Source organism: Pongo pygmaeus, chromosome 11 (genome assembly GCF_028885625.2).
Source record: "Pongo pygmaeus isolate AG05252 chromosome 11, NHGRI_mPonPyg2-v2.0_pri, whole genome shotgun sequence".
Lineage (NCBI taxonomy): Eukaryota > Metazoa > Chordata > Mammalia > Primates > Hominidae > Pongo > Pongo pygmaeus.
The window spans coordinates 59,596,802-60,173,517 of record NC_072384.2 but is presented as its reverse complement, the minus strand read 5'-3'; the positions used below and the strand labels follow the sequence as shown (position 1 = coordinate 60,173,517).

The window sequence follows — 576,716 nt, the reverse complement described above, 5'->3', positions numbered from 1 at the left end:
TATTCTCGATGAGGTAGGCTTTCCAGGGTCAATTGAAAAATGAGAAAAGGAAAGAGAAGTGGAATGAGGGGGAAATAAGTCAGGGAGGCTCTGTGGGGTGGCAGTCTCCTCTCAGACCCCATTTATATCCTGTTCATTAAAAGAAAGTAAGAGTTCTGAGAAACAGAAGTCCGAGTTCACAGAAGCCTGGAAAAGCTGATCTCAGAGATCTAAGAAAACATGGCACTGCCTCCGAAATAGTTAAGGACTAGATTCCCTCATTTAACAATGTATTAATATTTTTATGGATATTGATACATTATAGGGTTCTATTGGTGAGTTCATTGCAGTCATGTTTAACTTAGGGAGCGTGAGGATACAGTAACAGGTTTAACTGCAATTCTACATTTGTATAAAATTCTGGTCCTTCTTACTAGAGATCTCTAGGCTCCCCACCCAAAGAGGGATTGACCAATCTCCATTTCCCACCCCATACTTATCAGCATTCCTCTGACCTCCTGGCCACATGCAACCAGATACTGTCTCCTAAGGCAGACCCTGGAAGACCTCCTGGAGAGGAGGTTCATGTCAAACCAGACTAAATGCTTGCATGCTGATCCTTCACTGCATTGGTAGCAGAAGCCTGTTAACCCCATTTTCTGACCTCTGTGGCTTGCCTTGTAAGCCCTCTGTGACTACACAACAATGGGCATTATCTCTCATTTGTGTTTTCTTGATCCTAACTTCTTTATGAATCCACTTTTTTCCATTAGTGGCTCAAGCCCCTAAAATCTTATTAGTAGGAATGAAAATAATATCACCTCCTGAGGCTCATCAGTCACTAATGAATTGACTAAAGCCCTGAGGTTTTCAATACTTCAAAATAGGGGGTTGATGCAATAGACAGATAAATGCGTGTTTAATCAAAAGGGTGAAGAATGGGAAAAATCAATGGTAGAATAGAAATATACAAGAAAACTTGTAAATTGACAAAGGCAATTAAAGAATGAAGGGTTGATCAAACTTACAAAAATAAGAAGAAATAAGAGCACAATTACTTCCAATGGATGGAATAAGATCAAGTATACCAATTGTAACATGGAATGTGATCAGGTTTTCCTATTTAAAGACAGATATTTTTACTTTGGTATTTAAAAATAGAAGTCTGAGCTATATGTTGTTTATCAGAAACACATTTTCAATAATAATAATTTTTTAACGAACTGAAAACAAAATGGAGGGCAAAATAATATTAGGCAATCACAAACAAAAATAAACAGCATAGGCCAGGTGCCGTGGCTCATGCCTGTAATCCCAGCACTTTGGGAGGCTGGGGCAGGTGGATCACTTGAGATCAGGAGTTCAAGACCAACCTGGCCAACATGGTGAAACCCCGTCTCTACCCAAAACACAAAAATTAGCTAGTTGTGGTGGTGCATGCCTTTAATCCCAGCTACTCGGGAGGCTGAGGCAGGAGAATTGCTTGATCCCTGGCAGCAGAAGTTGCAGTGAGCCAAGATAGCGCCACTGTACTCCAGCCTGGGTGACAAAGTCAGATTCTGTCTCAATAAAATAAAATAAATAAAATAAACAGCAGAAGAAATATTAATTTCATAAAAGTTAAATTTATGATTCAAAGCACTAAACAGGATAAAGACAGAATATGATGACAAAAGTCATATAAGTCGTATGTGGGAGCCTGCCTGGGAATACTGGGTGCTATAGGCTTAATAAATAATTAATTCTTTAAAAAGTCACATCTTCCAAAGACGATAACATATAGATCTACATGCACAAAACAGCATATGAACAAGAAAAATCTTTAGAAATGCAAACAGAAAAATATTTAAAAGTGCAATTACAGCAGGAGACTTTAAAATCGCTCTTTCCGAGTGGTTTGATTAGTAAGAATAAAGAATAAGAATAGGCTGGACATGGTGGCTCACACCTGTAATGCCAGCACTTTGGGAGGCCAAGGTGGGCGGATCACCTGAATTCGGGAGTTCAAGACCAGCCTGACCAACATGGATAAACCCTGTCTCTACTAAAAATATAAAATTTGCTGGGCGTGGTGGTGCATGCCTATAATCCCAGCTACTCAGGAGGCTGAGGCAGGAGAATTGCACAAACTCAGGAGGCGGAGGTTGTGGTGAGCCAAGATCATGCCATTGCACTCCAGCCTGGGTAACAAGAGTGAAACTCCATCTCAAAAAAAAAAAAAAAAGAATAAGAAAAAGGAATTAAACAGTACACCAAATGAGCTCATAATAATATAAGTAGAGATTCTTTAACTAGACAATATCCTTTTTCTTCCTATATGCACATAGCACATTTACAAAATCAATTTTCTACTGGCCAGAAAACAATTGCCCTTAGCAAAAGTTTTAAAACAGATTTTACAGGCCACATTCTGTAATCATAATCCAATAATATTAGAATAAATCATAAAAATACCCAAACGGTTGCACCTACTTGGAAATTAAGACCCATACTCCTAAATAATCCTTGAAAATGAGAGTGGTTGCTAAAAATGGTACGCAGTAGAAGAGACCCACACCTTGCATGTACACAGCCCTCCCTGAGAGATAAGAAGTCATCCTTCATTCTCATCGGTCATTTTTATCTTTAGCAAAGCAGCTACACCTATTCATCTTATCTCCTGGTGTCTGTCTGGGATTGATATTTACTTGTTTATTTATTTATATCACTGATTTGTTCTGTTAAAAATAAACCAGTAATTCAAGAACAAATTAAATTGTCAATTTTTTAAAATCAAATAAAGCATGTGGTTAGTTTTGGTATTTTCAAATATGTAGTTTAATATAGTTTTATGCATTGAAGTTAATAATGTGAAACACTTAGGGCAGGGCACAGCAGTGTGTCCCACATGTAACATTAGTTATTGTGTTCATACCTCAGTCCCTATCTCCTCAGCTGAGTAGAAAGTCCTCCCTCCCCAACCCCAACCAACCTGTAGGTTCCTCCCCTAATGTGCTCCAAAGTCTCCCATGGTGCCTTTTTCTCCCCATAGGGCCAGTTCCCATTACTCCCAATTCCTGGAGCTGGAATTTGGACATATCTCCCTGAAGCTGGAAATACACCAGAGAACTTCTTAGAGCAGCTAGAGCTTCCCACGTAGCACTTGGCCCAGCTCCTCCTTTCTAACTGTGCTTGTTGCCTTCCTGAGAGAAACACAGGAGGGCCTTCTTTCCAGCTCTCTGAGAAATGGTCAAGAAGTAGAAATGCACAGCCCTCTAATTTCAGGTTCCAATGTCTGCCCAGAGTTCCCAAGCATGTAGGCCTCATGGAAATTACATTCTAATGCAGGAGACAGAAAATAAACAAGTAAACCAATAATAATATAATAACAGGTAGTGACAAGTGCTATGAAAAACATACAGCAGGATAGACCAATCAGGATCCAGCCAGGAAAACAGTCCAATAAAGAGTATTCCAGGATTTAATATGGGAAATTAGAACAGTGTTAGAAATCCTTAAAGAGCAAACATGACAATAAGGCAACCTGGGAATTTGCAGTTGCCTATTGGGCTGGAGAATAAAGGAAAGAAATGGTATTATTGAAGCCCAGAGGCCAAGGCCACTTCGCAGATGCTAGAATCATGGGGGAGATGCAGCCGTATCTGGAGATGCCACCCAAAGGAGAGAAAAGGTGAGAAATCTCCTGGGCCTTTCCACTTCCTTCTTTCTCTTTTCCCCCAAAAGAGTAATGACCAAAGTTAACTTGAAGCCAACTGGCAAAGCAGGCTAGGAGATGTGATTTGCAGAGATCAGCCTCTGCAGTAGAGAGAAAGTGGAGGAAGGTGGGGCATGGGTCTGAGATGAGACAGACAAAATCCCAGTTTGCCGGTAGAGGGATTGCCAGTGGTGACAGATGATGGGAGGGGACTATTTTAGAGAGGATGGTTAGGAAAGATCTGTGAGGAGCTGACATTTGAGCAGACACCTGAATGAAGTAAGAGAGTAAGTCATCTAAAGATGTGAGGAAACCACACTGGGCGGAGGGAGGAGCCAATGCAGACTCTGAGAAAGGAACTAGCTTGGCACGTTCAAGGAGCAGACAGGAGGCGGATGTGGGTGGCGCAGAATGAGCAAAGGATAAAACAGCAGGAAAGGAGATCAGAGAGATGGAAGAGGCCAGAGCACGCAGAGCCTTCTAGGCCACCATGGCCAGGAACTTGGAGTTAGTGACAAATGTGATGAGAAACCACGAGAATATTTTGCATAATATAGTGATGTGAACTGATCAACATTTTTAAAAGATTATGTTCATATTGAAAATACAAGTAACCTCAGTTGCTGAGCACACACTTGTTCCTGTGAATCTCTGTGTCGTTCTGCCTCCCATCCTGCCCCTCTGGTGCTATCACAGCAGCCCTGCAGAGCCAGGGTTCAAGGCCTCTTCTCAGAGCACAAGGAAAATGCTCCTGAGTGTGCCCTTATCTTTGGAAATGACTGGTTGTAGTGAGAGAAAGATAACCTCTGACAGTTTCTCTGTGTAGCAAGACCACATCTCTGAGAGATGATTCCTGACACTAGTCGGGAAGGTGGAACTAAGTTCACTACATCAGCCAGGGGTCCAGACTGCCCTATCAAGAAAAAGAAAAAAGCCTTTTATAAAGATTCTGTGTAGGTTGTAAGAAACTTGTAATTCAATGTCCAAAGCCCTCCTTCCTTAGCCACTTCCCTGGAAACTCTTACAATTATGGCCCTAAACTCCTCATACAGGATCATTTGTGTGGTTCTGCTGAAATATCCAGCCCCAAAGAGCACATCCTCTATTAGTCACATACTAAAGTGTTAAGCAGAACATCCCACGACTCCCATCTGGGACTTGCAAGCTTGATACGGCACAATTACAGTGTGGGCATAGTGTTACTTTTTCCAGAGCAGCTCTATCACCACCATTGTCTGTCAAGCAGTCAGATGGAAGCAGGCTTGAGGAGGATGATGACTGAATTTTCCAGGTTCTATCAATAGCAAAGCTGTCTACTAGTTGGGATCAGAACTATGAAAAGGTCAGGAACATTTTAATGAGGAATACAGGTTCTTGGGGGTGAGGAATGCCAGATAGTTCTCTTCCCACCGGAATTCCAGCTACTAGGATTCATTCATCCTGTTCTTTACAGAAAATTAACTGGAATAAAAATATAAAGAAGTTTCATGTATCAGAAAATATTATTCTCATTATTTTCTTCAACATTTAACAATATAAAAACCGCACTTAGAGCCATATAAAAATGAGCAGTGGGTCATTTTTGACCCACTGGTTCAGCGTATGGGCCTCAGTTTACCAACTCCAGCCCCAGGATGGAGTCTAGCAGTTGACAAAACCCTTCCTCCATATAGAAAGCTTCTCATAGCTTGTTTAAATGTGAATGGAAAGCCAGAGATCACTAGACAGGTGAGGAAGGTCTCTAACAGAGGAGTAGGAAACCAAAATTTAAAAACAGCAAAAAAAAAAAAAGGAACTCACAGGGAACAAAACCAATGCAGAGAATAGGAAGAAATCCACCCCAAGTCACATGGGTCCTCAAAGGGACTCATGAAATGAAAAAGGAGAAGTGTCACAGACAAAAGATCCAGAATCAGAATGCCATTGGATTATTCAACTCCAGCAGTGGAAGCTAGAAAACAATGGGGCAATTACTTCAAAATGTTGAGTAAAAATGATTTCCAACCTGGAATAGGTAGCAGGCCTTGAGAATAATCAGACTGCATTGGAACATGAACATGGAGAGTTAGGAATGAATTAGTGACAAGCTAACAAAAGAACAAACAATTATTAACAGGAAAAACAAGAAGGTCAACAGGAAAGGAAATATAATAATACTATACTACATGACTCAGCTGTGACTAAAAATCATATTCAGAACAATACAAACACTGAATTGTGATCTACCTTGAAATTATATAGTTCTATAGAAAGTTAGGGTGGAACTGAGAAGAGGAGGGCAGGTATTTAAGAAAGCTAAATTCTCATCTTCCATGGTATATATGAAGTCCAAAGATAATATCTAAAACAGGAAAATCAAGTAAAAGCAGTTTAAATATGGGATTTTGAAATAAAGAGGAAATACCTAAAGAATAACTCTCAAGAGTTGAAAGTGGTCATTCCTAGAGACTGAGAATGGAGGTTGGAGAAGAGGTAACTCTTTGTTATTTATGTGAAATATCCAATTTGGAGTATAAAGTTGAGAGTCAAATGAAACATTCAGCTCTAATGCAAAAAAATAACTTCCCAGAACTATAGTTTAATGGTGACCAGATTCTCTGATTTTCATAGAATATTTTTCCCCATCTTTGAATCTAATTTTGTAAAACCATTCCTGTAAGATTAAATTTCTTGAGTAGCAATGTTACAGGACCCTTGCAGTGTTGCTTCACCAGCCAGAAACCTCTGTGGCCAGAGGCGCCTCTGCCCGAGTTTTGCTGTGGCCCACTGAGCTCATTTCGCCCACTTGGCCTGTCAGGCTGCACTTGGCTCCCTCTGCCAGCTTGGATCCCATGCCTGCCAAGGGCGAGCCAGGTGTGGAGAGGTGAGGGGTGTGTGAGCGAGCGTGGGATCCGGCCACTGTGCACAGCCAGGCATACCAGCTGCAGCAGGACAGGCACCTCTAGGCACCAGCATGGGCGCTAGCTCCCTGCGAGGCTGTGGCTTGACGAGGCGTACCATAAGCAGCTTCCACGGCTAACACTGGGGAACGTACTGTGGCACCCAGAACCTTGGAGATGCCCAGAACCACAGAGCCCTAAAGAGGGTATCACAGCCCTGGCTCAGGGATCTCCTAGGTCTGGGGTCCCCAAAGGGCTGCAGCTCTTTTCTCCTCCTCTCCTTCTTGTTGCCCGCAACGTGGTGGGCAAAGGTCGTGTTTCAGCCCTGTTTGTGCTACTGCTCTTTCAGCCCTGCCATTCAGTGGGTCCTGAGTTCTTATCCTGCCTCCAGGAAGAATTAGGTACGCAGACAAGTGGAGGGTAAGCAGGATGAAGAGAAGCTTTTTTGAGCAATAGAATAGCTCAGAGGAGACCCGCAATGGGCAGCTCCTCTCCGTAGCCAGAGTGTCCTGACGAGTGTTCAGCTCTCAGCACAGGATAGCTCTTCTCTACAGCTGGTCGTCCTATCATTTCTTTAGCTCTCAGCCGAGAGGGTCGTCCCATTGTCTCCCCAGCTCTCAGCAGGGAGGAGACTCTGGCGTGGGCAGCTTCTCTCTGCAGCTAGTCTTCCCGTTGCCTCCTCTAGTCTGGCTGAGTATGGGCTTTCACGGGCCTCAGAGGGAAGGAAGTGTACGCTGATTGGTCCATGGTCATGGGAAGGCCTGGAAAAAGGCACCACAAGTTCCCACTCTTGTCCACAGGACTGGCAGCCTGGCCCCCAGGCTTCAGGCCCTCCCTGGCTTCACGGGGGACCTGCCCCCTTCCACACAGGAGTCTGTCTGCCTCCTGCCACTGTTCTTGGCGCCCGGCTGTTTGTGCCAAGGGGCACCTGCAGACCAGTGCCAAGCTGCCCTCAGTGCCCCCTCAGCCTCCCTCCCAAGCTTGTTGGCATCCAAAGTCCAGAGGGGGCCTAGGTGGCAGGGGGCTGGCTTGTTAGTATTGCCCTGAGCGTGAGCACACCCAGCCAGGTTGTGACAGCAACTGGGCTTGGCTTCAACTTTTCTCTGTGATCAGAGCAGGCGCTAACAGAGGGGAGAAGCCAGGCAGTGGGAGCAGACACCTCCGAGCCTGTAGGGGGAAGGGAGAGCTCTCCCGGGCCCGGGAGAGAGCAGATGTGCCTGGGTCCCCAGCCGCAACTTGGGCAGCTGCAGCCACGCCTGGGAGGGCAGGGAACCTGCCTGCTCCTGCCAGCTCTGTGGAATGTGGCACTGCCCCAGACCCAGCTCCACCTTGGGGCCTCTCTCTGCCCGTCCCTCTGTGCCTGACCGCGCTGCTCCCCCACCGGTGGGAGACTGGCTCAGCTCCCAGGGCAGTGGGTGAGATGCAGGTGGCGCAGCACTCGGGCCAACCTGGCAGAAATGAACCTGATTCTCCTAGGGCCGGCCCTGCGAGTTCCAGTTGCGCTGTCAGTTGCGCTGTCGGCCAGGTACTCACGGCCCCCAACATGCAGTGGGAAGTGAGGTTGAGGCCGCGGTGGAGGCCGGGCCCGGGAGCAGGTGCTGCCCGGCCATGCGAGGGTGGGGGTGGTGCAGTCAGCTGCCTCGGGGACGCGGGGTACAGGGGACCCACCGCCACCACTGCTGCTCCTGCTGCCTCCTCTTGCGCCTCCTCACTGCAGCCCGCATGATAGCAGCGGCCCCTCCGGATGGCCTGCCGCTGCCATCAGCAAGGTGAGTCATTTTGCCGGTACTCAAAGAAGCCTATTTAAATGGTGTACCCCAGGATGTTCAGTGCACAACCTATGAAATGCTGTCAACCTGCCTCATACTTTTTACCTCCTCCATGTTTACAAACTATAAGATAAAATCCAGAATGAGTGGCACTGATTTGCTGAAATTTTTAGATCATCTCTTTATGGAACAAGTTGTTACTGTTTTCATTTCATTTAGCCAATTATTTTAGAATAAGCTTACTACCAAAAACCTAATAAACTGTATGGAGACATTTATGGATACGCCAAACCAAGCTAGAATGGAGCAAAGCAGTATCTGTGGCAAAGAGCAAGCTTCTCAGAAGTGCTTTCTAGAGGCATTTTCCAGTAGAGGCACTTTCTCTCCAACCGTCTGTGTTTGCACCTGAATCACATCAGAGTAGCCAGATGCCAAGTCTCTGAGAACCACTGAAGAACACTGGACACAGATTGATGTCAAAATGGGGAAGCAAACCAAAGCAAAAATGCTACTTAACCAGAAAACTTAGGTAGAAAACAGCTGTATGAAAAATGACATAGCCATTCAAAGCACTCTGCCAACGTCTTCCCAAAGTTAGCATACGCCCCCAAACACAGTTGCAACACCCCGAGCAGAAACTGAGAGAAAAGAGGGTGATGCTGGGGCCAAAGTTGGTTTTTTTTTTTCTCAAACTTTACTTTGCTCCCTGCCTCCCTGACTCTAGCCCCAGGGCCAGGACAAGGGCCAGGTAGCTACTCCAGCCTCCACATGGAGGAGCGCAGAGCTGACTTTCAGGTTGCATGAACAACCACCTATGTTGGCATCTTAACAGGTACCAGCCTGCCAGGTTTTATTACCTCTTACACAAACAGGTCTAAAGACCGCAACTTCTGGGGAAGTGATAAGCTTCAGCTGGTTAGCTTGGTTAACATTCCTCTCCTTTCTTTCCTGAAATCCTTTTCCACCAGCTCTTGGGCTTTCTGGGCTGGGCTCTGCATTAAGTCCCTTAACAAAGACTCTCTTTTGTTATACAATTAACTAGACAGTGTCTTTTTGTTAGGTGCTTCTTAATATGTATATTATTGTCTTAACTGAAATATCCAGTGAATTTTAGCCCCTGGAAAGACTGTTCTATGTCTCCTGAATCTACCAGATCAATTGTCTGTTCTAAATGTACCAGACACATGCAGTTAAGCAATTCACCTGGTCTTGTCTGAGTTTTGTTATTGTATTGATGCATTATTGTGCCTGATTTGCATGGTATCTTGGCCAAGAATGCAAAAAGGCAGTGATAGGTATAGCTTACTACAGCACACACACACTCATAGGCACACCCACAATACTTGCGAAGCAGATAAGATTCTTGCACTGAAGCAGGTATTTTAAAAACAGCCCTTCATGGAAAATGAGTCCTTCCTATTAGCAAACAGCGTAATTTAGAATGCTTTGGTGATTAATTTCAGAAATGCTAATTGTGTTAAATTAAGAGGACTAGATAATGCCAATTGACAACTAAATAGACACTCAAAGACCTGAGGTAATATGGAAGGGTACATCTAAGTTTATTCTTTTAAAAAATATCTAGGAATGTCCTCATAATTGACTAACTTTTGGTGTTTCTTAGAAATAGGGTCAGTTTTTCCTTTTATCGAATGGCAAGAAATCTTCCTACCAGACTGACGGGACAGTAGTAAAGGTTTATATACAAGAGGCTAATAAATTTCTTTTGAATACAATTATGTATTTTAAAATCAAAGGTACAGAAGTATAACCTATTGAACAAATTCTGCTAGGGCAGCGGTTATGCAGATGATAGTACACAGTATCCAAACAGCACTAAATATTCATATTCACCTGAACCATACATATATAGCAATCATGGCTCAGATTATTAAATAAATTTCATCTTTTAGATTGGTGCTTCTCCAGATTGGCCAAAGTCACCCAGGAACTTTTAAAAACCACAGATTGCCTGGCCTTCCTCCAGATGGCAATGTCCAGGAGTGAGTCTGGGTTTTTATTTTTTAAAAGAGCCTTAATGATTCTGAGCTAGGTTTGGATCACTGAGTTAGAAGGCCAAGATAATTGGCTCTTCATTTGTTGGGTCTGGTTACATTGCTTGTCTTAGAAATCAACAGATGCATCATCTGGTCATCAGTCATATATATGGTTGAGTCAGTCAATATTCATGCAAAAATTTTTCCTAAAATAGAATCTTGGAGAGATCCATCAAGGTTTCCCCATCCCTGAAACTTTGCATTAAAGGCCACTCTCTTGATCATCCCCAATCTGATAAATTTAATTTATTGTCAGGATATAAGAAAGCTGGGTCAATAGTTTAAAAAGCCATTGGAAAATTTAATGTAGTCTTGTTAATAATTTTGTGGCTGAGGCCGGGTGTGGGGGCTCACACCTGCAATCCCAGCACTTCAGGCGGCTGAGGTGGGCGATTGCTTGAGCTCAGGAGTTCAAGACCAGCCTGGGCAACATGGTGATACCCTGTCTCTAAAAAATAATAATAACAATAATTTTGTGGCTGGATATTAGTTTGATAATTGCTCCAAGGCTTTGCCTCCTTCTGTTTCCACTTCCTCCTTCTCCAGTCTGTCTGTATCAGGCTTTCCTCCCTTGTTTGTAGCTTCATTATCTCAGGGATGGAAAACAGAGAAAGGCTTCCTCCTGCTGTTTTTCAAAAGCCTAATCCCTCAGGAGAATGTGTAAGACTAGAGAGCCAAAGTTAAGTAGGAACATAAATTTTTAAAGGAAAAAAAAAAAATGGGTAATCTACAAAAGCAGGTAGGAGAAAGGGGCTACCCCCATCCCCCAAATATTAAAAATCCTCCCTGGGCTAGGAAAGGAAGTAAGGAAGGCATAAGCCAGTACCCCAGGATGTGTCAGAGCCTGAAGCTGGCCACTTGATATTCCAGGCAAAAAGATCAGAGGTTCTGGACATTCTTGCTTCTAAAAACTACCTGAGTCCCAAGCATGTGAACAGGGACAATGGCCTGTTTAGCATTATCTATGTGGCCAGAAGATGACAGCCCAGACACACTGTCAACCCCACCCCTGGTTTCTTACATGGTATAAGGCTCTGAATTAGTTTGCTATGGCTGCCATTACAAAGTACCACAAACTGGCTGGCTTAGGACAGACAATTATTGTATCACAGTTCTGGAAGCCAGCAGTCTGAGATCAGCAGGTTGGCAGGGCCATGTTCCCTCTGAAACCTACGAGGAGAATCCTTCCTTGCCTCTTCCTAGCTTCTGGTGATGCTGGCAATTCTTGGTATTCCTTGGTTTGTAGATGCATCACTGCAATCTCTGTCCCCATTGTCATAAGGCTGTCTTCTCTATGCCCCATTCCTCCTCTTATAAGGACACCAGTCATATGGATTAAAGGCTGACACTACTCCATTATAATCTTATCTTAAATAATTATGTCTGTAATGACCCTATTTCCAAGTAAGGTCACATTGTAAGGTACTGCAGGTGAGGACTTCAACATATCTTCATAGGGGAGATAATTCAACCCATAACAAGCCCTTAAATCTCAACCTGACCCCAGAATGAGAAGGATCCCCAAGAATTCCTGAGGTGAAATTTCCCACAAATTGGTAAGATCAAGACTTGGATATCATATTAAGTTAAATGAAAGTAAAAGGGGGAGTAAAAAAATATATCTTGCATACTTGAGTTTGTAGACTGAGTTTGTAAAATGAACACGATAATGTTCATTTGAATGTTTAATAGTCTATGAGGTGCTTAATTTTTTTTTTTTTTTTTTTTGAGATGGAGTCTTGTTCTGTCACCCAGGCTGGAGTGCAGTGGCATGATCTAGGCTCACTGCAACCTTCACCTCCCAGGTTCAAGCAATTCTCCTGCCTCAGCCTCCCGAGTAGCTGGGACTACAGGAGCATGCTACCACACCCAGCTAATTTTTGTATTTTTAGTAGAGATGGGGTTTCACCATGTTAGCCAGGCTGGTCTCGAACACCTGACCTCAAGTGATCAACCCGCCTTGGCCTCCCAAATTGCTGGGATTACAGGCATGAGCTAGCGCACCCAGCCAGAGGTACTTAATATTTTAACAATCTGTTGTGTGCAATAGATCTGATACTTCCTGCAACAGCTCCCTATCCCCACCCTCCATGTTTATGTTTAGCACAGTGGAAGTACCTGTCAAATAGCAAGTAAATCAAGAAGTAAGTGTTTCATGAGATATTCCAATGGAAAACATACAATTGACAAGATATTAATACAACCTGCTATTTTTCTTTGAAGGTATCAAACTATTTAAAATAAAGTCAGTTTCTTTTATTTCTGAATCTGGTGTTACTATAAAACCATTTCAGTTAAAGCAACCTAGTCTCATTTATGATGCTCTTTACAACTTTCATAGTTATTTTTACCATAAATTTGTTTATTTCTTCTTCTTCTTCAAAAAGTAGATAGATCACTGGGGAGTTGTAATCTCTCCAAAAATTCTAAATGCAGGTACAACATTTAAAACTCATTTGATTAAAATCATTCCTTAGAACAGTGGCTTTTTGAAAGGTTAATTTTCTTCTAATGTAGTCAGATTTCTGAATCAGACTGCTAGTGCTCCAGCAGCTGTATTTCAGAAATGTCAACCAAAAATTCAGACCCTTATCACCAACTAGGGAAATAAGTCACAGAACTCATGTCACTCTTAAGTTCTAGCAAAAGCACATTATAGATTACACAGAAACATTTTTAAAGATGGGGCTTTGATTTGACTGACATATTTAGTGACCTTGTTTCATGGATAAAAATAGGTAAACTTTCCCCTGTGTTCTCATCTTTTTGAGGAAGAAACATAAGGATAAAGTCAGATGTTTGCATTGTTGGGTTTGAGCTTCCCTACAGGGGGCATTTACAGCTTTTTCATAGCTCTTGAATTCAGAAAAAAAGATTTAGCTTTAAAAAAAATACTGTGTGCACCAGTTAGAATGGCGACCATTAAAAAGTCAGGAAACAACAGATGCCGGAGAGGATGTGGAGAAATAGGAACACTTTTACACTGTTGGTGGGAGTGCAAACTAGTTCAACCATCATGGAAGACAGAGTGGCGATTCCTCAAGGATCTAGAACTAGAAATACCATTTGACCCAGCAATCCCATTACTGGGTATATACCCAAACGATTATAAATCATGCTGCTATAAAGACACATGCACACGTATGTTTACTGCGGCACTATTCACAATAGCAAAGACTTGGAACCAACCCAAATGTTGATCAATGATAGACTGGATTAAGAAAATGTGACACATATACACCATGGAATACTACACAGCCATAAAAAAGGATGAATTCATGTTCTTTGCAGGGACATGGATGCAGCTGGGAACCATCATTCTGAGCAAACTCTCACAAGGACAGAAAACCAAACACCGCATGTTCTCACTCATAGGTGGGAAATGAACAATGACAACACTTGGACATAGGGTGGGGTACATCACATCCCCAGGCCTGTCGTGGAGTGGGGGGCAGGGGGAGGGATAGCATTAGGAGAAATACCTAATGTAAATGATGATTTGATGGGTGCAGCAAACCAACATGGCACATACATACGTATGTAACAAACCTGCATGTTGTGCACATGTACCCTAGAACTTAAAGTATAATAAAAAATAAAAATAAAAATACTATGTGCATGCATGCATGTGTGTGCATGTATGTGTGTATGTGTTCAGAAAAAAATGTTTGAGTTAACATCAATCTGAGAGACACAAACCCCCAATCTCTGTCTGTGAAGGAGAAACATCATCTTTAGTGCTACTACAAAAGATGTCCAGCTGTTCAAAAACAATTCGAGCTCATGAAACTAGTTTTAAAAATTAAATTCTTGTTTCTGAAATCACAAATATATAAGTCAAAGATGGAAGCTATAACCCATAAATAGACATGAGTTTAATTTTTAGTATCTGCTCAATTCATATCCATCCTACCACTTCTTTCCACATGTTTTAGTATTATATGTTAGGACTTGTAAGACTAGAATCACAGGGCCGGGCACAGTGGCTCATGCCTGTAATCCCAGCACTTTGGGAGGCCGAGGTGGGTGGATCACTTGAGTTTGAGACCAGCCTAACCAACATGGAGAAACCCCGTCTCTACTAAAAATACAAAAATTAAACCTGCACATTGTGCACATGTACTCTAAAACTTAAAGTACAAAAAAAAAAAAAAAATACAAAAGTTAGCTGGGCGTGGTGGCACATGCCTGTAATCCCAGCTACTCAGGAAGCTGAGGAAGGAGAATTGCTTGAACCCAGGAGGCAGAGGGTGTGGTGAGCCGAGATCGCGCCACTGCACTCCAGCCTGGGCAACAAGAGTGAAACTCTGCCTCAAAAAAAAAAAAAAAAAAAAGACCAGAATCACAGAAAGATAAGTTTGAGGTATTCTATCCCTCCTTCTTCAACCTGAACTCTTAAATCATTCTTAGATATTGAAGTTGGAGGGTTTCCCAAACCATTGTGTGTGGGTATTTTCTTTTGTGTGTGCAAGGCTTGGGGGGAACCAGAAAAGCACAGTTTACGAGTCTCAGCACAATTCTCTGCCTTTCAAATGTTGACTGGACAATGAGATAGAATTAGAGGAGCCCACAAACATTTGACCTTATTTTTGGCAGAACACTGGAAAAAATGCCTATGTCCCAGCCCTGACCAAATTCTGTTTGGTTTCAGAGTAACCAAAGGATTGAAAGGAGAAATACTTAGTGCTCTCAGGGAAAAACATGACGGGGCTGAATCGGAGTAGAGTTCCACAAGAACTAAATTATCGTATTAGTTTAGGTGACCAAGGGCATCTCCTTTATTCTAGAACCAGGCTAAAAAAAAAAAAACAGTTCTTTGCTCCAATCTTATCCTGGTCAGTGACTGTGAACTTCATTAAATGACTGATTTAGAGACCGGAAATCACTGATGAAGGTATAAGGTATAAAGAAGGTAGTTGTGGCTAGTATGTTATTCCACTGTGAATTAAGGATTATCTGTATTTAGAATACTTTCCTTTTCTGTCCAAATCTTAATTAAACTTTTTTGAAATATGAAACTTTAAGAAAATATGTGGTCACGGTCAAATAAAAGTTTTGGAAGTAGGACCATGAGGGCAGATTTGAAAATAGAATTAGCCATCTATCTATTTAATAAACAAACATGTAAGACAATATAGCTCCTAGTTATTATGCTAGGTGTTAGACATTCAAACATGAAAACAGAGACCTATCTTTAGAGAGCTTAAAATGTAGTCCAATTTAGCAATAAAAAAGAATGAAGTACTGGTAACTACTACAACACAGATAGACCTTGAAAACCACTATATTAAGTAAAAGAAACCAGTCACATAAGACCACAGATCATATGCTTTTTTTTATGTGAAATTTCCAGAATAGGCAAATCTACAGTGACTGAAAGCAGATTAATGGATGTAGGAGCAAGAGGGAAGGGAAAATGGGAGCTGTCTGCTAACACATACGTGGTTTAGTTTGAGGATAATAAAACAGATTGTGGTGATGGTTGCCCACTTCTGTGGACATATTTTTTAAAATGTAACTGTACATTTAGATAAATATGGTATTTAAATTATATCTCAATAAAGATGCTTAAAAATATTAGTAGATAGATACATTCTTAAAATGTCATAAATGGCATGATTAGCTTTATGCTGAAAGTGATGAAAAAGGAGACTGGGCTTGGTGGCTCACACCTGTAATCCCAGCACTTTGGGAGACCAAGGCCAGCAGATTACTTGGGTCCAGGAATTCAAGACCAGCCTGGGTAACAAAGCAAGACTCCATTGCCACAAAAAATACAAAAATTAGCCAGGTGTGGTGGTGTGTGCCTGTAGTCTCAGCTACTTAGGAGGCTGAGGTGTGAGGATCTTTTGAGCTTGGGAAGCAGAGGTTGCAGTGATGAGCCATGATCATGCCACCACACTCCAACCTGAATGACAAAGTGAGATCCTGTATCAAAAAAAAAAAACAAAAAACAAAAAACAAAAAACAAACAAAAAAAACAGGTAATGAAAAAGGCATAGAATGCACTGAGAAAGGGACAATTAATTTCAAATACAAGGCAGGAAGAGGAAGCATGTGACATTAATAGTCTCTAAATAATCAGTACATGGTCTTCTCAGAGCATTTCTCTGTGATTTACTCAAAAATGAACTCTACACAATGATATAGTTCAGTGTTTCTAAATTAATATGACACTGAAGACACCTGGGTAAAAATGCAATCTTGAATGTATGCAATTGTTTCCAACCATCCCCAAAACTAAAGTTAAATGTGTTTTTCAAAGTTAACAAAAAGTCACAAAGTTAAAGAAAAAGCAAGAAGTAATAATAATGGAGAAATGCTGTCAACACATTTTTGGAATTATTATCAGCAACATTGAAAGATGAAGGACAATGGAGCAATGCTTTCATAATTTTATAAAAACAATAATTTCTAATTAAAGTTTTATACCCAGCCAAGCTACCACTGAAGTTTGAAGCTACAAAAAAAAAGATATCTCAAAAATGTATTATCATGAAGCCCTTCCCAGGAAGGTAATAAGGAATGTCCTCAAAGAAACAAACAAAAATAAACAAACCAAAACAATTGAGTAAATCAAGAAAGATATAAACATGGGACCTAACTCAAGAGAAAGATAAAGGGATTTTCAAAGATGGCAGCTCTTCAGGAAACTTAGAGAGCTGCCAGTCCAGACTGGAACACAAGAATCAAGAAGTACAACAGAGAGTTCCCAAGGGTAGAGGTGTGATCAGGGACAAGACTATATAGATTATTTAATATGTTCAACAGCATTAAGATTTTATAGTTTTTAAAATTAGAAGTGTAGACAATTTTCTAAATGACAAAATGAGGTAATTATTAACTATTTAAAAACGAAAGTCATATAAGGAATTGTAATCTTAATATACTATTTAGTGAAAGGCAAACAATGTTTATATAAGTACAGTAATATAAACTCTGACAATTGTACCAAAAATTACAATATAATTATCTTATAAAAAGGAAGGTGGGAAGTAGCAGAGGTTGGGGGTAATAAGAGAGGGCTAAATTTTCATTTTTCAAGAATCAAAAAGTCAAGAAATGTTATTTAAAAATATTGACTTAAGTAGCTCGACAAAAACCTACAATACCTGAATGTGGTTGCCCTTGGGTAAGGAAACTCAGGAAGGTATGAAGAAAGAAAATGCCATTTTTATTTTATCTTATAACAGTATTCGACATTTTTAACTTTGTAGATGTATTTCTTTCATAAAAATTAATTTTTTGAAGAAATTTATACAGCACTGAAAATACTGCCAAGTCAAGAACACGTAGAGTTCAGTGACATGTTTTATTCTTTTTTGGGGTTTCCCACAGAACTAAAACAGTGCTTTTAATATATTAGGAGATCAATAAGCATATGCTGTTTAATAATTACCACCCAAATGTTAGCTCAGTGGGTTTGGCAATGAATCTTATGGTATATAATCTGGGAACTAATTTTTTCCTACTAAAGAGGACCTAGAAGTCATAGTGTGCTGTGCAGTCCTTTGTCTTGATATTGAAACGAGTGGTTGGATGGCACCTGGAGGAAAACAGGCTAGTTGTATTCACTGTATAATATCTGGCACACTGTAGGTGGTCAGTTAATTAAACAATATCTTCCATTAGCAAATGAGTGAATGATAATATGAACAGGGTACTTCTTGTTTTTATACATTTTATGCCCTCTTGAGCTTTGTTTTCTCTTTCCAAGACTTTCAAAAGGTTCCTTTTCTTTCTTCAAAATCAATGAATTTAAGATATACTTGTAAGAAGTATCAAGGATGGCAAATACACAGAGCTTATGTCACCTCTCCCCTACCTCCCTTACCTAGGCAGGTATTGCCATTTAAATGTCATTCTCAGGTAGTGGAAATGGCATGGCATTTCCAAGGACAGGAAAGTTGATTGACTTGATGGAGCAGAAGTTTACATACTAAGTAGCTGGAGTATATATTAAGTAGCAAGAGTTCAAGGTAAGCCCCAAAGCAAGAACAATTGATGCTTAGCCTTGGATATCTAGTTGAAGAATTCTAATGTGATTCATTGATAGTGGGTAAACTTTTTGAACTGTGAAGCAGCCTAATAAGTGATACAACACATAGCAAAGAGGTTCTGGTATTGTAGCGCTAAGGCCCTGTAAAGATTGATTCAAAAGGTAATAGAAATGAAGCAGAGATGGAAACTAGAGCAATTACTAAGAAGAAAGAGAAATGACTTGGTGAATTACTAGATGTAAGAATTAAAAAGAAAGCAGAATTGTAGATGATAATATTTTTTAATATTTAATATGGCACCCAGGTGTTGTGCGAAACCAACTTTCCATATATTATTTATTAAATCCACTTAGGTAGACTCTATTATCACCACCACCATCCTATTCTCAAGTTGAGGAAACTGAGGCAATATAAAGTCACTTTCCCCAGAGTCTCACAACCAATAAGTGATTGATTAAATCCCAGATTTAAACCCAGTCACTTTGTTTCCTGCAATAGAGAACCTGGGAGGGAGACTGGATATCCAAGTAGAAATGACTAGTAGGTAGCTCGTTATAAGGAATAAGGTTTTATGTGAGAGGTCAGAGTTTAAAGCATTTATAGGGAGTTACCACCATTTTGATACGACTTTAATTTTGAGAATGGATGGGCACAGGATCAAGAACAAAGCCTTGGAAACAGGCATATGAGAAGGTGCTCAACATCATTGATCATCAGAGAAATGTAAATCAATACTACCTCTCACCCCAATTAAAATGGCTTTCATCCAAAAGACAGGCAATAACAGATGCTGGCAAGGACCAGAGAAAAGGGAACCCTCATACACTATTGGTAGAAATATAAATTAGCACAACCACTATGAAGAACAGTTTGGAGGTTCTTCCAAAAACTAAAAATAGAACTACCATATGATCCAGCGATCCCAGTGTTGAATATATACCCAAAAGAAAGGAAATCAGTATACTAAAGAGATATCTGCCCTCCCATGTTTGTTGCAGCACTGTTCACAGTAGCCAAGATTTGGAAGCAACCTAAGTGTCCATTAACATATGAATGAATAAAGAAAATGTGGTACATATATACATGGAGTACTATTCAGCTATAAAAAAAGAATGAGATCCTGTCATTTGCAACAACATGGATGAACCTGGAGGTCATGATGTTAAGTAAGTCAGGCACAGAGAGACAAACTTCACATGTTCTCACTTATTTGTGAAAGCTCAAAAATCAAAATAATTGAACTCATGGAGATAGAGAGTATAAGGATGGTTAGCAGGGGCTGGGAAGGGTAGTGGGAGGTTGTGACAAGTAGGGTTAATGGGTACAAAAAATAGTTAGAAAGAATGAATAAGACCTAGTATTTGATAGCACAACAAGGTGACTATAGTCAAAAATAACTTAATTGTACATTTAAAAATAACTAAAAGAGTGTAATTGGATTGCTTGTAACACAAAGAATACATGCTTAAGGGGATGGATACTCCATTCTCCATGGCATGATTATTATGCATTGCATTCCTGTATCAAAACATATCATGTAACCTATAAATATATACACCTATTATGTACCCAAAAAATGAAAAATAAATGAAAAATAAAGGAGAAAGCCGTGGGTTGATGGTCAACAGGAGAAAAGCAGTGTCACCACAGAGTGAAGGAAGAGTTAAAGAGGTGAAGCAAAAATTCAGTATTATAGAGACAGAGCCTTGGACAAATTTTTAAGGAGAAAAAGAAAATCAACAGTATCAAGTACTTCCGAGAGATTTGATGGGGTAATAACTGAGAAAATGACACAGGACTGGCATAAAAGCCAGGAAAAAAGGTCATTTCAGTTGTCTGGTGGGAGTGAAAACCAGATTGCAAAGGCTTAATATGAGAATTGGTGATGAAGAAATTAACCAGTACATTTCACCTGTTCAGGAATTTGGCAGTGAAAGGTGACTGCGTTAATGCAGTGGCTTGAAAAGGCAATGAGGTGAAGCAAAGATTTATATTCCAAGGTAGGGAAAAACCTAGGCATCATTAAAGGCAGAGAATGGGTAGGGTTTTTCTCATGAAAGTCAATTTTAACCATAAAGAATATATCTCAAAACACTGAGAAACACTAAACTTATCTCTATAAATGCGGTAACTAGCCAACATATCATTCCTTCCAGATAACCCTGGGTCTAATGCCAGGTAAAGTGCATTCTTAGGAAGATCACTAAGAGGTGATACACCTCCAACGCCTTGCTGCCACTCTAGGAGTGAGAGGCTGGCCAAGTGGAGCATTTTGGACATTCAGAGGAGGTGGCTGATTCTACCGGCCCAGGATCAAGGCCAGGAAGCCTGCTCCTGGGATTGGAGCAAGGTCAGTCAGGAAATGAGTGTCAGGGGATGGGGTGGAAGATGAATCAAAGGGAACACTCAGAGGCAGACATTTCACAGACGTTTGAGTGGGTGTTTATGTCAACACTTGGCAAATCTCATGGCAGAGTCAAGACCCAGAGATTCTGAGATGGCAGTCTGTCTCAACCGAATAAGCAAGAGACTGCCTTGCATGAGAAACAGCCCCACTATCAATGCTTCTTATACCCATTAAACCAGCTAAAAGGACAGAGGCTTCTAGGTACACAAGCTAGTGCTTTCCCACTATACAAACCTCCTACACACCTGTGGGGGTAAAAGAGGAAGCAAATTTGCATATCACCTTGATCAATGCTAGAAGTGAAGGAATCTGGGAAAATCAAAGTTTCACACTCCAAAGTTCCCAGTATGACTCTAGCAGAAGTGAAACTAGAATCCAGCGTTTTTTCTTGCCGTGCTAGAAGAGATTTTCCCATTAACTGTGCTAATTCTCTGCTCTCTCTAATGAGTGACCCCTAATGCAACCAATTTGGTTATTTGACATTTATTATATTTTCAATTTGAATCAGAAGCTACTAATCTAGTGTTAAATCCTTAGGCAATAAGTTTGTCTTTTCTAAGCAGGGTGGGCAAAAATCCTCATCTTCTTTGAATGCCCAGAGCTAACAATTAACTTTCTATCTTTATTTCTACCTCAGATCTGCCAAAAAGAAAAAATCAAAAACATCCTCCCTGGAACGCAAAATTCAAAAGCTAAAAAACATCTTAAGAATTAATCTGTCTCCTATTCTTTGGCTGGCAGGTTAAAAACGGAATTTGCATAAATCCATAGCAGTCAGCCCCTCTTGTTTGTGAGGATAAAAGAAGGCTTTCTGTGCTAAAGGGAAGAGGGCTGGCCATGCTCTTACAAAGTGATAAAAAGTGGTACAAGGATGAGTTTAACAGAGTGCTTTAACTAGGAGTCTAGAGGTAATCTTAAGATAAACTATCTACAGGTTAATGAGGGAGTGAAAAAAGGTTAAGACTACCACCCACCGGCATATATAGACACAGTCTGACCATTGGAGGCAGGGGCAAGGAAAAAGATGATTGACGTTCAGATGGGAAGTTTATCTGGCATTCATTGACTCTGGCCCAGGCTAAAGAGCACTGTGACCTTCCAGTACCTTGTTCTGCCAGCTCCCTCCAGCCCACATCATATATCCTGAACTGACAAGTACCTATATAAGCTAACACTGGCATCTGTGTTGATTGGTTGATGCCATCTTATACCTCATTCAATATTTTAATAACACCCCCGGGTATATCCCAAACTACTCATCATCAACACTTAAAAGCTGAATTTATTTTCTTCCTTCCTAAAAATATTTCCTCTTAGTGCTTTCTTTCCTCTATGCCATCTCCATGTTCTTGATCACCCAGTTAGCCTCAGTTAGCTTTTGACTCCAGTCCCACAGTTGCCTGTCTTCCTTTAAAATCCAAGCTGTTCCCAAATCCATTGGAATCCATCAAGCCTATATTGACATGCTGCAGGGCACCATCAGTTATATACTAGAGAGGCAGGGTTGGAGAGAGAAACAAAGGCAAGAAGAGGTCTAGCTGCTGGTGGCAGAAGTTCACAAGTATGAGATCAAGGGGTGCAGGGTACTCCAGCTATAAACCAGGTAGTGAGTGGGTTGACAGGGAGGGACTAGGAGTTGAGCCATCAGTTATCTAGAGCAGGCAAAACTTGAGAGTTGTCACATGGTTGGTCACATGGTTCATGGTTGGTCAGTGGACAAGTGGCAGGGCTGACACCAGCACAGAGTTCAGCCAGGGTCCCGACAATTATAAAGGAATGCTGCAGTAAGACAGTGCAGACCAACAGCCTTTGGATATGATTGTGTTACTCAGCAATTAGCACAAGTGAAACTCAGGAATAGGGGTGAAGGCAGGTCAGTTTTAAGAACCATGTTATAAGGCAGAGAAGTTAGGGTCCAAGAATAAGAATGAATCTGGCCAGGCGCGGTGGCTCACGCCTGTAATCCCAGCACTTTGGGAGGCCGAGGCGGGTAGATCACAAGGTCAGCAGATCGAGACCATCCTGGCTAACACGGTGAAACCCCGTCTCTACTAAAAACATAAAAAATTAGCTGGGTGTGGTTGTGGGCGCCTGTAGTCCCAGCTACTCGGGAGGCTGAGGCAGGAGAATGGTGTGAACCCGGGAGGTGGAGCTTGCAGTGAGCCGAGAGGGGCGCCACTGCACTCCAACCTGGGCTAAAGAGCCAGACTCCTTCTCAAAAAAAAAAAAAAAAAAAAAAAAAAAATGAATGAATCTTTAGTGATCCGAATTTAACCGTTTAAGGAATATTTACCAACTACCCACTAAGGTTCCTCACAGTGGAAAGAGTTTAAAGGTAAGTGCAATTCCATGTGATAAGTGCCAAATCCAGATAAGATTCACATGCACCCAAATGAGGAGATAGTCAAGCTCTATGACATGGAGGTGTTATGTGAGGCTGCAAAGAGGAGACAATGCTCAACCATGTTTTGGAATTATGAGTAAGCCCCATCAATGAGGGTAAAGAACTTCAGACGGAGCGCATAGCAAAATGCTGCAGATGGGCTGTCTAGAGAACTCCAAGTGTTCACACACATAGCACTAGCAGTGAGAATGGCTGAGGGTACAGCCATCAGATGGTATCATTAGTGGGTAAGCATCTCCAGTCTCTGGCTGGAAGTTGCCCTGGATATTCAAGCGGGGCTGGGCTTGCAGATCAAATCTGAGTGAGGTGGAGAGGAATGCAAGATATATTTAACATACATCAGGCTTAATGTTTTTGTACCCGTCTCCTCTCCCTTCTCCTGAACACTACTCTAATCCATACCAGCAAAACCTCTTAAGCTTATCTAAACTACTGCCATGATTCTTTAACCAGTTTCCCCAATTAGACTTCTCCACTTCCTTCCTTCCTACACATAGTTTCTTGATAAATCTCCCTAAAGCACAATTTCGAACATGCTACTCCCCTGGGGAAAGAAAAAAAAAAAAAAAAATCCTTTCAATGGCTTGAAAAGATCCCTATCTTGGGAGAATTGACCTTCTTATTTGCATTTTGTTTGCACATTTGAAGGACTACATTAAATATTTACTTGTCTCACATTAGGAAAACAATACAAAAATTCACAGGACACAGGGCGGCATTGACAACAGAGGTAACAGGTGAAAGGTGGAGAGAATGGTTAGGCAGAGCTGAAACCACAGACTGATGAGGCCTGATCATCCTCTGATCTTCCATCTCTTAGAATCTTTTTTCTCACTCTATCTTTGGAAGAGTGAACACAGAACCAAGCAGCCAGAGCAGACGTGAATGACATCTTTGTAGCTTTTGTCATACAGTGTCCTCTGTGACACTGCCTTCTTTTTTCAGTGGTTTTGTTTATATTTGTTGCTTGTTTAATGGCTTAGATCTTATATTTTCTAAATTTAATGAGTATCTCCAAGTACAGTTTTTCTGTGCCAAATTTATTATTTTCTTCATATGCACGTGGAAGAAAATGCATTTTGCTTGTTAAATCTCACAGGCACATAAAAATAGGTTTAGAAAAATATGATGATGAAATAAAAGATAACAAGGAGGTGAGCTATAATTTTTATCTCAACATTTAAAACTTTGAGCCAATGAGGCTTTAATTCAAAAATGGTAAGAAATTTCTAATTCTAAAATTTTCCATTTTTTAATGTTCAGTGTCCATATACACAAACAGTAACTACAATAATATATGATTATAGAAAGTCAGAAGTTATCTCTGTGAAGGAGGATCAGTCTAAATTGAAAAGCAACTTTTGGTGTTATAAAACCAAAAGGAAAGTAGACAGGTAACATCAATATACCTTCTAATTTATTTTTTACAAGTGGCTCCTACAAGTTTCCAAAAATAGTATTGTATAAGTTCATAGTTACCACTTTTTTTCTAAATACATATCCCTCCCATCACAGTGTAGTCTGAAGGTCTGGGCTCAATTTCTGATAATGATTGTAGCAGTGAAAACAGTTTTCCTTTTTAAGTAAAAGACCTTTTTATATATGGCACCATTTTCAAAATACATAAATAGCTCTGTCTGTTAAAAATCTGCCTTTAAATTCTATGCCACTCACATGACTGAAGAGACTATAATTTATAGGCCATATTCAGAGAAATAAACTTGGCCAAACATCTGTCTATCTGCAAAGCTAAAAGCTTAAAAACCATCATTGACCCCAAACCTGAGATTTTGTTACAAATGACACAGGAATTTGGCACAGGGAGGAAGCAGGGTCAGGCTGCTGATCGGGGCTGGCAGAGCAAATTCATCCAGCTTCCATCAGATAGAGCCTATTTCCAAGTGCAGCTGACCACAGCTGTGCTCTCTGCCACATCAGGGAAAGTTCAGAGAGCAGAGCTTACTCTGTCATGAAAGCACTCAGTCACAATCCCAGGGGCCCCCTTCTCAAGGTTTGGAACACAAGGTAGGATGCTTTGAGTTGCAAGGAACAGAAGGGCCAACAGATAGTGACTGGGGCAAAAAGGGCATTTATCATTTCACAGAGCAACCAGTCTGGAAGCAAGGGCAGTTCTACAACAGAAGCAAGAGCTTCACAGTGCCACTAAGGACCAGGGCTCCTTTCCTTTTTCCAGTCTCCTCTACTCAGAATTTTGTTTTTGTCCTCAGCATTTTGCTCTAGTGATTACAGAATGGCTGCCTCAGTTCCAGGGTATTGTACCTTCACACAATCACCCTGAAATGCAGAAGAAACCATTGTAAACATGCTTTACAAGTAGATGTTTGAAGAAAGATTTCTATATTATAAAATTTCTAAAATTTTTATTTTAAATATTGTTGTGTTGTAAAGGTAGTATAAGCCCATTATAGAAATGTTTAAATATAGACTAAGAAATTCCTTTTCTTTTCACAACCTTAAAAAAGCAATAGCATTTGGTTTTATTTTCTTCTAAACTCTAGATGAATTTTATATAATTACAGTTAAGAACACGGTGTCTATACACAGGCTGTCTTGGGTTTAAATTCAGACTCTATTACTTACTAGCTGTGCAGTTTAGGGAAAGTCACTTACTCTCTCTGTGCTTCTGCCGCCATCATCTAGAAAATGAAGATGTCAATAGTACCTACCAAATAGGATTGTTGTAAGAATTAAAAGTTCATGTAAAGTATTAAAGTGAGCTACAATATATGTGTTAGCTATCATTTTATTTTACATAATCATTATCATCCTATCCATCCGTTTTATGTCATTTTCATTTAATGTTTTATCATAATTCTTTTCCACATTTGACACAGTTTCTTCTAGTGGTGATTTTTCATGGTTGCAAAACATTATATCAGATTATAATTTAAAAAAAAAAAAAAAGAAAGACACATTCTCCATGCGTCTCTTTATCTGGGAGGAAGAGCTTTCCCAGCAGCCCCAGCCAGCTGCGTTTCAGGTCCCTTAAGACCAGATTGGGTACAAACTCAAGCTCTGGCTGTACAGGAGGAAAGCAATATTGGGCATTTTCTTATCTTGCATTCTTGCCTGTCAAAGTCTGACAGCAGGATCGAGGTGGTAGCTGGGCACAGAACAGGCGCAGCTGCAGGGTGTAATTGGGTAGGCGATCAACAGTGTCTCTTACAGAAAGTTAACAGCTTTAATGGCAGCTGTTTTTAAGCATAAACATTTAAAGTGTGCTCCTTATAACTCCATATAACATTCCTTACCAGCATGCATTGCTAGCTTTGCACACTTAATAAATGAAAGGGCATATCTCTCTTCTAGATGATAATGAGGACAGATGCATAAAATATTGGCATTTGCAAAATATTTTTTCCAAGTAATGATCAATAAAACTGGAAATTTCCGCATGATTGATTTTTTCTTAGATAACAATTCTTCAAGACCTTATCTAGACACTTAAACCCTATGGCACAATATCCTCGTATGTAAAAATGGGTATAGCATGAATAACATTGTAGAGAGGGCTATATATATATACTTGCTGTTAACAAAATGAATTTTTCTGACATTTTTTAAAAACTTGTATAAATAAGGATGTCAATTATTGCATCTCTCCCCAAGGGCAGAGTTTGCCTGAGGGTTACCAATGGAGGGCCCCAGTTGGTCTGTGGCAGAAAGGGTACAATAATCATCACACCATTTCACTAGGTTCTGTCAATATTTGTTTGATTTCCCAAAGCTACAGTACTGCCTATTAACAGCTCAATTGCACAAAAAAGTTAATCAACATTTGCTACAGAAATACTGTGCTAGCTTTCATAACCTACTTTTAAGATGAAACATAGGTTCATAAGAGGAGAGAATTCATTAGGCTTTTTTAGAAATTTTGAATCTACTGTGAATTGTTTTATCTACTTGATAAATAGGCCCACACAAATAAACGGCCATTGAGACATGTCACTTGATAATATCAAAAAATTTCCTCCCCACCCTCAACCTCACCCCCATCTGTCCTTACTCACAAATAGTACCCTCTTCACAGCTGTTTCAAATGATCAGTGAACTTTTTCCTATGTGCATGGAGGCAGTAGAGGAAAGGGAACTAGAAGCTGCAGAAAACAATGGTTAAAGGCCAGGCATGGTGGCTTCTGCCTGTACTCCCAGCACTTTGGGAGGCCAAGGTGGGAGGATCCTTTGAGCTCAGGCATTTGAGACCAGCCTGGGCAATATAAAAAGGCCTCGTGTCTACTAAAATTACTAAAATTAGCTGGGTGTGGTGATACATGCCTGTAGTCCCAGCTACTCAGGAGGCTGAGGCGGAAGGATCGCCTGAGCCCAGGAGGTAGAGGCTGCAGTGAGCCGAGATGGCACCACTGTTCTCCAGCCTGGGTGACAGAGCAAGACTCTGTCTCAAAAAAAAAAAAAAAAAAAAAGAAAGAAAGAAAAAAAGAAAGAAAGAAAGAAAAAGAAAAAACAACAAGAAAACAATGGTTAAAAAGCAAATTTGTTGCCTGGGAAAATCACTAATATCCAGTGTTCTGTTATCACATAGCAGAAAACAAACCCTTCAGTTAATGAGACTGGGTTGAGGGAGAGCAACACAAGCAGCAAGAGAAGGTGCTAGGGAAAGAGAGCCCGAGAACGGTGCAGGCACTGCCTGGGAGCTTGTCAGAAACACAGAGTCTTGGGCTTCTCCCCAGACCCACTGAATCAGGGTATGTATTTTAACAAGACCCTCAGGTGATTCCTGCACAGGTTAAAACTTGAGAAGCACTGCACAAAGGCAGGAGGCAGTACTGCCAAGGAATAAACCCTGCCAGAGTGTCATGCTTGGAGCCCTGACAGCTACCTGGGAGCAGTCTCAGCTGAGGTGAGAGGGACATTAGGCATGTGGAACAGGCAAGCATAGGTGCCAAAAGGGTAACAGTGGTAATCATGGTTACAGTCAGCTTTATGAAACACTGACAGTGTGACAGGCACTACCATACTACTTTCCATCCATTGTTTCTGATTTCACAATAACCCTGCAACACAGGTATCATAAAGAAATGGAAACTCAGGGAGGTTACGTAATTTGCCCTAGGCTCAGGCCAGCAAGTAACTAAATCTGGATTCACTCATGACTTTTGGAATCAGAGAAATCCAAGCTCAAATCCTCTGTCTACTTCTTGTTAGAAATATAATTTTGTTGAGGTCACTTCCAAGATGGCCAAATAAGAACAGCTCCAGTCTACAGCTCCCAGCGAGACTGACACAGAAGATGGGTGATTTCTGCATTTCCAACTGAGGTACTTGGTTCATCTCACTGGGACTTGTTGGTCAGTGGGCGCAGCCCACAGAGGGTGAAATGAAGCAGGGTGGGGTGTCACCTCACCCGGGAAGTACAAGGAGATGGGGGATTTCCCTTTCCTAGCCAAGGGAAGCTGTGAGTGACTGTACCTGGAGGAGCAGTACACTCCATCCAAATACCACGCTTTTCCCATGGTCTTCACAACTGGCAGACCAGGAGATTCCCTCCTGTGCCTGGCTCGGTGGGTCCCATGCCCATGGAGCCTTGCTCGCTGCTAGCGCAGCAGTCTGAGAACAACCTGGGATGCTGAATTTTGGTGGGGGAAGGGGTGTCCACCATTGCCAAGGCTTGAGTAGGTGGTTCTATGCTCACAGTGTAAACAAAGCAGCAGGGAAGCTTAAACTGGGCAGAGTCCAACAGAGCTCAGCAAGGCCTACTGCCTCTCTAGATTCCACCTCTGGGATCAGGGCATATCTGAACAAAAGGCAGCAGACAGCTTCTCCAAACTTAAACATCCTTGCCTGACAGCTCTGAAGACAGCAGTGGTTCTGCCAGCATGGTGTTCGAGCTCCAATAATGGACAGACTGCCTCCTCAAGTGGGTCCCTGACCCCACTGTAGCCTGACTGGGAGACACCTCCCAGCAGGGGCCAACAGACACCTCATACAGGTGGGTGCCCCTCTGGGAAGAAGCTTCCAGAAGAAGAATCAGGCAGCAATATTTGCTGTTCTGCAGCCTCTGCTGGTGATAGCCAGGCAAACAGGGTCTAGAGTGGACCTCCAATAGACCTGCAGCTGAGGGGTCCATTAGAAGGAAAACTAACAAACAGAAAGGAATAGCATCAACATCAACAAAAAGGACATCCACACCAAAAACCCATCCGGAGGCCACCAATGTCAAAGACCAAACGTAGATAAAACCACAAAGATGGGGAGAAACCAGAGCAGAAAGGCTGAAAATTCTAAAAACCAGAACACCTCTTCTACTACAAAGGAATACAACTCCTCGCCAGCAAGGGAACAAAACTGGATGGAGTATGAGTTTGACGAGTTGACAGAAGTAGGCTTCAGAAGGTGGGTAATAACAAACTTCTCCAAGCTAAAGGAGCATGTTCTAACCCATTGCAAGGAAGCTAAAAACCTTGAAAAAAGGTTAGACGAATGGCTAACTAGAATAACCAGTGTAGAGAAGAGCTTAAATGACCTGATGAAGCTGAAAACCACAGTACGAGAACTTGGTGAAGCATACACAAGCTTCAGTAGACGATTCGATCAAGCGGAAGAAAGGATATCAGTGATTGAAGATCAAATTAATGAAATAAAGTGAGAAGACAAGATTAGAGATAAAAGAATGAAGAGAAACAAACAAAGCCTCCAAGAAATATGGGACTATGTGAAAAGACCAAATCTACATTTGTTTGGTGTACCTGAAAGTGATGGGGAGAATGGAAGCAAGTTAGAAAACACTCTTCAGGGTATTATCCAGGAGAACTTCCCCAACCTAGCAAGGCAGGCCAACATTCAAATTCAGGAAATACAGAAAACACCACAAAGATATTCCTCAAGAAGAGCAACTCCAAGACACATAATTGTCAGATTCATCAAGGTTGAAATGAAGGAAAAAATGTTAAGGGCACCCAGAGAGAAAGGTCAGGTTACCCACAAGGGGAAGCCCATCAAACTAACAGTGGATTTCTTGGCAGAAAACCTACAAGCCAGAAGAGAGTGGGGACTAATATTCAAAAGTCTTAAAGAAAAGGATTTTCAACCCAGAATATCATATCCATCCAAACTAAGCTTCATAAGTGAAGGAGAAATAAAATCCTTTACAGACAAGCAAATGCTGAGAGATTTTGTCACCATCAAGCCTGCCTTACAAGAGCTCCTGAAGGAAGCACTAAACATGGAAAGGAACAACTGGTACCAGCCACTGCAAAAACATGCCAAATTGTAAAGACCATCAATGCTATGAAGAAACTGCATCAATTACCAGGGGAAATAACCAGCTAGTATCATAATGATAGGATCAAATTCACACATAACAATATTAACCTTAAATGTAAATGGGCTAAATGCCCCAATTAAAAGACACAGGCTGGCAAATTGGATAAAGAGTCAAGACCCATCGGTGTGCTATATTCAAGAGACCCATCTCACGGGCAAAGACACACATAGGCTCAAAATAAAGGGATGGAGGAAGATCTACCAAGCAAAGTGGAAAACAAAAAAAAAGGCAGGGTTGCAATTCTGGTCTCTCATAAAACAGATTTTAAACGAACAAAGATCAAAAGAGACAAAGAAGGCCATTACATAACGGAAAAGGGATGAATTAAACGAGAAGAGCTAACTATCCTAAATATATATACACCCAATACAGGAGAACCCAGATTCATAAACTTCTTAGAGACCTACAAAGATACTTATACTCCCACACAATAATGAAAGACTTTAACACCCCACTGTCAATATTAGACAGATCAACGAAACAGAAAATTAACAAGGATATCCAGAACTTGAACTCAGCTCTGGACCAAGTGGACCTAACATGCATCTACAGAACTCTCCACCCCAAATCAACAGAATATACATTCTTCTCAGCACCATATCACACTTATTCTAAAATTGACCACATAATTGGCAGTAAAACACTCAGCAAATGTAAAAGGATAGAAATCACAACAAACTGTCCCTCAGACCACAGTTCAATCAAATTAGAACTCAGGATTAAGAAACTCACTCGAAACTGCACAACTACATGGAAACTGAACAACCTGCTCCTGAATGACTACTGGGTACATAACGAAAGGAAGGCAGAGATAAAGAATTCTTTGAAACCAATGAGAACACAAGACACAACGTACCAGAATCTCTGGGACACACTTAAAGCAGTGTGTAGAGGGAAATTTACAGCACTAAATGCCCAGAAGAGAAAGTAGGAGAGATCTAAAATCGACACCCTAACATCACAATTAAAAGAACTAGAGAATCAAGAGCAAACAAATTCAAAAGCTAGCAGAAGGCAAGAAATAACTAAGCTCAGAACAGAACTGAAGGAGATAGAGACATTAAAAATCCTTCAAAAAATCAATGAATCCAGGAGATGGTTTTTTGAAAAGATCAACAAAATTGATAGACTGCCAGGAAGACTAATAAAGAAGAAAAGAGAGAAGAATCAAATAGATGCAATAAAAATGACAAAGGGGATATCACCACTGATCCCACAGAAATACAAACCACCATCAGAGAATACTATAAACACCTCTATGCAAATAAACTAGGAAATCTAGAAGAAATGGATAAATTCCTGGACACATACACCCTCCCAAGACTAAACCAGGAAGAAGTTGAATCTCTGAATAGACCAATAACAGGTTCTGAAATTGAGGCAATAATAGCCTACCAGCCAAAAAAAGTACAGGACCAGATGGATTCACAGCCGAATTCTACCAGAGGTACATGGAGGAGCTGGTACCATTCCTTCTGAAACTATTCTGATCAATAGAAAAAGAAGGAATCCTCCCTAACTCATTTTATGAGGCCAGCATCATCCTGATACCAAAGCCTAGCAAACACAACAACAAAAAAAGAGAATTTTAGGCCAATATTCCTGATGAACGTCAATGTGAAAATCCTCAGTAAAATACTGGCAAACCAAATTCAGCAGCACATCAAAAAGCTTATCCACCATGATCAAGTGGGCTTCATCCCTGGGATGCAAGGCTGATTCAACATACACAAATCAATAAACGTAATCTATCACATAAAGAGAACCAACGACAAAAACCACATGTTTATCTCAATAGATGCAGAAAAGGCCTTCGTCAAAATTTAACAGCCTTTCATGCTAGAAATTCTCAATAAACTAGGTATTAATGGAATGTATCTCAAAATAATAAGAACTATTTATGACAAACCCACAGCCAATATCATACTGAATGGGCAAAAACTGGAAGCATTCCCTTTGAAAACTGGCACAAGACAAGGATGCCCTCTCTCACCACTCCTATTCAACACAGTATTCGCCAGGGCAATCAGGCAAGAGAAAAACATAAAAGGTATTCAAATAGGAAGAGAGGAAGTCAAATTGTCTGTTTGCAGATGACATGATTGTGTATTTAGAAAACCCCGTCATCTCAGCCCAAAATCTTAAGCTGATGAGCAACTTCAGCAAAGTCTCAGGATACAAAACCAATGTGCAAAAATCACAAGCATTCCTATACACCAATAACAGACAAACAGAGAGCCAAATCATGAGTGAACTCCCATTCACAATTGCTACTAAGAGAATAAAATACCTAGGAACCCAACTTACAAGGGATGTGGAGGACCTCTTCAAGGAGAACTACAAACCACTGCTCAAGGAAATAAGGGAGGACACAAACAAATGGGAAAATATTCCACACTCACGGATAGAAGAATCAATATCGTGAAAAAGGCCTTACTGCCTAAAGTAATTTATAGGTTCAATTCTATCTCCATCAAGCTACCACTGACTTTCTTCATGGAATTGGAAAAAACTACTTTAAACTTCATATGGAACCAAAAAAGAGCCTGCATTGCCAAGACAATCCTGGACGAGAAGAACAAAGCTGGAGGCATCACGCTACCTGACTTCAAACTATATACAAGGCTACAGTAACAAAAACAGCATGGTATTGGCACCAAAACAGATATATAGGCCAATGGAACAGAGCAGAGGCCTCAGAAATAACACCACTCATCTACCACCATCTGATCTTTGACAAACCTGACACACACAAGCAATGGAGAAAAGATTCCCTATTTAATAAATGGTGTTGGGAAAACTGGCTAGCCATATGCAGAAACCTGAAATTGGACCCCTTCCTTACACCTTATACAAAAATCAACTCAAGATGGATTAAAGACTTAAATGTAAGACCTAAAACCATAAAAAGCCTAGAAGAAAACCTGGGCAATAGCATTCAGGACATAGGCATGGGCAAAGACTTCATGTCTAAAACACCAAAAGCAATGGCAACAAAAGCCAAAGTTGGCAAATGGGATCTAATTAAACTAAAGAGCTTCTGCACGGCAAAAGAAACTATCATCAGAGTGAACAGGCAACCTACAGAATGGGAGAAAAGTTTTGCAATCTATCCATCTGACAAAGGGCTAGTATCCAGAATCTATAAAGAACGTAAATTTACAAGAAAAAAAACAACCCCATCAGAAAGTGGGCAAAGGATATGAACAGACACTTCTCAAAGAAGACATTTATGCAGCCAACAAACATATGAAAAAAAAAACTCACCATCACTGGTCATTAGAGAAATGCAAACCAAAACCACAATGAGATACCATCTCATGCCAGTTAGAATGGCGATCATTAAAAAGTCAGGAAACAACAGATGCTGGAGAGGACGTGGAAAAATAGAAACACTTTTATACTGTTGTGGGAGTGTAAATTAGTTCAACCCTTGTGGAAGACAGTGTGAGGTTGTACCTCACAATACTCTAGAAGCTGAATAAGTCTTATCCTCATTTTCCAGTGGCACAAACTGAAGCTGAAAGAGGGAACATTTCTGACAAAAGTATATATATTTTTTATAAATATATTAAAAACAATATATAATGAAATGTTTACATACTTTTTTTATTAGACTTTAAGTTCTGGGTTACATGTGCAGAATGTGCAGTTTTGTTACATAAGTATACACGTGCCATGTTTGTTTGCGGCACCCATCAACCTGTCACCCACATTAGGTATTTCTCCTAATGTTATCCCTCCCCTAGCCCCCCATCCCCCACAGGCCCCGGTGTGTGATGTTCCCCTCCCTGTGTCCATGTGTTCTCATTGTATACGTACATATATGTATGTATACGTGCATATATACACGTATATATAGTGTGTATACATACGCATATATACACGTATATATAGTGTGTATACATACGCGTATATACACATATATGTATATATACATACACACATATATACATGTATATATACACGTATACATACATATACGTATGTATACGTGTATATAAGTGTATACATACATATACGTGTATATACATGTATATATACATATACGTATACACACATATATGTATACATACGGATACACACATATCCATACATATACATACATGTACATGCGTGTATATATATACACGTATGTATACATATACGTATATATACACGTGTGTGTGTATATATATATATATATATTTATATATAGAGAGAGGTGCTTGTGTTTCCATAATAGTAAGATCATGTATGCATTAAATAGTAGTATATATTATTACTCCTTCCAGTATAATTATTCCAGTATATTACTAAAGTATAATTTTTAAAAGTTTAGACAATAATACTCATTCAACTATCTAATAACTACATATCAAAGACTGTATTCAACTCACTAATTAATGAAGAAACCAGTGAGATGTTAAACCTGGTTCAAATGAGAATTTGAGGAACAAGTGTTTGTAGACAACTTAATAAAGTAAGGTTAGGATAAGAGTGCTAGGTTATATACAAAACTGGTTAATGTCCTACAGGTTAATAAACTGTAACCTTTGGAATTATCTGTTTTCACAAAATAGAAATTACAGGCATGCATCACTTAACCACAGAGATACATTCTGAGAAATGTTGTCATTAGGCAATTTCATCACTGTGCAAACATCATAGAGTGTACTAACACAAACTTACGGTACAGCCTACTACACTGCTAGGCTACACAGTGTAGGCCTATTGCTCCTAGGGTACAAACATTTACATCATATTACTGTACTGAAAATGTAGGCAACTGTCACACAGTGCTAAGTATCTGTGTATCTAAACATAGAAAATGTATAGTAAAAAAAATATGGTAGTATAATGTTATGGGACCACTATGGTATAAGCAGCCTGTCATTGACCAAAATGTTATTCAGCATATGACTGTATTTGCATCTCAACCACACTTCCATGAGTGGTGAAAGGAGTATTTCCTGGTCTCTTAGCCTTACCGCTTTCTAAACAGCTGGAAGGTGTTAGTTTTAATTCCTCCATATTCTTTGGACTTTCCTTTAAGTGTATTTTTGAAAGTCAAATAAAATGTGGGTTTAGAGAAATTCACAATTATCTGAAGTCATATTGGTGACTATATAGCATTGGTTCTTAGGATGCTCATACCGTTCAATGAACTTCAGAAGCAACTATTTGCGGTAGAAAGGATCTTGGGCTGGGGGGTAGTAGGAAGATCTGTGTCTATACCAGCATTGCCATTAAATGGCTCGGTGACTCTAAGTCTCAACTTCCTCATCTAAAAATGAGGGGTTTGACTAGATGGCCTCTAAGGGTACAGGTCTCAAACTTCAGTGAGCATCAGTGTTACTGGGAGAAACTTGGTTAAAAGAAAAAAAAAAAAAAGAACAAACAAATGTAGATTTCCAGACTCCACATCCAGATTCTGAGTCAAATCCAATTCTATTGCTGTTAGCGTGTGTTTATTTTAACAACAGCCCAGGTGATGCCAGTGCAGTAGTAGACTGCACTTTGAGAGACTTTGCTTGGAGGTCTCATCCAGCTCTAACCATCCACCACTCGGTATTCCAAGGAGGGGCCCCAGAAGCCTGGATTGAGTTGCTGCTGATTCTGGTCACAAAGAGTTCATGAGTATCCATGAGGATTTCATTAGTCACTTATTTCCTTTTAAGAGGCTACATGCATTAACAAACCGTTACTGGTACAGCACTTAATGCTCCTGAAAATAATGTACTGTTATTGCAGAGGACCTTTCTGAAAGGATTTTAGGTTGAATATTGTTGAGCTCCAATTTATTGTTTTACTTACACAAGACCTCTGAGTGGTAAATTGCTGTATACATTGTTACAATGCATTATTTTTTCAGCTAACATTACAAAAGAGATTTTTCTAATCTAATGCAGCCAAGCACTTACAATTTTCTGAGAGCTAAACCATAAACTGTCTTGAGTGGTTTGCCTTTCATCTTTGGTTATATTTTTTAATTGATTTTTCTAATACAGTGATGCAGGTCATTTAAGTGTGTATTAGCAACATATAACCATCAGTATTAGACCTAGATAAGCTTATATTTGTTTGCTACAGGAAAACATGCTTATTCATTTCATTCTTTGTTTCTATAGGAGGCTAACAATGACTTTCATTAGACTTACATAAGTAGAAACAAGATTTAAATTGACAAAAACGGCTGGGCACGGTGGCTCACACTTGTAATTCCAGCATTTTGGAAGGCCGAGGCGGGAAGATCACGAGGTCAGTAGATGGAGACAGTCTTGGCCAACATGGTGAAACCCTATCTCTACTAAAAATACAAAAATTAGCTGGGTGTGGTGGTCCATGCCTGTAATCCCAGCTACTCAGGAGGCTGAGGCAGGAGAATTATTTGAACCCGGGAGGCAGAGGTTGCAGTGAGCTGAGATGGCGCCACTGCACTCCAGCCTGGTGACAGAGCGAGACTCCATCTCACTAAATAAATAAATAAATTGATTTAAAAATCAAGAAAACTCAGACTTTGTACCTTATATACATTAAGAACTTTTTATGATCAAAGGACTAGAAAATTAATATCTTGTTAGCAAAGGATATATGAACACACACACACACGCACTCCAAAATCACACACATCCAAAAGACATCAGAATTCTAATTAGAGAAAAACATAAGTAAACAGTAAAAATTCACCTGATGCTTAAATGTTACAAAAGCTTATTATTCTTCAAGGTGGAATTTAGGCTTTCCTTTAGAATCCGATGAGCACTTCCTGCCAGGACTAAAAAACAAGAGTACTTGGAAAGCCAAAAAAGCAGAACAACTAAATTAGCTCTCCATTTCCTAGGGAAGACACAATCTCCCTAGTGGAAAGTGGATGGGAGATGCACAAATAACCCATGTTTAGATCTGAGTGAAGATTATCTGCCCATCTCCCATCCACCATGTGGTGGGTGATTTCAACCAACTCCCATGACAGCGTTGAAGAAATGTTCCCATCCCCCACACCTCAGGGGCATCTCTATCTGTGACAAGCTCTAACAGCAAACAGGATAAATTCTTACTACCTCTTTGAGCAGAGCCCTAACCTCATCCAGAAGGCCTCTATTTTAAACCTTTTCTTCCCAGTAACACCAATCTTCCATTTATATGGAATTTTCTTTCTCACCTGCTTCACACTCCCTCCTTTTCATATGCCTGTGGATGCACAGGAGATCTGTGTAAAGTAAAAAGAGTTTGCCGCCCATCTTCCCTCGTTGTCCTTATTGGCAAAGAGTCTCCTAAGTCAGATGAAGGAATTGCTCTTCAGTTCCTTGGCTGAAGCATATTCAACAATTTACCTAAGAGGTTCCTTATAGTCTTTTAAAGTAAACTTTGTTATAAAGTATAACAAATATAATAACAAAACAGCACACAAATCTCAAGCATGAAGGGTGAAGACACCCATATATTCAGCACTACATCAAGAAACAGAAAATTACCACCACCCTAGAAACATCTCATGCCCACTTTTAGTCACTAACTCTAAAGGAAAACCACTCTCATTACTTCTAATACCATATATTAGTTTTGCTTGTTTTTGAAATTCATGTAAATGAATTCATGTACTATGTACTCTTCTTTGACTCTCTTCTTCAGTTCAACATTTTGTTTATGAGATTCATTCATGTTGTTGTGGCAGGAGTTTATTCATTTTCATTGCTATATGCCATTCCATTTTACAAATACACCATAATTTATCTGGTCTACTTTTGATGGATATTTGGTTTATTTCTCATTTGGTGCTATGATAAACTGTGTGCTATGAACAATCTTATATATATTTTTTGGTGAACATGTAATTACACTTCTGTTATATACAGAGCCAGAACTAGAACTGCTGGATAATATTTAGTAGATACTGCCAAATAATTTTCCAAAATAATTATACCAATTTACACTCACACAACAATTACTTCAAATCTGGGTGCATACTATATATCATTATGGTTTTAATTCATTTGCATTTCCCTGAAGTTCAATGGAGTTAAGCACCTTTCTATATCTTTAGGACAATTCAGGTATCTGCCTTTATGAAGTGTCTATGTAAATCTCCATTTTCTATTGGGCTGCCTGCATTTTTCTCAAATAAACTCCTAAATTCTTGGAATAAACCCTACTTGCTTCTATTGACTATTCATTTTATATATTACTGGATTTGATTTACAGTTTTGTTTAGGATTCTTGCTTCTAAATTCATTAAAGAGATTGGCTTGTAATTTATTGTCTTGTAAACTCCTTTTTAGGCTTTAGTAGCAGGTTTATACTGACCCCATCAAACAAGTTGAAAAGTATCTCTTTTTCTGCACTCTAGAAGGGTTTATGTAAGGTTGGTATTATTTCTTCCTAAAATGTTTAGAATAATTCATCAGTGAAGTAAAATGAGCCTAGGGTTTTCTTTGTGAAAAGGTTTTCAATAATGGATCTAATTTCTTTGATAAAATAAAAAGATCCTTAATAACAAAGTGAATTAAAGGTTTTTTAGAAATTTGTCAATTTCCTCTAAGTTGCCAAATTCATTGGCATAAAGTTGTCTATAGTAATCCAGTTTTCTTTAATATCTATATGACCTGCAGCAGTGTCCACTTTTCATTCTTGATATTAATTTGTATCTTTCCTTTTTCATGAATGGTCTTGCTAGAGTTTTATCAATTTTATTAATCTTTTCAAATTTTAGCTTTGTTGAAATTTTTTTCTATTGTAACTGTTTTCTATTTTGTTGACTACTTGTTTTATCTTTGTAATTTTTCTTCTGTTTTATTTGTGATTGCTGTTCTTTTTCTAGTTTCTTGAAATGAAAGCTTAGCTTATTCCTTTTCTGTCTTCTTTCCTACTACATGCCTTTAAGCACTTTAGTTGCATCACATCAGTTTTAACAAATTGTATCTACTTCATCATCCAGTATACAGTATTTTCTCATTTCTGCATGTGACTTAGAAGTACGTTGTTTAATTTTCAAAAAGTTGGGAATTTTCTAGTTAATTGGTTTCTAGCGCAATTCCACCATGGTCAGGGAACATATTCTGAATGACTGAATTTTTAAAATCCATTGAGGCCTGCTTTATGACCTAGCACATGGACAATTTTGGCAAATGTTCCATTAGTACTTGAAAAAATTAGCATTCTGGCATTGCTGGGTGCATTGTTTTATGCATAAAAATTAACTAGAGTAGGTTGATTTTATTTTTCAGATCTTCTGTAAACTTACTGATTCTTTTGTCTAACCTATCACCTATTAAGAAAGGTGAGTAAAGCCCCCAAGTATGATTGTGGATTTGATTCCTCTTCTACTTCTATTATCTTTTGCTTTATACACTTTGAAACTATATTATTGGGTGGCTATAGATTTAGAATTATAATATTTTCCTGGTGTATCAACTCCTTTATCGTTACAAAATATCTTTCCATCGATTTTAACACTTCTTACCTTCAGGTAAGTGTCTGAAACGTGTACCTTTTCTCTGGTTAGTATTTACATGGTATACCTTTTATCATTCTTTTTAAACTTTCCGTGTCCTTACATTTTAGGCATACCATTTTTAATTAGAACATTGAGGTTTTTTTAATCAAGTCACAAATTCTTAAATGTTCAATGGTAATTCTTAATCCATTTTTATCTAATATAATTGTGATAAATTGGGCTTTATAGTTACCATTTTTCTGTTTTCTATGTGACCTACCTATTTTATACTTTTTCCTTCATTCTTGTTTTCTTTTTTATTAATTAAATCTTTTTGTTGTTATTTCATTCTCCTCCATATTACCTTGTATTTATACTTTTCCTAATATTTTTTCAGGATTATCCTAGAGATTACAGCATGCGTCCTTGGCTTACTATAATAAGATCAAATTATTTCTTTCACCACTTCCCAGAGAACACTAGACTTTAGGTCACTCTAACTCCACTTAGCCCCTGCCCCTCCCACCTTTTGCATGATTTTTTTTTTAATTTCTCTCTATATTATAAATCCAATAGATATTAATGTTAATGGTTTTTAACAATCAAGACTTGTTTAGATTTACTTGCATATTTACCTCTTCTGATGTTCTTCATTCCCTCTTGAGTTTCTGTTTTTCTATCTGCAGTGATTTTTCTTTGGATTAAAGTACTTCCTTTAGATTATTTTTAGTGAAGGTCTTCTAGCAAAAAATTCTCTTAGTTTATGTTCATCTAAATATATCTTTATTTCAATTTGTTTTTGAAGAATGTTTTTGCTGGGCATAGAATTCTACGTTGGCAATATAAACCAAAAAGTGAGACATATCTCAATCGATTTAGAGGTTTATTTTGCCAAGGTGGAGGATGTACCTGGGAAAAAGAAATGCCAGTTACTTTAGAAACGCAAGATCTATATCTGTGACTTTTTTCCAAGATGGTTTTGAGGACTTCAGTATTTAAAGGTGAAAGAGTGGGCAAGAGGAGAGAGAGGAAAGAAAAAAAGAGGGGAGGGTAGGCAAAGACCCAAGTGGTTACATTTTTGTGAGGCTTTGGTACTAACTCAATCTATATTTCACAAGTGAAAAGACGGGAGTGGGGGGAAATTCAATTACGCATTGTCTCATGCTTAGTAACTCTACACTTTACATAAGGTCAAGTAAGCATGTGAAATTACAGCTGTCTGTTTGGGAACAAAAGCAGGTAGTTTTTTGTTGGGTTTTTTTGTTTTTGTTTTGTTTGCATGACTCAGTTCCCAAGCTTAACTTTTTCCCGTTTACATAGCGCATTTGGGGTCCCAAGATTGTATTTTCCTTTCACAGCAGATACTTTTTTCCATCACTTTAAGATGCCATTCTATTGTCTCCTGGCTTTCATCATTTCTGTGATAAGTCAAATTCTTTTTGTTGTTCCTTTGAAGACAATTAGCTTATTTTTGGTGCTTTAAAATTAATCTCATTGTCTTTGGTTTTCAACAGTTTTTAATGTGATATGACTTGGTTATTTTCCTTTTATTTATCCTGTTTGTGTTTGAGGCACTTCCTAAACCTTTTGGTTCATCAGTTTAGGAAAAATTTTTACTAATTATCTTCTAATGTTGCTTGTGCACTCACCTTTTTTATGTACTCAATTGACATATGTGATATAAAATGTTAACTGTTTTCCATGTATCTCTAATGTTCTTTTCTATACTTTTTTTTTTTTTTTTTTTTTGAGACAAGGTCTCACTCTATCACCCAAGCTGGGATGCAGTAGCATCATCACAGATCACTGCAGCCTCAACCTCCACAGGATCAGATGATCCTCCCACCTCAGCCTTCTTAGTAGCTGGGACTACAGGCACACACTACCATGCCAGGCTAATTCTTGTATTTTGTTTTGTAGAGACACGGTCTCCTTATATTGCCCAGGCTTGTCTCAAACTTCTGGGCTCAAGCAATTCACTCAGCCTCCCAAAGTGCTGAGATTACAGGTGTAAGCCACCACACCTGGCCAATTCTTTTTTTCCTCTGTGCTGCAATTTATTTTTCTATTCACCTGTCTTCCAGTGCACTAATCATGTCTTCTGCTCAATCTATTCTGCTGTGAAACTCATCTATTGCATCTTATTTTTTATTTCTAAAATTTCCATTTAATTCTTTGTTAGTAAATTCTAATTCTTTGGTACAATTTTCCATCTTGATTCCTATTTTCCTTAGCCTTTCTCTACTTTCTTTAGCATGCTAATCATAGTTAAGATCCTTGTGTGTTAATGCCAATATCTGAATCAACCATAGGTGTATTTACATTCTCTATTTTTTTCTCTTATTGTTGGTCATATGATCCTATCTCTTGGCATACCTAGTAATTTTTTTAGTGAGCACTAGACAATATATGTGTGTATACAGGTGTACACACACACACACACACACACAGTAGAAGCACCATATAATGTTAACTTCATCTAGAAAAAGTTTGTCTTTCCTATGCTAGAAAGGTTAGAAAATGATCAACCTAATTTGATCAAGGAGTGAAATGACTCAAGGCTGACTGCAATTTTGGTATAACTAAGTCTGCCTCTGGTTTACTTCACTCTTGGATAGGTCCTGAACTCGTATCCTTGTGTTTCAGCATGGCAGGACTGCTGAAATCTTTTCTGTTTTTTTGTAGGCTTTCTGCTTAGCTTCTTACCCTTCTGAACCACAGCTTTAAATTTTTAGCAAATGCATTGAGCTCTATGTATTGACTATGTGTCCATCTCAGTGTTCTGCCCCACGCTTTCTTAGCCACCCCACTTTCCCTCTCACCACTGCAAAATTCTCTGCTGGTTTTTCTGTCCCCCCAGCAGTGGCCTTCCCTCTTGGAGGCAAATTTCAGATTTTCAGCCTCTGCCCCATTCTCCAGGGTAAAATAAACAGATGCAGACTATTGGCTGCAATCTCTGAAGTTGCTCCTTTTTGGAATACTCTTCCTCCCCTTAGCCTTGGCTGCTTCAGTAGCTCTCCAATGCTATGAAATTAATTGTTTAGTTTCACCTAGCTTTTCTAGTTGTTTTGGGCTAGAGAGTGGTTTGTTGCTACTACTTCAACCTAACCGGAAGCAAAAATCCATCATTTTTTTTTAATGAGTTCTGGGGAGCCCTTGTTAAGGAACAAAAAAAGGACTGTTGGAAAATACATCCTTTGGGGGGTTTCCTGGGTCATGTTTTGCCTCAGTGTGTCCAAGAGGCAGAATAGTTGGTTGTAACCATGACTCTTCATTTAAGTGCTGAAAAACATAGGCCAGCCATTGAACTTTTTCTGCTTAAAAAGTGAGGACATTGTCTTCCCTTCTTGACAGAACTGTCATGAAAAATAAACATTTATTTAAGAGTTTTGGAAAGGTAAACATGACATGTGTTATGTATACAGTCAATCCTACAATATCAAATGTTTTTTTCTCTAGCTGTTCATTGGATGAATGTCTTTCTCCCCCAGTTAGATTGTAAGCACTTTAAGAGAGGGCCTGTGTCCTCTACTTCCATCTTATTTCCTGTGGTTTCAAGCTTTGTGTGACTCACACTCACAAAATAATCATCATTTAAGTGTTTTACTTTTAAAAAGCCACCTTACCCCATGTCTGTCCATATTAAAGTATTCTGGAAGGCAAGCTATCAGCCTTTCTATGGTGTGAATGTTTCTGTCCCTTTAAAATTTATGCATGGAAATCTCAAGCCCCAAAGTGATGGTAGTGAGAGGTGAGGCCTTTGGGAAGTGATTAGGACTTGAGGACAGAGACCTTATGATTGGGATTAGCACCCTTATAAAAATGAGACCCAGAAAGCGAGCTCACCACTTCCACCTTGTGAAGACACAACAAGACGACATCATCTATGAACCAGAAAGCAGGCACTCAACAGACTTCCCAGCCTCTAGAAGGGCAAAAAACAAATTTCTGTTGTTTATAAGCTACTAAGCTTATGATATTGTGTTACAGCAGCCCAAATGGACTAAGAAAAGCCTCATTTGGATTTCTGTCAATCTATGTTGGTAAACAACAGCTTTGGGGTTTGTAATGTTACGTGCTGACTAATTTAGAGGACAAATTTTGATAATTAGCTTTTATTTTCTCTTTCATCCTTTAAACTAATAAAGTCTTAGGGTAAAGAAAATTCAACGGCATGAAAGAACAGATGACTTCACATGCTGATGATCATTAGACCCAACTTCTTTTTTCGGTAATTACTAATATGTGGTAGAAGTGGATCACCTCTCTTAAAGACAGGGTACTTAAAGTGAAATGCTTCTATGTACCCATTCAATCTCCACCTCTCTCCACCAGACCCTTGCTTTCATCTAAAACCAAAAGGAATCAATTTCTTATTCCAAGGTAGTCTTGAAAATCATTTAGACATAATTAAAGCTTGCAATATCCTGTAAGCAAGTATTATATTCTAATATTTTCTGCCAAGAACTGAATTTGCTAGGCATGACACATTTATTTCTGGCAGTAGATGTACCAAAACCTACCAACACCAGGGAATTAATAAATACCACAGCCCTCCTATGGAGCAAGTTGCATGAATATTTAATAGGAAATGCGTGATGAATTTCTTGCATGATTATGCAGAAAAACATTTGGGAATGATTGCAGCTGTTACATGAACTAGCTCAGTCTCCCCCATCTCTATCTTTATCAATCTCAATATTGTACATTAACTTCAGCAGTAAGCTATCTCCAATGATGAGTGTTGCAGACACCTGTCAACATTTTAGAACATGTGTGACTCTTTATATTGCTATCTGTGTGTGTGTGTGTGCCTTACAACTTTCAGTGGTGCATTTTGAGGGAACAACTGAGAGAGAAGGTGAAAGAAGCTAAAAGGCAATAGCTGTCACTCTTATGGGTGTGTCACATTTTCTCTGACAACACCTTTACATCTCCACCTAAGCCCTATGAAAATCTAATCTAATCTAAATTTGATAACAGTGGGATTTTTGCAGATTCTTAGTTGTTTTTAGTATTACAAAGATGTTTTTCTTCCTTCATGTGTATTGTATATCCTTTAACCATCCTCCCCTTCAAAATACGTAACTTTTCAGCCGGTAAAATAGTCCTTTAACATTTTTTTAACTTTCTGGCACATTCATAAGGTTGAAAGACCATTGAACAACAAAAATTTTTTAAATCAAGAATTAGAAACAGAAGATCATTTATCAAATTTGAACAGGGAGGCCAAGTCAACGTGTTTGGAAAGCCAGTCGGTTTGGGCCCTCCAGAGCTTCAAAGAGCATCTCTTTAAAATAAAAGCTGCTTTTTGATTCCATTCAAATTTCCCAATTCATAGTCGATCTTCAGCATCCTGTTCCCAGGAAGTGGGGATTCCAGAAAACCCTCAAACCCTGGAACCTCCACAGACAAAACACAATGTTATCAAATCACTGCAGGGAGCTCAGACAGGCCCAGATTTTGACAATAGCCTGTGACCTTCTAATGAATTGCAGGTGACACAATGTCTATGCCCTCTAAAGCAATTGAGTGCTTACTAAATGCCATTAAAGAGTTGGCACTCCTTAAATTATCAAGTGGTAATTATATTCTTGGCTTCATAACAAGAAGAAAATCCTTCTAAATTACATAGTTGTTCCCCAAGTGTGGTAGTGAGATGAGTGGTACCTACGAAAATGGTGACTTACTTTACTGCTCTCACATTTTGGAATCTATTTTTGGTAAGAGCTCTGGTCAACCTGGACAGAGGCTCTGCAATCACAAAGATAAATGCATCCTCACTGAATCATATGTTTCTGTCTGAAGAAAGTGTAGACACAAGAGAGGATATGGTAAAAATCCAAAAGTTTCAAGATGTGCACCCAAGTTAAACAAACAAACAAAAAATCATGAACAACACTAGAAAGCAACTTCTTTTTCCAAAAGTTAAAATGTCACAGTGAGGCAAGACAGTTTCTATCCTGGCTTCCCTGACAATTTCCCACTGGAATCTGAATGTCTAATATGTGTGCATCCTTTGACAAGCTCACCAGAAAAGGCCATACGAGGGTTTCCCACTATTGAGGACATCCAGTGCTGCACTGCAAAACCCTTACAAACATGTTACACACAGAACATCCCCTTGTCAGCAAAAGTGAATACTCATCCTTACCCGTCACAGAACCTTAATCAGCAGCATAGTGCCTCAGTGATATAACTTAAGGTGAAATAGACTCACATCACCCCCACCTTCCATCTTGCCAAAGTCTAAAATTAACAACCAGTTCTTGTGCAAAAAATCAAAAAGGAAAACTCATCGTATGCTAGAATTAACCTAAATGCTTTATTTATGGGGGTCTATCTTTGGTACTTTTAGAATATTTATATGCAAGCAGAAATATGTAGATTCAAAGAGAAGAAAGCCAAAGGGCCTTTGCTGTGCTGCACAGACACAGTTGAAATGAATTCCAATCTGACCATTAGATTATTTCTATTATTAAAACATAAACTTTAGTTTGTGATGACGACTTAGTATATACCTCAATTAGAGCATGATTATAGAATGGTAGAGAATTCTAGTTCTAATGATCCCTAATGACCTTTTTCATAACCCAGCACTATCAGGTATAGTCAATTAAAATGGCCAAAATATTTACACTAACTCACCTAAGAAAACGTATTTTAAGGAAATTGTCCTTGCTTCTTTTTGTATCTTGCAGGAGAGTTCAGTGTTCTCTCTCTCACGTGAATGAAAATGAGAAAATGTTCTTTGTAAATGAATAATACTGTTTAGAGCTAACCTGCAATATGTTAAATTTTATATTTGGAAACTGACTTGACCCAACTCAGACTTGCTCTAAAGGAGGCTGATTCAAGCCACCCATTGGGAAGGGGCCTAACAAAGCATAGCCACCAGTTTCCTGTTGCCTGGATCTTTTATTACATTGGCTCATTAAAACTCCTTGTTTGTATTTGCATTTTACTCTTGGGCAATTTTACAACATAGAATAGTGATAAGCTTGCAGGCTGATCCTACTCATTATGTTTAATCATGACTGCAATAAGGGAGATCATCGTATCATGCCTCTATCTCAAATACACTGCAGTGATTTTAAAATAGAATCGGTACCTTACAATAGCCTTGGCATATGCTCTCTCTTTTTTCAGGACGAGTGCTTGAAACATAAAATAAAAGGCATACGATAAAGTTGGAGAGGTCCCCATTTTTAATCAGAATGTATGATTAAAATGAGGGAAAAACCTTACTGGAAAGCAAATGTGTGGAGAGAAAGAGAGAGAGAATAGATGAATATCATTAAAGAGTTTAGTTGATCTTCTGTGGCTGCCCCACACATCCCTACTTCAAGACATCCATCTGAGTGTGGCCCAAGAGGACCCTCATGTTGTCTTGGGTTGGTCTCCTGCACATTCAGGTTTATATTGTAGTTTAACAGAGCCAGTGCTTCAGTTTCTGGCATCAGTTACTAATTTTCTTATGTTAATGAAAAACACACATCAGCTCCTTGAAATTCCCAAAAGCAGCATCAGTTTTGCCACTAATTGCGGTACTTTTGGGGTGATGGAGGGAGAGGGGGAGTGATTCCAATAGCATTAGCTGGGACAGGGTTCTTTGCCTCCCTGAGTGGTCCTCTAACTGAAAACATTTGTGACTTGCCCCTCCTGGCCTTGAGTTCTCATGAATTTTGAGAAATTGGAAGCTCCCAGGAGCACCAGAGCATGATGAAATAATGGAACTCTGGAGGAACTCTAGAGGAACTCTGGCCTACGAGATATGAGGAAGAAAGTCTGGCTCAAACTTCAAACCCCAGCAGAAGGGAATTTGAGACATATCCATTTGATCTTCTGTCTCAACCTAAGAAGATATTCCTCTTCAGGGCTAAATGCACTCCTACAAGCTCTTCCAGCAACAGATATCTTATGCATGAGAATATTCTAATGAATGTGACAAGCACAAATATAATAAATTGATTTTCTATGAAATGTAATTTTTGAAATAACCAGAAGACTTTGGGATACTGAGAATTCCCCCCAAAACTTAGGGAGAATCACTAAAGTGGGAATTTGAGGGATTTTTCCTCCCCTGAAACCCACTTAGAGCCTTTCTAATTCTAGTTACCAATGCATAAAAATTAGCTTTGTTCAATAGAATGTGTTCTATGGATAAAAACAGAAATGTCACAAAAGGGTTGAAGACCCCATTATACATAATATCTCAACTTTTGCATACTCGAAACACACATGCTCGGCAGATATTTTGCTAAAATTATTTGCTGCAAAACATGAAGCAGGCAGGAAGCCTATGCACAATGAATTGATTTCCAAGTCTTATTTGTGGCTGATTTGAGGTTAGAGAGCATTTCTGTGCTGGGTAGAGTGGTAAAATGAATGTTTATTGTTTAGGATTTAAAAGGTCCATTATCATTCAGGCTCAGTAAGGTTCTGCCACACAAAACCGAGTGCCAGGCCAGCAGGCAACTGATTCAAGTGACAAGAGGTGAGCTGCAACAGCCTTTCCATGTTAATAAAACATGTCCCAGCACTCAGAAGGAACTCTAGCACAGTATGAGAGCAGATAGAATTTATTAATCAGAACTACTATTAACTCTAATTATAGACTGCCCCCAAGTTACAAAATAAATGGATGCCTTGGAAATAAAACAATGTTTTGTATATTGAATCCCATATTTCCACTGAATCCTCTTATTATAATTGAAAGTGAGTTTTGATAGAAAAAAGTCTAATCCCATTAATAGGGAATACCAGATAGCTCCCTATCCAATTTCCCACTTTTAACCTTGTAATCTTTAGTTCTGGCTGAAGTGCTTGTCCAGGAGTCAGGAACAATGGCATCTGGTTCTGATTCTGCCAGTCATTAAATGTGGCACCTTAAGTCAGTCAGCTTTCTCATCGGTACAAGAGGAGGTGTTAAACTTGATCAGTTCATCACAAGTGTTGGGAATCTTCTGAAAACTATGGACCCCCTCCTCAGAAAGATACACATACACACACACAAGACCTGTGGGAATCAATTTCAGGAGTAAATCAACAGAAGCCTATTGAAGAATCCTAGGTTTAAAATCCCTGAACCAGATCATCTAAAGTAATTTGAGCTTTAAAACTTTCGTGATTTTGGTTTCTCAACCAGCTTCTGCTTGGAGATAATAAATTACAGACATTAGTTGCATGACAGGTCTAATGTGTGTGTGTGTGTGTGTGTGAGTGAGTGTGTGTGTGATGGGGTCTGGCTCTATCGCCAGGTTGGAGTGCAGTGGCTCAATCTCAGCTCACTGCAACCTCTACCTCCCAGGCTCAAGTGATCCTCCCTCCTCAGCCTCCCAGGTCTATTCTTGACTGACCGAGATAACTATGTACCCCTTTCTTCGTGTCAGCTGCCTCTACACAGCATGGGCAGGAAGAGACTTTGCTTTAAGTAACACATATTCTGGTATATCAAATACCAATCTGTACCACCATAAAATAAGGGACATCTGTATGAATAGACCAAAATTTCAAACGCTGCAAGTGCAAGCAGATTGCCTTCAATAAGCCCTATGGCATGATGTCACTCTGGAGTGACGCCACAGAGCCTCTGGGTCTAGCAGCAGTGTTACAGCGCACAGCTTTCCATCTCTGCATCTTGTCTATGCTGTGGAGTTCTTGCTACCATTTTGAAACATAAAAGCAAATCATTTGACATTACACCTAAACAATCTGCTCTTTTACTCTTTAAAAGTACCATGCAATATATTTAAAATCCTCCATCTTTAAAGCACTCACGTCATCCTTGATACTGTAATCCCTACCTTCAATTTATCCTTAAACACAATGTAAGGATACAATTTAAATACAATTTAAGGATCTGAGGAGGTAGAGACAGAGAGAGGATCAGAATGAGGATGAAGATCAGAGGTAAAATGTGGGTCAGCAACAGCATTGGTATTAGTAGCTAAGGACTTTCTATTTCAAAGGCACTGAATTCACTTGCTTTTCTTTCACTACATTTAGCAAAACTTGAATCCCAAGGAGTGCTTTTTTAGTCCCTGTAAAGCCCATATGCGTATTAAGAAAGCTTTACACCTCCCCCCACCCCCCCAAAAAAAGAACCTTGAGGAAATCAACTCAGAATTACTTCAAGAAGTTTGATATACCTAGTAATTATATACTAGAAAAATACAAAATACAAAATAGTAAATATTAAGTCGGCTTATGTCTGCCCAACATTGGGGCACTAAAATTAGTTTCAGTATTGACATCACTAGCCAAGTGACAAGGTAACAGTACTGCAGCGGTAAAAGATATTTATAATACATACAACCAACTCTATCCAGGATTTACAAAGATGTCTACAAGTCAGTAGGAAAAATACAGCCAATTCAGTAGAAAAATGGTGAAGGAACTTGAAGATACACTTTGGAAAAGAGAATCTCTAATGGCTAATGAATATTAAAAAAAGTGCTCTATCTCATCAGTCATCAGGAAAACGCAAATTCAAATCTAACTAAATACCACTATCCAATAGAAGACACAAAAGGGAAAATGGTTGACAATACCAACTGGAATAAACATGTGAAACAACTGGGACTTTCATACACGGCTGGTAGGAGACTAAAGTTGAAGATACTGTTGGACCCAGCAATTTCATTCCTAGGTATATACCCAAGTGAACATGCACGTGTGCACCAAAATTATGTACAAAAGAATGCTCACAGTAGCATTAGTCATAATAGACCCAAACTAGAAACATCTCAGACATTCAACAATAGAAGAACGTATAAAGATATTGTAATATAGTCATACAATGGGAAATCAAATGACAAACTACATTTACAGGCAACAAAACTAGTGAATTTCACAAACAAACCAAAAAAAAGCAAAAGAACCAGATACAAAAGAATGTAACTGTAGGAATACATTTTATGAATTTCAAAAGTGGGCAAAACTAAACTGATTTCAGAATTTAAGCTAGTGTAACCTTTGGGGAAGATGGAAGGGATAGTGATTGAGACAGCATTCAAGAGACAGTGCTTCTGTGATTTTTAAATTTCTTGATAAAAGTGGTGTTTTCACACATGGAATCATTTTGTGATAGTTTACTGCAGCATGCATTTATAATCTGTGCACTTTTCTGATTATATTATTCTTTAAAAAATAGTTAAGAGAGAAAGAGAACATAGCTTTGGGGATACATACAAGATTTCAAGTGTTGAAATCTTAATTTCTCACTTGCAAACTACGACTTTGGCAATTTATGTAATTTATCTGAGCCTCAGTTTCTTCATTTTTAAAATGAAGATAATAGTGATTATCGGCTTTGTATTACTGAATGGCAATATTCATGAAAATTATTTAGCACAGTAAATGTTTGCTGATCTAGTCTATCCCCTCAATTTACAAATGAACAAACCAAGAGATAGAAGTGACATCTCTTGTTCACAATTCCTACCTAGCCTGTTGTCAGAGCCAGAATTTGGGCTTATAACAGATAAGCAGTCACAGGCAAGGGTGACTACTGTACTGTGAACTGAAATTAAACAGAAGACACCCTTCAGACCATTCTGTTTGCTTCTTCCATGTGTGTCAATAACACGAGTTACACATTTTTTTGCTCTGGTTCTGGCTTCACAGTGACATTACTCAGCCAGTCTCTACAGAGTGGTTTTGGAAAAGAGATAGCAAAGTAAATCAAGTAAGTAATTAATTCAATTCAACACATATTTACTGAGCACATACTATGTGCCAGACACCATTCTAGGCCCTTAGAATTTTCCAGTAAACAAAAAAGAAAAAATGCCTGCCCTCCAAGCACTTATTCTAGCAGACGTAGGGCAGAGAGGGAGGAAGTTGGACAGTGAAAATTAACATGATAAATCACTTATATATTGTTTTTAAAGGTAATAAATGCTTATTTTAAAATGTAGGCTTTATTATTACTCAAATATGGTGAGGCAAATAGATCAGGAGACAACTGCCATTGTAAAGACAGCTGTTATATTCATAGGTCCCAATTTAGGCTTATAATGCATAAGCAGTCACAGGCAAGGGCAACTACTGTACTTGAACTGAAATTGAATAGAAGGCACCCCTCAGACCATTTTGTTTGCTTCTTCCGTGGTTTTCAACAACACAAGACACACAGGGGCCACAGGCGCCACAAGGGGAAGCATCAGAGTGGATCAGGAGGCAGGAGCAAAACAAAAGTACAGACAAGAGCCTTTATTGTGGCATCTACAGGAAGCAATGGATAAGGCAAAGTAAGCAGGTTTAGGATTGGTGAGTTTGAATAATTTCAGCAGGCCCTGGGGTGTAGGTACCTGGCCTTGGGATGAATGTAGGAAGGGGAAAAGTGGCCTGGAATTTGAGAGCTCAATATAGGAAGTGGTTGGACATTTGGGCTCTGGATTTGTTGGTTTGCATATAAAAGACATGCTCACAAGCCAGTCATTTACTAGTTCTAGGAATTGGCTAGCTCTGAAAGGATCACTCTTCAGGGTCAGGAAGGCTTCAGATGTCAAAGGACCAGAAACTCATGGTTAAGACAGTGGTCTGAAAAAGAGGGCAAGGAACAGGGACTAAGGAGCTACTGATCATCATCCAATTTAGAAGATTTATCAAATAGATCACCAAATGGGCATCTGACTTTTGTTGAACTAGATTTATATGTTTACTTTTACATTTTAATTTTAGTCCTTAGCTGTCAGTGCAGAATTGACTATCCCATGTAGGGGGAAACATGTCATATATAAAAACTAATTCACATTTTGTAACTATGTTCAATACTAAAAAATAAGAAATGGTGGTTTGCATTTGTGTCTATGTACTTGTGTAGCTTGGAAGCCACCTAGCCAGAAATAAGCCTAAGTCATCATTCTTCCAGAACAGCTGCTTATGTGTTGCTTACATTCTGCACACTCAAATGATAATCTCATGGTCAGGTCAGTACCCCCACTCCAGGACCCGGACGTAACTATAGCTGTATGGAGATATAGAATGGAGATGACAGCACAATTCATTGTTATATAGAGTTTACCATACATGGTTCTAAATAATGAACCATAAAGGCTATACAATGAATCTGGGGCCAATCCTTAGACTTTCCTCACTGTAAAACAATTGCTATCTTTAATTTGTGTGGTTAAGAGAATGAATAGTTCTGATCTAGGTCTATGCTTAATCCTCTCTTCTGTCAGTCACCAACAAATAGAAACCACTGGGTGGTGGTAGTAGGGCAGACCTTGGGAAGTACAGGAAATCAGAGTGGAAGACAATCAAAAGTTGGCAAAGTGTTAAAGAGTTACAAATGATTAATCCAAAAAGGAAATGACAAAAAAAATGCTTCTGCAAACATTTGAAACACACTGCTACTTTATGCATAATCAAGGCAATCACAACCTGTTCGAAGCATGTAACACTTGTGAATAGATGTCTGTCAGGCAGAGACTGGGGAGTCTTAAGAGGCCCCAGAGTGGTTAATGGGGGAATTAGCACAATTCAGAAAAGACATTAATTAGGTCAATCTGCAGTTTTGAAAAACTTTAGCACCTCTCCAATGCTATTAGTGAATTAATGACCCCAGTTATTGAACAACAGACAAAGAGTAACACAAAAATTTGGGCTGTTAAAGCCGACTTTAAAAGGGAAGTCCGAAGAGAACTAACAAAGTTGGAAAACTACAATAAGAATTAATGGAAGTGTGTTTGTGAATTATAAAAACAGACAATGAAATAATGAATCTTTTATAAAGAACTCTTCAGCACAAACTTAAAACTAAAAGGAAGAGAATGCCCAGTGATATTTAGCCTAACAAGAGGTTATATAGCTTCTCTAAAAAAGAAATTTTAATTTGTATAGTGAGTATGAATTTGCTCAGTAATACTTGGGAATAAGAAGTATCCCAATAATTTGCTGATCTTTAAATTAATTCTGGCACCAGCTCCCCCTCTCATGGTGCGGTGTGTCATATTTTAGGAGCCTCTCCTTTAGGCATTACAGAATCCAGACACTTATGTAATGTCTCAACACAGGGAAAGAGCCTGTGCCTTCGTGTCCCTTAAGGTGATTCCCATGCCTGCTGCTCCTTCTACTACTTGGTGATCTTACACACCTGGCCCTCCACTCTCTGTCAAACAATGATGCGCCAGAAAGGGCAGAGCTGTCGTTCTCTGCAGTCCCCACAAATGACCACTGAAACCCTTGTAGGAATGATACAATGTCACCCGATAGGGCTGATGGGGTAAGTACAGACCCTTTCCAGATAGCATGTTTTGCAATCTGTGTGTGGCAAATAATACTCAATTGTTATGGAGAGGCCTGGGATTATATAATTTAAACATGCTGCTTATTTCCAAACACAGGATACCATAATCAAGAAATTCTGCCATTGGAAAAACTATGCAACAACCAATAATCAATAGAATATTAAGACTTTATTCTCACTTTTTTTATGGAAAAGCCAATGTCTTTGGCATATTTTGCCAACCAATTCAGGATGTATTACATAAAATCTTCTTTACCATGCTGTAAGAATCAAAATTCATTGTTAAGACCTAACAGTTCTGTCTCCACACAAATAATTCCTGAATATACTGGGAGCAGTGTGGCTTGTAAAAAAAAAAGTATATATATATATATATATATACACACACACACACACACACACACACGAAATGATTGTTTTCCAGAATAACTATTGTTACCAGAAAAGGGATTCTTTATGAATGGCAAATCATGTTGACTGACTTAAATTCCTCAGGATAGTACCTCCTCCACATCTATCTTAAAATTTGTGAGGCGGGAGGTTTGCTTGAGCGCGAGGATTTGAGACAACTCTGGGCAACATAGTGAGACCTTGTCTCTACTAAAAATTAAAAAAAAAAAAAGATTAGTCAAGCATGATGGTGCACACCAATAGTCCCAGTACTTGGAAGGCTGAGCGGGAGGATCACTTCAGCCCAGGAGGTCAAGTTTGCACTGAGCCATGATGATGCCACTGCACTCCAACCTGGGTGAGGCCTTGTCTTAAAAAAAAAAAAAGTTTACTATGTGGGACTTCACACAGTTAATCAATCACAGAGTTTAATCAGCTTTAGCAGGTGGAATAAGGAAGCATTTTAATACTAACATTTCCAGTGGAAGTGGAACAACATAATCTGGAATCTGTAGGGAAAAAGAGCTAAAGGCAAAAACAGTGGTCATTTGATGATGTTCTTCCAGATTTACAGACAAGACTATAGTAGTAGAGATTGGACAAAAGATTCCAAACTTTTTTAGAAGGCCACAATTAAAAAGTTTAGTTTCTTTCTAGAAGAGAAGCTAAAGGAGACAGCACAAATTTTAGGGGCACCTTTAGTGGTCATTGTGGAACTCCTCAAGAGCAAGGGCTCTGTAATCCATTTCAGCATAGTTCTGCATTACAGATTACACTGTTCTTGAATATTAGGAATTAGTGCTTCCATGTTCCTTGCATTTGCACTTGACAATACCCAACCCCAACACTAAGGTGAAGAATCAGAAACAAGAAATGGTGGGTTTTGGTTATCTTGATGTACTAATCATAAACTCATGTCAAAATATACCCTGCAAATCAATCAGCCTATCAACCAGTCTTGCCTAGTTTTCTCACTCTTGACACCAAAACATTGAATTACTTAGGTAGGTAAACGACTCAGGAATCACAAATAACAATCCTTGAATGGTTTCTCAACTTGAGATAGTATGAAGAAGACACAGGACTTACTAAGAATGACTAACTACATTCAGTAATGAGAATTTGATTCCATTTACTTCACACATGTGTACACAATAAACTACAATGTAAAAAAGAAAATGATTCTCCAGTTCCCTCACCATGGAACTGATAACCTTTAACTGGAGTGATAAAGGAACAGTCTGGTCCAGTCTAGATCCTCTTTAGAGCTTTGTATGTCCCTTGTCTTACATTTTCTCATATGTGCTGGGACAATCGAGTCAATTCTTGAGAATAACAAAGTCATGCTACAGACCTTGGGACCCTGAGAGCTCTGTGCTTGGGATAAGGAGTAGAAAAAAATTCTTACTTAGAATAAATATAGATGAAACAAAGAGGAAAAAAGGGAAGATGCTGTGTCTGCCTGGGACACCAGGAGTCCTCAGGTCTGCATCTCTCTGAACTTGAACTTTGTTCTCTCACTCAATTCATCTCTGCCCTAAGAGCAGTTGGAAGAGTCACAGGTGACAAGAAAGGCAGCTTATATTTTTGCAGTATCTTTCCAATTTCTTATCTTGCTCATGCCACACACAAGGGCAGTGTATTAATCAGGGTTCTGTAGAGGGACAGAACTAACAGGATATATGGATATATGAGATGGAGTTTATTAAGGAGAATTGACTCACACAATCACAAGGTAAAATCCCATGATGGGATGTCTGCAAGTTGAGGAGCAGGGAAGCCAGTGGTGGATCAGTCTGAGTCCCAAAACCTTAAAAGTAGGGAAGCTGACAGTGCAGCCTTCAGTCTGTGGCCAAAGGCCTGAGAGCCCCTGGCAAACCACTGGTATAAGTCCAAGAGTCCAAAAGCTGAAGAACTTGGAGTCTGATGCTCAAGGGCAGGAAGCAACCAGCACAGCAGGATTTTGTCCTGCCTGCTTTCTTTTAGCCACTCTGGCAGCTGATTAGATGGTGCCCACCCAGACTGAGGGTGGGTCTGCCTCTCCCAGTCCACCGACTCAAATGTTAATCTCCTTTGGCAACACCCTCACAGACACACCCAGGAACAATACTTTGCATACTTTAATCAAGTTGACATTCAATATTAACCATCACAGGCAGCATTCTTTAAGCTGTAGCAATGGGAATATCCAAACCCCTTTGGGTTAAAAAAAAAATGGACACCACAATATTTTCTAAGTAATACTATTAATAATAAACATCCCTCCATAAAAACTGGCTTCAGGTGTTCCCAGTAGGTCATTTCTCACCCAAAACTGTCACGGTTATGATACCATGGATTCAAAAGCCAATGGATTTAATATTCTAGAAAGATCCTCATGCTTGGAAATCCAAAGTTACTGGATTCCTTTCAACCTGTAAAGTTGAGTAGCTCTAGAAGGACCACATTTTTGTTTTATTTGCAGCCTGGGCCTATCACAGATTATTACATTTTCTCTTTCTTGGCTGGAATTAATACTAAGTACTTTACAAAGGAGACACTGGATGTTCCTGATCTTTCTTTGACAGCTAATTATCGTAATGATGTGAGCCTATATAAAACCCAACCATGAGTTTGCCCTCTGTCAACTGCAAAACTAAGGAATCTAAATGCGGAACATGTCCAAGTTTTAGAAGGCAGTATCTGGTTCAGGCATCAGAGGATGCAGGAGTGATGACTGGGCATCTACAGCATTAACATGCACCATTTTGAGCAAGAGCCATTACTGAAAAGACTTACCTCCCTAAAAGAACAGTGAGGAGCTTCCTTCCCTGTCTGCTGAAAAGGCGGGCTGCTTAGGTGCCTTAGAAAGTCATTGTATGACAGTTCAAGGGCTCCTTGACTCAAATGCTCTTCATATTAGAGATTTGAAATTTTCAAGGAAAAATAGATAAGAAAAAACAAAATGTGTGGAATGACTATTTGCCATGTGCTAGGCACTTGCTAAGCATTTTATGAACATTATGCCAATTAAACTTAATACAAACCTAAAAAGTGGAATGACATGCAAAATATTATACTCTACAACAAATACAACACTGGCCCTGACCAATTAATTTAATGGACACTTTTTTTTTTTTTTCAGATGGAGTTTTGCTCTGTCACCCAGGCTGGAGTGCAGTGGTGCGATCTTGGCTCACTGCAACCTTCGCCTCCCAGGTTCAAGTGATTCTCCTGCCTCAGCTTCCTGAGTAGCTGGGATCACAGGCATGTGCTACTGCACCCAGCTAATTTTTGTATGTCTAGTAGAGACAGGGTTTCACCATGTTGGTCAGGCTGGTCTTGAACTCCCGACCTCAGGTGATCCACCCATCTTGGCCTCCCAAAGTGCTAGGATTACAGGCGTGAGCCACCATGCCCAGCCAATTTAATGGACACTTAACTTATCCATAACCCCTCCAGTTATTATGCCATACCAGTATATAACTGGTTGAAGATTAATCACATTTTGCAGGTGAGAAAACTGAGGCTTAGAGAGGCTGAGTAACCTGTCCAAGATGTACTGCTAGAAAGTGGAAGAGGAGATTTGCACATCTGCCTGATTCCAAAGCTTGAGATCCCCTTCTTGTTACCATACATGTTTCCTCTTGTTAAGTGACCGGTTCCTTAATAAGAGGATTTTTGTCACCATTAAGATGCTGGATGAAAGACTATCCATGAAGAAACCATGCTGAACACTCCCAACTTCTCCTGTGTGTGTACTGAGGTTTTTATCTTTTGTATATCTCCCTGGTAAGCATCTTCAAGCTCTTCCCATTGTCTACAGACTCTAAACTCCCTAGCTCTGGCCTCATAACTTAATAATCCACTCTAAATTCCACCAGTCCTGTGGATCTTATACTCCAGTCACTCTAGGTGCCTAGTCATTCCCCAAATACACTTGAACTTTCCTTATTTCTTGTCTTTGCTCATGCTCTATCTAAGTCAGAACTGTTCTCTAGCCTTTAACCCCAGTTGAAATCCAGGACCTCTTTTAACAGCCAATTAAAAGTTGCCCCCCTATATTAGACAGTTAACTTACCTGCCCCTATCAAAATCCCTGCAAGAGGCAGCCTGATAGGCCATGTGGCGCCTTCATTTTCACATTGACGCCCCTCAGCAACAGCTGACCCAAGGCCAGCCTGTCCATCAGCTAGTTAGCAACCAATTTAGATTGCTAACTTTATCTCTAAAGGAGAAAGAGAGGCCAAGTGGGGCTGAATACAAGACTCAAAGGATCCTGTCAAACTAGGATGGGCAACATGTAGGGCTGAGTGAGAGTAGAGGAAACAGAGAGGGGGCAAAGAGAGACCAGAGATTGCTTCTGCAGCAGTTTATCTGCCTCAGGCCCCCTTTCTCATGAGGCCTGGATGCATTTTGATTTTCTGTGATCTTCATATTCTTTCAACAATCCCTCCTTTACTTGAGTTAGCATGAGTAGGTCTCTTCTGGAAAACAAAGAACCTTGCCTAGAGATCAGGTTTCTCTGCTCACTGTACAAGATTTAATACCCTCCTGCTTGGCAGTCCACTAATCTTTTTTATTCATACTTCAATTTTGGCACTTTTATCTCACCTTCAATTAATGTTAATTATGCATATATGTCTGTCTCACCACTTTTCCTTTAGACCATGTCCATCCATCTTTTCCTTAGCAGTGAGTAGAACCTGGCACACACTAGAGTGTTAACAAATGTTTATTAAATTGGGTACTTCTTGGTGGTGTCAATAACCATGCCACCAATGGGGCCTTGTGAAGTTATATTATTGATATGTCACAAAAGATTTTACCATCACTACCACCCACATACTTGGAGTGTCTACTCCAAAAAGGTGACAAAAGAAGGAAAGGGATGCAGTGATGTTTAGCCAATCACCCAACATTTGTGCTCTCCTTCTCCAGCGTAGAGATGTAGCTGGTAAATGCCTTCCCAGACAGGAACCATATTTTCCAGCTGCTTACATATAGGTAGGGTTAATGTATACTTCTTCCCCACAGAACGTGAGCCACGGTGATGGAAGCCTCTTCCAAACCAAAGTGCTTAATAAGTGCTTGTGAGGACCATACAATGTGGAAGGAACCTGGGTCCTTGAAAATTCCCACAGAAGGCTACTGACCAGGAAATCTTTCAACAGACTGTGACAGGAGCAAAAAGTACATTTTTATTGGGTTAAACTACAGAGATTTCTGGGTGTATCTGTTACAGCAACTGGTGTTAATTAAACAAATAGAGAAGAACACTGTTCCATTTTCTCTTTAAGGTTGGAGTATTAAATTCTCTCTATTGTCTCTCTTATGGTATTGATATTTTTTGATTGATTGATCGACCAGGTTTCTTTACTATCAATTGTTCACCTTTAATGGGCCCTCTTTACGTTTTTTTCCACATATCCCTGCATTATATTTTCTTGATGCTTCCCTGGACATCTTAGGGGAAGGAGGGTGGGTAAATGGTGGGACGCGGAGCCAGTGATTCTTCTAAACTTGATTCAAGTCTTGCGGGCTTCCACTGACATGTGGATAATTAAGATTACTTAATTCAAGGTGATCTGGAATACTAACAGTTTCTGGATATCAATCTGGTGGAAAGAAACATTCATCTTATGGAATCTGCACCCTGCATCTTTGATTCATCAAGCAGAATGTGGATGTTAGCATTTTCTTTTCTTTTTTAGGGGTAGGTGGGAGTCATTAACATGTTGATTTTGATTCAACCAAAGAGGCCTCACTGGAGGGTTTCATCATGAACTTCATATACAGGGCAATCCTACAATATATCATCAAAAACAATTTATAAAATTGTGGTTTTGAGACAGATGGTGCAGCTCTGTAGTGTGAGTAGTAAATAGTAGTGCCCTTGTTGTGGTAAGATTCCTTTTGTGAAATTTAAACCTCTGAATGATGATTAAGAGTACTAGAGGAAAGCATGCTTTGGATAAAGCCGCAAGTTCATCAGATGCCTTGCATGCATTGGCATGTGTTTGGATCCCACAGATCATTAGGAACAGTGAGCTTTGGTTCAAGGCCTTTACTTGGTTTACATTTAAACCATAATGAATGGCCCTTAGCTTATGAATCAAAGGAATCTTATTCATGAACTTCCCACTATATAATATGCTTCCATTTGACCCAAAGCCATGATTTTAAGCAAAGCATTGGCTCAGTTTTTCAGATGGAAGCTATGTTCAAATGTTTGCTGGTAACACTGAAGCACAGTAATAATAATTAACATTTATAAAGCTATGACTACACAACAGACTTTTGCTAAGCACTAAGCAGTTTGTATTATCTCTCTAATCTTCACATAACTGTATAGAGATGTGCTGTTACCAGTGCTGTTTCAGAGTTGAATTTTTTGCAAGGTTTACAGAAGTCAATAACTTGCCCAAGTTCACAGTATTAAGCCAGGACCAGAGCTGTGGACTGAAAACAAGATATTCTAAATCTAATGTTTAAAAAACAAACACAAAACCCACAATATTTTATTAAAACATAAGTAGTACATGCATGAGATTAAAAAGAAAAAAAATACAGACACACATACATAAGAAAAATTACGGTGGCCGGGCGCGGTGGCTCACGCCTATAATCCCAGAACTTTGGGAGGCCGAGGCAGGCGGATCACAAGGTCAGGAGATAGAGACCATCCTGGCAAACATGGTGAAACCCCGTCTCTACTAAAAATACACAAAAATTAGCCGGGGGTGGTGGAGGCGCCTGTAGTCCCCAGCTACTCAGGAAGCTGAGGCAGGAGAATGGCGTGAACCTGGGAGGCGGAGCTTGCAGTGAGCCGAGATCGCGCCACTGCACTCCAGCCTGGGTGACAGAGCGAGACTCCATCTCAAAAAAAAAAAAAAAAGAGTATCACATTCCTACTACTTAAGAGATCACCACTATAACAACTTAGGCCAAATTCTTCCAGATCCCATTCTATATATACAAACACAAAAATATATGTGGCAAGAACTGACAGAATTGGAGGGAGAAATAGACAAATCAACAATAACTGAAGACTTCAATACTCCGTTTTCAATAATGTATAGAACCATCAGACAGAAGATCAACAAAACAATAGAAGACTTAAATAATATTATAAGCCAACTTAACCCAATAGATACTATAGAATACTCTACCCAACAAGAGCAGTATACACATTCCTCTCAAACGTATATGAAACTTTCTCCAAGATAGACCATATATTAAGCCATAAATAAGCATCAACATATTTAAAAGGGCTGAAATCATGCAAACCACTATGTTCTCCAACCACTATGGAAAGAAATTAGAGGAATTAATAATGAAAAATTGGGAACATTCACAAATATGTGGAAATTAAACAACATAGTTCTAAATAACCAATAGGTTAAAGAAGAAATCACCAAGGAAATTTCATAAGAAATCATAGAAAATACCTTGAGATGAATAAAAAATTGGGACACTATGTACTAGAACAGATGGGCTGTAGATAAATCAGTGCTGAGAGGGAAATTTAAGTTTCCCTCTCAGCACTGATTTATCTGCATCCCATAAATTTGTACATTATATGTATCCCATTGTTTACATTATAAAAGAAGATCTCAAATCAATAATTTAACCTTATAACTTTAAAATACTGGGGTGTGGGGATAGTAAAAGCAAGCAGAAGGAAAGAATAACAATTAGAGCAGACGTTAGTGACATAAATAATAGGAAATAGAGACAAGCAACAAAAACAAAAGTTGGTTCTTCAAAAAGATCAAGAAAATTGTCAGATCTTTATCTAGACTGATGAAGCAAAAAGACAATTCAAATTACTATAATCAAGAACAAAAATAAGACATTACTACAAATCTTACAGAAATTAAAAGGACCACAGGAGCTCCTGTGAACAACTATATGCCAATAAATTAGATAACTTAGATGAAACAAGCAAATTACTAAAGAGACATAAACTACAGAAATTGACTCAAGAAAAAATAGATAATCTAAATAGACCTATAACAAGTAAGGAGATTGAATCAGTAATCAAAAAACACAAAGGAAAATGCAGGCCCAGATGTCTTCATTGGTAACTCTACCAAATGTTTAAAGAATTAGTATCAAGCCTTCACAAACTTTTCTAAGAAATTGTAGGACAACTATTCCTAACTCATTATATGAGGCCTGTATTACTGTGATACCAAAACCAGACAAAGGCATCACAAGAAAACTGCAGACCAATATCTCTTATGAATATAAGAAAACATACTAGCAAACTAATAACATATTAAAAGTATTGTGCACCATAACTAAGCGGGGTTTATTCCAGAAATCTAAGTTTAGTTTAACATCTGAAAAATCAATTAATATATACATTACACCATACCAATAGAATGAAAAACAAAAGCCATGTGATCATCTAAATAGATTCAGAAAAGGCATTTGACAACATGTGACACTACTTCATGATAAAAACACACAACAAACTAGGAACAGAAGAAAAATTCCTCAACCTGATAAAGGGCATTTACAAAAACCCACAGCTAACATTACAATTAATAACTTACACTTGAAAGACTGAAAACTTTTCCCCTAAGATTAGGAACAAAACAAGGACGTATAGTCTTACCACTTCTATTCAACACTATACTAGAGATTCTAGCCAGGGAAGTCGGGTAATTTTAAGGTAAAATTGAGTAAAAGTCATTCTGATTGGAAAGGGAGAAGTAAAATTATCTATATTTGCACATAACATAATCTTGCATATAGACCTTAAGGATCTTGTATGTAGAAAATTATACAAATTTACTAAAAAGCTATTAGAACTAATAAGTCTAGAAGGTTGCAGGATACAACATCAATATACAAAAATCAATTGTATTTCTATACACTAGCATTGAATAATCCAAAAGTGAAATTCAAAAAAGAATTTCACCTACAATATCACCAAAAAATTTAGAAATAAATTTAACAAAGGAAGTATAAAACTTATACTTTGAAAACTACAAAACAATGTTGAAAGATATTAGAAAAGACATAAATAAATGGAGAGATATCTCATGTTCGTGGACTAGAAGACTTAATATTAATGACAGCAATACTCTCCAAATTGATCCACAGATTCAACATATTTTCTATTATAATCTCAGCTGACATCTTTTGAGAAATTGGTAACCTGATACCAAAATTCATATGACAATTCAAGGGACCTATCAATCTTGAAAAAATAACAAAGTTGCAGGAATTTCACATCTCAATTTCAAAACTTATAAGACAGTGTGGTATTTGCATGAGGACAAATAGGTAAATGGAATAGAATTGAGACTCCAAAAATAATTCATACATCAATGACCATTGAGTTTTGACTAGAGTTCCAGACAAATCTTCTCAACAAATGGTGGTGGGAGAACTGGAAATCTACATGCAAAAAATAAATAAATAAATAAATAAATAATGAAGTTGGAGCCATACCTCACTCCATAAAAATTAACAAAAAATGGATCAAAACCATAAAACCTTTAGAAGAAAAACAGGAGGTATACTGGATTAGATTAAGCAATGGTTCCTTTAAGATGACACCAAAAGCATAAACAACAAAAGAAAAAATAGGTAATCTGGACTTCATCAAAATTAAAAACTTTTGTGCTTCAAAGAACACCATAAAATAAGTGAAAAAGCAACCCACAGTATGGGAGCAAATAATTGCAAGTCGTATATATAACAGATTTGTATCTAGAATGTATATTTAAAAACTTTTACAACTCAAACATAAAAAGAAAATAACCAAGTTGAAAACTGGGCACACTATATGAATAGATGTTTTTGCAAAGAAGATATACAAACGACCAATACACATATAAAAAGATGTTCAACATCATTAGCCATCAAGGAAATGTAAGTCTAACCCATAATGAGATACCATTTAATACCCACTAGGATGAATACAATAAAAAGACAAAAACAATGTTGACTAAGATGTGAAGAAATTGAAACTCTCAAAGATTGCTGATGGGAATGTAAAATGTTGCAAACTTTGAAAACAGTATGGCAGTTCTTCAAAATGTTAAACAGAGATTTGCTGTGTGATTCAGCATTTCCACTACTAGATACACAAATCATTTATTCACACAAAAAACTTAAGAAATGAAAAATAAAAATTTATGCCTGCATGAAATCTTGTACATAAATGTTCATTGCAGCAATAATCATAGTAGCCAAAAAGCAGAAAAAAATCACCATGATCATCAGCTGATGATGGATAAATATGGTATATCCATGTAATGGAATATTATTCAGCAATAAAAAGAAACGACATACTGATACATGATTCAAAATGGGTGAATCCTGAAAGTATCATGCTAAATGAAAAACAGCCAGTTACAAAAGACCACATATTGTATCATTCTATTTATATGACATGTCCAGAATAGGCAAATCTATAGAGACAGAAAGTAGATTAGTGGTTGCCTAGGGCTAAGGGTGATGGCTGGGGACAAATAAGAGTAACTGCTAGTGCGAATGGGTGTAAGATTTTTTTTTTTTTTGAGGTGATAAAAATGGTCTAAGATTGTGGTAATGGTTGTGCAAGTCCATGAATATACTAAAAAATATTGAATTATATGATTTAAGTGGGTTAATTATAATGTCATGTGAATTATATTTCAATAAAGCTATAACTAAAAAGAGAGAATGAGAGAATTAGGACATTGAGAAGAATAGTTCTTTCAACGAGTTTGCTCTAATTGGGACAGAGAAATGGGACAGCAGCCTGAGAGAAATGTGGGGTCAAGGAATGATTAGTTTCTAAATGAAAGATATTACATACATTCGTATTTTAGTTAATGTTCTAAAGGATGATGATGAAAGAGAGAGAGAAAGCACACTTGCAATTAGGCACAAAGTGATGAGAGCTATTGCAAAGTAGAGGAGGTAGCCTTAAGTCAAACCCCATAACTTGCAGTTCAACTCATCCATTGCATTAGGGCTGGCAGAAAGTACAGTTACAGATGCAGAAATGTTGGCAGATTGGTGCTGTAGGCATGAGAAATTCTTTGTGAAAAGGGAAAGTGGGGAGTTGATGTTTTGAAGAGAAGAAAGTATAGAATAGTCATTTAGAAGAATAAGAGAGTCGTAAAGTGAATAAAGTGCAGAAATATACTATTACTGTCAGGCAGCATTCAGAGCCTAACAACAGTTTGTGCTTACATGTTTAAAGTGAGACCACTCAGCACAGCTGAATATATTTATCTTTCAGAGGCTTAGGGGCGTGCCAAGAGTAGGAAGGAAGGTTGAATTTTACAAAGGTGTGATTGGTGAATACTTGGTGGGCTGGGTAACAAACAGTAAAAAGTTAAACCAGTGGATTAGAGGTCCTGGAATGGTGAGAGATTTGTCCAAGGGAAGATATTGGAGGGAAGGAGAGGAAGGAAAATAGGAAGGACCCAGTGAGGAAGGAGGAAAAGAAGGAAAGAAGACAGTGTTAAAAGAAAAACTTCAGCCGAATTAAATTTAACGAAGTTTAATTGAGCAATGAACGATTTGCAAATCAGGCAGCACCCAGAATCACAGATTCAGAGAAACTCCAGTGCAGTCATGGGGTGGAAGAAGATTTATAAACAAAAAAAGGAAAGTGACATACAGAAATCAGAAGTGAGGTACAGAAACAACTGGATTGGTTACAGTTCGGCATTTGCCTTACTTGAACACAGTTTGAACACTTGACAGTATATGAGTAGTTGACATGTGGCTGCTGGGATTGGTCAGGACCCAGCCACTATTGTAGGCACACACTTCCAAGTTAGGTTCTCAATCTTGTCTACCTATTAAATTATGTTGTAATTCATCCACAAAGGACTCAAATAGAGAAGTACAGAGTCCTTCTCAGGCCATATTTAGTTTGCTTTAACAGAAAGGAGGGGAAGGGGAAGGGGAGAGGAGAAGGGGAAGGGGGGAGGAGAAGGGGAAGGGGGGAGGAGAAGGGGGGGGAGGAGAAGGGGAAGGGGGGAGGAGAAGGGGAAGGGGGGAGGAGAAGGGGAAGGGGGGAGGGGGAGGAGAAGGGGAAGGGGGGAGGGGGAGGAGAAGGGGAAGGGGGGAGGGGGAGGAGAAGGGGAAGGGGGAGGGGGAGGAGAAGGGGAAGAGGGGAGGAGAAAGGGGAGGGGAGGAGAAGGGGGAGGAGAAGGGGGAAGGGGGGAAGGGGAAGGAGGGGAGGGGAAGGAGGGAAAAGGAAGGAGGGAAAAGGAAGGAGGGAAGGGGGAGGGAAGGAAAGAAGGGGGAGGGAAGGAAAGAAGGGGGAGGGGAAGGAAGGGAGAGGGGAAGGAAGGGGGAGGGGAAGGAAGGGGGAGGGGAAGGAAGGGGGAGGGAAGGAAGGCAGGGGGGAGGGGAAGGAAGGGGGAGGGGAAGGAAGGGGGAGGGGAAGGAAGGGGGAGGGGAAGGAAGGGGGAGGGGAGGGAGAAGAGGACGGGGGAGGCGGGAAGGGGAGGGGGGAAGGGCAAGAGGAGGGGGGACGGAATGGGGAGGGAAGGAGGGGGACGGGGGAAGAGGGAAGAGGAGGGGAAAGGGGGAAGAGGAGGAGGGGGACGGGAGGGGGGAGAAGGGGGGGAAGTGGAGGGGGAGAAGGGGGAAGTGGAGGGGGAAGGGAGAAGGGGGGAAGTGGAGGGGGAAGGGGGAAGTGGAGGGGAAGTGGAGGGGGAAGGGGGAAGGGGAGAGGAGGGGAAGGAGAGAAGAGGGGGAGGGGAGAGTCAGGAGGGGAGGGGTAAGAGGAGGGGAGGGGGAGGGGAGGGGGAGGGGAGGGGAAGGGGGAGAAAAAGGGATGGAGGGGGAGGGGGAGGGGGAGGGGGAGGGGAGGTGAGTGGAGAGGAAGTGGAGGTGGGAGGAGAGGAAGTGGAGGTGGGAGGAGAGGGAGGGGAGGTGGGAGGAGAGGGAGGGGAGGGGGGGAGGTGGGAGGGGAGGGGGAGGTGGGAGGGGAGGGGGAGGGGAGGTGGGAGGAGAGGGAGGGGAGGTGGGAGGGGATGTGGGAGGGGAGGGGGAGGGGAGGTGGGAGGGGAGGGGGAGGGGATGTGGGAGGGGAGGGGAGGGGAGGTGGGAGGGGAAGGGGAAGGGGAGGTGGGAGGGGAAGGGGAAGAGGAGGGGGAGGGGAGGGGGAGGGGAGGTGGGAGGGGAGGGGGAGGGGAGGTGGGAGGGGAGGGGGAGGGGAAGGGGAAGAGGAGGGGGAGGGGAGGGGGAGGGGAAGGGGAGGGGGAGGGGAGGGGAAAGGGAGGGGGAGGGGAAGGGGAGGGGGAGGGGAGGGGAAGGGGAGGGGGAGGGGAGGGGAGGGGGAGGGGAAGGGGAGGGGGAGGGGAGGGGAGGGGGAGGGGAAAGGGAGGGGGAGGGGAAGGGGAGGGGGAGGGGGAGGGGAGGGGAGGGGAGTGGAAGGGGAAGAGGAGGGGGAGGGGGAGGGGAGGGGAGTGGAAGGGGAAGAGGAGGGGGAGGGGGAGGGGAGGGGAGTGGAAGGGGAAGAGGAGGGGGAGGGGGAGGGGAGGGGAGGGGGAGGGGAAGGGGAAGAGGAGGGGGAGGGGAGGGGAGGGGAAGGGGAGGGGGAGGGTAGGGAAGGGGAGGGGGAGGTTAGGGGGAGGGGAGGGGGAGGGGAAGGGGAAGAGGATGGGGGAGGCAAGGGAAGGGAGAGGGTACTGTGGTCAGAGAGAGGGTTGCTTAAAAATGAGGTCAGGAAAGGGGAGCAGTTTTTGACAATGACCATATCTCAGTTATGAGCATGAATGTGGGTAGCTGAGGAGCAGTAGAGGAACCAAGAGTCCAGATTGTTAGATTTATCACTTATGTCAATACGGAATCACCATGTAGTGATGGAGAGACAGTGAGTCAGGTGCTAAATTCTTCAGAGAATGAAGGACAGTGACCTAAAATCAATAGTTATCTGAACCAGGAAGATTAGTGTGTGCTTCAAAGACACTTGAAGGGAGGTGAGACACTTTGCAAAGAATTATTTTAGGAATTTTAGAAAGAAATTTTATTAAAAAAAGATTGGTTTGCAAGTGACAAAGAGGAACTAAGAGGGTGACTTGCCCACCTCCAGGTCCTAAAGGAGAAAACAGGTGCAAGAAACAGAAAGACCTCAAGGACCGCCAGGTTTCAGTCACAGGAGTATTTCCTAACTTGTTCTTTATTACCCCCCTTAAGGAGCCTTTTTAGGTATTACCTGATTGTCCCCTGTGAAATTGTGAAAGATCTATGTTTTGTATGTAAAGAGTATGATTTTTTCACTGCCCCTGCCCAACAAGAACTAATTTTTGCCCACATTGAGAATTCATATATTAAAGCAAGAACATAAAGGTAATAGTCAGAGAAGAGGTTGAAAATAAATGAAGCCCATTACTGGAAATACACGGATACAGGCCCATTCACACATATCACTAAATTTCTTACTTAATCTATGTTCAATTAGTTAACCAAAGAAACTTTAGGGCCGGGAGTGGTGGCTCGCGCCTGTAATCCCAGCACTTTGGGAGGCTGAGATGGGCAGATTACAATGTCAGGAGATCGAGACCATCCTGGCTAACATGGTGAAACCCTGTCTCTACTAAAAATACATAATAAAAAAATGAGCCAGGTGTGGTGGCAGGCGCCTGTAGTCCCAGCTACTGGGAAGGCTGAGGCAACAGAATGGTGTGAACCCAGGAGGCAGAGCTTGCAGTGAGCCGAGATCATGCCACTGCACTCCAGCCTGGGCAACAGAGCGAGACTCTGTCTCAACAATAAAAAAAAAAAAAAAAGGAAAAGAAAAGAAAGAAACTTTAAAAAGAAAGAGAGGGGAAAAAAATGAACAGGTGGAAGTAAACATTGAAATTATGAGCCTCCATTTGCAGCCAATGTCTGGTTCTCCATGATGGGGAGGTTACGATACAATAGATGCTATCTTCATACATCTCAGTATTTTTACATCCCAGGTACAGCTGTTGGATATCCTTAAAAATGTTTTTATTCATGAGAAGAAAACACTAGTCATTTAATACCACCTATATTTGAAAAGCGTACCAAAGACAGTTCTGTGCTTTAACCAAAATAACATGACATACATTTTGGGGGGTAAGACCTCAAAAGCACAGATGACAAAAGCAAAAATATACAAATAGGATTATATCAAGCTAAAAAAACTGCTGCACAACAAAGGATACAATCAACACAGTGAAGAGACAGCCTACAGAATACAAGAAAATATTTGCAAACTATCCATATGACAAGGGATTAATAATTAGGATACATAAGGAACTCAGACAACTCAATAGCAAGAAAACAAATGACCTGATTTTTAAATGGTCAAAAGACCTGAATATACATTTTTCAAAGACCCACAAATGGCCAACATTTGAAAAACTGCTCAATATCACTAATCACCAGGGGAATGCAAATCAAATTAATGAGATATCATCTCACTCCAGCTAAAGTGGCTAATATCAAAGACAAAAAATAAGAATGTGGAGAACGGGAAATGCTAGTAAACTTCGGTGGTAATGTAAATTTGTGCAGCCACTATGGAAACCAGTATGGAGTTTCCTCAACCAACTAAAAATAGACCTACATATGACCCAGCAATCTGCTAGGTATATATCCAAAAGAAAGAAAATTGGTTTATTGAAGAGATATCTGCATGCCCATGTTTTTTGTATCATAGTTCACAATGACCAAGATACGAAATCAACCCAAGTGTCAATCAATGGATGAATGGTTAAAGAAAATGTGGTGTGCATACACATTGAAATATTATTTAACCATAAAAGAGAATGTAATCCTGTCACTTGCAGCAACATGGACAGAACTGGAGGTCATTATGTTAAGTGAAATAAGCCAGGTACAGGAAAACAAATATCATATATTCTGACTCATATGTGGAAGCTAAAATAGTGGATCTCATGGAGGTAGAGAGTAGAATGATAAATACCACAGGTTGGGAAGGATTGGGGGGAAAAAGGGGATAAGGAGGGGTTGATTAATGCATATAAACATTCAATTAGATATTAATAGAAGGAATAAGTTCTAATGTTTGATGGCACCATAGAGTGACTATAGTTAAAAATAATTTACTGAATATTTTAAAATAGCTGGAAGAGTAGATTTGAAATGTTCCCAACACAAAGACATGACAGATGTTTGAAGTGATATATATCCTAATTACTGATTTGATCATTACACAGTGTATGCATGTATCAAAATATCACACATACCCCATAAATGTGTATGATAATTAGGTACCAACTTAGAAAACATTAAAAGAAATTTCAGAAGACTTTCAACTAGAAACTAGGCTTTCAACTAGAGAACCATAGCTGCAAATGTCAATATAGTCCATCTTTCACTCCTCATGCTTCTGATCTTACTTTACTGTATTATAGGACTCATTTTCTCTCTTCCTTTCTACTTCCCAGTATGTTCTCTTCTGCATTTCTTCTTATATATTCTTAAAACTTCAGTCAAAAATCTCCTATCAGCCAGAACTAGAAGAGGGGGTTATGAGCTAGAGGTTGAAGCCTGACCTCCAAGTGCCAGCTGATCAAACAGCAAGCAGAAATCCAACACTTCTGTCCTCTTGCACTCTGCTTAAACAAGACATTTGGTTCACAATGTGAGCCTTGTTAACCAACCAGTATCTTTGCTAATGATGGACCAACAAGGACCAATGCCTACTTAGGCATACTGTACCATTTGGAAGACTTTGAGGCCGGGTTCAGTGGCTCACACCTGTAATACTAGCACTTTGGGAGGCCGAGGCTGGCAGATTGCCTGAGCTCAGGAGTTCGAGACCAGCCTGGGCTACATTGTGAAATCCTGTCTCTACTAAAATACCAAAAAAAAAAATTAGCCAGGCATGGTGGCATGTGCCTGTAGTCCCAACTACTCAGGAGGCTGAGGCAGAAGAATTGCTTGAACCCAAGAGGGAGAGGTTGCAGTGAGCCGAGATAGTGCCACTGCACTCCAGCCTGGGTGACAGAGTGAGACTCTATCTCCAAAAAAATAAAAAATTTTAAAAAATTAAAAAAACAAAGACTTTGAAACAGGGTCTTAGACAGGTCAGCTCCAGATCAAGCATTCAAAGCACTGGTGAATATGCAAAGAGGATCACAGCACAAATGGCCATGTCAGGAATCCCATGCAACAGGGGCTTCAGGGTAGTCATCAGGTGAAAAGATGACTTTCAGGTGAAGCTGTATTTGGTTAGAAAACCCATGTGTGCGTGTGTGGTTTTCTGTTTTTGTTTTTGTTTTTTTTTTTACCTACATTGTATGAAATAGATCAATTAAAGTGGCAAGTTTCTATGAATGCTTAGTAGTACTTTTTATTTGAGCATTTCTATAGTATGATATATTTGTATTTGACTTTTGTTATTCTTGTTATTTGGAGTAGCTTTGAGGAACCTGATAGAGATTGTTGAGGGCCAAAGACTCACCCCATCTCTCTGTCACCACTTGAATGCATTTCTCAACTATGAAACGCTTAACTCAGTAATGGTTACACCAGATTCTCTGATTGAGGTCTACAAGCTCCATGCACCAGAAGCAGCCTGGAAAGAACAGCAGGGGACCCAAGCTCTGAAAACAGCAAGTGCAGGTGAAAATTAACTCCTCCTCAGCAAGCCACTGCCAATCTCTTTTTAAAATTGAGACGCAATTCACATACCATAAAAGTCACCATCTTAAAGTGTAAAATTCAGCGGGTTTTAGTACGTTCACAAGATTGTAATCATCACCACTAATTCTAGAACATGACTCCAGAAAGAAATCCTATGCCCATCAGAAGACATTCCCCATTCCTCACTTCCCCCAAACCCTGGCAACTACTAATCTATTTTCTGTGTCTATGAATTTGACCATTCTGGTCATTTCATATAAGCAAAATCATAGAATATATATTCGTTTGTGCCTGGCTTCTTTCTTTACCATAGTGTTTTCAAGGTTCATTCATGTTGTAGCATGTATCAGTACTTCATTTTTTACGACTAATATTCCATTATATGATTATATGACATTTTGCTTACCCATTTATCCATTCATCACTTGATAGACATTGGATTGTTCTCACTTTTTCACTCTTATGAATAATGCTTCTATGACCAACCCTTTTTGAAAGGAAGCTTCTGGAACCCTAGAATTCTTAAGAAGAACTCCAATTCTCTTGCAAATACCTTTTCAGCATCACCATTCTCACTAGCCCCTCTCCAGTTTTACCTCGTCTCTCCTTCTCTCCTTCTTCACTCTATCTCCTTCAAGTTTATGGCCACATGAGGCAGGATATGAAGGTCATGACCCAGGACTTCCTTCCATGGAGCTTGCAAAGAAAGGTGGTGAGAGAGGAAGAGCAGCCAGAAACGGAAGAGAAGTAGCAACCAGGCATCTGTGCAGTGGGCCTGAGGGATCTGGGTGGTAACAATGCCTCTGCGAGGAATGGGACTAACAACCCAAGACTGGCTCCTAGCAAGGCTGCGGTGTCCCCATGACCCTGGGTACTGTGCTTGCCTTAGTGGGAGAACAGATATAAACACTAGTGGCCAAGTTCCTCAGCTCTAGGCAGTCAGGCCCAAAAGGGGAGTGATAATAAAGGCACTGCCCCAGTAGGTCTTCTGCCCTTTGACAGTTCCATATTTTACCCACCCTGGATCCATTGTCTGCTTATCATGTCATTTACTCTCTCCTTTCCCATTCCCTCTCCCAGCAGGTTTGATTCTAGATTCATCCATATACCTACACATTCACATCTGTGCTTGACTTGGACCCCTCCCTGCTATGAACTCCCTAAATAACCCCTAACCGCCCCGATCCTGCTATTCCCTTCACAAATGCCTCCCTATGCCTTGCTTCTGACCCTAGCCTGCCCTGGCCTTGGTTTTGCTGTTCCCAGCTTGGCTCTGACAATTCCTAGTGATCTCATCCCATTGCTGATCCCAGATGGGACAGCTGTGTTCAGAAAGGTCATCAGTCAATGGGGTGTTTGGAACTCAAAGAATTTCCTCATAGAAAAAAATCATGATAAATAGCGGTATGGTTCCCAGGCCAAACCACAAAGGCCTATTTAACCAACCATGGTGCTGGCATGGCTGTTCTAAGCCACAGGGTCCCCTAAGTGAGAGTGACATGGAGGGAAATGGGCGAGAGAGTAGAGGCCCCTGGCAACTTAACAATTCCCATGGAAACATGGAATGAGGGAAATTCCAGTGGGAGAAGAGGCAAGGAAGAAATTGAGCAGTATCCCATAGGTCATCCAAGAAGAGATGAAGTGCTCAAGATGTAGAGCAGAGGGCACCCTGCCTGGAGAGGGTTTGCAAAGTAAAGAGTATCGCAGACTGGACTGGGAGGAGTCCAGGGGCAAAGAAGCAGAGGCCAGCCCTCTGATCATTCATAAGCAAAACAGCATTATTGCAGGCCTGCCCTTGCTGAGTACCTGCCTTCCTATTAACTCTGTCCCTGTCTCTCTTCCTATGAAATTCCTGATTCTTCTCTGGCCCTTTGACCATCTCATTCTGCTTATTGGACATCCCTGATAGCTGATAGATGGCTTTTTCCATAGTGAGATTGGCTTTCACTGGTTTGCTTGTTTTTTAGTCGAGGGACCAATTGTTTTGACCGTTCCACATCCACTCCATTCCATATCCTTACTTTGAGAAAATGCACCATGAGTTCCTTTGAAGGAATCCCTCTCTCTCATTGGATACAGACTAGGGGGTTGTTGATCAAGGTACCATGCCCTCCTCTAACAACAGATCTACTATCCTGTCTTTCTAGCTCACCTTTCAGCCTTCTTTAATCTTCAAAGGCCTCCCTAGCCTTTTAGTGAAATGCTTTGTGCTTGAGCCCACTAGATTTGCAACCAATGATCTCTAACATACGTAGGATATCAAAGCGTTCTACTCACGGCTTGATACTTTCTAATACACTCCCTGAATGCTTGCTGATCACTTGGCCCCAGTTCACTCCTGCACAGACCCTGCAGTACCACATGTGCCCTGCTTGCCTGGCACCTCCAAATGGCTGCTGCTAGGGGCACACTGTAACCTGTGCTATTGCTCTTCCCTGTGAGGTTTGGGCTGAAAGCAAATATCCATTACAGTTGCCTTCTTAGCCCCCATCATGTCTTCCCCTTCAAAGTACACGTTCCATTCCTCTAGGCCCATGTATCTCAGTCACATGGGTGACATAATTAAATGCAGATTCACAGGCCCCAAGCCCAGGAATGCTGTTTCCGTAGGTCTGGTGTGGAGCCTAGGAATCTGCATCTCTACAAACACCCCAGGTGATCACACAGCCCATGGTCTGAGAAATGCTGCTGTGCAGTGACTCCAGTCATGCCACACACCTGTCAGCTGAGCTATTCAATGAGGCTGCCTGAGCTGTTGCCCTGACCGAATCTTCTTTTGTGAGATCACAAGGCTTTGGGTAAATATTCTTTTTACTTTCATGGATAGTGAGAGAGAGAGACACAAATGGAGAAATAGTAACAGGCACAACAGATAATAGTTCCAGCCCCAGGAATCAACTGGCAAATTTCAAAGTTAACAGTTTTTGCCAAGCTGATTACTGGTCAAATTTTTTTTGACTGGCAAGGTGAGAGAAAATCTGCATATTGATAAAACTGTAGATATGTTGGTGGAAAGATATACACATCTACACCCATTCCCTTTTTGTCATCATTTTACAATCCGAAGAATAAAAACGCATGTGCACAGTGAGTTAGCCAACCTACCTGATCAAGGGGAAGCAGAAATAACTCAGAACCTCAGATTTGTAAACATCTAGTATATTAACACTGTCCCAGAAAAGGCTTTGTGTATCAGACTGTGAGGAAGACCTGCATCAAAGGCAGGAGGAGGGGACGACTGCAGAGCACAAAAGGATTTTCAAGCCCTCATTTCTGTCCTGTGCAATGGAAAATAGCAGAAATGTTGGCAGCAAGACAAAACAAATGGTATTTCAGACTCTTGAAAAGTATTATATTACATGCATTTCCTAATGATATCTAGTATTAATCTAAAACTAACACCCAAGGTCAACTCTGCAGTATGTTTTATGATTACTAAATGATACAACATTCTGAATGTCTGGGAACAGACATTTTTGCATGGGAGATGGCTGAATGTCTGGGAACAGACATTTTTGCATGGGAGATGGCCTGGAGAGCTAGTAAGAAGCTTGTTTTTCTTTGTTTCAACATTTTCCTCTCCAACTTCCTATCACTCCCTTCTTTAAAGAAGAAGAAGAAGGAGGGGGAAAAAAAAACTATTTGTAGTAACTGCTCTAGTTTCTGCCCTTAGAAATCTGCTCTATTTATTAACTACTCCTCCGGTGAAGAAATTCCACTGAAATTCCTTCAGGGCCTGGCTGCCTTTCAGCTTCTCTCTGCACATTCCTGCCTCTATGTATGTCACCATCTTAAATAGCTGAGCCTTCTGTGCTTTAATAAGGTCTCTCTATAATCCTTTTTTTTTTTTAAGAACACAGACCTAGTTTTGCTAAATTTCTGAATACCTTGGATTATAAAGCCCCCATAATACTAATTAATTTCTGTTCTACCTTGTCTCTGTCCTCACTGGTCGGCTAATAACATAAGGACCAGAACTGACCTCATTATAATAATTTCTTACATTTCTTGCAGCATAATGGAAATGATTCCTCCAGGTTGGTATTTGAATTACATCCCCCTCCCTCCTGCTACCCCCCCATCCCCAACCCCGAGGCACTATGTTAAAGATTTAGATGTGCATTCTTCACAGATTTCAATTTTCTGGGTCCCAAAATTTGGGTGCTAAATTTTTTACAAGGCATATTCTTTTTCTTTGCAAAGTTCATGACATGTCCAAGCATTGCACTGTCTGCATAGAAAACTAAACATTGTTAAGCATGGTTCTGAATTACCATCAGCCAGAATTTATCAAAAAAAAAAAAAAAAGAAAGAAAGAAAACTGTAAACAACCTATTGTCTTTCTTATGACAGGGGCTTGCTTGAAAAGAAGCTTTCAGAAGCTCTTAGTAAGAGCATCTCACCCCTTAGGGTATAAGGAGTCAGCAAACATTTTATCTTGATTTTACCCAGATGGAGGCTTTTGAGTTCTGGTCCGATGAGAAAATCTCAGAACTCTCTCCACAAATATAGATTAGTGAAGTATTTCATAAATGCATCTTTTCCCTTCCCCACTCCACTCCCCTTCTTAAATTATCTCCAGACCCTTGTAGCAAAAAGTAGTCTTGGGGCTGGATGAGGAATAATTTCTAGAGTTCTATACCACTGTAGGATGACTATAGTTAACATTAATATATTATATACTCTCAAATAGCTAGAAGCAGGATATTAGATGTTCCCAACACAAATAAATGGCAAACATTTGGGATGATGGATGTGGTAATTATTCTGATCTGATCACTATACATTCTGTGTATTGAAACATCACTATGTATCCCATGAATATCTCCAATTATTATTTTTCCATTTTTTAAACTTTAAAAAAAAATCAGTATCTGTATTGGAGCAAAGAATTGACTGGCTCTTTCTGCTGATTCCTCAGCAGGATGAAAAGTGCCCCTGTCCACATATTGGGACCCCTTCGGTTTTCTATTCAAGTGGCTTTCTGAGGTTTTCCGTTGAGCCCTGGTGCACACTCAAGGCAATCGTTCTCTATATGAGCTACCTGTGTCATCCTGAATAGTAATCTTACTTGGGGCTCACCAGGGCCCTCCTCTGGCTCATTCTTGCCCTAGCTCCCACTACCAGTGATTTTTAACTTGCAGGTTTACATGGTCATGATGTCCCACATGGCTTGGGCTATGATTTTCTTACTGACTTGTATTCCACAGCTCACATTCAACCTCAATGATACCCTTAAATCATATCACATAAATGGAAACTGAATAGTCGGAGGGAATTATTTAGACACTCCGTTGGAGGCTGTTATATTGGAGGATCTCCCTACTACATCAGGCTGCGGCAGCTAGGGATTTTGTCTCACAGCATGATTTTCCATCCCCTTTGAAACACAGCCCTCTTTCCTTTGAGGAGCTCCTATGCTTGCCCCTGTGAAGCTAGAGACAGAGCTTTACCACTAAAGCACAGGGGGAGGCTCACATGGGCTGGGTCAGGCCAGTCACAAGGCGTCATCTCCCCCCAAGCCATGTCAGTCAGAATCTTTCCCTGAGAATGATACTCAGATGCTAGATGTAGGGTTGGATACAATGGGTTGGTGCAGCTCTGGAGCTACTGATGGCCATTTTCTCTGCCACATGGAGAGGGTAGAGAGGGCCACGCTGCAAAATGAGGCTCAGCAGAGGCAAGAGACAAGAAATAAGTCCACAGTTCTTATCCCTAAGGCTCTAGCACTTAAAGCTCTTCTGCGAGCCACTATATCTTCTTGAGCATTTTCTGTGAGCTCACTTCTGTGAGTCTTCAGTGTCTTAAAATCAGAGCTAATTCATTATTTTATGCTTAAGATCATTCATCTTGGGTTTCAGTCATTTCAACCAAAAAAACTTTGTCTAAAACCTCTTCCCTTGGGAATGATGGAAATGCACTAGAGACTGCATTGTTCCAAGGAAATTCCAAGAAACATAAGACAATGCCAGTCCTTGTCTAATTAGGGTGAGCACAGAACAGGGTGAGTACTAGTAGACATCGTGGGAAGGTCTATGGCAAAAGTATTAGAAAGCTTCCAGGTAAGGAAGTGAGCCACAAGATCAGTGATAGCATAAAATGGCTGATGCAAAAAAGGAATAACAGGCAGGAGCTATAGTATTGAAAAACAAAAACAGAGAGAGCAGCCAAGTAGAAAAGATGAAGATAAAAAACAGCTATAGGTTTAACCACAGAAGAAAAGAAACATCACCTCATTGCAAATACGTCTGACAAAATTACATCCAGAAATGTGTTTTCAAATGTAGGTTTTAAAGGGAAAATAGGGGGATGACATGCTTACATTCAAAGGCAATACCACCATGGCCAGAGCCAGGCCAACCACAGCGTGGCTCCAGGACCTCGGTCCTGTAGGCTGTTCCAGGGGGACCATGAGGTGCAGACTGTCTAACAGCCCACCAATCAGATCACCTCAGCCACTCTCCTCCCAGGTACTCTCACAATTAAACCAGACATTTGGAGGCCCCCAGTCTTTGGCTTTATGTTGGCCGTTTCATTTTGGAAATGTTTCTTAATTAAAAAAAAAAAATTTATTTGTGGAGCAAGGAAACATTCTTGGCTTGCAGCAAACCGAAAGATAATCAAAATATAGTTAATTCTATTTGAAGGAGCTTAGATGCTAATGGGAGGGCTATGTAGATATCGAACTCACTTAGAGGGAGAGGGAATGGTAGGGTTGTCCCTGATGGTGTTCACTGACCTCAGGATAATGCCTTTAAACACCTCCCTGCAAGGCAGACAGCTAACTGGAGAAGGACACAGCCTCTGAGAGCAGGCAGCCCAAATCCAAACCTGGGCTCTGCCTCCCACTGATACAATCTTGAGCAGGTTATATGGCCTCTTTGTGTCTCAGCATCCTCGCCTGTAAAATGGGGAGACCAATAGTGTGCATACCTTACAGAGCTATTGTAAGGACTAAATGAGTTACTATGCATAAAGAGATTTGAACAATACCTGATATATGGTAAGTGCTAGGTAAGTGCCATAAAAGTGCTGGCAAGTATCGTTACAATCCCAGCTGAGTTGGAAATAATTGACTGCTACGTGGCTATGAGGTAGGACAGCAGGACAGATTTTAAAATTCTTTCCCAGAAGAGCAGCTTCTTGTGGCGTGATGTGTTCAGAGAGCTTAACCCTGGACAGATCCAGGGACTATCAGGCATCCTTTCATTGCCTCACTCCTCCTGTCTCAATACATATCGTACTCTCCCATCCCTCTTCAATGGTTATTTCTGCAAACAATTTTATACTTTTCAACAGTGCAACGTTTTTGTTTTAAAGAAAATCTGAAATGTCAGTAAAAAACAATAAGCATTCTTTTATTCTCCTCAGCACCCCATTTATTTCCAAACTGTGTTTGGTTGGTTGGTTTTGATTATTTCATTCATTCATTGGTTTTATAGTACCAAGAAAATCCAGATTCTCAGAGGTAACAATTGCAAACAGTACTTTTTTTAATTTAACATCTTACCTTGCATTCTTGGGAAACTTCAAGCAAACAAAGATGGCAACAAACTCTGGCAAAACTGGCATATAATATAGTTAAAAATGTGTATTTTTAAATATAAATTTTAATCTAATTAAAGTATACTTTAGGTAAATTCTAACCCAATATTTCAACACCCTTAATTTATAGCCTGTAACCTTGTGGTTGGCAAAATTCTAAGATAGTCCCCAAGGTTTGCAACCCCTGATACACACACTCTATTTGTAATCGCCTCCCCTTGAGTGTGGGCAGGACCACAATATATGTGAATATGATGGGATATCACTCTCATCAGTAGGCTGTTATGTGGCAAAGATGAAGTGATTTTGCAGATGCAAATCATGACCCTATTCAGTCAACCATCCTCAAAAAGAGGTTTCCTTGAGTGGGCCTGACCTAATTAGGTGAGCACCAAAAAAGAGACTCAAAGCAACAGTGGATAGTCTCCACTATCCTTGAAGAAGAAAGCTACCAGGCTGTGAGAGGACGACATGGCTAGGACCCAAGGGAAGCCCCTAGGGAAGCAAGGAGCACTTCCAGCCAAAAGACAACAAGAAAATGGGGACCTCAGTCCTATAACCACAAAGGACTGAATTCTGGCAAAAATCCTTGAGCTGGGAAAGAATCCTGAGCCTCAGATGAGATCAAAGCTCTGGCCAACACTTGAATTTCAGCCTTGAGGGACTCCTGAGCAAAGGACCTAGTTACTAGGACTCCTGACCCACAGAAATTGTGAGCTAATAAATGGATGTCATTTTATGCGACCAAGTTGTGATAATTTATTGTTTACTAATAGAAAATGAATATGATCTCTACAGAAGACAGTATGTGCTCAATATTAGAGAATGCCCAGCTAGTAGTCAGGGTATCCTAGGAGACTTTCCTGAAGTTGATATGGGTATCTTCAGAAAAAAAGCCACTACTCAGAAAAGCAAAATTAAAACCCTCGTAAAGTCATCCGTGAGAGAAGGAAGCCCAAGGAACTAACAGCAGTGTTTATAGCCCAGGAAAAAAATGAGTGGCCACGGACCTAATGGAGGTGTTGAAAATACTTTCTGTGCACACATGGAGAAAAAATGAATATAAGACATGAAAGAGGGCTACAACATTATAAATAACATTTGTGTTTTATTCCAATTCCTAAAATACATACTTATTGAAGTTTAAAAATTAGGATATAAAAAGAAAATATTTTGATGTTGTTGTAATCACATGTATTTTGTATATTTTGTATTCTGCTTTTTTTTAAGTTCAGCGGTACATGTGCAGGTTTGTTATATAGGTAAATTTGGGTCATGGGGATTTGTTGTACAGATTATTTCATCACCCAGGTATTAAGCCTAGTACCCATTAGTTGTTTTTCCTGACCTTCTGCCCCCTCTTGCTCTGACCCTCCCCACTGTGTGTTGTTCCTCGACATGCGTCCATGTCTCATCATCATTTAGCTCCTACTTATAAGTGAGAACATGTGGTATTTGGTTTTCTGTTCCTGCATTAGTGTGCTAAGATTAATGGCCTCCAGCTCCATCCATGTCCCTGTAAAGGACAGGATCTCATTCTTTTTTATGACTGCATAGTACTCCATGGTGTATACATACCACATTTTCTTTATCCAATCTGCCACTGATGGGCATGTAGATTGATTCCATAACTTTGCTACTGTGAATAGTGCTGCACTAAACATATGTGTATCTGTGTCTTTGTGACAGAATGATTTATATGCCTTTGGATATGTACTCAGTAATGAGATTGCTGGGTTGAATGGTATTTCTGTTTTTAGGTCTTTGAGGAATCACCACACTGTTTTTCCACAATGGTTCCACAATGGTTCCACAATGGTTGAACTAATTCACACTCCCACCAACAGTGTAAAAACATTCCTTTTTCTCCATAACCTCATCAGCATCTGTTATTTTGTGACTTTTTAATAATAGCCATTCTGACTGGTGTGAGATGTTATCTCATTGTGGTTTCAATTTGCATTTCTCTAATGATCAGTGATGTTGAGCTTTTTTTGGTATGCTTATTGGCCACACGGCTTCTTTTGAAAAGTATGTCTTTTGCCCACTTTTTAATGAGTTTGTTTTCTTGTAAATTTAAGTTCCTTAGAGATGCTGGATATTAGGCCTTTGTCAGATGCATAGTCTGCAATGTTTTCCCCCATTCTATAGGTTGTCTGTTTACTCTGTTGATAGTTTCTTTTACTGTGCAGAAGCTCTTCAGTTTAAAGAGATCCCATTTGACAATTTTTGCTATTGTTGAAATTGCTTTTGGCATCTCTGTCATGAAATCTTTCCCTTTTCCTGTGTCCAAGGTTTTTATAGTTTGGGGTTTTACATTTAATTCTTTAATTCATCTTGAATTAATTTTTGTATATAGTGTAAGGAAGGGGGCCAGGAAGACAGCCAGACTTTTAACGTAACAAAAGTTATCCTGAGTCATTGCATTTTGTCATCTGCATCATTTTAAGGGGTGCACATTATTCCATCTCATGGCACGGGCGGTGATTTACTTAAACATTTTCCGATTGTTAGATGTTAAAGCCGTTCTAAATTTTAAAATATGTATTCTGAACTTGGGGGAAACTTTCAAGCATCAAAACATATAGGAAATGGTGTTAGTTCAGAGCTTCTTCCCTTGCATTTGACTACTCACCATTTTAAAACCAGTCTAAAATAAAGCTAGTAGGGGTTCCTGCTGAATAAAATCCTATCTTATCCTTAGAGTTTCCTCTGTCCTTGGGTATTCTTTTTGTTCAAACATGCTCTGACTTGATCCAGATTACTTATTCTCATTGCAATTTCCTCCCCTGGGAAATCTGTTCTTTCCTGGCCTGTCTCCCTCTGTCTCCTCTGTAAACACCAAAGTATGATATGAGATTTGTCCTAAGTAATGTTTACTTTCTCCTTTAGTAAAACAGCTCTTCCATCTCTGAGAAAGCCCTATTGTTGCTATCACTAGTCACTCATTCCTTGTACACATGCAAAATAAGCCCTACAAGCCTCTCAGTGATCCTCCCATCCTCCCACTGCATGACTTTCATTTATCATGTTTTCCTTATACTGTCATGAATTTACTTTGTCATCTCTCCAGCTTGCCTCTGCCTGTGCTGTCATATGTTTATACCTAGCACAGAGAAGCCACAGGAGCTAGTGGATGGTGGCTTGGTCTAGAGGGCAGGCCTTGAGTTCTGGTCTACCTTTAATGGGTGACTGGTATATCAGATGGGAAAGGGGCTCCATAAGGGAGATGCCCTGCACCATGTCTTTGGGGAGTGGTACAATGCAGCGCATGTAACATGGGTTTTAGAACCAGACAGACCTGAGGTCATTATCAGTTTTGTGGCCAAAGACAAGTTACTTTCATTCTTTCAGTTTCCTCATTTGTAAAATGTAATTGACAATAGTACTAACATCATTATGTGGTTGTATGGATTAAATGAAATCACGCATGTGCCCTTAGCATAGTCCTTAGCACATGGTAATAGGTAAATTTAAAACCATGACGACTATAAGTTGCTCCCTAGTAGGGACATGTTAGAGAAGGCTTCCTGAAGGAAGTGAGGCCCAATCTGACATCTGAAAGTAAAGGGGTGAGGAAGTAGGCCCAACAAAGAGAATTTCAAACATAGAGGACAGAACATGCCAAAGGCCTGTGGTTAGAGGGAACTTTGCTCATTAAGAATATCAGAAAGAAGAACAGAGTAGCTGGTACAGAAAGTGGAGTGATTGAAAAATAAGAGATGAGCAGGTGTCAGGCCCAGTAAGCCTGTATGGGATGTCTGTGATTTGGCTCTTGGACCCAAGTGCCATGGAAAAGCTCTCAAATATTTTCAACTGGAGATAGTGGGAAGGTGGGGGTGATGGAATCATATTTTTATTTCAAAAGTCAGTTATTTCAGGAGCAATGTAAAAAATTAACTGAAGATGAGTATTAAAATTAACATGGAAGGCCTTTTAGCAGGCTATTGCAGTAGAAGAGACAAGGGATAATGGTAGCTTAGGCTGTTGGTTTTGATGATGGAAAGAAGTAAAATCAAGAGACATTGACAAATAATAAGGAAGACGGAAATTTCAAGAATAACTTCAAGAATATAGACTTGCACAGGCAAGTAGATTAAGGAGCCACTACTTGAAAGAGGGAACTTTGGAAAGAAACTGTTTAGGAAGATAATGGCATGAGTTTGAGGTGCCTTTGAGTCATTCTCATGCACATGTTGGGTAGGAGGCTGAGGATGTCAGTCTCAATCTCAGAAGATGGTGAGTCATCCAGAGGGAGGTGGTATTTGAGGCAGTTGGCATGAATGGAATTGGGAGTACTGGATGTGATCAATTAAATCCTAGTGTCTAGGAGTGCAGTCTGGGTAGCAGTACTTTTAAAAACTTCAGGTGATGCTAACATGCAGCCAGGATTGAGAACCATTGCACCTGCTATTCTGCTGTGCCGAGGCAGGAAGAAGGAATTGACAAGGGATAGGGGCATCTTGCATAACCAGTTGCTCTTGTGGTCTGCTCTCTGCTGGCTTTCATTCCTTTTTTGACCAATGCTGAACTGACCTCAAAATCCTCTGGCTTCTTTGTAGGGTACCCTGTGAACTCTTCAGAAGGCTCTTAATTCTGCTATGAGGAGCCACTCCCAGCTGACCCTCCTCAGCTCTCATGGCCAGTATTTCATACCTCTTACTATTAAGATTCCTACAACCAGGGGTCCTCTCTTGTGGGTAGAGCAATAGCCTGAAGACTCTAGCCAGATGACACAGTGATATTCCTGGGCACAGAGGAAATTCAAGACAAACAGTGGACACATGGGTTTCTCCATTTCACCTTCTCTCTTTTCCCTGCTATCCCTTTCTCATCCTCTTTTGTCCAGCTCATGCAAAGGATAGATAAAACAACAAGTCCTCTGCCTAAGCCCAATATCCAGCTGGGCTCTCCCTAAAACATTCTAATTTCTATACTCATATTAAAGTCCTGACTACCCACTTAGCTTGGCAAAATTTGGGTAGAAAATACCAACAATGTCCACCTTTTGATTGGGCAGTGGGGATAAGCTATGACGATGAACACTGCAGTCCCACTCTCATTCTCCCCTCTTCTCTACGGTATTATGCACATGTCACAATACTTTGCATACTTCAATTCGATTAAGTTGACACTCAATATTAACCATCACAAGTAGTTTCTAGGTTGTATGGTATTCATAGTTGCATGTTCAGTTTTATAAAAGACTGTATTGCCTCATGGTCCAAGACAGTTCTTTGAGTGAACCATAATTACCTGAATTTCAGATGACAGAAAGAAATAAAAGGGTAAAATAGTACATCTCCAATTAAGTAATTTCTCTTTATGCAGACTTCCCAGGAGTTTTAGACAACACTTTAACTTATGTCTTACAGCTAGCACTTAGTTAGCTGACAATATCTAGCTGCAAGGGAGTCTGAAAAATATCTCATCTGGGTACATGGCCACCCTGAATAAAACCAGAGTCCCATCTATCTGAATAAACTAGATTATGCTGCAGTAACAAAAAACCCTCAAGTCTCTCAGGCTTACCACAACAAAGTCTTATTTTCCTCTTTTGTTACATGACCATCCTGAATTAGTTAGGGCTTGGATCTGTGTGTCTTCTCTCTGAAACCCAGAACTATGATCAGGAACATGGCCAAAGAACATGGTAATTCCTACTCTATTCTTTAAAGTTCACAGTGTATTGGCCAAAGCAAGTCACCTGGCTACATCTAACTGCAAGGGGTCAGGAAGTATAATTCTACCATTTATCAAAAGGGGGAGAAACAGAAATGTTTAGAGAATATGAGTGATGACTTATCACAGTAAAGGAGGAAGGGGAGAATAGATGTTTAGATAAGAAGGAATCCCTGCCACAATCTCAATTGTCTATGTGTCATTTGTAACCTGCTTTTGCTCTACCTTTTGTGTATCAATGATACTAAGGGTTTAATTGTCATTACCTAAATACACTATGCTACTTCATTACTTAGTATATTTATTAATGGGGTTTGCATTCCCTGAAGTGTCTTTCCCCATTTATCTTCCATTTTCTCAAGACTTGGCTCAGATGTCCTTAAGCCCCATGCCTTGTGCCTGTCTCACAGCACCTTATCTGTGCTTGCCCTTTAGGATTATGTACAGCTGTAGTGGTTCCATATCTTGACCTAGTGTGGCAGCTCTGCTTCCCAAAATAATCAGGGATCCAGTGTCCTTCTACTTTGCACAATGTAACTCTTTGATTGCCATATCATATCCAATTTGGCTGCTTAAATTCCAACCATCATACCTTTAACCCAGCACATAGGAAGGATGAATAGTCAAAGACCAGCACACAACTCCTCCCCTTGAAATACCTTTTTGATTAGTTGCAAATATTTCTACTTACATCCCAAAGAGATAATGCTGAGGGAGACTGAGGTATAAACAGTCTCTGCTGCAAAGACGAACACAGCAGTCCATTGCTTCATCCTCCCTTTTAGTCTTCACTCAATCAAAACTTGTCTATTGAGTTCCTACTGTCTAGAAGAAAACAAGACAGGCATGTTCCCTGCATTTATGAAACCTCCAATCCTTAAACAAATAACCACCTAGATGAATACATGATTGCAAATTCTGATTAGCACAATAAAGAAAAATTTCACAGCCAGGCATGGTGAGTCACGCCTATAATCCCAGCACTTTGGGAGGCCGAGGTGGGCGGATCACCTGAGGTCAGGAGTTTGAGACCAGCCTCAACGTGGAGAAACCTCGTCTCTACTAAAAATACAAAATTAGCCACACGTGGTGGTGCATGCCTGTAATCCCAGCTACTCGGTAGACTGAGGCAAGAGAATTGCTTGAACCTGGGAGGCGGAGGTTGCGGTGAGCCGAGATTGCGCCATTGCACTCCAGCCTAGGCAACAAGAGTGAAACTCCGTCTCAAAAAAAAAAAAAAAAAAAAAAAAAAAAAAAAAAAAAATGACGGAGCTAATTCAGATGGAAGGAGGGATCAAGGAGAACCTGTTAAGGGTTGTGGGGGAAGCATGGCTGGGGAGGCTGGCACAAGGACCAACAGTGCAGCAGGGGTGTGGGGGGACTGTTCCAGGAAGAGGGGGAACTATCTGCAAAGGCCCTGGGGCAAGAAGGAGCTTGGTGTATTTGAAAAACAGAAGGACAGTCATGTAGTTGGACCTAGTGCACAGAAGAAGGGAGGTAGGAGATGCAGCTGGAAATCTAGGCAGAGGCCAGATCCCAGGCTTTGCAGGCCACGCTAAGGGACTGGGAGGATTCTAGGAAGAGTGACATGATTACCAAACCCTAAGCAAATGAGGAAGTTAGAAACTGGTTTCTTATTTTTCATGTGTTACATTTTTCCATACATCAACCTCCTATTTTTATCATTCTTTGTATAATCATTTTTCTTTGAACATATTTCCTCCTTCTATTCAGATTCATGCAGTAGTATTTGCATTCTTTTGAATTGGCCTTGTTAAAATTCATCATTGGTTTATTTTTATTCCTTCTTAGGTCCCTGTTTATCATTTGCTATTCTCCAAAAGAGGCAGAAAAACATAGGGGGATTCACTGAGGGAAAAGAAATGGTTATTTAATATACTGCAATTTAGGACCAATCCCTGGTCTTTCTTCTGAAACTATTATCAGCACTGTTTTGTGATTTCACAGGGCTGGTGCAAACCATGAACTTCTAGATTCATCATTGGTCTGCACAACCACAGTGATGAGATGGAAAGAAGGGGCACCACGGAATTCTTCTGGCTGTGACTTTCACGCTTTGGCCCTGCTGTGATTCCCATATTCTGATTTGGAGTGGGCCTTTTACTCCTGGCAATAACATAATCCAGCCTGATGTTAGCCGTACCTCACTAGACTTCTTGTCCCCAGGCTTTCTCTACAGACCTACACAGTGGCCCTGCTGCTGCTCTGGGAAACTCTGCCTCAAGCCTTGACTCTTTCCTTTTTTCCTACATTTTTTTATTTTTGATATCTTATTTATATCTAGCCATAAGTCTAGGCAATAGAGGAAATTTTTGCTAAGAGAGACTAACGGGGCTGGGGTTTGATTCAGATGGAAGGAAGAACCAGGGAAAGCCTTTTCAGGGTTGCAGAGAAGTATGGCTGGATACCCCCTTCAGTGGGGTGGGTAGACATGTATTGGTCACCTACTTGTGTCAGTACTGTGCTAGGTGCTTGGATGCAAGGATACACTGAGAGAATCAGGGAAGGATTCACATAGAGATGCCTGTTCAGCTAAGACCTGAGGCATGAGTAGAGGATAACCAGGGGAATATGACGTGGAGTGCCACAGCAAGGAGCAGCAGCAGGGGCACAAGTGTGTAGATGTGAGAGTACAGTCTGTTGTGACTGTAAGACATGGGGGCTCGTGTAGTGGGTGCAGAAGGCACAGCATCAAGATGCGAGACTGGAGAGCAAGCAGCCCTTGATAGAGGGAGCCTTGAATCCTGCTAACAATGGAGGGTGATTGACAAGAGTTTAAGTAGGAGATTGAGATGAAGAAATCTGCACATCAGTATGAACCAGGGAGGAGAGATTTGAGGGAGGTCGCCTGGAAGCGAGAAAGTGAGTCTTTGAAGCAGTCTACCTGAAAATTAGTGAAAAACTGACCTTGAGTAATGGTAATAAGATTTGAGTGATTTGACATACAGGGAGGCAGAATGGACATAGCTTGGGAAATAACTGAATGAGTGGTGTGATTGACAGTCAGGGATCAGAGATGAACCTCCAGTCTAGTGGGTGGCTGGTGCTACTGAGTGACGCACTGAGTTAAACAATGCAGGGAGAAGAGCAAGTTTGGTAGGAAGGTTGATGAGTTTTCAGACATGTTGAGTCAGCTGATTTGAATGGACAGAAAGCAAGCTGATTTTAGTGCCAATCCATTTATATTTCATTCATTTTTTAGTGGATATAAAAACTAAGAGTAAAGGAGATGAACAAAAAATAAAAAGAGATGAGTGAAAACGAAACTAGGATATATGAGCAAGCAATCATGCTGCTGTAAAATTCATGGCAGGTCATTCATTTCCTAAATATTCACAGAACATGTACAATCCCCAAGGTAGTATTCTATAGAAACTGTAAAGATAACTAAACTATATGTAACAAATACTAAAATTCAATTAGCTAATCATACAGGGCTACAAGAATGCCAAAAACAAAATGCAAAAGTAAAAAATATATTTATATTCAGGAAGATCTAGTAGCCATGGCCTTATCTAAATGATCAAATGTATTATCACTGGAAGCTGGACATCCTGATGTGGTGTATTTCCTAGTGTGATGCAATATGAAATCAACAGCAGCATCTATTAAGTATTCTTGCCAAAAATATTTATCTTGACTTTAATCAAGCCTGTATAACCTAACTTCTGGGCTACAGAAACTAGAGTTAGGAACAAGTTCCATAGCATCAAGAAGAAAAGTCAGAAAAATTCAGGGATGTTCTAGAAGACCACTGATCTAATCTCTTTAAGAAGTCAATATCACGGTGGGGCATGGGTCAGGGGGCAGGCGAAGGAATTAGTGAAATTGTTCTAGATTAAGAGACTGAAAGACTTAACAATCAAATGCAATGAATAAACTTTGGATTTAGTTTGAAACAATCACTATAAACTGCATTTGGGGAGCAAGTTGAGAAATGTTAATATGGGCTGGAGTGTTATGTGGTATTAGGGAGGTATTCTTAATTTTCTTAAGTGATAATGGTATCGAGGTTAATAAAAGAATGTTCTTATTTTTAGGAGAAATGTGAAGAATTTAAAGGCTGTGTTAATCAGAATCAGGAAAACAGAACTCACACACACACACGCACACACAAAAGGGTGTTCAAAAGATGAGATTCGATACAGGGAAATGCTAAAAAGTGTCAGAAGAAGTGAAAGGGCTAACAGGACAAAAAGGCAACCCAGAGATTAGCTAAAGCAGGAAACCACTACCACCCTGGGATTGAAGGGACAATAGAAGGAGGTTGTATTACCAGAGTCCAGGAGCCAAGGCTGTCCAGTGGGAACTAGCCAGGACTCCCCAGTGGAAGCCTGGATTGTGGAAAAAGGGGCTGACAGAAGTAAACAAAGTCATTTCCCAAAACACAGAGAGTGGTAGAAACACCCTGTCTTCTCTTCTCATCCAATCTCCAGCCCATGCTTTACATTGGCCAAAACCTACAGAACCTAGTTGCAAGGGAGTCTGGGAAATGCAGTTTGCAGTAAATGGCTCCCAGAGGTACCTTCACAGCATAGAGTGAAGAGCAGGGAATGGATCAAAGGTAAATTACTGGCCCCAGAAAAATTGTCATGATACTTGCAACTTATTTTCGAATGGTCCAGGGAACAAAATATGTACATGCATATACATACAGATAAAAGAAGTTTGGGAAAATGTGGAAGCTAGGTGGGCATGTAGATGTTTGTTATATTTCAGTTTCTCTATATGTTTGAAGTTTTTCACAATAAAAATTAGGTGAAAAATCCATTCTGATACTCTGTGAAAGAGACATTAGGAAACTGATACAAGGTCATGGCCATGAAAATAGAAGAAATACTAAAATTGAATTTGACAAAGTTTCTTATTAAATTCTTATAACCAAGATGAAAAAAATATGTGAACCAGGGCAGCGTTTATCATTTTTTTCTACCACTACACTTTTGATAGTTGATTTTTTTTATTTCACTCTCCCAGGGACATACGCACTATTATTCTCATGCCAGCCATAACACCTAACCCTGTATACCACATGCAAAAAAGTTTGATAAAATGGAAGTGAATGAGAATGGCTTTAACTTGGTAGTAATCTTTAGTCTGTTCTATTTTTTAAAGAAACTAGTTATGAAATACCTCACAGTCAATTGCAAAACACCAGTGTGTGGTGACATTAAAGTTGAGAAACCCTCAGCTAGAAAAATAGTATAATTATAAAGCCACACACATGGTTTTATACTACCCAAAGTAGTTGACTAATGCAAAGATGTCAGCCTGGAGGGAGGCTTCTCATAATGCACCAGAGGGTGTTTTTTAGTTTGGCCCTGTCAGTTTTACACATTTATCAATGTCTTGGATGAGATTAGGAAACAAGATCATAATTGCTAATAGCATGAAACCTAGGGTGAGAGTGAATGCCAGCTCAGGATCCATAAAGATATGGATCAGAGTGATGAACAAATATAAATTGGTTTCTAATAGAAATATGTGACCAGCCTTTCACCTGGATCCAGAAAAGCCAGCTAAGCATGACATGTCTGGTACATAGAACTAGACAGCTTTAGTTCATGCTCTAGTTCTTCCACTAATGACCTGTATAAACTTCAGCAAGTTAACTTTATCTCTCATTAAGTGCCTCCATTTTCACATTGGTAAATAGAAACAATAGTAATATCTACTCCACAGTAGCTTAAGAGAGTTAATATACATTAAAGCAGTTGAATAGTCCCTGGTCCAGATAACAAGAAATGTTGCTTCTTATTAGTGATGTGTGGAGAAGAGGGCTGATGGCTATAGTATCTACTAGATAGGATAAAAAAGATTGATAATACATTCAATAGATTTCAGTTGTGGGACAGAGTTAGTAGTCTATGACACAAGACTATTTTGCTCAATTTTTTATTGTGGTAAAATGCACATAACAAAATTTACCATCTTAACCACTTTTAAGCATACACTTCAGTAGCACTAAGTACATTCACATTGTGTTACATTACCATGCTCCACCTCTGGAATTCTTTTCATTTTGAAAAAGTTAAACTCTATATCCATTAAAGAACTCCCATTTCTACTCCTCCTAGCCTCTGATAACCATCATTTTACTTTCTGTACCTCTGATTTTGACTACTCTAAGTATCTCATAGAAATGAAATCATAAAGTATATTTTTTGTGACTGACTTATTTCACTAAGCATAATGTCCTCAAGATTCATCTGTGTTATAGCAAATATCGAATTTTTTTCCTTTTTAAAGCTGAATGATATTTCAGATATAAATACACATTTTGCTTATCCACTCATCTATCGAGCACCTGGGCTGGTTCCATGTTTTAGCTATTATGAATATAGATGTACAAATATCTTTGAAATCCTACTTTTAATTCTTTTGAGTATATACCCCAAAATGGAAATGTTGAATCATATGGTAATTCTATTTGATTTTTTGAGGAACTACTGTATTGTTTCCACAGTGACTATTCCATTTTGCATTCCCATCAGCAGTGCAAAAGGGTTCCAATTATTCCACATCTTCAACACTTGGTATTTTTCTGGGGGGTTTTCTGATAGTAGCCATCCTAATGGGTATCAGATGGTTTCTCGTTATAGTTTTGATTTGCATTTCCCTAATGATTTTGAGCATTTTTTCATGGCTTTTTAGCCATTTGTATATCTTCTTTGGATAAATGTCTTGGCACTTTTTGAATCAGGTTGTTTTGTTGTTGTTGAGACTTTAATAGAATCTCACTGCTGTGAATAAGACTGATGAAAGTCATGATTTACCTGCCCTGCTCGGGCTACAACTGGAACAAGGGCTTGAGATCAGGTGTCATAGTAGCAAACTCTCATAAACAAATCAGAGTCTGTGCAGTACAGAGCTGAAATGCAGGTATTGTTGATAGAATTGGAGGTGTCAGACTGTCTAAAATTTTAATGAGCTGTGGAATAGAACGTTGATGTTGTTTTGTGTGCCCCCCATTGATTTCTCCAGAGCCAATGAGTGAAAATTACCAGGACATAGATGCTGAGTCCACATAATGAAAACCTTCCTCGTGATCAGAAGAGTTGTTTTGGGGTGTGCTAAGTTCCCTGTCCCTGTCATGATAAGGCATTATATATTAGGGTGACTGCTTGGCAAGGGTGTGATGGGACTTAAACTCCAGATGTGTGATTGGATTAGGTGCCTTTTAAGATTGACTCCCAGAAATTCTGAGTTTTTATCCAATGAAAATCTAAGGATTCTAGATTTGTTTCTAATTACATACTTAACTGCTTCCTACACTGCTGCCTTTAAAGCTCTTATTGGGTGTTTTTAGGCTCTGGGCCAACAAGACTGCACTTTTTTTTTCCTACCACCAAATAGGTTAAATACTCAGTATGTTCATTTTTTAGGAAATGAAGTTGAAATGATTAAACAGGAAATATGCACTTATCTCCTAATGTTAGCTACATCAAGACAAAATCAATTTCATTGCAAATGGAATGCTATTGGAGAGCTGTTTAGAAATTTGTTGATAGGAAAGAAATATTGAAGGTGAATACACCAGACACGGGAAATGAGAAAATTAAAGATATCTTTCAATGCTAAAAAGTACTCTGTCTTTCCTGTTCTCAAAACCTTGAAGAAATCTTTAAAATGCTCTACCTATCTGAGACATAAATATCTTGGACTAAAAGTCAACAACACCTGGATCGAGAACCAAAATTTTCTCTACTAGGTTGTCTATGGAAACTCAGAAACCTGAATTCTAAAGATGCCCAAATCACTGACCACACATACCTCCATGAATATATAGAGAGGGGGAAAAGCCAGAAAAATCTTGCTAGTTCTGACACCTTTATGTGAACAAGGCCATTAGTCATACCCCACGTGACCTCTGTTTTCAATTGGTAAGCATTATTTTTAAGCCTAAGAAGTAGAATTTACACATTATATGCAGCAGTGCTTCATTTCCTTCTCAATGACTAGCTCTGCTGCTTTGGGAAAGGGAACATTTCCAACTCTCCCAAGGCAGTTGAGTGGCTTATGCCAAACAGTGTAAGTTTTTCATCAACTGCAACTAGGTTTGTGAGTCTTACGAAATAACCAAAAAGTATGTTCAGAATCTCTGGCCTCCAGTCAAAGACGAAGATGGAAGCATGAAATTGAGGTTGAATATATTATACCTTTCTCCATCTTAGGTTTTTGTGTTTTACCTATAGGGGGAAAAAATCAAATATCTATTTTAAAGATTTATATTTTACATCAAATACATATTTTAATATATCATTGGGGAGGATTTTGTAATCTTGAAATTTAATCAGACTATTCTTTTCAAATTTTAGAACACAAACTAATTTAACATAGCTTCCAGAAACCAGTAATAAAGTAAAAATTTGTCTTGCAGTAGTTGAAAATCTGATGTTCTATCATGAGAACTTAAAGAGTCTTTCTTTTCTGGAGTTCCCATTTTTCACTTCTATCTAGATCCCAAACTCTTTAGTTCACCAGATCTTGGGCCAGGTGATGCAGATTCCTCATTAGAAAGCATCCTCACTTTTAGGTCTGGAGGCCTTTCTAAAGAATTATGAAATGCTCCCTCTACTATTATATTAAGAACATAAGGCTTTTGCTTTTGTTTTACTAGGAATTCCATCAGAAGTGAGATGGAAACAGTTAAAACCAGGAATACAACAGTATTGATAAAAATAAGACAGTTTATCAAGTAGATCTACATTTTTGGATATTTGTTTTTCTGAATGTAGTATACAATCCTAAGAAATAAATATTGGCAATAGTATTGAGAAAAAAAAGCTTTTGTAATTCTGAAATGGCTAACAGCGTCAGCCTTTTCATTATTTATTAGTACATCAGTAAGTTTGACAGGAAATTATAGCTAAAGCATGTGGGCAAACTGTGGGAAGAACAAAGCAAAAGCTCCAAAAAAGTACATTTTCTTCTCCCCAGAAAACTTTGCCAGTATATCGCTAGTGAAAATTTTGGCTCCTTCTTAACTTACCCCAAATTTCCCTGTCAATAGCACCCAAAAATGGAATTTTTTTAAAAATATTTAATAGAGGATGACTTTCAATTCCCAAAGGTGACCACCCCTAGATTGAAAACACGCTCTTCTGGAGAAACTATGAGTCTTTTATTTACCTGAGTCTTATGTGATTTGCAACAGAGTAGACACTTAAATATTTATTGAATAAGTCAGCAAATAAACAAATGAATATGAAGATAGACAGAAGCAAAATAGAAATACATTATGAGACGATAAAAAGTAACTGAATTTTCAAACTGAAGAATCTTTTAGGATGACTGTAATGATTCATAAAGTCAAAGAGCTATCATAACCCCACATCATTATTTACTACATTTTCTGATTTTCCTTTAAGTATATGCCTAACAAGCAAATGTCTGTGCATTTCAAAAACTCCAGATGTATAAATTGCACGACTTTAGACATGAGACTTAAGCTAAGACTTGATTTCTTCATCTGCAACATGGGAATGATAAGTAAAGTTAAATGATTTAGTGTTAATAAAGCACTTAGAACAGGACTTGACATACAGTAAGCGCACAATAATTATCAGTTAAAATTGTGATCTTTATCCTTTACATCATCTTCAGTGGATTCATTAGATGCAGAGAAAGTAATAAATTACTATTAAAAGATTTTCAAAATCAGATCATTTTATAACAGTTTTAATTCATCTTGAAGTCAAGGCATAAAAATGGAAAACATTCAAAATTTTCCTCTCCTTAAGGGCAGACGCAATGCATCATTTAGCTTTCTATCTCCCAATGAATCTTACAAACTGTCTTATCGACACAGATGTAAAGCAGTCAAGATCTGTTTGTGAGATATATGAAAGAACTAAATATACAATAGAACAAATTCTCCCATCTTGAGTTGACCTCACCAAAATTTTGTTCATGAGGATTTCTTTTACATTGCTTTTTTAGCAACTTCAAGAATTTCAGTTCCATATAAGAGAATGCTGAGTCACATCATCCTGATACCAAAGCCTGGCAGAGACACAACAAAAAAAGAGAATTTTAGACCAATATCCTTGATGAACATTGATGCAAAAATCCTCAATAAAATACTGGCAAACAGAATCCAGCAGCACATCAAAAAGCTTATCCACCATGATCAAGTGGGCTTCATCCCTGGGATGCAAGGCTGGTTCAATATACGCAAATCAATAAATGTAATCCAGCATATAAACAGAACCAAAGTCAAAAACCACATGATTATCTCAATAGATGCAGAAAAGGCCTTTGACAAAATTCAACAACCCTTCATGCTAAAAACTCTCAATAAATTAGGTATTGATGGGACGTATCTCAAAATAATAAGAGCTATTTATGACAAACCCACAGCCAATATCATACTGAATGGGCAAAAACTGGAAGCATTCCCGTTGAAAACTGGCACAAGACAGGGATGCCCTCTCTCACCACTTCTATTCAACATAGTGTTGGAAGTTCTGGCCAGGGCAATTAGGCAAGAGAAGGAAATCAAGGGTATTCAATTAGGAAAAGAGGAAGTCAAATTGTCCCTGTTTGCAGATGACATGATAGTATATCTAGAAAACCCCATTGTCTCAGCCCAAAATCTCCTTAAGCTGATAAGCAACTTCAGCAAAGTCTCAGGATACAAAATCAATGTACAAAAATCACAAGCATTCTTATACATCAATAACAGACAAACAGAGAGCCAAATCATGAGTGAACTCCCATTCACAATTGCTTCAAAGAGAATAAAATACCTAGGAATCCAACTTACAAGGGATGTGAAGGACCTCTTCAAGGAGAACTACAAACCACTGCTCAAGGAAATAAAAGAGGATACAAACAAATGGAAGAACATTCCATGCTCATGGGTAGGAAGAATCAATATCATGAAAATGGCCATCCTTCCCAAGGTAATTTACAGATTCAATGCCATCCCCATCAAGTTACCAATGACTTTCTTCACAGAATTGGAAAAAACTACTTTAAAGTTCATATGGAACCAAAAAAGAGCCCGCATCGCCAAGTCAATCCTAAGCCAAAAGAACAAAGCTGGAGGCATCACGCTACCTGACTTCAAACTATACTACAAGGCTACAGTAACCAAAATAGCATGGTACTGGTACCAAAACAGAGATATAGATCAATGGAACAGAACAGAGCCCTCAGAAATAACGCCACATATCTACAACTATCTGATCTTTGACAAACCTGAGAAAAACAAGAAATGGGGAAAGGATTCCCTATTTAATAAATGGTGCTGGGAAAACTGGCTAGCCATATGTAGAAAGCTGAAACTGGATCCCTTCCTTACACCTTATACAAAAATTAATTCAAGATGGATTAAAGACTTAAATGTTAGACCTAAAACTATAAAAACCCTAGAAGAAAACCTAGGCAATACCATTCAGGACATAGGCATGGGCAAGGACTTCATGTCTAAAACTCCAAAAGCAATGGCAACAAAAGCCAAAATTGACAAATGGGATCTAATTAAACTAAAGAGCTTCTGCACAGCAAAGGAAACTACCATCAGAGTGAACAGGCAACCTACAAAATGGGAGAAAATTTTCGCAACCTACTCATCTGACAAAGGGCTAATATCCAGAATCTACAATGAACTCCAACAAATTTACAAGAAAAAAACAAACAACCCCATCAAAAAGTGGGCGAAGGACATGAACAGACACTTCTCAAAAGAAGACATTTATGCAGCCAAAAAACACATGAAAAAATGCTCACCATCACTGGCCATTAGAGAAATGCAAATCAAAACCACAACGAGATACCATCTCACACCAGTTAGAATGGCAATCATTAAAAAGTCAGGAAACAACAGGTGCTGGAGAGGATGTGGAGAAATAGGAACACTTTTACACTGTTGGTGGGACTGTAAACTAGTTCAACCCTTGTGGAAGTCAGTGTGGCGATTCCTCAGGGATCTAGAACTAGAAATTCCATTCGACCCATCCATCCCATTACTGGGTATATACCCAAAGGACCATAAATCATGCTGCTATAAAGACACATGCACACGTATGTTTATTGCGGCATTATTCACAATAGCAAAGACTTGGAACCAACCCAAATGTCCAACAATGATAGACTGGATTAAGAAAATGTGGCACATATACACCATGGAATACTATGCAGCCATAAAAAATGATGAGTTCACATCCTTTGTAGGGACATGGATGAAATTGGAAATCATCATTCTCAGTAAACTATCGCAAGAACAAAAAACCAAACACCGCATATTCTCACTCATAGGTGAGAATTGAACAATGAGAACACATGGACACAGGAAGGGGAACATCACTTTTCGGGGACTGTTGTGGGGTGGGGGAGGGGGGAGGGATAGCATTGGGAGATATACCTAATGCTAGATGACGAGTTGGTGGATGCAGCGCACCAGCATGGCACATGTATACATATGTAACTTACCTGCACGTTGCGCACATGTACCATAGAGCCTAAAGTATAATAATAATAATAATAATAATAATAATAATAAAAGAGAATGCTGAGTCAGTCCTCTTGGAAGTAATGAGAAGAGGGGAACATAAGAACTGGAAATAGGAGAGGAAGGTAAAGTATGTGGTGGAACTGGAGTAGAGAGTTTTGTAATGAAGATTTTTGCAAAGAAGAAAAGAATGTCGAGAGATAGTAAATCCCAAGCTTAAAGCTACACACTTATGTCTGTAAGGAAGACAGGCATGAGATACTAGTAAAAAGGTAACCAGCAGACTTCTCAAGCTTTGGCATAAAGACTCTTGCCAATGCTCATTGAGCCTTTACAATGTACTGCATAGATCCGATCATTTAATCCATCCTCACAGCAACGTGTTGGGAGGGCACTATTGGACTGACTCTGTAGACAAAGATACTGAGTCATAGAAAGGTTTAAAATGTGCCCCAGGTCACAGCTAGCAAATGATAAAATCAGGATTTGAACTCAGGCAAGTCTGACTCCAGACTTAAACCTGATGACACATCCCTCATGACTAAATCTGTATAATCCTCTGTACTGTGGCCAGGTATGAGATATGCTTAGTTGGCTATGCCAACAAGGTTTCAAAAAAAGCTAAACAAAGGTTTTACATCCCAAGAGTTCTAGTTATTCATTATCGGGCCCAGAAAGAAGAAAATCAAAACTGAGTTAAAAATTAGAAAGATAGGCCAGGCGTGGTGGCTCACGCCTGTAATCCCAGCACTTTGGGAGGCTGAGGTGGGCAGATCACTTGAGATCAGGAGTTCGAGACCAGCCTGGCCAACATGGTGAAACCCCATCTCTACTAAAAATACAAAAATTAGCCAGGCGTGGTGACGCATGTCTGTAACCCCAGCTACTCGGGATGCTGAGGCAAAAGAATCGCTTGAACCTGGGAGGTGGAAGTTGCAGTGAGCCGAGATTGCACCATTGCACTCCAGCCTGGGCAACAAGAGTGAAACTCCGTCACATAAAAAAAAAAAAATTAAAAAGGAATGAGGTCGGTGCAGGGGGTATAGGGGCTACAGAAGCCTCTTTTGTGAAGGTTATCTGCAGCAATCCAAAAACATCTTATTGAAACTCTGAAGAAGGAAGATTCTAAAGATTTACTTAAAAGATCTTAAAGAGGGCTGGGCGCGGTGGCTCACGCCTGTAATCCCAGCACTTTGGAAGGCTGAGGTGGGCGGATCACGAGGTCAGGAGATCGAGACCATCCTAGCTAATGCAGTGAAACCCCGTCTCTACTAAAACTACAAAAAATTAGCCGGGTGTGATGGCGGGCGCCAGTAGTCCCAGTTACTTGGGAGGCTGAAAGAAGAGAATTGCTTGAACCCGGGAGGCAGATGTTGCAGTGAACTGAGATAGCACCACTGCACTCCAGCCTGGGCAACATAGCAAGACTCCATCTCAAAAAAAAAAAAAAAAAAAAATCTTAAAGAGAATAAATGAAAACCAACTGCATGCCTCTCCGTTCACTCACTGTAGCTGTGGTATTCACCTTGCATGGTCCACACTTCTCTTCTAAAAAGAGCCTCCTGGTTTTCCCTTAAGAATTCATCCTCCCCCACTGTCAGAGCAAATTCTAGTGAGGCTGACTTCACTTTCAGCCTGAACATTGAAAGTTCTGCATCACTCTGATCAATGTGCATAGAACTCTGATGATCAGCCATGGGATTTTCAATGGAATTAACAAAGAGAAGGATTTTTCCCAGGAACTGTCAAAACGGCATGCTCTAGTCCTGGACTTAGTGATGGTCATCTTTTTGCACTACTGGGTGAAACTTGTCTCAAATGAGGACAATATAGGGCATATGGGAGAGACACAAATTCCTGGGAGTCTCCAAGTGCACCTGTATCCTGCCAAGACTACCAACTTGCCTTTCCGGTTATATGGGCCAAGGGGAAAAGATGTTTTTAAGTTAGTTTGATTGGGCTTTCTGCCACTTACAACAGACAATCTGGAATAATACACTAATATAAGGCATGCAAAAGGCCCAGTGATAGTCCGTTTAGACAGATATCTTTAATATTTTAATTTTGTGTTCACACAAAGAAATATATGAAAGAATAGCTTTACTTAGGATTTTAATCCATCAACCTCTCTATTCCCATAAATTCTAAAATTTCTTGCCTGTGAATTCTCCTTCCATGGTGGGTTTTTTATTTTTTTTTTATTTTTTTGGGAGACGGAGTCTAGCTGTGTCACCCAGACTGGAGTGCCATGGCGCGATCTCAGCTTACTGCAACTTCTGCCTCCTGGGTTCAAGCGATTCTGTCTCAGCCTCCCGAGTAAGCAGGGACTACAGGCATACACCACCACGCCCGGCTAATTTTTGTATTTTTAGTAGAGACGGGATTTCACCATGTTGGTCAGGCTGGTCTCGAACTCCTGACCTCAAATGATCCACCTGCCTCGGCCTCCCAAAATGTCCATGGTGTTTTTAGGAACCTAAGCCTCACATATCAGGACTATCACATAGTATCTTAAATATTTACTCATATAGATGTTTTATTAAGATGCTATTAATAAGTGCAACAGGCCAAAGACTTTATTATGAACTTAATATCATAGACTGCCTTAGGCACCACATTAGATTATTTAGTGAATTTCTTCTTAAAAAATTAACATATCTGGTTGGGTGCAGTGGCTCATACCTGTAATCCCAAATCTTTGGGAAGCCAAGGCAGGAGAATCACCCAAGACCTGGTGTTTGAGACCACCCTGGTCAACATAATGAGATCCTGTCTCTACAAAAAATATTTTAAAAATTAGCCCGGCGTGGTATTTGCCTGTAGTCTCAGCTATTTGGGAGCCTGAGGTGGGAGGATCCCTTGAACCCAGGGCTTCCAGGATGCAGGGAGCTATGATCATGCCACTGCACTCCAGCCTGGGGGACAGAGTGAGAACCTGTCTCTTAATAAAAGTTAATGTATCTAATAGAAATCTGAAATTAATGAATATAGGTAGAACAGTGGCCCTCCAATTTCAAGGTGCATAAGAATCACCTTGAAAGTTGGGAAGATTAATGAGTTGAAGATTCCTGGACCCTATCCTCAGAAATACCAATTTGGAAGTTTTGGCATGAAACCCAGGAGTTGAAGTTTTCCCTAAGCTCTTGAGGCAATTCTGATATAAGTAGTCTCAGGCCAGCCTTGAGGAAATCTTGATGTTCTCATTGACCATCAGCTTGATTTTATAAATTGTGGATCTGTGTCTCCAGAGGCAGTCAAGGATTCTTAAAGATAAACCTGAAAATTCTGCTCAGTTAACTTCAATAAAATGTGGTCAGGATTAAATGAGATAATGCATTCAAAGGGCTTTGTACAGTTTTAATGTGCTGAAAACAATTTTTTAAATTTTTTAGGTTTGGGGGTACATGTGAAGGTTTGTTACATAAACACATGTCATAGGGGTTTGTGGTACATGTTATTAAATCACCCAGGATGAAAATCATTACCCAATAGTTAGATTTTCTGCTGCTCTCCCTCCTCTTGCCCTCCCACCTTAAATAGACCCCAGTGTCTGTTGTTTCCATCCTTTTGTTCATAAGTTCTCATCATCAAGCTCTCACAAGCGAAAACATACTGTATTTGGTTTTCTGTTCATTACTTTGCTAAGGTTGACAGCCTTCAGCTCCATCCATGTTCCCACAAAAGACCTGATCTTGTTCTCTTTTTGGCTACATAGTATTCCATGGTGTACATGTACCACATTTCCTTTATCTAGTCTGTAATTGACGGGCATTTAGGGTGATTCCATGTCTTTGTGAACAGTGCTGCAATGAACATTCACGTACATATGTCTTTATGGTAGAATGCTTTATATTCCTCTGGGTGTATACCCAGTAATGGAATTGCTGGGTCTAATGGTAGTTCTGCCTTTAGCTCTTTGAGGAATTGCCATACTGCTTTCCACAATGGTTGAACTAATCTGTACCCCCACCAACAGTGTATAAGAGTTCCGTTTTCTCTGCAACCTCACCAGCATCTGTTATCTTTTGACAATTTAATCATAGCCATTCTGACTGGTGTGAGATGGTATATCACTGTGGTTTTGATTTGCATTTCTCTAAAGATCAGTGATATTGAGTTTTTCTTATACTTCTTGGCCACATGTGTGTCTTCTTTTGAGATGTGTCTGTTCATGTCCTTTGCCCACATTTTAATGGGGCTGTTTTTCTCTTGTAAATTTAAGTTCCTTATAGATGCTGGATATTTGACCTTTGTCAGATGCATAGTTTGCAAATATTTTCTCCCAATCTGTAAGTTGTCTGTTTACTCTGATGAGAGTTTATTTTGCTGTGCAAAAGCTCTTAAATGTCATTACATCCCATTTGTCAATTTTTGCTTTTGTTGTGATTTGTCAAGAGATCTTTGACTGTTCCTATGTCTAGGATGGTGTTGCATAGGTTGTCTTCCAGGGTTTTTATAGTTTTGGGTTTTACATTTATGTCATTAATTTTGATTTTTGTATATGGCTTAAGGAGGGGGTCCAGCTTCAATCTTCTGCATGTGGTAACAGAGTTATCCCAGCACCATTTATTGAATAGGGAGTCTTTTCCCCATTGCTTGTTTTTGTCAGCTTTGTCAAAGATCAGATGGTCATAGATGTGCAGCGTTATTTCTGGGCTCTCTTTTCTGTTCCATTGGTCTATGTGTCTGTTTTTGTACCAGCACCATGCTGTTTTGTTCGGTGTAGCCTTGTTGTATAGTTTCAAGTTGGGTAATGTGATTCCTCCAGGTTTGTTCTTTTTGCTTAGGAATGCCTTGGCTACTCAGGCTCTTTTTTGGTTCCATATAAATTTTAAAATAACTTTTTCTAGTTCTGTGAAAAATGTCCTTGGTAGTTTGATAGAAATAGCATTGAATCTGTAAATTGCTTTGGGCAGTATAGCCATTTTAATGATATTGATTCTTCTTATCAATGAGCATGAGATGTTTTTCCATTTGTTTAGCATGCTATTATAATAGAACTGAAAGATAACAGAATTAAGCATCCTAGTATATCTTTGGAGTCCAGCTCTTATCTCTCTCTGAAAGTATTAAGATTCAAGAAAACTAAAACTATGCTGGTTTTTTAAACTTTTCTTTCTCAACGCCAAACCTCTGGGCCTCTCTGGATTTGGGGAAAATATATATCACATTTGTGTGTGCTTCTCTGATCAAATAACTTATAAGGCTGTAAATTTCAGTGGACTCAGTAAGAGAAGGCTCTGCAGCAAGTCCAGTCTACAGTGCAAGCTGCTCTGCCTCTTCAACTTTATGGCTCAATAGATCCAATGGTTCTTGAAGTAGACTGACTTCACCCAAGACTGTTACAACAAGAACCCCAGATGCCAAAAACCTTTGTTTACTCTCACTTCTTTGTATATATTGGGGGTTTTACTTCTTGGTTATTTCCTTCCCTCTTTGCTGGTTTAAGGTTCTTAATTGTTCATAAGCACTCCTAGCCTTCAATCACAGTACTCTTAAGATCCTTATCCCTTTCAGTAACTAGATATGGGACTAATTATTCAGATACTGTCAGAGTAATCCATATCCAAATTAATGGGAAAAGCCACTTGATTAAGGAAGATCCAAATAGATTATGAGACATGTCTTCATGGCCCAGATTTGGAAGTTTACCTAGTATTTTGTTTTGAAGTACCTTGCAAACTTTAATAATCCTTATCTTAGTATTTGTCTGGGTTGCCGAAGCCAACTGTGTGATTTCCAGAGTCTTGTTACTACACAGCTGCTGCCATGCCACATAATCCAACAAAGAGAACAAGAAGGCCTGATGATTAAAGAGATAAAAACAACTACCATTGAAAACAATACCCAGTTATGACCCCTCAAAGAGTGGTATAGATCTGAATTGATCACATCCTGAATGGTCCATCAGAAAGGGATTCTGATTAAGTAGAAAAATATGCCCTGTTGGTAGCTGTGAAGGGGTATCTGAGAATTGAGGCAAAGACCACATTTTGTAAAACTGTACTAGGACTCACAAAACAGATTAACTGTCCTAAACTGTGACATGCAAGACAAGCAATATAAATTCATACTCTTAACACAGCTCATTTAGACTCATGTGTTCCAAGGACAGACCACTGACCAACTGATCAAACGGCAACTCTGCCTGAACTCATATGTTAGAGACAAGGCCAGTGACTGTGCCAGCAACTTGTCTGGTCTATAGATTCTGACTAATCCCTGACAAGACCATTTGATATGCTTTGGCTGTGTCCCCACCCACATCTCATCTTGAATTTTAGCTCCCATAATTCCCACATGTTGTGAGAGGGACTGGGTGGGAAGTAATTGATCATGGAGGCTGGTCTTTCCCTTGCTGTTCTAGTGAAAGTGAATAAGTCTCATGAGATCTGATGATTATATAAAGGGGAGTTTCCCTACACAAGCTCTCTTGCCTGCCATCATGTAAGACATGACTTTGCTCATTTACCTTCAGCCATGATCACGAGGCCTCCCCAGCCATGTGGAACTGTGAGTCAATTAAGCCTCCTTCCTTTATAAATTACCCAGTCTCAGGTGTGTCTTTATTAGCAGCATAAGAACAGACTGATACATCATCCTGTGACTAACTCCAGCTCCCTAAACTCCATAAATGCCTTCTCTAATTCACCCATTGTGAGACACCCCTTGGTTCCCCAATATGTGCATTCTCTCTTGCTGCAACAACCTAATAAACCTAATTTTGTGTTTCTGATGCAATGTAATGCTCAGAAATGACTAGTCTGATAGAACAATGAATGACTTACTGAAGATTCTGTTACAATACCAGTTATGAGACAACATCGTGAAATGTTTGGTTTCTCCCTTACAGGCTACCATAAGCCATGAATCAGTGACCAGTATGGTGTCATTTCTCACAAGCCAGAATAGATGGGTCCAGAAATCATCAAAGGGTAAGAAGTAGAATTAACTTCTTTCAGTATCATACCCACTCAGATTTTTTGATGCCTGTTCCCCCCAATTTTGAACTTTGCAGATTTGGAGGTCTTAGAGGAATACTTCCACCCAAAAGACACAGCAATGATGCCACTGAATTGGAAGCTGGAAACGTTACCTGGACATTTTGAGCCCCTTGTGCCACCATATCAGAAGCCAAAGAAAGGGGCCACACTATTGACTGGAGCAATTGATCCTGAGTACCAACACAAAGTTGTGGCTATAAAATGAAAGCAGAAAGGAAAATGTACATGGAACCCAGAGTATTCTTTCAGGTGCCTCTTAGTACTTCCATTATAATAGCAAAAGTTATTGGAAAAGTATAACAAGTGAAGGAAGGCATGACCACAAAAAATACACTTTAATAATGAAAATTTGCGTCACCCCACCAGGTAAAGGGTTTAGACCAGTTGAAATGCTGGCTGGGGGCAATGAAAACACAAGATGTTTAGTAGAAGAAAGAAGTTATAAATATCACTACAGACTTATAAAACTAGGACTACAACAACAATGCATATTTTCCTCCTTATTACATAAATACAATATGATATACTGCCTGATGTTATGTTATTGTATAGGTTATATATTTTATCTTCTATGATATGTATTATAGGCAATATAGTGTTTTATATTATAAATTATATAATTATGTTATGTTAATATAAATATTTTATATTTATTTATATATGTATATAAAATATATTTATATACTTTATATTTATATATTAATATAAATATATATTTGCATATATTAACAAAATTTATATATAATATATATAAACAACTTTTTTTCTTTCCTTCTCTTTTTCCCTAATTATTGTGAAAAAATATTGGTAGTGATTAAATTTATAATTTAGTCATTAAATTATAAAATATTTGTAAAGGAATGGAAATGAATTTAAGGAGTAACTAATATCACCAAGAGGTACATACCATGATTGTCACCCATATTAAATATTAAATATGTTAAGATATAATTTGACTATAGTGAATTTATATGTCCCCTTTTGTAGAGAGAATGAAAACACCTTTTATATGAGGGATACTTGGATATATTTGTTATTGCTGCTGTCAGAAAATTCACATGTTTAGACAGATGTATATGGATACTGATTAGCCAAAAATTTGGACTGTGCCCTTTTTTTTCTTTTGAGACCAAGTCTCACTCTATCACCCAGGCTGGAATACAGTGTCATGATCTCAGCTTACCGCAACCCCTGCCTCCCAGGTTCAAGTGATTTTCGTGCCTCAGCCTCCCAAGTAGCTGGAATTACAGGTGCCTGCCACCACACCCAGCTAATTTTTGTATTTTTTAGTAGAGACAGGTTTTACTGTGTTGGCCAGGCTGGTCTCGAACTCCTGACCATAAGTGATCTGCCAGCCTCAGCCTCCCAAAGTGCTAGGATTACAGGCATGAGCAACTGTACCCAGCCTGGTCTGTGCCCATTTTTTAGCTATTGCCTCTCAGCACTACACCCATCCTTCTATACTCTGCCTTGGAATCCTGGTACTAAAAATCTGTCAACTATTCCTCCTTTGGCAGCCAGCTCTTTGATAGCCTGTGTTAATGGAGGGCACTAGAGCAAGACTGGCAGGCTAGAGGAGGAAGAAGGACTGTTTTCTTCCTGTCGGCAGTGCCCCAACACTTGCTCTTTACCTGTCAGTGGCAGTTGGTTGGACTCTTGTCATTTTCTGACATTCTGAGACCCAACCTCATTGTACCACCTCAGACATACCAGCTCCAGACAGGCAGAGCCACCTCCTCGGAAGCTCAATCCCAGCCCTTCAGAGTCTCCATTTTGCTGGGTTGTAATAATTCCAAACTCTTCCCTTTGTTCTTCCAGCCCCGGAGTGGTAGCTCTTCTTGCCATTACTACTTCTATAAAAGTGCAATGTCCTTTGCCTTTTTATTCTCAAGAAAACATTTAGCCAAGGTCTTAAATTATCTTTTTAAATAACTAGAATTATTTATGACTGGACAGTAGTGGACACAAATACAAACAGCACTGTTGGCTTAAGATAGTATTTAGAGAACAGTGTTCGCCTATCTAATTACAGTACTAGTAACATTCTACTCTCATGATACAGATCAACAATCCCTTAATTTGAAGTTTTCAGGGCCAGAAATGTTTCAGAACTCTTCAGATTTTAGAAAGGCAATAGAGCATGTATGTATATTAAATCATGTAATAGTTCCAATGGGATGTGGGTCAGTAGCTCATAATTAGACACTTACGGGGATAAATATTCCCTCAAATCAGTTCAGGCCAGGTTTTGTCACCAAATGAGTTACCAAAAAACAAAAACAAAATTGTGGTTTTCATAGCCCTTTAATTTTGAAATTGTGGGTAAAACATCTTGAACCTGTATTAGGAAAAGCTACCAAATGACTAATTAAAGGACTCGGTTAAAAAAAAATCTAAGATTGAATTAAAGTGTTTTCAAGAAAACACTGAGCAAATCTGAGCAGGGAAGAAATGTCTAACTTAAACATAAGGAGAATGACAACAGAAACAAAGCTTTTGCAGACTACTCTGGCAGTCTTCAGGAAAAACTGCCCCCATTTACCTGAGATTCAGTGAATTGGTTCTGTGATGGTAAATAGAAAAATCTACTAACAGCAAACCATAAAGAGTCCTTACTGAGACTAGGTTAATGAAGTTGCATGCAAAATTCAGATAGTGCAACTCTAACAAGGGAATCATGACAGTACACATGGAGCATGTCCCAACACGCCAATTTTTTGTTTTTTGATGTGTTACAAAATTAAACAACAAAAAAAAGATGTTTATATATTTTTTGGTGATTTAAATATATCAAGCTAGCTGCCAGAACTAGAAAGAGAAATAGGTGAAAAATAATTGCTCTTGAGAAGCGGGACTGAAGAAATGGAAAATAGGGGAAGGGCAGAGAGCTATTTAGGCTTTTCTGTATTAGTCACCCCTTAGTATTCATGGAGAACTGGTTCCAGGACCCTCCTTGGCTACCAAAATCCATAGACACTTAAGTCCATGATATCAAATGGCATAGTATTTGCCCATAACCTATGCACATCCTCGTGTATACTCTAAATCATCTCTAAATAAATCTCTAGATAACTTACAATACTTAGTAAAATGTAAATGCTATGTAAATAGTGGTACACTGTATGTTGAGAGAATAATGCCAAGAAAAAACTCTGTACATGTTTAGTACAGATGCAACCCTCTGTTTTTTTCCTAATATTTTTCACCCATGGTTGGTTGAATCCACAGATGCAGAATCCACCAATACAGAGGACTGACTGTATTTGATTTGTAACTAGATGAATGCATTTCTTTAAGAAAAGAGTTTCAGTTACTGTTTTAAAATGTAGAGACTTAGAATGAAACATGTCTCTGAGTTGTAAAGAACAAGTCATTAATTTATAGAAAATAAATGCTGGTTTTATACTTTCTGAATAGCAATTTAAAATCTGATTTAATAAAATTGATTTGAGTCAAATTGACTCAACTTCTAGTTCCACTTGACTTAGTAAAGATCTACTCCCCTCCCTGAAACCAACCTAAACAATAAGCAGAATGATAAAAACAGACAAAAACTTCATCTGCAATGAAACTGGAAAATAATCCCAATCCCAAACCCAAACCAAAAACTATGAAAAACAGCTGCCAAAAACAGAAGATTCTGAATCAAATTGAAAGAGGTTGGGAGGAGAGACACCACATGACAGATTGTATGCAGTACAACAAGTTCCCCAAAATCAGCATATGGTCCTGAAGAGCTCAATCAGTGATCCCTCAGTTGGAACAGCAAATTCATAGAGTTTGCTCAGAAATATTCAGGGAGCCTGCTTCAACCTGCTAGCCACAGGGGATGTGGTGCTGGATGAGAAACGACACGGCATGATGTTTGTACAAGAAGTCTACCGCTGTGATTTCATGGAAAAGAGGTAAAAAGAAGCAATCAGATTTTATAGCAGGTGATCACAGATGGCTTTATTTTTAGAAACATCTAGTGTTTGCTCTTTGCCAGGACTATTCAAAATTCCTTACACATTTTAACTCACTTGATCCTAATATCCTTAGGAGGTAGGCACTATTATTATCACCATCCTCATGTTGCTGGTGAGGAAACTGAGGCACTGAGGGGTTAAGTGACTTGCCCAAGGCCACAGCTTGTGAATAACAGAACCTAAATTCATACCTAGACAAAGTGCCTCCAAAGTTTGTGTTCATAACCACTAAGTTATAGTGCCTCTTCAAAGAGAAATATGAATGATTTTTTAAAAAACAAAGGAAGAAATAAAGAAAGGAAACATCACATGCAAAAACCATTATTAAAATGCAAGCCACTTTCTCACCCAAGGAGGGTACAAGAGAACACTGAAAACATGGGGAAGAGACATTCTGAGACTTTCAGAGTTTCCATAAACTCTAAGATTTCTCAAACTACTGTTATTTAAACTTAATCCTCTGAGTTGAAACTGTCTGATACCTCAGCTCACCCTCTAGGTTCCTTTCCTCCAAATTCTTGAGGTCATAGCTAGTTATGAGCAGACTACTTTTATTCAAAGATGAATCATAATAAGAAATGGAATTGTGCAGCCAATGAAAAGGAGAAAAGCAAAGAAAAGCAATTAGACTACGGAAAGACATGCAAAGTGAGCAGGTGAAAAAGAAAACAGTAAATAAACAGGAAAAAGGAGACTTAACAGTGCTTAGAGAGTCAAGGATATGGAGGAAATGGAAATCTAAATCACACATGCGCGCACGCGCACGCACACACACACACACACACACACACTCTACATGTCCTATATGGTACAAGACTTCACTGTAAGTTGGGGAGAAATCACACCATCCCAGAGACAGTCCAAGTTCATAAGCCAGTGTGCTAAGGAGAGAGGGTCAGAAGACTAAGATTTCTGAAACTACTGCTACCTTAGCTCAGTCCTCTGGCTCTTCTCCCACATTTAGCTTAAAATAGCCAGTCCAGGAAGAATTTCCCTCATTTAGAAATCAGTAGTTTTCAAAAACAGGATCAGCTTAGAATCTACACGATACTTCAAGAAAAAGAGCTGACAGAAAACAAATGAGGAACACATGCATACACATGCACAATGTTTTTTCTTTACCATGAAACAAGAAGTTCTTTATTAAATAAGAGAACTTAAAACAAGACTCTTTATACAACAAAAAGTCAAAGTGTTTCTTCTATCTATGTTTTGTACCTATTAACCATCTTTCCTTATACCCCCACCACTCACTTCCCTTTCTCAGCCTCCAGTAGGGTGACTATAGTGAAAAATAATTTATTGTATGCTTCAAAATAACTAAGAAAATTGAATTAGGATGTTACTAACAGAAATAATAAATGCTTGAGGCGATGAATAGCCCAGTTATCCTGATATCATTACACATTGTGTGCTTCTATCAAAATATCACATGCACCCCATAAATATGTACAAATATTATGCACTTATAATTTAAAATTTTTAAAAGAAAATAAAGTCAAGGTGCATAGCTAATATTTACTGAGTGATAATTAAATCCTAGGCATTATTCTAAGTTAACTATTTAAACTTAAATGATCAAAAAGATAATCTTGTGAGAATCCAGGCCTAAGAATAAGAATGTCAACTAAAGGATTAAAAAATAAGCTAGCTTGGCTTTGGATTTCTCCACAGCAGTACTCAACTCTAGAAAATAATGGAGAAATGGATACAAGATTATAGGGAAAAATCCAGCTAAACATTCAAATACAAGAATCGCTATTTTCAAACATGCAAAAATTTAGGAACATAGTTTACCCAAATCCTCTGAAATAAATTTCAAGAAGAACTTCACTGGCCAACAGATGAGTGGAGAAAATGTGGCTAAAGTACTGGCAATGATCTTTAAATTGACTCAAATGTAGAATTAAGATTAAACAAGAATGAAGTTACAAAATAAAATGTAAACTTTATAAACCAAAGCAATATAAAAATGTTACTTAAAAAAAATCTAGAAGTTGATGGGTAGAGATGGAATCATGTTTCGTAAAAAAGGATATGGTCAGTTAATATTATTTTAAAATCAATTAAGTCAATAGCTAGAAGAATTTGGATAATTCTACCATTATAAAAAGAGAGTACGTGGTGATGGATATCCCAAGTGCACTGATTCGATCTTTACAAATTATAAAATGTATTAAGTTATCACATGTACCCAGAAACTTGTTTAATTAAAATACATATATATATATATATATATATATATATATATCTCAGTGAAGTCTACAAGTTCATACTTAGTGATGAAAGTCTGAATGTTTTTCCCAAAGATCAGGAATGAAGCAACGAAGTCCATTTTCATCACTACTGCAGAATACGTTGTTGAGGATTCTAGCCAGAGCAATAAAGCAGGGGGAAGAAATATAAAGCATACAGATTGGAAAGGAAGAAACAAATGTTTTTACTTCAAGTCTATATAATCTTCCATAATCAGCAAAAAGCTAACTATAGAATCTTGATGAAATAAACAGCAGAAAAATGGTAAGATATACCATGTTCATGAATCAGAACATGTCAATTCTCCCAAAATTCCTCTGTAGATTCAATGTAATTCCCAATCAAAATTCCGGAAGTTATTTTTATAAAAATTGACAAGTTGAGTCTAAAATTTATATGAAAAATCAAGTCCCAGAATTGCCAAAATGATTTTGAAAAAGAAAAACAAAGTTGAGGGACTTATACTATCTGATTTCAAGATTTATAAAGCTATCATAATGCAGAAAGTGTGGTCTTGGCAAAAAGATACAAAAAGATGCAAAACAGAAGCCCAGAAATAGACTCATGTATTGGTCTATTTGGTATTAATAAAGTACGTAAGTAATTCAATAAAGAACGGATGGTCTTTTCCATAAATGAGACTGGAACAATTAAGCATTTATATGTAAAAAAAAATTGATCCTTGACTCAAACCTCCAATTATGTATTTTTAAAAAATCAAAATGAGACTGAGTACAGTGGCTGATGCCTGTAATTCTAGCACTTTGGGAGGCTGAGGTGGGAGGTTCATTTGAGCACAGGAGTTTGAGACCAACCTGGGCAGTATAGTGAGACACTCATCTCCAAAAAGAATTTTTAAAAAGCCAGGCATGGTGGCTTGCTCCTGTAGCCCCAGCTACTCAGGAAGCTAAGGCAGGAAAATTGCTTGAACCCAGGAGTTTGAGGCTACAGTGAACTAATGATCACACTACTGCCCTCCAGCCTGAGCAAGAGTGAGACCCTGTCTCTAAAAAGAAAAATTTTTAATTAAAAAACAAAAAGTAAAAAAATATATATTCAAAATGAATCATAGACCCAAATGTAAAACTTGAAACTGTAAAACTTCTAGAAGAAAGATAAAGTCTTTGGAACATTAGGCTAACAAGTATTTATTAGCACTCAAAGGCACAAACCATAAAAGAAAAAAGATTGATGTGGCCGGGCATGGTGGCTCACGCCTGTAATCCCAGCACTTTGGGAGGCCGAGGCAGGCAGATTATGAGGTCAGCAGATCGAGACCATCCTGGCTAACATGGTGAAACCCCACCTCTACTAAAAATACAAAAAATTAGCTGGGCATGGTGGCGGGTGCCTGTAGTCCCAGCTACTCGGGAGACTGAGGCAGGAGAATGGCGTGAACCCAGGAGGCAGAGCTTGTGGTGAGCGGAGATCATGCCACTGCACTCCAGCCTGGGTGACAGAGTGAGACTCCATATCAAAAAAAAAAAAGATTGATGTTAGACCATATATAAAATATCATATACAAAAATTAGCTTGAAATGAATCTTTGATCTAAATAAAATTTTTGTAACACTGAGCTAGCAAAATTTCTTAAGACACAAAAGTACAAACAATGAAATTTAAAAATGATAAACTGCTACTCAGAAAATATATAGCACTCTCAAAATGCAGTAAGAAAACAGCCCAATTAAAAAAAATAAGCAGGAAATTTGAACAGATACTTTGCCAAATAAAAGGTTCAAATGGCAAACAAACATAAAACTATGTTCATTATTATTATTAGGGAAATTGAAATTAGAGCCTCAATAATAGACTATAATGTACCAATTAGAGTGGCTAAAATGTTAAAAGTTGATAATACCGAGTGTTGACCATAAAGCAAAGCAACTGCATCTTTTATATTATTTCTGTTGAAAATGTATATGTATTATAGCTGCTTTGAAAAAGAGTTTGACAGTTTCCTATGAGGTTAAACATACAATAAGCAATCCACTACTAGGTATTTATAAAAAAAATGAAAACATACCCACCCAAACATCTGTACTAAAGTGTTCAAAGGAGCTTTATTCATAATCCCTACAAACTAGAAATAATTCAGATGTCTATTGACCTGGGAATAAACAAATTGTGATATATTCATAAAACAAAATCTACATTCAGAACAGAAAAAAACTACTGAAACTTGGAACAGTGTTGATAAATCGTAAAACCATTATGCTAAATGAAAGAAAGCACACAATAAAGACTATAGCATGTAGTCTTTACTCCATTTATAATGACTTTTTTTTAAAAGAATGGCAATTAGGATCAGTGGTTGTCAGAGACTGAGGGTGGAGTAGGAGGTTATTACAAAGGCCTACAGAAAGCAGTTTTGCAGTCATGGAACTATTCTACTATGTGTTGATTGTGGTAGTGTTGATACTACTGTATACCCTTGTCAAAACTCATAGAACGGTATACCCAAAAAGGATAAATTTTGCTGTATGTAAATTAAACCTCAGTACATCTGACTCTTAAAAAGAAATCAGATTCAAGAGAAGGAAAAGACAAGCCACACGCTAGGAGAAAATATTTGCAAAAGATGTATCTGGCAAAGACTGTTATCTAAAACATACAAAGATCTGTTAAAACTCAATTATAAGAAAACAAACACCTCATTTAAAAATAGGCCGAAGACCTTAACACACACCTCATCAATGGAGGTTTACAGATGGCAAATAAGCATATGAAAAGATCCTCCACATCATGTGTCATCAGGGAAATGCAAATTTAAACAACAATGAAGGCCTGGCACAGTGGCTCAGGCCTATAATCCCATCACTCTGGGAGGCTGAGGCGGACAGAATATCTGAGGTCAGGAGTTCAAGACCAGCCTGGCCAACATGGAAAAATCCTATCTCTACTAAAAATACAAAAAAAAAAAAAAAATTTAGCTGGGCTTGGTGTTGCACACTTATAATCCCAGCTACTGGGGAGGCTGAGGCAGGAGAATCACTTGAACCCGGGAGGCAGAGGTTGCGGTGAACTGAGATCAGACCACTCCACTCCAGCCTGGGCGACAGAGCAAGACTGTCTCAAACAAACAAACAAACGAGGTACCTCTATACATCTATTAGAACTGCCAAAATCCGGAACACTGACAACCCCAAACACTGGTGAAGATGTGAAGCAACAAGTTGCGGGATCTGGAACTCTCATTGCTGGTAAAAATACAAAATGGTACAGCCACTTTGGAAGTCAGTTTAGTGGTTCCTTACAAAACTAAACATACCTTTGCCATATGATCTAGTAGTTGCACTCCTTGGTATTTAGCCAAAAGATCTGAAAACTTCCTTCCATACAAAAAACTGCATATGAATGTTTATTAGCAGCTGTATTGATAATTGCAAAAACTTGGAAGCAATCAAGATGTCCTTCAGTAGGTGAATTAATGAACTATAGTACATTCAGACAATGAAATATTATTCAGTGCTTAAAAGAAATAAGCTATTAAGCCATGAAAAGAAATGGAGAAAACATTAAACTACATAATACTAAGTGAAAGAAGCCAATCTGAAAAGGCTACATGCTGTTATGATTCCAATTATATGACATTCTGGAAAAGGCAAAACTATGGAAAGAGTAAAAAGATCAGTGGTTGCCAGGGGTTAAGAGATAAAGAAGGACTAAATAGCAAGAGCACAGAGGATGTTTAGGGCAGAAAAAATACTTTGTATGATACTATAATGGTGATATATGTCATTATAATTTTGTCCAAACCTATAGAATATGTAATACCAAAAGTGAACCCTAATGTAAACTACGGACTTTGGCTGTAATGAAGTGTCAATGTGGGCCCATCGATTGTAACAAATGTACCACCACTCTGGGGGAGAAATTGATAATGTGGGAGATGATGCATGTGTGGGGACACGGGATACATGGAATGTCTCTGTACCTTCCTCTCAATTTTGCTGTGAATCTAAAACTGTTAAAAAAAAAAAAGAAAGAGAAAAGAAAAAAACCACTAAGCCTTTAAAAATAATCAGCCACAACTATGAATTAAGTTTTAAGGTTGCAATTCTCATAAAAAAAGAAATTTATATAATCATGTAAATTATAAAAAAGAAGAATTAAAATAATTAAAATTAGAAGTTGAATGAGAAGTGTGTGGAAGTGAACATAAATTTTCTTATTCATAGTAGAGTCAATAGGTACTGTCAATAGTTGATAAATCAAAATATGTAAGCTTAAATATACCATTAAAAGTTATAAAATAAGCAATAAGAGGCCAAAAAGCATATTATAAATCTTCTGAACTATAAGAAAACACACAAACAATAAAATAACAATAAAATATAAATTATTTAACAAAATAGAAAATAAAGCAGTAATGGCAGAAATCACAAAAGAGAACTGAGAACAAACATAGCTTTATATTAACATATATAAATGAGATACAGCCATTGTCTTAGTCCATTTGTGCTCCTATAACAAAAATACCTTAAACTGGGTAACTTAGAATATAAATTGATTTCTTATAGTTCTGGAGGCTGGAAAGCCCAAGATCAAGGTGCTGACATTGGGTCTGGTGAAGGCTGCTCTCCGTTTCCAAGATGGCACCTCCTTGTTGCTGCATCCTCACACGGTAGGAGACAGAAGAGCAAGAAAACCAAACTCACTTACTCAAGGCCTTTTACAAGGGCACCTGATCCACTTCATGAGGGTAGAGCCATCATGACTTAATTGTCTCTTAATGCCACATTTTAACAGCATTAAGGCCACACCTCTTAATGCTGGTACATTGGGGATTAAGTTTCAACATGAATTTTGGAGTGATATCATTGTTCAAATCATAGCAGCCACTCATTAAAAGAAAAAATTCTTAGGTAGGTTTCAAAAACCAAACTCAACTATTTGTCGCATGCAAGAGACACATTTTGAGCAAAATTAATACTGGGCACGTATATGAGACGATTACCCAAAAAAACCACCTAACAGAATAATCACATTTTTAGTATCAAGCAAAGTTGAATTCATGGCGAAAAACACTAAAGATGAATAAGTTCACTTCATAAAGATAAAGAGTCAATCTACAATAAAGATCTGTCAGAGATCATTAATACCAAAGACCCTGGAGTGAAAACTCTTAAAGCAAAAACAGCGTAAAATACAAGGAGAAATAAAACTACAGAAGTATCAAGGAAGGTTTACTCATTCTCTTGGCCAATGACAGTACAATAAAATATTTTTTAAAAATTTTTTTAAAAGTACAGATATAAGATCAGATTCTATAATTCATAAAGTCTCTCTAAAAAGCTCTGTATCACACCCTTCATCCTGAAAACAAAGACTATTTCATCTTTGGTTGCCAAAGAACATCCCCAAACCTTCAGCATACGTTGAACCACAAAATACTCCCAGTACATTCAAGTAGAAATAGGGCAGATCATATTCTCAAGATATAATACAAAAAAGTAGAATTGATTTTTTAAATAGAAAAAAATCCCCAACTGCCTAAAAATTAAGAGTATTTAAAAAGTTGACTTAAAGGCAATAGTAAGTGAAATTGAAGGATGTTTAGAAAATAACAGCAATAAAAACACTACACATCAGAATCCATGTGTTATGGCTAAAATCAGTGCTTTGAAGAAAAATCCAGAGCCTTAACCAAATTATTAAATAAGAAAAAAGAAAATAAATGAGTTTATATTTAAAGCAAGAGGTAAGAAAAACGAATAAGAAAAAAATCCAAGGAAAACCAAAACAGTGAATTAAAGACAAAAGCAGATATTAATGATTTGGAAATAAAAAATATAGAAGCAATAAACATACAAACTGATCTCCTGAAAAATATCTACAAAAATGGATAAAATGATAGGTTGTCTCACTTTTTAAAGGAAATGTAAGGAAAACAAGCACATAAACCCGGCAATTATAATGTGTTAAAAGGAAACCAAAATAATTATAAGAAAATGCTTTGCACAAAATTCTGCAAATATACCTGAAAATCTAGATAAGTCAGTTTCTAGGGAAATACAAATTATCAGAATTGTCCTTAGAAAAGATTTGTAAAAACGGGCTAATTGCCAGTAAAGAAACTGAGGTGGTTATCAAAGATTAACCCCTCACAAGAACACAAGGCCCCTTCAGTCTCACTAATGATTTCATGCAAAACTTCTAGGAACACATTATTTCAATCCTAAGTGTTCCCTAAGCATGGAGAGAGAAGGAAAGAATGACACTGATATTGAGCCTAACATAGCACAAAAAGGGAAACTAAAGGCCAGTATGTAATTTATAAATAGTGCCAGAATGTCATAGAATATAAGCAAGTTAATACACAATGATAAAATGAGATTTATTCTTGGAATGCAAAAGATAGTTCAAAATTAGAACATCTATTCATCTTTTATCATATTAATAGATTAAAGGAGACATCCCACTTAATCATCTCACTAAATGACGAAAAGGCATTTTGCAAAGTTGAACATACTTCCCTGATTTAAAAGTCATATGTGGCCAAGTATAGTAGCTCAGGCCTGTCATCCCAGCACTTTGGGAGGCCAAGGCGGGTGAATTGCTTGAGCTCAGGAAGTTGAGACTACCCTGTATGACATAGCAAAACCCCTTCTCTACTAAAAATACAACAAAATATCCAGGTGTGGTGGCACATGCCTATAACCCCAGCTACTCAAGAGATGGAGGTGGGAGGATTGCTTGAGCCTGGTGGGCAGAAGCTGCAGTAGGCCAAGATCATGTCACTGCACTCCAGCTTGGCTGACAGAGCAAGACCCTGTCTCAAAAAAATAAATAACTAAATGTTATATAGATAGAATATTGATATAGGTTCACATATGTATGTATTCACACACATATATATATATACACAGATATATTGCACCCATATGTATATATGTATATATACACATAACAAAAATCTATCATCATTAGAAGAATCACTAGAATTCAGCTTAATGAAGAATCACTAGGATTATCTCTATTACCATAAGAAACAAGATGGATAAAGACAGCCTGTGTGAGAGCAGCACTGGAGTGAGACATCAGGGGAAGCCCAGTGGTAGCTGGTAATAATGAGAACAGCATTAGAACGTGGAAGAGGGACGTTTCAATGCAAGCCAATACCTGTGTCCCACTCAAGGACAATGTCAAAATCAGACAGCAGGGACAGCCTGGCAGGATGGGGAAATCAGCTTGTCCATAAAGGTGACTGGACAAATAAGTAAATTTTCTAAGAATAATGAGTGATAGGTTTCTCACAAACGAAGAGAAGAAATACAAACAGGGAAAAGATGAAAGTGGAATAAATCCTGTACTACTGAATTGGAACTGGAGCTGTGCAACTCAGGAAGAGATAGAAATGAATATGATTTGTCTGTACACCTAGTGCTGCTCCCACTGAGAGGGTCTGGGAGCAGCCATACCCCAGTAATCATGAGCACACTTGCCCCAAATCTCCCAAATGCCACTCTCTGCTAAAGGAATCAGGACTTCTTGGAGAAATGGCCAATTCCAGGGCTAGGCAGGAAAGGTAGAAAATGAGCCTAAAGCATCCTGTTATGCCAGAAAATGTTCAAATAATTAGGGGATGTGTCAAAGGGACACAGAGGAAGCTTGAAGAGGTTTCTAATATGAAAATCTGGGCCAATGGGAGCATCAAAATAAATAAAGATGGTGGTAATTATAATCCATGAATGAAAGTTCTTGAGTACACACTGATATAAATAAGTGAATAAATAAATAGGAAGAGAGATTTTTCTTACTATAGAAAGTCAGAAAATTATAGAAGAAATTATAGAAATAGAAAATCATTTGGCAATCTTCAGAGTAATAACACAGATAAATATCAATGGATGCTAAAAACTAGTGGGTGAAAATAGGATAAGAAATGTAATGCTTACATACCTGGAAAGTTTCTCCTCACAAAGTACTTATTAATTACAAAAAGAAAGAAAAGTAAACTTGATAGTAGAGCTATATAGTAGCAGACACCTCTTAAGTACTCAAAGTTAAGGCCATGAGTAACAGTACAAATTGATTTCATGTGACAAAGATAGCGTACAGCGAGGAAAACACAGCCTGACTTCTGTGATACTCCTACTAATGATGCATAACCTGGATTCAATCATGAAGAAATGCTGGACAAACCCAAATTGAGGCCTATTCTAAAAAAGAAATGCCCTGTAATCTTCAAAAATATCAATGGCATGGAACTCGAGGAAAGGCAGTTGAAAGCAATCTAGATTAGGGAGACTGAGAAAACATGAACACTGGGTTCAACACCTAATCCTGGGTTAGATCCTCTTGCTAAAAAAGACATCATGTGAAGGTAATTCATTTAAGTGTTGATGATCAAATTCCTTTATTATAGTTTTCTGTTTCCCTTAGCAATTAGTGAGAAGGTGTTTTGGTGCCATGAGATAGTCCTTTCTCTACAACTATCTCTCTCCTAATGATTTTAGCCTTTAGCATCCACAGATCATTCTTCCATAAATCAATTATTTCACTGGGAATTGCAAAAGGATGGTTTTCTAATTCTCTCATTTCTTCTACATTAGCTGTTATTCTTCTATAAAGAAGACTTTTTCTTGTTATCTTCTAAAAAGATATAGTAAATAATTATTTCCCTTTAATTACAGATTTTCAGAGTGAGGATTTGATGTAAAAGTCACCTTCAATGTGGCACTGAAACATTCTCTCTCTCCCTTACTCTCCCACACTGTGGATTTAAGGGTTATGATCAGTTACAGTTGATGATCTTTTTAATGTTAAAATTGTCCCAAATTTGGCCAGTGGGAGCATCTTCAATCTGTCTGTCATGTACTTTTGTCACGTATGCATTGGTCTTTTTTTTACTTCCTTGCTTTTGGGTATAAGACATCCCAGGTTCATGTTGTACTTCCTGTGTCACATACCTGAGAATCAGCCATGATTTCTTTCAGCTCAAAGGTACTTAGAAACCAAGATGGGGATGTTAAGTATAAATGTTGTTACTGGGTATCATTGCATAAGAAGAGACATATAAATAACTGAAGCAGAATAGTGTGTCCAGAAATAGACCCACACATACATAGAGAATTGATTTTTGACAAAGGTGCCAAGGTAACTCAATGTGAAAAGGATAGTCTTTTCAACAAATGGTGCTGGAACAACTGGATAGCCATATAAAGAAAAATCGATCTTGATATTTCTTCACACAATACACCCCCAAACAAAAATCTCTAAATGGATCATAGACCAAAACATAAAAGCTAAAATTATTAAACTTCTAGGTGAAAACATAAAATCTTCACAACCTTGGACTAAGCAGAGATTTCTTAGATAGGACACAAAAATCATAAAAGAAAAACTTGATAAACTGAAATTCATCAAAATTAAAACTTTTGATCTTCAAGAGATACTATTAAAAAATGAAAAAGCAAGTCACAGACTGGGGAAAATATTTGCAATACATTCACCTGAAAAAGGTCTTATATCTAAAATATATAAAAATACCTCATAACTCAATTTTTAAAATGTAATCCAATTGTTTAATGGGCAAAAGACTTGAACAGCTACTTCAAAAAGCAGATATATAAATGGACATTAAGCACATGAATTAGTCAACATCATTAGTTTCCAGGGAAATGCAAATTAGAATCATAATGAGATGCTAGGACACATCCAAATTAAAATGACTAAAATTAAAAAGACTAAAAAAAAAATAAGCGTTGGCATATAATTCTCATACTTTGCTGGTGAGAATGCAAAATGCTACAGCCATTCTGGAAACACTTTGGCAGTTTCTTAAACATACACTTACCATCTGACCCAGAAATTCCACTTTTAGATATTTACTCAAGGGAAATGACAACATAGAATGTAAACATACACAAATGCTCATGGTACCTGGTTATATCCACTTTGAGTAGAAAGAGAACTGTCCCACGGTTTGAAGGTATATGATTCAGAGGCAGTGGCAAATGGCCTAGCTCTTTTGGCCAATAGAAAAAAAAGTCAAGTGGTCAGAGACCTGTAAAAGGGAAATTGGAAGATTAAGTGCAATAAATTCTAAGATAGAAGCATGTGAATAGATATGGGCATGGGCACAAAGTATGAAGATCTATATATCACATGAGAGCACCCACCAGAGACCATCCACCATAGAACAGACACTAACCAACCATGTAGAATGACCTGGACATCTGACATCAGCAACCTCACTTCTTGGACCCCTGCCATCCTGGAAGGGCCAGAGATTTGTTCTCCCAAAATAGACGCATGCTCCAGATATGTATTTGCCTTTCTTGCCTGCAAGACCTCAGCCAGCACCACTATCCAGGGGGTTAACAGAGTGTCGGATCCACTAGCAGAGGATCCCACACAGACCAGAGGACCCACTTCTCAGCAAAGAAGATGCAAGTCTTCTGTGGCTATGAGTTCATAGCCACAGAATTATATCCTGCATCACCCACAAGCAGCTGGCTTACTGGGAGGATTTGCTATACACAATAGTCTTTCCAAGTCACACTTGAGTTATGGTTTGTACCACAAATTGGTCAGATTCACCCATAAATCGTGTTTAGGTTATTTCCTCTTCCATCGGCTAGTTGTAATGACTATCCTTATGAACACGGACGTCAGCTAAGATGCTTCTCTGACATGGGGTCTGAGAGCTATACTCACACAGCTTGCTTGTGCTGCTTCTGGTCCTGCTTGTGTTCAGCCCCAAATGTATCACTGCCATCTATACTGGATGGTGACTGGGCCTGCCTGGCCTTATGACCTTGTAGAACTGACAGAACTCAGGTCCTGATGGGAGGTTCAAACAGAGTCACTTGGCCAGGCACAACTCCATCTCTACTAGGGCTCAACTTTACTAAGATGACATTTTCAATTATTTCAATGTTTACATAAAGTAGTTTTGCTATGCAGTCTCCAGTTTCTGTACATAAAGCATTCCAGATACATGCACAAAAGTTGAAAATGTAAAATTCAATCAGCAGACTTATATGTCTTAAAGGACGCCAATTCTCAGAAATTAAAAAAAATATAAAAGCCAGGCGTAGTGGTGGGTGCCTGTAGTCCCAGCTACTCCAGAGGTTGAGGCGGGAGAATGACTTGAGCCCAGGAGTTCCAGGTTACAGTGAACTATGATTGTACCACTGCACTTACCACTGCACTCCAGCCTAGATGACAAGAGCAAGACCCTGTCTCTAAAAACAATAAAACAAAAAACTCTAAAAGTCCTAGTCTTACTTCATGTTCAAATCATAATCTTGTTTTGTTCTTATTAATTTTGTTCTTGAAATTGAAAACAAAGCTTGAGTTCAAATAGACTAAAGAATTTACTCAGGAGGCTGAGGCATGAGAATCGCTTGAACCAGGGAGGTGGAGGTTGCCATGAGCGGAGAGCACACCATTGCACTCCAGCCTGAGTGACGGAGCAAAACTCAAAGACTCAAAAAAAAAAAAAAAAAAAAAAATTCAGGTTTTTGGCAAGCTTTATGGTTTTCATCTTTGTCATTATTAAGCATATAAAAAGTTCAATGATTAATATTAGCACTTCTATTTTTCATTAAGATTGGGACAAAAAATAAAATATGCAACTAATTGCCTAATTCAAATAACTGACAAAGATGTTGATACCACTGTAAAAAGTTGTCAGAATAAAAATGGAGTCACTGGTGTTAAAAACAAACTGAAAAACAGACCTGGGGAAGGACATGAAGGGAGGGTTGGTTCCCACACACATATGCTAGATAACAAAAACTATCACAAAAGACTACAAAAACCACAACCTTGCAAAAGGCCATCAAAGCCTTACACAAAAACACACTTCTGTGAGGATGTCTGCCCAGCAACTGCCTATTTAAACTTGGACAGATGCCATTCTTGTTATTGATCCTTGTAGCCAAGGATAGTTATCTCAAAACAGTTATGTAATCCTCCTCGTTTTCTTTAAAAACCTTTGCCTTCCTTTACCTCCCTGAATACATAGTTTACTACGGCACATCTATTCCCATCGCAATGCTTATTCCCAAATAAACACTATTTTCTTTCAGTTTTTGTTATTTAGGTTGACACTGACAAAACTGAAAAATTAACACCCAGTTTCACCACAGAAAAGATTAATATTCGTTTATCAGCTTATGTACAAAAATTTAAATTCAATACAAAAAAGAGTTTTAGGCATTTATAAGGTTGTCCCAAAGTCAAAACAAAACTATATTGTTTCTTTTAAAGTAAGTTGATTTTAAAATTTAAGTTGAATTACTGTTCTAATAAAAATGGTATTGGCTGTTCCACAAAGCCTATATATGAGAAGCCTGTTGGTAAATTGGCTGTGAGCGATTTTACCTGGAGTTACCATGTGTAGTTAATGCAGTGGCACCCTGCCCCCATCCTTCAGGCCTGACCATTTCTATGAGCTCCAGCACTTTCAACTGCTAGTTGAACTGCATCCCTTTACCTGAAGGTGTGAACAATGCAGTCTGCAATGAACACTCCTCTTCTACCTCCCTCTCAGCTCTTCTTAACCAATGATTAAGAGGAGTTGGTGTATCAATATTCCAGCTCTCTTGCCTTTCATTAGGATAACCCTGGGAAATGTTTTATGCCATTTCCCAAGATTTCCCCATGGATTAAACTCCAGCCACCCTCAGTGCTTGATTATAGGTGCTTGATAATGCATCCTTTACTGGTTACCTTTCCTATCCCACTTCCCCACTCTTCCACCAATGTTTCCTGTACTTCCTATATAAAATGGGCATGCATGGAAATCCTCCTCTTGGGATGCGCTTTGCATCATATGACCCCAACACCACAGCCACAACTAATTGGAACAGCAGTTGCCTGGCCAGTAACCTCTGAAGTGACCTATTTTGAGACCTTACAGAGTACTGAATACTGAATAGATTGGTGAACCCAACCAATCCTCTCCTGGGAAGGTTAAATGTGAAATACTTGAAAACAGAGCTGGTCTCAGTGACAGAAACTCAGACACGCTGGGGGAGGCCAGGAGAGCAGCAAGATGATCAGAAGCAGTGGCACAAAACACCTTTAACAGTTTTGAGAATCAAGTTTTTTTACATGTGTCAAGGTTTCATTTTATAATGAATGAACCTAGAATGAAAACCAGTATCTTCTACCTTTAATGTATCTACTCAGATCTCTATACTTTTTTATAAGTGAGCAATGGCATATATATGTATATGTGTGTGTATATATATATTTTTTTTGTTGTTGTTTTTTTTTTTTTTGATGTGGAGTCTCGCTCTGTCGCCCAGGCTGGAGTGCAGTGGTGCGATCTCGGCTCACTGCAAGCTCCGCCTCCCAAGTTCATGCCATTCTCCTGCCTCAGCCTCCTGAGTAGCTGGGACTACAGGCGCTGGCCACCGTGCCCTGCTCGCTTTTTGTATTTTTAGTAGAGGCGGAGTTTCACCGTGTTAGCCAGGATAGTCTCGATCTCCTGACCTCGTGATCCTCCCGCCTCCGCCTCCCAAAGTGCTGGGATTACAGGCGTGAGCCACCGTGCCCGGCCTGGTTTATATATTTCAAATATTTTTTTCAAGCATCATTGTATCCCTAAAGAATTTTGCTCCACACTGGACAGCCCAAAGGTTCAACAAAGTAGGTTAACCCTGGAACTTTACCATTATTTTTAAAAAGCCCTAAACTGAAATTTTTTAGATTTCAGGACTTAAGTATAATGTTCCTCTTTCTTTTGCAATTTGCTTATTTCCACACTTCTGCGTCAGAAAAAAAAAAAAAATCTTCAAAATATCTGCATTTTGCTTCTGGTTAGAGGAGGCGTAACCTATATCTTCCACTTAAGTCACAGCCCAAATTGTAGCTAAATACACAGTTCTGTAACTTGGGGTGCAAAAAGATTCTCAGTGTTATATAAATGTTAATGATGCTTCTTAAAGCTATTTAAAAGGAAACACAAATCCTTTTGCAGTTTTGAGTCTAGTATAGATAACAATAATGTGTTAGGATTTTTTGGAATGTTTATAGTCATTATCTTATGTTCTTAGGTCAGGGACCCATGAGATAAGAAGGGCAGATATTACCCTACATTTGAAGTATGAGGAAATGGAAATACTAAACATTTAGTTAATTTCAACAAGGTTCTAAAGAACTGTTGGTAAAGTCAGGACCTGAGCTTCCTGACCAGGGACTCTTTGTCCTCCATAACTCAGAGATTGGGTCATCTGTAATCTACGATTTTAATATTGTGAGTCCCTTGGGGCCAGGGCTCATGTCTTCCAATTTAATGGCTTAGAACACTGTGATACACATGGATTGCATTAAATAGACATATTCTGTGATAGTTTATAATATTTCTAACAGTTTGTGACCAGCCTGGGCAATATAACGAGATCTCATTTCCACAAAATTATTTAAAAATTAGCCAGGCACAGTGGAGCACATGTTGGTAGTCCCAGCTACTCTGCAGGCTAAGACAGAAGGATAGCTTGAGCCCAGGAGTTCAAGGCTGCACTGAGAAATTCAAGGCTGTAGTGAACTGATTGCACCATTGTACTCCAGCCTGGGTGACAGAGCCAGACTGACTCAAAAAAAAAAAAAAAAAAAAATCTAATAGGCCCAAAATATGTTAAAAGAGTCTTTGAACAAAAAAAACCATCCTTGAAACTCATATCAATTTTGAGAGAACATGCATTTTGATTTCTTAAGTTAGAAATACTCCCAAGATCAATCTGTCTTCATATGTTTTATCTAATACTTTCTTTTAAAAAACTAGGAAAGCAAGAATCCATATCATCTTTCATTTTGAAAATGAAACAAAGCTTTTTATATGTATCTAAACTCAATTTCTAACTAATTCCAGCAGCATTGTGTCCCATTTTGTCCCTTAATACTGCTTGGTTAATGAGGTCGTAATTATTAGCAAGTATTTTTAACGTTAAAGAAATAAGCATCAGTTTACTATGACTTTATAGTTTAGAACCTATGTGTTCTATTTTGAACAAAACTTGAGATTTTCTTTTGCTACTTTTAAATACCTAGCATTTTATTTCTATACACACTAAACAATGAAGAGGTGGCATGAATTCTACCAGCACTTCCTTTTAAGGAAAAAGTTTGTGAATTAAAGTATAAGGCCTCTACTTTTGTATTTTCAGACTTAACTCAGGACAGGGATTTCTAGCTGAACTATAAGTCAGATGACCTTTATTTCTAGTTAACAGTGGCATGGGAGCTCAGGAATCTCATAATTATACCCTGTGGACCAGCTCCAGAGGCAGCTTCCGAGAAGCCCTTTGGAGTGTTGTTTCAATGACAGTCCTTAGCTTTAGGGCAGCAGGGGCCAGTGCTCTTTTACCATAGCTGAATCTTCTCATTGCTCTTGGAGGTTTATGGGCAGATGCCACCGTCTGATAGCTAGTCTCCAGGTTCTCCATTATTTATGTGGAGATGCCAGCCTTTTAAACTATATTTCCAAAATCCCACAGCTCTCAACTGGTAAAATCCAGAATTCTTTTCACCTTAATTTGCATGTGTGTATCTTTCTAGGCAGCGTTTCTTACTCTGCCTTCACTAGGTAAAGATTGCTTTCCCTTCTTCATCGAGGTCACCTTTAAAGCCCCTGTGGAAATTTTTGAATGTGTTGGGGTTTGGGCTGTCAAAGCATATTCCTCGGATCACAAATCATCCCTTTCTCCCTCTCCTGCACAATTCCTAGAGCTCAGAACAAGCTGCATTTGAGCTGAGAATTCTTGAATTAACATTGATTTTCAATATGAACTTACTATCCTGATAACCAAGAACAAATTCATTTGTGAGGGTTATCAGCAACCTCTGACAATATTGTTTCTTGGAAAAGGCTGATGATAGCATATTTATATGTGAATCTGATTCACAGATTCTGAACTTCTTGCCATGGGTATATTTGCTTTACTTGAACATATATACTGGGTTGACAGAAATAAAATCTATGGAACACATCCTGGATAACTTAACCAGCAGTTCTTGTTCAACTGCAGACACAGAAAAGGAGAGATCAATAAACAAATGAGCAAATAATTGCATAATTAAGAGAAGTCAATTAACCTGACCACGCTTTAAGTCCCTAAGGTATTAGAATAGGCATGAATATAATAGTATGTGTTAAATGTTAAGATGCCTTTAAAGATAGTATCTACAGCGGGCATTAGTCGTTTCCGTCTGTTTGGAATCCACCTCTCCATCCTCTCTGTCCAATTTTTCTGTGGACACCTTGTATTTCAGAAGCCAAATAACCCAGATCCCCTTTCCATCCTCCCCACAACAACCAGGAGAAGGATACATCACTGGCCTCTGCTTGGACTTTAAATGCTAAGTCAGGGATAAAATTATTCTGGGTGGGTTCAGGATGATCTGAGGTGGAAGCGTGTGACCCAAACATATCCATAGCTCATGTCCATAGCCTTTACGGTGGCTTCTGCCATGCTCTTGGACCCCACTTTGCCTCCTGACCACTCTCAAAAGCCTTGTCGTCAAGCTTCATTAATTCTCAGCACCATGATATCCTTCTAACCCTTTAAAAGGCTGAGTTGTTTTCTCTTGCTCATAAAAAAGAACTCAGGCTTATATTGCACTGGAGGATACCAGGAGAAAATAGAATTCCATTTAGATGATTCCTCTAAAGAGACTTTAATAATTCACAATTTACAGAGGTGTGGGGAAGGTTAAAGGGACCAGTGAGGAGTGTGGAAGCCACCAGAGATCAGCACCATTTCCACCTCTAGGCCTGAAGAGGAAGGAGGGGAAATGGTGTCACTCAATGAGAGCTGAAGCCAAGAAGGAAAAGGCTCCGCAATATAGGGGAAGAAATACTCCAACATTTTTCTTCTCTTGCCCCCTGCCCCACCCTACAGGCTCCTGTCTGTGCTCTCATTGACTGAGTTCTACCGGAAGCTGTCAGTAAGGAAGAGTAGATGAGGCAGCACTCAGGGGACCAGCCTCTCAGGGAACAGAGCAGGTCAAAGAAGGGCAGGAAGGGATCTGAGTGAGGGGCATCAGAAGACAAAGCAGAGAACAACCCACACAATAATAATGGAGAGGCTTGATCTCATCAACATTTTCTATATCACCTGATAATTAACTACAGACAAAACATTGTCATCTAGAGTTCTTATGCTATTGTTTGATTGCTTGTCATTTTTATTTACCAAAAGTTGACACAGAAGGGTCTTTCTGAAATTAATTTGAAAAATAAGTTGAAGGCAACATCTATAATTATCCTCTATTAAAATAGTGTTTTGTGGCACCCAATTTTAAAAAATTATCCTACATTTTCATTCCATTTCAAATGTATTTTGAGATTATAGCATATAAATTTACACACATGTTATAACAATCTGAAAATGTAAAATAGGTAGGTTATGTGCATAATGCAACATAGCATATGATTTTTAAAGAAAAAAATCAAATTATCAATATTAACTTATCTCAATTGATTTTGTTGTTCATTGTTTATCAAGATAAACTATTTCTTGGCCCACATTTTCATGTTTCATAATAGTTCAGGAACACATGTGGGTGACAAACTTCTAGGTAATACAGTCCAAAGAAATTCGTTATATTCCGAAATCACTTTGTACTCTGAAAGATACAAACCTTCCTCATCTCAAAATCTTTCATGGACTCACAATTTCTGTAGAAATCTGTGTATGTCTTTTTTTTGTTTGTTTAGCCACAGCAAACTTAGAGACCTGCAACCCGCCAGGGATACAACAAATGCTCCAACAACATGAAACCATGAAACCTTCCAGCCACGCGTTCGAGGTTTTGTCAAAGCACTGGAAGCCATGGCAGTTACTGTTCTTAACAGGAGTATCAACCTCAGCACCAACGTCTTCCTTGGCTGACAGACCACCTCAATTGATTTTTAATGAAGCTAAAGTTTCATTGTTCAGCCAAATGATGGAGTCTTATACATACGTAAACTATGTCAGAAAAAAAAAAAAAAGAAAGCAGTGATTACAATATTAATATCAGTCCAAATAGAATCCAAGGCAAAAACCATATTAAAAGGGAAAATTATGTAACAAAGGGATATTTTATGTTAATGAAGCTATCAAAGTTATTAAAAGTCATGAAAATGTTTCAAATAAAATACATAAAGTAAAAAAGGTAAGTAAACAACACAACAAATATGGATGGCTTACATATATCTGTCTTACTTTTTTTTTTTTTTTTAATTGGAGACAGGGTCTTGCTATGTTGCCCAGGCTGATCTCAAACTCCTGGGTGCAAGCAATCCTGCCATCTCAGCCTCATGAAGCGCTGGGATTACAGAGGTGAGCCATCACACCTGACCTTACTACTTTCTGTCTCTGTTTTGTTGTTGTTGTTGTTTGTGGTTTTTTTTTTTAAAGGAAGAGAAAATAGATATATTAAGTGGATTATCATAAAAATCTTCATCCTTGTTGCTTCACATTGAGGGTGGCCTTATTTCTTGACATATAAATCAAGGAAAAAAGTATAATACTGAAATGCTGAATACTATTATAAAGTTGATCTAATAACTACAAACTGAACATGGTACTCAACAAAGAATACACTTTCTATTTTAAAGATCCATGGAAAATGTGCAAAACTGATCATGCATTTAGCCACAAAGAAAAGCTCGATGAATTTCAACAAAACAGAAATCATGTAAGACATAGATTCTGACCACAAATTATAACTAGAAATTAATTCCAAAAATACAAACTGAAAACAAACATTTTGAAATGAAGAGAAACCACTAATAAATAGCTTTTGGGAAAAATCTGAAATTACAGAGTTCTAAGAAAAGAGCAATAATGAGAACATGACATGTCAACATTAATGAGATATGGCCAAAGCATTTGTCCGAGGCAAACTCAGTTCATTTTTTGTTATCGTGTTTTATGTATTTAATTCAAGAAATCAGGAGACAGCAACAAAACAAGCAAGGAAAGCAGGAAAAAGAAAAAAAAATTAAGAAATAAAAATGACCCGAAAAACAGTAAAACAGTAAACAAAGTTAGGTAAGAGCTGCTATTCTGTGGGGAAAAGGATACAACAGACATCCCACTACTTAGTCTAATACATTGAAAGACAAAACACAACTACATAAAGCTAATAAGAGAACTTAGCCACAAACATAAAGAGACATTGAAAATTATAATATTATAAACCTCAAAGCAATACATTTTATAAATATCAAAGAAATGGACTTTCTAGAAAAATGCAAATGACCAGCATTGACTCAGGAAGAGATAAAAGATCTGAACAGACTACTTATATGGAAGATATATAAAAAGCTATAAAAGCCAAAGTCGCTCTGCTGCCCTGGGTGGGGTGCAGTGGCACCATCACGGCTCACTGCAACCTCTACCTCCCTAATTCAGGAGATCCACTTCAGCCTCCAGAGTAGCTGAGACAACAGGTGCAGGTCACCACGTCTGGCTGATTTTTTTTTTTGTTTGGTAGAGATGAGGTCTCGCCATGTTGCATAGGCTGGTCTCAAACTCTGGAGCTCAAGGCATCCTCCTGCCTCAGCCTCCCATAGTGCTGGGATTACAGGCATGAGCCATTGCACGTGGCCTATCAAAGCCTTATCTCTATGAAAAGCACAGGGCACAGAGGGTCACTTGAACAAGGTTTTTCAGACTTCAAGGAACATGCAATTTCCATGCTATCTCAACAATTTTGGGGCATTAAAATAATAGACATTTTCTAAATTCAGATGCTGAAATCTAAACATTACAATGAGAATAGATGGATAGATGGATGGATGGACAGATGGGTGACAGGCCAGTGGACAGATGGGTGAGCGGGTGGGTGTATAAATAGATAACTCTCACTCTTAAATATAGATGCAAAAATATAGACAGAATTTGACTACTTCTCACCACTTTTACAGCAACCACCCTGGTCCCAGCTGCCATCATCTGTCCTTTTAATTATTCAATAATCCTCCTAACTCCTTGTCCCTGATGCCACCATAGTCTGCTATGGCTTATTTTTCACACAGCTGCCAAAGAGATCTTCTTAAAACGCAAGTTACAGAGACACACATAGGCTCAAAATAAAGGGATGGAGGAAGATCTACCAAGCAAATGGAAAACAAAAAAAGGCAGGGGTTGCAATCCTGGTCTCTGATAAAACAGACTTTAAACAAACGAAGTTCAAAAGAGACAAAGAAGGCCATTACATAATGGTAAAGGGATCAATTCAACAAGAACAGCTAACTATCCTAAATAGATATGCACCCAATACAGGAGCACCCAGATTCATAAAGCAAGTCCTTAGAGACCTACAAAGAGACTTAGACTCCCACACAATAATAATGGGAGACTAACACCCGACTATCAACATTAGACAGATCAATGAGACAGAAAGTTAACAAGGATATCTAGGAATTGAACTCAGCTCTGCACCAAGTGGACCTAATAGACATCTACAGAACTCTCCACCCCAAGTCAACAGAATATACATTCTTCTCAGCACCACATCACACTTATTCCAAAATCGACCACATAGTTGGAAGTAAAGCACTCCTCAGCAAATGTAAAAGAACAGAAATTATAACAAACTGTCTCTCAGACCACAGTGCAATCAAACTAGAATTCAGGATTAAGAAACTCACTCAAACCTGCTCAACTACATGGAAACTGAACAACCTGCTCCTGAATGACTACTGAGTACATAACAAAATGAAGGCAGACATAAAGATGTTCTTTGAAACCAATGAGAACCAAGACACAACATACCATAATCTCTGGGACACATTCAAAGCAGTGTGTAGAGGGAAATTTATAGCACTAAATGCCCATGAGAGAAAGGAAGAAAGATCTAAAATCGACACCCTAACAACACAATTAAAAGAACTAGAGAAGCAAGAGCAAACACATTCAAAAGCTAGCAGAAGGCAAGAAATAACTAAGATCAGAGCAGAACTGAAGGAAATAGAGACACACAAAACCCTTCAAAAAAAAAAATGAATCCAGGAGCTAATTTTTTTGAAAAGATCAACAAAATTGATAGACTGCTAGCAAGACTAATAAAGAAGAAAAGAGAAGAATCAAATAGATGCAATAAAAAATGATAAAGGGGATATCATCACCGATCCCTCAGAAATACAAACTACCATCAGAGAATACTATAAACACCTCTATGCAAATAAACTACAAAATCTAGAAGAAATGGATAAATTCCTCGACACATACATCCTCACAACACTAAACCAGGAAGAAGTTTAATCTCTGAATAGACCAATAACAGGCTCTGAAATTGAGGCAATAATAGCTTGCCAACCAAAAAAAGTCTAGGACCAGATGGATTCACAGCCGAATTCTACCAGAAGTACAAGGAGGAGCTGGTACCTTTCCTTCTGAAATTATTCCAATCAATAGAAAAAGAGGGAATCCTCCCTAACTCATTTTATGAGGCCAGCATCATCCTAATACCAAAGCCTGGCAGAGACACAACAAAAAAAGAGAATTTTAGACCAATATCCCTGATGAACATCGATGCAAAAATCCTCAATAAAATACTGGCAAACTGAATCCAGCTGCACATCAAAAAGCTTATCCACCATGATCAAGTGGGCTTCATCCCTGGGATGCAAGGCTGGTTCAACATATACAAATCAATAAACGCATTCCAGCATATAAACAGAACCAACGACAAAAACCACATGATTATCTCAATAGATGCAGAAAAGGCCTTTGACAAAATTCAACAGCTCTTCATGCTAAAAACTCTCAATAAATTAGGTACTGATGGGACATATCTCAAAATAATAAGAGCTATTTATGACAAACCCACAGCCAATATCATACTGAATGGGCAAAAACTGGAAGCATGACCTTTGAAAACTGGCAGAAGACAGGGATGCCCTCTCTCACCACTCCTATTCAACATAGTGTTGGAAGTTCTGGCCAGGGCCATTAATCAGGCAGGAGAAAGAAATAAAGGTTATTCAGTTAGGAAAAGAGGAAGTCAAACTGTCCCTGTTTCCAGATGACATGACTGTATAGTTAGAAAACCCCATCATCTCGGCCCAAAATCTCCTTAAGCTGAGAAGCAACTTCAGCAAAGTCTCAGGATACAAAATCAATGTGCAAAAATCACAAGCATTCTTATACACCAGTAACAGACAAACAGCCAAATCGTGAGCGAACTCCCATTCACAATTGCTTCAAAGAGAATAAAATACCTAGGAATCCAACTTACAAGGGATGTGAAAGACCTCTTCAAGGAGAACTACAAGTCACTGCTCAACCAAATAAAAGAGGACACAAACAAATGGAAGAACATTCCATGCTCATGGATAGAAGAATCAATATTGTGAAAATGGCCGTACTGCCCAAGGTAGTTTATAGATTCAATGCCATCCCCATCAAGCTACCAATGACTTTCTTCACAGAATTGGAAAAAAACTACTTTAAAGTTCATGTGGAACCAAAAAAGAGCCCGCATTGCCAAGTCAATCCTAAGCCAAAAGAACAAAGCTGGAGGCATCACACTACCTGACTTCAAACTATACTATAAGGCTACAGTAACCAAAACAGCATAGTACTTGTACCAAGACAGATATATAGACCAATGGAACAGAACAGAGCCCTCAGAAATAGTACCCCACATCTACACCATCTGATCTTTGACAAACCTGACAAAAAGAAATGGGGAAAGGATTCCCTATTTAATAAATGGTGCTGGGAAAACTGGCTAGCCATATGTAGAAAGCTGAAACTGGATCCCTTCCTTATACCTTATACAAAAATTCAAGATGGATTAAAGACTTAAATGTTAGACCTAAAACCATAAAAACCCTAGAAGAAAACCTAGGCAATACCATTCAGGACATAGGCATGGGCAAGGGCTTCATGTCTAAAACACCAAAAGCAATGGCAACAAAAGCCAAAATTGACAAATGGGATCTAATTAAACTAAAGAGCTTCTGCACAGCAAAAGAAACTACCATCAGAGTGAACTGGCAACCTACGGAATGGGAGAAAATTTTTGCAATCTACCCACCTGACAAAGGGCTAATCAGAATCTACAAAGAACTCAAACAAACTTACAAGAAAAAAACAACCCCATCAAAAAGTGGGTGAAGGATATGAACAGACACTTCTCAAAAGAAGACATTCATGCAGCCAACAGACACATGAAAAAATGCTCATCATCACTGGCCATCAGAGAAATGCAAATCAAAACCACAATGAGATACCATCTCACACCAGTTAGAATGGTGATTATTAAAAAGTCAGGAAACAACAGGGGCTGGAGAGGATGTGGAGAAATAGGAACATTTTTACACTGTTGGCGGGATCGTAAACTAGTTCATCCATTTTGGAAGACAGTGTGGCGATTCCTTAAGGATCTAGAACTAGAAAATACCATTTGACCCAGCCATCCCATGACTGGGTATATACCCAAAGGATTATAAATCATGATGCTATAAAGACACATGCACATGTATGTTTATTGCGGCACTATTCAGAATAGCAAAGACTTGGAACCAACCCAAATGTTCATCAATGATAGACTGGATTAAGAAAATGTGGCATATATACACCATGGAATACTATGCAGCCATAAAAAAGGATGAGTTCATGTCCTTTGTAGGGACATGGATGAAGCTGGAAACCGTCACTCTCAGCAAACTATCACAAGGACAAAAAACCAAACACCGCATGTTCTCACTCATAGATGGGAATTGAACAATGAGAACACTTGGACACAGAAAGGGGAACATCACACACCAGGGCCTGTTGTGGGGTGGGGGGAGGGGGGAGGGATAGCATTAGGAGATATACCTAATGTTAAACGATGAGTTAATGGGTGCAGCATATCAACATGGCACATGTATACATATGTAACAAACCAGCACGTTGTACACATGTACCCTAGAACTTAAAGTATAATAAATATATATATAAATTTACAATTTTAATTTTTTAATTTAAATTTATAATTTAAATTTAAGATTTAACAATTCCTTCTAATCCCTAGACTGTGTATAATATTCCTAGTTGTCTCAAAAATATCCTTGTACAGTTGATTTGTTTGAACAGGACTAAAAACAAAACAAGGTCGAGATACTGCATTTGGTTGATTAAAAAAAATAAATAAGTTACAGCATGTCATTCTTCCACTCATATCCTTCCAATAATTTGCCATTTCTTCAGAGTAAAAGCTAGAGATTTTACAAGGGTCTATCTCTGAGTATTTACATGATTTGCCCCCCACATATGTACTCCCACCTCTCAGACCTCTCCTTCTAATACTCTCCTTACTTGCTCAGTTCCAGCCACTCTGATCTCCTTGAAGTTCCTTAAACATAGCAACCACACTTCCATCCCAGAGTCTCTGCACTTGGTAGTCCCTCTGCCTGAAGCTCTGACCCCAGTTAAAGACATGGCTCATTCTCGTACCTCCTTCAGATATCTGCTCAAATGTTGCCCTCTTGATAGGTCCTCAGAAGGCCCCACTCCTGACATATTCTTGCCTGCTTTATTTTTCTTTTTCTCAGTGCTTACCACCATCTGACCTACTACATTTTATGTATTATGTCTTTCTTCTCATTAAAATATAAGCTCTATGAGGGTAGGGATTATGTTTTATTTACTCCTGTATTTCCAAAATGTGGAACAGTGCCTAGCATATTAGATTCTCAAAAAAAAAAAAAAAAAATTAGTGGAAAGGTTGAAAACAATCAGTAAAAACAAAGAATGAACACTCCCAACAAAAAATGAGCTATTTGCTAAGAACAAGCCAGATAAAAAAATAAATTTATTTTTTAAATTAACTTTACTACCAGTTGAAAAAATGCAAATTGAAACAGTAAGGTGGTATTTATCCATTAAATTACCAGGAAACTTAATAATCACCAGTGCTGAAAATGGGGAGAATGCATATTATCAAACCTTGCTGCTTGTGCTTAAATTGGTAAAACTGGCCCCGAGAGCTGTTTCGTATGTTTATGGAAAGCCTTTGGAAAGTGCTTTTATCCTTTGTCTCAACTTCTGGAAAATTTAAGGAAATGAATGAATATTCACAGATTTGGCTGCAAAGATAATTATCACTGTCTGGTTTATAATAATATAAAGTGTGAAGAGATAAATATTATCAACACAAGTGTCCCTAGCCTTTCCCCACATCCTGTGGAGAAATTCTGACTTTGTCAAATTGTATGCTGGGCTTTAGTGCTGCTGAATCTGTTAAATGGGTAGAAACAATACTGGAGAAGGGCATTTGGTGATTTTAAAGAGAAAAAAAAAGACTAAAATCTAACAATAATTATCTTGGTGTGATGGGATTACAGCCGATTTTTACTTTGTGCTTTTTCTTATTGATGAAGAGAAAAAAAGCCCCAGCTCAGAACGTATATGGAAGAAGCTACAGCCCATGAACGAGGCAACCACAACCACATAGTTGAACCCAGAAAAGGCTAATGACTCAATCACAGCCAAGTAGGACCAAAAGTTGGGAAAGAGTGTGGCTAAAAATTGGGGAATCATTTCTAGGTGAATATACTCAGCAATCAATGCGTCCCAGTTTCCTACCATATAGAAGAGCTTGCAGTCAAGCTCTTAATGCAAAGCAAACTTATTTGAGGGTTCTCCTCGAAAGAAATGGAGCTGATTATCTAGGAAGAACTAGAGTATAAGTGTTGGTGCTCCATAGTGAAGTTCTCTTTTTTAAGCTTATTTCAGTGTCCACTTCTGACTCATACTAACAGTAAGTTTTCCAGTCGGTAAGTCTCACCCACAAAAACAGCATGAAGTCAACTTTGCAGTCTGATTTTTTTAAAATACGAGTAGACAATCAAGATTCATTAGTCATATGAATAAGGCTTGCAATGTGAAATAGACCAGTAAGAATAGCTCACATGTATTGAGTGCTTACCATGTGCTGGGAGTTATCTGAGTATGCTTATAAACAAACTCTCTAGAGCTTCACAAAATTAATGTAAGCTTAGTTATTATGCCCCAGGAAACTGAGGCAGAGATGGCTTAAGTTACTTGCCCAAGTTTGGACAGTTAGCTCTTATTAGAGGTGGGGTTTGATTTGCTTCCAGTTTGCAGTGATAAACTACTATGCAATTTTGCCTCTAATGATAAATAAGCAGAAAACTAACAGAAGAGATAGCTTAGAGCAAATAAAATTTAACTAGAAATTCCAGAAAATATAACACTTATAAAATAAAAAAAAAATACTGAATAGTGAACTTTTGAACATTTCAAATATAATTTCAGAAAAATATTATCAACCCAAGGTAGGACAGTAATTCATAGAACCTGTTTTAAAAAATAAAACAAAAACAACAACAACAACAACAAAAACAGAGTAAGGGGACAAAGAAAATTAACCAAAAGGTCAAATATCTACCTAATAGGCATGCCAGACAGAGAATAAAGAAAACAGCGAAGAGAAAACAAAGGAATTTCGTAAGTCACATTCCAGACCTGAAGGGAGAAACACATCTTCATATTTGAAAACTCTTTTCCTTCCAATGAAAGACACTCAGGATACCATTGTCTAACTCTGGAACCAAAAATAGGAAGATTCCAAGGGCCTCCAAGAGAAAGCAATAAATCATCTGCAAAAGTATGGTATTAAAATTCTCATCAACAACTAAAAGATTAGGAAGAATAGCTTCAATATTTTAAGAGAATCTTTTTTAAGGCACTGTATCAATTAGGGTTCTCCAGAAAAAAAAAAAAAAAGGAGATACACACACACATATATATATATATTAAGGAAGTGGCACACAAAATTGTGGGCAATTGCAAGTCTGAAATTTGTAGGACAGGCATGGAAAATCAGGCAGGGGTTGATGCTGCTGTCTTGAGGCAGGATTTTTTTTTTCTTTTTTTTTTTTTTTTTGCTCTTAAGGCCTTCCCATCCACATTAGCACATTAGGATAATCTTTACTTAAAGCAAAGCTTTAAATTGACATTACTTAAAATCAGTTGTAGATGTAAACAACATCTACAAAATATCTTCATAGCAATATCTAGAGTAGTTTTTGATTAAGTAGCTACATACTATAGCCTAGCCCAGTTGACAAAACTGTCACAGGTACTTTAGCCTGCCATCCCTCCCCTTATTTTTTAAAAATTGTGGTAAAATACACTTAACGTAAACTTCATCATAGCAAACTGACTAATAGACACTAGGAAACAAGTAGTCTATTAGCCTATGTTTCAGGGTTTCAATTTCTCTACATCCTGGACAACACTTGCTTGGTTTGGTTTTTAGCTATGACCATCCTAGCAGATATGAAAGGGTATCTTATGGTGGTTTTGATTTGAATTTTCCTACTGGCTGATGATGTTGACCATCTTTTTATGTATTTGTTAGCCACTAGTATATCTTCTTTAAATAAATGTCTATTCAAGGTTTTTGCCTATTTTTAAACTGGGTATTTATTTTGCTGTTGTTGATTTGTAATAACTCTTCATATATTCTAGATATCAATTATCAGATATATGATTTGCAAATATGTTTTCCCCTTCCATGGTTTCACTTTTTTAAAAAAATATTTTTATTTTTTTTATATTTTTTTTGCAAGTATAGAGTAGGAATATATATTTATGGGGAACATGAGATGTTTTGATACAGGCATGCAATGTGAAATAAGCACATTATGGAGAATGAAGTATCTATGCCCTCAAGCGTTTATTCTTTGAGTTACAAACAATCCAGGCCAGGCGCGGTGGCTCAGGCCTGTAATCTCAGCACTTTGGGGAGGCCGAGGCAGGTGGATCACGAGGTCAGGAGATGGAGACCAGCCTGACCAAGATGGCAAAACCCTGTCTCTACTAAAAATACAAAAATTAGCTGGGCGCAGTGGCAGGCACCTATAATCGCAGTTACTCAGGAGGCTGAGGCAGGAGAATTGCTTGAACCCGGGAGGCAGAGGTTGCTGTGAGCAGAGATCACTCTAGCCTGGGTGACAGAGCAAGACTCTGTCTTAAAAAAAAAAAAAAAAAAAAAATCTAATTATGTAATTAAATCATTTTAAAATATGCAACTAAGTTATTATTGACTGTAGTCACCCTATCATGCTATCTCTTTTCACTCCCTTGATAGTGTTTTTTGATGCATAGAAGTTTTTAATTTCAATGAAATTTCACTTCTCTATTTTCTTTTGCTACTTGTGTTTTTGGGGTCATATCTAAGAAACCATTGCCAAATCTAAAGATCATCAAGATTTACTCCTATACTTTCTTCTGAAAGTTTTATAGTTTTAACTCTTATATTTAGGTCTTTGATCCATTCTGACGTTTTTTGTTTTATTTGTCTTTTTGAGACAGGGTCTCATTCTCTCAGCCAGGCTGGAATGCAGTGGTGTGAACATGGCTCACTGCAGCTTTAATCTCCCATGCTCAAGCGATCCTCCCGTTTCAGCCTCCTGAGTAGCTGGGACTACAGGCATGTGCCACCATGCCCACCTGATTTTTATATTTTTTGTAGACATAAGGTTTCACCATGTTGCCCAGGCTGGTCTTTAATTTTTGTATATGGAGTAAAGATCCAAATTAATTCCTTTACATGGGGAATCCAATTGTCCCAGCATCATTTGGTGAAGAGGCTATTCTTCCTCATTGAATGGTCTTGGCACCCTTGTTGAAATCAATTTGCCACAGATCTGTCATTTCTGGACTCATGATTTTATTCATCTATATTTTTATCCTTGTGCCAGTATCATGGTGTTTTAATTACTATAGCTTTGCTGTAGCTTTTGAAATCAGGAAATGTGAGCTCTCCAATTTTGTTTTTCTTTTTTCAATATTGTTTTGGCTTTTTAGGGCCCCCTGCAATTCCATATGAATTTGAGGGTTGGCTTTTCCATTTCTGCCAAAAAAAATAAATAAAGAGGCTGTTGGAATTTTGATAGACACTGTATTGAATGTCTAGATTGCTTTAATATTGCCATCTTACCAGTATTAAATCTTCTAATTCATGAACATGTTACATCTTTTCATTTATTTAGGTCTTCCTCAATTTCTTTCAGCAATGTTTTATAGATTTCAGTGCAAAAATCTTTCACCACCTTGGTTAAATTTATAAGGTATTTTATTATTTTGGATAGTATTATAAATGGTACTGTTTTCCTGATTTCTTTTTTGGACTCTTCATTGTAGAATTACCACTGAATTTGTGATCTTGTATCCTGCAACTTTGCTATATTCATTTATTAGCTCTAATAATTTGGGGAAATTTTTAAAAATTTTTCTAAATATGAGATCATATCATCTGTGACTAGTTTTACTTCAACTTCTTGAATAATTGCTCTAAAACTTCTAGTACAAAGTTGAATAAAAATGGCAAAAGCAGACCTCCTTGTCTTGTCCCTTTGTCTTAGGGAGAAAGTGTTCATCTTTCCATTGAGCGTGATGTTTGCCATGGGTTTTTCATAAATTCCTTTTATCATGTTAGGGAGTTCTAATGGATTTTTTTTTTTTTTTTGCAACCTAGAATTCTATACTCAGTCAAGCTTTCAGAGGTGAGAGCAGAAGAAATGACATTTTTAAACTTGTAAAGTCTCAGAACATTTCATTCCATGTATCTCTTCAGAAGTAGTTTCTTGAAAATGTACTACAGCAAAACAAAGGAGCAAAGTAATCAAAGGAAAAAATGTAGGATCCAAGAAAGTACATCCATCCAATCCAGGAGCACAGTAAAAGGGAGCCATAGAATGACATAAAACCTAGAAAGTAATCAGTCCAAATTATAACACTAGTAAGGTACAAGGATTCCAAGGAGGAGATCTGTGGGAAAAGTTGGGAGAGGGGTAACTATGAAAGTACTAGTCCACAAATGACCAAAGTTCTCAAATTCAAACAAAGTCAGGAGCTTTAGGGAACAATAAAATAGATTCCAAATTATAAAAAGAGTATGAAAGGAACTAGTTAGATACATAGTGGGGAAAGCACCATAACAAACAATCTAAACTAGAAATTATGAAACAAACTAAACTGTGGAATGATTTTAAGCAATTGGTGGCATAAGAAAGGTACCTTAATTTGAATTTAACACAATAGTCCTTAGAATGGCACCAAATTGTACTATCAGGAAGCCTCTGAGTGACCAATATTTACATACAAGAATGTTTAAAGCAGTGTATTAGTTTTCAGCATTCACAAAGCTGTAGACAATCATAGGAAGGTTTAATTATGGTTATAGAATACAACAAAATGTAACCAACAGTTCAATAGGAAGATAAAACAAATGGTTTGGATATCTCTTGGGCAAAAATTTAACAATCTTTTGGTCAGATTGGTTTCTTCATGGTAATGGACTCTACTAACAAGCCCTTCAAGATGTGTAGGGAGAAACGGCAGGTTTATAAGGTAATGTGAAGATTGGTGTCATGAAGTCCTGAGAAGGAGTTTGAAAGGAACCTGTTCAAAAGCGTTGGTTAAAAAATAAAAGTACGTTGTGTGTGGTGACTCATGCCTGTAATCCCAGTGTTTCGGGAGGGCAAGGCAGGAGGATTGCTTGAGGCCAGGAGTTCAAGACTAGCCTGGGCAATGTAGCCAGACCCCGTCTCTAAAAATAAAAAATTAGAGAGACATAGTGGTGTGCTCCTATAGTCCTAGCTATGCAGGTGGCTGAAGTAGAATTCCTTGAGCCTATAAGTTCAAGGTTACACTGAGCTATGATTGCATGTCACTGTACTCTAGCCTTGGTGACAGAGTAAGACACTGTCTCTACCAAAATTAAAAGTAGGGTGTTCTTTCATCCTCTGGGGAAGAGTGAAAAAGAACTGGTGATAATACTTGAGGTTGAGGGAAAGTAATTTCCAGGAAAATTTGCCAGACTACTCTAAAAGTTCCATCACTATTTAGCTAGTTTCTAAAGTTTGTCTGAAAACTAAGAATGGTGTATCACATTCAATTCATTTTAAGCATAAATTTGAATCCATGAATAAAATTTTTCATTTTTGCAGACACCACGCCCTTTTCCTGTTCTCCAGTTCTTTTCAATTTTGTTCCATAAGACAATTGTGCCATTATGCTCCACGGAAACCATTCCATGCATTCTTGGCATCAGTTTTTGGTCCTCTTGGTGTCTTTAACTCCTACTAATATGAATGGGCATGACCTCAGTATCAAAGGGTCATTTAATTTGGTGTACATGATAATGAATTATCTTCTGTGCACATAATATATACAAATTCAAAGCTTTCCCAGAATATAAATAGTTCTTGAACATATTCTGTCCTTTTTGAAAAGCAATGCTGTATGCATGTGCACAAGTTCCATGATTTCTCCTAGACATTTGACATGTTACATGTGGCTTCACCAGAAAAGGAAAGTGGAAAATCAGGCGATTATCTAATGAACGTACTTAATGGAGGCAGTCAGTCTGGAACACATAGCAGTAAAACATTTTCTCAGAATCCCTTTTTGAAACTTGAATTATCAATAACGTCACCTTAGCCCCTCAATGATTTGTGTATGTGTTGCAAATTACTTGAAATGAAGACATTTAGGTGGCAATATTTTGCCTATTTTCACAGAGAAAGAAGAAACTGACCTTGTTTAAATAAATGTCAAAAACTTTTAATGTAGACACTAGCAAATTTAATTTTTTTTTCCAGTGAGGTACATGATGTACCATAAGCTCCAGCTGAATTCTGAAGCTGTTGCTTAGCTCTTCCTGTGGGCCTCCTCCAAATACAACTTCACCTAACACGCTAGAAGTGGAAGAGGCAGGAGGGAGAACAAACGCCCCTCAAGATTTCAGTGACTCATCTTAAATGGCCTTTTACACACCTGTGTACTTGTGGTTAAGAACCGTGGGGCTCAGAGTGCAAATATGTAAACTACATAAATTAGTGCCTTGAATCAAAAGCCAAGGTATGTTTTTTAACCAGCACCGAAATATAGATAAGCTCTCCCTCCCACTCTCCCACCCGCTTAAAATGGCCCCACAGGAAGCAGGTAGGAAGATTACTTTGTTTTCCACCCTCTCCAGCCCTACGTTTCTGTCCCAGGCAAAGGCAGCTCATTGGAGTTGTCCCAGCAGGCTTGTTATGTCTGAGAGTGAGGAGGAAGATGCTGAGAGCTGGGCTTTGTTAGTTTCATGTTTTCTGGAGCACAGTGTGGGTGTGCTATGAATACTGAGATGACATCAATTACAGAAGGTAATACAAAAACTCACTTAGCATTAGGTGTAAGACAAGGCCAAGCAAATCTTCAGCTGGACCCGGACCTACCACCTGTTTTCTGGATTAGTTGGCAAGACAATATACTTGAGAAATCTCTGCAACAATCTACTGATCTCTAAAACCTGCCTCTTAGTCCCATGGGGACTTCTGTCTTCCACAGTGTGTGTGAGCATCTTCACTTTCCACCCCCAGCATTACACTCCCTGACACTGACCTGACAGTCCTTTAATCAACCAGTTTGCTATTTCTTCCATCTCTAACTCTAATACTTATGAGTTCATGTGCCTCAACCTCCAAAGTTCTCTCCCTTGAAACTCTCCACTCTAAAATTCCCCATTATCAGAGAGCCTCCCATTGGATATCTCCCCATGCATCAATTCAACTTCATCCACATTGAGTTATCAACAAACTTGAAGTATGTGAGCCACTACATTTTCAGCTTTACTTTCCATCTTACTTTCTGGTTCATTTGAGCTGCCACTTAAAACTTGCCATTTAAAAAAATGGTCCTTTCTTGTTTTTTTTTGTTTTGTTTTGTTTTTTAAGACAGATTTTCACTCTTGTTGCCCAGGCTGGGGTGCAATGGCACGATCTTGGCTAACCACAACCTCTGCCTCCCGGGTTCAAGCGATTCTCCTGCCTCAGCCTCCTGAGTAGTTGGGATTACAGCCATGCGCTGCCACCACACCCGGCTAATTTTGTATTTTTAGTAGAGACAGGTTTTCTCCATGTTGGTCAGGCTGGCCTCGAACTCCCAGGCTCAGGTGATCCGCCCGCCTCGGCCTCCCAAAGTGCTGGGATTACAGGCATGAGCCACCGTACCTACCCGATCCTTTCTTTTTTCTACTTACAGAAATAGAACATGATCATGAACACTTTCTTCCTTAGTGTCTTGCTATTCCATCATCTTGATATATGTTAAACAGTTGACCATTTTGACAATGTGCTCATCTAGAATCCTTTATAAATTTGTTTTGCCATCCACTATCTCTTCCCTCTGTAGGTTGTGTTCTGTTTTCTCCCTCTCCTGCTTCCTGGTTGATAAATGTCATTTGGAGTGAGTCACAAAAATCTGTTGATGGAAGCCATTTTTTATTCATGCCCTCCAAGCTCACCTGATTCCTTCTTGACTATTAGTGATCTTTTAATGCCTTTCTTGCCAAGTCACTAAGTCTCAACAACTGCTGCTATCCCTCATTTTCTTCACTTCCCCTAAGCTTCAAGCTGCCCTTGATTTTCCTCTTTCTAGGCGGATGCTTTAACATCACACTTAATTGAAAAGAGAAATCATCATCTGAGTTGACATATCCTGCAGAATTTGTGTGGTCCCTGTACTTGATATTCTTTAGCAAATGCAAATCTAAGCTCTCCCCAACCCCCAAGCTGCTCTCTTCCCTGCATTTTCACACACAGGTTAAATGACTGCCCACACTCAACATGGCTCGCAGGCAGCAGAGCTGGGCTTCAAAGCAAGAAACCTGGCTGCAAACTCCTGTGCTTAACCACTACACTGTGCTGCTTCACACTTATGCTACTGCCTTCTTTCTTCTTCCCTCATCTCCCAAATATCTGAATCATCTGTGCTTCTTGATTCAATCCTTACCATTCCTCTCTAATCCTTTGCAATTTCCCTTACAACCTCACCTGTGTCCTGAAATTATTCTCTCCAAGATGTCCTCACCCAAAAACTTTTTCTTGCTTGCAGCATCCTCAACTTTTCTAGAGGACTTGAATCTATTGGTGAAGGGAAAAGATGTGGGAAGAGAATTTGCATTTCCTAAGTGGCTGCTAGGTATCAGAACTTTCGCATATAGCTAACCTAATTTCTTACAACAGCTGTATGGTATAATATTTTTCATAAGAAAAAAATTTGCAAAACACATTTGCTTATGGATTTGTCTAAATGAGACTATTTTAAAACAAAGAGAACTTCTTAGGATTTAATAAGACACAAAGCCCAATTTTTAAAATGAACAAAAGATTTAAACACACACTTTACCAAAGAGGGGTAAACAAATACTAAAAAAAATGCTTAACATCATCATAGTATCAGTCCATTTTCATACTGCTATAAGACTGGGTAATTTAGAAAGAAGACAGGTTTAATTGACTTACAGTTCCGCATGGCCGTGGAGGCCTCAGGAAACTTACAATAATGGTGGGAGGGGAAGCAAGACTCCTCATTCACAAGGCAGCAGGAACGAGAATGAACACAGGAGGAACTATCAAACACTTATAAAACAATCACATCTCGTGAGAACTCACTCACTATCACGAGAACAGCATAGGGAAAACCTGGCCCCATGATTTCATTACCTCCACCTGGTCGCTCCCTTTATACGTGGGGATTATGGGCATTATAGGGATTGCAATTCAAGATGAGATTTTGGGTGACACAGCCAAACCATATCGATCATTAATCATTAGGAAACTGCAAACTTAAAAAATACCACCTACGCACACGCACTTGAATGGGCCAGATGAAGAAGACTCACAATACTAACTGTTGACAAATATGCAAAACAATAGTATACATTGCTGGTGGGAATGTAAAATTGTACAGCTAATTTTAAAACAATTTGGCAGTTTCTTATACAGTTAAATATACATCTACCATATAACTAATCCCACTTAGGCATTTACCCAAGGAAAATGAAAATGTATGCTCACACAAAGACTTGTACTCAGATATTCATAACCGTTTTATTCATAATTGCCAAAAACTGGAAACAACTCAATTGTCCGTTAATTGGTGAATGCATAAATAACCTGTGATATTTTCAAAACGTGGTTAACTAGTCAACAATAAAAGAGAATGAATTATGATATCTGGCAACAACATGGATGAATCTCAAAAGCATTATGCTAAGTAAAAGAAGTCAGGCATAAAATATTATATATGTGAAATTCTAGAAAAGCCAAAACTATATTGATAAGAAGCAGATCAGCTGTTGCTAGCAGCCCGCAGCGAAGGGAAGGATTTAAGTGTAAAGGGTATGAGGGCATCTTGGCTGGTGATGAAATGTTCTGTATCGTGATTGCGAGGCCAGTTTCACAGCTGTAAACATTTGTCAAAAATAATCAACAATTCACTTTAAATGTGTGAATTTCATTGTACATAAATTATCCCTCAATAACACAAAAATATAAAAGGAGGGGTGAGAAAATGTCTAAATAATGAATGATTAGAAGAGCTTCATTGACTGTAACTATGTTCCCTCTTCATTCCCTCATTATATCTTTTCTTTCTAGTCCTTCCATATTCCTCTACAGTCTTTTTTCTCCAACTCACAAGTTTTTATTTTCACAAGTGATTAGCTCTGCAAATTATCTGGTAATTTTTAATAATAGAAAGTGACTATTACATGAACCGGAGAGGAGACAGTCTTTGTGGAACTGTGTGTTGCAGAGTTTCTCGTGACTAGATAAGGGAAGCTCTGTTCAAGTGAAACGTGGACATAACTACGTTATCATAACGATGGCTGCCAGGAAGGCAGAACTGAATTTGATGCTCCATCACAGCAAATCTAACAGCCCTTCAGTTTGACATTTTTTCTCTCTCCTCCTTTCCATGGTCTTGATTTTCTATTTCAGTTTCATCATCCTTATAATAATATAACCTCTTCTTCATGAGCCACCTAAATTCCTTTTGGTAGAGAGAAGGAATATAAATAAGGGGAGTAAAATAATAGTAATGATGCTTATGATAATGGAATTATTCTTGTGTATGGAAAGGACTAAGGTGGTTTATACTCTGCTTATAGTGCTTTTCCCAAAACACAGAGGTAATTAGTACTTCCTAGTACCAGTGTGTAATGGTCTGAAATTACAGGAAAAAAAGTTCTCATTTGTTTTTTGCATATAGGAAGAACTAAATCTATTGCTGCACTTGTGAAGGCAACCTCATTTGAACTTCTTTTTTTTTTTTTTTCTTTTATCTTGACTTGACTCATGGGAGGCACAAATAGGAGGGTAGGAGGAGGATGAAACTGGATCTTTATTCTCCTTGCTTTCTTTATGGCAGCCCACACATTAATTGAACTTCTCTTTCTAAAGCCACACTGCTGTCAGGTACCTCCCTCCCCACCCTACAGTGATAGTGATTGGCTCCAGGTTCCATTGTGTGCTTCCTCCCCTTTCCCTGCAGGCCTAGGTGTGGTAAAGACAGACCTCACAGGGCCTTGCCATTCCTTGTTGGCTTCCCCCAACCCTGCTCTGGTGGATTGAATGGTGGCCCCCAAAAAAGACATGTCCCCATTCACAGAACCTGTGAATGAATATGACCTTATTTGGAAAAAGGATCTTTGTAGATGTAATGAAGCTGAAGCTCTTGAGATGAGGAGATCATCTTTCACTATCGAGGTGGGCCGAAAGGCCAATTGCAAGTGTCCTTATAAGAGAAAGGCAAAGGGAGATTTGACACAGACAAAAGAGAAGAAGACAAACCGAGGAGAAAGTGATACAAAAGTGAGAAAGGGCAGGAGTAAGTGATACAAAGACAAGGGCAGAGCTTGGAGTGATGTGGTCACAAACCAAGGAGGCCAAGGATTGCCAACAGCTACCAGAAGCCGGAAGAAGGAAGAAAGGTAATTATCTAGAGCCTCTGGATGGAGTGCAGCCCTGCTGACACCGTAATTTTAGATTTCTGGACTCCAGAACAGTGAGAGAATACTTTTCTCTTGCTTTAAGCCACCAAGTTTATGGTAATTTGCTGTTGCAGCCCTAGGAAACAAATACACCCGCCCACACCTTGGTAAACTGACCCTCTTAAAGTTCTCGCCAGTTATACAGTTTGCATGTGCTTCTTATCTCCTGCCAAGGTCTACCAGATAGATCGCATCTTCCAATGAGTAAGTGCCTCATTATTATAATTCTGAACTCTAGGAGAGTTCTGGTGATATAAAATGCAAAATTAGCATTTATACTACTTATTAAGTGTTATTTAAATTTGTATATACTTTCTATTCAGCATGAGGTAGGTCTAGATGCATAAGGTAAGCTACAAATTCCCCAAATGACACTACTGCAGTTTTTTCCAGTGAAGATGGTTCCATAGTAAGGATTATAGTTTTTTCTTAAATGTTCTATGAAGGTTCCTGTGCGGTGGGAATTGATATTTGGAAAAGGAGACTTTTGGTTAGTTTCAAGAGTAATTATTTTCATGTCTAATTTCCAAAACTATATCAAACCAAGACTAGAGGCTGGGTGTGGTGGTTCATGCCTGTAATCCCAACATTTTGTGAGGCCGAAGCAGCCAGATCACTTGAGTACAGGAGTTCAAGACCAGCTTGGGAAAAATGGTGAAACCCCATCTCTACAAAAAATAAAAATAAAATAATTTGCTGAGGAGAAAGGATCATTTGAGCCCTGGGGGTAGAGGCTGCAGTGAGCTACGACAGCACCACTGCACTCCAGTATGGGCGACAGAGTGCGACCCTGTCTTAAGAAAAAATAAAGAAAAGAAAGACTCGAGTCACCAGGTAACCTACTAAATCAATCTTTGTGGGAAACATCAAGCCAACAGCAGTGTGAATGTTGTTTATAGACAGGCAGAGCCATGACAAAGTCCAGGGAAAATTAGTCAGAGAGAAGTCTCAGAACAGCTCTCAGGGGAGCACCTATATTTAAGGTTCAAGAGATGGAAGAAGAGGTAGAGGAATAGTTGGAAGCACAGGAGGAGAATCAGGAGAGTGAGGAGTTTCAAGAAACATGGAGTGTTTCTAAATCTGAACCTCAGAGGTTCAGAGGAATGAGTACAAAAAAGGCCATTAATTTGGGGACTTGCAGGAGAGTGCATGGGACAAAAGCCAGATTGCAAGAAAAGGGTCTGCTGATTACTGATAAGGGTTTACTGTGCAAGTCGACCTTCAAATACACAAACAGCAGCTCTTCAGAGCAGTGGCTCTCAGTGCTGGTTGTACTTTCTAATCCCTGGAGAGCTCTTAGACAATATCAACCCTGGAGGCACATCCCAGACCAATCCAATCAGAATTTTAAGAAGTGGAGTTCAGGAAATACCACTGCTTAAAAGCTGCTGGGTTCTTCTAACAAGCATCCAAAGACTGAGAATCACTGCTATGAAGGGATTCAAAAACTCAGGCCCAGATCCAACATGCTGATTAGTTTTATAAAGTTCATTGGAAAATAGGTGCACCTATTCATCAGCTGGGATATTGTCAGTGGCTGCTTTCATGCTACAGTGGCAGAGTTGAGTAGCTGTGAGGGAGACCACATGGCCCACAAAGGTGGAAATATTAACTATCTGGCCCTTAATAGAAATAATTTGCAGACCTTGGTATAAAGCAGCGTTTCTCAGCCTTGGCACTTTTGACTTTTTTTTGGAGAGATGAGGTTTCACCAAGTTGCCCATACTGGTCTTGAATTCCTGAGCTTGAGCAACCCACCCACCTTAGCCTTCCAAAGTTCTGGGACTACTGGTGTGAGCCACCGCGCCTGGCCACTTTTGACAGTTCCTTTTTTTTTTTTTTTTTAGATGGAGTTCTGCTCTTGTCGCCCAGGCTGGAGTGCAATGGCAAGATCTTGGCTCACTGCAACCTCTGCCTCCTGGGTTCAAGTGATTCTCTCACCTCAGCCTCCCAAGTAGCTGGGACTACAGGTGCCAGCCACCATGCCCAGCTAATTTTTGTATTTTTAGTAGAGACAGGGTTTCACCATGTTGGCCCAGGTAGTCTTGAACTCCTAACCTTGGGTGATCTGCCCACCCACCTTGGCCTCCCAAAGTGCTGGGATTACAGGTGTAAGCCACTGTACCCAGTCACTTTTGACAGTTTTGACAGGTTAATTCTTTATTATGGGGAGCTGTCCTGTGCATTATAGGAAGTTTAACAGCATCCTTGGCTTTTACCCACTAGATGCCAATAGCACCATCTTCTGATCCCCCACCCTCCACCTAGTCCTGACAATGAAAATGCCTGTAAACATTGCCAAATGTCCCTTGGTGTACAAAATCACCCTGATTGAGAATCACAGCTATAGAGTATCAAAGAACGTACAGTCAGTTTTTGTGATTCATAGTAGTTATATTCTATAAAGTCACTAGAAACACTGGATTAACAAATACTGTGCCATTGCTCCTAGAGGAAATACAGGGATAGGTTCCTACAAGCTTCTGGCCACAAGGTTTTTTGTCAACTGATCAATATATAACCTTATTTTATGTGTGTTTAAAGACAGCATATTTAATATATATTTCTAACAAATAATTATATGCAGTATTTCTTTATAATAAAACACTAACTTAGAGGGGTTTAACACTTTCCTGACCTTGGGTAACACAACCATATATATCTTTGGTTTTCAGCCTCATAATTCATCTCATGAATCCACAAATTCAGCAATTTTTCCATTTTTCCCATAGCTTCATCATGCACTATTGTTATGTGAGCACTTTCCAGAGCGGTCCCATGTATAGATTGGTGAATTTCCTCTTCCTTTTTCTGAATGTGCAGTATTACTGATTTCCTAACATTGAACTTACAGCCAACAGCACTATAACTCATGCTTGAATGAAGTTTGCCCAACACGTATTTTCTCCATACCGCACAATACAGTAACCTTGTCTTTAGAAACTGCAGGCAGCACTTCAGCATTATAGTTGGGGTTTTTAAAAACAGGGAAGTCACCAACAAAAACACTAACATGCAAAAATAAATAAATTAATTAATTAAAAAGTGGCAATAAATAGACTGCAAAAGGACCGCATGAGGGCTGAAACAAGAAGGCAGAGTATTGCCTTGTTCAACCTCAACTGGAAATGTGCATAGCAAGGGACTCAAATTTTTCACCAACTCTGCACATATCTAAAAATGATTGCAAAAGTGCCACAAGTATTGACTTTGGAATTACAAAAAAATTTTAGCAAGTAGACTAAATAATAATGAGGATCAACTATGGAATGGATCAACACTAAACTACTAGAACATAAATATGGACATATGGACTGGAAGCAGAGTTGATTTATCTTTATGTATCAAGTGCTTAACACATAGGAATGTTCAGTAAATAGTTGTCTAATAAATTAATGAATACTCAAAATGGGAAAATATTTTAATCTGCTTGTGATGCTTTTGAAATTAAACAATTCCTACATATAGCAGGAAGAAGAAGGAGAATTTACAAAAGACCTAGTGATTTTTATGGATGGCTCTATATCATTCAAAGAAGTTTGAAACTTGGCAAGTGCTTATCCAAATGTGGAGGACACAGATGAAGCTTAGAGATAGCACAGTAGGACAAGCAGAGAAGATGACAAGTATGAAGTTTAGGGAAATTGCAGGTTTCCTTTAACTAAAGGAAGTTTGGAAGATCGGTGCCCACCCGTCCTGACCTCTGAAGGCTTGGTAAGATCAGGCCAGCTCTGTATATCTCAAGAAAAGTCATAACTGCCTCTGTGAATCTTCATGATATTTAAACTGAACTTTAAGATTCAGTTAATCATCCAGGCCTGGTGGCTCATGCCTATAGCCCCAGCACTTCGGGAGGCTGAGGAGGGAGGATCAGTTGAACCCAGGAGTTTGAGACCAGCCTGGGCAATATAGGAAGACCCTGTCTCTTTAAAAAAAAAAAAGTATTCAGTTAATCACAAAATAGTGGTAACTTTGATCAGTAAAGGGTAAATCCATTTCTTCATGTTTACACACCACCCAGGAGTTCCTTTACTGTCTGGAATTTCTATGAAGAATTCCTGTTCTCTTGGCAATCATTTTCAAACACCATAATTTTTGCTAATGCCCAAGATCACTATAATAATAGTGGCAATGAGATCTTACATTTTAAAATGAGCAATAATAGCTAACATATGCTATCATACATAGTGCTCATTACTTACCAGGCACATTTCTCAATGCATATATATATATATATCATTCTATATTTCATATGTATAAAATACAACAACCTTTGAGAAGAAACAATTGTCCTCTCCATTTTTTAATGAGGAAATTGAGGCACTGCGAGGTTAGGTAACTTGTCCAGGGTCACACAGCAATTAAAGGCAAGGGCTCAACAATAACAACAACAAAGGCAAGTATGCAAGGCAATGGATATGTTAGCATGATTGTGGTAATCACTGCACAATATATGCGTATTTCAAAAATCACGTTGCATACCTTAAATATGTGAAATTTTTGTTAATTATACCTCAATAAAGCTGGAAAAATTAAATCAGTAAGTACATAAAAACAGCAAGAGTTCAAACCTAAGTCTGTCTCCAGACTCTTTCTCTCAAAAATCTATCTGTATAAACAATAAAAAGAGACTGCACTATAGTTTCATATTATTAGGAAATACATTTTTGACGAAATTTTCTGAGTCCGCAGACCTGTTAGCCACTCAGTAATATTTGTTGATCGTACAGCCACTGAAAACTGGTAAAATACAAAATTTTATTGCCCTTGAGGAGTTTCTATCTTTTTACCAGAGCCTGACAGGAAAGACATCTTTCTGCTTTGTGGTTGTTTTATTTTGTTATCTGTTTCACACGATCTTCTTTTTCTCTTTTTCACTAGTTTAACTTGCCTCAAAATTAGTTATAACATGAAAAATAAAGTCATGTCTTTGTCATAGGGGTTTTATAAGTCACAGAAAAAGATCAAGATAATCTGTCAAAGTGATATTAACCATTTTCTTTTCTTTTTTTTTTTTTTTCCAAGACGGAGTCTTGCTCTGTCATCCAGGCTGGAGTGCAGTGGCACCATGTGGGCTCACTGCAACCTCTGCCTCCTGGGTTCAAGCGATTCTCCTGCCTCAGCCTCACGAGTAGCTGGGACTAGAGGTGTGCGCCACCATGCCTGGCTAATTTTTGTATTCTTAGTAGAGACGGGGTTTCACCATGTTGGCCAGGCTGGACTCTCGACCTTGTGATCTGCCCGCCTCGGCCTTCCAAAGTGCTGGGATTACATGCGTGAGCCACCGGGCCCAGCCACCATTTTCATAAGAATGAAAATATGATCCTAGAAAGCCCAAGAGGTACCGTAGCATGAATGGAAGAAAACAATTGTTTCAACCTGACATGCTTTACTCCACATAAACTAAGATGATTTAAGGGCAAGTATCACCTGATACAGTGACTGCCAGAGAAACCTAGAAAACATACTATGTTTTGCCCATAACAAAATTAATCATGTGCAGAACGGCTAAATCTGATACACAATTCTTATCTAGTGCTTGCGGCTGCATATCAGTCTCAGTGCCAAACGGAGAAAAAGAAAAAAACAAAACAGACAAGAGGAGACTGAAACAAGGGGAGTGTTTACACTATTGTTTACATTCTTCACAACAGAAATTTTCCTTAAAAAAACAAAAACAAAAACAGAAAATGAAGCAAGCAGGCCTGTCAGAATGTTATCAGAGTCAAATAATCAATGTGTTTTTGTAGGATAGATTTATAAAATAAAGTAGCCCAAACGAAAGCAATTAACTCATGCTTTAGGAAAGCACATCTCGCCTACTAAGAAAGATTCCTGTGCAATACAGAACAAGCTTTTGATTTGAGGCAAGGGCTGTGTGGAAAACATGAAAGTAAGGATGCTCATCAGGTCTGAATCAAAGTCACCAGTTCTATCCTTGACTAATCTTTCTCCTTTTAAAAAGCCTTCTTAAAATTTTCAGCTTCCTAGTGTTTAAAAGAACTAAAATAAAAGTTGATGGGAGGCAATTAGCAGAATATCAGCAGTATGGTAAATAGTGATTTTCTCTTTAAAGCGATCGAACCTCATTGAATAAAAATAAAACTATAGTTTTTTCATTCTTGCGTTTCTTAAATAAAATCTCACTTAAATATTATCTAATCTCACTAAGCAAGAATAAAATCATTGGCGAGTGGGGGGCGTATAAGTGAGGGCATATTGTTATCTTCTTTCTTAAATATAATCATATTCCCAGTCAAATGTCTCCAGATATTTAAGATATGTATTTACAGTTTATAAAATTTGGGATTTTTAGTAAATAATATTGGCTACTGTATATCCTGTTATAATATGACATTATACTGAAACATCTAAAGTCACAGACAATCTAAAATACATATTGTTTTCTATGTGAGCCCTATTTATTATTTCCTTAATTTTAAATCCATGAAAAATGTATCCTATATTAGATCTAAAGTTTTAAGAAGTGCATGGAGAGTCTCTGTTAATGGCATGAAAATTAAACAGGAAGTGTGAATACAGGTTTTGAAATGGGGTTATTGAGGAAATGAGGAATGCTCCCATCCCTGGATCTTGTTAAAAATAGGACAGAGTCTCATCTGTCTGGGCTGGTTTTGGGTGTGGCTCCGACTGGAGGCAAGAGGACAGACTAGAATAGATGACCGCACACTGTCCCTGACATCCTGAGGACGCTACAATTCTAGAAATGCCTGGATTCAGGCACCATGGGGATGAGTGAGAGAAAAACTCTTCTGAGTTTTTATTGAACCACCGAGGCCTAAGAAGTAAACACATCCTTCATTTCTGTAGGTTTCTGTAACTGAATAACACCTAGAATATATCGGTATCCTCGTTTTACACAACCAATGCATTAATCATGGTGGTGCTAGAAAGGATCTCAGAAATTATCCAGCCTTAGGGGGACCTTCACATATTTTGAAAACCTGAATTTCCCCAGGGATCCAGAGGAGCACACTATTTAAAGGAATTCTATATTGAATCCTTTTGTTAAGAAAATATTCAGCCTGTTTTGCATTTTTTGCTTGTCCATAATTCTGGTTTTCCTAAAGTGAGGTATATTTGTACTGCCTTAATTTTCACTGCTACATTTCTTTTATGATTGAATATTTACCGAGTGCATTATTGTATAGTTACTAAAATTATAACTATAAAAGCTATACAAGATAGAAAAATGTGAATAAAATGTTACATGAGAGTGATTGAACCTGAAATTGTGCATTTGTTATAACTACATAAAAATCATAATTATATGTGAATTAAGATCAGAAGAAGCTTTTACAAGATGAGAGTAGATAAATATACAATGTTACAGAAAATTTACATAAATGTTTCTACTAATTACAAAATTAATTAGAAAATTAACTGAATTGTTTATATCATCCATTGGCTCTTTGCTTAAAGTGAAATAATGAGGCATAATGCAATGAGTATAAACCCCATTCAAATCATGATTCCTCTACTCTGAAGGCTTGGGCAAGATGTAACCTCAGGCAGTTTTGTCTTCTTATCTGCAAATGCAAAGACAGTAACCTACATAGCAGGGGGATTGTGAGGATTAAGTGAGATGACATTAAGTAATTGTCTGACATTGTATAAGACTTATCAAGTGTAAGAAATTCATGGAAGTCAAATGTGAGCATGACCTCCAGGAAGCCAACTAGAAAATAGCTGTTTTTCATGCAGGATCCTGGTGGGTGCCCTGACCTATACAGACTCTGCCCATTCTCCACCAACACCAATTACCCAGGAGTTTAATAGATAACTAACTAAGTAGGTAACCCAGGAAATTATTAGGTGATCTCATCTCCCTGCATAACAATAAGGTATGTTAGCTCCTCCCTCTGAGCACATAAAAGACCAATCTTTTAAAAAGTCTGGTTATCCTAATGATTGCACAGCAATTAACATCACTGGCCTGTAATCCCATTATTCAGGAGTCACTTTCTTCCAGACATCAGGGTGTAATTACTGTTCTTCTGAATGCTAGGTTAGATTTCCTTCAACTCGCTAGGCCAGGCATCTTCCAAACAGAAAAAATTTCCAACAAAAGCATTTTGGCAGCACAGAGTTACTTGCATTTCATTATCCTTGCTGTGTCCATCACAATGTATATGCCAAACACAAAAAGTCCTGGCAAAGATTGGGTGGTTTACCATCACTGCATTCTACATTGAGCATACAAGAAATGGAAACAATTGAGGTTCGTATGAGCTGGAATTTGGTCCTGTAGACAGATTTACAGTCTTGCTTACGCTCCAGTATCCATTAAAGTGTGAAGGTTGCAACATAAAAAGGCTCATGCAATCCTAGGAGCATAATTTGATGGAGAGTAATATCCCCAAAAGTGCAGGCGAACAGCTTAGTGTCAATCTGCTTGAAAGCTATCACATTGGGATGAATTTTAGGTCCCCAATGTTGTTCAGTATCCCCTATCAGTGACAAAGAGGAATTGGGAAAATTTTCAACCCTGGTATAACAAATAGGACAAAAGTATTAACACTTAAAAATATAAGAAGAATATTGTTTTTTTAAGCAAATTAGAGATATATGTAAAACAAAAGATTTTAATTGAAAATTTTGAAGGAAATATTAACATGTACCCTGAAATTAAAATACTGTCTACTGATAGAATAAGAGAAATAAAGATCTAGACATAAATGCCAATAAATGGGCTTGAGATCATAATGGAACACAGGTTAAAGATACTAGTAAATCAATAGTGGGTTTGTCTTGTTCTTTTTATAATAACAGAACATGATACTATCTTAAAAGAAGGATTCACGACAAGAACTCAGTAAAACACATACTTTATTGAGCATGATAGCACCCTACTAGATTATCCAACTGAATCATGATGCAGCAAATTACAGGAGACCTAGAACATGCATCTAAATATGAGAAAATATTTAAAGGAAAGATGAAAGGCCTGGGATTATTTAGTCAATAGAAAAGATGCCTGAGAAGCTATTTATATCATAGAGCACTGACAAAACATTATCTATCTTCCACAGAATGGAATGGGATTTCTTAATGTCATAAATTGCAATTTGAGCACCTAGAAATAAAAGGGGATTTCTTAATAATAAAAATGACTAAACTCTTGAGTAAGTAATTGAAGGAAGTTATATAGTCTTATAAAGTTCATAGGTTAAGAATAAATGAGAAGCTCTGCCTATGTGAGCCGGTTTGATGCTAAGGATGCCCAAGGTAGTAGATCAGAGAATGTCTAAAGATTTTAACCGAGTCTTTTATGCCATAAATATTTTGACTTAATTCCTACCCTTAGTCCATTGTTCTTTTTTCTGTGCATGCTCTCCTTAGGTGATCTCATCCTTCTTTTATTTATTTATTTATTTATTTTTGAGGCAGGGTCTCACTATGTTGCCCAGGCTGGAGTGCAATGGTGTGATCTCTGCTCACTGCAACCTCCATCTTCCAGGTCCAAGCAATTCTCCTGACTCAGCCTCCCAAGTAGCTGAGATTACAGTCCCATTGCCACCATGCCCAGTTAATTTTTCATATTTTTAGTAGAGATGGGGTTACGCTACGTTGACCAGGCTGGTCTCAAACTTCTGACCTCAGGTGATCCACCTGCCTTGGCTTCCCAAAGTGCTGGGATTACAGGCATGAGCCACCACGCCTGGCCATCTTTCTTTTAATTTTAACCACAACCCATATATCATTGCTGACTCTCAGGTCTGTCTCAATCTCTGACCTCTTCTCTTAGCTTTAGACTCACAGGCATGAGCACCTACTGAACACACTCAAATGTTCACTGGCATGTCAAAATCAGTAACACCCAACCCCTACAAAATACTTTTATATAAACATTCATTACAGCACTATTCACAATAGCCAAAAGGCGAAAACAACCCAAATATCCATCAACGGGTGAATGGATAAATGAATTGTGATATATACATGTATATTATATATTTAATATATATGTGTGTAACAGAATATTATTCAGCCATGAAAAGGAATGAAGCACTGAAACATGCTACAAGCAGATACACCTGAAAAAAAATATTATGCTAAGTGAAAGAAGCCAGGCAAGAAAAGGTCATAGGTTGTATAATTCCATTTATATGAAATATCCAGAATTGGTAAATCCATAGAAACAGAAAGCAGATTGTTGGTTACCAGGGGCTAGGAGGAGCGGGAAATGGGGAGTAACGCTTAAAGAGTAATTTTCTAAATTAACTTCCAAGTAGCATATGATGTTTATTGTATGAGTAAGTAAGTAGACTAAGTAATAAGAATGTTTTCACCATATACATTATGGTGGTAGCCAGCCTCCAAGAGTATTCACCTTTTTATGTAGGCAGTGTCCCTTGCCACATGGTGACTAATAGAATATGGCAGATTGATGGTAAGTCATTTCTGAGATCAGGCTATAAAAGACACTGCAGCTTATGTCTCAGTTGATCACACCATCTCACACTCTCTCTCTCTGATCATTCACTCTGGAGACAGCCACTGCCATGTCAGGAGCAGTCTTGCAGAGAGAGGGTCATATAGAGAGAAGCTGAGGATGCCAGTCAACAGCCATATGAGTGAGCTTGGAAGCAGATCCTCCGGCCCCAGTCAAACCTTCAGGTGACTACTGCACTGGTTAACAGCTTAATCTCATGAGAGACCCTGAGCCGGAACCCAGCTAAGCCACTCTTAAATTCCTGACCCTCAGAAACCATATGAGATAATAAATGTTTGTTGTTTAAGCTGATAAATTTGGGGAATAACTATTCATCAGTAATAGATAATGAATACAATTATTAAACCTCCACAGTAACCATGGCAATTGTTTGGAACTCAGACCAACAAAATATTTTTTGAGAGTGTATACTTATTACTAATATTGTTTAGTGATGAAAAGTGTGCTCAGTAATAATGGAAAGCAGACAGATTTTTAGTTATTCTTATTGTTGCTACATTCTCCACAGGCAATGCACTCCTTACTGCCTGTACCTAGAATGGATCAGTGACACTGCTTTTATACATCTTGGCTCTAGTTTAAGCCATTGTCACTTCTTCTCCAGAACAATTGCTGTTTCTGATTCTAGTCTCACCTATTCCTCTTGAATCTATCTACCATCTTGATGACAATGTATTCTTTCTAATCATAAATCTGACCTTGTAACTTAGATTGCAATTCAGATTTCATAAAACCCCTCAATAATGCCCTTGGGTCAACAGATAAAGCCCAGATGATTTACAAGGCTCTTTCTTTCTTTCTTTCTTTCTTTTGAAATGGAGTTTCACTCTGTCACCCAGGCTGGAGTGCAGTGGTGCCATCTCGGCTCACTGCAACCTCTGCCTCCCAGGTTCAAGCAATTCTCCTACCTCAGCCTCCCACGTAGCTGGTATTACAGGCACCCACCACTACGCCTGGCTAATTTTTGTATTTTTAGTAGAGATGGGGTTTCACCTTTTTGGCCAGGCTAGTCTCAAACTCCCGACCTCAAGTGATACGCCTGCCTCGGCTTCCCAAAATGTTGGGATTACAGGTGTGAGCCACCATGCCCTGCCACAAGGCTCTTTCTATTGACTATGCTTAATATATTTTTAAAATTTCACTCATTGCACAGTGGTATTCTAATAAAGTTCTTATGATGTGGGCCCCTACTTAAGTATTTCCAGCTCCAGTCTCACTCACCTCTGCATATACCTTAACAGAATGCATGTGCTATAACAAAATACCACAGAAACAAACTGTAGGAATTAATTTCTTACAGTTCTGGAGGTTGCAAGGTCCAAGATCAAAGTGCTGGCATTCAGTGTTTGGTGAGAGTCTTCTTGCTGCATCCTCACATGGCCAAGAGCAGAACAGCAAAGTGGGCCCAAACTAGCTCCCTCCAGCCCTTTTATAAGTCACTAATCCATTAATAAGGGCAAAGCCCTCATGACTTAATCACTTCTCAAAAGGTCCCACCTCTTAATACCAACACAATGGGGATTAAGTTTCAACATGTGAATTTTGGGGACATTCAGACCATAGCAGCATGTACTTGGCATTGTAAGTCACAATGAATGATTTGTAGATCTCCAGGCATACATTTTTGCACATACTCATCTTCTTGACTATAATCCTCCAACTCTCCTCCAACTCTGCTCCTCCTCCATTCCAGTTGTGTTCTTATTTACTGAATGAATTCATGTGATTGATGTTTGGAGAGAGGTTCAGACTGGGAACCATGGGAGGGGTACTCGACCCAACCTAGCGGCTGAAGAAAGTCTGGATAGAATTGAGTCTCATAGAAAGAGTAAGAATGAACCAGGTGAAGAAAGGTGAAAGGTGCCTAGGCAAATGGATTAGAAAAGGCCAAAGTTGGTCTTCCAACCCTCCAACACTTCCAACCCTCACCATACAACATATTGTTGTATGGTGAGGGTTGGAAGAAGCAGGCAATGGAAGGGAGGAAAGAACTCTATGCCAAGAGGTAACATAGTGGAAACGAATCTGGAAAAATGGGAAGGGCCTGGTCAGGAAGGAAGTTATGAGTTGTGGTAAGAAGTATGAAGTCAATAGTGCTTCTCAAGCTCTGGTGGGGTTGGGGAACACATTCTGCGAATTTTAAAATGGTATGTTTCATTTGATGAATTGTTTTTAAAAGCATATTACCATTTATAAAGAAAATATTTTTCTTTAGCAATGACATAAAAGATTTTAGTTTCTTAATTTAGGGCTTCACAAAGTAGGGTCTGATGATTAATATCTGAGGAACATCAGGCTAGAAGATTTATACATAAACATTCCTGAAGATTATAAAACAATTCCCTATTCATGATGAAACCTCATCGTAGATTATAAGTATTGGTTCCCTTTTACCTATGTTCTTGCTTGTTTAACCCTCTAAGAATGCTAACATATATGCCAGCAACACTTTCATCAAACTATTGCCTTTCTGTTTAAGTGTTCAGTAAATGTATTGCAGATATAACCTAGTTACCTACTATAGAAACAAGAAAAGTAACCACTCAGTAATGTTCCAAGTTCTGCATAAGACCTTTCTCATGAACCTAAATCTCATTTACAATTCACTAATGCTGTAGCGCAGGGGCTTTTTGTAGCAAAATGTCTCATTTTATCCAATTATTCCAACAGTCTCAGGCAGATGGCATTAGAACAAAGGCATTAATCAAAACTGATTTGTTTGGTCCACTTCTGATTAACTATAAAAAATGTTTACCTTTGGTTATAAGAGAAAACAGATTGTAGATCTTGGATGGACTAGTTCATGCCTCAAGGTTTTTAACTTGCTGCTTCTTCTGTAGGAATACAACCCTCCATTTTTTACTCCATAAAAGGTTCTTATGGCTGACCCATTTTTATTCATTATACTTCCTGGAAGAGGTTGTCCCCAACTACTTTACTTAGGATTCGTAACCCAACTCCCACAAAGTTACTCTCCCTCTATTATCCTGTTGCTTTCTTCATAGAGTTTATCACAACTTATCATTGTTTTACTGTCTCTCTCACGAGACTGTAAGCTCCGTGAGGCAGGCATCAAGTCTGCTATATCCCCAATGTCCTGCACATAGAGGATGCTTCTTCAATGCTGGCACAGATGTCAATGTATAACTTCTCTTGGGAAAAAGCACTTAATGGGTCATGTTTTCCTAGGTCATCTTGGCACAGTTTTATTAAGATTCCTTCATGAGCTCCTTCCCACAAAAGTGCTAAACATTAATATACATTTTTTAAAAATTTGTCATTATTTAAAATTTTTAAGGCAAGCTGACTTTTTTTTTTTTTTTTTTTTTTTTTTTTTTTAAAGAGAAATGGCTGATAGCTGACTCAGATCTGGGTATGAACTGTGTAAGAACCTGGGACAATCTTATCATGCTAAAAAGCCAAAAAAAAAAAAAAAAAAAACTGTCAAGACTATTAGGGTTTTTTTTTTTTGACATGAGGCAATTTGAAGGGGCTCCTATTGCCCAAAAATGGGACAATTTGAGCACCAACAAGAAGAATGACTGCAATGGGTTGAAGCAATTCAAATACTGTACATTAAAATCCACAAATCCAGAATCTTACTTAAAACTGGTTAGCTTTGAAGTTTCCTAGGGCACCAACTCATTCTCCTAAAAATTGATAAATAGGAGAAATTTATCCTACCTTTCCTTTGCTATGTGTATTTTAAGTTAACCAAAGAGTTGAAGACAGAAAGTTCTTCTCTGTAGACAGTTTCTAACTAGTAAGTGCAGAAGAAATTATAAAAGGAGAAAAACCACAATTTGTAACTCCTAATTAAAAAAAAATAGATTGAGGTAAAACTCATGAATGTAGAAAAACATCCTGTGAATGGTTGATGGGGAACTTTATGATGAACAAGTCAGACTGATAATGCCTGAACTTCTGATCAACTTAACATCCCTAAAAATGAGACAACCAGACATTATGGTTTTCTGATGGGATACACATCACATCACATTCCCTGTGTGTGTTCAGTACCATCTAGGAACTATTCTTTGTCAAAAAAAAGTGAATCTGCATCTAATCAAACCTCTAGAACTAACCATCATTGCAAATGACACCATGAAGTTGCAATCAGCCATGCAGGAAATTCTGCAGGACCCAAAACCTTTAACAAGTAAATATCAAATTTAAAAATGAATGGGGACAAACTTTTTTATTAAGAGAGTCTTAAGAGACATATCAACCAAATTTAATATGTGGACATTGTTTTAACCTGATTTAAATAGACAAACTACAAAAAATGATTTTTAGACAACAGTGGAAAATGAACAAGAATTGGGTATTAGCTCATATTAACAAATTATTGTTAAATTTGTTGGGTGTGACAATGGTATTATGTTTTAAAAAGGTTGTTAGAGGAAGGTACTAGAATAGTTACTGGTGAAATATGATGCTTGGAATTTGCTTTGAAATACCCTAGAAAAATAAAAGTGTGTGGGAGAGAGAGAAAGAGAGAAGAGGGAAGAAACAAGAATGACAAAATGTTGATGAATGTTGAAGCTGGGTGTTAGCAACAGAGGGTTCCTCTGCTTTTGTATTTGTTTGAAAATGATCATGCTTAAAATTAAAAGCTGATTTTGTTTTAAAATGTTTTCACATGAAATGCAGCAAAAATACAAAAGAACTTATGAACATTAAAAGTATTGAAATGTAGTCTCATGTATCAATAACCCAGAGCAAAACATCCAACATTACCATTTCTAGAGGTCTCCTTCGGCCCCTCCTTAAATACTTCATCCTTCTTCTTCCTAAGAGATACTGTTTTGAATTTTATGTTATCTTACTCTTGATTTTCCATATAAAAGTTTTTAAAAACTATTCTTGCACCTATTTTTACATAACATACTGTTTAGTTATTTTTTCTGTTTTTGAACTTCATACAAATGGAATCATGCTTTATGCATTCTGTTGACTTGCCTTTTTCGTTCAACATCAATTTTGAAATGATCCATGTTGATGCTTTTAACTGCAGTTTATTCATTTCTGTTTCTGCAACGACTTCCAATGTGTGCATATACTAAAACCTTTTTAATCCACTCTACAGTTGGTAGACATTTGAGTTATTTTCTGCATATTATGAACATTCCTGTATATTTCTCCTGGTGCACATATAAAATAATTTATTTAAGGTACGTACCTGTTACTGTGTTGTAGGAAACATGCAAATGAAATTGAGGAATGCCAAATTGTTTTCTAAAGTGGTGGTTACACCAATTTATACTTCCTCCAGGAAGCAGTGTTTTCAGATATCCCCCCTTCCACATTTTTACTTACTCTTAATATTTTTAGAGTTCTTAATTTTTGCAAATCTGGTGAATATGAAATGGTATAGTATTATTATTTTAATTTGCATTTCTCTTATTACTAATGAACGTGAGCATCTTTTTATATGTTTTCTGAATATTTGTGCTTCTGTGAAATACACATTCATTGTTTTGTTCATATTCTAACAAGTTCTCTTTTTCTTATTGATTATTTATACATTCTGTATACTAACCTTTTGTGTTATATGTATTACAAGTATTTTGTGGCTTTTATCGCTTTTTATAAAATCCTTCAATGAACCAGTGTTCTTAATGTTAACAGTCAAATCTCTCAATCTTACACTGTTGTTCCCCTTATTTAACCAATCTTTCCTATTTCAGGGTCAAAAAGATATTCTTCTATATTGTCTTCTAACAGCTTTATACTTTTGTTTTTCACATCCAGGTCATGATTCACCTCAATTTTCCCCCCTCCTCCCTTGGCATGTGTGAGGCAGGGCTCCTATTTCATTTTTTCCATATGATTGCCAGTTGACCCAGAATCATTTATTGAAAAGTTAATTCTTTCTCCACTGCGCTATAATACCAACTCAGTCATAAATCAAGTGTCTATATAAGTGTGGGTCTGCTTTTGGGCTCTCTAAAACAGGCTGAATTTCCATCATCCAGAAAAAACAGTAAGTAGAACAGTCTAAGTTTGGTAGTTTCCCTTATTACCTCAAACCTAGAACTTCTGCGATTGTTCTCGATTTACTTCTCTTCCTTCTGTCACTCTTCCAAACCATCATTCCTAGTCTTCCTAAAGCACAATTTAGTTCATGTCAGTTCTCTGTTTAAAAACATTAAAGGGGCCCACATTGAAACAATATGGGAAATATTTTAGGCTCCCCTAGTCTGACAGTGACCCATTCCACCTTTCAGGTCTGCATGCACCTCAACAGTGCCTACAATATAGCAGACACAGTAAATATTAGCTTTCTTATAGGATTTTACATAGGTAAATGAGAGGGACATGATTTGCCTCCTGGCAGAGCCAAAATGTTCTCACCTATACTTATATTTATTTTGTTTTTGTCAAATATGTAAGATCTAGAAATTTGTCTAAACCATATAACGATTATAAGGGTTTCAGGTCCCTATTTTGTCATGTTTTAAAGTATCTTACTAAACCTATTTTAAAATGTTATCATATAAAAATAACTGTTTAACAAAATAATGCATTCCAGTTGAGTTTAATTTACCTTGTGCTATTAACAAAAGACTCTTCAAAAACCAAAATGACAAAGTAATCAAGGTCTATTTAATAACAAACACAGTTTTTTATTACATTTTATTAGATGTGCCGGAACCCTAATTTGGGGATGCTTGCTTACCTCTGCTATCCGTATGTACATTTTGGTATTAGCTCTCTTTTTGAGCTGGAATATAAAAGTCTTCTGCAGGCAGCTTCGGGGACCAATTAACTCCATTAAATTATATCCAGTTATGTAGTGAACTGAACCACTGCTGGTCTGGGGCTGTCTAGAGCTGTGACAATTAGGAGATGGAGAGAGGCAGAAAGAGAGATTGATTTTATATGTCACTGAAGCACACTGCAACAATATGCCAGCGTGACTTTCAAAATGGCCTTAAAATATTCCAAACTCAGGGAGTTTCCTTGCTCCTGAGTGGGAGTTGACAGACTGTCTGGCAGCATTAGAAAGAGGCAGAGAAAAGCTGATGTCTATATTGTGTCCTCTAATAACATTCTGCCTCTTTGCGGCATCCCTCTCTTAGAAGGATCCGTCTATTTGTTGTGAGGGGTGTGTGTGTGTGTGTGTGTGTGTGTGTGTATGTGCTTTGCCTCCGCTTGTGCAAAGGGCATGATTTCACCTCTCACATCTGGGAAAACCAAACCGAAGGACGCTAACCCTCCCAAGGTCACCTAGATTAGTCTTGTGGCCCCGGTTGGGGGGTGGGTGGGATGAACAGAACCCAGGTGTCCGGACTCCAGCTTTGTTGGGCATTAAATCATTTTCCTTCCCTTGTGAAAAAAAATTACTGGGCGGTGGGAAGTGAAAGATTAATCAGATTTCCTCTTTTCCCTTATTTCCCCTCCCCCTTACGAAGATAAAAACTCGGGAAAGCAAAAGAGGTGCCCGCCCTGCAGTTCTTAAGCTGGGTCCCCCCCATTCCCCCTCCACCTCCGCTCCCACTCCCATTTCCCCACCCCCGACACAAAGCGATCTGGACTCCCAGGGCTTCCGCCCGTCCAACCGCGAGCCTGGGAGGTGAGGAGTGGTTAAAACTCAGCCCTCACCTCCAGCGGGTCCCGGGCTCAGCGGCGCCCAGGCCCCGCCCCCGCCCGCCCTTCCCCCACGGCCTCGGAACGCCAGCCCCTCTCCTCTCTCCACATCGGGTGCACCCACCCCAGATGCCGCCTGGCACCGAGCGCAGCCGCCGCTGCCGCACTTTCCACTTGTATTGATCACCTCTCAGCCCCGCGCAGCCGGCTCGCCCGAGCGGACCGCGGCCAGCGCGCCAGCCCTTGGCAGCCCCGGAGCAGTCGGGCTGGGGGAGGAAACTCCTTGGGAGCGCCCTGTCCGGGGTGCCCTCTGCGCTCTGCAGTGTCTTTCTTTCTGCCTGGGAGGAGGAGGAGGAGGAGGAAGAGGAGGAGGAGGAGGAGGAAGAGGAGGAGGAGGAGGAGGAAGAGGAGGAGGAGGAGGAGGAGGAGGACGTCTGGTCCGGGCTGGGAGGTGGAGCAGCGGCAGCAGCAGCAGCCGCCGCCGCCGCCGCCGCTGCCGCCGCCGCCGGAAAGGGAGAGGCAGGAGAGCCCGAGACTTGGAAACCCCAAAGTGTCCGCGACCCTGCACGGCAGGCTCCCTTCCAGCTTCATGGGCAAAGTGTGGAAACAGCAGATGTACCCTCAGTACGCCACCTACTATTACCCCCAGTATCTGCAAGCCAAGGTAAAGGGGCGCCGGGGGGAGGTGACGGCCGGAGGAGGGGGCCCGGGGACGCGCGCGGGGTCGGGCCGGGGGAGGGGCGCGCGGCGATCCCCCGCCACCCCCCGGCGGAGTTGTTGGAAGGTTGCTAACTATAGCGCTGGCCTGGGCAGAGCCGGGCGGCGCGCGGGGCGGCGGCTTCCCTGGGAGCGGAGTGCGGGGATCGGGTTACAGAAAGCCGCGGGGGGAGAGACTAGACAGGAAAGAGCCACCAGCCCCTTCCTGGCCCGGCCAGCGGGGAGGGTCGCGGGGCCGAGCGGCGCCCCTCGCCTAGCCCAGGCTGGCCGGCGGCCGTCGCCTGGCGTGCGCGTCTGGATCCGCTGGTGGCCCGGCTTTTCGACCCCTTCTCCAAGGGCCTCGCCCTGTAAGCTGTAACTCTTCGCTCCCCTCGCCGTGGCGCGGAGCCTCCCGCCCCCCAGGGACGCCCCTCCACCTCCCGCGCGCGCGTTGACTGGGGCTGGAGGGGCGGCGGGGCTGAGACATTTTCCTCCCCGCCTCCGGCCCTGCGCGCCCGCCCCTCGCCTCTGATCTTTGTGCGGTGTGGCACTTCACCTGGTTACTGATTTCTACTTTTACGCTGGTGTTTTGGGTAGAAAAGTGGCCAAAGTTCACTCGCGTTCATTGATGTCCCTTCTAATCTCTAGAGGTTTTGCAAAGGAGGGACAATGGGCAGATTTCAGTGCAGAGAAAGAAGTGACTTCGTATTTGGTTAAAAAAGAAACAAAAACAAAACTAGCTTATATTTTGCCACAGATCGATTTCCAATATTGCTTTTTAAAAAGTGACCTCGGCACACTCTTGGGTAACAACAGCTGATGACATGTAGCCATACAAATTGCGCCTGGCTTTCTAGGGACCCTGGGTACTTTGTTAGTGGGCCTGTCTTATTTTTACAATAAGAATTTGATGCCTCCCGAACTCATTTAAAAAAATTGTTTGGGCCATGAAGACTGGACATTTCACTGCTTTGGAAGCAGCCGCCAGAATTTGGGAGGGTGGAAGTTGGACGCAGCAGCCTTCTTCAGCCATTAACATCTATCACAACTCCGGGTGCCCTTCTAGATCACAAAAGAATCAGGTATGGATGCAGTGTCCGAACTTTCTTTGGGAGGTTGTAATCATGCTCTGCTTGCTGGTAGTTGGGCATTTCCGGCCTGGTACAAAGAATCTCTGATTCAGCCTTTTCTTTCTTAGAATGTGTGTGGTCCACGTTTTCATGTACTTACGACATAGCCCTGTATTTGTCTACGTAAAAAGGACACTTGTCAGTTTCGAGACCAGAAATGTCCTAGCAATCCAGCGCCTCATTTTCACTTCCCCCAATTCCCACTTTACTTTGAGTCGCCAGAAAGCAGCAAAATGGTAGCAGGGATACCCCTTATTCATCTCTGTGTAGTTCTCACAGTATTTGTTTTCAGGAACTTGCAGGAGATTCTAGTTTTCTGTGAGCTACATGGTAGCTGTTCAAAGAAATTTTGTGGCATAATCAATGCACTACCTTTTAGATGTCTTATATATTTAATGCACTTGTTTAAATTATGCAGCATTGGGTGCCTAAAGGACAGCTTATTCAACACTTGACAATATGAATAATAAATACACCCACTCAGGTGAGGAAGAAGAAAACCATGTTTCTACAGGCACATTTACCTTAGTAATTTTTATATACCATTAGTAAGTTAGAAACCAAGTCCATACCATTTAATGTAGCTAATGCAATGCCATTTGGCTTTTTTGCCCTGTAAATAATTGAAGAGAGAGACAAACGGCAAGAGCCTGCTCTAGTAATTAGGGTCGGATCCCAGAAAGCTTTACGGCCCATTTTCTGAAAGTGTGCTTCCTGCATAAAGCATTTAATATTGATTTGTGTTGCGGTAAATGACATTCTCAAAACATTTTGCTAATTCTGCAATTAAATCTGAAATCCCATTATTCGGAATTCCTTTGTTTCTGGAGAAAGGTATACATACATACTCACTTGACCTATATAACATGGTATTAAGGTTTGGTAATTAAGTCTAAATTCCCTGTTGTACAAGTATCTTGATTATCTCAGAAGGGGACATCTTCTAAAAATGGCACGTGACTAGATGCAAATTTTAGGTAAGCAGAGTTCGGAACAGGTAGCCCTTTTTTTTCTCTCCCTTATGTATCTGTTGGTAGCATGCTAGTAATGTTGAGTCATTTAAAAAAAATAGACTTTGATTTGTAGTTAGTTTAAAAACAAGTGTTGCCTAATCTATCTAAAGAATTAATAAACTCTCTTAGGATCTGCTGTCTGTCATGATTCTTGCCTCTGTGTGTGCTTTAACCTTCCGAAAATATGGGCTAGAAAACATCACTCTGTTTAAAGTACAGTGATGTGTTTGCTAGGCAGAGTCATTTTGAAACTTCTGTTTGGAAGCTATATCAAAAACTGAAGAATGGCATGGTCATCTAAAAAGTGATAGCTAATTTGTACTCAAGAGATAGATGTGATTTTCTCAAATCTGATTCTTTTAATCAGAAGGAATAGATAATACCAGGTAAAATGGAACTTAACAGTTTGTTTTGTTACTGTACTTTTAAAAGTTATATATGCCAAACCATTCTTCTTGTTTTAGTGATCCAGTCTACTTTTGTAAATTTATTTTGTAATTTTCCCGATAAAAACATACTAGTTACTTCCACATTTTATTAATAAAAAAATACCATCCATTGGGCTATATTGGAGCAAATGACCATATTGGTATGCTTTGTACTTTGACAGAAAGAAAAAAAATCATTAGAAAAAGTAATATGTCTCCATGAAACATAAAATAAACTTGAGTGTACTATGGAAGAGCAGGACATGAGTGGAAATGAATGAGATTGTGTAATATTCATAGTGCCTTGGTGTAGAGTTACATAAATTTCAAGTAACCTGATTTCACATGCTGTTGGTTTTTTTTTTTTTTTTGTATTTCTCAGTGAGGATGGTCTTATCATAGCAGGTTCTTTTTATCAGCTGACACATTCATTCTGAAATGTAGCTTGATGTAGCTTTATAAACATAACCACATATTGTCCTAAATAATTTTCTCAATTTTAAAATGACCTATGCTGTATTATATTAAATTTAATATCCATCTTTTAGCTACACAGAAAAAAGATGTCGATAATCTAACATATTTTAACTTAAAGATTTGTATGTACACATTTTCAACCAGTGGCTGCATTAATTTCACTTATTGTAAAAGCAACCCCTGAATTATGGTCTGTTTATTTCAAAGATACTACAATATACATTATTGCCAGTGCATGTATGTAAATAGTTATGGGGATTGAAATACTCTGTTTCTTTTGAAGAAAGGGAAGTACAAAATTTTCTTTCCATGATTAGTTAGCTACTTGTTTTGTACCAACTAAAAGCAATTTGGGACAGTTGTAATCTTTATTCACATAGTTCTAAGAATATATTTCTATAAAATAAATGGAAAGCTTGATTTTTTTAAGTTTTTGTGTATGAAGAAGTATTGTTTTCCGTACTAAAGAAATGTCTATACAAAAGATATGTTTCTTTCTAAAACAAAACAATTGTTTTTACGCCATTTTTACATAAGTTTATGGCACAGAATAGATCTGAACCTAGCTTCAGAATCTGAAAATAATAAATGATATAATTTATTCTATTAATAAAGGCTACTACAACAAAGCGGTTTTTCTGCATTGAACTTTTGCATGCATTTTTTGTTGAATTCCTTAACTCTTACTTACTTGTAGCCAAATGAATATTGTATCAGTCTGTTTCTCTAGAAACTAGTAGTCCTGATTTGATACATAAAACTGTTGCATCTAATTAAGTGGAAGTACACAGGCATAATATTCAGACATGGGGCGCTTTGTGTCATAAGAAGTAACCACATTTATGAGGTAAATAAAGTCTGCTTAAAATATGTCAGTTTGGTAATGCAGTATTTTACACTGATGAATCAACTTTATTTCCTTAAGTGAGTGGGGTATTATGTATGACTCTCTGGAAGTGGTATTGGAAGGCTGAAGGACATGTAACTATTAAAATGAAGATGCATTACAATGCAACAGTGTGGCACCCTTCTCTTCCAATAGCTATTTCTTTTGAATTTCCCATACAACTTTTTTTTTTTTCCCCCTATGTTGGGAGCCAAATCTTAAGTTCCTTGAAGGGAAAAGGAAAAGATAGGTGAGCTAGGAAAGTATTCAGTCATTTAGTATCAATATAACTACATATACCTTACATCTTAGGCAATCTTGGCTTTGAGTTTAAATTCAAATGTGGGGAATTTCCATGTAATATACTTTCAAGAAAAGAATTTTTACTAATATATTGCTCTGACTTTGTATTTTGCTTAATAGTTTATTGAAACCATTTCGGCGTCTAGCTTTTACATTGAGACAGTAAAGTTTTATCCTATTTATTGGAATATTATAGAAATAATAGAATATTATAGAAATAGGAGTATGTCAAGCTACTCTCGAGTGGAAGTGTTTTATGCAATCTAAAATCGCTTATTTTAAAGAAATGTAGTAATGACATGTCAGTTATTCAAATGCAGCACCATAACATTTGGTATAAAACCAAACCAAATATTCAAAAGTTGAACATTGGCTCGGGGATTTTATGGAGGATGAATTTAAATGTTCTGTTTCCTCTGCTGTTTTATTTATTTATTTTTGAGATGGAGTCTTGCTCTGTTGCCCAGGCTGGAGTGTGGTGGCACGATCTTGGCTCACTATAACCTCTGCCTCCCGGGTTCAAGCAATTCTCCTGCCACAGCCTCCCAAGTAGCTAGGACTACAGGCGCGTGCCACAATTCCTCCGTAATTTTTGTATTTTCAGTAGAGACGGGGGTTTCACTACATTGGCCAGGCTGGTCTTGAACTCCTGACCTCGTGATCCGCCTGCCTCAGCCTCCTTTCAAAGTGCTGGGATTACAGGCATGAGCCACTGCGCCCAGCCTCTGCTGTTTTATTTTAATGAATAAATAGTGAAACCTGATGGAACTCAGCTGTGCCTCATGAGAGGCAGCAATTGGACGATGGAGGTCTACCATAGGTAGTTTGGTTAGGTGATACAGAGCAAAATGTCATTTTAGAACAAACGGTGTGTGTTGAACACACATACAAATTTGAGTACATATGCAAATTTGATAATAGAAACAAAGCATTTCTTAGTCTGGTAGATATGAGGTCAATAGAAGAGTGTAGAGAGGATGGTAACAGCTAAGCCAACCACAAACTGAACATGTATCTCCCATAATCTAATTCCTCAATGCATCTAGTCTCCTTAACAAAATTATGTGAATATTTTAATTTTTCAAACAAGCCCTGGAAAATAAGCATGTCAAAATGATGAGAGAAAAACAAAAAGGAGAGAGAAAAAATCAACATCTGAACCTCCTAGGGGAGAAAAATGTATAAAATTAAGCAATGTCATTCTCTCCCTATGTTGTCTCTTAACTAATTCTTAAATGGATGCATTTTAGAAGATGGAGAATATGTTGGATGTTGAATATGAAAACCTAGATTCTAAAAGTGAGGTTGGATGCTGATATGAACAGTTAGCTTGCATGAAGATCTGGCACTGTAAACATGCTAAATCAATGTTGGTGGGTGATTTCCTACATTCACTATAATATCTGTGTTTTGGATTAGGTAAAGATTTAAGCTGGTAGTTGTTGTAAAATTGCTGAGGCTCATCATGAAGGACTAAAACACTAGCCAATCAATTGTATTTACTGAGTGACCCCAGTACATCATTCTTTGCACTTGACATTGGGAAAGTTTAGAGAGTTGAACATCTGGTACCTGCTCTCCAGCACCTCAGAAGCTACCAGGGAGGACAGAATAGACACAATGCAAGAAATAAGCACAGAATATTTACAAAGTAGTACACCCACGAAAGCAGCACACCAGCTGATGTCCTGGGTTTGAGTGACTGAGAAGGCACTAAGATATATGTAGGATTAAACACTTTGCCATGTCTTTTGCAAGAAAGTGAAAAGTGCTAATAAAAGCTACAATAAACCTTGGAATTTTAGAAAGAAATAAGGCTTTAAATGAACAAATGAATTTTTTTACTTATCAGCATTGTTTTGCATTTTTTCTGCTGTATAAATTCTTTTAAGAGTACTTAGAATTTTAAATGAATAATATTTTTTGTACTCTATGTTAACTCCTTCTCCTTAAAGTTTCATATTCAATTAATTTATTTTACCCTATTATTTTTCTAGTTTTATGCTTACAAATGTGCTGTTAAGCCAGCCTATTAGAGGTGTGGCAGGTTGGAAGTGTAGTCCTTAAATGATGACATAGTGGTTATACAGAAATATAACTTTGATTGTTTTGAGCCATTTGAAATGATGTTTATTTCTCCTAACTGATTAGCTTTGCTTCCGGCAAAGGGGAAGAAATAAGTTTGGGGTTTGTAATGCTGCTAATTAGATCATTGCTTGCCTGCAATCTACACATTGATAATGTGTCTAATGTGGGCTGGCATTTCTTCAGAAAATAAGATGTTAAAAAATTATTCCTGATCTTTAGTGGATATCTCTTTATCTGGTCATCAGCCAGCTTTAATTCTTTCAAAATAAGATATTATTCACCTCTGCAACTGGATCCAAGTGCTTCAGGAGTCCTGCTGTCCTCTACTTGGCCTCAATGTGGGCCCTGGAATCCATTCCTCAGGCTGCTCATTGAACAACATGTGCTATGCAGTTGGGCTGCTGGGTCCCAGATAAACAGTGATTTCAGGGAAAGGTTTTGTGCAACAAAATGAGATCATCTCATAGATATCATAAATATTTTCACTGGTCCTGAGGAAAAATGCATCATCTTCCCAGACCCATTTCACACAATACTAGAGGTGTTTCTTCTACAAGTTGAAAAACTGAATACTTAGAATGGCAGAATTGGATGGATACATCATAGAATGACATGCTCTGAACTTGAGTTTCTTGGACTGGGGGTGGGGGTGGAAGACAGGCAATCAAATTGCGAAAACAGAATTTTATATTATGAGCTTACATTTATATTATCCTCAAATAATACTATACTATTTCCCCTGTTAAATACTTTTTAAACATGATGATTTTGAGTTGCAATTGGGAGTATATTTGAACTGGAGAACCCCTAAACCCTCCCTTACCAGTAGAATTACAATGAAAGATTTTCACAGTTTATATAATAAGGTCTCAGATAAAATATTTAGTCATTAGGAAAAGTAAATTATATTGATATTTGTAATATTGTCAACTTTACCTTTGTCTTCTCAACAACAATTTCATTTCATCATCCAACAGGTTTTTGACAAATGCAGACATTTATAAAAAGAAAAATTTGTCAGAAAAATGTATTTTCAAGTCACTAGCTGAAATACTCCCATGACACTCTTTGCCTCCTACAAAGTAGAGCTCTGATTAATTTCATTGTTTCTAAAATGACATTCTTTTTAAAAGGTGGCTAATCTCAACCTCTTTTTAGTTTTCATTCCACATGATCATTTGTATACTTCTATTTAAAAAACAACACAGAAAGAATTACCTATCAGAGAATTGGCTACTAGATGATGTTTTTCTCATGCTCTATGTGATTTGTTCAAAAATTGGGTATACCTTAACTTATAAGTGAGTTGCATTTCCAACAATTTTATTCCAAACAGTTCGCTTGTCATTTGGTTATTTAAAACTTGAAATTCATTTCATAAATAAATAGTTATCCTTAATGATATGGCCCCCAGTGAACCTATAAGAGTCTGTAAAAGTAACCCACTTTATAATTCACGTATAGTTCTCTACTAACACTGCCATTGAACCAAATCACCACATCAGATGTTTCTTGGAGAGAGGGGTGAGTTTTCAGAGTTAGATTTCCAGGAACCCGTCTTTGCTTTCTTTGGGTGAGTGGGAAGACAGGGTTCTTCTACAATCTTTCAACAAGGCTTTGCGCTTTTATGACAGGGGAGGGGTTTCAAGAAGATGGGAGGTGCAGCTTGTGAAGTCACAGGGATCAGGGAGTTTGTGCTGGAGCTTCCTCTGGGGGTCCCCTGAGAGCCCTCTTCACTTCTAGACCCACGCTCCTGTTTTCTTGTGCTGGCCTCAGAGATAAACTCGTTCCCTTTTCCCCCTAACTGAAATAAAATCTTTTCCTTTTTAAGAGCCGAGGGTTCCTAGTAGTGCTTCTCATGCTGAGCTTACCACTACTAGATTACTACAGCCTCACAGCTTTTCTTTACTCTCCTTCAGCCCTGAATCAAGCAAACATCTCTTGAGGCTGGCAACCAGAAGGAAACAAAAAGACAAAGTAAAAATTCTGTCTATCTCTTCCAATTCTCTTTTTACCTTTTCCTGGTTCGCTGATGCTTCGTAACTTTTTTTTTTTTTTTGAGACAGAGTCTTGCTCTGTCGCCCAGGCTGGAGTGCAGTGGCACAATCTCAGCTCACTGCAAGCTCCGCCTCCTGGGTTCACGCCATTCTCCTGCCTCAGCCTCCTGAGTTGCTGGGACTGCAGGCGCCCGCCACCATGTCCGGCTAATTTTTTGTATTTTTAGTAGAGGTGGGATTTCACCGTGTTAGCCAGGATGGTCTCGATCTGCTGACCTCGTAATCTGCCCGCCTCGGCCTCCCAAAGTGCTGGGATTACAGGCATGAGCCACCGTGCCCGGCCGATGGCGTACATTTTTATTAACCTCAAATGTTTACCTAGAATCAGCCTGTGGAGCACAGGTTAAGAATCTTACCCAGGGTGGGGAGCAGTGGCTATGCCTATAATTCCAACACTTTGGGAGGCCGATGGGGGAGGATTGCTTGAAGCCAAGAGTTCCAGACCAGCCTGGGCAACATAGTGAGACACCGTCTGTTTAAAAAAAAAAGAATCTTATCCTGGAAGGAAGACAAATACTGAAAAAATCCATGCTTAAGAGGATGAATCAGACAGACCAGAGATCCCTTCATGTTTTTTACTGGGTTGTGTAGCTCAGCAGACTGTGATGAAGAGCTGCACAAAAGCCAGTGTCCTTCAGAGTGGGCTTGGGTGGCATGAGGTCCATGAGGTCCATACCCCTATCCAGCAAGGGTCTGAACAGTTTCAAAGTGTGTTTACTTTCTCTCTTCTTCTCCACTCCTGCTCTCCAATTTGCTCCTTGTACTCTTAGAGTTAAGCCACTCTGGACTGACTTCTGTCCACTAACAGGTGTGTGTGATAGTGGTAGATGCACCAGTGTGACCATCGTATAAGCTACTCCGACTCCATCTGCCGGAATCAGGGACCAAGAGGGTCTGACATAATTTGGCTAAAAAATCTTTACTACCTCTTAATGCTGTAGATTATGATTAAGTATTTGCTAACAACAATTGCCCCTGATTTGGGTTTTCTCTTCTTATCCAATTTTATGTGGAAATTTTAAAGAAAATTTTATTTGGTAATGTATAAGTGTGCTATGGAACCATAGACATGATGTAATACTTTGAACAAAAGTACATAATTAGCATAATAGAAAGTATTTTTATGATAAATGTATACTCCTAAGGAGATTGAAAGTTAAATGTGATAAAGTCAAATAGCAAGCGGTTTACATTTTTTTGTTAACCCATACTAAAATTGAAAATTATGTATAACCATTTTTTCTACTTTTTGAATACTAATTATTCTTTACCTAAAAAATAATCACAAAAAAGTTATGTTTTTTCAATTGGCAAAAACCTAAAAAAAGATGTGTTTCTTATTTGGTGATAGTTTCTCAGACTTTAAGTTTAGCAGAAGAAATCTTTAACCTTGATTTTGTTTGCTTTTTTTTTTTTTTAAGAGAGATTATTTTTTAACCTACAAATAGGATTTAAAATGACAGTGGGTGATATCTGGTGTTCTTTTCTACCTCTCTGTCTCTGTCACAAAATTCAAATTCATGTTTCAGCAGTACAGGATGTTCTTCAGTACATATCCTTTGAGCCTTCAAAATTTGATTTGACTGTGTGGTCTGACGATAGCATGTTGAGATAAGTACATTGTGATAGTAATCTGTGCCTGAGCCCTAATGAGCATCTGCTTTCTAGGGCGCCACAACAGCACCTTTCTTTGTTTCCTCTTCCTTTGCTTCTTTGATTTGAATCTTGTTAAATCCTGCAAATGAGTTATTTTTGTTTGTTTTTCAGTATGCAAATCCTCCTATCTCCCTTTTTTGGGGAAAAAGAAGCCAGATATTTTAAATATAAATGAATGCACTGGGAATTTTAAAGGAGTCTTCAGGAAGTGCACAGCCATAGTTCTTCTATTAGCAAATCAGACATATTATGCTAAAAATCATCTAGTTAAGTTGATACAAATGGAACTACCTGGTCAGTTTAATTAAATTCAGTTTAATTAAATACTTACTGTGAAGGCATGGTATTAGGCCCTGGAAGGTGTGATATGTAATTAAAACATAGTGTGCATCATCACAAAGCACAGTGGAATAATTTTATTTATTTAAAATTTATATAGTGCACAAATTTTAAATCTATAGGTTGATATACTCATGTAATAACCACTCAGGGGATGACATAACATTTCCAGAACCAGACAGCATCCTCACTTGTACCCACTAAAGGTTACTACTAGTGCGACTTCTATCTTTGTTGGTTGGTTGTATCCATTCTTGTACATCATAAAGATGAAACCATATTGTATGTATCCTTTTCTGTCTGGCCTCCTTAGCTCGTTATTATTTTGGTTTGAGTCATTGATGTTGTTATGTGTGCCATTGGTTCTTTTTTTAATGCTATGTGTATTGGATTACAGGATATATTGTATCAAAATTTATTTATCCATTCTATTATTAATGAGCATTTGGATTATTTCAATTTAAGACTATTTTGAATAAAATTACTGTAATTGTTCATATCATGTGTTCAACATATGCACTTACTCCTAAGAGAGGAGTTCGTAGGTCATAGGATATGTGTATGTTCAGCTTGGGTAGACACTACCAGTTTTCTCCTGCCAGCAAGGCGTGAGAAATCTAATTGCTCTGTGTCGTCACTAAAACTTGATGTTGTCAGTCTTTTAATTTTAGCCCTTTTGGTGAGTGGATATCTCACTGTGGTTTTAATTTGCATTTTCCTGATGATTAGTGTTGTTGAGCACTTTTAAAAATATATTCATTGGCCAATTAGATATCCTCTTTTGAGAAGTCTTTTGCAAATTTTTTGATCATTTTTTAAAAATAACAACTTTATTGGGATAGAATTTACATACCATGCAATTCAACTTTTTGTTCACTTTTTAAATTGGGTTGTCTTTTTTATTGGTTTGTAGGTTTTAAAATATATTTTGGATACAACCTTCATCAGACATATGTATGAAAATATCTTCCCCTAATTTTCAGTTTTCCTTTTTACTCTCTGATTGATAGTTTTAATAAATAGAAGTTCTTAATTTTAATGAAGTAAAATTTACCAATCTTTTATGATAATTGCTTTTCGTGTCTGTTTAAGAAATCTGCTTACTTTAAGATTGTGAAGTTTTTTTTTACATTTCCTACTAGAAGCTGTGTTTTATCTTTCACATTTAGGCCTGCAATCAATTTCCAATTAATATTTGTGTTTGGTGTGGATAGCCTCAAGATTTGTTATTGTTGTTTGTTCCACCTTGCGCACCCCCACTGCCCCAGTATGGCTGTTATTGATCCAGCCCAATTTATTGAAAAGACATTTCCTCCTTTGAATTTCATTGTTGCCTTTGTTGTAAACTAGGTGACCATGTTTGTGTGGTTCTTTTTCTGGACTCTTGCTTTTTTTTTTTTTTTTTGCTTTTTTTTTTTAAGGCAGTCTCACTCTGTTGCCTACGCTGGAGTGCAGTGGCGTGATCTAGGCTCACTGTAACCTCTGCCTCCCAGGTTCAGGCAATTCTCATGCCTCAGCCTCTCAAGTAGCTGAGATTACGGGTGTTCGCTACCATGCCTGGTTAATTTTTTTGTATTTTTAGTGGAGATGGGGTTTCGCTATGTTGGCCAGGCTGGTCTCGAACTCCTGGCCCCAGGTGATCCGTCACCTCGGCCTCCCGATGGATTCTTGCTCTGTTTCATATGTATCCTTGTGTCAATACTAATTACTGTAGCAATATAGTAAATGCATATTCTCCAAAGTGGTCTTAACTATTCTAGGTTCTTTGCATTTCCTTATAAATTTTAGCATCGACTTGTCAATTTCCGTAAAAATAAATCTGCTAGGATTTTTATTGGAATCATACTAAATCTATACATCAATTTGGGGAGGATTGATATATTAACACTAATGAATCTTCCAAACTTTAAGGATGGTATATCTCTTATTTATTTATTAATTTACCCCTTTAAGTAATTAATAATAAAACACAATGAAAAGTTATTGTTTTAAGTACTTGTTTCTTAAATACACCCAATGATTTCTTCAAGATCTGTATTATGGTAGTTGGCATAGGTTCTATGAAGAAAATAATTCTTTTGAAGAGAGAGAGTATGTTTATTATCACAGATCAAAATTAATTTTGAAAAGGAGCTTGCCACTGAAACTTACTCTTTAAGAACAGATGACATTCTTTTTGATTTTTCTTGCATGCAAGTCAAAATATAACTGTGTTTCCCCTTTATACTCTTTATTCTCTTTGTTTATTTGATGGCTTTGTTTATTTGGTGGTGTTGTGACACCCCATCACCCTGCCTTATATATTTATAAACATAATAATAAATTGAAAATTAGTTTTTTTTGGAGGATTTTCTGACATCCCTTATGATTTTTTAATATGCCCCTGATATTGTGAAAGGAAAGATTGGGAATTGCTGCTTAGATACTAACTTCTAAGCAATAAAACATGCTGCTCAATGGGCGTCAGTTCCTTCAAACCTTTTCTTAAATGTTCCAAAAATCTTATATATATATATATTTTTTTCATGCTTTATATTGAAAGTTTTAAGCTTTGATTATTGCCATATTCAGCCCGCCAAAAACAACTACATAGAACCTTCAAAGCTTATTAGTTCTGGCTAGGTTAGCCTAGGTTGAGTAGGAGGTTGAATAGATGACTTCTGAAGTTCCTTCAACTCTAAATTTTATGATTCTGGGAATTTATAACATCCAAGAATCACAGAATGTTAGAATGGGAAGGAACTTTAAGATCATCTAGTCTAAGCCACTCATTTTACAGATGAGAAAGGCTACCCAGAGTGTAGAGACAGAAGTAGAGCTCTAGGGAGGCAGAGAGAGGGGAAGTGGCAGAAGGGCCAGAGCTGGGGAGGGTCTGGGCATAACCTCACAGGACTGGTCAATCCATGGCCTGCAGAGGAAAGAGGGAGAAGGGAGACCACACAGGAGCTTCAGCATCACTCCAGGAAACTGATCACAGGTTGGATGGGATGCGAATGGGGCCAGTGGCACCAGCTGGTGTCTGAGCAGGAATCAGTAATGGTCACTCTGTCTGAGGTCACCTGGCAGTCAGGGCCGGCCAGACTTTTGTGCTTTCTACAACTAGCATAGTTGCTTCTCATGGTTTGGCACAACAGCAGCATCCAGAGCTGATTCTGCCTTGCTCTCATGTGTCTAACCTGTTGTAGATGAGCTGGGTAGCCCAGAGCTGCGCCCTGCTCACACTCCATGGCCCCTGGCCTATTCATGGCCTTGTTGTGTTTCTGAAGTCTTTCTTTGCCACATTCCTAAAGATTTTTGTTGTTATGGCTGTGGGGCCTAAACCCTCTTCACTTTTTCAGCATGCCTGGAATTTTCCCAGATCGGCCAGATGGACTCAAACTACTTCATTCTTGGTAAAGTTTCTCTATCCTGCCATCACTACCTGTTGTAATTAGTTTGGTCAACAACAACAACAACCCAGTGAGGCTCTGATTAAACACCACCTCTCTCTGTTGAAGCCAACCCTTTCGTTCACCACTCTGATGGGAACCACCTTCCTAATGCCAAGCACTCCACACTGGTCTCTGTTTTTTTCCCTGAGCTATCTGAATACACTTGGCAGGTGGGCAGCCTTCAGGAATCATCATACCATTAGGCTTCAGGAGCTCTGTTTTAGTCAATTATGTGGATAACCTTGGAAAAACAAAATGTGCAGTAGGTGGCATCAACAAGCTCATTGTGCCTTTGGGCACAGCTTTTCCCTCGTGCTGTTTGGATCATATACTCATTAAGTCCACCAGCTGAAAATGTCACAACTGGCTGTGTGCCATGCATTAGGGAAATCAAATACAGGAGAAATTGGGATATATTGAGCAAATAAGAGAGAATGATTTTTCCACAATTTACAAAAGATTTACCAGTAAAAATGCCACCTTAGTTCATTTACATATTTCAAAGATGATTACAGGTCACTAACTCTTTGATAGAAAGTATAATTTAAACTTAAGCTATCAGGAACCATGGCATACTAAAGATTAATTACATATTAGGAGAAATGGTTTGTGCAATTTCCTAAGTCTTTTGAAAAGGATGAGTTTGTTTTATTATATTTGATTTACACCCAACTTCTTACGATTGTATGATGGAGTAAAAGCAAGGTACAATTGTAGCTAGCTTTGTTTGTTTGTTTTTGTTTATTTCTCACTGTTTTAAGCATCCTTTGCCCTGGTTGGTTCAAAACTTTTCTTCCCGTAAGTGTGTGTGACCATAACTGGTGAATTCTCGAAGTGTTGGGATACACAGAAGGAAAGGACCGTGGACAATTTAAAATCGTGCTATCTGTAAGAAAACCTAAGTTGCATGTGTACCATTATTATTTGACAAGTGTCATAGTCAAGGAGGTCTCCAGTGAGGAAGTGTGTTTTAAGAATGGGGAGAGACATGCCTTTGTAGACAGCATGCAGTGCTTTGTTGGTAGAGCAGTTGGCCCGCTAGGACTAGAAGATTGGTTGGAACTGAGAGAATCATCTTAAACAACATGCTGAGCCAAAACATTTTTTGATGTTAATAATATTCATGTGTAAATAGATTGTTTCAAATCTCTCTGAAAACATAGTGGTAGCTTTGTACTTGGACTTCCTTTACTTGTTTAATTTTCAACGGTGAAAGATGGGCATGGTGAACACCTTAAAAGTCATGTGGATTATTTGTCTGAGTTAAAAATCTATGTATTCAATCAGAAAGATATAAAGTCTAAAAGGAAAGTGAGGGTCAGATAAGCAGATGAGGAATTATTATCCCTGGAAATACAGGGAATTTTCTTTTTGATACAAGTTTACTTCCTAAAATAAAAGTTTCTGGTTTTAGTACCTTTCATCAAACTTTCTTAATGTATTAGGAAGCTTTTAGCACAGTTTACCCACGTTATCTAAGAATCTGCAGGCAAATTTTAAAAAAAGCCAGGCATAGTGGCATACACCTGTAGTCACAGCTACTTGGAGGCTAAGGCAGGAGGATCCATTGAACCCAGGAGTTTAAGGCTAGAGCGCTAGGATTGTGCCACTGCACTGCAGCCTGGGTGACAGAGTGAGACTCTGTCTCTTAGGGAAAAAAAAATGCAGGCAAACTGAAGCAAGTATATAAAATTCTTTCAATTAATTTTTTTTGTTGTTGTTGTTGAGACAGAGTCTTGCTCTGTAGCCCAGGCTGGAATGCAGTGGTGCAAACACGGCTCATTGCAACCTCAACCTCCTGGGCTCAAGTGATTCTCCTGTATCGGTCTCTGAAGTAGCTGTGACCACAGGCATGCACCGCCACGCCCTGCTAGATATATGCAATTCTGTGTTGGTTGTTTGTCACTCTTAGGCCACCTGTAAAGTTTCATTCTTTCGTTACTTAAAAAATGGAGACTGCTTACTAATTTGATTTTTGCTTCTTCTTATATTTTAACTTTCATTAAGTGACATTTCATTTAGACTATGCTGTATAACATTTAATGCTAGGGAAAAAGGCTGAGAAAGTCACAAAATATCAGGAAAGAAAAGGCATAGCATGAGGTTGCATGTGTATTTAGAAATAGTTTTATATCATACTTTATAAACAGTAATTTGTGTATGTGCAGGCTTCCTTTACAAGAACATAAGATCCTTAAAGACAAGAAGTGTGTTTTGTTCAGTTTTGTGCCTATTACAATGTTTTGCACATAGTAGGTACTTGGTAAGTGTTTATTGAATTGAATCCATATTTTTTGTTTACCAACATGATAAAGAGGAATATGAGGCACAGACAGAATTCTTTAGTGATGAAATGCTCCTGCTTCAGATACATACGTGATTAGGATAAAAACGAGCTTTTAGCCTAAATTACCTGAGTAATGTTCTCAGTCTCAAGCTTTACTATGAGACTTGCTCATAGTGTCCCCAAAGGCAATCACTACTAAGTTAGTTTGTCGTTGTCACATAAACACTTCATAAAATGCAAAAACCAAGTATTCAATGACTATCTTAAGTTAAATATAATGAATATAATGTGTATAGAAAAGGGGAGTGGTGGACAGGTGCGGTGGCTCATGCCTGTAATCCCGGCACTTTGGGAGGCCGAGGTGGGTGGATCACATGAGTCCAGGAGTTTGAGACCAGCCTGTGCAGCATGGCAAAACCCTATCTCTACAAAAAAATACAAAAATTAACTGGATGTGGTGGCTTGTTCCTGTAGTCCCAGCTACATGACAGGCTGAGGCGCGAGGATTGACAGCTTGGGAGGCGAAGGTTGCAGTCAATCAAGATCACACAACTGCATTCCAGCCTGGGTGATGGAGTGAGACCCCTTCTCAAAAAAAAAAAAAAAAACAAAAAACAAATTGGGGGGCCCATTCTACTCTATTAGTATAATTTTAAAAATAACATATGGATCTGGCATTATTAATTGAAAAGCAATTAAATTTTAAAAAGCAAAATAAATGGCTACATATCTAAAAACAATATTTCTTAGGATTTGCTAAAGGTTTCTAAGGACCTAAAACTGTCTGACAAGAATATGTGATTATATTAGTTAGGATTCTGATAGGCAATGCATGACATACATACCCAAACTTGGTATTTAAGGAATGTTTACAAATGTGTTGGAAGGTCTTAGGGAAACCAAAAAGAGACAATGACATGTTCTGAGGCCAGCAAAATACGAGTGCTTTTACTACTCAAAGTCTGAAAGAGCAAAGGGTGGGAGCAGTTACCAGACCCTAGAGGGGAAGCCCGGTGCAGGGGGCTCCCTGAGAGAGGTGATGACCTTCAGCCGAGGACCAAGCCCGTGTTGACCAGTTATCTCTCACTTTCCTCCTACCCCTAGATTTGCCAGTGCTTCCACTTGGAAGCAATAAGAAGCCCTAGAGAGGAGGATACCAGTGATGCAGGGCATGTGGTTGGCCCCCAGGGCACAGGATAGAGGGGAGAAGGTGGAGAGGCGAATGAAGTGTGGGAGTCAGTAAATTTTGTTGAATAAAGGAATGGCTGCTTACTACTTTTCTTAATGGATAGTTTCATTTCTTTCAGTTAACATGGCTACCCATTGCCTTTTTAAAAATCTGCTGTGATTACTCAAATGAATTAAATAAGCAGTATTTAATGAGTACCTACCATAGCATTTTTACGGGTCTATTGCAAATCAATAGTGGAAACTTTCTAAGAAAATTAGTTATTAGTGGAATTTTTTAGGCTGTCTTCAGAAATCTGCATTATCTTAAGTCCATAACCTGAAAAAAAATCACTTGAATCTCATAATTATTCAACAAGGATGTGAAAGATTATCACATCATAAATACGATATATTACTTGCAATGCAACTGAAAATACTTTGCGGGACATTGAGTTAATGGATATTTGTTTTCTGGTTATTCTTAAACTACTCAAGCCTACTTTTTGCCTACCTTTTCTACGTTATGGTTTGTTTAATCTGTCTTTAATAGGTCATAAGAATTATATCTGAGATTTTGCATTTTAAAAGGAACAAGCTCTAAGTTTGATTATGACAAATGTTTGAAATGACTCTTCCTGTACATACATACTCAAGAAGTTTTGTTTTGTTTATTGTGGTAAATAATGTTAAATTTGTCATTTTAACCATTTTTTGTGTACAATTCAGTGGCATTGAGTACATTCACATTATTAGGCAACCATCACGACTGAAGAATTTTTTTAATCCTTCCTATTGAGAGGTGGTGTTTCTAGTTTCACGGAGATGTTTTTCTCTTTCAAAAAGAACAACAGCAAAATCCCATGATCTTGCAGTCATATCAGTAAAGAAACATCTGCCCAAATCCTATCAAGTGATGTTTTAAAGTGGTATTAAATTAGCAAAGCTACTGTAAGCTTGTTCATCAACACACACAAAAAAGAACTTGTTGGAAATAACTTTTAGAATGAACATGTCCCTTTAAACAGGAAGATGCTGTTATTTTGTTTCTTTTTATTTCACCTCTGAAGGAATTTTGTCAGAAGTCCAGCTAACACTCTAGACTGGTGGTTGTAATGTATGGAATATGCCACACTTTGTGACTCACCTTTTTTTAATGTATTTTTCAAATTTGAATAATAATATCCAGACTCAAACTTATGTTCCTTTGTTCATTTAATTGAGTTCTTGAGATGGTAATAACACAGCAGAGAAGTTTTTAACCTTTATGTATGATAAAACACATAATTAACTCATAATGTTTTATGAAAATATAAAGATAAAACTAGCTTTCCTCTACAACATGGGTTCTTCTTACCTGTTGTCATAGTAACCAGGTAAACACTAATAAAACCAAATGGGCATCAAAAAAGTTTTTCATATAAAAGGTATTGAAAATATTTATAGGACCTTTAAAAAATAGATTATCTGAGTAGAGGAAGAAAAGACTCAAGTAATAGAGGAGAAGTAGTCAAACTTTATTTGCATATGGAAAGAGAGTTGAGGGGGTGGAAATCTGCGTTGCTGAGAAAAAGAGTTTTCAGAGCAGACTGTTCTGGTATTTTATACCAATTATGTGCAGCTATTGCTTTGAATAAATTTTGCTGCCCTGCTGAGATTTCCTTTTTACAAATCCTAGAGCAATTATAAGATGGAAGTCTGGAATGTATAAACAATCCTTTGAACAGTAAATGAGCCTCATTCTTATAAAACTCAAGGGTAGGAATGTACTACCTTTTATCCTATGTTTCTCTGCCTTTCCTTCCTCCTTAATCATAGCACAGAAATTAGGGTCTACTTCAAGAGTATATAAAAACATGAATTTTGCCTAAAAAATACTTTTAAATGACAAATTCCATGAAATTAACAAAATCTCTGTTGCTGTGTAATACCAATGTACTTAATACATGTTCAATACAGCAATTGATTGAATATTCCTATTCTATTCTATTTCTAGCCTTAACACAAGAATCTGTAATAGATTACTTTTTTCTATAGACCTGGAAACAAAACACTGCACCAAGTCAGTGTGCATGGGGAAAAAGTGACACCCTTAGAGCGTAACATTAGGCTGAGTTTCCAAATGCCAGCTTGTTTTATGTGACAGAGCAATCTGCACTAATCAAGGCAAACAATATATACAATCCTAAAGAGAAGTCAACTGTCACTTAGCGTTAATTGTAAAAGCCTGAGCTCCATTATTTTGCCGAACTTACAGACCTTATACAATGTTTACAATAAAGTTTGGAGAGTTGCCTAGCATTGGAATATATACAATTAAACAACATAGTTGAGCGGCCCTTTTATGTCAGCACTGCTAAAAGAGCACCATTATATGTACTCACGATAGTCATTCTTGGAACTCTTAACATAAACAGGAATAGAGAACATTCATTTGTAATTCTATCTGAGTACATGTGGGATTTTATTTTATTTTATTCACATAAACCCCCATGGAAACTAAAGATAGCAATAATAAAAGGATCACTGAATGAGAATTATTTCTTTGACGGTCAAAGAATGCAATACTTTTATTGTTTGCAACTGAGCTTGAGCGCTCACCTTATTTGGACTTTTATTTGAGCTTGTATAAAAAAGGGAGATTGTATTTAAATTAATTACAAAGTGAATTTTATTGTTTGAAAATAACACTAGAAATTAATACAAAATGCACTTCCCTGATTTCCTCTTTCAGACATTTTCAAAAAATAGCACATGCAAAGAGGCAACAATATTATCGATTAAACTGAAACAAAACACAAGCTAACTTTTAAGTTCACATCATATTTTGTTAAAGTTAGTTAGGCTAACTTTATAGTTATAGCTCGGCCAGAATGTCTTATCCTTCGGTGTTGTTAGCAACAGTACAAGGGAATGACACACAACTGAAGCAATTTTTTTTGAGGAAAATAGAAATATTTAAAAGATTGATTTATAGTTCTATCACTCAGAAATACAAATATATATATTTTTAATCTAGGTATTGGGTTTTTATTGAAGTTTTCTTTCTCTGCCTGTTTCCCAGAAATGTTTGGCTTTGTAATTCTGAGAAATAGTTTACATCAACACCAAAATAAAATATAGTTATGTCAACTGACACAAAAATGCCTGACTCAAAATGAGGAGGAAGATTTGGGCTCAGTTTAGGTCACTGAAGCCAGTGACGCCAGCTGTTTGTGCTTCTGTTTTCTAGTCTGTTGTCTGAAATTTGGGAATTTGTTAAGCATGTTTCTAGAGAGAGGATTTAACTGCTTCATACAAGTTTACCTGTTATTTAGCAAAAACATAAATAACTGTCAGCCTGATAAATAGAAGATTTACAGCAGGATACTTGAATGATTGAGTGCTAACGTACCTCAAAATATCAAAACAGTTCCTAAAATGTAATTTTTCAGTGAGAAATGAAATATTTGCCTCCCTCTAACCCTGGCCTGAAACTTGTAGTTTAGAGCCCTTAATACAAACAACTTTTCGTCCTTTACTTTCTCTTATAGTATAAATCCTCTTCACTTCTTGTAATACCTAGTGGGCTTCTACTTATAATCAGAATGTATGAAAGGTTATATATATTTTATATATATATAATATATAATATATATAATATATATTATATATTATATATTATTACATATATATGTAATATATATGAATATATATTATATAATATATGTATATGTATATATGTGTATATATACACACACATATATACATATACATATATACATATGTATATTTGTGTATATATGTGTGTATATATATACATATAATATATATACACATATATATTTTTTATATATATATGTATACCAAAGGATTTCCCAAACATGATTTTGTCTCTACTTTTGGAAATGAGGGAGGGAGTTTCTTGAAGTACAAGTTGTGAGTTGCGAGAGATCAGCCAGTTGCTCCAGATATCTTTAAACAACCCAGCAATGTGATTCACACGTATTTGTGAAGTATTACTGGCTTCTCTCTCCCCAAAAATATGTATTTCAAACATTTTCCTCTATTCCTAATTTTTCCATAAGTTGATGAATAAATTTAGTTATGACTTTATAAACTTAAAATATCTCCTTTAAATTAATATTTTTCTGGATTAGAGACTCCTAGTTTTAATATGTATACTTACATAGAAATGTCTGTATTCCTTGAATCATTTTAGTAGTTCTGCATTTCATTGTTTTCAAAGGGCAATCATTACAACCTCCTAGAGTGACCAATTTACACGCACTCGAATTTTGTACATAGAAGCATTATGTTTTCAGTTTTATTTCCAATAAATAATTTTTATTTCCCTGCCCAGCATTTATTGCCCTTTTGAGTTTTGGTTCATATTGGGCTCTTACCTTTCAGGAACTGTCCAAAATGACTCCCAAATGGTTCCAGTTAGAACTGATGGTTTAGTGGGCTAAGTCTTGCTTATGGATATTGAAGATCATCTGTCACTTTTCTGACCCACTTTGCCCACGGCTTATCCCCATCAACTCAGTATGTCAGTGCAATGAAAGGGTAGGATGTTATATGCAGATCTGGAGATTTTATTGTGGACGGATGCTTTCTAATACTGTATAAAAATGTTGAAATAAAAAGACATGGGTCCGAGAGAGACCATTCTTGGAACTGAAGGCAAGAATTACACCATGTTGGTTTCCTGTTACATTTTCTTACATAATAACATTCATTGCACAGATATTCTTAACCAGGCATATGGGGGATTCATAGGTTGGACATACCCCCCCACTCTGAGAGCGAGTACAGTACAGTCTGATACAGGAAATAGAATATAGTAAACAGACATTAACAATCTAAGATGAGGGCCACAGATGGTATCAGGAGAGAGATCTGCAGAAAAACTAGAGAAATAGGCCTAATTTCTGTCCAGGAAAGATAAAAAATGTTCTATGGATGAGGCAACATCCATCTCGCATAGCTGTAGGAATTTCCTGGCAGGTATAGACTACGATAGAATTTACTGTAATAAGGAACATTGTTATTAACAACAATAACGATAGTAATGATAGTGATTACAGGTAACATTTTTAAATATTTACCATGTGATGGGCACTGTTCTAGAAAATTTATATGTATGCAAATCACTGTTGTTAAAATATAAAACATAGATAAGTATGAACATATTTTATGTTAGAGTAAGTAATAGGAAAAAGGAAGAGGACAACAAATTGATGTGGTTGATAAATAGAATAAATTTAATTTATAAATGTTATACTTTTTCATATAATCAGGAAAATACTTGTGCACTGTGAGAAGTAAATAATGTTGTTGTTTTATACTGACAATCGAAAAACTCTATAATACAGATAATTAACATATGCTAGGAAGTAAAAATAAATTGGGTTTATAGAATAATATTGGGGAGGGTGATGTGGAGCTATTCCAAGCAGAACACCAGCTTGCATTTGTTTTTCTTTTACATCTACACCCGCACAACAGCCTCATGGGTTTAAAAATATATCTGTGCAGTTTTACTGTCTTGGCTCTGGAGTACCATACTCAATGAAATCCTAGTTATCAGCATAAGGCTTCAGATGTTGCCAGTACAGGCCAGACATTTTTTATTAAGAATCTTCTTTATCATTCCTCCTTTCAGAAATTTCTAGCCCCTCCCTGATTTTCACTGTTGTGTCTATTCACTACGAGGTCAACTTTTCGTCTCCTTTATTTTATTTCAGTTTTTTGAAATCTGTTAACCTCTTTCAGAGTCACATTCCAGAATGAGTCTGCCCTGTAATTCTATGTTATCTCATGACAGCTCTTTGGGTACTTCCCCAGAATCATTTCTGCATTGATACGCTTGTGTGAGAGTTAGTTACAGGATACCAATAAAGTCCTGAGAGGAAACAGAAGGTCTGGATAGAAATGCTGAGGGTAGTGACTCCCTGAAGAAAAGAGTCTGTGGAGAGGTGGGTACCAAGATGGGAAACTAGAAACCGTTGGATAGTGATTCTTGCAGAGTGTTAGCCAACTGAGAAGAAACTAGAACCCACTAAAGAAACAACACATTTAGAGAATGGTTAGAAGCTCTCAAGGCCCTGCAGCCCCGAGTTGCAGACACCTTGTGTGGGCGGACTCCAGGGAAGCCTGGAGTCAGGGCAGGGTGGTAACAAGAACCAAAGAGATGAGAAACAGCCCCAGGCGAGAAGCTCTGGGTCCTGTCCTGCATCTCTGGCAAAGAGGACAGGACTCTGGTTTGAGTTAAGATCGAAAACGAGGGTAAACTCAGAAAAGAGATTGCAAGTGCCATGAAAGAATGATTTAATGTGTAAAGATGAGCCAGACCATGTGGAATTTGAAAGGGCATCTATGATATGTCTAATTTGTATGTAGTTTATTTCCTAAGATTCTCTTTTTGTGTTTTCTTGTAAACAGTTACCAGGACCCAAATCAGGGATGAATGTATTCCAAGAAAAGTACAAAGGCATGAATCCAAGTGGCTCTGTCTTTGGAGGGGAAACCTGTATTCTTTTAGATGACGGTAACAGAACATTTCCCAAGAAATGGCATTAGAGACTGTGTTGAAGGGTCCTCTGGGGCTGGGTTTTGGCACATGTATATATAATAATTCTAACACAGGTAGCTCTATCCATGGGTAAGGGCAAAACTAATGCTAACAAATAATATTTTCTGTGAGCCATGATTTAGCTAACCCCTGATACTTCCTTTCATGCAAGAGTTTGAATCTCTCTTGACCAAAATATATGTTCACTTTTCAAAGTTGAATTAATGGATACAAATTACTTTAATGATGTCTTACATTGTAGATTTTTTAAAAGCCTTGAAGATGAAGTTACCTCAAACTTTCCTGCCCCAAATAGAAGTTAATAATATCTACTTAATCTATACATTTTAACCAAATGATCAAATTTACATGTCCCACATGCTGTACATAATACTATTAGTTTGAGTGAAAGCTAATCAAAGTAATCAGAAAATAGATTGTATGTTTTTTGTTGAAATTGAAGGAATGAAAATAAGTTTACTTATATTAAGGCTGACTTTTCATAGATAAACTTCCAATGCTAGGCAGTAAAAACGCCTACTCAAGATTGGAGCAGGGTGCATTTACCTGTCTAACCATTTTGTAACTGTGCCATAACCATGTTGGCAAACAGTCCAAAACTAAATCAGATAGAAACATGAATCCATGTTCTCAGAGATATTGTTAATGAGCCACTTGTGAGCAGGGGTCGTGCCTTCAATTTCTTTGAAACCTTTGTTACTCATGTAGTGGATACCCACTAATAAATATTTGTTGAGTGACCCAGACCCATATATAATATCACCTTATTCTTTTAGGAAAATGGCTACTACATTTCTTTAATTCTAATGCACACCTTTCCTCCCCATTCTTTAACATCCCTGAAGTTGGGGTGTGTCTTACATTTGATGGCATGTTTCTGTGGGTCATCAGCCTGGATTAGAGTCAAGCTCTTCAGAGGAGATTTGTGTTTGCTTGTGATAGCCATTCAGGGACACTACCAATCTGAGACTGCTTGATATTCAATTATCTGCTTGAGGTTTTCTTGTACCACACTGGTTGTGTGGATGCAGTACCAGTTGGTAGTTTGCATTCTCAGAGATTTTTTTTTCTTCAGCTGGTCCCAAGCTTGAGATATACATGTCTACTTGCTGTTTCTTTCAGTGTGGCAAGTTTATTTCTTGTTAGCCCTTCCCTAGAAAATGTGACCCTTTGGTGTCTCAGTTTTCTGTAGCAGTCTTCTGTCAGACTCTTCATTTTGGAGCATTTAAAAAATTTATTAGTGGTACATAGACTAATGGTGTATCCTACTGTTGATGGCATTTTAGACCTGGTGAAAACTTGTTTATGTTGCTATATATCCAGCTGATCCATGACATTTGAAAGCCCAGACAGGTTTCGCCTTGTTGACTGCCAGTGGGACCAGAAAGCTTATTTTGTATAGAAGATGGTTGTGGTGCTCTCATACATTGAAAATTATGAGTAAGTCTGGATGACCATGTCTTCACAGTGTTATTTCTGCTAAACCTCTCTGACGTCTGGGAAACAAACTTGGCTGTAGTTTCTTTCGTCACTGTTCCTTGCTGTGCGTAAGGTTCACTTAGAGGTGGCACTCAGGTGATAAGACTAGGAATCCAAGTGGTGTTTAATCAGAAATCCTGGTTCTTCTCATTGGCTCTCACTAAATGACCTTTCTTCTCCTTTGTGGCTAGGCTTTCACTTTGTACACTTACTGGTCAGCTGCGTTTGTTTTGCATTCCTCACAGCAGTTGGTCCTTGCCCACCTTTTTTTTTTTTTTTTTCTTTTTTCCCCCATATGATCTGCAGGAACGCCCATCTTTTTGTTATCATGTGCAGACTAGAATGTCCTCCTGACTGATAGTCTTCACTGGGTAACATTCTATGCATTTCTCTCCTTCCATAGTGTTGCTCACTTTCCTAATGCTCTCTCCCTGGATAATTCGCATCTTGTTTGGGAAAAGAGACAAGAAGAAGAGAATTAGTTAACATTTATTTATTTATTGCCTACTATTGTCAGGCACTTTAAGAAATTATTTTATCAACAACTGTAGCAAATAATTATTATTATCCCATTTTACATAAGACGAGGCTGGGGTTCACAGAGGTGAAGCAACTGCCCAAGGTCATATGGCAGGTAAGGAGTTGAGCCAGGATTTGAAACCTCTGTCACACTTTAAAGTCACTGTTTTCACTCCACCTCACTGCTTCCCTTGAAGCAGAGCTTCACTTAGCTTTTTGTTTTTGTTTTTCTTTATCTCCTTTTAGGTTCACTTAAGTTACTTATCCACAATAAAGATCGAAACTATAAAGAAGTCAACTAAAAGCAGACAGGCAAATGATGGCATCATAGGTATGGGTTCTGGAACTTGAGATTTGGGCTTTAATTTTGTTCTGTTTTTGTTTTTGTGTGTGTTGTATACATGTTGGCTTTCTGTTACTGTGTTAACATTTGAGAAATGAGTACTTCAGATAAAAACAAAAGCTGAGGACTTCACTGTTCCAATTCTCAAATTTAAAAATCTTAAAATTAGCCTGACATCTGCTTGGTGTCTCATTTTCACATGGTTGTCTAATTTAGAGGGTTTTTTCCTCTTTAACTAGAGTTTGGCAAAGCATCAATTGAAAGCAAACAATATTTTATATTTATATTTTGTTATATTCTGAGGAATCTCTAGAATATATCAGTACCGTATAATTTATTGAATACATTTAATGTCATAAAAGAATGATTTTAGGAGCTTTGGTTTTTATAGGCATGATTGGCAGAATATAGAATCTCTAGAATATATCAGTACCATATAATTTATTGAATACATTTAATGTCATAAAAGAATGATTTTAGGAGTTTTGGTTTTTATAGGTATGATTGGCAGACATAATGTAACTCACTTGAGATGGTAATAAATTGCAATAAAAGTACAATAAAACACTTAAAACACTTTGTGTGTGTATATTCCATATGATAGTCATACATAAATACATTTTAAAATAATAAACACTTTTCTGATAAGTGTTAGAATTATCATGACAGGGAGGCATTGTGGAAGTTAGATGACATTCTTAACTACTATGTAAAGATTGAAATTTTAGAAATGTAAGAGTGAGTGTGTGTGTGTGTGTGTGTGTGTGTGTGCGTGTGTGTGGTATGGGGAGGGTGTAGCTCTGCCAAAGCCCCTTTGTACCTGGAGTTTTGTTGCCTGTTTCTTGATCAGACCCAAGCATAGGCTTAGATGATCTGAATCAGTTTCGTAATCTGATGAGCTCTGCTCTGAGCTTTGGTAACTGATGAGAACACTCAGGAGAAGGCCCTAGAGAGAAGAGAAGATTCTGCCCCGCAGTCCTCTCCAGCTTGGTTCCTGTGCCAAGCCTGCTTTAATGATTCGATGCTGGGATTCCTTACTCCTGAGATTGGTTGTAATCTGGTTAGTGTCTGACCTTTTCTTACCTGAGTAAGATCTAGAGTACTTCTCTGAGAGTAAGAGATACTTAGGTAGCCTGAAAGCCTGAGGGCTGACATGTGATGACCAAAAAAGCGGTGCTTCTTTTATCAAATAAAAAATCTGAATAAAAAATGTAGGATTGAGTTGGGCAGGAGCAATGTTACAGTTAGCCAGCAATATCGAGTACTGTTTGATTTTTTTGTTCAATATAGTTGTTGATATTTGTTATGCAAAGACTATTGGTGGCTACCTTATAGATAGGGTGGACCAAACACTTAATCTTGAATTTCTAGAGAATTGCGTCATAAGATGTTGGAAGTACTATCATAACGACTATGCCAAATACAAGTTATACCATATTACATGCTTTTGTCATTAATAGTGACAGGTTGGCCAATTAATCTGTCCCTTTGGAAAACCTTCAAAGAAAGATTAGCTTATTTGACTTTTTGTCATGGTGATTATCTGATGATAACTCACTTTGGAACATCCTCAAGATTCATTTGCTTAGATGCCCTTTAATAAAAACTCTTGACAAAAAGATAAAGATAAATATTGACCATTTTATTTATGGAACTACAGTAGCATGCTATTCTATAAATAAGCACATTGCAATTATTCTTGGACAATATCAAACCTAGTGGAAATCCTTCCTTACGGTGTACAGAAACCTACTTACGGAATATGACAGGATTCTTAAATAAGAATTAGTCCATTTCATGTGGTTCTTGCAAGGGCAAGAATATTTTCTTAACTCTTCACATCCTAGGATTAATGACATGTTCAACAGATATTTGTCAAATGCATAAGTAAATGGGCAATTGAATGAACTCAAGAAAATGTGTGGCTTTTAAATGGAAAATAGTGAAAGCTACACAATATTTAAAAAGTAACTTAATATTCGAAAAGCTGCTGAGGACAATATAAAAGATACCAATATATCCACCTGATAGTGTTAACAGATTACAATATTGACCATATGCTTTACCTCCTTTTTTCTTTTTCATAAAAGAAATAAAATATTGCCCGCCTTTCTTCCTCAGAGGCACCTCTCACCATGAATTTCAAGTCTACTCTTAATATGCACACTTTTCCTACATTTTTGTATGTTAATAAAAAATACGTACAACTGTATTTTGTGTTTTTAAATCTACATTTATGATGTCATAATCTGTATCCTTCTGCAGTTTTCTTCATGCAGCATTGTTTTTGAGAAATGTGTTATTTTATTCATTTTGTTGCGTAGTAGTTTTCTGTTTTTTAATTATATCATAATTTGCTGAACTGTTTACCTTTTGATGATGTAAGCTGTTGCTGGTTTTTCTAGTTACAGATATGTCATGGTGCCCATCCCTGTGTGGATCTCTGTGTGCATGTGTGGTAGGTTCTCTGAGACACGTGTCTGCAAGTGGAGTGGGGAGTCGTGGTGTGGCATGGTGTGTGTTTCCTGAAGGGGATGTCTTGATTTATCCTTCCACTGGCATATAGGAGAGCACTTTGCTCCATACTTCTTTTAAAAGGCTTTGACATTTAGTTAGTAAAATAGACAGTGTTTTGTGTATGTGTGTTTTTTTAAGTTCATCGTAGGTGGCTTAACTGCATTTAATTTCACAAAATTCAAATTCCTTTTCATAACTGTAGAGAAAGACAGACCACATAATAAACAAAACACTTGTGAATGAAAAAAGGGAACAGCCATGGAATGAAATAGGAGACATGAAGTTAAATTGCCTTTGTTGCTCTCCATCAAAGCTGCTGTTTTGTTTTTTTGAGACGGAGTTTCACTCTTGTCACCCAGGCTGGTGTGCAATGGTGCAATCTCAGCTCACTGCAACCTCTGCCTCATGGGTTCAAGCGATTCTCCTGCCTCAGCCTCCTGAGTAGTTGGGATTACAGGCACCCGCCACCATGCCCGGCTAATTTTTGTATTTTTAGTAGAGATGGGGTTTCACCATGTTAGCCAGGCTGGTCTCGAACTCCTGACCTCAGATGATCCACCTGCCTCGCAACTCCCAAAGTGCTGGGATTACAGGCCTGAGCCACTGTGCCTGGCCCCGAAGTTGCTGTTGAACTCACTGAAGTGCGTCTCATTCTGAAAGGGCCGGTGGCTCACCCTCCTGATTACAATCCTGGTTGAAAAGACTACATCATTATCATTTTCAGCCCTAAATACTTAGTCTTGTATCAGCCTGAATTGATGTTTTTTGAGAGGCATGTTATAAAATGAAAGTAGATATCTACTGAAAGGTCCTGGATTTAATAGCTTAAGTGAGTAAGAATCAGCTTTTACAGTTATTGGATTAACCATCTTGACCACTCTGAACATCGTTTTGAACCTCTTTTTTCTAGAACAGGTTATCATTTCTTTTATGTGAAAACTACTTTTGGCAGAAATGAAACCTGGTTTTGTCAGAAGGGGAAAAAAAAGCATCTGGCTAATTTTATGGATAACATTTTTTTTTTCTTTCTTCTCTTGACAGCGGGTTCCATTTTCTTCTCAGTTCTGCAGGAAGAGCCCATTTCCTTGCTATGCTTTTCCTTTCATGTATACTGTAAATAACAAATGTTAGACTGCCTTCTAACTTCCCATCTCTTCCATTCTTTTTGGGGTTTCATTCTTTAACCGAAATGTCTATCTAAATTTAGAAATGATTTTGGCTGTCCAGGTGCTGTGGCTCACACCTGTAATCCCAGCACTTTGGGAGGCCGAGGCGGGTGGATCACCTGAGGTCAGGGGTTCGAGACCAGCTGGCCAACATGATGAAACCGCGTCTCTGCTAAAAATACAAAAATTAGCTGGGCATGGGGGTGCACGCTTCTAATCCCAGCTACTCAGGAGGCTGAGGCAGGAGAATCGCTTGAACCCGAGAGGCAGAGGTTACAGTGAGCCGAGATTGCGCCATTGCACTCCAGCCTGGGTGACAAGAGTGAAACTCCATCTCAAAAAAAAAGAAAGAAATGACCTTGGCTAATATGATGTTCCATATCTTTTGCCTAAAGTTTCTATTCCTCTTGCCAAATATTCTTCTTGTTCAGAGTGTTATTTCTACTTACCCAGTACTAGAATCTCAAAAACCGCGTAGGTTTAAAGTCTTCCACCCAGATACCACTCACTGTGCTTTTTCAACAAAATAGCACCTTTTCTTCTTTCTTCACCTCCTTCCTTTTCTGCCCTAATTTGACTGGTGTCATATGTTAACATTAAAGGTCTGCTCAGGGCTGCTACCTAGAAATCTTGGGCAAAAGGCATAAGACAGATCAGAGGGCAGGCATTGTGTCCTTGTTAGTTCGTTATAGTACTTAGCACATTTGTGAACGCAGTAAATACTAAGCATGGTCAAATGCTTGAGTGTCCACTTGCCAGTTATCTGTAATAAATAGCACAAAACAGATTGGTTTTTCTCACAAGGCAACAGGTTGTCAGGTCACTTGAATACCCTCCCCCTGGTGAATCTGATGCACATCCAAGTTTGGGGCCCGTTGAGCTAAGCAAAGGAGAACTTGGAAAGGAAATTGGTGGGGAAGAGCCTGTGAGGCATCCACTAGCTGAAAACAATAGTAATAACTCTTGTGCTGTCTGTTGTTCAGGGCCATCTGCTCTGCCACTTGCCTTCCATTGTCATAGAAAACTGAATATTGATTGAAATTATTAAATCAAGAAGATGGCAATAATGATTCTACTCGACAGTCTACAAGCCTGAGGGATTGTTTTACAACGAAACAAATGGCCACTTCAATGGCTAATGCCTAAAAGAAAATAACCAGCAAGTCCAAGGGAAACGAAACTCTCTCTCCTTTCTGTGATCTCCTATTATTTTCTACTGGAAATGTGTATTTGTGAAGAATTTCTGAGTTGCTAGCTGTAGGCAAATACTTGTGTGAGCCTAATGGAGTATAGAGCAGTGAAAGTGGAGGTTATAACGCAAAGAGGAAGGCAGCGGTGAGCGGCAGTGATGGGTGTGAGCCCAGCTGGGTTATCTTCTGCAGCCTTTGCAGGCCTGCGCACATGCTGTGGCCTATAGCGCTCCCGAAGCAGGACCAGCCAACCGTGGCTTTCCTTCCAGAGGTGATGAAGGTGCAGGCTCTTGCCCTCAGTGACTGTTGCGCTGACTTTACAAAAATGAAATGAAAGGGACAGGAAGTCATTCCTGTCCCTCCACTTACTGGAATTAAAGTGAAGAACTTCAGGCAAGGCCACAGCCACCCTGCCTCTCACTCAGATGCTAGAAATGCCACCATTTTCTCCTTATTCTTTTCATCAGAGAATTATTATTGATTTTTTTAAAAGAGCACATTTTCTTTTCTTTCTTTCTTTTTTTTTTTCTAAGATGGAGTCTTGCTCTGTTGCCCAGGCTGAAGTGCATTGGCTCAATCATAGCTCACTGCAGCCTTGAACTCCTGAGCTCAAGTGATCCTTCCACCTCAGCCCCTTTGTTGCAGGGACCACAGGCATGCAACACCATACCTGGATAATTTTTTTAAGAGATGGGGTCTTGCTGTGTTGCCCAGACTGGTCTCAAACTACCGGCTTTAAGTGATCCTCCAGCCTTGGCCTCCCAAAGTATTGGGATTACAGGCGTGAGCCACCTTACCCAGCAAGAACACCTTTTCTAGGAGGGATAATGTTAAGTTTTATTGCTCATTTAACTCTTATTATTGTAGACTAGATGAAGGACAGAGAGGGCAAGAGGATGCTGTATGACTTACAAGGTCATAGGAAAAGGGAGGTTGAGGGCACGGATGTTTCTCACAGAGCTTAGAGACTGGGGAGAAAACACACATCCTTTCTTCTACCTCACAACTCAATATGGTTATATTAGTGAAACCAGGATAAGATATATCAGTGAAATCAGAATAAGATATATTAGTGGAATCAGAATAAGTTGACTCAAGGGCATCATTAAAAAGAAGCAAAACAGCCAGAGAGGAAATTACGAAAAAGCAACAGGTTGTCCAATGGCCTGTGTTAGAAAAGGAAGCAGGCACTGTTGTGTAGTGGCAGAGCCAGGACTCCCTTCCCCTGGTAACTAGCTAGCTGATAACCTGTGGTCACACCCCACTGACCTGTGGTCATATCACAGTTGTCCTACGTGACCTTACGTGAGACTGCTATTCTTTCTGAACCACAGTGTCCTTATCTGCAAAACTGGGGAAACAATGCTGACTTTGCAGAGCTGTTGCCAGGATTAAATATATTGTCATCTGCAAAGCCCCTGGATTGAGGTGTGTGTGTGATCTGTGTTGATTCCCTTACCTCATGGTGACATGCTGAGTGGTGAAGGCACCCAGGCTGGTCACCACCTCCTTCTCCTCCTGCTCCTCTGACTTGGTGCCTTTCAGAGTCATTGAATGCCCTCAACTTCCTATTCCCCACGAAAAGCAAAAAGCAGATGCCTCTTCAAAGTTATGACCAGAATCAGGGCATTCACCTTGATTGCCTTGCTTTGGGTAAGGACAACCACTGGAGGAGGAGTGGAGCCATCACCTGCTTCAGGGAGCATCTGCCTTCTGTGGGCCCAGAGGTTAGTTTTAACTTATCTACAAGGTTAATGGATTGAATTGTGTGTTAGATTGTAATTAAGAATTTTCCCCAATTAATGATACTGGTGTAGGAAAAGCAATACATCCTCCCCTGGCTCAGCAGGCTTAGGCTTGAAGTAAAGTGGTGTTTAGAGGAAGTTCCTGTGTTCCTAATATATACTTTTGTGCACGTTGGTTTCAATCAATATTGATGAACTGATCTCTTAGAAAGAAGATATGTGCATTAGACCTTAGATCATCTATTTAGTAAATCAGTGGCTATGCTTGGAGTATTAGTGTCAGGCCCTGTTGTGAAACATTACTTTCTAAGTAATGGAAAAGTGGAGTAAATTATTTATTGAGAACTTTGGTCATAAAATACCTCCTGGTCACTGGAGGCAATAAGATTAACCATGTAACATGTGAAATAATACATGATTTTGGTCAACAGTTAATAATGATAAATGTGGAGGAGAAAGAGGAAAATGTTTTTTAAATAGGTCAGAAACATAATGCTTATGTTGGTTTATACTTCTGCTTGAAATTTTAAAAGATTAACATGTGTATCACTTTCAGTTATTTGAAATATGCTATTAAGAATTAAGGATTTAAAAGTTTCCCCAAAATATATTTAATCTTTTAAGAATTTGTGCTATTAAAAAGATCATGGAGGATCAAGTAAAAGCATTTTAAATGTAAATCTTAGAAGCAGAAAGAATGATACTACTTTGTGTGGTGTCCTGTTTATTTTTCTAACATGAAATTAAATGTCACGTACTCGGGAAGCCACCCAGTGTTTTCTCTAAATAGTAGATACTTATGGGAAGTAGGAATAAATATGCCAGTGCTAGAAATGAGACAAATAAAGCATGAATTTACATGAATGAAAACCATCTATTAACGGGATTATTTGGAACATAAATACAGACTGGCCCTAACCCAAACAATCTCAAAACATAATTGCATCACAAAAAAATGATTAGACTGTATGATGGGTATTAGGTCTTTTCTGCAAAACAGTATCCTCAAGGTGCTGCCTGAACTAAGGAACTATTTGAGCTCATGCAATTTTTGCTTGGGCACTTCTGATTTGTGGCTACAGAAAAGTCAAAGCAGCACATAAGGGCTGTGTGCATCTAAAGTGAATGCAGTGTAAGGGCCTGCCCCATCCGGTAAGCCATTTCTCCATAACTCTGTGCATGTAGTATACATTATTGGCCTTCGTGTTTAAAAAGTTACTTTGGAGATTTTTTTTTTTTTTTTTTTGAGACGGAGTTTTGCTCTTGTTACCCAAGCTGGAGTGCAATGGCACGATCTTGGCTCACTGCAACTTCTGCCTCCTGAGTTCAAGTGATTCTCCTGCCTCAGCCTCCGGAGTAACTGCGATTATTGGCATGCGCCACCATGCCCAGTTAATTTTTGTATTATTAGTAGACATGGGATTTTACCATGTTGCCCAGGCTGGTTTCAAGCTCCTGACCTCAGGTGATCCACCCACCTTGGCCTCCCAAAGTGCTGGGATTACAGATGTGAGCCACCACGCCCAGCCTGGCGATTTCTTTTAGTCAGTGTTTTCTGACATCCAGGAACCCAAGATGTGACCAACAATTTTTACTACAGATCTGAGGAAGTTTTGTGGAGTGTGGTTGCCATGTGAAGACCTCTCTATCCTGTGTAAAGATTTAAGTAACTTTAAATATGAGTAAATTGGGAAGAAAATGCTTTCAAATGTAATTTGACATTGAAAATACTTTCCGTGGCAAGTTTCTGGATCTGTTTTTTTAGATATTGACAGTTTTAGGCCAGATGCCATGGCTGGCGCCTGTAATCCCAGCACTTTGGGAAGCCCAGACTGGAGGATCACTTGAGACCAGGAGTTCAAGACCAGCCTGGGCAACAAAGTGAGATTCTATCTCTATGAAAAATAAAAATATTAGCTGGGTGTGCTGGCAAGGACCTGTGGACCCAGCTACTCAGGAGGCTGGGGTGGGAGGATCACTTGTGCCGAGGAGGTTGAGGCTGCAGTGAGCAATGATCACACCACTTGGCCAGGGTGACACAGTGAGACACTGTCTCAAAACAACAATAACAACAACAACAACAACAAACAAACCAATAGCCCCAAAAATAATTTTAAAAAATGAGTCAGAGAAACCTTTATTTTTTGCATATTTGTTTTACACTCACGCAATAATCTGCCTCAAAAGTAGTGAGCTGCACCCGAGAATGCCAGGAAATCACCGAGAAGGTCACACGATGTGTGAAAGTGCGACATTCAAGCTGGCACCTGTTAGTGCATAGGCAGCCCTGCCCAGCTGATCATGTATTGTATGTTGCCTATTTAGCAATCTCTGGTCTGTGCTCTGAATCCTTATAAAATTGTAAGATCATCTTTCATGGTGGTATCATTTCAATATGAATCTGTAATATTATCCAATGCTTGCCATACAGCAAATACATAAAGCAAATTGTAGCTATTTCTTGAAGCCATTAGTTCTGCAAGAAATGGTTGTGTTTCCCTTCTCCCACCTCATTTATGGCAGTGGAACATGAATCAGAAAGACCATGTTCAAATCTCAGCTCTGCTACTTACCAGCTGTGAGAGCCTCAGTTTACTCCTTTCAAAATGAGGATACTGCGCGGTGGCTCACGCCTGTAATCCCAGCACTTTGGGAGGCTGAGGCGGGCAGATCACCTGAGGTCGGGAGTTAGAGACCAGCCTGACCAACATGGAGAAACCCTGTCTCTACTAAAAATACAAAATTAGCTGGGCGTGGTGGCGCATTCCCGTAATTCCAGCTACTCGGGAGGCTGAGGCAGGATAATCACTTGAACCCAGGAGGCGGAGGTTGCAGTGAGCCGAGATCACACCACTGCACTCCAGCCTGGGCGACAGAGCAAGACTCTGTCTCAAAAATAAATAAATAAATAAATAAAAATAAAAATAAAAATAATAAATAAATAATAATAATACATAAAATAAAATGAGGATACTACTGCTAATTCACAGGCCTGTCAATCTTTTCAGCCTCTAATGAGATATACAAAGTCCCTCATATCTGGCTGGCTGAAGTTTATTAGAAAAGAAGTGCCAAGTTTTTTGTTGTTTGTTTGATTTGGCACACTATCTCTACTATCACTGTTGATAAAATAGCCCACAGAGAACAAGTACAGGTCAAAGTAGACTTTGTGAAAAATGTATTGAATTGAACTGATTGGAATTCAGCCGGCCCTGGGTGGCTCAAGGGGAGGTTGGAGAAGAAGCCAAATTGGAAGAAGGGGAGGTCACATTGCTGCTGGAGAGTGGATCACTTGGCGGTGAGGGAACAGACAGTCAAAATATAAGAAACAGGAACAGCTCGGGAGAGCGTTCAGCTTCCACGTGGTGAAGGAACAAATCATCCTTACATATCTTAGCAGCTCGGAGGCAGTTTAACAGTAGAGCATGATAGCTGATATTTAAATTATGCTCAGTCTACTGTGAATTATTAAGGGAACTTTAAATTATGCTCAAGGTATTGTGTTTAGAAGAGAAGGAAAATTTACAATATGGCTAAGAAAACTTTCCATTAAAAGGAGTAAGGTAACAATCTATACTGTATTTTATTTAAGCCTTAATTATCTAGATTAAAAATAATAACAAAAAACTTACCTGGAATTCCTTTGCAAAAGTGCCAGATGACCTCATGTACGCCTTTTAGCTTCCTGACATTGGATTGAACAGCAATTTCCTCATCTTTCCAGTGGAAAGAAAAAGACGACTCACCCTATAGCTGGTAAGAGGTTTAAATCAGACAAACCATAGAAAGCACTTAGCACAGTACCTAACATGTAGTGTGTGCTAAATACATTAGGTTTTATTATTGGTGGTGGTATTATCAATGTTACAACTACTATTTTACCTTTTTAAGTTTGTTTGTTTTTTCCTGAAATTATTAGGTCCACTCTTTTCACATTGCCTGTAGGTCCTTGCTCTCTGCTCCCCTGTTTGATCTGTAGTTCTTTTTCTTTCACTGATTTTCCAGATATTGCTTTTATAATGGATAAATCACTGCCCATAAAAAGCTTGGGAATGGAGTTTATATTACATTGTATGTGATGGTTATAATTTTCTCTCCCTTCTCTTTCTTTCCTTGGCTTGGATGTTCCTTTGGTGTCCTCTCCAGGCAGGTTCACAATTTTCCTCCCAAGCAGTGAATAGTATCCATGCAGCATGACTGCTTGTCAGCCACAGTTAATAAACTGAAGTGTGCAAGTGTGTTCCTGTTCATTTTTGTTCAGTCTGCAATTATATTATCTTCTTCTTTCTTCTCACCCTTTCTAGTTGTAACATTTCTCTTGGTTTAACAAAATGTCACAAGCACATTCTAAAAAATGATACTGCATGTTATCTACTTTTTCTGACATAATTGTAACTTGAGCAAATTTGTTCGCAACAGAGAGGAGTGTGACATTTCTAAACAAACAAAAATAACAGCCTGTACCGTGTCTTATATTGCCATTTATAAAGCATCAGCTCAGGTAGAAAAGGCCAGGTTTTCAACTGAAGTAAAAATGAAAAAATTGAGTTTCGATTGACATCAGATACCGGTCTTTTTCTTGGCAAGAGGCTTTAAACTTTTTGGAATGATAGTTCTGATTAAACGTTTAATGGCATGTATAATGTGGCATTCTATGAACCAGGATCTGCACTGTAACTTTGTATATATACTATTCAGAGAAACAGAGAGACAGCTACAGAGGTGGTTTGAGTTTAACTTTTAAGAATGATCAGAGACAAATATTTGACTGATGAATATAATATTTACTGAAGGATGTTCAAATAATTATTATTCTAAATATACTGAAAAATCAAATAAATGGAGAACTTTTCCATCTCACTAGTAATTCTACCTAAAAGAAATTTCAATTGTTCATTTCATGATGATATTTTAAAAACGTTAATCTGATCCTGTCACTGTCCCAGCCCCACCCCCACTACCTAAAACCCTTAGTGACTCACTGGTGCCTTTACAAGAAAGTGCAGTCTCTTTCACAGGACCAGCTCCTTAGAGGAGTTCTAGGTTGGCTCACCACTCTTCTTCTTCACTGGGTTCCAGGCATGCTGGCCTTCACTTCCTTACACACGCCCAGATCCTTCCTGCCTCAGGACCTCCCAGTATATTCCCCTTCTTTTGGGACACTCTCACATTCTTTACATGGTTAATTCCTCCTCCACTTTCACTTTGCATTGTTCCAGTTGCTTCCTTAGAGAGGCACTTCCTGGTACCCCAGGACCTCAAAGTTGCCATCCTTCATGGTCTCCTGTTCTTTCTTTATATGGCACCTACTGCATTTTATAACTATGCATTTATTTGTGTGTTTCTTTAGTATTTTTAGCATCTTATTCACAACTGTGTACCTAGTACAAATAGTAAGCAGTCAGTAACTGTGTGCTAACTTGGTAAATACTCATGTAACATTGCATGAAAAGAGTAAATAATTGAAATGGTGTGTTGTCCTTGCATCTTTTCTATGTCTAGTTTAAACAGTCTACCTCTCATTAGGTTTCCTCAAAGAAACCATTATATTATTATCTTAATTTGAACAGTAACAACACAGACATTTATTGAGTTATGATCTGCATGTAGCAACAAAGGTAAAGTAGATATGGCTTCTACTTTGATAGAACTCAGTATAAGCAGGAGATAAACATAGAGGTCATTGCAAGGGCTTGTGTTTGGGGGCGAGGTGGAGAGAATGGAAGAAACGTTCATAGAGGAGATGACATTGAAGCTTAGTGGGTTTGGAAGGAGGAGTGAATTTTGTTAGCTGAAGAAGGCTGGAAAGCCACTCTTGGCATAAAAACTATCATGAGCTAAGGTAGAGGGGCACCAAAGTATATACTGGATTCAGGAAATTGGTGAGAAGTTCTATGTGGCTGAGGGTGCTTGTGAAGAAGGGTGGGTAAGGAGAAGAGTGGTAGGAGATGACATGAGAAAGATAGATTGGATGTAGGTTCTGGGTCATTTGGGTGATTTTCCTGAGGAGCTTGGGTGTTATTTTGTAGGCCATGAAATGTTTGAAGCATGGGAATGAGAGAGCAGAACTGTGTTTGAGAAATATGACGCTGGAGTGGTGGCAATGCATTGTTAAGTGAGTGGGAAGTGACATAAGATGGCAATGAATACAAGTCAAATTTGGCAGAAGTTAGGTTGTTATGGGGAGACAAAGAATGAAAGGATCACTTTTAAAATTCTTTTTTTAAATTATGAAAGTAATGCATGGTTACAAGGATAATTTGGAAAATGCAGAAAATTATAAAAAAGAAAAGAACAATCATAATATGGTATGTGGAATGAAAAGCAGAGTCAAGGGGAAATGCTTTTACGGTGGTAAGGGTGAGAGGGGAAACTTCTGGAAAGGATCCAGAAGGATCCTCCCTTTTAGAGATTTCTAGTTTATTTCTTTTTTGCAGGCATTAATTTTGTCCATCTGGAAGCACCACAACCTTTTGGATCTCCAGGGTTTTGCACATATTTTTTTTTTCTCTCCGGACTAGTTCCTCCTGCTATTCCCTTCTCCCCTCTTTGCCTGGCAAACTTTTATTCCTTATTCAGGCCAATAGTAATAGTAACAATAATAATAATAATAATAATAATCATCATCATCATCATCATCATCATCATCATAACAGTAGTTGCAGAAACACACAACAATCACCTATCCAGTGCTTGTCCCTGTGGTTAGTGCTCTGTTAATCCTTACGTGAGTCCTGTAAGGTAAGCACTACTATTACCCCATCCTACAGATGAAGATACTAAGGCATTACAAGGTTAAGTGACTTGAGCAAATGTAAATATCACAACTTATCACTTTCCTCACCAAGTTTGGAGTCCCTGTAGTGTGATCTCATAAGCTCCTAATTTCTCCTGGGAGACTTCTATCATACTCATGCTTGTTTGATGAATGCCAGTTTTCTCTGCTGGACTGTAAGCCCTGTGAGAGCAGGTAGTACGTCTGTCTTGTTCTCTGCTATACCCTCCAGTGCTTAGCTTTGTGATTACATGGTAAATAGTAGGGTGCTCAGTTAACCAAGCACTTGACACTGTTGATCACGATTCTTGTAATAAGGTCATTCTAAGCCTGTTGCACTGACCTGTAAAAGTGCACACCTTGGAAGGGAATACAGTTGGCCTTCCATATCTGCAGGTTCTGCATCCATGGATTGAACAACCACAGATTGAAAATATTTTTAAAAATAAACAACGAATAACAATACAACAACAAAAATATAGTATAACCATTATTTACATAGCATTTATGTTGTATTACGTGTTATTAATATAAGTAATTAAGAGATGATTTAAATATACAGGGGGATGTCCCTAGGTTATGTGCAAATACTTTGTCATTTTATATAAAGAACTTAAGCATCTGGGGATTTTGGTGTCTTCCGGGGGTCCTGGAACCCATCTCCCATGGATGAGGAACGACTGAACTTATTAGCTCACCATGATAGCCCTGGGACCTTTAGATGAGGACTTTGGGGTTTCCTGGGAGCTCAGAAGCCTCCATATCAATCTGTATCTTTTTTTTTTTCCATCTCCTCTAAGTTCCAGTAATTCCATAGAGCCTTCTCATAACTGATCTGATTTTCTAGGCCTCAAACTAGATCACATCCCCATGGAGGTCCAGATGACAAAGACTCTAGTCCTGCCAAGATTGATACTTAAATTCTTTGTACAGCCTCTTTAAGGGGTTCAAGTTTGCTTTTATTCGGGTTTTATTTGGTTTTCACTAGATAGATAAAACCTAAATATAAGATTTTATAATTTGAAAAAAAACTTAGATGGAAATAATATATAATAATAATAAAAGGATGATTTTTTAAGATAATGCTGCATTGGCCAGGCGCGGTGCCTCATGCCTGTAATCCCAACACTTTAGGAGGCCGAGGAGGGTAGATTACCTGAGGTCAGGAGTTCAAGACCAGCCTGGCCAACATGGTGAAAACGCCATCTCTACTAAAGATACAAAATGTAGCCGGGAGTGGTGGCACACACCTGTAATCCCAGCTACTCGGGTGGCTGAGGCAGGAGAATTGCTTGAGCCTGGGAGATGGAGGTTGCAGTGAGCCAAGATTGCACCACTGCACTCCAGCCTGACTGACAGAGCAAGACTCTGTCAAAAAAATAATAATAATAATAAATAAAATAAAATAGTGCTGCATTAAACGTTTTATTTCTATATTTTGTCTGGTGCATTGGGTTTAAGTAGATTTGAAAATTACTAATAACACACTAAGGTTATTTTACTACCAAAATTATAAATCATTGATGTTTACATTTTAATCCAAATATAGATTATACTTGTACATTGTAAAGGAAATAGTTTTTTTGGATTAGTTTTGTATCTGTTGCTTCTTTATTTCATTTATCAAAGGAGATAAAAACTGTGAAGGTACTGGAAGGTGAACACTCATCAGGGTTAATCATGGATATTTTGAACAAAACAACCAACACCCAAAGAGCAAACATTGGTTTAACACAAGCAGATAAATTTAGAGATCCTGAGTGTTTCTTTGACAATTAATACAAAACATCAAGAAAATAAACATGTTATGAAATTTTCTCTAGTTTTTATTTATTTATTTATTTTTTCTGAGGCAGGGTCTTGCTCTGTCACCCAGGAATACAGTGGTGCTCATCACAGCTCACTGCAGCCTCAAACTCCTGGGCTCAAGGGATCCTCCCACTTCAGCCTCCCAACTAGCTGGGACAACAGGCGTGCAGCACCATATCTGACTGATTTTTATAGTTTTTTGTAGAGATGGGGTCTCACTATGTTGCCCTCGCCTCAAGTGATCCCCCTGCCTTGGCCTCCCAAAGTGCTGGGATTACAGACGTGAGCCACTGCACCTGTCCTTTTTCTAGTTTTAGATACTTGAGTTTGTTGTTGTTGTTGTTGTTGTTGTTGTTTTTCTTAATAAAAATCAGTCACAGTATTAAGTAAGGTATTTAAGTCAGGTCAACACAAGTTTCAAAATATTGGCTTGGGAGCTACTTCAGTCTTTATCTTTATCTTCCTGTTTAATTATAGACTGGAAAAGGAAGACAGCATTTCCTGCTTTTGCAGTTTCCTAATGATGATATCTCAGCTTGTAGTGATTTAATCCAAAGGAAGAAGGCATTCTATGTACATCTGCAAAACAAACCACCACTATTACAAACTGGGTTAATGGTTTTCAAATCCCCAAGTAGTCAAGTGATTTCTACCATTTCACTTTATTTAAAAATGAATACAACTTTCTAAAAAAATTATTAGACTAAAATATATTAGAGCTGATATTATGGAAAGAATATAAGAATAGACAATATTATAAAAGGATATAAAGATAATTGTTATAAGCCAGTAAAAACTGTTTGACAGCATTTTATGGCTGGTCCTGTTACCAGATTTTTGTACTTTTGGCATGAAAATGAAAGTTAACATAGCCTATGATCTGATTAGCCTATTTATAACAATATTTTTCAGTGTTTTACATTTATTTGTTCAACCCTTTCTAAGAGTGCTGAGTGCTAAGGATTCAGTGATGAGTAAGACTCAGATCAGTCTTGGGGAAAGGAGATGGCTGCATCTTCCCCATGGTTATCAAGGGCATCATCCAATTCTCTGTAAGAGCTACTGTAGCATCTCTTGACCCCCAGCACTCAGAAGAGCATGCTGCGGTATCTCTTGATCTTTGGATTTTCAAGTACCATTTTAGCAATCCAGTTAGGAATTGCAGAAAGAATAGACAAAGACTCATTCTTTCTGTCTTGACTATAAATGGACATTTGTAGCAGGAATGTCCTGCACTACATTCTAGCAGTATAAAAATGAAGGCCACATTGCTGGCCTTCAGGAACTTCTAGTTCAGCTGGGGAAAGAAACAAGTAAATATGCAGAATTTCACCACCCAGTGGAGCAGTGCTTTTATCCTTGTATAAGTATCCTTTTCTAATACTGAATATTCTTGTATCATTTACAAAATACCAGTTCTAGTAATATCAGTAAGCATAGACTTTCATGAAGAACAAAATAGAGTTATGAATTTAGCAACCCTGTTTTATTTTCTTCCTGCAGCTCCATTTCTTAGCTTCTTTGCAGTAAGTTTGGAGGCCTGTGATTGAGTTGTGGTAAGTGGAATGTGGGCAGAAGGAACATATACCACATCTTGGCCTGGGCATAAAATCTCCTGTACAGCCTTCATGATCTTTCTTCACTTTCTGAGATGACCTTGGAGGTCAGGTGTAGAAGGTGGCCACATTCTCGGACCTTGAAGGATGGCCATGTGCAGCTCACTCGCCCACCTAGAAATACTATCCCTGCCCCTGGACTATTGAACTGGAGTATAAATGAGAAGTAAACTTTCACTGTGTCTTTAAGATTTGAAGGTTGTTTCGTAAGTACTTCATCTATACTGATTAACACACTCTATGTTGCATTCTCAGGCTGCCTGCCTGGAGTAAGCATTAGTTACATGGAGAAGGGGCGCAAGGTGTTCTTGGTGGAGAACAGCATGAGGTGGCAAGAAAACTTGGAACTTTCAGGTGCCAATCAGTAGTCTGGTGTGGCCAGGGTGCAGTGGCAGTAGAGGGCAGTATTCATGATGAGAATGGAGAGGAAAGTCAAGGCAAGCACGTGGAACATTTTGTGGGATGGGAGAGGAAAACCCTGTCAACCGGAGGGGACAGCAGTCCGAGGAATGGGGAGTAAAATGGGGTGGACAAACAACAAAGAAAAGGTGCTAGCTGGTATCTGGTAATTAGTTTAAAACAGAAACAATTTCTTATAATGGAGATAAGTTTTGATAGTGGACATGTCCACTGGGTTCTCTCACATACACGGTTTCCAAAGGTATATAACTTAGACCCTTCCATTGATGTTGATGTGTCCGTGGATGTGGACAGAGCATGAGAAAAGTGAAGATACTGAGAACGCTTTGGCCTAAGAGGAAACAAAGATCATAATCTCTACCTTCAAGTGTCAGAAAGGATCGCAAGTAAAAAAGGTGTCCTGCTTGACTAAGTGACCCCTAAGGGTGAGTTAGAACAAACAGGTAGAAGCGTAGGGAGACAGATATGGGCTCAGCATAAGGAAGAACTTTGTCATAATTGCCTGAAGAGCATTCGGCCAATCCTGGAGAAGATGGCAATGAGTTTATGAACAGGAAGAGTTCAAATAGACTGGTTCTTAACATGGAGGGACTGTCATAGACAGGGTTCAAGTATTGGATGAGGCTGGGACTAGGTAACTTTTGGAGCCTTTGCTTATAGTCTCATATTCTTTGATACTTGTCTGAAATGTAAAACTTTTCGAAGGCGGATGTTATTTAAACTCTGATTTTAATGTGAGGGAAACATTATGATAATGATATAAGGTTGAAAAACTTTCAAAGAAAGAAAACTATTCTTGCCCAAATGTCTTTACCTAGAGTTAACCACTTGACACTTAATACTTTTTTTTTTTTTTTTTTTTTTTTTGGAGCTGATGGATATGCATTTAATCCAGTTAACAGAGCCAGATGGGCCTTGCAATGATATCACTGAACGGTATCTCCAAGAGAATGTCAGACCTCAGCAACAAGGCAGTGGGGTGAATGAAAAGGCAGATACTATCTTCCTCTGAGATACTGGGAGAAGAAACTTTCCCTTAACTCCCTTGTTTATAAAAACCAGATAGCTTAGTTGTTCCTCTGAAACTGTCAGAATTTCTCTCATCACTGCCACTGAACTGATGGATGGGGATTGGTCTTGCTTACTACATGTGCATTGTAGCAAGACACAACTTTATTTAAAATACCATTAAGATGCAAGCACATTATAGCTACTCTGAAGGCCTTCACTTACAACATGAATTATTCAAATAGCTTCTTAATAACTGTATTGATTTCCACAGTTAAAAGCAGATCAGATTATGGAATCTGCTCAATACCACTTAAATGTTTATAGATGTTAGAGTTGACAAAGACCTTTTAGACACCGATAATTCCTTTCACTGATCAGAATGCTAGAGATTTGGCATTGCTAGTAATGCTTTGTGATTATTTTTAATAAATCAGGAACACTGTAACAGCAACCATTTAAGGTCTTCATTCTTACTCCATTTTAGTCCCAGAGTCATTGCCTGAAAATCTAGTTATGCTAAAAATCTGACCAGAAACTTTTACATTTATATTGATTGGAAGCTTTTATATGTTTCTTTTGTGAAGATCAATGTAGTAAACATGTCTTAACCTGCATGTATTGATGTGAATATTTAAAAATATCTATGAATATTTATAATGATAAAATCCAATAAGGTTTCAGTTTCTCAGTTGCTTTTAGTACCCTGTGAAAAGGTAAAAGGGGGCAAGTTTACTAGTATGAGAAGAAATTATAGGTGGAGTAAAAATTAGATCTTATATTCTTTCTGATTCTCCCCTTATTTGGAAGTCTCTGGGAAGGGAAATTTCCAGAGTGGATTGATTAGTCTGCTTGGGCTGCCATAACAAGATACCATAGACTGGGTGGTTTAAACAGCAGAAATTTATTTTTTCACAGTTCTGGAGGATGGAAGTCCAAGATCGGGGTGCCAGCATGGTCAGATTCTAGTGAGGGCTCTTCCTGGCTTGCAGAGGGTGTCTCCCTGCTGTGTGCACATGTGTCCTTCCTTAGTGCATGTGTGTTTGGTGCTGGGGTTGGGGGATCTCTTCCTCTCTCTTCCTCTTCTTGTAAGGCCACCAGACCTGTAGGATTAGGACCCCAGCCTTTTGACCTCATTTAACTTTAATTACCTCCTACAGCCCCTATCTCCAAATACAATCATAGTAGGAGTAAGGGCTTCAACATAGCCATTTTGGGGAGACACAGTTCAGTGCACAGCACAAAGGCAGTGGGTTCTGGAGTCAGACTGCCTGAATTTGAATGTAATCCGGGGCAAGTTGCCCTTTTTGTTTCTCGGTTTTCTGTAAACTGAGAATAGCGATAGTAATTTCACAGCTTTATCATGTTGAATAAATGAGTTAAGTAAGACATGCAAAGTACACAGAACAGTATATGGCATTTATAAAGTGCTCAATAAAAGTTAGTTATTATTAATAAATATGTAACTAGATATTTGTGCTTTTAGCTGAGACTTTTATGATTTTTTATATGTGGTCTCCACGTACTTTATGTTTACATATCAAATGATTTTTGGCATCAGGATTCAGAGTATGCCTTGAAAAATTTTTCCATGAATCTTGATAGATGCTTAAATATAAGGGAATAGAGTGTGTTTTATTTTATAAAATGTATTTTATAATATTTGTAAAGAAGTTGTTCCATTTTCCCACTTAACTCTTATACGCACACACACACTTGTTTTCTACCTGTACAATAAAAAACACAATGTTGTTGTAGACCTTATTACTGTGGAAATCAAAGTACTTCATTCATAACAAGAAATCCAGTAATCTTTGGACTCTTCCTAAAGAGAGTTTGGGGTCAAAGATATCCCCATTGAGTTAGTATCTGGGAAGCTAAGTAGAGAGCAGTTGACATCTTACCAGAAACTCTACAAGTAGAGCTTCTGCAAGTTCAGAAGTAGAGAAGTACAAGTACTACAAGTACAGAAACTCTACAAGTAAAGTAGAGTGGCCTAATTCATTGGCCAGTATTCTATTTCTTGTGTTAATGGAATTTGAATTAAAATGTGACAGAAAGCACACTGTGCTAGGCCATTCTTGCATTGCTATAAAGAAATATCTGAGGCTGGGTAATTTATGCAGAAAAGAGGTTTGATTGGCTCACAGTTCTGCAGGCTGTACAGGAAGCATGGCATCGGCATCTGCTTAGCTTCTGGGGAGGCCTTAGGGAGCTTTGACTCGTGGCAGAAGGCAAAGCAGGAGCAGACACTTCACATGGCGAAAGCAGGAACCAGAGAGAGAGTGGGGGTAGGGGAAGGTGCCACACACTTTTAAATGACCAGATCTCGGTGTGAACTCAGATCAAGAGCTCACTCATCACCAGGAGATGGCCCAGGCTATTCATGAGGGATCCACCCCCACAATCCAAACACCTCCCATCAGGCTGCATCGCCAACATTGGAGATCACATTTCAACATGAGATTTGGGTGGGGACAAATATTCAAACTATAGCACATGCTTAACTTATTGTCAAATCTTTCATGATTGTCATTATACTGTGAGGCTGTCTTCAGTTCTTCTGGGCTCCTTCTAAGTCCAGAGGAGGGGCTGTGCTCTCTTTCTGCGTAAGTCAAGGTTTTGTTTGTTTGTTTGTTTGTTTGTTTAAGACAAGGTCTCACTGTCACCCAGGCTGGAGTGCAGTGGCGCAATCTCGGCTCACTGCAACCTCCGCCTCCTGGGTTCAAGTGATTCTTCTGCCTCAGCCTCCCAAGTAGTTGGGATTACAGGTGCCCGCCACCACACCTGGCTAATTTTTGTATTTTTAGTCAAGATGGGATTTAACCATGTTGGCCAGACTAGTCTCGAACTCCTGACCTCAAGTGATCCACCCGCCTCTGCCTCCCAAAGTGCTGAGATTACAGGCGTGAGCCACTGTGCCCAGCCTCAAGGTCATTTTTATTTGGCAGGCAGGGCTTAAAAAGAAACAAGAAGGAAAAAAAAAAGAAAGAAACTGCCCATGAGTTCCCTTAGTGCCCTTTCTAGCAGGCGGTTGTTCCTTCCTGCCTTCTGCTGCCTGAGTTGGGCCTCCTGTTGCCTCTCTATTCCATTTCAAGTACAGGAACAAGTCATGGATATTTTACACTTAGAAACATTTCATTCTAAATAGTTGTACTTATGAGTCAAATTATAAGACTTTCACTAAAATTAGAACCTAAGAGTCTTTTTATATCTGAGCTCCTGCTTTAAAAAAATCAAAGTGAAATATTTATATAACGCAAAGTCTCTAGCTGCTGTAGGATGTGCAGTTTAAATGATCTATCCTTGTAATACTTCTCAGTATTGGGATGGCTAGTTCTGCTAGAATATTGAATGCAGCAGAAAATAAAATCAGCATGGCGTGGGCATGTACAACTTACATGTAAACTAAGGTGTTTAAATTATATTTCAAATACACTGGATACTACTATTTCCCAAACTATGGGCAAACGTAGTACTAAGAAGCAGTCTCTCTGGGAAAAAAAATGAAATTTTATACCTATTTCTATACTAAAAATTTAATTTGAATTGAGTTATAAACCCGAATATAAACTCGGAACTGTAAATCTTCTAGAAGAAGACATGGAAAAGTGTCATTGTGATCTCAGAGTAGGCAAAGCTTTTTTGCACATGACACAAAAAGCACAAATCATAAACAAAAAATTGATAAATTGGACATTATCAAAATTAAACATTTCTGCTTACCAAAATATACTATCTTTAAGAAACTGAATAGACAGGTTCCAACTTGGAAAATGTTCGTAGCATATACATCTGACAAAGTATTTGGATCTGGAATACATAAAGAATTTCTACAAATCTACCATAAAAAGACAAACAATCCAATTAAATACTTGAAAAGGCACTGCACAAAAGAAGATATATGAATGGCTAGTAACTTTGAAAAAGTGCTTCACATCATTAGATATCAGGGAAAATGCAAATTATAGCCATAATTCGAGGCCATTTCACATTCACTAGAATAGATAACATAAAAAAGACGGCCAGCACCTACTGTTAGGAAGGATGTATAGCACTTGGTATTCTTAATCGTAGTGAAAATGTAAAGTGGTCTAACTATATTAGAGAACTGTTCAGCAGTTTCTTATAAAGTTTTTGTCTCATTCTGTTGCCTAGGCTGGAGTGCAGTGGTATGAGCATAGCTCACTGCAGCCTCAAACTCTTGGGCTCAAGAGATCTTCCTGCCATAGCCTCCTTAGTAGCTGCAACTACAAGCACATGCCACTATACCCAGATAATTTTTTAAATTTTTTATAGAGGTGCAGTCTTGCCATGTTCCCCAGGTTGGTCTTGAACTCCTGGCCTCAAGCAGTGCTCCTGCCTTGGCCTCCCAAAGTGCTGAGATTACAGGTGTGAGTCACTGTGCCCGGCCTCTTAAAAGTTAAACATACGTTTAATACATTTACCTTGTATGACCCAGAAATACCACCCTTAGGTATTTACCAACAAGAAATAAAAACATAGGTTCACAAAAAAGACTTACATAAAGATGTTTTAGCAGCCTTATTTTTAAAGCCCCAAACTGGAAACAATCCAAATGTCCATTAACAGGAGAATGGGTAAACAAATTATCTTAAAATGTCATACTACTTAGCAATAAAAAAAGAACAAGCAACTGATTCAAGCAACAGTATTGATGACTCTCAAAAACACTCCAAGTGAAAGAAGCCAATTGCAAAAAAAGTCTTTATCCTATGATTTCATCTACATGAAATCCAGATACTGGCAAAACTCCTCTATGATGACAGACATCAGACAGTGGTTGGAGAGGGAGTTGACAGGAAAGGGACATGAGGGAACACTCGTGGAAGGGAATGTCTCATGTCTTGTTTTCAGTGGTGGTTACACAACTGTATACAATTGTCAAAACTCATGAACTGAACACTTAAGATCTATGTATTTTATTCTATGTTAATTATGTCTCATTTTTTTTAAAAAGCAGAACAATCTACCTTCCCCCACTAAAATGATTACACACTGATGAATAATCCAAGATGGAAACCTAGAGGATGTGAGAAGATATTGTAAGTGAGATTTCTTGGGAGAAGGTGATAGCTGCCTACAATGTGCACAAATACGTCTGTGCTATAAGAATCCCTAGAAAGAATGTTACAGAGAGTGACCTCGAGTCAACAACCTACTAAGGAAATGGAAATGGAAAGTACTGTACATTTCCATTTCTGTACCAGCAGATCTAGGGACATCACTGGAGTGGCCATTTTAGAGTGACTAGATTTTGGTGAGGGTGGGGGAGAGATGGGGACAGGCTTTGCTAGCAGTAAGTATGGCGACCCTCATGCCTCATCCAGTGGAGAAGGTGGTACATGGAGATCCTTCCTGGGGTATTTCAGGTGTTCTTCAGCTTGGGAGTCAAATGACGGATGAAAGATCAGTTGGTGAGTGTATGCTGCAGGTGGAGCTGAGGTGGAAGCATCATCAAGTCAGGGATGCTGGATTCGTTTTAGATGTCAGAATTGTTCTTGTACATTGTTTCTTGAGGCCAGGGATGTTGGGTCCTGCCTCAGATAGGAGATGAAGTTCATGTGGTCAGGCTTCCTAATGGAGAAGGATAAATCCTTTATGTTCACAGTTACAAGAAAGTATTGAGCCTCCGAAGATTGCCTTTCGTCTGCATAAACAATGGACTTTTTATATAACTTGATTCCCCTATGGAGTCTCGTATAATGATCTCGAAGAATATTCTTGACTTCTGAATGCTTTCAATGCTACTGAAAAGAAAAAGGACTTGAGAAGTTAGAGAGGGTATCAACATCAAAGTGACTTCTTCCCTTCCAGCAATGGTAGGAACAGGAGGACCCTAAGGCATTTCTTAGTTTTTGTCCAGGTTCTGTCAAAAATCTTAGCTAATCTCCCTGATCACAGGAGTAAAAGTGGTATAAACAAGGTGATTCTCCTGCCTTTTAAGAGTCAGGCTCTTAGAAACTGTTTTAGAGAATTTCACTTGTATATCATTAATCCCTTAAATGAGGTAGTATCAATATGGCGATAATTGGAACTTGATTTTAGAAAAACTGTGACATGTAACTCAGGTCCCTTGATAATCAGTGCCTGTGATTTTTCCTGAATGACAGCTATGTGTGTAGCACAGGCAATATGGACCATTCCTTTGTATCTGTAGCCCTCAGAATTTGAACATCTATGTTATACATTCTTAAGATGCAAAAATGTTCTGAGACATTGTCCATCAAACCCTTGGGAAGTTGATCCAGACCAAGTGTCGTATTCACATACTGCCTTTGTTCATATTGCTACGGATATTTCAAGATTCATTTGTCAGGCACAAAGTTGGTCATATTCCAACATCTGTTACTCCTTCGCTGTTACTGATGGAAAGATGAAGATTCTGTGTAGTGAATACTTGATTGGAGTGTTGACATTTCTGACAGAACTGGCAGTTTTTGAAATTGAGTGAGGCATTAGGTAGACTGCTTTGTGGATTCTATATTACTTTCCTATGGTTTATATACTATTCTTGCTAATTGTGTGAAACTGGGAGGGACTTCAAGAAAAATGAGAACAATCTAGGCTTTGCACTTCTCCCTTCCCAAGAGTTCCTTTAGAAGGGCTCAGGTGGGAGCAACAAACTAGACCAAAAATGAAGCAGGTGGCAGTGGTGGAGATAAGTTAGGTGTCCCTAAGGGCAACCATGAAGTTCTGGGATGGCGGCCTTTGGGATAGTAGTTGTCAATTTGCTATTCTATTTCTGTGTAAGTTTTCTTTTTTCCTTTAACATCACTCTTCCAGGGTCCAAGCTAAATGAATGGGGCACTATACAGTAGGTTTTACCTTGGAGAGTATTCCCTTTGAGCATTGTAGACTTCTCTAGCTATGCTCCCCAGGTTTATCTGGTTATTTTTCTTCATTGCCCTTCAAATTTCTGTATAAAGACCTTAGCTACAGATTCTTTTGCTAAATACATTGTCTTCAAACAATGTGAAAATGGAGGCTATGCTTTTCCAGGAGCCCATTATTCTGTTAGCTCCTTTAAAATTTTATGTTTATTAGATGGTGGCAATAAGAATGAGACGAATGTAGCAGGAAACCTCAGGGATGAGCTTTCTGTCTGGGTAGGCCTTTTCCATGACAACAGCACCCTCGGAAATATTTGTGTTCAGACATATTTAAACTTGAGTGAAAACGGACAGCTGAAAGTTAATTCTTATATTAAGAATGAGAGAAAGAGAGATTACTACTTTTCAAGTTACTTTTAAAATTCAGAATAAAAAGGAGAAGTAGCAAGCTTGGTAATCAAGTAAGGTAATAGATAACATATCAACCCAAAACTTTGTGGCTTAAAAAAGTAATGATTTATTATTTCTCATGATTCTGTGGCTCAGGAATTTGGAGGGGCAGTTGGCTTTTCCACATGTCATCATCTGGGCGAGTCAGTGGGCTGCATTCAGCAGGCAGCTTGGATGGGCTAGAATATTAGGAAGGTTTCCCTTTCAATAGCTGGTGCCTCTTGCTTTGTTGTTAGCATTTCTCTCTCTACATGGGGAGCTTGGCCTTTCTCACAGGTCAGTGGTCTCAAGATAGTTGGACTTTTTACCTGGCGGTCAGCTTCCAAGAGGAGAGGAATAAGCTGCCAGGAGCAGCATCACCTCCACTACACATTATTGGTCAAAGCCACTCACCATGCCAGCCCAAATTCGAGCAGAGACGAGGTAGATTCTACCTTTTCAGGTGAGGACCAAAAAGGAAGGAGTTGACAGTAGCTCTTTGGAGATTATCTATCACAGTTACTTACATATGTTAATTAAGTTGGAAGGGACCATTGTAGCAGTTAAACTGGGTGACTTTAACTTTTTTCAAGTCAAGTAGCAATCATGAAACCTTTATTGATAATCTCATGGACTCATGGAGGTGACTTGATGAATCCTGTAATGTTCATCAAAACGCCTCCTGCTCCTCTATACCCCAGTCAAATTATCCATTCTCATTAAATAATAACTTGGCTATTGATGGAACATTTAGTTACACACTCTAAGTCGTTAGGATACTATAATGAATGCATTCTTGAGTGCTAGGAAATTTAGGCAAAGAAGATTAATATAGTCTGGACCTAAAATAATTCAAGATTTTCCATCATTCTATTTCAATTGCTCATATAACTTCTTGCTTTTACTTGCTTTTTATGTGAGGAGTATAGGTTTCTTTTCTCATAGCCAGAGATGATCTTGAAAATAAGTGCCTTTTTTGAGAGAAAAAAATAAGGCTGGAATTCTAATGTAAAAGGTCCTCCAAAATACAAAAAAAAGCCTAAGGCTTGGACAGTATAAAAATCTGCCATTCCTATTGCATTCCAACTGTTAAACAATAAAATATACTATATAATCGTTGCTTTATTAAATACTCGGAAGAAAGAGACGTGGAATAGCAATCAGAGGACTGATGTTCGGGTCACCTTTGGCAAATCACTTAACTTCAAGCCTTTCTTTTAATCTACAAAATGAGGAGAATAATTTCTTCTCCACCTACCTCAGTGTTTGTGAAACTTAAATGAATAAAAGTATTCAGGACCACACATAAGGCATAATAACTGTATGATTAAAAAATTGTCGGTATACCAATAAAAAAGAGATAAAAAACCTCAATTAAATATTTATATGTCCCCCATAAGGGGCTCATGGTCTCAATAGAGTGTATATCCAGTAGGTTATTTAGTTAAGGTGTACTGATAGTTTAAAATAACCCCACTCTTTCCATAGAAAGTTACCAAGATCTTTCTTTTCATTTCTGCTTGGTTCTACTTATTCTGTAGAAAGTTGGGGTCATGTTGAACTGCCCTGGCTAAAATACCAGTCCCCTTTAAATGTCTAATTCCTGAGAAAGCTGGGTAACATGGCAGGACAGTAACAATAGGACTCAGGGTTGGGCTTGTCTTTTCTGCCCTGGGATTCTTACCATTTCTGGCCATCTTTGACCAGGAAGTCAAAGCTCCTTTTATTTATTTGTAGTCCAAGCTCTTTTTCACGGCTGATTTAGTAATGATTTTTAAAGATCATCAGATAACCATTAGATAAAAATAATTCTAGACTCCTGCTGGCCACAAGATAATTGCCATATTTAACTGATCATAAACAATAGTTTCATTTTTCAGGGATTTAGTTAATTATAAGCCTGTGCTGTCTAATAGGGTAGCCACAAACTCTATTTAAATTTAAATTACTTAAAATTAAAAATTAAGTTTCTTAGTTATGCTAGCCATATTTCAAGTGCCCATTAGCTGCATGTGGCTAGAGGCCACTGTATTAGCACAGATGTAGAACATTTTCATCATCACAGAAAATTCTAATGGATAGCACTGTTAGAGACTTCTTTCTAACCTGTGCGTTGCTGTTTTTCTTCCTTCCTATCTCCCTCAAAGGCTTTTTCTTTCATGTTTGTTTGTTTTGGGTGAGCAATGTTGGGGGAAAAGGAGCTCACACTCATGCCCTATGTTTTAGTAGTGTTGATGAAATAGTTGGTAATTGGATGGACTGAAACTATTGGCTAGAGTAAGATTTTGAAAATATTTTTGAATTTAATATATATGTATTGCCCAAAGCAGTAGTTGTAGAGGTTTTTGTTTGGTTTTTAAATGGACTAGAATCCTGTATCAGCTAAACTTTTCTCATGAACTAGTGACTACAGTTTTTCTATTGAATGTTATTTCATTACTTTTAAAAGTTTTATCTTATAACGAGCTCCTTTACTACAGTGAAAATTTGGCTCCTGTGCTCATATCGAAGTTATTTGAACTAGTATATGCCCTTTTCTCAATTTAAACACAATTTCTAATCCAAGATCCATTCAGATCTTGATATATGCCAATTAAAATATTGACTTTAAACAAAAGGGTCATAAAAAATGTGAGATTAAAATGATTAGGAGCTGAATCCTTATCACATAATCCAAAGTAAACGAGGATTGCACAATGTCATACTTAAGAGGAAGCGCAGTTCAGTTGCACAGACATGTTCCTAGATATTCCAAACTGCTTTGAAATTATAGTGCTTTGTGTTGAAAGATTGATATTAAAATATACTTGGGAATTAAAATTCACTTTATGAAGAATTGTTGCCAAAAGCCTTTAAGATAGCACTGTGAAGACATGATATGAAAAAGAACAGTCTCCAAAGCCAAGCCACATTTTTGCGGATCAGAATCAGAAAATTTTGTGTAGGCAGTGTGGCTTACCAAACGTGTCTTTCATAAAGGAAGCCTATTTTTCACTTTAACATTGACATACTTTATGTAAATCCAGGAATCAGAATTATACCTCAGTGTCACTTAATGTTTGTTATTTGGACCAAATTTCAGTTGTTTTAATTGTGAAGCTAAAAATGGAATTTTGTTGCTGAAAACTTGAATTCAGTGAACTCAAGTTCTCATAACTGTGAACAAACTTGTTTTAAAGTTTTTTTATGTTTTGTTTTGTTTTTTCTGGAGACAAGGTCTCACACTGTGGGCCAGGCTAAAGTGCAGTGGCACAATCTCGGCTCATTGCAGCCTCAACTTCCAGGCTCAAGCGATCCTCCTACCTCAGCCTCCTGAGTAGCTGAGACTATAGGTGTGCACCACCACACCTGACTAGTTTTTGTATTTTTTGTAGAGACAGTATTTCACCATGTTGCTCAGGCTGGTCTTGAACTCTTGAGTCCAAGCGATCCACCTGTCTTGGCCTCCCAAAGTGCTGGGACCACAGATGTGAGCTACCTCACTCAGTCTAAAGATTTTTTTTTTAATATTCGTATCAAAACCAGTGAGAATAGGTGCTCACCCCGGAGATGTGACCAGTTAGCTAGGAGCCAGGAACTTCAGAAAAGAAGAGTAGCTCATAACTCAGCTTGCTGGATCCAACAGGATGAGAATTCCCTGAGGATTGGGCAACTAGGGTGATTTCCCAGGTCTAACTCTGCTTTGTTCTGGGTAGTTGGGCAGGCTATGTAGTATATCCAGAATTCCAAACCATTAAGTGAAATGCTTGTCATTAGTGATACCCAATCATTGTTTCCTGACACACCAGTGTGTCACAAAGATTTCCTGCAGTGTTGCAGTGAGCCTCGCTTTTCCCAAAGCTCTGGCTCCTTCTCTGACACATTGCCACCAGGTGGCCTGCGTGACCTTTACTCCCTTTTCCCTGCCCAAACATCTTACATTCCTTATACCTTATATCTGGATTTAGGAAAAGACTTCTTTTGGACAGTTGATTTGGAGTTCCTAATCTGAGTTCTTACACAGTTGCCAAGCTGTTATTGCTGCAAGGCATTAAAGCGGTTTTCACACAGTTCTAATAGTTTATTGTCAAAATGTCATTTATTTGAGTTAAGCATTGCCAATGCCCCCATTAAACCACTGTTTCTTTTATTTCCTGGAGTTTGGAAGGCATTCGGGAATACCAAGTAAAAAGGAAGAGTGAAGAACAGAAAAATGTTAGTGGGATGGCAAACACTGTGAACATTGCTGTTTCTAGTGGGCCAGAAAAATGTAGGTATAGATCTTGCCTGTTCTTAGAGGCACTTTCGGATTCTCCTCCACAAAGCTTCCTATGGTCACCATTTAGAGTCAATCCCCTTTTCCCTGTTCTCCATGGTACGTTATTTAGTTCTCTTCATATTACTGATCAGAGTCTGCTTTACCACTTGGTCATTTGTGCATGTCTTTTTCTTACTGAAACTGTCAGATTCTTCTTTGTATCTTCAGAATTACATATAATATAATGTAACATATGCAAGTTTATATGTAGACATACATTTTTAAATTCTTTAAATATAATAGATTCATGTTCAATAAATAGTATTGAATACATATTCTGTACTATACAAAACACTGGTGATAAAACAATGAGCAAAACAGGCACAACCCCATTTCTCAAAGAGCTTTTATAATGAGGCAGAAAGGATGGACATTAAATAATAATTTAGATTGCAGCTTGGTGAGTCCAGAAAAGGAGATATACAGTATGCCATATGACGGTTATATAACAGGAAGACCCAGCCTATTCTGGGGATTAAGAGGGAAGATTTTCTGGTATAAGTAATTTAAGCTGAGCCTTGAAGAATAAGTTGGAGTTAACTAGGCAAAGAGGTAGAGAAGGAGCATTCCATGCGTAGAGAATAGCATGTGTGAAACATATTGCTGGATTGGTTGCCTTGCAAGTATAAGGAACTGAAAGTCCAGATTACCTGGTTCTTAGTGGTGAGGAAGAGAATAGTGCAAGATGGTACTGGAGAAATACATATGAGTCAAGTCTTGCAGAGGTATGTCGGCCATGTGAAAGATTTGGTTCTTTAGCCTAAGATTACGAAACAGACTTTGGAAGGTATCAAGTAGAAGATGCTTAATCTACATTTATCTTAACAGCCTCCCAGTAGATTCCTGGCTTCCAGCCTCTATAACTTAACATTTATACTTATCGTTCTCATTTGCATTGTGACTGCTGTGGGAAACGAGGAAGTAGCATGTCTTCTGCAGGTAATGAGAACCTCTCTACCAAAAGATAGTGGGATGCTTGCTTCCTCAGAAAAGAATCTGGCTAGTAGGTTGATTCGGTCTGGATCCAAAGCTTTCAAAACTTGAATTTTATTCTGTCTTGAATGTGGACCACTTAGTTTATTCTGAAAATCTGATTTCTAGCAGATTTTCAGAATAAACTAATAAATCCAAGAACGGCCTGGGTTACCTAGGCAATAGTCTAATTTTATTAGACTATTTTATTAGACTATTGCCTAGGTAACCCAGGCCGTTCTTGGATTCTGAGACCATTCCTCCTGCCACACACAACTCCCCACAAGAACACTTAGCTATCAGTGGGAAAAATCCAGTGTCTTTCTCTTGCTGGGACTGTCTTGTCCATATCAGTCATATACAGTCTCACAGGTAACCCTGGAGGAGGGAAAGGAGGATGGGGAACCAAAATGCAAAGGACCTGGTGCTAAGTGCCCCATCATTATTTTGTTCAACTGAAAGTCAAACAGATAGGAGAGTTGTAGAACTTGTCTACAATGAGAATAAGCAAGGAAAGAATCAAGGGTCATTTCACATTTAAAAATTCAGCTTACCACTTGAAGCTGTCAGTGCTTTGTGTGTAGAACTTTCAAATAATTAACATTTCTCAAACATCAAAACACAGCTAGAGGTGTGCATAAATAAAGAGGCACAGGTCCAAAAATACTGTGTTTACTTTTTGAACTGGTAGGACTAATAGAAAAATAAATGAATATAATTGTTTAGATTAACTAGTTCTTATGGAAAAGAAGCATGGGAGAGAGTAGTTGTTAACCAATACTTGATTATTTGATAATCACTACTACATAAGATAAAAAGTAGAAAAATAGGGATATATAGCATTTACTTAAGAGAAACATCTCTCTCTTAAACTTTGTATTTGTTTTTAAGCACTCCAAGATCTTGGCCAGGATATTTAACCTTTGATCTAGTTTCCCACTGCATGGTATGGCTATAGGAAATAGTGGATGTAAAAGGGCCTTTAAAAAATATAGACCATGATACAAACATATTTACTAGTATTATTGTTTCAATTATCTATTATGGAGTAACAAATTACCTCCAACTTAAAACTTAAAATGACTTAAAAATGACTTAAACTTAGAAATGACTTAAAACTTACAAATGACTTAAACTTAAAAATGACTTAAAATTTTGCATTTTCCTGGGCTGGCTGGGATCAGCTGGGTGGCTCTTCTGCTCCATTTGACTTTTGGCTGGAGCTGCTCCATTTGACTCAGGCAGCTGCATGCAGTTGGGAGCTCAGCTGGGGATAGAATGTCCAAGATGGCCTCATTCACATGCCTCACAGTTGTCTGGCTGTTGGCTGGAGTGCCTCCATTCTCCTCTGTGTAGCTTCTCATTCTGTACAGCCTCTCTTTCCATGCGGATTCTAACTGGAAGGCAGACTAGCCCAGATTTCTTTACAGGGTGATTGGCTGAAAGCCTCTTCAGGCCCAGATCTGAAAGTTACTCAGCCATACTTCTGCATTCTACTGGTCCAGTCACACAGGGCCATCCCATAGGCAAGGGGAGGTGAAACAGGTTCCAGTCCTGGACTTTGGAGGAGAGAATCACATTGGGAAAGCACATGCAGAGCAGGAGGGATTGTGGGCAGGTATTTTTGGAACTGTCTACCACAGTTATTATTAAATACAGCTTGAAAGAGTAAAAGATTACAATCCCAATGAATAACTGCTTCCAGATATTAAAATTATTAAGTTACCCTTAATATATGTGTGCTGTACATAATAACCATGGCATATATTCACCATAGCTATTCTAACTGAAGGAAAAGATATATCCCCTAAAAACCTAATTCTTGATTTAGTCTTATTGTTTATTTTTTTAAAAAGTGTACTACAATCATAGTTTTTATTGTTTCAGAAGTTAAATGCACTTTACATGTTTACTGATACAGAGGGAATTTTGAACTCCCTCTAGTGGCAAAAGATTTTCTTTTATTTTTTCCAAGAGCTTACTTAATAAGATGGCTGACGTGTATAACAACATAGTTTCAAAAATGACCTGTTCTTACCATCAGAAGATGCCCACTTTCTCCTGTGTGAGTTATGGTAGGTCCTTTAATCTCTTATGAGAAATGTTAACCTTTCTAAGAAACACTGATCATATTATATGAAAAAAAGGAAGAAAGGAGACTTCCTGTTAACTTTAAAGTGCAAAAACTGCTAACTGCTCCCTTTAGTCAAGGTCTTAAATAAAAACTATTATATTTTGACAATTAAAATATCATTTTCCCTGACTAAAAAGTAAATTAAATTTTAAATTTTTGCCTGAAGAATTATTTTTTGAACAGACAAATGTATTTAATTGAAACAATCTTTACATAGAGAGCAATAGGTAACTGTTGAAATGTGCAGCTTGGAAAGCACTAATAGCCAAACTAGGGGGATCATAGGGATCCCAAAGTGTTATGCTTGTCTTGAGTTCAAATTTGGATTTTCATAGCCAATAGGGAAGGAACATAGTTATCACCATTACGCCATACAAAAGGAAGCACAATGTCAAAGGGCGGGAATAGAAAAACAGCTATTACAGACTTTGTAAATTAAGTTTTCTTATCCCCACCCATTGCCAAAGAGAATTAATAATACTAATTAACTTAGTCTGTTACGGGTCCATCTATAGACAAATTTATTCTGGTTCTTCATATAGTAAAAGGACATTTCTGTGATGCTAAAAGACATTCTTTAAAAATGCTCTTTTCCCAGCTATTTGTGGAAGCTGAACCAACCTATCATGTGCTGTCTGGTAGGTTGACACCCAAAACCTCTGTTCTCCTACCCACAGTGGTAGGAAAATGGCCAGGGATGGTAAGAATCCATAGGGTTTTTTTTCTTCTTCTTCTTTTAAAGCTCTAGAAAGTGGAACCTAGGATTATAAAAATAATTCCCAGATATGTTGTTTTGTTTGGGACTAAACTATGAAATAGTAAGATTTCACTACAATAATTAATCCAGCCAATAAAAAGTTAGACTTTGCTTCTTTCCAATACCTCTTTTTAGTTCGACATTTATAACTAAGTCTGTGTCTCTTGTGGTCTCGATTACATCCGGTGTTTTCAGCTGGCAGCATTTCCTCCGCTGAGGCCACCCCATGTTTTTTGCCAGGCTACATTTCTGTGAATATAGAGAGAGAAAACCAAGTTGTATTAGAGAGTGAAATTTAAGGAGAAATTGAGTATAACTTTGATTTTTGAAACAAAAACCAAGCCACTGTATTTGTTATAAACAAACTGGTGATTAAAATATGTAGGCTCCAGAAGTACATGGAAAGTCTTATAGCCATCTCGTAGCCATCCTGCATGTTTTCTCTTGAATATTTATAAGAACCTAATTTAACTAACAGAGACCAGAGATTCCCTTCCAGCTTTGCTTGCACAGATTTGAAATAATGAAAGTGAATTTGCATTTCTTAAAATGGTGTTTTCTTCCAGCTCTCATAGAAATGTTTTTGGAACAGTGATCTGTGCTAACAGCTGTATTCAATCTTGAGTAAAAGTCACTTCCTGAAGAGAATGAAATTCAACTTAACATTCGAACTTGCCTAGAACATAATCCTGTAGGGTGAGTGTACTATGTGATTATGAAACTGGACACAGGCACCCTGCTGAGATGATTTCTTGTAAATAATACCCAACAGAAACCATTAATCAGTGTCAGTGTTTTTAACTGAAGAATTAATATTCTAAAAGTGTTCCTTACTCATACACATAACAGTCTTAGTTTTCAAGAATTTTAGTCTTTGATGTTTTAAAAATGTAATTCCCTTGTGGCATTAGATCTATATGAAATCTCTATCTTTATGCATTAATATATACCATCAGATAGACATAAATATAGATACAGATAAACATATATGTTTATATATTTAGGCTTTAACAATTTTTTTTAATTGTGTCATTCTTGATTTTCAGGTAAAATTTATTTTTGACTCAGTTCTCTTTACCTATTCACTCATTTATTTATTGCAATGAACTCAATTTAAATAGACTTTTGTTCCTGGCCTCATAAAATTAGTTGTAGGTATATATATGGGAGGTACAGTTTTAGCTATTATGGATTTAAAAAAAATCTCTTAGATAGTTATTATTGACCTCTACTTTCCTAAATATTATACTTCTTTATTTTAAAGAAGGAAAATGTTGTATTAACGTAACTTGGATATTGCTAAAACCTTAATGGAATCATCCCTTAGATGGAAAAGTGTTCACTGAATCTTCTGTTTTCTTTATGGACCATTCTTTTGTCATCTAAACAATGCATGTGGAGTTTTCAGTCATAGGCTATCAAATTGATGTAGAGATAAAGTCTAACACATTAAGGCAGAATTAACAAACATACAGAAAAATTCCAACCATCTCAATTTGTAGGAATCAAAACCGTTTCCGGCCTTACTTTGGTAACAAAAAAGGAGCTAGGCTTTCTTCCATTCCTTGACCAAACCACTAAGTTGCCTTGAAGACCTTTGTTTATAATGTCTTCTTACATTCTTTTCCCCGACATGCTCCCCTCCCTCCAGCAGTGAGATACTAATTAAAGAGAGGCCACTGTGACCCTAGGTTGTTTAGAAGTCACCCGGAATGAGGTGGCGGCACAGATCTGGAGAGGAAGCGTTCATTCCTAAATATAACACAGTCCTTAAGACCATCTTGTCAAAAATCTGTTGGCTTCTAATAGAAACAAAGTACCTCCTTTGACTTAAAAGGTATACACTTGAAACTAAAATGGAATTTCTAAAACCTACTTTAACAACATCTATATCCACTTTTTATAAGAATTGGCAACAAATAAAATTAACTCGTGCATGTCACATGATAGTTTCTTTCAGAGACACTGAAATATAAACATTAAAAACATTTTAAACTTGATAAAGGATAATCTAATTTTTATGTGTTTGTTGAGGGAGAGGGAGCATGTATCTTGCCATTCCTTTTAAAAAATTAGAGACAGCTTAGATTGTGTATGAGAAGACTCTTTTCTTTTCTTTTTTCCTTCCTTCCTTCCTTCCTTCCTTCCTTCCTTTCTTTCTTTCTTTCTTCTCTCTCTCTTTCTTCCTTTCCTTCGTTTAGATACCAGGCAACACTTTAATTGGGATGATAAAATGAACGTGGTGCCTGCTAATCGTGGAAGTGCAAGAACTGCAGATTTTTCTTAATATAAGTGTTTTGAAAGACATGGAAATAATTTAATAACTTACCTTAAATGAGCAGGTGGTGCTGCCTGACATTAAATTATTTCCTTCTTAAGTGGACTTGCTATTGCTAAGTACTAACTTACAAGAAGCAGTTTCTTGCACAATTTTATTAGTGTTTGTTTAGCAGGATACTTCTGATTGCAAGCACAGTAATAGAGACCCACTACTGTTTGTGTTAAGTAATGAGGTGGAATTGTTCTGAGAATATATAAGGGAATAAGAATCTCAGTTATGAAACCCGATCTCAACAGAACCTGAGAAAGCAGCCTCCTATGTGGGCCTATGGAGACCAGTTGGATGACAGTTTTCCATTCAAGGCACAAAATCAAGAGCAGGAGTTTTGAATTTTTCCTCTTGAACTTCTGCCATTTCTGCCACTTAGTTGCTCTTTGTTTAGCTGGGTTAGAGTCCGGCTGCTTTGCTTCTTACTGTCTACTACCATTCTTCTACTCTCTGAGTCTCACTGTCCTGTGATTCACTTTTCAAGTGATGATTCCTCTACCGCATTGCTTCTCCTTCCTCCCAGCATTGCTTGCTCATGGCCCCTCAGCTACCTTATATATGGCCTCCTTCTCTATGCACAGTACCCAGTGGTTTTAGGCTCCCTGTAAACACTGACTGAATGAATAGATGAGGAACATTGTTAGGGAATTATAAAAAGTAAGCATTTTGTGTTTTCTTTTAGTTAGCCTTTAAAGGAGCTAAGAAGATATAAATTAATTAAAAACCAGCTGGAAGACAAATGTTATTTTGAAAAATTTAAGAGACCTAATCATCTCCCTTTAGGTTAAAAAGGATTCACTGTAATAGTAGTAAGAAATTATTTATTTACAGAGGCACTGAACAAGTGTATACAGTTAAACTTGAGAGTCTGGACTACCTTATAAAAAATAGTAGTGCTTTTAAATGCTCTCACTTCACACTGCCCCATTTAAGCAGCCACACTGGCAGGAATGGAGATGATAATTTAACTTCAGACTCCAAGAAGGGAAGCAGTCATTTTTTATTGACCATATTCCATTTAGGAGCCAAAATTAAGGTCTAATAAGGATCTGAAGACTTTTTTTTTTTTAATCCTTCAGATCTTCATCTTAATAATTTATCTGCGAATAGATGATCAATTCCTGATTATTTTTAAGGCAGTCTTTTTTTAAAGATTTTTAAATCCCCCACCTTCCTATTGCTGCTCATTTTTCCCCCTTTTTAGTTGCCCAGGGGACAAAAATAAATACCAAGAAAGAGTTCTCAATTCTTCATCCCTTTGCTGCCTTTTATTTTTTTAATATGAAAGTTTATAAACATTCTGTAAAATCTTTCTTAATTTCTGCTATTCATATAGTCATTTGTGAGTGAATAGACACTAGACATAAGCAGACCCAAATATGTATTTTTTTAATCATATAAAGTTTTTAACTGAATGTTGGGTTGAAGAAGAACCCAAACAGCAGTTTAAAATTCAGTTGCTCATATTCTCACTCATAGGTGGGAATTGAACAATGAGAACACATGGTCACAGGAAGGGGAACATCACACTTCGGGGACTGTTGTGGGGTGGGGGGAGGGGGGAGGGATAGCATTGGGAGATATACCTAATGCTAGATGACGAGTTGGTGGGTGCAGCGCACCAGCATGGCACATGTATACATATGTAACTTACCTGCACATTGCGCACATGTACCATAGAGCCTAAAGTATAATAATAATAAAAAGAAAAAAAATTCAGTTGCTCAGCTTCCTGGTTATAGCATGAATATCCAGAAGTGGCCAGTTAATGGGGCTTCATTCCCCTGCACTTTGGAAATGACCAGCAGTCCCAAATGCATTTGAGAGTATTTTCACTCATGAGAGAAAACGTGCTTCTCAGATTCTGAAGGCTTTCTGAGTGAAAACCAGACAAAACAGACAATAAGAGTGCTTATAAGTATGAGACGTCTTTCTTTTTGTTTTTTCCCCCCCAGTCTCTCACTTCTGGCTTAAATTCTTAATTTTATGAAATGATACTTGGCTGGGTGCAGTGGCTCATGCCTGTAATCCCAGCACTTTGGGAGGCTGAGGCAGGTGGATCATTTGAGGTCAGGAGTTCGAGACCAGCCTGGCCAACATGGTGAAACCTGTCTCTGCTAAAAATACAAAAATTAGCCAGCACGTGGTGGCGGGCGCCTGTAATCCCAGCTACTCGGGAGGCTGAGGCAGGAGAATCACTTGAACCCAAGTGGCGGAGGTTACAGTGAGCTGAGATCGTACCACTGCACTCCAGCCTGGGCAACAGAGTGAGACTCTGTCTTGAAAAAAAAAAAAAAAAAAAAAGAAATGGCACTTTTTTACTTGAACTTCCAAGTCAATAAATTTTAAATAACTTTTCTTTCTAGAGTTGCAACAGTGTACAAGGCATTGAGGTAGACCGGATGCTGTGGACGAGTTTACCCTCCAGTGAAATGGACAGATAGATAGAACCAAAGTACAATACAAATCGCCTTGGGGGGGCACACCAGTTTCAGTGGTGATATCAGAGAGAGAGAGGAGTGAAGGCCAATCAGGGGACACAGGACCTCAAGGAAGTTTGAACCAGGGGTCTAGATCCCAAGAGAAGAGCCAAGATTGGAGCTCTGGCTGTGGTATTCTTTTGTTCACTGGTAATTACTGAAGTGTTAGTTTTGGGTGAGATCATATGTGGAAAAGAACCTAGAGCAGAGAAAAAAAGATGGTAAAGGAGGACCCCAAAAGAGTAGACAACTTGGAATTCCATGAAGATGAGTGGCTGGTGCTGTCATAAAACTACATCGTGTTGTGTGGGGACAAGTGGGAGTCAGAAGCCAAGTTATAGTGGTCTGTATCTGGAATGGGCAGTGAAGTGCAAAAGTCCACTGACCGACAGTCTTTCAAGAACTCCAGCAGTGAAAGAGAGAAGGAACAAAGTAGCATAAGAAGCAAGGGAATCATTTCCCTCCCCCACTCCCCCCCGCTTTTTTTTAGAATAGAGAAGACTTGAGCAAGTTAGTTTACTGGAAAAATGCCATTGCATCTGCTGTTCACATTTTTAAAAGGAAAATATATTAATGTATTACTTTTATAGTAAAAAATGTATTAAGTTGCCAAGAAAAATTGAAAGAAAAAAAGAAAAGAAAAGAAAAAGAAAAGCAAGCAATCAAACTGGTATAGAAGTTGGGCTGGGGAAAGTCAAGTGAGGGTATGTTATAGAGAAGTTCATTCGAAATCAAGGATGCAAATGGAAACCTAAATCTTGAACACAGAGAAGCTATCTAGCTGGGATAGAGAAGAGTGCCAAGAAGAGATGCAAAAGTATAGATATGTATTTGAGAGATAACTGAGAGAATTTCATGTAAATAATGAATGATCTCTACCTTATCATTGTAGGGGTAGGATTAGGAATTTGAGAAAAAAACTAAAAGGTTTGGAATTAATTCTGCTTGAGATGGGGTAGGGAGCCACTTGCAAATGAGTAAAATGAATGCTATACAGCAGTAAAGGTATAACTAAAATTGAGTTTTTAGCATAGTATGATTTGCCTGGGAGGTTGTGAGTAACTCAGGAGAGGAATAGAAAAATCTGGTGAAAAAAATGCTTATTTTAAAGACAGGATGAAAGGGCTATGAATACCAGGCACTAGAAATAACAAACTTGAGTTGGCTGACTGGGGAATTTAGATTTGTTAAGTAAATTAAATGTGTTGGGGCTGGGGGAGCTGTGAGGGGTGGGTGCTGGTGGTGCTAGTGGTGGTGATGGTGATCTCATAGACTACAGGATGGAAGAATAAAGAGAATGAGGGAGAAACTTACATTTCCACATCTGAAAATGAGAATAATAGTGTGGTATGGGGATTGATGAAATAATGCCTGTAAAATACTTAAAACAATGTCTGGCACAATTAAAATGTCTAATGCTATAATTTTTGTGAGAGAGAATACAGAATAGATGGAAGAATTGGAATTACAGAACTTGATGATACACAATGATGTCAGTCAATGAAAGAAAGTGGATGTATAGGTTTTCTTGAAGTGGAACTGTCAGGCTTACTCACGACCCCCTAAACTCAAGGCTTAGGTTTAGATGAAATGATATCACCCAGGAAGAGTGCTTAGCTATATGCTACATTTATCTGAAAAATGTGGGCATTAGAAGAAGGTAAATAAATGATGATAAATATCTTTGTCATTTAACAAACTGAAGTGTCTGCTTTGTTTCCTGCAAAAACTCTGTGTGGAAGATATTGTTGTCTTTTTGCTTTTTACAGCTGAACAGTAGATTTAGGTGAAAGTGGCTAACAGCCGGTAGGACTGTCTTTTTGACACAGTGGTTCTTCTTGAAAGCCCATTCCTTGCCCGCTACTCAATACTATAAATGGCAGTGATAGAATGAGTTAGAGTGAAGACATTTATGCAGCCAACAGACACATGAAAAAATGCTCATCATCACTGGCCATCAGAGAAATGCATATCAAAACCACAATGATACCATCTCACACCAGTTAGAATGGTGATCATTAAAAAGTCAGGAAACCACAGGTGCTGGAGAGGATGTGGAGAAATAGGAACATTTTTACACTGTTGGTGGGACCGTAAACTAGTTCAACCATTGTGGAAGACAGTGTGGCAATTCCTCAAGGATCCAGAACCAGAAATACCATTTGACCCACCATCCCATGACTGGGTATATACCCAAAGGATTAGAAATCATGCTGCTATAAAGACACATGCACACGTATGTTTATTGCGACACTATTCACAATAGCAAAGACTTGAAACCAACCCAAATGTCCATCAATGATAGACTGGATTAAGAAAATGTGGCACTTATATACCATGGAATACTATGTAGCCATAAAAAAGGATGAGTTCATGTCCTTTGTAGGGACTTGGATGAAGCTGGAAACCATCATTCTCAGCAAACTATCTCAAGGACAAAAAACCAAACACCACATGTTCTTACTCATAGGTGGGAATTGAACAATGAAAACACTCGGACACAGGAAGGGGAACATCACACACCGGGGCCTGTCGTGGGGTAGGGGAAGGGGGGAGGGAATAGCATTAGGAGATATACCTAATGTTAAATGAGGAGTTAATGGGTGCAGCACACCAACAGGGCACATGTATACATATATAACAAACCTGCACGTTGTGCACATGTACCCTAGAACTTAAAGTATAATAATAAAAAAAAAAGAAAAAAAAAAGAATGAGTTAGAGTGGATCTCAAGGGCTGTCCTGCTGTACCTTGAAGAGGAAAAGGAAGAGACAGGTGCCTCTTGGTGTGGGGAAGACAGAACGGTCAACCATTGGAGTTTCAACAGAAGTTGTGCCATCCGGGGAAAGTAATTCTTGGTTGCTCTAATCATTCTAAAATACATTGTGGTACCATCTTGGGTTTTAATAAATAAATGCTCACCCAAGATAACAGTGAATCATTTCCAAACCTTCTTAGCTCAAGAGGCTATAATTTTTATGTATCTGACAGCAAAACTTGTTTTATAGCAGAGAAAGTTGTAGGGGGTACTGAGGTTAATGCTTATCTTTTCTGGGTTCCTGTAACCATGTTCTGGTTCATTCTTTGTAACAATAATTTTCAGTAAAGTTGGGAGCATGTGTCCTCATAATTTCTGGCTCAGGATCATGTAGAAGTGAGCCACAGTGACTGAGGGGAATATATCATAATCCTCAGGTGAGCTGGACTGGAAAGGAGGCCGAGAACTACTGACTGACAGTGAAGCTAGGTCAATGGGTACTTGCTGACTCTCGCAGGCTGCATTTCAATAGAGTACGTATGGGGAGTACGTGCTAAATCTTGGCCATCATTGTATCTTCAATAGAGGAGTTTATAATGTAAAGACACTGAGTTGGCCTAATTTAGGCATTAATACCATCCTTAGAAAATGTAGCAAGAGGTCTTGGAAAATAGATGAGAGTAGGAAAAACTCAGAGGGGGTAGACCATGAGCCATGATTTCAACAGAGTAAACAGAGGGATGAGTGTGGTTTGGCTGATGGAAAAACAGAGGCTGTTTCCTGGCAAAGCTCAGAGCCAGAAAAAAGTGAGTTCATGGGCAGCCAAGACACAAATAGTAGCTGGAAATAGAGGTAAAGGGACAAGGGAGTTAGAAAGTGGAGAGCTTTACAAGTGCTGTTCAGAAATTTGCATTTGATGTGGGAGTTTTAGGAAGTAGAGTGATACAGCCAAAGAGGCCAGAAAAAAATTATTTTGGAAGCAGGGTACACAACAATTTGGAGTAAATAAGGACCAGTCAGAGGGAAAAACAGAAGAGTTCCAGCAGTTCAAGCTCGAAAAACTCCATAAAAGATATGAAGAAAGAGAAGAGAGTCAGTATGAATCACAGATAAGCTGCTAATTTAAAAATCGTGTATTTTCACTGTCAATTGTAGAAATTAGCAGCCTCCTATCTGTTTCATCACTCAGATTTGCAGCATTTCTCAATGGGTTTACTGTAACCTTTGTACTATCCAGACTGTAGTCTCATATTTCAACTTTTTAAATGTTTGTTTTTTTCCCATTTTCTTTTTTAGGAGAGATTCATGAGGAAAAGGTAAATGGGCAGATAAAGTAGTTATTTAAAAGAAAACTCATAACCGGCTATGTAGTCACTTCCTAGGTGCTGTGGCACCAAGAACCAGTTTACTTTGATTGTCTGGGATCCTCTGAATCAACCTCACAAGTCTTTTAATACACTGACATCCACTAAAAATACTTGAATTGCGGACACTTTCAAACATACAATAAGGCGGAAAGAAAAACTTCAGCAATTATCAGCACTTTGTCCATTCTTATTTACTGATATAACCTTTTAAATGTTAAATGATAGAATGAAACAAATGATATGATTTTGGACTACAAGAGTTTATACACCTAGGAGTAGACATGGGACTAAAACAAATTATTTTTTTTAAAGAGTTTATACACCTACTTTAAAAAATCTGTCAGTCACTAAAAACTTAAATTATGATTCATTTTTAAAATAAAGGGCCAGACGGGCATAGAAAGAGAGGAAAACAGTTCCTACAGTGATTTGCAATATTTTTTAGCCTGATATATTTAATAATGTTCATAGCAAATAGCTTAAGTGAATTCTAAGACTTCTTAAAAGAGCCCCCCTAAAATAGAATATATTTTCAAATCAATCAAGAAATTACAAATTACAGAACTTAGCATGATATTCTTTAATATTGAGGAAGTTTGGCTAGTAAATTAGAATGTAAAATTTATCACTGAATTAACCGTGATTAATTATCTCACCCAAGATAACAGTGAATCATTTACAAACCTTCTTAAGTATTTCTTAAATATTTCAGTCATAAGCTTGTTTTAACTTTATAGAATAATAACATCTGTTTGAATAGGACTTGCATACATTTTTAATATATTGCTTATTCATTCATTCCAACATTCATGAACCAATATTCAAACACTTAATATGTGCCAAGCCCTGTGTTAGAGGCTTGGCTATATCAGTAGTTTGGTATGTTAATAATTCTTATTAGATGACTTTCAAGGTGAGATCAATTATAATTTTCTTTTATAACAAGGGGAACATTACAGATAAATGAAATTAATAGATAATCCCCGAGCCTCAGGTTAATCAACCTGCAGTCAATAAATAAATTGGCCAGTTTGTTTCAGTTTTTCATGTTGGTTTTATCAGCACACCAGCAGTTAAATGACTAAAAGGAATGCTGCATATGGAAGAAGAGGAAATGCAAGGAACTAGTCAGTTCTTGAACAAATATGAAGTATCAGATACTAATAGTCGTTGTTCCAAATGTGAATCATTTACATCTTTTCCTATAACTGGGTCATCTTAACTGTTGTTATTGCTTTTGATTCACTTTGTTATTTCATATCAATTTTAAGGACTGTGATAATCATTTCAGATATATGTCTTTTTATCTGATTTACCTGATCTATGTAAAAATTACTTTTCCAATCTGAAGCCCCAGAAAGACTAAGAACTGGCACTCCAGGTACCGTAAAAGGGTGGAAATTTGTGAGGCTCGTCGGTTGGAATTGATGCAGTGTGCCGGAACAGTACTGATGACTGATCTTTGGAGTGTATGTGTGTCTGTGTATAGGCACGCATTTGACTAAAACTTGCCAAAGAAGTAACAGTCCAGTATCATGTTCTCAAGTTACGTTTGCAACTGACAGTTTAAAGCAGTAACAGCAAGAAGTGTACAGTGGCAAAGTCTGATAAATAGCTATAGATTTAGGTTCATCTCCCTTTCATCTTTCTTATTATATAAATGCACTGAAAAACACTTGAAGTAGAATGACGTGATTGTGGAGAGAGAGCTGAGGAGGGAAGCAGACAGCTCAGCTTGTTCCTTTGTGATGGATGTCTTTGTGAGATTAGGGTAAAGTTTCTCATTCTGATGCGTGCAGACTGTGCCCACTACTTGTAAGACACACTGTCAGATCTCCTTGGAAAAACTGAGCATATGAGTCATTTACTTGTAAAAACTTAGTAGCTCTGTGTTCTTAGGAAGGTTAAAAATGAGTGTTTGACAAATATATTTCTAAAGCCAAGGTTATGAATAGAAAGGACATGGATATGCATTTGCATGCTGTGTATTCATGTACTTGTATGCCATGCTTTATAGATTCTAAGACTCACCTTTTTTACATTTCAACATCTCTGCAGTTGAAATGCAGGTTGTAAGTTATGGTGTCTTTTAATTACTGTAGTCCACTTTTTCAGATGTAAATTAACATCTCTGTAATTTTCAGGCAGCTCACAATCAGTGGTATCTTAGATTGCATGACATATAGTTTATATCTGAATATTTGTAGGACACTGATACAGAGAGTTGAGTATGATACTTCTCTTTTACCCAAAAAATAAAGTGAGAAGATTTATTCTGACAATTAATGGTTGAAGTCAAGAGAAACTATTTGGTCATAGAATCTCATTTACTGAATAAGTAAGTCACATGCAGTTGCAAAATGCAACATTTATTTACAGTCTCTCTTTATGATCTTAAGTAATCTAAAGATTAGGATGCAAATTCACTATGTAGTTTATAAAGCATGTTCTTTCTTATTTGATTACTGCATCACTACATTTTTTACATCAACTCTTTTTAACCCAGATATTCATGGTTTTGAAAAGAAGGTGAAAATTATTTCTGTCCTCTGTGTGTGTGTGTGTGTGTGTGTGTGCGTGCGTGCGTGTGCACGCGCAAGAAAACTTTTACCTCATCCATTCATGCCTGCAACAAAACATAACTATGTGCAGGACATTAGGTTAAGTTAAATTGTTAGAGATTTACAGACTGTTTAAGCAATCTTACAAGATTCTTAAAGCTCAAGAAAAGATGACTTAGCTCTCACTTTTATAAGTTGACCAGTACAGAATACAGAGAAAAAGCACTATACAATCTATAGAAGACACCGATTCTAGTCCTGTGGTAGAAATATGATGGATGGTTTCAGATTTCAAGGCTATTTAACAAAGTTTTCTTGTAGATATGGCTAAATATGAATAGATGGAATGAATTTATTATTGGTCTAGGTGTCCAAGGAGAGACAGTAGCATTCATTCAATTACTGAAAGATTTACTGATAATGATTATTGTATAGCAATTACAAGGAGTGGCCTTTAATAATTCTTTCCACCTCTGAAATTCTATATTTCTAGGGCTTCATGTCAGAGGACAAGTTGCCTGATCGACCTGAGGGTAACTACCTGTTCAAAAAAACGTGGGCACTGGTGGCGGGGCAGGGGCAGGTGGCAAGAATACCTGTCCTGCCTCCTTCCCCTAGACTTTAATGAGATAATGCATAATAAAGCATTTTATAAATTGTAACATTTTTATAAATTATTATGTCTTACATATGAAAAATGTAAATAGCCCCCAAAAATGTAAATGTCTTCAGAAGTTATCTACTTCTTCCTTCTGGCACTTTCTCCAGTTTAAAAGAGTCTAACTGGATTTTAACACTTAATAATAATGCTTTGTTTGAAACATTGTATTTGCCACTAGATCAAACATTAGATTGGGAGGTGAAGGAAGGGTGGTTCTGGGAGTATCTAATATGTTGTCAGCGTTCTGGGAGTGTTTTTTACAGTTTGGAATTAGGAATCACTGATGTCATGATCAGTCACATTATCATGGCAACATCGGAATTTCCTCATTTGCCTTCTCTTCGCTTGGGGAGTATCAATTTGCCACAGGTCTGTCATCAGTTCACCCCATGTGTTAAACATACTAGATAACCCAGAACTAGTCATTCTTAAAGATACTCAGGGTGGGGAATTTTTATAAGCTCCTTAAATATCCTATTTCAGTACTCTTAACTATATATCCTGATGTTGGAAACTTTACCTTCATACATATTCAACTGAATAGAAATTCATTTGTAATTCTATATCTTCTTGTTTGAACCTTTATAATTCAGGGGAGAATGAAAGGCTTTTCAGCATTCTCATTTACATAAAGGATGTCATTAATTATTCTAGCATCCTCCTCTTTAAGTGAAATAGACCTAATTTAATGGTAATTTTAGCAACTGAAGAGAAAGGAAACTTACTGTTTCTTTCCTTCTGTGTTTTGAATGCTTTAAAACCTTACTAGTGCTATTCATCCTAGGTTTTGGATAGACATTGGTTATGCACCCTCTCCCTACAGATAATTAGGAATTTCTTATTAAATAACCTTTTGCCATTCTTAGCTTACATGAGGGTTTTGTTTTTCCTGGGTACAGTTTGCTGGTAGAGTTAGATTTTTACTCATGTAAAGGACATGGTCATTCCAGGTTCAAATTAATTTTGTTTCCCATGATATAAAGATTTTTGGCTCCAGTTTTCCACAATTTTTTTTTTTTTTAATTTCCTAAGTACTTTCTGTCTCTTCCCAGGTCCTAGTAGCAAGAGTGGATGTGATCAGAAATTTTCCCAGCATACCCATTCCTTCCTTCCTCACCTCAGCTCTTGTCTTTTACCCACAGTTTGCTCACATACATAGGTAATTATGTTACTTCCATCTCTTTGGAGTCAGAGAGACCCAAGATCAAACTCCAGCTCTACTACTGTAATTTCAGAGATTACCTAGTAATATCTTTCTGTCATAATTTATGAGTTTTACTATAATTCATGGGAAATTCATTGAATTATCTTGAAATATTCTGAAAATAAGCACTTAACATTTTTATAGGCTTACAATAGGCATGGAGAATAACAGCTCCATACTAGATTTTCACAATCAGAGTATAGAAGATTGAGACATCGTCCAGTCAATTTAGGAAAACAGCAATTCACAATATATGAAAAATGGACCTTCTCTTTGTCTTGGTATCCCAAATAATTTACTTATTTTGCTGTGGAATTTGATCTATAGCTACAAATTCACTGTTGTTTAAACCAAAGCAAAATCTTGAATTTTTAATTTAAATGGCATTTTATTCAGATGTTGTATTTTTGAAAAGGATATAACTCCATGTACCTGTTTTTATAGTTTTTTTTTTTTCTTTTTTGAGACAGGGTCTTGCTCTGTTGCCCAGGCTGGAGTGCAATGGTGCAATCTCGGCTCACTGCAGCCTCAGCCTCCCAGGTTAGTTGGGCTAGCTAACTCAACGATTTTTTTAATAGAAAAACTTAGGGACAGAAACTTATAGATAACCCTTATGCCAAAATTTGCTGTCAGCTTTGAATTTTTATTAACTATTATGCAAGAGCAGAGCAATAACTAATTTATGAACAGATTAGATCACAAAATGTTTATAAGTTATTTGTTTCAAATTTGAAGGATGTTTCTTCATAGAGAGATGTTGTAAATGGTGATTAGGATTTTAGTTTACCTAAAATAAGCATCTATGAATCTCATAACGTAGCTAATATCTAATACGGTCTCTCACCCTTTTTTGAGGGAAAATAAAACTTGGTTCCAGTTCAGGATTCTGGAAATAACTTTCACCTAACCACCATCTCAGCCATCCTACAATATCCCAGAAGATAAATTTTTCTGCTTCTCTCCCAACTCTGTCCCACCAATGATTCCAGAAAAAAAAAAAAACTGGTTTAAAGAGAGGAGTTATACCTTAGCAACCATCAGTGAAGTGAGATTTAGATGCTAGGTTGGGGCTGAATATATACCTGTACTATTCACGATATATTCGAATATTGGAAAGTTTGCATTTATATTCAGTGGAATGGAAATTCAATGTAAATCCATATGCTTTTACAACTCAGCAAATGCGGGCTTCTAGAAGGGATAAGTGCCTTGCCCAATGTCACACAGATGGTAAATGGTGAAGCCAGGATTCAGGGTCAGGTGCTCTGATGCCCAAGCTTTGGCTGTTAATACCATGTAAGTTTTTCTCCATGGGGCTTGGACTTGATCCATAGCTAATAGTAATAATAACCATTATTAATATTATTGGAGACAGGGGACTTTGGAGTCAAAGAGACCCAAGATCAAACCCCAACTCTACTATGTATTGGATTTGTGACCTTGGGCAAGTTACTCAGTTTTCTCTTTGGTAAAATGGGATAGTCATTCTTCTGTTCTGGGGGTGTGTGTGTGTAATGTGCTTAGAAAGTGGCTGGAATATAGTAGTTACTCAATAAATGACAGCTATTATTATTTAATACTACATGCAGAGAAGCAGCAGTGGGACAAAACTCATTTATTCTGTTTTGTTAACCAGGACAGAATAGTCAGACTATGGCTTCTGGTAGGACTCATCAGAATATGGCTATGTTTGTATTGCTCTCTATACCTTCTAGGATTATAGCTATAGTTTTATTTTATTACAGTGGTTTCAGTTTTATACACATGTACTTTTATACATGTCTAGGGAGCCTTTAAGTTTGGAATAAGAATTGCAGATTTTTTAAAAAGCAAAATAGTAAATAATAGAAAATGTTGCTGCTACTTTAGAAATAGGGTACTTTATCAACTCTATTTTGTACGAGGAAAGAACAGAAAGAATCTGCTGACCCCATATTTTTTCTTCTTTTTTTTCTCCTGTTTTGCTGGGAGCCAGAGGCTTTGTGAGCTCTTATACATAGACTCTCAAAAGTAAATAGTTTTTTTTGGTGTGAACTGCATATACTAACCTATACAGTGTGGCTATATTTTATGCATTAAAGGTTGTAATCTGATACAGTGTTGAATGAATTTTTCCTCTTAATTCCTTTCACCTTTCAATTTACCCAAATAAAAATGGGTGCTTGAAATGGTTCAACAGCAATAGAGGGATAGAACCTGCTGTAGGTCAGTTCTTTTCTTGATAGAGGTGTTCTATTCTTATCTCTTGGACATCTTCTCTGTCCCCATTCTTTTTCCTTCTTTCAAAGCTTAGCTTCGCCACCATACTTTCTTTGTAGTAATTTCATTCAAAGCTTACTCTTTTATGTGGGGCTCGGTAATATGTGTATAAGGGTGTTGGGTCCTCTAGGACGCCTCACCTTCCCCTTTTAGGAGTTCATCAATTAGCAATGATTTCAGCAGTGATTACCCCAAGTCTGCATTCTCCCTCATGCTAGCCTTCTATCTGTAGTTCTGTTTTTCTGATCATCTGCACAATGCTTCTTTCTGAGTATCCCTCAAACAAAACATTTATACAGTTGAGCTTCCCACACCTATGTTATATCCTATATTGATCTCTCCCTGCTGTGGACTCCCATAGCACACGATTGTCTAGAACACTTGCCTGGCACTTATCACTTAATGCCTTGCATTATTAGTGTACAGCAAGCAATTTGGGTGCTCTATGGTTTACAAGTACTCACCTAGGAATTGAAGCATTATCTATAAGGCTTTTTTTGAGATACGGCATTACAGAGTTTTAGAGAGCACAAGACTTAGTAAATCTTTTAACCCTAGCCAGGTCTAGATTTTAATCCTAGTTTGCTACTTGCTTACTAGCTTTGTGGATAGGTCACCCAGCCTTAACTTTTTTTCTTTCATCTGTACATTGAGGCTTATAACCCTTCCAACCTCAATGGTTGTTGTGAAAGTTAAATGAGACGTGAAAGGTTTAAAAATGAAAGTTTCATTTTAAAATTGTTGCTTTGGGACAAATGTCTTTCAAATTCAATTCTCAAATTTCAGGTATATGAGCTCTTTTAAGTGGCAGAAGGCATTATTACCTATGTGTGTCATCTCCTATTTTAGATTGCAGGCTTCTGCATGTACTGGTGGCTGCATCCTTATTATCCTAGTGGTATACACCTCCTGGCTTATGAGAGATCTCTGATACTGCTCACAGTCTTCCAATTCATTCAAAAATGGCTCTTCTCCAACACCTAACTTCTTTAAAGGAAACCGGACAAAAACAGATGAAGAAAAACTTCAGTGCACCTAGGCTCTTGAAACAGACCTTTTTTTAGACTTTCGTTTTCCTTTTAAAGTTAAATCTGCAGTATACACAACCTTAGAAAGCATATTCATTCAGCCATTTAACAGTTCTATAAAAAAATGACCTCCCCTTGCCTAAATTTGCTTGTCCTTAATTCCTGCTGTACCCTTGCTCCTGTTCTTTGATGTTCAGCATCAGTTATTTGCACAGTGCAACCATTTAAATCTAGGCATCACCATGATAAAACCTGGAAAAACAATAACAACAACTGCCGTTTACTGAGTTTGACACTTTTGTCCATGTACTGTACTTAAGACAATTTTGTGAGGAGTCTGGCACTCAGAGAGGTTAGCAAACTTGCCCAGAGCACAAGTGGGAAGCTGAAATATGGACCCAGATCTGCTTGGTTCTGCTTTAATTCTGTTCCTTGGATTGCAAAGTCCAGATTCCTTTAAGCTCTCTGAAGAAGGGTGTTTTAAGTACACATGTGGAGGGGCTGTTGTAAGTCTTAAGAGCCAAAGCAGCTCTAGGGACTGCAGCCCTCTCCATCATTTCACGGCCAAGTGCTCACCCACTCCTGGCATGCTCTACTCTCTGCCCGCTGCCAGTAAGCTTCCTGTTTACTCATAGTTTCTGCTTCCTCATAACCTTGGCTTGCATATGGTTTTGGTGTGTTGTGGCCTCAACTCTACCCCTGGCACTCTTGTAGTTTCTGCCTCCTTAGTAACTGGTTCAGCCATTGGAGTTTTCAGAATCAAATCCCCAAGGGTGAGAATTGGATTGGTCCTGCTCATTTTTTCACTCCCAGCCAAGTCGTAGGTCACTGGCCTGTTAGTTGCCCTTGGATCAGATTCCCTCAGCTTCTTTACCTACCAGCTGAGTGAGGTGAGGGAGGAAGACATAGGACAGCCCAGGCAGCAAAGTCTGTTTCCCTTGAAAGAGGAGGAGCATCGGCCAGGTGCGGTGGCTCAGGCCTGTAATCCCAGAACTTTGGGAGGCCGAGGTGGGCGGATCACGAGGTCAAGAGATCGAGACCATCCTGGCCAACATGGTGAAACATCATCTCTACTAAAAATACAAAAATTAGGTGGGCGTGGTGGCATACGCCTGTAGTCCCAGCTACTGGGGAGGCTGAGGCAGGAGAATCGCTGGAACCCAAGAGGCAGAGGTTGCAGTGAGCTGAGATCGCGCCACTGCACTCCAGCCTGGTGACAGAGCGAGACTTTGTCTCAAAAAAAAAGAGGATGAGCATCTCTAGGACAGGTTCTTCCAAAGCCCTGTTTTTACCATGATAACTTGCAGTGTCTCTGGACTGTTTTCTTACCTTCTATGTCTTAGAACATATTTGTTTCAAAGGTCGAGGAACTTTTTCAGATGAACCTCACCAGGATCTGTCCCTGTAATCACTCTTACAACTAAGCACTTATGAATAATCTATAATTGAGTGTGTATGTTGTATATAGGGTCTCATAGTTACGTTTTTTTCTTACGTTGCATTCTCTGTGTTTGAGTGACTTCATTACATTTTATATTTTGTTGAGGGTAGACAATCTATCTTATCTCTTTGTAATGCTTTACTTAAGAACACAGTACCTACTTAAGTTTGGAACTTTTGAACCCCCGTGGACATTGTTTTTTTAAAACATATATGCCTTATATTCTCTCCTTTTATGTCATTCACCATTATAGAACATACATTTTGTTGGCTTTTAGATATCCTTCTCTAGTCTTAAGAGTCTTTATATATATGTATATATATATATATATATATATACATATATATATTTGAGACGGGGTCTCACTCTGTCACCCAGACTGGAGTGCAGTGGCGCGATCTCAGCAAGCTCCGCCTCCCGGGTTCACGCCATTCTCCTGCCTCAGCCTCCTGAGTAACTGGGACTACAGGCGCCTGCCACTAGCCCGGCTAATTTTTTGTATTTTTAGTAGAGACGGGGTTTCACCTTGTTAGCCAGGATGGTCTCGATCTCCTGACCTCATGATCCGCCTGCCTCAGCCTACCAAAGTGCTGGGATTACAGGCGTGAGCCACCGCGCCCGGCCAGAGTCTTTTTAACATTCTTTTAGTATTCTTAGTATATCTTAGTATTTAGTATTAGAATTCTTTTAGTTTTCTAATTTAAATTTCATCATCACTTAAAAACTTTTCTTATCCCCATAAAACGATTGCAGAGTGTATCCAATCAAATTTTAGCATTCTGGATTGCACAGCATCCAAAATATCATGACCTTAGAGTACAGCCATAGAAAAATTAATCTATGCTGTTCTTTTGTGGTTTACATTGTGGTTTCCTAAGAGACCACTCTTGACAACTGAGGTTGTACAGGGAATTTTTTCCATAGATGCACAGATGACAGGTCTGAGCTGCTGGGGTGTTGAGCAGTAAGTTCTCAGAGAAAGGCACCTATGACTTGAACATTCTGATGAATGTTTTCTATTTTATACTTGTGCTTGATAACTTGCAGTAAAGGGTCCTAGTGAGAGGCGACAGCAAAAGGACAGTCAAAACAGTTGTCTTATGCATGGAGTAGCAGAAAATAGTTCCACCAGATACACCAACTTTTAATGAATGCTCATGATACTGTGTTTGATACTTAATCACTTTAAAGGACAGATTTTTATGTGAATTTTGTCTGGCAAGTTCTTACTCGTCCATTGTGCACCTAGCACTGTGCCCAGAATAAGTTACTTTGCTTTTTTTTTTTTTAATGAAAAGAATCAAGAATTACATGTGTGTTTTATACGGTTATTTTTAATAGGTGAGGCTTTCCAGTTATCTGGCTGGAGAATGTTGGAAGAGCTTGAGTATGGAAGAGGTTCACTAAGTCACCAGCAGGATATCTAGGATGAATATTTTTTCCAATTCCTTGCTGCGAAAAGCCTTTGAATGTCCACAGCTTTGCCAGAAGACTTCATTTCCATAGGGGACACTGTTTTCCTTAGGGAAGCCAGAAGGCATACGCCTTCACTTTTTAGACAAGTTAGGATTTTTCATTATCATGGCAGATGAGCCTTTCCAGGAAGGTATTAAGAGACCAAAAACCAAGGAAGAACTCTGTAATATTTACTGCAGCGATAGTATTCTGTAAAAGTCACCGTGGAACAGGCCAATCTGAAGGATGGCAAGCCCGTCCCAGTAGCTTATCCAGAGACCGCAGGCTCTGTCAGTCCGGGCTGCTGTGGAGGTCTTCTGCACTGCACAGGTTCGGGGCTTCATACGTCCACGGAAAGGTGGTCTAGAAAAGGGACAGCTTGAGCAGCCGTAGGTCATTTACATCGGGAAACAAAGGGAAGTCCCTCCTCCCTTTGTCTCTTTTTTTACGAGTTTCTGTGTCCTTCGAAGAGAACACATTTGTGTCGCATCTAATAATTAACATAAGGAAGGATTACACTGTTCCAGTTTTCAGGGAGAAAGGTTTACCAAACTGATGGCCTTAAATGATTTTCGCTCCTTGATATTATCATCTTGAAGGAAAGCTGGTAAACTCTGGCTTAGGGATAAAACAAAACTTTACCGATCGTATTTGGGTGAGGGGCTGGGGAGTGGAGAGCTGTTTCCTCTGCTAAAATTTTAGCGTGTGAATCGGGGGATGGAGATTTGCAGAGGTTTGACGGGAGGGTCGTGTGTTCGTTGAAGTAGGGGTGATTGTCCACACCTTTTCTTGAAGAGTGGCGCGGGGGGGGCCTAGTTCGAAAGGTGAAGAAGAGAGGGAAGACCCAGGTGCCAGAGTGGTCCCCAAAGCGACGACCTTAAAGGGGGCTTCGAGCCGGGGTGCAAAGCTGCCGCTGGTGCTTAGGAAAGAACCCAGGGGGAAAAAGAACAGAGGAGGGGGGTTGGCTACTCCGAGGAATGTGCGGCATGCGGGGAGCCAGACCCAACCATTGCACCAGAGCGGGGGCGCCGGCTGCTCCCCGGGCCGCCCGGCCCCGGCTCCGGCCCCGATCCCGGGAGGGAGAGCGCGGGGGCCGGGCGGGCGGTGGGGCGGCAGGCGCCGCGCGCAGCGGGCGGGCGGGGAGGCGCGGGTGGGCCTGGGCGCGGCGCGAGGCGGTGCGCTGCCGCCTCCCCGCCCCCGGCCGGCGCGCTCTCAGGGCGGTGGTTGAGGCCGCGGTAGGTGGGGACGCGGCGGCGCTGCTCCTCCGCTGCCGCCGGGAGAGTCGGCGACGCCGCCAGCTCCGCGCGCGAACTCCTGTCCATGGCACGCAGGGCGGCGGCTGCCCGAGCTGCTCGAGTCTCGCCCGCCGCCGCGCCGCACTTTTAGGCGAGTGCGGAGGTCGAGGGCGGAGGGGAAGTCAGCGCGGAGCTGCAGCCCCCGCCGGCCGCCGCCGCGCGGCGAGAGGGAGTTCCCAGAGCTGCCGCGGCCCCGGGCCCGGCCGGCCCCCTCCTTGTGCCCTCCCCCTCGCGGCGAGGCTGCCCCGCGCCGGCGCCCGCGCCCGCACCCGCCGCCGCCGCCCGCAGCGATGATCTTCCCCAGCAGCAGTGGCAACCCCGGGGGCAGCAGCAACTGCCGGACGCCCTATCGCAAGCAGGTGAGGCGGTGGCCGGGATGCCGCGCCGAGGCCGGCGAGCCCCGCGTTACAAAGGGGGCCGCGCTCAGGGGCTCCGCGCCTCCTCGGAGGGACCGGCTGGGCGGTGACCTTGTTTCCCAGGAAGGCGGCCCGCGGGGACTGCTCGGCCGGCGACCTGAGCAAGGGAGATGCCCTCGCCGCCGCCGCCCGGGCCGGGCAGGGTGGGAAGTGGAGGAAGGGGCAGGGGCAGGAGCGGAGAGCCGGCGAGGGCAGAAGCGCGTCGGGCCGGGGGCTTCACCCAGCTCTGCAACAAGTTTGGGTTTTTCCCGAAACCTTTGTGTGTAGCGGAGTACGGTAATAAGTCGTCACGCTGGTGTGCAGTCTTCGCTAGGAACCTCAGAGAACCTGTCTGATTCGTAGGAAACCCGGAAGACGTGTGTCTGTGTGTGTGTGTCTGTGTCTCTGTGTGTGTCTGTGTGTGTGTTCGCGCGCGCCCCCCTCATTTAAAGAAAAAAAAGAAAGAAACAGGAACTTGTACTGTCACTTTCTCAAGGTTTTCAGTAGCACAGGGAAATCCTGTGACATCCTAGTTGCAGAAGATACTTGGATATGCCTGAGTCATACACATGCTGTTTCCTATTTTAATACCGTTTCATACATTTTTTAACAGATTGAACTGGAAAGCCACTTCAGTGGTTAGATCACAGTCCCCTGCTGGGAAAAGGAATGGAGCTGGGAGCTTATAGTTGAGGCCTTTTGTTTTTCATCTTTGTTTTTAAAAGAAGGTTACTGAAGCCATGTTGTGATATATCTCACAGAGCCTTTCAGCAGCAGCAATAACAAAACCTAGCTTTAAATTATCTAAAAAATGTGCAAGTCTGTTTAGAAAAGGTTAAACTGATTTAGAGGTCAGTGGCAAGATGCTTGTTGAGAAAACAAAAACAGGATTGCAGATATTTTTCCTTCATAATAAATCTCTTTTCTGCATCCTTAGCCACTGAGACAAATCAATTAAGTAATTATCCCAAAAAGGATACAAGCGAACTGTAGCCTTCCGTGCAGACCGTGGCTCTCTTAAGATCACGACCGATGACAGTGATGCTTGGTGGCTTCCCTTTAGGTATTTACAGGATTATTGATTATGTTTAGGTCTTGTCAGAGTCATTCTTTTTTGTGTGTATGTCCTAGCGTAAGTGTATTTGCAAGTATTTTGGCAGTGTCAAAAAGAAATGTTTTCTGCCTTCTGGTCTTTGGTTCTTTTCTATGTTAACTTTCCTTTAAAGAGGCAGTAAACACACACCGTGGTCTGTGTGCCCTTGATGTGGAAGTCCATGGAACTTTTACTTGGGTTAAGAAGTTCTTTCCTTTAATTAATTAAATAAATAAAATCTGCATTTATGACTCGGCTGAAGGATATGCTAAGATAGTCAAGATTCAGAAGCAGGCATTTCGAAGTCATTTCATGTGGATTCATTTAAAAGAAATGCTCTCGGATCCAGTACACTTACATCACTTCATAAATGCAGCCAATTTACAATAAACATTCCCCTTGCAACCCCTCCTCCCCCACCCACCTCACTCTACCTGAAAAGATGGCTAATTATGTTAGGGCCTTGTGTATTCATTTATTTGTTGTCAAAACTCGGCGGGGTGTTAGCTCTGAAATGGGGAAAAGGCTCTGAGGGCGAGGCCTTTGGCTGTGAGGGGCTGGAGGTTTTGTGTGTGAAGGGGGGTGGCCTGCTGGTCTGGAGCACGCTGATAAGATGCTCTTCTTTTCACAGGGCTCTCCTTAGATTCAAAGACTAAAAGGGCTGACTGAATCAGAAAAACAAACAGACTTTCTTTTTTCTATAGGCAAAGAAAGAAATGAATGTGTAGGCATTATACAGACACAAGACCCCGGGTACCAGTGGTATTTGAGTCAAAGCTTTCTTTTGTTAGTATTTAGCCATTCACTGGGAAAGCACACTTCCATCGCGGGGACCTGGTTACCATGAGTGACTTTGTGATCTCATCCTGGCTTAGCCTAAATGGGAAGTCTAATTAATGCTTTTTATAAGATTTTGTGATGTTAAGCTTCAACCTTGCAGTTCATATTAGTTTGTTCATTTTGATGAAAGAATTGGCAGATTTTAGGTATATGTTGCAGTTTGATTTCAGTCTAGAAATACATAATCAGCTGTTAAAGCTAATCTCAGATAATTTGCCAGAAAAAAAAAATTGGAATGTAAGGAATACTTTACAGTCACCTTTGGAAAAAACACCGTAATGGTTCGGAATCACACTTGCGTTATACATACATAATAGTAGTAGCTAACTTTCATTGAGTACTTCACTACCTGCTGATTGCTGTTCTGAATGTTTTTGGCAGATTAACTCATTTAGTCATCTTAAAAGTCCTATGAGGCAGGCAATATTTGTATATCCATTTTACAATTAAGAACACTGAGGCATAGATTAAGCAGATTGCCCAAAGTCTGTTCAACTCAAAGTGCGGAGCCAGGATTTGAACCCTGACAATCACCCCCTTCCAAGCCACCACACTACGGCTGCCTGCCTACATGTACTGCTCAAGAGCAACCCATAGAGAGCTTATCTGCATCATCGCCCATCACCCTTCTAATCTTAGAAGTCCAGTTTAGGGATTCCTCCCACCTTTTTGGGGAGGGAGAACTTGTGAGCTAGGAGGTGAATGATGAAGTAAATGGATGATACAGATGGTAAGTTTGTGATGTTTGGAAGCAGCATTGATATAAAAATGTGGCTGTACTGAATGATTGTACAACTCTTAAAGCTTTTTACATTTTACATATACAGTCATCTCTCAGCATCCGAGGGAGATTGGTTCCAGGATGGCTCAAGGTCCTGATATAAAATTGCATAGTATTTGTATATAACCTATGTACATCTTCTCATATTCTTTAATCTCTAGATTACTTATAATACCTGATACAATGTAGATGCTATGTAAATAATTGTTATACTGTATTATTTTCTAATTGTTTTATTGCTATTTTTATTGTTTTTCCCCGAAATATTTTTAATCCACAGTAGGCGGATGCAGAACCTCTTTATACGGAGGGCCGACTGTGTAGGAGTGAGCTAGTTTCAGTTAAAGCAGAGGTGGTTGGTACTCATCCCTCACCTGCCCCCACGTAGGGTAGCCAGGGCATCAGGGAGTAGTGATCTCTGGCATCATCTGGGATCAACAGGATTTTCCTGCCTCACAGGCCTGTGAGCACATTAGAAATACACCTGCTCAGCTCAAGTCAAAGTGAGACGCTTTTGAATGGAGTGATAACCCAGTAGGCAGTATCTAAATAAAGATTGGTTCAAATCTCAGTGGACAAATGTGTACTTTCTATTACTGTTGACTGTGACTTTGAAGTATATGATGTTCATTAAGCAAATCCAATCTGATTGTATGAAAAGAGCACCCCAAAAACCAAAATGAAACCATTTATCAGGACTTTTGTAGCTGTGAAAATATTTTATTGTGTTTTGAAACAAAAAAAGTGATTTATACTCAAAGGCTTTTAGATATAGAAAATTGGTATTTTCATTTTTCCTTTGTGTTGTTTCTTGAATTCTTTTATTAGCTACTCTTCCTGTTTCCTTACTTCCATTTTGGAACTGCTTTCTTGAGGTAGTTAAGTTACAAACCAACCATACTTTGGTTTCTGCACATCGTGGCATGTAGGAAGGCCTTTTTTGCTAAGCAGTATGCTGTCCTAGTGGTTTCCAGTAGGGTTTTGGAGGTAGGGGAGTGAATACAGAATTTTTCTGCGTGTGTATATGTGTATGTTTATATCTCTGTGTGTTTAATGGTCTTGCCCTCCAATAGTTGTACTTGTTAAATGTTGCTAACTTTTGATGAGGGAAGTACTTATCTTCCCAGTTTAAGTAGATTTACATAGTTTACTGCCTTCTTCAAGATTAACTGGGTGTAGCTGCACGTGAGGAATTCAACAGTGATTCAGTGTTTGGCCTTGTTTAGAGGATGACATACAAGCTGTTGATTAATCCTCTTCAGGCAGTTTCTGTTCACAGCAATTTGTGTTTAGTAGATTGAGTTTTGTTAAAGTTTGAAGATTAAACTTGTGCATAGAAGATATTTAAATGAACACTGCCTGAAACAGTCCCAATTTGTTGTTGTTTTAAATAAAGTAAACGTTTTCAAGCTACAGAGATTGGAGGTTTAGTGGAGAGTAACAGAAAGGTAAATTGGTATGTATAAGTAAGGTATTGGCCCATTTTTATGTTATCTCTGTGTATTTGTGATCAGGTAGGATCTATGAGTCATGATGATGATATTTTAAAATCTACCCATACATAGCCATTTGAAAACTGTACAATTCATCGTGATTGTCCACTTTTTCTACTAGGGACCCATTTTGGCATCTCATTACGTGTTCCATAGTTCACTTCAGGTTTTGAACATACTTCTAGTTTTTTGCTTTTCCTTATTTTTAGAGATTACTGTCAACTGGGCTCACCATATATTAGTACTTTTATTTTTGTGATCTTTCTTGTTCAGGAGGGTAAGAGTGTATCTGATCCAGGTTTCTGAGAATATATTTATAAAGTATTCACCCAATAAATAAATATTTTAAGGATGTATAAACTTCAGTCGTATTTAATCTTCATAGCATCCGTATAGAGAAGGTCTGGAGTTTTGAGGCAGTGACATTAAGTGGCCTATGTGGTGAAAGCTAGGTCCCTGGAGTCAAGGGCTGTGTCTGCTGCTAGGAAAAAGAAAGCCCATCAAGAACAGCTGTGGCCTCACTACACTTCCCTTTACTTGGCCTCCCAAAGACATGTGGCCCACAGTGTCCAGATTTCAGATGTGGGAATTGTAGCTCTTGAATGTATTAGTGTTTTTTTGTTTGTTTTATAAAGGCTTTCACAGATAACATACTAGACACTGAGTTAAATTTGAATTTCAGATAAACAGTGAATAATTTTTTAGTATAAGTATGTCCCAGATTTTCATCATACTGCATTTTTAAATTTGCTAAATCTAGCAACCTTCTCTCAGGGAAGTCCAATTCACTTTTTAAAACTCGTTATAAAAAAAAATCATGATAATAAGACATACTATTCTTAATTTTTCCACTGAAAATTTTGCCCCTTAGCATATTCCTTAGGCTCTGATAACGCACGTTTCACATTTTACCTCCTTGAACCATTTGGTCCACGCTTCCGCCTGCACTCTACCTAATTGAAAGACTATGGCTTAAGTTCTGGCTCTACCATTTGCATGCTTTTTCACTTAACCTCCCTAAGTCTGAGTTTCTGCTAAGTAAAGATAATAGTGCCCACTTCACAGGGTTGTTGTTGTTAATCCTTCTAAGGTGCTATTATTAATGTCCCCACAGAGCAAGCAACAGCGGGTGGTCCTAGAGACTTCTGTGTGGTCTAGGGAGACCTTGACACAGTCGCCTAAGAATGGACCATGTTTACAGCCTCTGAGAATGGACTGTGTTTAGAATGAGGGGCAGCCTGAAAAAGGGTAAGGACCTGAGGTTGAAAATGAAATTCTCAACCACATTTTTTTAAAAAAAGAAAGTACCAAGAAGTAGAAAAGTGGATCCCACCATATTTTTAAACAGTTGGTCATGGTTTATACTCTCGATAGCAGAATTTGCTTCCTCTCTGGGGAAGACTTTCAATCATTTCTCCTTTATTTCATGCAAATCTATTAGGAAGGTAAAAAGAGCATTGATCATTCTTATCAGTGAAAAATGCTACTTTTTAATTTGCTGGAAAACAGATTTGATTATTAGTGTATGCACAATTATTTCCTGAATTCTTTCCTTTGTCTTGTTTGTATATTTGATTTTCAAAGATATCGTCTTTGCATTACTCAGAAAAATAAACATTTTTTTTGTCCTTGGACATCTGTAGGTGTTTAGTGGGTGTTTGTTTTTAAACTCGCATCTGTACAGAATGCTTTGCTTAACACATTCTAAAATCTTGGTGTAAACTTTAAAATAGTATAGAACACACTGTGAGGAAAGGAAGAAAGCATTTCCTGGAATTAGGATAAGGTGAAAGAATTAAATGGAGCAAATGAAATCCTGGACTAAAATAAAAAATCAATATAACTGTTGGGACTTAACACTTACTATAACCACAGCAGCAGCAAGAAACTTGGTGTTAACGCAGAACAACAGTACCCTAATACATAGAAATCTATGTTGGCTCCACTTTATTCATTTAAACATTAGAATTTCATAACAGTGTAATGTAAACTAGAGAAGATTATCCTTTGTTTGTCAGTTGTGTATGCAATACAATCTCAAAAATGTATTTTTAAAAACTGGAAGGAAATATGCCAAAATATTAACAAATGGCTTCCTCTGCTATAGAATCACAAGTGGCTGTTTTTTATGATCATTTACATTCTTTTCAACCATCCAGTCTCTCTTGTCCCCCACAATGAGCATGCAGTCCTTTGGTTATCAAGAAAAAGACAGTGAAAAAACAAAACGAAACCTAGAAAATTGTATTTTTTAAATGTCTCAAAATTGTGGTGAAACCGCAAAGAATTCATTTTGAGAATTTCAATCACGCATGAAGGTACTGCTTGTTTCTAAATGCCTGAGTTTTGAGGGGTGGTCCTTTCCTATTCTTTATGTATTATTTTTGTTTCCTGCAAACTCCTGTCCTACCTTTTTAGAAATCACTTGTTTCTGACAGATACTTTTTAACTTAATAACTTAAAATTTTCCTATTTTTTATACATATTTTAAATAGGCCCTCTGTACTTTTTAAAATATTTTTAAGGCACAAATTTATGTACATGAGTTAGGGGGAAACGTAGCTATATATATGAAATTTCATATTCTAGATTACTTTTCAGGAGAGTAGCTATTCTAAATATTCTAAATATGGAGGCATTATCACAATCACCTGTTTTCATTTGACTTACAGCTGTTTTGTGGACAGATAAATTTTCTCCACATTTAATTTCTGTATTAAATGTGACAAGCCAAGACTGTCCTACCTATGTTGGAATCCTTTGGGTCTATTTTATTATGAATACATATGATTGTCTTCATTGCAAACTTGCTTTTTGGCTCTTAGCGTCTTTTTTTTTTTTTCCTCATATATGTTTGTATTTTTCATTTTGTTTCTTTTTTTAATTTAATTTAATTTAATTTAATTTCCAGTTCTGGGATACATGTGCAAGCTTTTCCCTTTTTGAAAGGGCAGTGCAGTGGGAGGTGTGGCTTCTTTAGAGGTTTCTTTAATGTATAATGGAAGAGTAAGGATTTCTGTAAGAAGTACAAGGTACAGATAATGTCAGCATTGTAGAAGCAGCTGTTAGTGTATAACCCAGGGGAGTTTTCAGTGTGTCTGGGGAGTTTTAGGTGTGCGCTGCAGAGGCTGCAAAGCTCCAGAGCAAGAGGGGGAGGAGCAGGGAGTGCTGAAGAGAGGGAAGGGGAAGTAGGGGCTAAGAGAGAAGAAAGCACTCTTACCTTGTTTGTTTCTTACTTTGCTAGTTGATGTATCACTTTACAAAATCGGTTCCAGTCTCATTGTTTTGGTGCTGTGTAGGTTGGGAGCAAATATGTAGCCTCATTGTTTTGAATTATCTCAGATTCTTAAATCTCCCCCTTTTTTTCTTAGTTATCAGTCCTATCATCCAGCATTTTCTTTCTCTGTTCTAAGACAAGATCTCTTTGTCTCTGTCCTCTTTGGAGAACTGCCTATAAATCACCTTTTTGGAAGACCATTTGTGATCAACCCAACCCTGCCAATTCAGATATTCTAGAAAATACTTTGGCTCTATTTTGTATTCTCAGTTTTATATGTTAAATGTATCAGACCAATTCTAAGACAGTGAATAGTTAGTTCTTTTGTTTAACTGAAAGTTTAACAGGGGCTCAGAAACATTGAGTTATAATTAATTGAGTTGTAGGTGTAAGTGATTTTTTTTTTTTAAAAAAGCAGACAGGAATCCTTGAGAAGTAAACTGGTGGCATGCAGGAGATAACACTGGTGTGCACATTAGGGGAGAAGCTGGGCAGGGAAACCAGCTAGCTAGTTGTTAAAACTGCTGAGAACTGGTGAGGACCCAAAAGAAGTCAGTTAAATTGTAGGCAGGAGGAGTGACCAAATTTTATAGATACTCAAATACAGGAAGCCCTTAAAATTGTATGCAAAATGTGCATACATTGGCTGTTTCTTTGGTAGAGATTCGTAGCTTTCATCCATTTGTCAGAGGGATCTGTGTCCTCCAAAAGTTTTCGTGACTGCATTTGGAAGGAGAGGGAGAAGAACTTGACCAAAATTTCTAACTCAGGAGACAGGATAATTGGTTGCATCATGGAAGGCGACATTTCAGGTAAAAAGAACATTGATTCAGCAAAGATTTGAAGATAGAAAACGTGGGCTTTATCAGGGAAGTAGTGGGTAGTTCAGGTTAGGTTGACTGCAGGGTAGAGTTTGAAGAACAGAGGCCAATAGGAGCAAGCTTGCTAAAATGGGTGAGAGCAGAGCCTGAGTTTAGAAGGTATTGTCTCAGTTGAAATAAAGATGTAAAATGTGGCAGTGTTAATGTATTAAATAGAATGGATTCAAGATATTGTGTAGAAAGAATTGACAAGATTTGGCTGGTGACTGGCTGGATGGGGAGGGGAAGGTCTTGGGAATAGACCATCGTAGGCTTCTAGTCTTAAATGATTGGGAAAATGAAAAGTTACTGCAACCTTTTTTGCTCTGGGGCTCAGTGATGAGGAAAAACCCAGCCTTTCTATTACAGGGATTTTCCACATCATCATCCTCATTATTATTATTACTATTATTATTTTGCTGTTAAAATAAATTGGGGAGGGCAGGTCAGTTTCTCATGAGGAAGAATTCGTCCAGCCTAAATGGCTAATCACACACCCCTAGTGAAAAACCACTTTAAGAAGTTATTTTGGTTGGGTAGATGGTTGTAAGTGTTTCTTTACCACTCCCTTGAGATTACCTTGAAATCAGAGTAGAAGCTGCCTCACATGTCTGCATGGATTTTCGTGTTTGTCCTGGATCTTCTCAAACACATTGTTATATGGCAAATTTCATTCTTGGTAATATATGTCATTCATAACTATACAGTCACCTTTAATATCTATAGTCTAACAAGTACATTGGTTATATTAAAACATCTCCCACCTCAAAGGAATATGGAAGATGGGCAGATATAGTGGTGAGTGGTTTAGAGTATTCAGCCTACCAAAATAAGAGTTTCTGGGGGAAAGGCAGTGAGTTTGGTTTGGCCATTTTAACTTGTCCACATGAATTACATATTATTCTTCCCACTTGCCATCCCAGGCAGAAATTTCTGGCAAGCAGTTAGAGAACTGGAGCTCTGGGGAAGAAGCACAGAAACTTCTCAGACTTAATAGGTGGAGCACTGGGAATGGATTAAAGCACTCCGAGGAGAGAATGTGTCAAGACAAGAGATGGGACAGACTTCAGGGAGCACAGATTCTATATTGGGCAGGAGTTGGGGGGAGACTTAGGCACAGTAGGGGGAAAGAAGTGGCACAAAACAGAGAATCCGGAGAGTGTCACAGAAGCCAAAGAGAACAAAGTTTTAAGAAGAGGTGGTCAGCTCCATTAAATGTCGCCAAGAGGTCAAGAAAGACAAAAGCCTGGTAAAGGGCCATTGGAAATACCCATTGGGAGGTCTCTGTAAACTTTTAAAACAGAAGTCTCAGTGGAGTCCTGTGTGTGTGGTAGGGCAGGAAAGGAGGGTGGAGGCAAGGGTGAGGGAAGCACATTCCAAAGGGTTTAAAGAGTGAATAAATGAAGATGGTGTGTCTTTAGGAAAGTCAGAGGGCAAAGAGAGAGTTTTTTCCCTGAAAATTTCAAGTGACAGCCTAGAGACAAGATTATTTCAGCATCTGTGTTTGTAGGTAAAGCAAGGTGCTAGAAAAAAGAGGGAATATTTGGAAATAGGGCTTACTTTTATGAAAGGTTGAGGCAGGATTAGTCTTATAGGAAAGGGCTCCTCAGAAGTCTTCCTGACAGTGATTACAGGAAGGAGAAAGTGGGTTATGCTAGAGAAGGCAGGAAGGCCAGTGAAGCTCACCTTTTTATAAAAGCTTAGAATTCAGTAAGGAGGCGAGGTTGTCTGTTCAGATTCTATAAAATAAAAAAGATGGGATTTTCAGTTTAAGGAGTATGACAAAAGATTTGGAATAACGCTCTTGGGAATTTGGTGAGCATTCAAACAGAGATGAGTGCAAGGATGACTCAAGCAGTAGTAAGGAGCCATGGGAGTTCAGAGGTATGAGTTGGCATGGTATCCTGACCCTCCATCAGCAGTAAGTAAGGGAAAGCATCTGGATAATGGGTTTATATAGGGTTTGACATTGGTAAGATGAGTATGCTCTGAAAATTGAGAGCACTGTTCCAAAGGCTAAGGAAACAGGTGAAATCAAGAAAGACAATGAGCTTTTGGGATAGGGAAGGGCCTGCAGATTCTGATAAGATCCTTCCGCCTAGGGGCAAGTCTCCAGACCTCGGGCAGAGAGTGCCACGTGCTTGCGCAGATAGGCATTCCCCACGGCTGGGCGCGGTGGCTCACGCCTGTAATCCCAGCACTTTGGGAGGCCGAGGTGGGCGGATCACGAGGTCAGGAGTTTGAGACCAGCCTGACCAACATGGTGAAACCCCGTCTCTACTAAAAATACAAAAATCAGCCGGGCTTGGTGGCGCCTGCCTGTATCCCAGCTACTCAGGAGGCTGAGGCAGGAGAATTGCTTGAACCCGGGAGGCAGAGGTTGCAGTGAGCTGAGATGGCGCTACTGTACTCCAGCCTAGGCAACAGAGTGAGACTTCCTTCGTCTCAAAAAAAAAAAAAGATAAAAAGAAAAGTCCCTGGGAGAGAGAGGTGAAACAGGCTGCTTCAGAGAGGAAATTCTGAGGTAAAAGCCTTGAAGGTAGAGTAGTCCTGGGATCCTTCCTTGTGGAGTTGTTTGGAGGATTAAATGAGATAGTACATATGGGTCTGTCTGGCACCTAGTAAGAACTCAGGTGGTTATAATTATTAAGATGAAGTTCTTGTATAAATTACACCTCCTTCTAACTACTGTTGTAATATTTGTGTAAATCAAATCATATTTGAAACAGATTCCACAAACCATGAAACACAAACCAAAATAAAGTGTTAATTTTTTTCAACTGAACCACATGGCCAACGTCCGTTTAAAAAAAATTCACCATCAAACCATTTCAAAACACAGGTTGCTTTTAAAGAAAAAAAGGTGGACATTGGTGTGGATCCCAGCTCTTATCACTTGAAGGGACATTTCTTAAACTTTCTGGGTCTTAATTTCCTTGGCAGCAAAACCAGGGATAATAGTTACTCAGTGTTATTGAGATGATTACATGACATCATCTGGGTGACAGCACGTGGCACATTACCTGGCACAGGTACTCTGGATGCTTCCCTCCTTCCTTGGGGTGTCTCCTAACAGGTCAGTTTATACAAAAGAGGATTTTGGAGGAAGGGTCAAGGAAAGCCTACGGTTGTAATCATGAAAGAAAATTGTGATCGTTCTGTTCACTAGCCGAAAATCCTTGTGATGAAAAAGACTTGTGAGGATTATTATATTTGTCCTTGCTTCTCAGGGTTAAGGGTCAAAAGAGTTAATGTAAGATAAAGTGCTTTATGATATGTAAACACTATGGAGATGTTATTACAGTTTCTGAAATAGATGCCCTCGACTATTATGTGAGCATTTTCCTTCTTTCAGCATCTGATTTTTTTTTTTTTTTTTTTTGAGACGGAGTCTTGCTGTGTCACCCAGGCTGGAGTGCAGTGGCGCGATCTCAGCTCACTGCAAGCTCCGCCTCCCGGGTTCACGCTGTTCTCCTGCCTCAGCCTCCCAAGTAGCTGGGACTACAGGCGCCCGCCACCACGCCCGGCTAATTTTTTGTATTTTTAGTAGAGACGGGGTTTCACCGTGTTAGCCAGGATGGTCTCGATCTCCTGACCTTGTGATCCGCCCGCCTCGGCCTCCCAAAGTGCTGGGATTACAGGCGTGAGCCACTGCGCCCGGTCTTCAGCGTCTGATTTTAAATTCAGAAGTTTATTGTTCAAAGCTGCTTTCCTTAATTGTGCTTACTAAGATACACGGATTCTATTAAAGGTTGAAAGTGTTCAAGGAATTAAAATACTCATTTTACAAAGAAACTTCGGAAACACTACATACTATGTAGTATTGTCCAGGAGAGTAGAAGTGTAAATTATCAGTAAAAAGTCTTCAAGAAGTCCTACAGTGGAGATATTTGTCTGACTTTATGCATTTCTTTGTTTTCCTAGAATTACTTGATCATGGAATAATTTAGTTTTAGAATATTTACTAATTGTGTTCTTGGAACAGTTTGGGAACCACTTATTTAAAAGAAGCTTTTGCATTTTAGTGTTGGAAGGGACATTAGAGATTATCGGGTTCAACCCCTTTGATTTACTCCTAAACAATTAAAATCCAGAAACATTGAGTGATTTGTTTAAATTCTCACAGCTTGAAAAGCTGGATCTTCTGACTTTTACTTAGTGCTTCACCATCCTACCTTAAAATCTTTGTTTTTCCAAGTATGGCACACACTTGTACTAATGTTTTTCTAATGAATGTTAAAGAGTATATCTTTTTAAAAAATCATTGATGGGACTTCAGAATTGTTTTTATGTGAGGTTTAAAAAGTCATTCTCTGAACAGAATAGGCCTTTAGCAATAGTAAGTTGCATGTTAACTTCAGGCAAAGTAAACTAGTATCTGCCAACTCTCATTTCTTTTTTTGCTTTTAATTTCTCCTCTGTTAAGGTCAGTTTTTCCACCTGTTTTATTGCTTTTTAAAGCATTTACAAAGTCAAGAAAGCTGACTTGAGAAATCAATCTAGTTTAAAATGTCAGTGATCTGGAAAACTCACACATTCTAATAATGAATATTCTTTTGTCCTCTAAATTTGTTTTGTCTTTCTCATATAATTGGCTGTGGGTAGAAAAATTTGCATACTTTCAGTCCCTTCCTGCCTGACTTATTACAGCATGCAGAATTTACTCTGTGGTTTCTAGGTTGTAAGTTCCTGTATAGAAGAAACCACAGTTAGGACTTTACAACCTTACTGTGGAGAAGGTTCGTCTGTGAGGAACACACTGCTATGTGTTCTTGAAAATTCTGAATGGCCACTTGATCATCCTTTGTTGATAATAATAGATAATCTAGACTAAATTGTTCACTTGTACCATCTAAAAAAAAATCTATATTAAGGTTCTTAGTTGCATAGTCCAAAGAAAAGTGGGTGGAAGTCTGTCGGTCTCCCTCACCAACTGTTTCTGGTGTCTACAACATGAAATTTTATCCTGAATGAATTCTACGATGTGATACTAGTGTTTCGGATGAAGTGATCTGAAGGAATGTTCATTATATAATGTGTTATTACAAAAGAAGTGTAGTATACTAGGCCAAAAGGACCCAGAGATCAGCTTTTCCCAGTACTTATTTTAGAGATGAGGACATCGCATAGCTTATTTGTAACAAAACCAGGACTAGAACCCATAGATCCTGACTGCCAGTGAAGCTTGGCTATTTTCTTTTTCTTTTTTTTTTTGGAGATGGAGTTTCGCTCTTGTTGTCCAGGCTGGAGTGCAATGGCGTGATCTCAGCTCACCGCAACCTCCGCCTCCCGGGTTCAAGTGCATCTCCTGCCTCAGCCTCCCGAGTAGCTGGGATTAGAGGCATGTGCCACCACACCCGGCTAATTTTGTCTTTTTAGTGGAGATGAGGTTTCTCTATGTTGGTCAGGCTGGTCTCAAACTCCTGACCTCAGTGATCTGCCCGCCTTGGCCTCCCAAAGTTGCTAGGATTACAGGTGTGAGCCACCGCGCCCTGTCAGCTTGGCCATTTTCAACCAAATTCAGCTTGGATTATCATTCATTCAGTCAATATTTTAGAGTACATTATGGGCCAAGAACTGTGTTAGGCCCTGAGGGCAATAACAAATTAGTAATCCTGTTGTCAACCTTACAGTCTAGGAGAGAGTATGGAGCAAGTGTATAAATAACTATATAAGTTAGAAATTAGTGTCATAAGAGCTTCAGATATTTAAGAAGTGCCTAGTAAGAACATGTCTAATTTGCAGCTGACATGCTATAATTTACCTGAATTTTGACCATTTTTCTTCCAGGTGCATTTGATTTGATTCCTGTGTAGAAACAAAGTTCTCAATGGGCTGTTTTGTGTTGATTTGTCACCTTAGAGTTACTCTACCCTTTAACTGACTCTATTAAACTGCTTATTCGGATACTAAATTAGAATAGGGAAAAAAAAGGAAATATATCTTCCATGTTCTTGACATCAATTCATTGCCAAGTTTGGTTGTATTTCTTTAAAAGGGGTGCAGAAAAACTGGCGAGCGTTAAGAGAAATTTAAGCAAAAAAAAAGATAGTATTTAACATTCTAAGAGGTCCTTTCTCTCTCTCTTCTTTTTCTTGAGACAGGGTCTTGCTCTGTTGCCTGGGCTGGAGTGTGGTGCAGTGGTGCAGTCATGTCTTACTGCAGCCTCAACCTCCCAAGCTGGAGCAATCCTCCCACCTCAGCCACCCAAATAGCTGGGACCACAGGCACACACCACCACATGCAGTTAATTTTTTAATTTTTTATAGAGATGAGATCTCACTATGTTGCCCAGAGTGGTCTTGAACCACTCTGAGCTCAAGCAGTTCTCCTACCTTGACTTCCCAAAGTGCTAGAATGCCCTTCCTCTTTTTATTGTTCTCTAGTGAAATAGTGAAATGTGTGAAATAGCATTGGAAAATAGTACTAGTGGAATTGGGATTATTGACAATCGAGAGAAACAAGCAATAAAGGTTTATGTGGGAACTGCTCATATATTTCATACACTATCTATAGTTGGGATCAACAGGTTTTTTTTTGTGAAGGGCCAGATAGTAAATATTTTAAGCTTTGTAGGCCATAAGGTCTCTGTCAGAATTACTCAGCACTGCCTTTGTAACTGGAAAGAAGCCATAGATAATATATAAACAAATGGGCATGGTTGTGTTTCAGTAAAACTTTAAATACAAAAGCCAGCTGCAGGCAGTGTTTGACCGGCAGACCATAGTTTGCAGACCCCTGATGTGTAGGATCCTTCTTTGTTGACACTTTTACCAGAAGATGCACAGAAGGGCTTGAAAGAAAATGAAACCCAAACCAGATAATACTTATTAGCACCATCAGTATAGGTAGGTACAAAATAAAACCAAGTGAAGGTAGGTCCAATTCATAGGTTTGGTTAAAAGGTTTTGGATTAAGAGCTCAATCTTGACTAGATAGTTCTTTTGCTTGGTTCTATTTGGGGAAGCATCCTTCATGTATCTGTATAATCGTTACTACATTGGTTATTATTTAATTAATTAATTTGGTTTTTTTTTTTGGAGACGGAGTCTCCCTCTGTCCCCCAGGCTGCAGTGCAGTGGTGCGATCTCAGCTCAGTGCAACCTCCGCCTCCCTGCCTCAGCCTCCCGAGTAGCTGAGACTACAGGCATGTGCTACCACGCCCGGCTAATTTTTGTATTTTTAGTAGAGACAGGGTTTCACCATGTTGGCCAGGCTGGTCTCGAGCTCCTGACCTCAGGTGGTGTGCCCATCTTGGCTTCCTAAAGTGCTGGGATTACAGGCATGAGCCACTGTGCCCAGCCCTACATTGGTTATTTTTGTTTTGAATCCCTAAGACTTGTCCATAATTCTGAAGTGGTGAGACAGAAGGCCATGGTAAAATAGAAATTGCATCATGGAAGCAAAATATTAATGTTTTTCTTTAAAAAATATTTTATGGCAAAATGTGTGTTTTACTAGTCAACAAGACAACCTGGCCCAAGCAGACTACCGAAGCACCTGAGTATTAGTTTGCTAGGGCTGCTATTACAAAGTTCTACAAACTGTGTTTCTTAAACACAGAAACTAATTTTCTCAGTTTTGGAGGCTAGCATTCTGAGTTCAAGGTGTCAGCAGGGCCATGCTCCCTCTGAAGGTGCCAGGGAAAGATCCATTCTAGGCTTCTCTCTTAGCTTCTAGTAGTTCTTGACTTGTGGCAACATAACTCGTCTTCACATGACATTCTGTCTGTGTGCCTGCCTGTCTGTGTCCAAACTTCTCTTTTTAATAAGACTACCAGTCATACTAGATTAGGGCCTCATTTTAACTTGATTTCCTCTGTAAAAACCCTGTCTCCAAATAAGGTCATATTCCAAGGTACCGGGGGTTAGGACTCCAGTCTGTCTTCTTGGGTGCATACAATTCACCCCATAACAATGTGGTACCAGAGACATTCAATTTAGGCAAAATTCGTTAACTGGGCACGTTGTTGGACCTGAAATAAAGGCAGAATACTTCATGACTCACTTGTGGTCACATTAGCTTCCATAGCAGAAGTATTATATTGGTGGCTCTGTTGTACATAATGTATATGGAAATGTTATTTTTTTTTTTTTTAGTGGTTGTTTTTAACTTGCAGTTAGAAGATATTTCTTTACAGAAATATTAATAGCTTAAATATGTTAATGGCTATGGCAATGTCCACTTCCATTTATAGCCTTCAAGGGTCCTGAGTGACTGTCCCTTTCTTCCCATCCTCTGCTTTGTGCAAGTTCATACCTGCCATTCCAGCCAAAAGTTCATCCTTGCTTTATTTATTTATTTATTTATTTATTTTTTTGAGACTGGGTCTCAGCCCAGGCTGGAGTGCAGTGGCATGCACATGGCTCACTGCAGCCTCAACCTCCTGGGCTTAAGCGGTCTTCCAACCTCAGCCTTCTGTATAGCTGGAGCCACAGGCGTGTGCCACCACACTCGGCTAATTAAAAAAAAATTTTTTTTCATAGTGACAAGGTCTTACCATGCTGCTCACACTGATGTCAAACTTCTGGCCTCAAGTGATCCTCCTGCCTTGGCCTTCCAAAGTGTTGGGATTACAGGCATGAGCCATCAGTCCTGATCCCTTCCTTTCTTTCTGAAGTCTTTCCTTCCTCTCCTCCAAGCTTTTGTTAGGCTATCACAAATGGCCACAGAACTCCAGCGTCCTGTCTTCAAGTTTGTGTCCCTCTCTTCTTTAAGTTGAAATTCAAGGTCTACCTCTTCCAGGCAGATGATCTCTTTTTTTTTCTAAAGTTCCTGCTCTTTATTACATTAGAACAATTCTGATGTGATGGGTTTCATCCACCACATCTCACTTGGGGTGTGTAAGTGGGTGGAGTGGAAAAGCAATAATGCCTGTTGTCTTGAGAAAGGGATGGGTTACACCACTACCCATTAAGGTATCAGGTTACCACTAGGGAATGGGAGTGAGTTCTTGTAATATTCTTGCCCATTTGTAAGTTTGTTTTGAAAGCTATTACAGAGCTGCAATTCTGTAAGAATATGAAGGAGCATTAAAACTTAAGTTTCTTGAGTCTTATGTAAGAATTTAAAGATGTACATATGTTTTATTAGAGGGGCCTCTCTTTAGTTGTTCTCAACGTTCAGGTTTTTGGTAAAATTTTCATCTCCCCCCCCCTCCCCCCGCCAGAATACAGGGGACACATCTTAGGTGGCATTGGTTAAAAAAAAAAAAAAAAAAGCTAGTAATTTTCATTATAAAAGGATTCCTCATTATATTATTGTTGGTTAATTACTGAGGTTTTTTTTGCCTTTTTTTTTTTTTTTTTTTTTTTTGAGACAGAGTCTTGCTCTGTTGCCTAGGCTGGAATGCAGTGGTGCGAACTTGGCTCACTGCAACCTCCACCTCCTCGGTTCAAGCGATTCTCCTGCCTCAGCCTCCTGAGTAGCTGGGACTACAGGTGTGCGCCACCCCACCTGGCTAATTTTTGTATTTTTAGTAGAGATGGGGTTTTGCCATGTTGGCTAGGCTGGTTTTGAACTCCTGACCTCAGGTGATCCACCTGCCTTGGCCTCCCGAAGTGCTGGCATTACAGGCATGAGCCACCACGCCCATCCTGCTGAGTTGTTTTTTAAGCTTTTGTTTAGGTATGTTTCTCATTACCACCTAGATTGTTTAATATCTTTGAGCACTGGAACCTCTCTTTGTAACATAGCGTTTATGTATTTCATGCATATTTTGCAGGGCACAGCATTTTCTGGTATTTTTCTCAGGCTTTCTTTAAAAATTGTATTTCCTCATCGCATTTAAAACATGGATTTGCTCATATCAAATTTTTCCAGAACACATCCAGGGTGTGAAGTTAGGTATACTTATCAGTCATTATCTCAGCAAGAATTTGTCAGTGTGTGACAGTGCTGTGTGTCAGGGATGCACCTAGAGGTGCTCCACCCTTTCTGATTAAAATGAGGTCATTGGGTTGACCAGGACAGCTGTTTTCTGAAATTTTTGCCACAAACAATCACGACAACTAAAGTAAGGATGGAGACAGCATGTGAGATGAGCACATGTGGAAATGACTCTATGCCTGAATAGGAACAGAAAGATCTGGCCTGTCACTGTGTGGGTGGATGCTGTGGAAGGCCTCCCCCCAGGGGGATTCATCCCAGCAATTTGTTTATCCCAATAAAGTTTGTAGACCTGTTAACCTAGGAACTCCCTACATGTCAATTAGAGGAGCCATGAAAACCTCTCGCATCACAGGGAGGGTTGGTTAGAAGTGTCAGTTCAGGGAACCGGAAATTGCTTGGCTCAGCTGACACAAAAGAGGATCTGAAGGGTGCGGGCAGAGAGAAGGCAGTTTTAGAACAAGGAGACGCCTTTTCCTGCTGGGGAGTGACAAGCCAAGTGTCATTTGGAAGAGTTGAAAGGTGGACTCTGTGTGGAGCAAGGGACAAGATAGGGCTGCTTTGGGAGTGGCACAGACCCAGAGCTAGAGTGCCCAGAAGATTCCGATTAGCTGCGGAATCCCGTGGAGTAGCCCTTCCAGAGTAGCAGGGACATGGGGTCTCTGAATTTCAAAGACTCGCTGTCTTGGTTTTACCCCTCACTGTACCACCTGCATCAGAAACTCCTGGGGTGCTCATTAAAAATGTAAATCATTGGGTCCCTCTGTCGCCGGCAAAAACAATGTTGGGGGCATTTTAGGCTATCTAGGTTACCTGGAATCTCACTGAAGGCTAAGGACCACTGGGTGAATTATTCCTCAAAGAGTGTTTGCTCTGTGTGTTTGAACCTTTCAGTGATGAGAAATGAACTGTCTTCTAAAGCAGTGATCTTTTTAAGTCTGGGGTGATGCAGGCAGGAAATGTAAATGGGTGCCAAATAAGAGAATGACAGTCTTATGAGTAACTGAGTTAAAATTGAGTCCAAAGAAAAATTGGGATACTTTGCTTAGGGTTGACGTCAGAAAAGCTAACAGCACATGTTACTTGGAACCCTGTTTGGCTATAGTACCGGAGCAGCTGGACTGATGCATGAGAGCCATTCTGAGTTCCTCTAGGACACTGGAAATAGTTTCAGAGGTCAGCCTGTGGACATGCTGAGCCAGCTAAGATGCCAGGGCCAGGCATAAACCTCATCTGGGTTCAGATGAAGCTCTCTGAAATCTAGGATAAGGAAAAGCTTTTTCTTTTCTTTTTTTTCCTGTCTAATGTCTGCCGTATAATTTTTAAAGTAACTGCCTGGTGGGGTGGCAGTGTATGCATTTGCACATTATGGGGTGGGAGGATCTGTGTGTTTTGTGGGGGAGGCTATCACAAAAAGGAGAGATTCCTGAGCATATATTGAGCCCAAATACTGTGAGCGATGAGAATGAGTTTCCATTTTCTTTCCTTTTGTTGACCCTTTTCCTCACCCTCTCTGCTGTACACAAAGTAGGAAAGACTGTCATTTGCAGCAGAGACAGAAAAGGTTCCAGGGCTTGTGCCATTGCAGAAACCCCTTCCTCCCCTGAAACTGGTCAGCTGTCTAATCAGAGAGGCACCCAGACCGTGACGTGGCTCCTCTCCCTGCCACTGCTTGTTCAGGCACCATCCCTAAAACCTGCCAGTTAATGCTACTTTTAGGAAAAAACATTTAGTGATTAAAAGCTCTTGCTAAAATGTGGAGATTTACCCAATTCTTATTCATCCCTCCTAAGGGAAGACTGCAAAAAAAAAAAAAAATCATTAAAATAAAAAGACTAGATACTGTAATGTAATCTCACTTGCCTCAGTCTTTTCCCATTTATTAGCATTACCGCATCCCCAGCTGCTGCAGCTAATAACATTTTGAAATTTTTAACTTCTGTACTGACAACCATATATAGGGCTATTGAACAGCTAGAGGGGAAAGCAGCCAGGAATATCAAGGGATGGGGACAGTCTTAGAATTTGATAAACAGACAGTGTCCTGTGATCAAATTGGTTGAAAGCAGCAACTTGTACACCATGTAGAAAACATGCTTCCCAGTTCTTCAGCTGACGCCTAGCTAGGAGGAGTGGTGATGTACACAAAATAACAGTAGCTTCCAGAAAGATAGCGGCACACTGGAAGGTAAGCCCACGTTAACAAAAGGAAGTGTAATAGGAATAAATAATCATAAAATTCTGCATTTCTGTGAAAAATACTGAGGGAATTCTAGCATGACTAGGTGTATCAAAAGACCTGAATGGTTGATGTCTTAGTTCAGGCCGCTTTAACAAAGTAGACTAGGTGGCTTATCAACAACAGAAATCTATTTGTCACAGTTCTGGAGGCTGGAAGTCTGAGATCAGGGTACCAACATGATTGGGTTCTGGTGAGGGCTTTCTTCTGAGTGGTAGACTGCTGACTGCTGTATTTTCATGTGGCAGAGAGCCATAGGGTTCTCTGGGGTATGTTTTTATAAGGGCACTAATCCTATTCTATATATGAGGGCTCCATCTTTATGACCTAAATCACCTTCCAAAGGCCACACCTTTTTTTTTTTTTTTCGAGACGGAGTCTCACTCTGTCTCCCAGGCTGGAGTGCAATAGCACGATCTCAGCTGTCAGCACTGCAACCTCCGCCTCCTGGGTTCAAGCGATTCTCCTGCCTCAACCTCCTGAATAGCTGGGATTACAGGCACGCGCCACCATGCCTGACTAAGTTTTGTATTTTTAGTAGAGACGGGGTTTCACTATGTTGGTCAGGCTGGTCTCGAACTCTTGACCTCATGACCCGCCTGCCTCAGCCTCCCAAAGTATTGGGATTACAGGTGTGAGCCACTGTGCCTGGCCAAGGCCCCACCTTCTATACTATTACATTAGGGGTTAGGATTTCAACAAATGAATTTTAGGAGGACATAAACATTCAATTCAAAGTATTTGGTTTGACTATAAATGAGTATTAGCCAACAAATTAATTTAGCTGCTTAGGCCCTTAACATAGTTTTACCTATATTAATAAAATTATGATATTTTGATTAAGAAATGAAATCATCATACTGCCTAGACAAATAAGTTCTAGTTCAAAAGTTCTCTAAGTTTGGATTTTTGCAGTCAGAATACATTTTTTTGTGTGTAGAAACATTGTACCACGTTTGGTAGCCAGGTTCCCAGGTTTGCCAGGTTACCACAGAAACCCAGCCTTTCAGTGGGCGTTTAGAACCAATATTGCCAGCATCCATTCTGAGTCTCTTGTGAGTGCAGGTTTGTCATGTGGTACATAGAGGAAGAGAGTATCTTCCTTGCATCTAATAATCTTACTGAAAAATGTAGATGGAATGATCTTTTGCATTCTCTTCTCTCTGTGAAGCTTGAGAATAATAAAAGGGAGGCACCCCGAACAGAACACGTGGGCATCTCTACATTCCCTTCCTGATGCTCTTCTCAATTGTCCTAAGTGATGAGCGTTTCATCACGTCACGTCCTGGAAGTTTTGAGATTTTAAAGTGGGGCCCTAACTCAAATGCCTCTCTCGTTAGAGTTTCAGATGATAAAACAATCTCAAGTGACAAAATCCCAGAACGATAACAGTCTGGAACAGGCCAGCCTTTCCAGGGACCTCTTCTGGGGAAGTGGCTCTCCCAGCTTCACCTGCCTGTCACTTTTGAATCTAGGGGTTTCTGTTGTTGTTTTAGTTAGCTTTCTCTCTCTCTTTTTTTTTTTTTTTTTTTTAACGAGGCTGTGCAAAGACGCCTCCAAGCCTCTGAGTAGGACGAGGGGGATCGAGAAGCTCTTTATATGTATGGGCTGATTTTAAGGTTAGAACTGGTAATGTGTGCCCTAGGCAGAGCCCTCCTGGATATCAGGAAATAAAATTTAGAGATGAACATTGTTAGTCTGTTGGTGGTTCTGTAAAGAAATATCCAAGGCTGGGTAGTTTATAAAGAAAGAGATCTAATTGGCACATGGTTCTGCAGGCTGTACAGGAGGCATGGCACCAGCATCTGCTTGGCTTCAGGTCAGGCCTCAGAGAGCTTACAGTCATGGCAGAAGACAGAGTGGGAGCACATGTGTCACATTGCAAGAGAGGGAGCAAAAGAGAGAGGGAAAGGCCACACACTTTTAAACAACTGGATCTCAAAGCAAGAACTCATTCATCACCAGGGGATGGTGTTAAGCCACTCATGAGGGATCTGCCACATGATTCAAACCCCCCACCAGGTCCCACCTTCTACAATGGGGATCACATTTCAGTGTGAGATTTGGAGGGACACATATCTAAACCATATCAGACATTGAGAAAGATGGACTCAAGTGTAGGTAGCAGTTATTGAGCACTTCTTAGAAACCTGACAGTTTATTAATTAGCTTCTGTAATCTTTACAACAACACTGCAAGCTAGTATGGAATAGATGGTATCCTCTTCCTCACTTTACAGATGAAGAGATGAGACTTGGAAGCTTTAAATGCTTTGCCCAAGGTCACCTAGTTAGTGAGTGGCCATGGTGGGATCTGAACTGTAATTTCAGAATCCATCCTTTCATTCCGAATTGCTGTACTGCCTCCTTAGAAGTTGCCTAGGCCAAAGAAATTGTTTGGTTATTGTTTGTTTTGAGGTTTAGAGGAATATTATTGGGGGATAATAGTTATCACTAAAGATTTAAAGTTGGTTAAAAGAAGGGGAGACTAGACTTCTATGTTGTAGCAGTTAGAAATGTTTTAGAAATAAATTGGGACATCTGCTGTTTTCTAATGACATTTTAAATTTCTTAAATTTACCCCCACCCCAAATCTCTATGCTGTGGGTAAAATTCTATGCCGTAGAGAAAATTCAATTTTTTTCATTTAAAAAATGACATTTAAAGTTTTTATTTATTTATGTATGTATTTATTTAGAGACAAGAGTCTCGCTCCCTCGCCCAGGCTGGAGTGCGGTGGCACGATCTTGGCTCACTGCAAGCTCCACCTCCCAGGTTCACACCATTCTCCTGCCTCAGCCTCCCTAGTAGCTGGGACTACAGGCACCTGCCACCACGCCTGGCTAATTTTTTGTATTTTTAGTAGAGACAGGGTTTCACCGCGTTAGCCAGGATGGTCTCGATCTCCTGACCTTGTGATCTGCCTGCCTCGGCCTCCCAAAGTGCTGGGATTACAGGCGTGAGCCACTGCACCCGGCCTAAAGTTTTTATTTATTTACTCCATCCCCAATCTCTATGCCTTAAAGAAAATTCCTACTTTGGATATGAGACTGGACAAGATGACCTATTAGTTGTTTTCTGGATCTAAATATGGTTAAAGAACTCGTTGGTATTACAACGTAGTGGCTGCTTCTGTAAAATAATTCTCTGTATGTGCTCTGATTACATAGCTCACTATACCACCATAGAATGACTATAGTTAACAATAATATATAGTTTCAAATAGCTAGAAGGAGGATATTGAATGTTCCCAACACAAATAAATGATAGAGGTTTGAGATGATAGATATGCTAATTACCCTGATCTGATTACTACACATTGTATGTATTGAAACATCACTAAGTACTCCATCATTTTGTATAATTATTATTTGTCCATTTTTTAAAAATAAAATAGTCCTTTAGAGAAAGCCACTGTAGTGGGTCAGTTTCCCCCCCCAAATTCATGTCTAACCAGAACCCCAGAATGTAACCTTATTTGGAAATAGGATGGTTGTAATTAATTAATTACAGGTAGAATTAATTAAGGATCTTGAGATGACCAGTGACCATTGACTGGTGTCCTTTCGAGAAGAGGATAGGATGCAGAGAGAAGGCCACGTGAGGATGGAAGTTGATATTGGAATTCTGCCATCACAAGGCAAGGAACAGCAGGAGTTGCTACTGGAAGAGGCAAGGAAGGCTTCTCCCTTATAGCTTTCAGGGGGAATGTTGACCTGCCAACACCCTAATTGCAGACTTCTGTTTTCCTGAACTAGGAGAGAATGCATTTCTGTTGTTTTAATCTACCCAGTTCATGGTAATTGGTTACAGCATCCCTTGGAAACTAACAGCCACTTTCCACTCTCTCCATTGATATTTCATCTTAAATTTTGGAATAGGTTCATGTCCATGTACAGTGTTGTAGTTACTGTATAAATCGTACATTTTACGTTTCCTGACAGGAGCCAATCACATTTAAATTGTATTAGGATGGCTCTATTTGTGAACTGAATGTTTTAAAGAGATGAAATGCATTTTAAGGAGTAGCTTTTTAAAAAAAAAAAATTAAGTAAACTATGTTAGTGTTGTGGGGTGGGAGTGTTGTGATTCTTCTGAAAGAATTTTATCAAACCACCCAGATGACTCTATTAACAAGTTAGTCCTCTAATGAACTCTCTCACACTTCTCTAAGGTTAAAAATCAATTAGAAGGATTGGAGTGAAGGTGTCATTTTTCAATTGAAAGTCTAATAAAGCAAATCCTGGAAAGAATGAATAACAACTGCCTGACCAGATGTGGCCATTACCAAAGGCAGGAGGATCCCAAAGTGATTACATTTTCTTGAAGGTTTATAGTAATTCTGATTAATCTGTTTTGAAAAGACAGATACCCATATACCCCATGTATGCAAAGGTAATAAGATTAAGATTATTAGGGCTCAGATTTTTTTCTGAATTATAATTCTTGCTATCAATCATAATTTGTCTACTGTCCCTGGTGTTTTGAAATCTAAACTAGGAATTTTAAAAGTCCACCTGTCATGGAGTTGGGAAATTGTTCTGGAGATGCTTTAGTCTGGAAAGGAAATATAATAAATTTCAAGTGAAAGATTCTGTTTCAGTGAGGAAAATGATATGATTAATGCACTTCTCACCAGATTTCAGACTCCTTTCTAAGATACTTAGGTTCCACCACCATCTAGCCCTTGCCAACTTCACCCACTTCCTTATACCCTGGAGGTGTTCAACATACAACATTTTAATCACTGCAGCAGCTTCACGGTTTCTAACATAATGTTAATCTATGTTCCTTCACCAAACACATAAAGCTGTTAGTCTAGGCTCTAAGACGTAGGGTGGGATTACTAGGCAGGGCTTGGTCCCTTATCCTGAAGGGGTTGACAGGCTGGTGGGTGAGATTTGTTCTTTAATCCAAATGTAGAAACACCATTTAGAAAGTACTGACTTTTTGTTGAGTTGAAATATCATATATTGAGATCTAAAGAAAAGCAGGTTTCCTGAATGTTTTCTAGCAATAATCCTTCACAGTAATGCTGTGCTGTTGGTATTAGAGGAAGGAAGGAAGGCCGTGTCACTCAGTTGTACTGTTTTGCAACCGTTTCTTGAGCCAAACCTTTTGGTTATGTTTTATTGGAAGACGTTTAGTAACCATCACATAGATATACCATTCATAGCAAAGGTCAGTTTTTCTAAAAGCCTCAGAGTAGTTCTCTATCAAACAAAGCCCCCAGTATGGTGAAACTCAATGGCATATGCCTCCCTCACTCCCATTTTCTCTTCCACTTAGCTCCTGAAGAGGTTGTCGACTGATCTTTCACAACCTGACTGCTACCTCCTCGGTGACCTTGGGGAACTCCCTTAACTTTTCTGTTCTCTTATCTGTAAACTGAATGAAGAATTCATTTAGCTTGATGCCAAAAACAGAGTAAATGCTCAATAATGTTAACAATTAGTATTATGCATAACACTTAGTTCTCGGAGGAAAAAATATTTTCCAGAAATTGTCATGCTTTGGGTTTTTCCTCTTTAGTTTTTGCTTATTAAACTATTTTTAAGGACTGCCTAGGTTATTTTGATAGTAACAAAAAGATAAAATATTATAGATCAATTTCTACCCATTTTACTAAAATGGGTAAAAAGAGAGCTAAACCTATCCCCCTATTAAGGGAAAAACATTGTTCCCAGTGTTTTATCTATTTCTAGGATAACTGCTATCCAGAATTTGCATATAAGCTATTATTGTAAGGGAAGATTGAATTTTGCAATTAGGGAGAACAGAGATGAAATTAGTTAGAGTCTATAAGGCCGACCAAGTTTCTACATGTATTCCTGGGGGGAACAGAGTGAGATAACCTCTCTAGGATTTTATGGATAAGTTCTCACTGCAATATTTACAATTTATATATTAATTTAAAAAAACATATCCAGGCGGGATTAAACTGTCCTTCAGATTTTTATCTTCATTTAATTTGCTTTGTGATGGAAGCTCTTCTAAAGGTAGGATGATGTTTTAATTTGAGCAAATTTTATGTAACTGGAGCAACTACTGGGTTGCGGGGAAGAGCAGAGTGGCTGCCACCGTTCCCTGCCACGAGGGTGTGGGTGGACTTCCCCAGCTTCCTGGCCACAGTGGATAAAAGGAAGCTTGTCTATTCCTTCCTAAATTGTTTTCCATACTAGAAGTTATCATGCTTGGTTCCGATCTTTACCAAAAACAAAACAACAACAACAACAAACCACCATTTCTCTTAATGCATTCTTTTTGCTCTGCTCTAAGATTTAAGCTGTTAGATCCAAAGACTTGAATTTTAGGAATCTGTGAAGTTGTCTTTTTAAAAAAATAGAAATTTTAAAACCGTATATCCTCTTCCTGCATTTTTTCTTTTTTAGCAAAATGATTTGATATTGTACGGGGCGCTCTGAAGTTTCCATGCTACTGCTTTTTTCTGTTTACTTCACTTTGAGGTCCTGGCGTAGCTGCAGGCCACACCTAGAAGGCTGTTCCTGTCTGCCCTGTCCTCTGGGCAAGGGTCCACCATAGTGTTTCTCCATGTTTGGGCTCTAGTCTATTTTTCCCTTTCCTGTTCTGGAAAGCCCACTGGCGGCTTTGGCTTAGGTGGGGGTAGGCAGAGAGCTGCTCCCCGTCACTGGTCATTGAGTGTTAGGCTCCTGAAGCCAGTTTCCACTTAGGCATCATTTTCTTCATAAATGTGTTTCTCTGTGGTGAGTGAGGAGAGATGGTGTCATTTTATTATTTTGTGCATTTAGAAGGGCTGAGATTTATAAAACTCATTTTGGGTACTCGTCACTAATTAGTTTAATCTGGGATAACAATGGACAATGAAAGATTGCATGTTTGATCATGCACAGCAAAGATAAAAGATTTATAATGAAACTAAATATCATGAAAGAAGAGAAGGATCAGAAAACTCAAGTGTAGGAACTGAGTCCTGTGTTGCCCACTGATCTCCACATCCAGCCCCCAAACACACAGAGGTCCTGGGTCTCTGTTCTAGAGACCAGAACTTTATGTTGTCCAAGGTTCTTTGGAAAAGAAACTCTCTTTGACATTTTCAATAACTAGCAATGTGCACATTTTGGTAAAAGAGATGAAATGATGCTTTATGATTAATTTTAGCAACAGAAAAATAAAAAGGTGTAGACAAAGACTTCACTTTTTTTCTTGTTGAGCAATAACTTCCTACTCCAAATAGAATATTGTGAAATAATTTTAAAACGAAAAGAAAAAACGTTGCATCTGATTTCTGTAAACATTGAAAGCATTTCCCAGATCCTGCTTACCACAGAATGACGTTCTACTTCAATTTATCTGCTTCAGAAGAGATGAAGAGAGGAATGAGGCTTGCCAGCATTTGGTTTGGTTAGCTCCCAGGGCACCTACGTATTCCAAGGTTGATACCATCACCACTAAAATGATTAGACAATAGTGCATGGGCTGACTCCATAAAACACAGGAAAGTCTCAGGGCTGTTGTTAGCAGTAGATACTCAATCCAAATATGCAGTATCATTAAACAGAAATTTCACCTGAAATAAACTTTGTCCCTGTAAAAATGGGAAAATGCTTAGGTCAAATTAGAAACAGCCCTTCAGAGTATAATGGTGGGCTGCTGGAAGCAGGGTTCACATTAACTTTTTTTTTTTTTTTTTAAGACAGGTTCTTCCTCTATTGCCTCCCAGGCTGGGGTGCAGTGGTGCAATCTCTGATCACTGCAACCTCTGCCATCTGGGCTCAAGTGATCCTCTGGCCTCAGCCACCAGAGTAGCTGGGACTATAGGCATGCACCACCATGCCCAGCTAATTTTTGTGTTTTTGTAGAGATAGGGTTTTGCAATGTTGCCCACGCTGGTTTTGAACTCCTGATCTCAAACAGTCTGCCCATCTCTGCCTCCCAAAGTGCTGGGATTACAGGCATGAGCCACCACGTCCAGCCCACATTAACTGAAGGAAAACCAGTTTGTTTTAGAGAATTTATCTGAGTATATGCTTTGTGAAGCTTTAGGAAAAAGCAAACACTGGAGTTCACAAAAGAAAACAGTCTTACAAATCTCTCCATTTTATTTTTAAAGAAACAGAGTATGAAGTAACTTGTTTTAAGTGTATGAATTTGTGACATGTATAGGGAGACTTGACCATGGATAGGCAATTCTAGTGATTCTTTAAGGGTTCCTAATTCAAGCCGGTTAAATTGGTAGTTGACTCTGAGTGTACTCTTATGACAGAAAAGCATCAAAGTGCTTTTTTTTTTTATAGATAGAGTCTTACTTTGGTGCCCAGGCTGAAGAGCAGAGCAGTGGCATGATCTCGGCTTAGTGCAGCCTTGACCTCCTGGTTCAAGTGATCGTCCCACCTCACCTTCCCCAGTAGTTGGACACAGGTGTGAACCACCACACCCAGCTAATTTTTTTTTTTTTTCCTTTTTGTATAAGTGGGATTTTGCTATGTTGCCCAGGCTGATCTTGAATTCCTGGGCTCAAGTGATCCACCTACCTTGGGTTCCCAAAGTGTTGGGATTACAGGCGTGAGCCACTGTGTCCAGTCTCCAAACTGCTTTAATTAACCTGTTTGATTTTTGTATCTTCTTGTAGATGGTACAGATAATGATCTTGTATGCTACTCAAAAATTCTTAATATAAATAAATACAAAAATAGAAATGGGTGGCATTCACGAGCATTTTTTGGGAGCTTTAAATTATCAATTTCATAGGTATGTTTCCTTTTTTTTTTTCTTTAAAGCAAGCTACTGGATGTCTAGCATAGACCTGGACATCTATGTAAGTGATCTAGAAGTTGACAGTGGATAAAATCTGAGGTATAAAAGAGGCTGCACAAAATAATTTTTGTCTGCTGTCTTAACAGGTCTAGCATATCAATTTTACTCAGTTTTTAAAAACTCATTAAGAAAATTTGGCCTGTACCATCATCTTTGCTGCAATCCTGGTAACAAACAACGACTGGTGCTTTATGACAGCAGTGTCAGGACTGGAAGCCCAGTTCTCCCTCTGATTAGCTGTATGGCCTTGGATATGTGGTTTGACTTCTCCTGGCCTCAGGTTCCCTGAAAAGTGAGGGGTTGCATTACATCAGTGTTTCTCAGCATTTTCAAAGCCAAGCTCCCTTTGCTAAAAATTCAAGTATGCCCCCACCTCTGCTTCCCATCCTGCCATCTCTCAAGATTTCCTTATACTTCCAGTGGATAATTATTGGCTCTTATGATCCCTCATACCCCTCCCAGCTCTAGCATTTTGTTATTGTGAGCAGATACTGGGTTTGAAATCAGTTGAACAAAGGTTTTTATCTCACTTTGTGAATAGATGCAGCTTGCTCCTCCTTAAAGCTGGAAGGGGGCCCTTCCCAAATTCATTCACACAGACCAGGAGTCCTGCCTTGTGCATGAGCAAAACCTGGAAGCTTGTGTTAGAAATGCAGAAACTTGACCCCACTCCAAATGGCTGAATCAAAATCTGCATTTTAACAGTGCAGGTGCTTCACCTGCACATCAGTTTGAGAAACGCTGCCGACCACTGTTTTTTAACCTGTAGATGGCAATATTAGTGGGAAGTATCAGTTCAGTGGGTTACAACCAGCATTTATTTCTTTTAACGAAATATACTAGAAAAGATAACATTAGGGTACATTGCATTTGGTAAAGGAAAATATTGTTTCACAAAACTTACGTTTCAGTTTTATATGTCTGTGCCTATTTATATATACAGGATGGAGAGGTCAGGCAAAAAGTTAACTTCTGAGGTGGATCTTGGACGAAAATGTTAAAAAAAAACCCCAGCAAGCCCCATTCTCAGGCAGTATAGCTTAGAGACAGCCATCCGTTCCCCTCTATCTTTATTCACACACACAAACAGGACTGTTCACACATGCAGACATGACACAGAAATACACAGATTGACCAGGCCCAGTGGCTCAGGCCTGTAGTCCCAGCACTTTGAGAGGCTGAGGCAGGAGGATCTCTTGAAGCTGGGTTCAAGAGCAGCCTGGGCAACACAGGCAATAAAGTGAGATCCAGTCTCTACAAAGAAAGTTTTTATTTATTTATTTATTTATTTGATTAACCAGACGTGATGGCATGCTCCTATTGTCCCAGCTACGTGGGAGGCTGTGACAGGAGGATCACTTGAGCCCAGGAGTTTGAGGGTGTGGTGAGTCATGATTGCACTACTGCATTCCAGCCCGTGAGGCAGAGTGAGACTCTGTCTCTTAAAAAAATAAAATAAATTAAAAAATATAAAAAAGAAATACATATACTGATATATAATAGAAGAGCTGTTCTAGTATCACTCACTTTCTCTAATTATTCATATCAGATGTAAGCTACTAGATTTTACCATGAGAAAGAAACAAAAGTAGACAGTAATTGTTGAGTTATATTAATTCAAAAAATTTTCTCAGTGATGTTTATACACAAAATTACAACATTGTCAGATAAGATTTTATGTTTTTAAGTTATTTTTATGGGGAGATTGCAAATACTTGTTCAGTTTCCTGTAAGTACAGATAATGCTTTTTTCTCTAGGGGCTAAATTGTGAAACCCATAGTACTGCAAGGTCATTCACATGTCCCTCTGGATCTAAGAATAAATAAATAAGTTGGTTTTGTGGGAGTATTTTTTTTGTAAGCTTACTCATATAAGTTTTCTAACTTAATATTTAATCACCTTATAATACTTTCAGTAAGTTTGTTTAATGTGGAGAAAGTATGTTTTTGAATGGGTATTTTCCACCCTGAGGACTTTACAATCTCAGCGGTAATTCATTACTTACAAGAAATACTAAGATACAGACTGTACTGTAGATAGACTTTAAAAAACAGCTGAGAGGAAGTTGTCAGCCCTGGAATCCTAACTCTACTGGGGTGAGGCAGGAAATGCATTGCAGAGGTATTCTGAACTGTCATGATAAAAGTAATGTTTCACTTCCCCTAGGAAGTTTTCTTTTTTCTTTTTTTTTTTCCCCATTTATTTTGAGTAAAAAGTAAAGGAAGAGTTTGCTCTTGTCCCCTTCACAGGGCTCTGTGTTGAGGAAGAAAACTGGCATGGATCTGGAAATTCAAGGAGGAGGAAAACACTGCACACCTGCATTCAGAATTCAGAAGAATAATTAATTTTGCACCTGAAGTTGGGTGGGATTTTGTGTTTACTGCGTTCTAATTACTGTTTGTTTGGGCTGTAATTTATTTATTGTTTTGAATTTTCTTTTAAAGTGGTTTTGGAGCGGTTACAGGGTCCTTTTATATAGAAGAGATTGAATAGAATGTGAAATGTAACTCTTTATACTGATTACACGTTGAAACACAAAGATGGCAGGCTACTAAGTAACATGCAGTCTCGATAGATCTTAAGTTATTATGGTTATTTCAGCTGTAATATTGTTTCTACCTTAAGGATACTCTGGTTTCAGGAGCTCTTTAAGATTGTTTTTTGTTTTACATTTGTTCCTTTAGGCTGCAGTTGTTGTTTTAGGATAGCTTACATATTTAGAATATTTTCTTAGAATCACTTATGACTAAGTCGGGAATCCATGCTGGCCTAAGGGGTGTAGGAAAATGGTGCTGCAGTGTGATGTCTGTTGGTCTTAAGTTGCATAATGTCACAGAAGTTGGCCTTGGAGTCTACCAGTTTAACAGACTCTTGCTCCATTTCTGTATTTGGCAGACAGACGAGAGTACTAAAGGTCCTGACTGGGTTCTGTCTTGATATGTCTTAGCTGGAGATGGCACTGTCCAGCACTATCCAGAATTTTAGAGAATTTTGGAGCTGGAAGGAAGCTTAGAAATCATCCAGTCTAACCTGCTTATTTCACACGTGAAGACCTGAGCCTTCCAGGGATAATACTCATTCCTGTTCCTGGCCAACACAAAACTTGAATCTGGATATTCTAACTTTTCCGTTCAATTTTCCACCCCCCCACCCCGAGATGGAGTTTCACTCTTGTTGCCCAGGCTGGAGTGCAATGGTGCAATCTCAGCTCACTACAACCTCTGCCTCCTGGGTCCAGATGATTTTCCTGCCTCAGCCTCCCAAGTAGCTGGGATGACAGGCGCCCACCACCACACCTGGCTAATTTTTGCATTTTTAGTAGAGACAGGGTTTCACCATATTGGTCAGGCTGGTCTCGAACTCCCAACCTCAGGTGATTCACCTGCCTTGGCCTCCCAAAGTACTAGGATTACAGGTGTGAGCCACCGTGCCCGGCCAATTTTTTTTATTGTTATTGTTATAAACATTATTTTCATAGAAGGAAGGGAAGTGTTTTTCTAGTTTTGCATTCTCCAGAAGCCGTGCTCTTCATTTACTGTGTTTAAATTCTTTTCTACATGTGAGACTGGTAGCCTGTGACATCATGTCCACATTCCACCTTGCTTTTTAGATTCTTCCTACTACGTTTTTAGTACCACCACACTCCTACCCCAACATCAACTTGTGGGAGCTTCCTCTGAACCAACCAGGTTGGGTAATTCTCTGGCTTTTGTGAAGAATGATCCTTCCAGTCTGTGTCTTTGTTGGTCACTCCTCTTCTTACTCTACCCACCTTTCTTTCAGATTTGCCATTCCTTTTATTGTTTTTGTTTGTTTGTTTGTTTGTTTGTTTTTTGAGACAAGGTCTTGCTCTGTTACCCAGGCTGGAGTGCAGTGGCACAATCACAGCTCACTGCAGCCTTGACCTGGGCTCAAGTGATCCTCTTGTCTCAGCCTTTTCAGTAGCTGGGACTACAGGCGTGTGCCACCAAATTTTTTTTGTAGAGTCAGGGTCCTGCTATGTTATTCAGGTTGGTCTCAACCCCCTGGGCTCAAGTGATCCTCCCACCTTGGCCTCCCAAAGTGCTGGGATTACAGACATGAGCCACCACCCCTTTTATTCTTAATGACATGTCATTTATATTCAGCTCTCTCAGCCATCCACCCCGTCTGTGAAGCCTTCCTCAACCTTTTTGTCCCCTGTCTTTTCATCCTCCCTCCTCCCTGATCTTCCCTTGGTTGAACTCTATTTTTAGAAACTATACTGTACTACACCATTATAAGCAATGCAATTAAGGGTAGCTAAGGCTAGGAACACACTCTTAAAAGCTTTTTCTTTCTGATGAATGCATTATCTGGCAAGGAAATTTTGAAACCATTGCCTTAGGCCCCTTACTTTCTCTTTTGGCCCTCTAGTTTTCTGGTGATTAATTTAAATTTAATGTCTTCAGTCTGGTATCTTCATATTCACACACCCATACCCCTTATAAATGCTGTTACAAAAACTAGATGGAACAAATTGCACAAAAACTCTTGTGTGTTTCCTGGCGCAGAGTTCTCAGTGGGCAACTTGGCGAGTCGCTGGAGTTCTTAGAAGAACTTTTGGAGGAAATAGAACAATTGGGCTGATTAGCATGCAGGAGCACAGAACCAACCCTTAAAAGATACTTGAATGATAAGGAATCTAGTGTCTTTTTTTTTTTTTTTTTTACTTTTTTTAAATTTTATTTTATTTATTATTATTATTATTATTATTATACTTTAGGCTCTATGGTACATGTGCGCAACGTGCAGGTAAGTTACATATGTATACATGTGCCATGCTGGTGCGCTGCACCCACCAACTCGTCATCTAGCATTAGGTATATCTCCCAATGCTATCCCTCCCCCCTCCCCCCACCCCACAACAGTCCCCGAAGTGTGATGTTCCCCTTCCTGTGTCCATGTGTTCTCATTGTTCAATTCCCACCTATGAGTGAGAATATGCGGTGTTTGGTTTTTTGTTCTTGTGATAGTTTACTGAGAATGATGATTTCCAATTTCATCCATGTCCCTACAAAGGACGTGAACTCATCATTTTTTATGGCTGCATAGTATTCCATGGTGTATATGTGCCACATTTTCTTAATCCAGTCTATCATTGTTGGACATTTGGGTTGGTTCCAAGTCTTTGCTATTGTGAATAATGCCGCAATAAACATACGTGTGCATGTGTCTTTATAGCAGCATGATTTATAGTCCTTTGGGTATATACCCAGTAATGGGATGGCTGGGTCAAATGGAATTTCTAGTTCTAGATCCCTGAGGAATCGCCACACTGACTTCCACAAGGGTTGAACTAGTTTACAGTCCCACCAACAGTGTAAAAGTGTTCCTATTTCTCCACATCCTCTCCAGCACCTGTTGTTTCCTGACTTTTTAATGATTGCCATTCTAACTGGTGTGAGATGGTATCTCATTGTGGTTTTGATTTGCATTTCTCTGATGGCCAGTGATGGTGAGCATTTTTTCATGTGTTTTTTGGCTGCATAAATGTCTTCTTTTGAGAAGTGTCTGTTCATGTCCTTCGCCCACTTTTTGATAGGGTTGTTTGTTTTTTTCTTGTAAATTTGTTGGAGTTCATTGTAGATTCTGGATATTAGCCCTTTGTCAGATGAGTAGGTTGCGAAAATTTTCTCCCATTTTGTAGGTTGCCTGTTCACTCTGATGGTAGTTTCCTTTGCTGTGCAGAAGCTCTTTAGTTTAATTAGATCCCATTTATCAATTTTGGCTTTTGTTGCCATTGCTTTTGGTGTTTTAGACATGAAGTCCTTGCCCATGCCTATGTCCTGAATGGTATTGCCTAGGTTTTCTTCTAGGGTTTTTATGGTTTTAGGTCTAACATTTAAGTCTTTAATCCATCTTGAACTGATTTTTGTATAAGGTGTAAGGAAGGGATCCAGTTTCAGTTTTCTACATATGGCTAGCCAGTTTTCCCAGCACCATTTATTAAATAGGGAATCCTTTCCCCATTTCTTGTTTTTGTCAGGTTTGTCAAAGATCAGATAGTTTTAGATATGTGGCATTATTTCTGACGGCTCTGTTCTGTTCCATTGATCTATATCTCTGTTTTGGTACCAGTACCATGCTGTTTTGGTTACTGTAGCCTTGTAGTATAGTTTGAAGTCAGGTAGCGTGATGCCTCCAGCTTTGTTCTTTTGGCTTAGGATTGACTTGGCGATGCAGGCTCTTTTTTGGTTCCATATGAACTTTAAAGTAGTTTTTTCCAATTCTGTGAAGAAAGTCATTGGTAACTTGATGGGGATGGCATTGAATCTGTAAATTACCTTGGGAAGGATGGCCATTTTCATGATATTGATTCTTCCTACCCATGAGCATGGAATGTTCTTCCATTTGTTTGTATCCTCTTTTATTTCCTTGAGCAGTGGTTTGTAGTTCTCCTTGAAGAGGTCCTTCACATCCCTTGTAAGTTGCATTCCTAGGTATTTTATTCTCTTTGAAGCAATTGTGAATGGGAGTTCACTCATGATTTGGCTCTCTGTTTGTCTGTTATTGATGTATAAGAATGCTTGTGATTTTTGTACATTGATTTTGTATCCTGAGACTTTGCTGAAGTTGCTTATCAGCTTAAGGAGATTTTGGGCTGAGACAGTGGGGTTTTCTAGATATACTATCATGTCATCTGCAAACAGGGACAATTTGACTTCCTCTTTTCCTAATTGAATACCCTTGATTTCCTTCTCTTGCCTAATTGCCCTGGCCAGAACTTCCAACACTATGTTGAGTAGAAGTGGTGAGAGAGGGCATCCCTGTCTTGTGCCAGTTTTCAAAGGGAATGCTTCCAGTTTTTGCCCATTCAGTATGATATTGGCTGTGGGTTTGTCATAAATAGCTCTTATTATTTTGAGATACGACCCATCAATACCTAATTTATTGAGAGTTTTTAGCATGAAGGGTTGTTGAATTTTGTCAAAGGCCTTTTCTGCATCTATTGAGATAATCATGTGGTTTTTGACTTTGGTTCTGTTTATATGCTGGATTACATTTATTGATTTGCGTATATTGAACCAGCCTTGCATCCCAGGGATGAAGCCCACTTGATCATGGTGGATAAGCTTTTTGATGTGCTGCTGGATTCTGTTTGCCAGTATTTTATTGAGGATTTTTGCATCAACGTTAATCAAGGATATTGGTCTAAAATTCTCTTTTTTTGTTGTGTCTCTGCCAGGCTTTGGTATCAGGATGATGCTGGCCTCATAAAATGAGTTAGGGAGGATTCCCTCTTTTTCTATTGATTGGAATAGTTTCAGAAGGAATGGTACCAGCTCCTCCTTGTACCTCTGGTAGAATTTGGCTGTGAACCCATCTGGTCCTGGACTTTTTTTGGTTGGTAAGCTATTGATTATTGCCACAATTTCAGCTCCTGTTATTGGTCTATTCAGAGATTCAACTTCTTCCTGGTTTAGTCTTGGGAGGGTGTATGTGTTGAGGAATTTATCCATTTCTTCTAGATTTTCTAGTTTATTTCCGTAGAGGTGTTTGTAATATTCTCTGATGGTAGTTTGTATTTCTGTGGGATCGGTGGTGATATCCCCTTTATCATTTTTTATTGCATCTATTTGATTATTCTCTCTTTTTTTCTTTATTATTCTTGCTAGCGGTCTATCAATTTTGTTGATCCTTTCAAAAAACCAGTTCCTGGATTCATTTATTTTTTGAAGGGTTTTTTGTGTCTCTATTTCCTTCACTTCTGCTCTGATTTTAGTTATTTCTTGCCTTCTGCTACCTTTTGAATGTGTTTGCTCTTGCTTTTCTAGTTCTTTTAATTGTGATGTTAGGGTGTCAATTTTGGATCTTCCCTGCTTTCTCTTGTGGGCATTTAGTGCTATAAATTTCCCTCTACACACTGCTTTGAATGCATCCCAGAGATTCTGGTATGTTGTGTCTTGGTTCTCGTTAGTTTCAAAGAACATCTTTATTTCTGCCTTCATTTCGTTATGTACCCAGTAGTCATTCAGGAGCAGGTTGTTCAGTTTCCACGTAGTTGAGCGGTTTTTAGTGAGATTCTTAATCCTGAGTTCTAGCTTGATTGCACTGTGATCTGAGAGATAGTTTGTTATAATTTCTGTTCTTTTACATTTATTGAGGAGAGCTTTACTTCCAAGTATATGGTCAATTTTGGAATAGGTGTGGTGTGGTGCTGAAAAAAATGTATATTCTGTTGATTTGGGGTGGAGAGTTCTGTAGATGTCTATTAGGTCTGCTTGGTGCAGAGCTGAATTCAAAGGAATCTAGTGTCTTGATGGGATCTGGAAGGAAATCTCAGTCAGTCATGTTGTATTCGACAATGCAAGTCTTAACTTTAATTCTTTTATCTGAAGCATAAGAAAATGATGGTTTATTCGTGAACTTAGGTAAAGAGATTTCTTTGTGGAGATTGCAGTTTTACATGCAAGGATCAACTTTGATGGATATCTTAGAGAATTAATTGTGAAGCATATTGGGCATTTTTATTTTTAGGGTTTATTGGAGTAGTGAAGGTAACATGGGCCCCTCTCCTTTGACAGGCTTAATCCAACCAAAAAAAAAAGTTTAATACTCTATTGGTCAGTTTCACAGTCTTGAGAAGCTGCAAAGTTTTTTTCCAAACAAGGAACAGTGAAGATAGGAGAACCAGTTTCATTAACTAATTAGCTATGTGATTTTAAGCTTTGATATCCTTGTTATCAAATGGGATTAATTGATTATTTCCCTAACTCCATGGTATGTATAAGTGAGACACACTGGCTGTGTAAAGGGGCATTACCCTTCATTAATCTAGTTGCTATGTGTTTTTTAACATCCTGGCCTCAGGCATTCCTTCCCTGACCTATCCACAGGAGCAACTGATTCCTGGCCAGTTTCTCACCTCTCTCCAGTTCACCTCCCACATTTAGTTTTGTTTTTCCAGTTCCCTGTGCCAGAACTTCTCTTTCCAGCCACCATTCCCAGCCTTCTCTCAGTCACTCATATGGCCAAAAGGAAACAAAGAAAATATTCTGACTGTGGTGATAACTGGCCCATGTGGGGGTCCCCCTCATTCCTGTTTGATAGTTTATTTAAATTGTTAAATTCCTTTTACATCTTGAAAGCATACAGAGAGGAACCGGTGTATGGAAATAAGTGTAGCAGACATTGTCTTCACATAGTACTCAGTTCATTTCAGGCTTGATCTTATACTGTTTCCCTGTGAAAATGATAATGTTCTGTAAACTTCTGTCTGCTTTCAGGAGCAACTGTACTGATTATTTTGCTTCTGGATGAAGGAAATAGTTGATGTATTAAACCAACCTGCTGTTTGGGATGGTGGTGGGGGGGGGAGGGGTGTGTAGGGGCAACAGGGGTGGGAATGGTAACCTTCTTGAGCTATAAGGATGAAAACTTTAAAGAAGACTTGAAGAAAATTAAAGGGCAGGTCCTAGCTTTCCTTTCCCTTCAAAATGTACTAGAATTCTTAGAGAAGTGGCTAAGTAAGGTGGGGGTGGGAAGAGGACAGCTTCAGCTATAAGATTGGTCAGAGCACTGTTCTTTAGCCTATTAGTAATGGAAGGAAATGAGACAATAGAATTTTAAATGACAAGTTTTTGTTTTAAAATTATCTTTGCTGCATAGAAATCTACAACAATGTACATGGTTACTAATGTATTTTAGTTCACATGTGGTTAATTTTGTAAATGACCTTTAGTTTTGTATTTATAGAGGAGAGACTATTTCTCTCTTCTCTATAGGGGGTGATGTGATAGAGAGGGAGATAGTATTACCCTGTGTATAGTTGCCCTGTGCCTATTGTTGATCCTTTTAGTGTAGGAGGCCCAGTGGGACTTCTGGCCAGAAGGAGGCATCAGTGTTGTCCATGCAGGAAGTGCTCCCTGATTGCTATCCATAGAGGAAGTCCTCCTTGAGTGCCACCCACACAGGATGTGTTCTCTGAGTGCTGTCCATACAGGAAGTTCTCTCTGAGTGCCGATGAACGCTCTTCCTGATGGTGCCAAACCACTCGTGCAGGAAAGGCTGAAGGTCTAATACAACCACCCCTTTATTCACGAGTGACTTTGTTTTCTATCCATTTTGGCATGCAAATTAAGCCCATATAAGTATTATCAAGAAAATTGAATTAGCTTGTTTCCTTTGCCCTTGGAGATACAAGAATGTAGTTTGTTTGCCTGACCTGATAACAGGAAAAAATTAGGCTAGAGAAGGCTGAGAGACTACTAGGCTCTTTCGGGATGGGTGGGCACTTAGCATGCTTATCCAGCCACCAGGTCCCCTAATTAGATTGAATGTATGTAAATAGTTGCAACCTTAATCCATAGAGGGTCTTTTCAAGTTCCAAGGCAGCTTCTGGGTTTTGAGAGGCAAAATGTAGAAGGACTACCAGTGATGAAAATGGAACTGGCTAAAATATTGTCCCTTTTTGTCCCTTTGTAAGCTTTTTAAAAATTTGTTTATCATTTGTGCTGCCAAGACACCTAATCTAACGACAGTGTAATTGCTTTAAATTTATCAGAGTTCTGAAGCTGTAGTTAAAGGCTTGTCAGTATTTGCATTTTAATCTATGAATGAAGGTTTAATTTTTCACTGTTTTAAGTCATGTCATCCTAAAATATTGACTCTAATGTTTAGCAGTAATATGCTGAAGCTTTCAAAAGTTGTTTGTAGAATTTATTCTCTAATGAAAAGATTTTTATAAAGTAGAATTTTTAAAACTGATTTTTTAAGAGCTAATCTTTGTTTTTTTTAAACACTTATCAGACTGTGTGTTAATTAAGACAACTTAAAGGCACCTTTTACTTTCTTAAAAAACATATCTGCCAATGGTATTAAGTATCAAATTTCAGAGAAGCTGGAATTTGGTAATTAGTCAGCAAAAATGATGGGCACAGAAAATTAAAGAATACAAATAGAGCATTCAGGATATAGAAAGTGTTTTAGGGTCCCACGTAGAGTACTGTTTGAAGGCTCTGCTCTGGCTTTGTTTTCTAGCAGACCTGCGTTCAAATTCTAGCCCTGCCACTTTCTAAATGTGTGGCCCTGGCACATGGCCTAACTTTTTTTGAGACTCAGTTTCCTAATCTGCACAACGGGAGAACAATAACCTACCTGCCTGTTTGATTGAATTAAGTACGGTAATGTATATAAAGTACTCAGCAGAATCTGTAACTTTAGTAGAGACGGGGTTTCACCATGGTGGCTAGGCTGGTCTCGAACTCCTGACTCCGTGATCCACCCACCTCGGCCTCCCAAAGTGCTGGGATTACAGGCTTGAGCCACCACGCCTGGCCCAGTTTCAGTGACTTCTAAAAACGTAATCTTTGGTTTAAAAATGTCTGCACCAGAAAATTAAAAATTGACAACCTAGAATAATTCAACGCTTCTCTTTCAGTTTTCTTTCTCTGTCTTCAGTTAGCCCCAAGAAAGAATTGATTTGGAAATAAAATTTGAATTTGAACTTTGTTCTGTATAGGATTCACCAGAGGCTAGTAGTCCTCATTGGGTACTTTTAGGAACCCTCTTCTGCCTGGGATCAGATGCTGGGAGATTTCATTCCCTCACAGGGCAAACTTAAGAGGGGAAGCAGGGAGGCACAGGCTGTATCTCCTTCCCACAGTGGGAAAATACTGCAGTAAATATGGATGCCCATCAAATTTATATTAAACTGGCTCTGTAAATTCAGACAAGTAAATCATAGTTGTATTTCTGCCAAAAATGAATACATAAATAAAAAAACCTACTACTTTCATGTCTAAATAATCTCCAAATAAGTCATACATTCAAATGTTTCTTTAATTATACAAGTGCATGCCCGCCACTCCCTTTCCACTTGTGGCAAAATCAAAGTTTCAAGTGAATGCAGCCTTGGAATGCAGTCTTTAAAATGCCTGATGGTTCATTTACTTCATGTTGATGTAATCCCACTAAGAGGTAGGGGCAGGCCTGATCCACAGCTTCTTACTGACTTCTCCAAGTCTCATCCCAGATGACCACGTTTCATCGCCCAACAGCTACGCTAAACATACTGGGTCCTACTGTGAAAACAGTGTGACTTGTGTCAGGGATGGTTTCTGAGACACTAATCAAAGGAGGTTTAAGAGAAAATTCAGTCCTGTCAAGTTCTAATAGCTACAAGTTCTCTGCGTCAATCAAAGGCTTGGGACAGGAGGCAGGTGTGTGGGCTACTTTCCAGCACCTCTGTTCTCACTGATGTGAAAAATAGAGTAGGGCTGGATGGCAGGTAGCAACTCAGTGGCTTCAGAGAAGGAGCACAGGCTTTGTGGGGCATGGCCAGTGCTCTGAGGTGCCACCTGTGGCAGAGCAAGTGTCAGAGTTTGGTCTTAGTTTTATATCTAGTAAGTAGTTAGCCCCTAGAGAAAAACTAGTGGTTTGGAGAAAGGATATGAGTTCAGCTGCTCATTAAGGGCATGAATCAAATAGATTTGGTAGGATGTGATCTCAGGCTGCTTTTATTTTGGGATTAAGCAATACTGATGTTCCCAGTTCAAGTTCAACCTTCAGTGAATAGCATTTCTGCAATGACTATTATTGACCCTTTGCTGCTCTCCTTCTAAAAGAGAATCTCTTTAAATAAAGTGGTGTTTGGACTCAGATGATATCTTAGCAAGGAACCTGGGCAGTGGAAGGAAGAATCTGAAAGATATAGGACCAGAAAAAATGGTAACATATCTAAATTAATGGGGCCAGGCACGATGGCTCATGCCTGTAATCCCAGCACTTTGGGAAACCGAGGTGAGTGGATCACCTGAGGTCTGGAGTTCAATTCCAGCCAGGTCAACATGGTGAAACCCCGTCTCTTCTAAAAATACAAAAATTAGCCAGGCATGGTGTTGTGCGTCTGTAATCCCAGTTCCTCAGGAGGCTGAGGCAAGAGAATCACTGGAACCCGGGAGGTGGAGGGTTCCGGTGAGCCGAGATCGTGCCACTGCACTCCAGCCTGGGTGACAGAGCGAGACTCCATCTCAAATAATAAAAAATAAAAATAAATTAATGAGATCCCCATATGTTGGGATATTATGGAATTAGGATGACCATGGCAGAAGCTGGGTACAAAACTAGGAATCTATAGTGGGCAACGGAGGTTGCTGACAAGGGTAAATGAGGGTATGCTTATTGCAAGGGGTCTGCTTCTCCAACTTTCCACTGTGGGATTTGATTTGTCTTCTATAGACAGGCCTGACTTTCTTGTTTGTGGTGGTAAAAACCAAGCCATGAGATTTGAACCTTTTGACTGTCTAGTGACTATTTAATTTTGGATGTTCAAACTGTTCATGAGTGATGTCCTTGAGTTAGTACAGTATATTTATGATTTAGAAAATGTGAGGTGAAAAAACGTCCCTGTCCTGATGTGAAATTGCTGCGCGTTTGCTGTGAGGACACTTGGGGTTATGTGCTCTTTCGTCTCAAGCTGAGCCATTTAACTTCCTCAAAGTCATGTGTGTGGCACTGGGTCAGAGAACTGTGGTTTCTTTCTGTCGGTGCACAGAGAATTGTCTGGTATGAGTACAATTTCAGACATTCTTCCTAGGTGGCTGCCGACTGTAAAACCACACTGAGTCCTTTGGTTGCAGGCTTTACTTCGAGTTGTGGTGGGTGCTGCAAGCTGGGAAGTTTTCCAGCTTGGACACCATTCTCACAGGGGTTAAATTTCACAAGGTTAGCCAGAGCGAAAGGCAGCCTGCCTGGGAATCTTACCCAGATGTCTCAATGAAGTCGTGTGCCTGTCTTAGCACTAGGTGAGATCGTCCTTATTGGTATATCTGGATTAAACTCTAACTTTCTTGTACTTGAGAAGTAATTTTTTTTTTTTAAGAGTCATCCTAATAAAATTTTAAGCAACTTTCAATCAAACGTTCTTCAGAATTTGAAAACCTTTTCAAAAGTCTAGTGATTTCTAAATTACTGTATATTAAGATGGTACCATCTAACTTCATGCACGTTAATTGTGAGTCTCAGTAGATGTGTTCCTGAAAAATGCGTGAATAAATTAATCTTACATAAATTTAGTCACATTTAAGGTGCACATAGAGAACTTTTACTGAGTAAACCCTATTATCAATTTTATGTTGAAGGAGAGGGCTTTTTTAAAGTAGCATGAACAGACCTTTTTTAAAGTGTGAATTAAAATTTATACCTCAAAGTAGCTTAAGGTAATCTATATTTAAATCTTGGTAACTTCATTTTATTTGGGAGATCGTACAGCCTCTGAATGGTGTCAGCCTCCTAATGCTAGCATACTAAGGCTCCTCATCTTTGTTTTCCAGCAGTCTCTGGTCCCAGCCCACCCCATGGCCCCTCCCAGTCCTAGCACCACCAGCAGTAATAACAACAGTAGCAGCAGTAGCAACTCAGGATGGGATCAGCTCAGCAAAACGAACCTCTATATCCGAGGACTGCCTCCCCACACCACCGACCAGGACCTGGTGAAGCTCTGTCAACCGTAAGTAGTAGTTATTCCTATTATTTTAGCTGCTAAGTATTTTCTTGATCATATTATAGAGTGATATATACTGCATTATAAGAGAAGTTTATAAGAAGTATCTGTGGACTCTCAGTGTCACAACCATAAAATGGGTTTCAAGTTTTAACTTCTTAAATACATATTCAGTCAATATTAACATCATCAGACTGGCTACATGAATTGGAGCATTTTCTCCATAGAATTTGACTTTATGGGCATATGAGAAGTAAAATATGATTTTTTTAAAAAAAAAAACTTATGGCTAGATATTTTCCAGGAGTTCTCATTTTTTGTGGATGCACCTCTGAGGGCCGGTCTATCCTGTGAGAGGAACTTTAGCTATCATTGTTTGTCAGAAAGGTTGTTAATCATCTAACGTCATACTGAATGTAAGCTCTTAATTCCAGCTGGAACCATATTAGTCTGTCCCCATTAGCATCCATAGTTTTGTGGTCTGGATTGTACACCCTCATCACTTTAGGAAAAAGAACTCAATTCTACCCTTTCAGAGTGTTCTGAAGAAATGTGTGCATGTGCATAAGTTCCAAAGTAAATTTGCATTATATGCTAATGTTGTCAATGAATAGAATATAAATGTGCTTCTTTGCTGCAATTACATTAACTCACTAAGTAAGAAAGCACTAATTTTAAAACGAGCCAGAAGCACTGTATAGTGCAAAGATCATTGTGTAAGGACTGAAAGCATCAAATTGCATCGAGCTATAAAAGCCTACACATATACGCGTACTTTTTATTTATCCTAAGACAACAATGGTCCCTTAAAAAGAGAATTTTGCATAACTGCAGAAGAAGACTTTTGCTAGAGAATGTTTCCTATTACCTGAATTTCAAAACATCTGATTGATGACATCTCATTTCTCTTTTCCTGGTTAAAATCCAGATTCATTACTTCTTATTTTTTTAAGAAAAAAAATTCAAAACTAACTTGGTCAGTTATTTCCAAACTGGAACTAAAAGTAACATCTGGCCTTCCATGGGTGGGGGAAGGAGTGCTGGTTGTTTTGCTGTGTTTTGTTTTGAAAGGGGAGGGGTGGGACAGTAGGTGGTGGCTCTTCAGGATCTGGAGAGCGTTCTAGAAGGCCATCCCTCCCAGCACTCTCCCTGTGTTTTTCTCATGTCCCCCTTTTTGATCAGCCCTTGTAGACTTTGACTCCAGTCCTTGGCTTTTGGGGCAGTGAAATAATGCCCTGCACTAGCGACTGCTGTGAAAGCAAGCCCAGCTCTTGGGGTTTGTCATTGCTGGCTGGAGGCAGAGGGAACCCTGCCAGGCACGCCCTGCCCTATTGCAGCTGTTCAAGACCACAAATAGGCCTTTTGCTATCTCCTCTGCTGCTGGCCTTTCAGTGGCGTTGTCTTATGTTTTTGCAGCGTAATTACAGGTAGAGCACTGTAAAGTCTAAGGAACTAAAAATATGACTGCAAGAAACAGAAGAATGAAGCTAACTCTCAAATTCTTGAGGTGTAAGAGAAGAGGAGAGGAATTCAAAAAACAAATTGTTCTTCAGCTAGTGTTGAATTATGTAGGGTGAGTTTTGATGTCAAGGAGACAGTTAACCCTAAAATACTGGAGTAATGCCATGTTGTATATACAGTAAATATGTACTTGAAAAATTGAGTCAGTAATTTTTTTATTGAACCGAATCATATTACAAATGTGGCAGAAGAACATTTTATCATTTTTCCTAGAATATTCATTTCTTTTTTGTTGTTCTCTTTGACATGTATGGATTTTCTTAACATGTGTAAACATTACTCTCCTTGCTATTATCAATAGCAGCAATAACGCTTTGCAGCCCTCACTCTCTCCCGTCACTTGCAAAGGAAGGCTCTCGTACAATCCCAGGTTTCATACTGAAGTCTGATAATAGTCTTCTTGATATGTACCATGCAGAGGCAAAACATAACAATAACAGAAGAGTCTATCTCAAAATTTGCTGGAAACTTCATTCCATTTAACACAGAGAATCTAGTAAATACCAAATTTGACTTGCTGAGAGTTTCTTGCCTTAGAATGTAGAGAAAGCACAAAAGAGCATTCCTGTTCTGAACTTAATTGTTTCCAATAAAGAAGAGCTAGTTGGTAACATAGAAGTGACAAGAACCTTATGAGAAAGGGACTCATGCTAGAGCTTAAAAAACCACTGGACATAATTAGAGATTTTTAGAAAAGTAGGTATCAGAAACATCTCAGAAAAAAAAGATATAAATCCATACCTCTAAAAAAGAAAATAAATACTTAGAACTAAAAATTTAGCACTGTAATTACAAATTGACCTGATGAGGCTGAATTAGGAGGGGTAACGATGGAAACAAATGATTTGGCTCTGCAGGGGGCTTGGATATTTTAGAGGGTTATTTAACAGAAAGATGGGGACAAACCAGGGATGTTTATCATGGTGGCCCAGTTCCATACAAACAGTGCATGAAGTCCAAAGGCAAGTATGACATGAAGATTTTAAAAACTAGAGAGGAAAACAAAAAATATTTTTTAAAAACTGTGTTTGAAGTAGAACATAGAGATGCTGTAATGTTAGAGGCGGTTACAATGGAAAAGCACATGTTGTGATATTGAGATGACAGGGAAAGGCAGCCCCACCCAGACTCGAAAGAGGGAGTCATGACCCTGGAAAGTGTAGATCACCCTGGCTAAGAGGAGGAGGCATGTGGGGTAGGAGCTCAGACTGGAAGCCAACCAGCCTAAGTTCCTGATACAGGGTGGTGACAGTGCTGTCAGGTCATCTGGATTGAAAAGAGATAAATTTCCTAGAAACATTTAATGAAAGATGTCAACCAGCTCTAGTTAACTTCTAAATTGTGAAACACATACGAGAAATCTTGGAACCTTGACTGCTGTAGGCTGCTGCAACTTTGCTCCCTATTTCTAAGAGGTTATCTATTCACAAAGAAGATATCAGTACAGTTAACCAGCAAGTTCAGGAAATGGAACAATCCAGGTAGCCGAAAGGATTCATCTACTATCCCTTGGCCTAATTCTCTTCCTTCTCTGAAATCAAGCCAAACAAACACTCTGCTTGACCGTGCTTATCTGTGTGGTGTATTTGTCATATAAATATTTGCCAATGCAATATTTCTGTCATTGAGACTTCTCAGGCAGACTTTTTAGATGGATGAATTGAGGGCTCATGTTGTGTCCATTTTCTTGACATCTTAGCCATTTTTATTTTGCCTTCAGACTTTCAACTGAAACTGCACTAGCATCTTAAATATCTCTTATTTTACCTAGCTTTTTTTTCACTCTCATCCCTCTCCTCCTCAACCCTCTGCCCTTCTGGTTTCTGTTTTCTTGGCTGCCTCCTCCATAGTCCCATCCTCTGTTAGGGTTATTCTCCACTCTTTCTACTTTCCTGCACATTTTCCATTTGAATATTTTATTTTTACCTCATATTCAACCTCAAATTCAAAATATCCTCTCTCTCAACACTGTCTGTTTTCCAAATTTACTTTCTTAAACATGAAGCTTTAGGAAAGCTTCAGGAGTCAGCAGCTCCTTCCCTTTGTCCCTTAGTCACTAAGTTTTGTGGATTCTTCTTTGGCCCTTCTTCCTTCTTCTCCGGCCCTTCTTCCTTCTTCTCCCTGCCAGAAGAACCGGCTGACTCCTCCCTCCCTACAGTGTGACAGGAGAACCATTTGCTCCTCTGCTACCTCCCCTCCAGTGCCTCCCCTCCCATCTCTATTCAGCAAGGCCAGATCCAAACTCTGTTTGCCTCCTTTGTGCTTGGACCACACCAGTAACTCTCCTCTTTATTTCTAAATTTTTATGTATTGCCAGCTCATAATCAGCATCTTATTTCCATATAGTTCTGTTCTCCAAGTGCCTGTTACATTACTTAGCCACGTCTGTGACAGTATATGATGCTAACAGCATATCATCTTATACAGATTTGTCACCCAGACTACAAAAGCATTGTAGTCAGGATTGCTAGGTTTGGTATCCCAGAGTTACCTAAAAGTGCTAGGCAAGTTCTGGATTCTCAGTCAACAGACTGTAAAATAGGTCAAATAATGCTATTATCAAAAATTGTGATAAGCATTAAATCAAATAATGTAAGTAAAAGAGCTGGTCCAGAGCCTACAACACAATTGTCTCTGAACAAGTATTAGTATCTCTTGTTTCTTCCATCCTTGAAATTCTGCTAGAATAAGCTTAATTTATATTGAATTGTACATTTAAAACAAAGGAGGAAGAAGCTCTACCAGATTTTGATTTTGAAAGCTGAGGAAGCCAGGGAAGTAGCTTAATGCTAACATAACCTCCAACCTCCTCTTCCTTGAGGCTTTTTTTTTTGGGAGGAAGGGGTACAGGCAGACCTCATTTTACTTTGCTTTGCAGATACTGCTTTTAAAAAAAAAATACAAATTGAAGGTTTGTAGCAACCCTGCATTGGGCAAGTCTATTGGCATTTTTCCAATAGCATATGCTCACTTTATGTCTCTGGATCACATTTTGGTAATTTTCACAATATTTCAGACTTTTTCATCATTATTATGTCTGTTGTGGTGATCTGTGATTAGTGATCTTTAATGTTCATTGTTTTGGGGCACCACAAACCGTTCCCATATAGGACTTAATCAATAAATGTTGTGTGTCTTCTGACTGCTCCACTGGCTGGTCATTCCCCTTCTGTCTCCTTCTCCTCCATTTTCTCTGAGATATAATATTGAAATTAGGCCACATAATAGCCCTGCAGTGGCCTCCAAGTGTTCAAGTGAAAGGAAGAATCTCCCATCTATCACTTTAAATTAAAAACTTTTAAAATCAAAATTAAGCTTAGTGAGAAAGGCATGCCAAAAGCCGAGACAGGCCGAAAACTAGGTCTCTTGCACCAAACAGCCCGCAAAGGAAAAGTTGAAGGAAATTCAGAGTGCCACTCCAGTGAACAAATGAATAAGAAAGCAAAATGTCCTTATTGCTGATGTGGAGAAAATTTGAGTGATCTGAATAGAAGATCAAACCACCTACAACATTCCCTTAAGCCAAAACCTAATCCAGAGCAAGACCCTAATTCTTTAACTCTGTGAAGGCTGAGAGAAGTGAGCCTTCTCTCTTCAATGCTATGAAACAGCCTTGCATGCTATAGAGAAATCTTTCATGAAAGGAAGAGTCCATTGATGCAGCAATCTTCATTGTTGTCTTATTTTAAGAAATTGCCACAGCTACCCCAGCCTTCAGCCACCACCACTCTGATCAGTCAGCAGCTATCAGCATCAAGGCAAAATCCTCAACCAATGAAAAAGCTACAACTTAGGCTGAAAGCTCAGATGATTGTTAACACTTTTTTATAATAAAATATTTTTTAAGAGATTGGGGTCTCACTGTGTTGCCCAGGCTGGCGTGCAGTGGCTATTCTCAAGCATGATTGTAGTGCACTGCAGCCTTGAACTCCTGGGCTCAAGTGATTCTGCCTCAGCCTTCTGAGTAGCTGGAGTTACAGGTGTGCACCACTTGCCTGGCTAATAAAGTATTTTTAAATTCCAGTATGCACACCGGGCTTTTTTAGACATAATGTTATTACATAATAAACTACAATATAGTGTAAACATAACTTTTACATATGCTTGGGAAACAAAAAAATTCATTTGACTTGTTTTGTTGCAATACTTGCTGTATGGCAGCGGTCTGGAGCCAAACCTGCAGTGTCTCTGAGATATGCCTGTGTTTGCAGAAGAATTGTTTCAGCCACACGCTACCCACCCCTGATTATTGCTCATCATAATAATTACTGTGGCATGTGAAATATTCCATTATGTCCAGCCTTTTTTAAAGATTTATAAATAGCATAGGTGTGCAAGATTTGGTAATGGCTCTCCCTGATTTGTAGTGGAGTAAATGTCTGAGAGTCTCTGTTGGCCAAGGCTAGGTAGCTTAAAGGTTGCTGTGGTGTTGACATCATATGCAGAGTTCTAGATAACTCAGTGTAGCAGTAACTTATTTTAATGGAAAAACCAGTGACTTGATATTAAAAGAAAATGAGGTATCTCTACTCTTTCCATCTTCTACAGACAGCCCTTCCTTCATTCCTAAACCAATTCTTGATTCAGTAAATTTCTAACTTGTTTCCAAGTGCAGTAAAACATGATTTTAATAGAAATGTGAAATTAAATCTAGCTTATGATATGATAGCCTGTTACTATTTAAAATGAAATAGTTTTGAAATGTAATCTGTTTCATCATTTATAATATTCAATACATATTTATTTTCTATCCCTATGTTTTATTTTCTCTGTAAGTTTTCCTTGTGCTTTTGAACACAGCACAGATCTTAAAAGATGAAACAGTGAAGCAAGACAAGTCAGCAGAGAGACAGGATAGTATTATCATCAATGTGGTGTACTGGGAGAAGCCAGAAGAAGGCTAACCTTGATGTGAAGAAATTGGGGTAGCTTTCAGGAAGGAGATGACATCTCAGTCTTAAAGGACAAGGAAAATTTCATGAAGGGTGAAAGCAATAGTATCCTCCAGGCATCAAGAAGTGCCCAAGAGGTGTTAGAACCCTTGGATGTTTAAAAAGGCACAGAAAGGGCTTCTTGGTACAGAGCTGGCACTCGGCAGTTATTAGTTACCCAGGGTTCCCATGACAGGGTGTCAGTGGGTGTAAAGGAAAATGAGGCTGGAGGTGTAGGTTGGGGGCATATTGTTAGCATCTTGACTAAGACAGTTAACGCCAACATTTTAGTTTGGAGTTTATTCTTTAGTTACAGAGAAAAAGTTAGCTGTTAGAGTGGAAGAGTAGCATAATGAATTTCTCTCCTTTCTTTCTGTCTCTCTCAGACGCTAATTTTGACAAAAGTAGGAAGGGTGTATTGGAGAAGGCAAGGACTCTTATAGGTGAGAGGGAAGCCTCCAGTTGCATTAACTGGGAGACAGCACACATGAAAGGCACCGACTTTTAGTGGTTCTCTCTTAGTCCCAAAACTCCAGCGTCTCTGTGTGTTCCCCAGATTTGACCATCCTTTTATTTTTGTTATCTACAAATAGGGCCCAATGAACCACTTTTCTGAAACCACTAGCTACTTTGTTGAATGCTGATTTAAATTATTTTTTGAGACGGAGTCTCACTCTGTTACCTGGGCTGGAGTGCAGTGGTGCGATCAGCTCACTGCAACCTCTGCCTCCCGGGTTCAAGCGATTCTCCTGCCTCAGCCTCCCAAGTAGCTGGGATTTAAAAGAATATTTTAAGTTATTCTTACTGTCATAAGAAATTAGGGCAACTAACAGGAAAAGGACAACTTGAAATGGTTGTATTATTTGTACATCTCCATTGATCTCTGTAATACTAAGATTTCTTAAGCAATCCATTTGCTAAAGGATGTTTCTCTCCACCCTGAAATTAAACAATCATCGCTTTTATTGCAAAATGATTAGGCTACCTTTAGGGTAAAATTTGAAAGTGAAGGCATTCTAATAAATTGAATAGTTTTTTGATGCTTAATCAGCTTTTACCCTATTATGAAGTTACCTTCAACATTTACCCTGAAAGGAGCAATGGGCCCAACAGACCTAGTGTTTTGAAATCTCTATGTAAATAGGAAATCCTTTGGAATGTATAGAAATTACCTGAAATAGGAGAGCCCTTATTTTCAATACAAAAGAATGATCCTATGATGAGGTAGGAAAATCATTCCACCCAGAAGGGACTCAGTTCTCACTTTAAAATTGAAGAGAGAATTTTGAGTCAGGGGACCCAAGGTCAAATGACTCAGTCCAAAAAGCCTGAACATACCCTTAGTTATTACATTTATTTTAGAAAGAAAGAGACACACATGCTTCACATGTATTCTACACAGGAGTATTCAGATAGCTATGCAGATGTGACAGACATAGACCAAAGGTTTCATTGCCTGCATTCAGCATCATTCTAAAGCAACGCCTCTGAGTCTTAGAAACCCAAAGCTCTTCATGTAGGATTAAATTAGAGGCTAATATAAGGAAATAGCTTCTCTTTAAGATATAATTTACCCTTTATGTGTTATCTTCCAAGCAGATTGAAGAACTGTCTTACTGCTGGTGATGATGATAATGGTTATGGTGTATTTAACTCACAGGCATTACAATAAAACACCCACAGATGATTTTTTCTTTGGTAGCTACTACATCTCAGATAATTGAGATTAGGGCATATTGAGCTATATTATATAGTATTGTAGTTGTTTGAATTTTCTGGGTTTTTTTAAATGGTATTTTACAAAGCTACTGAAATCTGTATCTAGTGAATTTTTATTTCTTACGTTTCTTTGAGGGACAAGGAAAGAAAAATAAAAGTAAACAAAAACGTAGAGTTGTGGGCAAATAGTTCTTTTCTCATTGTGTGTCCTTTAAAAATTTAAAAAAAAAACAACTAGTCTTTATTGACTGGTAAAAAATGTTTTAGTCTTCCCAAAAAGTGAAAATTGGGTTAAGGTGATGAGTTTTCTACAGTTAATTATAGAAAATGCATTCCATTTTTGTGTCTATTGCTATTATATAGCTTCTTGCACCCATTTACAAATTGTTTTATAAATCATAGGATTTCTTTTGATTTCCAAATGTTTTTGTTCCAGAAAACGACTCATTTTTATCCTCTCAAGTTCTTTCTTCATTGATCTAGAAGATTCTCCATACATAAAATATTAATAACAGTATTTTCTGGAACTTGGCTTGCTTCTGTTATTGCTAGCATAATAGGATGACACATAATAAATAACACAATGAGGGCTTAGACCAAGGAACTTGAGCATTTTGCTGAAAAGTGTGATCTATACGATGCGCAGTTTACAGAATTTGTCTCATCGTTGTAAAAAGGAATGCCAATCTGCTAAGTCAAAATGTTGAGTCACTGATTGTAACTAAATTCTCTCATCATGGACAGTATTCCAGTAAGGTTCCATGTCGAAGAGTTTAACACATGATGCATTTGAGACTGAGCAAAACACAGAACTTTCAAAATCTTCCCCCGCCCCCTGCCCAATAAATGGACACCAAAGCAGAGTTGAGAGCTTAAGAGCAATTGTGTAATTAACTGAATCTTCTTCCCATTCATCTCTTGGGTAAGCGAAATACAGAATCCTTTTCTTTTTCATGTTAGTTGCATCATTTCTTTTCTTGGTTTAGAAGATTGTTGGCACTTTAAGTAATACTTTATGTACAGTACTTCTTTGACATACCAAGGTATATAGTCTGAAGACTTTTGGAAATCCCCAGATTTCACAGAAATAATTTTAGCATCACAAAAAAAGAAAATCCCATGAAATAAATACCTGCTTCCCAATAGAGAACCATCTCACACCTCTGTGTATACTTTCTTCAATTTTATCATTAGAACTATCAGTTGGTTTGTCTTCTTAGAGGGTGACAGTTTTCAAAAATTAACACAGTGTTTAATCCCTTCTTGAAAATTGCTGTGTACACAATTAGAACAAAACCTTATTGAAATATGGACCTTAGGTAATGGGCTATGCTTCTTCACTGGCTTCATGACCTGCTGTCCTCTGCTGAGAGTATCCACAATTCAAATGTGTGCTGTTGCAGTATTAAGCATAACTGCACGTCAGGGAATTTTAATGTCATCGTGAGTTGTTGAAACCTCAAATATTAATTATTACCAAGTACCTACTTTATACATGTATTTGATATTTTGACAGAAAATCTCAGTTATATTTTCTAATTTATCCTTAGTATAAAATCTGCTGGTAAGCATGGATATTTAGAAATTTAGCCAATCTTCATTATTGTCAGTTGACCTTTTTCTTTAGGGTATCTTTTTGTTACTCCTAGGCATGATAAAGAGCCATTGTCTCTTCTAATGCCCAAATACTGCACAAGCTGTTGGCAACCCCATTTTAATATCAGCCTTAGCAGAAGTTAATTGGGGAGCCGGCGCTGAAAATAATTATCATAACCATAAGAATTTTTTAAAAAATTACCCTTTCCTTCTCTGTGATTGAAGATAGTATTTACATCCTTTCCTTGTTCCTTTATATGAGTCTTGGATTTCTGTAGCAGCAGCTTGGGGATACTTAACCATTATATGAAGGTGAAGGTACTGTCTTCAGGAATAAAAGCCTCTAAAATCTTTATTTGGCAGTTGTGCTTGGTTTTATGTAGAATTTCCTTATTGGGTTACTGTTGAATCTCAGAAATGTATAACTTTTCCCTTCATCTTTAGTTCATAATAAATGCATGTGAAAAAAAATTCTGTGTAATGTGTAAACATCTAAATAATGTTAGCAGCCAAAAATTGTCTAATGCTTGCTGTCTTCCAGTGACTATGCCAAGTATTTTATTATTTAACCCTTAGAACAGTTTTATGAGCAACATTATCATCTCTGGTTTTCTGCCTTAGTCTGTTATCTGCTGCTATAGTAGAATACCACAGATTAGGTAATTTATAAAGGAAAGGAGTTAATTTGGCTATGATTCTGGAGGCTGGAAAGTCCAAGAGCATGATGTTGGCATCAGGTGAGGGCCTTCTTGCTGCTTCATAATATGGAGGAAGAACAAAATGAAGTTGAAAGATATTTCTTTTTCTTATTGCTTAGGATAATATAGCTGATAATGGTGGAGCCAGAACTTAAGAATGGACAGTCTGACTCCAGAGCTCATCCTCTGAACCACTGTGCTTTCTGCCTCTCCAAGTGTACCCTGAATGCTACTTTATTAACTTCCTCTTTACCTCATCAGCACCCTTGCTTCTTCATCAGCACCACAAACTACAAAAGACTAATTTCTCCAGGACCCTAAGAGATATTGGGCCGTGATAGATTTAACAAGATTTTATTAGAAAAAGCACCTTTTCTTATGTCCACTTGAATAGCCAATAAAATAAAAAACTCAAAATAAAGGCAGGAGGATAGAGGAGGAACCTGTCTTTCCTGACATCTAGCAAAATAATCCCTTTTAGCATAGCTGGTCATATGAAACTCAGCTCCTGATTAGCTGTCTAATGTGCAGCTCCCCAACATTACACAGCATAGAGAAGGTATCCAACTTGTCATTTGCTAGGCGCCTGAGAGGGTTTGTGCATATATGAAAAGAAACAATTTTTTAGGGTTCACTGTCTTACAAGTCCTAATACTGCTTTAGAAAATAATGGGCATGTAAGAGCATTATAATTTTGCTATAAGTATAAATCTGATTAAAACATAAGATCAAGACACTTTGGGGAGAACTGAGTGGTGAATCCCTTTTTTTGTAATTTAACAAATATTTATTAGGCATTATGCCAGTGATTTTTCTAGATACTGCACTGAGACATTTTCCACCTTTAAGGAGGTATAGAAAATGAACTTCACACATAATGTAGATCAGAATGTGGGAGATAGAAAGTGCTACTGAGATTACAAAGTAGGGAGTGATTGCATGTGATGGGGGGCATCAGGCAAAGCTTAGCATTTGAATGAATCTTCAGGGTGAGCTCGGCAGCCCCACCCCAGCACTGATGACAGGACTAGCTTGCCTACCTGCCCAGTCTGGTATTCACTGATGCCATAATGGGGGGGGGGATCTTTAACACCAGAAGAGGACTTGTACTTCACTGAGAAGGTAGGTGATACATGCTGCCCCAAGGTTTGTCCTTCATGAAATGTGGGCCAGAGGGAAGGTAGAGGAAGAATGTGGTTCAGAGATGAGTGTAAGATTTGATTTTGAGTCTAAGAAACTGGGAATTTGATATCATTAACAAATATAGGGACCAGGAGGAAGAGTTTGTGTTTATTCTTACCTGGAAATTCTCGTCTACTCTCAGGGGAAACTCCAAATTGAGTGCCTGTTTGCTTTATGAGTTAGTGTACTTTTGGTGTGGCTATTAAACAGAAAGAAGTAATGCATGAATTCCAGGCTGGTGAATCTTCAGTGCAGAAGAGAGACTAGTAATTAAACATTCTGTCAGCTGAAACAGGTGATCTGTTTGTTTATTACTCACTGATTATTTATAGTGGATTCGAAACTCTCAGTCGAGATAGCCTGTATGGTCAGCAATGATCTCCAGTACTTAATTATTTTCTTAGATGTTTATGCTTTGTTTTAGGTGTATAAATTATTTGAAAAGTTGTTTTTTGTTTAATAAAGTGCTTGCAACTCCCGTGATTAGAATTGTTTGGCTTCAAACTGGAGACTTTTGAGACGAAATTTCGTGAGAGAGCCATGGAACTGAGCGAGAGGAAAGGAAGATGAGTTTCCATAAATAGTATATCTAGAATTAGTGAGAAAGTAGACTCACAGCACAAACAATCCTGACCAAGTTTATGGTGCTGCCAGGGCACATGGACTTTCTCTCCTCTTGGCTGTCTATGCGCTTACTAACCTGGCCATGCCAGACTTAATGCTTGTCTAAATTGCTTATGGGACCAGGACCACTTGTCTTCCTCATTTTCTCTTTGTGCCATAGCATCTTCTTGCCTCCGTTAAGTGTCACATGTTAATGAAGGAATCTGCATGGGAGATCAGCATGTGTTTGAGCATCAGCATTTGCACGTACACCTTTAGACTTGCAGATTTACAAAGGATACTTTCCTACAGCATAAGGACTAGTTCTTTAAAGATGAAACAAAGAGACATTCATTTGTGGTCCTCGAAACAAATTGGGCCTGCTAGCCCATTTGGACAGGAGCACTGATGCTTTCCAAGTGGGCTTCCAAAGTGTTTCATCTTCACCTTCAAAGCCAGGCCATAAATTGTGAAATTGTTTTCACTGTCCCTTAATATGAGGCATAGCTTTTGCTCCAATGCTTAACCTATTTCAATGCCCCTGTGTAGCTGGCTAGATAATATTTTGTTTCTTAGATTTTCCTCCACCACCCCTATTCATTACCCTTAGTTTAAGTTTGACAGCATGCAATTAGCTTTTAAAAGCCATACTTATTTAATTTTGGCTCTGATTTTTGAGGCACAAGAATTTGAGCATTTATTTAATTAAAAAGTTTATTGAACTTTTTTCATCTCTAGTCTGAATTACAGAACTTTACATCTCTTCTAGTCAAGTGGCTGTTAACGAGAAGCACGCACCAGAATCAAAATTTACATGTCAGGTCCTTCCATAGATTCAGGAGTCAGAAGACAGAGAGATACTTAATGGAGAAGCAGCATAACAGGCACTTATACTAAAGAGCACAGGCTCAGAGCTTTCCACCTGGCCCTGCCTCTTGCTTGAGCAAATTTCTCAACCTCTCTGTGCCCCAGTTTCCTTACCTATAAAGTCGGGATAATCATAGTATCTGCAACATAGGGTTCTTGTAGGGACTAAGTGGGTTAATGTCCAGTGCTCTGAACACTTTTGGCATGTATTAATGTTACTGCTACTGGGAAGCTTTTTAAAAGCTTCTAATGGTCAATCCCAGTTGAGAACTTGATTTCGTCTTTTTATGTTATAACTGAGAAAGCTGAGGCTCAGGGAAGGTTAAATGACCTTTTTGGAGTCACAAAACTAGGAAGGGGCAGGCTTGGGAAAAGAGTCCATGTCTCCTGAAATACTCACTCATCTTGATTTGCCACTTTACTTTTCACGAGTGAATGTTACCCTTAACTCTCCTCTTAATCATGAGGATGAAATATCTGTACTTCAGTTTCTTGCCAAAGAACTTAACTTTGTCCTCTCCACTGGGCAGGTCTTGTCACAAGCTCTTGGAAGAAATAAGATTTATGAAAAATTGTGTGAAGGATTTGGAGTTTCTTTGTTCATCACAGAGCTTCCCAACTTGGCAAACAGAGGAAAGGATAATATTTGTATTATGTTATATTGGCATTGAATTAGATTATGTTGGATTGCCACCTATGGATGAGGCTGGTCATTGCTGGAGGTGACAGGCCCCACCCAGTCTCCAAGGGTTGACAGAATCAGCATCTCCTGACACGTTTAACAGAACTACTCCAGCAAGTGTGGTTTTAAAAAAATGTTCAACAAAACTATATACAAAAATATTTAAAAGTGGTATTTTAATTATATGCTTTATAAGTACAAATTTACATTTATAAACTTATCAGGGAGAACAGTGAGACAGCTTTGATAAACTCAAATGTGGATAACAGTTGCAGAACAGTATCAGTAACATACCTAATTTATTTATGTATTTTGTTTTGGTTGTATGACATTTGGAAAATCCTTATGCATATCCATAAGCAGCTGCAAAAGGTTTTAATTTTTAACAAGCTTATTTTTTCTTGATATCCCCTTGAATTAATCTTATTAGAAACTGGAAATAATTTTTTTTGCCTCAACATTGAATTCATAATAATATAGCTATTCACATGCCTCATAATAGATATAAAAGTCAGACCAGAAGCACCCAAAACTTAGCATCAGTACCAGTCAATGATGTCACTTTATCATGATGCAACACGGTAGGCACTTTAGTATTATACAACTGTCAATTAGATCATGGTGAGGGTGTGTGCCAACTAGTTGTACCTGCTCTTGGCTTGGCATTTGTTTGAGCATGATGGATGTGTAGGTCATTTGTACAATTTTATATGAACAGACATGTGCAGACTTGAATTTCCAAAAGAATACCAACGCAGAGTTACAACTTTCCAATCAGTGGATTCACTTATACAAAGAGATAGCAGGAGACACATTTGTCTAGTGTCAGCACTTGAAGCAACTTAATGTAGATGTGGTCATCAGTATGTTAACATTTGTCGTGCTATATATTGCCTGCATTTCCTGTTACTTGTTTTTGTACTTAAAGGCTAAGAAGTCTTTAAATACAAAATATTCATATGGAAAATTGATGGAACCCCTAAAGTACTTCTTTAGAGCCTAATTTGGTAGCCACTGTTCCAAGGAATGTGCCATTTATCCCTGGATGCAGCAATATTATCAGAAAGCCTTGTGTATTAACCACATAGCTATTTGCCCTTGTAGAATTCCAGTACTTGGGCCCCAGGTGATCCTTTGACCATGCATTGCACATAGAGTATGGCTTTTAGGAGGAACCACAGGAAGACGCTCCTTCCGGCATTAGAGCTGGGAAAAACGGAACTTCTCTTAAGCCCAGGACCTAGTTTTACTCTAATGAATACTCAATTTCGTAATGTTGTATTTCGTTATGTTCACTACTAAGAAGTTATGAGTCAACTTTGCATCCAACATTAGCAGCTCTGCAGGATCTCACTTTCAGGTTCATATATCTGTGGAAAAACTACTCCTGGGTTTATTTTTTCTTCACTTACCTTGAACTTTATATCTATTTTTGTCTTGTGGTGTTGCATATATTTTTGCCAGCAGCCTCAAACTTTTTGGGGAAAGAGGTAGAAGCAAATGTTTCTCATGCTCTCTGTTTGACTACCCTTAAAATCACAGAAGGAACATTGCTTAGTCACCTTGTTTTTTCAGTTTGTGTAGCAATCGTTATTTTTATTATCAAAGTGGCTCACTTGGGAATGTTGATATTTTGGATATCTAATGCATTTCCATTGGAAAGGGGAATCTGGTCCCTTCTCTTAATGGTCCTGCAAAGAAATTAGTGGATGCACAACAGTTTCCTGGACTGTCAGTAAACATTAAAGTCAGCAAATACTCAAAATCATGATTTCTAGCAACTTTTAGCTTGATTGACATCTTTGTTGAAAGGTACGTTTTTTAAAATGTGATTTTTCTTATACCCATTCTTGGTAGGAATTTACTTTGGCATTGAATTAATTTGCCCCGCCTTTAATTATTTGAAGACAGGAAACATTCAGCAACTTGCCTGGATATGTGTTTCAGCTGCAGAGGTTTGTATTACCTGTATTTTGCCTGCTTAATAAATCACAATTTAAAAGTATTGGTCTGACTTTTAAACCTCCTGTGAGGAGGTATGCATCTGCTTCATTCTCTTTTTTTTTTATTTAAGTTCTAGGGTACATGTGCACAATGTGCAGGTTTGTTACATATGTATACATGTGCCATGTTGGTGTGCCGCACCCATTAACTCTTCATTTACATTAGGTATATCTTCTAATGCTATTCCTCCCCCCTCCCCCCACCCCACGACAGGCCCTGGTATGTGGTGTTCCCCTTCCTGTGTCCAGGTGTTCTCATTGTTCAGTTCCCACCTATGAGTGAGAACATGCGGTGTTTGGTTTTTTGTCTTTGCGATAGTTTGCTGAGAATGATGATTTCCAGCTTCATCCATGTCCCTACAAAGGACACAAACTCGTCCTTTTTTATGGTGAATAGGAACACTTTTACACTGTTGGTGGGACTGTAAACTAGTTCAACCATTGTGGAAGACAGTGTGGCGATTCCTCAAGGATCTAGAAATAGAAATACCATTTGACCCAGCCATCCCATTACTGGGTATATACCCAAAGGATTATAAATCATGCTGCTATAAAGACACATGCACACGTATGTTTATTGCGGCACTATTCACAATAGCAAAGACTTGGAACCAACCTAAATGTCCATCAGTGATAGACTGGATTAAGAAAATGTGGCACATATACACCATGGAATACTATGCAGCCATCTGCTTCATTCTCTACCTGAGTTCCTGATAAACCTCTTGATAAATTCCCAGCTTTGAGCATGGAGGAACATCCTTCTGGAAGCAGTTCATCATGCCGTTGTTGTTCATTCATTTCTTTTCCTCCTCTCCCCTGCTTTCCTTTCAATGTCTATCTAACAGCACCAGCCTTTCCTTGGCTTGCATAGACAGTAATGATATATCTGTTGTGAGTCTTTCTGGATTGCTTTTACTTCTTTACAGGGCTGTTCATTTGTACCTCAATCTTATTACACAGATGTAATGGTTTTTCTGACCTCTGATATTGCTAGACCAAGGTGTACTCCATGGGTCCCACCACTGACAAATGTCCAGGGCAGAAGAATTTTAATACCACATTGAGGAGAAATGAGGAGATGCTTCCTAAGTGATCTTGGATGGGAGCAGATTAGGCAGTCTCCCATTCTCCACTTGTAATGCTGTTAGTGTTTAAAACTTCCATCAGCAGGGTCGGAGTGCTGCTGCCACACTGACACAGTTGCCAGGCTGTCTTACGATGGCTACAAGACCTTATATTTTCTGCCTCCTCTCCCCATAACTTCTCTGACTTTATCTCCCCTTACTGTCCTCCACCACTTCACTTCAGCCATAGTGGACTCCTTGGTGTTTCTTAAGTGCACCAGGTCTTCCACGTGCCTTACACCAGGTTTTCCTCCTCTGCCTGCACTGCTCCTCCCCTGGATCCTCCTGACTCGCCCCTTCATATCCTTCAGGACCTTGCTCATGTCACCTTTTCCATCAGCCTACTTCAGCCACCCTTTAAAAAATTGTAATCTGCCTCCACTTCACCTGGGCATTCTCAATCTCAACCCCCCTCCACGCCCCCCACCCCGCTTTGCTTGTCCTATTGTCATAATACCACCTCCTAACATATTGTATAATTTGCTTATTTTTGCTTATTTATTATAAGCAAAATCAGCAAATATTTGTGAATGAAAGAATAAAATGCTGCTTTATATGGCACAAAGGAAGGCTGGGTATGAGCCCAAATCCCTAATTACGGAGGCATTTTTATCTTGATAGCCAAATTCATGACCTATTCCTGGGATACATATTTCCCTCTCTCCCTCCCTCCCTCCCTGCCTTCCTTTCTATCTCTCTCTTTCTATCTCTGAGATGAGCAACTAAAATGTAGTGAATGTGGATTACTCAGTGCTGGGAAAGGCTGTGTTGAAAATGAAGGCTCTAGAATTTGCCACAAGAACAAACTTTATCCTCCCACATGATACATATTCTTCTCTATCATCCTGGATTTTTTTCATCTATTTATTGTTATGTGTATTTCTGTAACACATCAAGTCATTTTTGTAATGAAGCAGGCTACAAATAAATACATCTCTTAAGAAATGGTAAATAATCAAATACTTTTAGCCTCTGGCTCTTCATTGTTGATATCAGCAAATTAAACCAGAGATCAGAAATAAACAAGCAAGTGGCCATGTACCACCTCATTTCCTCTCTCCTGGCAGAATTGCTAATAAATAGATGAGAATACTCTTTCCTACTGTGCCTGGCTGGGCCTCGGAATCTTTCCCTATACAGTACAACCACTAGTAACTCATCAGAACGGGCATGCAAGAGGAAAGCTATTTGAAACTCTTGGCAGATTCCTTTCTGCTCTGTGATCCAGAAAAGGAGAAATAAAGGATTTCTCTTCATCTTTCCAAGGTCCTGGAACCTTGCTTGTTTCAGATTTTTTGGTATTAAATATCCCTCTATAAAACATTAATAAACTCAAGTAATCATTAACTGGGCTGTCTTCCAGTATAGTCAAGAAATAAGTTATACTAATTCATCAAGTTTTCAGATTATAGAGTTTTACCTTATATGTCTTATATGAATTGCCAATTTTCGAAGCAATAGGATGCATTGAGATACATTTTCGTATCATCATTCACATTACATTTATCACTTGCATTCCAGACTCATCATTAGGACCAATTACCATTGAATTATGCTTGTGCTGAAGAGCTGCTTATGATAGATTTCTTGTCAATCAGGTGCTTCATCTCTAGGTCATATGCTGTATTTGATCAGTGCAGGTTGATAGTCATTAGACAAGCTCTTCAGGCTCAGCCATCAATGAGAAGCACTTGAAATAGTCAGCCTCTGTGAAAGCCATTTCATTCCTGCCTCATTTTTGCCTTTGTCCTGTGTTCTTTGCTGTTGATTTTTTACCTTTGCCTTCTAGGGTATGTCTCTTTGTAAGCTACCCTAAGTCCTTTCTAGAACAAGACAGGCTGTAATATGTATACATGCTACATACATACCTGCACACAAGCGTTTATGTTTGAATGTGTAGATGGGTAAATGTCATTTTTATTCTTGTAAGTAAAATGAAAAACATCAACCAGAAACTTTTCATTCCTCTGGTGAAGAGGATATTTTGAATGAGACACCTTTAAAATATCTTGTTGGGGAGCATTTGGGATATCAAATGCATATACTCTTTTGGGAAAATAAATCCAGTGTTGGCATGGGGTGGATTTATATCATGGTTTACTTTATCACTATGTTTTAGGTGCAATACATAGCATCCTTTAATTGAATCACAATTAGGAAAACTTTTTCCGGTAATAAAATTAGAGATAATGACTGTGCAGGCCATTGTTCTGTTCTAGAATGGTCAAAGCTCGGAAATACCACCCCTGCCTATTTTCCATGCATTGGACAATGCTTAATTTGTTGCTGTTTATTTTAGCCTCATTTCTCAATTATGGACTCTGAATTAAGATTGAAATAATGAATATGAAAGCACTAAGTAATAAAGCACTCTATTCAAACAGAAGATTAGGGATATCAGGGCTTCTACTGGTTTGTTATTGGGCTAGATTTGAGACATTGCCCTTGAAGTGCAGCAAAATTCCTTAGTCTAAAAATGTTATGAATCCTAATATATATGAAGGTGCTTTTATATGGTGTTAGAGATCAGTAAAAATGTAATTCTCAAAATGACACCTTCCACAGATAGAAATTGGTAGACAGACCTTCAAGTGATTTCACCCATAGTATTCAGGGCTGGTTTATACTGACTGGTACTTGTTGACCTTCGATGAGAAAACTGATTAGTTCTACTACTGTCTTGTGTTCACCACCATTCTGCTTAGAATAATTTTCCAGTTCTGTAGTCTTACTTGATCTTTGGCATCAATGGAATTCATTATTGTGGCTGTCTCTTACATCACTGAATATCACACTGATGCTATAAGAGGTGATAAAAGTAAGGTTTAAGATGGTGTTTAAATAAACACAGTATGGTGTTATAACCATTACATTAAAATTTGTTTGAGAATCTTGTGTTTTGGCAAGGTTGTATTTGCTTTGGTGGTTAAGTGGTTTGAAATGTCTTGTGAGCAGTTATGTTGAATTTTTCACTGAAACTTTAAACCATTTGAATTAGTACATCTATAGAGGCAATAGAATACAGCTTTAGCATTCTAAGCAATTAATTGCCAGCCCTTAGTGAAAAAAAAAAGAAAAAAGCCATGGTCCCACCTCTGCATTAATACTCAAAGTGGATTTTTTTTCCCTTTAGTTCAAAGTCATTCATTTTTCTGATATTCATTTCTTACATGATTTAAGTTAAAGCTCAGACTCTGACAGTGGTTTTATACCTATTTTTTTCACTGGCGGTAAGAAAATATCTTTTTTTCTTAGTACTGCTAGAAAAGGAAACAATGAAATTTCTTTCATAATCATTCTTTTCAAAGTTTGCTTTTTAAGCAGAACTTCCTTGTAATAATTATATTTAGTTTCAATTTATCAAGGAATCCAAATGAAAAATAAGGTTTTCTTTGGTGTATTTTGGAAGGTAGCTTTAAGAAATTTTGTTCATAACTCTATAGTGTTTAGAGGATTTTGTTATTGTCTAAGACTGCTAATTTCTGTTCTTCAGTTTTTCCATTCCATTGCATTGCCTTCAGAGTCTTAAGTTTTGGGAAGGCTTAAAACAATTGAAAGATTCAGTCTTAGGATTAATCATTGAGAGAATTAATATGTAGCACCTGTTGCTTGCTGGCTGTCTTCATCCTAACCCCATTCCTGCATTGATTAATGTATCTTCAGGAGGAATGGATGGATGATGGAAGATTTTCCAGTTTTACAACATGAGAACTCAGATCAACTTAGGTTCACTTTTTAAATGGATATAAAGGAGATTTGGATATTTTCTGTGATTTGTCTCTGTTTTAAGGATATGTTCTAATTCTTATTTTATACCATTTTGATAAACAAAATCCCCCCTTAGAAAGACAGGAAAGCAGGCCACTCTTCTGAAAGAATGCCCAGGCTGCCCCAGGGCCCCGTGCAGCACCAGGAGACCCCATGACCTGCTGCACACTTTGCTTAGTGTTTGTGTCATACGAGGAGTTAAATACTTTTAGCATCACTTCTGGACTGGCATATTCATGTTAAGGAGTACATTCCTACGGTCAGTAATATCGCAGCCCATCCCTGATAACTGTAAAGACCCGGAAAAAAAGAGGTCAAGAGCCAAAGCTCTAGCTAAAAGTTTTTTTAAGAAGGGGCATACCTGGGAGAAATTCAGTGGTTGAGAAAACCCTAAAGACTGGAGAAGGCTTCCAAGATTTGGGGAAAATTTGTTTATCAAGTAATTCAGCAAGTATTATTGAGAGTGCCTACTATGCCGGGTTCTGGGAAATGAAAAGTGAAATTACTAACGCTCCTTCACTCTGAACAGCCATTATCTGCTTGCAATACCAATTTTGACACCATACTTTGTATAGCCTGGACTGTTACAGTGGTATCCAACCTTCTTTAAGTTTTAAATCTAGCGTTATAAGGAAAGATTGTTCCCACTACTCACCACCCACTTCTGGAGTGATCGTCAAAATATTTAACAGTTAGAAAACAGACTCTAGCCAATCAGAACAAGCACTGGAAAACTGAATGTTATCCCCATTCTGCCCTCCCATGGGGAACTTCTCTGACATTTTTCAATGGGATTTTAAGGGATATGATTTATGTGAGCTGTCTTCTCACAGAATAAGTAAAAGACAAAGCATATGACTTGGAGTCAGTTTAGAAACAGACGACCTGACTTCGGACCTTGGACCTACCAGTTACCAGCAAGGGTTGCTTACAAGCCAGTCTTTAAGAATGCACTGAATATTTGAGTTTCCATTTCTTTATCTTTAAAATGGAAATGCTGTTACATGGAATATGAATTTCTAATCTCTACTTCAGGTCTCCTCACTTTCATCAGGTGTGGGCGGTTTCAGGTCCCACTTAAAGAACTCCACAGTGGCCCCTGAAACACTACTAGCCTCCGCTTATAGGCTTAACTTCCTGCCTTTAAATGTTAGTAAATCACCCTTTCCTCCCTCACCCTTATTTTCAGCTGCTCTCTATAAACTGATCATTTCTGGTATGAAAATGTCTGGTGTAGCCCTCTTTTCTGGGCTGTTGCCTTATTTTTCTGTCTACTAGTCTCTAGGACTTGAGTGCCCTCTGAGTTACTCTAGTTAGCATTGCGGGTTTCACAATAGGAAGAAAAAGAGTTTCCAGTTTCATTTCTTCTGAAATTACCATGTAATCTTGGGCAAATTTGCCTGACACTTGGTGTCCTTTTTTGTAAAACAGGCATAAAATAGTAACATTCTAAGCTTATTTGTAGGAGATACATAGATGTATGTATCCTATCATGTAGACCACCAAACCCATAGGCACTCATAGCTAGAAATGTCTATTAATATATCTTTGTCATTATATGTTAAGTTAAAGATGATACGTCACTTTTTTAGTCTGGGGAGTTATTGTATACTAGGTCCAGTTTAATAAGCTTTTATTCAAGCATCTACTATGTGTCCAGCACTGTGCTAAATGGTGGGATGATATGAAGCCCAACCAGCAGAGCCCCCCATAGCTCATGGTACCTAACACCCATCTGTACTGTAGTAAAGGGTTTTCTTCTCTGTTCTCTCTAGTGTCTGAATTGAATGCTAACACTTAGTAGGCACTCAGTAAATAGTTGCAAAATGACACAGTTGTAAGTGTTTTGCCATTTCCATGCACTTGGCTCTTGAAAATTAAAATTTGACCTCCTTTTGAATAATTTGCACCTTTATAGAAACCATTGGTGTTTCCATACACTGTTAGAGTTGTAGACTAAAGTGTTCATTAAGAATGAAACAACTTCTAGAAATAACAACAACAAAAAACAAAAGAAAAATGAAGTGTTCATCAAGGCAGGCAAAACATCATAGATAGGGAATGGGATGCAGAAATATATCTGCCCATCTTCTGCCTTTGGGTGTGGCTCCATGGAAAGTATCTCAGAAAGTTAAGTGCTTAATCTTGGTTAAAACTTCTAGAGGAATAAACCACTGTCTTTCTTAGTAATACCTGCTGTTCCCCCCAGTTGCTGCTTACAAGTTGCCTCTTTTGCCTTCTTTACTGGCCATTACAAGGACTATGTGACATCGTTAGTTTTATAATTAAAATATCAGAAGTGGGTTGTTTTACCGATTTCATCTTGACTTTTAAAAAATATAACTTTCAGGTTAAAAGAAAGAAAATGTCCATTTAAAAGGTAGCAGCTGCTTTCCTAATGACAAGTTGTTCAGATTCCTAATTACTTTTCATATCTTTAATCTTGCACACCAGTGAAAAATAACTTACTCATTCATATCTTTTGAAGATGTTATATTTGGCCAACAAAGAGTAGGATAGGAAAATATGTTTATTTAAAACATATATTTGCAATTCTTATGATATTGTTTTAAATGTTAGCCTAATTTCATTCAGTAAATTCAGTTTCTTGTAGCTCATGTTCTTGAACTTTGAAAAATATATTATGCAATTTGCTAAATTAATAACACATCAAAAGTAGAATAGAACATATTGTGGTCTTGCCTTCTGGATGGTTTATTTTTAGGTTTTAGAAAGGGGCTTCACTCTAATTATTCTCCTAATGGCAGAGCAAGTACTATAAAATAGTATTTTACAATCGCAGATGCCTCACAAGAAGCCATTTTATATCGTCTTTACTCCCATTTTCTCTGGTTGATAATTAAATTTTACTCCAGGTGACTCACAGCAGAGGTCAGAACTTCCTATAATGGCAATAATGCACATTAATAACTGTGTGGTAGCCAGTAACACGATCCTTAATTAGAACCAGTAATCCGATAGGCTTAATAATGAAACAGGAGGCCCCACTGAACTTGTTCCATTTTCATATGCAGACCCAGGACAAAGCCATGGCTGTAATTTGGCTACAATAAGACAGCAAAATGTGACTCAGTGCTGCTGTATTGCTAACTAAAATCAGTCTGTCATTTTAATGTAGACTTCATGTTTTTAATTTTTTAAAAATTTATGACATTCCAAGAGAATTTCTGAAATGCAAATCAGCCATCTTTGAAGATACAAGTAATGCACACTCTGCCTTTATTTTTAGAAATATTCACTAGAAGTCTGATTCTGTTTGCCTGAGATTCTGTGAAAAGAGGAATCTTTGAGAACTCTGCAGTTGTCCCTCCTTTGGTGTAGCATTTGATTGAAGTGAGCCTTTTTGCCCAGCTGGGAGTGGTCTTCTTCTGGATGTGGTCTGTAATGGAAGTGTTGCCTGGGATCTCAGTTTGTCTTATCAGTAAGTTTCCATGAGCTCCATGCCGTGGTGGCTTCATAGGTCCCTTATTCCAGTTCATGGGAGATAATTGTTTTTTCTTTTCTTTTTGTTTTTGTTTTTGTTTGTTTTTGACGCAGTCTCACTCTTGTTGCCCAGGCTGGAGTGCAATGGCGTGATCTCAGCTCACTGCAACCTCCTCTTCCCGGGTTCAAATGATTCTTCTGCCTCAGCCTCCCAAGTAGCTAGGATTACAAGCGCCTACCACCACACCCGGCTATTTTTATTTTATTTATTTTTTATTTTTTTGTATTTTTAGTAGAGACAGGGTTTCACCATGTTAGCCAGTCTGGTCTCAAACTCCTGACCTCAGGTGATCCACCCACCTCAGCCTCCCTAAGTGCTGGGATTACAGGTGTGAGCCACCTCACCGAGCCTGTAATTGTTTTTTCACATATCATTTGGACATCCCTAAGTTCCACTGGTAATGGGGTAATGGCAATCTAACATTTTTCACACACATATATATATAAAGGCTGTGATTTTCCTTTCTGAAATGCTAACTTGATATGTGCCTCTTACGGACTTTGACATGAGCAGATGATATGGATGCTTGCTTCCAGGTGGAGTGAGTGTCTGTCTGACCTCCAGAATATGCTCTATTTCTGCTGTGATTCTAACTTAATCTTAAGAGGAGACTTGACTGTTTGAACATTTAAGTACTCTAAATAGTCCACTGGCACTATTAACAAATAAATATAATGGCTTTTAAGAATAAGTTTTTCTTATTTTGCATTACATGTGTTACATCTTTCAGTTACTGTAAGGAACACTAGTGAATAACTGCTTAGCTTATTTATGTTTAAAACTATGGGAACATAGATTTAGATTACTGGATACTCAAAACACATGCTTCTCAGAAGATGATTTTTGTCTCACAGTTTAATGATATTATGCCAAGTATTAATAGAAGCCATTTTCTATGAGGAGAAGGGTCAGATATTTAAGGTAAATTTCTGTAAATGACAGTAATAAAGCAGCTGCTCAGAATTCAGGACATCTCAATTAGCCCTTTGAAAAACAAGTTACTATCATTTGATTTCACAGGCAAGTTCATCTAGGTTTTAGGATCACATTTTAAGACTGCAAAACGAAATTTTAGTCATAAATGTTGTAAAACATATAACTAGATCGGAGGTGAAAGGTCAACCTTAGGTCTTGCCCAGATTCATTTTATCAACACAAATATTTATTGTGAGATTCAAAATGGAAGGGAAATTGAGATGTTGGATAAAATTATTTGAACATTTTAATGTACCTTGCTAGTTCAGTTTAAAACATAAAACAGATGGTAGCACAGCACAACTGCCCTATTGCCTCCCTATTTATGAACACCCATTTCTAGGAGTCCCTAAAAACAGGGACAATGTCCTTGAGATACTGTCTAATTAAGATTTATTTTCTTGTGGTTTATGGTTTGTTTTTTCAGTTCTGATTCTTTTCTGGGCCCTGAATTCTGAATTCTCCCCTCCTCACAGTGAAGATGAGATTCCCCTTCCCCTTTTGGGCTATCAAGAGGGAGACTTTCTGTCATTGACAGTGGTACCAAGTAATCAGCTTCAGTGTCAGGATGAAAGTGCCGGGACTCAGGGCTCTCCTCCGCCACGGTCGCTCACCCTGCAGGAACAGTGAGATGGGTGCTGGTAGAGGGAAGGTCATTATGGGACTGAAGATGGTAGTAAAAGGGTGTTTATCACAATGTCATTTGTAATACCAAAACACTGGAAACAATATAAATACTCAGAAATAATGAGTTTATAGTGTGTTCATTAAAACATTTATTGCAGATCTTGCTTTAGAGGAATATTTAATGACATGAAAAAATTTTCACTATATGATTAAGTAAAAAGAATTTAATACTTTCAGAGCCAACATCCCAGTTCTGTTAAAAATTTTTCGTTATCCCTCCACGCACTCAAACATATTTTTTTTAAGCTCTAAAATAACTAATAATTTTTCTGATTCTTCAAGAGCAATTTTATAATATTTAAAAAAGAACATTTTATAAAAGGGGAGAAATAGGGAAAATTAGAGTAAACTGTGAAAATGTACTTAGTCACCAGATTCAGAACTATCATTTGGTGTATGACACTGTTTATAAAAGTTGGGTATTTAAGTTGGCTTAAAGGTATTGATCATGCCTCTAAGACTTACATGTGTTTTACAATAGCAAGTGTTAAAAAATCTGTATGTTTACTAACATGCCTATGAGTATCCCAGTTTTCTAAAAAAGTAAATTGGAAGTTTTACCTTTCATTAATGGATGGACAAATACTGCTATTTATTTAGCTTTAGACTTAGGAAGTTTTCTTTGTTTTGCTAGGTTTTTTTTTCCCTGGATGGTGGTAACAGTTTGCCCATCTTTTATAACTTGTATATCAGAAAATTCTTCTCTACATTTCTTCCTAGTTGAATTTGCACCTGCCTCGGATCTTTTGCAAGTGTTGTTGGTTCCTCACACTCCAAGCCCCCTATAATTTCTATTGTTGTTTCCTTAGGGTCTCCGTTCCACCTTTTCGCCCATGTACCCTGAGGTATGCTAGTGTGTTTCTGCTGTTACTAGATTACACCTTGGAGAACCGAAAGCTAGTGTTGGGCCTCTACCTCCTGGGAAAATGTTTTGAGAAATTCTTCCTTCTAAAGACTTCCAGAGTCTCATATCTGCCATAAGAAAATAAACTCAAAGATGTCTCTTTTTAAAGCTGTCACTGGAATTGAGCAGAATTAGAGATGTTTTCAAATAATTGTCTCATCTGGCTACTTTAGGTATTTTAACCTATAGTCGTCCTTAAATAAGGTTGGTCCATTAATAAATGACAGCAAAGAAAATAGTACGTTTTAATATTTTCTCTCAAAAGTAACATAGGTCATGAAAAATTAGAAAAAAAAACATTAAAAAGTATATAGAAGAAAGTAAGAATCAAAAAGTAATACCGTTGGTGAAGAACCCCTCTCAACAGTTGATTGGCTAATACTCAAATTAATCTAAACTGATCCTTTAAGGTCTATACAACAGAGCAACAGATTTGTACGTGTTATGTGTGTGTGTCTAAGAGTGAGAATGATTGAGACATCAGAACCTAAACAGTACAAGCTTCTGAAGGATGAGGACGTAGAGTTACATAGCACTCTGAGTATTGTGAACATTTGATGAGCAGTAATGATCTAAACATCAATGCAAGGTAAATACCTTTAAAACATGTTGCTGTGTGTTTACTCACAGTAGCTTATAACGGTTTACTTTGGTCACAAAGGCTGTTTTATATATATATGTGTATGTGTGTGTGTGTGTGTGTGTGTGTATTTATTTTAATTGCATCTCTCACACACACGTATGTAAAGATGTATGCCAGTATGGGGAAGATATAGACTATATTCATTTTGCTGTTTTGGACCTTTCAATAAGAACCTTTTTAAAAGACACATCATGGTGTGTAATAAATACACTCTTGTGTTTTACTTCCTGGCACTGTGGTAAAAATTAATTTACAGATGCTTTTGCCAGAACTTTTAGATCAGCACAAATGATTTTATAGCATCACCATGGCTTTGACATCTGTTTGTTTCCAACTACATCCAGAACACAGGAAAAACGAGTAACAAATCATTGTTACCATAAACTTCAAAGGAATAAGAGCTCAAAATATTTTTCCTGGAATTTTATCCTGAATGTTATTAAAATAACTTGTTCATCAATTTAGAATTTGTGCTGAGATGGTCATGTTATTCAAAATGAAAACATTTGTTTCAGTGGACTGGAAGGAGTTGTGTTACAGTTAAAGGAAAAAGGGAAAATGTAACTCTCTTGTTAGATGACATGCAATAGAATTTTTCTTCAGAGTCTGTGCAGCTGGCTTCTTGGCTTTTTCTTCAGCAGCTCCTCCCACCATGCCTGGCCTCCAGTGCTGAGGGCACTGGGGAGAGAGATGTGATTTGTCTCAGGCAGGCCTAATCAAACCCTGCTTGCCTATGTAATAGGTGGATGATCCTGGACAACTTGCTTTTGCTTCCTGGCCTCAGTGTTCTCTGTTCATAAAGTAGGGATTATAATGCCTGTAATGAGGATTAAGTAAGGTAACATATGTAAAGCTCCTTGGCCAGTGCCTGGCACAAATAGGGCCTGGAACCAATAGTGTTTGCTTCATTCTCTTTCCTCAACTCTCCTCTTCCGCCTATTGAGTGGTTGATTATCAGAGGCTCCTCTGTGCACACCCTGTCTTCTCTGTCTTATGGCCACTACCTTTTCTTTTTTGCACTTTAAGTCTTTTTAAATTAAAAAGCAACCACCATTTATTTAGCACCAATTATGTCAAAGGTGTTGTGGTAGATAGCATAGCACATAAAAATGAATAAAACAGTTTCTATCCTTAACAAGATTAAAATATATGTGAGCAAAAGATATATAGATAGCAAGCAGGATATGATGACTGCTTTCCCAATGTGTAAGGAATACCAGATTTGGTTGGGGAGATGAGCTTGACATGCCATTATTGTGCACTTTCATCTAGACCTTATTTAGATGGACAATAGAATGTACTGTAACCTTTTCTAGTATACATAAAATTGAGTACTCTATATTCTCTTGTAGTCACTACAGTAAAGGAGGAGTGAAAAAGTGTGTAATCAACAAACTCCAGCTTTCTCAGTTATATCATTGGGTGGTGGACACTCCCAGAATCATGTATTACCTATTTTATAAAGATTTATGGAAAATATTTTCATTAAGTTCATCACGTATTTATTCATATTAAGAACTGCCCTAAGCTTTAAATTTTTAATTTCCAATTTGGATGCATAACAGTAGTTTTACTTTTTGAAAATCTGGTATTCTTTATTTTCTGCCTCACCTTTCCATAAGGAGGACAGTTACCAATTTTGCAGTATTTAATAAGGATGGTATTTTTGGTACTGGGATGTCTAGAGGAAATCTGTAACCTACATACTGAGCTCACTGCTGTCACCAAAGCTTTCTACCTGTGTCTGCTGTTGTATGCTAACTGGGACATTGTTCCCAGGATTCCATGTACGATTGTGGGCATTGTCACCTGCACAAGCACAAGAATGCCTGGTCGGGGGTGAATGGAGCTGATATCCATCTCACACTGAGTCACCAAGTCCTGTACTTCAGAGATTGACCCTTCCCATACAGGGTACATTTTTCTAATTTGCAAGAAAGGTGCCCTAAGAGCTAGTGGCTTCCCTGCTCCCCTAACATCATGTGGTTAAATTTTGGTATCTGAGACAAGTAGAGGCTGCAGATCTGCAGGGTCAATTGGCTTCAGATTTAGTCAATTTCTTGTTTTTTAGGCAGTGAATAAATAAATATGTGGTTCCCCTCCCCCCCAATTTTTTTCTTAAAATGAAGCTCATCAAACAAATGTACCATTCTGATTTGTGTTCTCAAGTCATATTATGATTCATTTCACTCAAAGTATATGATTAAAGCTCATTCAAAGTCCTAAGAGTTGGGAATGAAGGAAGAATTGTAGGATGTTCTGCTGTGCCACAAGACTGAATTTATACCATTTATTAGTCTTAGCAAGTACATTAAAAGGAAAAAGTTGTTGGGGGCCAGGCACGATGGCTCGCGCCTGTAATCCCAGCACTTTGGGAGGCTGAGTGGGGCGGATCACTTGAGGTCAGGAATTCGAGACCAGCCTGGCCAACATGGTGAAACCCCGCCTTATTAAAAATACAAAAAATTAGCCAGCCGCAGTGACATGCACCTATAATCCCAGCTATTCAGGAGGCTGAGGCAGGAGGATCGCTTGAACCCAGGAGGTGGAGGTTGCAGTGAGCTGAGATCATGCCACTGCACTCCAGCCTGGGCGATAGAGCAAGACTCTGGCTCAAAAAAAAAAAAAAAAGAAAGAAAAGAAAAAGAAAAAAGAAAAGAAAATGCTTATGGGACTTTTCAAGTATGCATTGCTGTTCAGACATTCTCAGAGATTAACCCCAAAAGTGAGTGACTATCTCCCTGAGACCCAGGGTTAGAAAAATAACTTCAGAAGTACAAAAGTTGGATTATTGCCCTAATATGAGCCCACTTTAAAGCAACTACCATAAACAATCTAAAGTAGAGTCCGCAACTGTGTTAGCCATGATTTAAATGGTGCCAAGCTACTATTTCCCATGGCAAGGGAAATAAACTGTGAAAGAGGCAACAGCCCATAAACATCTATATCTGCGTACACAGCACAGTGGCCACCAGCCACATGTGGCTATTGAGTGCTTGAAATGTGGCGAGTCCAAATAGAGATATGCTGGCAGTATAAAATACACACTGGATTTCAGATACTTAGTAGGAAAAAAATGTCAAACATCTCAATATTTTTATATTCATTACATGTTGAAATGATAATATTTGGGATATACTGTATTGAGTTAAAGAAAATATTATTGAAAATAATTTCATCTGTTTTTTTAATGTGGTTGCTAGAAAATTTAAAATTACAAATGTCAGCTGCAATTTGTGATTTGCATTCTGTTTCTATTAGACAGCACTGATCTAGGTATTTCAAGAGAAAAGAAGGAGGGGAATGTGTATTTGGTTTCTTCATGGTCTGTGTCTCCCAGGATACAATATCCTGTTCCCTCTTTCTTAGAGGCATGGATTGTCTCCCCGCTAAAAAACAAGGCCGTACAGTATCACTGATGACATGCTTTTTCCACTCTGTGGCTATTCTGCAGTTCACTTAGTATTTAGATTGTTAACTTTTCTATGTAATCTTTGCCGCAGAGTGTTCGTATACATTCTTAATAATTTTCTTAGGAGAAGTGACTTAAAGCTTTTGTTGCAGATTGCCAAATTGCACTCCGGGTATAACCAATTTACTCTTACCAGATGTGTATGCCTATTTTGTCATTTTCTCTCCGACCTGGGATTTTTCACTTTTTGTTTTTGTTGTTGTTATCTTTGCCAATTTGATAGTGTGTGTTATCTCTATTAGAAAAGGGAACACACCTAAATTTCACACCCTGACATGAGCTGCTCAGTGTAAAATAACAGGAGAAAATGATGAAGGACAGCTTATCCTAACCCACTTTGGCTAAAGGTTTGAATTAATTTGCAGTCTATGCAGAAGAGTATCAGACTCAGTGACCATTCCAAATTATATTTTTAATGAATGGTCCTCTTTGTCAGCTGTGAAGACCATAAGAAACAAATAATTAAAAATGCACAGAATACTTGGCAGGATGAATCCTATGGGAACCAATCCGTAAATGTGCCCTAGACACGAAGGGAAGCTAAGAACAGTTAACATTACATGTAGTTTTGGAAGTGTATAATGAAGATCCTGGGGAAAAGAGTCCTTCTCGACTGGGAAGTTTTTAATTGGCATGACTATACGGGATACAGTTACATCAGGATTGCAAGTCCAATTAGCCAAGATTCTACAAAAATCTGTTCTGTGCTTCCTGAACTTGAGAACAAATGAAAAGAAAACCCAAACACACTTTAGCTTTCCTTCTTTTCATTTAGCGAGAGCAGGAATGAGTTGGTCTTATGAAATTGATTGTCACTGTTGTCTCCAGCACATTAACATTTTTTACACACAACAGTTTGAACAGTTCTCTAGGAGTTTGCTGTTCTGTAACTGTCATGTCTGGATTTGCTACATGGTGTAACAGTAAGAGCATCTCAGCCCATTGGTGAATCGGATGCTGCCAGACATTGCTTTGCCACCCTCCTTCTCCCAGCTACTCCATATTCTGAGTAGGAGCTTGATGGTCCTGCAAATCATTATACCTTTGCATTTTTTCACTTGGTTCATTAGTTTGATAATAAAATACATTTAAAAAATTTCCCCCTAAATGATGTTTTATGCATTCTCTCATCCCCTTTTCAAGTGGTGGATAGGTCCACCACATGCCATTTCTCCAGGAATCATTTCTATCTCTCTGTTGAGCTTGTGTGTACAAACCATATTCTTTAGATTCTAAACATATCATCCTCTTTCTTCTACAGGATTGGTTGGAACAGATTTTAATCCTCATTACTTTGCTTTTATTATGTGATGAGCTGAAGGGTTTTGACCTTTTTGTTTCTGAGATAAAGATCCCCCTTTTTTTTTTTTTCTTCACATTTCAGGATAAAATCTTAGGTATCCATTATAGCTTTAAGTGTTTGTCTCAAAAACTATCATTTTGGGTTGTGTTTTCCCCCAGAATCACTTCAAATCTCTACTCATATTAGTATACATTTAAAACTTGTGATTTAAACTTAGCCTGGAATGGTGACTAAAGGGTTGAATTTTAGGTTGAAATTTTTCTGTTTCATCTCCCTAAAGAAGAGGGCTGTGTTGCATTATTTCCTTGGCTCCATACATTCCTCCTGGCTCGGGTCCAATCTTGGCTCTGGTAATGATCTCTTCCCTTCTTAGCCAACAGTTTCCTTAACACACACAGTCACTGGAAGTGGCTACTCAAAGAGCTTCAGTGGAACCTGACTCAGACTCGTTCTTGTTACTGAGGACCTACCAAATAACCTGATTTTCTTTTCTGGTTTCTTTCCACTGCAGTGCAGTGGGGAAAGATGAGTCACTTGTCCCCTCTGCCTTAGCTTCCTTCCTTGTAGAACAGGATTAATGGTACCGCCTTTGCCAGGTTGCCACAGGCTTGGACAAGATAATGTGTCAAATGTGACAGTACTTTTAAAACTTTGTCATAGAAGTCAAGTACTTGTCATAGCTCTCTCCTGGTTTTTACTCTAACTGCCCACATATTCATTGCTAAACTCATTAGAAATAACAAATTCTCCTTCTGTTAGCTCATATGGTTACTCAAAAATATTTTGTTGAGCACCTAAAATGCGTTACTACATCTTATTCTCCTTTTCTGCAAAATCTCCTTACATAATGTTGTGTCAGCTAAATGGAAATCTTTAAGTACTGTAGATACATGCTCTATGAACAGTGATGGAGGATTTCCTCATTAGAAAGAATGAAAATGTTGATAGAACTGAGTTCTCAAAATAATCATTGTCAAAAAAAGGATTTATAAATATGGGCATCTCATTTCTGTGGTACTAGAATAAGTGCTGTACCACTCATGTTTTCATGCATTTAAAACGAATGCACTTTTTATCTCTTTTTTTTTTTAAGTTCACTATTTAGAGTTCATGCTGAAATGTTATGTGGCTTCATCTCTCTGAAGTACTTGTTGGTTTTAGAAAAACGGGTTTGTTGTTATCTCCTGAGTTTCCATCACAACATCTCTCTGATTCTTCTATGATTGTTTCTTCTGTTTTATGCTCAGCCACTAGAAGGAAATTTGATTTTTCATTTAATGGACCTAAAAGTGCTTATTACCCTTCACCACCCATCCCGTACTTCACTTGCCCCGTTCCTGTCTTATTGGCTCCATCAGTGAAGTGTGTGGTTTGGGAAGAGCTTGGAGTTAGGTCTAGGAAATGAGCTTCAGCTTCAAGCCGTTCCCTGCCTTCCTTCTGAGTTAAGGTATTTGTGAGAGGAAAGAAGCAGGGGCCTGGAGCAATTACTGAGCCCAGTGCAGGCCTGGGTGTTGACGGGGTCATTATCACCTTCTGGATGTGGTTTGGAACAGGGACTGGCCTGTGGAAGGGTCCCAGGCTGGCCTGGTGGGGGCTGACCCAGGTAAAACAAAACAAATATTTTGATAAGCTGAGCTCTGAGCAGTTAAGTAGTGGGAAAGGGCACATAAGTTTTCTTCAGGACTGTATCATTTATTGTACCTCCATTCTACAACACATACTGTATTCCTAACAAGAGAATGGAAATTATTATTATTAGGATCACAATATAGATGATTTATAATACCTATTTCTCAAATAACACAGGAGAGATAATCATTTCATATCCCTGCCTTTCCCTCAACTCGATCTCAAAGAAAGCCCACCTACCCTTTCTGCCCCCACCTCCATCATCACCCAGCAGCCTCTGGGGTGAGGTCTGCAAAGAGTGAGCTCACCTCCACCTAGGTTGCCTTACGTCTTGAATCCCACTTTAATGCCAGAGCTGGTACATTTACTTTTTAAAGTATAAAATAGTTTATACTTATTTTATGTATGTGTGTGTATAGACATATGCACATATGAGTGTATGTGTATGCCTATATAAACACACTCATGTGTATACATTTATACACATATAAAGTATGTTTTATATATAAAACATTATATATATAAAAAATATATATAAAATATGTAAAACATAAAATATATATAAAAAATATATAAAACATTATATATATAAAATATATATAAAACATTATATATATAAAATATATATAAAACATATTTTATATATATATATAAAAAACATACTTTATATATATATATATTTAAAAAACCACGTCATCTAAAGAAGCTTTCTGGTTCCATGCTTTGACCCCATGTCTTCAGTGATTTTCTAGTATCACTAGGATCTCAGCTCCCCTTGGAGGATTCACTCCTTTTTGGCTCTGAGGAGTCTTTTGACAGACCTGTAAAATCCTGCATGGATGTTCAGGACCCATTTTTACCCTGACCATTTAAGCATACAAAGTTAAGTAAGCCCTGAACAAAGCGGGAAAGGAAGCAGGAAGTTAGGGGAGTGGAGGGGTTGTGTTCTGCTAATTCAGCAGGATAGTCACAGGAAGTGTGAGGAGGCATCATTGCTGATAACATGCTCACTTCAGCTGAATCCCAGAGAGAATGAGGAGAAAAGCTAATCAGATGCCTCTCCCTGTTGTTTGATTTTTTTTTCTCTTATGTGGATTTTTGTTTGTGGCATGGTCAATTCATACACAATTTTACAAAATTGTATTGGGCCGTTTTTGTCCTAGTTTATAACTTGAAATTAAAATAAATTGAATGCTGTGAGGTGTGGTTTTTAAAAGGTATCTTTGCCACTATTCTTTTACTCAGTAATTCTATACATGTAACCATTACGTTTACTGACATTCATCTTGTATCAACAGGATGTCCAGTCCTCTTTCAAAGCAGGGATATCAAAGCCTCTATCCACCAACCCACCATATTTTAGTAGTTTCCTAGATTTTTAGATTTTAAGGACCAGTAAACTAAACAAAAATAATTAGGGTTAGGGATCCAGCATAGAGTCAAAAAGAACACAAACTGCAACAACCACCATCTTTTATCACTCTTTCTTAAAAAGAAAGACCATTTCACTACCAAAAAAATTAGGAGTACATAATCGAACTTAATTTTTTGACAAATCCATGGCACCTATTTTTCTGCTGACACAGTGGTGATCATCTTTCCCCAGGTTAGTTTTCGTGAAACCCTGCTCTGCAGCACCCTCCCTGACCCAGGCTAGTTCTGCTAGAAAACTTCTAGTGGCTGCAAACACTCGACTCCAGTTTTTGGAAAGGCCTGCCTTATAGTCTTTCCTTTTCTAGGTAAGCATTGGTAAGACCTTCAGCTGTTCCTTCCTTGTAGGATGTGATTTCTAGCTCTTTGTTTATGGTGCTTACTCTCTTCTGAAAGAGCTCAGAAGACCAGGTTAAAGGAGATGTTTAGAATAATTGCGCTGAATGTAGAAAACACTTCATGAAAACAGGCTCTTATTTATTTATTCCTCCACTCCTTTCTTCTGAATGTCAAATGTTTATTATTTGTCAGGCACTATGCTGAGGCCTCATATACAAGGAGGAAAACACACAGTCCAAGGGCACACACCTAATGGGGATGACAGCCATGCAGATAATGTAGCAGTGTGCTGATTGCTGCACCAAGATGCTGCGTGGACAGGATGCCATGGGCAGAGTGCAGAGACAGCACTCAGCTCAGCCGGGGAAGGTCGGAAAAGGCCTGCTGCTAGAGAATGCCATTAAACTGAGTCTTGCAGAAAGATGCTAAATTTCCCTGGTGAAGGAAAATCTTAAAAGGCAGGAAATTAAGGTGGAGCAGGGCAGGACAGGGACCTGTATAGCGATATACAGGCAAGCTGGCTGGAGTTTTATTCATTTGTTAAGACTGCTGTAACACAGTACCACAACCTGGGTAGCTTAAAACAACTAGTAGTTACTGTCTTACGGTTGTGGAGGCTAGAAGTCCAAAATTAAGGTGTCAGCAGGGCCATGCTCCCTTTGAAATCTGTGGGGGAACATGCTTTCTTACCTCTTCCAGCTTTGGTAGTTTGTCAGCAATCCTTAGTAAGTTCCTGGCTTGCAGGAATCTCTCCCTCTAATCTCTGCCTCCGTTTTCACATAGCCTTCTCCCCATGTGTCTCTGTTCACATCTCCCTCTTATGAGGACAATAGTCACACTGGATTAGGGCCTACCCTGAGAGACTCATCTTAACTTGACTACATCTTCAAAGACCCTGTTTCTAAATAAGATCACCTTCAGAGGTCTTGGGGCGTAGGACTTCCACATATCTTTTGGGGGAACACAGTTCAACCCATAACAGTGAGTGTTGGAGAATGGTGAGCAGAAAGGCCCAAGAGCATAATGTCTTTCTACGATCGGCTCATTTTTTTTTTTTTTTCAGTGCAACCTATATTTTAGTTATTCTGGGAACTTGAACTTGTGCTTAATCAAAAGCAAACAAACAAACAAAAAAAAACAGATATTTTCATGTGAACAAGCCAAGGCTTTTTCTAAATTTGTACAGTTGATTTTGCCCCTTTGGAACTTATATATAAGACCTATTTTTCCCTAGTGAATATTATTTTATTGACTTTGGCTAAGTATTCATTCTAGCCTGTTGAAATAATTTGAAAGTGTTAATTCTGTCATCTTACATTCACCATCCCCCCCAGCTTTGGGACATTTATATATTTGATAAGTGTGCCACCAATGACCTGATTTATGTCATTGTTTAAAACGTCTTTTACAAGTGCTGGCCAAGAACAGAGCTGTATGGCATATCTCCAGATGCCTCCCTTCATGTTCGCCATGACTGCTAACCAACAGTTGACAACTCAATCACTCGTTCATCCAGTTACCCACTCACTCAAGCCACATTTCATCTTCCCAGGTTTCTTCATCTGATCTATGAGCAAATAATGATTTTTTATTTAACTCAAATCAGAATACATTATGTAACATTCCTAAGCAGCCCTGATTTTCTCACCACCCCCCAAAGAGAAATAGCAAAAATTTAATGTTCTTACAGTTCTGGAGGTTAGAAGTCTAAAATTAAGGTGTCATGACTTGCTCTTAAGGACTTTGCTAGTACTTGTTCTTTTCATAAGTGTCTCTGACCTTCTGTTTACTAATCCAATCTAGAATTTTGCCTCAGATCAACATTGGCCTTATCTGCCTTTAGTTTCTAGAATCTAGTTTTTTTGTTTTTTAAGGAATCTGAATAGCATTTTGCCATCCTATCAACAGCTCTCCTATTATGCAAGGTTTCTCAAAACAAGATTGGTAAATGCTTACTGACAATCATATAGATAAGAAACACTTTTAGCCCTGATCTCCATACCCAGACCCTACACTTGCCAACTACAAGCAGAAGAACATCATTATCTGGAAAACAGTGGATTCAAGCTCTATTGAGGATGAGGCATCTTTACAAACTTCGTTTAGGATACGGTAATTGTGAGAAACTGATACTAAAGTAATTTTACAGCATTTGGTGCTCTTTCTAGTTACATGTTTTCATATAAAGATAATTCCTGTCTGATTTTCTTAAGTTTCAAGATTGTGAATTTTTGGAGCCGTACTGTCCTACCTCCGCAGTGATTGCTCATCTTTATCTGCAGTATCTAAGGACGGGGTAGTTTGCAGACAAACCAGTAAGAAATCAATATGGGGGGCTGTGTATCCTTTTCCATCAGATCTGCTCTTACAGCTGTAACCATTGTCACAAGTGACCTTTGAGCTAAACGTCTAAGTTTAGAAATGTCAACTCTGCTGGCAGGCTGTGGTAGCATTCCCTTGCTTAGACAGTCCAAGTGTGTCTTTTACTAGGGATATGTTTATATCCTATCCCCAAATTTTTTAGAGCTGAAGTGAGTAAAATAGATATCATTTTCCATGTCAGTCTGTTCTTCAGACTGGCTTTTCAAGGTCACAGGGCAGTCAGGATTTATTACTTGAGAAAAGGATGGACTACGTTTGAAAATCAATATGCTGGTGGAGTGTTTTGGATCAAAGCCAGCATTAGTGTTCAGTCGAAGAAATGTCCAATTTGACTCTTGCCTTTTTAGCTTGTATCAGAATCAAGAGAAATTTCTAGGTAATTTTGCACACTGTTTTAATAGCTTCAGATAACTCTGTTTTGCTTCAGAGAGGGTGTTTACTTTTACTCTCTGTCACGCTGTTCTTGTTTTGAATGAAGCAGTCATTTATGGTTTTCAGTGTTGGAGTTTAATGCATTCACTTTCTACAGATTCTGACACAGTTATCTGGTTGTGTATGTGTGTGTAAGATTTCCAGTTGTGTGATTTACTTTAAAAGGAGTGACAAATTTAGAGACACTTGAAAAACAGTTTAGGAACGAAAGCTTTTCTGGGTTTTTTGCGCGTGTTCCACCCCGGCCCCTTGTAGTTTTGTTTCTGCGGTGTTGGGGGCAGAGAGAGGGTGCTAATTTTTAATTCCATTTTAAGTTCCTAAATTGCCTTGCTTCCCTCCTGTGATTTTATGAGCTAAATTGGCATAAAATATGAGGTCATATTCATTTTCTAAGGCAAAATGTATTTCCCTTCTCCTCACTGCTGCCAATTCCCCACACCAAACACTTTTGGGGGGAAAATCATATTACATGTTTATATTTTATTCACTCAAACCAATGTATGTTGAGAGGTTACAATATGAAAAATAAAAAAACTGTGCTGAAAAGTTACAAAAAAGTTGGGTCTCTCTTTTGTCAACATTTTGCCACATTGGATCACATTGATATTAGGGTAAGAAGGTAGTCTAGGTAAATGCTCTCAAGTCTCAAGTAATTAGAATTAGAAGTGCCCTTAATTGAAGGGTATGAGAGAAAAGAATAACATTTCTTAGTCATTGAATATTCATTATATGTCAGGCACCGTACTGGTCATTTATAACAGTGCTGTGAGGGAGACATTATCATACAACTTTACAGATGAGGATCCTGAGGCCAGGCAACTAACTACACCAGAGTCACAGGGCTGCCCATTGGCCATATCAGCACTTGATATGGTGTCTCTGGTGGCAACTCTGTCTTCTTTCCATTATAACATTGTCTTCCTTATGTTTCAGTAAAGTTAAGTAGTATATAAACACAAAGGTGACACTGTCAGAGCAAAGAAAATACATTACAAGTTTTAGTGGGAGAGGAAGAAAATTTAAGAAATAATTATTGTCAGTTCATAAATTCAATTCAGAAATAAAAGGCCACTTTCTATAATCAAATTGCCTTTGCTTTAAGAGTTGGACATTAATCAGTGTTTGAGACATTTAGGGATTCATTTTTATGATAGATAATATACATTTTACTTGCAAAATTCGGGGTTTCATTTTCGGCACATATTATTTTCCTCTGACATGTTAGTACTCGGGAGCACTAATTTGGGTCTGACCATCTGTGACTGCATCCTTAAGTACTGCAGTACAGTGACTTGTGGTAAAAATGTTGTCATAAGATAATGTAAATGACCTTTTGTGTGCAATGTGCTCTTAAAAGACCATAAAATAATGTAAAGCTACTTTACCTTGATTGCAGATCATAATAGACTTGATACTAAACTGTAATAGCAAGTCTGTGTAATAAATCAAATGCTTTATAATATGCTCTTTTATTTAGAAGAGAGGTTATAAGTTTTTCATAGACTATGGCAAAAAAATGCATCTTAGCGATTTTTAATGAGGTAGTTTTAGTGTTTTATATGAATTTTTTAGTCCAAGTTATACATACAGTAAACAGCATCAATTGTTACCTTTATATACTATTTATAATGGATTCACCCAGGAATGTTGATAAGACATTAACAGGAATGATTCGCAATTTAGTGAGAAAAGGTTATTAGTCTCAAAATCTGGGTAGAGATGACCAGTGTCATTTGTACTCTCAAAGGATGTGTTGATCTGAAAGTTTCAAAGTTATGAAAAATCAAGTATGTAGATGTCTGTATCTTCTCTTGAAAAAATGTGATAACTTTGTCCCAATGCTTCTGTAATTCATTCTTCATCAGCTCACATGCTGTAAGGCAGCTAGGCTAGCTGAGAGTTAGACCACATGAGGATTGTCTGAACTTCTGCTAAATCACCCCAAATCTGCAGGCTCTGTATCTGTGGCTGGAGCTGAAATTGTTTTCCTTTCCAGGACAGTTCAGAAAAGTGAACTTTGTGTTTCCTTTTCCCCATCTTCTAAATTCACAGAGACAAGCCACTGGCTTTCCATTGCACAGATACCACGGATTATTTTTCTCAGATGTCAAGTTAAGCATTTAAGGCTTCTTCAAAGAAATCCTTTGTCTTTAATCTCTCCTGCCCTGTAGAGCCTTTCCATTCACCCCCTCCATCTCGTCATCCCTCATTGTAATTTCTTGAACTTAAGTGTTATTGCCAAAGTACAAAACGCAAGAAAATAAATAAAATGTGGCATCTCTCTCTGCTAATCCTGGACAAAAATTTTTGTTAATCTTACTAAAATAATTGCTCTTGTGATTTCATTCTACAGTTCCAAATCCTCCAGTCTCATTCTGTTCTCTCTGTCCTTTTCTTAGAATGCAGAGTCCTCCAAGACCTTTGGAGACTTAAGCTTCCATAACTCACTACATAGGTTTGCATTAGATTCTTTATTGTCCTACAGAGCCCACCTAGATTTTTGTTTTCCCCGGTTTTTCTTACTCAACTTGACCTTCCCTCTATGTTTATGCCTCCTTTATTTAGCATCCATCATACAGGGTCTCATATTTTTAGTTATTTTTTAGTATTAAAAGTTTTTTACATACCCCAAAGGACTGTCCTCCTTAATAGTAGGTGTGGCATCCGCTGTATTTTGCATAGGCCTTGAAAGGGCATACTGTAAACATGCTATAAATATTTGTGAGTTGATTTCTTGGTTTGATATCTCCTTTCTTGACTGTACTTATCTTTCCTGTAATCCCTTCACCTTCAGCGCCTGGTTTTCAGTTGTTTCTGACCTTTAGGTCTGCAGTAGCTTTTCTTGCCAAGCATTCTCCTTTAAACCCTGGCTTCACTTCCAGCTGCATAAGATGTAGCTTCCTGTTCTACATACACCAGGAATCTTTTATTCACAAAGGTACACTCAGCCATATAACACAAGTGGAAGAGGGGCAGTTATCTAATGTAAGAGTTAGGCCAGAACAACCAAATGAAATGGGGAATATCTTTCTATACCCTTAATTTTTGTGTCTTGGAAGTAGAAACATTGAAAATCATCAAGGCAAAAGAAGTAAATGTCATATAAAATTTATTTGATTTTGATTGCCTAATAAATTTTTACATCTTCTGTCTCATCTCCAAATACCACTTTACATACCAAGTAAATAAAAGAAATATAACCACCTGAATTATTCCAGGTAGTGAGAATTCAGAATAACATGGGTAATGACCCTTTCTACTATTTTTGGGCCTCATTCTCCAAAAAACTTTATTTGCTGAACAGACGTAATGTATACTTTGTGTTCCTTCCCCTATCCAACCACTGTTGAAAGAGCTAAAGCAAGTTTTAGGAAATCCCCTTTGTCTGGGAGGCCATTGAAAAAACAAAGCAGCCAAAAAAGTGAGTGAGAAAACTGCATTCATCTGTGTGTACATGTGTGAGGGCGTGTATTGTATTTTTTCTTTTTTCCCAGCAACTCCAAAATAACAAGAGGGGGTTTGACTTGTAGTCCTCAAATTCATTTCCCTCAAATAGATACATTAGTTATTCCTTTTAAGCTTTAAAGCCAGTCCTGCCGACCCCTCACTGAGGTATGTGCTCTACTGGGCGTGTTATTCTAAGATAGACCAATGTCATGTATCCAGAAGGTCTTTAGGCAGGTAACTTCTTCCTGAATGTCATCAGCATCTGTCTTAAGGACCTTAGCAATTACAGAGTCCACCCCTCATCTCCTTACTCTTTTGGAGCTGTGTGCAGAGTCAAACTGGGAATTACTTTCAATCTGTGGTGGGTGACCCAAGTTTCTATAGCTGTCAACGTGCTTGGCCTTTAAACTCCAAAGCAAATGTTCTACCTCCCATCTTTGCTACTTAGTTGTGTAATCTTGAATATGTCCCTTACTGACTCTGCTCCTGAGTTTCACGTCTACAAAGTAGGAGTAATACTCCACTTCCCCAAAAGATTACGAAGATTAAGATAATTGGCATATATATATGTGTATATATATGTATATGCATATATATGTATATATATGTATATGCATATATATGTATATATGTATATGCATATATATGTATATATATGTATATGCATATATATGTATATATATGGCATATATGTCTGTATACATGGCATATATATGCCATATATACATATGCATATATATACACATATACATATATATGCCATGTATACATATATATACCATATATTCACCATATATACATATATATGCCATATATATGTGTATATATATATATATATCGCTTAGAATAGTGCCTGGCATAGAGTAGGAGCTGTATACCTTTAAGTAATTACTTTTATTATTCCCCTGAATTAACTCGCCAGGTCATACGTTTTCTGATGTTGTTTTATTTTTTTCTTCTTTTTCTCATTTCAATCCCCTGTCCCTCCTACTTGCTAATTATGGTCATATACATAGGCACAGCATCTTTTACGGGATGTGTGAATCCCTGTTTGTCCTTCAGGAGCAGTTATTATGAAAACTGTCATCCTATATGCATGAGCGATATTCTGCCCTTTCTCAAAGTTAAAGTATCTGTTTTGTTTATACATATCACTTTTTTTTACTGTTGTTTTAAACACACCCATTGTGTTTTCAGGTTTAATAATGTTCATAAAATATTCTAAAACTAGCACAAGCACTGCAAATGACCCCATGTGCCTTAAATGAATTTACAACTGAAATGACCAATATTAAAATAACTTAACAACCATTGTCGCCATCTGTTGGTGGTGGTTGGAGTGGACGCCACTCTCCAGAGCTTTGGCTTATAACTGGGACTCTTCAAAAGCTGCACGTTCCCTAGCACACAGGAAAATTTGTGTGTGTGTGTGTGTGTGTGGGCGTGCGCGCGCATGCATGCACGCACACACATACGTTTATACATTTGTACGTGCCAGTGGATAAAATCTATAATGATATGCACCAATAATCATATCCAGGACTTCAGGTGATTTTAATTTTTCAACCTACTTTTCTTTGTCTTCTAATTACAATAAGCTTGTGTTTCTTTTGTAATATAAATTACGAAAAAGGTAGAATTTAGGAGGAACTAAGTGGTAGAAGCAGAGGAGAAAATTAAGCTTTATATACTAAGTGCAAACTGAGATATACCTAAATTTTATATTGCGGCAGATGAAAGAGGAGATCTAAATGGAAAGAAAGAAATGAGTAAAACTGTGGTGCAAACTAAAGAAGTTTTAGTAAATTCTAAGCAAAAGGTTTTATTAGCCAAGTTCACTGGGGCCAAGAGGTATGAACATGAGCTTTTACCTGTTATCCTCTCCCTTTGAAATTCATATTATTATATAGTCATGTCTCTTAATTACTCTTCATCTTTTTACTGTCAGAGCTTGCTCTGGAGTGGATTATCTACTCTAGCAAAGAATATTATAATCTGGGTAGCTGGGGCTGTGGTCTCACCCAGTTACTTTGAAGCCAGATGAAATCCAAAGAATCTTAATAGTCACAGTTTTTTTTTGTTTGTTTTGTTTTTGTTTTTCATAAAATTCTACATCATGCTGTTTGGTCATGCACTTTCTTAGTGTCCTTAGAGTGTGAATTCCGCCAGTCAGGAGGCCTGTTTCTCCTAGTACATCATATGTCCCTATTCTGTAACAGTGATTTTTTTTTTTAAACAGGGGGTCTCACTCTGTCACCCAGGCTGGAGTGCAGTGACGCAGTCCTGGCTCACTGCAACCTCTGCCTCCCACACCCAAGTGATCCTCTCACCTCAGCTTCCTAAGTAGCTGGGACTACAGGCGCGCACCACCACGTCCAGCTAATTTTTGTATTGTTTGTCGAGAGGGGCTTTTGCCACATTGCCCAGGCTGGTCTCGATCTTCTAAGCTCAAGCAATCCGCCCACCTCAGCCTCCCAAAGTGCTGGGATTACAGGCATTAGCCACCGTGCCTGGCCGATGATTTAAAAATAAATAAATAAATAAAAAATAAGCTACAGATAGGAGCAAGGGGAGGTGAAGATCTGGTTGCTTTATGAATTTGTACCCAGATGTCTGTTACTCTTACAGGCATTGGTGATTGACAACAGAATTAGATTAAATGTTCACTGTCTGTAACAGCTCCCCCTCACCCCTCACTTTAAATCTTACTGCAAGTAAAATGAGTAGAGAGAGATGATGACTGCTGTGAACCCTCCCACTCGTTATCCCAGTCCCTGAGGTGCCATTTGATATATGGCTCCTCCTCATATTCTAGATCTGGACCTTTCCTGGCCCTTTTGTCATGACATCAAAAACTACTGGTTCTACACTCCATTGCCGCAATAAGATATCCAAGTTGCCCACTGAGGAGCTAACTTAGCTAGGGCCTGATGGATTTCAAGGGTTGCATCTTCCAGTTCTGGGGTCTGTATTTTAATGGGCGCCTCTTGTGCTGGAAGTGGTATAATTGAGTGGACAGCCCAAAAGAAGAATATTTTAGGAAAGGGAAGCCCTTCAGCATCTTAGGTAAATCCAAATAAGCAGCTTCCTGTGCCACTTGTTTGCAGAAGGCCCGTATGCAGCTGCCCCACAAGACAGAGTGGAATCTGTTTTCTGATGTTCTGTGAAATCACAGTCTTTCAGTCTTACTCCACAACTTGCAAGGAAAACCACAATAGAAAGTAAAACTGATAAATGTCAGAAATCACTCTTTTTCTACTCACCATCCTCTGTCTTGTTATCCCTCTTTCAACCATAAGCCACGTGTTTTATTTCTTATGTTTAAAACAAATGAGTAAAAAATTTCCTGTGCTTGGAAAATGAATATTTGAGTACTGTACAGACCTTCCATTACCCTTTCTTCCATACTCAGAGGGCATTGTTTCTCAAAATCATTTCATTGATAAGTTGCCATGAAAATTTACTCATTTGTGAGCTCTGGGATTTCAGGCAAGGTGTAATGCTCAAAACTTGTATGAGCTTTTTGTTTTCTCATGCACAAATGGGAATAATAACACCTACCTCATAAGATTGTTGTGAAGTTAATTAAATAAAAGCATACATGCAAAGTACCTGGTACAGTGTCTAGGACATAAGTAGGAAGTCAACAAATGTAATGCCCTTTCTAGTTTCTTAGAAAATAGCCAACTAAATAGTTGAAGAGATTAGGGATAGTTTCATGGAAAAGATAATGTTCAAGTTCAAGCATGGGTAGACTAGGTAATGGAGAGGTGTTTAAAGTGGTATTTAAGGTAAATTAATGCAACAGACAGGGTTGAAAAGCTGGATGCAGGGAGAACTATTATGTGTTTTTTGCATGTGTCTAGAAACAGTGAAGGGAGAAAGTGAATATTGGAAACGTATCAAAGACAAAATTCGGAAGAGTTATTGATCACCTGGATTCAAGAATTACTGAGTTAGTGATGGCACAAGGACCCTGAGCTTGGTAGGAGATTGGGAGAGTGAAAGTGCTAGTGAATGAAAAGAGATATGGAGAGAGACAGGGAAAGCCATGTTTGAGATACTATTGAAGATGAGATTTAGAAAGTGGTGGGCTTGATATTTCACTACTTAAATATTTCACTAGATATTTAAGAATCCTAATAAAATATTAAGGTATTTAAGTAGAAAGAGGAAGAGAGAAAAACCAAAGCTTTGGTGAGTTTTAAAAAACACATACACACACAAGGAAGAACTGAGCAGCATCAGAGGAGATTCATTAATTAAAACTATGGCACTGAATGAATTTCCTAAGAGAAGGAACAGTTGAAGACCAAATATTAAATTTGATGAAAGTACTTAGTTAAGGAGGGAGAAGAGGAAGCTGAATGGGCAAAGAACCCCTGAAAGAGGGCTGTGAAAGGTGGAATGAGATGGGGGAGTACCTGCCACAGAGAAGGGAGGTGCACTGGCATAGCAGACTCATGCCAGACATAGCAAACAAGCTGAGAGAGGGTGTGGCATGGCTTGCATTCAGCACTACTGAGCCTTTTCTCTTTGCCTACTTCCTCATTCCCCTTTCTCCATGCCTTTTCCTGTCTTTCCCATCATTAAATGTTGAAAGCAGAACTAGAAGTGTCAAAGGCCAACTCTTTACCTTCCTTCTCCTAAATAGCCTTTCTTCTGTTTGGTTTACAAAATGCCCTGAACTCTGGGAGCTCGAGCAGTCTCTTAATCACTGTGACTCTCAATCTCCTTACCCCAAATTGGAGTCATACCTACCGTCCCCCCGCTTTTGGAAAAGTATGAAGCAGGGATACAATCTAAAAGTGCTTTTGTCAAGGACTTGTGCACATGAGAGAGTCCTGGTGTCTTAGTCCATTTTTCGTGTTCCTGTAAAGGAATACTATGCTAGGTAATTTGTTAAAAGAAAAGGTTTATTTGGTTTGTAGTTCTGCCGGTTGTACAAGAAGCACAGCATCAGCGCTTGCTGCTTGTGAGGGCCTCAGGAAGCTTCCACTCCTGGCAGAAGGCAAAGGGGAGAAGATGTGTGCAGAGATCACATAGAGAAAGAGAGAAAACAGAGGAGGAGGTGCCAGGCTCTTTGCACAACCAGTTCTCACCGGAACTAATAGAGCAGGAACTCACTACCACAAGGATGGCACCAAGCTATTCATGAGGGATCCACCCTCACAACCCAGACACCTCTCATTAAGCCTGATCTCCAACATTGGGAGTTTTTGTTTTGTTTTGTTTTGTTTTGTTTTGAGACAGGGTCTCACTCTGTCACCCAGGCTGGAGTGCAGTGACGAGATCACGGCTCACTGCAACCTCTGCCTCCCAGGCTAAAGCAACCCTCCCACCTTAGCCTCCTAAGTAGCAGGGACAATAGGCCCCACACCACCATGCCCAGACAATTTTTGTGCTTTGGGAGGGTAGAGACAGGGTTGTGCCATGTTGCCCAGCCTGGTCTTGAACTCTAGGGCTCAAGCCATCTGCTGGCCTTGGCCTTCCAAAGTGCTGGGATTACAGGCATGAGCCGCCATGCTCAGCTGGGAATCATATTCCAACATGAGATTTGGATGGGTGAAATATTCAAACGATAGGAGCTGGTAAATATCAAGCATGTAACCTAGGTAGATAAATGATTACTGAAAGGTTGTCTTTAAATCACTTATTTTTTTCTCATTTGTAGATTTTTATAAATTATTTCTTTGTAAGCCTAGTGATCTGTGTTAATATTGTTAAAATGCTCAGAATCTCAACAGGGAATTGAAGGTGTTTGTGCAGCATTATGCCTCTTAGATGTAATTGTCATTTGAACCTGAAATTATCTTTACTTTCATGCCTAGTTAGTAATCATTTGATTACATGATTACACGGAGTGAACATAAGGAAGATTAACTGAAGGAGAGAAGTGGCTCAAGCCATTTTTTTTCTTCTAGATAAATATATTTCAGCTTGTTTCAATGCATAAAATACAAGTGTGTAATATTCACAATGGTTTAAAATGCTACAGAATACTTCTATTTCCTAAAAATGTTAATATGCTTTTTAGTCCTCAACATCATTCATGAGAAAATTAAAGTAGAGCAAATGTGGAATTTTTGAAGTTAATGTCTAGGAAAGTAGACTGTAAATGAGGAAACGTGAGACTCAGATGCATCAAGTAAGTTACGTGCATTTCCCAGAGTCTTACTTTGATTTGATTTGTTTTGTTTTTGAGATGGAGTCTCGCTGTGTCGCCCAGGGTGGAGTGCAGTGGTGCGATCTCGGCTCACTGCAATCTCCGCCTCCCCAGTTCATGCGATTCTCCTGTCTCAGCCTCCCAAGTAGCTGGTACTACAGGCATGCACTACCATACCCAGCTAATTTTTGTATTTTTAGTAGAGACAGGGTTTTGCCATGTTGGCCAAGCTGGTCTCGAACTCGGCCACAAGTGATCCATCTCCCTCCCTCCCAAAGTGCTGGGATTACAGGTGTAAGCCACCGTGCCCAGCCTTACTTTGATTTTTAAGAAACAATTTTAAAAGTTATCTTTCAAAATTTTTTTTCCTCAATTTTTAGAAGGCAAGCATAGATAACAGTGCTTTTCCTTATAGTATGGTCACTATGGAGAGAGTGTGGGATTCAATTCATATTTACATTATACTGTCGCTTCGTTTTCAGTAGCAGTATGCTAAATTTTAATGTTCTTAATTTTTCCTATATTCCCCAGCATCTATGGCACATAAAGGAATTTGAACATATTTCTCATAGAAACTTCATAAAATTAATGATTAATCCCTGATTAATTCTTATATTCTTCTTCATTATATTCTTGATTGTCCGTTTCTTAGACACATGTGCATGCACACAAAGTTAGTGAGTTTACTGTGTAATTATTATTACTGAGTTACAAGTGGTGTAAATAAGTGTATTTATTAACAGTTATAAAAATCCTCAGTAAAAAGGATCTGTTTGACACCATTAAGTGTGCTAAACATAAACATGCGTGCACACCTGCCTTTCTGTGGCGATATGGAGCCTTGCACTGCTGTCCACAGAACCAAAATGAATAGAATAATGCAAGCAGCTTTCCCCTGTTACTATTTCATAAAAGCTGTATGGATCATAGGACGGTACTTTCCTGTTAGAATTCTATAACCTTGCATTTGGCTTTGTATTTTACCACTGATATACTGTTATTAGAAGAAAATATTTTGTATAGAGCTCACATCCCATGTTTCTGTCCTAAGATTGTCAGGTAAGTACCTGATTTCTTCAGAATTGAACTTCAAACTGCAATCCCACAATTCAAACAAGAGGCCTAGCCATTCCCTTTTTTTCAGTTTTGAGTTTAGAATTCTCATTTCCTGTCTCTTAGTAAAGAACATTTTGTACTCTAAAGTTTGCAGATGTTTGAAAAGAATGTGTTCTTTGGATTTAGGCATTAATAAGGGTTCGTTACAACTTCTTTTCCTTTTTTTTTTTTTTTTTTTAGATATGGGAAAATAGTCTCCACAAAGGCAATTTTGGATAAGACAACGAACAAATGCAAAGGTATGTTTTCTTGGCTGGTTATTTGGTAAATGATAGCTTTAGAAAAATGATGGAATTTAAAACCTGATCTTTGGTTTCAAAACCACCTTCGTTTTATTAAAAATCAGATCTTATATATCACCCAGTTTCTGTCTTGCACAGTGTCAGCATATTACTTACATTTGTCCCTGGTTGGGTTTTGGCTACAAACCCAACAGCAGCTAGCAGTTTGCCAGAATTCCAGATTTGACGCCAGTAGAGTTAACATGCAAAATACGGGTTGGCATTTAGCCCTTGCTTTTAAAAGGGGAGTAGAGTTAGAAAATAGCTTTTCTTTCCTGAGCCTGAGGAGATTAGAGCTGCTTACTGAAGACCATTGGACTGTACTAAAGAACTGAAAAGATTACATATTGTGCAAATTGGCTCTATTAATTAGAATAGAGTAGTTTTAAGCAGTACTTAATTACATGTTTCAATACTCCCAATTGTTCTCTGCTGAATGCCTGTTGACAATATTGGCAGCAGGGAGGAGACAACCATTTTCACTGACCAAATTGTAATAGGGAGGGGAGGTCATGTGCCCCTTTGAAATATGCTGCTGCATTAATTTGATGCACTGACCTTCAGTTTCCCATGTAATTAGGATGAGCTCATCCAGCCCCATGAGCTGGAAGAGGAGGCGTCTACAGTAGGCAGCACTGATGCTCTGTGGTTCTGACTTTTAATGATCCAGCATCTTAACAATAGGCATGTGATTTCTAGGAAAAGGGAAGAATAGAGTCAGCTGACTTTGAATCTAACTACTGACCCCATGAATTGAAATAACTTGACAGGAATAGGCAGAGAAGGCAAATCTCCTCATTAATTAGACCCCAGTTTTTCAAGTAGTGGTGACGGGGCAGTGGCTTAGCACAATCTGAAAAAGGCAGAGAACATAAATGAACCCTATGGTAGGGGCCTCTCCTTATAAGCCAAGCATTTCCTTTAATCTAGACTTGAAGTGGTTCATTGTATTTCTGTCTCTTCTTCAAAGTGCCTAAATTTAAAGGAGCTATTGTAGCAAATAGCTAAGCTCATGTTTAATCAACATGGCACATTAAGGCAATTTTGCCTTGGGACAGTGAATAGAGCGTGCTTTATGCAGAGTGGTACCCAATAAATATTTTAAATGAATTAAACTAGAGAGAGTCAAATTGTAGACTGAAATGCATATACTTAGTTTCCAAGGTTAGTCTTATTTAACATTTATAAATGATTTGGGAGAGCAGAGACACAGAAAAAAAATCTTTTGGTTGTATAAAGAAAAATAGACTCTTGCTGGAATAAAAATAGGAGGCTGATCACCAACATCACTTTGAAACTAGAGAGAAATCAGAGTAGACGAGTGGTTTTATCCATACCCTACCTCTTCTCTTTTTCTTCCCCACCCCAAAAGAAATCTTACATGTCGGCTCAGTGTGTTAAAAAGCAGAGCTGACCTAATTAAGTAAAAGAAAGGACACAGAGGTTGATTGCTTCACCACATCCCTGAACTTAAAACCACACTATTTTACACTCTGCTCCAAAAGCAACCTATTCCATAGAAGCCAAAATTCCTCAAAGTGCTCTACATGATCTAGAAAAGGTATGGGTAAAAAATAAACTAATGCTAAATCTAACATGTTGTCATAATACAAACCCTTAACAGTTGGTAGGGGTCCATAGTAGAGAGATTTATGGACTTCTAAGGGTAGGACTAATTCAGAACTTATTTTAGATACAAGAAGTCTCCTGGAGACCTTCCTTTAAAGTGGTTTTTGGGAGACACTGCTTTTGGGTGTCTTCCAGGGCTCTCTGCTTCACACAAGCCTCCCAGCAATAGGTGTCAACAGATATCTGGTGGGTTGAGATGGTAGGTGAGTGAGTGAGTGGAGAGGGGTAAGTAAGAGTGGGTTTATAAAATCCTAGAAGCAAGAAAAAAGTAATTTCAGGACAAATGAGAAGAAATAACACTTAACTTAGCTCATAATAAAGTTAGATAACGTGTTACCCAAGATAACTTGACGTGATAGGTAGATAGATAGGCATATAGATGACTGATTGATAAATGAATATAAATAAATAAATGCATAAAAGATTATAGAATATTAATATAAATGAAAGGTACTTGTGTTATGTACTAATTTTTTGAAATTAAGCAGATCAAAGGACTTTATATATGGGAATGAGAGATCTTAGAGGGTTACAGAACATTTTTTGCCACAAAACATATTTTTGGAACGTGTATTTTCAAGAGAATTAAGCTGAAGGAAACAGAATAACATGTACCTAAGTTATTAAATTTTAAAATTCACAATTCAGTTGCTATTTTACATTTCAATTTCTCTCAAAGTTTAGCCAACAAAAGGCATTTATAAGCCCTCCAATACTGGTAAATATGTCAGTTCAGGACAAAAAGAAAAGCTCACAAAAGATTGGTTATGAAATTGATTGATTCATTATTTATACTTACAGAAGTGCATGTAAGACCAGAACACTTATACACATTAGCAAAAATAGTTTCAGGATGAATTAGACTAACAAGAAAAATAAGGGTAAAAGCGGGCAGCTTTAAGTTATTACCAAATGTCCCTGTGTTTCCTACTGGCCAAGGCAAAAATAGAAAACATAGCTCTCCCCATGATTCAGCCATCACAATGTGAGAGGAGAGCAGGAGTTACATAACTATTCCTGGTCCTGAAACCTGAGAGGAATTCTCCTGGGAAGCCTCAGTGAGAGGATGCCATGTTATTTAGTGAACCCTGCCTTCAAAAACGTCTTTACACCTATTTATATAATCAAATCCATAGAGTCTGTATAACTCAAATTTTATATTGTCTTCTATTTACTTGAAAGTAATACAGATAGCATGAAAGAGCACAAGGTTGCATACTTAACTATTATGTTTGTCTTCAGCAAATGGTTATAAAACAGCCATAGTGTGGTAGGCATTGGGAAAGGCCAGAAAAGGATGTAAACAGTTAACTAAAATACAGGCATTATGGATTTCTCTATAAGAAGGTAACAGATAACAGAATGCAAATATTACCTGAGTTGATAGTAACTTCAAATACAATAACATCAAAATTGAGATCTTCTGTTTACTGTAATTTGTTGACAATAGCAAAATTGAAGGAAAAAACTTAAATATCCATCAGTAAAAGCTGTATCATTTCATTGTAGCTGGATGCTCATTTATGACCTGCTGAAACTGTATGAGAGAGAGAGTATGTGCATGTACACGCCCGTGTGTGTATCCACAGAGCTTTGTTGCATGTTAGCATGGACAACAGATGTCTAAAAAAACATCCAAGATATGTTTAACCTTATTTCTAACCTGGCAGTTGAGTAGCATTCTTTGTTTTACCTAGATCAACCTCTTCCTTTTGCTCTCCAGCCTGGCTATTTCTCTACTGTCTAAATCAAATTAAGCCTTATTTCAGCCCAATTCCAAGTAATAAATAAGGAAGCTGCTTCTTGTTTCAGCTGTAACATTCATCTCTCCTGAAACATCTATTTCTGTAGTCAATAGTCTGCTCCATCTCATTATAACTTATTTCATTACCAGGTAATATTTTTGGTACTAATACTGCAAAACTGACTTTGAGCTGTTTCTGAGCTGTTTGACTTTATTGATGTTGATTTTGTCACTAGTATCATACTATCTAAATTACTACTACTTAGTAATATTTCTGTAAGTAAATGATAGGGCTGGCTCCTCTTCTAAGCAACCTTCCAATGATGCTTTTCTTTTGCAAAGTATTCTTATTCATTTATAATTAGTTTGAGTTCCATGGAAGGCTCTGGTATTTTGCCTGGTACCGTTTCTTTAGTCTACTAAATATAACTTGACCCTTTTCTCAATAACTTAAGAATTATCACAGTGAAAAGTCTGTGATTCTCTATGTTGATACAATGATACTCATGGGATCTGTTGAGATTCATGAGGCTGTTAGTGCTTATGCTGTGTAAGTCCTATGCTTTGCATAGTTTTTCTCTTCTATTGCTTGTTAGTAGTTTTCACTGTTAGACGCCATTCATATACTTACTTTGTAGCAGACCTGCCATCACCCCAGCCCCCCTTTTCCCCTAATTTTCTGCTTTTGACTTGTTTTGCCCTGGGAAGACAGATGACCAGCTCATTAAAAATGTTTGTAAAGCTATGGATAAGGAAACTTTGAACCAGAGCATCTCTAAGGAGGTTTTATGTGTTTGTTTTGTTAGGTTTTGTTTTTAGACTTTAGAACATGAACTGCCAAAACATATTTTAGGTGTCTTGAGGCATTTTCCCCAGCTCTTCTTTATTTTGAAGGGGTGTGATGAGCTGTATTTTAAGAAAATAAATATGATATCTTTAACCGAGTACTAAACTTTATTGGGGGTGTCTAATAGTTGTACTTATTCTAATTTTTAAAAATACAAGTTTATCTACAAAATAAACATAATTTTTGTTTCTGTCATTTGTAAACTCTGTAGGATGGCTCCATCTTTCTTACCGAATCATTAAAATGCTATTTCCCTGAAGTTGATTTTTTTCTTCCTTTTTTTTAAAATTTCTTTTTTTAAAACTTGGTTGGCAACTTAGATGTCTTCCCCCCCAGTAAATACAAGACACTTAAGATCTTGAATAGGGAAACGCTGGTTCTTTACTCCCCCAACTCCCTCTGAAGGGAGGCTTGTCTGTCTGGTGATAGACGGGTGATAGACTACAGGGAAGAAGGGCCCAGGAGGCCGCTGGCCTGCAGCTGTTAACGCCTGAGCTCCCTCAGGACATTTTCATCTCTCTTGCCCGCACCAGAAACAAAGTAGAGCTGTTCTTTTACCCTTTACCTAACCACAGAATAATGGCTTAAATACTAAGTGTGTTTTTGCATTTCAGGTTATGGTTTTGTCGACTTTGACAGCCCTGCAGCAGCTCAAAAAGCTGTGTCTGCCCTGAAGGCCAGTGGGATTCAAGCTCAAATGGCAAAGGTGAGTTGAGAGCCAGCAATTGCTTCTCTGTTCCACAGCTTTGGTTGTGAAGCCCGACAGGTCTGCTTTTTCTGTCTGCATCTGCAATCTCCCCTTCATCCCACTCAGCACAGCACCTTCTGGACACTTGTCCTGTGCCTTCACAGCCTCCACAGTCACTATTGTGCAGAGGACTGTTCCTTGTAACTTAATCTATGAAGGGGGATTTATAAATATATAAAATTTACATAGTAAATTATGTAACCCCATAAGTAAATTGAGAAATAGCAGCATATTTTCTCAGGTAATTAGGTATTTGTGAGTCTTTAAGATCTGTACTGTTCATTGGTTTTTTTTTAAATTTGAATGTCAATGCCCAAGGAATGAATACACTTCTAGACATGTTTCAAAAGATAATTGTGTATAGCATATAACATATTGTATTTCAAAAATATATATAACTGGCACATATATTATACAAATAATAAAACAAGTAGTTTTAATGCATATGTGGGCTACAGATGCTATTTCTACTGTACAATAGAGAGACATTTTTAGGTATTGATTATTAATGGGATATAAATCTACTTTTTAGTAGTTCTATAATGACTTTATTCAAAACTTATTTCTGATGAACTTTTAGCATATTTTAGATGAGCAATATTGTTGAAAATTTCTTCAGGTGAGTAATTTGCTTGAATGTTAGGGGATTATAAAATGGGAGACCATGTTTCATGCTTAAAATGTATTTTAGCACAGTACACATGGATGTTAATTATGATAAGGTACATTTTTCTTGAAAACTTTCATATTATGGTAGTTTCCCTCTATGGTTTTGACTTTGAATATCACAGTTTCTGGATGTAAATGGAGTTGATCAGCCAGTCATTGTGTCTTTCTCTTTGCATTAGGTTCATCCTGAAAGTTAGTTTAAGATGCTCAGACCCTCTTCCAAAAGTAATGATGCCTTAGATAGACTTGATGGCCTTGAAAAAGTTGGCCTTACATGATCTAAATCCCTAGTTCAGGTGTAGTCATAATTCTAAAGCTGGAGGGACCTTAGATTGTCTTGTGCATCTGCCCCCAACCCCACTTTCAAACGGGCATGGCCTTTTCATTAAAAGAGCTAAGGCTCAATGACGAGAGTCACACTTGGAATGACATGCATCTCTTAAGTGCTTACCTTCTATAATACACATTCCGTTATGCACCAAACACATTTAGGAGTCTCTGTTGAATAAATTGATATTTATGTCCCAGTCTTTATTACCCAAATGTAAGTTTGCGTTACATCATAATACCTACTACCTACAGTGCAGTTATTAAGACATCTGTGTAATTACGTAAATTTTTTAAAACCTGAGTTCTTCAGTTGCTACAGAAAATATTTTCAAGCCTGAAACTCAGCAGTTTGATCTTTTGAGTATTCTTTTTTAAAAGAGCAATACTTTTATATTATCTGGCTTCTTCAAGTAAAGAGGAAAGTAATTTTATACTGTCTTCTGCTACTTTTGAATTATAGCACGTAATTGTTCCCTGAGAAGCATTTACATACACATAAGAAGGTTCATAGAAGTTAAAGGACTCTGGTAAGCAGATAAGTTACCTCCCAGGACCTTAAGGATGTTGAAGAACCAGTGTGCAGCTGTAGGGTAGAGATGTACTTTGAATGAAAGAATCAACATAAAGATTTCAGTAATTAGTAAGAGGAATCACCTTTCTAAGTAGCCATTGCCATTTAATATTTTTAAAACTTTGCATTGAGTTGGACTTACTTTAGATTTTCTTAAACTCCAGAGTAAGCAGTTAAAATAAACAGAGACTATATATATATAGATTTTTTTTTTTTTTTTTTTTTTTTTTGAGACAGGGTCTCGCTCTGTCACCCAGGCTGGAGTGCAGTGGCACAGTCTTGGCTCACTGCAACCTCTGTCCCTCCAGGTTCAAGCGATTCTCCTGCCTCAGCCTCCTGAGTAGCTGGGATTACAGGCACGTGCCACCACGCCCGGATGATTTTTGTATTTTTAGTAGAGACAGGGTTTTGCCATGTTGGCCAGGCTGGTCTCGAACTCCTGATCTCAAGCGATCTGCCTGCCTCAGCCTCTCAAAGTGCTGAGATTACAGGCATGAACCACCACACCTGGCCTCAGAAAGTGTAAATATTGAGCACCATGGTTTTCAGATTATTTGTCCATCATATAGAGATTCTCTGTGACATTATTGAAAGACAGTGATTATGAGGTTTTAAATATGTTTATTGTGACTATGTGATACCTATGTTGCATAATGATTTGCAGAATGTTTAATCTGGTTCTGTAAACAATGGGTAACCCGGCATTGTATAAGCATGACTTTTAGGGCACACTCGGAAAACAACTTTCTTCTTTCCCCCACTGTCCATTCTATTAATAATGCACTCACTGAAGGCCTTGCTTTTGGATAAAATCCAGGGCAAGTCTCATGACTTCGCAGCCACTGTCGTTATTTCAAGAAGTTCCTCCATCTTCTTTCATTTCAGGTGTTTCTGGTTGATATGTGTTTGGTAGAATGCCTCAATTTTTCATAGCCAAACTCCATGAAGCATACATATGTTTCAATACATTTTCAGTCAGAGTCTCAAGTTACATAGCAAATACAGTTTATAGAATGTCAGACTCATATGTAGATGTTTTTAAAACTGCTGAGAGTCAACATAAGGGATGTGTGTCTTGGATATTGTTGGTGCTGAGAGAGACATCACAGCCTAAAAAGCAATTGTTGGCTGACATCCGTATTGATTATTTGGTGATCAGGAAGCAGTGTTTCCATCCCAACAGAACCATTTGTTATATGTGTGCACACGCATACAGAGACAGATGTAATGATGATTGTATTTAGTTACATTTTAGGGAATTATAGAAAAATAGGAAAATAAAATAGTTACATTTTAGAAAATTTGGTTGAGGATTATGACTGATGTGTAATACATTATAATTTTTTCCTGTTTAACATAATGTGAAATAGGCTCTCGGTTAACATTTTGATGCTGAATTTCTGATTTTCAGGAACAGATTATGATGTTAAGTGTGTGTGATGCCTGTAATTTAATACTCCAATACTGTTTACTTGACAAAAATTTTGAGTATCATGTAGTGAATCTTCAGCTGAAGCTTCTCCCTTCCCTTCTGCTTCAAGTAGCAAGCTTATAGTGAGATGAGCAAATGATTCATTTCTTTCCTATTTCCAAAGCTTGTGTTTTTCTCACTCTTCCTTCAGCTCACTAGCCATGGCTTCATTTAACCCCTCCAGGGATGGTGTGCTGGAAAAGGATGACCTGACAGTGAGGTCATCTGATGTTGATTTCTCTAGCCAAGCAGCATGCTGATGTTTTCTCTCATGGAATGCTTTGGTTTTCTGAGATCTTTAACCAACTCCATCCCCACCTCCCTAAATTGATCTTTCTCTCCTATAGCTCCTTGAAGTGAAAGAATACATGTCCTCAGGTTAACATGGTCAGCTCCTGATAATCTAACGGTCTATCTTCAGCCCCTTTCTGCTGGGATTTCTTCCCCTCGAAGCAGCCTTCTTGGGAGGATCTAACACAACCCTGGGCCAACTCTACCTGTGTGGCCCACATCTGATCTACCTTTGCCAGTCATCCTTAGGAGAGAGTTACTTCCCAGCCATACTTCTCAGCCTTTCAGCCTTTCTCCTTGAAGATTCCCTTAGATTTTAAGTTAGACATCTATCTATTGTATCCATTCAGGTTCCTGAGACACAGATCAAGTTCCCTGAGTGGTCGCCCCCTCTTGCTTGACTGATGGTGAGAGGAAAGCGATTCACATGGTGAGACTTGGAACGCTTCACCATTTCTCTCCCCATAAATGCTCACTCTCAGTCTCTCCAGTCTCTTAGACATAGACAGGAGGTGAGCGGTCAGTTAAGTGTCCCAAACCAGTTCTCAGCCAGCTCCTTTCAGGCTGTCTTTAGGTGGTCTGATTTCTCACTCTGGAATGTGGGAGTGCCTGACACCCATTGTTTTGTGGTCTCCCCTCAAACAGAATTAGAAAGAGTTCTATTTTAGCAATCTGTTAAGAATGTAGAGGCTTCAGTTAGAGTGGCCCCTGAACACTTACCTAGGCATCATTTTCAATGCCTATAATATTAAGCAGCATAGAATATTAACTATACACTGTTTTGAAGAAGCCTTTACAATGCATTTATTCAAAACTGGACTCGGTATGGATTGGCACTATATGTCGTGTCTACAGCGCTCTTCAAATACTAGCTTTCCCCCAGGCTGAAAATGAGCACTGTTCAAAGACCTCTTTTGAAAGCTTGATACTATACATTGGCTAAGGAAAAGGACCCCTTCCTCCATCATCTGTGGCGAGGACCAATACTCAGGTTCAGAGGTGCTGGCCAGCTGCCAACATTCTGCATATTGTGAATTTCTTTAGGTCCCTGTAGAATGACTTGAGATTCCTAGACCTGATTTCTTTTTTATGATATCATTATAGTTACAAGAGGTATTTTAAATGTCAGTCATTTATTGTTCTATACCATAGAACCATGAGTTTGAGTATCTAGACTTGACTTAGCCCCTTTATGCTGTCTGGATAAAGGAGCACCTGAAACACATCTTTCAGGGAGATGATTTTTGTTTTGTTTTGTTTTGTTTTTTGCGACCAGATCTGGCTCTGTCACCCAGGCTGGAGTGCAGTGGGGTGATGTCGGCTCACTGCAACCTCCGCCTCCCGGGTTCAAGCAGTCCTTCCACCCTCAGTTTCCTGAGTAGCTGGGACTACAGGCACGCACTACCATACCTGGCTAATTTTTGTATTTTTTTGCAGAGACCGGGTTTCGCCATGTTGCCCAGGCTGGTCTTGCACTCGTGAGCTCAAGCAATCCACCTGCCTAGGACTCCCAAAGTGCTAGGATTATAAGCATGAGCCACCACACCCAGCAGGGAAATGATTTTTAAAAGGAGTTTAAGTCCAGCCCCTGTGCTTGGGTGATAGGGAGGGTACCCGTCACTTTCCACTCTCCTCTAATGAGCTAATCAGGATACTATAATGTGTTGAAAACTCATATTGCCATATATTAAAGTCTTTCATCTTTATATAATCAGAAAAAAATTAAGAGCAATCACTTAGAGGATGGGACAGAAATATAATATTGTTTGACATACTGGGTACCTAAGTTGAAAAAGAACCCCACAAATATTCAAAACTAAATTGCAAAACTGCAAAATGAGAGCATTAGAGACCAGTGGTTGGTTTTTATTCTTGTTTTAATTGTCAGTGCTTTGTCTGGTACCTGCCATGTGGCGGGTTTTAAGTGTTTGTTTTGTTGATGATCAAATACATTAATTGAGAAAATAACTTTTTTCCAAGCTTGGGCAGATATTGAGAATTTAAAAAGGGACAGTTTAAAATTATATCCATCAAGTACACTGATGAACCTTAACCTAATGGCCTTGGGCCTTTTGGAAAACCTGTTTATGTTAAACTAGGCAAATGTTACAAAGGTGTACATCTTTCAAATAAAAGACTCACATTCTATAAAAGGAAAAGAAACGCAGATATCGAGCTACAAAGACAGAAAACGCGAATGGACATTGTTTGTATCTATTAACAAAGTGACTTCTGTAGGCCTTTCATTTCCTCCTGTGGCCTAATGGGGGTCAGCAAATCCTCATATGTTGTTTGGCTGTTGGGAAGTTTACACTTTTTTTTTTCAATAAATAGGCAGTCACACGAGCAGGAATGTAATCCCCCCTCTCCATCCAGAGCTTCACCATGCTCTGAGCAGTTTGCAGTCACATGCCAGTGACCGGCTATCTGCTGGTTGTTGAACCTATTCTGTACAAGAGAAAACAGATGTCTGCTCTTACTGCCAAGTCCCCGTTCTTGCATTTTAGGAACCATTCCACACGCACGGGGAGGTTTTTGTTAATTTCTTTTGGATGATGACTGAGTGCTTTACGCTGTGCAGGACTTCTGAGCCTGGCTTTTCTACTCACATGAACGTTAGTAGCTGTTTATCGCTCTGACGGCCAATGTGGGATCTAGTTTTCTACTTGTTATGGAAGCCCTTGAACCCTTCCATGCCTAGGGACAAAGGAGGCCCATTGACCCTATTTTTATGTTTGGTCACCTATAATTGAAAGAATAAGTGTTTTTTTCAGACATAGTATTGTAAATAATAAACCAGTTATGGTTGTCACTGATTTTAAAGATACTAAACTATCCTCATTTCAAGAACCACCACCAGTTATCGCACGTATTATATGTCCTGTTCACAGTGAATGTGTGGTTATAAGAATGCATAGACAACAACTAAAAAGAAAGTAAAATTTAAAAAGAAAAAAAAAACACCCATGAAAAGAAGGGATTAGAAAAAAAAGAATTCATGGACACTTTGTTATTTTGTGGCATGTGTTGCCAGCTTGGAGTTTGTTCCCATTCTTTTTTTTTTTTTTTTAAATTACTGCAACTTCGTGGACAATGTTTGTAGGATATATTGGCCGTTTGAAAAGAAACATAAATAACATTAGCGCTAAAGGTCATCCCAAATGAAATTAGGTTTCTAACTGACAGGGTCATTGCTATTGAAAACAAATGCATTAACATCATAGGAAATACTTACCTGCGTTAGTCTACTCTATTTCACTATATCGAAGAGTGGGTTAAGAGCCCAGTTCTTTCTGGGATTCTGATTTATAGCATTTTTCAATATTATTTCCTCATCGGTAAACTTTCAAGTTGAATCAAGACTTTAAAGCATGTGTAATATTTTTAATAATATTTTAATAACAGAAGCAACTAAAACACAGATTTAGTGCCTACATTGTCGATCCCCTTCTAAAAATTCTTCATACATAACAAATTATCCTATGAATATTCTTAAATATGTCATTTAGATTTTCCTAATTGTAATTTTAAAAGAAAGACCACTCCATATATACTCCATATATATGTGTGTATGTATATATATATGTATATGTATATATACACGCATACACACACACACACGCACACACACACATATGTGAGAGAAACAATCTTGCTCTGTTGCCCAGGCTGGAATGCAGTAGCATGATCACAACTCATTACAACCTTGAACTCCTGGGCTTAAGCAATCCTCCTGCCTCAGCCTCCCAAATAGCTGGGACTACAGATGGGCACCACTACATCTGGCTAATTTTTTTTTTTTAAGAGATGAGGTCTCACTGTGTTGTCTAGGCTGGTCTCAAACTCTTGGTCCCAGATGATCCTCCCACCTTGGCCTATACTGGGATTGCAAGTGTGAGCCACTGTGCCTGGCCTCACAATATTTTGATATGTGTTTCTTCTGTAACATTTTTTATACCATATCTCTGTCCAAAGAGTGTTTTAGTGCCCTTTAATTAAGGGGTCCCCATCTTCATTAAAAGATAGAACCTAAAATCAAAACTAAGATGGGTTTGATCATATCATTCCCCTGCTTCCATGCCTCCGAAACCACCCTATTTTTCAAGATGTAGCTTTCAAACTGCAATTTCTTCTTCCTCCTGTTTCCCCGTCACCTACCAGTATACGATCATGTGTTGCTTAATGACGGGGATACATTCTGGTGAATGCATTGTTAGGTGATTTTGTCATCATATGCACATCATAGAGTGTACTTACACAAACCCAGATGGTGTAGCCTGCTGTACACCTAGGCTATGTGGTATGGCCTCTTGCTCTTAGGCTGCTAACCTGTACAACATCTTACTGTACTGAATACTGTTAGCAGTTATAATACAATGATAAGTATTTGTGTATCTAAATATAGAAAAGGTACAGTAAAAATATGGTATAAAAGATAAAAATGGTGCATCCTTATAGGGCACTTACGATGACTGGAGCTTAGAGGACTGGAAGTTGCTCTGGATGAGTCAGTGAGTGAGTGGTGAGTGAATGGGAAGGCCTAAGACATTACACTGCTGTAGACTTTATATAAACACTATACACTTAGACTACATTAAATTTATTTTAAAAAATTTCTTTCTGGCCAGGCACGGTGGCCTACACCTTTAATCCCAGCACTTTGGGAGGCCAAGGTGGGTGGATCAAGAGATCGAGACCATCCTGGCCAACATGGTGAAACTCCGTCTCTACTAAAAATACAAAAATTAGCTGGGCGTGGTAGCACACGCCTGTAATCCCAGCTACTCGGGAGGCTGAGGCAGGAGAATCGCTTGAACCCGGGAGGCAGAGGTTGCAGTGAGCTGAGGTCGTGCCACTGCACTCCAGCCTGGCACAGAGCAAGACTCCATCTCAAAAAAAGAAAACTTTTTGTTCTTCATTAATGAATTAGCTTATTGTAACTTTTTTACTTTATAAACCTTTAAATTTAAGTTTTTGACTTTTGTCAAATGTGTGCGTTTTAGCTTAAAACACATACATTGTGCAGCTGTACAAAAGTATTTTCTTTATACATTTATTCTATAAGCATTGTTCTATTTTAAGATTTATTATTATTTTCTAAACTTTTTTATAAAAAACTAAGACACTAACACACACATTAGCCAGGGCTACACAGTGTCAGGATCATCAAGACATTACCAGGTGATAGGAAGTTTTCATCTCTGTTAGAGGACCACCATCGTATATGCCATCCGCCATTAACTGAAATGTCATTATGCAGCTCATGTGCATAGTATCACAAGATAAGCATGGCTAATCTTCCTGGAGTGTCAGTATTACTTACTGGTATTAGGTCAAAAACATTGTTTCTCTATTAAAATAAACTTAGATAGGAAGTAGATTGCAAAATTTACATGACTTTTTTTTTAAGATAAAACACAAGACTTCAAGAACGTTTTGCAGCTCTGGCAAGGCTACCTTGCCTTTTGCCTACAGTTACATAATTATTCTCCTTGCTTTTAGCCCTGCTTAAGTAGGAAAGCTGAAGCAGTAGTGACTGACAAAGTAAAATCAAACTCCTTAGATAGCCTTTTGCAAGCCTCTTGACTTCTGCTTGATCTTCGGGTCCCAAGTCAATGCCATGTCCTCTGAACAAAGTATTTCCTTCCCCATCTACTCCTGAGTTCAGCTTTTCCAAGAGTCTAAAATTTTCTCTACCCAGAATTGATTATGTTATATGGCTTTGTGATTTCTTGTTTTCATTAAATTATCTGTTTTTACTGTTGGTGATCATGACTCAAAAGTAATGTGAACTTTGCCATAGAGCAGAGGACGGGAATTTGGGCAGATCCCTATTGGACTCTAGATGACTTGGTCCAGAATCCTTCATGTATCTCTAAATTGAATTATTAGCAATAATTAAATTGAAATAATAGCTTCCTGCGCAATAGTGTGCCTGAAATGGACTCCTAAAAATAACAGTGGAGGAGAGATCGGTTATTTTTAGAAACACCGCAAACAACTGAGAGTTGTGTTTCCATGAGGGCATCCTCTCCAACTCAGTAGTGCCATTTCCAGATCTGCTAAGAAGGGCTTGGTGGGATCGTGTCTGGCCTGCACAGATTGTCCAAGCTTCAGACACTATTTTCAAGCGTCCAAGGTGACTTTGGTGTTCTGAGGTTCTGAGTACTTTAAAAGGACTTGACCAAAGAAAGTAGCTAATAAAAATAGGTGTGTTAACATAAGTATCTCACCTTCTGTTGGAAATTAATGGACAACACTCTCTTCTGTTTTAGCAACAGGAACAAGATCCTACCAACCTCTACATTTCTAATTTGCCACTCTCCATGGATGAGCAAGAACTAGAAAATATGCTCAAACCATTTGGACAAGTTATTTCTACAAGGATACTACGTGATTCCAGTGGTACAAGTCGTGGTGTTGGCTTTGCTAGGTAAGCCTTCTGCCCAGTCTTTATTATGTCAACAATAATAGCTTTGCCAAGTTATCTTGGAAAATTAAAAATGACCAAGAAGAGAGAGTTTCAGCTAGGGTTAAGGGAGCAGTTGCACCGTGAACTTAAATTATGTGTAAATACCAGACTGCATTTTTCCAGATCTTTTGCAAGTTCATTAGAATTCATGAAGCTCAGCACACTAAATATTTGGGTCCTTATGGAAAGGAATTATCACATGAGTAAAAGTTCTGAACATGTGTGTGTCCTTAGATCAGGATGCTTCTAACTTTTTAAAAATAACAGTCAGTCTCCTAAATTCAATAGATAAATCAGTATGTTTTTTCTTATTCGATGGAAATTTGATTCATCAATAAAGTAAATGAGTTAGGTTTTAAAATGAAATATGTAAAACATTCAGAAAAGTAAGACAAGGACATGATAACTGTGTAACCACCACACAGATATGACAGATACTAACATTTTATAATTTCTGTTTCAGACTTTTTTTTTTTTTTCCAAGAAATAAAACCTAGGCCAGGCATGGTGGCTCATGCCTGTAATCCCAGCACTTTGGGAGGCCAGGCAGGCAGAGTTCGAAACCTACCTGGCCAACGTGGCGAAACCCTGTCTTTGCTAAAAATACAAAAATTAACTGGGCCTGGTGGCAGGCACCTGTCATCCCAGCTGCTTGGGAGGCTGAGACATGAGAATCGCTTGAACCTGGGGGGATGGAGGTTGCAGTGAGCCGAGATCACGCCACTGCACTCCAGCCTGGGCAACAGAGCGAGACTGTCTTAAAATAAATAAATAAATAAATAAATAAAATCTTCTAGGGGCTGCACGCAGTGGTTCACACCTATAATCCCAGCACCTGGGGAGGCCAAGGCGGAAGGTTTGCTTGAGCCCAAAAGTTTGATACCAGCCTGGGCAACATAGCGAGACCCTTTCTCTGCAAAAAGTTTAAAAATTAGCCAGGTATGGTGGCACATCCCTATAGTCCCAGCTGCAGGGGAAGCTGAGGCAGAAGGATTGCTTCAGCCCAGGAATTGGAGGATACAGTGAGCCTTGATCATGCCAGTGCAGTCCAGTCTGGGTGACAGACCTGTCTTTCAAAAAAAAAAAAAAAAAAGTCTAAAAGTCTAGTTATAACTAAAGTGCCCTCACTCCTTCCATCTAATTTTTTATCTTTTTCTTCCCAGAAAAAAAACACTTCAGAATAGTGGTTATTTTGGTTTCTGATGGAAAAATACTAAATAGAAAGCTCTTTGATTTTGATCAGAATTCTAATCTAAAAGCCCATGTATAAAAGCTGATTTTTATATGATGCATTAATTAGAAACTTATTAATACTCTGCAATAACAAATAATGTATACATATTTTAAAGTTTTGACTTTGATTTTGTAGGAAGAATTTCTGAGAGTTTGCTTTTATACACAAATGACAATCACATCTTACCTCAGACCTGTTATATATCAACAAAGCATTATTATTATGTTGTTTTATATATAAGAAAATTGAGACAAAAAAGGGAACTTTTCCATAGTTACCTAACTGCCAAATAATGAAGCAGGGGCAAGTACCTGGTTCATCTGGATTTTAGTTCATTGCTGTTTCTATCAGGCCAGATAATTTTATCATAAAACTAAAACATCCTACGAAGTAGTAAGTCACCAAGGCCAGCATCTCCAGTGTATGCTTCACTGGTTAAAATGATGCAAGTGAGTCACTGAATAGCTCAGCATCATTTTGTCACCTCTGTGGGTGTTCTGAAAACAGATCAAGTCGTATCATTTCTGTATCCAAAGACAGAATTCAGTTAAATTACCTTGTTTTTTGAAACTATCACTGTTTGTTAAAACTAAGGTGTAACTCTCTGAGTAGTCCAGGAGTATAGAGCATTTTTAATAGATTATTCAGTGTTTCATCCATTAAAGAAAAATGATTTGAAGTAATTTAAGTTCCCAGCAATGTTTCTCAGATACTTTCAGCCACCTATAGGTATAGACTAAGTTGTAAAGTTAGCCTCCAGCCTTTACTCCTCCAAAGCCAAGGTGACAAAGAAGGTATATAGTTGACTTCACTAATTTAATTTTAAACCTGAAGCAAATGTAAGAAGCATATAAGGCGCACCCTCTCACTGATACTGGCTGTTATCATGACTTTTTAGTCTGTCATTTTGTGAATTTATGAAAGCAAAGACAATTTTAAAATGACTAGTATTTTAGCAAGTAGAAAATACCCTAGTATTTTAAACTGTTGTTTCTTCAATTCACTGTTATGGCTAACAAAGCTATTGTGTATTGATTTTTCAATTTTACAACAATTACAATAAAATTATCCATTTGATATACTTGATCTTACACACTCAATATAATTGATTCTTGCTTTGCTTCAGAATATATTGTTATCAGTTATCATTTTACTATAGAAGTACAAAAGCAGCAGTTAGATAAAAGGTAGAATAGACCCTTTATCATATTCACATTTTTACTAGGTTTCATTTATATACAAAAAACCTATAAGAATGTTTATGCATGCGCCAAACAAGATGAAACTTAAGAGACCTTTAAATATTTATGTATTCTATTTTTATTATAAATAGGATGGAATCAACAGAAAAATGTGAAGCTGTTATTGGTCATTTTAATGGAAAATTTATTAAGACACCACCAGGAGTTTCTGGTATGTTGTTTGTCTGAAACTTTATCAGTAGTCTTCTATATGATGTATGTTTAACTTTAGCACATGATGACTCTTCAATAGAACAAAAACCCCTCATTTCACTCTTTAAGATGCATTTTGTTGGATTTACAAATAAGACTTAAAAATTCACCTCTCCCTAGGCATAGGCATTGGATGTTTAAATGTTAATGGAAGCAGTGGTAAGGAGCTGACTTGTAAAGCATTGTGCAATTCACTCCTCTTTTGATGCAGCAGCCAGGTTCTAAACCACCTTATCACCATCCTCAGTGAACCTCCCTTCATTTGATCATATCCATTGAGCACTGTGGTACCTTTCTATCCCAGCAGTGCCTGGACCTCAGTTCCTATGGCCTTTATGTCCACTCCACTTTAGCCACTTTCTCCCATGGTTTTACATTGTGTTGTCATTACCAAGAACACCACATTTCAGGGGTTTTTCATTCCAATGTCACACTTACTCTAACTCCCACAAACCTGATCTGAAATACAAAGGGATCCTTCTCTTTTCACTGTTTATTCATCCTCCTTTACCTGTTTCTCTTTCCTACTAAGTCTGGTCTCCATTTTTGAGTGTTAAAATCATTTCTTAAGTGGCATTCTCCTTTTTCTTGCACCCCATCCCTTGTTCACACTGTCATGACAGAATGCTGAACCTGAGTTAATCCTGCTATAATTCACGCACACCACTCCTGTTATATCCATGCAGCCAGAGATCGGCACTACCACAAATTAAATGTCTTCAGCTTAATCAATTGCTCAGCACCACCAGTCCTCACTCAGCTTCCTTACTCTTCCCTAGCAGCAGTTCTCAATTTCCCCAGCCTGCTCAGTCCCCTACCTAACCCCCTCCCTAATCTCAAGTGGATGACTTCACTTCCTACTTGATGAATAAAATTGAAATCACCAGGTAGAAGCTCCGTCAGCTTCCTGCTCTCTCCCAGCAAGGGGACCTACACCCACATCTAGTCTTACCGGTCCCCTTTCTTAAAGTCTCATGGACAAGGGTTTTGAAGCTGTCCTTGAGGTCCCGTCTCATTGAGACATTGCTCTGCCAGTCATTGCCTTGCTCTCCTATAATTTCAGTCTCTGTCTTTTGCTTTTGTTCATTTTTTTTTCAGCAAAGCCAAGAAATTTGATTTTCAGTTACTAAAATAGATATCTACCAAGACTAATTGGTGAGGAAATGGGGGGAAACATGCAAACAAGTAACACTAGGAACAAAACTTGTGAACATAACTACAATAGACATTTTTAAAATCACAGGATTCAGTGAACAAAAACTATGAACTACTTCATGCCAAAAATATTCAAGAAGATAGCCATTTGTGTTTGAAATCATTTAAGTCTTTGCAATCTAGAAACTAAACTAAGCACTCTGGTTCCTTACAGCACCTTCTCATGTCAACATTTAAAAGTGTAGTCTTCACTTCCTTACTTCCCATTTATGCCTCACTCTCTCCAATCTGACATTCCCTGGTGTGTGGTTGAAATTCCTCTTGGTAAACGTGCAGTATTAGTTTGCTAGACAGCCATAACAAAGTACCACAAGCTGAGTGGCTTAAACAATAGAAATTTAGTGTCTCAGGGTTCTGGAGGCCGGAAGTCCCAGATCAAGATGTCAGCAGGGTTGGTTCCTTCTACCCAGACTCCCAAGCCAGGCTGTGAGGGAAGGATCTGTTCCAGGCTTCTCTCCTTGGCTTGTAGATGGCTGTCTTCTCCCCGAATGTCCTCACAGCACCTTCCCTCTTTGTGCATCTGTCTCTGTGCCCAGATTTCCCTTTCTTAGGAAAACTGCAGCCATATTGGATGAAGGCCTACCCCCTCGCCATGATCTTACGTTAACTTTGATGACCTTGTCTCTAAGTAAGATCACATTCTGAGGGCTGGGTGTTAGGACTCCACACAGTTCAACCTGTAACTCTTAATTCCTGATTACCCCGTCTGGAGAATTCCCCTCTTTTTATCCTGTGTCTGTCTGCTGTATGTATTTGGGACTGCTGGCCCCTCACTCATCCATGAAGTGCATCCTCCCTTGACTACTTTTATACCTGTCTCTGTTTTCTTCCCATCTTGTGTTAGTCCTTTCTCTTTTGTAAACTTATTTCTTCTATCTGCTTTTAATTGTTAGTGTTTCCTTGAATTCGATTTTTGGCTCAGGATTCTGATAATTTCATCTACTCTCAAGGTTTTAACTACTACTTATATTCATAGTCATTGACTCTCATTCATCTCTCATCCTGGCTGTTCCCCAGAGTGTCAGACTGCCTGACCTCAGTTACCTTACATTCATCCTCTCCAGAACTACACTAGTCCCCCTTACCTCACTTCCCATCTAATTCTGCTCTTCCTCCTGTTTTCCTACTCTCAGTTAGTAGAACCACTATCTACCCAGACTCCCAAGCTAGAAACCCAGGACTGGACTCCCCTACCTCCCCTGTGCTTTGTATCTCACATACAAATAATCATTCAAGTCCCCAGATTTTTCTTCCTGATTATTTCTAGACTCTACCCTCTCCCTCCCTTTCGCCTGCCACTGCCTAGTTTAATTTCTGATCATCTCTCATCTGCACCATTGCATCAGCCCTATTTCTTCTTACCTCTCTAAGGTATTCTCCCTGACTGTAGCCAGAGAGACTTAGATAAAATATATATCTATGTGTCACTTTATTGTTAAAAATGCAACCCTCTCAGTTAGAAGGAAAGATCGAGGATTCCTGGAATGGCATGGAAAGCCAAAGGTGACAGGAGCCCTTGCCTACTTCTGCAGTCCTGTCTCCCTCCATCCTCTGCCTTCCTGCTTATCCTCCTCCAACATTGAACTACAAATGGTATTCCCAACACAGCGTGCTGCATCATTTTTCTTGGCTTTCTGTCACAGTTTCCAATGACCCGGATCCCTTTGGTTCCTTTTAGCCTGGCTGTCTCTTCCTCAGCTTTCAAGACTGTGTTCAGGGCTTGCCTCCTCCCTGCAGGGACCTCCTCTGACCCAGTTGGGTTATGCTCTGTCTGCAGATCATTACCTTGAGGACACCTCCCTGTGCTGTGGCATTTAACATGTTTACATGTGTCAGTCCCACTAAACTAGAAGCTCCTTGAAAGTAGAAACTGTATCTTCAGCTTTTTATTTTCATGCCCACCACAACATTTGAGCCATACTATGCAACAACAAATATTTGTTGGTTTTGAATAAATTTTACTACACTGTAACACCAAGCCAATACTATGTTCTTAACCAGCTACCATGTGGGGGGAAATTGAAATGTCTTCTGATCTGATTTGCAGCCAGCCACTAGCATGCCGCCTGCCAGAAAGGAGAAAGTTTCAAAATTTAGAAACCACATCACCTTGCTTTGAGGGGGAGGTAATGAAATTGTTAAAATGGGGAAAAAGAAAAAAAGTCACATACACCCTCCTCCATCTTTTCTTCCCTGTAATTTTAGTCATCTTATCCTTAGCCGGCATAATATATCTGTAATTCCACTTCCCAATCTGTATCCCAGATCAGCAAGTCTTCATTGAGCCTTAGGTCCATGTCAGCTAAAAGTCCCACTTTCCAGCTTCTGCTCAAGCATGCCCAAGGGTTAAAGTTGAGGTTTCACTTAGTGTTAGGTACAGGTCTGGAGAGGGAGCCTTTAACTGCTACCCTGGCCACCTGTTTGTTGGAGTCTCAAGTGGATTAGCCATAGCAACAAGATTTATCCCGAATACTCAGGCTGGGAGAGCAGACACTGGTGCTCATCTCTGAATGGGGGAGGAGTCTCTAAAGTGAGCAACTGCCACAGAATCCACAAGAATTAGAACAGAGTGCCCCATTTGCCAAAACACAGATTTTTGCCACTTTTTCTATGCAAAAATATGTACACACTGAAGTTAATAGATTCAGTGAATTGAACCTTATTAAATAACATAAAAAAACAGGTCAGGCCCAATCTTGAAAGCAAGCACAGAGGCCATATAGAATATTTATCCCAGTTTTTCACATGAGAGACAGCCAAGAAACATTGAGGTGTTTTGAAGTTGGATTCATTCCAGCCAGAAGTCATTGAAGAGAGCAGTTTCTCCAAGGCTGTGCGCGTATAACTAGTGTTTAGTATTTATTCTGCTGTAGCTCCACTGTTTTATCTTTAGCTAGATGACTAATGATTGGCATTAGAAATTCACTTTAATTTTCTGTATTCAGTTGCTTTTCATTTCATAGAGAAACTAATTTGTACGTGCAGTTCCACAGGCTACACCTGATCTTGTAATACTAAAACCTGAGAGCACACTGCATCAGTGACTGTATCTGAAGTTGAACTGCTTACATACACAAATTTAGAGCATAAAATATAAAACCTGGAAGTAATTATTTCAAGAAACTCAATCTAGTGGAAGAGATTCCTTTTTTTGTTTTTTAAGTTAGTATTGTTTTCCCATCAACATCAGTAGAGTTGAAAAAACATGGAAAGAGAAAATGTTTTTAACTTCTGCCCAAGTAAAGACAAAGGAGAAATTTTGTACGTGGGAGTCTTCTGTAAAACCTACCCTGTCAGCCTCTGGCATTGAGCACCTGTGCCCAGCTGGTGTTTTCTTGCTTCTACTGTGTCAGCCTTTGCATGAGCAGGGCCCCCACACATTAGTCCCTTTGAAGGGACTATTCCACCTACTTGTGACCACCTATTCATCCACCTACTTGTGACCTCTTTGCTTTTTTAACTCATTCTTGTGTGCACCAAGGAAAGTTTGAGAAGGAAAAACATCTAAGATACTTTTGTTTTGATGGTGTATCGTCTAAGATAAGATCTTCCCTGTTGAAGGAATGGTTTGCTAAATTAATAACAACAAAAGCTCTTCAGTTCCTTGAGTAAAGTAGATCTCAGGGCGTCACAGATCAAGGTTAGACAATCTCTTTTTTTCTCTGAAGAACTTCATGGTTTTGTCATTGGTGTTTTCTTTGAAGGGGGTTTGCAGATTATTGGTCACATCCATTCAAGGGAAATAAAAGCCCTAGATTTCCAAACCACATGTAAATGATCGTAGGATCCTCTTCACCTTCACAGCTAGTAAAGAGGAGTTTCTTCCAAGCTGTGCCAAGTTACAAATGGAGCACAAGAAACAGATTAGTTCCTTCTACATTGAGAGCATTACTGCAGGGATACAGTTTTTCAGTCAAGCTGTTCTCTTTGTTCTGAATTAGCACTTAATTTTGTGCCATTTTGAATGTGTAATGATCTTTTGAGTGTATAAGTCTTGGTTGACAATTAGATTGCATGTTCTTTGGGGGCAGGAGCTATGTTTTCTTTTAATTTTGTGCTAGACTCAGGGAGCTTGTGCATCACCCTACCACCAGAAGTTACCAACGGGGTTCTAAGAGCATTTCTCCTGCAGAGCTCTTCCCAAGAATCATTGCTAATTTGAGGGCCTTTTTGGATACCACCTTTTTGCACAGGAGGTTAAATTGCCTTTAGGCATGAATGTTAAATTTATAATGCCAGACTTGGAAGCACACTGTCACAGTGAATTCAGCTTTTCCCAAAAACAAGTCCTCAGTAGACTTGAAAATCCACAAAGAATGTGAAAGAGTTTTCAACTTCTCTGGACTTCTTTTTCCTTTTTTTTTTTTTTTTTTTTTTGTATACATGGTGACTTCAGAATTCTTTTGAGTACCAGTTTGTGTATTAGATACTGTTCTTTCTTTATATCCCCTGAATGGCTACTCCATAGCATCAGTTTCTCTGTGGAGGGCATGTGATTATTATCAGAAGAACCAGATAAAAAACAAAAATATTGTCAGGCAGGGGTCAGTTGAATGAGCCTCCACTTGAATGTTTGCATAATGTAGTCTCATTGCTAGGTAGACATAACATTTCATAAATACAGTGAGAAGACGGTTTATTTAATGATGCAAGTTGTTTAGCTGGCATAAGCAGAATTATCTGGGATGATTCCTGTCAGAGTACTTGGATTCTTGCATGGCTGGCAGTTTGCCCATGACATTGGAGCCAAGTACAGAAAAGAAACCCACGTTAGACAAAATTCCCGAAAGATACTTTCTTAAAATGAACAAACTGAACAATGAACTCATCCTAGCTGTGACACTCTTAAGGAAGTCTCTAGATGACTAAGCAGGAGGAAGTCAGCTATGCACATGAGCTGTCACTTCTACACTGCCTGCCCTCCTGCCACCATATTCTTTCCATACCCTGGTGGCATGGCTGGGTCCCCCATGCCAGCCATGTCCCACTCTGGCCTGGGGCATGGCACATAATATAGCACATGGTTACAGTTTTGTAAAACTCTAATGTACCACGTCACAATTTCTAGTGCCGTCTGCTTTCTGAAATGCTCTTTTAAAATCTTGTGCTTTTGTGTCTGATGTCACTAAATTTTAACAGAGGCGTTATCTTTTCTTATAGCAGATGTTTCTTTAAATGTATATTATAGTTTGTTGGGGAAAAAAAAATTGCTTATGTGGCCTTTCCTTCTGTCTTTCCCCACCCAGTCCTGCGTTTTTTCCTGAAATATTGCAGGTGGCTTGTTTGTAGTAAGTCAGATTTACTTGGAAGGTCCCCAACCAGGGTAAAAGAACCCATGGCTTCTTCATGACACAGCCTAGGTGAATTCCACAGAGGTTTTCCACAACCACTTAATACTTGCTTGATAAAAATTCCATTATGCAGAAATACTATGGTAGCAGTTTTCTACACAATGAATGTTAGAAACAGAGATGGGAAGTTTTAGTTATCTAGAACCAGTGTCCAAATTAGGAGACATGCCTCAGGCAAAAACACTGAAACACATGATCATGATTCAGTGGTTTGTCTAAAAATGCTCTTCTAGGACCTTCCTGGAAGAGAGTACAGTCTTTTAGAAGACTAATGCGTATGGCATGTGAGCTGGAACTATCCTAGAGCTGAGAACAGCTCTGGCGCCCTGACTCCCTGCACAAACGCCTCTCCCCCCACTGCCACCACCCCCTCTCAAAGACAAAGGCTAACAGTGTGTTCAGTGCTGCAGGAGACAGTATGATTTCCCATCTCGCTTTCTGAACCTCTCCATGACATTAATGGAGTGTGAATAAGTCCCTGTGTGCTAAGGGCAGGGAGTGCCTGTTAGATTCTCAGTGTTGCACTGTTATCATTCTGCCACATCGCTCACAGCTTCATCTTGTCACAGAGAAGCCCCAATGAAGTGCATATGTGTCTGCTGGCAGACTCCCTTCAAAGACTTCAGCTTGTTTTACATCTGCTTTCTGTGTTACTCTGACTTTTCCAATTAGTTATGTGTCCAGTGGGGCTTGAAAACCGCTCTTGCCCACATTTCATAACTCTGTGTGTATAGTGATATTATGAGGGCATTGTCCTGTGCCAGGTAGCAGAAAAGATAATGTTTAGAGGGAAAATTATGAATCTAGTAAAAGGCCTGGAGATTTTTCAAAGGTTTTTATTGCCCATTTTATTCCCTTAATATTTCTCTTAAGCGTTGTTACCCTGTAAAAACAGAAAATTTTGGTAGCTCTAGGACAAAAGAAATACTTGAAGACATGTGCAATGTCCCTGGTACCTTCAGGACGTGCAGTCACGTATCTCCCTCACCCGGTACATACAACAGAACTGGATCTGAACTCACACGGCATCATGAGCTGTACCTTTCAAGGGCTATACTCTTAAGAAGAATTGTTGTTGTGACAGCAAAAGCGCTGGAACAGGCCTAGGTGGCCAGTAGGGCAAGGGCAGTCTTGCAGATCCAGAATTCAAATTCATTCCTACTGAAGAGGAGAAGACTAGTTTTTAAAAAGTGACAGGGGCCCACAACCTGAGATGTGCCAGTGTTCTAGTCCCCACACCAGGCTTATGGTGAGGCTGCCTTATAACAATTATCACCATCGATCACACCCAGCCTACAGCCAGCCTCACAAATCAACATTTTACACCCTTTCACGATCAGGTTCTGCCAATGAGGAGTAAATAGTGGAGTAAGATTTTATTAAAGCACAAGGCTCTTGGATAGAAGTTGTAGGTGTTACTGTGTAACAGTTTTCTAAAAGACATTGACGAGTAACTTTATCCTTAACTATAACTTCAACATTTCTTCATTCTGTGAGAAGCCAAGGCAGCAACTCTAGCCAGCTCCTTAAATCTCTCAGATTCAAATCCCATGGATAACAGGCCAGTCCCCAAGTGTTTAGACCTTCTGAACCAGAAGTGTCCCTCTCCTGAGAATTTTTCTTAATTCGAAAACAAGAGGAGGAGCCATAATTCAAAAATTTGAGCTGCCCCTGTTGCCACAGTAGTAAGAACACTAGCTGTTCTAAGCACTTGTTATGTTAACTATAACAATCTTTTGAAGTAGGCACTATTATCATCCCCATTTCAGAGATTATGAGACCAGAGACATTGAATAACTTTCCCAGAGTCACTAGCAAGTAAATACAAAAGCAGAATTTTAAACCCTTAGAGACTAATTATGAGCCAGTTAGAATACTGGTTAGAATACCACCATACGGTATACCCACCACTATAGCAGTTGGCACTGGAATTAAAAGATTAAGATCCACACACAGATGTTCTTGCAGTGTTAGTTACAATAATAAACTATACAAATAAAATACTATGTCACCATTAAACAAGGTAGGGAAGGACCCACAACATAAATGGTAGAAAAAAAGGACCTATCATTGCAAATGTTAAAAATAAATGGCTCTACATAGACTTAGAAAAGTAGTAAATATAGAAAATTAAAATGTGTTTATTGGAGTCATGGGAGGTATGGAGTTTTTGTTTTGTATTTAATATGACTTTAATATTGTCAAATCATTGTTTTACTGATAAACAACTCTTAGTGGATGGGTTGGGAAGTGAGGTGAAGGAGAATTTCAATAAGAAGAAAACTCAAACCCAGCAGGAGCAAAGCATGACTATGTATAATCAGGTAACATGATTGTAACATGACGATATTACAAATGTTACTCTCTTCTCAAACTGGATTGGAGATAGAAACACTACCTAAGGCACAGGGGAGGAGGAGAAACCTAAACAGCCTCGGGAGGAAGAAGGTCCACAGAGAAAAGCTGTAGCTCTTCCTAGTGGTTGAATAAGTCAACAGAATTCAGTTAGAAAAGGAGAGGGCTGAAACAGGAAACGATGTTGTGCCCATAAAAAATAGATAATATTTATTGGATCCTTACTGAAATGTTTTAAAAGCAGCAGCTAGTTCCTTGCATTTTGTGAGTTGAGGAGTGTTGAAAGTAGCCAACATTATCAGAAAGAAAGCTAATTACAGTTGCTGAGTGGACTAGTTTTCCACAGTGGATGGAGAAGTTTCTATCAAGGGCAGTTTACATTTTACAGTGTTTTGATTAGGATAAAATTACAGCATAACTAGAAAGATGGAAGTTTGGAAGTGGCAGTTTCTCCAGCTGTTAACTGCTGTCAGCATCTGACGGGGAAAAGCATGGAGAAGACCTTCGTTAGAACCTACTGAGGAAAAGATCGGTTCTGTTACAAACTCTAGAGAGCTCCAAGTCCTTCCAAGCTGTTTGATAAGTGAGGAGGACTTGCAGATCTCATCATGAGCTACAGTGCTTACTCAAAGCAGGCATTCTCGAAGTGATTTTTTAGTACGAATATCAAGGAAAGACACTGGAGCACAAATCACTGTAGAGTTAAGTTTCAGGAGATCGTTAAGGAAAATACTTGGTGGAGATGGGCAGCAAGTCAGCCTGAGCCTTATCCATGGAGCACACAGTCTCTCGGGAAGGATTGTTAGTACCACAAAATCAAGCTTGTGTAAGAGACCATCCCACTTTCAAAGCTCTGTTGAGAGCACACTGGAGAATCCAGTGACATGATTACCTTAGATGGCTCTTAAGAGATGCCAGAAAATATTAGATCAGTGTTTGCTTTGCAGTGTTGCCTGGGGCCTTTAACAAATGCTCAAGGTAACACTGCAGTTCTCAAGCTGTTGGAGATGCATGTTCCTGTTGGTTCTGATGAACAGGAAAATAACTCTTTAGTTTTGGGTGATGAGAATGAGAATCCCTTTACAAAACCAAAAGATCACAACTAATTAAGGGGAAATTTAACCTAGAATGCTCTGCATATTTGGCAAAATCAGTTGATTTAAGGGTAGGTTATATAATTTTTATAGTACTTTAATACAGGAATACATCTTAAATCACAAATCATTTGTCAGAATTCTTTGTAATCACTGCTTTGCAGAATAAGGTAAAAAGTTGCTAATCTGGAAAAGTAACCATGCATATAGAAGATTGACAGTTACATATTAATTTTTATATTAATTTGGCCAAACTTACATATCACTCAAAGTCATATGACTAGTATTTATGGCACTTCCTTTTCTGTATGTCAGTCTTCCGGTATCTCTCCCTTGTAAAGAACAATTGGAGTTCAGCTGAAAGTTACGCTCTATAGAACAAGCTGCTATCACATAGGATCTCCTGATTCTTCAATCTGGAACCTGTATATTCAGCTCCAAAAGGCAAACTAAGGACTACCCCTGGTTTGGTAGAAGCCACAGGAGATGCTGGCCAAATGAGGATCTCTCATTTTGTAACAAGCTCACACACACTTAAAAATAAGTGGATCATGACATCTGTGTGTTTTGTTTGTTTTTCCTACCCAAAAATCTAACAGATCATCTAACCCTTGCTCAACATCATGGTAAGACCACCTATCAATTACAGTAAGTCAGGCCCTTTTGCCACCCTAAAATACCTAAAAATTTCTTAAATCTTCATGTAATTTGCTTTCCTAGGGTACATGGACAATCTTTGTAATGAGTAAAACATTAAGAACTTATAGGGAGAAGCTGTTTCTAATAATGTCCTTCAAATAAATGGAACAGCAGTTGTCAAAGTACAGCTGTTTCTGCATCAAAAGTATTTTGCTTCTGGTTAGCATTTTTATTGAAAACAAATACCTCTAAAAACAATGCTCTGTTCCGTAAATGACTAAATGGGTTTTCATGAGATCAGGTACACTCTTTTCTCCATTAAACTGCAAGCCCCAGGGAGGCAAGGACCCTATTTTATCTACCACTGTATCCCCAGCTCTTGTGTACTTGGCACATAGTGGACATTAAGTTAAAATTTTGGTGGTTAAATAGACCAAGAGAATTTTAAAGAGGAAAGAAGCTGTTAGAATTTTATATTGCTTCACATGGAATATTGGGGTACTCCCATTTCCCTGAACAAGCAGCCAGCAACTATCTCAGAAATGTCATTTTTACTGGTTATAATTCTTAAAAAGCTTGTTTTCCTAAGATATGAAATGCCTGCCAGTATACAAACGGTTGTAACTGCTTCCCTTTTTGCTTTTAGAGGGGAAAAAATAGCTTAATGACAGCATAGAATCATGTAGTAAATATAATTCGTTTTTTGAAAGATTCAGCTATATCCTCTTCCATTTGTTTATTTTAAATGATCTATTTGCAAATATGTCATCACTCACTTGATGTTTACCTCATTGTTATGCATTTTTAGCAGGCTTTATTGTCACCTGAGATTTATTTTTCTTTGACAGGCCGGAGTCTAGATGAAGGAAAATGTGTTAGAAGCACCTTATCCACAGATGGGGACACTTGGTCATTCAGCACATGTTGAGCTTAGGCAGGCATCAGGGTCTGGCTGCTTACCTGCTTTTATTCACACCTACCTGTTTAGGTGGCCTGCACTGAACTTCTAGAATGAGTCCAACCTGATCATTTACTGTCTCTGAAAGAAATTATGCCAGTGGAGAAAAACGGCCAGTTGGGATCACTTGCTGAGCCAAGTAACTTCTTTAAAAAAAAAAAAAAAAAAAAAGGTTAAATTTGAGTCTAGGACCTAGTTTTCATAAACCCTCTAGATAAAAGCACCTCTTTTTAGAGAAGACCCACTATGTGCCAGCACCACCAAATTTATTATCTTCTCTCTTGCTCTACGAGATTATGTGGAGTCAACATCTTACAACCTCAAATGTCAGTGGATAAACCTCTCTAGATCTGGGCCAAGGCTTGCTGATAGTCTCACCAGACACCTAACATTTTTGTTCCTGACTCTTCATACCCATAGTCCAGTTGTCATTCAGAAGTGAGTTGGCATTCCAACCCATCCCTCCAGAGTGGTTCACACCAGGGAAAGAAGAAAGGAGTGCCAGGCGGCAGCCCAGACAGCTCACCCAGAAGGAGTTACAGTTGGGCTTTTTGTTTTGTTTTGTTTTGTTTTTTGGCAGAGAAGTGTTGAAAGACATTACTGCTTCCACCCTGTCATTAGTGGGTGGGTAATCATGAAATAAAATAAGAGATGAATTAGGATAATAAGAGGCACAGGAGAAAGGAGTAAATTTTCCACAAGTAATATTTTTCTCTTCATGGTTATTTAACTTTGAAACAGAACTTGAAAGTAGTAATCATGGTTCTACAGTAGACAAAGGACAGAATGTGGGAACCAGACAGGAAGGTGTGATTGCCTTTATTACATTAACTAGAAACACAGAAAAATGCACAACTTTCTGGAATACACTGCTATTTCCATTGCAGAAAAGCAAAGAAAAGGAAAAGTCGCTGGTGCCCTATTGTGCTGTCTGTAGACTTTTTTTTTTTTTTTTTTTTAACTCTAATGAGTATATATCCTTGAAAATATTCTCTACATCTTCTGCTTTTCTGTTTTGGCCTCATGGATTCTGTAAGAAGAATTTATATAAATGTATAGATATATAGTAATATATATTATAAGTAATACAGTAATAATATACAGATCTATATATGGTGGTATAGATATATAGTAAAGCAATACCCAGTTGTATGATTAAAGGCACAGGAAAACCTTTAAATAGGGTGGACGAGTATTTTTAGCTTTCTCACAACAGCCATCTTCACTGACGTATCCCAAAAATAAACATGAGACCTATTTCTATTCATTCATTGATGCAACCAAGATATAATAAGCAACTACAAAGTCCAGACACTTAGGCACTGGGGATACAGTGATAGACAAAACAGACAATGTTACTGCCCCCATGGGGCATATAGTCTAGAAGGGGAAACAGACACCAAACAAGTAAACATACTCACCAATTGTTACAAATTGTGAATAAAAATATGTGTGTGAGCAGTGAAGAGGTGACTTGTTTTCTACTGGGAGAAGTGAAGGGTCCCTCTTAGGAATTATAATGGGAAGCTAAGGGACCATTTTAAGTTGGGGGAGGAGAGGATGGCACAATCCTATTGAATTTGAAGATTATTTTGGTGACAGTCCAGAGGTGGAATTGGAGAGGGCCCAAAACCAAAAGAAATGTGTCTGCTCTTAAGCGTGAAAGTGAATCAAAAGATTCTTTTGCTTCCTCAGAATAGTTCTTTAAATGTTCAGAAATAATAACTAGTATGTTTTTCTGCACTATGTTTTTCACCGTGGACAGTTTTACAAAGGTCTGAGTAAACTACTTTTGCCTTAAAAGTGTTGTATGAATTTTCTTGTAGCATGAACACTGTTCCTATTTTTGTAATACATTTTGTCATCCACATACACATGTCATTGTGGTTTCATTTTATTTTTCTCTGTTTACTTAGCCCCCACAGAACCTTTATTGTGTAAGTTTGCTGATGGAGGACAGAAAAAGAGACAGAACCCAAACAAATACATCCCTAATGGAAGACCATGGCATAGAGAAGGAGAGGTGAGACTTGTAAGTCCTTTCCTGAAACTTTAGTGGGGGGTGTGTGATCTTGAATGCCCACATGAAAAGTAACACAAAAAGGCATCTTGACTTGGCTGCACACTTCTGAAATAGGTGCCAGGATTAAATCTTCCTTTTGGTACATTATAATTCAAGTGATGTCAAATTAAAATTCTTTTCATTATATATGGTGATAACGGAGTGATTCTCCAGATGGACCGATAGGTGGTGGAAGCAGCTGTGTTTACCAGCTAGCTATACATGAAGTAGAAGAGCATTCTAAATTGCCATAAGAAAAACACAAGTGATTTGGGTTTGTTTTTGGTTTTTTTCAGAAACAGGGTTTCTGTAGGCTAGGCGCGGTGACTCACACCCGTAATCCTAGCACTTTGGGAGGCCAAGGCAGGCAGATCACCTGAGATCAGGAGTTAGAGATCAGCCTGGCCAACATGGCGAAACCCCATCTCTACTAAAAATACAAAAATTAGCCCTGCGTGGTGGTGCATGCCTGTAATCCCAGCTACCCAGGAGGCTGAGGCAGGAGAATCGCTGCAGCCCAGGAGGCAGAGGCTGCAGTGTTCCAAGGTCATGCCACTGCACTCCAGCCTGGGCAACAGAGTGAGACTCCATCTCAAAAAAAAAAAAAAACAGAAAGGAAGAAACATGGTCTCTGTTGCCCAGGCTGGAGTCCAGTGGTATGGTTATAGCCCACCGCAACCTCGAACTCCTGTGCTCAAGCAGTCCTCCCACCTCAGCCTCCTGTGTAGCTGGGACAACAGGGACATGCCACCACTCCTGGCTAATTTAAAATAATTTTTTTTGTTTTGTTTTGTTTTGTTTTGAGATGGAGTCTTGCTCTGTCGCCCAGGCTGGAGGGCAGTGGCACGATCTCCGCTCACTGCAAGCTCTGCCTCCCGGGTTCATGCCATTCTCCTGCCTCAGCCTCCCAAGTAGCTTGGGACTACAGGCACCCACCACCACACCTGGCTAATTTTTTGTATTTTTACTAGAGATGGGGTTTCATTGTGTTAGTCGGGATGGTCTCAATCTCCTGGCCTTATGATCCACCCACCTCGGCCTCCCAAAGTGCTGGGATTACAGGCGTGGACCATCGTGCCTGGCCTAATTTTTTAAATTTTTTATAGAGATAGGATCTAACTATGTTGCCCAGGCTGGCATGGTTTCTTAGAGGGGTTTATATTTATAATATTTAGAAGTTATCCTAAATAATAATCTAAATATATATAAATAGTACATTTATCACCGAGTTGGGGTTTTTTTCACCTCTCTTTTGAATAGTTTTTTTTTTTAATTAAAACTCTCAATTTCCTAATAAAATGTTGGACCTCCATTTCCCTGTATTGACTTCCCATGAATTATTATTTTAAAAACAATAACATATTGATCCAAGAATGTCTAGGGAAAATGTTCTAGAATCTGCACTGTCCAATAACAGCCACCAGCCACAGGTGGCTCTCTGAGCACTTGAAATGTAGCTACTATGCTAGAGAGATCGATTTTTTATGTAGTTTTAAATAGCTACATGTGGCTTATGACTATCACATGGGACAGTGCAGGTCCAGAGATTAATTCTCATATTTTTAGTCATTTTGACTAACAGAAACTCCCAATTTTATCAAATGCTACTAGACTCTAAGTACAAATTCCCTTCCCTCCCCTTTTTTTTTTTAAGAGACAGGGGTCTCCTTCTGTTGCCCAGGCTGGAGTGCAGTGATGTAATCATAGCTAACTACAGCCTCGAACTCCTGGGCTTCAAAGGGATCTTCCCACCTCAGCCTCCCCAGCAGCTGGGACTACAGGTGCACACCACCACACCCGGCTAAAAATAGAATTTTTAAATCATGCCTTTCTAGATGAATGTTTATATTTCTTTCTCTTTCCCATAGGCTGGAATGACACTTACTTACGACCCAACTACAGCTGCTATACAGAACGGGTATGTCATTAAGATAAATCCATAATGGCTTGAGGGAAAATGTGAAGGTGGAAAATATCAGACATTTGTTCCATGAATTATTCTATTTAAAGGATTACTTAATAAAGGTTTTTGTGTTTGTTCTAGATTTTATCCTTCACCATACAGTATTGCTACAAACCGAATGATCACTCAAACTTCTATTACACCCTATATTGCATCTCCTGTATCTGCCTACCAGGTTTGTACCTTTAGGATTCGTCAGCAGTATAACCACTTGCGGACCATGAATCTCTGCTACATTTTTATGTGTCTTAAAATTTTGAGTGTTTATGAAATTTGAGTCAAATATTATGCAGCTTGGATACCCTATTTAGTATGAGCTGCTTTGTATTTGGCAGAGTGATTTATGTATAGGAGAATGTAAAGCAAGGGAAAATGTCAGTGGTCAGTCCTTGGAATCATAGCATTTTGGAATTGGAATGAACCCAAACACTTCCTTCACCAAGGGGCCCTGCTTTTGGACACCATGTGTCCCAAAAATTGAAACTTAAGATAATTGCCATTAGATATAATACAGAATAGGTGTGTACCCTTGCTTTTGTTTATTCATCAGCAGGAACTGATAAAAGAACAAGTAAACATGGTAATACATAAAGATGTGTCTCTAGTAGGTAGCATTAAGTGAGCAATGCAGCTGACATTTGAGGTAAAAATATAAAAGCAAAAAGGTGACTTCCTGTTTAGGTTATTACATGAGGAGGCTTTACCTTAAAATAAATTCCCAACTTTGAAACAAAAACTCTTGAAGTGTCTTGTATTTCAAGATTTGATTTGATTTTAATGCAGAGGTAGCTCCTGTCTGCCATGAACCCAGTAGTGTACATGCATTTCTCCTCCTGTGTCAGAAAACCTCTAACAGGATTGCTTCCTGGACCCAGATAGGAACCTTATAATGGAGTTCAATTGCAGACATGTGGGAGCAGAGTTCCCTTTTGTTGACCGTCAGGATCCTGTGTGACTAAATTTTTGTGTATTCTTGATTTTAAAACAATTGAATTAGATTGTTGCAGTCCTAATTTCTGGGGTTAGAGGACTACAATATGTAATCTAATAGTTGTATTACTTTAACTTTTATAAGCCTCAGTTTCCTCATCTTTAAAATGGGGATAATAATAGTTTCTATCTCATAGGCTTGAGAGAATTATGAAAACCAAATGAGACTGTATAAAGAGCCCAGCCGAGGACCTTGCATATCATTATCACTCAGTTAATGTTAGCTATGATTATTATCATTAATATGCACGATTAGGTGGCTGATAATAAGAGTACATTAGTTATATGTTTAAATAATGAATTGGCCAAAATAAGCAATGTCATATAACTAATTCTGTCTAAAAACATAAAAATGGTTTTGAATAACAGAAGTGATTAGATGCACTAAAACTGAGGGCTGGCATTATCATTCACAGTCTCCTAAGCTTCTAGGCTCTTACAGCCTCCTTTCCCTGAGTTGTCACTCATTTTCTTTTCTTTATTCTCTCTGGATTCTTATGTTACTTATTCTGGTGCTTCATTCTGCTGGGCGTAGTATTGACTAATTTAATGCCTCTTTAGTTGTTTTGGATTTAGGATTCCTATCCTTTCCTTGACTGTATAAGACTCAGTGAGATCTGCTCTAGTGCACTTCCCTAATTAACAATTCCTGTGTCTGGTATGGAAAGGTAGTCTTTCTTAACTGTCTGAACTTGGAAACCTCTGTCATTTATATGTCACTAAAAATAGGGGCAAGTGTAAGTTATTCTCGGGCAAATGAAAGATTGTAAGTATTAATTTGAATTTATGTTGCTATAGATATTACAGCTATTAACACATTTCTCCAACACCTCTTTTTCCCTCTTTAATATAAAACCAGTGTGCATTTTGGCCACAGAACCATTTTGTACAATAAAAATTAGGAGATCTGTGTCAGTAATAGATTTGATATAGCTAACTGGAAACAACATATTATTTCAGAGGCCTTATTTCCTCTCCTGGGCATTCTGTATTTCTCTAAGATACATATGGAATTTCATTGCATTGCCTGACACTCAGTGCCATAGCCTTGAAGACTGATTTTTAACTACGTAAGTTCAGGGACCTAGTAGGGTCAGTGGATGAGCTTTAAGTGATCTGTGACTCCTTAAGTTGTTTGCAAAATGTTGCTTGTGTATGTGCAATTAAGTGGGGAAAAATGTTCTATTTCCCTAATTAGGTTTTCAGAGGGCTCCATGAACCTAAAGAAGTTAAGAACCAATAGTAAAGAGTTTACAAAACATTATTATTCCCATTTTATAATTAGAAAATTGAGGAATAGAAATTGACAGCAGCTGATTTGCTGCTTAAGAAAGAAAATTAGATGTCATAGTTCCCTAATCCTGTAATGCTATAAGCTATTAGATTATTAAGACCACTGAAGCATATAAAAAATGGGGGCATCTGGCCCAAATTAGGGTCTGTAGGGAGTTGTTTGCCTTCCCATCATATATCCAGTGAGGGCCCTGCACTCGTGTTGGAGTGGGCCTTTCTCCACTAAACCACCATAAGCTTATGCAATTGGATTTGAGAAATTAGCAGCTGCAAGAAACCACCAACCCCAATGGGGAAAGGCTACAGTCCAGATAACTGAAATGTTAACAAGGCAGAAGCACTTAACTTTGGTCTGCCTTAGGTGGCAAAGGAAACCAGAGAAAACAAGTATCGGGGCTCTGCTATCAAGGTAAATCACAATACATTCTTCCCCCATGACTCTTCCCCATATCCTCTCTGTTGAACCTCTGAAGTTAACAATAGGGGATAAAATGCAGGAGGGTTTTGTTGTTAAGAATTGGAAACTGAAACTTATTATAAAATTACTTAGACTCTGGAAAGCTCTGGGCATCAAGAAATGGGCTGATATGTTTTTCTCTTGAGTGGCAGACTACACATGCTTTCTTTCCTGCCACAAAACCTGACTCTCACATCTATTTCTCAATTCAGAGGGTCTACTGTGTGGATGCCCATTTGACTATAGATGTCAAAATCTAGTCACTGAAGTTTAATTTCCTTAATCTGAATTTCAGATTTTTATTTTCTGCACTAACTAGAAATTGTTGACCACAATGCAAGATTTCTAAAGTTAATGTCCTAGGTATGAAAGAGAAATTGAATTTTTTTTTTGTATTAAATAAGCACATACTTTAAGGGTTAGCTTCTAATAAGATGTGCTGGAATTAATCATCATTCATCTGTAATTCTAAAGCACCTAGTTCATACCTTGATTGTTAACACTTTTCACTATTTATTTGAGTTGTTGCTGTGTTTATCTCCCTTGCATAGATAGTAAATTTCTTGAGGGTGGGGCCCATGTCTTTTTCTCCTTTTTCTCTTTGTTGCCTGATACTCAACAATTAGTTCTTGAGTGGGCAAATAGAAATTGTTTCTAAATAATCATTTCATCCTGTTCAGAGTGACCAGTTTGCCAAGAATTCTGACTGCCTTAATCTTTTTAATCATTGATAGTGTTGTTTCCTTGTTTTCTTTCTGTAGATTTTTAACATGATTAAAAAGAGTTCTAAAGAAATAGGTAAGCTTTACAATGAAAATCAATATTTCTTTTGAAATCCTCCCTTTTCTAGGTGCAAAGTCCTTCTTGGATGCAACCTCAACCATATATTCTACAGCACCCCGTAAGTTTTTCATCTTAATGACTTTGTGTTTTACAAGTAAGTTATGTGTATATATTCTCTGGGTTAAAACCATTTGCCAAGGGTGGTATAGGATTTGGGAAATTTTAAACATGGAATATGAGAATGTACAATTTCATTATAAAACTTCTCATCCTTATAAAACAACTTGGTAGAAGATATTAAGTTACATTTTCTATAAGAACTTAAAATATATCATATTTGAGGCAGGGTACCATTTTCTTATTCATACCAGCTCTTTAGAGATCATTCAAATGAGAGGCTACATTTTTAATAGTACTTGGGATAAAACTGCTTTCATTTTTTACATTCTGTTTAATGCAGATATAAAGTTCAAAACCGAGATGAAGATTTTCATCAGTGTTACTTGGCCTTTCTATGGAGATTATAAATACTAAAGTGGTAGCACATTATTTGGTAAATAACAAATGTGATTTCTTAATGACGTGAGCATTCATATATATTACATTTTTTTTAATTGAGTGAGTTATACTTATTATATAGTGTATTTCATGTGTTTTTCAAAGACACATAAGATGTAGTTTGTGGAAGAAGGGTTTGAAAATTGAAAAATACATATGGAGAACAAAGTTACAATAAGGCTAAGGATGTCCAACACAATGACCTGCATGCTCACGTGAGAAAATCACAAATTTGGCTCTAAGCTTTCTAGTAACTGATGCAAAATGGGAATCCTGGTAAGTAATACAGTTCACAATATGTGTAAAATAAAAACAGATTTGGTTGCTTAGAAAAAGAACTCTATTCTTGGCCTTATGTTCAAACAGCAATTTGTCTTGGGATACCTTTTTAAAGTGGATACTGCAATGTAAGACCATGTATATGAAATAGCAATCCAGGGATAAGAGGTTCTGAATGAGAAATTGCTGAGATGACCTTTAAGAAGCAGATAAAACATGTTTAGGTGATGACATAGGAGAGGCGCTCTCTGATATATGTATACGTTTTGTGTGATATATATACACATACATATAGATCTATACATGTGCACATACATAGACACATCTTCAAACCCACACTTACCTGTACATGTGTACATAATATACATGCACTGATCCACACAGGCCCGTAGCAATCTGTGTCCCTGATACTCCATGCTACCCTATTTTGGAATGCTTGGAAATCAACCTACTTTGAATTTGAGGACTTCCTATTACAGATGGTGCCAATGAATGAGAAAAAGGAGCAGGAAACTCCTCCACCATCTTCTAGGCTTCTGAGTCATTTCCGTGTTACCACTTGCTTTTTGATGATGCGTGTTAAAAAAAAAAATTTCTAACAGAATGTATTAATGACAAACATTATTTCTGACACACATCTATATCTTTTTTTCTTTTTGGCAACATTTGAGAAAAAGACTGCACGTATCTGAGCTTAACATCTTTGAGGAGACATTAGGAATGTAAGCAGAAGGTTGCTATCTGAGGATTCATTACCTTTCCCCACCCAGCTTTAAACTGCCTGATTTAAATCAGAATTAAAGTTCCTGTATACTTAACTCTGTCCTAGATTGTCTATCTAATTATCAATAAATAACAGTTGTATTTAAGGGATGCCAGGTACAGCGATACCAAAACATACATTAGTAGTTATAGAGCGTGTCAGAATACTTGCATTCTCAGATAATGAGGTGATTGCAAAAGTCCAAAAATAAAGAGTTCATTAAATTTTGGTTTATGCAATCAATGTAACCATTAAAAAAATGATGATAATGATAGTTTTTCAACAAGCTAGGTAAATGGTTAGAATGCTAAGTTAAGACCAAAAACCCAGGATATGAAATTGTTGATGTGCTCTGATTGAACCTGTACAGAAACACACACAGGCTATGATCTGGCAGTAGTACCCTGACATTGCTAACAGTGGTTGTATTAGACTGGCTGAGTTAGAAGCAATTGTTTTTTTTTTCCCCTCCTATTTTCTTAAATATATTTAATTTGATTTTAATGACCAACATTTTTTCAAATTAAATAAAAGAATCTGGACTCAGATTATTAATCATATCTGAATTGCCTTCCCTCCCAGGCACCAAAATGTAACTTAAAGTTCTGAGAAACACTGAGTGAATGAAGAAATGTGCTCTCGATCCTAACAACCTGATCTTGAACCAAACGATTATCTGGATAGAACATTGTTAAACAAAATACTATATTGATCTTATTAAATATAATACACTGTTTTGTGACTGGAGAAAACATCAACTGCCTTTTTTTTTCCAGATTTTTTTTTTAAGAAAGCATTTTGTAACCCTAGGCAGGCAGTGATAATCAGTTTGTTTTTCCTTTGATAGCTCCTCCTGCTGGACTAGCTTGCTTCCAGTTACTGGAAGTGAAGGGAAAGGAAAGGAGAAGAGGGACACTGCCTTTAATACAGGGATTGTTGTGAAGTGAATGCCAAGATATCATTTCCCCTAATGCTCTTACAAAACTCTCAGAAAGAGCAATTTAGAAGATTTTTAGGAAACTGTTTGTGATGCCATTTGCAAGATTGAGGGAGGTTGTTTTTGCTTCACATTCCTAAACAAACTAAGGTATTTCCTTTGCAAAAAGTAATTACAGGATCTTAACTCTTGCCTCAGTTTGTCTAATTTTGCTCCTGTCTCCAACTCCCCAGGGTGCCGTGTTAACTCCCTCAATGGAGCACACCATGTCACTACAGCCCGCATCGATGATCAGCCCTCTGGCCCAGCAGATGAGTCATCTGTCACTAGGCAGCACCGGAACAGTAGGTGGCAAATAATTATCATGTGTCTCTGTAAACAGAGGAGGGTAAATTAATGCAGCCTGTATCTTCCCTATCAAATGACAGGCTCTATGATAACAGATCATGTCTAATCCCCTCTCTTCCCCCAACATGACCTTCCATAAAGTAAATACTCAGCTATTTCTTGATTAATTGATGAACTGAAAGTCTATTCTCTGGGTATCTCTCCTTTACGAGAATATAGCACCCACACATGACCACATCTAGCCTTTTATGACTAGTGACATTTATATAACTAGTACCACCGTCCCTGTGGCAGTGTCATGAAGCAAAAGACAAAGGTAATAAAAGGTAAACAAGCAGGGAATTATTTCTCGCTTGTTTCTTCTTTTATGGAGTTTGGGAGCATTGAATCATGATCTTTATATTGAAATATTTCACCAAAGTCCAGGGGACTCCTTTGGGTAATGAGGTTGAGCTGGCACCAGATCAGCTTCCAGGTTGGATGCTTAGCATTTTGCTGGTAAGATGGCTAAAGGATTTTAATTTAGCCTGTATTCTGTAGTGGCTTAAAAGAACAAAGGGTGGTGCGTTTTCCCCTTAGACACTCAAAACCTACAGCCGTTTCTTGTGAAGGCTAAGCCAGGGCCACACATATCCAATGAGATTGACTAGAAATTTCTCCTGCCTTTGGGAAAAGATGACTGTCAGTGTCAGAAAAGCCGGGCTCTGCTGCCTAATCTGCAGTGACCTGTTAGAGGTCTAATAAGTCATTTACCCCTGTGGGCTCCACCTATAGAAACAATACTAGGTACTAGTTGAGGGGGCTGCTAGAAAATAATGAAGTCCTTTGAGGAGAGATCTTCTAAAATCACACATTAGTGATACTGAATTATTGAGAGTGACAAACTTTTTTATCTTCATCCATGATAAACTTTTTTATCTTCACCCATGATAAACTTTTTTATCTTCACTTTGTTAGCAAATCCAAAGAAATGTGGAATTTTTAGTTTAGCAGATTCAAAAAGTAGAAAACAGTTTGCCTTCCATATGACATATTTATATGCACTATTTAAGCTTTGAGGTAGCTCATTTAAATTTCTTCTTTGAGATTTCCAAATACATTATATCCATCTCACAATCCCCCCACGTACTCCAAATTTTGCATGGTTTACCATTGCCCATTCTGACCTCATTCTTCTTTGTAGTACATGCCTGCAACGTCAGCTATGCAAGGAGCCTACTTGCCACAGTATGCACATATGCAGACGACAGCGGTTCCTGTTGAGGTTGGTAGAGACCATCCCGTGACCATTCTGGCTATAAGTAGTTTCAGAAATGGGTAAATTAAATAGAACTCAGAAAAATCTACCAGACGTCAAATATTTGCATAAAGAATTGCATTTAGCCAGATGTGGTGGGTCATGCCTGTAAGTCCAACACTTTGGAAGGCTGAGGAGGGAGGATTGCTTATGGTCAGGAGTTAGAGACCAGCCTGGGCAACATAGTGAGATCCCATCTCTACAAAAAATAAAATTGTTTAAAAATTGGCCAGACATGGTGGCATGGACCTGTAGTCCCAGCTACTCAGGAGTATGAGGCAGGAAGAACCCTTGAGCCCTGGAGTTTGCGACTACAGTGAGCTATGATCATGACAAATTAGTGTAACAACATCCAGGCCACACCTCTTAAGACTCCCAGAAATATTTTCTAAGCTTATAGTGCCTTTCATACCCCTCGGAGGTTCTGTCTTGTCTCTCATAAAATGATACTACAGACACAATAAGATAAATCTGGAGTTTGCAGTCCCAGTACTAAAGATCGTATCAATGATAAAAATGACGAAAAGAAATCAGTTGTAGTTAAGATACTTAGTGGAAAAGAGAAAGCTGTTTTGAAACTGCTACAGGGATGAAGAAGAAACCATACCTCTTTTTACAGAGGCTGTTAGTGTGGCTAGATAACTGTTCTTGTTATGGAAGATACTGATATGAAAGAAAGAAGTCTAGCATTTGAATTATGGTTAGAGAGAAAACGTAGCATTTTCCTGCAAAGTATCCTTAAAATTTCAAGGAAATGTATCAATCCAGTTGATCTTATCCACTAGGCACATCCCAAAGGTTCCAATTCCAGGAAAGGATCGTAGGACTCTGGCCTGTTGGTGGAGGTGGTGGTGGAGGTGGTGGTGGTGGTGATAGTAGCAGTAGTAGTAGTAGGTGTTGGTGGAGGTGGTGGTGGTGGTGGTGATAGTAGTAGCAGTAGTAGTAGTAGGTGTTGGTGGAGGTGGTGGTGGTGGTGATAGTAGCAGTAGTAGTAGTAGGTGTTGGTGGAGGTGGTGGTGGTAGTGATAGTAGCAGTAGTAGTAGTAGGTGTTGGTGGAGGTGGTGGTGGTGGTGATAGTAGCAGTAGTAGTAGTAGGTGTTGGTGGAGGTGGTGGTGGTAGTGATAGTAGCAGTAGTAGTAGTAGGTGTTGGTGGAGGTGGTGGTGGTGGTGATAGTAGCAGTAGTAGTAGTAGGTGTTGGTGGAGGTGGTGGTGGTAGTGATAGTAGCAGTAGTAGTAGTAGGTGTTGGTGGAGGTGGTGGTGGTGGTGGTGATAGTAGTAGCAGTAGTAGTAGTAGGTGTTGATGGAGGTGGTGGTGGTGGTGGTGATAGTAGCAGTAGTAGTAGGTGTTGGTGGAGGTGGTGGTGGTGGTGATAGTAGCAGTAGTAGTAGTAGGTGTTGGTGGAGGTGGTGGTGGTGGTGGTGGTGATAGTAGTAGCAGTAGTAGTAGTAGGTGTTGGTGGAGGTGGTGGTGGTGGTGGTGATAGTAGTAGCAGTAGTAGTAGTAGGTGTTGGTGGAGGTGGTGGTGGTGGTGGTGATAGTAGTAGCAGTAGTAGTAGTAGGTGTTGGTGGAGGTGGTGGTGGTGGTGATAGTAGTAGCAGTAGTAGGTGGTGGTGGTGGTGATAGTAGTAGCAGTAGTAGTAGTAGGTGTTGGTGGAGGTGGTGGTGGTGGTGATAGTAGTAGCAGTAGTAGGTGGTGGTGGTGGTGATAGTAGTAGCAGTAGTAGTAGTAGGTGTTGGTGGTGGTGGTGGTGGTGGTGATAGTAGTAGCAGTAGTAGGTGGTGGTGGTGGTGATAGTAGTAGCAGTAGTAGTAGTAGGTGTTGGTGGAGGTGGTGGTGGTGATAGTAGTAGCAGTAGCAGTAGTAGGTGTTGGTGGAGGTGGTGGTGGTAGTAGTATTTTACTTGTTTGTGCAATTACTGACAACCACAGTTACCAGAGCCTACAATTCCTTACCTGCAATCTGAAACCCAAAAAGAAATCTGAAAATAAAAATTATCTTTGTAACTGCTTTAGCATAAAACATGACCTATGGCAAAACTCAGCCTGAACTGAGATGAGACAAAATCTTGATCCCACTTAACTGTGCTGCTTCATGGCTTCCAGTGTAGAACTATTAATATGTTTGCTTATGAGGTGCAGCCCTAGACACTACTGGAGGCATTATATCATATACAGCATTATGCATACCACATTTCAGATTATAAAATCTGAAAGTACTGAATTCCAAATCACATCTGTCCCCAGGGGTAAGAGGGTAAGAAATTTGTTTGATATGCTGTAGCTTGATAAGAATAGGAAAGTCATAAACATTTGGATGGGAGGTGCTTTGGGTCTGTTAGACATGCCAGCTGCTTAGGGAAATGATTAACCTTGAAAGCTCTACATGACGTGAAGAAATTTACTTTAAAGAGTAACTGTTTTTAAGGCACTGTTGGATTCAGTCAGGCCTAAGTAGCAGAGCTGAGGTTTTTTCACTAACATGTCTCATCCATTCTGCTTTGTTTGTTGTAGGAGGCAAGTGGTCAACAGCAGGTGGCTGTCGAGACGTCTAATGACCATTCTCCATATACCTTTCAACCTAATAAGTAACTGTGAGGTATGAAGGAAAGGTCTTCATAACTGGGGGGCTCAAATCAAGCACAATCTATGGGGCTTTTTTTAAAATCAGAATGGTGATTGGGATAACTCAGATTTTATCATACTGTTTTAATCGTGGCCAAGGCATCCAGTCTTGTTGAAATATTAAAATCAGTGATTTTATGAATTTAAGATTAATCATTTTGTCTGAAAAGAATGCTTTATACCGAAGCCAAATGTATAATTACTCTCCCCACTAAAAAGAAAAAAATAAAAATCTGTAATATCAGAGAACACCAAGAACCAAAATTGTCCTGTAATACAAGTATCCTATATCATATTACTTTAATACTCAGAAACTGGAGGACCTATAGCACAAAATGTTGCTTAATCTAGCATTGCAAGTTTAGCAACATCTTGATTATGAATTTAGATAAATGTCAATATCCTTAGATTGAAAGATTATATTTCCAGCTCTCACTTGAACCACAGATTTCAAAACTTTTCGCTTTACCATGCAGACTGTAATAAAATAGCTGTGTAGAACTTAGAATACCTTGGTTTCTAGATTGCCCTGGTGATACAGAATACCTTGGTTTCTGGATTGCCCTGGTGATAACATGTATTTTTGATTTCATAAAGTCACTCTTTAGAGACCCACATGAATTTTGGCTCTAAATTAGAAAAGAAAGTATTTTGCAAGTCCTGGATGTGACAGGCATTGAAAGTAACCATCAGTTACAGAGTTTGCATTTATCAGTCTACCATCAGTGATGAGCATAACCTTTTTCAAACACATATCTCTTTAAAACAAGAAACAGATTACAAAGCTCTGTAGTGTATCACACCACATCTACAAAAGCATTTGTCTTTTATTTTTCTCTTCCAGATGTACAGAAAGGTGTTCCTACATGAAGAAGGGTGTGAAGGCTGAACAATCATGGATTTTTCTGATCAATTGTGCTTTAGGAAATTATTGACAGTTTTGCACAGGTTCTTGAAAACGTTATTTATAATGAAATCAACTAAAACTATTTTTGCTATAAGTTCTATAAGGTGCATAAAACCCTTAAATTCATCTAGTAGCTGTTCCCCCGAACAGGTTTATTTTAGTAAAAAAAAAAAAACAAAAAACAAAAACAAAAGATTTTTATCAAATGTTATGATGCAAAAAAAAAAAAGAAAAAAAGAAAAAGAAAAAAAAGAAAGAAAAGAAAACTTCAATTTTCTGGGTATGCACAAAGACCATGAAGACTTATCCAAGTGCATGACCGGATTTTTGTGGTTTTGTTCATTTTGTGTTTAATTTGTGTGTTTTTTTTTTCCAGCTGTATGAAATGGGCTTTCTGAAGTTTAAATAGTCCGACTTCACCCATGGTGTTCTGTGCTTGCAGTGCGAGTGTTGCTGTAATTCAGTGTTGCCGTCAGTGTCTCTTTTCTCAGCTTTCTGTCTTTCTTTCAACGTAGTGTGAAGTGTCTTATCCTTTTCTATGAATTCCAATTTGCCTTAACTCTTTTGATGCTGTAGCTGTTTCAGTAAAAGTTAGTTCAAACTAATGATGTAGAATGCTTTGACCAAATGAGCTGGTCTATTATGCCTTGTAAAACAGCAGCATAGGGCTTTTAAAAGGTAGTCAATAAAAGTTGCTGAAATTTTGGCTTTTTTAAATATGTAGTAGGTGTTTTTAATGATTTTTCACATAATGTGTAAGGTAGTGAAATGCAAGAAGGGAAAAATGTTTTGTGTGAAACACATTTTCTGACTGGGGAACTTTTATTAGGGTAAATTGTTTGTAAGGCTGTACGCCAACAGTTTCCTCTGATAGTTTGACTGATTTAGGATATCTGCTGTATGATGCAATGTAAAGTCTTTTGCCTTTTTTCAGGAAAAAAAAAAAAACTAACTTGATGTACTAGATTTAGTGTAGGTAGTGTTGGGGTTGGGGACGGGGGGGTAGGGGAGGGGAGTCACTGAATGTTTTGTCCTTCCTTTATACTAATGATAGTGCTTTAGAATGAGAATTATGCCTGAAATCTGGCAAATCGAAAAATGTTGCTATTGCAACAAAGTGGCAAAAGCTAAAAGTAAGGATTTATCTTCAAACATAAGCTGAGATACGAATAGAAGCAAAACGATTGGCTACTAGCTCTCTCTCTCTCTATTAGGTAAATTTGAAAAATAAAAATGACTTGGCACTTTTAAAGGTAACTTCACCAAAGACCGAAGAGCCAGTAACCAGTAGCTCCAACTTGTCTCAGCATCACATCTTCTGTGCTCTTTATTTTTGCCGGACCAGTTTGCGGTTAGGAGAATGTGCCTTTTTTGTACCTTTGCATTTAGGTTTTATAATTTTAATTGATGTATGGACACACACAAACAAAAAAGCATGAAGGAAGATTTGGATCCAAGCAGTGCCACACTTTACATCATCACTACAAGTGTTCAAGTGTAAAGAAAACCAATTTTGAAACTATGAAATTCCTGATTCATAAATACACAGTTATTTCTACTTTAGTACATATAAGATAATTCACTGTTATTAAAGCTCTTTTATTAAGGCAATTGCATATGTTTTAAAAGCAATGGTAAATTAAGTTGTCTTCCAAAACTGTGTACTTGTCTGGTCAGCTGTGTATGATCAGTTATCTACCTCAGAGTCTATTTTCTTTTGTGCTGGGACAGGTTGCTGGCCCTCCCTGTTTCCACAGACCAAATCCTCCTAGCTCAGGAGCTAGGGCTAAGCAGTTATTTCTTTCAAGTATTTTTTAGTTCTTAAATTTTATGCTTGTATTTGATGACAGATGTCAGTGACATTTCATAGTTTCAAAAGTCCTTGCTGCTCTGAGAAGTGTAGATTCTAGTGAAAATTACATAGTCATAAGAGAAATGTGTTTTTGTTTTTGTTTTTGTTTCATTTTTTAAAGTTGTGGTATTATTGGTTCTATGCTCCCTGGAATATTACTGCTTTGTGAAAGTCCAGACTGAACGCAGCACCCTCTGTGTACCTAGTACAGTTATAAACCTGGGTCTCTCACTACTTGATATTTTTGCATTAGTTAAGACAGAAATTTGATAGCTCGGTTAGAGGGGAGGGGAAATCTGCTGCTAGAAATGTCTGAACTAAGTGCCATACTCGTCTGGGTAAGATTTGGGAAACATAACCTCTGTACATAAAAAAAATCAGTTAAACATCACATAGTAGACAGCCATTAAATTATAAAAAAAATTAATTTATGAAGAAAGACCTTTTGTACAGATTGAAAAAAAAGATTTTCATAGAGATATCTATATGATCAAGAGAGTTAATTTTTTATTTTTGTTTTACTAGTGCCACAGACTTGCCAGTGGTAACTTATTTGTCCGGTTCAAGATAACTCTGTAGTTTTCTTTCCTAGGACTTGTTGTTAAACGCCAAAAGACATTTTTGAACTGTACATTTGATCAGATTGTTAGCTTTTCTGTTTTATTTCTTTTGAGAACCTTTGAATAAAAAACATCTGAAATTTTATTTTTCCTGTCAATTTTTTAAGTCGATTAAGTATATATCAGAATTTCATTTCTGATCTCTTTCTTCAGCTCAGTAGATTGGTTTGAAAGTGAGTTGAAAGTTATGTCAGATTCAATGTATCCTCAAAATACATTTCCTTGAAAACAACTGGAAAAACCTTTCCACCCCACTTTTGCTGGTTATTTAAATCTGTGTAATGACCAGAGACGTCAACCCTCAGCTCAGCACGTAAACGGTCAGCTCAGCACGTCAACGGTCGGCTCGGCACGTCAACGGTCGGCTCAGCACGTCAACAGTCGGCTCAGCAAATATCCAGCCCAAAATACACCACTAGTGGTCTGTTCTTAAAGACCAAAGAACCAGGCCCTTTTTCTTCCTCCTTTCTTGCTGCTACCCCTCAACTATTTCATTGCTTGTCAATGCTCAGCAAGGAAGACAGCCTAACAGCAGCCCTCCCACCTGTGGTAAGGAAGCATGTGGGTGAGAACCTCGGGATAATCTTATCTATGCGTTTATGACCAAGGTCCTCTTTCAGAGCTACCTGTTCAGCTGTTCCCGACTGGAGGCAGCTGTTCCCGACTGTTACCGTGAATGCAGCATTCACGGAGAGGAGCGAGAACTCCTCTTTCCCTCACTGACTGCTTTATAGGAGGCACTTGACATGCAAAATAGGCTCCTTCTGCCCAAAGTGGAGTAAACGTTTTAGTGTGGTGGTTCAGTATTTATTTTCTGGCGTCCAGTGGCTCTGTCATGGTGATAAAAAGAGTGGGCAAGGAAAAGATGCAGTCCGCTCCATTTCTGGCTGCGTCCGCTGCCATGTGGATGGTGTGCGGGGTGAGTTAGATAAGGGAGGGGTCAGAGCACTTAACTTGCCGGAGCCAAGAAAGCGCTGGTACTTGATGGCTGTTTTAGAGAAGGAAACAACATTCCTCTGATGCTAACTGGTGCTTCTGAGAGCAAATTTGTCAGGAGAGAAGCATGGCTTCTTGAGACAAACCCAGGCTGCTAAGAATGTAAGCTCTGGTCTCACTTTGCGTTCCAGCCACACGCCTAAGTGCTCCTTCCTATGACCAAAGGTAAGAAAGAAATGCAATTCAGGCTCCTGGGCACCTTCGTTTTTGTTCACCTTATTTGTGTTGTAGCTTCTCGCCGCTGAAGTCCGCGGCCCTCCATCTGGCTGTGTTATGTACTGAAACCGATAAACACACTCAGGAGCACCAATCCACGGAAAAGGGAGGATCAAGCCAGCGATGGTGGTTCACAGTTACCGCTCGCATATAACTAGAGGGGTTGTGGCCCGTTTGGGGATAAACCCCACCTAGCTGAAAGCTCTGAGACTGAAGTGAAATTCTGGGGTTGGAGGAGAGGAAAGAGGGTGTGGCCGTTGCTCTGTGGTCTACGTATTTTCCCCTCTATAGTGGCTGGGATGAGGAAAGCCAGAGAGTGGAGGCAGGAGCCCCGTTTTTCACCCCACTGCCACACCCTTCATGGCCAGTGGCTCTAGGTTTATCTGCTGGAGCTTAAATCCCACAAATACTGATTTAAAATTCACTGGGAGAAAGGCAGTGCCTCCCAGCCTGAGCCGGGGCTCAATGAATGTTAAGATATGACTGATTATATCCTCATTCCATTAGGGTAGCCAAAAAGGAAAAGAGCCAGCGCCATTGGGACAAAGGTCACCGACCTCTCAACCGCCCTGCCCCTTCCACAAAAAGCCTGAGATGTTAAGTAGGTGGGGGAGGGAGGAGAGGCGGGAGCTCAGGGTTTGAGGAAGGCCAGGCAGTCTTTGCCCCTCGAATAGCAACGCGATGAGCTCAGCCCCCTCAGTCCAGGCCGAGAGCCAGACGGCGGTCACGTGGCCGCGGGGCGCCCCGGGCGCAGGGTCGTCGGCACAGCTGAGGGGTGCGCGCCGAGCTCCGCCGGGCGAAGGAATTCCAGCCCCGTGAAATGGCTCCAGAGTGTCTACCGTGACTCGCTCAGGGGCTGTGGAGGGCAAGAGAGTGTGTGCGCTTGAGCCGCTAGAGGGAGGGCGTTTTGTTCCTCAGCCGTCAGACGCGAGCTCTGCAGGCCGAAAACCCAGACCCGTGGCAGCCGACATCGGGAAGCCCCTGCGCGGAGGTTTAGCCTCTCGGGGCACACAGGCTGGGTCACAGGGGTCTTGAATTTGGGGTTCCTCGTAAGACTGGAGCGCAGGCCGTCGCCTGTGCTGGCAGCGCCCTCATTGTGAGCGTTGTTGGTCAGACTGGGGAGTGACTGAAATGTGACTTTGAAGGTTCAGGGAAGCTGAGGGCGGCTAGGGAGGAAACCGCGCGCCTTGCCAGACCACGTGACTCGGCGCGAGAAAGCGATGGCAGGTCTCTGGGCTGCTCAGAATTGAAAACGTGGCTTTGAATTAAATAATAGGGTTTTTATGCGACTCTGAGAGACTTAAGATTTGATGTAGGCTATTCCAGTGCTCACACAAGACCCACACCATAAACCAGACTGCAGGGATTTCCTATTCTCTAGTATCCTTGAAGCCACCTGCCCTACTTGAACACCTCCAGGGATCAGGCACTGCCTGCCTCACAGGGCATCAGGTATCTTTAGGGAACAGCTCTCAAACTTGTTTGCAGAGGAGTCCAAATTGTGGCTTTGAAATTCCCACTTACTGGCCTTAGTGCTGCCAACCGGGATGCCACAGAGTCAGTCAGTCATACTTCAAGTGTGGAAACGTGACTCCATGGCTCTGCTCTTCTCTAGGTTGAGCATTCCTTCCAGCTTTAACTCTTCCTCGTCAGCCCTGGTCACTCCACATCATCAACTCACCTTCCAGATGTACCACAGTTGACTCAGGATAAAACCCAAACCGGAGGAAGAACTTGGGACTTCACCTGTCTCCCCTGCCCTGCCGGTTCCTTTTTGACTTCTCAGACATACCACAATTCTTAGAACTTGTAGCCAGTGAAAATCCCTACGTTGCTTTATTTTTTAAATGACAGTGTTTATGCTAAAGACATGCAAGATAATATGAAGTCATTTTAAAATGAAGACATTTTAATGACATGGAAAATGCTTAGGATACAACGTGAATAAAAAGTGTTAGGAACAGAACTGTAGATACAGTATGATCAAAAGTATGAAATAAGTATAAAACCCAAGGAGAGGCTGGGCACAGTGGCTTATGCCTGTAATCTCAACACTGGGAAGCCAAGGCCAGAGAATTGATTGAGGCCACGAGTTTGAGACCAGCCTGGGCAATATAGCAAGAGTCATCTCTACAAGAAAATTTTAAAAATTAGCCTGGCATGGTGGCACACACTTGTAGTCCTAGCCACTTGGGAGGCTCAGACAGGATTGCTTGAGCCCAGGAGTTTGAGGTTGCAGTGGCTATTATGTTCACGCCACTACACTGTAGCCTGGGTGACAGAGAGATACACTGTCTCAAGAATAAATAACAAGGAGAAAGTACTTCAAAATGCTTATCAAGTGGGAGGATTATAGAAAGTGTGTATTTTCTCATTTATACTTCCCTGAATGATTTTTCCAGTTTTCAACCATGAAAACATTTTATGATCAAGAAAAAATATTCTTAAAGAGTGTCGTCACTTTATCCTGAAATTATGCAAGTCGCTGTGCTCATATTCCAACTAAGCACATTTGATCGATTTTTTTGTGTGTTTAAAAGATAACTGCCCCAAGCAATACAGACACAAAGATGATGTGATATGGTCCCAGTCCTCAAGGGACAATCTTAGAGACACAAGTCTATAAGTGACAATATTATAAGGAGAAGTAAGAAAAGATCTAAATAAAGAGCTTTGGGAGTTCTGTGAGGGGGCGAAGATAATGAAAACATCTCTCCTGAGATTCTCAGTATTTCCACATTTCCAACCAGTTCCTTTTTTACTGATCAGAATTCACTTGAGAGCAGCCATTTTCCTCACGGGTTCCTCTACCTTCTGAGAGATGAAATTGTCAGGCAGACAGACAAAGTCTTTGATAGCTCTGCCCTTGCCAGAATGAGACTTGGGGCAGATGTCCAAAGAGTTGACATTGCTGTCACTTCTGTTCCGAAAATACTGGAATGTGTAAGAAGAAAGAACTGTCCTTTTAGAAAATTAAAAAAAAAAAATCAAGTAGGGTGTGGGATACTTTCCAAGTAATGTCATTTTGACTTCTTTTACCCTTGGTCATGTGTTCTCCACACATCAGATTATGGATTTGCAAACACCTGTATAGTTTTCCCATGCCCTTCATATATCTTGAGAACTATTTGTTATTTTCTTCAGGGAAGCCTAGGCAGGAATCCCATTTTATCCACTTTGTAACTCATGTCTTTGACACATGTTCAAGACCATAAATATTGTTCCTGGCCTCCTAGCCAGGAACAACAGTTTTTCCCAAGAAATACGTGAAGGAACTTCCATTACTGTTATTTTCTCCCTAACATTTATTCAATTTTATTGATAAGATTTTGTATCCTTCAACTTAATTCTTCCAATGATCTGGGTTTTTTGTTTTGTTTTATTTTGTTTTACAAACCTGTATTTTACGAAGATTTGAGGCAACTGTATAGGAAACACAATTAATTACAAACATAGAAATCTGGACTTGATAAATTAACAGGGAAGAGACATAAGGAGTACACAGAATGTAGCTCTATAGGCCAAAAGTTCTCCACCATCACTACAGTTAAACTTCAATAATTATGTTTCCTGGCAGCCAAGGTGAAAAGGGAGAAAAGAACTTGCATCTGTAGCTCTTACTGTCAAAAAGAATAAAGCCTGCCAGATTCTCTAGAGAAAGATAGTATTTACTAGCTTTGTACAGGGGCTGCTGCAGGGGGTACAGGGCAGTGTCCACCACATTTCTCCACCAACACAATGACAATTTCCCAAGCCTGTTTCAGATAGGACTCATTCATAAAAGTCAAGGGCGGCACAGCAAGGCACCATTTCGTGATAGTGATTCTGGTAGGCTATAGACTCATAATAGGTATTCTGATCTCGTCACATGTTCTTAGGTGATATACCTTATACCTCTCACAGAGCCCATTGCTATGACTCTGAAGGACAAAACAGCTCTGCAACAGCAAAAATGTTCTGCATCCTCCTTTTATTTCCACATTCGGCCCTTCACATGGGAAAAGAGATGCAAGCCACAAGTCCTCCTGCCATTTACTGAGCACTTCATGTTATACCTAAGACACCAACCAGTTTCTTCCATTCCACCCAAAGCAGCAGCTCAGAGGTGAGTCCCTGAGCTGGCTGATTTGGGCAGTCGCTCCCTCCTCTGGCCAGTGAGTCAGGAGGTAAGATGATGACCCTTTCCATTACCTAATACTGTAGCTAGGGCTTTCACAAATCATAGTGCTTTTTTATTCTGCCATCAAAGGACCCTTGAGAGCCGAGGAGAGAGAATAGAGAGCCCCAGGGATGCAAGGCAGAGATAGCCCAGTGTGGCCCACCATAAACATAAAATTTCCGAAAATTCTCGTGCTTTGTTCTAAATTAATGGGAATTTTGTGTTTACCTGATAATGTTTATTTTTTCCCAAAGTGGGTATACCATTTGATTTATGAAATATTTTTAAATTTTGAAACACAAAAGTTGCAAGTACAACACAAAGAACTTGTATCCTAATTTACCTGAGAGCAGATCACAGAACAAATGCTCCATTACCTGCTAAAAACAAGGACATTCTCTTACATGACCACAACACAACCATCAAAGCAACACCGACTCATTACTACCAACTAAACCTCAGACCCCAGTCAAGTTTCACACATTAATTGTCATGTCTCTTAAGTTTCTCTCAGTCTGAAATAGCTCCTCAGTCTTTCTTTGACTTTCATGACTTTGACACAGTTGAAGATTATGAGACTGTGATTTTGCAGAGTGTCTCAGATTGGTTTGTTTGAAGTTTCTGCGTGGTCCAATTTTGGCAGGAATATCAACAAAGTGAAGCTGTGTTCTCCTCACTGCACCCCATCAGGAGGTGAGTGATTTCACTATGTTTCATTACCTATGATTCTCTCTTTGATCACTTAATTAAGGTGGTGTCTGCCAGGCATCTCCACTGTAAAGTTACCTTTCACACTTTGCAGTTAATAAATATGTTGTGAGGAAGTGCTTTGAAACCATGGAAATACCCCAAACGTCCTCAAACTTTTAATTTATTCATTTACTTTATGTAAGTATGGACTCAGAATTTCCTGTTTTACTCAGTGGATTCTAATCGGTTGCAGTCATTACTTGTTTTGATGTTCAAATGATCCCCAGTTTGGCCTGTGGGAGCCCTGCAAGCCAGCGTCTAGTTTTTAGACATGTCCCTGTCATTCTTTAAGCATTGCCTTGCCTACTGGCACCACAAGATGTTTCAGGCTTATTTTGTACTTTCCCTGCCCCAGCCCTGGAATTCTCCAAAGAGCCCTGTTTCCTGGCATGATCTCAGGTCACTGCCATCTCTGCCTCCCAGGTTCAAGCGACTCTCATGCCTCAGCCTCCTGAGTAGCTGGGATTACAGGCGTGCACCACCAAGCCCAGCTAATTTTTGTATTTTTAGTAGAGACGGGGTTTCGCCATGTTAGCCAGGCTGGTCCTCAAGTGATCCGCCCACCTCGGCCTCCCAAACTGCTAGGATTACAGGCATGAGTCACCATGCCCAGTCAGCCCTAGTTTCTTTTGATGGAGAATGACATTTAGAAGCTAAAGTTTAGGTACTAGGTATACTCTTTGCTACTTGCATGTCACTGTTCCCAAGTCTTGTCAGTAGACAGGGTTAGGGAGTATGTATATACACATGTGTATGTCCACACACATATTTATACCTTGTCTGTAAATACTGGAAAGCATGAATTTTCAACCACAGATTTCATTTTCCCTTTCCTTTTTTTTTTTTTCCTCTTAGAGACAGAGTCTTACTATATCACTCAGGCTTGAGTACAGTGGTGCCATTATGTAGCTCACTGCAGCCTCCACTTCCTGGGCTCAACCAATCCTCCCACCTCAGCCTCTCAAGTAGCTAGGACTACAGGCACACAGCACCACACCCAGCTAATTTATTTTTTGTTTTTCAGAGAGAGGGTCTCACTATGTTGTCCAGGCTAATCTCAAACTCTTGGACTCAAGCAGTCCTCCTGCCTCAGCCTCCCAAAATGCTGGGATTGTCACTGTGACTAGCCCCTTCCAATTTTTGTAATAGTTTTCTGACGGTAAGAAGCCTGGCTCCCAATATCTTTGATCTACTTACTAATATGGTTTTGCTCTGTGTCCCCACCCAAATCTCACGTTGAATTGTAATCTCCAGTGTTTGGAGAGGGACCTGGTGGGAGGTGATTAGATCATAGGAGTGGGCTTCTCCCTTGCTGGTCTCATGATAGTGAGTGAGTTTTCACAAGATCTGGTTGTGTAAAGGTGTGTAGCTCTTTCTCCTGTCACCATGTGAAGATATGCTTGCTTCTGATTTGCCTTCTGTCATGATTGTAAGTTTCCCGAGGCCTCCCTATCAGGCCTCTTGTACAGCCTGCATGCAGAACCGTAAGTCTATTAAAACTCATTTCTTTATAAACTACCCAGTCTCAGGTAGTTCTTTACAGCAATGTGAGAATGGACTAATACACTTACTCATTGCTCAGTCCCCCTGTGTGCAACCAATCTCCCATTGCTGGCACCAGCCACTTTGCCATGCAATGCCTTAGCCCAGCTCACCCTGCTCAGGCTCTGATACCTTGCTCTGTGTGGGAGTTTGGAGGTGGTGAGCAAGTTGGTTCTTCTCCTACTCTCTGCCCAGAAGCAAAAGGGAACCACATATTAAAGAATAGAAGTAATTCTGCCATAAGAGAGCAAGTACCCTCCACAAGAAGAGACCTTTTGTGATGCCATAAATTTGCCCCATGAAGTCTGCTTATGTCTCACTGTCATATAGAATGTGCTAAAAGTTTGAAACAGAGTTGAAGGGCAGGAAGGGTGTGGAAGTGTAAAATCTGAAAAAAAAATATAAAGAGAAGTAATGAGAGGGTGACATAAAGGAGAGAAAGGAAGTAGAAAAGAAAGACTTAGGGAGGTAAGTGAGAAAATAATATAAGGAAGAAAAAGTAAAAAGTGTAGGAGAAAAAGAAGATAAAATGAACGATTGATTAACTTCCCCTTTCCAAAGCTGTTACCGAAGGCCTAGTAAATCAGCTGGTAATAGGCTTGTAAGATACAATCTCTCAGCCACCAACTTTGGCATGTATTAAATTAAGGAAACAGTGATATTTCTAAGATGTCAGCAGTGAGTTTTACTATCTTTGAGGCCACAATTCCAGCTTCCTGCAGAAACTCAAATGCAGCAGCCTCTGGATCTTCCCAAGTATTTTTCAAGTGCCTCCCAAGAAAAGGGCCTCACAGAGCACAGAGACTTATCCTCACCAATTGAACCATCTCATTAACCATGAGTTAATTCTTAAATTTCTAAGATAAATGCCTTTGAGTTTTTGAGAATGAAAAGAGCTTCAACCTTGTGGTCATGGGGAAGTGTGAATTCCCCAATCTAATTCATCTCATCTGTTTTGTCCTCCAGTTGGCTCTCTGCACCACTGGTCAGTGCTGCCAACCCCGTTTGTCTCCATGTGCCCACCTTCCATTCCACCTCGTCTTACTGCAGTCTAGTATCTGCCACAAGCTCTTCATGCATGGAGGGTCAGAATCCTATTCTCAAGTAAAAGAATCCTTATCTAATGACCTCTTTGCTGCATCTGTCATAAAAAGAACAGTAGGAAGAGCCCATGGGTTAGAGGATGAGTATTGGCAAAGACCAGCAGAGAGCCCGAGGAATGCAGCTGAGAGGGGGCTAGTCCTCATGGGCAGTGGGGAGCTGGGCTTAGGGTAGCAGGGATATAAGCGGCTTCCCATGTGTAGTTGTATTGGCTTTGTGGATACTGCAAAAGAGCTCCCCTCCTTTCTCCTTAAAAAAGGAAACTAGGCTTGGCTAAGCAAGGATGCAGTTCTTGGTTACAGGGGCTCTGGTGCATTGAGTATTGTTCCAGTGGCTTCAAAAGACAGCCGTGGCAGCTGGAGAACCAACCATGCTGCTCCGGGGCCTGCCACGTGCTCACCGTCCACCCCAGTCCCCTGGGCCTCTGCAACTCTCCCTCTCCTGGCCTGGCAGTGGCTATCATGGGTCTCTCAGAGTCTTGGCCCTATGAGCCTGAAGAATAGCTTTAATAGCCCTATGTTGCCACTGCCTGAGTGGGATGGTGGAATGTTCTTCTCATTCACACCTCATCACAGAACCAGATAGGGTGGGCCAGATGGAAGGAGTGCATCTGGGTATATTATTCTGAAGCTGAGGCTTCATAAGGGGGTGCCCATATGTCTCCCTCCTCCACTGTACTGAGAAATGGGGATCATGCCTTTGTCTTCACTGGGTCCTTTCCTTTCCCCAGCCCCACTCCTAGTGCCTCACACACATGGATACCTAACCTGCCACTTACTCAAACTGCAATTTTAGATCAACTGGGGATGGAGGAGGCACACTATTCTTAGAAGTCTTTACTGCCATCTCCTAGAAAATTGTCAGAAAGCCCATACAAATGTACAATGACTACATGAATGGCGCCCCCAGAGTTGTGCAGTGTGTGGCTTTCTCACCGTAAGCTGCAGTCTGTTCGATGGATGAAAAAAATCCAATGCTTATAGCCAATGCTTATATTCATTTTTGCTAATAATTCTAAACTCTCAAAATGGGGTTCCCAGAAGTGCTAACAAGGAACAATGATCTAAATTAACATTAATTACTCCCTTTAGGTGGAAGATCCACCAAAAACTTAAGTTCAGATCAGCCAGAAACTGCCAGCACAAGGGGCTTGAATGATTTAATAAAACAGCCAGTGATAGATTTGAATTTTTTCATGGCTTAATGATTTTTTTTCCATGTGGAACTAGGAGGCTGGCAGTTTGCAGACTATAGCAGGCACAACATCAAAATTTGTCCTCAAGTTGTTCCTGCTAGGGGCTGGAAAGAAAGGGCTGGCAGAGTGTGGGCCTTCCAGCTGAGCCCATGGTAAGGGGTGCTGACAGGGTCATACAGTGCGTGTTTGGCTGGGTAGGATGAACAGGTTGCTCACCAAAAGCTGTATACCAAAAAGACTGCTTGGTCCAGCAGAAGGCAATGTTTTCTCATTTCTCTGCCCGTAGGGGATGCCTTTTTCTAATTCTCACAAGGACTAGCACCATACAAGAGATTCAAATTGTCACTGCAGTGCTGAGCCTAGTAACAGCAGTTCCCTGAAATTAGCATCTCTTGTGAGATCCACAAAACCAAACACCCTGGCTCATTCTGATCATTACTTCTTTCCCTCTTTCTACATTAAATCATTCATAAGCCTGTCATGAAATCTCTGTGTTCTAAGTTCAGCTCAGTGACTTTGTGAGCTGGAAACTCTCTGCTCCTGCAGGTTACTGTTTTCTGCTGTCTATATCTCAAGAGACTGACCTTCAAAGATGGCATTAAACAAGCTTACTTGCCTCTGACTTCCATCTGGTTTGGCCAATGAGAGATGCTGGCAGACCAGTAGGCTGCCAGGCGGGCTGGAGCAAAGATCGATTAACACTTCCTCCCTGTGGGCCACAGGTTGGCAGTGTCCATGTCATGGGCTGAATTAAGTGCCCCAAATTAATATGTTCAATTCCTAACCCCTAGTACTTCATAGTGTAACTGTATTTAAAGATGGGACCTTAAAGGAGGTAATTAAGTTAAAATGAGATCATTAGGTGGGACCCTAATCCAATATGACCAGTGGCCTTATAAGAAGAGGAAATTTGGACACAGATGCAGGCACAGAGGGAAGACCATGTGAAGACTGGAAGGAGAGAGGCCTTAGAAGAAACCAACCCTGCCAGCACCTGCATCTTGGACTTGTGAGGACATAGATCTCTGTTGCTTAAGTTATCACATCTGTGCGATTCTGTTATGGTACCTGAACAAACTAATACAATCCCTCTACCAGAGTCACAGCTGCAGTCCATGCCCCTACTCCTAGAGCTCCAGTTCTCTCCCTGGGCTTGGATCACAGCATCCTCTCCTTACCCCTTCAGGCTTAGGAGAAAGCAGGAAGGGCCCCTGCTATTGCTTCCCTATCACTGCTGGTTTCTCTGAACTGCGCACATGTCTTTGTAACTGCCTTTATTCGACTCTTCTTCAGTCACCCCACCCCAGTGCACCAGGTGTTACTTACAGGAACTTAGATGGATCCACTTGTTTCCCTCACTATTTGCTTGAGCTGTTCCTAAAATGTAATCCTATCTAGCAGAAATAAACCAAAATGGCTTATCAGGTGAGCCCATTTCTGTCACATTACTGTGTAAAAAGTATTTTCTAAGATTTCCATGGTGACAAGAAGCTGTTGGAATATGCAACCTAACAGCTCTGCAAAAATGAAGGTACTGAATTGTAACTAATGAATGAGAAACTGACTGCTTTGACGAAAGAAATGTATGCTATGGAGAGAACACTTTGAAGGTGGATATTTAGAATTGTTTCCACCATTGAGAAATGTTGGTTCTGAAAACAGTGTTACCGTTATTAAAAATTCTAATATGTACATGTGTCGAAAACTGAGAAATGGAACTTTTCTACGTTATTTTAAAATATTTTAAATGTAGGCTGGGCACATTAGCTCATACCTGTAATCCTAGCACTTTGGGAGGCCAAGGTGGGAGAATCACTTGAGTCCAGGAGTTCAAGACAAGCCTGGGCAATAAAGTGAGACCCGGACTCTACAAAAAATTTTAAATTTAGCTGAACATGGTAGTGCTTGCCTGTAGTCACAGTTACTTGGGAGGCTGAAGTGGGAGAATTGCTTGAGCCCAGGTGGTCGAGGCTGCAATGAACTATGATCGCATCACTGCACTCCAGTCTGGTGACACAGCAAGATCATCTCTTATATGAACAAACAAAAAACCTTTTAAATGTACAATTTCAGAGAGCTTTGGACATATCTTTATGTCCAAAAACAAGGGTGGAAATCAATATATTAAAAGAATATCTCCACTCCCATGTTTATTGCAGCACTATTCACAATAGCCAAGATATGGGTTCAACCTAAGAGTCCATCAATGGATGAATGGATAAAGAAAATGTGGTATATATATACAATGGAATATTATTCAGCCATAAAAAAGAATAAAATCCTGTTATTTGCAGCAACATGGATGGAACTGGAGGCCATTATGTTAAGTGAAATAAGCCAAGCACAGACAGACAAATATCACATGTTCTCACTAATGTGGGAGCTAAAAAAGTGGATGATTGCCAGAGACCAAGAAAGATAGGGAAGAGGGAGAGATGAAAGGGAAAACAAGAATATAAATGTGTTTATTACCACTGAACTGTACACTTAAAAAGGTAAAGATGGTAAATTTTAAATGTGTATTTTACCTCAATTAAAATAAAGTGTAAAAAAACTGAGAAGTGGGGTTTTTCTAAATTATTTAAAAATCTTTCAAATGTACAATTTCAGAGAACACTGAATATATCTTTATCTGTCTATCTCTGTCTCTATTTATCTATGTAAAAATGGTGCATCAATCAGACTTCTTTGCCTTCTGACTTTCTCTGGGTTTGGTCAATGGGAAGCACTTTGATTAGAATATAAGAACTATTGATTGACCCAAGGCAGATGAAAATGAATTGGTAAACTTTCAACAGAACCTTTGCATAGCTGGTGGATGTGGGTAAAAAAGTGAGTCTAACTTAGCAATTACAGCCAATTATGCCCTTCTTGCATTATCTCTGTAGTATTGTTTCAACCATGAGCATCACTAAAGCCAGGTATCAAAACAGACTGATCTTAGAAGCAGATTTTGAATTGTGTCACAAAGTGTTATATCAAACTTTTCAAATGAAGCATATTCAGTTCAGTTACATATAAATATAAAATGAGTATAGAACCTTAATAGGAAAGCAAAAAGCAAAAGGGGGTTTTGTACCATCAATAAAATAATATTATTTCATCTTTTCTTCATTCTTTTTCATTTTTTGTTTTTTGAGACAGAGTCTTGCTGTGCCACCCAGGCTGGAGTGCAGTGGTGTGATCTCGGCTCACTGCAACCTCCGCCTCCCAGGTTCAAGCAATTCTCCTGCCTCAGCCTCCCAAGTAGCTGGGATTACAGGCCTGCGCCACCATGCCCAGCTACCACCATGCCCAGCTAATTTTTGTATTTTTAGTAGAGATGGGGTTTCACCATGTTGGACAGGCTGGTCTCCAACTCCTGACCTCAAGCGATCCACCCACCTCGACCTCCCAAAATGCTGGGATTACAGGTGTGAGCCACCACCCCGAACTCCTTGCTTCATTCTTTAACATTTTCCCTGTTTTTAATTACTATAATATATTAGTTCAATAGTACATATAACATATATATAATTTACAAATAACAAGTATTGGGAGTATCTGCTTAAAAACATTTTACTGAATCCAGTGAGCCATCCAAAAAGCATGGAAACCACTGAGCATTAAAACCATAAGGGGCTGTAAAATAAAATAAAAAAATCTGCACCCAGAATCTTAGAACTTCACATTGACACACTCTATGTGTCAACGAAAGTGGGGGATGTGAAGGAGGAACTGCCAGCCCCACGCAGCTTCCCACATTAGTCAGGAGAGTATGTTCATTTAGTTGCACCACCATTTCTCAGAACGTTTTGGAAATATTTGGAATGTAGTAGGAGACCTAAGGGACCACCCAGTCAAAACCCAAACGAAAGCCTTCCAAAGACAACAGGGGGCAAAATGAGGGTCAGCTCCTCCCAGCTCCACATCCGGCCAGCAGCGGGCTGGGCGGGGCAGCCATCTTGTCCCACTCTGGCCTCTTCCGCGCATTCCTGACTGTCACAGGGGGCCTGAGCCTGGGGAATGAATGTTATCACTGCAGGCAATGTTTAGAGGTGACAGAAAACACTCCAGTCACATCAGAGAGAAGAGCCATTTAGACTAGACTAGGGCGCAATACCCCTGGAGCTGATCTCCCTTGCCTTTCCCCTAATGCCTCCAACAAAACGAGACTCCGGTTCCAGGCAGCGCTCTGGACGATATGCCTATTTACTCTGACATTTCAGGCAAATGGCTATGAAAATACTTTGGTGGCTTGGAGACATGACTATACAGTTTTGTAATGAAAGCTTCTTCCAAACTGCTATCTGTTATTTTTTCAGAATTCCTCACTGATTAAAATCTGGTTACAAAACAAGGGACCTAGAGATGTTCACTTCGCTACTTCTCTGCAGATGCCTCCTGCTGCTTCCAGCTTTTCTCCTTTAAAGCAGGGTGAATCCAAATCATGGTCTCAGCCCTGAAGGAGGCACCAAAGCAGTTTCACTGCCCTGTGAAAAGCTTCTAGAGGAGCTCATCTGAATGCTTGAAGAAACCAGCCGCCCTTGCAATTACCTAAAAGGAATTGAGTCATTTTAGCAAGACGTTATTTCTGCCATCCACGGTCACAATCATCTCTTTGAAAAATAAATACTCTTGGTTTGTGGTTTTGTTTTTTTGTTTGTTTGTTTTTAATATCCATTATGGGATGGTCTGATTAGACAATGGGATTTCATAATCTAGGGAGGTGAGCGCATCCCTGTGTTTTGCCAATCCTCATTATTCAACCTCCTGCTGTGCACAGGGGTGGGGCTTCTACACACCAGGAAACTCCAGATAAATAGAAGCACAAACTGCTCTGCCCAAAGCCACACTCTGCGGTGCCAAGGCTGGCAGATCCTGCCATTTTACAGACTATGGCCTCCAAACTGGGTTTTCCTCTTTTTCATGCCTGCAAAGAATAAGAAAGCACATAGTCCCAAGTCCCTTTCTCAAGATGACCCTCCACATGGACACCTGAAGCAATCAAACAGCCTCCGACCAAGAGGCATTTGTTACTTACTCCACACACCATCCTCCAGCTTGTTGCAAAACCTGTCTGCCTTCTCACTGTAAAGAATGACGCACACACTTTTAATCCATTCGGCTTTTTGAAAAATGAAGGCGAGGCCTTGATTTACTGTGGTTTGCCTACCCTACTCTATAATGCCAACAGATTATTGGGCCTGGTAGCAGCCTTGTCCATCATGTTTTATGGCTGGGGCCATTCCCATCTTGGCTGGGGAGTTAAGAGTGGAATTTTAACTATGAATTTTCTTGTGTGTAATAGGCTAAAGTCAAAAGGCCACATTCTGCTTTCAGATATGCATGAACAACTTCCAACTGGAGTTACTCATATATATCTGAATTTAGTTAAAATATTCCAACACCTAGCCGCCATTAAATAACATACTTGTTTTCTTTTTAAACCTTTTCAATGTGCATGTGGATGAGTGAAACAGCATGTATAAATTAATCAAAATTATTCACTCTTTTTGAGGAAATGTTTGGTTTTTAAGAAACAAAGCCATTTGGACATTTTACTCTCTAGTCCTGCTCATCTATTCCACCTTGATACACACCAACCACTGAGCTTCTTCAAGCTTATCTTGAAGGGCTCATTAGCCTCTACCCTTCCTGTTACGTAGTGCGTAGCTATGGTAGAGTGGAAACACACAACAGGGCCGGATTCAGAAGAAGCAAGATCAAGGTCCAGCTCTGATAATAGTTATATGAACTTAAGCAAATCAATTAATCATCTCAGTATCTATTCATCTGTAAACTGTTGACTTTGTAAGATTATTGGGTGAATTCAATAGATAGTGGGTGTTACATTTTTTTTTCAAAAGAACTTTGCCTGTTGCATAAGCAAAAAATGTAAACAAAACTCCAATGCTGATGAAGATAGTAAGGAGAAACTTATCATCACACAATGAGAGAAGGAGTATAAAATGGTACTACTCCTTTGGAAAGCAACTGCAATTAATATATTGATAATATTGACCGTTTAAAAGTGTCCTCTTTGATCCAATAATTCCACATATGAAAATTTGTCTTTACCTCTATATGTAAAGCTTTTCTTCATAGCATTTTTATCATGGAAAACAAGTGGAAACAATCCAAATTTTAAGCAAATAGGGAATGTTTAAGCACACTGTCATATACACTTAACAGAATACTTGGGTTAAATTCTTGTAATGTTAAATGAATAAAAATTGATTCAAAATACATATTCTACATGATCACATCTTGGTAACAGAAACAACAACAAAAAAGCCTTAGAAAGGACTAGAACAACTAGAACAAATTTTTCAGAAGTAATTGGTGGAAGAAAATCAGAAAGTGCTTTGGATACAAAGAATATAGGAACATTTCCCCTCTTTGAATACTTAATACTGTGTACATAGATGGCACAAAGTATATATTAAATGAATTTTTTTAAGTGTTATACATTAGCTCCTAATTAGCAAGAACACCCTGCTCAGCTATCTTTTCAATTAATCAAAACTTTACCTTAATTAGCCCTGGAAAATAGGTTTTTGCAGTGGTTGTATCTTATTTTTCCATCCAGCTATCTATAGGATCGTAGAGATTCAGGCTAACACATTTGGCATTTGGTCAGATAGCAAAAGCTTGGATTTAGCCATTGTCACAAGGAGCAACATCAAAGGAATTCTGAAACATTGCTCCCCACATACAGCATGGCCCATGTCATTTGATCTTCAAGAATGCAGAGCAGTGGGTGATGAATGTTCATGAGAGCCAATGTATACATTTCCATCAACAGGAGGAATGGGTGCAGGCCAAACTAGCAATGAGTGGTACGCTGTAAGCATAGACAGCCATTTGCAGAGGTGTCAGCATATTGTACAGAATTATAAATAAGGAGGGACATGTGATAAATAAAATTTCATTAATTTACAGAAATAAACCAAAACATCCAAAATAGGCAGCTCCCTGCATATTTGGTCTTCTAACCCGCAAGAAGTAATATTTATTGCCTTCATGTGAAAGCCAACTTTAGTGATATTCCTTTGTGGTAATATTATGATATACCATTTTGTATTCCTAGCATGTCCTACGACCCTCGTTATGGTGCACTTATGAGCAGAGCACCACATTCAGTACACAGTGGAGTTGTCCACCAAGAAAATAAAAGGTAGTTTGTGTTGAGACAACCCACTTAGAGAAATGAATTTTACAGAGGGCAGAAATAATGTCTCTATGGCAGAAATTAAGTCAGTTCTTGAATTTCAAATGGAAGTGTCTCGTCACAGCTGAGTTACTTAAAGAGCAAAAGACCAAACATGCACCTCAATTACAGGAAATTAAAAGCCCCTTGAAAGCTCACAAAATCATCAAAAGTTAGAAATGAAAGGTAGCTTATAAATCTTCTATTACCCACCACACAACACATACCCACATTTTTATAGATGAGGATAGAGCCCAGAAAGGTTAGATATTTTTCCAAGATCACACAGCAAATAAATGGTAGAGCCGGGATTCAAACCCAAGACTCTTGGCTCTGTCTGTTGTTCTTGCCTCAATGCTCTGCCAATACCAAAGGGCCTGCAAGCTGCAAACCTTAACCAGTACTGTTCATCAGACATTTGGGAAGGATTGTAACATGATGGAAAGGGCTTTCGAGTCAGACTGGAGTTTAAATCCTGACTTGGTCACTTACTTGTATGGCCTTGGATAAGTCAACCAACGTCTCTGAACCTAAGGGTCATTTATAAAGCAAACATTGTGAATCCTACCCGCAGTGTGGTGGTGAGAATCAAATGAAATAATGTACACTAAGTGCCAAGCAGGGAGCCTGGCTAACCATGGGAACTTGAGAAGTATCTGTTATTACTATCATATTACTTCCTTGAATGCATATCCGAAGTCCTGAACTTTCAGTCTTAGTCAGGAAAAGAGAGTAAGGGTCCAAATTCTTCATCCTTCTCTACAAAGCCTGTGTGGATGTTTCTGTTCACGGCTGTGCTGCGCCAAAATAAATCTAATTCAATCCGGACCATTAAATGCTTGGCACCATGTTTTACACTAATCTCATCAGTTGTTATTTTCAGTTTCTAGTTTACCCAAACAATCCATTTTTAGAGTTAGTGACCAAAGCTGCCAATAAAATAGACTTATCTTGAAAACACCAGGATCCTCCTGAAGGAATGTCAATATACACGCACAGCATACGGCAATGCTTTATAAGAGTTTGACCACTGGCTTACAGTTGGCCAGCTCAACTGTAAACTCAATACTATTTTGGGGTATTAATATCTATAAGTGCTTAATATCCCAGCCACACTGCCATCCACTAGGTTTGAATGTCCTTTATGGAGTGAACTTGATCCTCCCATTTCACTTTTGGTCTCTCTCCAGAGAAGCTAATGTACTGGCATAGTTCTGCCATTTGTCAGCCAGAAGTCTGGTTACACATTTGCTCGTCAATCTAAACCTAACCTATTCTCATATGAGCACTTGGGGTTTCATGTAAATCAACCAGACGTTCTGTCATTCACCAGCAATATCTCTCCATAGTATTCTACACCCATGTGCCTTCATGAAATATTTCATTATGCTGGTGGAAGAAATATTCAAATGAATGTGCTTTTTCAGGGATGGTGACACCAGAATGTTTTAAATCTGTTCATTACCACAACAAGGATAAATGGCGTTTCTGCCAAAGACTTTTGATAACGGGTGCAGTAATGCATGCCAGCACTTTCTGAAATTAAAGGTTCTACCCTGAGAGGTAAGTAGGATAATGCATGGCTAACAAATGCAAACCCAAATTTCAGAGCTGAGTGTTTCTTGTCAGTATCACCTATCGTTTCCAACAGACGCTGCCTTAGGGAGTTCGTAATGTCATTTCTACTCTCTTGATATTAATGTCCAGGTGAGCCTACCCCAAGGTTTGTAAAAGAGCAGATCCTTATTAACTTAGCATGCTTTATTGTGATTTTTCTTATATTTGGATTCACATATGCTTTTAACAGCTGCATTTTAAAAATCTGCTATGGTTTAAAGACAGTATTTCATAAAAGCCTTAGTTCATTATTCAGTAAAATATTTTAATAACCAGCTGAACAGTCTCTCGTTAAGACTTTAAGATATTTGTTTCTGATTGTGCTATTAATTGTTAAAGTTTAAAAAAAAAATCAGTGATGAGACTCTAGTCTTCACTAACTTTTTTGGCATCTTCAAGAGGCATAAAGGAAATGAAGAACTGGAAATTTAAAACAGGAAAATAAATATCAGTTCATATTTGCATTGACATATGCATGACATTGGGCCAGTTAACTTCAGTATCTCTGGATTGTAAAATGGTGTTTTAGTGTAGAACTAATACATGAGAATTATGGAGAAAATGGAGAGAAAAGAGCTTCCAATTCAGGTTATCTATGAAGAGCATATTTTATTCTTACAAGTGTCTGAAAATGCCGGGTATCATTGCTATTCACCATGAGAACTTTTGGAAGTATGACCACTGTAAAGAAAAAAAAATCCAATATCTGTGAAAGGTTATTCATCCAAATAATGTACCCTCTAAAATTAAAAAATCACAGGTAGAGCTATATTGTATTGGCTCATAAAATGCCTAAAATGGACAGAATACAGATTCTGGTCAGAAAGTAATAGTTTTCCTCTCCTATTTTAGATTCTGAACAGGCTCAGAAGATCATAAAGTTTTTTAATACATGGTTTTGAATATAAAGTCACTTGGTCATAATACAAATATTGGTGTCTGCCTGAGGAAAATTTTGTGCCTTAGCGATATGCAAAAACGCCGTCCTCTTTAGAGTTCTCCTTTCTTCATTCCCCATTCATTCCCATTGTAATCTTTTTCCTCTATCTGACTTACTTTCTCTAGTGTTCCCTGGATGAAGTACAATAGCTAAAGTTCAATTTACAAACAAACAAAATCCTATTACTGCAATCTCTCAATGTTTTCCCCATTTACCATACACTAAAGTAAACTTAGCACCAGATGTTTTGGCCTTGTGAGCTGTAGGTGACAGCAAGAATTTTTAATCAGAGAGCCTCAAACTTAGTGGAATCTCGTATTCCAACTTCAGATCCTCAAAGAAGGCATTTATTTCTAATCTGATTGTTAGGGTTAGGTTCCTTCTCTGCCTTTGAATCCTTGTATTGGAATTTACTTTTATTGTGATATGCAGAAGGGGAAAAGATACTCTAATGAACTAAAGCGTGCAAGCAGGCATTTCTTTGACATATTTCCCAGGGTTAGAACTTACACTGATTTTTCTAAATTACCTAAGAGATTCAAGGCATTTTGACTCAAGAAAAAAGCGATTAATTTTTTAATGGCTTTACAAAAACCATAGGCATATTCTCAGCCACAGAAGCTCTTAGTCAAACCAGGAGGAACAACCACTTGGGAGGTGTATTTCTTATGGGCACTTTTTCTTTGCAGAAAATAAACACTTCCAAAGCTGTCAGCTGCCATTGCTGCTACTTTGGAAATCAGCCACACCCAAGATGTAGTTATAAGAGCTAACTACAGGCCAAGGTCATCTGGGGATCCATCCAGCCTGCTCACAGGCATGGCACCCCAACCTGGCCACAGTGCGTGGGCCTGCCAGTCCAGGCAGGCCAGCCCAGACTGCTATTTTAGGTTGGAGTTCCCGAAAGAAGGCCCTTAACTGTCCTTCACACTACTGGCATTCAGCTTTGTACTTAGCCATTCTGAACCATTATCTACTCTATGCCCTAACTGCTTCTCTCCTTTGAAATATCCTACCTCTTTGGGGAGCCCCATGGGAGGTTGATAGATATGTCGAATTGTAATATTAAAATGATTATTTTGTTTAACAACACAAAGCTCACCCATACATACAGCTCTGCTACATCAGGTTACTTCAACGAAGTGCCTGAGCAGGAAACCTCAGGCTTATTTGTCCTCCTCCTTCACCTGGATCTGCTGTTGATCCTTTCCTCTTTCGTGTCCACTGGCATTATAGTTCATCCACATTTGCCTAGACTGCTACACTAACTTTCCAGGTGATCTCCCTCCCTCCAATTCACCAATGTTCTACCATAGGTTATCTTTCAAAATGACAAATCAGAATGCATTTCTCTTCTGTTTAAAATTTTTCACTGGTTCCCTATCATATACAAGATAAATTTTGAATTCCCTATCATCTTAGTCTGTTTTGGGCTTCTATAACAGAATACCACAGACTGAATTATTTGTAATGAACAGAAATTTGTCAGCTTACAGTTCTGGAGGCTGGGAAATGCAAGATCAGGGGCCAGCATCTTGTGAGGGCCTTCTTGCTGCATCATCCCATGATAGAAGGTGGAAGAACAAGACAGGGTGAGACAGAAGCAAAAGAGAGCTCAACTTATCCTTTTATAATGAACCCCTCCCATGATAATGGTGTTAATCCATTCATGAGGGTAGAGCCCTCATGGCCTGATCCCTTCTAAAAGGTCCCACCTCTTAGTACTGTTACAATGGTGATCAACTTTCCAGCACAAGAACTTTAGAGAACACAATCAAACACCTACACCACCTAGACTGCTATTCAAGATTATTTGAGATCCAGAAACTCCTGCCCACTTTTCCAGCCTCATCTCTCATTATTCCCTCCATACCATCTTTCCCTCCTCACATCAATATACCCTATGCTTTGGCCAAACTAAGTATTGATTGTTCCCCAGACCCATAGTGCTTTTTCGTGTCTCCAGATCTGCCTAGTGGAATCTTCTCCTTTTCTTCAAGAATCCAGTTGAGCATCACTTTCTGATGGCGTTTTCCCTGACTCCTCACTCAACTTATGTGCATACATGTGGTTAGTTCCTTCATCTTTGGTGCTCCCTGGGTCGTTACGCACTCTTAGTTTTTGTATCTCTCTCTCGCTCTCTCTACACACACACACACACACACTTTGAACCCTCCTATTAGGCTGTGGGGTTCTTAATGAAGGGACTTAATGTTGATTTTTGTGTTCCCAATATCAAGAGCCATACCTAAATTAAATCTGTAAGTAAATATTGTTATATAAAGTTAACAAAAATTTAAACCTCATAAGCAAATCAGCTAGTTGCATTCAAGAAAATATATTTGAATCCAATTCCTGCCTTTACTTCTGTCTTTCACTAAGTAGAACTTGACTTACCAGGTTCCAAGTTGGGTTGTAGTCTAAGGCACGATATCTGCACTTGAGGAAAACTGATGTTTCTGCCAAAAAATGAACTAGAAAACTCTTGGGGACCAGGGAATTAGATCGGAGAAAAAGAGGCAAGAGCAAAGATGTGCTGGGGCTGGCTTGCTGCCCCATGTGAACAGTCCAATTTTTGAAGACTTAGGAAGCAAAGAGGCTGTTAAAATTGAGACAGACACCATTCATGGCTCATACATATACTATGCCTCTAGGCTATCTCTTCTCTATTTAATCTATATACTCTCCACTCACCTATGCAATTCCCAACTTGGATGTAGGCTTAACCTGGTAAATTTGACTTCAAGATCAATAACCAGCACAGTTCCTACTTTTGCTTTTCCTGATTTGTAATTTTCACCACCTACACTCCCCTCTCCTTTTCTTTTTTTTAAATCACAGACATCCAAAAAATGAGAAGGCTGACGTGGAGATATAGGAGGAGGGAACTGGTATAGTACCCTTGCACAGAGTTTCTGTGATTTCACAAGCACTTTTCTTATGTAGCCATGTCATCTTCATTACCTGAGCATGGAACAAATTGATATAGCAGTGAACAGAATCTAGCCTTCCATTGGACTGACCAGCATAGCAGGTTATTAGTTCACAACTCTGTGGGCTGGCAATTTGGGCTGAGCTTAGCTGGGCAGTTCTTCTGTAGTTCTCCTTTGGGCCAGATGGTTGATCTAAGAAAAGCCTGACTCACACATCTGGGGGTAACAGGCTGTCTGCTAGAGTGTGGGCCCCATTTCTCTGCTAAGTGGCCTTAGTTTGAGCTTATTTACATGGTGATCCCATGGATCTGGAGCAGCAGGAGTCAGCCAGCCTCAGTGTGCAAGCGCTGTTCAAGTCTCTACTTGTACTGTTTACTAATATCCTAATGGTCAAAACAAGCCACATAGTCACACCCAAAATGGAGTGGAGAAAAAATTTTTTTTAAGTAAGAATGTCTTTATTTGTAGATGACATGACTGTCTACATCAAAAATCCTAGTGAATCTATAACAAAACATATTAGAACTAATAACTGAGCTTATTAAGATCACAATATATGAGATCAATGTATAAAAGTCAAACGTGAGAAATTGATTTCTTCATGGGAGGGGTAGAAAAGAGGCAAGAATAAAAGAAAGAAAGGCCTGTGTGGTCATGTTGCAATCTACCACAGAGACCTTTTCAAGGTTATCTATATGAGGCCTGGGTGTCATTTAGAGGATTCCTCTGCTTTCTTTAGTAAATTGATACTCATGCGTTGGTGCATTACTCTGCATGAATTTGACCAGACCATAGGGTGGGTACCCTCTCTGCCCTGGTGAGCCTGATGATGACATGGAGTAAGCTCTGCCTAGCAGCTGTGTGCAACAAGCTCAAACTAGCCCTTTGAGCAAAACAAACAAATAACAAATAAACAAAACACCCCAGCCTTCACTGAGGAGCCTCCCATCCACTTCAGAGAAATGGAAGGACAAGACAAACCTAAAGATATCTAAGGGAGAGAAATGGCAACATACCCCATGGCAAGCTTGCGGAAATAGAGTGTTTTAGAAGTATTTGAAGATACATTTCTAGGCCCCCATCCTCACTCAGCAACAAAGCAAATGGCACTTAACAAGCAGCTACTCCCTTCTAGTAACCCATAAGCTCTCTAACTGGATACAGTCCCCATCACTTTCTTGTCCTCTTTCAATTGTCTCTTAACACTGAAACCAGGTTTTGATTGCCATTTGTCCTGGCACTAACCCTATTGTATAGAAAAATTGAGGAGGACATATTTTTCCCACCAGAATGTGAAAACTACAGATAGATCAACAAGGTTCTGATTTTGTAGAGAAAAGAATATTCCTGTGTATTAAATATACAAGAAAAATGTGTGAAAATAATGCACCTTAAAATGCTATTATGAAACACATCCATTCATTCATTCATTTATGTTGCCCACCTGGTCCCCATAGTCATCTGAGTTTTCCACTCTTGACGAACAAATACTTGCCCTATTTTCCAAGCTAAGTCTTGAATACCTTGTAATGTTTTTTTTCTTGTGGCATCCTGCACTTTGTGCAAAATTAGGAGTGGGGAATGCCAATAAATATTTGATTGACTAATTGACAGCTTGAGTCAAGGTTCTGGAAGAGAATAAATACAAGGGAAAGGCATTCCCTTTTTCATTTAGACCATATTTTGCCCAAGCCAAATGGACGATTTACAGCTAATCATTGCATCTTAACCAGGGACAGCTGGAGCTTACTGCTTGTCTCCTGCCTAGTTGTCTTTATTCCTTCTATAAAGGCAGAAAACAGAAGGGCTCTGCACACAGCAGTCACAGATGCTCATCAAAGACAAACCACTGACATGGAAACTGAACAAGAAAAGGCTTCCTGGTTCAAGGCTGGCTTTTGAGAGCCACGTTCAAGCATGCCCTAAGTAGCATAGTCAGCAGCCTTTTTCCTTCACTCTTTAGGGGCTGGGGTTGAGGAATAAGACTCCCTCAATTTTCCAACAAATAACCTATTTCAATGAAATTAAAAAAAGGGGGTGGGGCAGTGGTGCAGTCAGTCATTCATATGCCAAGTTGTAGCCATGTTAGTATTTCATGCCAGTAATTCTGTCTAGCAGAAACTCATCCTGGCTCTTTTCCATTCCTTTTAGCAAGATTGCAGTTGTAAATCAGCAGGAGTGTCCTGGAGACTGCTCCAGGTAGGTTGTCGGGAGCAGTCTGGAGGAAGAATCTTCAGAATAATTTAGGTTATGAATCTAAGAGGGAAGGTCAATGCTGCTATTTAGAACCAGAGCACTATGCCAAATTTGGCTTTGGAAGGATGCGTTAAATGTCATTCTTGGAATTTGGATTTAGAATATTCTAAAAACACGATCATTTCTACATTCACCCCTACAAGATTTAGCCAGGGTTCTCATCTCTGACCTCTGAACATCCTCTAAATTTGCGAGACCACTATAGTAATAATCCAGTTTGGGTTAGTACTTTTTACTCATAAAAAGAGTTTGAGATCATTCTGATCTCAAGGACACTGTGGACAGAAATTGGATTTGCAGAGTTAGCGTAGGTCTTGGTTCTACCTCTTAATAACAGTATGGCCTTAGACAAATACTTTGACCTCTCTGGGCCCTTTCTTTCTTTCTTTCCTTCTTTCTTTCTTTCTTTCTCTCAGAAACAGAGTTGGGTGGAGGTTGGAAGAAGGGAGAGGATCGGAAAAAATAACTACTGGTCACTAGGCTTAGTACCTGTGTGATGAAATAAATAATCTGTACAGCAAACCCCTGTGACATGAGTTTATCTATATAACAAACCTGCACATGTACCCTTGAAGCTAAAATGCAAGTTTGTTTGTTTTAAAGAAACTGTTATTCAGAGGAATGAATGCCACAAAAAAAAAAGAAAAGAAAAAAAAACTTTGTAAAGTTTAAGAAGATAGAATTAGAAACCAGGGACAGGGAGATAAATGGCCAACATTAACTCAACCAGCAGCTGCAGAACCAGGGATAGAACCTTTGCATCATGACTCAGCACTGAGCCTAGCATTAGCAGGCTTGTTAACTGAACGCATACGTGTTTTCCTATTTTGTGGGGCCCTTTCAGCTAAGGACTGGATGTAAGGCACAAGTCAAGTAGAACGTGGAAGGTTGGAAGGCCTGATCTGTCTACACTGCAACCTCTGCCAGATTTACTAAACCCTTAGTTAAGTTATAGACACAAGCAAGACTCAACAGGCATTCTTCAATTCTTTCTTCTGTATGAGAAAGTATCTCATACAGAGATCTATGGCCCTATTGTTTGGAAACACTCTGTAGAGATGGCAGGGGCTATAGGCTTTACTGCGGCTCCCTCTCTAAAGCTCTTTCCTGTGGCTCTGGTCCTGTTTCCTCAGCATATTTGCCTCTTCATTGGGTGCCTAAGAATGCTTACCCCTCAGTGGAGTCACTGTTGAGTTACACCAAGGAAACCCCCTGGCCTCTGACTGCCATGATTTCCACTGCACAATGTCTCTAAAGACCTCCCGTTCTCTGCAGACTGAAAGAAAACAACGTACACCCTGGGGACAAAAACCACCCCCCTCCCATAAAGCACCATTCCTGCCCAGTCTCAGACAAGATTTTTCCTAAAAGAAGCCACCGGAAAAGAAATAAACACCTCAAGTAATAGTTAACTCTGATCACCCTATTTACTTTAATTATTAACATTTGGCAGTCAAAGGAAACAATAATACTCTCACTAGGCACTTGAGAAAAAAAAAGAACTGCCTTTATAAGATGTTTGAGCAGTCATGTGGATGGGCACATGCAGTCTTCGCACAGACCAGCGAGCACTCCGAAGTGTAAGGACTGATTCTTCTACTCTACTAGTATTTCTTGAACTGGCATAGTTCTAGATGCTGAGGATACATTAGTGAACAAAACAGACAAGAATCCCTGTTTTTGTGGAGCTTATGCTCTAGTGGAAGGTAGAGGAGACAAAGATTTAACAATAAACATAATAAATAAGGAAAGTATAAGGTGTGTTAAGTAGTAAGAGAAAAATATAGCAAGGTAAAGAGGAAGGAAGGTACTGGGGGAGACGTTTCTATTTTCCATGGAGTGGTCACTGTCACCTCATTAAGAACGTAATATTTAAACAAAGTCTTAAAGGAAGAAAAAAAGTGAGGCAAGTAAAAATCTGGAAAACCGTGCTACAGACAGACAAAATTGCCAGTGCAAAGGCCCTGAGGTGGGTGCATGCTTGGAATGTTGATGGAATATCAAGGAAGCCAATGTGCCAGGAGCAGAGTGAGTTGAGGTGAAGAGTAGGAAATGAGGTCATAGGGGAAACAGTGGCCAGATAGGCAGGACCTTCCAGGCTGATGAACAATGTCTGCTCTCTTTTAAAGAGATGGGGTCCACTGGAATGTTTGAAGCCGAGTGAAATGATCTGACATAAGGCTTAATAGGATCCCACTCTGGCTTCTGTGTGCTGGGTTTCATTATAGGCTCAGATAAGACCACAGGGTTAGGCCATTTGCATTGGAAACAACCACCCACTTCCCCTGATTTTCCTGGAGGATGTTCGGAGTTGTTGGTCTGCCAGGCTAATGCATCTCTTACTGAGCTGAGCACTGCTCTGGCCTCCATCACGACTCCCTGTCCCCTGGAAGCAAATCCCATCATGCCTCACCCTGGCATCACATAGAAACAGAAGGGGAAGCATCTCCTCCTTCCTTCTGTCTGCAGACTTCCTAATCATTCAGACTCCACCCACCAAGAGCCATTACAGCTAATTAACGACCCTCCTTTCAGTAGGTGTCTCTTCACTATGATTAATTCTGGGTCAGAGACAGAAAGCTTGTTCCATTATGGTTCTTTTTAAAAATTATTATTATTCAAGCTTCTAATACTAGCATGAACTGCAGTGAATTTCTGAAGTCATGTTACTTAGCTGTCACAACTAGTAATAGAAAAATTCAATTTATAAAGAATTAGGAGAGGCAGGAAAGGCATGCTCTTCGGTCTAGAACAAAGGAGATCAATCCTGACACAATGGCAGCATGACATTCGTGGACTTTGAAGATTCTAGGCTTCCTCCTCATTAATTAGAGAGAATCAAGAGTTCTGGTGGTTAATTTTTTTGCAGAAATTGTGCTTTGCAAAAGCAGATGTCAACTCACTCCAGCCACCTCCAGCTGCAGCTCTGCATGATAATTAAACTGCATGTCAGTCCTAAGCTCCATCTAGGTTGGCAAATCAACACTCAGATGGCCATTGCCACCTACCACCCGTCAGATTGAGGTGGGGTCATGGGACTTCCTAGCACAAAGATCCCGGGTTTGGGATGGCGGGGAAAGTGAGCAACATTGCTGTGAATGGACTGTCCTGGATAGATAGTGCATTTAAAATCCTCAGCAAGAACCAGAAGATCAAAGTTGCGTTTAATCTGCCCTCATGTGGTGTATGCTTGGTGGGGTACAGAGTATTTCCCTGTCAGGGTCAGTTGGTCTTCTGGTGTTGTTGCTGTTATTGTTGTTACTGTGTTAAGTAATCAATTATCTTTTTTTAAAAATTGTTTTTAATATTTAGATTATCAAAGTAATATATATTCTTTGTACCAAAGTTAAGCAATGTAGAAGTGTATAAAGTAAACAATGAGGGTTCCTCTGTGTGCCTTTCCAATCCCACCACCCTGAGAGAGCCACTAGGAGATTGCAGGCTTTCCCTCCTCCTGGGCAGCAGGTTGCAGTCTTTGAATACTCTTTTGACCAGCCAGATTCTGATTCTTAATGTGACATCTTAACATCCCTGCTGCTTTTTCTGTACCAATGAGACTCTCCACTGTCCTCAACTTCTCTGCTTCCACAAGAGTCAGCGGCAGGCCCAGTTTTGGAGTCTCATTAATGGATCTGACCACAGGGACTGGCACAAGGATGCAGGGACATTGGTATTTGTTTGCATGATCCTAATGTTTCTATGCAGGAGACAAAGGAGGAATCCAACACCACCACCATCATGCTATTAGCAATGCATCTGCAACTAAATATGTAGAGCCCAATCTTTAATTTGACAACAGATATTGTTGGAAAGATAGTAGAAGAAAATGAGCATATTAAAGCTATCAGAACTGTTGGAGTCAACGGATGCCTGCGGTCTGCTCACAACTACTGGGGGAAGGGAAACAAGATGAAAGGCTATCCTTCCAGAAATAGAAACATTGCTGAATTTAGCCCTGGGCCTCATTTACCATAGGTAAGGCAACAGATGGAGCCGCATCATTAACCTGCCCTCCCAGGCATCAATGTCTTGGGGGATTTGTCCAGATGATTTCAGACAGGGCCCTGTGTGTCTGATTGGAATTCAGGAAAAGCTGCAGGGAGCAAGAAGGAGAGTGGTAGCCTTACAGGTCTTTCCCCAAATACCCAGATTGCCTTGGGTGTTTTGACATTTGCTGGCATTAAGACCCTTTGGCTGTTTCACAGTCCATTTATTTAAAGATGGTATTTTAAACTCTCTCCCCAGAGCAGCTAGGTTGTAATATTAGCCTGGCTGACATCAGACCCTCTCTCGTGTTACCAAGGTCATTCTGACTACTTCAAGGTTACCAAACTCTAAACAACAGTGAGCGAGTTTTATTCATGTCTTGATTATAGTATTTATTCCATCAGTGTGTAATTATCTGTTTACTGGACTGTCTTCCTCACTAAAGAGTTATCTCCTTGAGGACAGTGAATGTGTTTTAAGTATCTTGGTGCTGGCAGTACCTAGCTGGAACTGAGATACAGATGTTAAGCTAGCTGTTTTTCTGGATTTCATTATTTGTTTGGTGGTGTTGTTTTTTTTTTTTTTTTTTTTTGTGCTATGGTTGTGATGGTAGTGGTGGCTGTTTCTATGAACATCATTTGACGAACGATGTGATGTTAGTTTTATGTGTCGACTTAGCCAGGTTCTAGTACACTGTTATTTAATCAAACACTAATCTAGGTATTTCTGTGAAGGTACTTTGTAGATGTCATTATTATTTACAATTAGTTGACTTTAAGTAAAGGAAATTACTCTTGATAACAAGTAGGCTATATTCAACCGTTCAATCAATTGAAGGCCTTAAAAGCAAAAAGTGAGGTTTCCCAGAGAAGAAAGAATTCTGACTCGACTGTAGTAGCCACTTCTCCCTGAGTTTCCAGGCTGCCAGCCCACCCTGCAGATTTTGGATTTGCTAGCCCCCATAATCGTGTAAGCCAATCCCTTAGAGTAAATATCTCTCTATCTCTATCTTTATGTATCTATCTAATCTTATTGATTCTGTTCGTCTGGAGAAACCTGACATGATAGACACAAATCCATGTAAAATACACCATTCATTCTATTGATTCAACACAGATTTTCTGAGTGCCTACCACATGCCCCACATTGTGCGAAGTGTTAGGAGTAATGGTAGAAAGCAGCAGTCCCTGATCTCGAAGAGTGGTTTGATTTAAGGCAAGTCCAGGGCAGTGCTGGAAGTTTCCTAAAGAAACGAAATCAGCCCAGAATCTACAGGAATTAGACTCAGACAATGAGTCACCTCCAGCTGCCTTGGCCTGGGGCAGGGACAGCCTGGACGGGCATGGAGCCAAGAGGAATAAAACACATCTGCCCAGGCATCCAGGGCACCCAGGCTTCATGGTGCCAAAAAGAAACAAAGCATGGAGGAAGAGAAACGATCAGGATGGTTTTTCTCACTCTAGGCAACCTTAAGCTTGAGAAAGCTTTCTTCCCCGCAAGTACACAATAATTCCCCTTCCTAGTGTGATGGAATGAACTCACCATGACCTTACTTCCTTTCCAGGAAGTCCAAGAGGGTTCTCATCACTCCAAAAGCTTCAGGGAAGGCCTGGCCTTGGGCCAGTCATCACACCTTAAGCACTTTAACCTGGAAGAGTGGCTGGTGGGGGAGCAGGAAGAGCCTTTACTCTCCAGCCTTTACTCTAACCATGGCACCTTTTAAATTGGCTTTTAAAGGGAAAATGTTGTCCTGATGTTTGTAAGTCTCAGTTGAAAAGAAATAAGAGAAAAACAGTGTGAAAACAAGACTAACCAGATGATTCAAAGAGAAGGTAGAGGCTTGTTAGTTAGCCTTTCTTATAAGCTAGGTGGTATAGGCCCCACTGGCCCTAGGAAGGCTGTCACCATCGCTTTCTTCCTGAGCAAGAACATGACCATCCCTTTCCTTCTCACCCAAAGGGGAAGTAGCATGAAGAGAATGCAAGGCTCAAATTGGGTGCCACTGCCTGTGTGAGCAGCTCAAGGTTTGGGAAGAACTGGGTAAGCCCATATAGCATCATTTGTGAATGGAAAAAAATGTCACCTTCCTTCAAGACACTTGACTCCCATCTGCATAAAATAGTCTTAAGCAATATGCTAATCTATGATGAGTATAGTTGAAATATCGCCCCCTAGAGTTTTGCAAGGCATAAGCATTCTGGGTGGTCCTGGAACCATTTGGATTTCCTCCTTGAAGCTGCAGGATCGTGCCTTTGCAGTTTCCTCTATTTCAGGGAGTTGCTGTCTTTGGCAGCTTGTCCCATGATCTGTCACCAAGGTGGTTCTAACCCTGCAAAACTTTCTCCAACTTCCCAGTGACCACCTTCCCCCAGGTACACATTACAGCTTTACATTCGTGGTAGCCCTGAGCAGATCCTACTGCAAAGTCCATCACAGTCTCATTCTCTCCCTCATCTGCCTCACCATTTCCCCACCCACCCACGCACAGATTTGGGCTGAATTTGTGTAAGTCAGGTGTAATATCTGTTTACAGGGCTGTTGTCCTTATAAGACTATGAGCTACTCAAGACCAAGAGCCAGGTCTTCTCTCTATATCCTCTATGGCTCCAATAGTACCTACCATCTAATCAATATTAGTAAGTATTAGCTTAATGAAAGGGAGGCAAGTTTTACAACCAACATTTGAATGTGTGACCAAAAAAATGATTCTGCTAAAGTCCTGACTTCCAGTGGCCACCTAGGTGATCTGAGATAGGTAAAAATGCTTTCATAATTATAAGAGCTTACATTTTACAGCACTTCAGTTTATGGAGTCTATACACATATATTTCATTTACTCTTTAAAACCACTCTGTGAATTATTATTAATATATAAATTGTACAGTGGGAAAGCCCAAGGCTCAAAGAGAGCACGTAAGAAGGTAGTAGAACAGCAGTTCACACCAGCCTGCTGACTTCAGAGCCCTGGCTGCTTCACCCTCTGCCACAGTACCTTCAAACCCAGCAAGACTGTTCTGGACCGAGCCCAGTTTCACTACGAGGCATCTGCAGGCTCAGATCTCTCTCCAAAGGAGACCTAATCCCCATGGATTTCCCTTAGTGATACATCAGCCCAGAGTGAAGCCCAGCAGGGTGACCAGCAGGCCAGCTGACCCTGTTTCGCTCCCCTTTCAAGGGCTCCTCTGGGGGATGCCACATCTAGGAGGGTCATGCCCCGGGACACTCTCACAATCCACCATCCTCCAATGGGTTCCTGCTGAAAATAAAGACCCAGACATACTCTCCTCTCAGCCTTAACTTGATCAGCCTGGACTGTGCCATCATTATCCTTCTGAGAGAGGGAGAGAAAAGGCGTTCATTTTGCCTTCATCCTACGCTTCCATTATGATGCCTTTTTGTGTAGTTTGGGGTGGAGGAGGATGCACATTGCAGCTTCGAGAAAGATTCAACTCAGTGTTAGGTGGGCCCCTTTCTCGGAGGGCATCAGATGTTCCAGTCATCAAGCCCTCCTCTCTTTCCCGTGGAGTCTGATAATCGACAATTCTCACCTGTATTGGCTGACAGACCCTCTTAGTCTTTTATTCCTGGCCTCTCAGACTTGTTAGTGAAAGGAAAGAAAAGCTACTTTGATGTATGTGTGCCCTTGGCTTAATGCTGCCTTTTCTCTCCAGATATGTTTTCTGTGCTTACAAGCAGTCCCTGGGAGAGGCCTTTCCCTCAGCCCTTCCTCCAGGCTTCTCAAAGGAATTGCTGCAAATGAGCCGCCGCCGTAAGGAAACCCTAACAAGTGATCAGAGAGCACTAATGGGTCCCAGTAGCACTTCTGAGCCTTTTCACAAATGGAAAAGCAACGTGGAAGTAAGCCTCTAACTGGAAGACTTGAGATATAGATTTGAATTCCTGCTTCACAAGGTTACTGAGAACTTTAAATGAGTGGGTACAAAATAAGTATTAGTTTCCTGCTCTTAGAAAGGTTCCATATAAATCTCAGTTATAGAGAGATCTGTGGGGTATGCATTACCAGAGTGGGGTGACTAAGGCAAGCCCCTGAAAGATAGACCCCTGAGTTTGAGGCCATCATCTGCTACTTAATAGCTGTGTGAATTTAGCAGGGCTATTAACCAATCTATGTCTCCCTGGATAGGGTGAATTCTAGAGCAGTGCCAGCTTTGTAAGGAGCATCTACTAATGCTGTCTGTTGCTATACTATGTTTTATGCTATTGACTATTATTCTGTCTCTATATATATGCATGAATTGTGGTGCTATCAGCAGGTTAGTCCCCAATTTATTTCACAAATATTCTTGCACACCTACGTCATCTAGGAAAATATAGTACAATTCTGTTCTGCAAAATTGTAATTTTTCAGAGTATTAGGAAGTACTCCACAGGGGAAAAATGGTTCAGTAGTTAAAGAAATATGTGATTCTTTGGCTTGATGATGCTCAATAGGTATTTTTACTGCAGAACTTCACAGAATATTTAATATCCTGAATCCACTTCAGGAAGAAGTCTTTCCCTCCACAGACCCATTCCCAGAATTGGTGTCACCAGGATACACTTTGGGAAGTGCTGGTAATAAATAGTTTGGATACAAGTTAATGAGACTTTCTGGCTTGGTCAGGAAAGTGTGTGAGCATTAAAGGTAGGGACACAAAAAAGGACCTCTTGGTGCTGTGGGGCATGTCCAACAACAAAAGCGCAAGGAAGAGCCAGGCTGGGAAGAACTTGGCAGAACTTGCCTGGGAAGGACAAAAGCTACATTGCTGTGAGTTAACGACACCCAAAGGTAAATCAGACTGTAGCTCAGTACAAGCAAAAGAGTGAAAGTAAGAAGGTCAAGGAGTGTGGTGTCAGCTACCATTCAATCCTTTCTTCCTCCTAGCTCTGAATTCAACTCTTATCGAGCACACATGACACCGCAGCACTGTCCTGGAAGCAGAATGCCCTGCACACCCAGGGTTCCAGTGCACTCACAAGTGGAGCCAGGTGGACTGAAGGTAGGACTCTAGGGAAAGACCAGAGAATAAAGAGCTCTAGGCTCCAGGAAGGGAAACATGCTTCAGGCAGAGGACTGGGGAAAAATTCCAAAAAGGATTTTTTTTTTTTTAACTGAGTCTTGAAAGAGGCATGTTATGTCAGGCAGAGGTAGGTGACAGGAAGGGCATTCAAGTATTAGGAATCCCTTGAGCAGAAGTGAGACAATACTGGCAGTGGTTGATGACAGATGAGGAGTGAATTTGGTTAAGGCATGTGGGGAGGGAGCAGGGACAGCCATGAGTTAGGACTGGACAGTCTTGCTCAGACAAGACTGTAGAGAGCCTTGACAACCCCCTGCCTCTACTCTTCATTCATTCATTTATTCATAAATATTTAGTGAGTACCTGCTATGCACCAGGCATTATACTAAATGCTTGGGGATAGAACAGTGACAAAATGGACAAAGCTCTCATTCTCACAGAACTTATAATTCTGGTGTAGAGAGAAACCATAAACAAATAAACAAAGATATACTACAACATCATGTAGCAATAGGTGCTATAAAGCAAAATACAGCAGGGTTGGAAAATAGACAGTGCATGGGGCGCCATTTCTGATGAGGTGGCCAGGGCTTGCTAAAAGGAGATGACACTTTCTTAGGAACCTGAATGAATTCCTGAATGAAATGAGGGGGTCAGCCAATCAAACAAGCAGAAGAGCTCTGGAGAGTCAGTGCTGATGCCCAAGGCAGTGCCATACTTGGAGGGTACAGGGTATCTAATGGACCACTGTAAGAACTGTGGATTTTATTCTAGTGCAATGGCAGCTTGGGCTTTATTTCGCTGGCCAAGGGGTATTGAAGGTTTCAGAGCAGGAGAGTAATGGAGTAATGTGATATGAGCTGTTGTTTTTGGGCAGTGACTTACCAGCTTTGGGGGAAAAAAAATCACATAGAGGCATCATGCTTGATTCTAATATCCCATTAGACATGCTTAAATGTCCCGTCTCAGCGAGGGCTTTCGAACCCATTCTACCTCCTTGACAGTTCCTATTTCCCTTCCCAGTATTTTTTTTCTCCTTAGCACATTGTACTATCTAAAGTTGTATATATTTTGTTTTTTAAATAGAGTTTACTATCCGTCACCTCCCTCATGATTTAAGCCCTTTAAGAGCAGGGACTCCTGCCTGTTTCACATCTGCCATACCTGCAACAGTGCGCAGCAGAGGGATTCCATAGAGCCTTCTGGAATGACTGAAGGATTTTTCCTTTATGAGCAATTGTCATATGGTCTAGGGCCAGCAGATAATTTATTATTATAGAGGACTTCTGTTATATATATAAATATTTTTTTCAGCATCAAAGCACATTTGTTGTGGGCTGTGTGGTGATCTGAATATAATTATTTTATACCTTGATCTGTTAAAAATACAGAAACATAGGCTAAGCATGGGGTATATTAGTCCCCATGGGATGTAAGACTTCTTCTGACCATATTTTCTCCAGAAGCTCCCAATGCCCCCCATGCCAGGGACTGGGGTGCAGTGGTAAATGAATGTGGTACACCATTGAATACTAGTTGGCCTCTGCTGTTTCTTAAAGCAATTCTATGATTCATAACCTGCATTTACAATTCACTTCAGGGTTGTCACTGTACTTACCGACAGTCTTCAACTGACAGGTTGTATTCCTAAACATATTTTTAATTCAACTGTTTGAACATATTGTCTTATAGAACTTGCATAATAAATGGGGAGAATTTCCAGGCTGGGCCACAAAAGCGCATTTAAGAATAAGGCAATTGATAACCATAAATTTAAAATGAACACTAGAAAATAATACTGTTAGATTACTCACATCAAACAACAAAATAGAAATTGAACTCAAAATGTGTTTTTATGTACCTTGGGTGGCCATTCTTGAAAGAATCTTTGGATTCTTCCAGGTGACCTCATATTTGGTGTCCTATACCAGCACACTTGTCCCCCATTCTTGACTTGTTTGGTCTTCTCTTTGCCATTTCCCTTCTCTTTTGCCAGCTACAGGTTTGTCATCTATTCCTGCCTTGTCTCTCTGAGAGTTGAGGCCTCTCCCACCTCTTTCTTGAACTCTATGGCTATTGCAAAATATTCTCTCTTTTTTTTTTGTTTTTACTTAAAAATAGAGAAAGGAGGTCATAGGAAGAGAGCCAGTCAAGACCACCTGTTTTTTGGCTGCTTCTGTTTGGAAGGATGTGGTCTCTCATTTGGATTCCAATGGAGAGAGGAAAAACTTTCCCATGTCATTCAAGAGTATCAAAAATTGTGGCAAATTTTTTGTTTTTGTTTTTGTTTTTTTGAGATGGGGACTCACTCTGTCGCCCAGCCTGGAGTGTAGTGGTGCAATCTTGGCTCACTGCAACCTCTGCCTCCTGTGTTCAAGTGATTCTCCTGCCTCAACCTCCCTAGTAGCAGGGATTACAGGCACACACCACTATGCCTGGCTAATTTTTGTATTTTTAGATGAGACGGAGTTTTGCCATATTGGCCAGGCTGGTCTTGAACTCCTGACCTCAGGTGATCCATCCACCTCAGCCTCCCAAAGTGCTAGGATTACAGACATGAGCCACCGCGCCCAGTTCATTGTTTTTTATTTATTTGATTTTTTAAAAATGTAGTGTTATAAATAATCCTTATGATTTAGGTCTATAGATATAATAGGATCAAAATGAATATGAAGGTATATATCGGTTGGTCTCTTTTTTGCCCACAGAATATCTAAGGCAATGTAAGAATGTATTATGTGGTAATGGTGTTCAGCTCTGCTTGGGAATGTGAGCTACAGATTTCTTAGGTCCTCATTGCTTCACATAATAGAAAAATCTATGGGGACGGGGAGACACTTTGCTCCTGTCATCTAGGTGGGGCACACAGTCAGTCTCCCCGGGCTGAACTTTCTTATCTTTCAAATGTGAATAATAATCCCTGCTTTTCCAATCTTATTAGACAGCTGACAGGGACAGAAAGCATAATATAAAGGGACTTCACAAAGTTAGTGGAAAATGGAATTAAAAGATAAAAACAGAAAATATAAACTTTATTTTTCAACATAAGCTTCTGGCTTACAGCTGTAATCCCAGCACTTTGGGAGGCTAAGGCAGGTGGATTACTTGAGCCCAGGAGTTTGAGACCAGCCTGGGCAACAACCCTATCTCTACAAAAAATAAAAATAAAATAGCTGTGCATGGTGGTGTGTGCCTATAGTCCCAGCCACTTGGGAGACTGAGGTGGGAGGATCACTTGAGCCTGGGAGGCAGAGGTTACAGTGGGCGGAGATCATGCCACTGCACTCCAACCTGGGTGACAGAGTGAGACCTTGCCTCAAAAAAAAAAAACAAAACAAATGAAAACATAAGCTCCATCAAGTTCAAGACACTTTTATAAGTGATGATACCAGCCATTTAATTCATACCTAAGGAACTGAGAGTCCTGGGAACTTAAACATGCCAATGCAGTCATTTTTATGTTTAATACTTCAGTTAATATTGAAGAAAAAGGAGTGCCCTTTAAAAAATATTTTTAAAGTTAGGAAACAAAAATAAGTCAGAAAGAGCCAAAATCAGGACCATATGGTGGATGCCTAATGATTTCCTATTGAAACTCTCACAACATTGCCCTTGTTTGATGAGAGGAATGAGCAGGAGCATTGTCATAGTAGAGAGGGGTTCTTTGGTGAAGCTTTCCCGGGCATTTTTCTACTAAAGCTTTGGTTAACTTTCTCAAAACACTCTCATACTAAGGAGACCTTGCCGTCCTTTGGCCCTCCAGAAATGCAACAAGCAAAATGCCTTGAGCATCCCAAAGACTGTTGCCATGACCTTTGCTTTTGACTGGTCTGCTTGTGCTTTGACTGGGTCACATCCACCTCTTGGTAGCCATTGCTATGATTGTGTTGTGTCTTTAGGATCATATTGGTAAAGCCGTGTTTCGTCTCCCGTTACATTCTTAAAAGAGATGCTTCAGGATCTTGGTCCCATTTGTTTAACATTTTCATTGAAAGCTCTGCTCTTGTCTGCAGCTGATCTGGGTACAACGGTTTTGGTGCCCATCAAATGGAAAGTTTGTTCAACTTTAATTTTTCAGTCAGGATTGTGTAAGCTGAACCAGTTGAGATGTCTGTGATGTTGCTATTGTTTGTGCTGTTGATCATTGGTCATCTTCAATTACGGCATGAACAAGATTTTTTTCCTCACAAATTGATGTGGATGGTCTGCTGCCATGGGCTTCATCTTCAACGTTATCTAAACCCTTCCTAAAATGAGTTATCCATTTGTAAACTGCTGATTTCTTTGGCGCATTGTCTCCATAAACTTTTCATAAATCATCAGTGATTTCACCATTCTTCCACCCAAACTTCACCATAAATTTCATGTTCGTTCTTGCTTCAATTTTAGCAGAATTCTTGATGCTCTGATATGTGCTCTCTTTGAATTTATGTCTTATCCTCCTTCTTCTTCTTTTTTTTTTTGACAGACCCTTGCTCAGTCACCCAGGCTGGAATGCAGTGGTGTGTTGTTGGCTGACAACCTCTGCCTACCAGGCTCAGGTGATCCTCCTACCTCAGCCTCCCGAGTACCTGGGACTAGAGGCACACACCACCATGCCCAGCTAATTTTTATATTTTTTGTAGAGATAAGGTTTCGCAATGTTGCCCAGGCTGGTCTTGAACTCCTGAGCTCAAGTGAGCCACTCACCTCAGCCTCCCAAAGTTCTGGGATTACAGGTGTGAATCACCTTGCCCAGCATATGTCTTATCCTTCCTAGTCCCTTAAACTAGATCATCTTCAGGTATATTGTAACAAGTTAATATGAGCTTATTTTGGTGCAAAAAAATTGAAATGCATGCATAGTTTTTTTTCATAATATGCATTTTTTATGAACTTTCGAAGACCCTTCATAGAAAAGAAATTGCCTCTAAGACTTAAAAACCCTAGAAGCCATGATATTACAAATTATCAAAAAAATAACTCTGCCTATCTCTGCAATGCTCTCATAACCTAGAAAGCTCAGTACTCTTACATCATCTAGGAAAGTCCCAGAGTTTGTGCAGGAAGGGTTGAAATCACTTAAAGTCTGATATTTGTTTTGGAACCATTATCAATAACATAAGTAAGTAGTTTAATTCTTAAGAGCTCTAAAGATGTATTTGCAAAAGGAGAGGCTAGAATGAACAAATGCCGTGTTGAGAGAATGCTAAATTTCATATCTGCATTTTTTTTTCTGCTGTCTGGGTTAGGCCATCTGCACTTTAGAATTGGGAAGAGGACAGACACATTGAGAGCATGACACAGACAGAAATCTTCTTATGTCAACTGCAGATTAAGGAAACTTTCTCCCTCTAGGCCTAACTCGGGTGTCTAGAATGTACACCTGCTCATAAATAACAAGAGTATTCACCAGTGTGGTGATTTTCTCCACCTGGGTTATTTAGGGGTTTCAGCTCACTCTGTACATGATTAGTGTATGTCCTTATAGAATAAGTTCTATGATGTATGAGAGAAATTCATGAAGAACATTAGCCATTTGTACCATTCCCCTAGCCAGCCAGAGACCAGTGTGGACACAGCATCTTTTGCTCTAAGACTTATCCACCTGGCAGAGTGTTCCAGCTCACCAAGGGCCTTTCTCAGAGGCAAACCTTGGGACAGACAGAAGACATTGACTGTTGTTGTTGTTTTTCTTTTGCCAAATCAATAGCTGCCTACTGACTGTTGTTTTAAAGACTGAGGACTCAGTGACTTTGAAGTCACGGAGAGTAGGAGTCTGGCATTCTTTTTTTTTTTTTTTTTTTCTGAGACAGAGTCTTGCTCTGCTGCTCGGGCTGGAGTGCGATGGTGCAATCTCGGCTCACTGCAACCTCCACCCCCAGGTTCAAGTGACTCTCCTGCCTCTGCTTCCTGAGTAGCCAGGATTACAGGTGTGGGCCCCCACGCCCAGCTAATTTTTGTATTTTTAGTAGAGACGGGGTTTCACTGTGTTGGCCAGGCTGGTCTTGAACTCCTAACCTCGTGATCTGCCCACTTTGGCCTCCCAAAGTGCTGAGATTACAGGCATGAACCACTGCGCCCAGCCGAGTCTGGCATTCTTGGCCTGAGGGAGTGATAGTGTGATTGAGAGTGAGCCATTTGTCTGCTCTTAGTATCTATAACAAAGCAGGACTCTTCCAGCTCTACAAATGTCAAGAGCCAAAGCCAACGTCTTAAGCACTATCTGTTCAGATTACCACACACCTCACCAGGTGAGCCTTGGTAGGAAGCTGAGGCCAAGTAGGCCAAATGGAACCGCTGGGCAGATTTGATAGGCCATTTACAATGCTTGTTGAAAGTATTTCATCACAAATCTTTCAAAATCAGAAGACATCATATAAGAAACTAGATTTCTGGCTGCCCGTAAAAAAATCAAAAGATTGTCCACATTGGGCCCAAATTCTGGTACGGCAACAGTTAGCTAGAGTTTGGTGGTGGCTGTTCCCTTTGAATGAGGCATGTGTTCTTCAGTTTGCCACAGTCTGCACCACTCCCTATTGCAGGCTGCACCTAGTCTACTTTACAGTATCCTCCTGACTCCTGTAGACATTTGAAATTCCGATCCTTGCCTTAATATCTCTTCCACACCCAGGTGTATTAACCACCACTTTCAGTATCTTTTCTAAAAGCAGACTTTCTGCAGAAAGAGAAATTAACTTCTTGGCATGAAGTAGGTGAGCAGAACACTATTCGCCAGATAGGAGGATCTTGGAGTCCTGGTGAGGAAGGAGGAGGGCCAAGAGACCAGGGAATACCTTTAGAAGGGCAAAGGGTTACATAAAGTAGCTCTGTCCAATAGAAATATAATACAAGCCACAGATGTGAGCTACATATGCAACTGAACATTTTCTAGTAGCCACATTATGAGGAAGTAAAAAGAAACAGGTGAAATATTTAACTGAACATACCAAAATATTTTCATTTCATTATGTAATTGATTTTCAAAATTATCAGTGAGATATTTTACATATTTTTACATGAAATCTCTAAAGTTCAATGAGTGTTTTATACTTGCAGCACATCTCCATTTGGACTAGCCACATTTCAGGTGCTCATAGCCACATGTTGGTAGTTGCTACCATATCAGACACACGGAGGTAGAAAATTAAGAAATTGTTGACCAGCTTACCAGTTTTGCCTAGAGCCCTCACTAGTTACCTTATGAGATTCGGAAGCAAACCACATTTATTGAATGCTCACTATGAATTTTATGTAATAAATATACAACTTATTTCCTTTTAGTTTGCATGTCCCACCACAAAAGACAGCTAGAGCAGAGGGTAAATGCCATTGAAATAGGCCTGGTAGACTGCCTGACTCTGTCTGCTGCTGTAGCATGGCTGTGGTATTTCTTAGCCTCAGTTTTCTTATCTCCAAAACTGGTAATAATTGCATCTATCTTAAGAGGTTATCATGAAGTTCATGAAAATGCTTTATAAACTGTAAATAACTATACAGGTTTAAAGAAAGGAAAAATAGCTTTATTTTATTGAATTGCCAAGTTCTGTTCTAGGCACTTTGCACATGTTATCTGTCTTCATCTTTGTAATACCTTTAACAAATCGTACTATTATCTAGGCTTTAAAGAAGAAGAAACTGAGCCTTATAGAAATTCAGCATCTTGTACAAAGTCAACAGGTAATGAGTGGCAGAGCCAATCACAGCTTTGAAAATAGGGTATCTGATATTCATGGCACCACCCTAGTTAGAGAGAGATGGAGAAAAAGAGAATATAAATCTTAGACTTCATTTTCTGAGACATTTGGGTAAATGTTTTAAAGATGAAGAAACTGAGAGCCAGGAGCAGTGGCTCACACCTGTAATCCCAGCATTTTAGGAGGCCGAGGCAGGCAGATCATTTGAGGTCAGGAGTTGAAGACCAGCCTGGCCAACATGGTAAAACCCTGTCTCTACTAAAAAAATACAAAAAAATTAGCTAGGCATGGTGGTGTGAGCCTATAATCCCAGCTACTCAGGATGAGGTTGCAGTGAGCCAAGATCACACCACTGTACTCCAGCCTGAGCAACCGAGCAAGACTGCATCGCAAAATTTAAAAAAAAAAAGTGAAAAAGAAAAAAGAAACTGGGGCTTTATAATTATATCTAGGATCACACATGTGGCAAATTAACAGCCCAGGTAAATTAAGAATTGGACAATCTCTAGGGTTCTCATTCTGGATTTAAATCCATTGAACCACTGAGCTGAAGAAATCTCTTGATTATTAAGATTATTTTTTAATCCCCTCAAAGAAGATTTCATCCCTCTGAAATCAAACCTCTTCAGTGAAGGAAATTAATGTATAGGACTGGCAGGTAAATACATTACCATTTGGTGACTTTGCCTCTCCTTTGCTCAAATAACTACAATCTGTATGTCCATCTTAATTCCTCTTCCTACTTACTGAAGAGTGAGTTACTGCTTCTTTAATGAGTTGATTTTTCATCAATTTTTCTAGCTCCAGCCTAACTCATGCAAATAGATAAGAAAGATTATTTGTGACTAAGCTCCTCCACAATTGCATATAGACACAGTGTCAGCCAAGGCATTATTGTCTCAGAAAGGATGTTATTTCTATCCCAGCAAATGACACTATTCGTGTTAGTCTACTTTTTTTTTAACAATGTCCCCACAAAACCTTCCCACCAAGTGGGTCCCTTTTGCTATGTGCACGCTTGAATCCTTCCCAGGTGGTACCTTTGTGTGTGCTATTCCTCCTGCCTGAAGAAACTTGTCCCTTAGTCTCTCCCACCCAAATCTTGCCTGTCCTTCAAGGACCATTTAGCTGAGGTCAGAGACCTGACTATTTCAGGCAGGAAACAGTCTTTGACCTTCAAGCACATATTGGCCATACCTCTCATTTGAAATCATCTCACATTTCACTTTGTGCTGCCATTGCACTAGTTCGTCTGTGTTGTCTACCCAACTAGATAAAGGTTCCTTGAAGATGAGGCCCTTATATCCACAGTGTTTTACACGTCAGTAGTACTTAAAATATTTTATTGATAAAATGTGTGAATACTTATTCCGTATAGTAGGGCTGGATATAAAATGGGTGTGTAATATGTGTTGAATTAAATAAATTTCAGATTTTGAAAATCATATAGAGTAGTTCTTCTAGGGTAATAAATCCCTGTCATGTTTTCAAGGTTCTTAATTGTCTTATTCTCCTTTCCTCTGTCACATCTCTATAGACCATGAATGTGAATCACTAAATCTTGCTGGATTTCAAGTTTTCACCTCTGTTTAAGAGTACTTTGATAATGCAGCTCCCCATTTATATTATGCATTATTAATATACTTCAGCAAAAGGCTGGATTATCCTGCAAAGTATGTAATCAGAGTAATATGAAAAGCAAAAAATTGATAAAGAGATTGAAAAACTTTGTTCCTGGTGAAATTGAAAAACTAATTGAAAACTATGACTCAGCTGTCTGCATTTTTTCCTGATTTAACAAAGCAGCACAAAATGTACAGCGGCTGTGGATAAACTCTTAATGCCCTTCAAGGTAATGAGTAACTACGTGTGACTAAGATGGAATTAGGAGAAAGTCTCAGACATTGAAAAAACACAGTTCCCATGTCTGGTTAGTTCTGGATACTCCCAGTTCTGGGAAAGATTATCATATCATATGCTTGAGTGACATCGGCATTCTTATTTGTCAACGAGAACCTGGAAGGAACAGTTATTGTCTTTAATTTAAAAGTAACTACAGTGATAAAATTCAGGGATCTGTAAATTCCTTGGGCTCCCAGAGGGTCTTTCTCTCATACATTCACCCTTTCTCAGGTCTTTCCATATTTTCATCAAGTTCTGCTTGTGAAGTCAGCAAACACCAGGACAGTGAATGTTGGCAAAGCACAACATTCCTTTGGGGTCTGGGTTTTCAGGTCCTTAAAGAATAGATTGAGCAGGCAGTTTTCATGAGAATAGTGCTCAGGCTTACCTTTAAGTAAAACAAATTAAATTCCAATGTGAAGACTGTTATCAGAAATCCCCAAGCCCAACCCAGCTCCTGAACTCTCTGTACTGCTGCCATGGATGTTTCAGACGGTAAACAGAACTTTTAGCCACTTTGATTCACTATACCTGCCTTGGGCTATTTTAAAGTTATTCGACTTTCTAGCCTGTGGAATTGGCTATGGTTTGCTTTCAAAAGCTGCTTTTTAAGTATCTGAAACCAACAGATTGCTCTAGCAGTTTCTCTCCAATCTTCCTGCAGTACCCACACATGTCAGAGAGAAAAAGAGAGGTGCTAGTGCCCCTTCGCCCTCCTGTAGGATAAGCCACTCTCCTAACACTTTGGTCACCACCCTGATGCAGGCCACCTGCATCCCAATCTGGTAAGAGGCTTCTGGTTTCCATAGTTGTCGCCCAGGAAACTTGGAGCCTCCTCTTTCCTCGATCTCTACATCCAATCAATCAACAAGTCCAGTCAGCTCTACCTCCAAAGACCCCAAATCTGTCTATGCTCTCCAAGTTGGATCTTGGAGATCCATCACCATCCTGCCAGATCAGACTCCTGCCTGGTCTTCCTGCTGCCTCTCTTGAGCCACTTCAACCCCTTCCTCCCACAGCAGCCTAAGTTCTCTTTTTTGAACATAAACCAGATTATGTTACTCCCCTGTTTCAAACTCTAATTGCTTCCCATTACGTAAAAAGCAGAAAAAAAAGCCTCCCCTTTTCCTGGACTCCATCATCAGAGCTTACCAAGCTCACCCCTGCTCCTTGCCCAAGCTGCTCTTCTGCCTGGAGTCCTCTTTCCTCTGACCTTTGCGTGGATGACTCCTCCTGCAATCTGATCTCGACTTGTCACTGCCTCCGGGAGGCCTGACCTGGTTTCCTGCTCTAACAGAACCACGTAGTCACCCTCCATCACATTACTCTAAGTCAATTCTCTGAAGAGCATTAGTCACAGTCTGATATTTTCTTATTTATTGTTTTTAACTAGTTTATTTAGCATTCATCTTTCCCCATTAGGATCTCTTTCTTTTTCATCCCTATATCTCCCATGTCTAGAATAGAAACTGTCACATAATAGATGTTCAATAAATATTTTTAATGGATTACTAGAAAAATAATAAATATCATGGCCACTAGTCATTCAGTATTGGTATCTACTGAGCATTGACGCATGCAAGGTTTTAACCTTATACTACACTGACATGGCCATTTGCAATTTAGATATAACTTTCACCACATTATGTCATTTTTATCCTTTTAGGAAACAGGGTGGGGAAATTAAGGAAAGGAATTAAGGACCTTGCTGTCAAGAAGCTGTAAGCTGCTTTCTGTCTAAAGCCAGAAAAAGGAATATGCATGTTAGAAGCTCAGTGCTTTTCTTGCAACAGGGCCAGTTGAAACTAGAACCCATCCGTAGTCTCCAAGTATTTATTTGCACAGTTGATCTGCGCCCTCTTGATTTTTAGCTGGAGCATCAAGGAGGAGTTTAATGAACAGTGGATGGGCACTAAGGGAGAATTGGGGGAGTTGCAGGACGATGGAGGGAGGCCCAGTAGGGCGTCAGCCCCTAAGGAGGGCAAAGCCAGAGCCAGAAACTGAGGAGCTGTCAGCACAGAAAATTTTAGATCCTCAGGTGCAAGCAGAGCAGCTTTGGGACTCAAACTATAAGAAAATTGCGCAGGGTGGGGTGAGGGTCTTTTCCCCAGTTCTGCGAGGAATGTGGCAGGACCACAGCACAAGAAGGAATGCAGGGAACACAGAGCTCTGTGGCGCTTTGCAGGTGGGGCAGAGGCCAAGGGCTATTTTCGTGACCCTGGAAGACAAGCCCTGAATGAAAGAAGCCTCACAGGAAACAGTTTCATGAGAGATGTTGCAGTGCTCTCTTTTGAGCTGTGCCATAGTCGCAGCCCACTGAACGACATCCCTGAGGTCCCCAGGGAGTTCTACATAGCTTGGGCACCTAAAAGCTCATGGGTGCCCCAGCCAGCAGCTCAGCCACCTGTGCCAGGTGCGCTGAGCCAGAGACTTGGCCCTGAGCAGGGGAATTGAGACACAGGGTACTGAAAGAGGGGCAGTTTCAAATGGTTGACAAGCCATGAACATCCAAGAGCTGCAAACTTATTCTTTGCCTACTTGATACATTCTGTGGGCTCCCCCAAAAGAAGTAGACAAACTTTGAGAAAGGGGAGGTGTGAAGGACAGGAGTCATACAGGTGGAGCAAGTAGCTAGCTAACTCTCAGTGAAAGTGGCATCTAATTGGCTCCCGCAGGCTGGTGAGGCCTGGGGACATTTGGTTACATACCTGCCAAGGAGGCTCAGAAAACAGGTTCAGACCTACCCAGTTGGGAGGCAATTAGGAACCAATGCCAAGAGGGAGCCAAAGGCAATGGTGAGCAGAACAATAGCCCTGTTGTGGCACCCAGCCCTCCACAGGCTGCCAGACGCAGCTCCAAGCCTGCTGGCTGCTCTGCGTCTGCACTCAGATAGGCATAATTAATTAATAGGAGCTCGCTGTAATCACTTCTGCCCTAGGGCTGCACTCTGCAAAAGTTTACAAAACATAGAAAAGAGTTTCCTTCATTGCAATGTCACTGTAAATTCCCACAGAAATGAGCCCCAAATTGTCAAAAGATCTGTGGCAAAGGGTTTCACTGAGATTGGATCCACGAAGTTATCTATTTAGGAGTTAAATATAGACATATGTAACTTGTCTTTCATGTTGCCAGCAAAGACATTCAAGTTTTGTTTATCAGAAGGCAGAGAGTTTAGTCTATCTATTCTTATATCCTGAACAACCTAGCTGGGATCTTGCACACAGTAGGCACTCAGCATCTGCTGCCTGAAAGAATCAAATTCCAAAAAGAAATGAGCTTTCTTTCTGACTTGGGAGCTCATCTCTAGAGGCAAAACCATGGAGCTTGGTGTGAAAGAGATACATTCCTAATGACACAGAGAGAATCAGGTTCCTTTCACAGTAACCCTCCCTGGAAAAATAAAACAATTCTACTGAAATAACAGTTGAATCCAAGTAAAATAAGAAGATAATGAAACAATTCTATCTTTTGGTATGGGCAACTAGCCCTCACTCTGGAAAAGAGTCACACATTTGGTTTATTGGAAACCTCTGTGTGTGATGTGTATATATGGTTTGTGGGGTGTGTGCACATGTGTGCTTGTGTGCTGTGTCACCAGAATGGCAGAAAGCATGAGTCTATGACCATTGAGCCCTGAGAATGCCACTGCTAAGCAATTGGAATAAAAGTTCATCAGTGGGCAGGACGAAGACTTAAAAGCTAACTTGAGAGCAAGCAATGGGCTATTAGCCATCGTGGAGTAGCCCAGGAATCTCTGAATAGGTCTAAAAGAGAGCCTTAGGTTAGTGTTGGAGGAGGTGAGTGGGAGGGTGGGTCTTTGTGATGAAAGACGATGACAGTGTTCACTGGGTTGGCAGATGTATGCTGCAATGAAATGAGGGACTCACATCTGCATCTCATTTACCTTTCCACAGACAGCCTTCCCTGGGACTGCTCAACAGACTAGCTGGGCACACTAGTCCAAGTAGAATCCAGGCAGTATCACCACCAGCTCTGGGAAGTGTGCTTATCTCAAAGCTTGACTTCATCAAATGAATACCAGGGACTGTCAAGCAAACTCAGATGGTTTTGGGATTGTAGTACCTCGGGGTGTGCCGTAATTGTTACTATTGTATCACTGCAGCAGCTATTACCAGGAAGGCAATGTGTCTTTCAGGAAATGTATCAGTCCTTAAGTGGTAGCGAGACCTTTTAGAGAATTCAGGCTACCCAAGACCCTGACATCAAATTCACAGAATATGTGGCTCCTATGCAACTGGATTTCCTAGAACACCACAAATCTCAAATATCCTGCACCTTGTCCTGTGAGTACTCCATGGGTAGCCCCTGCCAGGGCTTAGTGCTTGCTTTTGGTTGAGAATATGTAATAACCACCCTAGTTTGATAGCAAAACTGAGATTCTTTGCATCAGTTGTTGCTTCTGAAATGATGATGACTCATCTGTCTCTTCTAACTTCAGAGCTGAACGTGAGTCATCAGGGAGAGAAGAGGTGGCTGTACAGACCCTGAGGACTCGGGTTAGGGATTAAAGAGCCATGTCAGACATGACAGGAACAAGTCAGAAGTCCTTAACCACCCTCCCTGAGCTGAGCCCTGTGAAGGGCTAGTTTTAATTTCATCTAGTTTTTCTCTCACCACTTTCATTTTTACTTATTACTACCTATTGAGCCAGAAGTGGAATGGTCAAAACATTTCAAGTGAGGCTGATTTTTCAGGGTATTTACAGTCAGCCTGGAAGCAGCAGGAAGTAGAATTTATAGATTTGCATTACTAGGCAGGCAATTTCCCAAACCTCAAGATTTGAACTTGTTTTTAATTAAATAGATGTATAGGCCTCAATGGGACTAGGTCTCTGAATCCCAGGAGGATCTCCCTATAGATTGAGATAAGATCCTTAACCCAAAGGCATTTGCATGCCTGAGAGATCACCAGCAGTTGGGTGCTCCTATCAATAAGAAAGTTGATTGCAGAGTGAAGTCAATCCCTGGGAGATCAGAAAGGTCTTGGCAGGTATGGAGGGTGTTGTCACACCTAGTACTAGGCTTGAAGGAAAATGTTCTTGCAGCATGACGAGTTTTTTCAGCCATGGAGAGGGAGCATCCATTGGTGATTAAAAGCAGGGCTCCTGGTTGGGTTCAAATCCCAACTTCCATTCCACTCTGGCTAACCTTCGGTAAATTTCTTAAATCCTTTAAGCAAAGCTTTCCTGCTTTTATGATGGGGATAATAACAGTACCGCCATGAAAGACTGCTGTGAACAAACCTGCAATGGCTGCTGATTTAAAAGCCTTTATCTGCACGCATCAAACCACGTTACTCCCTTGCTCAAAACCCTCTCATTTCATCGAGAGGAAAACCTCAATGCTGTCTAGGACCTTCAAGGTTCTGGTTTCCTACTATTTCCCTGGCCTCCTCTGCATCCCTGTCCCATACTCACTGCCCCACCCTCACTGGATGGCCTGCAGTTCTTGACACACAGAACAGCCTGATGTGCAACCACGTGATTCCTCTTCCTGAAATGCACGCCTGCCCCATGTTGGGCTACTTTGTCAGTCACTTTCTACGAGAGGCCCACCCTGACCACACTAGATGACAGAGCAAACTCCACCTTCCCCAACACTCCCTAAATATTTGCTGAATGTAAAGCAGCAGGATCCCAGCTTCCCCCACAGGCCCCCAGCTCTTGCTAGGTGGCTATCTCCAATGTCTGTGAGGCTTGTAGATATGCCCACAAAAAAACAGGGAATTACCACAATCTCCAGGTAGCATCTGTCATTCTGAGTTCCCATGGCTCCATGTTTCTCACTCATAAGCCATTGCCCATCCTTGGGTAGTGAGGGTTCCTGCCAAGGGTACAGTCCCTGCCTGTCCCCAAGGCCTGCAGTTCTCCAGTGCCACAAAAGTACTGGATGCTTGGCAGAGGAGAGAAGAGCCCCTTTGCCAGCAACCTGCCCCTGGGCCCTGAGGCAGTTCACTACTGAGACTCAATGAAGAGTTTTTTATCTGCTTTGGCCATCAGCCCCATGACCACTAGGCTAGAGAGTGGAAGGTATGCCAGCCTTTCCATCTTCCCTACTTTTCTCCTCAGCAGCTTCTTCCCCAATTCCCCTCTCCAGAAGGGGACAAGAACTTTTATGTATGTATTATGTACAAATACCAACAGATACACAGAAATCAACAGCAAGGGTGTGTGGGTGAGGAAGGGGGATGGTCCTAGTAGACTACTAGTGCCCATTTGGTGCCTTTATGCAAATTAGGCAAGGCACCCCTTCCTCAAGACACTTTACCTTCATCTCCTAGGAAACTATCGTAATAAGTGGACAAATCTACAATGTCAAATGTCGACAATACAAATTCTGTTTCCCCAAGTGCCCTGCTATGCAAGACATCTGAATTAAGCTGGCACCTTCCTGCTAGTGGCACACTGTAAGCAGTCAGTACACTTTGACTTGGTCAATTGATAAAGTTTTTCAACGTCAGGAGCACAGTGAACAATCCGGCCCTTCTCACAATTCTGAGTTGTTTGCAGATAACTGATTCTCCAGCCTCTCTCTCTAAATCTATGAAGTCAGGCACAAGGGCACTGTGAGTGTCATGAGGGTCCTGCCTGCCTCCCAGGCCACCCTCAACCACCTTCCAGGTGTCAGCTGGATCATCCCTGGCCCAGAGCCAGGGGGAGTAGGCAGGAGGACCATGAGGGGAGGGCAGGCCAGGTTAGGCCTGGTGCTGACTGAGCCTGGCTTTTTCTGGTCTCTGCTGAGGAGTGCGCAGGGAAGGGTTAGGTCACGCTGCCTGGAAGCCTGGGAGGGAGCTGGGCTGAGGCTCACCCTTCACCCACATTCCACCAGGGCAGCCTCACCCACAGCACATGCCACCACATCAGACCTGCAGGAGACTCCCAGGCCTGGAAACTGGTGGTGGAGGGGAGGGAATGTTTGCATTGTTCTGTTTGTTTGGCTCGAAGAGGAACACTCCAGCTTGGGGCTAAGCAAAAACACATTAAACTGGGATGGCTTTATCCATAGAGGACTAAGATTTAAAAGTGTCTGCTTCCTTCCTGAACAGAGAAGCCAAACACTGAGGAGTTCCCAGCAGGCCCCACTGCCTGTCCGCTCCAGCCAACCTGGTTCCCTCCCCGGGCTGCTTGCTGTCCACACTCTGGTGCCCCACTTTTCTTCCAAAGCTGCCAGCGGAAGCTGAGCAGAGAGAGCTCTCAGTCAAGAGCTGCAAAGGAGGTCCTGGGGTGCCAAGTCCTAAACTCATGACACCGTAGATGTGGGCACCAGCAGCAGCCAGCCATCTCTCTGATTCCGACACGGCTGCAGTGATGCCATCTATAGCATGCACCCCCTGGGCCTTCCACCCTGCACTCAGAGGGTGGGGGAAAGAGCAGGGCCTGCTCCAGAGCGGTCGCCCAGTGATGGCAGACACCAGACACAAAAAGTGAGCAAGATCGTGAGACCCCAAAGGAAGCAGGGATGGAAGCAGTTACGACCAGGGCTCTGGAGTTAAAAGAAAAATCTGAATTCTGACTGGAATCACTTATTAGCAGTATGACAGTGGGCATAATACTAAGCATTGGCTACATTATTTATACAAGGGAAAAAGTAACATTTACCTCAGAGCACCAGTCAGGGTCGCAGCAGGAGAGAGAAACAGCACGTTATTTCAACAGAAAGAATTAAACATAAAGAATCATTGAGTGGGTAGAAAGTTGTTAACTAGGCAACTGGAAGGGTAAAACGCTGAATCTGAGATATCACTGAGGTGGGAACTGCAGGAAGTAGCTGCCACCCTGAGGGCTGGAGAACAAAGGCAAGGAAGCTGGAATTACTAAAACTGAGAAACTTAGAAGAGGCTTCCTGCAGGGCTGACACCCAGACCTCTGAGGACGCACATTGCTGGGCTGGTACAGGGTTGCTGAGTGGGCATGATGAGACTGGTTCCGTGACGGTTGAAAAACCAGCAAACTAGATTCCACTATTGCTACTGGAATGAACCCACTGCCAGGGCAAGGAGGCATTGATGGGGAGACATTGCTAAAACAGGAAACAAACAAGAAAGAGCAGGTCCTCCTCCCTCCCCAAGACTCACAGTCCTCCTCTGTTGCCCCTATTTGCAGAGCCTAACATGAAGCAGCTGGCAGCAAAGTATCAGTGTGACTTGCAGAGTCTCAGCTTCCGCATCACAAAGCGGAGTATGGAGGGCTGGGTCTCGAGCTCAGAGACATTAACTTAACAAATGACCCATTCTCAGGTGGGATTAAATGTATAGAAAATGCTTAGCACAGCACCAGGCACATAGTACCATACTAGATGCCAAATAACTATTATTATTATCATCAGTATTATTTTGATAGATAAGTGGGCTTGGCCATTAGATGGAAGATAAGACAGGCTCTGTGATAAGCTATGAGTAGAGACTAATTTCTGGATTTCAGTTCTGGAAGTTTCATTGAGAATATGATATTCTACGTGTAATATAAAGGGCAAATGTGATATCGAATAGTAGTAAGTCTGTAAATGAGTCATGCAACTTTGATCTCAGTGACGCCCCTCCCTCTCCATTCCTGTGCCCTGCTGTAGCTCACGCATACTTCACCCCTTGCCCAGAGTCATTAATACCCTCTTCCCATTTCCAGTCCATCAAAATCCCTGCCCTAGTTCCACATTCACTCCTACTACACAGCTCTCATCTCATTAGACTCCTACCACCTACAAATGAAAAGCCAAATTCCTAGGACTGACATTTCATATGCCCAGCAATCCCATTTGGAAGCCCGGAGATGGTACTTTCCATTGGCTCTAGCCCCCTCCTCCTCATACCAAGATCAAATGAGAGAAGTGAGGAGTGGGAAGAAAGTCAGGGGAGGGCTGACCTCCAAGGGCTCTCCTTTTGGACGTCCTAATATCAGCTCTACCTCAGACTGTCAACAACGGGATTCATGATCCCTTTGCTTCCCACCCACCTCCAAACCTTTAATAGGACCCTCATCACTGAGGAGGTAATGTTCTAATGCCTTGAACCCAAGAGATGCTGCTCAGCTCTTCCTCATTGCATTAGTGACTTTCTTCTCTCTCTCTTTTTTTTCTTTTTAATGGTGTCTTTTTTTACAGTCATCATCTACATCCATCAGCTAAGGCTAAAATAAGCTGCAGTGACAATTCCAAAATCTCAGTGGGTTACGATGCCAGTGTTTACGTCTTACAAATATGTGTTAGCTGTGGTTCAGCTGCAGCTCTACCCCACACCCTCTCACTTCAGTACCTAAGCTGAAGGAGCAGCTCCTATCAGTGACATTACTAGTTTCGTGACAGAAGAAAAAGAGAAGATGGTGAGACCTTGAAGTGGCTCTTCAAGCTTCTGCTTGGAAGTAGCATGTATCACATCCACTTATATCTTATTGGCTAAAGAAAGCCACATTAATTCTGAGTTCAAGAGGATGATAGGCACGATACTCTTTATAATAGGGGCATTGCAAGTCACATGGCCAAGCCTGAAATCAGGGAGCATGAATGCATAATAATCTCCTAGAGAGATTAAATGAATATTTATTTTATTTTAAGTTCCAGGATACATGTGCAGAATGTGCAGATTTGTTACATAGGTAAATGTGAGCCATAGTGGTTTGCTGCACCTATCAACCCATCACCTAGGTATTAAGCCCAGCATGCATTAGCATAAACGAATATTTTGATCAGTAAAACAATCAACTACACCAGCGGTCCCCAAACTTTTTGGCACCAGGGACCAGTTTCATGGAAGACAATTTTTCATGGTCTGGGGGCTGCAGGGTGGGGATGGTTTTGAGATGATTCAAGCATATTACATTTCTCATAAAGAGAGTACAGCCTAGATCCCTCACATGCACAGTTCACAATAGGGTTTACGCTCCTATGAGAATCTAATGCTGTCACTGATCTGACAGGAGGTGGAGCTCAGCTTCACTAGCTTGCCAGATGCTCACCTCCTGCTCTGCAGCCTGGTTGCTAACAGGCCACAGACTGGTACAGGTCTGCAGCCCAGAGGTTGGGGACCCCTGTACTATATTATCCTAGTCAAGGATACCATTACCTCACTCCTGGATCCCAGGGTGTGAAGAAGCTAATCTAATCTGGATCCTACAGAAGTGTTTCCACAGATCCTTTTGGTTGTCCCTGCCTCTAGCATCTCCGTTTTATATAGACAGCAGAGTAGCTGCCACAATATACTTCCCCAAATGCTAATATCACCCTGTTACTCCCTTGTTCAGAACCTTTAGCAGCTCCCTATTGCCAATCAGTTCAAATCTAAATTCTAAGGCCTAGGGCTTGAGGTTTACATCAACTGGTCCTCCCTTTCCTGTCCCACTGCATCTTAGCCCCAACTCCCCACATCTAGCCAGGGATCTGATGGTTTTTTTCACAGCTACTCCAAGATTTTGCCCTGATGTTAATCTTCCTTTGTCTGTGCTTCTTTTGGTCACCCCCACCACCCGACTCTCTCTTTTCCAACCAGTTTGTGTTCTTCAATTTCTTCAAGAGTTGTCTTGAATCATATCTTCCTAAAAATTTCCTGGAATAACTGCCTTCTCTTTACATTCCTCAAAATTCAGAATTACATATCTCTACTCTTGTTTTTATTTTCTGTTTCTAGAATCATTGTGTGGAAAAAGATCTTGGGATTCTCTATTCCACACTCACCACCTCCCTCCAATTTGATATGAGGAAAGTAAGACCTAGAAAAAGAAGGAGCAGGAAAGTCACTCATTTGTTGAGAGGCTAAGTTGAAATGAGGCTTAGGACTTCCTGCTCCTTGTTAGTATTCTTCCCCTACACCAATTTGCCTCTTTTAATTTATATCAATTTCTCCAACTAGATGATATATTACTTTGGGGTAGAGATGACTCTTATAATATTTTATACAAGACCTTTGACTTATATTATCTCTAATTATAACAACAACTTTGCAAGGTGGCAATTATTATCATTTTACCAATAAGAAGGCTAAGGGTTAGATAACGCGAGTAACAGGCCCAAGATCAAATAATCAATAAATGACAAAGCCAGGGTTTATTGAATACCTACTGTGTGTTTGGAATTGTGTTAGTTCTCAATTCAAAGAAATTAAAATAGGGCTGGGCATGGTGGCTCACACCTGTAATCTCAGCACTTTGGGAGGTTGAGGTGGGCGGACCATTTAAGCCCAAGAGTTCAAGACCAGGCTGGTCAACAGGTAGAGACCCCATCTCTACCAATGTTTTTTTTAAGTAGCTGGGCATGGTGGCATGCACCCATAGTACCAGCTACTTGGGAGGCTAAGGTAGGAAAATCACTTCAGCCTGGGAGATCGAGGCTGCGGTGAACTATGATCACACCACCACACTCCAGCCTGGGCAACAGAGCAAGAGCCTGTCTCAAGAAACAAACAAACAAACAAAACAGAAATTAAAATACAATTTAGTTAAAGAACATATGTCACAGCTTCAACGTAGTTCATAAAAAGTCCCAACTGAATAACATACTCAGGACTCTGGAAATTCATATAGGACAGGCATTTTAACCAAAGATACTTGAAGAGATATTAGACATGAACTTGGCAGTTAAGGATGTTAAGGATAAGTATAATCTAACCAGATGTGGTGGGTGGGAGCAGGTATTTCTATGCTGGAAAAAATGGGTTGTTTGGGAAATGGGAAAATTTCTATTTTTCGGGAGGTATAGCTTTCACAGGAGAGTCATGCACATTATGAGAGCCATGCACGTTATGGAAGTCATGCAAAATTATGGAAGGCTTTGAATGTCAGGTTAAGATATTTGGATTTTGTTCTGTAGGTTATAGAAACTCACCAAAGATAGTTGACCTATAAAAAGAGTGTTTTGGCCAGTTGCATAACATGTGAGTGGAGGGAAAGGGCTGGGAGATGTCAGACCATTTAAAGGCTACTTAAAGTGGGTTGAAGACAACTTCATCATCTACCTATGAGCTAAGAAGCTTGGCATGGAGCTGGGCAGGTTTTAGAGGGTGATGGAAATAATTTTTTGGGTACAAAAATTATGACTACCATTTAGGGAGGTGGAGGTTGGAAGAGTGAATTTTTAAAATTGCTTGTCAAAAGCAGACAGGCTGTTTTCTGAAGCATGTGTGGAAGTTAAGGGTATAAAAGTTTGCTCTAAGGGGACATGGAATAAGGGAATAAAGAGTCTGTTCCTAGAGAGTTAAAAGCTTTTACACCCCCAATTCCATCCCACCCTTTACTTGGGCTTCAGGGGTGTTTCTATAGGTTTTTAAAATTGTACCCTTCTCTTTCATTCAGTGGGCATCCACGAGGCTAAGTGTGCACTGCTTTCAACCTAATGACTTCCAGGTTCATGACATCTCTTCTTGCAAATAGCATTCACACACCTTTATCTTTCCCATCCAATTACTTGAAATAATCACATCAACCAAATTTATTTAATTTAACACAATATTCAATTTATTGCCTGAACAAAGATGGCACTGCTCACTAAATGGAAGTGTGGGCCACCCAGATAGGACTATATACAATAGCTAATATTTAAGATGTTCATTCATGGACTGGCACATGGAAATGCAAATGTGGCTCACCACAGGTCATTTAGTGGTGAGCTAGCCTAGGTCATTCAGTACTAAAACTGTAGTATCTGGGCTACAGTTACTAGATCAAGGGCTGGGTCTGAGTCTAGAGGTCAAGGTGTTATATCTACAATAAAAGTAAAAAAGTATGGGCTGAACAAAAGTTGAATTTAAGATAAATGCATAAATCAATGCATTATTTATGTACATAAAAATTTTTTAAACTTTTCTTTACTGTGTTTTAATTTTCAACCTTCCAGTCATTGATAGGACTCATTTCTGTACTCTCTCAAAACCCAGGGTCTCTCTTAACTTTGTGGTTAAGAAAAATCTGGAAGTATCAGCCTAGCTAATGTCAAGGGAAGTAAAAGTTGATCAAGTAATTCCCAAGTACTATACCCTACTCTGGAAACCCAGGTTATGTTTGTTACTTTCCACAGGGAAAACCTGTACATTTAGTTGGGTGATCCAGGAACAGTTATGTGACCTGAAACTGTATAGCACATGTCTCAATATTATTTCAGAGATAAAAGAAGGAAGAGCTTTTCAGCAGGATTTGGAGGGTCTAAAAATAGGGTCTTTGGCTTACACGACTAGTGTCCTTTCCTTACTTAAGGGTTCGGAACTTGTTCTGTGCGCCATATGCTTTTCTGGCAGTCTAATGCAGGCTATGAATCCCTTTTCAGAAAAAATAATGTTTTAAAATTCCTAAAATAAACTACATACAATTAGGAAGAAAGCCAATTAGACTGAAATATGGTTATCATATTATTGAAAAACAAATTTACATTGTAGTAACACATGTACCTGTTTATTAACACTTTAAATAACAAGGTCACTGGCAGAGCTAATGAACACTGTGATTTTGACACAGTGCTAAGCGTTGACAACCTTTTGAGATATCTGCAACAACTGTAAAGTGATGTGAAAAATATGTGTAATTCCTGTTGGTGAGAGTTCCAAGTACTGCTAATATTACAGTGGTTTGTTGTCTACATTTGTAACGGAAGAAAATGTTTAATTTCACTCTGGGCTTACTGCAAATGAAGATGCAATTTTTTCCCCCTTCCAAAATCAAAGACTCCTCAAGTTCTATCAGTAGATAAAGCCAGGTCTTTAAAATGGGTGTATTAAAGGGTTTTTTCTAGGTAACACATAAACCATCAACACTCACTGGAGACTACACAGACAGCTCCTCAGGAGGCGTGGGGTGCCCCACTGCTTGCCCATGGTGCTTGCTGGCCATCATAAGTGGCTCCTGGCATCATGCCTTACTAAAATGGATGCTCAGTGCGTCTACTCAACAACAGTATGAAGAAGGGAATGGAGAGACAATGAGTGGGTTGGACTTGGCTCACCCTTCCTGCCCTAACATTTGGACACTCTGTGACAAATGCAGAAGGAATTCACTGAAGCCAGCTCAGAGTCCTGTACTGCCAGGAGTGACCATAGAACACAGCACAGGCAAGGGATGGAGCAGTAATGCACCATGGGGTGGGTGGGGGTCCATGCTCAGCCCCAAGATGGAATTCTGTCCCTGCAATAAAGATCTGGAGCAGAAAAGGAACATGCAGCACCCAGCAACCACAGAGGGTGACCACAGAGCTGAGCAACAGCTGAGGCCGCCCAGCTGCTTTTCTGTGGCAAGTCTATCCACATCCGCAACAGACAAGGGATTCACTCATCAGGACCCTGGCTTCATGAGAAGATCATATGTCAGTGTGTGTTTCTGACAAGTGTTGTTAGCAGAAAGTGTGAACCAAAGGTGCCCCCCAGCCCACCACTACCTAGGCCACCAAGAAAAGGAAAAAAAGAGGCTGAATTCACACAGCCTTGTGAAGTTCCTGGCAGGACCAAGTGTTAGAAACTTAGAAACCACAAAGACTGTAATATAAAGCAATTATTAAAATGAATAATAGTCATATAAACTGGGCGTGGATGAACGAATTTATTGCATTTTGGACACTTTTGCATCAGGAGGACTCATATTTTAGAAAAGAATAATCATAAAAATGGCTGTCATTTTAAAAAACATGCCTACTGTTGCAAGTACCACATGTAATTCTATTTCATTTTATACTCACAACAACCCTTTGAGCACTTCTAGCCCCTGTAGTGGATTGAATGATGACTGCATCCAAAATATAGGTTCACCTTCCCAGAACCTGTGGATGGAATCTTATTTGAAGAAGGGTCTTTGTAGATGCAATTAAGTAAAGGATCTTGAGATGAGATAATCCCAGATTTTTTGGGTAGGTCCTAAATCTGAAGACAAATGTCCTTATAAGAAGAGGAAAAGACACAGAGAAGGAGAATGCCAGAGGAGAAGATGTGAAGACGAGGCATCGAAATGATGCATCTACGAGTTTAGGGATGCCAAGAAGTGCCGGCAGCCCCCGGAAGCTAGGGAGGGGCAGGGAACCCCTTCTCCCTCAGAGCCTCCAGACAGCTTGCTTTCAGGATTCTGGTTCCCTGAACCGTGTGTCAGAAAATTGATTTATGTTGTTTTAGGCCACCCAATGCTCTGAGAATCAGGGAGCTGTTGTTCTAGTTCTAGTACTGAAAACTGCCCATGTGACTCTGGCCAGTCCCTGACTACCAGCGGAGTCCCCTGGGTCAGGTGTGCACACCACCCTGCTGCTCTGCTGCCTGGACAAATCAGTCATTCAAGTTGAATAACACTATTAAAGTAACAATAGTTTAGTATTAAGGTTAACCACCTGCCTACAATCAGACTGCCTGGATTTGAGGCCAACTTTTCCGCTTAGTGCCTATGAGACTGTGACCGAGTTATTTAACCTGAGTCATTTTCTTTTTCTTCTGTAAAATGGGGAGAATTCAAGAGGAGCCTTGAGCAGAAGAAACACATTTGGTAAAAACTAAGGAAGCCTGAAAAAAAGTATGGACTTTAGATAATAATAACGTATTAATATTGGTTTATTAATTGTAACAAATTGGCTAGGTGCGGTGACTCTCACCTGTAATCCCAGCACTCTGGGAGGCCAAGGCAGGCAGATCACCTGAGGTCAGAATTTCGAGACCAGCCTTGCCAATATGGTGAAACCCCGTCTCTACTAAAAATACAAAAATTAGCCAGGTGTGGTGGCACATGCCTGTAATCCCAGCTACTCGGGAGGCTGAGGCAGGAGAATCACTTGAACCCAGCAGGCAGAGGTTGCAGTGAGCCAAGATGGCACCACTGCACTCCAGGCTGGGCAACAGAGTGAGACTCTGTCTCAAAAAAAAAAGAAATTGTAACAAATGTACCATAGTCACATAAGATATTAATAATAGGGAAGGCTGGCTATGGGATATATAGAAATTGTACTAATCTAAAACTCTTCTAAAATATTAAATTACATATTATTATTTAAATGGGGAAAATATCAGTACCTCGCCTCACATTGTGATAAAGATTTATAACAGTGTTTGGCATATTATGAGACATTGTTCGCTATTATTGTTTTAGGGCTGTTATCAGAAACAAGGAATTCGTACTTGCAATGTTCCATGAAACAGGCTAAATAATTTTTTTAAGTGAGATGATGTGACATATTTAGAGTAAGATTGTCTGAAAATGTTATTATAACTGTAATTTTGACTCATTCCAAAGCTAAGTAGAGCCAATGTAGTAACTAAACTTTGTTTCATGCCTCAGTGTTTCCTGGTTTTTAGATCTTTTCAAACTGTGACTCTGACTACTACTGTAATTGCATGTAGCTCATGCAAACAAGATCTACCTTGTTTATCTGAGAAAAATGGAAAAAAAGAGAAAGACTCACAAATTGCAAATATATCTCCTTTTTGTTTCCTATCTGCTACTGGATTCCATTTTTAAAACACCTACATCATATTTTACTTTTTCTTTAGAAAACCAAGCAGAATGAATTGCAGTGACCCTTCTTTACTATTTTGACCCCACAAGGTGGACAAATGACTCTCTCTCTATATATGAATATATTTATAAATATATACGAATATATTAGAATATATATGAATATATGAATGTATATGAATATATATGAATATATATGAATATATATGAATATATATGAATATATATGAATATATATGAATATATATATTCATTCAGATTACTGCAACAATGAAAGAAGCACACTCTTGATAAAACTGGTCATTTTAAGAAGTGAAGGCCTTTCATGAGAATGACGGTGTCAACAGAAGAAAGCCAAACTCATTCAGATTGCTCCCACCTTGCCTGATGCCTGCATCATAAGAAAGCAGCAGAAAATCCAAGTTTGGAATAAAATGCTGCACACTTTCTCACCTGAAGAGATGCTTCCTACCTTAGGAAGAGAATGCTGTTTCTTTAACGGAGCTACTCTTCTGGACCTTCTGCAAGTAAGATGGGTAGATGGACAGACAGGGAGATGACACCTTGAGGACGGGCTATTGTACCAAAAAGAAAGAGACCAAGGGCAGATGCAAGCAGCAACTGGGATCCTCTGCCCAGAAGAAGATATAGGAAAACAATAGATAGCCGTACTCGAAATTCATTTCGCAAAGAAAACCAGTCTACGTCATTCAGTAATAAAACTGTAGTATCTGGGCTATAGTCACTAGGTTAACTATACTAGGTTATAAGGATGGGTCTGAGTCCAGAAATTTATAATGAGCCATCACTACTGCAAGTGTTTTATCTGAACTATTATCAAAATGGACCTCCTCTCTGGGCTTTCCTGAGAAAATGAATCGTCTCCTGGAAAACCCATCTTGAAAGATCTTTGAATTGCAGAACGCACACAACAGGCAGCAGTAAACACATGAATTCACACCCGGATTTTCCTAAGAAATCTGACTACAATATTATCATAGGATAATGAAAATAGTTTTTTGTTTAATTGTTAAACAAAAGTAAACAATTTTCTTCCCTGTGGGGCTTCTTGAAGTGTTTAATAGGTTATAATGCACATTGTGAGTTTCTGATGGAAGATTTAATAGTCTATGTTAGATAAACTGCAGGAGCATTTCATTATCAGGGCAAGGATTAACAGTTCTCTTCAGATCACATTTTAGGAAGCTGTGCTCCTCCTCCAGCAACATTCATAAAAATAAATCCTTCTGTTGGTTAACGTTTAAATCCTGTCTTCCTAATCTTTGGTTGCCTAATAGGGCCTAAACAATTTCAAGACCAATCTATACCATGCAACAAATGTCTAATAATCAATCCACCAAGGTCTGGACTGAGACCAGGGCTGACAACTGCCTTTTCCATGCTGCTGAGCCTTACTCCATTGGTGTCCAAGATAACTTAATTTCATCAACGCATAAGGAATGTTTGCCCCTCCCCCCAATATCTGCAACTAACAGCACTTGTCTTTTATCAAAAAACTTTCCTATTTGTGTTTTGATTGAAACTTTAAAACATCGAACTCCTTGATATAAAGAAAATGATTCATTTCCTTCCTTTAATAAATGTTGAAACTACTGTGAGCCTCTCGCTTCATCATGCCTCGGTTGTTACACCCTCAACCGCTAGGGGGTGCCAGGAAAGGGCCCTGGGCTCAGGAGCAGCAAGGTTCTACCCAGAGTAGTCAGGACGCAGCAGACATTGCAGCCCAGGCAGGTGGTTTTCATACTTCCCCAAACAAGCCTCACATCTGACTGCTCACCGGAGCCGCTTTTTGTCTGGAAGTAATTATGCCCAACAATATATAGATTCGTTACGTCTGTTGTGGTGTAAAAATCTGACACACCGTCTTTAATTAGAGGCCAGCAGAATTTGCTTTAAAGGCTTTTCTTCTTTCTCCACTTCCAAGTCTTGAGACATCACCAGGTTAATGCCATTTTGATTAGCTTGTTAGAATAATTTATTGTTTAGCCTTTTTAACGATTAGGGTGTTCACCTCATACCCAATCCTTTACTCTATTTGATTCCATGAAAACTTACTGACAGGATTCACTGAGTATGCATCTGAAACAATCAGAAAATTCCATAAAATGGCAGTTAAAAGTAATAAATCCTCCACGGACCCGCCCAAGGATGTACCTCAAACATGATCACTGGCTGAGGCGAGAGGATCACTTGAGGTCTAGAGTTTCAGGCCAGCCTGGGCAACAAAGTGAGACCTCCATCTTTATAAAAAATTTTTTTAATTAGTTGGGCATGGTGGCACGTGCCCAGCTACTTGGGAGACTGAGGTGGGAGGATCGCTTGAGCCCCGAAGTTTAAGGCTGTAGGGAGGCTAGGATTATGCCACTGCACTCTAGCCCAGTGATAGAGTGAGGCCTTGTCTAAAAAAACAACAATAAAAAAATAATAATTACTGGCCACCATTTCTCCCAGTTTTTTAAAGGATTAGAACTTTTCCTATTGTTGCAGCTGAATAAATTGCATCTTTAAGCTCAAAAAAGTTTGAAGTCCTTCCACTTTCCAAGGAGTTTTTAAAAGTAAAATATACCCATCTCTTCTGCCTTCTTACGAAGAGTATTTTTTTTAATCTTTTAGGGGAGACTCTTGCTACTGAAACTAACCCCAATTAGTCTATCAGCACAGCTAGAGAGAACTAGAGGACCACAGGGATTTTCCAGGTTTTCTTTTGCAACCAAAAAGTCATGGGGAATTCCAGAACAGAAGATGCTGGTTAATAAGACCTTCACTGGACTAAAGGAATGTTAACACAGCATACAAACAGTCTCCATACAGCACTGGCCTGCATAGTTCAGACCTTTCTGGTTCTACCATGGAATGCTTTTTGCAGAGTTATGACTCCTCATGACCCTCCAAGTTGTTAGAGCAGATTAGAGCTCCCGATGACTCTGCTGATGAGCAGATGGTATTCTCTCTCTGAAACAGCTGGAGAACCCTGGTGGTGATGGTGGGGTTATTGATTCAGGGCCTAAATAACTGCTAGAGTCATCGTTGATTCCTTGATTTCTCTCCCTCCCTATGAGGAATCTGTTTGTAAATCCTGTCTATCTTGGAAATATATCCAGAATCCAAACACTTCTCACTACCTCCTTTACTCCAACCACAGACGAAGCTGTCATAATCTCTGCTGAAACAGCCTGCAATAAGGCCCCCCAGCTTCCATCCTTATCATCTTATAGTCTGTGCATCCTTGCCACCTTATAAGCTACATCATGTCCAACCAAAACTCCATAAAAGCTTCCCTTCTCACTCAGAATACAAATCTGGAGCCCTGACCATCGCCCCCCCGACCCCACCCCTCCCTCATGAGCTGCCCTCTTCCCTTTGCCTGTCTGGCCCATCTCCTCTGGACTCCTTGAGTTCACCTACTCACTCTGCTTCAGCCTCGCTCGCCACCTTGCTTGTCCACAAACCGTCCCGTCCCAGGACCTTGCACTTGCTCTTCCCATAGGCAGGACTGCTTGTCCTCCAGAGAGCCCTGCGATGCCCTCCCTCCTTTCCCCAAGGCTATGCCTAAACACCACCTGAGCAGAGAGGCTTTGCTGGCCACCCCACCTTGGCCACTCTCTGACCTCTTGCCGTCCTTTACTTTTCTCAGCATTTGTTACCATCTGACATCTTTATTTGTTCGTGTGTTTCTTGTCTGTCTCTCCCACTGGAATGTAAGCTCCATGAGGCAGAGACCCTGTCGGTTTTAATCAACACTGTGCTCTCAGAACAGTGCCTGGTCCATTGTGGGGTCTCCACAGGCAGCTGCTGAAGCAATAAATGAGTAAATGAAAAAAGAAGGCTTAGCAGCTCTGCAAGCTGTGAGTGAGTGAACCACTCAGCAATCAGTGTTTGTTCACGCGACGTCTTGCTATTTGTTTCACAGATAGGGCAAAGGGGCCTAACGAGTCTAGTTCTCAGAGTCAATTCAGAATAAATTCACATCCAATGGTATTTTTCTGGAAAATCTCGTCTTTGGATTTATTCCACAAACTAAAAGACAGAAAGAGTTCAATTCTTTTAGACTTCAATATAATTTCTGAACCCTGACTGCATGGGCCTCTGGAGCAGGCCTAACTCACACGACAGGCTCCCTGTAGCTGGCGGTGTGACTGCCAGGCTCCAGAGTAGGGTGTGGTGTGGGTGGTAACTGTGAAGTGCGGGGGTGCCTGTGGCTCAGGGGCCGGAGTTCATCCTGAGTCATCTCCCGACCACAGGAAATGCCCGCAGCCGTGCTCTCCTGGACTCAATGCCAGGCCTGGCTCCTGACCAGCAGGCTCAGCTTCCCCTGAAAGGCCAGGCAACATGTTTTGTTTCATTTTGTTTTTAAGTGATTTGTACTGACTTCAAAGCAGAGAAAGATGGTACGATCCAGGACCACATCTTTGTCTCATTTTTGGCGGCCAATGATCCACAGGATAAGCAACAAACAAACCCAAAAGGAAATCACTAGACACAGAGCTAGAGCTGGAACCAGAGCCCTGAGATAGAGAGGCGAACATATTTTTCAAGTTCCTCGTGGAATTTCACTTCTTGTTGGCATCTTTTTGATGATTCTTTGTACATATCTTATCTACCAGGAGGCGATTTGCAGGGTGATTCTGAACTCAGGTGGGAGGATAGCGGCCTGTCTCCAGGGCCCTGTTTTCTGAGCAGTGAGGTGACGTTCGGAAAGTTGTGTAGCTTTTCCATGCCTCAGTTTCCTTATCTGGTAAATGAAAGTAGAATAGTCCCCATTTTATTGGGGCCTTGTGAGAACAAAATAGGGCTACCCTAATACAATATTGAATGATGCCTGGCACTTGGTAAGTACTCACTAAAACGACCAACAATAAACATGCATCCCAAGTGAAATCAAAGGAGGGTTTACAGGAAACTGAAAGAGCTTCAACCTAGGCTCCAGTGTGCACAGGTGCCTGGGAGTATCTGGGCGCTGCGAGTGGCTCCAGGTGGGATGGAAGCCAGATTACCACTGGGAAACATTTTTTAGAAAGCATTTCTGGTGAAGTGCCTGAGGTGATGTTAAGAAACAAAGAGACTGAAATTTTCAAGCTTTCCGTAATTTGTTGTCATGGGTTTTTCCCCCTCACTTGAAATAAATATACACTTCCACACATGGTTTATTTCCAGTTTTGCATTTCTTTTTTTTTTTTTTTTTTTTTGGAGAGATCTTGCTCTGTTGCCCAGGCTAGAGTGCAGTGGTGCAATCTTGGCTCACTTCAACCTCTGCTCCTGGGTTCGAGTGATTCTCCTGCCTCAGCCTCCCAAGTAGCTGGGACAATAGGCACGTGCTACCATGCCTGACTAATTTTTGTATTTTTTGTAGAGACAGGGATTCACCGTGTTGGCCAGGCTGGCCTCGAATTCCTGACCTCAAATGATCCACCTGCCTCAGCCTCCCAAAGTGCTAGGATTACAGGTGTGAGCCACCACACCTGGCCTGCATTGCTTTTCTTAAAGAAGGCCTCCCAAAAGGTATAATCTTTAGGCCCCACAAAACCTGGACTCATCCCAAAATGGTGTAATGAAATCTTCACCATATTCTTGAAAGGTGGATATTATCCCTCTTTCATAGTCTCAAAACTAAAGTGTTCAGAGATAAACACTCTCTCCACAGATAGACAGGAGGACCTGGCAGGACTGCAATTTGAACCCAGGACTCTCTACGTCCAAAACCAAACTCTTCCCACTACACTCAGCTTCCTCCCATTATGGACATCATGATGGCTTTAAAAAGTAAGTGCCAGACTCAAATGGAGATCCCTACACCAATGTTCATCGCAGTACTCTTCACAAGGGCCAAAAGCTGGAAACAGCACATCCATTGACAGATGATTAAGCCATCAAAATGTGGTATACCCATACAGTGGAATATTATTCAGCCTTTAAAAGGAAGGAAATGCTGACACATACCACTACATGGATGAACCCTAAAGACATTATGCTAACATGAAATAGGCCATTCTCACAAAAGGACAAATATATGTTTCCACTTATGTGGTGCACCTGGAGTAGTCAGACTCATGGAGACAGAAAGTAGAATGCTGGGTGCTGGGGGTTGGTGGAGGGGAAATGGACAGTTATTGTTTAATGGGTGAAGAGTTTCAGTTTGGGCTGATGAAAAAGTTCTGGAGATGGTCAGTGGTGAGGAGGGCACAACAGTGTGAATGCTCTTAATGCCACCAAATCATACACTTAAAAATGGTTAAAATGGTACATTTTATGTTATGTAAATTTTACCAAAATAAACAAAAAAGGAAACTCCAGCCTAGAATGTAAGGCCTAGGCCACAAAACATTTCTTTAGCAGTTAGCACCCTGTGGGCATTGTGAACAAGGATGACAGGAAAGTCTTCTTTAAGGGAATCTTTCTGAAGGTCACAAAAAAAGGAACAACTGTATCTACTTCCAGGTTGCTTGCTCCCCCTGTTACGTACAACCACAAGTCAGCCACAGAATTCTGCACACAACCCATTGTGCAAGGCTGTGGAGCTGCCTCAGAGTGAGACCCAGAGACAAAGCAGCCATTTAGCTTGCCTTCTTTTAGCTACTCAACAATGGAACATTTTCACAGAAAGACACCTGGAGGTGGAAGACTTGTCACCGGTACTTCAGATGAAGCAGGTAGCACAGCAAGGCCCGCCCAAGAGCAGACAGCCATGACTAAAGTCCCCAGGTTTCCAGTTGGTTCCCAGCCAGGTTGACTCAGGGTTTCCTCTCCCAGGAGTGTTGTGAGGTGCCCCGGGGCAGGCCTAGCTAGGGCCTGGACTGTCTTTATTTGATGTGGATGAATGGCTGGATCTGGGAGAGACTCAAGCTAACTGTAGTGACTCAGACACCAGTTCGCTGGCTTCCTGAAGTCAGAGCACCGCCGAGGACAGCCCATTTCTAAGCCTCCGAAGTCAGGACCAGCGGAGGGGCAGAGTGCAGAAGCTCTGCGTCCCTGAGCTCCAAGCTTCTCTGTCCACCCCCGTGCTGCTTAGCTGAGGCCCCTTGAGGAGGGTCAGACTCCCACATGGAGTCATAGCCCCTAGGCTGGGGTTCTGAGCAATCCGGATGGTAGGATTCCATCTGATGAGCCTGACCAACCTGTCTGAAAATGTGGATGGTATGACAGAACCTTTGGATGTTAAGGATTGTAAGATCCTCTCAGCCACCCACAAGTAACGGGAATTTGCTGTAAGAATACACATTGCTTTAAAAGAGACGGGATCCTGGGGAAAACTAAGAGCCAGGCCTCCGAGAGATCCAAACTGGACAGGCATTTGGGATCCACGGCAGCTCTAGGCCTGGGCCGTGCTCCTTCCCCCCCGGCAGAGTGAGTTTGTAGATCTGACTCTAGCACTCTTCAGTTTGTGTGGCTGAAGGCCCTTCTTTGCTGATTGCATATTAGTCCTCTCATCGCCCACCCCATGTAGCTTTCTTCTGCCTTGGGCTTCTGCCTCTATGTAGCTGCCGAATCCTCCTAACATTGACTCTGGAAGCACCTCATTCCCTCCAACCTTATGCGCTGTCTCCATACATCCTGCCAGCCTCACCTCCCATTACCAAACTCCTGATTTTCCATTTGTATTTCCCATTTCAGATTCTACATACATAGAAACAGAGGTAAGTAATCCATTTGGCATGGCTAAGGAGACACAGTTTTCATTTGGGGGACTTTACAGGTTGCTGGCATCTCATGGATTGAGAGCTCACGGGACAGGCAGGGCCGCCACCCTCCACAGCAGTGTGGATGTGGTACTTTCCAAAAGAGGACACCAGGCACCCTCCTTAGGAAGCAAGGCTATGTCTTCCCGGTGTCTTGCCCCTTGGTACAAATTAGCCGGCAGTCCCAAGGTGCAAACAGAGTGGATAGATATGCTTTCATAACATTATTGTACTTTATATTGTCTCAAATTCCCCCCTGCCTTTTCTTCATGTTGCATTTTAAGCTTTTTCTCAGCTTTTGGCACAACCCAAGCAGGGAACACATTTTCCCTTTCCTAATTGTATTATTTACCTTCCTAAACCATTCTTTCATTTACTCATCTATTTACTCAATATCCATGAAGTACTTGCTTTGTAACTGGTGAAATACTAGACAACGAAGACTTAAAATTCACCCATATTCTCAATATAAACATTAATTGACTACTTACAAAGTGCCAGGCATTGTGTTACTTGCTGGGAATAGAAAGATTCCTGAGACACAGTCGCTGTCTGATACACAGCAAGAATTGAATAAATATTTGTTGAGTAAAGGCATGTATTTTGACAATTAGAAGCAGAGCAAAAACGGCTATCCTGGGGAATGTCCACAGGAAGGGAGGCCTAGAGAAACCAAAAAGTGTTTCCTGCAGACACTAATGTTTACACTGAGACCTGGAGGGCAAACTGAATTAGCCAAGTGAGAGGTATGAGAGGGGACCCAAGGCCTGCAGGAAGAACAAATGGTTTGTGCGAAGGCCTGAAAATTAGGGAGGGTGTGCATTGGAGGGGTAGCCATGGGGGACAGGGAATAAATCAATCAGTGTGATTATGATTCTAGGACTGAGATGGAAGTCTTTACGTGGGATGGCACAAGTCCATTTAAATACATGGTCAAATTATGGTTTTAGAGTTCTCCTAGGACCTTGTTGTTGCCTGCATCTGGTTGTCAGAGGGACATGAGGATGGTCTAGAAGGGATATGTACCACTTCCACTCATATTCTGTTGGCAAGAGCTGGTTGTTGGGATTTTCTTAGCTGCAAAACAGGCCAGAAGAGGTAGTCTAACTGTTCTCAGGAAGGAGAGATTGTTGGTGGCAGCTAGAACCATGGAGAGTTTCCAGGGAGTGGCATATCCAGAGCTGGGCAGCCACCCTGATCCAGCTCCTCTAGAGTGCCTGCTAGCGGCTGCCAGGGAGGTTTATGGGCAGACAGACAACTCAGGACCTGGGGAAACCTCTGGAGCCTAGGGCAGCACTTGTCAGTCCAAGGCAGTCTTGTGGGATGTAAGATCTTTTCTTCCAAAGTGAGGTTTGAAAGTTGCATGTTCAGTCTCCAGACAGAGGTGGATTTTGAGTAGGAAATTGTCAAGAACTATGAAGGGCCTGGGCTTTTACCTGACTTGCAAGCTGACAAGTTAGCTTGTCATGGATTCGTGGGTACTGATGGAGACATGTGATGCCTGCATCACAGAAAAAGAACTTTTTAATTCTTTTTTCTTTTTTTGAAGAACTTTTTAATTCACAACAATTGCAGTGGTCAGAGTGTCAGCACATTCTTTCACCTGTTCCCCAATACCATTTCCCACAAGATGACACAAAAGAAGGAGGTGACTCCTGCACATGTAGTAAGATGTGTTATAAGAGAAGAACTTTGAGTTTAGGGAACCTGAACCTTTTATAATGGGCAGTAAACAGGCCTACTCTTTGTTCTGGAGGTTGACACTGTCTCTGTCTTCCAAAGCTGTAAGCAATTTTTCCTTTTCCCTAAAGAGGGACACTGTCTCTATTTTCAAAGGCTGTTCACTTTATAAACATCCTGGAAAAGAGAGTCTAGAAAAAAGGCAGCCAGGTCCTCTGCTTGTAAGATGTGCAGAAATGAGAGAGACACTTGAATTTGTCTTCCAACAAAGACAGGTTCCTCTTTAGCAAGATGGAGTGTTCTTTAGACAGAAGCTTCCTTTACTAAATCCTTCTCCTCTTGATCTATAGATATCTAGAGGCCCCAGGGCTCAGTCCTCAGAGCTCTTCCCTATATACATTCACTTCCTGGAGGGATCTCATTCAGCCACATATCTCTGAACACCATCAGCCTCATATCTTTAAACCTGTGCTGATAATCCCAAATTTGCAATTTGCTCTTTAACATTGCCCCCATTTCCAGACCTAGATATCAAACCTGCCTATGTGGCATCTTCACTTGGTTATCTTCTAGCCATCTCAAACTTACCATGTTCTTGATCCTCATCCTCCACATGAAACCTGATTCTTCCTCAATGTAACCCCTCTCAGTAAAATATATCACTCAGCCAGTAAAATGTATCTATGCCAGCCAGAAACCTCTTTCTTTCATGTTCACATCCAATCTATCAGCAGTTTCAAAATAGATCTTGAATCTGATCACCCCCTCCTCCTGCGCCACAAACATCCTAGTCCCAGCCACGATTGTCTCTGTTCTTGACAGAGACGTGCATTCCTCTCTTGCCCCATTCACCTTCCAATCTTGCCCCATACATTTTAACTTCCTCAGCAGCCAGTGTGGTTCTTCTAAAATGTAAATTAAATAATATTATTTCTCTGCTTTCAACTTTCCAGTGATACACAAGGTCTAGAATAAAATTCAAGGTCAAGACTACATATGATCTGACCTCTGCCCTCAAATCTGATCACCCTCTCTCTCTCCCTTCTTGTATTCCACTTGCCCTTGAAAACACCTGCCATTGGGCTGTCTCAGGCCTTCGTAGTTAGCTGTGTTGTCAAAGTCATCGAGGGCTCTCTCAGATGCCAGTTGGTCAGGGAAACCCTCCCTAACTATTCTAAAGAAAATCACACACTCCCTTGCCCCTCTTTCCTTTTACCCAGACTTATTATGATTCATAGCCCTGGGCACTGCCTGATTTTAGAAGTCAATCTCCCTGCACTGCCCTCCAGCCTAGAATATATGCTGCATGGATCAAAAACTTGGTTGTGTTCACTGATGTAGCCTCTGCTTCAAAAATAATATTTGGCACAAAGTAAATGCCCAAGAAGTACTTGTTGAATGAATGGATAATGAATGAATAATAGTTAATACTGGATTTTTAAAATGACAATAACAGAGACACAAACAATTTGTGGCTTGATCTTTCTTCTTCAAGTTAAATCAACTAATTTTATATAAATTTTCTCCCAAAATGCATATCTTCCAATTCTTCAATAATTCTGGATTGTTACTGCAAAATTCTTGCCATGTTTTTCCAGCTTCTTGGATATGATGGAGTTCAAAATTGAACATAACATGGGCTTCTGAGAAAAACCTAGGTAGTCTATAATTAGTTTCCCTCTTTCTTTGGTTTATTTTATTTTTAAAATTATTTTATTTTAGTTTTTATTTTTGTGGGTATATTAGGTGTATATATTTATGGGATACATGAGATGTTTTGGTACAGGCATGCAACGTGTAATAAACACCTCATGGAAAGTGGGGTATCCATCCCCTCAAGCATTTCTCCTTTGTGTTACAAACAACCCATTTATAGTCTTTTAGTTATTTTTAAATTTAGAATTAAATTATTGTTGACCATAGTCCATTTCCTTCTGTTTACAGGTTTCACATGCTTACCTAGGAATGCTCCTTGACAAGATAATCTCCTCAGACATAAGCCCGGTCACAGAAAAGTCTCTCTAAGGTCAGCAGTTTCTAGAGTGACGAAGTGAGAATTCGATTCTTATCTGTTCACAGACTCTACAAATCTCAAAACACCTTCCTGAAGAACACACTGGGGGATAAATACAAAAAACCTCATGGATTTAGCCATAGATCATATATATTTTGAATTGTCACTCTTTCACTCAACAAATAAATATCTCCTATGTGCCAAATCATGAGCTAGAAGTTGGAACAGCACATTGCATAGAGAACTTGGTCCCTAGCCTGAGGGATTCAGAATCTTGGGCACCATCATTTCTGTTTTCATCATTGTTGTCATCAGTGTGTTTTGAGACATTCTTATTTTGATCTCCTTTGATTTTTATATATTATGATTATTTCCAATATGATTTTAAAATAAGAATTTTATACTTATGGAAAAATATATTTCATCTAATTTGAAAAATAAGGAAACAGTGCTTTGCTTTCCCTAGCCTGCCTTCTCATTTACTGTAAGATAATAATTTTTCTTTTTCAGGGTTCATTTTGATTTTTTGCAAAGGATTTAGCAATGAAATACAAAAATCTCAGGTATTTTCATTAAGCTAATTTTTTACTTTCCTCACATATAGGCTATATGCTTTATTTAATATCTTTATTCTTTACATTAAATTAAAATTGTTTTTAAAATGACTGTATTTCTATTGCTGTTTTGACATTTCATTGATCAATATTTCTCTAAAGATATTAACTTTCTCTAGGATGCAGAGAAACTCATAGAACTTACACCAAAATTTCTACTGAATGAATTTCCCCACCTTCTTGGTGATTGTACACCTGCCTTCCTTATAAGGAGAACAAGGAAGTAAATCATGTTGAAGTTGCTTTTAAACACAGCTTTTCTGCTTTACCTGTCCAGGTAGCCTCTGTTTTCATTTCAGTCTTAATGAAAACTTTCTAACTTACATCTCAAGTTTCTTTTCAAAGCAGTGTAAGTAGTATTTAAAATGTTATACTTCAAGAAAGAAAGACTTTAACGATATTCAGCTTTGGTCTTGTAACGCTGAAGGTAATTCATTTTTTAATCGGTCTGCACAGCAAGAACTGAAACGAATGGGGATTGAACTGCTTTGCCTGTTCTTTCTATTTCTAGGAAGGAATGATCACGTACAAGGTAAGACCTACATTCTCTGATATATTGCTTTCGTGGTATGCTTGACAAACCTGTCATTTGGTTCAGAAATTAGATCTGAAGTCATATTTTATTTGATCTGTTACATTGCTCTTTTGTCATTGAGTGAACACTTTAACAAATTACAGACAAACACCGGGCAGTTCCCACAGTGAATGCTGTAGGCTTAAGGTAAATAAATACAAAGGTTGCACAGGCATTTTAATGAGGAGAATTAAATAACATTACTGCCCAATGGAACTCAGTGCCATTATGATAACCATTTTTGAAACTTTTCTATTTTATTCTACCACAAGATCTTCCACTTAAGAGTAATAATCTTGAAAGAGAAAAAGGATTTATTTCAAAAACAGAAATATCTTGTTTAAGAAAGAAGCATTTTTTAATGGTTGCAAGTAATTTTTAAAAATTAAAGTGGCACACATTGACTAAGAATAATAAATAGGATAATCCTGTATTTGTGAACTTTCACATTTTAAGAAAAAAGAGGATGATAATTTTGGCTTATAAGACATACATACTTTTTAATAAACATACACATATTTTACATGTGATAGATGTAAAATACAAACTTTTATGTGAATTGCTAACATTTCGAGGACTGATTTTGGATACTAAACTAAACTTTGATGTTGTTTTGTTCAAGTAATGTAAGAGCCATCAGTCTCATAAATGGAATGACTGAAATTGTACTTAATCCCTGCGTCTTACTGGGTCTAAACCTAGGTGGCTGTGCCCTGGAAGGTGCAGAAACCTGTGAAGACTGCCTGCTTATTGGACCTCAGTGTGCCTGGTGTGCTCAGGAGGTAAAATAAATGACCTCAATGTGTTTTTAAAACCTGCGTGCAGTTAAATTCATGTTAATTTCCTCAGTGATATTTCTGATAGTGACTTGCTTTTTTGTGGAATTGTATAAGTAAAACAAATCAGGAAAGGAGAAGGTGAGCATTGGTAGATCAAAATGGCATTCATGTGATTACTTTCAAAAACAATTTGTAGAAGGAGTGGATGTCAAATTATTTGGAAAAAATTTTTAACTTGGGATTTTTTTATTTTACCTGGTTCCTTCTTTTATTGTAAAGCCATTTCTAACAGGTTACATGTAAAATATGGAGGCTGTCTGGATAATCAGAGATCATGGAGATGATATTTTCTAAAGTTAAACATACATTTGATGTTCATATTATAGTTGTATTCCATCTGGGTACCAGGATCCATTCTGAACTACTGCTAGGTTCTAAGGGATGTGTTTTAAGTTTGGGGCAAATATTACTGGTCAGACATTATCCAGTTCTTTTAAAAATGGCATTTTCATAAACTCAGTGACTCTGTACCACACCAGTGACAAAGTTCCAAATAGGAACTCCTTATCTGGTCAAACTGAAAACTATGTGAAAGCAGTATGAAGATGATTGGGAAATACGTACCAAGCCATCCTAAGACACTAGAGAGTGACGTCTAACTGATTCATGGTAAGAAAGAGAGGCATTAGCTTTCTGAATTTTAAAACAAGTCTCTACCCACTGGATCTCACAAAGATAATCTAAACATAAATCAAACCATACGAATACCAAGTGCAGTGAGAGCTGAGTAGCATGCTCAAAGACAAACAAACCTCGACACCAAACTCAGAACTGGGTTCTACCTGTGGAAACCCAAACTCTGAGTTCAGTGTGTATCCATGAAGTGTGGCCTCACAGACAAGAGAGCACAGACGCAGCTCAGTCCCCTACTACGGCCTTGACCAACACGGCCACAAACAAAATTCAAGAGAATTATGCTTTTTTTTAGTTCCTGTATCAAAGCAGGATTGAGAATATACAAGGAGGGAAAAAATCATGTTTTTTGGATATTGACTTCTTGAAGAAGTATTAGTTTCATGCCAGAGAGATACAACAACAAATCAGCCTAGAATTTTCTTTTAAATGCATTTTTCAGCATTTACTGAAGAGAGTTTCCTAAGTTGCTGCTGATAACTTTACTTGTGTATAATACTTGGTAGCCAAATTGTTGTCAAATTGTAAAACCAAATTATTCTAAGAGGCCACTCTAATATTAGAAGTAGTTATGAGGATGCCAGTTGAGGCAGTTGGAGCAAAAAGTAAATTAGGCTTCTGCTTAGGGCAGGTAGAAAATGATCTTTTGGCAAAGGCTATGACTAGAGGTGATAGCAATGACACTGTGTTGAGAAGGATTCTGAAGCCTTGGCCAGCCACTGTTTCCCTTGGTTACATCATGGGAAGTTACAGTTTGCCATGCCTGGCCTAGAGCTTCAGACACACACAGGCCTACTGATAGATAACAAATTGTATTCTCAAAATCAATTTCAGAAGAAATCTAACTTTCCTAGTTGATGAAAACAGCAAGAGTGGCTTGGAGTTCTAAGAGGCAAGGAAAATAGTATGAGCATTGGTTTGGTTTTGTCTAAGCATGAAAGTCAATGGGCAACAAGTTCCCCTTTGCATAGTGTCATGCCCGCTCTAGAGCAGCCATGCCTATCAGGTAAGACAGGTATTTAATCTATTAGCTCCATCTCCCTGTTTCGGGTGTTTCAGAATTTGTACGGCCACATCTCTGCTGGGAAAGACTACATCTCACTGCCCCTCTGCAGTTTCCTTGTGGGAAACTCCTGTGTCCCATGCAGAAAAGCAGACTTTTTTTTTTTTTTTTTTTTTTTGAGACGGAGTCTCGCTCTGTCGCCCAAGCTAGAGTGCAGTGGTGTGATCTGGGCTCACTGCAAGCTCTGCCTCCTGGGTTCACGCCATTCTCCTGCCTCAGCCTCCCTAGTAGCTGAGACTACAGGCGCCAGCGAAAAGCAGACTTTTAACCCATCTTTTTCACTTTTCTTCCTCACTTTCAAATCTTGGAGAAAGTTATAAAGGATCTTGAACTAGAATACTTCAAGACTCTGGGTTTGAAGTCCACAGGAGGTCAATTTAGGTGAAGTAATGCTGCAATATAAGGGTAACAGACCAATGCATACAACTGGCAGAGAGTGCTACATGGGGGAGATGTTGCAATCCCTACCCTTTAGGAATCTGCAGAATCTCTCTTTATCACTAGATTTGGGGATTGACACCCTGGAGCCCTTGGACAGTGTGTCAATTCCCAAATCTAGTGATAAAGATTTGATCGTGGAATCAAACCTACAGGTCACCCTGAGCAGATAAATTCATGGGATGATGTCAGCTCTGTGAACCCAACTGTTTCAAGGATCTGGTCATGGCCTGGGACAAAGCTTTAAAGAAGTGAGCTTAAGACACAGACACACACACACACAGACACACACACACACATGCAATTGTTATGTGAATTCAATTGAATATAATTAAAAGGAGACTCCAGTTTTACTCAGAATTTTACTGACAGAATTCTCTGGTTGTTCACCTATAACTTAACTTTAGACCTATAATCAATGTTAGTCACGTAGGGATACAATATGGCAAGATGCTTAACTAGCAAAGTGTGCAGAAAAACTTTCAATTGCTGGTATCTTATAAAGAAATTCAGATTTGTTTTCTTTTTCTGGTTATTGTTTTTCTTTTTCTTTTTTAGAATTTTACCCGTCCATCTGGAGTTGGCGAAAGGTGTGATACCCCAGCAAACCTTTTAGCTAAAGGATGTCAATTAAACTTCATCGAAAACCCTGTCTCCCAAGTAGAAATACTTAAAAATAAGCCTCTCAGTGTAGGCAGACAGAAAAATAGTTCTGACATTGTTCAGATTGCACCTCAAAGCTTGATCCTTAAGTTGAGACCAGGTATGTTAGGATTTGGCTCATGTAAATAGATCTAATGTCATATATGGTAATTCTGCTACCCCACTAATGTGTCTTGTATCATATTACATATCATTGATTATTATGACTCGAATTTCCCATTCTTAAGAAAATAGAAAATTGCTAGGCTCACACATTTCTTTATTCACATTGGCCCCTGGCACCCCAATTGTGTTACTAAAAAAGCCTTCTCTAATAGTAACCATATAAATTACTCAAATGTTATTAAGGCTTACCTCACATTTCTTCAAGGGTTGTAATGTAGATTTAAACTCTCTTTTATTTGGTTCCCCTTTTCTAAAATGACACACAAAAAATTCAGCTTATCTTCTATCTAAATGGATACTAGTTCTCCCAAGGAGATATAAAATATCCTAACTTATCCTCCAATAGTTCTAAACTCACTGCTGAAAGAATTTAATGGGTTGGTTCATTTAGGATCTTGACCACACAGTTAATGAAATCATATGTATTTCAGTAAGTTCTTATTGAGGTGAAATAGCCAGCTGACCCAGCGAGTGGCCAGTAGCAAATAAACCTCAGTGTGTTTTCCTGGGTTTGCTTTTCCTGTTGGGCTTTGCAGGTGGTGCGCAGACTCTGCAGGTGCATGTCCGCCAGACTGAGGACTACCCGGTGGATTTGTATTACCTCATGGACCTCTCTGCCTCCATGGATGATGACCTCAACACAATCAAGGAGCTGGGCTCCCGGCTTTCCAAAGAGATGTCTAAATTAACCAGCAACTTTAGACTGGGCTTTGGATCTTTTGTAGAAAAACCTGTATCCCCTTTTGTGAAAACAACACCGGAAGAAATTGCCAACCCTTGCAGGTAAGTAAATGATTCTCTTGGCATCTTTGTGTGCTGATTTTCTGTGGAGATACTCCTGCTCTGAGCTGCACTTTCCAGGAGCTTGCTAACTCCCTGGCATTTCTGCCTTGTCTGGTTGGATCTCAGCAGTTCTCTCAGGGGACTAGGTTGCTTAGAGTGGAGGTGAGGTCATCTGAACTACATGGTTCTAGCTGTGGGTCCTTGAGGCCTCTGCATTTGCCTCCCAGTATAGGGCAGGATGTGGCAAACCAGAATGTGTGTTATGTAGGCAAGGGAACCAAGACTTTCACCATAGGCTCCATTGGATGGTGCCCAGCCCCAGCCTCTCAGACACTTTCTAGCCTCAGTGGCCACCACTTTCTGAGGTTATTTGAGAATAACCTTCACTTTCCCGGAGTCTTTCTCCATGACAATGACTTCTGGCAAAATAATAATTTTTGCAACTTTCTCTGACATACTTTGGGAAATATTGGTTTCTCTTATTGCTTGGAGAAGGCCAATGCAGCCTTCACTGCTATTAAATTACGTAGTAAATGACTCCATAGGCAATGACTCCATTCTCATATGCTATAATAAGCTATTAAAACCACATATTATGCAGGTGATGGTAGAGGACAAATTGCTTTGTGATGGCTTACCTGTGCAGTGAATGACATGGTCAGAATCAAATATTCTCCTATTGAAAATGAGCTACCATAATGCTCTGTGCCAGATCTTGTGCTGAAAGTTTTACATACATGACCTCATTCAGTCTTCATAATAACAGCAGGTTAAACAGCAGGTTAAAGCTAGCTTAATAACATCAGCCCTATACTCAGAGGAAGTAAGAGGCTCTGAGAGATTAGCTATTTGCCCAAGGCCACGTGACTAATCCATGATCTGTACCAAGATTTGATTTGTCCCAAAAGCAAGCCCATTACTGCTATATATCTAGTATATATGAAATAATTTTCCAAATGTTTATTAATTTATAATACTTTTATACACCAAAGGCATCAATCTCTATAAAAGATAAACAGCTTTTATTATACCATTTAAAAAACATCTCAGTGTAGTTCCCAACTACAATCTAACATAATAAAAAATAATTTAACCATAAAAGAAATTTCTCAGTGATCGTTAGACTTAGAAATTTTGTTTGGTTGCAAGTATCTGAGACAGTGGCTTAAAAAGAGAGCATTTTTGTTTTTTGTGTTTTGTTTTGAAATGGAGTTTCACTCTGTCACCCAGGCCAGAGTGCTGTGGCATGATCTCGGCTCACTGTAACCTCTGCCTCCTGGGTTCAAGCGATTCTCCTGTGTCAGCCTCCCGAGTAGCTGAGATTACAGGCACCCGCCACCATGCCCGGCTAATTTTTGTATTTTTAGTAGTGACTGGGTTTCGCTATGTTGGCCAGGCTGGTCTCAAACTCCTGACCTCAAGCAATCCACCCGCCTCGGCCTCCCAAATTGCTGGGATTACATGCGTGAGCCAGCACGCCCAGTCAATATTTTCTTTTCTCTTCTACATAAAATACAGAGAAAGGCCATTCAGGGGTGGTATGGCAGATCCATAAACATGAGGAATCTAGGCCATTTTCCTCCTTTCTGCTTCACCATTATTGACACTTGGATTTTATGTTCACGGTCCAAGAATGTTGCCGGGGCACTAATCATTACTTCTTCATTTCAGTCAGAAGGAAAGGAGGAAAATAGGGGCAATAAGGGCACTGTCTGCCCACTCGCTTGCAACTCCTTTTAATGTATAGTTGACATGCCTAAAATGCACAGATCAAAAACGTTCAGTTTCATGTGTTTTGATGGTTAAATATACCATTGCAATCAATATCCAAAACATGATGTAGAATATTTCCATCACCTCAGAAATTTCACATTACAGTCAGTTCTACCACTTCAGAGGCAACCACTTTCTATTTCTATAATTTATATTGGTTTTGCCTATTCCTGAATTTTATATAAATATATAATGTAGTATATGGCCTATGTGTTTGGCTTCTTTGGTTCAACATTATGTTTTGAAGATTTACCTATGATTTTGTATGTATCAGGAGTTTGCTTCTTTTTGTTTTAATTAATAATCCATTGTATATATTAACTACATTTTATTTACTCATTCTTTCATTGGTGGACATTTGTGTTGTTTCCATTTTGGGGGTCTATTATGAAAATGCTGCTATGAGCACTTGCATAGAAGTCTTTGTATAGATGTATGCTTTTACTTCTCTTTGATAGACACCTAAACTGGAGTTGCTGAACTGTATGATACTTCTAATTTTTAAAGAAACTACCAAATTGTTTTCCAAAGTGAACGTACCATTTTGCATTTCCTTCAGTAGTGTGACAGGGTTCCAGATATTCTATATCCTTACTGACACTTGGTGTTGTCAGTTTTTAAAATTTTAGCCATTCTAATAGGTGTGGGGTAGCATCTCATTGTAGCTTTAATTTGCATCTCCTTAATGATGAATGATGTTGAGCATCTTTTCCTGTGTTTATTTGCCATTCTTATTTCTTATTTTGTGAAGTTTCTTTTCAAATCTTTTGCCCATTTTTTTAAGATTAGACTGTCTTTCCAATATTGTGTGGTTAGAGTACTTTATATATGCTGGATACAAGTTTTTTGTCAAATATATTTTGCCAAAAAATACATATTTTTGTCAAAAATATTCTCTCCCAGTTTATAGCTTGTGTTTTAATTTTTCTGGCAATACCTTTGGTCAAGCAAAAGTTTGTAATTTTGATGAAGTCCAGCTTATTAATTTTTAATTTTATGGTTAGTATATTTTATGTCCTAAGAAATTTTTGCTTACTGTAAAGATCACAAAGACTCTTCCTATATTTTCTTCTAGAAGCTTTATGCTTAACGTGCTTACATTTAGGCTTCTGATCTTAGATTAGTTTTTGTATTTGGAATGAGAAGAAAGGTCTAGGTTCATCTTTTGTTTCCATAGAGATATCTAGTTGTTCAAGCACTATTTGTTACACAAGAATTTCTTTTCCACATTGAGTTATCTTAATGTCTTTGTTGACAAGCAATTGACCATATATGTGTGAGTCTAATTCTGGACACTATTCTGTTTCATTGATCCATTGCATATACCCATGTAACCACTAATGCCTCACTACCTCCTTGACTGAGCTTTATAAAAAGTCTTGAAATCAGGAGCATAAATCCTCCAACTTTGTTCTTTCATTTTGTTTATCCTAGATCCTTTGCATTTCCACATAAATTTTAGAATCAACTTGTCAATTTCTTCAAAAAATATGCTGAGATTTTTATTGAGACAACATTGAAACCATAGATCAATTTGTGGGGATATTGAACATCTTACACATATTGAATTTTCCAATCATTTTACATGACATATATCTTCATTTATTCAGATCTTGTTTAATTTCTCAGAGCAATGTTTTGTCATTTTCAGGGTAGATATCTTGCACATGTTTTGTTTTATTTATTTCTAGAGACGTTTAACATTTTTACTTTCGAATTCTTTGTGGATAACATGTAGAATTGCAATTGATTTTGCGTATTCACTTTGTATCCTGCAAACTTCATAAATTTTCTCATTAGTTCTAGTGTGATTTTTATAGATTCCTTAGAATTTTCTGCGTATATGATCACATCATCTATGAATAACAACTTCTTTTTCCTCCAATATCTATGCTTCTTCTTTCTTATTTCTTACCTTATTGCACCGACTTGGGTCTCCAGTACCCTTTTAAATAGATGTAGTAGGTGAGGAAAATCTAGTCATGTTCATGATCTTAGGGAGAAAGGATCAGTGTTTTACCATTAAGTATGTTGTTAGCTAGTGGTTTTTCATTTCCTTCCATCAGATCAAAGAAATTATCTTCTATTCCTTGCTTGGTAAGTTTTTTTAAAAAAAATTATAAATGGTTGTTAAATTTTATTTCCCCAACTTAAGAGGTTTTGCCAGAAATACTCATCACCTTAGACTTGCATCTCATTGGCTGGCACTTAGTTACATGACCACAGTTAACTACAAAGGAAGCACATTGCTAGATGCCCCTCCAAAATCAGCATTCTGTTATTAGGGAAGAAAGAAAGATGGCTACAAGGTGGCATCTACGAGTAGTTCCTGCAACACTGAATACATAGATTTCTATAAAGAGTTATAAAGATTTATACCCTCAAAAATTCTGTATAATAAAAAGTAAGGTATGATTATTGTTATTAATTGCTTGATTCACTTGTAAAGGGAAATAAGCTTGGTGCTAACAACCTCTTAACTATCTAACATAAAAGTATTGCTAATGCTTTTGGCTCCATTTTTAAAATCAGAGAATATTATACCTGAATACAATTTGTATTTAGTTCTTTGGTATATTGTGTGTATTTCCCCTACAATAAGCTTCCATAGAGAGATTAGTAGGGCAATTCCATCTAGAATTCCAAAGTGCCACCTCTGCCCCGGAGGATATATTTAAAATCATTCCTCATGTCACAGATCAGGTACGATGTAGCAACACGTAGTACAATAATAACCATGGGAACCAATGAGTGTGGAATGTTACCAGAGAAAATAACTAAAATTAACAAGGTTGGATGGCTCAGCTAAACTGGTAGCCCAGGACCTTGAACTAACAATAAGACCCTGTCCTTAATCGGGCTTCAAGTAAATGAAAGCAGTTTTGCTCTTTATTTACCTCTGACTGTACTTTATTCACCTCTGACTGTACTTTATTCATGCATTTATTTATTCATTCATTTCTTCAATAAAAATTTACTGAGTTCCAACTATGTACCAAGCAATGTGCTAGGCATGAGTATATTTGGAAGAAAAAGACCTGGTCCCGGTTCTCAAGTAGCTGAAATCCTTTGAGGAAGCAGGTACATGGTATCGCATGGTGATTAACCACAAGGGCTTCGGAGTCAGCCCTGGATTCAGTCTTGATTCATATATTCACTCATAATGTGACCTTAGGTGAATCATTGCATCTCTCAAGTCTTCGGTGTTTTCGCTGTAAGTCTAGAATAACAATGCCAATCACAAAGAGTGTTTTTTTTTTTTAAGTATACTTTAAGTTTTAGGGTACATGTGCACAACATGCAGGTTTGTTACATATGTATACATGTGCCATGTTGATGTGCTGCACCCATTAACTCGTCATTTAACATTAGGTATATCTCCTAATGCTAACCCTCCCCCCTCCCCCCACCCCACAACGGTCCCCGGTGTGTGATGTTCCCCTTCCTGTGTCCATGTGTTCTCATTGTTCAATTCCCACCTATAAGTGAGAACATGCAGTGTTTGGTTTTTTGTCCTTATGATAGTTTGCTGAGAATGATGGTTTCCATCTTTATTCATGTCCCTACAAAGGATATGAACTCATCATTTTTTATGGCTGGATAGTATTCCATGGTGTATATGTGCCACATTTTCTTAATCCACTCTATCATTGTTGGACATTTGGGTTGGTTCCAAGTCTTTGCTATTGTGAATAGTGCCACAATAAACATACGTGTGCGTGTGTCTTTATAGCAGCATGATTTCTAATCCTTTGGGTACATACCCAGTAATGGGATGGCTGGGTCAAATGGTATTTCTAGTTCTAGATCCCTGAGGAATTGCCAAACTGACTTCCACAATGGTCGAACTAGTTTACAGTCTCACCAACAGTGTAAAAGTGTTCCTCTTTCTCCACATCCTCTCCAGCACCTGTTGTTTCCTGACTTTTTAATGATTGCCATTCTAACTGGTGTGAGATGGTATCTCATTGTGGTTTCGATTTGCATTTCTCTGATGGCCAGTGATGATGAGCATTTTTTCATGTGTTTTTTGGCTGCATAAATGTCTTCTTTTGAGAAGTGTCTGTTCATATCCTTCGTCCACTTTTTGATGGGGTTGTTTGTTTTTTTCTTGTAAATTTCTTTGAGTTCATTGTAGATTCTGGATATTAGCCGTTTGTCAGATGAGTAGGTTGCAAAAATTTTCTCCCATTCTGTAGGTTGCCTGTTCACTCTGATGGTGGTTTCTTTTGCTCTGCAGAAGCTCTTTAGTTTAATTAGATCCCATTTGTCAGTTTTGGCTTTTGTTGCCATTGCTTTTGGTGTTTTAGACATGAAGTCCTTGCCTATGCCTATGTCCTGAATGGTAATGCCTAGGTTTTCTTCTAGGGTTTTTATGGTTTTAGGTCTAACATTTAAGTCTTTAATCCATCTTGAATTAATTTTTGTATAAGGTGTAAGGAAGGGATCAAGTTTCAGCTTTCTACATATGGCTAGCCAGTTTTCCCAGCACCATTTATTAAATAGGAAATCCTTTCCCCATTTCTTCTTTTTGTCAGGTTTGTCAAAGATCAGATGGTTGTAGATATGCGGCATTATTTCTGAGGGCTCTGTTCTGTTCCATTGGTCTATATCTCTGTTTTGGTACCAGTACCATGCTGTTTTGGTTACTGTAGCCTTGTAGTATAGTTTGAAGTCAGGTAGCATGATGCCTCCAGCTAAAAATTGATGAGTTGGCCAGGCGTGGTGGCTCATGCCTGCAATCCCAGCGTTTTGGGAGGCCGAGGCAGGCAAATCACAAGTTCAGGAATTTGAGACCAGCCTGGCCAACATGGTAAAACCCTGTCTCTACTAAAAATACAAAAAAATTAGCCAGGCATGGAGAGACATGCCTGTAATCCCAGCTACTCAGGAGGCTGAGGCAGGAGAATCGCTTAAACCAGAGAGGCGGAGGTTGCAGTGAGCCAAGACTGAGCCACAGTACTCTAGCCTGGGTGACAGAGTGAGACTACATCTAACAAAAAAAAAAAAAGAATTGAATGAGTTAACGATTGAAAGCATTTGGCATTGGGCCTGACCATGATATGTTCTCAATAAATAGGAGTTACTATTAACAACAACAGGGTGTGATTAGGGGGAGACCAGAGCACTGCAGGGGGTGCAAAAAGTGGAGACCTGAAGGAGAATCATCTATTTGATATCTTAAAACGTTCAATATGTCCTATTTTCTCAAGATTATTATTGGCAAAATTTACCGTTAAGGTTATAAATAGCAAGTTCTTTTTTGGTGGCAAAATTATATGTTTTCCATTTCCATTATAGCCCTAACTCTCTTAGTTTCTCTGTCCAGATAGTATACCCGCATACACACATACATACATGTACGTGTCAAGATAAAAAGTCAATCCTCTGATCAAACTAAACCTTATAATTGTAGAATAAAATGTTCTTAGTAGGAAGGCAATTAGAGGTAAAAGGAAAGAGCATAGGATTTTTCAGACCTGGGTTACAATCATAACTTTGGATAAGCAATTACTCTCTTTGAGCTCAGTCTCATTACCTATAAACAGGAACAATAATATTGACCTCCTAGAGTAATTGTGAGAACCAAATGAACTCAGAACAAAACAGACATTCAAAACAAATGTTAATTTTTTCTTGCTCTCATTAACGCTTACTAATTTATCTCTAGTTATTTTAATCTAGTGGTCCTCAAACTTTTAGATCTCAGGACTCCCTTAGACTCTTAAAAATTAAAAGCCCCAAGAGCTTTAGTTTGTGATTATGGTTATATATACCCATAATCATCATACTAGAAAGTAAAACAGAAACATTTTAAAATAATTATCTATTGATTTATTTAATAACTATAATAATAAACCCACTGCATATTACTGTAATATGTTTTTATGAAAAATAACTATTTTCTGAAACAAAACAAAAATTAACAGGCCTTCTGCTCTAAAATGGTGTGGCACTGTTTTACATATTCGGAAATCTCTTTAAGCATCTGGCTTAATGGAAGACAACTGGATTCTCTATCTGCTTCTGCATTTAATCTTTCGCCTTTTTCAAAAATTGAATTCCATGAAGAAAGTCAAACCTCATGTAAAAATATAGTTGGAAAAGGAAGAAGCATATAATGGCTTTTTTCAATAACTGTGGACATTCTTCTTCAATATTACCTTCAAACTAGATAACAGGTGATAGTAGATAACAGGTAAAACTAGATAACAGGTGAAAGTAGTTTCAATGAGGAATCTGAAACATCAGTGAATGTTTCATGTTGTTAATATGAAAAGCCATTGGTCTCTTTTCATTTTGAATGGCTTTTTTTAACCAGTGTGTGATTTTGTAATATGATGCTTTGTCCTTTGTAAAATATTGATTCAGTGAGCTATGCAGACCTTCCAGATTTCATCATACAATATCAAAAAAAATCACATTTGTTAATATCACTACCATTCTCATCAGACAAATCTTATAGAGTATTGAGAAGTATTGTTTTTTTCTATTTTTTATTATTATTATACTTTAAGTTCTAAGATACGTTTGCAGAACGTACAGGTTTGTTCCGTAGGTATACATGTGACATGGTTGTTTGCTGCACCCATCAACCCGTCATCTACGTTAGGTATTTCTCCTGATGCTATCCCTCTCCCTAGCCTCCCACCCTCCAACAGGCCCTGGTGTGTGATGTTCCCTTCCCTGTGCCCATGTGTTCTCATTGTTCAACTCCCACTTATGAGTGAGAACATGCACTGTTTGGTTTTCTGTTCTTGTGCTAGTTTGCTGAGTATGATGGTTTGAGCTTCATCCATGTCCCTGCAAAGGGCATGAACTCATCCTTTTTTATGACTGCATAGTATTCCATGGTGTATATGTGCCACATTTTCTTTATCCAGTCTATCATTGATGGACATTTGGGTTGGTTCCAAGTGTCTGCTATTTTGAACAGTGCCACAATAAACATACGTGTGCATGTGTCTTTATAGTGGAATGATTTATAATCCTTTGGATATATACCCAGTAATGAGATTGCTGAGTCAAGCGGTATTTCTGGTTCTAGATCCTTGAGGAATGGCCACACTGTCTTCCACAATGATTGAACTAATTCACACTCCCACCAACAGTGTAAAAGCATTTCTATTTCTCCACATCCTCTCCAGAATCTGTTGTTTCCTACTTTTTAATGATTGCCATTCTAACTGGCATGAGATGGTATCTCATTGTGGTTTTGATTTGCATTTCTCTGATGACCAGTGATGATGAGCTTTTTTTCATATGTTTCTTGGCCGCATAAATGTCTTCTTTTGAGAAGTGTCTGTTCATATCCTTTGCCCACTTTTTGATGGTTTTTTTTTTTTTTTGTAAATTTGTTTAAGTTCTTTGTAGATTCTGGACATTAGCCCTTTGTCAGATGGATAGATTGCAGAAATTTTCTCCCATTCTGTAGGTTGCCTGTTCACTCTGATAATAGTTTCTTTTGCTGTGCAGAAGCTCTTTAATTTAATTAGATCCCATTTGTCAATTTTGACTTTTATTGCCATTGCTTTTGGTGTTTTAGTCATGAAGTCTTTGCCCATGCCTATGTTCTGAATTGTACTGCCTAGATTTTCTTCTAGGGTTTTTGTGATTTTAGGTCTTATGTTTATGTCTTTAATCCATCTTGAGTTAATTTTTATATAAGGTGTAAGGAAGGGGTGCAGTTCAGTTTTTCGCATATGGCTAGTCAGTTTTCCCAGCACCATTTATTAAGTAGGGAATCGTTTCCCCATTGCTTGTTTTTGTCAGATTTGTCAAAGATCAGATGGTTGTAGATGTGTGGCATTATTTCTGAGGCCTCTGTTCTGTTCCATTGGTCTATATATCTGTTTTGATACCAGTACCATGCTGTTTTGGTTACTGTAGCTTTGTAGTATAGTTTGAAGTCAGGTGGCATGATGCCTCCAGCTTTGTTCTTTTGCTTAGGATTGTCTTCGCTAAACAGGCTCCTTTTTGATTCCATATGAAATTTAAAGTAGTTTTTTCTAAATCTGTGAAGAAAGTCAATGATAACTTGATGGGGATAGCATTGAATCTATAAATTACTTTAGGCAGTATGGCTATTTTCACGATATTGATTCTTCCTATCCATGAGCATGGAATGTTTTTCCATTTGTTTTTGTCCTCTCTTATTCCTTGAGCAGTGGTTTGTAGTTCTTGAAGAGGTCCTTCACATCCCTTGGATTCCTAGGTATTTTATTCTCATTGCAGCAGTTGCGAATGGGAGTTCACTCATGATTTGGCTCTCTGTCTGTTATTGGTGTATAGGAATGCTTGTGATTTTTGCACATTGATTTTGTATCCTGAGACTTTGCTGAAGTTGCTTATCAGCTTAAGGAGATTTTGGGCTAAGATGATGCGGTCTTCTAAATATACAGTCTTGTCATCTGCAAACAGAGACAATTTGACTTGCTCTCTTTCTATTTGAATTTGCTTTATTTCTTTCTCTTGCCTGATTGCCCTGGCCAAAACTTCCAATACCATGTTGAATAGGAGTGGTGAGAGAGGGCATTCTTGTCTTGTGCAGGTTTTCAAAGGGAATGCTTCCAGCTTTTGCCCATTCAGTATTATATTGGCTGTGGGTTTGTCATGAATAGCTCTTATTATTTTGAGATACATTCCATCAATACCTAGTTTATTGAGAGTTTTTAGCATGAAGCGGTGTTGAATTTTGTCGAAGTCTTTTTCTCCAGCTATTGAGATAATCATGTGATTTTTGTCTTTGGTTCTGTTTATGTGATGGATTACGTTTATTGATTTACGTATGTTGAACCAGCCTTGCATCACAGGGATGAAGCCAACTTGATCGTGGTGGATAAGCTTTTTGATGTGCTGCTGGATTCGGTTTGCCAGTATTTTCTTGAGGATTTTTGCATCAATGTTCATCAGGGATATTGGCCTAAAATTTTCCTTTTTGTTGTGTCTCTGCCAGGCTTGTGTATTAGGATGATGCTGGCCTCATAAAATGAGTTAGGGAGGATTCCCTCTTTTTCTATTGTTTGGAATAGTTTCAAAAGGAATGGTACCAGCTCCTCTTTGTACTTCTGGTAGATTTTGGCTGTGAATCCATCTGGTCCTGGGCATTTTTTGGTTGGTAGGCTATTAATTACTATCTCAATTTCAGAACTTGTTATTAGTTGATTCAGGTATTCGACTTCTTCCTGGTTTAGTCTTAGGAGGGTGTATGTGTCCAGGAATTTATCCATTTCTTCTAGATTTTCTAGTTTATTTGCATAGAGGTGTTTATAGTATTCACTGGTGGTACTTTGTATTTCTGCGGGATCAGTGGTGATATCCTGTTTATCATTTTTTATTGTGTCTGTTTGATTCTTCTCTCTTTTCTTCTTTATTATTCTGGCTAGTGGTCATCTATTTTGTTAATCTTTTCAAAAAAACAGCTCCTGGATTCACTGATTTTTTGAAGGGTTTTTTGTGTCTCTATCTCCTTCAGTTCTGCTCTAATCTTAGTTATTTCTTGTCCTCTGCTAGCTTTGGAATTTGTTTGCTCCTGCTTCTCTAGTTCTTTTAATTGTGATGTTAGGGTGTTGATGTTAGATCTTACCCACTTTCTCCTGTGGGCATTTAGTTCTATAAATTTCTCTCTAAACACTGCTTTAGCTGTGTCTCAGAGATTCTAGTACGTTGTGTCTTTGTTCTCATTGGTTTCAAATAACTTCTTTATTTCTGCCTTCATTTCATTATTTACCCAGTAGCATGTTGTTCAGTTTCCATGTAGTTGTGTGGTTTTGAGTGAGTTTCTTAATCCTCAGTTCTAATTTGATTGCACTATGGTATGAGAGACTGTTTGTTATGATTTCCGTTCTTTTGCATTTGCTGGGGAGTGTTTTACTTCCAATTATGTGGTCAATTTTAGAATAAGTGCGACTTGGTGCAGAGAAGAATGTATATTGTGTTGATTTGGGGTGGAGAGTTCTGTAGATGTCTATTATATCTGCTTGGTCCACAGCTGAGTTCAAGTCCTGAATATCCTTGTAAATTTTCTGTCTCATTGATCTGTCTAATATTGACAGTGGAGTGTGAAAGTCTCCCACTATTATTGTGTGGGAGTCTAAGTTTCTTTGTAGATATCTAAGGACTTGCTTTATGAACCTGGGTTCTGCTGTATTGGGTGCATATATATTTAGAATAGTTAGCTCTTCTTGTTGTGTTGATCCCTTTACCATTATGTAATGCCCTTCTTTGTCTTTTTTGATCTTTGTTGGTTTAAAGTCTGTTTTATCAGAGACCAGGATTGTAACCCCTGCTTTTTTTGCTTTCCATTTGTTTGGTAAATCTTCCTCCATCCCTTTATTTTGAGCCCATGTGTGTCTTTGCAAGTGACATGCGTCTCCTGAATACACACCAATGGGTCTTGACTCTTTATCCAATTTGCCACTATGTGTATTTTAATTGGGGCATTTAGCCCATTTACATTTAAGGTTAATATTGTTATGTGTGAATCTGATCCTGCCATTATGATTCTAGCTGGTTGTTTTGCCTGTTAGTTGATGCATTTTCTTCATAGTGTCAACAGTCTTTATAATTTGGTATGTTTTCACAGTGGCTGGTACCGGTTTTTCCTTTCCATATTTAGTGCTTCCTTCAGGAGCTCTTGTAAGGTAGGCCTGGTGGTGACAAAATCTCTCAGCATTTGCTTGTCTGTAAAGGATTTTATTTCTCCTTCACTTATGAAGCTCAGTTTGGCAAGATATGAAATTCTAGGTTGAAAATTCTTTTCTTTAAGAATGTTGAATATTGGTCCCTACTCTCTTCTGGCTTGTAGGGTTTCTGCAGAGAGATATGCTGTTAGTCTGATGGGCTTCTCTTTGTGGGTAACCCAACCTTTCTCTCTGGTTGCCCTTAACACTTTTCCTTCATTTCAACCTTGGTGAATCTGATGATTATATGTCTTGGAGTTGCTCTTCTTGAGGAGTATCTTTGTGGTGTTCTCTGTATTTCCTGAATTTGAATGTTGTCCTACCTTGCTGTGTTGGGGAAGTTCTCCTGGATAATATCCTGAAGAGTGTTCTCCAACTTGGATCCATTCTCCCCGTCACTTTCAGGGACACCAATCAAACGTAGGTTTGGTCTTTTCACAAAGTCCCATATTTCTTGGAGGCTTTGATTGTTTCTTTTCATTCTTTTTTCTCTAATCTTGTCTTCATACTTTATTTCATTAATTTGATCTTCAATCTCTGATATCCTTTCTTCCACTTGATTGATTCAGATATTGATGCTTGTGTATGCTTCATGAAGTTGTCGTGCTGTGTTTTTCAGCTCCATCAGGTCATTTATGTTCTTCTCTAGACTGGTTATTCTGGTTAGCAATTCCTCTAACCTTTTTTCAAGGTTCTTAGCTTCCTTGCATTGGGTTTGAACATGCTCCTTTAGTTTAGAGGAGTTTGTTATTACTCACCTTCTGAAGCCTACTTCTGTCAATTCGTCAAACTCATTCTCCGTCCAGTTTTGTTCTCTTGCTGGCGAGGAGTTGCAATCCTTTGGAAGAGAAGAGGCATTCTGGGTTTTGGAATTTTCAGACTTTTTGCATTAGTTTTTCCTCATCTTCGTGGATTTATCTACCTTTGGTATTTGATGTTGGTAACCTTAGGGTGGGGTTTTTTGTGTGGACGTCCTTTTTGTTGATATTGATGCTATTCCTTTCTGTTCATTAGTTTTCCTTCTAACAATCAGGCCCCTCTGCTGCAGGTCTGCTGAAGTTTGCTGGAGGTCCACTCCAGACCCTGTTTGCCTGGGTATCACCAGCGGAGGCTGCAGAACAGCAAAGAATGCTGCCTGTTCCTTCCTCTGGAAGCTTTGGCCCAGAGGGGTACCCACCAGATGTCAATTGGAGCTCTCCTGTATGAGGTGTCTGTTGATCCCTGCTGGGATGTGTCTCCCAGTCAGGAGGCACGGGGGTCAGGAACCCACTTGAGGAGGCAGTCTGTCCCTTAGCACAGCTCGAGCACTGTGCTGGGAGATTCACTGCTCTCTTCAGAGTTGGCAGGCAGGGACATTTAAGTCTGCTGAAGCTGTGCCCACAGTCGCCCCTTTCCCCAGGTGCTCTGTCCCAGGGAGATGGGAGTTTCATCTAAAAGCCCCTGACTGGGGCTACTGCCTTTCTTTCAAAGATGTCCTGCCCAGAGAGGAGGAATCTGGAGAGGCAGTCTGGCTACAGAGGCTTTGCCGAGCTGTGGTGAGCTCTGCCGAATTCGAACTTCCTGGTGGTGAGGGGAAATTTCCTACTCAACCCTCAGTAACGGCAGATGCCCCTCCGCCTACCAAGCTCCAGTGTCCCAGGTCGACTTCAGACTGCTGTGCTGGCAGCGAGAATTTCAAGCCAGTGGATCTTAGCTTGCTGGGCTCCATGAGGGTGGGATCTGCTGAGCTAGACCACTTGGCTCCCTGGCTTCAGCCCCCTTTTCAGGGTAGTGAACGGTTCTGTCTCGCTGGAATTCCAGGCGCCACTGGGGTATGAAAAAAACTCTGGCAGCTAGCTCGCTGTCTGCCCAAACAGCCACCCAGTTTTGTGCTTGAGACCCAGGGCCCTGGTGATATAGGCACCCAAGGGAATCTCCTGGTCTGGGGGTTGTGAAGACCATGGGAAAAGCGAAGTATCTGGGCTGGAATGCACCATTCCTCATGGCACAGTCCCTCACAGCTTCCCTTGGCTAGGGGAGGGAGTTCCCTGACCACTTGCACTTCCATGGTGAGGTGACATCCCACCCTGCTTCGGCTCACCCTTTGTAGGCTGCACCCATTGTCTAACCAGTCCCAGTGAGATGAGCTGGGTACCTCAGTTGGAAATGCAGATATCACCTACCTTCTGCATTGATCTCGCTGGGAGCTGCATACTGGAGCTGTTCCTATTTGATCATCTTACCAGCCTTCTCACTACTGCTTTCATATCATCAGTGCAAATGTCAACACAGTGAAGAAGGCAAATGACATCTCTGAATTACTGTGAAAATAGTTTAACATGAAGGACCTCCTGCAAGGTCTCAGGGACCCTCATGGGTCTGTGCACCACACTTTAAACACCACACCAAACCCCCATCACACACAATTTACCTATATAACAAACCCACACAGGTACCTCTAAACATAAAATAAAAGTTAAATACAAATAAAAATAAAAACCACCCTTTTTCCAGGTGCAGTGGCACATGCCTGTAGTCCCAGAGCTGGAGGATTGCTTAAGCCCAGGAGTTTGAGTCCAGCCTGGGCAACATAGAGAGTGTCCAAGGGTCTATAAAAAGAAAGAAAACCAAACCCAGCTCTTTAATCTAATCTTTGTGTTTTCTGGAGTAGCTCATTTATTTTTATTGGATGGAGAGTCACTAAAAATTTATTTCACCCTGTTAAGAATGCTGAAGTGGTTTAGATTTTTGAAAAGAATTTCTTTTGTTGCTGTCTAAGACACAGCAACATTTTGGAGGTTTTTTTTTTTTTTTGAGATGGAGTTTTGCTCTTGATGCCCAGGCTAGAGTGCAATGGCACGATCTTGGCTCATTGCAACCTCTGCCTCCCAGGTTCAAGCGATTCTGCTGCCTCAGCCTCCCAAGTAGCTGGGATTACAGGTGTGTGCCACCATGCCCAGCTAATTTTTTTTTGTATTTTTAGTAGAGACAGGGTTTCATCATGTTGGTCTGGCTGGTCTCGAACTCCTGACCTCAAGTAATCCACCTGTCTCTGCCTCCCAAAGTGCTGGGATTACAGGCGTGAACCGCCGTGCCCGGCTGAAAGATTTTTTAAACATCATTTTATGTATACTGTGGTGTTTTTTGTTTTGTTTTGAATTTACACCAATAGTAAGTTCATTGTAGTTTTGCAAAAGAGGAAACTAAGCATGAAATGCTGGAATGGGCTGGGCGTGGTAGCTCACACCTGTAATCCCAGCACTTGGGAGGCCGAGGCAGGCAGATCACCTGAGGTCAAGAGTTTGAGACCAGCCTGGCCAACACGGTGAAACCCTGTCTCAACTAAAAATACCAAAAAAAAAAAAAAAATTAGCCAGGCATGGTTGTGCATGCCTGTAATCTCAGCTACTCAGGAGGCTGAGGCAGGAGAATCACTTGAGGCAGAGGTTGCAGTGAGCTGAGATGGCACCACCGTGTTCCAGCCTGGGCAACAGAGTGAGACTCCATCTCAAAAAAAAAAAAAAAAGAAAAGAAAAGAAAAAGAAAAAAAGAAAAGAAATGCTAGAATGGATTTCCTCTATGTTCACGCACATAAACATATATGAGTATATGGTATATAGTTTCTTATTGCAAAGGTAATAAGCCCATGTGAAAATACAGACAAAAGTAAGAAATGAAAATCATTTCTAACCTCACTCAGGAAAAGACAATATTAATGCTTTAGTATATGTGATTATAGTCTTATTTTATAAATATTTATTTAAAATTTTAACAAAAAATTGAAGTAGTACTTCTTTATATTGTGTTTTATAATTATTTTGCATTTTAAATGCAAATCTCTTTTTTATCTAGGGACACAAAATCAAGTAATTTGGTGAGAGGTGCCTATTTCTTTTAATTGGTAGGCTAAGAAAGTAACAACAAAATATGAACATTTGTTAGAAAATGAACTCTTGCCTGTAATCCCAGCACTTTTGGAGGCCGAGGCAGGCAGATTGCTTGAGCTCAGGAGTTCATGACCAGCTTGGGCAACATGGTGAGACTCCATCTCTACAAAAAGTACAAACATTAGCTGGGTATGGTGGTACATACCTGTAGTCCCAGCTACTTGGGAGGCTGAGGTGGGAGAATTGCTTGACCCCGGTGGCGGAGGTTGCAGTGAGCTGAGATTGTGCCACCACAACCGCATTCCAGCCTGGGCTACAGAGGGAGACCCTGTCTCAAAAAAAAAAAAAAAAAGAGAGAGAGAGAGAAAGATAGAGAAAAGAAAATGAACTCTGATCAAAACATGGGCAATCTGCACTCAAAATTCCCTGGCGTGAGCCATCTCTGACATTCTGTTTTGCTTTAGCTCTCCTATCACTTGAATTTCTTTGGTGAGTTAAATTAAAATTTCATTCCACTTTCCAAAGGCACAGAGTTCTAGTAAAATCTACATAGCAGATAATTCTAACCAACAAAGATGCAAATCTCTCACAAAAAGATAGGACTGCTACTTCTGTGGATCTGGAAGATGCTCAAATGTCATTTTGGTATGGTATGAACCAGTAGCCCCAAATAATAGATTAAACAATTTCCAAGAATAGTTAGGTCCCAGGCACAATGGTGTACCTAACATGATTACATACTTTTTATCTCATATAATCATCATGGCAACTTTGTGAAATAGACATTATGATCATTCCCATTTTATGGAGGAGGACACTGAGGACAGTGGTGTTGAATAACTTGCCCAAAGATAGATAACTGGCTGGGCACAGTGGTGCATGCCTGTACTCGCAGCACTTTGGGATGCCGAGGTGGGTGCATCACTTGAGGTCAGAAGCTCGAGACCAGCCTGGCCAACATGGTAAAACCTCATCTCTACTAAAAATACAAAACTTAGCTGGGTGTGGTGGCATGAGCCTGTAATCCCAGGTACTTGGGAGGCTGAGGCAGGAGAATGGCTTGAACCTAGAGGCAGAGGTTGCAGTGAGCCAAGATCATGCCACTGCACTCCAGCCTGGGTGACAGAGTGAGACTCCATCTCCAAAAAAAAAGATAGATAACTGTTCACTCTTTTTATTCTAAATCCAATGTATTTTCTACCACCCACAGCTACTTCAAGTGCTATAAGGGCAATTAAGAAATATACTGCATTATTGTCATTTAACAAGTTAAATATTTTGAAAAAAATCAGGCTCCTTCCTTATATCACACTTTAAAAATGCATCTTAGATTTGAAGGTGGAAAGAAGTTTGACTGCATCAAAAGTTTTAAGATATATATCCAAAAACATCATGAACAAAATTAAAAGACAAACTACAAAGAAAAAAGTTTAATATTTTTAGGATGGTTCTTTTTTTTTTTTTTTTTTTTTGAGACAGAATCTCACTCTATCGCCCAGGCTGGAGTGCAGTGGCGTGATCTGGGCTCACTGCAAGCTCTGCCTCCCGGGTTCACACCATTCTCCTGCCTCAGCCTCCCGAGTAGCTGGGACTACAGGCACCCACCACCACGCCCGGCTAATTTTTTTGTATTTTTTTTCAGTAGAGATGGGGTTTCACCGTGTTAGCCAGGATGGTCTCAATCTCCTGACCTCATGATCCGCCCACCTCGGCCTCCCAAAGTGCTGGGATTACAGGCGTGAGCCACAGCGCCGGGCCAGGATGGTTCTTAAAATTACATTAGAATAAGAAATGTAGCAAAGGATATCAGCTAGCAATTAACAAAAGAAGAAATACAAAATGTTAATAAGTGGAAACAAGCACTCAATCTTAGTAATAATAAAATGAAAATTAAAACTAACAAATGCTATTTTTTGCTAATCAACTAGTATAGTTTTTTTTTAAAAAAAAGATGCCATGCCATACACTAATACCACAGATGGCAATGGATACAAACTTTTTTGGAAGAGTTTGGTAATATGAGTCAAAAGAAAACCCAGCAACTCACAATCAAAAAATTTATTTTAAGCAAGGATATGGAATATTTTGTAAATGTGTATGTAGAAGGATCACTGTATTATTTAATTACAAAAATGTTCAAAGTAAATGCTCAGCAATAGAAAGATGACCATATAAACTATGATTAATCTCACAACAATTACAATTTATGTTTTTGATTCTTTTCTTTACACTTTCATATAAAACCCCAATTTTCTTCAATGAACCTGCCTTATTATTTTAATCAAGAAAAAACATTATTCTAGAGATACCATTAGCCAAATCCATTATCTGTACTTAGGTCTGTTCTAGACTGTGTGAAGTGATTTATGTAAGAAATGACAATCATGTTTATTATGCATTAACTCTGAAAAGCTCATCATGCTGTATTCTTTGCCTATTTGATCTCATTCAAGCCTCATGACAACCCTGCTAGGTAGATACAGTCTGTGGTCAACACTTTAGAGTTTCAGTGAAACCTGATGAACCATATTAAAAATAAGAGAATAAGGTTGTCTTCTGAGAGTTAAAGTTAAACATAATAATTAGGAAAGGAAATATAAAAATTACCTGGAAGCGACAGACTGGCCCCTGGACCCAGTAGACTAGGTGTATTGATGCAGCTGAAAGGACAGAGAGGCCTAGTGGGCTAGGGCAGGACAGAGAAGGGGATGTCACAGAGGCCAGTGTGGGCCACATCCATCCAAGAGCCTCGGCCAACACACTTCCAGAGCTTCCAGTCCCTTTGGTTGCAAGAGCTTTTCAAATTTGTGTTAGCTGAGGAAGTGGACCACAGATTGGGGAGGGGTCAGATGTGACCAAGAACATCCATTCTGGGGTGGTCGTCTTGGGACATATTGGGCTATGCCATTCAGTGCTGGGTTCCTCCATTTCCCCTAGTTCTGAAGCCTGGGGACACATCCAAACCTCACCTGCTTTCAAGGAAAGTCTACTGATAGGAAGAAAATGATGGTACTCACAGGCACCAGCATTCTGGTCCCAGTGAGAGCATCCTTACTCAGTGTGAAAGAGTCCATGATCATTCTGATCTATCTGTACACACAGTCAATTCTCATTATTCATGGTAGTCATGTTCCGTAAACTTGCTCCAAGCAATGAATTATCGAATATTGAATCATTGCTCCCAAGGAAAATATAGGGTTAGGTTCCTGCGAGCCTCTGGCTATCACATTTTCATCAACAAATCACTACACAACCTTATTTTATGTGTGCTTCTGTTTAAAGATGCCACATGTAATAGATCTCATTGAATTATAAACATTGAACTCCAGACAAAGGCACTATAACTCATGCCTGAATGAAGCTTGTCTCACACAGCTTATTTTCTCCATGAGACACATCGCAGCCTTCTTGCACTTAGGAACACTAAACAGCATTTCAGCATTATGCTTGGGGGCTATTTTAAACAGTGAAACCATCCATGAAAAGCATAAAAATGAAAGAAAGGTGGTACTATGTAGACCGTGAAAAAGACACTGGCTTAGAGTCGGAGCCTGAAATAAGAAGGCAGAGCACCACCGTGTTGATTCCAGTTGGGAATGTGCACATAGGGAGATGCTTTGTTTTGGGTTTTCTTGTTTTGTTGTTTTGTTTTGCCTGTCTACACATGTCCACGAATGACTCAGAAAACACAGCAAGTATTAATTAGGGAGTTAGAAATAAATTTTAGCAACTAGGTGAATTCACAAATATAGAATCTGTGAATAATGAAGATCAACTGTATACCTCAGGCAGATGAACTTGATGAACTGAAGCCTAACATTGAAAAATGCACCTTCTCATGCTGGCAAAGTAGGCTACTTGACCTGCAGAGCCAAGGCCCAGGCCGCACATGTGCCCATATTAAGAATCAACCAGTTCTTCCCCAGGCAGCACATCATTCCCTCACCAAGGGCTATGCCTTTTTGTCTCTTTGCAATTCTACACCAATGATTCTCAAACTTTAGCATGCATCCAGAAGGCTTAGTACAATACATGCCAGTGAGCCTACCCCCAGCATAGCTAACTCAGCAGGTCTTGGGTAAGGTTCAGATTTTGCATTTCTAACAATTTACCAGGTGATGCTTATGATGCTGGGCCAGGGATCTCCGGTGGAGAACCTCTCCTCTATACGATTATCCTCATTTTAAAATCCAAAACTCAAAAGTGTTGAGTAACTTGCCCAAAGTTTCATGCACAGCTAGAAATTTGCTTTCAAAATAAGATGTGGCTGAACTCATGATCAGCCTTTTGTGTTCTACTGTAATATCTTTGGTGCAGATTTCATCGTAACATTGTACTTTAAGTAGTGGTTTTATTTCTAGGCTGGCCTATTCAATCACAGTAGAGTTGGACTCTCAAATCAAGAATGCTGCTACAATTGTTGGGCCCTTGGCAGGCAGACCTGGGAGTACAGGAGGGAGCAGAGGAAAAAGAAGACAGGTTCCTCTCTTGTCTTGCTACAGGGTGATTCACACTTGATGACAGCCTGAGATATCAGAATACAAAGGAATTGTCATTGTATTAACTTAGTGGTGAATTTTGGTTGGGAGCCCATAGAAGGTAGTGATTACACACACACACACACTGGAGTCTGATCACCTGATTATCTGATATCTGAGTTTGAGCCAGTGCAAGACACACAATAAGCTCTAAATAAGTGTTAGCTAATATGGTCAACATAGAAAGGGTTGGGGATGATGTCAACAACCTTAACAATGAGATTCATAGCTGAGTTACAGAGTCAGGCCCTTTAGAAAAACTAATCTTCATTTAGGAGAATGTTGCTAAGCTATCAGATCCATTAATTGTGTGCGGCATCATATTTCATCAATAGTATCTTTGCATCTTACTTTTGCAGTAGTATTCCATACTTCTGTTTACCTACATTTGGATTCAAGCATATTTTGCCATTGACAAATGATGCTGAAAGATTCAATGAAATTGTGAAGAATCAGAAAATTTCTGCTAATATTGACACACCTGAAGGTGGATTTGATGCAATTATGCAAGCTGCTGTGTGTAAGGTATGCTGAAGAGAGTGCTGTTTCACTCTGTTAACATAAAATTCATCTCTTATTCATAATTCTACTTCAAAAAGATTAGCTAATTTCCTTTCCTTTGATCTCTAAATTTCTATATTTCATATTTTTCTTAAAATACACAATTTTTACCAAATGTTTAATTAAATCATGTTGAAATGGGGACTGTTCTTCATGGCTACTGTTTGAATAATCTAAGAAAATTGTTGTATTGGGAAAATTTAGTTGAAACAATAGCTATGCATGATTAATTTTCAAAGATCAAGATCAGATTAGTTTTTGGATTAATCATGACAAAAAAATCAAGGATAGAACATTTATTTTAAAAAGTTAAAATGCTCTGAGTCAGTATATGTTCATACATATGACTACATAGCTATTGTTTTGAACCAACAAAATAAGCTTCGGAAGTTTGCTGTCTCTACAACATCACGGGAACACTGCTTCTACTTGACTATCTGACAAGTATCCACAAGAATGATTCCCCTGTCTTTAGGCAACAGCCCTTCATGAAAAATATCCGGAAATAAACAGGGCTGAAGCTCCTAGAAGGTGGGAGGGCCAAGGAATTAGAGGAGGAAGGAAAGGGATAAGGTGGGATGGAACAGCCAGGATGCATTTTTTCCCAATTAGTTCCTGGACTAATATTAATTAAAGGGGAGGGCTTTACTAAACACCAACAACAGACAATTTTAATTAGCAGGACCTTCGGGCCATACTTTCATAAGCAGTTCTTATCCTTGTATTAGGTTCATAATTTTTGGATGACATCATTAGAAAGAGAAATATGTGCCTAAATGTTGGGTGACATTTTAATGAAACAGGCTTACTCTGAGCCCCTTTAACATTGCATTTTGACGAGTTTGGCTTCAATTTGGATTTGGGACCATCTATGACCTCCTCTGCTCAATTTTTTTGGAGAATTGAAAGCTGGATAGTAAAAATAATTTAACTGTGTAAAAGTCAAGATCAACTGCGTACTGATTGTAGTGGAGCTATATTTTTCTGAAGCATAAATCATATGAAAATGTTATCCGGGAAAAAGCAAATGTCACAGAATTTCATGTTTTATTAAAAACATTAATATTATCAATTCACAATAGATAAAAAGGCTAAAATAGACTAGCAATATTATTTTTATAACCTAAATGTGTCCAAGCATAATTGATCCACACTCCGTAAATGCTTGCCTCCCTCCAATATCACACAAATGTTTCTTTCTCACTGCAGGAAAAAATTGGCTGGCGGAATGACTCCCTCCACCTCCTGGTCTTTGTGAGTGATGCTGATTCTCATTTTGGAATGGACAGCAAACTAGCAGGCATCGTCATTCCTAATGACGGGCTCTGTCACTTGGACAGCAAGAATGAATACTCCATGTCAACTGTCTTGGTGTGTAACCTGCACTCTGTACTGTTTTCAGGGCTGTAAGTAGGAGAATGAAGCAACAACTAGTTTAATACATGTGAAATAACACACACTTGGTGAAAACAGTGCACATTTTCTAATTTGGGATTAACAAGTTGCCCCCGCTAGATTCTCACCATCCTTAGAGGTTCCCACCGGAGCATAGGTGGACGGTGGGACATGTGGGAAGTTGGATCTGCTATGAACACCATGATCCTAGAACCTCCCCAACTTCTCAAAAAGCCTGGTGCTGGTGAAGCAATACAGGCAGCTCATTCTGTTCTCAGCCACAGCCTCAGAAAGGAGGGACCCAGACCAGAACAGTAACCACATAGGATTTGCGGTGAATGATGGTCCTTGAATCAGACCATGCTTTCATGTTCCATGGGTAACAACTAGTCAGGTATGGCTTGGTTGGTGCTTGTTAACCTTTGGCTTATTTTTTGTCATTTATAAAATGCTAGTGACATTCAAAGAAAACAGCAGACTTTTGTAAAACCAGGAAAAAATTTCAGAGCTCTTTGGACATGCATGATCTCCTCAATAGACCCCTATGTATCCAGCTGCTTTTCCTGAACAAGACCATGAGGCTGCCATGCTTGTGCACATGTTATTCCCTCTGCCTGGAATATCCTTCCCTCCTAGCCTGCTGAGAAACTATTCATTATCCTTGAAAAGCCAGTTCAGTCATTACTGCCCCCAGAGAGCCTTCTTTGACCTCTGCCAGGCTCTGAAGCAATTGTCTTTCCCTTCAGTTGCATACGCAGATGTGTTCTTGCACATCTCTATGTAGAAATATGTTTTCTTACATCTGTCTGTCTTTCTTGCACAATCCTCAGGTCAGGCCTGGTTTATTATCTCTGTTTCCTGATAGCACAGTGCCTATAACACAGTGGGTGCCAACTAATGTATGAAATAGACGCCGGGCGCATTGGCTCACGCCTGTAATCCCAGAGTTTTGGGAGGCCGAGGTGGCGGATCACGAGGTCAGGAGATGGAGACCATCCTGGCTAACACAGTGAAACCCCGTCTCTACTAAAAAATACAAAAATTTAGCCAGGCGTGGTGGTGGGCACCTGTAGTCCCAGCTACTCGGGAGGCTGAGGCAGGAGAATGGCGTGAACCCAGGAGGCGGAGCTTGCAGTGAGCCAAGATCACACCACTGCATTGTAGCCTGGGCGACAGAGCAAGACTCCATCTCCAAAAAAAAAAAAAATAGATTTGATTTCTGAAGCAGCAGTCTGAGATTGTCATATTTTCCCCATTTAACACTTGGGGAAATATGGTACACAGAATTTAAGTGACTTCTTAGAACAATGCTGTGGAGGCGTAGGTTGGGGAGAGAGAAAGAGGGTGGGGGTGCAGGGGGAGAGAAAGAGGGAGACAGGAACCTAGAATTCTAATGTCAATTGGAAAACTATTCTCTAAAAACTCTCAACAGTTCATTACTCACTAGTATTCCTTGACCTAAATTTCTAAATTTCGACGTGAATGTTTTCCCCAAACATTTGATCAGTAGTATTCCCCAAATGTGTATATTCTTTAATCACACTCTGCCTTTTCATATTACAATATCAGTGAGGATAGCCGCTGTTGTCTTTTAGTCAGTGAGGGGCAAGGAACTGGAAAATTGATCCCCTTTTCTTTACCCTTTTCTTGCAACTTTTCAAAAGCACCACAAAAAGCTCCATTTTGAATGAGGCAAGATCATAAAAGCTAACACTACTTATTGCCTAGCATGAACTTCTCAGCTAATAAATGTTCAAGTTGTTCTTTCTGAATAAGTTGCAACAAATCCACAGAAGCCAGAGACCATATCTATGCCTGCCTGCAACATAGCCCCCGGGTCCTCTGAGCACTTCCTGTGTACTCAAAACTCGGGCCAGATTCCTCAGGCCAAAAAATAATACAAGGTGGTTCCTGGCCTTGAACTTACAATATGGTTGTGGGAATTAAACCAACAGATCTGATTCAAATAGAAAACCAGCTTCACTCACCTACGAAGGACTATGTGGTGTGATCCTGGCTAAACACGAACAACAGCTAAAGAGTGTGGGAACACGTGGTGATAAGGAGGGACTGGCACTGGAGGGATTTAGGCATCAGCGTAAAGGATTTTTACGCAGTTGAAAAGCAGAGGAAATGGATACTATTTGGTATCTCTATTAATAAAAATCCAAATGTGATGGAAATCACATATGACATAGCCATTTGCAGTTGGGTAATTCATTGCAGTATTTTAGGCAAAACCACACTTTTCTCTCAACTTGAACCTTGTGCCTAAAGAAGGCTTTAGATGAAAATACTCCAGTAGTACTGAGAATATGTGAATATTCCATATTAGTGTACAGGAGGGCTTATTTATCAGTGTTCCTCCCTTTGGCTGACTTCTGTCATAATTAACATATTCTTAATTTAATTGTTAGCAGGCTAGTACCTCACTTGAGTTTCCTCTGTACATTATTCACATTTAGATTCATATAATGGGCAAATGCCACATAATGTTTTCCAAACTTGAAAAGTAAAGTCCATATTCCAATTTAAAAATTAAGCTTCTTTTATTTTTTATAAAGTACTCATATCACTTGGGAACAAATATGCCAATGGAACAGAAGTACAAGGTAGTTTTCAATTGTCCTGTAAAAATATTGCAGGATTCCATGCAACCAACTTGTGATATTAAAATGGCACTAAAACCAAACCCAGGGATTAGTACAGGAATGTCATAGTATGTCATACCTCAGCAACCCTCATTCCACCTCATCCAATTCCAATAGGAGTTTCAGAGCTACAAGAGTCACCTCAGTCATGTATATCATAGTCCAACAGCCCCTCCCTCGACTGTAGCATTCCTAGCCTGCTGGTAAGTGTCACTTAGAAGAAGAAGAAATGTTTGTCTACCCTTGAAAATATGACACACTGTTGTCTTTAAATAAATTTCAAATGGTCTTCTTAGAAGTGGCAGAGCATGATACACCACATCAACAGGAACTGACTCTTAGGACTTGATTGGATTTATAAGATTTAGAAAAAGATTATTAAACCAACTAAGTGAATAATGCTAATTGTGTACGTGTTTACTTAGAGTGATAGAGCTATAATGCCTGTGAGCATTGAAATGCCAAACTCAGAAAGATATCTTTGAAATAAATATTCCTTTCTTTATTTACATTATTTTATTGATATGATGCAAAATTATATATGTTAATTTTAGGAATATCCAACAATTGGACAACTCATTGATAAACTGGTACAAAACAATGTGTTATTGATCTTCGCTGTAACCCAAGAACAAGTTCATTTATATGAGGTAAGCAAAAATAACTTGGGAAATTCCTTCAAGGAGATTATGTGACATGAAACTTTAACATTAACTCTGTGAGTTTAACACATGGGAAGGCCATTAGATAATCATTAACACATACCAAATGTACTGGGCGCTTGGCTAAGTGGACTCATTTACTGCTTGCAATTTAAATTGTAAACACCTAGGTGCAGTAGGACATAGGGAGCTGATAAGATGGGTTGAGAAAGACTGAGTTAAGGAAATGAAATAGATATGCTGGAGGAGAGTATCAACAAATATAGGACCACCTACCTAAAAGAAAATTTATTATCTGTCCCCTTGAATTATTTCATCTAATGAGGGAGTTAACAGAGAACAGAGAAAATCCTAAGAGTGGGAGGAGAATTGACTTCACCTTCTTTGGCATTTGCAAATTAGATACTTAGAAAAGACACACACGGAGACACAAGCTATTGAGAATTGGAAAGTTAAAGGAAAAAACTTGTTATATGGAGCCAAAAAACAATTTATCCCTTAAACCAGCTGGATTTGCAGCTCAAGTGTTTGAATGGAAGCACCAACTGCAAAAAGGGAATGGTTTCATTAGATGAAGTGCTGTCCCCAAACCACTGTGCAAACTGCAAAAAAATACGATATATGCACATACAAAAGATTTCTGTGGTTTTTTTTCCCAGCCTAGGAAAAATAATATGTCAAAATGCCCTGAACTGATTTACTCCTAATCTGCAGTTTTACAGAGAAGTAAGGAGTCTTTAGCAGGGGCCCTAAAAATAATGCAGAGAAATTAAATAGTCTGTGCCTTCTATGCAGAAGCGTCAAATGCTCCTAAATACAGAGTTTGATCTCTCATTCCTTTTGAAAGGACCTCTTAACTTACTTGGTGACTTCACAGGGCTTCTGAAACTCTGAGATTATGTCACAGAAGGCTTTGATTAAATGCCACTCACTACTAAGGACGGTACAGCCCCATGAACTTGCATCAGATTCTGTAGAAAGCATCCAGCAGGAGATGCTATCTTGCATTTTGAATGAGAGGAGGGTATTGTACTCCCAGGTGAGATTGCCTTCTGCTGCAAACCAAGGAAGTTCCTTGCAATCAAGCTCCATACTTGAAACCTTTGTTCTACGCAGAGACCATGTGGGTTCATCTGATCTGGGCATTTTCTTCAGGCTTTTTAGTATGTGATATTTGTTTCCAATGGTTTTTAGTAGTAGAGTTGCAGTTGAGACTTTTTTTTAAATACCCCCAAATACAATAGTGAGTCTATTCTGCCTTTGATCCTTAAGGCTAGTGTGAGAGGACCCTGGGGGTCACAACACGTTCTCCACAGCAAGGCTCCAGTTTAGAAGTGGGAGGAGGAGTTGCACAGAACTTTTCTTCAAAGGGGAGTCTGGGGAATGCGATTGATGATCGTGAACGTAGACTACCATAACTCACTTTGGTAACAGTCTTTAAGACTCACGACTCATTTATACGTCTCCCCAAAACCGCTATTAAAAAGACAGAGGCAGATGAAAAATAACTACATGGCAAAACAGAGTCTGTCGGATTTAAGCTAGTTGCATCCATGATTCCCCCGTTGCAAGGGAAATGATCATTTCCGAGGAAAATGCCAGAATAGAGTCTGCCTCTAATGTAACAGCAGGACATCGATTTTGCCTGTCTTCTAATCTTATTATGAGGCGAATTTATGTTCTGTCATGATCTGTGGTCTTTACCATCCAGCCTTCACTAAATTCAAAGGGACGTTTTCAGGGGGTCATACGACAGTCCAGGTCAGCCACCCACTCTATGACTCTGACCATTTCTTTGTTTTATTTTTATTTTGATGGGCTCATCATTCCATCTGCATTAGTGAAGGCAGGCAGCAGCCTGGCCTAAAGATAATAACAACAACAATGCACATCCTTGAAGCCTTCACACAGCATGAAAATGCTGATCTTCTGTTTTATTGATAATGAAAACTGAAAACGGTCCACTAATGGCTTGTGTTGCCTTTCAATTCACATCTTTTAGAAGGAGCCGTGTGTGTGTAGGAGTCCTGTGCAATTTGATGTTTGGATAACTGTGATATAAGGAACGTAGCTACTGAAGAATCACTGAAAAATAAAACCAGTGATAGAATAAATAAAGCAATTAAGTGGTTAGATCTCATGAAAATTCCAGAAGGAAAATTATTTGCCCGAGTTACACGTTAAGCATAGTTACCTGCCTGCACAGGCCACACAGGTTTAGGTTCAACGAAGGCCCTGTCTGCAGCAAATAAAATTTATGTTGCCCACTCATGGAATGCAGGAAAAATGACTGTTTTTTTTAGTAATTGTGGTAGAATGCTTTGGACCGCCCAGGTGTGTAGTGTGCCTGTACATTGTTGTAACAGAGATGAACAGTGAAAAGGATAAAGTAAGCAGTTTTGCCTTCAGTTCAGTATGGCTGTAGTGTGCACCCCAGACTCCAGCCAACAGAATATTTTTGAACAAACTTATTATTACGAATAGTTTCCTGTTTGTCCAATTATAGGGTTCGAAAGATAATGATGATAATAGGCTGAGCAGTGGGTAGTATATTACATTCTAGTGCTAACTACCATTTTGAATCAGGATTCAATTACCCAAGTTTAAAAAAAAGTTTTTATATTTCCTCTGTAGTTTTAAAATGTTTACTGTTAATTTACATTAAGATAGTATCAGGCCACTAAACCTCAACCGTCTTATCTGAATAGTTTCTCTTTCCTAGTGAGCTATTGAGATAAAAAGCAATTAAATCAATATTCTTTATGACATTGTCGAATCATGTTATTAATCACTGTGGGCTATTTCCAAAGCTTTAAAATATCCTATAGCTATTCAAAATATCTACATCTGGCTTGAAAAGATGACTTTAGTGAAGTTATTAGCAATAATTATTATATGACCTGGTATTTGTGATGTAATGCTGAAACACAGCAATTGGAAAGTAAACAAGAAGCATACTGGTACTTCCAGTTTACTCACTAACTTCTATGACCACTGATTAATATCTCTTGGCTATTAGCACAAAGCAATGTTTCTAAAGCATGAGAGAAGGGGAATACAAGCAGGTTTTTATGCAGCCAAAGGGACCTTTCCTCTGGAGACAAAAAACCCTCAATCATTAGCTCTTTGAGGAGAATAACAGGTCTTTCTCATCTGTTTAGGCCAATTCTCGAAGCACAGTAGATTCTCAGTAGATATTTGTCAAATGATTTAAAAATTGTAATAGCTGCACTTCATCTTTTCTAAAATTGGGTCAAAAGAAAGACTTGGAGATTTGCGTGACAAGCACTTGTTAAGATTGAGGAAGCCGACATACACAGAGCAAGCGGGGGCACCTGACTATTGCCAGGACCTTCTGCAGCCCTGGCTGTCCCTTCTTCCATCCCTCCCACATTGGATGCAGATGGCAATAGAGGAAAGAACACTCTGCCATCAGTCTCAGGACCAACATGTTGGAGAAGCTCCACAGCCTTCTAGCAGGCCGTAAAAGGAGCACCCTGAGCAAGTACCCACCTGATGGCCATTAGATCTATAAACAAACATAAACAGCAGCCGCATATGCTATGAGCCTGATGTCCTTGTGTGGCTTGTGGAAATTATCCACCGTAAGTAAGTTTCCATTTTTCAGGAATCAATAACCTGGCTGTTATTTTACCTCTTCTTTCTTCTACTTAGTTCTTTTGAGCTTTTCATTGCAGCAAGGGAGGAAAATAGAGAGAGAAAATAAAAATTGGACCCCTTTGCTATTTGTTAGCCTGTTCTATTATTGTTTTGTTTTATAATGTTCCTGTTGGAAAAGATCAAAACAATTTTGCTCCAGTGGAAATCTCTTTATCTCTCTGGCCTCAGTTTTTAGAAAATAAAAAAGACTGGGCCGGAAGACTTCAGCCTCAACAGTCAATTACCTTGATTCTGGAGGAGGGAAATTGCCATGAATTCCAATGACCTCCACACAAATAAAAAAGTTTAGTAAGCTGTAATGTGGCCAATTTTAGGGCATAGTCTAGCTATTCTTTATCCTGTCAATCTCATTCTGTAGTGGAGTATTCCAAACTTGTGATTTTAGTAAAAATAAAATCATCTAGGAGTAAAATGACAACTTCTGGATTATGAGACATCTCCATGGAGGCAATAAATTGCTCTTTATTTAAGTGTAATGGAAAGTATTTTCATTTCTCCTTAATTGATATTATCTGGGAACAAAGACTGAGGAGGGCCAGCTGCCTACACTTTCCTCATTAATGAAAACATCTCTTAGAGAGGGAGGATTTGGAAATAAACCTTATGTCCTCAGATTATCAGTCAGAGTTGTTGGGAGTATTTTCCAATCCCAACCATGAAAAATCATCAGTTACCCCTTAGATCACACATAGTACTTTTCTTCTAAAGAACTCAAAGCCTCATAATTGAGAAAGTAAACACAAGAAAGAAAAAGGTACAGGTTTAAAGCAGGACCTTAATGAGATGCCTGATTAGGCCAATACTTGTAGAAATTTAAAATGGGATTTTTTTTTCTTGAGAGAGAGTCTCACTCTGTCGCCCAGGCTGGAGTGCAGTGGCATGATCTCAGCTCACTGCACCCTCCACCTCCCAGGTTCAAGTGATTCTTGTGCCTCAGCCTCCCGAGTAGCTAGAATTACAGATGTGTGCCACCATGCCCAGCTAATTTTTGTATTTTTAGTAGAGACGGGGTTTCGCCATGTTAGTTAGCCAAACTGATCTCAAACTCCTGGCCTCATGTGAACTGCCCACCTTGGCCTCCCAAAGTACTGGGATTACAGGTGTGAGCCACTGTGCCCAGCCTAAAATGGGATTTCAATAATGCAAGATCTAAATGCTTTGAGATTTACAGATTTACAACACACAGGATATCTAGTATATCATTGAAACTAAGACACTATAGACTGCATAGTCATTTATTCCTTCATTTCTCAAACATATCATGAGTACCTCCTGTGAACTAGGCCAAAGTTTGTGACTATAGAGGAGAATAAGACGTAGTGCCTACCTAAGAAGTCTCAGAGAGCATCAGCAGACTTGTAAACTAATATTTTGTCTATAAAAACAGAATGAGGGCATTTTAGAGTTGTGTTCTGGAAAGAGACTCCAGCTGAGGGGTCAGAGTTTTCATGTCTGTCAATGTTTTTACTCTTTTCTATTCACCATCTTTCTTATAAGGAGCAGCAAATTAATCGGCAATCATAAAACTGCTTTTTATGCTAACAATATGATGGTGTTGGACCAAGCCCTTCACTTTATAAGGGTGAGGGCTGGCGATGATATGCAACTATGACTATGATAATAATAGTGTAATAGGGAATGTTTGTCGAGAGCTTATTAGGTAGCACCCTGGAGGTTCAGGATTTTGCACTCATTTTATCATTTAAACTCCCTCTTATGCAAATTGCATGTAAGAGCCAAGATTTGAACCCAGATAATCTAAATCTACAATCTCAATCACTGAGATAACTCACAATTGAACCTGGGCTGCTGTAGTGAAAAAGCAGACCACTAGACCACCAGAGACACAGATTTTAAAATAATCACCTTTTTTTTTTTTTTTTTTGAGACTGAGTCTCCCTCTGTTGCCCAGGCTGAAGTGCAGTGGCACAATCTCAGCTCACTGCAACCTCCACCTCCTGGATTCAAGAGATTCTCCAGCCTCAGCCTCCTGAGTAGCTGGGATTACAGGTGTGTGCCACCACGCCCAGCTAATTTGCATGTTTTTAGTAGAGACTGCGTTTCACCATGTTGGCCAGGCTGATCTCAAACTCCTGATCTCAAATGATCCACCCACCTCGACCCCCCAAAATGCTGGAATTACAGGTGTGAGCCACTGCTCCTGGTCAAGCAACCAGCTTTAAAAAGCACAGAACTCAAGGGTGGAGCAGAGCTGCCTGACAGCTAAACCAATAGATGAATTCCCTGTAAATTGCACAGTGCTTTAAGATCAGGAAATACTTCATCTAGGGTTCTTCCCTATTGCTGTTAATTTGGATGAACAGAGCAATTTAAAGATGCATAGACTTGAAAAAAGACAGACACTTGGATTCTGCCCCGTGGGTTGTTTAAGCTCTGGGTGGTAAGAACAGGCCACACAGCTAGGGAACACTATGCATTGGGTCAGCACATCTAAAACAGCTACTATCTATGGTAATCACAATCTATGGTTCCAATCAAAGTGAGAAATTGGGGGCACGTGGTCTGACCAAGACTATAGGTTTATGATGAGCATATAGTTCAAGCATATGGAAAAATAGAGTAATATAATAAACACTCGGCCAGGTGCAGTGGCTCAAGCCTGTAATCCCAGCACTTTGGGGGCCGAGGCGGGTGGATCACCTGAGGTCAGGAGTTCAAGAGCAGCCTGGCCAACATGGCGAAACCCTGTCTCTACTAAAAATACAAAAAATTAGCTAGGTGTGGTGGCATGCACCTGTAATCCCAGCTACTCGGGAGGCTGAGGCAGGAGAATCGCTTGAACCTGGGAGGCAGACGTTGCAGTGAGCTGAGATCGCATCATTGCACTCTAGCCTGGGCGATAAGAGTGAAACTCCATCTCAAAAAATAATAATAATAATAATAAATAAACACCCACATACTTATTCCCAGTTTTCTCACATTTTAACATTTTGCTACCATATTTGCTTTGGATTTTTTAAACAAATGAAACATCCCAGATCTAGTTGCATGCTGTGTAACTGCCCAACTCTGGTCTAGTTCCCCTCTCCTTCTACAGAGGTAACCAGTATCCTGAACTTAGTGTTTGTCATTCTCACATTTGTTTTTTGTGCTATTAAAAATATGTGTGTGTGTGTGTATATATATATATATATGTACATCCATAACTAATTATGTAGTTTTGGCTTATAAGCTTAATTTCATGCTGTACATATTATTTTTACCATTTGCTTTTTGACTCAAGTTACATATTTGGGGTTTTTTATTATATTTTCTTAATATGGCAAGATACATATAACATAAACTTTACATTTTAGCCATTTTTAAGTGTTAGTTCTGTGGCATTAAGCACTTGAAGCACTCTGCCATTTATAGAGAATTTATCTATTGGTTCATCTGCCAGATATTAAAACATTGTTAAGCTCGATGCTCTGCTTTTGAGGCTTGTCCATGGAGATACGTATAGCTATAGTTTACTCTACCCCACTGCTATGCACACTCCATTCACAGTATTATGGGCAATGTGTTCATTCTGCAAGTGAGGGCATCAGGTCACTTCCAATTGTGCAGCATTACAAGTGTTGCAGCCATGCACATCTTTGCACACATAATGCTGTATTGAGAAGTGAAATCCCTAGGTCACAGGGGAATGGCATCTATAATTTTACTGAGTTTGCCCAAGTTGCTTTCCAAAGTAGTTGTATCAGTTACTCTCCCACCAGTACTGTAGTGTGGAAGTATGGCCAAAACAAAACAAAACTTTAAATTATTCTTTTTCTGATTATAAAACTAATATATACTATTTGCAAAAAGAAAAGTGAGGAGGAATACAGAAAACCTGAAGAAGAAAACAAAGATCACTCATAAACTCACCACTCAGACATAGCTAACATTGTTGACATTTTAGAATACGTTTTTCTGGCCGGGCATGATGGTTCATGCCTGTGATCCCAGCACTTTGGAAGGCAGAGGTGGGTGGTTCACTTGAGGTCAGGAGTTCGAGAACAGCCTGGCCAACATGGTGAAATCCCGTCTCTACTAAAAATACAAAAATTAGCCTAGTGTGGTGGCATGTGCCTGTAGTCCCAGCTACTTGGGAGGCTGAGGCAGGAGAATCTCTTGAACCTGGGAGGTGGAGGTTGCAGTGAGTCGAGGTCATGCCTTAATTGTACAATTAAGTATGTTCAAACTTTTTGAATGTTTATACATGTATAGTCTTATAAAGGCATACAAATTAAATTGCATGTAGTTATACATCAAAATTTTTATTGATGAGAGTGACTATATGAAATCAAGATCATCCTACAAAATTCTGAGCCTATAGTTGCCATACTTATAGGTGTCTACTTTAAAATAAAAGCAAACTTGTCCTTTCCCACCAGCAGCCCAAAACCTGCACAAGTACTGCATTTTTACCTCCTGGGTTACTTTTACATAGTCACATAATACTTAGTTACTTTTTTATATTAATAGGACCAACAAATTATTTTCAGTATTCATTTTCTTATGCCTGAAATTGCCCCTTTGGTGAAGACTTTGACATCTGTGAACAAAACTCCTCTCTGAGCTGCTAACTGCTCAAAGCTGTGTAATTACCCTTCTCCGCTTTCTCTGGGTCTCACAGCACAAGGGCACTCCTGCATAATTCAGTTACCCATGTATCCCCTAAAGCCCTTCCTATGGTTGCAGTTGGCCACTCTGTGTGGTGTCTGTGAGGCTGTCCTGGACTATAAGTTTGAAGGGAGCTCATCCAGCTTGTATCACTATGCAGGGGTCTAACAGCAACCAAGAATTTTCCACATGTCATAGCCTTTGAAATAATCACATATGGCATCAAGGCACAAAAGGACGAGTGAAACTGACAACCCCTGGGACATAAGAAGAGTTTAAGAGTATTTTCTATTTTCATTTTATGCCTGATTATCCAGAAAAGCCCCAAATATCTTACCAAGGGACTAGTATTAATGATAACATAGTTTAACATTTTGTTGTCTTGGCAGTATTGAATCTTCAGAAAATAAACGGAAAATTTTGGAATCATTATTTGTTGAGCTTGAACAGTTGAGGTAATTATTTATGAATTCAAGGGTTGGCACACTTTTTTCTATACGGTTTTCAGATTCAGCACATAAAAATCCAGGAGATCCAGTTAAATTCGAATGTCAAGTAAGCAACAAATAATTATTAGTATAAATATGTCCCACGCAATATTTGGACCACATGTACACTAAAAATTTTTCATTGTTTCTCTGCTTTCCAATTTATCTGAGCATTCTGTATTTTATCTGGCCGCCTATCTACAAAGGGTGAAGTAGTAAGTTAGGCATTGTGGCCACACGGTTTCTGTCATGATTATTCAACTCTCATTGTAGCATGAAAGCGGCCATGGACAATACGTAAATAAATGAGCATAGTTATTTACAAAAACAAGCAACAGGCCAAATATGGCCGGTGGGACATAGCCAATCCCTGCCTTCATTCGTTCATTCTAGAAATATTTATGTGTTTTCCATGTGCCAAGCACTGGACTAGTCCCTAGGAGTATAGAGGAGAATAAAAAAAGACCCTGTTTTGTCCTCGTGGACTTGTAATCTTGTAGGGGGAAATAGGCAAGAAACAATTAATGAAAAAACAACCAATTACAACTTTGAATAGTGTTATCGAAGAAATGGAATAGTGTGCAGCCATGGACCATAATTAAGGGAGAGAAAGTGAAACTTTCCTTGGATAGAATTTTCATGGAAGGTGCCTTTCCAGAAGTGATAATGAGGAAGCAAGCTGAAGGCTGAGGAGTTTTCAAGAGGCAAAGGCATGTGCAAAGGCCCTGAGGCAGCAAAGGACTCAGTTCCCAGTGTGCTTGAGAAAAGGAAAAAAGGCCAGTTGGCCTGGAGTGAGTAGGGGTAGAAGGAGATGGAGCAGGAGAGGTAGGCAGAAACCAGGCCCTTCAATCTTGAAGGCAGTGGGAAGTAAGCAGGGTGCTATTCTATGGGTAGCAGGCATCCAAAAATACTTTTGTTGCTGGGTATAGATGTCACAGGTGTATGACAGGCTGAAAACCTGGGATAAACTGTGGGTATATAGATTTAAAAACCTAATGCCTTTATTTTCCAAATCACTACAACCCCTCTGATAGACTGTTCTACACCAGCAGTTCTCAAACTTGGGTGCTCATTAGAATCAGGTAGGGAGCTTTACTAACAAACCCAATGTGTAGGCTACACCCTGATCCAATTGAGTTAGTATCTCTGGGGCTGAGACCCAGACACCAGTGGTTTTTTCTTTTTTTTTCCTTTTTAACTGGTGTATCCAATCAACCTGGGGGATGGGGGCCTCTTAAAATGCAGTCTCTCAATCAAGAGGTCTGGGCTGGGGCCTGAGAGTCTGCATTTCTTTCTTTTTTTTTTTTTTTGAGACGGAGTCTCACTCTATTGCCCAGGCTGGAGTGTAGTGGTGCGATCTCAGCTCACTGCAATCTCTGCCTCCTGGGTTCAAGCGAGTCTCCTGCCTCAGCCTCCTGAGTAGTGGGGACTACAGGCACACACCACCACACCCAGCTAATTTTTGTATTTTTATTAGAGACGGGGTTTCACCATATTGGCCAGGATGGCCTCAATCTCCTGACCTCATGATCCACCCCCCTCAGCCTCCCAAAGTGCTGGGATTACAGGCATGAGCCACCGTGCCCAGCCGAGAATCTGCATTTCTAACAAGCTTCCAGATGATGTTCCTGCTGTCAGTCCACAAATCACACTTCGAATATCAAGAGCTGAAACCTCTTTTGCAGTCCTTGCACATACACCTACTTGCTATTTTGTCGTCCCCTTCATTGCCTTCCTACTAGTCATCCTTCAAAGTTTTATTACCTGCCGTTTGGCCTGCAAAGCACATAGGCTGCTACTGAACCCCACATCGCTTCCTATTTTAAAAGAGCTTTCTAAAGCTTTGGGACTTGAATTAGTCAGCAAAGGTCTGCAATTCCTCTCCAAAGGCAAGGTAATCTTATTAAGAGAAGATCTGAAGTATCCTTAGGAACAAAATACTCAATGCAGCCTCTTTGTTCTCTAAGTCTCCATTCTCCAATGCCTCTCTGTGCATTGTTTGTCTCAGAACAGTCATGCACGGTGGATCCATTTGTCTTCCCTTATCACTCTGTTACTGCTGCCGAGCACTTGCTCAGCTGTGTGCTCCAGCTTCTTGGCTGACAAGATAATTACATTCTGGGCAGACTGGGAGAAAGACAGGTAGTGCTCAAAAGTTCCGATGCCGACTACCTAGTCATTGCTGGGGCAGACTTCAAGATCAAGCACCTGATCTAATTAGCACACTCCCATCGCTACCTGCCTGCCTATGGAATGCTGACAATTGAAAGCCTGAAGGCAAAGCAGATATCATGCAACCCAGAGACAGACATTCATGCTACGCTTGTGCCAGGAACAATTACATGTTCTTTTTGGAATCTTGGGTGTCCTAGTAACACAGTTGAGCCTGGGGGTAAACTTTTTCATAATACTGGAAGCCCTGCATTTACTGATAATGAACGTGAGAACCAGCAGAATAAAACCCCACAAGAATGAAAGACCTCACGGGAAGAAAGCCTTCTGAAGAAGGACTCATTTCAGCAAACCCAGTCCACCCCTAGCTCTGGAAGAAGCACATGGCTCCATAAAAGCGAGGCTTTGCCGGCAAAGAGCTGTTTTTCTTTGACCAGATAAATAGCACAATACATTCCCCTAGGATTTTTTTTTTTTTTTTTTTTTTTTTTTTTTTTGCATCTGTGCTTTTGCTACTTCCTACATGTCTTTCAAAATGTAGCCTTTGAGTTTGAAAGTCATTACAGCCACAACCCTTTTCCTCCTTTTCTTTTTGCTCTGGGTAGAAAAGTGCTCTATAATCTCTAAATCCTTATAATAAGTGTTCTATAATCTGTAAGTTCATATATAGACATATGCATATGTATATATATAGCATTATTATCTTAAATTTCTAATAAGATTCCCACCCTCACTTGCTGCTGACATTTGCACTAGTTTCTCTGGCAGAGGCCTGGTGGAGAAGAGTGAACAGTGGCTATGCAGTCAACACCTGTTTCTACCATGTATTACATCTGTGACTGGGCAAGGTACTTACCTGTCCAGTTAAAACTAAGGCTTTAGGTTAAAGAAATCAAAAGAACCCTAGTGCAGTGTTATGGTTTGAATCATGTCCCCCTCTTCCTTTAAAAAATATGTTAAAGATCTAATGCCCAGTACCACAGAATGTGACCTTATTTGGAAACAGGGTCATTGTGGAAATAATAAGTTAACCTAATAGGAGGTCATACTGGAGTAGGACAGACCCTTAATTGAATATGACTGGTGTCCTTATATGAAGAGACACAGAGACACCGACACTTGAGGGAGAACATCATGTGACAATGGACTCAGAGACTGGAGAGCTGCATCTACAAGCCAAGGAGCTCCAAGGATTGCTGCCAGAAGCTATAAAGAGGCGAGCATGACGCTCAGACTTCCAGCCTCCAGAACAGAACAATTTCTGTTGTTGCAAGCCACCCAGTTTGTGGGACTTCGGCAACCCAAGGAAATGAACATACCCAGTCAGGCTTACTCATTAACCTCCCTCGGAGGTCAACAATGACATCACAAGTCGAAGATAGCCATTGCCAGGCACCTAACAGAAGTGATCTGGTTAAGAAATCTGGCTCTAGAAAGAGAATATAAGGAAAGAGGATATGAGTGTATGGGTTCAGCCCTACTACTTCCTGGCTGGATGACATCAGGCAAGCTAACTACACTTTCTGAGCCTCAGGATCATGGCCATAAAACAGGAATAATAATGGTACCTAAATAATAGAACTTCTGTGAACAATGAAAGGAAACAACTGCGAGGTCTAAAGGTTAGCTCTAGCTATTCTTTTCCTGGTGGTGGTAGGAGGCAGGTTTTGGGTACCTTTAGCCTTGTCTAAACTGAGGGTTCCCTGAGCCCACTAACCCTGAGTAGATAAAAAGCAATGTGGTCCACTCCCATGTGCATTCCTGCCACTATCCCGAAGCTATAACAAGGTCTCTTCAAGAGCCTTGGGTTTCGGAGGATGCAGGAGGGGCTTGGGGATGTCAAGAGGCTTGTGAGGACCTCTCAATCCTGTTGTAAGGCCCCTGAGTTGGCAACTGCAGCTCCTGAGGAAGTGGGGAGGCATAGAAAGAGGCAGATGAAATTCCTGTGATAGCCAAGGAGTCTGCCGGGTCTACACCTCCCTTGGCTTTGTCCTCGGGTAGAGGAATCCATTAGGAGCTGATGACTCCTTGTGGTCAAATACCCAACAGAATTGAGCCGCTTTCAGAATTACCTGAACTTTCTGCAATTTAAGTGGCATCTTGATTACCTGGAAGCATCCCATTGATGACAACAACAATGAATCCTTCTCTATGCATTTGTCTTGGAATAGTCATACATTCTGTTGGCCCATTTCTATAGGAGTAGAATTGCTAGGTCATAGAGTGTGCTTATGTTCAGCTTTAGTAGATACTGCCAACTAGCTTTCCAAAATAGTTGTACCAATTTACACTTCTACTACAAGTGTATGAGAGCATTGTCAGTTTTATAATTTTAGCCATTCTAGTGAAGTGAGTGCACGGTGGCATCTCATTGTGGTTTTAATGTATATTTCTCTAGAGATTCCTGATGTTGAACACTTCACATACTTATTTGCCACTTGCATATCCATTTTGATTAAGATGTCTTCTTCTTGTTGATATGTAGATTCGTTTAGATATTCTGGCACCATGTCCTTGGTTACATGCATGTACTACAGATATTTTCCTCCCACTGAGTGCCTCCTTCTCACACTCTTAAAGGCATCTTTTGAGAATAAAATTCTTAATTTTTAAAAACAAATTTTTCAAGCAGTTTTAGGTTCACAGCAAATTGAGTAGAAGGTATAGAGAGATTTCCCATATACCTACCGTCTCCATAAATGTATAGCCTTCCCCATTATCATCATCTCCCACCACAGTAGTACATTTGTCATAAATGATGAAACTACATTGATACATCATTATCACCCAAAGTCCAGAGTTTACATTAGGGTTCACTCTTGGTGTTGTACGCTTTATGAGTTATGTACAATTATTATGTATCCACCTTTGTAGTATCATACAGAGTAGTTTCACTGCTTTAAAACTTCTCTGTGTTCTGCCTATTCCTCCCTCTCTTACTGGCCCCCAATCTCTGGCAACCACTCATCTTTTTACTGGCTCCACAGTTTTGCCTTTTCCAGAATGCCATATAGTCAAAATACTACTGTATTAGTCTGTTCTCACATTGCTATAAAGAACTACCTGGGACTGGGTAATTTATAAAGAAAAGAGGTTTAATTGACTCAGAGTTCTGCAGGCTGTACAGGAAGCATGGCTAGGGAGGCCTTGGGAAACTTACAGTCATGGAAGAACATGAAGGAAAAGCAGGCACGGAGAAGGAGGAAGAGAGAAGGGGGTGGTGCTACATGCTTTTAAACAACCATATGTCATGAGAGCTCACTCACTATCACAAGAACAGCAAGGGGAAACTTCGCCCTGTGATCCAATCACCTCTAACCAGGCCCCTTCTCCAACATTGGGGATTACAATTCAACATGAGATTTGGGCGGAGACCCAAATCCAAACCATACCAACTGCCATATGTAGCCTTTTCAGATTGGCTTCTTTCACTTAATAATATGCATTTAAACTTCCTCCGTCTTCTCATAGCTTGAGAACTCATTTCTTTCTAGCTCTGAATCATGTTTCATTTGATGAATGTACCACAGCCTTTTTTTTTTTTAACCTATTCACCTACTAAAGGACATCTTGGTTGCTTCTGGGTTTTGGCAATTATGAATAAAGCAGGTATAAACATCTATGTACACGTTTTTGTATGGACATAAGTGTTCCACTCCTTTTTTTATACTTTAAGTTCTAGGGTACATAAGCACAAAGTGCAGGTTTGATACATAGGTATACATGTGCCATGTTGGTTTGCTGCACCCATCAACTCATCATTTACATTAGGTATTTCTCCTAATGCTATCCCTCCCCCAGCCCCCCACCCCACAACAGGCCCCACTGTGTGATGTTCCCCTTCCTGGGTCCAAGTGTTCTCATTGTTCAATTCCCACCTATAAGTGAGAACATTCAGTGTTTCGTTTTCTGTCCTTGTGATAGTTTGCTGAGAATGATGGTTTCCAGCTTCATCCATGTCCCTACAAAGGACATGAACTCATCCTTTTTTATGGCTGCATAGTATTCCATGGTGTATATGTGCCACATTTTCTTAATCCAGTCTATCATTGATGGACATTTGGGTTGGTTCCAAGTCTTTGCTATTGTGAATAGTGCCACAATAAACATACATGTGCATGTGTCTTTATAGCAGCATGATTTATAATCCTTTGGGTATATACCCAGTAATCAGATTGCTAGGTCAGATGGTACTTCTAGTTCTAGATCCTTGGGGAATCGCCACACTGTCTTCCACAATGGTTTAACTAATTTACACTCCCATCAACAGTGTAAAAGTGTTCATATTTCTCCACATCCTCTCCAGCATCTGTTGTTTCCTGACTTTTTAATGATCACCATTCTAATTAGTGTGAGATGGTATCTCATTGTAGTTTTGATTTGCATTTCTCTGATGGCCAGTGATGATGAGCGTTTTTTCATGTGTCTGTTGGCTGCATAAATGTCTTCTTTTGAGAAGTGTCTGTTCATATGCTTTGTCCACTTTTTGATGGGGTTTTTTTTTCTTGTAAATTTGTTTGAGTTCTTTGTAGATTGTGGATATTAGCTCTTTGTCAGATGAGTAGATTGCAAAAATTTCTCCCATTCTGTAGGTTGCCTGTTCACTCTGATGGTAGTTTCTTTTGCTGTGAAGAAGCTCTTTAGTTTAATTAGATCCCATTTGTCAGTTTTGGCTTTTGTTGCCATTGCTTTTGGTGTTTTAGTCATGAAGTCCTTGCCCATACCTATGTCCTGAATGGTATTGCGTAGGTTTTCTTCTAGGGTTTCTATGGTTTTAGGTTTAACATTTAAGTCTTTAATCCATCCTGAATTAATTTTTGTATAAGGTGTAAGGAAGGGATCCAGTTTTAACTTTCTACAAATGGCTAGCCAGTTTTCCCAGCACCATTTATTAAATAGGGAATCCTTTCCCCATTTCTTGTTTTTGTCAGGTTCGTCAAAGATCAGATGGTGTAGATGTGTGGTGTTATTTCTGAGGCCTCTGTTCTGTTCCATTGGTCTATATCTCTGATTTGGTACCAGTACCATGCTGTTTGGATTACTGTAGCCTTGTAGCATAGTTTGAAGTCAGGTAGCGTGATCCCTCCAGCTTTGTTCTTTTTGCTTAAGATTGTCTTGGCAATGCAGGCTCTTTTTTGGTTCCATATGAACTTTAAAGTAGTTTTTTCCAATTCTGTGAAGAAAGTCGTTGGTAGCTTAATGGGGATGGCATTGAACTTATAAATTACTTTGGACAGTATGACCATTTTCACGATGTTGATTCTTCCTATCTATGAGCATGGAATGTTCTTCCATTTGTTTGTGTCCTCTTTTATTTCATTTGTAGTTCACCTTGAAGAGGTCCTTCACATCCCTTGTAAATTGGATTCTTAGGTATTTTATACTTTTTGTAGCAATTGTGAATGGGAGTTCACTCATGATTTGGCTCTCTGTTTGTCTGTTAATGGTGTATAGGAATGCTTGTGATTTTTGCACATTGATTTTGTATCCTGAGACTTTGCTGAAGTTGCTTATCAGCTTAAGGAGATTTTGGGCTAAGATGATGGGGTTTTCTAAATATACAATCATGTCATCTGCAAACAGGGACAATTTGACTTCCTCATTTCCTAATTGAATACCCTTTATTTCTTTCTCCTGCCTGATTGCCCTGGCCAGAACTTCCAACACTATATTGAATAGGAGTGGTGAGAGAGGGCATCCCTGTCTTGTGCCAGTTTTCAAAGGGAATGCTTCAAGTTTTTGCCCATTCAGTATGATATTGGCTGTGGATTTGTCATAAATAGGTCTTATTATTTTGAGATACATTCCATCAATACCTAGTTTATTGAGAGTTTTTAGCATGAAGGGCTGCTGAATTTTGTCGAAGGCCTTTTCTGCATCTATTGAGATAATCATGTGGTTTTTGTCATTGATTCTGTTTATGTGATGGATTATGTTTATTGATTTGCATATGTTGAACCAGCCTTGCATCTCAGGGATGAAGCCCACTTGATCATGGTGGATAAGCTTTTTGACGTGCTGCTGGATTTGGTTTGCCAGTATTTTATTGAGGATTTTCGCACTGATGTTCATCAAGGATATTGGTCTAAAATTCTCTTGTTTTGTCATGTCTCTGCCAGCCTTTGTTATCAGGATGATGTTGGCCTCATAAAATGAGTTAGGGAGGATTCCTTCTTTTTCTATTGATTGGAATAGTTTCAGAAGGAATGGTACCAGCTCCTCTTTGTATCTCTGTTAGAATTCAGCTGTGAATTCATCGGGTCCTGGACTTTATTTGGTTGATATCCTATTAATTATTGCCTCAATTTTGGAGCCTGTTATTATTCTATTCAGAGATTCAACTTCTTCCTGGTTTAGTCTTGGGAGGGTGTATGTGTCCAGGAATTTATCCATTTCTTTTAGATTTTCTAGTTTATTCGTGTTGAGGTATTTATAGTATTCTTTGATGGTAGTTTTTATTTCTGTGGGGTCGGTAGTGATATGCCCTGTATCATTTTTTATTGCGTCTATTTGATTCTTCTCTCTTTTCTTCTTTATTAGTCTTGCTAGTGGTCTATCAATTTTGTTGATCTTTTCAAAAAGCCAGCTCCTAGATTCATTGACTTTTTGAAGGGTTTTTTCTGTCTCTTATCTCTTTCAGTTCTGTTCTGATCTTAGTTATTTCTTGTCTTCTTTTAGCTTTTGAATGTATTTGCTCTTGATTCTCTAGTTCTTTTAAATGTGATGTTAGGGTGTCGATTTTAGATCTTTCCTGCTTTCTCTTGTGGGCTTTTAGTGCTATAAATTTACCTCTACACACTGCTTTAAATGTGTCCCAGAGATTCTGGTATGTTGTGTCTTTGTTCTCATTGGTTTCAAAGAACATCTTTATTTCTGCCTTCATTTCGTTACATATCCAGTAGTCATTCAGGAGCAAGTTGTTCAGTTTCCATGTAGCTGTGCAGTTTTGAGTGAGTTGCTTAATCCTGAGTTCTAATTTTATTGCACTGTGGTATGAGAGACAGTTCATTGTGATTTCCGTTCTTTTACATTTGCTGAGGAGTGCTTTACTTCCAATTATGTGGTCAATTTTAAAATAAGTGCAATGTCGTGCTGAGAAGAATGTATATTCTGTTGATTTGGGGTGGAGAGTTCTGTAGACATCTATTAGATCTGCTTGTTGCAGAGCTGAGTTCAGGTCCTGGATATCCTTGTTAAGCTTCTGCCTTGTTTATCTGTCTAATGTTGACAGTGGGGTGTTAAAGTCTCTCATTATTATATGGGTGTCTAAGTCTCTTTGTAGGTTTCTGAGGACTTGTTTTATGAATCTGGGTGCTCCTGTGTTAGGTGCATATATATTTAGGATAGTTAGCTCTTCTTGTTGAATTGATCCCTTTACCATTATGTAATGGCCTTCTTTGTCTCTTTTGATCTTTGTTGGTTTAAAGTCTGTTTTATCAGAGACTAGGATTGTAACCCCTGCTTTTTTTTACTTTCCATTTGCTTTGTAGATCTTCCTCCATCCCTTTATTTTGAGCCTTTATTTTGCATGTGAGATGTGTCTCCTGAATACACACCAATGGGTCTCGACTCTTTTTCCAATTTGCCAGTCTGTGTCTTTTAATTGGGGCATTTAGCCCCTTTACATTTAAGGTTAATATTGTTATTTGTGAATTTCATCCTGTCATTATGATGTTCGCTGGTTATTTTGTCTGTTAATTGATGCAGTTTCTTCATAGCATCGATGTTCTTTACAATTTGGCATGTTTTTGCAGTGGCTGGTACCGGTTGTTTCTTTCCATGTTTAGTTCTTCCTTCAGGAGCTCTTGTAAGGCAGGCCTGATGGTGACAAAATCTCTCAGCATTTGCTTGTCTGTAAAGGATTTCTTTTCTCCTTCACTTATGAAGCTTAGTTTGGCTGGAAATGAAATTTTGGGTTGCAAATACTTTTCTTTAAGAATGTTGAATATTGGCCCCCACTCTCTTCTGGCTTGCAGGGTTTCTGCCGAGAGATCTGCTGTTAATGTGATGGGCTTCCCTCTGTGGGTAAACTGACTTTTCTCTCTAGCCGTCCTTAACACTTTTTCCTTCATTTCAACTTTGGTGAATCTGACAATTATGTGTCTTGGGGTTGCTCTTCTCAAGGAGTATCTTTGTAGTGTTCTCTGTATTTCCTGAATTTGAATGTTGGCCTACCTTGCTATGTTGGGGAAGTTCTCCTGGATAATATCCTGCAGAGTGTTTTCCAATTTGGTTCCATTCTCCCCATCACTTTCAGGTATACCAATCAGACATAGATTTGGTCTTTTCACATACTTCCCTATTTCTTGGAGGCTTTGTTGGTTTCCTTTTACTCTTTTTTCTCTAACCTTGTTTTCTCACTTTATTTCATTAATTTGATCTTCAATCACTGATACCCTTTCTTCCACTTGATTGAACTGGCTATTGAAGCTTGTGCATGCATCATGAAGTTCTTGTGCCATGGTTTTCAGCTCCATCAGGTCATTTAAGGCCTTCTCTACACTGTTTATTCTGGTTAGCCTTTTGTCCAATCTTTTTTCAAGGTTTTTAGCTTCCTTGCAAGGGGTTCGAACATCCTCATTTAACTTGGAGAAGTCTGTTATTACCCACCTTCTGAAGCCTACTTCTGTCAACTTGTCAAAGTCATTCTCCGTCCAGCTTTGTTCCATTGCTGGTGAGGAGCTGTGATTCTTCGGAGGAGAAGAGGCACTCTGATTTTTAGAATTTTCAGCTTTTATGCTCTGGTTTCTCCCCATCTTTGTGATTTAATCTACCTTTGGTCTTTGATGTTGGTGTCCCACAGATGGGGTTTTGGTGTAGATGTCCTTTTTGTTATGTTGATGCTATTCCTTTCTGTTTGTTAGTTTTCCTTCTAACAGTCAGGTCCCTCAGCTGCAGGTGTGTTGGAGTTTGCTGGAGTTCCACTCCAGACTCTGTTTGTCTGGGTATCACCAGCAGAGGCTGCAGAAGAGCAAATATTGCAGAACAGCAAATATTGCTGCCTCATCCTTCTTCTGGAAGCTTTGTCCCAGAGGGGCAGCCACCTATATGAGGTGTCTGTTGGCCCCTACTGGGAGGTGTCTCCCAGTTAGGCTACATGGGGATCAGGGAGCCACTTGAGGAGGTAGTCTGTCTGTTCTCAGAGCTCAAACGCCGTGCTGAGAGAACCACTGCTCTCTTCAGAGCTGTCAGACAGGGACGTTTAAGTCTGCAGAAGTTGTCTGCTGCCTTTTATTCAGCTATGCCCTGCCTACAGTGGTGGAGTCTAGAGGCAGCAGGCCCTGTTGAGCTGCGGTGGGCTCCACCCAATTTGAGCTTCCTGGCTGCTTTGTTTACCTACTAAAGCCTCAGCAATGGCAGATGCCCCTTCCCCAGCCAGGCTGCCGTCTCGCAGATCGATCTCAGACTGCTGCACTAGCAGTGAGCAAGTCTCCATGGGCATGGGAGCCACTTAGCCAGGTACGGGAGAGAATCACTTTGTTTGCCAGTTGCTAAGACCTTGGGAAAAGCACAGTATTTGTGTGTGAATGTCCCATTTTTCCAGGTAGTCTGTCATGGCTTCCCTTGGCTAGGAAAGGGAAATCCCCCTGACCCTTTGCACTTCCCGGGTGAGGCAATGGCCCGCCCTGCTTCAGCTCACCCTCTGTCAGCTGACCCTCTGTCCAGCCAGTCCCAGTGAGATGAAGTAGGTACCTCAGTTGAAAATAGAGAAATGACTCGTCTTCTGCGTCGATCATGCTGGGAGCTGCAGACTGGAGTTGTTCCTATTCAGCCATCTTGGAAGTGTTCAACTCTTTTTGGTAAATTCCAAAGAGTTTGATCACTGGATCATATAGTAAGTGTTTGTTTTGTTTTGCAAGAAACTACCACACTGTCTTTTGTAGTGGCCGTATCATTTTGCCTTCCCACCAGCAATGAATGAGAATTCCTATTGCTCCACATCCTAGTCAGCATTTGGTGTTGTCAGTGTTCTGGATTTGGCCATTCTAATACACGCATAAAGGTATTTCATTGTTGTTTAATTTGCATTTCCCTGCTGACATTTAATGTGGAGCATGTTTTCATATGCCTATTTGCCATCTCTGTATCTTCTTTGGTAATATGTCTGTTAGGGTCTTTGGATCATTTTTTAATTGAAATGTTTGTTTTCTTGTTGAGTTTTAAGAGTTCTTTGTATATTTTGGTAATAGTCCTGTAGTAGATGCGTATTTTGCAAATATTTTCTTCCAGTCCATGACTTGTTTTCTTGTTCTTTTGACATCGTCTTTCACAGGTAGAAGATTTTAATTTTAAGTCCAGCTTACCAATTTTTTCTTTCATGGATTGTGCCTTTGGTGTTGTATCTAAAAATCATCAACATACTCAAGATAATCTAGATTTTTCTACCATTATCTTTTTGGAGTTTTATGGTTTTGCATTTTACATTTAGGTCTGTGATCATTTTGAGCTAATGTTTGTGAAGGGTGTAATAATGTGTCTGGATTTTTTTTTCATGTGGATGTCCAGTTGTTCAAGCACCGTTTGTTGAAAAGACTATCCTTGCTCCATTGTGTTGCCTTTGCTCCTTTGTCAAGGATCAATTGACTATATTTATGTAGGTCTATTTCTGGGCTCTCTATTCTGTTACATTTGTCTGACTATTCTTTTGTCAATACCACACTCTTTGGATTGCTTCAGCTTTATAGTAAGTCTTGAAGTCAGATAGTGTCAATCCTCCAACTTTGTTCATCTTCAGTGTTGAGTTGGCTATTCTGGATCTTTTGCCTTTCCATAGAAACTTTAGAATCAGTTTGTTCATATCCACAAAATAATTTGATGGCATTTTGATTGGCATTGCATTAAATCTGTAAATGAAATTATAAATTTTAAGTCTTATTTATTAATCTTTTCCTTTATGGGTAGTGCTTTTCTATCCTACTTAAGATATTCTTGTTAACCATAAGGCGGTGAAGATAACTCCCCTGACTTCTACAGTGATAAAAGTCAAAATAGTGATTGTGCTTTTGTGGGGAGGAGTAATGACTGGGAGGCAATACAAGGGAAGATACTAGGGAGCTGGTTATATTCTCTTTCTTTTCTTTCTTCTTTGTTTCTTTCTCTCTTTCTTTCTTTCTCCTTCCTTCCTTCTTTCCTTTCCTTTCCTTTTTTTTTTTTTTTTTTTTTTTTTCTGAAGCAAGGTCTCACTCTGTCACCCAGGCTGCAATGCAGTGGCTGCAGCCCCAACCTCCCAGACTCAAGCAATCCTCCTACCTCAGCCTTCCAGTAGCTGGCACTGCAGGTGCACACCAACATGCCAGGCTAATTTTTGTATTTTTTGTGAAGATGGGGTCTCACTATGTTACCTGGCTGGTCTCGAACCCCTAGACTTGAGTGATATACCCACCTCAGCCTCCCAAAGTGTTGGGATTACAGGCATGAGCCACTGAGCCTAACTTATATTCTATCTCTTGATTTTTCTGGGTGATGGTATTTGCTTGTTTACTCTTTAAATATTTCTTGAACTGTGTATTTATTACTGGCACACTCTGTATGTTATGCTGCCATTGAAGTTTATAAGAAAGAAAGAGAGTGAGAGAAACAGGGAGAGAGAGGGAGAGAGAGAATGCTAGCCGCTGGCTAAAGAGATACAAAGTAATGACAAAAAATACTTAGAAAGATTAGAAGAGAAATTTGTGAACAGATTATATGACATCATATATTCTCAGTCTATGTAAGCCAATCTTTTAGTATTTACTAAAGATTTCAGTAGAATACATATAGTAAGTCTATTTTCAGATTAGAAACATTGATGTTGGTTAATAGTATAATATTGAAAACAAACAGTGCTGTGAGCATAAAATAAAGTAGCATTAGTGACACATTAGTGAGGCTTCATAAAGAGAGTTAAGCAAGCAGAGTCTAAAGGGAAGCAGCCGGCTGCTCTGAGCATTTGGTTTTACAAATTCTTTATTAAAATGTGATAGGTTTGATCATTAAACATCATATATGTGTATCAAAATATCACACTGTACCCCATAAATATGTGCAGTTTATTATGCATCCATTAAAATAATAATAAAAGCAAGAAAAAATTGCTGCTAGCTGATATGTGACCACTCGACTTGTGACTTCTCACCCTCAAATGAAGGGCATGCCTCACATGGTCTCTATCAAATGAGGGCTACTGAGCTCTGAGGTAGGAGGGGTCTCTGAGACTATAGTAGAAATGTCACAAGAATGGGCTATAAGGGCCCAGTAGAGTTACTGTCCAAAGCAGAAACCAAATTAAGGTACCCAGCAAGGATACATTTAATACGAAACACTGACCCAGCAGACAGCCAGGTTCTGAAGAGCTACGCACACAGGAGATACAGTCAGAGCAGGAATGGGGGTAATATCAGGAGCTGCCCCTTCTGCAGGTCAGAAAGCCAGGATATCACCAAAGCCAGAGAGGCTCTGTAAGGTCCTCAACAGAAGTCTTTTTGAAGAGAAGGCCAACCAACAGCCTGTCCACAGTTAACCAGGCAGCACGTGTGTGACCGCATGTTCCTCTGCCCTGAGCCAAGCAAGAGTGCACACCTGACAGCTGGTTCTGGCAGCCAGACACTGAGAGGCACCAAACTGGGAGTCCCTCTCTGAGAGGAGCCCAGGATGTGCAGGTGGGAATGCAGGTGTTTCCTCTGTATCACACCTGCCTGCTAAATAGCTCTCTGTCGGTTTCTTGTGCTTTCTCTTCCACAAAGAGGAGATTTCCAGGGAACAAATGCAGACTGTTGAATATATACGTAATCTTTTTGGAGATGGGGGCCGAGTGAAGAGATAAATAGGGCTTGAAGAAGGAAGTTAAGAAAACTAAGGTAATCAGAAAGAATGAGTGAGAAAAGCAACCTCAGGAACTCCTGGGTGGTATGGTAGGGAGGATGGGGAAAATCCATAATTAGGATAATCTGCAGATAGATAGTAGAGAATTCAAGCCCAAGCATAAGACCTTGCATTTCTAATCAGCTCATGCAACATCACGTTTGCAGTGTTCACCTTTTCTAATATCCAAGTACCATCTTTTAGAGTCACAAATGCTATAATTCATCACATCCAGGCATGCAAAATCATCCTTTTTCTAACATTAAACATGTTTAATTACAACGATTTATAATAGTGCGTTAAGACTTTAATGAAAGGAAGGCATTTGACACATGATATTTACAGTAATCATACTACAATATTTAAAGTATAAATTTTGACAGTGTTAGAGCAGGAAGCCAAATTGTCCATATTTTTAGTTAATTATTTGAAATGCTTTTGGGGGAACTCAGCATCCAGAAATTAATTAATAGTTTTCCTCTGCGCAATTGTCAGTGTTAACCACTGGTTACTGCTACTGGCTGCCAACACTTTTATATCGTCACTCTAGTGGAAGTCAGCGATTAATGGCAACCACTTGTCCTAATAGCCAAATGCCAAATGTCATACCATATGCAGGATTATAATTATGCTTTAGGAAGTGGATGGGTTTGGCTTTGTTAGCCAAGAATTAACCGCAAATTTGGAGGCCCACTTGAACTAGTGCTTGCAGAATATATCTGTGACACCTCAGTCCTGGGGTTCTCAGGATGTTTTTCAAGGATAGCAGTTTCATAAAAAGCTAAGAGCCTTGAAATCCTTTTCCTAAGAGACCTAAACGTTTCTTTGTCAAGCTCGAAAGTTTCCCTCTGCCATCTCTTCTGGGATCAGTCAAATTTACACACATTCCAGCTTCACTTAAGTGGAATTCAAGTTCCTGTGTAGGTATTCACTGTTAACCACATGTCACATGCTTCACAGCCCTTTGTGACATATGTTTATTTGAAAAGGTAAGTCCATAAACCAGTGCCTTCCTTGTATTTTATAAGTTTCCCCTGACTCAGGGAAACAAAAGGGGGTCCTCCATCATCAGGCAGCAATGTGGGACACAAAGTAAGGTAAGGAATGTTACCTGGATTACTGCCCACAGCCCCCTCAATAATAAAACAGTGTCAAGGCAGAGCAGCATCTCACACTGTTAAGAGTTCAGATTTTACCAGGCTCAGTGGCTCACACCTGTAATCCCAACACTTTGGGAGGCTGAGGTGAGAGCATTGCTTGAGTCTAGGAGTTCGAGCTACAGTGAGCTATGATCAGGCCACTGCACTCCAGCCTGGGCAACAGGTGAGACCTTGTCTCTAAAAATAAAAATTAACAACAACAACAAAAATAATTAGATTTCTACTGACTTCAAACTTCAACACAATCGTGACCACTGAAATAAGACGAACATTACAAACCCTCAAATCAAAACCAAAACCCATTTTTCCACACAGGTGTAGAAAGCTTGGACTCACCCAGGGACCCACTTCTAGCAACTGCCTGGGGCACCCTGCATGCATTCTGTGTTCTAACGTTGCCCTGGCTTCATTTGTTCCTCTCCTTGGTTCTCTTTGTCCTAATTTATTTTCTTAGTATCACTATTATAATTAATGATAATTAGCCATTCTAATTTAGTTTTGTGCATTTTCTAAAACACTTACATCTTCTTTAAATAAGATAGAATATCATTATGTTTGAACTATATGAGATGCCTTAAATCCTTTACTCAAAGCTTACTTACTCTTTTCTACATACAATTTTAATAAATTCAGTCATCCAATTTCATAGCACACAGCAACTCAGAAGACCAAGCTGAAAGAAAGAGTGGTTGTTGACATAGTACAGTATAGAAAACCTACTTAGTAGATGTTGAATGCAATAGTAAATAGATAAATGAGTAAATTAGTAGGTGAGTAATACCTTAGAGCTCACCAAGGAGAAGGTAGAAATCATTTAAAAACACATATAAGAAACAACAATGTAACAGTCAGAGCATACTTGGTATGGGTGTGACCTCTCCGGAGATTTCAAAAGCCTTTGATGATTATAGAACCATAGTTTATTTAATTTATTATTATGATTTTTTTGAGACAGGGTCTCACTTTGTCACCCAGGCTGGAGTGCAGTGGCAACATATCAGCTCACTGCAGCCTCAATCTCCTGGGCTTAAGCGATCCTCCTGCCTCAGCCTCCAAGTAGCTGGGACTACAGGCGTGCCACCACACCAAGCTAATTTTTGTATTATTAGTAGAGACGGGATTTCACCATGTTGGCCAGGCCGGTCTTGAACTCCTGAGCCCAAATGATCTGCCTGCCTTGACCTCTCAAAGTGCTGGGATTACAGACGTGAGCCAGCATTCCTGGCAAAACTGTAGTTAATATTGATAAGTATAACTCTATTCCTTCAAGAAAAAGCCAAAGTATTTTGGGGAATCTTTGTTTAAGAAGACAGGTATGTCTATCACACACCTCATAAAACTTTTCATTTGAAAACAACAAAATTTAAAACATAAAACTCCAGGGTGGGGAAATTTCCAGCTGTCTGGAAAATTCCCTTCTTTGCCGTGCCTCATTCCCTGGCCATGCCCAATGCCTGGAGTGATGATGAACTCATATTGCTAGTTCTCAGGTGGGAATGACGCCTCAGGAAAAAACACTGTGGGTAAAGAATGCTTTCTGCACTAGCTTCTGACTCACTCCACGGTGATGTGGTGGGAGCAGTTCCAACCAACCCCAGCACGGTGCTAGCATCCTGAAAGGGAGCTCATTACCAGGAGTAAGGGAGAGCTCAGTGCAAGCATCCAATCATTCACTCTCTTTCTCCACCAAGCAGTTACTCCTGAAGGCCTCTAAACTGAATGACTTACAGAGCGACCTGATTCCCCTCATTGCCCATGTGCACCAAACCTTGGTTTCTGCAACATTACAAAAAGAGAAGTTCCTGCGTGTGTGCTGAGAATGTTTTGGACAAAGGATGCTTCACGAATGGAAGATGTTATATAAATGCTACTATTATTTGAGACTTGACTCCTCTGGAGATAAAAATCACAGCCTTAGACCATGGCAATCACAGACCCTAGATTTCCCCAGTGCTGACTCTGTCCAGTCCATTTTCCACTTGAGCACAGGAAGCATCACCAAGTAAAGGCTACAGTTTCAGGAGAAAAGCAGGTTTGTTATCACGAACCTGTTTTCCCTGGCCAGTTAAATAGAAGCAATCATAGCCAGCAGGCTCAAACCCACACTTTTCTCAATTACCGTGAGGAAACAAAGATTGACTTACTCTTTTTCTGTTTACAGAATTACGCAAAACTTATTCCTGGAGCTACAGTAGGGCTACTTCAGAAGGACTCCGGAAACATTCTCCAGCTGATCATCTCAGCTTATGAAGTAGGATATTTTACAGCTGGCTTCTTTTTTGCATTTCTTTGGTATTCAAAAACTAAGATGTGATTTAGGCAGTTAAATGTTAGTTACTTGTTGGTAGAGAGAGTGCTTATCCAAAAAAAGTCTCTGCATGAATGCAGGCCAAAATATAAATTTTGTTCATTTTGCTTGCTGATCTTCTTCCTGGAAGGTGGAGCTGAAGATAGAAAAATCATAAAACTGATCATAAAGTTGAGGTTGTTTTTATAATAATAAGCAACAGTAACATTGTTGCCAGCAAAATTTTAAAGGCTCCACGAGTCACACAATTAAGCTCTCCTCCATCTGAAAAAAAATGAAGTTTAAATTGCCAGTGAGTGACAGAGTTATGTAGAGAGCTAACTCTACAGGCTTGACGATACTAGGTCATAACTCAAGCAAAAATACAAGTGTTGGCTATCCACCAAAACACCAGTACACAAAGAATGCCACTTTTTAGTTTCTATACTTTGGGGAACTAGGGACACTTTCCACTGGTTTATGAGTAGGTGTGTAAATTTTTGCTTTGACTTTGGGAATTAGTACCTGAGGACAGAATTCCTCCCTTAAAATTAGAATATATACCTACGGTGTTGTTATGTTCTCATTCTTTGTCTCCGTTTCATAACTCCATTAGTCAACAATGGACGGCCGGTTGTCAATTATTTTTAATTTAGGTTCCTAAATATCACCCCCTCCTCCTTTTTTTTGCCTTTACTTACAAAGAAATACACATACAGAGAGAGAAAGAAGAAGCCCTAAATTAGGATAGGAATGAAAAAAAGTAAATTTTTTAGTAAGAAGTAAAGCTCTACTATTTACTGTAAACAGCAACTATGTAAGAACAAGTGAATAACAATTCTCCTGATTTTTGATGTTTTAAAATTACAAAAAAAAGGCCCATCTGTAATATACGCCAACATTTAGCATGTACTGAACCAGCATTCCTTAGCTAAAATGACATATCAGAATCAACATGGAAAGTTTTTAAAAATAGGCCTATCTTCTCACAGACGTCTTTGAAGGACTTTAGGGGAAATGAGAGCTACATATTTTGGAAAGAAAAAAAAAACTCCCCAATAATTTTGACTTTGCCCCACCAATTTTGAAACTCCCCTGAAGGAAGAAAAGCAAGATATTCCTTCTCAAGTACTTCATTTCTTCAGAAAATAAAATACAGATGCGTCCATTAAAATTATAAGATGATGGTTTTGTTTCATTTTGTTTGTTTTACTGATAGCCTCAGAAATTTCAGTTTTCTTATATCACATCAAATTCATCACCACATTAGCTCATGCTTGGAATTCTTCCAGACAGGAATGCTTATCAACAAAACGCTATAAAAACCTTCCTCCCTCTCATGCAGTAATTAAAGTTTTAATGTATAGAATCAAATAAAATCACACAGCAATCCTTCACTGTGTCAGAATGCATGCCATTTTTTCGAATCCAATACGCTCAACAGTGTTGGCCACTAACATCATCAGAGAAACTAAGCAGATTAGAAAACACTGAATTGTCAAAAATATTTCCCCCTCCAGTGAGAGCAGCCCCCATGCCTCTGCTTGCTCTGCCAGAGGTTATGGCTCACTTTAAGATCCCAAATACGTCACATAACTTACAGGGTAGTTGAAATCAAGGCATTAAACATTTGAATTAAATCTTCTGTCCTTGTTTTACTATCTCAGAAATACTAAGAAGTGTCTATTATTCTTAAATGAAACCATCTTGCACTAGAGTTATTATTAGAACTTTATGATTCACAGGGCAAAGTCTGTAATAGATCCTGGCACTAGTTCAAATTATTTTTCTACTGTTATTTTTAAATGTATGCTAAAAAGAATTTAAAATATGGGGACACATAGACTGAATATCTTTCTAGTCTATAAAAAGAGAGAGAAGAAAAGAGAATATATTGAGAGAAAACATAAAATGCTTCTGACTGACCTCTAGCAGGGCAGAGGTAGACAATTTGTGTTTATAACTTTGTGGCTACAAACTTCAGCTCAGTATTTTACAGTGCCATATTGATATTTTAAAAAACCTTAAATACCGATGTGTACTTATCTGATCATCATTCACTAATTTTCTTTCTTCCCTGATAGTATAATAAAAGCTACCGAAATATCAGCAATTCCCAAGGATAAGTTCCTCTGCTTGTGTTTAAATTCCAGGAGGGAATTGACTTGGTTTCTTTTGTTTTTCCTGGTTCATAAGAGATGCTCAAAAAATGAATGAATGAAACTATGAAAAATACAAATAAGCATTTATGTCCTTTCCTTGGGAAATTCACACTAAAATATTCCTGGTCAAATTTGCAATATGCTGTTAAATTATAGCAATGCTGAAATTTGCTTTATTTGGGTCAGATCATGTCATCCACTAGTCCTCATAATTGCTGTCACAGTCTTCTAGCTCATATCCCTTAATTTTTATTTAGCTCCTGACTCTATCTCCAACATTGCTTCTACTTTAATCTTATTATTTCAGTATAAACAGATTTTGGAGGAAGGCAGGGTCATTTTACTATACATTTGGCAAACTTTTACATAAGGTATCAAAGCATCTCATTTCTCCATAAATATAAACACCTACTATATGCCCACACAAATTAAAAATAAAATAAATTTTTAAAAAATTATACTTAAGGGAAATTTGAAGCTGAATGTGCTTTTTAAATGCCAACAAGAAAATGGATATGTGGACTTAAAACTTTTGGATTAACTGAAGTGTAAATTAATTCATAATATTTCTAAATTGTTTTATTCTGTTTTTCTATTTTTCATAATTTGGTTTTGTTCACCTACAATACAGACTTTTATTTTATAAGTGAACAAGGAATAGAGAAAGTAAGGTGATAAACTTCTTGAGGGCAGAAAGCGTTCTTATAGTATTCCCCAGACCTAACTCTACACTAAATACATTCCAATATTGATTTTAAGTCACACTTTCCCCCCACATTTTAACATCTCTAAAATTGAGCTCCATCTTACAATTGATGGTGAGTTACAATCACCATTGTGGTGCCAGGCAGCAGTCATGATGTAGTTTTCATGGACTATTGTGATTGTACTTACTTCAATTCATTAGAGGCATTGTTGCTACTTAAGTATTAAGTTTAATTGCTGTTTTAAAATATATTTAAAAATGTGTACTATGATTCGATATTGAGATGAAAAGTTTATTATGTATGCAGAAATGTATCAAAACAGAGCAGCAGGGTGTAAATTTGATATCAATTAAACAAATATTCATTGGTGGAGGAATGACTTCAATTCTGGATTCTTTGCAAAGCAACAAACAGCTGGTTTACGGGAGCTAAGAAATCATGATACACATAAAGGAAGCTGTTGTTAAATTTTGTTACTGAGATATAAGCAAAAGAATTGCCTTTTATATGCCAATCTATGCAACTCAGGGCAGGAGAATTTGCCAAATCCTTCAGAATGGATAAAATGATTTTCAAAGCAATGATAGATGGATAGGACTGATTCATATGGTGTGCAGAAACATCTTGAGGTATTTTGTCATAGTTTAATTGTCATAAGATAATGGTGTATCTTATAATGTTGGCACCTTAGATTTGATAATATATAAAATGTATATATGATTGCTCACTTTCTTGCTTTTGATTGATGATATACTGAATTTCTTTTAACACCCAATTTAGTTTTATTTATTTGTAATTCAATGAACATGATTCACAGTTTCTTCTTCTGGCTATATTTTTGGGGTTGTGACTTCACTGAACTCTTTATGTTGTAACTAAAGGAACTGCGGTCTGAGGTGGAACTGGAAGTATTAGGAGACACTGAAGGACTCAACTTGTCATTTACAGCCATCTGTAACAACGGTACCCTCTTCCAACACCAAAAGAAATGCTCTCACATGAAAGTGGGAGACACAGTAAGTAGCTGGCCAGTAGACCATCTGAATAAATACCTGGATGGTTCAGAAGTTAGCTGAGCTCACTGAAGCTGGATTTCTTTCAAGAATTTTAAAAGCAATTTTCAAAGATTTTCTAGTAAATGCTTTTGGCAAAGCTGATTTCTGTGAAGCCTTGTTTCACCTCATGCATTTTGGTGGATGGAGGGGGATAATTAGTATTTTCTTTTCCAGGCTTCCTTCAACGTGACTGTGAATATCCCAAACTGCGAGAGAAGAAGCAGGCACATTATCATAAAGCCTGTGGGGCTGGGGGACGCCCTGGAATTACTTGTCAGTCCAGAATGCAACTGCGACTGTCAGAAAGAAGTGGAAGTGAACAGCTCCAAATGTCACCATGGGAACGGCTCCTTCCAGTGTGGGGTGTGTGCCTGCCACCCTGGCCACATGGGGCCTCGCTGTGAGTGTGGCGAGGACATACTGAGCACAGATTCCTGCAAGGAGGCCCCAGATCATCCCTCCTGCAGCGGAAGGGGTGACTGCTACTGTGGGCAGTGTATCTGCCACTTGTCTCCCTATGGAAACATTTATGGGCCTTATTGCCAGTGTGACAATTTCTCCTGCATGAGACACAAAGGGCTGCTCTGCGGAGGTAGGCTATGTTGAAATCCATCTTACCCTGTGGCTGCTCAAGTATCAGCAAGGGGCTTGGCATCCTCTGCACCTTCCAGTTTCCTGGGCGTAGTAGGTGCTCAATAAATACTTGCTGATCAGCCTTAGACCTCGGGTAACTGAATCTTCTCTTGTAGGTTTTCTGGCTCTAACATTCACTTGGGGTGAGATTTCTGCCAACTGAACTTATATCTATTATTGTTTCCCCAAGCGTAGATGAAAGATACAAGTGCCTTCTCTCTGGTTGATACCCGGACTCTACAAAAGCGCCTGTTATATGAACTCCATTACCTTCCAGGTTTTTCTGGACCAAGCAGCTGTGTCTGACTGACCTTTTCTTTTTTTTTTTTTATTATACTTTAAGTTTTAGGGTACATGTGCACAACGCGCTGGTTTGTTACATATGTATACATGTGCCATGGTGGTGTGCTGCACCCATTAACTCATCATTTAACATTAGGTATATCTCCTAATGCTATCCCTCCCCCTTCCCCCAACCCCACAATAGGCCCCAGTGTGTGATGTTCCCCTTCCTGTGTCCAGGTGTTCTCATTGTTCAATTCCCACCTATGAGTGGGAACATATGGTGTTTGGTTTTTTGTCCTTGCGATAGTTTGCTGAGAATGATGGTTTCCAGTTTCATCCATGTCCCTACAAATGACATGAACTCATCCTTTTTTATGGCTGCATAGTATTCCATGGTATATATGTGCCACATTTTCTTAATCCAGTCTATCGTTGTTGGACATTTGGGTTGGTTCCAAGTCTTTGCTATTGTGAAGGGTGCTGCAATAAACATACGTGTGCATGTGTCTTTATAGCAGCATGATTTCTAATCCTTTGAGTATATACCCAGTAATGGGATGGCTGGGTCAAATGGTATTTCTAGTTCTAGATCCCTGAGGAATCGCCACACTGACTTCCACAATGGTTGAACTAGTTTACAGTCCCACCAACAGTGTAAAAGTGTTCCTATTTCTCCACATCCTCTCCAGCACCTGTTGTTTCCTGACTTTTTAATGATCGCCATTCTAACTGGTGTGAGATGGTATCTCATTGTGGTTTTGATTTGCGTTTCTCTGATGGCCAGTGATGGTGAGCATTTTTTCACATCTGTTTTGGCTGCATAAATGTCTTCTTTTGAGAAGTGTCTGTTCATATCCTTCGCCCACTGGTTGATGGGGTTGTTTTTTTCTTGTAAATTTGTTTGAGTTCATTGTAGATTCTGGATATTAGCCCTTTGTCAGATGAGTAGGTTGCAAAAATTTTCTCCCATTCTGTAGGTTGCCTGTTCACTCTGATGGTGGTTTCTTTTGCTGTGCAGAAGCTCTTTAGTTTAATTAGATCCCATTTGTCAATTTTGGCTTTTGTTGCCATTGCTTTTGGTGTTTTAGACATGAAGTCCTTGCCCATGCATATGTCCTGAATGGTATTGCCTAGGTTTTCTTCTAGGGTTTTTATGGTTTTAGGTTTAACATTTAAATCTTTAATCCATCTTGAATTAATTTTTGTATAAGGTGTAAGGAAGGGATCCAGTTTCAGCTTTCTACATATGGCTAGCCAGTTTTCCCAGCACCATTTATTAAATAGGGAATCCTTTCCCCATTGCTTGTTTTTGTCAGGTTTGTCAAAAATCAGATAGTTGTAGATATGTGGCATTATTTCTGAGGGCTCTGTTCTGTTCCATTGGTCTATATCTCTGTTTTGGTACCAGTACCATGCTGTTTTGGTTACTGTAGCCTTGTAGTATAATTCGAAGTCAGGTAGTGTGATGCCTCCAGCTTTGTTCTTTTGGCTTAGGATTGACTTGGCAATGCGGGCTCTTTTTTGGTTCCATATGAACTTTAAAGTAGTTTTTTCCAATTCTGTGAAGAAAGTCATTGGTAGCTTGATGGGGATGGCATTGAATCTATAAATTACCTTGGGCAGTATGGCCATTTTCACGATATTGATTCTTCCTACCCATGATCATGGAATGTTCTTCCATTTGTTTGTATCCTCTTTTATTTCATTGAGCAGTGGTTTGTAGTTCTCCTTGAAGAGGTCCTTCACATCCCTTGTTAAGTTGGATTCCTAGGTATTTTATTCTCTTTGAAGCAATTGTGAATGGGAGTTCACTCATGATTTGGCTCTGTGTTTGTCTGTTATTGGTGTATAAGAATGCTTGTGATTTTTGTACATTGATTTTCTATCCTGAGACTTTGCTGAAGTTGCTTATCAGCTTAAGGAGATTTTGGGCTGAGGCAGTGGGGTTTTCTAGATATACAGTCATGTCATCTGCAAACAGGGACAATTTGATTTCCTCTTTTCCTAATTGAATACCCTTTATTTCTTTCTCCTGCCTGATTGCCCTAGCCAGAATTTCAAACACTATGTTGAACAGGAGTGGTGAGAGAGGGCATCCCTGTCTTGTGCCAGTTTTCAAAGGGAATGCTTCCAGTTTTTGCCCATTCAGTATGATATTGGCTGTGGGTTTGTCATAAATAGCTCTTATTATTTTGAGATACGTCCCATCAATACCTAATTTATTGAGAGTTTTTAGCATGAAGCGCTGTTGAATTCTGTCAAAGGCCTTTTCTGCATCTACTGAGATAATCATGTGGTTTTTGCCACTGGTTCTGTTTATATGCTGGATTACATTTATTGATTTGTGTATGTTGAACCAGCCTTGCATCCCAGGGATGAAGCCCACTTGATCCTCGTGGATAAGCTTTTTGACGTGCTGCTGGATTTGGTTTGCCAGTATTTTATTGAGGATATTTGCCTTGATGTTCATCAAGGATATTGGTCTAAAATTCTCTTTTTTTGTTGTGTCTCTGCCAGGCTTTGGTATCAGGATGATGCTGGCCTCATAAAATGAGTTAGGGAGGATTCTGTCTTTTTCTATTCATTGGAATAGTTTCAGAAGGAATGGTACCAGCTCCTCCTTGTACCTCTGGTAGAATTCGGCTGTGAATCCATCTTGTCCTGGACTTTTTTTGGTTGGTAAGCTATTAATTATTGCCTCAATTTCAGAACCTGTTATTGGTCTATTCAGAGATTCAACTTCTTCCTGGTTTAGTCTTGGGAGAGTGTATGTGTTGAGGAATCTATCCATTTCTTCTAGATTTTCTAGTTTACTTGCGTAGAGGTGTTTATAGTATTCTCTGATGGTAGTTTGTATTTCTGTGGTATCGGTGGTGATATCCCCTTTATCATTTTTTATTGCGTCCATTTGATTCTTCTCTCTTTTCTTCTTTATTAGTCTTGCTAGTGGTCTATCAATTTTGTTGATCTTTTCAAAAAAGTAGCTCCTGGATTCATTGATTTTTTGAAGGGTTTTATGTGTCTCTATTTCCTTCAGTTCTGCTCTGATCTTAGTTATTTCTTGCCTTCTGCTAGTTTTGAATGTGTTTGCTCATGCTTCTCTAGTTCTTTTCATTGTGACGTTAGGGTGTCAATTTTAGATCTTTCCTGCTTTCTCTTGGGGGCATTTAGTGCTATAAATTTCCCTCTACACACTGCTTTGAATGTGTCCCAGAGATTCTGGTATGTTGTGTCTTTGTTCTCGTTGGTTTCAAAGAACATCTTTATTTCTGCCTTCATTTTGTTATGTACCCAGTAGTCATTCAGGAGCACGTTGTTCAGTTTCCACGTAGTTGAGCAGTTTTGAGTGAGTTTCTTAATCCTGAGTTCTAGTTTGATTGCACTGTGGTCTGAGAGACAGTTTGTTATAATTTGTGTTCTTTTACATTTGCTGAGGAGTGCTTTACTTCCCACTATGCGGTCAATTTTGGAATAGGTGTGGTGTGGTGCTGAAAAGATTGTATATTCTGTTGATTTGGGGTGGAGAGTTCTGTAGATGTCTATTAGGTCTGCTTGGTGCAGAGCTGAGTTCAATTCCTGGATATCCTTGTTAACTTTCTGACACGTTGATCTGTCTAATGTTGACAGTGGGGTATTAAAGTCTCCCATTATTATTGTGTGGGAGTCTAAGTCTCTTTGTAGGTCACTAAGGACTTGCTTTATGAATCTGGGTGCCCCTGTATTGGGTGCATATATATTTAGGATAGTTAGCTCTTCTTGTTGAATTGATCCCTTTACCATTATGTAATGGCCTTCTTTGTCTCTTTTGATCTTTGTTGGTTTAAAGTCTGTTTTATCAGAGACTAGGATTGCAACCCCTGCCTTTTTTTGTTTTTCCATTTGCTTTGTAGATCTTCCTCATCCCTTTATTTTGAGCCTATGTGTGTCTCTGCACATGAGATGGGTTTCCTGAATACAGCACACTGATGGGTCTTGACTCTCTATCCAATTTGCCACTGACTGATCTTTTAAATGTATATGACTTTGGAAAAGTAAAAACTAGGTAGACTGCTAAATGAGCATGCTACCAAGGATAAGGAGCACAAAAATATATTAAATGGGCTTTCAGGGCCTTCACTCATTCCACAAATATTTATTAAACACCTACTATATGACACATACTAGGTTAGGCACTGAGCATAAGAAAGATGAGTAAGTGCATATGTGAAAAAGTCTACAGGAAGGACAAAGATGGAAAGTTACTCAGAATATCTTGAGAAATTTGAGAAAAATTTAAAGTAGAAATATGTATGTTTTAATATCCTACATAGATGTAAAATCACTATAGTTTTAGGATATATCGTATATGACTATTATAAAATCATTCTTTGATATATATATATATATGCACACATATATATAAGTGTAATCCATTCAGAAAAGAATTACAAATATGTTCATATACTCTTAAACAGTACAAATTTGTCTTATAGATTGAAATATTAGCTGAATGCTGAATTTAAGCTTCAATGTCTCTGTTCTTCACACTATGTAAGCAGACAGCTATTCAAATCAGAAAGCCATTATCTTTATAGAAAACTAAGCAAGTTATGTTTTTAAAAGACAGTGTTAGGAACATATAAAAAAGACTAATTTGGGGGGAAATAAAAGACCTGAAAGAAAGAAGCATCAAAGAAATCCAAGCTTTCTGAAAACCATTTGATACCCTTAGAAGTGTAACTACCTTTCATTTCTTTGCTGCTGCTGTTGCAACCAATAAGTTTTTCTGAGAATATACGCCTTTTTTCCCTCCAGAGAGTGAAAAATTTATGGTCTGTTCTGATGGAGACACATTTCTCTCCCTTTTCATTTAAAGGTTTATTTCCTGGTTTAATAGGTGTGTTTCCAAACCCACATCAGTCCTCTTTTCACATGATGCAGATGGGGCACAATCTGAAGGTGACAAGAAGCCAGCCAAAGGCCGTCACCACATCACAAAGAGGATATATTGGGCAGAATCCCATATTGCATGTCTAATAGGAATCTTGTAATAAAATACATGTTCAAAACACTTGAAATTACCTTTCAAAAAGCTCTAAGTGTAATCTAACAAAATATAATAGAGATACTAACACGACTTATATTTCACCCTTTAAATCTTGGATCTAAGAGATCTAAGGCAGTATAAAATGCTGAACTCTGTTTAGCAACAGAGCTTTCCTTGATGGTCTTTCACCTTATTTTTTACCATGCATGAGGAACAGAAATAAACTAAAAAAGACTTGATCTGTGGATTGTAGCTAGGAAGTTCTGACAACAGTGCCTCTCTTTGAATCAGGTACAGTGATTGCTATTTAGAAAACACGATTCTATTTAGAAATACTATTTAGAAAATACGATTTATTTAGCTGGATTCAGAAAACTTCACCAATGCCAATTTCCTTCAACCATTACTGTTTCTCAAAAGCTATTTTGGTTTTTAGTAACATCACAAAGGATGTGGCTCTATAATTAGTAACTTTTCTTTCAAAAGGTATAATGAAAATAAATGCAATTATAACAAATGGTTAACAAATGGTCATGGAGTACCTACTATGTGCCTGGCATTGTGCTTTGTGCAGGGACAAAAATTGTGCCTGGCACTGGAATAGACACTCTACTGCTGCTGTTGTTTTATTTGCAACAGAGGATCAAACATGCTACAGCTCACAACTTGTGTGGATCTCCAGTTTGTAACTAATATATTCAGCAGTGCTCCACTTTTCTGAAGAGCTATTATCGCAATGTTCTTTTTCATACAGCTTCTTTCATCCATCTGTAAGCACTCAAAGATACAGAGCTCCATTGATTTTTTCCTTGCCCAAATTCCATTAGTCTCCTATATTTTGATGCTAAGAGATGGAAACTAACAGGCAAATGATATTAGAGAAACACTTCCTGCCATTATGCACTTACAGTTATTGTCAATGGCATTCCAGAAAGATCTATCCCTCTGAAATAGCATGGTAATTTTTCTTGATCTTTGGTTATCATCTTGTCCCTCCGTGAAACCAATATGAAAGTTTTGTTGTTGTTGTTGTTGTATGAACCACTACTCTAGATAACTGGTTGTTTGAGGATATCAATTAGCAACTTTGGAAACCAGGTCAGTGGCTCTGGAAGGCCAGGAGAGAGAAGGGCTTCTAAATTCTGAGAGGAGCTCCGTGTTTTTGCCATGATAGTCCTTTTCTACTGCTCCAGGAAGGATTTTCTAAATTTCTGCCAAGTACTTCCTACATGCAATAATATACTTGAGCATTCTCAAAGCATTTGGAAATGCATCTTTCATTTAATAATGTTTGTAAATCATATTAATTTTCCAGAATCAACTGTAATATGGAATTTCTTCCTACCATAAAAGTAAGTTTCCCCTTTTGTTGAGGAAGAAACAAAAAGATATTGTAGTTTAGAAGATCATTTACATGTAAAAATGAAATTAATGGCTTTGGCCCAAATCATTTAATTATTCTTTGCTTTGAATTAATTATGTCAATTATAAATTGTATAGGTTATGAAATGCAGTTGAAATATATCTTAATATCATGAATCCAGGTAAATTTCAACTCATCTTTCATTAGACAAATAACACACACAAACACACACTTTAAGATGGTGTGAAACTCATATAAATTTAGTGTGTTGCTCAACTTACAGTGATGTTATGTCTGGATAAACCCATTATTTTACATTTTACAATGAGTTTATCCAGACATAATCCTATCATAAGTCCAGAAGCATCTATACATACATGTTTGTATGTGTATATACAGAGAGTATATAGAGGATATATATATAGAGAGAATATATATGTATATACATATAATCATCCACCACATAATGACGATTTTGTCAACAACACAGTACATATACAATTGTTGTCCCATAATTTTATAATACTGTATTTTTACTGTACCTTTTCTATGTCTAGATACACAAATGCTCACCGTGGTGTTACAATTGCCTCCAGTACCCAGCACAGTAACATATTGTATAGGTTTGTAGCCTAGGAGCAATAAGCTATACCATATAACCTAGGTGTGCAGTAGGTTTACCATCTAAGTTTGTGTAAGTATACTCTATGATGTTTACACAATGATGAAATCACCTAATGATGCATTTCTTGGTACATATTCCCATTGTTAAAAGACACATGACTGTGTGTGTGTGTATACACACATATACATATATATACACACACATATATATACATATATGCACACACATACCTACAGAAATCAGAATCCAATTTCAAAATCTTTGTGGCTATCATCTTTGTTTTGTGATTTTTGACCAAAGAATTAAGCCCAGGACTCTCCTACTCCAAGTTCCTTAGAGCCCAGTCATCAAGATAGAAAAGTAAGCCACTTACTAGACCAAAGTTTACAAGAGAAAGTCCAGAATTCTTCCTTCTACAGTGAACTTGGCAGTGTCTCCTACAAGTAGAATCCTGTTTCACTTGTGATTTTTTTTTCTACATCTACTTTGTTTTCAGTAAAAGTATAGGAATTTTAATACTGATACATAATTTTGTTTACAAATTCTTCCTACTGGATAGTTTTCAGAAATAATGCCAGTAACTAACACTTGTATAGTGCTTATTTATGGGCCAGGTACCGTTCTAAACACTGTTATATACTGTCTTAGGTAATCCTAAATTTTGCTGGAAGAGCAAAACTTGTGAGGCAAAATGCCTAATGCACATTTCTTTCTTTTTTTTTTTTTTTTGAAGAAAAGTATCAGTTACGAGAGTTTGCAAATTAATGTTATTTGTTTGAAACATCCAACACCTACGTTAGTGTCTTGCGCATGGCAGGCACCCAGAATAATATTATGGAAATAACACATAAGCCCATTATTTTAAACACTTTTAAAATCATTTTTGAAGTATTTCATACATCATTAAGTGGCCATATCAAAAGGGGCTCTTTAGGATTAGGTGGGCTATTTGTCTACAGCAAAAGTGTCCAGGTGCTTCCCTCTTTAACAGTCTCTGCCCCAGACCTCTGCAACATCACTTCTGTTCCCTTCCTACCTCTCAGTCTCTTCTGTAAGGATCACAATTTTTCTGATCACATTTTAAGTCCTGAAGCTCTCCAGAGTTTTTCTCACTCTACCTGCTTGCCCTAGATGACCTGATCCATGACAGCTTCAAGTACCACCTTTCCCTAATGGATCCCAAACCCCAAACTTCAGGCCGATATATATATTCAACCTCCTACTAGGATGTCCCACAGGCCCCTTGAGCTCCTCAGGGCCAAAAGTGAACTCATCATCTTCCCCACCCAAAGCTGCTTCTCCTCCTCTGTTTCAATAATCAGGTCCTACTCTGTGCCAGGCATTGGTGATACGGCAGTGACCATGAGCTAGCTTCCATTCCAGTTCAGTGAAAAGCCACATCATCCATCTGGCTGCTCAGTCTAGTCACCTGGGGAGAATTCCATCCCTCTGTCTCTTCCCTCAACCCTCCGCCTGGCACCAATCGCACCCACACCCTGAGCATTCCATGCCCAAATATATATTCTTTCCTCGCTGCTCCCATGGGCACTGCCTTGGTTCATGGTCTCATATCTTCTTGCCTCTACTCCTGATTTTTCTGTTTGTAGCTTGACCGTGTCTACTGATGCTAAAAAATGTCTAGACAAAACTTTCAGGATAGAAGCTCTTCCTTTAGCCAATAAGGCTTTTCATGGTCGGATTTCTGACTTTTTGTTATCCTTTCCATTTCCCCACCTGCCACACTCCATATGCAACTTTGACTCTATCCATAGGAAAGTTCTATGGGTATTAAGCAGGTCACATGATTCCACATGTATTCCTGAAATGCATAGAACCTTTTTTTTTTGTATTGTCTACCCGTATCTTTCAAACTTAGCTCAAGCATTACTTCCTTTGGAAACCCTCAAATCTCCAGTTTAATTTGGAAACTATTCCCCTATGTATACTTATTAAGTAGTAGTATTCATTAGGCTGCCTCCTATACTAAATTATAAGTTCGATGACCTTGTCTTATTTAATTTTATATCCTCATACCTAATGCAATCTTTGGCACATAGTATATGCTCAATTAAAGTGTGTTAAGTAGTGAATTTTTTGAGCACTCAGTGTATGCCTATGGGACATCTAACTGGTGAATGCAAAATTAGGAGATATATACATTATCTCATCCAGTCACAAGCATTGGAAGTAGACTTTATTCCATCTGTTTTATAGATGAGGCTCTCATGATCACACAGCTTGAGTGATATAGAGGGGTGGGCTTTAATCCAGGTCTGTCTTGCATCATTATCATATGGCATCTTAACTAAAAGCAAAAAATAAAAATAACTAAATAAATAAATATGCACAGAGACACACATGCACATCAAATATCTTTTATGTGCTTTCTGGATTATCTCATTTGGTCTGATTACAAATTCTATTTCATATCATATGTGGATGAAAAGAGCCAAACTCTGTAAAATATTCGAAGAGATTTATTCTGAGCCAAATATGAGTGACCATGGCCTGTGACACAGCACCAGGAGATCCTAAGAACCTGTGCCTAAGGCAGTCAGGGCACAGCTTGGTTTTATGCATTTTAGGGAGACATAAGACATCAATCAATACATGTAAGATGTACATTGGTTCTGTTCAGAAAGGTGTGACAACTCAAAGGGGACGGGCAGGACTTTCAGGTCATAGTGGTTGGTGATTGGTTGAAAGAGTTTATCTGAAGACCTGGAATCAATAGAAGGGAGTACCTGCCTTAAGATAAGGGGTTGTGGAGAACAGGGTTCTTATTATGCAGATGAAGCATCCAGGTAGCGGGCTTCAGAGAGAATAGATTGCAAATGTTTCCTAGAAGACTTAAAAAAGGTTCCAGATTCTTAGTTAATTCTCTCTTGGATCAGGAATAAGATCTGGAAAGAAAAGACGATTCTCTGCAGAATGTAGATATTCCCCACAAGAGACAGCTTGGTCAAGCCATTTCAAAATATATCAAAGAAATATATTTTGGGGTAAAATACTTTGATTACTTTCAGGACCTGCTATCTATCATGTTGGTATCTTATTGCTACAAAGAGTCTGCTTTGTCAGTCTTAAGGTTTCTGTTTTTTTGTTAATGTTGGTCAGCTGTACCTGAATTGCAAAGGGAGGAGGGTATAATAAGGCATGTTGGACCACCCACTCTCATCACGGCCTGGACTAGTGTTTCAGGTTTAGTTTAGAATGCCCTTGGCTGAGAGGAGGGGTCCATTCAGTTGGCTGAGAGGCTTATATTTTTATTTATGGTTTACAAACATAAAGTAAGCAAGTGGATCTTCAGTTAGGAGACCAGATCTAAGTAAGCACAATTAGCAAGACACATTTGATACAAAATATCTACACTCATACTGCACCCCTCACACACACACTTTTTTCTCATTTTTTTTCTTGTCTTTTGATGACGGTGCTTAAAGACAAAGAGAAAAGATGCCCCTCATCCCCTCAAATCTGCAAGTGTTTTGGGGCTGTGAGAAGCATAGAGCATTTTGTTTTACAGGTAACGGCGACTGTGACTGTGGTGAATGTGTGTGCAGGAGTGGCTGGACTGGCGAGTACTGCAACTGCACCACCAGCACGGACTCCTGCATCTCTGAAGACGGAGTGCTCTGCAGTGGGCGCGGGGACTGTGTTTGTGGCAAGTGTGTTTGCACAAACCCTGGAGCCTCAGGACCAACCTGTGAACGATGTCCTACCTGTGGTGACCCCTGTAACTCTAAACGGTAATGTCTCTGCTTTTCTCCATTCCTTATGTGGATAGGTTTATAGTGATCAAACTTACAATGGCATTTTGTAAACTCAGACCTCAGATTGTATTTGCTGGTTTGGTCTCCAAACATCCATCAAAACACACACAAACCCACAGGGCCTCTGTGATCTTCAGCCTGGAACATCAATCTCTCGCTTACCTCTTTCTCAGTCCTGATTATCCAGAATCACAATGTCACGTTTCTGCTAGAGACTAGCGTGGGGAAGTAGAGCTGATGTCCCACACTGATAACATCAGATCACCTCTCCATTACAATACCAGCTACACAGAAGGAATGCCCTGGAGGTAGACGGATGACACCCACATGCAGTCAGTAGCTTTTCAGGGGAAACAGACAAGCTTCTTTCTTAACTAGAAGTTTATAGCCTGACCTTACTGATTCATTCCTATCTATAGACTCACAGAGGCAAAGAGGCAGAAAGACGATCTTAGCTTTCAATTCTCTCCTGCTTCTTTACCACCCATGCTCTTTGGCACCTTTCTTTGGTTGCCATTATACACAGCTATTGTGTATTGTGTTTTCTTTTATATCATATGCACAATAACAACAATAAAACCTCACAATTTCTTAATGAAATTGGGGCCACATTTGTAGGTCAAGTGAAGCGAGCCTCCAAAGTGGCTGTTATGATATTGCAGTGGATAATGTATTATGCAGCAAATATGCTTCAGCATTTCAGATTTTCATGAACTCTGATGCCCAAAATGGTGACATTTGCATTTCTGACATAAACAGAGTGAGAAAAGCAATTTTTCACTCAGTGGTTACTCACCATTCAGGTGTCAAAACTTCTCTGCCACTGTCACTGGCAAACTAAGACAAGACGCATGCCAGGAGAAGCATGAGGACATGATTAGGATGATTTGAATAGGATCTAATGGAAAATGTCTCTTCAAGATGTTTCTTCTATTACTTTTCTGTTTTATCTTCTCTATAAACATGATTCAATCTTAAATCTGAATTACAAGATAGGAAATTAACAATCAAAGCCATTTGAATTTGGGGAATCAGGTAGTGACCTCCTTGGGATTTATGTTAGTTTTGAGATGAGTCCATTTTTCCATTTATTCATGCATGTATTCATTTATCAGTGAGGTATTAAGTGCCTACTATATGCCAAGAATCCTGTTATGCCATGGGCAAAGCAATGATGACTGAAACAGCTACAACCTCTGCCTTCACAGGTGCTGGGAGTCTAGTGGGAAAGATAGACATCTTTTAAAGTGATTGCAATGCTGTCTAGGCTGACAGTTTTAATAGGGGAAATAGAGAGTGCTATGGAACTCTACAGCAGGGGATAAGGCTACCAGACTAGCTAGTGCAGCCATCAGTGAGATGCACAAAGACAAAGAGATATTAAGAGCTTCCACAATCACCAGACCCCTTCAAAGCCACTCCAAATAAATATACAATCTAGATAAATGCAATGTATTTGCAATGCCAAGGCAACTTCACAGTAAAATCTTCCCCACTGCCTGATAGGTTGCTCTTCCTATGGAAAAATCCTGAGGCTTCCACTGCAAAGGAACCGATTGGTCTGAGGTTTAGTGAAGGTCTGCCTAAGGAAGTGCAGTTTCAGCTGAGATTTGCTGAGTTATGGGTGCTGGTGGGGTGTTTCAAGCACTTAGCAGAGCATACATTTCCATGGCCAGAGGAGACAGAGACAGCATGTGTGTCCACAGTAAGAAAACTTTTGCTGTTTTTGAATTACAGCAAGCACAATCTATTTGTAAAGTGATTTTCAGCACAAGATTAATTCAGGGTCTAAATTTTACTTTGCTATATAGATGTCTTTAGAGTAGCTTAATTCTTGGACGATGTTCTTGGAAATGTACTTTTCTATAAATAGTGATCTTTTATTTAAAAGCCTGTATTAATGAGGATCCAGGCTCTAATCCACAGCTTTTGAGATCCACGCTCTAATCCACACCTTCATTAAGACTTAGACTTATTCAAAAGAGTTACAGAAAGGTGAATTGTGAAAATAATCATATAAGACATATACAAAGTTCACTAATCATTCTTGGAATTCTGGTTAAGGTATAGACCATTTCTGTTAAGAAATTCAAAACTTCTCCTAGTCTCTAATCATATTTTAGGAACATATGCTCTCTGTAGGAAAAAGTAAAATGAAAACAGCTAAATCTATTTATTTTCTTTGATTGTTTGTTTGTTTACTTAACCAATCAGGAGCAATCATTACAGGTAAATGAAAATAGTAGCTATTATCAAGACTGGCTCAGGGAACATTGATTACTGAGTGGAACTCAGAATAATTCAGTGTTCACTTGGACATTACCCTACTATCCTTTTGAAAGTAACAAAAGATAATGACATCTAGGAGATACTCCTATAGCACAAATTGCAACAACAGCAGTAAAGCAATATTCAAGCTGCAAATCTATTTTCCACCAGCATGAACTGATACACTGTTGGATACTGTCCACAGGAGCTGCATTGAATGCCACCTGTCAGCAGCTGGCCAAGCCCAAGAAGAATGTGTGGACAAGTGCAAACTAGCTGGTGCGACCATCAGTGAAGAAGAAGGTTCTGCTTGTCTTAAATTGTTTTTCATTTCCTTATGTAGTTCTTGAGAGGCGTAGTTCTTGACCCTCTGTGAATCGAGGGCTATTTAGTAGCTTAACCTTATTTGTACCAGGGCATCAGCTCACCCACATTCATTTTTTAAGAGTAAATGCATCCTATAAGACTAGAAACTTGATGTCTCAGGACACAAGCATTTCAAAGTTGTAGCTATTCTATTTGACTTCAGCTCTGTTGCCAAGTTCACCTCTGCTTAACAAATTCAACTGTAGAGAATTCCAGAATGCTATATTTTTCAAACTAGAAAGGGAGAAAAATTGAAGAAATGGCTAAATGTTAACCCCCAAACCTGAATTCACCCTTTATCATCCAATTGCTTTATTTCAAGATAAGATAAAGCCAACTGTAAAACAGTGTTCCAGATGGTGCCTCCCAGATACTGGGTGGTTTCTGGTTAGTGGCCATTTTTCCTCCCCTCGATATACTTTTATTCCCAACCTTCCAAATATGGGCATTACAATGACCATCCTCAATTCCCTGTTGCCTCACCCCCCAAATACAAGAAAGACCTATTCTCTTTAACGGCTAAGCAAACTTCTCTTGCTTTCATCTGTCATTTTAAATTTAATTACTTAGAATCAGAGTCTAGTGGCAAAGTTTCACCTCAAATATTTAAATAGCTTGTTTTTTTAACTGGCAATACCTTTTAAACAATAATTTGTGGACTTTAAAACAAAGATGATGACTGACTCTTCCAACAGACACAACCTGGGAGAATTTAATTTTGTATCATCCTGAACTCGCTGCATTATCATGCGGTAGAATTGCTACTCTGCACACATTAGAGATGTGGCCAAGATGTAGCTCAGGTGAAGTGAAATAATCAAGCCAATAATGTGTGACCCTCCAGGATGTGTCTCTTGAATATATGGAATTAGAATACGGAAATTAATCCATTTCCAGCATGGATTGAGTTAATGAACTTTATATTGTTTTGAAGATTACTTACATTGTCTGAAAATTGAGAGTTCTGACTATGCACAATTGGATTACCCTATATGGAGGGTCATGATAAGTGCTCATAAAACCCCTCACCAATGCTTTTCTTGTGACCAAAGATAAACATGCCAAATAGCAGTAAATTGGACAAGATGGTGTGCGCCTTACATTACTACCAAAGGCGAGATACATGAAAGCACTGAGCAGGCAGCCTCTGTGGACTTCCCACATTAGTACCTGGTGCAAAGTCCTAGCATCACCTTCTGGGCTCATTTCACAGCAAGCACTGGGGATATTTACCAAGTGTTTCCGAGAAATGCATAAAAATTGCAAAAAATGCTCTGCAAATTGCTAAGCCTCAATTCACTAGCAACATGGGAAATCTAATGTGTTGAGGAAAAAAAGGAATAAACCTTACATACATGTAAATCATAATGGCATGAACAAGGTACTTACTATATTTAAGTACACAGGTTTTTTTGGTAGATTATCATAAATGCTGAGATTGGAGAGGAAGACTAGGGCTCCAGTGGCATTTAAAATATTTACATTATTCTTTTTGTGTATTTGACTAAATTATTTCAAAATAGGGAGATACAATTATTTGTAACTCAGCAATTGAAAATAAAAATTGGATTACTAATACCATTTAAAGCACTAATCTGGATGAATTTGAGAGAAAAAATGTTGTTAATTCAGACTGTGTTTAAAAGCCACTTTTCTAATGAGCCTTTTTATAAGCTTTATTTCAAGTTACTCATCCAGTTATGTTACTGATCATACTACCTTGAAATGATCGCATCATATTTGTCTTTTAACAACCTACCCTTCCCCCAACGAAAGGAATTTTATTTTACTCCTGGGGAGTACTCCCCAGGAGAAAAAAAAAAAAAAAAAAAGCATAACTTTATAATCTGTATGAATTGTTCCTCAATTATGCTGTGGGTGGGCACATCAAAAATATGTTATTAACCATATTCATCCCATTTTACTGAGAGTCTTTTTTTTTTTTTTTTTGACACAAGGCCTTACCCTGTCTCCCCGGCTGGAGCATAGTGGCGTGATCAAGGCTCACTGCATTCTAGACCTTCCAGGCTCAGCCTTATGAGTACCTGGGACTACAGGCGCATGCCACCATACATAGTGTAATTTTTTGCAGTTTTTGTACAAATGGGGTTTTGCCATGTTGGCCAGGCTGGCCTCAAACTCTGAGCTCAAGGCATCTGCCCACCTCAGCCTCCAAAATTACTGGGATTACAGGCATGCAACACAGTGCCCAGCTTGAGAGACATATTTTTATTTACCCTAACATACATGTACTCAGAGAATTGTTTCTCAAAGTATATTCCATGCAACCCTAGATATGAAAGCATTACATAGAAAAAGGCGCCCCTGGTAATATAAATCTTAGAAATAGGAAACTAGGTTTCTTGTTTTCTTTGCAGGACTTCTGAGAGTTGTTATGCATTTAAATTAAATGTGCATTGTGAATCATCAGGAATGGCAAGGGGAGGAATTGGAATAAATAAAGGATTCCCAAACTTATCTGACCATAAACCCGTTACTTTTTCCTTGGGAAACGTTGTTGTTTGTTTGTTTTCATTTTTGTTTTTTTGAAAACTGCTAACTAATCCTAGAGCTGAGGTCTTAAACATATGGCCATCTTGACTCAGTGGTGCAGATGCTTTGTATTTTTCTTTTTCTTTTTTTTTTTAATTTTATTATTATTATACTTTAAGTTTTAGGGTACATGTGCACAATGTGCAGGTTTGTTACATATGTATACATGTGCCATGTTGGTGTGCTGCACCCATTAACTCATCATTTAGCATTAGGTATATCTCCTAATGCTATCCCTCCCCCTTCCCCCCACCCCACAACAGTCCCTGAAGTGTGATGTTCCCCTTCCTGTGTCCATGTGTTCTCACTGTTCAATTCCCACCTATAAGTGAGAACATACGGTGTTTGGTTTTTTGTCCTTGCGATAGTTTGCTGAGAATGATGGTTTCCAGTTTCATCCATGTCCCTACAAAGGACATGAACTCTTCATTTTTTATGGCTGCCTAGTATTCCATGGTGTATATGTGCCACATTTTCTTAATCCAGTCTATCGTTGTTGGACATTTGGGTTGATTCCAAGTCTTTGCTATTGTGAAGAGTGCCGCAATAAACATACGTGTGCATGTGTCTTTATAGCAGCATGATTTCTAATCCTTTGAGTATATACCCAGTAATGGGATGGCTGGGTCAAATGGTATTTCTAGTTCTAGATCCCTGAGGAATCGCCACACTGACTTCCACAATGGTTGAACTAGTTTACAGTCCCACCAACAGTGTAAAAGTGTTCCTGTTTCTCCACATCCTCTCCAGCACCTGTTGTTTCCTGACTTTTTAATGATCGCCATTCTAACTGGTGTGAGATGGTATCTCATTGTGGTTTTGATTTGCATTTCTCTGATGGCCAGTGATGATGAGCATTTTTTCATGTGTGTTTTGGCTGCATAAATGTCTTCTTTTGAGAAGTGTCTGTTCATATCCTTCGCCCACTGGTTGATGGGGTTGTTTTTTTCTTGTAAATTTGTTTGAGTTCATTGTAGATTCTGGATATTAGCCCTTTGTCAGATGAGTAGGTTGCAAAAATTTTCTCCCATTCTGTAGGTTGCCTGTTCACTCTGATGGTAGTTTCTTTTGCTGTGCAGAAGCTCTTTAGTTTAATTAGATCCCATTTGTCAGTTTTGGCTTTTGTTGCCATTGCTTTTGGTGTTTTAGACATGAAGTCCTTGCCCATGCCTATGTCCTGAATGGTAATGCCTAGGTTTTCTTCTAGGGTTTTTATGGTTTTAGGTCTAACATGTAAGTCTTTAATCCATCTTGAATTAATTTTTGTATAAGGTGTAAGGAAGGGATCCAGTTTCAGCTGTCTACATATGGCTAGCCAGTTTTCCCAGCACCATTTATTAAATAGGGAATCCTTTCCCCATTGCTTGTTTTTGTCAGGTTTGTCAAAGATCAGATGGTTGTAGATACGCGGCATTATTTCTGAGGGCTCTGTTCTGTTCCATTGGTCTATATCTCTGTTTTGGTACCAGTACCATGCTGTTTTGATTACTGTAGCCTTGTAGTATAGTTTGAAGTCAGGTAGCATGATCCCTCCAGCTTTGATCTCTCCAGCTTTTTTTTTTTCTTTTGGCTTTGGATTGACTTGGCAATGCGGGCTCTTTTTTGGTTCCATATGAACTTTAAAGTAGTTTTTTCCAATTCTGTGAAGAAAGTCATTGGTAGCTTGATGGGGATGGCATTGAATCTATAAATTACCTTGGGCAGTATGGCCATTTTCACGATATTGATTCTTCCTACCCATGAGCATGGAATGTTCTTCCATTTGTTTGTATCCTCTTTTATTTCATTGAGCAGTGGTTTGTAGTTCTCCTTGAAGAGGTCCTTCACATCCCTTGTAAGTTGGATTCCTAGGTATTTTATTCTCTTTGAAGCAATTGTAAATGGGAGTCCACTCATGATTTGGTTCTCTGTTTGTCTGTTATTGGTGTATAAGAATGCTTGTGATTTTTGTACATTGATTTTGTATCCTGAGACTTTGCTGAAGTTGCTTATCAGCTTAAGGAGATTTTGGGCTGAGACGATGGGGTTTTCTAGATATACAATCATGTCATCTGCAGACAGGGACAATTTGACTTCCTCTTTTCCTAATTGAATGCTCTTTATTTCCTTCTCCTGCCTCATTGCCCTGGCCCGAACTTCCAACACTATGTTGAACAGGAGTGGTGAGAGAGGGCATCCCTGTGTTGTGCCCATTTTCAAAGGAAATGCTTCCACTTTTTGCCCATTCATATGATATTGGCTGTGGGTTTGTCATAAATAGTTCTTATTATTTTGAGATATGTCCCATCAATACCTAATTTATTGAGAGTTTTTAGCATGAAGGGTTGTTGAATTTTGTCAAAGGCCTTTTCTGCATCTATTGAGATAATCACGTGGTTTTTGTCTTTGGTTCTGTTTATATCCTGGATTACATTTATTGATTTACGTATGTTGAACCAGCCTTGCATCCCAGGGATGAAGCCCACTTGATCCTGGTGGATAAGCTTTTTGATGTGCTGCTGGATTCGGTTTGCCAGTATTTTATTGAGGATATTTGCATCAATGTTTGTCAAGGATATTGGTCTAAAATTCTCTTTTTTTGGTTGTTTCTCTGCCAGGCTTTGGTATCAGGATGATGCTGGCCTCATAAAATGAGTTAGGGAGGATTCCCTCTTTTTCTATTGATTGGAATAGTTTCAGAATGAATGGTACCAGCTCCTCCTTGTACCTCTGGTAGAATTCAGCTGTGAATCCATCTGGTCCTGGACTTTTTTTTGGTTGGTAAGCTATTGATTATTGCCACAATTTCAGAGCCTGTTATTGGTCTATTGAGAGATTCAACTTCTTCCTGGTTTAGTCTTGGGAGGGTGTATGTGTCGAGGAATTTATCCATTTCTTCTAGATTTTCTAGTTTATTTGGGTAGAGGTGTTTGTAGTATTCTCTGATGGTAGTTTGTATTTCTGTGGGATTGGTGGTGATATCCCCTTTATCATTTTTTATTGCATCTGTCTGATTCTTCTCTCTTTTCTTCTTTATTAGTCTTGCTAGTGGTCTATCAATTTTTTTGATCTTTTCAAAAAACCAGCTCCTGGATTCATTAATTTTTTGGAGAGTTTTTTGTGTCTCTATTTCCTTCAGTTCTGCTCTGATTTTAGTTATTTCTTGCCTTCTGCTAGCTTTTGAATGTGTTTGCTCTTGCTTTTCTAGTTCTTTTAATTGTGATGTTAGGATGTCAATTTTGGATCTTTCCTGCTTTCTCTTGTGGGCATTTAGTGCTATAAATTTCCCTCTACACACTGCTTTGAATGTGTCCCAGAGATTCTGGTATGTTGTGTCTTGGTTCTCGTTGGTTTCAAAGAACATCTTTATTTCTGCCTTCATTTTGTTATGTACCCAGTAGTCATTCAGGAGCAGGTTGTTCAGTTTCCATGTAGTTGAGCGGTTTTGAGTGAGTTTCTTAATCCTGAGTTCTAGTTTGATTGCCCTGTGGTCTGAGAGACAGTTTGTTATAATTTGTGTTCTTTTACATTTGCTGAGGAGTGCTTTACTTCCAACTATGTGGTCAATTTTGGAATAGGTGTGGTGTGGTGCTGAAAAGAATGTATATTCTGTTGATTTGGGGTGGAGAGTTCTGTAGATGTCTATTAGGTCTGCTTGGTGCAGAGCTGAGTTCAATTCCTGGATATCCTTGTTAACTTTCTGACACGTTGATCTGTCTAATGTTGACAGTGGGGTATTAAAGTCTCCCATTATTATTGTGTGGGAGTCTAAGTCTCTTTGTAGGTCACTAAGGACTTGCTTTATGAATCTGGGTGCCCCTGTATTGGGTGCATATATATTTAGGATAGTTAGCTCTTCTTGTTGAATTGATCCCTTTACCATTGTGTAATGGCCTTCTTTGTCTCTTTTGATCTTTGTTGGTTTAAAGTCTGTTTTATCAGAGACTAGGATTGCAACCCCTGCCTTTTTTTTGTTTTCTATTTGCTTGGTAGATCTTCCTCCATCCCTTTATTTTGAGCCTATGTGTGTCTCTGCACGTGAGATGGGTTTCCTGAATACAGCACACTGATGGGTCTTGAGTCTTTATCCAATTTGCCAGTCTGTGTCTTTTAATTGGAGCATTTAGCCCATTTACATTTAAAGTTAATATTGTTATGTGTGAATTTGGTCCTGTCATTACGATGTTAGCTGGTTGTTTTTCTCATTAGTTGATGCAGTTTCTTCCTAGCCTTGACGGTCTTTACATTTTGGCATGTTTTTGCAGTGGCTGGTACTGGTTGTTCCTTTCCATGTTTAGCGCTTCCTTCAGGAGCTCTTTTAGGGTAGGCCTGGTGGTGACAAAATCTCTCAGCATTTGCTTGTCTGTAAAGCATTTTATTTCTCCTTCACTTATGAAGGAGTTTGGCTGGATATGAAATTCTGGGTTGAAAATTTTTTTCTTTAAGAATGTTGAATATTGGCCCCCACTCTCTTCTGGCTTGTAGAGTTTCTGCCGAGAGATCTGCTGTTAGTCTGATGGGCTTCCCTTTGTGGGTAACCCGACCTTTCTCTCTGGCTGCCCTTAACATTTTTTCCTTCATTTCAACTTTGGTGAATCTGACAATTATGTGTCTTGGAGTTGCTCTTCTCGAGGAGTATCTTTATGGCGTTCTCTGTATTTCCTGAATCTGAATGTTGGCCTGCCTTGCTAGACTGGGGAAGTTCTCCTGGATAATATCCTGCAGAGTGTTTTCCAACTTGGTTGCATTCTCCTCGTCACTTTCAGGTACACCAATCAGATGTAGATTTGGTCTTTTCACATAGTCCCATATTTCTTGGAGGCTTTGTTTGTTTCTTTTTATTCTTTCTTCTCTAAACTTCCCTTCTCACTTCATTTCATTTATTTCATCTTCCATCACTGATACCCTTTCTTCCAGTTGATCGCATTGGCTCCTGAGGCTTCTGCATTCTTCACGTAGTTCTCGATCCTTGGCTTTCAGCTCCATCAGCTCCTTTAAGCACTTCTCTGTATTGGTTATTCTAGTTATACATTCGTCTAAATTTTTTTCAAAGTTTTCAACTTCTTTGCCTTTGGTTCAAATTTCCTCCTGTAGCTCGGAGTAGTTTGATCATCTGAAGCCTTCTTCTCTCAACTCGTCAAAGTCATTCTCCATCCAGCTTTGTTCCGTTGCTGGTGAGGAGCTGCGTTCCTTTTGAGGAGGAGAGGCGCTCTGCTTTTTAGAGTTTCCAGTTTTTCTGCTCTGTTTTTTCCCCATATTTGTGGTTTTATCTACTTTTGGTCTTTGATGATGGTGACGTACAGAAGGGTTTTTGGTGTGGATGTCCTTTCTGTTTGTTAGTTTTCCTTCTAACAGACAGGACCCTCAGCTGCAGGTCTGTTGGAGTTTGCTAGAGGTCCACTCCAGACGCTGTTTGCCTGGGTATCAGCAGCGGTGGCTGCAGAACAGCGGTGGCTGTACAACAGCGGATCTTGGTGAACTGCAAATGCTGCTGCCTGATCGTTCCTCTGGAATTTTTGTCTCAGAGGAGTACCCAGCCGTGTGAGGTGTCAGTCGGCCCCTACTGGGGGATGCCTCCCAGTTAGGCTGTTCGGGTGTCAGGGACCCACTTGAGGAGACAGTCTGCCCATTCTCAGATCTCCAGCTGCGTGCTGGGAGAACCACTACTCTCTCCAAAGCTGTCAGACAGGGACATTTAAGTCTGCAGAGGTTACTGCTGTCTTTTTGTTTGTCTGTGCCCTGCCCCCAGAGGTGGAGCCTACAGAGGCAGGCAGGCTTCCTCAAGCTGTGGTGGGCTTCATCCAGTTCGAGCTTCCCAGATGCTTTGTTTACCTAATCAAGCCTGGGCAATGGCAGGCGCCCCTCCCCCAGCCTCACTGCCGCCTTGCAGTTTGATCTCAGACTGCTGTGCTAGCAATCAGCAAGACTCCATGGGCATAGGACCCTCCGAGCCAGGTGTGGGATATAATCTCCTGGTGTGCCATTTTTTAAGCCCGTTGGAAAAGCACAGTATTAGGGTGGGAGTGACCTGATTTTCCGGGTGCCATCTGTCACCCCTTTCTTTGACTAGGAAAGGGAACTCCCTGACCCCTTGCTCTTCCTGAGTGAGGCAATGCCTCGCCCTGCTTCGGCTCATGCACGGTGCGCTGCACCCACTGTCCTGCACCCACTGTCTGGCACTCCCTAGTGAGATAAACCCGGTACCTCAAATGGAAATGCAGAAATCACCCGTCTTCTGTGTCGCTCGCGCTGGGAGCTGTAGACTGGAGCTGTTCCTATTCATCCATCTTGGCTCCACCCCCCTGCTTTGTATTTTTCACACCCTCCCTGGACCTTCCCAGGCCCACCTCCTCCCCTCTGTTTTCACATTTCTTCCTTCTCTGAGTATGGTTCCATGGACTGCCTGGTATCTTATTTTCATTGTATTATTCTAGAGCAGCACTGTAGACATTCACAAAGGAAGGGAAAAAAGAGAGGTCCATTTTCTATGAACAACAAAAGAAATTATGCAGTGAATTATGCAAATCTGTTGTTGCACATTTGATAATACTATTTCAATACCCAAACACCATGGAACAGACTACATCTAGAGCCGTAACAGTCATGAAAAGGAGTGGTGAAGTAATTAAAGAAACATGGGAGTTGTGACTCAAAGATCATATTCTGCCATTCCATTAACACTTAAATAACCCTGACCAGGTCAAGTAAGCCTCTCTAGGCTTCAGTGCAGCTATTTGAAAGAAAATTTTTAAAAACATGGTTAATATTACTGAAAGGAGTATGATAAGCCATCACATATTTCCTACCTCAGAATAAAATATTTCATTAAATATGTTCAAGGCGAGCAGAGTGAGCCTGCGCTGTTCCCGCAGAGAGAGGGAAAGAAGCAAGAAAACACTCCAATAAGAAAACGCATAGTCCCCAAGACTTCATGAACCCTAGTTAATTGGAGGGGCAAGTGAACAGGAGATGTGGTAAAGGCCAAATAAAATGGCCAACGTATGAATTATATATGCAATACCATTTGCAATCAAACATATGAAATAACACACATCTCACCAAATCTCTTAATCAGAATCTCCTTTTTAAAAATACTTATTAAACAACTCACTAAGTGTACAAGCTGCTGTGCACACAACCAACTTCTCAAATCAGGATATCCAAGGGTGGGTCCCCAGAATCTATATTTTCAAAACTCCCAAGTGACTTAGATGACCATAATCATTTGGCAATGACTAGACTAGGATGATTTGTAATTAGATTTCTTAATATTCCCATGTAATAGATGTTTCTAATGGGTTCAAAAACAGTTTGTACACTTAAATCTATCACCCGAAATTTTATTTACAATGCTAAATGTCTTGCGGGTTCCTGTTTTCATAGATAATACAAAGCATACTTCTTACAGACACTGTTGGGTTTTTCATCTCAAACAAAATGTAAAGACAGCAAACAGAAACTTAATATTTCTATCTATGGCTATGGCATTTTTGACCAAAAACAGACTATTATTTAATTTTTGTTAGAATCAGAAAACACATTAGATTCTGCTTTATTAATGTTTTTATTTTGAAGCTAATGAGAGTGGTTATAAGTCTAGTAGGAGTATGTCCAAGATTATCAGGGGCAGCCCCAGTTTTAATGTTCTGATCCATTGTAGCATAACACACTAACTTTGGACCTATGTCCTAAAAGTTTAGATTAAGAGCCAAAGCTTCTACTTACAGGTTTCTGAAAAACAGTGTTTGTAACCATCATTGAAAAGTCTCCAACTTAAAAGATAGGAGAACAGTTAAGCAAATTTGTTTGGTTTTCTTAATTAGGAGAATGCCACATAATTTTGGCATATGTCCTGGACTACTAAAATTTCTGGTAGATAGTACTGGCATCTCAGATTGGCCATTTTACTTTACTTTTAATTTCTGTCATGACATTCATTTTCTGCCTCTTGAATGAGCTCAATAAGGAAAAATTCCCACTTGGAAAAGATTTAAGGAAAACTGGATTTTTTTTTTTTTTCAAATTAAGAAAGGAGCTCTACTGAATGATAGACAAACTGTCACTGTAGATTTATTTACCTTTATCCTGCTGGTCCCTGAGCTACATAACGCTTCAGTCTCAGTTTCCTGATATTAATTTATGTTACTGTTACCACAATACATGGCCAGCAATCTTGACTATGCCGTTGTGAGAAAGGCCCCTTTAAAAGTATCAGTATCAGTTTGAACTGTGCAGAAATGTAATCTAGACATCTTTCATGCTCTCAGCAAAGAACCTATAGCCCCCTCATTACCATAATCAGGGCCATTCTATTCCCAAGGCAGCTGTGGGTACCTGCCTTGAAGTACGTTCAGCCTGTTGCAATCCTGCCCATATCCGTTTGATAGGTGCATTTGATGGTCAGTCCAGATTGACCACAACTGGAACTGTTCTTCTGGAACGTGAGTGAAAACTAAAACCTCGCTTCATGAGAAAAAAAAAACCTATGCCTCTCCTATTCTCATTCTGCAATATTGAAAACTCTAATTTACATATTAAAACTCAATACTACTTTGTTTTAAAAATAATCTCTTTTGGAATCTTGTTTAACCTAATGAATGACTCCTTTATCTGCAGATTTCTCAAAGGATGGTTCTGTTTCCTGCTCTCTGCAAGGAGAAAATGAATGTCTTATTACATTCCTAATAACTACAGATAATGAGGGGAAAACCATCATTCACAGTATCAATGAAAAAGGTGAGTGTTTTGCCTTCCATTGCCGATGGCAAATGATACTACACAGGAGAAGAGAAAGCAACCAGAAAATCACTCTGGGTAACATGCCAGGAAAGACATTTCCAAAATTTTGATGAAGTTTCTTAAAGTTTCCCAAGGATTGAAAGATGCCAGTTAGAAGGTTCAGTATGTTCCAGTGGGAGACCGAGGCGGGTGGGTCACTTGAGGTCAGAAGTTGGAGACCACCCTGGCCAACACGGTGAAACCCTGTCTCTACTAAAAATACAAAAATTAGCTGGGTATGGTGGCCTGTACCTATAATCCCAGCTACTCGGGAGGCTGAGGCAGGAGAATTGCTTGAGCCTGGGACGTGTAGGTTGCGTTGATCCAAGATTGCACCACTGCACAGAGTGAGATTCTGCCAAAAAAAAAAACCCAGCTAAGATGACTTGTAGTCACAGCAGTCATCATCTTCCTGAAAGCTGACTGATGAATTATAGAAAGGTAAGTAGATTAAACGAAATGTAAGCAAAAGATTTATCTTTAGGAAAGGGTAACAGAGAAGAGTGTGTCCGTTTTTTTTTAAAGAGTATGAATCAGTCAAACCTTGGTTCAAATCCTCCATTATTTAATAGCTGAGTGATGGCTTGAGTCTCTGAGTCTCTATTTCCTCATCTGTAAAATGGTACAGATAATAGTACTTTTTTCTAAGTGTTGACTCAAGGATTAAGTGGAATAACGCACATAAAATAGTGGCAATACCTAACTCACGGTAATGGGTCATTAAATGATAATGCTGAATCAGAAAAGACATTAAGCAGCAAGTGAGGAAGGATGTCATCTAAAAGGATGTCAAGAGGTCCATTGCTCCTGTGGATTTTCATCCACACCAACTCATAGAGTCAGTTTGGGACTTGGGAAAACCTTAAACATTTTGCATTCAGTGAAGGGGAAGGAGAAGTTTATATTTAGTAGAGAAGAAAGTAGGTGAGAAGGTATTAATACTTTGATTGAGGGGGATTCAAATGTTAGTGGGTATCAGACTCCCTTGGGGAACTTGTTAAAAACGCCTATATCCTGAGTCAACACCATCTGATGTGTGGCCCAGGGCTCTGCATTTTAACAACTACCCTCGCAAGCCTGATACAAATGGTCCCAAGATCTCCCTGTGAGTGACAGCCCTAACAACACAGACTGCATTCTCATTTACTCACAGGTGCCTCATATTTTCTGTCTTTAATTAGTGATGTGTTCCTCCCTAAACCATTCCTGCAGATATGACAGCTACATTAAATCAGACCTCATCAGACCTTGTTTGCAACCTCCTTCTCCCATCAAAAGCTTGGAGCCTAAGTTCTGACCCAGACAACAGCAACAAGGCCAGGCCATAAGGCAGATAGATGTGTTTTGTTGTACATGCTTGCTTATCGATGTGCTGATAAAATATTAAGTCCTGAACTTAAAACCAAAAGTATCAAATTGGCATCACTTAAGAACATGAAAACCACAGCAATGTCAAAAGAACCAAAAAGTAGGTTCAAGACCATTATATCCCAATCAAGAAAACATGATCAGAAAAATGTCACATTGCAGTTGCTGAGGGCAAGGGAGAGATAGAGGTTGGCACAATCCAAGGAATCTGAAGATGATTGTGAACTTGGCCTTGAAGCTCAGGTATGCCGAGTGCCCCTGGAGACTTGCTCTGGAAAAATCTCATGTAAATCAACTCCTTTGAAATGCATACATAAAATGAGTCTTGTGGCCATTCATTAGGGAAACATAAGGAGAATCCTGCTGTACAAGGAGAAATTACTTTACAATACCAAAAAAGCCTGCCTGCTCATTATCTGTCTTACAAAATAAAATTCTCCAACTACACTCCCAACCCTCTGTGACTGTGGCAGTGACTTTAGCAAGTTATCTTGAAATCAAAGCCATCCCTTATAGTATTGATTCTATTGAAAAAAACCAGTTTCAAACAACAAAAACAAATTTCCAGAATAAGTCCTGCTTTTAATTCAGAGACTGTTGTATCTAGTTGGTGATTTTTTTTTTTCGGTGAAACATGCCTTGGGCTAAATGCCTCCTCATTACTAAGCTGTTGTCTGTTCTTTTATTCTTCCACACAATACGAGTGGCACCGCAACATGCCATTCTGCAGAGCACGCACAGATGCCCTGATGCTTTTTATTATGGCGTGTTATTATCCCCATGCTTTTGTAGTAGGGAAAACTGAGGGGAAAAATAACCTCCCTGAGGCTTAACAAGAGTCACCTGACAGCTTCCAGGCTCCCTCTTCCTCAACAAATGTCCGCATGGTTGCGTAGGCCTGGCACTTCCAGGGGCCAGCAGAGCAGAACCTGTCCCCAAGAAGTCCATGGTCCCTCCTGTCTCCTGTCTCACAGCTTTCAGACTACAAAATCCCAGGGTGGCCTGGTGGAGGCTTGGGTAGAAGAGGCAAACTGAGAAGTGAGAAAGGGGCTGATCCCCAGGATCCTCTAAGCATATTGAAAAAAAGAACTGAGTGAAGAGTCGCCACCAGGGTGCTTGTGGACACAGGTGGCTTCTTTCATCTTCTTTCTTTCCCCCACCATCTGGAGGGACTTCCAGAGCATAAGAGCCACAACAGAGTCAAGGAATGATAGGCTGGAAGGCTTCCTGGCTGGAAAGTACCAGCTAGGGTAGAAGCTATACCCACAGGTTCCAACTAGGAGGCTCCAGGCCCTTGAGGTGATGAGGATAGAAAAGGGGAAAGAGTGCTGTATTTGCTGTAACAATAGTAATATTAATTATTATAATAGCAGCTCTCATTTTTTGAGCCCTTACTAATACCATTTGCCAGATGTTGTTCTATATATTTTACATGTATTAATTCGCTTAATATTCTTAACAACCATATAAAACAGGTACCACTATTATTTTCATTTTAAAGGTAAGGAAATTGAGGCATAGAGACATTAAATAATTTTCTAGGTCTGGCAGTAATTACGTGCCAGAGCTGGTTGGAGGAGCTCTGGCAGCCTGGCCTGGAGCCCATGCTCTGAACCACTGTGCTCTACTGCCTCCTACTGGCTGTACAATCATCATAACTATCTGAATCACAAAAAGATGTTAGATCAGCATCATCCAACAGAACTGTTAGGCAAACCCTATATGTAATTTAAAATTTTCTAGTAATTACATTAAAAAGTAAAAGAAACAGGTAAAATGAATTTTATTTACGATGTTATCCAAAATATTGTCATTTCAACATGTAATCAGTATAAAAGCTGAGATATTTTACATTTTTTCATACCAAGTGTTCAAAATCAGTGTGTATTTCACCCTTACAGCATAAGCTACTTGGGAAAAGTCACATTTCAAGCACTCAATAGGCACATTGAGCTACCAGATTGTGCAACACATGTAGCAGAGTTAGATACTCAAGACCTTAGAAGTAGGTGCTGCACCAACCTGGACTCAATAGGCCACATTGCCCACAGTGATAGAGGTGACCCTCTTCTTCCATGTAGAAATCCATTTTCAGTCTGAGCATCTCAAGAAACATCTGAGTATGAAAAGTGACTATCTCTATTGTGTAAGACCTGCTCTGGCACTTGGGCCAACATCTTTAATTGAGAAATGTACAATTCCTGAGGACTTTCAGTTCTTAAAATAATTATCTCTGCCAGACCGCACCCATTTCTTCTTTAGTCACTTCTGGAGAACCCTCCTAATTCATGTCTACGTGCAGGATTGTAGCAAGCTTCATCTTGCGTTGAACAGGAATATACTATGCCCCACCCCAGGCATTTCTTAGCCAAAGATGTAGCCAGTATATATTCTCATGACACAAGCCTGCTGCTTTATTTGCAGGAATGTGCTAACCTATTAGAGGCAGCTATGGTTCATTTGCTATGCGAGAATATAGTCTTTAGATCTTCATACAGTAATAACTATGTCATTAGCTCCTTTACTTATTTCTGCATAATCTCTTTACATGGTTTCTTGGCCAAAGAACAAAAGTGTGTGAGGCCAGGCATCATGCTGTTAGTGGGTAATTAGTCCCACTCAGATTCACATCGACTCCACATCCTTACCTTAAAGACAGCATGACTAGTCATATATGTATAACTCTACTTATTAAATATCTAAAAGCAGTAAGACTTAGGATAAACTAAACATCATTCATTTCCTCCCCAGATCCCATGGATTTTGCCTCATTTCTTGCAGAGGGATGCAGATATCTAATGATAATTTTATGTGGGATTTTTTTCCATGAAAGTAAGAGGAGAACATAATTATAATGTTTCATTAAGAAATGTATCATCTCCTAGGCATATTGCAAGGACTATTAGTCATTCTGCTGTGAATTAGGAAAGGTACTGTATAATTGCAAAATTACATTAATATCTTCAATAGAGTCAAAATAACATTTCACAGAATATTCAAGTTGAAAGTACCCTACAGAACATCTACTTTCACAGACTTGGCTGAAGATAAGAATCATTTAGAATATTTAATAATACAAAATCGGTGGCTTATCCAAGACCCACTGAATCAGAATATTGGGGAAAGGGTCTAGGAAGCTGTGTTAGTAAGCAAGAACACTTCAGCTTATTGGTATCATCAGAAAAGGTAAGGGAACACTGAACTTTGTTTTACAGATGAAGGGCCTGGGGCTCAGAGACATCAAGGGACCGGATCACATTCACACAGCTACTGTACATCAGATGGGAATTGAATCTACCTCTCCTGAATCTAGTCTAGGAACTTCCCCAAAACTATACTACTGCATTAGGGTTCAACAAAACAGAACTGAAACCCATCATTGCCTTCTGTCTATAAAGAAAGAAGGAAACAGTAATTTTTTCCAAGGGATAGGTTTTTATATAGCTTTTAACATAGTCTTCTAGACTCCCCATGATTCAAGAAGGTCCATGAAAAACTGATGACATGCAGCACACACACACACACACACACACACACACACACACACACACATACTCCATTTCTGCTTTATCGTGGACTCAGAAGAGACCATTTTTAGTGATTAAACTAGTCTTTTTCTTAATCCCTTAAATATTCCATGTGCATTAATTATCACTCTTTTGGATTCTCTTTTAGAGTCAACCATCAAGTCTATATCCATTTACTTCAAATAACTAAATTCTTCCTTTATCTTTTGTTCTACTTTGAGGAATGCAGGGCTATTCTTCAACAAGTAACTCATTTTTAAAATTTAAGCAAGGCGAAAATGGTGTCAATATTTATCCTCTGCTGCAGAAAATGTAGATGAAAACCAACAAGAAATGGCTTTCCAATGTCAAAATGTTGATTTTACCACCTTCTTATAATTTTCTTTATTTCTGCAGATTGTCCGAAGCCTCCAAACATTCCCATGATCATGTTAGGGGTTTCCCTGGCTATTCTTCTCATCGGGGTTGTCCTACTGTGCATCTGGAAGCTACTGGTGTCATTTCATGATCGTAAAGAAGTTGCCAAATTTGAAGCAGAACGATCAAAAGCCAAGTGGCAAACGGTATGTGGAAACTTAGGGCTACTCCTTGTCTAGGGGAGAAAGAGGCTGGTGGGAGAGATTGAGGGGCCTCAGCTTTCTTCTGCTCTGAGAGTTCAAATGTCACATTTTTTCTCTCCAACTCTCGCCATGACCCCAACAGCTTTGATTTCTGTTCTGCTTCAGGGGCAAAGGTCCAGATGACCCTCATAGCTTATATTTGTCTTAGTGCGGTGGGGATTTCCACCACGATGAGGAGTCTCATGAGGCTCCTGAGACAGCTGCTTAGGGACATTGGGGAAGTATATTTTTACCCAGTGCTTCCTCACCACTAGGAGTATCCCTCAGGCCCCATTTGATAAAGCACGGGTGCTGTATCTAAACATTTCCATAAATTGGTTATGTTATAATGAATGGAATAGTGTTCATAAGTAGTATGATAATTCATGCCAATTTCTTTGGAAATACTTGTTTCTGAAGTAATAGGTTACAAAGCAAAATTGAGATGATTTTTTAAATGCCATGCAGTTATTTTTTCTGAATAACATAAATTTTAAACAGAGACCTGAAGAAAACCCCAAAAGTATTAACCTTTAAATACATAAACTCAATAGAAATAATTTAAGTGCCTTCTCTTCACAAGAGGCAATCAGAAGGTAGGACTATAATTTTCTGTGTTTCTTTTCCACAGGAGAGATAATTACATTTCTAGAGACCCATAGAAACAATTCCATAGTTTTAATTTCATCTCTCTATCTCTAATGGTGTGTCCAGGTATTTAACAGCAATTATCTTACATTGCTGATTCTAACAACAATGATATCACTGGAGAAAATACAGGCAGACACAATGCTCCTTTGGATTTGTCTGCCCAAATAATTCGATGTTAGCAATTTTTATAGCAATGCCTTCAATTCCTAAAGCAAATGGAATTTTCCATTTTTGATAAATTTATCTTGATAAGGGATGTTTCTGTTGTATGTGGTTATTCTAAATTAATGATAATATATGGTACAGGACAATGAACACTGAAAATTTTTATCTACTTTATCTTCCCATTAAAAATGCATTTAGATACAACAGCCAGATGTAATGTATGGATCTTGTTTGGATCATGATTTGAACAGTCCACCTGTAAAAATACATCTTTAAAACAACTGGAAAAAGGCTGGGCATGGTGGCTCACACCTGTAATCTTAGAACTTTGGGAGGCCAAGACAGGAGGACTGGATCACTTGAGCTCAGGAGTTCGAGTTGGGCAACATGGCAAAACCCCATCCCTACAAAAAGAAATACAAAAATTAGCCAGGCATGGTGGTTCACACCTGTAGTCCCAGCTACTTGGGAGGCTAAGGCAGGAAGATCACTTGAGCCAGGAGGTCAAGGCTGCAGTGAGCCATGATCATGCCATTGCATTCCAGCCTAGGTGACAGAGTGAGCCCCTGTCTCCAAAATAAATAATAAATAAATACATAAAAAGACTGAAAAAAGATTAATACATGCTGGGTATTAGAATGATAGCAAATAAGTATGGTTGATTTGATTAGGTATGATAATGTCATGGTGACATTGCTAGAAAATATCCATATTTTTTAGAGATGCATACTGAAGGAGTGAAAGGAAATGAAAGCTGGGGTTCGCTTTGAAATAATTCAGCCAAGAGAGTGGAATGGAGGGATAGTTGAAGCAGGTGTGGCAGAATTGTGATAACTGTTGAATCTGAGCAATGGGTCTTTGGAGGTTTGTTATATAGCTTTCCTCTTTTTGCGAATGTGTGTATTTTCCACAATTAAGCAAAATCCCTCAGGAGAATATATAATTTACTCATCCCTAACAATGTAAAAGGTAAACAGATAGGTTATCTTGGTGACTTAGAACACAGTACTAATGAGCCCAAAGTTGTAGGACACTTCACTTCACCTGACCCCTGGCCACAGATGTTATTTTTGACTTTCATCAACTCTCCAACAAATGCCTTGCCATGGTTAGAAGGGCAACCAGGTAAAAGAATATGGTTAAGTTGCCACAAAGGACAATAGCAGCAAGGCCCATGATATAATCCTGGTATTTCCATTTTGAAGAGCTAAACTGAGGCTCAGAGAAAGTTAAGGGACTTCCCTAACTTTTGGTGCATGGTTAAGCTGAAGCCTAATTGTTCATTGTTCTTCTAAGCACAGCCTTTGGTTGACCCTCCTAGAAATAATAAGCAGGTGTTCCACAAACACACACTTGGGCAATTATGTGATGTGTATCTACTAACCAGCACATTTCAATGTTCTCATACAGAGGCATAAATACTGACAAGTGATTAATATCTTTAAAATAACATTTTAATTAACAGTTAATTTCCCCAAAAACATGAATTGTTCTCCCTCAGGATGTAGAACATGACTGAAATTCAAATGCTGAATTTTTGCTGTTTCTTCATCTAACATGCGACCCGAACATGCATTAAACAGAAAAAAAAGCATAAATGGAAAATATTATTCCCTTATTAAATTGAGTTTCTTTGAATAACAAATGTTTGATGTTCCTGACTAGATAATGACTGGGTAGTAATTATTCACTTGGATACAAAAAAGGTTTAACTCAAATAATTCAGTTTAAATTTCACTAACATCCTACTGGAAAAAAATGTCACTCACTGCACACATTTAGGGGTCTTCAATTTAATTGAGTTTTTTCCCTAAAACCTATTTCTTCTTGAAGAAGTGAATTTGACTGGTCTTTGAAACCCAGTGCCCTCCAGGGACAATACAGACAGTCAGGCCTCCTGGCCATAGGACTGCATTGGACTCATAAAGTGACAGGGCTTAAGACAGAAAGGTCTTCACTCCTACCTCCTAAAACATTTCAGAGCAGCTGTAAAGAAAGGTTATCTTTTTTATTATGCTTTAAAAAATAATGCCCACCCCCACATATTCTTTATGAAAACACAAATGAAACATATTTAAATTCATCTTTGATTAGAATTTTTTTTCTAGGATGACAAGTCATTAACTTGAGGCAAAAAAATGTTCAGCCTGACATTTCTTGCAGTCATGAATTGATTTTGTACTGTGCTAAGCAAATCAGGTCTGCGTTTGGCAGTTGGGCGATCATTAAGGAAGCTGTGGGTCATGACAGAGTTTTCCTATTACCACTTTTTCAATCTTGAAAAATGTGTCATTGCATTTGCAGAATCCACAGCCTAAATTAGCACTCTCAGACACCTGGGGGAATCAGCCTGGTCACCCCAGATGGTTAGGGGAAAACTGACCTTTTCTGAGCAATAGATTGCACACTCACCTGAAATAGAGTAGGACTCAAGCCTGCATTTCTGCTGGAAAGTCTGTGTAGAGAGGTTACAATCAGCAGAGCACTAGAGGAGGCAGTGTGGACATTTCCACACCTCCTCCTGGAACAAAACCCAATGTGAGTGCATTATCCTGACCTCTGATCTTCAGCTGAGGCCAGGAAATACCCTACTACACACAACAGCAATAGGTACTTGCTCTTCGTCCACTTTTACACTTCCACCTTAACCTCTTACTCTAGTGAAGTCTGCTTTACCCATCACTCCCTGTAAGCAATGTCTTGGCCCTAAACCAGTTTTGCAAGGGACTCCCAAAATATTGCAAACCTGAATGAATGAAGTTGCTTTAAAATACAGAATGAAAACTCCACCATCAAAATTAAACATTCAACTAAATATCTACTAAATAACATTGTGTTATCTTGTCAATTGCAATTCAAGTCACCTCCTCTATAATGCATATCAGTTATATTAAGTGTGGGATATGGGTGTATTGTAGTATGTTTGACATGATATAGGGTGCACCTACAAACAAGTACCTGGTCCTACAGAGCTCTAAGCTGGCCCTGCTCACAGCTTGTGTCCTCTTTCCAAGTGTCTTTTCTGTTCACAAAGGTGGGAGCTTCCCGGAGGAAGCGGGAAATTCCTCCAGGACAGGCTTACCCTGTCATTGCTGGCCTGAACCTCTTACTTTTTTCCATCTTGTTTCTTCAATTGAGTCCCTCATTCTCATGTAACCAACTAGATTCTCTCAAATTTAATAGAATTCCATGCATGATTTTTGTTTGCAAATGAGACTCCGTCTACATCTAAATTCACATCAGTCTGCCCTTTGCCTTCAAAATCTCAAATTCTTAGGGCAGCAGGACTAGATAAGATCTGAAGGTCCCTCAGAATTAACCAGGCTGCTCTCAGGAATAGAAGCAATATACCATCTTAGCTTTCACCTATCATCCATCACCAGCCAAGGAACCTCTTTTCTGTTTGGCTTTATTATAGAAATAGCATATCTCTTTAAAGGCACATAACAAAGGTAACATGTCACTTAGTCAGAGGTCAGGCCACTGGCTCTGGACAACATAGAAATGGGTGCAGGTGTGATTCCCACTCACAATGAGGGCACTGAGGCCAATGAGTGGGAAAGACTGGGGAGCATTTCCGGTTTCATTCAATTCTTTTAAGAGCTGAAAGAAATATACTGAGCAAGCAAAGACAATTAAGGTTTTTTTTCAAATCCACCCCTAGAAATTTCTACCATAGCTATCATTCATGGAATGAGGTGATCAAAGTATAAGATTTTAACTTAGAAGGTCAGAAGCAGTACCTGGATTCCATACATACTCAGTAATGGGCTTAGAAATGTTAAGTGTACCAAAGCCCTGGGGGAAAATATCTTAATAATCCTCTCTAAAACCTAAAAGAAAAGGAAATTCCAAATGTAAAGAAAAGCTATAAATAGGAACTAATGAGAAGAGGCAGCATTTATGGAGCATTTGCTATGTGCTACACACAGTGCTAAAATACTTTACCTGGACGAGGTAGGAACAGATAGGGACACCAAGGCTCACAGTGGCTTCAGTACGGTCATGTGGTGGAGCTGGGTTTGCACCCAGACTGTTGCCATAGCCTGTGTGATCAACCTTGGAAAGTGGGAGAGAAGAAACTGTACCTTACCCAGACACCTTCCTCCAGCCTGGTACAACTAGAGAGGCTTGATCCTTCTGGACCTTCTGGTCCTTTTGGCTATAGCACCACTGCTATTGGCACCTGGAGGCACATCTATAACCCAAACAGCACAGCTGAGCTACCCAGGAGTCCCACATCCAACCTTCCCACTGCCCCCAAGGCAAAGCCATTTTTCCTGGCCTGCCTTTGGACTGCAACTCTTTCATGACCCCAGGGTCCTCCATACCAGTCTCTTGTGGTTGTCTTACACAGTGCTGTACATAGTAAGCAAAAGACAGCTGGTTCTTTGGCTACCCAGGGCAAGTGTTAGCTGTCCAGAGGATAGTTCCTCACTCCTCCCAAGCAACTACTTTCTCCCACTTCTGAGTTTTGATTTTATCTTAGCATGATTATTTGTGCCCTTCTTTGATGCCTCTCATCAGTAACACGTTTGTTAAAGGCAGATACTGTGTCGTTCATTTTTGTATGTTCCTACCAGTTTCACTTTTCCTGTTTTTTACTTTTTTGGCTTTGATTTCACTTTTGGTTCATCTATCACTGTTCATGCCACTCATTCCATACATACTGAGTACCTGCTTTGGGCCAGGGACTCAGTGCTGGGAAAACAGCAGTGAGCACAACAGCTGAAGCCTTGATTTCTATCTGTAAATTTGTGCATTACCAAAAGAGGTAAGATTTTTAGAATATACATATGGGACTTGTTCTGTATATTTAACAAAATGAAAATGTATAAATTGCAAAACACTAAACGTATGAAATACCAAATTAATCAAAATTGTTCTAATGGTTTCCAAGACTGAGCTTGACTCTCCTCTTCCAATTTGCACTATGTATTAAAACAGTATAATAACAAAATGTACATACTTTCACTTGAATCTTTTTTTTTCCCAGGGAACCAATCCACTCTACAGAGGCTCCACAAGTACTTTTAAAAATGTAACTTATAAACACAGGGAAAAACAAAAGGTAGACCTTTCCACAGATTGCTAGAACTACTTTATGCATGAAAAAAGTCTGTTTCACTGATATGAAATGTTAATGCACTATTTAATTTTTTTCTCTTTGTTGCTTCAAAATGAGGTTGGTTTAAGATAATAATAGGACATTTGCAGATAAGTCATCCTCTACATGAAGGTGAGAGACTGTTGGCAGGTTCAAAATAATCAAGAAAAGAAATATCCTTAGCAAAGAGATGACTTTGAGGATCATTTGAGGAATAGTAACTCTGTTGCATTAATGCTTCAAAAAATCATCAAAATGATTCATAGGGGCCTGATTTGCATTTGAAAAATGTTTGAAATTAGAATCTCATTTGTTTCAGGAATGCAGCTACCTGAGTCACAAAGCCCATATACTCACATTGTGTGTCTATACTTGCCAATTAATTCTAAACTTGTAGGAAATATGCCCTCTCTTAAAGGAGAATTTTTTAAAAAATCTCTGAGAAATGAGATTCTGAGTTTACTTCAGCTAAAAGGTTGCAATTCTTCTGAAGATATCTCAAATATAAGGTTGAACATTAAGTGTTAATAATTTTTGTGAATTTATACACACCTAAGCGTTAAGTACACAAATATTTTATTTGTTTTACAAATGAGGAATAAGTAATTTATAAATTAAGAAGTTACCTATAAAAATAAAAAGATAACAACCCTATCATATAGCTTATTTTTAAATTACCTGAAAAACGATATTCTACACTGTTTCCTTTTTGACTCTGAGTTTTCAAACTGTTACTTCTCCCATATTTCTCAATCCATTTCACTCAGTTGCACAGTCTTTTAAACCCTGTAATTGTCATACCAAAGTTTCTTTTTTAAAAAAAATTACTTTAAATGTTTAGTTTATTCAAAGAGTGATCCAATAATATAAAAGGAACATGTGTTAAACACAATAAAATTTTAAATGGCTCTAAATCAAGCACATCGAGAGTATACAAGTCTTAAAGGCTTTTTAATACATACTCTTTTCCCATCTATGTAACCCAACTTGCACATTGCAGCTGCATGTGGTGAATATGCATCATATATTTACTTTAAGAGGTAAGATTTTACTTGCAAAATACATGTGCAAATTAGGGATCCATCAGTTGATGGAGGAGATGGACTCTAGAATATTATTTCTTGTGGTTATTACTCCTTTACAAAGCACTTTCATCTCACTTGATCCTCATAAGGAAACTAAGGCTCAGAATGAGTAGAGCTGGGTTCAGAATCTCGCTCTTCTAACTCCAAGCCATCTCCTCTTTCTACTGCAGGAAACTGCCTCTTTTGTCAGTGAAGTAATAGAAAGATTGTGTTAGTTAAGCAATAACTATTATTTGTTTGAAAATGTACGAGACTAAACAAATAGCATTTAAACTGCCGGCATACAGATGAGATATTGTACTTTTGCGCAATGTTTATTACCTTTGATTAAATTGTAATGTGAAGCTTTTACTAGGTGAATAGTTCATTATGTAGTGGAGGCTTTGTGGTTGTCCATTGAATTGTCACAGCAAAATCTATAAGTTTCTTCTATTCTACAAGATAGATCCATATACATTTGATCACTTGGAGACTCTTTTTTTTGCTGGTTTCCAGATAACTCAGGTAAATCAGACCTTTACGGAGTACAGGGCTAGGTGAAAGAATTACTAAACAATCACCTTGAAAATCCGAAGGGCTGATATACCCTTTATGTTCCTGACTGATGCACAGAACCTGGGGAAAATCTACAGCAATATACAGGTTGCAATGCTGATAACACAACAGCAATCCTCTCCTCTATGTGGACTTACTGTTGTATTTTTTTATTATTATTGGAATGGGATTTTAGAAAATAGAAGTTACCTTTGTGTGTGTTTTAGGGAAGGTAGAGAAGAATCTGCTCTTTCTCTGAATACTGTTTTGACCCCAGGCAGGACCTTGGAAAGGCCAAAACATTAACAGTAGTACTTCTGTTCACTGAAGAGTTATGTTACATGAAGATAAAATGGTTTGGTTGTGTTTATTATTATATTTTGTGTTGATGTAAATAAACATGGTAATTTAAACAATGAACCTTAGATGGATGATAGTTTCTTTTATTTGCTTGGCACAAAACCCTCTTCTTGGATTTCTGGATTCCTCTGTGACCTGTTCTGACTGCCTTGATGGTCTTGGTCTGCGGCCAAGGAGAAGAGGAAAAGGAGGCAGCCACAGAAGGCAAGAGACAGCAGGGAGCGGGCCTGGACATCACCATTTTGTAAAGTCAAGTTCTTTAGAGTTAGTGCTATAAACTGAAATGTATCACCTTCCACCCCCAATAGCCCCTGTCCCCCCAAAATTCTTAATATTGAAGTCTTAATCCCCAGTAGCTGAGACTGTAACTGTGCTTAGAAATAGGGCCTTTAAAGAGATAATTAAAGGCCGGGCACGATGGCTCATGCCTGTAATCTCAACACTTTGGGAGGCTGATGCAGGCAGATCACAAGGTCAGGAGTTCAAGACCAGCATGGCCAACATAGTGAAACCCCGTCTCTACTAAAAATACAAAAATTAGCTAGGTGCGGTGGCAGGCGCCTATAGTCCCAGCTACTTGGGAGGCTGAGGCAGGAGAATCACTTGAACCCAGGAAGTAGAGGTTGCAGTGGGCTGAGACCACGCCATCGCACTCCAGCCTGGGTGACAGAGTGAGACTCCATCTCAAAAAAAAAAAAAAGGATAATTAAAATAAGGCGATGGAGTTGGGCCCTGGTCCAGTATGACTAGTGTCCTTATAAGAAGAGATTAGGACACAGACATAAGGAAAACCATGTTAAGATACAGGGAGAGGGTGGCCAACTACAAGCCAAGGAGAGAGGCCTCATAAGAAACCAACCCAGTTGCCACCTGGACCCTGGACTTCTGGTCCCCAGAACTGAGGGAAAATAAATTCCTGTTGTGGAAGCCCCCTAGTCTGTGGTGCTCTGCTCAGCAGCCTGAGCACACTCCCGCAGTCAGGGAGTCTATTCTTCTGCACATCCATTTGTTCGGTGTCATGGTGCCATGCTTATCTTCTAAATCAGGAAAATTAAGCACAGAGAGACCAAATGCTGGAAAAAGGAGTCAATTTAATCCTTCTCTTAGGCCCATTTCTTACAAAAAGACAGGCAAAGTCAAATCAAGAGTACTTATATTCTGAAACACACTGTCTCTTGTAAACTAAAGGCCAAATGTCTGAAAATAGAGAAACAGCTCCCATTTTGAACAGCACCAAGAAAGTCCCCTCTCTTCTTAATTTTTCCATCTGGGAGGTGGAATTCTTGTGTCTTCTAGCAGCTATAACAATTCCTGACACAGTAGCAACTCAATAAATTCATTCAACAAATATTTATCGAATGCCTGGTATATGCCAGACACTGTTCTTATGACTATGGATATAGTGAACTATGAGCAAAACAAGTAATCTCTATGCTTCCAAATGAGAGAGAAAATAATAAACAAGTAAATATACATTATCAGGGTCCTGGACCCAGTTTGTGCAGACCCCAGATCCACTTGGTCCCACGTGCCTTCCAGGCCTATGCCGGGAGTTACCCCAGCACCAACCTGCACAGTCTCCTTGGTAGTAAAACCCCAGCTTCTTCCTAACTCCTAACAGGTTAAGGAGCTGCTGCAATTCCTGTGCCCAAGTCCAGAATGGCTTCCCTAGCTGCTGCCCCAAGGGACCGCATAACACAACAGGGAGGTTCAGGAGAGTCAACACTCTGAAGAATGAATGTAGATCCATAAGAGACAGAGATGGGAAGGAACCAGCAGATGAACAGGAGCTGAGCCACCAGCGATGTCTTCTGGGGAAGCAGTGGCCAGCTTCCCAATGCCGCATCTTGTAGCTGCATTCCCTCATTAGCTGTCTCCCTGCCCTTTTCCACTGGGCTAGCACCCCTCAATAAAACATTAGCACATAACCTTGCTTGGGTTCTTATTATGTAAGGAGCCTGGACTAAGACTGTCTAACCATCCTAAGAACTATGCAGAAAATAAAGCAGGACAAAAAGCTACACAATGCCCTGTGAGAGTGCACCCTTAGAAAGAGTTGTAATTTCTTTTATTTTTATTTTTTATTTTTTTTGAGACAGAGTCTCACTCTGTCACCCAGAATGGAGTGCAGTGGTATGATCTCAGCTCACTGCAATTTCCGCCTTCCAGGAAAGTGAATCCGAAAGTGAATCGCTCTAGACTGGGCAAAGGGTGGAAAACTTGATCTTCTGTCTTTTCATTTGGTTACACAACCAGCAAGGGAGCAGCATGGCACCCCAGAAGTTTTGCATCCCATGAGCTCTCCTGGAGCTAGGTCCTGGGAGAGGTCTGACAGTCAAAGACACAGATTTGACCACAACTACCCCACCCCCCACTCTTTGGTATCATTGACATGGCAAGACTTCACAAATCCCACGGAGGATCTAGTTCAGTTTGAAATTTTAATCTGACCTTTGCAATTTCCAGGTATGTAGTTTATGAAAGAACTGCTCAGATAGTATTTACTTTTTTGGCCTAAAATGTATTTACATTTATGGTCTTGCATATCAATCAGTCCTGTTCCAGGTCAATATCCGAAGCTCCGTATCAAGGAACTCTGTTGTTTGTCAATAACTGACCCAATGAAAAGTTTATTTTTTAATCCAATTGACTTTGCTATACATAATATAGATGTGTGTGTATGTGTATATGTAAATACATATATATATATTTCTTATTTCAATAGCTGTATCTTACTAGCATTAAAGAGCTTGCATTGTTAATAAAAATTAGGGTTAACTGCATGTTGTGCACATGTACTCTAGAACTTGGGGTATAATAATAATAATAAAAAGGAAAAAACAAAAATAAAATAAATCAAAAGCTCAAAAAAAATTAGGGTTAAAAGAAAAACATTAGATGCATTAATTTTAACAGAGTTTAATTGAGCAATTCACAAATCGGGCAGTTCCTCAACCAGGGTAGGTTCAGAGTGACTCAGGCAGTGCTGTGTGGTCGGAGAGGATTTACGGACAGAAAAGGGAAAGCAAGGTACAGAAAACAGAATTGACATGCAGAAACAGTCAGATTGGTTACAGTTCTGCATTTGCCCTATTTGAACACGATTTGAACAGTTGACCACCTACAAGTGGTTGAAGTATGGCTTCTGTGATGCGCTGAGACTTGATTACTCATTGCAAAAGTAGGTTACAGTCGGTTTCCACACCCAGTTAGGTTACATCATTATATATGGAGAAACCTTTAGGCCAAATTTACCAGGAGGCAGATTTAAGCTAAACCTAATTTAACTTAAGGTAACACCTACTGTTCTAAGTACATTATACATGTTAACTCATTCAGAGCTCACAACAACCCTATGGGGGGGGCATTATTTTTATCTCCTGTTTTACAAGTGAGGAAACTGAGGCACAGAGATGTTAAGTAAATTCCCCAAGTCACACAGCTTAACAGACTTTGAAGTGTCAAAGATAAACAAAGCCAGACACTAGTTAAGGTGGAAACAACAGACTTTAATCAGTAATATGCTATTGCAATAGGGAAGAGTCCAGCTTGAAGTGAACTCAACTTCAGTTTATATGAAGCTTACTGAGCATTTTATTTTGTTTTACTTTATTTTTATAATTTTAAGTTTTTGTGGGTACATAGTAGGTGTATATATTTAGGGTGCACAGGAGATATTTTGATACAGGCATACAATGAGTAATAATCATATCAGGGTAAATGGGATACCCATCACCTCAAGCATTTAGCCTTTCTTTGTGTTACAAACAATCCAATTATACTCTTTTGGTTATTTTGAAATGTACAATAAATTATTGTTCACCGTAGTCACCCTGTGGTGCTATCAAATACTATATCTTATTCATTGTATCTAACTATATTTTTTGTACCCATTAACCGTCACTCTTTCCTCTCCCTGCCCCCCTACTACCCTTCCCAGCCTCTGGTAACCATCCTTCTACTCTATCTCCGTGAAATCAATTGTTTTACTTTTTAGCTCCCATAAATAAATGAGAACATGTGAAGTTTGTGTTTCTGTGCCTGGCTTATTTAACATAATGACCTCCAGTTCCATCCATGTTGTTGCAAATGACAGGATCTCATTCTTTTTATGGCTGAATATAGTACTCCATTATGTGTATGTACCACGTCTTCCTTAGCCATTCATCTGTTGATGGACACAGGTTGCTTCCAAATCTTGGCTATTGTGAACAATGCTACAATAAACATGGGAGTGCAAATATCTCTTTGATATACTCATTTCCTTTCTTTTGGGTATATACCTAAGAGTGGGATTGCTAGATCATATGTAGTTCTAGTTTTAGTTTTTTGAGGAACCTTCAAACTGTTCTCCATAGTGGTTGTACTAATTTACATTCCCACCAACAGTGTATGAGGGTTCCCTTTTCTCCACATCCTTGCCAGCATGTGTTGCCTGTCTTTTAGATAAAAGCCATTTTAACTGGGGTGAAATGATATCTCATTGTAGTTTTGATCTGCATTTCTCTGATGATCAGTGATGTTGAGCACATTTTCATATAGCTGTTTGCCATTTGCATGTCTTCTTTTAAGAAATGTTTATTCAGATATTTTGCCCAATTTAAAATCAGATTATTGGGTTTTTTTCCTATAGAGTTGTTTGAGCTCCTTATATAATCGGGTTATGAATCCCTTGTCAGATGGAGAGTTTGCAAATATTTTCTTCCATGTTGTAGCTTGTCTCTTCACTTTGTTGATTGTTTCCTTTGTTATGCAGAAGGGTTTTTTTTTTTTTTTTTTTTTTTAATTTGACAGAGAGTCTTGCTCTGTAGCCCAGTCTGGAGTGCAGTGGCTCAAACTCGGCTCACTGCAACCTCTGCCTCCCAGGTTGAAGCAATTCTCTTGCCTCAGCCTCCTAAGTAGCTGCGATTACAGGGGCATGCTACCATGCCCGGTTAATTTTTGTGTTTTAGTAGAGACGGGCTTTCACCATGTTGGCCAGGCTGGTCTTAAACTCCTGACCTCAGGTGATCTGCCCGTCTCGGCCTCCCAAAGTACTGGGATTACAGGCGTGAGCCACCATGCCTTTTAACTTGATGTGCTCCCCATTTGTTCATTTTTGCTTTAGGTGCCTGTGTTTGTGGAGTATTACTCAAGAAATCTTTCCCCACTCCAATGTCTTGGAGAGTTTCCCCAACATTTTCTTGTGGCATTTTCATAGTCTGAGGTCTTTGATGTAGGTCTTTAATCCATTTGACTTGATTTTTGCATATGGCAAGAGATAGGGTCTAGTTTCATTCTTCTGCATTTGGATGTTCAATTTTCCCAGCACCATTTATTTTTGAAGAGAATGTTCTTTTGTTGACAATGTTCTTGGCAGCTTTGTTGAAAATGATTTCACTGTAGATGTATGGATTTGTTTCTGGGTTCATGTATTAGTTCTTTCTCACATTTCTGTAAAGAAATACCTGAGACTAGGTAATTTATAAAGAAAAGAAGTTAAATTGCCTCACAGTTATGCAGCCTGTACAGGAAGCATGGGCACCTCTGCTTCTGGGGAGGCCTGAGGGAGCTCTTACTCATGGCAGAAAGCAAAGCAGACATCTTACATGGCAGGAGCAGGGAGGGGGGAGGTGCCACACACTTTTAAAACAACCAGCTCTCATGATTACTCACTCATTCACTATCATGAGAACAGCATGGAGGGGATGGTGCTAAACCATTCATAAGAACTCTGCCCCCATGAGCCAATCACCTGTCATCAGGCTTCACCTCCAACATTGAGGATTACAGTTTGATGTGAGATTTGGGAGGGGGCACAAATCCAAATCATATCAGTTCTTTATTCTCTTCCATTGGTTTATGTATCTATTTTTATGCCAGTAGCATGCTGTTTTGGTTACTATAGCTCTGTAGTATAATTTGAATCAGATAATGTGATTTCTCCAGTTTCGTTCATTTTACTCAGGATAGCTTTGGCTATTCTGGGTCTTTTGTGGTTCCATATAAATATAAAACTGTTTTCTTTTTCCATTTCTGTGAAGAATGTCAATGGTATTTTGACAGGGATTGCATTGAATCTGTAGATTGTTTGGGGTAGTATGAACATTTTAACAATATTGAGTCTTCCAATCCATGAATATGGAATATCTTTCCATTTTGTTGTTTCCTCTTCAATTTCTTGCGTCAATGTTTTATAGTTTTCATTGCAGAGTTCTTTCACTTCTTTGGTTAATTCCTTGGTAGTTAATTTTATTTGTAGCTATTGCAAATGGAATTATGTTTTTTTATTTCTTTTTCAGATTGCTTGCTGTTGGCATATAGAAATGCTACTGATTTTTGTATGCTGACTTTGTATCCTGACACTTTACTGAATGTATCAGTTCCAATAGGTTTTTGGCAGAGTCTTTAAGTTTTTTTTAAATATAAGATCATATAATCTGCAAACAAGGATAATTTGACTTCTCCCTTTCCGATTTGACTGTCCTTTATTTCTTTCTCTTGTCTGATTTCTCCAGCTAGGGCTTCCAGTAATATGTTAAATAACAGTGGTGAAAGTGGGCATCCTTGTCATGTTCCAGATCTTAGAGGAAAGGTTTTCAGTTATTCTCCATTAAGTGTGATACTAGCTGTGGGTCTGTCATATATGACATTTATTGTGTTGAGGTATGTTCCTTCTATACAAAGCTTTTTGAAAGTTTTTATCATGAAGGGATGTTGAATTTTATTAAATGCCTTTTCAGCATGAATTGAAATGGTCATATGGTTTTTGTCCTTCATTCTGTTGATATAATGTATCGCACTGATCAATGTACATATGTTAAACCATCCTTGCATCAATGGGATAAATTCCACTTGGTCATGATGAATGATCTTTCTAATGTGTTGTTGAATTCTGTTTGCTACTATTTTGTTGAGGATTTTTGCATCAATGTTAATCAAAGATATTGGCTTGTAGTTTTCTTTTTTTGATGTGCTTTGATTTGGAGATCAAATTAATGAGTTTGGAAGTATTCTCTCCTCCTCTATTTTTTAAAATAGATTGAGTAAGATTGATATTAGTTTTTTTTTTTAATGTTTGGTAAAATTCAGCAGTGAAGCCATTGGATCCCAGGGTTTTCTTTACTGAGATACTTTTTATTATGGCTTCCATCTTGTTACTTGTAATTGGTCTGTTCAGGTTTTGAATTCCTTCATGGTTCAATCTTGGTAGGTTGTATGTGTCTAGGAATGTATCCATTTCTTCTAGGTTTTCAAATTTATTGGCATGTAGTTGCTCATAGTAGCCTCTAACGATCCTTTGAATTTCTGCAGTATTGGTTTTAATGTCTCCTTTTTCATCTCTGATATTATTTGTTTTGGGTCTTTCCTCTTTTTTTCTTAGTCTGGCTAGAGGTTTGCCAGTTTTATTTATCTTTGCCAAAAAAGTCTTTCCATTTTGTTGATCTTTTGTATTGTTTTCTTCACTTCAATTTCATTTGTTTCTGCTCTGATCTTTATTATTTATTTTCTTCTAATTTTGAGTTTGGTTTGCTCTTGCTTTTCCAGTACTTTGAGATGCATCATTGGGTTGGTTGTTTATTGAAGTTTTTCCACTTTTTTGATGTAGGCGTTTATAACTGTAAGCTTTCCTCTTAGCAGTGCTTTTGCTGCCCCCATGAGCCAATCACCTCCCACTGGGCTCCACTTCCAACACTGAGGATTACAATTTAACATGAGATTTGGGTGGAGACACAGATCCAAACCATATCAGGTTTTGATATGTTGTGTTTCTGCTATCATTTCTTTTAAGAAAATTTTCAATTTCCTTCTTAATTTCTTCATTAACCCACTGATCATTCAGGAGCACATCATTTAATTCCCATGCATTTATATAGTTCCTAAAATTCCTCTTGTTACTGATTTTTAGTGTTATTCCACTGTGGTCAGAGAAGATATTTGATGTAATTTTTTTTTAATGTTGTGAGACTCGTTTTGTGGCCTAACATGTGGTCTGTCCTTGAGAATAACCCATGTGTTGAAGAAAAGAATGTGTATTCTGCAGCCATTGGATGAAATGTTCTGTATATCTATTAGGTACATTTGGTCTATAGTGAAAATTAAGTCTGATGTTTCTTTGTTGATTTTCTGTCTAGAAGATCTGTCCAATGCTAAAAGTGAGGTGTTGAAGTGTCCAGCTATTATTGTATTAGGATCTTTCTCTTTAGTTCTAATAATATTTGCTTTATATATCTGAGTGCTCCAGTGTTGGGTGCATGTGTATTTATAATTGTTATATCTTTTTGCTAAATTGACCCCTTTATCATTTTATAATGACCTTTGTTGTCCCTTTTTATAGTTTTTGTCTTGAAATCTATTTTGTCTGATGTAAACATAGCTACTCCTGCTCTTTTTTGGTTTCCATTTGCATGGGATAACATTTTTCATCCCTTTATTTTTAGTCTATGTGTGTTTTAAAGGTGAAGTTTGTTTCTTGTAGGTAACAGATCACTGGGTCTTATTTTTTATCCATTCAGCCATGCTATGTCTTTTGATTGGAGAGGTTAGTCCCCTTAACATTCAATGTTATTATTAAGCACGGACTTACTGCTATTATTTTGTTACTTGTTTTGTAGTCTTCTCTTCCTTCCTGTCTTCCTTTTAGTGAAGATGATTTTCTCTGGTGGTATGTTTTAATTTCTTGCTTTTTATTTTTTGTGTATCTGTTGTTTTTTTTGAGATTATCATGAAACTTGCAAATAATATCTTATAACCCATTATTTTAAACTGACAAGAATTTAACATTGATTGCATAAGCAAACTAATTAATTAACAAAGAGAAAACTAATTTAAAAATCTCTATATTTTGACTTTGTTCTCCCTTCTTTCTTTGTTTTGTTTCTATTTATATCTTATTGTACTATGTCTTGAAAAGTTGTAGTTATTATTTTTGATTATTCATCTTTTAGTCTCTCTACTCAAGATATGACTAGTTTACACACCACAATTACAGTGTTACAATATTCTGTTTTTCTATGTATTTACTCTTACCAGCAAGTTTTGTACCTTAAATAATTTTTTATTGCTTATCAACGTCCTTTACTTTCAGATTGAAGAACTCTCTTTAGCATTTCTTGTAGGATAGCTCCGGTATTGATGAAATCTCTCAGCTTTTGTTTGTCTGGGAAAGTCTTTCTTTCTCCTTTATGTTTGAAGGATATTTTCACTAGATATACTACTAGGATAAAAGGTTTTTTTCCTTCAGTACTTTAAATATGTCATGCCATTCTCTCCCGGTCTGTAAAGTTTCCACTGAGAAGTCTGCTACCAGACATATTGGAGCTCCTTTGTATGTTATTTGTTTCTTTTTTCTTGCTGTTTTTAGATTCTTTCTTTATCCTTGACCTTTGGATATTTAATTATTAAATATTTTGAGGTATTCTTATTTAGAACACTAATCTGATTGGTGTTTTGAAATCTTCTTGTACTTGAATATTGATATCTTTCTCTAGGTCTCAGATATTCTCTGTTACTATCCCTTTCAATAAACTTTCTACCCTAGTGTCTCTTCTCTACCTTCTCTTTAAGACCGATAACTTTTAGGTTGCCCTTTTGAGGCTATTTTCTAGATCTTGTAGGCATGCTTCATTCCTTTTCATTCTTTTTTCTTTTGTCTCCTGTGATTATGTTTTCAAGTAGATGTCTTCAAGCTCACTACTTCTTTCTTCTGCTTGGTCAATTCTGCTGGTAAGATATTCTGATGCATTTTTCAGTGTGTTAGTTGCATTTTTCAGCTCCAAAAATTTTGCTTGATTCTTTTAATTTCATTTTTAAGCAAATTACAATCCTGATTTTTTAAATTATTTCAATCTCTTTGTTAAATTTATCTCATAGGATTCTGAATTCCTTCTGTGTTATCTTGAATCTTTTTGAGTTGTCTCAAAACAGCTATTTTGAATTATCTGTCTGGAAGTCCCATATCTTCATCTCTCTATGATTGGTCACAGGCAGCTTATTTAATTCACTTGAGTTCATTTGGTGAGGTCATGTTTTCCTGGACGGTCTTTATGCTTGTGAATGTTCATTGTTATCTGGGCATTACAGAGTTAAGTATTTACTGTAGTTTTCACAGTCTGGGCTTGTTTGTACCCATCCTTCCTTGGAAGGCTTTCCAAGTATTCAAAGAGACTTGGGTGCTATCATCTAAGTTTTTGATCACTGCAGCTATATCTGTATTAGGGGGCACCCCAAGCCTAGTAACACTGTGGCTCCTGCAGCCTCGTACAGGTACCACCTTGGTGGTCTTGTTTAGATCTAGAAGAATTATCTGGATTACCAGGTAGAGACTCTTGTTCTCTTCCCTTACTTTCTCTCGAACAAATGCAGTCTCTCTCTCGCTGTGCTGAGCTGCCTGGAATTGGAGGAGAAGTGACACGGCATTTCTGTAGCCACTACAACTGGGGGATTTCTCTGGGTCAGTCATGAAGCCCACACAGCACTAGATTTCATCCAAGGCCTATGGTAACCACTGCATGGCTACTGCCTATGTTTGCTCATGGCCCTAGGGCTCTACAATCAGCAGGTGGTAAAGCCACCTTACTCTTACTCTTCCCTCTCCTTTTCTCAAGCAGAAAGTGTCCCTCCCCATAGCCACCATGGCTGGGAGTGTGTTGAGTCACACTTGAAGCTAACACGGCTTTGAGCCTTACCCAAGGTCCATGGCAAGTGCTGCCTGGCTACCACTGTTGATAATTCAAGGCCCAAAAGCTTTTTAGTCAGCAATTGATGAATCCTTCCAGGACTGGATCCCTCCCTTCAAGGCAGCAGGTACCCTTCTGGCCCAGGGTGTGTCTAGAAATGTTGGTCAGGAGCTAGGGCCTGGAATGGAGGCCTCACAACTCTGCCTAGTGCCCTATCCTATCATAGCTGTGCTGATATACATGTTGCAAGACAAAGTTCTCTTTATCCTTCCTTCTCATCTCCTCAAGCAGAGGGAAGGAGTCTCTCCTGGAGCTGTGAGCTGTACTGCCTGAGGTTCGGGGAGGGGTGGCACAAGCACTCCCTTGGCTATTCCAGCTGATATATCATTGAATTGTGTGTCCCCCAAGTCCACTGGCCCTGAGCCCAGCACAGCACCAAGACTTGCCCAGAAACTGCAGTCCTTGTGATGTAGACTGCCTTTCAAGTTTATTTAGGGTCCCAGAGCACTTTAGCCTGAGGTGGTAGAGCTTGCTGGAACTCAGGCTCTGAGGACTGGCATGGGCAATTTCCCTCTAGAGCTGGTGTAAATGCTCCTTCCACAGGTGGCAGCTGAATTCCGCCCTGCATTGCTTTCCACTGTGACAGGAAGCACTGAGTTCCAATGCAAAGTTCCACAATTACTGCACTCTCCTACCCCCAAATGTATAGATTCTCTGTCTGTACCAAGAGGCTGCTTCTGGGGGATGGGACAGGGGTGGCATTAGCAATTCAAGACTATCTTTTCTACTCTCTTCACTGCTTCTTTCAATGACATGAGGTTAAAACCAGGTACTGTGATCACTCACCCAATTTTTGTTCTTATGTAGATCCATTTTTTGTGTGGATAGTTTTTCAATTTGATGTCCCTTTGGCTATCTTGCTCCACCTCAGTTACTGGGCATTTTAAAGGGAGAAGAGGAAATCTGATGGGGAGTGAGTGGAGGCTCAGTAAGTCAGAGAAGTGAAAAATTACAAAAAGTGAGAAGGCGGTTCGGTTCATGTGAAACTCATCTGAGTTTATTAACTGGTGTTTATGGAAGTTAGGCTTCTACTCTCCCACAGAGGCTGGAGGGCAAGTCTTATCTTCAGGCATCGGCTGGAACAAACAGTAAATTTTTTTGGTAGGCTTTAGTTTTGTTGGACAGGCACTTTAAGAGGGGTAAGGTCAGGGTCATCTTAAGGATGCAGCCTTGAGTTACTAAAAACTGTGTTAGTGTTTTGTTCAAGTCTTTTTTTTTTTTTTTTTTTTTTTTGACAGGGTCTCACTCTGTTAACCAGGCTGGAGTGCTGTGGTGCTATCTCAGCTCACTGCAACCTCCACCTCCTGGGCTCAATTGATCCTCCCACCTCAGCCTACCAAGTAGCTGAGACAACAGGCATGAACCACCAAACCTCACTAATTTTTGTATTTTTTGTAGAGATGGGGTTTTACCCATGTTGCCCAGGCTGGTTTCATACTCCAGGCGGGAAGCAATCCATCCACTTCAGCCTCCCAAAGTGCTGGGATTAAGGTGTGAGCCATTGTGCCCTGCCCTTTTAAGTCTTTATAGGCCAAAGTCAAGGCCTAGTTGAAAAGAGATGTCAGAGGAGACTGGCTAGAGTTTGGTCAAGGAGAAAATCTTTGAATCCAAGCAACCTAGATTTGGAATGCCTGCTCCTAACGACTATGCTATACCATCTTATAAATGCCAGTTAAAGACATAATAATGACACAAGCCACCATTTATTGATTATCTGCTATAACCGGCATTATGCAAAGCATATTTCAGTCCCTGACTAAATATGAGCAGATATATAATATGCTTTGCATAATGCTGGTTATAGCAGATAAACAATAAACAATACATGCATCTTATCATACATCATATTTAAATGTTTTCTGCCATTCTTTGGAAACTGAGCCTCAAAAAGCTTGAGGGATTTGCCCAGAGTTACTGAGTTTGTAAATTACAAAGGTGGAATTTGAACCTGAGCACCTCTCACTCCAAAGTCCTCAGTCTTAAACCCTGTGCTATAGTGATAGTCTCTGGTAGAGCTCACCTTGGCTTTGTCCCTTCTTTTGTATACAATGGGAGGTGCTACTTTCTGCCCCTTGGTACTAAACATCTTAAGTTGCTTTTCCAGATATAGTTATGGATTTGCCCTGATCCATGTGGACTTAACTGCCTGAGAATTAAGTTAATAAGCCTGAGAACTGGGGTGGGGAAATGTTCTGCTCAGTTCTCATTCAGTAGCCCTGTCTGCCACCCTTTAAACCAGATGCTACTATGCACATACGTGTGAAGTTTTATCTCAATATCATGAGTCCTTGCGGGGGAAATTGAGGTTGTTTTGAGGTAGGGGTCTCAGCATGTCAAGGAATCTGTTCTTGGCCTCAAAGTCTTCCATATCCATACTGACATTTTCTGGAAATGCTGCTATTTTATGCTCACATGGGTAGGAGAGTTGTCTGATCTTCCCACAATATCCTTGCAGAGTTCACATACTGCTGTCCTGATGGCTCCCCTTCTTCCCTTTGGGGGCTGGTATTAATGGAAACAAATACTCAGCAGAAGGGGCCCAGCCTGCTTGACATGAGAGAATTGGAGGAAAAAGTGGACAATGTGCCAAAGCCAGGATGCCCTGCTTTGCTAGAGGATTAATTAGAAGACAGAGACAAGGGTGAGAATGAGGGTGTGGGTGATGGCAAATGTAGCCAGAAAATATTAATGACCATGCATGGAAAGTTCTCCAATATGGGTAATTCTGAAGCCCTTGTCTTTACTTTCTTTTTTCTTCTCCCCACAGAACAAGCTACTGGAGGTGCAAGTTGGGATAAGTCTTTTTAAAATTGAAAATGGTTACCATTTAGTAGTTTTTTGAGATCTTCTTAGGCTACATTATATAAAGTACTCTGAATTCAAGGTGTAATTACCTTTATGAAATGTCTTAACAGAATACACATATACACATGGCATTTTAATCCTATCAATAAACAACAGTTATTTCATAATTTTCTCCTTCATTAATAACTATTTTTGCTTCATTTTTTCTTTTAAAATAAAAAATATGCCTCTTTTAGTTATTCATCTCCTATAAGAAATAATTATGCTCTACTATATTCTCTATGGAATACTATTACTGGGGTAATGAAAATTTAAATTAAATAGACTGTTAAATGTATTTGCTTAGTTTTAGTATATTAAATATCCATTTCATTGATTTCTAAAAGTATATCATATTTTGGAACCTTTGTTTATCAAGATGATGGAATTGGAGACAAAAGATATAAATAAAAGAAGATTGAAAACACTGAGAATAATAAAAGATATGAATTCGTCATAGAGGCAAAAAATAAAATATATGATGTTTCTCTCTGAGGCTTCCTTGGTCTTAGCCACGTATGTTCAGTGTTTGATTTAGTCAAATTTAATATCCACTTGGAGAGACAACCAACACATGCTTTAATAAAGCTTTATAATTCATTCAACAACCTGAAAATAGTTCCACTTCCAGAGAGACACAGGGAAGCACCCAACATATTTTCATCCTGTAGTTGCAGAGCAACTTTCTCAGCACAAAGTTATCATTTTAATTCCTGGGCTTAGAATTAGTCCAAGATTTAGATAATTAGCCTTAGAATTAGATAATTTAGTAACTGGTTATAAATAGGTGTGTCTTAACTTCACATACTAAGTTCACAGGGAAGAGATAGCAATCTGATGGACACTCCTGTTCTCAGCCTGGTTCTGTGTTACATAACTACTGCATATATCCTCACAGATTCCCTAGCATCATTGTAAGGATTAAATGAAATAACATATTAAAGTATTTGACCTAATATGCTCAATACGCAGTAGCTGCATTCATTAACTGAGTGCCTCTAATAATCATCCTCTTAGAAAAAAAGCAGAGTACCCAAGGTTGGGGGTCTAGGTATGATTGAAGAACCGGCGAAGGGGGAAGGTGCAACAGAAGACAAGTTTCAAAGAACCATTAAGTGCATGAAAAACAATAACATTAATACCATGAGTTAGATCAGGGGCTCCCAATCCCCAGGCTGCACAGAAGGAGGTGAGTGGCAGGCAAGCTAAAAAAGCTTCATCTGTATTTACAGCCACTCCCCATTGCTTGCATTACTGCCTGAGCTCCACCTCCTGTCAGATCAGTGGCAGCATTAGATTCTCACGGGAGTAGGAACCTTATTGTGAACTGCATATGCGAGGGATCTAGGTTGCACTCCTTATGAGAATCTAATGCCTGATGATCTGTCACTGTCCCCCATCACTGCCAGATGGGACCATCTAGTTGCAGGAAAACAAGCTCAGGCATCCCATTGATTCTACAGTATGGTGAGCTGTATAATTATATATTACAATGTAATAATAGTAGAAATAAAGTGCACAATAGATGTAATGTGCTTGAATCATCCTGAAACCATCCCCTTGCCCAGTCTGTGGAAAAACTGTCTTCCATGAAACTGGTCCCTGGTGCCAAAAATGTTGGGGACCTCAGAGTTAGATAACTCAGAACAAGGGTCATATTGCAAGAGGATAATGCTGGTTCTGGGTAAATATGGTGGCAGTTCCTTAAACTAGACCTTAAAAGAACTATATATAAACTAAAATCTGACCTACTGAACTCTTGAGGCCCAAGCAATACTAATGTGGGGCCCTTTTGAGACAAGTAGAGTACAGAAGAGGAGACCTGCTTCCAAATCTAAAAATAAGATAGGTCTGTCAGCTCAGAAGGCATCATGCTGTGGACTGGAGGTGAGTGGCTTCAGTGGAGCAGGGACCTGCCAATGCTGCAGACTGAGCAGAAGCCTAGAGACAGGCAGGCACAGGGAACACAGTGGGCCACTGGAATCTTGAGGTGGCCTAGAGGCAGGTGCTCAGCACATGCAATGGAAGGTGGGGCAGCATTCTGGGCCTGGGCATGGAGCTGTGGAGGC

General features: G+C 39.3%; 2 protein-coding genes and 1 long non-coding RNA gene across 31 annotated transcripts; all 3 read left to right on the top strand.

The window, feature by feature from the left end:
- The first annotated feature begins 165,908 nt into the window (after window positions 1-165,908).
- On the top strand, window positions 165,909-387,780 carry RBMS1 (RNA binding motif single stranded interacting protein 1). 23 transcript variants are annotated; one of them, XM_054477471.2, is made up of 15 exons: window positions 165,909-166,611; window positions 291,308-291,483; window positions 340,786-340,844; window positions 345,721-345,812; window positions 355,462-355,619; window positions 358,226-358,305; window positions 371,875-371,990; window positions 373,889-373,938; window positions 374,065-374,158; window positions 376,628-376,675; window positions 377,574-377,624; window positions 380,277-380,387; window positions 381,575-381,655; window positions 384,206-384,290; window positions 385,161-387,780. In XM_054477471.2, the coding sequence occupies exons 1-14, from the start codon at window positions 166,537-166,539 to the stop codon at window positions 384,281-384,283; spliced, it is 1,269 nt and encodes a 422-aa protein (XP_054333446.1). In that variant the 5' UTR covers window positions 165,909-166,536; the 3' UTR covers window positions 384,284-384,290; window positions 385,161-387,780. The 23 variants fall into 23 exon arrangements, with proteins under 23 accessions (XP_054333446.1, XP_054333455.1, XP_054333453.1 ...); XM_054477475.2 differs by having other exon boundaries at window positions 165,917-166,611; window positions 371,875-371,981; XM_063648237.1 differs by having other exon boundaries at window positions 166,059-166,611; window positions 291,311-291,483; window positions 371,875-371,981.
- A 472-nt stretch (window positions 387,781-388,252) lies between these two features.
- LOC129031321 (uncharacterized) lies at window positions 388,253-402,281 on the top strand. Its single transcript, XR_008501010.2, has 2 exons — window positions 388,253-393,759; window positions 401,959-402,281. It is a non-coding gene; the product is annotated as an uncharacterized LOC129031321 (long non-coding RNA).
- Window positions 402,282-454,554: 52,273 nt separating this feature from the next.
- On the top strand, window positions 454,555-574,658 carry ITGB6 (integrin subunit beta 6). Of its 7 annotated transcripts, none has more exons than XM_054477466.1 (16): window positions 454,555-455,241; window positions 458,908-460,123; window positions 460,868-460,947; window positions 463,697-463,901; window positions 464,503-464,749; window positions 485,968-486,133; window positions 487,379-487,540; window positions 490,770-490,865; window positions 517,991-518,080; window positions 521,867-522,001; window positions 522,215-522,632; window positions 533,499-533,721; window positions 536,219-536,316; window positions 547,528-547,647; window positions 552,981-553,147; window positions 558,996-561,137. In XM_054477466.1, the coding sequence occupies exons 2-16, from the start codon at window positions 460,063-460,065 to the stop codon at window positions 559,092-559,094; spliced, it is 2,367 nt and encodes a 788-aa protein (XP_054333441.1). In that variant the 5' UTR covers window positions 454,555-455,241; window positions 458,908-460,062; the 3' UTR covers window positions 559,095-561,137. The 7 variants fall into 7 exon arrangements, 6 of the variants coding, with proteins under 6 accessions (XP_054333441.1, XP_054333440.1, XP_054333445.1 ...); XM_054477465.1 differs by lacking the exon at window positions 454,555-455,241 and having other exon boundaries at window positions 459,768-459,940; window positions 460,048-460,123; window positions 558,996-561,145; XM_054477470.2 differs by lacking the exon at window positions 454,555-455,241 and having other exon boundaries at window positions 459,768-459,940; window positions 460,048-460,123; window positions 463,697-463,728.
- Window positions 574,659-576,716: the final 2,058 nt, after the last annotated feature.

Bases quoted from the DNA above. Each gene is read 5' to 3' on its own strand.
- RBMS1 (XM_063648230.1), top strand. From the start codon at position 167,591: ATGAAGACTGGACATTTCACTGCTTTGGAAGCAGCCGCCAGAATTTGG. The intron at 340,845-345,720 runs GTATGTTTTCTT...TTTGCATTTCAG, and splicing joins GACAACGAACAAATGCAAAG to GTTATGGTTTTGTCGACTTT. The intron at 376,676-377,573 runs GTAAATCACAAT...TCCCTTTTCTAG, and splicing joins ATCGGGGCTCTGCTATCAAG to GTGCAAAGTCCTTCTTGGAT.
- ITGB6 (XM_054477464.1), top strand. From the start codon at position 460,771: ATGTTGTTTTGTTCAAGTAATGTAAGAGCCATCAGTCTCATAAATGGA. The intron at 518,081-521,866 runs GTAGGATATTTT...TTGTAACTAAAG, and splicing joins TGATCATCTCAGCTTATGAA to GAACTGCGGTCTGAGGTGGA. The intron at 522,633-533,498 runs GTAGGCTATGTT...TTTGTTTTACAG, and splicing joins CAAAGGGCTGCTCTGCGGAG to GTAACGGCGACTGTGACTGT.